Here is a 512,197-nt window from a genome sequence, read left to right as displayed (position 1 = left end):
GGTCCCACAGACCGACTGGGGGTGCACGCTGTCCCAGCTGCTGTCAGTGTCAGGGCTGGGTGTGGGCATCCCCGGCCCTGGGAACCCCTCCTCTGGGACACAAGCAGCCAGGACTTCTCAGACTCCCTCTCAGGATGGGAGCCCACCCCTGGGTCTGGGGCTTCTCCATAAAGCCAACAGAAGGAAGGCCAGGGTGGACACACCTCCGCCTCCTCGGGCCAGCGGAGCTCCTCCCCAGCTCCAGCCCTCCCCCTGCCCCGCCCCCTGCCCCCAGCTCCTCTCCAGCCCCTGCAACTCTTGAGCCCTTGGTCGCCTGCCCCACCCAGCCCTCCCCATCCCAGCTCCCTGGCCCCTCCCCAGCTTCCCAGCCCCTCTCCAGCACCCCCATCCCACCCATCCCCCACCCCGCCCTCTCAGTAGGTGCCCCCTCTGCTCTCACTGCTGCTCTGTGCCTCTGCCTTGGGCACCCTAAATTCGGGGGGCATCCTTGCTTGGTTGTGCCCTGTTGATGAGGAGGGAGGTCAGCATCTGTGTGTTGTGGCCTTTGGATGTGTCATGGAGGGCTCAGAACTCACTAAGGCGTCCCCTTGTCACTATTGCCTCTCTTCTGGGGGCGGGCAGGGTCACCTCCCACCATGCAATCTGTGTCTGGCTACTCCTGCCCTAGAAAAACAGCTTGACTCTGAGCCGGGGCCTCGAGGTCCCCAAAACCCACCCCCAGGGCCTACTCCTGCATAAATCCCCTGTTCTGGTGGCTTTGGGCCAGCCCCTCCCTCGCAGAGCAATCAGATCCCCTTGGATCGCTCCTTTGAGATTCCTGTGGACATGGCTTGTCTGAGAGCCTGTTGGCACCACCTGTTTCCTTTCCAAATTCTCCCACAGCTCTAGGGAGCCCAGCTGCCCGGCTGACAGGAAGGCTCAGGGAGGGGGGGGGAACTTCACAGAGCCCAGGGAGAGAGACCTCACGCACCACTTGGCAACACTTGGGGGTCCACCCTTTTGGGGGCCACTCCAAGCCCAGGGCCCAGAGCCAAACATTGTGTGTCCAGCCTCGAGGGAGAAAGTTCACAGCTGCCTGGTGGGTTCCTGGGACTGTTCCTAAGATCCCTGAGATCCAGTCCGAGAAGGTGTGTGACATACTAGGAAGAGGAAGGCCCGTATTGAACTCTGACCTTGTATCAGGCAATTCACATGCATTGTAAGTCACTTTATTTGTCATAAGCTACTTACTATGTGCCACTGTCCTAAGCGCTTTGCAAATATCACCTCACCCCATACCTACGAGGTCAGCACCCCGTCCATCTTCCCACTGTTACTGGTGGGGAAACTGAGGTTCCCTGACTCCCTGGGGCCACCCAGGTGCTGAGTGGGACAGACCCAGGCACACGGGCCCCCGGGCCACGTCCACCCAGAGCCACTCTGCAGATAGGGGCACTGGCTTTGCAGATGGGGACTGCTGTCCTGAGTGCTGGCGTGGGTCAGCTGGCTCTCAATGGGCAGGGCCTCAATCAGAGTCCACCTCCATTCCTGTGTCCCCAGCGGCCTCCCGTGGATGTCCACGCCTGTGCAGGCTTTGTCCTCCGATCTGGGCAGGCCTTGGGAGTGGCTTTAACCAGGAGGTGGGGGCAATTCTGGCCACCAGAGGGGAGAAAGAGACAGGCTGGGGAGGGCCGGGTAAGCCACCCCACCAGCAAGACCAGCAGGTTTTGAATAGCATCTTTTTTCTTTTTCTTACAAACCCTTGTGTCAAGGGCTGACTTTCAATAGATCGCAGCGAGGGACAGGTAGCATCTTAAATAAATAAAGTAGTTGATGTTTGAAGCCACTACATTTAGTGGTGATTTTTTTACGCCACTCAGTTGAAACAAAGATTGAGCTTTCTGACCCAACGCTGTGTGAATCTCTCCATGTGTTGGAGTCTAACCAATGAGCTGTCACAAGATGTTACAATCTTCACCACGACAACCTTGCACATCTTTATTGGGTTAATCTGTAGGACCGTCATATGTTGATGCTATTGTAAATGGTATGTCTTTTTACATTTTTTATTTAGAGAGAATTATAAAGTAGCTGTATATCCAAAACCAAGACTGAAGAATGAACATTTTGCCACACATGCTTCAATTTTTTCCGGAAATATTTTCAGATTAGATATAGATACCATGTCATTTCATCCTTAACCGTCTCAACAGACACACCTCCAAAAATTAAACACATTTCCTTACATAACCAAATGCCATGAACAAAGCTAACAGAACGAATAATAATTCCTTTATGTCATCTAATACCTGGTCCATATTCTGTTTTCCCCAAATATCCTTCTACAGTTGGTTTGTCTGAACACTTATCCACACAAAATCCACCTATTATATTTTCTCTGTATCTGTCCAAACAAGGATCACCGTGTTTTAAGTCTCTTTGTCCTGTTAGATCCTCAGAATAAACTTGTGTGGTCAGCAGTACAGAAATCAAGTTTAAAGACAAGGGAACTCGGCCAGAGAACTCTTCATCAAGCCTCAGCCCCGTGGCCTCTTGGCCCCACCCCAGATCCTGGAGTTGCCCTCCTTTGCCCTTGGATGCTACCCAGACAACTCAGTCCAAACCTAGACTCATAATCTTTCTCTACAAACACGGAAGAGACTCCACTGTTCTTGTCTTCGGGCCTGCATCTGCCCTCTGCTCACACCAGTAGACGCTCTGCCTCCCTTCCCCTCCACCCATTATTTGGTCCCCTCACCAAGGCAAGTTGGCTCTGCCCCTAAGTAACTTGGGGATCAGCCACCTCTCACCCTGGACTTATGCCTTCTCTCAGGTTCTAACCTGCTGTGGTCTGATTCCCTGTGGATGCCAGTTGTCTGTGGAGAACTCCACCCAGCTTACAGCCCTCCTTCTCACTGCACGTGGGAGGATGTCAGCATCCCAATCAGATGGCCCTATAGGCCTCCCAGAATTGTCCCCACACACAAGCTCAGAGCCCTTTCAGGTGGCAGGACACCTGCCCCTACCTTCCTCAGGACCTTTGCACATGCTTCTACCTCTGGGAGGAGTGTTCCTGTTGCCCCTCTTCACCTGCTTGAGCAGCCCACCTCAGGGCCTTTCCTATATGCTCTTTATTCCTTGGAAAGCCCTCCCACGCCAGCTCTCCACGGTCCCCTCCTGCAGAGAACCTCGTCACGCAGACCCGGCAATTCAAACAACAGAGTTCCGGAGGCTGGGAGTCCGAGATCAAGGTGCTGGCTTTTCCAGTCTCCTGTGAAGGCTCTCCTCTTGGCTTGCAGACGGAACCTTCTTTCTTGCTTTGTCCTCACACGGCCCATCTTTGTATTTGTGCAGAGGGTGCGAGTTCTGGCATCTCTTCCTATAAGGATGCTAGTCCTTATAAGATCAGGACCCACTCTTACAGTCTTATTTACTTATATTCTATTAACCTTATTTACTTCTGTAAAGGTCCATCTCCAAATATAGCCCCACTGGAGGTTATGACTTCAACATGTAGGTTTGGGGGGCACACAAACGATCAGTCGTAGCAGTTAATGTCAATTCCAATAAAAACACCAAGATCCTGTGTGAACATAGACAAGTTAATACTAAAGTTCATTAAAATTCCCAGAATACAATAGTGTTCATCAAGTCTCCACCAATGGAAGCATGGCTGAGTGCCAGTTCCTTGAAAATTAAGATTAAGCTGCAATAAACCTTTTTTAAATTAAGCTTTTTATTTTGACATAAAAGGAGATTTCCAAGGAGCTGTAAAAATTCATACAGCAGGGTCTCCTGTATACCTTACCAAGGGTACCATCTTACAGAACTGTATATCACAACCGGAATCGGGCATTGATAGAATCCGCTGATCATATTCAGATTTCCCCAGATTCATCTGTACTCCTGCAAATGTGCATGTCCATACAATTTTATTGTCTGCGTGAATCCATGCATCCACTACCACAGGCAACATACTGAAAAAGTTACGTCACCACAAGGATCCCTCTTGTTGCCCCTTTATAGCCACACCTATCTCCCTCCCACCCTCGTATCCCACCCGTGCCGTCCCCTAGAAACCACTAATCTGTACCCTTACCCTAGAGGGGCTGCAACTGCCTGGAAACGACAACATGAGGGATCCTTGTGGTGATGGGAATATTCTGTGACTTGATTCTATCAATGAAATATCCTGGCTGTGATGTGCTATAGTTTTGCAAAATGTTGCCATTGGAAGAAATAGGACATGGAACTCTCTGTATTATTTCTTTCACTTTTTAAGAATTAATTTAATTAATTTTTTTTTTTGTGGGGGAGAGGTAATTAGGTTTTTTTACTTGTTTATTTAATGAAGGGACTGGGGATTGAGCCTAGGACCTTGTGCATGCTAAGCACACGCTCTACCACTGAGCTAAACCTTGCCCTCCTCTGCATGGTTTCTCATAACTACATATGAATCTACAGTGATTTGAAAATAAAAAACTGAATTGAAAATTTTAGAGGAAGTAACATCAACAACCTGATAGAAAAAAAAAAATGAGCAAAAGCCATGAACAGACAATTCACAAATACATAAATAGCCATTAAATGTGTGAAAGGATGTTCAACTTAACACAAAATGAAAGAAATGAAAATTAAAATTTCCCTTACTTATCACATTATTTAAAAAATGGAAAGTATGTCTTGTAATAACCTTTAATGAAAAAGAATATGAAAATGAATATATGTATGTATCTGCATGGCTGGGACATTGTGCTGTACACCAGAAACGGACACATTGTAACTGATGGTACTTGAATTAAAAAATTGAAAGTATATGACAATGCATTCTATCGGTAAAGCTGTTGGGAGGTAAGTACTCTAATAGATTGGTGTTAAGAACACAAAACTTAAATGAATGGACTTTGTGTTTAAGTACATAAGTATTGAGCAGAGAGTGCAGAGTTCTGATCCCCCTCCCTCCCACCACACGGTTTCTCCTGTCGTTAACGTCTTGCATTAGTGTGGTGAATTTGTTACAGCTGATGAGCTAATATTGATAAATTATTATTAAGTAAAGTTCATAGTTTACACTAAGATTCACTCTTTGTTTTTCATGATTCTGTGGGTTTTGTCAAATGCATATAAAGCATGGATGCTCACAGATACGGTCCAAAGCTATGGCGACTTGATGCTGAAATGCCGAGCGCAGTCCCAGGGGAGGAGCTTGGCGACGCCACTCACTGTCTGGGCTGTGACCCGCCTCTGTAACACCTCCCTGCAAAACCAATGCTGAACGCTATTGTCGCTTTTTGCCTTGTTTTGTAAGAGTGAAAATCCTCTTCTGATTTCTTTTGGTTAGCGAAAACAGATACTGAAGTAGGTCTTCCCGAAAAGCGAAGTAATGTAAAGCAAACTTTCAAAAAGTGGGGGATATCTGCATACAGAATAGATTAACCTGCCTAAAAGCCTATGTGCTCCACCTGTTCATCCCTCCCAACCTGAACCCATGGCGATCGCTGACCTTCCTTCCTCCAGAGTTTTGCCTCTTCTAGAATGTTCTATAGTTGGAATCATACAGTATAGAGCCTTCAGATTGGCTCCTTTTACTTAGTAATTGTGCTTTTAAGTTTCCTCCATGTCTTTTCGTGGCTTGATAGTAATATGATCCTGTGATTTTTTTTCTTCCCCAACCTGTTGATGTGATGCATTCCATTAAATGATTTTTTTCAGTTTTTTTGGAGGGGGAGGTAATTAGATTTATTTATTTTTTCAGTGGAGGTACTGGGGTTTGAACCTAGGACCTCATGAATGCTAAGCACACACTCTACCACTTGAGCTATGCCCTCCCCCTGGATTCCAGTAAATGATTTTTGAATGTTGACCTAGCCTTGCATGCCTGGAACAAATCCCAGCGGGTTTCGGTACATCATTCTTTTTATGCATTGTTGGATCTGACTCGCAAATCTTTTATTGAGGATTTTTTTTTTCATTAATGCTCCTGAGAGATATTAGTCCGCAGTTTTCCTTTTTTGTAAGGTCTCTGTCTTGTTTTGCTAAGGCTGGCCTCCTAGTCAGGAAGCATTCCTTTTCCAAGAAGGACAATGTGTCTGTGGAGGGTGAAGTGTTCTCTCATCCCATCTATCATTTTTTTTTTTCTATAAGGGGGAGGTAATTAGGTTTTATTTATTTACTTACTTTAATGGAGGCACTAAGAATTGAACCCAGGACCTTGCACATGCTGAGCAGACACTCTACTGCTGAGCTATACCTCCATCCACCACCCTCTGCCATCTATCTTTCTCATACAGATGTCTGACCCCATCATGCTGTCTCTCAGCCACACAGCCCAGCGGTGGTGTGGCCACAGGGACGGTGGATTCTGGTTACTGCCTGGTGGTCCCCTTTCTGTCATGGGTGCTTTTAGAGGATGGGAGTTGCCTGCATTTCATTCTGGGGGGGCTTTCTGAATGGCTGTGCATAGTTTGGGGACTGACCTGTCTTGGGCGGGGACTCCTTCACCACAGGGAAGCAGCCGCGGCCCACTGGCTCCTCTGAGTCCTAGGTGCCTCCAGCTCTTCCTCCGGGTTGGGGGTCCTTCTCATTCTGGGGCAACAGCCTCTGTCTCATTTGCTGCACCTTATATTTCATTGTTTTAAGCCATAGGGTACCACGGCCGCTTCTGTGCCCTGCAAGAGATGCCAGACTCCAATGCAAGGGGCCCCCCTCCTCTCTACAGAGCTCTCTTCCCTGCCTCCTTGCACTTTGCTGCAACTCTTCCCCTCCCCTGCCTTCAGAAGTCTCCAGAAAATAAGTGACTCGAGTCTCAGACTCTCAACTTCATGGGACACGTGTGCAGACACCACTCCTGCCCCAGAGAGGGATGGGGAGAATGGTGTCATCCTCAAGCTTCTGGAAGGCTCTTCTGCCAACTCTACCCTCTCAGGGCCCCTCCTAATGAATGTCTTAGCTCAACCTCAGTTTCTAGAACAAGGGGAGAGCCAGGATTATCAACATGGCAAACACGAAGCAGGCCAGACTGAGCTCTTAGGGAGATTGCCAGGTATTGGTCTTCAGAATTCCAACCATTTTGTCACATATAATTGTGAAGCAAGATCATAAAGTGTTCTTGGTTATTCAAAGACTCGATCGGTAATCTGTTTTTTTACAGTAACTTATTTTTAATTGCAAGGGCAGTTGTCTGCCAAGAGATAATGCTCATAAAACTTTTAAACTATGACAGATTTCAAATATGAAGAACAAACCAACAAAACAAATTAGGAAGCCCCAGAGCAGGATCCTATTATAAGGATATGAAATAGGATAAATGCAGTGACAAAGAATTACTGCTTTCTCAATAAATGTTCTGAGGATAGATTGCCAGGTATCTGGGAAAAGGTTGCTCCTATTTCACACCACATCCTAAAATGAATATAGTTTGATTAAAGTTTTAAATGTAAACGGAAGCCATTAAATAATATATATCTGAATATTTTTATTGTCTTGGCAGTGGAAAAAAAATTTTAAATTCTTAACATTTTTTATTGATTTATAATCATTTTACAATGTTGTGAGAAAATTTTTTTAAACATAAGAGCAAGGCACAAAATATAACAGAAAAGTGTACCTATATACACAAAACATAAATGCCTCATCTCATTTATACATTGTGTGTATGTATATAACACATACACAAAATGTATACATTTATATTATATATATATGTCTATAACTACATAAAAAGCAAAAATTTCCCATCCCCTCCCACAAAACCCCACAAATGAAATTATATGGGAAATGATGAAATAAAAAATCCTGACATATGTAGGAAGTTTTTATATTCACATATAGTGTTCTTACAAGTCAGTTGTAATATTGCCAAACTTCGGGAAAACTGAAGAAAAGTACACATATAGCAGTTGTGCAAAGAAGAAATACAAATGGTCAATAAATTCATGAAAAAGTAGTATATGTTGAATGTAATAAGACATGAGAATAAAACATGACATCACTTTCACATGGCTTATGATAAGCAGAGATGGATCTTAAAAAGTGATGTTAGGAAAGACTCACTATTCACTCCAAAACTGACCTAGCGGAAATATCAAGACAATACTGTATTTAAAGATAAGATCTGGAGGGAAGAGGGTATAGCTCAAATGGTAGACTGTATGCTTAGCATGCATGAGGTCCTAGGTTCAATCCCCAGTACCTCCATCAAAAAAATAAATAAATAAACCTAATTACCTCCTGCCAGAACAAAACAATAAATAAATAAATGTATACATAATACATTTAAGACTTTGGAGAAATTTTATAACCATGGTTGAGACTGAGCATGGAAAGGGATGTAATGCTACCATTAAGAGTTTGCTGACATGATATTCAAGGACATGGAAAGATGTTAACCCAAGCAAAATGAAATAAGTAATTTTAAAATAATTACAGTTTTGAAAAATAGACCGATGCGTGTTAGAGGGGCAGGGTAGGAAAGAGACATCTTACTGCTAACAGTGGCTGTCCTTCGTATGATGTCACTGCGTGTCTTTATTTCCTTTTATGCAACTCTCTCTTCTGACATTTATGCTCTGAATGTAATTTATGTTGCAGTAAAAAAAAAAAAAAAATTGAGCCCAAACCATAGCCTTGACCAGGAACTCCGCCCGTGAGCCTGTGGATGTGGGTCTGGGCAGGTGGCCTTCCCTTGCGCGTTTCTCTTCGTCTCTGAGCAGAGCAGGGCAGGAGGCAGGGATCAGGGGACAGTGATGGGATCCCAGAGTCCAGATCTAGGTCTGGAGCCTGCCCTTTCTTCTGGAGAATGATTGCAGCCGCCCGGGTCTCCACTTTGCACGGTGGAGGTCGCACCTGCCCCTCACGGCTCTGAGGACTAGGTGACATCCACAGACCAAGGGTCAGCATCCTCCGAGTCCCCTGCCTCCTCACCTTTCCCCGGCCCGCAGCGCCTCGCAGGGCAGCTGCAGGTACCGGGCTGCGGGCCGTGTGGACACCGAGAAGGGAGAGGGGAAGACGGCGTGTGCGTTCACAAGAGGGACTCCTCAGAAAGCTCGCCCTGCACTCTGGGCCTGACGAGAAAATCCATCGAAGGGATGCGGGCCCTCTATCCTGACCATGCCTTCCTGCCTTTCTGGTATCAGAACACCCGTCTTCACAGAAAAAGGCAGTGGTACTACTTTTTAAAAACACCGTCACTTAGCAAAGTAGAAAGCTAGTAGTCACACCTGGGGGACTTCCGCTTGTCCTTGAAATCCCAAAGCCTGGGAACCAATGGTCAAGAACAGTACTATCCAACAGAAAGAGACAGGATTCAACCCACAGACGGAAATTCTAAGTTTTCTAGCAGCCACATTATATTTTAATCATATTGTATTTAACATCATTTTTTGAAAATATTATCATTTCAGCATGGAACCATTATAACTTCCTTAAATATCATATTGTACTTTTGGGGGTACTGTCTTGGACCCTCCCCACCCCCCACAGTGTGTGTTCTGCACTCGCTGTACATCTCAGTTTGCACTCGCTCGTTGCCAGTGCTCAGAGCCACGTGGCTGCCAGCGCGCAGCACAGCTCGGGAGGCCCGCAGGCGCTCCGCAAGCCGAGCCGTTCGGGACCAACCAGTGAGTCGAGTGGAGGAAGGCGTCAAGAGCGATGCTCAGTCGCCACAAATCCTGTCCGGGAGGAGGAGCGCCGGGCGACGTGCAGCCGGCGGCCACCAGGGGGCAGGAGCGCTCTGCTGACCTCCAGGTTTCTGGGGTTTTTTTTGTTCTGTTTTTTTTTTTTCCTGCTCATCCCGCACTGGATTCAGCTGTACAGCGCAGCTCTGGCGAGAGGATGGGGGGCTCTTATGCAAATGCCCTGGTAGAATCTGCAACCGAAACAACAACAACAACAACAACAACAACAACAACAACAACAACAACAACAACAACAGACATCTGCAGGTGTTCTGCTCCCTTGGAACTTCCATTCTAAAAGTCAAGAACCGTTCCAGACGGCCACACTCATCAGGCGGTGGGTAAACATTTCTGACCTAACAGAAGACCCTGCTCAGTGGGAGGTCAAAGGCGTTGGTGGGATGAATAAATGATTCTCACAAAAGTTCTGGCGGGATGAATGAATGATTCTCACAAAGGCGTTGGTGGGATGAATGAATGCTTCTCATCAAAGGCGCTGATGGAATGATTCTCCTGGCGGCTCCTCCTTCCCTATGTGCCCGGTTAAACCCAATCTCAGTATTTGACCCCAAGTGCAGAACTGGCCCCAAGGCAGATTCAGACATTATTCCAGACATTTCCAAAGCACTTTGACACACACCTCATCTGATCTTCACAACCTCAGGGTGAATACCCTCATTTCTCAACTGAGGGAAATGGGATCTTTCCACCTGGGGACCCTGGGGAGACAAGAAGAGGGATGAGCCACTCCCCTGAGACCACACACCTGCCCCAATCCGCTTGACCCACAGCCAGGTGCTCTCAGTGGATCTGAACCCAGAGTGTAATATACTAAAAATGCATGTTTGGTGTTTGCTTTCTGTTCCAGCACAGAGCTCTTAAGACCCTTGGAATGGCCTGAGTGGTGGGAGTGTCTGTTTTTATTCACTTCGCCTCAGGATGGGGGGGCTAGTCGCCAGAAAGATCTGGAACTATCAGCTCCCACACCGACCTCCGGGGTCAGGGGGCTGGAGCTGGACTTCACTTTGTGGCAGTGATTTGGTGTGGGCTTCCAGGTTGCTGAACACTCCAGGGGCTGGGAGGGTGGTCACGTGGGGCAGAGGCTGCAGACCTCGCCTTATGTTTCCCTTCATTTGTTTCCTTTACAACTGCAAGTACAGTGCTTTCCTAAAAGTGAGCCCTTCTGGCCATGAAAGGACAGGTGGTGGGAGCCCCCGAATTTGCAATCAGCCAAGCAGAAGCGAGGGCAGCCTGCAGCCCCTATTCTCAAGGGAGGGGCAGTCTTGTGGGACTGAGCCTTCCACCTGCGAGCTCTGTGCTCACTCTGGGAGGTTAGTATACTGAATTGAATCCTTTGACACTCACCTGGTGTGGGAGAATTGATGTCAGAAAAGAACAAGCACAGGGCGTGGTGAAAACAACTCTTCAGCCTCTGGGAGGCGCCAAAGCCCCGAGATCGCTAAGGGAAACCTAGCACTGCTTGTGGCAAGGTGGGGAGCAGGGGGTCTACTCCCCAGCAGGGTGAGCCTTGCAAAGGGTCACCAAGTCTTGTTTAGAACACATCAAGGGGGTCACTGTGGGGGGAGGGTATAGCTCAATTGGTAGAGCGCATGCTTAGCATGCATGAGGTGCTGGGTTCAATCCCCAGTACCTCCTCTAAAAATAAACGTAATTACTTCCCCTCACCAAAAAAAAAAAAAAAAAAAAAAAAAAAAAGAGGGTCATTGTGCCACAAAGCAACTGTCTCATGATTCAGAGCTTGAAATGATGGGAAGTTTTGCTTCCTACTGGGCTGAAATCAGACTTTCTTGGGCTACAAGCATCTCCCCAACACAGAAGCCCCTTTCTGTCTGTCCTTCCACGTCTGGGACTACCTTGGCCTGTCATCCTCTCCACCCTCCCACCCCCATGCAGTCCCATTTTCGGATGAAAACTCCCAACCTAGTTACTTCAAAGTGCTAGACCCTCCTTCAGCCTCACCAAGATTCTTCAAGAGTTTACCCATCACTAAAGTCATTTAAAATGTGGCCTTGGAGCTCGCCCCAACCAACATGGATACATGATCTGAGCAGCACAGCCCATGGGCTCCTCTCTCTTTCCTTTTGCCCTTTTTGTAAAATATTTTTTAACTGTGGTCAAATACACAGAATATAAAATTTGCCATTTTAACCTTTTTTTTTATTTTTCAGTTTTATGAGGTAGAACTGTTACAATTTGACTGCACATACACAGTGTATTGCATGTAAATACATATACACAATATACTGCACATTTTAAAAAATTTACATAGATGTACTGTTCATTGTTTCTAAGAACGTTTAGAGCTTTAGCTTTTTAAACTTACATAGTTATCAAAGGAATAAAGCCAACCACAAAATAAGAATTTAATCAAAACGATACAAACACCTCGCTATTAACAGCAACGTTATTTGTAATTGCCAAGATATGGAAGCATCCTAAGTGTACATCAACAGATGAATGGATAAAGAAGATGCACCATATATATGTAATGGAACACAACTCACCCATAAGGCCCAGTTTACTTCTTTTATTTTTTTTTAATATTTTTTATTAGGTTTACTTATTTAATAGAGGTACTGGGAATTGAACCCAGGACCTTATGTGTGCTGGGCAGGCACTCTACCGCTGAGCTATACCCTCCCCTCTGTGAGCCTACTTCTTTGGCAGAACATTGCTGGTCCAGGCACATCCACTCCTGGCTTCTCCAGGCTTGCCCTTTGTAAAATAGCCTTCTTTTGTTAGTATTTGCAGAGTGGATATGTAGGCAAACAGTTACGGAAATTTTAAAGAAAAGGAAAAATCACCCCCAATTCTACAATGCCTGAATTTGGTGAAATCAAACTATTCCTACCCCTGTGCTGCCTTCAAGTCTCGTCAGCGTTCAGAGCCCAGCTCTGACAACCACTGTGAGGGCGCAGACGAACCACTGAGGGCTTCTGCCCATACCCAGAAGTCTTTTCGAATCCTGGTTTATTTTCTCTTGTTAGTGGTTCCTGCTGGTTTTAGTTCACCTGCACGTTTTTTAAAACAACTTTATTGTGATATGATTTCTATACAGTGAACACATATTTCAGGTGTACAATTTGATGAATTTTGATAGATGTACACAGCAGTGAAACCACCACCATAATCAAGATAGCTACTAGTTCCATCACTTCCCCAGAAGTGCAAATTTCAAACTCCCAGTTTATCCCTTCCAACCCCCTTTACTCACTGCCATCCATGAGCCTGTTCTCCATGTCTGTGAGTCTGTCTCTGCCCTGTAAATAAGTTCATTTGTGTCTTTTTTTTTTCTTTTTTAGATTCTACACATGGTATTCTCCCTTCCCTTTCTGGCTCACTTCACCTAGAATGATCATCTGCAGTTCCATTCATGTTGCTACAAATGGCATTATTTTATTCCTTTTTATGGCTGAGTAGTATTCCATTGTGTATATATACCACATCATTTTTATCCAGTCATTTGTCAATGGACATTTAGGTTGTTCCTATGTCTTGGCTATTGTAAATAGTGCTGCTGTGAACACTGGGGTGCAGGTGTCTTTTTAAGTTATATTTTTCTCCAGATATATGCCCAGAAGTGGGATGGCCGGATCATATGGTAAGTTTATTTTTAGTTTTTTAAGGGACTTCCATACTGTCTTCTATACTGGCTGCACCAATTTACATCGCACCAGCAGTGTAGGAGGATTCCCTTTTCTCCACACCCTCTCCAGCATTTATGGTTTGTGGACTTTTTAATGATGGCCATTCTGACTGGTGTGAGGTGATACTTCATTGTAGTTTGGGTTTGCGTTTCTCTAACAATTAGCGGTGATGAGCATCTTTTCATGTGCTTGTTGGCCATCTGGATGTCTCACCTGCACATTTTATAATAGTGTTTCATTTAAATCTTGGATGCAGCAGGCAGCCTGCAGCTCAGATGGTGGGTCCCAGGCCAGTGAGTGTCATTTTCTTACCATGAAAAGCTGGCCCTGGCCAACTTGTCCTTTTCTTTTTCTCTATGACCCCTTCCTTTCTGAATAATTGCACACCCTGAAGGCTGCCTGGCTACTAACCTCTCCCATTCAATCATACCTTCAACAAACATTTGTTAAGAAGCTGCTCTGTGTCGAATGTTGTGCTTTGGGGAAGGAGTTTCAAGATGGAGAGCAAACCCCTGTGGTGGAAGGTCAGCAGTGCGGGGAAGTCAGAGGATGTAGGGATAAACCCAATCACAGTGAGTCCAGGGCAGAGGTGGGCTGGAGACCAAGGGTCAGGCCCTGCTGGGTGGGGACACAGTGAAGTAAGGCTCTTATGAGCAGCTCTCTGTGGTGGCTTAGTCCCAGAGGGGCTCTCGTTGGGGCATCTCTGGTCCAAGATTGCTCTCCCAACACAGCCAAGGCCAAGGTTGGTACAGAAGGGAAGGCTAACCCTTCATCCTCCTGGCGCATCCTGGAAGTCACTGTGCGAGCCCCAAACAGACACACTCCCGGCTGCCCCAGGGCCTGGCTCCAAGATGCCTGCAGGGGCAGCCCTGGCTTTTCCCAGGAATCTGGATGAAAACCTCTTTGGTGAGGCTCATGTCCCAACTCCAAAGGGAACCCCCTGGGAGAGTCGTACCTGTGGTGAGCCTTTTCAGATAGAGGAAGGAGCAGTGACCTTGTGTGGGAGCTTGGGGAGCTGCTGGCAGGTCAAAGCAGAGGCTAGTAAGGAGGGGTATAGACAGGGAAGCCCCCTACCCACCGCTCCACCCGTGAAACCCAGTGGGTACTGGGAGGCTGCTGTGTGGGTCCTGCAGACAGTGGAGTCCCTGCCTCAGGGGGTGGGGGCTAGGAACTGCACTGAGGTCCCAGAGTTACAGCTGGTGATGAGTTGAACTCTGACCCCTGAATTTCCATGTGGAAGCCCTAACCCTCAGGACCTCAGAACATAATGGTATTTGGAGATAGGGTCTTCAGAGAGGTGGTTAAGGTTAAAAGAGGTCATATGGGTGGGACTTCAATACAACAAGACCAGCGTCCTCCTAAGAAGAGATAAAGACACGGACATATGGAGGGAAGACCATGGGAGAACACAGCGAGAAGAGGGCCGTCTGCACACCAAGGAGAGAGGCTTCGGAAGAAAGCAGCCCTGCCAACACCTTGACCTTGGACTTCCAGCCTCCAGAATTCTGAGGGCATAAAGGTCTGTTGTTTAAACCCCCCTGCCAGTGGTATTTATTACAGCAGCAGGAGCTGACTAATACACAGGCACCCTCTGGTGTCTGCAGCCTCCGCCTTCCCCAGCACGTATGTGTGGACGAATCTCATTTTGGTCTCTTTCCAGATCGTGATGGAGGTGGCATATCAGCCCCCTGATGTGGTTCTGGGGCATCAGGGTTCTGAAGACATACTTCCAGCATCCCCGTCTCCATCCAAACTGCCTGACACCCTTCCTTCTGACTTTCTCCCAGTTTTCCAGGGGCCATTGATGTTCCTGGGAGCCCTGGCTGGTTCTAAGTCACCAGACTGGGGTAACCCCACCCAGCACGTGGATCCCTGAGCCAACGGCCCATATGAGAGGCATCAAGGTTTCCCGAAGCACACAGAGACACCCCCGTGGAGGGAGGAGGTAATTCGAGCTCCATCTAAGAGATTAAGAAGAGTGGGGCAGGGGCAGGGGAGGGGAGGGCGCTCCCCAGCACAAAGTGTGGGACACAAGGCGCTGGCAAGCCGACATCACAGGCTTTTTGTCCTGCATGCATTTCAATCTTGCCCTCACATTTTCTCATACGAAGTAATTTGTTTCCAGTCTCTTTAAATTCGTATTTAGAGGAAAACGATAAAACAAGTTGTGGGGAACCGGATCCAGACATCTACACCATGTGCACAGATGTGGGGGAGAGCAATTTGGAAGCACAGATGTCCAAGTGCCACCTCTGACCCAGTGGGCCAGCCCTGCAGATTTCCTGAGTAAAAATAACTGCTCGCCGGAGCTTTGCTTATAACAAACACAAAACTGGAAACAACCTAGATTTCCAACCGCAGGACCCATGAATCAGTTCCACCGGCTCATTTAAATTGGTAACCACAAAGATAACAAGACTATGACAACAAGTTCACGCCATGGAAGTGTAATGTAAGTGGCGGGGGAGGAGAAATATTTCATTTTCAATGTACTATATATAACTACACACTATAATTACAACGTGAAACTGGATCTGCATGTTGATGGAAACCAGAAGGGAACCAGAAAGACGAAAATGGAGGAAATCGGTGCACCAGTGTGGTAAGATTATGTATGAATTTTGTTTCATTTGAAACATCCTTTAATATTTTAGTAAGGTTTTTATTTTATTTTATTTTATTTTATTTTATTTTATTTTATTGAGTTATAGTCAGTTTACAATGTTGTGTCAATTTCTCGTGTAGAGCACAAATTTTCAGTTATACGTGAACATGCATATATTCATTGTCACATTCTTTTTTGCCGTGAGCTGCCACAAGATCTTATATATATTTCTCTGTGCTGTACAGTATAATCTTGTTTATCTGTTCTATACATGCCTGTCAGTATCGACAAATTTCGAACTCCCAGTCTGTCCCTTCCCACCGTCCTCGCCCCAAGGTTTTAATAAATGATGCTTTAAAAATATTTCAATGTTCTGATCTAAACCTCATGTTAAACAAAGAAGCAACTCAACCCAAGGACAAGAAGGGGGTCGTCTCGTTGCTTAGCCCACCAGGCAGGAAGACACTAACTGAGAGAGAGAGAGACAGGGAGATAGAGAGAATATATAATCCCCTCCCTGGACCTGGAGTTTTGTTGTTTGTACTCTAAAGACAGGAGGAGCCAGGCTTCTGATGCATTCAAGGCTCTGATGCATGGCTCTAACTCTCAGTGTTGGGTTCCGTTTTGGGGTAAATACAGCTACAGTCTGTGGCTTGGGAGCAGACGGTGTGCCGAGGCTCCAACAGGGGGGACAGCCGGGGTCGGGGCTGGAGGGAAGCAGTGCTGGTCTCAGCCACATGGAGTCTGAGATGGAGGCAGGATGGCCAGCTAGAGCAGCCCGCATGCAAAGTGAGCGAGGAAATCCAGTGGTGATCGAAGGACCAGGGCTGCCATGAGGAGATGGCCGGTTGGAAAGCAGTGAGAGCTCAAAGAGCCCCTCAGCACTCAAGGGCAAGGTGTGAGGGGCCTTTGGGACCCTGAAGGCATGGCAGAGGGAGGTGATCAGGGCAGGAGTACAAACAGTTGTGTTAACAATGTATACAGAACTCCTAGCCCAATAAAAACGGACAAAAGCCATGAATAGGCATTGCACCGATGAGGAGACACCCCCAGCCAACAGGCACACAAAGGGATGCCTGCCTCCTTGTTAATCAGGGAAACATAAACCAAGGCAGCAAAAAGGAAGTGTTTTTTATCCACTCCTTGACAAAAATCAAGAGTCTGACAATGCCAGGGGCTGGAGAGGCTGTGAACCACACAGCCCAGAGAGTGAAACCAGGATAACAACTTGGGAAACCGTCTGGCTTCGCCTTGTGAACTCGGACATTCACATGCCCAGCAGCTCAGGAAACCACTCCTGGGTTTATGACCTAAGACAAAGCCCCCACATCTACCCCAGGAAACAAGTTCCAGAGAGTCCACCTGCCTGTTTGTGACATTACATGCCCATTAGCAGGAGACGGAACAGGGTGGGGGCGTTTTCCCATGACGGAATAGCTCACAGTGGTGAACATGAATTAACTCTAGCTAAACAAAAATGTACCCGAATCTTCATAACGTAACGTGGGGTGAGAAAGATCAAGTCCAGTAGGCTTCTTACGGGATGGCTAATTGTATGTGTCAACTTGGCCAGGCCACAGTACCCAGATGTTTGGTCAAACACTAGTCTAGATGTCACAGTGAAGGTATGGTTTAAATGACATTAACATTTAAATCAGTCAACTCTGAATAAAGCAGATTACATCCATAATGTGGGTGGGCCTCATCTAATCAGTTGAAGGTCTTAAGAGGAAGGACTGGGTGCCTTGAGTTAAGGGGGAATTCTGCCTCCAGATGGCCTTGGACTCAAGATGCAGCATCAGGTCTTCCCTCGGTCTCCAGCCTGCTGCCTGCCCTGCGGATTTCAGACTTGCCAGCCCCACAGTAGTGTGAGCCAATTCCTTAAAACCCCTCCCTCCCTCTCTCTCTATAGATATAGATATACACACATACAGTTGGCCCTTGAAAAACCCAGGTCTAAACTGCACAGATCCACCTATACACAGATGTTTTTCAATAGTAAATATTACAGTACTACATGATCTGTGGTTGTTTGAATCCATGAATACAGAAGGAAGACTAAATCATACTTGGATTTTTGACTATGGGGAGAGCTGGTACCCACAGCCCGTTTCTTGTTCATACATTTTTCTTCAAGGATATATATATATCCTTTTGGTTGTGTTTATCTTGAGAACCCTGACTAATCAACTTACAGTATGATTCCCTTTTTATAAAGTTACAAAAATTAAAAAAATGCATTTTTAAAAATACTTTCGAACTTTAGTTATCTCTGAGAGGGGATGGGATAGACTGCAAGGAATACATATAGTAGATTCAAATTATTGTCAGTGTTTCGATTTTTGAGTTGGCTGGTAACTGAAACCATTTCATTAAAATAGTATTGAATGAGTGAATGATAAAAGGGAGCTGTGATGCATGGACTAATAATAAAAATACATGGTATGTATATATGCATGACTGGGATATTAAGCTGCACACCAGAAATTGACACATTGTAACTGACTACACTTCAATTAACAAAACAAAACAAAACATGGTAAGCTGAAGATTTTGATCAATCTAATTCTGTGCACAAACGAAAAACTTAATATTACAAATCAGCATAGAATGACCTTAGTTTTATAATATGAATATCTGCATCTACACCTATCTGTGTAAATTTGCACTTACAATTTTGCATAGGAAAAGCTCAAAGGGACAGACACTGATATCTCTGGGTGGTGGGTGGCTCTTCATCAGGGAAGAGCTGATGCTACAGCCTCTAAGTCATTTACATTCTCTATTGCTTTTCTGTATTTTCCCAATTGTCTGCAATAAAAATGTATTTTTTTAAAGGGTACATTTTTCTTTCGAGGCGCTAAGAGCCAAAAGCCTGGGACTCTGTCACGGTCCTCCCCACCTCTCTCTCTCTCTCTCTCTCTCTCTCAGCCTTTCCTTACAGCTCTTACCGCCTCTGCACTGATTCTGTAAACAGTCTTTGTCTCCTCTCCACCTTTGGTCTGGGGTGGGAAGCTGTCCTGGCTGAGACACTCACATCCCGGCAAAGTGGCTGCCAGAGAATGTTGCTGTTAACCTACCCGTTTCTTGTCCTTTTGGGAAGGTCAAGGCCAGGTCCACACTTGGCTTGAAAAGGCACATTTTCAGAGTTTTCTTTCTGTCACTTGGGTATCTTTGCCTCTCATATTTCGCTAGTAAACTCCTCAACCTAAAAAAATATAAGAAAGTAAAAAATAAGAGAACACATTTTTAAAGTACTTATTTATTTTATTTTAATTTTTTTGTTGGAGGGGGGAATTAGGTTTATTTATTTACTTATTTTTTAATGAGGTACTGAGGATTGAACCCAGGACCTTACTCATGCTAAGCATGTGCTCTACCACTGAGCTATATACCCTCCCCCTAAAAGAATACATTTTCTAGTAGGAGAAAAACCCAGTAACAACACCAGGATGCCCAGCTGTAACTCAGTCGTGATTGTTCACTGCGTGCTGTTTTCACGCTTTACCCAAAGGTCAAAGACACGGGAAGTCAAAGATTGCACACCTCTTTTCAACTTAATTCCGTTAGATATTTACTGAGTGCTCACTGTAAAGGAGACAGAAAGATAAGACCCGGTCCCTGCCCTTAAGGAGTTTGCAGGCCAGCAGGAAAATAAGCCTTGAAATAACTGACCACAGGGCAGAGCACGTAGGAGCTGCCAGGCTCCCCCAGGGCTCCCTGCTGCTCAGAGACACCCTGAAAACCTTCACAGATACTCTAGATGGACCAGCAACCAGTCCCAGGGGGTTGCATGATGAAGCAGGCAATGAAAATGAAAAGGGTACCATGGAACAAGAGGGATTAACAAGGTTTATTTTGGATGACTTTTTAAAAACATTTCAGCAACTTGAAGATTTATTTTTATTTTTTTCGGATGTAATTTCAGATTTACAGGAAAGTTGTAAGGCTAGCACAAAGAACTCCTGAATACCCTTCACCCAGCCTCCAGTCGTTAATGTCTTCCCACACTTGCTTCATTGCACTCTGTGTACGTGGCTGTCTTTTTCTCAGCTGTCTGAGTGTAAATTGCAGCCATGATGTTTTTTTTAACTCTAAATATTTCAGGGTATATTTCCTACAAACAAAGATTCCGTCTTACAATAACCACAAGTACAATAATCAAAATCAGAAAATTAACATTAATACAACATTATTATCTGATTTACAGACCTTATTCAGATGTCACCAATGACGTTCTTTATGGGGAAGAAGTGCCCTATTGGCAATGTTGTCACATCTCCTCATCTTCCTTTCATCTGAAGGCGTTCTGTAGTCTCTGTCTCTCATGACATGGCCTTTTTGAAGCTAGTTTGTAGCCTGTGATTTTGTGGATGTTCCTTCGGTGTAGGCTTGTCTGCTGTTTCCTCAAGACTAGATTCAGACTCTGCATTATTTGGTAGGAATACTACAGAGGTGGCATGTGTCCTTCACGGTGATCATATCAGGAGGCACCTGAGGTCGACTTGTCCCTTTCCTGGTGAGGTTACCCGTGATCACTTGGTGAGGGCAGTGGCTGCCAGCATTCTTCACTGCACAGTTACAAGTTTTCCTTTTGTGATTAACAAGCACTAGGCAGGAGGGTGTAGCTCGGTGGTAGAGAGCATGCTTAGCATGCACAAGGTCCTGGATTCAATCTCCAGTACCTCCATTAAAAAAGTAAATAAACCTAATTACTCCCCCCAAAAAAAACCCTTTAAATACAAGTACTTATGGGGTGATTCTTTGAAACTTGGCTAATATTCACTTTACTCAGATAACTTTCACCCACTGTTTTTAATATCCATTGATGATTCTTGCCTGAATCAATTATTACTATGATAATTGCTAAGTGATGTTTTTCTTTTTTTATTTATTGAGTTATATCAGTTTACAATGTTGTGTCAATTTTTCAGTCATACATGTATATCCATATATTCATTTTCACATTCTTTTTCACCATGAGCTACCACAATATCTTGTATATATTAAGTAATGTTTTTCAAATTCCATCATTTCTTCTATACTTGTCACTGCGTGCTAAAAGAAGAGCTTTTATTTCTCTTATTTATTTATTTATATCAGCATGTATACATGGATTCTTATTTTATTCAATGACTTATAATCTGTTACTATCAGTCTTCCTTTGATGCTTAAATTGTCTCAGATTTGGCCAACAGGAATGTCCTTTTGAGATGTCCCCTTTATTTTTTGAGCACTTCTTCATATATATATATATAATTGAAGTAGAGTCAGTTTACAATGTTGTGTCAATTTCTGGTGTACTTCCTCGCTTTCTAACACAAGATCTTCCAGGCCAGGTTGTGCTTTCTCTCCTGGAATCAGCCATTCTCTAAGGAGCTGTGGTTCCTTTCTGTAGAGGACGGTATTAAGAAACCAAGATCTGGGTGCTAGGTGTGCTCACTGCTACTGGGGTATCATTGCTTCTAGAAGATGTACGATATAAATACATACACCCATACCTACATGTCTGTGTGTGTGTGTATTTCTACATCTATGGTATGTGTCTGTGTGTTTCCATATCTATTATCTGTGTGTGTGTGTATCTGTGTGTATTTTTGTATTTATTTGTGTGTGTGTGTGTGTGTGCACGCGCACACAGGTACACACACGCATGTCTGTGTAACGAAACCACCAGCTCATGTTGACACCTCCGATTCCAACCCAGTCCCACGGGGTTTGTTCTCATCTTCCCCCGTCCATGTCTGTAACTTTCACCAGGTAAAGATTTCTTTAAAGGCTATGGATGTGGTTCAGGTCGCCACCATTGCCGCTGGCACTGGAAACCGTCTCCTGACCATATGGTCTTGCGCATGCTCAGCACGGACTTGGGCATCACCAGCCTTCGTCTAATTGGACACAGGGCAGACGGAGTCACCCAGCAGGGGCCCAGTTCAGAGCCAGATGGCCTTCTGGAAAGTGCAGGGGAGGCTGAAGAAGAACCCCCAGGAGGAGGAGGGTGCGGAATACTGGGATTTTTCTGGACGAAATGAAAAGCAGAACAGATGGCTGTTGTCCGGCTCCATGGAAAGACCGCAAGTGACCTGAGAGCACTTGGAAAGGGCAAACCTGTTCCCCACGGCAGCTGGGAGGGGAGGCCTAACTAGGGGCTTTGTGGGCACAGCTGGCTCTGGCTGAGCCGCCGGGGCAGCTGGAAGGAGGCCCCTCACACCCCGCTGTCCCTGTTGCTGAGGAGGGACCACGGGGATGGAGGCCACGGCTTGCTGTTTAGGATGTAAGCGAGTGGATTCAAACCCTGGTGACCTGACTTACAGCCTCCTCCTCAGACCTGCTTTATCCATTACCAGCTGGATACACTTTCCGACGGTTCTATTTCTAGAGATCATGTTCCTTTTCCGATTGCTGTGCTTGTGGGGTTTCAACTCTCTGGTCCAACAAACGTGCTTCCCAAAGACAGACAAAAGTCCTTCTGAGGCGGGGAGGGCACCGCTCAAGTGGTAGAGCGCGTGCTTAGCATGCATGAGGTCCTGGATTCAATCCCCAGTACCTCCTCTAAAAATAGATAAATTAATTAAATTACCCCCACCACCACCAAAATAAAAGTCCTTCTGGGCTTTACGTGCGGGTTCTTTCAACTCAGCACTGGATCTTTGCAGAGCATGGAGCCTGCAGGAGATGCCAGCAGGAAGCTCAGCCACACGTGTGAATTACAGCAACAGGGACAAGGCCCTCTGGGGCTCCCGTGTGCCAGCTGCACCCACCAAATGGTCCTCACGCAGCGCCTCCCTGATTGCCCAGGGAGAGTCTTTCACAGCTGGGATGCAAGAGGGAAGCAACTCACCCCAAAGCACTGGGCAGTGGAGGCCCAGAATGTTCTGAGGAACACAGACCCCCTTCCAGGGAATCAGGGGGCCGCGTGGGAGGAGGTGAATGTCTAGTAAACAGGGCTTGACAGGTGTCCTTAAAGTAGTGGCCCAGCCTCTGGGAGTGCCCCCCAGAGTTTTGTTTCTAAGGCCAAGAGGAGCTACATATCGTGGAAGGCTAGTTGAGTTAAATCCTGAGGCTGAGAAACTGTGTCCGCCCGCCAGGGAACCCAACTCCAATGCAAGGAATTGGTTTCCTACCTCCCGGAAGACAAAAATCCCTAGAATAAACAGCAGGTGCGGGCCTTCTGCCCAGCCTGGATGATGCAATCTCTTTAGATCGTACAAGAACACACTTGCTTCCAGCCACACAAACCCAACAAAATGTCACTGGAGACGTCAACACATGCCAGCTGGCTACTGGGCCCAGAGCATCAAGCTAAATTGCGTCTCCAGGGCTGGGTGCCTGGCTCGGGGATCTCAGTGCCAATGCCCTTGGGCAGGGCACCCCTCAACACCAGTTCCTCCTAAGCCACCCTCCTGCCTTCTTCCCTTCGGTTCAGTTTCCTTCTGGATGGGAAGGGATGGAACAGGCAAGGAAGTCGCTCACGCAGCTTCTGAGCAGCACGCAGCAAGAACACTCGCGGGCAGTTTCCACTCCGGATTTGGTCGCAAACAGCTTTTTGTGACTGGCCACTCCCACCCAGGCTCCCCTGCCACCACTGCCCTCCCTGCTGATTCCAGAACCTTCTACCACCTCATCCTTCCTCCCCGCTCTGGCACCAGGGCTCATCAGGGTGGCAGGCAGCATTTTGTTTGCTGTGGGGAGTTGAATCAGCCAGGCTGGGAAGGGTTTTCAGACTGAGATCAAGAAGTACCTCCAAACCCAAAGTGGGAGACAGTTCACAAAATGACACCCCTTCACCCTTCAGATATGTCCATGCCAGGAAAGACACAGACAGACTGAGGGAGGAGCAGTTCCAGGGTAAAGAGAGGAAGGGTGAGGGCTTGCTGAAGGTAATGGGGGTCTTCTGTTGCTACAAAGGACGTAATTGGGACACTTGGCAAAATCTGACTCAGGTCTGTCGATTAGATGAGAATATCAGATCTCTGTTAATTTCTTGATTTTGATCACTGTGCTCTGGTTAGGCAAGGGAATACCCTTGTTTTAGGAAAGAGATATTGAAGGGTAAAGGGGAGTCATGTCTGCAACTTGTTGTCATATGGTTCAGGAAGATAAGGAAGCAAATGTGGTGAAATCTTAACATTTGGGGGGTCCTGGTGAGAAGGACTATGGCTCAGCTGTGCTGTGAGTTTCAAGGTGTGTGTGTGTGTGTGTGTGTGTGTGTGTGTGTGTGTGTGTGTGTGTGTGTGTGAGTTTCAATTTTAACCTTAACAGGAAATGTAACAGGCAAACAAAGGCATGACCCACAATGGCAGACCCCTTCCCCCTTCTCCTGGCCTGAAATCAGGAGAAGGTGCTGGTCATCTGAGGACACTGGCCCCAGTCCCCCACTGCCTCATGGATCTCCTCAGCCCTGGCAAGGCCCACTCCCATCTGCTGCCTCCTGCCCAGACTCCAGGCTGCTCCAAAAGGCTGGAGAAAGCACCGCGCTTCTGCCCTGACCTAAGCAGGATCCCTGGATGCTCAAGGATTCTCGTCCAACCCTCACAGGTCTTCATGGCCTCCTCAGCACGTGGCCCCACTCTTGGGCCCTGCAGCAGACGCAGGAATGGCTCAGAACTTCTCTCCACCAGAAGCTCCTGTGTCTCTCCTTCACTCTCCCTGGTCTCACAAGCAAAAGGATGCCTTCTTGCCTCCCAGCCCCTCTACCTGTGTGCCCATCTCCTGGCCAACTCCAGGCTCTCACTCAACAACCATTCCCCCTCAGCACCCCCAACAGCCTCAGAGCCCACTCAGGTTTCTCTGGGCAAGGCAGCTTCGTGCTTCTTTTGGCCAGTTACCATCCCCTCTGTCACCCAGGCAGCTCCTCAAACCATATTTTTGTCCTCATTTGCACTGTGACAAATGGCTTCCATGTGCCCCCAAAGATAGCATCGCCCAAGACAGAATTTAGAATTGCAGGCTTGAGCTGCAGTCTCTGCTCCATCTCTTAAGAGCTATGTGCTTCTTGGGGGAGGGTATAGCTCAGTGGTAGAGTACGTGCCTAGCATGCATGAGGTCCTGGGTTCAATCCCCAGTACCTCCACTGAAAAACAAAAACAAACAAGTAAATCTAATTACCTGCCCCCTCAAAAAAAATAGAAAAAAAGTTTAAAAAAAAGAGCTATTAAAAAAAAAAGCGCTATGTGATTCTTGCCACGTTTCCAGGGTGGGTATGAAGTGTACGTGCAGGTTCTGTATGAACTGTGACATCCAACCTTTGGCCTTTCTCTCTCCCCATCTTGTTCTCCTGTCCCTGTTTTCTCTATGCAGCCTCCTAGGAGCTGAGGTCAAATCCACACTGTCTGTTAGTGGATCCCAATCCTGCCTTTCTGCTGCTGCCCCCCCTTCTTGACTCCACTTGTGCGGGTCCCACAGCTGTTTGGACATCTCCCCTCCGGAATCCAGTTGGCTCCTCAAACTGAAGACTCACATTCTTTCTTGCTGCGTTTGCCAAAAGGCAGTCACAGCAAGTGCTTAAGGCCACCACGAAGTGACAAACTTCCGGGGAAAGAATTTGATATTCCAAAACCGCATCAAAGCATCTCTTCCTGTTGTGCATCATTTATTGTAAATTACGTGCGGGAGAAGCACCTGACATTTGCAGCACCTGGATGTCTGAGGTTTCAGTTCAGTGCTGCGATCATTTCCAACAACAGCTTTGGCTATAGTCACTCAGAGTAACCACTCTAAAACCGTCCTTCACTCCTCTCTTATGTCCCCATGTCTGGTTTTTAAATCCTGACCATTCTCCTGCTCCAGAGGCCCCATTGGCACCTTCCTGCTCCGCTAGCCACTTCCAGTCCCCACTGGCTTGGGTCTGCAGCATGGTTGTTGCCTCCTAATTGAGTCCACCCCTGCTGTCCTCTGCCATGGGTCACCTCCTTGAAGCGCAGAGGGGAGGCATCACACTCCTGTTCACATGGCTCCAGGGGCTCCTGCTTGACTTAAGTCCAGTCTCCTGCTTACAAATGAAGGTCTTCCCGGTGGGGCCAGGTTCAGCTGCCTTCAACTCTTTTTTTCACCACCCCCTCCTCACAGACCCTGGGCTCCAGCCAAACCAGACTTCTCGCCATCTGGGAACACATGTTCCCTCTACCCAAAATAACTTACATTCATCTCCACCTGTCGAGATCTGTCCTTGAAGGGTTATTCAATAAATAGTACTGGGACAATTGGTCAACTGAAGGAAATTTTTTAGATTCTTCACTTTATACTATACACCAAAATATAATCTAGATAAACTAGAGTTAAACATAAAAATATAAGTATATGATATAATCACATATATTAAAAACTCAAACTATAGAAAGTCTGAAAAATGTGTGATTGTCAAATATATGAAAAGGGAGAAGATCCTAAGCTTAAAAGCCAAGAATGAAATCTCAAAGGAAGCAAAGCAACAGATCTAACTCATTAAATAGAACTTGACTCCTTAAAACCAAACTGATAAGGAATGAACAGGGCATACAGAGTCCTTCACATGAACTGAGTATTGAGGTCCTCCAATGCAGGAAAGTAGTTTGATTAGCAAGAAATAAGAGAAGTAGGCATCTTTCATGATATCTTTCAGGAAGGCCAAGTGATGCCTGGCATCACATTCCTTCCCTAGGCATTTGAAATGTCCAGATCCTCTCCAAGATTGAAATGTTCAAGGCCCCAGATTTGATGTTCTCCCTTGGACTCTCCTGTGTTTGGTTGATAGCTATTATTCTGATTTTGTTTGGTTGGATCTTTTTATGGAACAAGAGCAAGGGTGATTAAATATCTGGGGGGTGTTTTCTTCTGTTCCAGGTTATGTGCTTTATGTGCATTATCTCATTAAATTCTTACAGCAACCCCACAAATAGGCACTATTATTCCCTTTTAGCAAGTGAGGCAATTGGGACTTAGAGATTAAGTGAAATGCCCAAGACCGCACAGCTAGTATGGTCTTCAGACCCAGGCAGAGTGACTCTCAGCGCACACCTCCTCTCATGGAAAGCCGTATTTTTTCCTTTTTAAATCCATTCCTATTTCTCCAATGTAACATATGAAACGTATTCTTCTGAGTTAACGTGTAAACGGCTGTCAGTCCTTGTACACAGGTGTTGGGTAAGTCAAGTCCTTTCCTAGGCTCTTCATCTCCACTACCACTGCTTAGTTCAGGACTCATTTTTTATGTTCTTGTGATGGCGATGATGGCATCATGTATGTTCCAAGAACTATGACAGGAATTCCACGAACTAACGGTGAGTCCACATTTATTGAGCGCTCACTGTAATTCAGGTATTAAGCTAAATATCATTCATGTATTACTGTCCAGCAATCCTGTAAAGTTAGTTTTCTTTTGAATGCATATGACCCCCAAATCCTCCCTCCTTTAATTCCTCTTTGTCTACAAATAGTAACTGCATTTAGGTATAATTTCTCTAGAATAAACCGCATTTATTCAAAGCATACGTTTCAATGAGTTTTGGCACAGCTGTAAAACCACCACCACAAACAAGGAGCGGACTGTTTCCGTCGCCTCCAAGCGCCACTGCGCTCCTTCCCAGCGTACCCCGCGGGGACCCCGGGTGCCCCCGACAGGCCCGTGACGTCACTGCCCGACGACCCGCAGCCTCACCGCCCGGCGCTTCCGGCAGCGAGGACGTGGTGGGCGGGGCGGGGTGGCGTCACGGAGGCGCGCGCCGGAAACGGGCCCGGCGGAAGTGGCGGGGCGGGACGCGGGGGCGATGGGGGTTGGCGGCGGCGGCCGGCGATGAGCAGCGGGAGCGCGTGAGCGGGCCGGCGGGCGAGGCTGGGGGGCCCCGGAGAGCGAGCCGCAGGGCGGAGGGCGGGGGCACGAGCGCGGCGGGCGGCGGGCGGCGGCCTGGGCGCGGCGGCGGCGGCGGCGGCCGAGAAGATGGCGGACGGCGACAGCGGCAGCGAGCGCGGTGGCGGTGGCGGGCCCGGCGGCTTCCAGCCCGCGTCCCGCGGCGGCGGCGAGCAGGAGACCCAGGAGCTGGCCTCGAAGCGGCTGGACATCCAGAACAAACGCTTCTACCTGGACGTGAAGCAAAACGCCAAGGGCCGCTTCCTCAAGATCGCCGAGGTGGGCGCGGGCGGCTCCAAGAGCCGCCTCACGCTGTCCATGGCGGTGGCCGCCGAGTTCCGCGACTACCTGGGCGACTTCATCGAGCACTACGCGCAGCTGGGCCCCAGCAGCCCCGAGCAGGTGGCAGCGGCGGCGGGCGCCGAGGAGGGCGGTGGGCCGCGGCGCGCTCTCAAGAGCGAGTTCCTAGTACGCGAGAACCGCAAGTACTACCTGGACCTCAAGGAGAACCAGCGCGGCCGCTTCCTGCGCATCCGCCAGACGGTCAACCGCGGCGGCGGCGGCCCCGGGCCTGGCGGCTTGCAGAGCGGCCAGACCATTGCGCTGCCCGCGCAGGGCCTCATCGAGTTCCGCGACGCGCTGGCCAAGCTCATCGACGACTACGGCGGCGAGGACGACGAGCTGGCTGGGGGCCCGGGCGGCGGCGCCGGGGGCCCCGGGGGCGGCCTGTACGGGGAGCTTCCGGAAGGCACCTCCATCACGGTGGACTCTAAGCGTTTCTTCTTCGACGTGGGCTGCAACAAGTACGGAGTGTTCCTGCGCGTGAGCGAGGTGAAGCCATCCTACCGCAACGCCATCACTGTTCCCTTCAAGGCTTGGGGCAAGTTCGGGGGCGCCTTTTGTCGGTATGCGGATGAGATGAAAGAGATCCAGGAGCGGCAGAGGGATAAGCTTTATGAGCGACGCGGCGGGGACGAGTCAGAGGGAGAGGAGGTGGATGAGGATTGAAACGCGCAGCTTCCCTACGGGCCTCCCCACCCCACCACCGTCCTCTTGGCCAGAGAGCTCCCGTTCCTGTTCATCCCCAGTGAGCTAGTGCAGGGGAAGACGGGGAGGCCCCAGAGGAGAAAACAAAAATTTAAATAATATAGTTAATTAAGAGAAGTAACCGTAAGTGAACAGTCACAGACAATTAGAGAAAAGCAGTAAAGTTCCAAGGAATTGACAGCAACCTGCAAAGAGGACGGTAGCATCTCCTCACCTGAGAAAAAGCCTCAGCTTCTATTTTTTTCCCAACAAAGGTTCCTAAGCCCGTCAGTATAACCCTGAATGGGATAGATCCTTGCACATAGGCCAAGGAACACCTCTGAGTTACCCAGATCTAGCTGAATTTACGTTGTACCTGGGTAACCTGGTCTAAAGGTCTTTCCAGACCTCACTGTTGCAATGTCTATCCCTTCACCCCCATTGAAATCAGCATTTTGGATCTAGATTTTCGTGGAAACCTTGAGAAGAAAGAGGCCTTTACAGTTACCCAGTTTTGAGGGTACAGGTTTCAAGAAAAGGAATGCAACTTTAAATAATCATGGGCGGGGTGAAATAAGAATTCAAGAAGCCACCAGGGAATACAGAAACAAATTGGATCTATTTTGTTTAAAATGGTTTTGCATGGAACCTGGACCAAGGCCCATGTCTTGTCTGCAGAATTGTTTACCGGGATGCAAATGGATTCAGATGTCAATCCTTGAACTAGAATCCATTACTATAATGTTTTTAAAGTTGGCAAATTTTTTTCAAAGATAAAAGAGCAGTTTTACATTGGGGGTTGCTGAGGTAGGCACATGAAGAAATCGGGCATAAAGCACAAGGAAAACTGTTTGAGTGGATTGGTTGCTGCTCACTAAAGTTCTTCCCCGATCTCCAAATATGGAGGTCATTACCAAGAAATGGCTTAAATATGAATGAGAGCCAGATCCCTGTGGCTCCACCGTGCGAGCCAGTGAATTGTGGCTAATTCGGCTGTTTCGGCCACTGGTTGGCTGGATTTTAAACCAGAAAACTTGAAGGTATCTACAAAAGGAACAGTGTGGCTACAAGCCTGAGCTTTAATGGAATATACGTCCTCACAGAAAAGTTGGATATAACCAAAACTGAAGTCTTCATCTACCTTCAGTTTAATCTGTGGATTTGTTCAAATACTAAAAAGATCCTCAGGTCCAGAATTCCAGCATCATTTATTCTTTTAAAATGAATTTTTAAGAACTTGATCCATTGTATCAGTACCTCACAATCAGAAGTTGGCAAATGACGGATGAGTCATTCAAGCAGCGTGCCCTTTGGAAGCTGAAATCCATCCGAATGGAGCTGAGGTGGACGTGAATATGCTGACCATATTCTGGAAGCATTTTTATACCATCTTGAAATTTCAACAAACTGGCTTTTGCCAGTTTATCCAGCTGTCTTTCAAGAATAAAAGTTGGGGTTTTCAAGGATCGCCTCTTCTATATTTTAAATGGATTTTAAGTATGATTTTTACTAATCAAGTTAATCCCGCCCCATCAAAAGGTATTCCTAGAAATGTCATAGACCTAGGTAACTTTGAATTGAATGGGAGCTAACGTTCTTTCCAAAGTCTTCAGGTATTTGTGCGACACTTTCTCAACCAGGAGGCAAGTAACCCCACCTCCACAATCTTAGTATTTTTTTGTTTTAACTGCATGCCTGCCCTTTATTTGAGCTGCCTTTTAATTTATTGCATACCCTTTTTATTATCTTATTTTGGTATTCAACCTATACAATCTTTTTGTATTTATTGGGAAATAGGTAATATACAAAAATCGTTTTCATGAATTGTGGCTGAGAGGGAGGGAAATAATTGTGTATATAAAATTAGGCTTTTTTAAAAAAAATTAGACTATGATTCAGAATATTGGATCTTAGATTTAAAAAAAAAACAGTGGAAGAGCCACAAACATTGGTGCCCTTTTCAGACTATTTCTCTACTCTCATTCATCCACAGTAGACTTTTTAAACAGATTTTTTTAAAGCTTTTCTTTTTTAAAAATTTTTCTCCGTTGCAAAGAATGTTTCCTAAATTGTATGGGAGCAATAGTATTTTTGATGTTTTAATGACATCTGTATACTTGTACTGTATTTTGTACTACAAGGCAGCTGTTTTCAATAATGTCCTGCTGTATTTACCTATGTGTTTTGAGTGTTTATTTCTTTGCTGCGGAGAACAAATCCCTAAATAGTTTTAGTAAAGGAGCTGAGAAGCTAGCATTATTAGGTTTGCAGAAACTGTTTAAGTTTCAAACTCTGAGGCAGCAATGAAAATTAAGGTTGCAGCTCATAGTTGATTGCTGTAACATTTTCATTTTCAAAACATGTACAATTCCTGTATAGACCAACTTGTTTTCTTGCTTCAGAGGTGGTTCTGTTGCTCAGCTGCAGTGAGCCAGTTCAATTTTGCAAAGGTGCAGTACCTCTCCTTTTTAAGGGGTTGGTTTATTCTTTTTTCTTTTCCTTTTGTTTGGCTGAATTGCAGTAACTAGCCTTGCCTTTCTATTCTGTAGAAATGACAAGGTCTTCACAATCCTTCACCAGTGGCTACTAAGCTATAATTAGCTGAATAGAAAGAATGTGGAAGTGGTCTGAGGCATATAGAGTATATGCCAAGAACACTACCATATATGGCATCAGCTTTGGTTACCAGAGAAATTTTCTTAGTCATTAGACCATATAACAGTAATATATCATATGTAAATCTTTAGATATCAATTTGAGAATCCTCCAAAAAAAGGAGCAAAGAATGCATAAGCTATGTGTTGGAAAAAGTAATTTATATTAAAATTTTGACCTGCCTATGTAAGATTAAGTGGTAAATGTCATAGTGGTGGGTTTTTAAGTCTTAACCAATCTCAAAGGTTTGTTTTTCCTGCAGGGGGGTGGTCCATGGCCTCTCTTCTCACTGCAGGAAGATTACAGGAGGATGTGGATTAATTGTAGCATTCACTCATCCTCATTCCGGTCACTAGGGACAATAGAAATCTGCAAAGCACAGAGACTACACTTTTGGTGTGTGGTTTGTTTAAAAAGTTTATATTAACAGGCTATCTTTCAGAACTCATTCATAATTATTGCTGATTACAGGAAATGATCTTTGTAGATTCCAGTCAGAAAACGGCATTGTACAGACTATGGGAAACCCTTTTTTTTTTGTTTGTTTTGTCTTTCAGCCACTACTGTGAACAATGATTTAGGGCTGTTTTTCAACTTTGGCAAACATCCCGGCTAATCATGTGTTCAAAGTAGTCATATTCCTGAGAAGTATGGAACTAAAATTCCTTGTCACATAATTGGTAAAATGTTTGTTTCTCAAACTATTGCCGTTACAGAACATGAGAAATCAAATTTTAGAAACAGTGAAAAGAGCAAAAATCTGTGGTGAGACACCACTCTTCCCTTCTGGTTTCTATTGTCCCTGACTGTCATTCAAGTAGAATGGCAGTTGTAGTCAGCAGAGAAAGTTTTCAGTGCATATGCTGCACAGTACAAAATGTAAATCTGTATGGCACCAAAAAATCAAAGTGAAACCAAATCAAAAACCCAGACACCCTATGTTACTGTGGGAGGCATGTAGGTGGTATAAATGACTGTAGCCGTGACACTCACATGGCTACTTGTCAAGTCACTTTCCATAATTATTTACTGCAAAATGATCGCAAGGCTTTGGTGCAGGCAGCCGGTAACCTGCTGCTTCCTTTGTTACCTCTCGATCACTTTGCAATAAATTGCAGGTCTTTTTTAAGAGATTCAAGCTTCATTTTTCTCAAAACAAAACAATTATCCTGGCTTATCTGAAAAACGCAGGGTTGTGGGCAAAAGAGGCTGGTTATAATAATGCCCTCATATTGAGTGGTCTGTAAATGGCTGCACACTGCAGGCACTGTAGTTGCTGAGGATGCTTTGTTAAACGTGACCTTGACTGGCTTTACAGGGCACAGGATGTGCCCTACACAAGGTGTTAAAAGGTAAACTGTGTCTGCCTTGCTTTTGAGGTGGATGAAATTGAGGAGAAGCTTGAGTGTGTAAGCCATGCACATAGGTATTCTTCACTGTAAATTTTGTTTTCATTTTTAACCCGATTATGGTACTTTGTCCGATGCACAACTGATCTCTCAGTAGATATTCATTTGAAAATAGTGTGGCCTTGATCAGTGAGAAGGGGAAGGAGAGAAGTGACTTTTTCTTATGTAAAAATGACTCGTTTGCCGAGAGTCATTTCTACAGCACTCTTAGTACCTAATGCGTTTGTGATCTGTCTCCTTGTTAATTGGGGAATGTTACTGTTTTTGACCCCGGAGTTATTGATTCAATTGAGTTGTCTTCTCTTTTTAGGAAGTATCAGAATTGCTCTGATAAGTAACAAAGTTGACTGCTTTGATGTCCAATCTCAGGTTTTAGAATATATATGGTGGTGTAAAATTCCACTGTTAACTTTTAAAACAATTTTAATTTTGTATACCCTAAGAGTCCCATGCATAGGGCCTGTTCAGAGAGCAGAGCCTCCCATCTTTTTGCTCTTTTCCACTTTGTACTTCACCTGAGAAAGTGTCAAGTGATTTTTTACATTGTATATTTCCATTTTAACTGACATATTTCTCAAAGATAAAGCACTTTTTGATCATGAAATAACATGGAATCTTTGTGTGATGTGGATCATGGTTTCTCAGGCTCCCCTAGATAATTTGCTTATGAATATTGTTCTAACTCTGTGTAAGATGAGTAGAGATCTTTGCTAATGTTAGGAAGTTTGTATTATTGATCAAGAATGCATTTTGCTAGCTTCCAATGGATGGGAGAGTAAACAATGCTGCATTCACAATTTAATAAGTTACTTTCCCTTGAGCCTTAAGGTAACTTTTTTTCTGTCAATAACAGCACTAAAGTTATAGTAAATGAATGAGATTACCAGTTTTCAGGGTTGGTTTTAGAGTACTGTAAATCAATTAGCTGTCTTCCTAAACTGAACTATTCCCATTGAATAAACTGGATTATGGGTTTGTGGGTGGGACCGGGGAGGAGGAGGGGAGATTGTTTGTAGAAAAGGAAAAAAGAAAAAAACAACCATGTTTACCTTAAAAATACAGACACAAAAGAAAGACGTGAATGTCAATGCCCCATTTGAAATTCCAGGTGTGAGGTGGAAGTGGCAGATTTAAACCTTATTTCCCCAGTTTTTAATCTAGAAAAGCAAAGTCATTAATTTTCAAATGTTAGCCCCAGAAGTTACAAGAGATAGCAGACTGTTGAAAGATAACTTCTCTTGATGTATCTAACTGCTATTTGGTTAAAGTTGCTGTTCCCAGCCCTCAGTCTTAAAACTTAGTTTCATTACTGATGGATTTAACACTCTTACTTCAATAAATGTGGTCCAGTTGTCAGTATGAAGATTAAATTTGGAAAGTAGTAATACTGTGTAATGAAGACTCCAGTAATTTCCAGTTGGTATCTGTACCCCTGATCCGAGTGAGACCTTTATGAATGTATTTTATATTTCCTAATGAAATAGGGAATATGCCATCAATGTAATCACCTTTATTTGCAATTTTTTTCTTTTCATTTGAAAATCGAACTCATGCCTCTTGAATCAAACGTTCCAATTGGGATAGGAAAGCCATGTTAAAGTAACTGCAAATGCCATATTGGTAGTTTCACTGCTCAGTATGACTTCTAATGACAGGAGGGCAGAGCTTTATTTGATGCAAAATGTTAATTTTTTTCCATAGGTGATTCTAACAAAGAGTTTGATGAAAATATGACTGTACTCTTGATTACCATGGGATTTTGAGCCTAGGAGTAAATTTCGTTTTCCTTATATTATATGTAAAATACCCATTGCATTGGATAAGAGAGGGCTGATCATACCTGTAGTATGATGAAATGTGGGCCCAGAGTATTGGAGAGAAAGCAATAGACCTTTTCAAGTTCATTGTCCACTAGCATATTGCAGAAGACATGAGTTTGTCTTTTTTTTTTCTTTTCTTTTCTACTTTGAAGACATCAATGGCTAAGCCTTTGAAGAAAATTGATTTAGATCACCTCATTTCTTAAAGGCAAACTCTCATCTCCAGTCCTGCCCTCTGTTGCAACATCAGGCTGGCTCAAAAAATCTTTATACATATTTGGAAATAGAATGGCAAGTAGTAGATTTCTTCCCTTTTTAACTTTTCCTGGGACATCTACCTGCAGGGAGAATCCCAAGAAAACTGAAGAACAAGTATATCTGTACTGTATGAATTTGAGTTTCATTTTAAACTGTTCTGATACGAAGCATCAACGCTTTTCTCCCAGCCCACAGCCCACGCAACACCTCTGTCAAAAGCTCTGGATTCCTAGAAATTAATAGATTGGGCAAAAGTCCAGAAGCTGATTTTAAATCAGAATAGGGCATAAATAAAAAAAAAGAGCCTATAGTTTTGCATGTTACAGTAGCAGGTGAGTAAATTGAGGGTTTTTTTCCCCAATGATTATCAGTATTTGATAAGATTATTGGTGTATATAGACTTTTTTTCTAAAGTTCTAGAATGATTAGTAGGGATTTATTCCTTTTGCACCTTTATCCAGATGTTTCTCCAAGACCATTTTTAGAAGTCTGTCCATCTTCTGGTACATATTTGCAGACAACACACTTTCTATAGGAACCTTCACTGCCAGTCGTAACCTACCAGGGGCTTCCTTAGACTAGATTTTTCTTCACTCCAAAGTTGGGACTGAGGTCCTGCCAGTAGAGAATCTACAGAAGTAATCTGAATTCAAACCAAATCTTGATAGCAGGAGACAGAGCGTCCTGATCTCGATGTATAACTGTAGAGTTTAGTTTGGAAGTTACTTTAAAGGGGTATTTTGGGGGGATGTCGTCAGTCTCTGTAAATACCCACATGCTTGTGCATTGTAAACCAAGTGTGTATTCCTGTGTATGAGTTTGTAGAACTGATTTCTGCTTCAAGAGAAGCCGCACCTTTATAATTTTATAAGGTCCCCTCCACCTGTTAACCCTATAAATATTTGTAAATAGAACACTAAAATTTGTAGCGATAGGATCAATTTGGGAATATCTGCTGAGAGACCAAAAAGTTCATTTTTTTAAGTACCTTGGTTAAAGAATAAAGATTCTTCCTCTTACTTTTTCAAAGAAGAATGCACTTTAACAAACACAGAGCTGCATGGGCAATTCAAACAAATCCGTGAAATGCAGTACCCATTCAGAAAGCATACTTCCTGGAAACCATTCAAAAGCAGAGTCTAGACGGGCTGTTGATCTCGCTGCCTGGAGGTTGAAGCTCAGATTCCAGTCAATTTTGAGACGAGCAGGGCTGCTTCAAACGAACAATGTGAATACAGCCAGAAGCTTCAGACAGGTCTGTAAAATGGCGGGTCCCGTGTTTACCACTAACTAGCAAAACTGACAGAAAAAACTCAGAGAGAAGAAAGAATCCTTACTGCTGGTGTGCACTCCTTAACAATAGCAGACTTTTGCAAATGGAGTTTTACAGTCTATATTTAAAAAATTGTATGTTTGTAACAAATAAAAGTATGCGGAAACGTGAATGACAGTCTTGTGCTGGTGTCTCTAATTTAAGGAATTACGTGCTGACCGGGAGGGAAATACCACGCACCATCTGCTGGGTTCATAAATGCGTCTGGAGTTGGGTGAGTTCCCACTTGAAATGACTTAAAAGCTGTTGCGCATTTCATTTGAAATACAGCCAGTTCTGGACCCTCTGGCTTCCCATAACCCTTTTCTAGTTAATAAACAATCTACGGAGAAAATCAAAGTTGCAAATTAGTTTCATGCTTTGATTCGTATTTTAAGTGGGTCACTTGTTGCTTCCCCTAATTTCTTCCTGTTCTGGCTTTTAGGACAAGTCATTTCCTGATGGCTGTAAAGAAACTGCTACCCCAGGTGTTCACTCATCACTTGTCATAACTGACTGCTTAGGGAGCAGGTTAGGCCAGTCTTCTATATACCAATGCTAAAGGAAAAATAAAAATTTATGTCCATAGATCCTGGCTGTGGTTCCAGACTTTTTGGTCTCAGGAACCCCTTTACTCCCTTAAAATTTACTGAGGACCCCCAAGGAGCATTTACCTTTCAGGGCTATATGGGTTGATACCTGTCATTAAAAACTGAACTGTTTTTAAGACAAAAAAGTACACATTCCACGTGCTACAGAGCAGTGATGTGTCATGTAGCCTCTGGAAGACATGGTAAACTTGTGAGCAAATGAAAGTGAGTAAGGCAAATAACAAATGTCGTTGGAAAAATAGTTTAGACTTCTGGACTTCTTGAAAGTCTTGTGGACTTCTGGGGGGGTCTCTGGGTCACTTTTTGAGAATCACTGAAGTACACTGTTACGTGAATTACGCTTTTCTGAAGATGAGGAATGGGGTTGGAAAAGACCCACAGTAGCTTAATCCTTGAGTTCTCCCCATGTTTTCTTTACATTACGGGCTCATACACTTAAAATAATTACTCCTGCCACCACCCCAGCCCACACATACATACTAGATTTTCCTGTGACTGTCCACTTTTTCAGTCTCTGGCAATGATGCTCAACACTGGCTGCAGAACCACTTGGAGAGCCTTGAATACTGTTGCCCAGACACCATCCAGACCAACTGGATCAGAATCTTTGGGACATAAACAGAGCTTTTTGAGCTCCCCCCAAGTGATTCTAACCAGTCAGCGATGAGAACCAGTGGCCTGTGGGGATCATATGATACAAAGAAGGGAAAGGGATGAAGAGCTGGGAATCTCTGCTAGAGAGAAAAAGAAAAGAAAAAAAAGAATTCCCTGAATGTAGACTGTCACCTTGTGACTCCTGTGCCTAAGTCACCCACATTACCACTTAACCCCCCAAATAACTAATCTTGAGAAAAGTTTGCAAATGCAACCATTGAGCGTTGTATTAGTAGTCCCCTCACTGGGGAAATCTGGGACTTAGATACAAACACAGAGAACCCTTTAGTGTGCACCAGAGTCACCTAGAGAGCTGATTATCGAGCCCACCTGCTCCCCTCCAAGTTTCTGACAGAGCAGGTCTGAAGGAGCCTAAGACGGTGCATTTCTCAGTTCTCTGGTGATGCATGTCCTGCCAGTCGAGGACCAGACTTCGAGGCTCGCTGCAGAAATCACCAAAGGTCTAGGGGAAATGAGCTCAGTTGCCACCAACCGACAGAAGTCAGGAAGCCTTTGCCCAGATGCTTCAGTTCTGCCATAGCCCTGCTGAATTTTTTAGCTTGATGTGAAACTGTCACCTCACAAATTGAAGGACTACATGTAGCCAGGCTCCAGCCTGAAGAGCGCTGTTGGAGCCAGCGTCTCAAGGAATAGGGGTATCACTTCGGAGTTTTGGTATTTTGAATGTTGTAAGCTAGGTTCTATCCCTGAATCTGTCATAAGCTAATAGTGTGACTCTGAGCAAGTGTCTTTTAACACGTAAAAATCCTCAAGGTCCTACAACAGTGTCTAGTTTCCCCTGAGAAGCCACTGGGTCTTAGGAAAATGAGAGCCACCTGGTGGTGAGTACTGAAATACTTTTCATAACATTGTGAGGTCATACCATTTGTAAATTCATTCAGCTCATTACTGGGTAGCTGCTAGACGCCACGTATTGTACTAGGTGTAGAAAATTTGGTCCATGGTCCAAATGGAACTTACAGTGTTGTCTAGAGAAAGAAGAAGTTTTTAGGAGGAGCTAAGTTACATTGGACTGAGGTATATTTAGGATTCAAACATGGTTTATGTGACTCCAGGTCTCCAGGGGGCTAGGATGCACTGCACTTCAAATTTAGTAGATGAATCTCCCTCCTCAGTAAAATTGCTCTGTGCAGTCTCAAATCCTGAGAAGCCACTTCCCCAGACCCGCATGATGGAAGTGGGCTCAGAGGTGGACAGAGGAAGGAAGGAGTGGGAGAATTCACTCAGAACCCTGGTCTGCATTCTCATCATAGTTAGGATTTGGGAGGGGCAAGGTCCCATTGCAGGGGCGTGTACTCCAAGCTCATGCAGCCAGTGAGCCCTAGCACTGGGCTCCGACCAGGTCCCATACGTGCTCCTTCTCCTCTTCCACGCTTCCCTCAAAAGAGGTGATGAAGAGGTTCCTAATGAGATCTGAGTAAGCCAGTCTCCCTAGCTAATAACCAGACCTCAATCCAAGCAATAGAGAATTTGATCTGCAGCATAATTCCTGGCCCTGGCATTTACTCCTCATAAGAGACAGCACCATTGAAACTGTAAAAGAACATACTCTCCACGCAAGAGGTAACTTCTCTTTGACTTCCACGGTGCTTTGTGTAGACCTCTTAGAGGGCCAAATGAAGGTCTCCAAACTGGTTGGTGGCAAGACTGAACACACATCTAAATCAGTTCTCTGATCTGCTACACCACACCGCCACAGAAAGAACACTCCTATGCTAAGAGCCTAAGATGACACGTGATAAATCCACAGGTGGATTTTTGCAGATGGCTTCTGCAAAAAGGCAGTTAGATATAGAAATTGTCACACTCATTAATGTTTTCAGGATATAGATCCTGAGAACAAAATTTGAATTAGTTCCCCAAGTTAAAAAAAAAAAAAAAGAAAAGCATGCTGATTTGATTCATTTGTATCAAGAAAGAAAATGCTAGTCTTCTATCAGGGTGAACAGCTTAGGATACTCAACTCAATCATAAGTACCACGCCCTCTATATGTTAAAATCATGTCCTTGCCAGAACATAAATGGTTAAAGTCACATCGCGGGAGTGGACTGGAAAGGTGCTCAATATGAAATCAGTGACATAGAGCAATGTGGACCTGAAAATAGCTCCTTTTATGTCATTTTGTATTCTCCCTAACCTAGGTGTCAAACCAAGAAAGAGCCAAGTTAGTAAGAATGAGCTTAGTGGTCCATTTATTCAACTATAGATCAGGATTCCCAAGGGCAGTTTATAGAACAGAAGTTGGAGGCGGGGGATGCACTGAGGCTTTCGAGCCTGTGGGTACAGGACTGGCCAAGACACAACCATCACACGGGCTGCCCCATCTTCTCACCTTCAGGACTCTGCCGGGATGCTCTCCCTAAATGTTCCACCCTCAAAACTGTCGTCCTTGGCTTCATTTATTTGGTACCCCTCATAAGTGGTAGGCATCTTTTTAGCGTGTTATGATCTCCAAACTTTCTTTCATTATAAAAATTAATGAATACTCATTTTAACAAATGTGAACAGAAGAGAATCACCATAAAGAAACAAAAATTGAATGTGCTATTTCTCCAAATCCATGCCTTAAAGGTAAGTTGTTAAATACTTTAGCATACATCCTTTTGAAATCTTTTCATAACATTTAAAATCTCAACAGTATTAAATGGCCATCACATTTGTGCATATATTGATTTATACTGAAAAAAATGTTGTATTAGCTCAATAGGTTTAAGAAGGAATCCATGTTAGTACACTGATGGCTATCAATATTCCATGGTATCTTCTAACATACATATCTTATTATTAAGCTGTGCCACAGAGCGAACCACTCTTATGCAGAAATTGAAAAGTAATTTAATTTTCATTATTTTAGGTTCCATTCAATCAGGCACAGGCAAATACATCTTCTCTGGTAGTAAAACAAAACACTGCCAGCCTCCAGATTTTAGAGACAAATGTCTTTATTTCATGAGCTCTAATAAACAGACCATTTCCTGGTTATGTTTCATAGATAATTTCATAGATCCAATAGTGTGCATTTCCCTTTCAGGCAAACAACTTGCAAATAAAATTAATAATCCAGTTGCCCCCAGCTTTTGTGTTAAGAGACTATTGCTCAGTTTAGGAATAAGAAAATTTGTTGGCTTTTTTCAGTTTGTTATATAACCTACAGTGAATTCTGTCTGTCTGTACATTAAAAAATTTATACCTACATCTAGCTGCTTCTGATCGTGAAGCTTTTCTGTGAAGCTCTGAGTTCACAGAATACACAGTGTCCCTTATAATGCACAGTTCAGAACAGAAAGGTAAGTTCCTCACTCCCTAGTATAAATAACATGAAAAGGGAGGGCATGTTTGCTTTCTGCTATTCTTCCTCAGAACCTGTCTTCTGGAGGAAGGAGAGCTGTTGTCAGCAAAGTGGAATGTTCTAGCCCAGCAGCTGCTGATTTCCTGGCAGTGAAAACCCAGCTGGTGACATCACTCAGGCAAGTGACTCATCGGGGAAGTGGGGTCTCAGTTGTCTGCTCATCTGACACCACACCTTATCTGGTGGGGCTGCCGGCTCTCTTTTGAATACAAGTGCTCAACTTTCCCCAAACTTTATCAACTCAAGGTTTTCTTTTTGTGGACAAGAAACAGTTTATGGAGAATTCTGAATTTTGGGGGGTTTTGTTAAGGTGTTTATACACTGTACCTACCACTTGGCCTTCAAAGGCCACACTTTGATGGGGCTGGCTCTTCTATTTTCCCTAGAAGCTGCTCTGATCCACCCTCTAAGGGCCAGGCCTGTCATGGATGCTAACATGAGTTCTAGAGCAGGGCCGGAGGCATCCTTTGGTCCTTAAGCCCAACAGTGTGCCTTTCCGCATGCCCATTATGCCCACAGATCTGCTCTTCCCAGGATTCAGTCACCAGGAAGTGTCATGTTTTCACTGTACTAACTTTGAATCAAGGAGCACATTTAACCTATTCTCAGCCAAGACGGTGCTCCAGCATTGTTAGATTTCAGTAACTATTAACAGATGGCTGACAAAGGGGATGTTCCCAGTCCAACTCTCCAGACTGATCCAGGCTCCCAAAAGAAGAGCTGAACTCTCCATAATTGGCAAGTGTCACCGCCCTCTGCTAGAACCATTTTGTGGCATTACAAACTTACTTGTGGCCAAAGAGTGGCAGCAGTTAAGACAGTATGACTATTCTGCCATGGCAGTTTCTGGATCCTTTATTTGGGTCCTGGGGATTCTGAATATTATCAAGGTAAAAGCAAATCACACATGTATAAGAAATAGAAGAAAGTAATACAAATGGTCCATAGTTATATGAAAACATGTTCAATCTCATCTATAACAAGAGAAGTGCGAATTTAAACTATACCAAGATACCATTTCTCATCTACCAAATGAGGAGAAAAAAAAAAAGCCAACAGTCTGACAACAAACGCCAGTTTTGTGGGTAAACAGACACATTCGTATACTGCTGTGGGAATACATAATCACCTGTGAAACCATTTGGCAAAACCTAGCAAAATTACCTAAGAAGCTACCCTTTGATCTGGCAATCCCACTTCTAGGAATCTACCCAAAAGATATGCCGGCAACAATGTGACAAACGTACAGCAGCGGCGACCCTGGGCCATCCTGCGCCCTGTACCAAAGGTCTGCAAGGTGACTCCTTTTGGCTACTGCATTTATGTTTGTTATTCATCTTGACCAAACGTCTGTATTGAACTATTATACACTGTAATCCTAACTTTTCCCTTTATAGCAAGCTGAGGAACTTTTTATTTGGAATAACAAAAGAATTTCATTGTATTTTTGGCTTTTCACTGACTACAAGTCATATTTGAGAAGCCTCAAAATATTGTTTAAAAAGAAATTATAGGCAGGTGATTTTTAAAGTAAACAGATGTTGGCATTCTATACACTATTTTACATCTTGCTTTTTTCTTTAACTTTTAACAGATAATGTTTACATATTTCAAAATCGAAACTATAAAAAGGAAATTAAGAAGTCTTGTTCTTCAGTTCTTCCCCATCCACCCTCATCCTTCCCATGGGCAGCGTCTGCCCTGGACAGTCCCATTTGATCTGTTGTATCAGTGTCCCTCTTGTCCAAGATTTAGAATTTGCCAAGACTTTCATTTATTAAAGGTAGTATTTCTACTTTTATTCAAATAAGCAGAGATGAGTTTAGAGGACCCGTCGCCTGTCACGGTTTGTAAACAAAAACATTACATGCATTCTTGTAAACTATTCAGACAAGAACACAGAGCAGAATGAGAACATATTTTTTATTCTCATCCTTACTCTTTTTGGAGGTAGTTACTGTCAGCAGCCTGATGTCAAGCCTTTAAGTCCCCTTCCTGTGCATTCACAGAGGGACAGTCATATCTACCACCTCGAGTTTATCTAGCTAACTATAAACTGAATTATACTATATGCATTATTCTGCAATTTGATTTTTTTTCACTGAACAGTTTATATTGGAGATCTTAGTGTATTTAAGTCAAGCTCGTTCATTTTAACAGGCTGCATAATGTTCCATAATATGGATATACTAAAAAGCATTTAATCATTCCCAGATCTCAATTTCACTGGGAATAAATTTGAAGGGTCTGAAAATGGCATAACAAGATGAATATGCTTAGAAACATTACAGTACAAAAGATTTACCAAGTTTGGAAGCTCACGTGTGCAAAAGTATGTCTGTATCTGTGTAGCTTTCAAGGTAGGAGATAGAACCAGACAGAACGGAAGTCCAATCCCATTCTGTCATCTGCCAGCCATGTGACTTGAAATCATTCACATAACCTTTCCGAATCTGTTTTCTCGTCTATAAAATGAGGATAAGAGTCTACTTGGCACTTTGTTATAAGGATTAAAAAGCACGTATAGGAAGTACTTAACACAATGCCTAACACATTGTAGGCTCTCAAAGTTTAAGGATGAATGAGCTTAAACCGTTGAAAAATGTAGTCAGCTGTTCCATTATCACATTATTTCTATATTTTATTTCTCCCGCTTGAAAAACTGCAGTTTTTTTAAACACCTTTTTACATAACGGTATTTATAAAGCTGACACATAGCCAAAGACAATTTAGAAAATACCCCAAAAAATTTAAAACCCAAAACTCATCACCCTAAATATTTCATTGTTAAATGTTGACCAACTTCCTGGCAATCCATTTTCTATGTGAATGAATGAAGAAAAGCAAATCTGCTTTAGATTCCAGCACCACTTGTTGAAGACTATGCTCTGCCCATTACATTGTCTTTACATCCTTGTCAAATACCAGCTGACCGTAGACAGACTCCCATCTATTCCACTGATCAATGTTTATCCTTACGCCAGTACCACACCATCTTGATTACTGTAGCTTTGGAGGAAGTTTTGAAATCGTGAAGTGAATACTTCAACTTTAATCTCTTTCAAGACTATTTTGGCTATTCTTGCTCTCTTATATTTCCATATGAATTTTAGGATGGTTCTGTCAATGTCTACAAAGAAGCCAGCTGAGATTCTGGTTAGATCTTCCTTTCATCAATGTTTGGAACTTTTCAGAGTATGTCTTGTGCTGCTTTTGTGAAATTTATTCCCAAGTACTTTATTCTTTTAGTTGCCATTATAAATAGAAGTGCTTTTCAGTTGATTCATTGCTAGTGTATGGAATACTTATATTGTACATTCATCTCGTAGCCTGCAAGACTGCCACACTTCTTTGTTTGCTTCAATCATTTTGTGGATTCCTTAAGATTTTCCATATACAAAATCATGTCATCTGCAAAGAAATAGTTCCACTCTTTTCCTTTCCTAACTGGATGCTTTTTATTTCCTTTTGTTGCCTAATGGCCCTTACTAGAAGCTCCAGTATAGTGCTGAATAAAGGTGGCAAGAGTAGACATCTTTACCCTCCCTCAACAGAGGACTGGCTGCTGGCTGGGCGTCCATAAAGTGCTCGGTGGTTCTTACAAAAAAAAAAAAAAAAAGAGAGAGAGAGAGACATCTTTGTCTTGTTCCTGATCTTGAGAGTGAGTATTCAGTCTTTTACCATTAAATATATTAGCTGTGGGTTTTTCAGATGACCTGTATCAGGTTAAAGAAGTTCCCTTCTAATCCTAGCTGTTGACTGTTTTGATGAGTGTTGTTTTGTCAAATGCTTTTTCTGCCTCCATTGAGATGATCAAGTGGTTTTTGTCCTTATTCTAGTAAGATGGCACCTTGCATTGAATTATAAAGAATATTGGCCTGTGGGTGTTGTTGTTAATCTTTGTCTCATTTTGACATCAGAGTAATACTGGCATTATATAATGGGGAAGTGTTCCCTATTTTTTTCAAGAGTTTGTGATGGATTGGTATTAATTCTTTTTTAAACATTTGCTAGAAGTCAACAGTGAAGGCTGGGATCTTCTTTGTAGGAAGACTTTTAATCACTAATTCAATTTCTTTACTTGTCATAGGTCTATCCAGACTTTCTACTTTTTTTAGTCAGTTTCAGTAATTTATATCTTTCTAGCAATTTGCCCATTTCATCTAAGTTATTTAATTTGCTGGCAGTTGGTCAAAAGTATTCCCTGAGTGGGAAGGGTATAGCTTGGTGGTAGAGTGCATGCCTAGCATGCCCAAGGTCCTGGGTTCAATCCTCAGTACTTCCATTAAATCAATCAATCAATCAATCAAACCTAATTACCTCCCCCGCCTCCCACCAAAAAAGCAAAACGAAAGTATTCCCTGAAAGTCCTTTTTATTTCTATAATGTCAGTAGTGACTTCCCCTCTTTAACTTCTTAGTAATTTTATTTTTTTTCTTGTTCAGTCTAGCTAAAGATTTGTCCATTTTGTTGACCTTTAGTTGACCAACTTTTGGTTTCATTTTTTTTTATTGTTTCATTTATTTTTCTCTCTAATCTTTATTATTTTCTTCCTTCTGCTTTTTGTTTGCTCTTTTTTGTCTTACTGTTTAGGTAAGAAATGCATGTACATTATACAAATTCAAGATGACCCACAGTTTTTGTAAGGAAGCTATTTTCCTGTAAAAACATTTGTTGCCCCTTTGCTTTACTTTGGATTTGCTTCAGCGTAATCCAGTTAGGGGAGGGGCAGATGTAAATGTGAATATAAAATAAAAATGGCCATGAGTTGATGATCATTACAGTTGTGTGAAGGGTACATCTGATTCATTGTACTATTTTCTTTATTTTGTGTATGTTTAAGAATTTCCATAATACAAAGTTAGAAACATATTTTCATGGGCTTATCAGTCAAGGTCATCCAGGTTACAGAAAACACACCAGCTATTTGAACAGAGAGAACTAACAAAGTATTATTAACTGGAAATAAAGTTGTTAACTGCTGAAGGGTAAAAAGAGATCTCTAAGATGTACAGAGGTCAACAAATACCTGGAAGAAACAAAAGGAAAACCTTAGCAACCTAGAAGGACCCTGTGGAGCTAGAAAGAACTCAGAACTCTGAGGAAGAAGCTGGCTGGTGCTGGTGAAGGGGGAGGGAGCACGGGGGCTGGTTTTGCACGTTTTAGAAAAGCTAATTGAGCTGTTCCTACCAAAGGAACTGCTGCTGCTGCCAGAGTAAAGGAGTACTGCCTGGGTGGTGATGCTCAGAGGAACAGAAGGCAGACAGAAAGGAGTAAGTCCCTTACCCCTCCTCCAGTCTTGCAATTCCCACTAGTGCTCCCTTACTGGCAAAGCCTATCAGGGAAGCAGAAGGCCAAGCAAACATGTTTGCAGACTCCCAGGCTCAGCAGCACAAAGCTGAATGCAGGTGCCTGACTGACCTCGTTAGAACCAGGCAGGTTCTGGCTCATGGAAATAGCTGCCTGGCCACATGGATTTGGCCTAAACCTCCAGGGATGTTTGGAAAAGAAAAGGGAAAAAAAAAAAAAAAAAAAAGGAGGAGGAGGAGGAGAAGAATTTGACTGTCCTTTACTAGAGTGACCAAAAGAAAATTTCTATCTCTTAAAGACTTTATAATATTTTGGAGAGTACTGCAGTGTTAAAAGGGAATTTAACACTGAACACAGGGATTAAAAACTCCTTGAATCTATGTAATCATTAAGGCTGTCCTCTCTAAAGGCTAAAATATAAAATACTTTTACTATCCAGACAACACTGATTGCTTATGCAGAGGTAAAATGAGTAACTGTGGCAGGGGTGGGAAGACCTTTTCACTGAAATTTTATACATGTGTATATATTGCTCAATCAAAAATTGGCTAAGTTTTACAGAGAAAAGCCATTGGCAGGGGGAGGGTAGAGTGGGTACTTAGAATGCATGAGGTCCTGGGTTCAATCCCCAGTACCTCTACAAAAAAAATATAAATAAGTAAACCCCTGGCAAAAAAAAAAGTTTACTACGATTCCACAGTAACACTCTTGGCAACATTACTATGAGAAAATGAAGGCTGCCTGCTGAAAAGGGGTTTAATTTTGGGTTATGCAGCTCCTTTTGGCCAAGTATAATTCCTGGGAAAAGATTACTGAGCAATGATCAGTCAACACTCTCGGAAGCCAAGGGAGTAAGTGCCTCAGTTTCGAAATGGGCTTTGGAATTACGCACAACTTATACTCTACCAGTGGTTCTCAAATTTTAGTGTGCACCAGAACCCCTGAAGGGCTTCATGCACCCCATCTCTAGTTTCTGAATCAGTAGGTGTGGGTTGGGGGTCAGATTCTGCATTTCTAACCAGTTCCAGGTGGTGCTGGTGCTGCTGTCTAAGGACCACACTTTGAGAACCATTACACTGTTATCTTACTGGGTTAAATCCAGCAAGGCTTAATAATTTGCTAATTCTGGTAGTTTATCATTTATAGATGTTAATACCTAAAAGACCTGGGTTAGACATGCTCCTTATGCTCATACTGCCTTCTTGGCAACCCTAATTCACTGGAAACTAGACTTTATTCACTAACACACTTGCTTTATAAAATTAATAGGCAGTTTTTCTGTTTACAGATGCCAGAAAATTTCCATCCATTTTTCCTTCAGTCTGTGGCCCTCAATATGTTTCTTTCATCTCTAAAGAGGATACACAAATCAGTAAAGGGATTACTGTCATTTGTGATGAGAACTAGTTTCTTTCAACCTGACTCCATTTGCATCAGAATCTGAATCAATGACATGAAGGCTGATGGGTAGAGAGTAGTGAGAAAATAAACTTCCTGTTAAGGAAAGAAGTTAACACTTATTGGATACTGATTACATGCTAGGTACAGTGCTAAGTACTTTCTCATACATCACTGAATTAATGATGTATGAGAATGAATTGAATTAATGAGGTATGAATTAATGATGTGTGAGAACTAATGAATTAATGATGTATGAGAAAGTACTCAAAACCTGTAAAACAGGCATTGCTATTTTCAGTTTTACAAATGACAAAACAGATTATTTTTTTTAAATGGAGATACTGGGGACTGAACCCAGGACCTCCTATATGCTAAGCACGCACTCTGCCACTGAGCTATACCCTCCCCCACAACAGATAATATTAAATCCCTCACTATTACCTCCCCCTGCATTAAAAAAAAAATCCCTCACTGAGATCATACAACTAGTAAGTGAAGGAGTCTAGATTCAAACTCAAGTCTTTCTACAGACCACACTGCCTATCTAAGTGGCTTAAAAATTAGTATTCTTTCTTTTCATTCGCCAAGTGACATTTACAGGATACTAGGTACTGCATCAAGAAAAGAGTGACACCCTAAAAAGAAAGTTCTGTGCACCAAAGGAGACCAACACAATTCAGCATGATAAAGACTGATGACAGCAGAATACACTGGGTGCTAAAGAGCACTTAATCCAAATCAGGGATGTCAAGGAAGACACGCTGAAGAAAGTGATATCTGTGTTGATCCTAAAAGGATGATTAAAAGTTAGCCAGAGAGAAGCGGAGATGAAGGACTGTTTCAAGCAAAGGCAAAAGCAGGCAACGTGGAGTTTCAGTGTGGTAGGGAGAAGCAACAAAACACGAAATAAGCAGGGGCCAGGAAAATGTAGGGCTTTCTACACCATGATAAGGATTTGGATTTTGTTCTAGTCAATGAGGTTAAAGGAAAATATAATAAGATTTGTATTTTAGAAGGAGCAGAGGGTGGACTGAAGAAAGAGGATAGGAAATTAGTTAACAGATTTTTGCATTAATCCAGGAGAAAAATGACAGAGGCTAAAGTGAATCAGTGGCAATGCACATGGAAAAAAAAAAAAAAAAGCCAGATTTGCTATTCAGGAAACAGAAGGATCTAGTCAGAACTGCAGCAGCCACACTAGCCTGCTCTAAGTCCCTTCTTACAAATCCTTCTCACTTCAAGAGCCTTTATATTTGCTTTCTTCGTGCAATTGCACTCTGCTAAATTACACCCTATCTAAATTACATTCCCTCTGCTTCTCTCTCAAAGCACCCTTTTCTTTTCCTTCTATGTACATTTACTTCTTTACTATCTGATCCCTGCTGTAAAGGGCAGTGACGACAGGGACAGGTCTACTTTGCCAACCTCTGAAACCCCAGTACCTAGCACGGTGCTTCCAAACAGTAGGTACTAGGTGATTTGTGGAAGGTGAACTCACAGGTGGCTGCTCTGGCAGACTTGTAATGCCATTCACTAAGGGCAGAAACACAAAAGGAGGGGCAGCGATAAGCAATAGACATTGTTAATGACTATCGCTTACTGAATTAACTCCTAACTCTTCTACCTAGCTTTCAGCTTTTCCGTTTATCTGGGCACACTGCTCCAAGCCTGCAATTTCACTGGCCCCTCCTTCCTCACGCTCGTCTACACTTTCACTTGTATTTTTCCAAACTTAAATAGAAGTTCATCCGCTTCCTTTCCTCCAATTACTCAAGTTACATTTCCTCAAAGACTCGGAGTCCCCCATGTTGCTTCCTCCGTGTCAGAAGTAAGAGAATTCACACTTTGGGACAGGATCTGCCCACCTGGTGATACTTCTGAAATGCCAGCCTGGGAAAATCCCGCCAGAACGAAATCTCCGCGGGGACGGTTGGCTCCCCGCACCCGAAATGCTGCCCGGAGCGGCCAAAGCATGAAACTGTGAAAAGAAGCAAAGGTTTCATTAAACCTGCAACGAGTGAGAACTAGCCCCGAGCTCGGGCCCGGGCCCCGGCGACAACCGGGCCTGCACGCCCCCTGCGGCCGGCCGGTGGAGCGGCCGTGGGCAGAACCCCCCTCCTCCTCCCCTTCGCGCCCGTCCCTCAACTTGGCAGCGGGCGCCGGGACGCTGACCCCATTTCCGAGATTCTCTCCCTTTTCGCTGGGCGTCCCCACGGCTAACCTAACGCCAGCGGAAGACGCCGAAGGGAAGGGCCGCCAGGCCTGGGAACAGTGCCCGCCGCAGAGCGAGTCCCGGCTAGCACGGAGAAATCCTCGGAATCTGTGAAAAGCCACCAGCAGAAGCGACAGCGATAGCTGTTTCCTTCCCAAACCACCTGAGAGCGGTCGCGGAGAAAGGGCGGGAAACCCAGCACAGCCTCCAATCTTTCCATCCATTGGCTAAACTCGCTATCGTTCCTCGCGGCCCGCCTCCTTTGCTCGCGGGCGATGTTCTTATTGGCCGACTTCCGCCAGCTGTCCGCTATCCTTGGTCAGTCCCTCGGTTCATCAGGCTCGAGCCTTGGCGATAGGCGAAGAGCGGCGCTTGGCCCCGCCCCGGGTCGCGCACAGGCGCGCCTGTGTTGGGGCCGGAGGCCCCGCCTCCGAGTGCCGTGTGCAAAAACAAACAGCCGTTAGAGAGGAGGTGCCGGGGGGGCGGGGTCGGGCTAGAAGGAGGCGCACGATTGGGCGGCTGCAGGGGTTCAAATGAGCAAAGCGAGCGGGCATTGGCCGAGGCGGCGTGAGGCGGGCCTCGGTTATTGTCCCGACTCCGGAGGCAGCGGCGGCAGTGGTGGCAGCGGTCGGTGCTGCGAGAGCGGCAGCGGCGGCGGCGGCGGCTCGGCGGGACCGAGGGCGGGAGCGGCCGAGACCATGGTGAGAGCTGCGGGGCGGCCGGGCGGCGGTGGCCGGGCGGGGCCGCTACCTGTTGAGGCGGCCGGGGTCAGGCGGCGATGGACGTCAGGCGGGCGGGCGTCAGGCGGCGACGACGACGACGACGGCGGGGCGGGCGTCAGGCGGCGGGGCTGCCGGCGGTCCCGGCTTCGCCAGCTGGGGCGCTGGCGCGAATCGAGATGAGAGGGCCGAGGAGGGGGCGGCCCTGAGCCGCGCAACCCTCGCGGCAGCGCAGCACCTCCGCAGCTCCTGCGACCGACTCTGAGTCCTGAACTGTGCGTGGTTCTGTGCTGAGATGCAGAGCTCCGTAGGAAAAGTGCGGCTTTGGGGGAACGGGAGTGCAGAGAACTTGGCCCATTGTGAAGTTGAGAGAAGGCGCTGAAGGCTGGCCGTGCCCCGCGCGGGAGTGAGGTAGCGACGAGCGGTGTCCGCCCGAGCGCCCTCCGGAGACAGCCGTGCCGGGTGCCGAACCACAAACAGAAATTGTGGTTATTGTGACGTTCGCAAGTCTTAGAACTGAGATCGACCTTCTGGGAGGTTGCACCCGGTCTCTGTAACTTGCAGTGTGAAGTTAACTTGGGGTGGCTTAACCGAAGCACTAACACAAGCGGACTCAGGCACAGATTACATCTACCCTGTAACTGTTTTGCTCGAGATGTCACTCATTTAATCTCTAGCGACACGCCATATACTGGCTGTCCCTGTACCAGTAGCTAAAAATACAGACAATTTGGCATAAGCTAAAAATACTGGAGGCATTGAGTTGTCATTCTTGTTTTGAAAAATTTGAACTTAAGGGGAATTGAGTTTGTGTCTGTTAAATTGGTATGAAAGTATCTTGGTATCCAGTTTTCAATTTTTTCTCAATGAAATGTACTCTGGCTGGCTCCACAGGCATGTTTTCTACCAAGATGCTTAATGCTAATTCAGTTCTTAGAATAAAGGTTTATAGAGCTTGTATTTTGTTTCTCAGTTATCAAACGTATTAAAATGGACAAAGTTGGAAGGGTGTATACAGAGTTTGAGGCGCTTATGAAAAGAAAGTAATTATTCACTTACTGTACAGTTTTATATTTATACAACTTTGATACTGTAACAGTTTGTTTCTGTTAAGTATAATAAATTTATCTGAAGTCTCCAAGCCTTGCAAATAGTCATTAAACTTACTGGGTTTTTAAAAACTGATTTCATGTCTACTTTCTTAAAAAGCAAATAGGTTAAAGCCGCAAATATGATGGATTTGAAACAGCAAGGATAAAATTGACAGTAAATTGGGAAGCCTGAGGAGTTTTGCAGTTGGTAGCCTTTAATTGGTAACTACTACTTATTTTGTAATTCAATCAAATAGCGATTATAATTTTATACTCATGCACCAGTTGAGAGGTTTTTAAATGTTTTACATTAGGGCAAATAGAGCTGAAAAGATTTATTTGAAGAATAAATGAGAATATATTGTGACTTGAACTGACCTCAAATCAAGAACTTAGGGGATATCTTTTTCTTGTATAGCAGTATGGTCAGAAATTATTAAAATATATGAGGAGGCATTCTGGTAGAAATCTAGAGATTCTCAATTCTCTCTGTTAAACTAAAATTAATCTCTCGTTAAATTATTAAATGTAAGAAAGAGGTATTAATTAGTTATAGCTTTTTTTTTCCTTCTAATACCTGCCAAGGCCTTTTTTTCCCCCATGTGGTTTTGGGAAATAAACATTAAATCAGCTGAGACATACAGTTGGTGGGGGAGGTTGCTATACATCGTTGATTTTTTTTAGCTTAAAAAGTATCTTAAGGAAAGCAGAACAAGGAGGCTATGGCATTTCAAAGCTTACCCTCTATTTCAAAAATACAGACCCTCAAACAGCTAGCCAATCCTGTAAACTGATTTCTTAAATATTCTTTAACAGAGAAGAAATAATAGACTTAAATAGTAAAATCAAACAGTCCAAAAGAGAATATTGGTTTCCCTTTAAAGTCAGATATTTAGTATTCCCTCCCTAGAGGCAAATAACTTTTCTAACCTATCGTGTGACCTTCTAGAAATGTATGTGTACACATACTCTACAATACCTCATTTTTACATAAGCAAAATCTCACAGCTATGTACTGTGAGTTGCTCTCTATCAACACATATCTGTAAGTCATTTGTTGAAATGGCTGCGTAATATTCCATTGCATTTCTGTACTATGTTCCAACTGTGACCATTCAGGTTATTTTAGAAATATTTCATTTAAATCAGTAGAGTAGTATTTGTTTAACCCCTTTAGAATAAGTTTGACCTTTTTTTGGCGGGGGATAAAATACACAACAATTTACCATTTTTACCATTTTGTCATTTTTAAGAGTACAATTCGGTGGCGTTAAGTACATTAACATTGTTATGAAACCATCACTGCCAGTCATTTCCAGAACTTTTTCATCTTCCCAGACTGAAACTCTGTACCCATTAAACGGTAATTCTGCATTCCACCCTCTTCCCCAGCCTCTGGTAACCACCATTCTGCTTTCTGTTCTTATGATTTTGACGAGGTACCTCATGTAAGTGGGATCATACATTATTTGTCCTTTTGTGACAGACTTACTTCACTTAGCATAATGTCTTCAAGGTTTATCCATGTTGTAGTCTGTATTGGAATTTCTTTTTTTAGCTGAATACTATTCCAGTATATATATATACCACAATTTTGTTTATTTATTCATCTGTCATGTCGGTGGATATTTAGATTGTTTCTTCCTTTTAGCTATTATTTATAATGCTGCTATGAATATGAATGTACAGAATTTCTTTTTGAGTCCCTGTTCTTGTTCCTTGGGTATGTATCTAGAAGTGGAATTGCCAGATCATGTGGTAATTCTGTGTTTAATTTTTTGAGGTTTTTTTAAAATTTTTTTAAAGAAGGGTTTTTTTTCTCCCAGAAGAGCTAAGTTTTGAATATTTCTACAGAATGATAGAGGTTGACATTTTAAAAAATCATTTTATTATAAAGTATTTCTGACGTAAAAGTTACAGTGACTTGAAGATTCTTCAGTCTGAAATTTGAAAAATTGGCTAAGTATTCAAGGTTTGATGTCGTTTTTATATAAAGTAATAAATGGTGCTCTAACACATGTGTACTTAAAATTGAGGAAGGTGATCACCTAGATTTTTTAACTACCTAAAGTAAAACTAGAATGAATTTTGTTTCCTAAATATTTTTGAAATAGCATTTTCAATTCTTCATCTGGAACTTTTTTTCATCTAGGCTGGAGGCAAAGCTGGAAAGGACAGTGGGAAGGCCAAGGCTAAGGCAGTGTCTCGCTCACAGAGAGCTGGGCTACAGGTAAAACATATCCGTGCTGTGGTAATTCATTATTATTTTCTTTACTGTTGTAATTCATGACTCACAGATGTTTCTTTAAGTACAAAAATATAGTAGTACTACTGGCCTTTAATAATGAGATTAATTGGTCAAAATATAAATCAATATAGCAACTACCTTTTAGTTTGTATTCTCTTCTAAGTGAGGACAAGTTATGAAAATATCTTAAATGAATTTGGTAATTTTGCTCTTAAAATCTGCTATTTCTAGATTATACTTATGTTCATGGTTCTTTTATCAATTATATTGAAGTGAGTATGCTGTGATTTTTAGTTTGAAAAAGGTGTTTGTAGTGTTACATTAACTTTCAGGATGAGATAGAATCTTGGGTAGAACAGTGAAGTGTCCACTAGTCCTCTGAATATTTTCACGGTACCTTCAGTTATAGACTGAGTGATACACTCAAAACACTAAATAGTTTCAAACTTAATATATTGGAATTGTTGAATTGTTGCGACTTCAAGAATTATTCTCTACATATGAGAGATACTTTTTAAACAGGAAAGTTTTAAGGCCAGACTATAAGGTTTGAATTTTTATCCTCTTGGCAGTGATGAGCCGTTGAAAATTTTTGAGCAAGAAGATGACATGATCCAAGTGGTACTCAAGGTGGGGGTGGTGAGAACATACACTTGATGGGTACATTCTGTATTTTAGAGCACCGTGCAGATCTCAATTAGAATTTATTTGAAGTGGGAGATAGAAGACAGATACAGGCTCTTGCAGTGCTTTAGGGATAAGGTAATACATATTTGAACCAGAGTGGGATGGAAAGGAATAGAAGTCACCCAAAAAATGAGAAGAGTGGTATAGGGCTGAGAGGAAGGTCAAAGGGAAATTTCTCTAAGGCTTAGAACCTAAGGGGCTGAGGAGTTTGTAGTAGGGGCAGGTTATGAAATAATGAATTTAAATGGCGTCATTTTGAAGTTCCACCAAAACACCCATGTGAAAATGTCCAAAAGGTACAGATTGAAGTTCCGCTTCTCAAGGATTGTGATTGAAAGAATTACAAATTTAAGATCATTTAACTTAAAACTGGTAGTTTGTACTGTGGCTGAGTTTCCGAAGTAGAGCATGAGAAAGGAACAAAAGGACTTTGGTGGACCCCTCACCGTATTTGACATGGTATTTCAGTCAAAGAAGGAAAAGAGGTCAGAGTTAGCATTAGAACTCCGTGTGATCGCTGCAACCCATGAAGAAATGGTTTTTGAGGTCCTCTGTGTCAGACAACATGCCAGTCACTGAGGATGGAAAAAGGAGTGAGGCATGGATCCTGGTCCTAGAGAGCATACAGTTAGGGAAGGAATGTAAACAAAACAGGTGTGCTTTTTCTCCTTAAGCATGCAACCTAGAATTGGCTATTTGATTTGGTAATTGAAATATTACTGCTGGCCTTTGAGAATTGTGTTTAACAGAAGGCAAGTTTGGATTGGGAGAAAATGGATGACAAGAAAATAGGGATTTCAGAGTTTGCTTTTAAATTTTGCCTTTGGAAAGGAGGTGTCTAGACTAAGTGGACGCAGTTGCTGTATATGTGCAGAGACATTTTCAGTGAGGTGTGCAGAAGGAAGTGGGCCAGTGAAAAGGAAGTAATTGGATCTATTGAAATGTTGAAGCAGTAACAGGGCTCCGTGAGAACGTTGTGGGTGGGAGTTTTCAAAGACACAGACAAGTGGGATTAGGATACTTTGGAAATGAGTAAGGACGTATTCTCAGAAAGTGGAAAGAAAGTCACAGTGACATTTTAGTCTTGGTTTTCTTAGCTATCAGGTCACCTCTTGAAACTGAGGAAAGAAGAGTGAAATTGGGGTCTAAAGAAGGTGGTAGAGGTTTAAAGTCACATGAGCCTACTATGTGAAGAAATTAACTGCATAGGAATATGGTTATTTTAACTTTTATTCTCTCCTCATGATGCGTAAAAGCAGGCACGAAGATTTGGGGCTGATTACTAGGATATAAAACACAGCCCTAAGAACTGTTAATTGCCAAATAGGTTTGACTTCTAATATGTGTGACCAAATTTTTTATTTCATAGTTTACTTATGTTATCCAGCCTTTGATTACATTCAGTAGTGTGATGTTAAGACTTCAATGCCTCCCATTTGGATGGTCTCTTCCAGTTTCCTGTGGGCCGCATCCACAGACATTTGAAGACTCGCACCACGAGCCACGGAAGGGTGGGTGCCACTGCTGCAGTGTACAGTGCTGCAATCCTGGAGTACCTCACGGCTGAGGTTAGTGGAGGAAGTGTTACATACGGGAGTCCTGGAGGTGTCCTAGACAGAAACAGCTGAAACCCATGGAATATAGGTTTGAAGCAAAAAAGACACGTGCATGTTGGTTTCTTTTAATAGCAGTTTTAGATGCATCATATCAGGCTGTTTACCTGGTACCAGTGTCAAATAGAACTTTCGTGTACTCGTTTTAAAAGTTAAGTAGGGGTCAACATCCATATTTTTAAGTGACTTGACAAAAATGAGTGTAAAATAATTTAAATACTGTACTACTAATTCAGCAAACTCTGAGGTATGTATATAACCAATAGGTGATACTTGTGAAGTTACAGCATAACTCTTAGTTAATGAAGATTTGAATTGAGGTAAAGTTTTGCCAGTGTGATGATACTTTTTTTTTTTAATCACAAATATATTATGATGATATGAAATTTGGTAAAAGACCTAGTCCATCCTTCTGGTTCTCTGCATGGTTGTATGCATAAAGTGCTGTATCTTTCTTAGTTTGACATTTCAGGAAGAGAAGTTAATTGGGCAAGAGTTCTTAATTCTTAAGTTATGGACCACCACTTCTCTATCACAGTCCCTCCTAAGGAAAACAAATGAGAAGGTGCAAAACTCCTTCAGCTACATTCAAAGCCAGGGAGTAATTTGAGTAGCAAGCAAGTCAAGTGATGGAGATAGCCAACCTAGGAGAAACAAGGAGAAGGTTGTTACTAAGGAAAGATAAGGTTGGAAGCTAGGTTGAAAGATTTGGGTTTAACCTGTATGTTAATTATCACTACTGTCATTTCATTAACCTTACCAAGTCATTTCTTATCCAGTTGGAGATTTAACATTGATAGTTGAAACTTCACTGTATTACAACCCAGGGATTTTACACTGGTATTATTTTTTGTGTTGCTACCAGTTGAGAAGCACTTTTCCCTTCTCCTTTATCACCAGTTTTTATTTGTTTAGCTGCAGACTTTTCAGAAATGTATGCATTTTGTTCACTCATGTGGAGGCATAGGCTTCTGACTCAGAATGTTCCAAGTCCCATCTAAACTCCCATTTTCTTTATTCTTAGGAACTTTGATTACAATTTTTTAGGTAAAGATTAAACAACAAACATGTATATAAGCAGTCAGTATGTGTTTTCCGGATATTTAACTTTGGGATTTTAGTCATTAATAGAGGTAAAGGAAATACTGAAATCTAAGGTCGGGGTAATGACTTTTCAGCATTGGCCTCATGCTAGCATCATTTGGGTTGCTTTCAAAAGATGCTACTAGTGCCAGGTCTCACCCCAGGCCAGTCAGAGTCCTAGGGGAGAATGGAGTAGGGTACTGGTGGTTTTTAAAGCATGCTGATTGCTTCGGATGTGCACCAAGGCTTCCTATCACTCTGTTTTAGTGAGGAGGCTCTGTGGAGTTATTTTTGTATTACTTCCATCAAAGGTTTTATAATGCCAGTACAGTCTATGGAAGCACCAGATTTAAAAAATTAAAACCCACAGTTTTATAGCCATGTAGAACTTTGAAATTCCTCAAGTTGAAAGTTTCCAATATAGAATACAGGACTTCTAGCTTATTGCCTATAGATTATACGGCCCATAATGTTTAAAACTCTGAATAGGAAATTACTTTAATTGTATTTTACAACTTTTCTACTAGTGCTGAGAAATAAATTCCAGATGTTAAGGGCTATGAAAAAAATAGACTACATGGGTATATTAAAATATGTTATTTTTCTAGATTTTCACATGTAGAATCTTGACTAAGGGACAGTATTATCGCTTGTCCCTATTTCTTTCTGTAGAAGTGGATTTTTGCTCAAGTTTCTTGTTCTCTTACAGAGAATGAATATAAAAGGGCCAAATGACGTAATGAGTTCTATAAAAGCATTATAGAAAATTGAAAAAAAATTCTTGTTTATATACATATCTCGTGTGTTTTATGTGTAGATACTATAGTAATTACAAGTCTAAACTGAATCCTTAAACCCTTCACGCTTTGTTTGACGTGTTACCTCATGGATGCTTTGTAGGTGCTGGAGCTGGCAGGTAATGCTTCCAAGGATCTCAAAGTTAAGCGGATCACTCCTCGCCACTTGCAGCTTGCCATCCGTGGTGATGAAGAGTTGGATTCTCTTATCAAGGCTACCATAGCTGGGGGTGGTGTGTATTATTTCCTCTTCAGCTTATATTGTTACTGGCCTTTATAACCAATACATACTTCAGATCAGTGATCCAGTGCATTTGTATAGCCAACTAGAAAACATAGAAACTTAAATTCCAAAAGTGTTGTCTGTTACAGTTCTAGACTTCTTTTCATTATGATCTGAATAACAATTTCTTCTCCTTGTAGCTGTATACAATACTACTTTTATTTTAGTAAGTTCTTTGTCTAAATTTCACGTATGAGACTTAAAACCTGGTGTTTAATATATTTCCCATATACTTTAAAATGTATTTGAAAAATTATTAAGAAACTAGTCGCTTAATACGATGCTGTAAGTCAGGGGTGAGGTAATTGAATGAGTCACGATCACTGAGGGTGAGATATATATTGGTGGTTCCTAATTCCTTTTTGATCACATTTGGAGAACCTCTTGAAAGCTGTGGTTGGTTACTCTCCTCAAAAAAAGCACATAAAGTCACACCATTTTACATACAGTTTTAGAGTTGGGTTCTCAGACCCCAAGACAGGACCCCTTTGTATAGATATTTTAACAGGAAGATTTCATTCTTTGTATAATTGCTGTTTTTGGTTGAGGCCCTGAAGTGGTAAAATATAGCCAGCCTAAATTTTTTTTTGTTTTACTTAATACTGTTTCTTTTCATTTGATTCTAGGTGTGATCCCTCACATCCACAAGTCTCTGATTGGAAAGAAGGGACAGCAGAAAACTGCTTAGAGAGTTGATTTAACCAACCCTCTTCCTCCCTGTCATTGTACTGTAACTGGGACAGAAGAAATAATGGGGATATGTGGAATTTTTAAAACAGTTAAATGGGAAAGCATAGACAATTACTGTAGACATGATAAGAGAAACATTTGTACGTTCTTAGACTCAAAGTTTGATAAAAGTACCTTTTCATGTGGCAACAGTTGTGTGTTGATTGGCTAGGTTTCTCCATGTGTTTTATACAAAAATGGAATTGATAAACCATTTTTTAAAAAAAATAATAATTTGTCTCAAAACTGTTCTATTTGTGTTGCACTGGAAATATTTTGCTCCTACTTGGAAATTTTTAAAATTTCTTATTGGCTATACAGAAAAATCTTAAGACGGAAATTGGGAATCTATACTTTTATCATGATTGATACCATATTATATTGAAACAAAAAAAAAGAAACTGAGATGCTATCTGTAGTATGCACCATTATTTTACATACCACTAGAGAAAGAAAAACTGCCCATTAAGTGATAATGCCATCAATTATGAGATGCATCCCAATTTCAGAGATGTTAGAATATGAAAACGTGCATTTAGAATAGGATAGTGGAATTAATCGAATTACTTACTGAGCACTTACTCTCTGGCAGGCCCTGTGCTAAGTGCTTTACTGATGAAGAAATTTTATTATCTCCACTTCAAAGATGTGGAACCTGAGGCTCACAGAAGTTAAATGACTTGCCAGAAAACATTTATCTAGTAGATAGGAAAGGGATACAGAACTAGGATACAAACCTAGATTTGGCTGACTTCAGAGCCCACAGTCTTTCCTAGAATTAAAGTTCAGTTTCAGAGTTTTCTGCTTTTGGTTTAAAACTCCAACTTTCAGTGATCTTTTATTGCTACAGTAACATTCAGTGATTTGTACAATATTTTTAAAATGATTTTTCTTTGTCAGTTTCTAAGTAACTGTTATAAGATTTAAGTTAATGTACCAATTAATGGCCCAACAGAAAATTATATTTTTCTGCCTGGAAGTCTTCATTAAAAATGGAAATTCTTTAATGTTTTATAATACAACAGTATCAAAACAAAACTCTCATTTTTAAAATCTTATTTTATTATGGAAATTTTCAAAAATACAGAAAAATAAAGAGATAGTCTAATGAATCCCTGTGTACTCATCCTCCAACTTCAGCAGTCATCCTGTGATCAGTTCTCTTCTACCTGTATCCCCACCTGAGCCCTCCTCCCGGTGAATTGGTTTGAATCCCATTCCAGGCATGATTTATCTTCATGTCTGCATACTTAAGTTTGTGTCTCTAAAGATGGGGTTCTTTTTAGACCATAACCACAATACCATTGCCTTAGACAGCCAGCTCATTTTAAACCAGATATCCAGTTAGCATTCAGACTTCCCTGGTTGTTTCATAATTTTACAGTTGGTTTGTTTGAATCAGGATCCAGACACTCTACATCTTACAGCTCTTAAGTTTCTTTTTAATCTATGAGTTTCTCTTCCTTTTTTTGTTTTTCTTGTAATTTAGCTTTTGAAGAAACTGGGTTGTGTGTCGTATAGGATTGTCTCTAAGTGTTTATTTTACTAAGTGCATCCTAATGGTGTTTAAAATATTTCCTTTGTCCCCTATATTTCTATAAGCTGACAGGTTTAGAGGGTTTTGTTGTTGTTGTTCCATTTTGCTTTTTCACAAAAATAATTCATAGGTGATACTGTGTACTTCTGTTGTTTCCCATCAGGGAGCACCTGATACCTGCCTCTGTCTCGCATCTTGTAATGTTAAGACTGGTGGTAGGTTTGGATGCTGCCAACCCACTCCGTCCATTATAAACTTTTCTGTCAGCTTTTACATTAAGAGTTTAAGCCACCATTGGGGAGAGGATATATATAGTTCAAGTGATAAAGTGCATGCTTAGCATGCACAGGGTCCTGGGTTCAATCCGCAGGATCTCTAAAAAAATTAATAAACCTAATTACCTCCCCCCTCAAAAAATAAATAAATTATATGTTAAAAAAAAAAAAACATTTTAGCCACCATTAATGGTCATTGCTCAAATCCGGGATTCCATTTGGTTGCCATCAGGTGATAGCCCATCATTCCTCTGCATCTGGAATTCTGTAAAGAACGTTTGCTCTTTGATTTACAAGGCAGGATACGAAAAAAGTTTCAAATTCTGATTTAATTACACTGGCACATCATTTTGAAGAAGTTTCTATATTGAGTGGTCCCACAGTTATCCACGTGTAAAGTTTCAGTAGTTTTCAGAAGCCAAAATAGCAATAGAAAAGAAAGCAAAATCATCTAACAGAGAATAGGGTCTGTTACCAATTCTAGAATTAGGTTAGAGTTTTCTAGATAATTGCTTCAAATATCTATTTCCTTTTGGTAGTGTATCTAGTTGTCTACCTACTGTATTCCCAGTCATGTATTTTTGTACTGTTGTCCCAGGCGTGAGCTCTGGGCTTCACCCCCACAGATGGTCCATCTTTGCTTCATCTGTACACCCCTTCCTCCCACTGGCTTGTTTTAAAGTGTGTCCCAGCCATCATGTTTCACCTATAATAATAGGTAACTTTAAAAGAAAGCCTTAAAAAGAGGGGTTTTTTATATTTAAAATAAAGACCCACTGGAACTACTTTAACACTTTCATTCCAAACCTGTGTTTTAAATAGCACAGCACAGATGTGTGCAGTAGCACTTGAGTGGAGAGGGTTTTTTAAGAACTTGAACTGGGTCTGGAAGAATGGGTTGCATTTGGGAGAAATCCAGTATAGAGAAGCAATATGAGTAATGTCTTGAGAATGAAGAGTGACATTTATATGGGGAGTTATGACAAATGGCCTGAGTATCTAACTTGAAGGGGGAATGAAAAATGTTATCTTATTGGCTTTGGTGCCTGTGGTTGAATTTATTGTGATTCTTTTTTATTATGGTATAATTGACATACGACATTAGTTTCAGTCGTACAACATAAGGATTGAGAACTTGTTTATATTGCAAAACAATCACAGTAAGTCTAACTAACATCCATCACCGTACATAGTTAACAGAATTTCTTTTCTTATATTGAGAACTTTTAAGATCTACCCTCTTAGCAATTTTCAAATATGCAGTACAGAATTAGTAGCTATTGTCACCATGCTGTACATTATATCCCATGACTTATTTTATAACTGGAAGTTCGTGCCTTTTGACTCCCTTCACCCACTTCCCACACCCCACCCCTAGCCTCTCATAACCATTGATCTATTCTCAGATATCTATGAGCTTGGTTTTTGGTTTTGTTTTAGGTTCCACATACGAGATACGGCATTTGTTTTTCTCTGTCTGATTTATGTCACTAAGCATAATGCCCTCAGGTTCCATCCATGTTGTTGGGAATGGCAAGATGTCTTTTTTTGTTTTCAGTTGCAGTATATTCTATTTACAGTGCTGTGTTGGTTTCTGGTGTACAGCATAGCGATTCATAAATATATATATGTATACATAAATATATTCTTTTTCATTATAGGTTACTACAAGCTATTGAATATAGTTCCTTATGCTATGCAGTAGGACTTTGTTGTTTATCTATTTTGTATATAGTAATTTGTATCTGCTAATCCCAAACTCCTAATTTAGCTTGTATCTGCCTTTTCCCCTTTGGTAGTCCATAAGTTTGTTTTCTATGTGAGTCTGTTTCTGCTTTGTAAATAAGTTCATTTGTGTCATTTTTTTTTAGGTTCCACATATAAGTGCTATCATAAGATATTTGTCTTTCTCTGTCTTACTTAGTATGACAGTCTCTACGTCCATCCATGTTGCTGCAAATGGCATTATTTCATCCTTTTTATGGCTGAGTAGTATTCCATTGTATAAATACACCACATCTTCTTTATCTGTTCATCTGTTGATGGACAGGTCGCTTCCATGTCTTGGCTACTGTAAATAGTGCTGCTATGAACATTGGGGTGCATATACATACAAGATTTTATTCTTTATGGCTAATGTTTCATTGTATATGTACACCACATTTTTTTTCCTTTCTTTAAATTGAAGTGTAGTTGATTTATAATGTGTTAGTTCCTGGTGTACAGCATAGTGATTCAGTTATATAGAGAGATTCTTTTTTATATTCTTTTTCATTCTAGATTGTGACAAGATATTGAATGTAGTTCCCTGTGCTGTACAGTAAGATCTTGTTTATATACCACATTTTCTTTATCCATTCATCCCTTGATAGAAACTTAGGTTATTTCCATATCTTGGCTATTGTAAATTATGCTGCAGTGAACATGAGGTTGCATATATCTTTTAGCAGTTTCATTTTCTTTGGAAAAACACCCAGAAGTGGAGTTGCTGGATTATATTCTATTTTCAATTTTTCCTGGAACCTCCATTTTGTTGTCTATAGTGGCTGCACCAATTTATGTTCCTACCAACAGTGTACAAGGGTTCCCTTTTACCACATCTTTGCCAGCATTTATTATTATTGCTTGTCTTTTTGTACTTTTATTTCTTTTTGAAGTACCATCAGTTACAATGTGTCCATTTCTGGTGCACAGCACAGTGTCCCAGTCATGCATATACATACATATATTCAATGGCTTGCCTTTTTAATGATAGCCATTCTAATAGGTGTGAGATGGTATCTCACTGTGGTTTTGATTTGCATTTCCCTGATGACTAGTGATGTTGAGCATCTTTCCATGTGCCTGTTGGCCATCTGTATATCTTTGGGAAATTGTCTATTCAGATCCTCTGCCCATTTTTAATTGGATTTTTTTTTTTTTTGCTATTGAGTTGTATGAGTCATTTTTATACATTTTGTATATTAACCCTTTATGAGATACATGATTTTCAAATATTTTCTCCCATTCAGTAGGTTGCCTTTTCATTTTGTTGATAATACACTGGTTCTTGTTTGACAATATTTTATTATAAAAATTTTTCAACATGCAGAAAAGTTAAAGTAACTATACAATGAATAATTCTTATACCTACCACCTAGATTCTTCAATTAATATTTTCCTATGTTTTACCACGTAATTCATCTATTTGCCTGCTGTTTTTATTCTCTGTTTGTCCTGTTATTTCTTGATAGAGAAGTTGTTCTTAGACCAGATTTTGTTAAATTAGATGACTGAGAGGTTTTGATGATTTAGTGAAACAAGATTCCACTGGGATATGTGCCAAGTTGAATCAAGGGCTGAGGGTGCTGATTAAAGGACATTTGCTTCTCATATATATGAATCAGATTTTAAGCAAGATTCTTGATCTGCTTAGGAGGGGCTTTGATTTAGAGTCATTTCAGAGGGCTTTGTTGGTGCACGTTCTGTTTGTTTGGCTTTTGAGTAAGCCACGCTGCTGCAGGGTCATTCACACCATCATCCGCAAATGAAGACTCAGTGGTTCCAGGCACTGGAGAGGGTGAGAAAATGTGGGTGGAAGGGGTATAATATGAGCAGCCACTTCAGGGTTTTTGTTTCACAAGGGAGTCCCAAATGAGAGCTTCGATGTGAAACGTGTCAAAGTTGAAGACCACCCATCCCCAGTAAAATAGGCTATTCCACAATCTACCAGTTAGTTAACTAGCGTTTATTTCTTAATGTACAAACCCATAGAGTTAATTCATGTTTGGGTGAGGCCGGGTCTAACTGCTGCAACTGGTTCCACACCTGGCAGAGTATACATAGCAATTTGAAAGAGAAGGGTGTTTTGCTTCAAGGGGTCTGTAGGATTTTAACCCCCATAAATTCAGTACATAAGGAATGATGCTGCTGACTTTTTCTGACCCTCATGACATCAGTCAGCTAAAGCTTGGACTCCGTCAGCCTTTGCCCCAATTCTGTGCTGAATTCTCCTCATCTCAAGCCCCTTGGTGAACATGCATGTATCTTCAGCTTCAAACTTCCCCAGTTTGGCTGTTCGGGGAGACGCTGCTTTGGGAAAAACTCCTGGTGTTCCCCTTACTTCCTACAAGTAATGAATCCTCCCTTCTTCCCATCTTCGGCTTGGTTGTGTCTCTTGACACCCACCAAGAGAGATGAACCCAGTTTTCAAATAGCGGTAATACTGCCTCCTTCACATCCTCCCCGCCTAACCCGAGTGGGAGAGTATACACCAGGTGCTCAGCGAGGTGCCTGCAGCCCAGAGGGCTCCAAGCGCCCCCAGAGCACCATGTCCCCTCGTGTTTCAGTCAGAGCCTTTCTCTCTGGAGGCTCAGCAAAAACATGGACAGAGCAGACTCAAAATTCAGAACATGAAAACGAGGACTCCCGGGCCAGTCACAGTGAGCACTGCTGGTCGACATGAAGGATCAGGACTGGTAATCCAGTGAGCAAACTGGTATTCTGAGTTCTCTGAGCCACTCTAATGAATTAATCAAACCCAAGGAGGAGGCCATGGGAACATTTGGGTTATAGCCATTTGGTCAGAGCACAGGTGACAACCTGGACTTGTGACTGGTATCTGAAGTGAAGGGCAAAAAAAAAAAAAAAAAAAAAGGAAAAAGAGAAAAACAAAAGTGAAGGTCAGTCTTGTGGGACTGAGTCCTTAACCCATGGGATCCGACCTTGTCATTAGGTAGATAGTGTCAGAATTGAGCTGAATTACAGGACATCCAGTAGGTGTTGGAGAACCGCTCGGTGGTGCGGGGCAATCCCACACATTGGAATTGAGGGCATAACTGGAACTAGTTTGGCCCAGATCGTTTGGGGAAGCCCAGTTTGGCCAAAAATCTCCTTGCTCAACCCCTCTTTCATTAAAAAGGCAAATTTCCGCCCCCTCGCTTTCACCTGCTCCTCATTGTGAGTCCTGTATTCCTGGATGTTTCCTGTTCTTTGGAACCTTCAGGCGCTTCCTCGGTAAATGTGGATTGTTTGGAGAGTTAGGGATTCCAGAGATTCACCTAGTCTGGATGTACTTTTGAAAACAAGACTGTTTCTTTTTAAACTTTTTTGTAGTTAAGACATTTTGCTATTTGAATTGTATTCTTTTGTTAACCTAAAACAATAAAACAGCCAAATATTTTTTTTTTACCAGCAAAACAGGTTTATTCAGGAGAGCAAAGAATTGCATCTTGGGACATGCAAGTCCAATAAAGCAGAGGAGAGGAAACTTTTAAAACAGACAAAGAGAAATTGGGAGGGGCTCTTATAAACAAAAAGTGCATCGGAGGAAGCTGGGAATTTGCAGTGTAGCAGCTTTTCACTGGCTGAGTTGTGATGGTCTCTCATAGGCTGAGCTGTTGCCAGGCAAGGAGAAAATCTTCCTTCCTCCTGTGGATGGTAATAAAATAGTGTCACTTCCTGCCAAAGATGCAAAGTATGCCTCTTCCCATTGGGGTCTGTGTTGACCACCAGGTATGTGCGTGAGAACTCGGTGTGTGGCCTCCTGACTCCATTTGAATGAGGTTTCCCATTGCAGGCACACCTCAGAAATAACGTGGGCTTGCTTCCAGACCACCGGAATGAAATATAACAGTAAAGCAAGTCACACAAACTTTTTGGTTTCCCAGTGCATATAAAAGTCATGGTTACACTGTACTATAGTCTATTAAGTGTGCAACAGCATCACGTCTAAAAAAAACAATGTACACACCTTAATTACAAACCCCTTTATTGCTAATAAATGCTAACTATCATCTGAGCCTTCAGCAACTCATGGAAGTATCATCAAAGATCACTGAGGGGGAGGGTGCAGCTCAAGCGGTAGAGCGCATGCTTAGCACGCACCAGGTCCTGGGTTCAATCCCCAGTACCTCCATTAAAAACAAATGAATAAATAAATAAACCTAATTACCTTCCCCCTAAAAAAGTTTTTAAAAAATTCTTGATGATCAGATGGGATTAGGGTTGGCCACTAATGGTGGTTCCCAAACTATTTATTCTAAAATGGTTCATTACCTGGATGGGAAGGCCACAAAACATTTTCTTTAAAAATCTATCACTTGCTAGGTGGGGAGGTGAGGAGGGTATAGCTCAGGGGTAGAGTGCGTGCTCAGCATGCACAAGGTCCCGTGTTCAATCCCCAGCACCTCCATTAAAATAAATAAATAAGCCTAATCACCTCCCCTCAAAAAACCAACCAACCAACCCCTGTCACTTGCCTTAGGTGGCATTATCTCATTTAATCTCCTGAATAAGTCTGGGAAATAAATACCAGCCTTAGAGACAGGCAAAGAAATTCAGATTCAGATATCAGTAGCTGACTCCAGCTGGTGGCACAGATGGAATCTGAACCCAGATCAGTCTGACTGCCAGTTAATTCCGGGCTCTGTCAGTGCAAAGGGCACCAGGGTGTGCGAGAGAGTCTGCCGTCAGCCTGTGGTGTGCTGCGGCATTTTTACGCATCATTCTGGTTTGCTTGAAGCTTCATATAGAAAATGTGATTAACACAGGTCTGGAAGTAACTATAAAGCTCTCACTCTGTCTCATATGTAGAGCCAGGTGCCCTCATGCCCTTAGATGACTTTGTGCCTGTTTCTCTTGTAGGATGCGGAGTTCATGTAACGTGTACACATGAGACATACACATCCTTCTGGGTGGACGGCGCAGGGCTCCCTGGAGACAGTGAAGCTGAAAACCAGGGTGCTGGGTGTTCAGCTGACTGTGCTGCACGGGAAGCGCCCGGTCCAGACCCCAGCCAGCCTGCAAGTACCTCCCGTCCCCCAGGATGGTAGCGGGGCCCCCGCTCCCTGGAAATCACTCACAGATTCTGAAGGCGCCACAGCGGGTGGATGTGCATTTAGCAGCGTGACCCCACATGACAGTCTTTATCCTCGAGAAAGGCTGCTTCCCTGCTTCCCGCACGTGCCCCAAATGAGCTGCTTTTTTCTCCCCATTTTCTATCAGCAGCATCACTGCCTCAATTCTCGGCCCGCTTTTTCTCCCTCTGCTCGTTTTCCCACCAGACTGACTACAGCCACCGAATTTCTCGAATTTTTCCTGAATCCAGTTTCAAATACTCTCCCTAGAGTGTATTCATTACCATGTCACACTGTCCAGTGCACACATCCTGCTTTTCAGTGCTGACAATTCTTCCTCAGAATTATTCAGATCCTTCCCTGTGCCATCATGGTCACCTCCTAAGCAGGCTTTCCGTTTTAACCCATTCTACACACCACTGTCAGAGCAAAGTCCCTAAAATACGTCCCCTGTAGTGTGTCAAACCCGGCCCCCGTGTTTCCCAGAGCCCCCAGTGACAGTCTCATCCAGGAAGAGGCGGCTTTGTGTCCCCTGCCCCGACTCAGGCTGGGTCAGCGAACACCGCTGAAGCTTCTTCCTTTACTGGATCCTCTGCCAACAAATGCAGCTTTTCTCCATCAGCAGGTGTGATTTCCTTTCCCTCTCTGGTTCTTTGATGTATTGAAAGCCTGCTCGATGCCACAGCAGCGGGCTTATCAGTGATGCAGAGGCGGCTGCTGTCTGTCTGTCCCTCTGGGGAAGCTCAGAGCCTAAGCGCAGGGATGGGAGGTGGGCGCCCAGGAGGTTCCCAGCGGAGGCTGAGAGCTGCGCAAGAGGGGGCGCCCGGGAGGGGCGCTGTTCCGCCCCACCGTCCAGATTTTCTAAGGTAACATCTATTAAGAATTTTTTTAAGTTGTTCAAAAGATTTTTAAAAGGGGGCAGTTTGAAGTGTTCAAAAGCGTGCAAATACAAACACCTTAGAGTTCAAGGGAGAGCTTCCCCGAGAGGCTGGATTGTGCCCGGAAATTCTCCCCATTGGGGGGGGGGCGGGGAGTGGATGGGGGGGAAGATAGGGGAGCCCCCCACCGAACTGTTAGGAGATGAGGAAAATTGCCTCTCCGGGAGTGGTAGGTAGTAAAGACTGACTGAAAGGGAGAGTCAAGCCAAAGGGGAAGGAACTCGTAAACTTGCCTCCTCAACCTCCGGCCCCACGGTGTTCCCACAGTGACCCTGACTGGGGAAGATGGTCGGAGAGGATGGAGAGGAGCCTGGTGGTCACACGGAGAACGAGGTGAAAGGGGAGAGAGCTTAGGTCCGACAGTTCAAAAACAAAGGTAGCCAGATCTGGAATGTGATGCGGGTACGTCCTGATAGACACATCATATTCTACGCCGGCTCAGCCAAGGAGAAAGGGCCCCTAGGAAGGGCCTCTTGAAGGCAGCATGTTGGAACCATTTTCCCAAACCAAGAGCGTGGCCACCAGAGTGGTCATGGCTTTGGGAAGATCTTCGGCTCTGAAACCGTGGCTCAGGGGGAGGTCCCCAGAGTCAAGGCATAGTCTAGAAGGCTGCTCCCAGAATGAAAGGGAGTCATTTAAAATTCACAAGTTGTGGTGGAAGGTATAACTCAAGTGGCAGAGCACGTGCTTAGCATGTACAATGTCCTGGGTTCAATCCCCAGAACCTCCTCTAAAAAGAAATAAACCTAATTACCTCCCCCCTCCCCAAAATAGAAGAAAAAAAAAGAAAATTCACAAGTTGTTGGAACAAAGCCCAGTTAGTTCCTATTTTTCCTATACCTCATCCTTTCTTTGGGCTGAAGAGAAGAAAATAAAATTTCCTGTTTCTCCCGCCCAGCCTGAAATAGACATTCACATTTATCCACCTTTCTACAAGGTCATTGATCTGTCCTCCACAGGGTCATCAAGATGTCCTTTATAAGGCCATTGATCTGTCCTTCTATAAGGTCACTGATCCTCCCTTCTACAAGATCACTGAGATGTGCTTTTACCAGATCATCGATCCCTCCCTCTCCAAGGTCACTGATCCATTCCTGGTGCTCAGGCTCCCTCCCTGAGCCAGAGACTGTGGAAAAACCGCTCCCTGCTCCAGGCACAAAGATGTGATGGATAAAACCATCATGGAACTAATCTAACAACAACAACAACAAAAAGACACAAATGAACTCATTTACAAAACAGAAACAGACTCAGACATAAAGAACAAGCTTATGGTTACCGGAGGGGAGAGAGGAGGTTGAAGGAAATATTGGGAGTTTGGGATTAGCGGATACAAACTACTATATAGAAAATAGATAAATGACAAGGTCACACTGTTTAGCCCAGGGAACTAGATTGAGTGCCTTGTAATAGCTTATAACGAAAATGAATATGCACTTGACCTTACTGCATTGATCTTAGTGAAGCGATTGAAAATGAATATGAAAAGGAATATACATAAATACGTAACTGAACCGCTGTGCTGTACACCAGAAACTAACACAACATTGTAAACTGACTATACTTTAATAAAAACAAATGAACAAAAAAGACGGAACAATCGATCGCCGGGGTAAGAAAAGGGAAAGCCTCAGAGTAAGTGGTACAAAGGAACCACAGCCAGAGGGGTCGGTGGGAACAGAGCGGGAGGCTTACTGGGCAGCTGAGCGGGGAACTGACGGAGACTGAAGGCTGGCGGTGGACACACAAGCCCACTGAAGAAGGGGCAGCTTCAGCCCTTGTTGTCTTATCCGAGTAATGACCGAATGACCTCACTTAGGGTGAGTGGTTCTACTTCCAAGGGGGCTCTTACATACGAACAAATAAAAACACATATTAAAATATGCTGTCAAAATAAGGGGGACTGCCTTAATTTCATGATCCAGATTGCAAATGTTGGATAAGAGAGGTTAACCTATGTTCCCACTCATTTTTTTAAAAGACTAAATTAAAAAAAAAATGTATCCAGGTGAGCAAGTTTTGAAAGAAAGGTAAAAGTCAGGTCCTTTCCCACAATCCCTCTGTGGCCAGTAATTAGGTTCTTGTTTGTTGCAGAAAGAATTCAGACGAGAATTTAAGAAAGTAAAATGGGGGATTTATTAAGGGATGGATAGGACACTCCCAAGGGGAGAGCGGGCAGGCTCCGGTGAGCAGCTGCCTGAGGTATTTTTTGGCAAGTTGGTTACATAGGCTGTAAAAATGAGTGGGCAGAATATTCACCGGTGAGTGAAGGGTTGGGGGCCATATTCCCTGATTTTCATTCCAACTCCACCTTCCTGAAGGGAGGATTTTTGTCCTTATTTGGTCTGGATCAGAGGGTCATGCCTTCAGTGCATGATGGGTACTTCTAATCCGCAAGGCCAATTTTACTGAAATGAGGGCATAACGAGCAAAAGGGTACATTCGGACCCTGGAGATGCCTGCTTTTCCCCACCTTTTTGTGTCACCCACAGGCCACTTGTCACCCTAAAATGTGTGACCCCTTATCAGCCCAGAGGTTCCTGCTTTTCTTTCTCTGCGCAGGAACCCCTGTTGTTTACATGATGTGTGGTTTCCTGCTTTTGGCCCATGCCCCTCCTTTCTGCCCAGTTCCTGCCATTTGGCCCGGGTGCCCCTTTCTTTGCTCATATCTAGCTATCTGCCTGCTCTAACACTCTGAGCACAGTCTGATCAGCATCCCTCCCAGCCTTGCCTGGAATGGCCCTTTCTGGAGGCTGACCTGGGCCCAGCACTCCTGGCTGTGTTTTCATGGGAAGCTGGTTCCTGAGCCTTGGGCTGGTGTAGCATCAAGACCCTGTGTGGAGGGAGGGTATAGCTCAGATGGTAAAGTGCATGCTTAGCATACACAAGGTTCTGAGTTCAATCCCCAGTACCTCCTCTGAAAATAAGTAAACCTAATTACCTCCCCCAAAAAATTAAGGAGAAAAAAAGACCCTTAGCAGCTTTCACAGCTCTAGTTGTGGGTTTTCCTGCAGTCAGGATTTTCTGCTATTTATTAACCTCAACAAGTGGCCGGCGGTAAGCTAAGGTTCAGGAATGGGTCTCCCTCACAGCCTGTGTCTTTGCACCACCAGGGATACCGCCTCCGCAGCAAGTGTGCAATGTCGAGGGCCCAACTCACATCTGAAATGTTCCAGCAGTGGGAAGGGTAGAGCTCAGTGGTAGAGTGCCTGCTTAGCATGCATGAGGTCACGGGTTCAACCCCCAGGACCGCCATTAAAATAAATTAATAAATAAACCTAATTACCTCCCCCCTCCAAATCTTCAAAAAAAATTAAATAAAAATAAAATGTTTCATCAGAGGGAAAGCATTATATGCTGGAGCCCTTTGCAGGGGGAGCACATATTTGGATGGTGTCCAACAAGCAGCAGCCCAGGGGTGGGAGAAAGAATAAAGTCCTCCTCGATTTCTCCTCCCCTCTTCCACGTCACAGCGCATCTGCCTTTTCTCAGAGTTTTGTTCCTTTCTTGCCATATACACATTCCTCACCAATTCCCTCCCCTCTCCCTTCCTTTTGTGCAAAAAGTGTGGGGGCCCAGGTGCCAGGCACTCTAGTAGGTAGGTAGTCGGCATATAAAGACAAAAGTTAAATTCCTGGCAGCCACTGGCTGCCCATGAACGAGTAACTATGAAATAATGTGCAGATGCTTTAAGAGCACAGACTGTAACAAATGCTGTGGGAACACAGAGGATGGAGCAGTGAATTTTGCCTCCATCAAGAAAGTCAAGGAAGCTGGGGAGGGTATAGCTCAGAGGTAGAGCACATGCTTTGCATGCATGAGGTCCTGGGTTCAATCCCCAGTCCCTCCACTTAAATAAATAAACAACATAATTACATCCTCCCTCCTCAAAATAAGAAAAATAAATAAATAACCTAATTACCTCCCCCAACAAAACATTTAAAAAAAAAAAGAAAAAGTCAAGAAAGGCACTACCTATATGTGAAGACTTCTTTGCTGCGTCAGGTGGCTTAACAACTCCAGATAAAAACCTTGAGGGAGGAGAGAAAAATATTTGCCCTGTTTGGAAAGGGAGACAATAGATTGTTAAATATGCAAGTGAGGAAAAAGGAAAAAAAAAAAGTAAATATCCACGTGTACTTTAAACATGGAAACAGTGACTGAAAACAGGCAGCGCCAGAGGAAGCAGATACTATAATTATACCCCTTTCACAGATAAGGAAACAGAGGGTCACTGTAAATCACGGGCCCAAGTTTCCCCAGGTGGCAGTGGTAGACGTGACTCAAATCCGGTGTGACCAGAGCTCATTCCAGAGTGGAGAATGGGCTGGAGGCAGGGAGACAACCCCAAGGGTCCTGAACCAGGCCGGGGAAATGACCGTGTCCCAAAAACCAGGCCCCTTAGTGTCCGATTGAGCCAAGGGGCTCTCAAACATTTCCATCTTGTATCTGCAGACCCAGCCCATGCTGGGGCTTGACTGGTCGTAGCTAAGGTCAGAGGGCCAACTTTAGGATGAACAGTAAGATGGATCAACCTGAAATTTTTATATCATTGTTGGAACATCCGCATCACCTCCAGGGTCTACAACTTTTGGAAGTTTTGCCTAAAGTACTGTTTGCCGAAAGGACTTCTTTAAAAATACCAAAACCCAGGAAACTGAGTGTGCTGCTGAACGAACAATGGTCATGTTCTCCACAGCAAATTAGAGGCTGTAAGATTTCAAGCAGGCTGCAAAAATACAGTCCCAGCTTCCCATTCACAGGATGGCCCTTGGCCACTGGGCTCCCTGGGCTGGTGGATCTTGCTCTAGGACAGAGGGTCCTAGCTGCAGGTTGTGTAAAATCACCTACTAGGGCGCCGCTGGCATAAAAAGAAAAAAAAAAAGAAAGAAAAAAAAAAAAACAGAACAGAAAGTATTGCAGTACAGTGCGTTTAAGAAGAGTATTGTTTCATCATATCTGTTTCAGTTATATGTACAGGTGAACCAGGCCACAGTGGAAAATGTGTTTCTTTCTGGGGCTTATTACAGTTTAAAAACCTATTGCCTGGTTCATAAACACCTTTCTGTTCCCTCCTGCATTTACCAAGAATCAATCCTATTTCTTCCCAGATCCGCTTATGGAAGTCATAACTATTTTAAGCATGTAATTCAGCTGGTAATTATGTAAAATCTACTATGAATTAAGTGTGAAAAGGGTTGTTTCTATGAAAAGTAGGTTTAGGAAGAGTAGACTAACACAAATTCTCTTATAAGAAATGAGTTGCCGCCAATTATTTGAGAAATGGGAAGCAAAACTACAATGAGGTGTCACCTCACGCTGGTCAGAATGGCCATCATTAAAAAGTCTGCAAATGATAAATGTTGGAGAGGCTGTGGTAAAAAAGGAACACTCCTACACTGTTGGTAGGAATGTGAATTGGTGCAGCCACTATAGAGAACAGTATGGAGGTTCCTTAAAAATCTAATATAGAGTTACCATATGATCCAGCAATCTCACTCCTAGGCATATATCCTGAGAAAATTCTAATTCAAAAAGATACATGCACCCCAATGTTCATAGCAGCACTGTTTACAATAGCCAAGACATGGAAGCAACCTAACTGTCCACTGATAGATGATTGGATAAAGAAATTATACACACACATATATATACAATGGAATACTACTCAGTCATAAAAAGGAATGAAATAATGTCATTGGCAGCAATATGGATGGATCTAGAGATGATCATACTAAGTGAAGTTAAGTCAGACAAAGACAAATATCCTCTTATATGTGGAATCTAAAAAAAGTGACACAAAGGATCTTATTTACAAAACAGAAAGAGACTCAGATATAGAAAACAAATTCATGGTTACCAGGAGGGGAAGTCGGGAGGGAGGGATAAATTGGGAGTTTGGGATTGGCAGATACCAACTAATACGTACAGAATAGATAAACAACAAGGTCCTACTGTATAGCACAAGGAACTATAGTCAATGACTTGTAGTAACCTGCAATGAAAAAGAATACGAAAAAAGTGTGTGTGTATATATTCATATATATACATATATACATGTATATATATATATATATAATAAAACTGAATCACTATGCTGTACACCAGAAACTGACACAATACTGTAAATCAACCACACTTCAATAAAAAATAAATGAGTTAAAAGATCTGGTAGAAGGTAGTTAGATTGATTCCACATTATGAAAGACAACCCAGACACCAAGGAGATATGGCCTTAAAACAAAACAGTAGCCCAATCTAAGTCTTTTTTAAGGAAAAATAATATGTTTAAGATATATATGTGTCAGAATTATTTTTAACCAATACTTTTCAGTTCATTGCCTTCAAGCCTGACTGCCAGGAGAGACTTCTGCTGTATAAATGGGCCCAAAATCGCCCCTCTGCAAACAGACATCTGATTGAAAGGTTGACCAACATGCACAAGAAGTAAATGAATAAAAAGTATGTCTTTACCTACATATTCAGGAATGATTCCCAGCTTTTGTTTTGGAAAACTGCCTGATAATTAATGTAATGATGAGTTCAAAAGCCTAATTTTTTTTCAGCAGTATCTTTCTTTGCTTTTTTTTTTTTTTTAATTTTGGGGGGAGGTAATTAGATTTATTTACTTATTTACTTCATTTATTCTTTTTTTAATGGAGGTACTGGGGATTGAACCCAGGACCTCGTGCGTGCTAAGCACGTGCTCTACCACTGAGCTATACCCTCCCCCCAGCAGTATCTTTCTTACACTGAGCATTTTGAAGTGAGCCAAATGCAGCCGACCCTCAGTATCCATGGGGGATTGGTACCAGGACACCCTCGGATACCCAAATCTGCAGGATGCTTAAGTCCTTCATATAAAATGGTGTAGCATCTGCATATAACATTTGAACATCCTCCCATATACTTTAACTCATCTCTAGACTACTTATAGTTACCTAATATAATGTATATGCTATGTAAATAGTTGCCAGTGTACGGCAAATTCAAGTTTTGCTTTTTGAAACTTTCTGGAATTTTTGTCTGCCAATATTTTTTTTTTCTGGGGGTGTTAATTAGGTCTATTTATTTATTTTTAGAGGAGGTACTGGGGATTGAACCCAGTAAGCATGCACTCTACCACTTGAGCTATACACATCTTCCACCAATATTTTTGCTCCACAGTTGGTTGAGTCTGTGAATGCAGAACCCAGGGATGCAGAGGACCAACTGTACTATCGATGCATGTTAGAATGTATGTTCTTGGAATTTTAAATACTTACTACAGGCAAAAGGAATGTGTGATGACGGTGAATCCTCTCTGTCCGTGGCCCTTCACCTCTCCACCTTGAAGCGCCCACTGGGAAGCATTTCCCTCCATCCTCCCAAGAGTATTCTGGGAAAATACAAGCACAAAGATACACTTAATTCTGCTTTTTACAAAAACTGCAGCATATGCTATATTGCGTTCTACTGCTCTTTGCTTTTTTTCATCTAGAAGTCTAGCTGAGGCTATTTTGGAAACGCACCACTTTGTTCTTTTAACAGCTGTATCTTGTCTCATTATGTCAGTGATTTTTAGCCAGAAGGCACTTCAGAAATGTGTCAGCCTCTGACAGTGGACAGGGGTGATGCTGGACATCTTGTAATGCATGAGAATGCCCCATTGACTTCCAAACGTCTGTCCAGATGTTCATGTACGTGAAGAACTCACTTATAATTATCTAAATCTAAACTCTATTTTACATATTAACGCAGAGGGTTCGGTTTTGGTTGTTGACATTTGTAATTATCCCTGGCACTTCCCAGGCCTCCAGCTGCTGTGTAATAGAAGGGAAGCATCAACTTCTTTGCTGAGAACTTTGTCGATGGTTGTTCATTTCTGAAATTCACATCACGTTGCCCATGATATTGAAGACACCGAAAATGTACCTGTGTGCAGTTAATGGGGTGCACTCTGACCCCCTCACTGTGTCCTGTGAGTGATCGTGTGGACCTAAGCATTTAGACTGAAACACGTTACTTCATTAACAATGATTTCCTTTCTTTTCTCCTTTATTGTTAGACATTACTGATTTTTTAATATATTTGTAAGAAAGTTACATCTGTGAGTCAGGAATAGTAAAAGAATATTGTTACAACATTGTAAAATGACTATAACTCAATAAAAAATGTAAAAAAAAAGAATATTGTTATCTAAGGGGACACTGGATCTGAAAGGCTACTATAAATTAATGTTACTGCAATTTATTTAAATAGTCCTCTATGATGGATAGACAGAATTTCTAGTTTTTCAATGGTATTTATTGGCTTTAGTTCCATAAAATTGCATTCGTTCAGAGCCATTGATTCATACAAAGGAAGGAAAACTTAAACACGGACTAGAACTAGGCATTTCAGAATTCAAGGTCATAAAGATGACAATCGTATTTCCTCATGCATTTAAAAAGTAATCCTGCCATTAACACAGCTGTACTAATTTTCAATACTACTATGCTGACCCAAGCCCCAATCCCTCACATTGGACGATGCAGCCACCTCCAGCCAGAGTCCAACCTGCCCCACAGTCTACCCTCAATGTTGTAGACTGATCATTTAAAATGTAAGGCAAATACTGTTCCTTCTCTGCTCAAAGATCTGTAATAAACAAGATTATACTGTATAGCACAGGGAAATACATACAAGCTCTTACGGTAGCTCACAGTGAAAAAGAATGTGACAATGAATACATGTCCACGTATAACTGAAAAATCGTGCTCTACACTGGAAATTGACACATTGTAAACTGACTATAACTCAGTAAAAAAAAAAGTTTTTAATCTGCAGATATATAGACCTTATTTGGATCCAAATTAAAATAAACCATTGGGGGAAAAAACCCACTTACCAGACAGGTGAAAAAATTTTAAAGTGGAGAGTTAATATTATTACGGCATCATTTTCGATAGTGGTATTTTGGTTATGTTGAAAATGCAAATTCGTATCTTTGAGACTAACTATAAAATAAAATATTTGTGGATATGTCTGGAATTTGCTTCAAAACAGTTCAGTTGAAGAACAGGAAACTGACTGGGGAGGGGGAAAGAAACATGATTGGGTGCAAGACAGTAAAAATATAAAAGCAATTTTTTTTCAAGTACCTGTTTTGCAAGAGCCAAGTAGAACCGTTAATGAAAAAGTGAGTACCAACTGGAAAATTACCAATGAAAAACTGAGTTTGTAAAAGAAAGCATATGTGTATCTGGGTTAAAACAGTGAGTTGTATGCTTTTATCTATTTTTTTTTTCTCTCCCAAAACTCAGTTAAAATAATGCAATAATGTGACAAGGAAAGGCTCAAAGGCTGCTTGGAATCATGTCAGAGACAGGTCAGCTTAGAGGGGCTTGTACTAGGCAAATTTGGGATGATTTGAGCACCCAAAACGAGCACACTTGCTTGCTAACACGAACAAAAACCCGTGAGTCCCTTAAGTGGTCAAGATCCTCTCACACCATCAGGTCAGGTGTCTGCTGGGACGACCAACTAGAAGCCCGACAGGGCCAGCTAGATGGAGTACACTGCAGTTCAGGGGTATTTTAGCTCACCGCCTCCATCAACCATCCCGACAGGTTTCCCTCAGCCTATACAGCTAAAACCTGTCACCACATAGATTTTAAAGGAAACCAAGTTTATGGAGGTACAGGCCATACTGGGACCAGAGGTTATGGCTCAGGCTGATCAGGTGTGCATTACGCAGAGACTGCAAATACTCAAATGACCACGAGGCCCTCTGGTTAAGGCAGAGCCATACGCCCTCTGCAGGGACACTGCACAGTACCAGGTCTGCCTTTCTTTACCACTCAATCTTGTACTCTGCACCTACATTCTCAAACTGATGACATATCCCAAGAACATGGTCCAAAGACCCTCCTGTAGAGACTAAAGCTTGATGTATTTCCTTCAAGGACTGCCACCACAGAATAGGTTCAAATTAAACTCTTAAAATTAGCCATGATTTCCAATTTGCTACAGGAATTTTGATAGGATACCCCTGAACATAACACCAAAGTGAGAATTTTCCAGTCACTCTTCAAGAGGTACTAGCCCAAACCAGTCAACCTTGTAGTTCTAGCTTTTTCCCCTGCAGCTGTTTACATCTTCAATATTCATTCCGCTCTGTTTGCTTTGGGAAAAACTCAATCAGCAGCATTTAATTTCTAGGTCAAAGAAAAATAAAAACAACTCAAAACTTAGCCAATACTGCTTTCCTACGTAACCTGCTGTTGCTTAAAGTGAAACCTACATCAATACCCTAACCCAAACAAGGACAGACAATTTTTGTTTAGTTTTTATTTCATAATCATAAACTTAACTTTGCAATCCAGCTAAACTTGGAGGGGGGTAAGGAAAATATGGAACCCCGAAAACTGCAGTGAGAGCACAAAGATTATATAGGATATTTCGAGCAGGTGGGGGTGAAGGGATGCTCTCCTGAGCTACAGAAGGAATGGTCTGGTGGTTAAGATAAAACACAAGTCAAATTTATTATATTTGTCCACAGTCAGCAATGGTGATCTTCTTGCTGGTCTTGCCATTCCTGGACCCAAAGCGCTCCATGGCTTCCACAACATTCATGCCTTCCTTCACCTTGCCGAAGACCACATGCTTGCCATCCAACCTGGCAACAGAGTAATCGTTACTACCTGTGACCAGAGATAAATAAGCAATGCGCACCACGCGTTAACATAACAAGTGCTCCACAAATCAATATAGCACACGCCCAAGAGAACACCAGAAGGCTGGTTTATCCAGCCTTTAGCACTAGCTAATGGTGACTAGTTAATCTACGACAGTACCACAGACTAAAGCCAGCCCCAAAGAGGTGGTGTAAGGTTTTTTCAATCACCATTAAGAACCCTAACTTTAGAATGGACCCCTAGAAGAGAGCCAACAAATCACATGCTAACTAGACAAAAGTAACATTCTTAAAACCACTCAGCTAGGTGTTATTTTGCTATTACAGTATCTTGCTTTTGATACTAAATTGGTAGTTATTCTTGCCCTTCCTCTAAGAACTGGAAATACCAGGGAAAGGCCGCCCTTTCTACGTTCCCCTCTTACCACTCAGTCTTGGCAGTGCAGATGAAAAACTGGGAACCGTTTGTATTGGGGCCAGCATTTGCCATGGACAAGATGCCAGGACCTGTATGCTTCAGGATGAAATTCTCATCATCGAATTTCTCCCCATAGATGGACTTGCCACCAGTGCCGTTGTGGCGTGTGAAGTCACCACCCTGTGAACATTATAGAGAAACCTGTCACTTGGCAACCCAACTGGAAAAACACACCAAGTCTGCAGGGTTTCAACTTTAAAACTCAAATTTAAACTAACAAGAAGGGTTAAGTGGAACCAAAATGACAGGTCTTATATGCACACCCTACAATATTCTGGCTCAATCCCAAACCAAGAGAACCGAAGTCAGTAAGTTTCATACCTGGCACATAAATCCTGGAATTATTCTGTGAAAGCAGGAACCTTTATAACCAAATCCTTTCTCCCCAGTGCTCAGAGCACGAAAGTTTTCTGTTAAAATAAAGTATATATGAATATGGACACAATAGGTAAAATCAGAACACCTTTGTTAAACAAACAAACAAAAAACTAACCTGCTGTCTTTGGAACCTTGTCTGCGAACAGCTGTAAGAGAAAATGACAGTTAATTAGCAACATCTGCTTACATATTTTGTTGCTTAGTACTCTTCCCTTTAGGGGCTTCTGAATCATAAGTTCATTTTCTCACTAGAAGAGAATGCTGCTTCAGTAATTACTTTGAATCCCAAATAAGAACTGCTCCTGACAGCCTTAAGCTCCTGTGGGGTTCAGTTAGGCAACATGAGACCCAAAGACATGCCAAAAATCCAGAACCAGCAATGACTCAAATAGTGTGAGGCTTCTAAAAACTGACTTAAGAGTTTTATGAGTATCACACCTACTTCTAAACAGATATATGGCTTCTCAAATGTACATCACCTCCCCCAACTTTCAGCCTGAACCTAAGGACAAGATTATCGGGAACAGCAAGTACTCCTGCCTGACCAGGGGGCAAATAGCTGTAATTTTAGTCACTGGTAATGAAAATGCTACTACCTCCAATCTGTTAACATAGCTTTATGGATTGGATGAGCAGTCACTTCTTGGTTTCCAGGTCCCTTACCTAGTAGTGGGGTAAAAAAATAAAGATTGGTTTCTAGTACAACTGCTTTGAACCTTTCCTGCATACATAAAACATTTTGACTAAAAAGCTTAAATACCATAGAAAAAAACACAAGCCCTTTCACAAAGACAGCTTTCTTTTTAAGTATTTTATCAACTATTCCAGACATCTGTGACCAAATCGTCTGTTCAAATCCCTGGATGTTTCTTAGGAAGATCTTGTTATTTAGCTGCTTTTCGGGAGGTAACACATACGGTCTCTCACGGTTTAATGTTTCTCAAACCTTTGCACTCCTTTCAAGTCGCTACATTTCCTCTTTAGATCTTCACTAAAGTGAAAAGCTCTTACTGGCAGTTCCACCTCCATTCTCACCAAGGGACATGCCAGAGCTCCTATCTCATTTCCATTAAGCCCTCTGGCTAACCTGAGACAAGGTACAAAGCACTAGGCTCGGCCAAGTTTCCACGTGGGCCCTTATCAATTATTAGCTCTGACTACAAGCTAAGAGTGGGGCATGGGTTGAATTGGCTGTAGTATTTCCCCCAACAAGGGTTTAGATGTCTACTATGTGCCTCCAACGTGGACAGAGTAACAAGACAGGAAACCCCGCTGCCCTCATGATCTGCATGGGAGGGGGGAGAGTATCTATTCTTGGAATAAGATCCTAAAGCCTAATCACTGGTAGCTTTTTGCGAAGTAGTTGAAGAGGATAAAACCACTTAGGGCTACACCCCAACCCACCATGCTGTTAAGCAATCGCATTGACTGTTTTAGGAGCACACCAAGTTTTTCAGCTATCCCGCTATCATCACAAACTGATCAGTAAGTACTCATGCCCAGAACGGTTAAAAAGCCACCTCGATCGGGCAAGGCCTGCCGCGTTGCCAGTCCTGACTAGCCCATTCTGCGCGGGGACGCCGGGAGGGGCCGGGGCGCCTCCCACCCGCCGTCACCGCAGCGGAAGGCGGGCCTCGGCGCTAGAGGAGGGCAGGCCGCCTGCACATTTCCGCTCGGGTGGGGGCGGGGAGGGGTGCCTACGGCCTATTTCTACACAAATCTCACGATTTTCAAACGCCTAGGGAAACTCTCCCGCCCGTCGTCCCTGTACCCTTCTAACACAACCCTAACCTAGCGGGCGGTTCTCCCGAGTCAGGAAAGCGCTGGCTACCACCACCCGCCCTGGCGCGCCTCGGGGCGGGAAAGGCAGCGGTCAGGTGCGGCTGCAGCGTCGGCGCGAAGAGGGAGACTGCCGAGCCCTCGAGGGCGGCCCCGGGAGGGTGGCGGCAGCCTGGGACCGGCGCCCGCCTTCCGTTTGGGGCGTTGCCGATCCTCGGGGTCCCGCGGTCCGTGAGGCGGCCAACGGCTCGCGGCCCGAGCACGTGCGCGCCCGGAAGGGCGTGGCCGCCCCTCCCCCGCCCACCCCGCCTTTGTCTGCCGGCCGCCCCCGGCCTCCCAAAATGGCCCCTCGTCAGGAAATGGCGCCGCGCCGCCCGCGTTCCTCAAGCGGGACGCCCGCACCCAGCCCCTCGGCCGCCTCCCCAGCTCGGACCCACCCGGCGCGCCACCGCCCGCCCCAACCTCAAAGGAGACGCGGCCCAAGGGCTCGCCGTCTACAGCGATGTCGAAGAACACGGTGGGGTTGACCATGGCTGGGCACTGCGGGATGATCCGGGGCGGAGGCGGCGGCGTCTGCAAGGCAGCACTAGCCCCACCGCCCGCCTCTTTTATAGCCTGTCAAGGCCACGCCTACGGCCGGTCGCGCGCCTCAGCTCTGGCCAATCGTGGCTACTGATTAGTCGGAGTGATGGTGTGACTGGCCTATGGGTGGAGATGGTGCCGGAGAGGCGGGACAGAAGACGCGCGTGCGTGCTGGCGGATGCAGGAAGGTTCCCGCCCGCGGGCTCCGACTCCGCTCTGCGGCGTGGGCTTGGGCGCTGGCGAGGGAATGGGGACCGGGACCCGGCATGAAGCCTGCCTGTGGGCCAAATGGGCCTGTGGGAGCTCGAGGGAGTCCAAGGGGGACGCACCCGCCTGGCCCTGCGCCCAGAACGTCTCCCCATTGCTCAGAGGGGGCAACTGAGGCTATCGCAGGCCTCAAGGTCGCGCGGCCCGCCAAGGTCGCTCGGGGTCCAGAGCCCGCGCCGCTCTGGGAGGCCAGGTGGCCTTGGGCATCACCGTTGTCTCACTGCAGATGAGGATGAGGCTCAGCCGTCGCCCTCCCCCCGCCCCAAGTCTGAGAGGTTATGAAATGCTTCCAAAATGCCCTACTTTCCGAAAATATCTTGCACACTCTGCTTGAATTTTCTCCAGGAGTAAGACATGAGAACAAGAGCCTACCAGACTCTTACCTATAAAGACACATTGCGCACTAATGCGTTCTTTTTAAGTCTTTTAAAATCTCTGCCCACCACCCCCACTCCCTCTTTCAAAGGCAAAATTGAGCTCTGATCTGGGCAAAAGACAAAGCAACAATTTAAAAGTGAACTCCCTTAGGCAAAGATATTAGTAATACTTTTATTACTAGTACTAAAAGCACTTCCTTGATTCTGGTCTTCTGTTCAGAAAACCTCAAAAAGAGAGTTTATATATCCTCTGACATTGAGTTGCAATATTCAGAATGTTATTTAATATCTCTAAAATTCAATTTCTTCATCTGCAAAACCAAGATGGGTTTGTGAGAAGGAAATGAGAATTATGACAGATGAAACCCAGTGTCTGGCATCTTGCCATGGTTATTAATAATGGCTTCATGAACCTACACGTGCTGGAAATTTAGAGTGTAGTTTTGTTCTCACAGCCACTCCATAATCCCCACTTACAGATGTGGAAAGTAAGCATCGTGGGTGGTAAATAGCTTGCTCAGCGTAACCAGCTTTTGAGTGTTAGCAAAGCCAGAACTGGAAACTACATTTTTTCGCTCATTCCACAAGACCTGGTGCTCTGTGACCTTGAGGAGGCTGCATGTCCTCATCTGACACTGGAAAAAGGACCCGAGGCCCTCAGACATAAACTCCCTCAACTTGTCTCTCCTCCACTCTGCAGTTAGGAACCCCTCCTAAGAAGGAAATGAATGCATAATAAAAGCATCACTTATATATGTGGAATCTTAAAAAAAAAAAAAAAAAAAAGGACAAACGAACTTATTTATAAAACAGAAACAGACTAACAGACATAGAAAAGAGACTATGGTTACCTAGTGGGGGAAGGTGGGAAGGGATAAATTGGGAGTTTGAGATTTGCAGATACTAACTACTATATATAAAACAGATAAACAACAAGTTTTTACTGTAGAGCACAAGGAACTATTTTCAATATCTTGTAGTAGCCTATAATGAAAAAGAATATAAAAAATATATATCTTTATATATGTCTGACTGAAATACTATGTTGTGCACCAGAAATTGACACAATATTGTAAACTGACTACACTTCAATTAAAAATAATTTTTTAAAAAATCATTTAAGACTTCCCTCACATTATTGTTTCAAGTCCTGCTTTCTCTTCACCAGCAACATTGTCACAACTAGGTCTTCTCAATTCACAGGTTCATAAGATACAGGGGTATCTTATGCACACTCAAGAAAATAAACGTGCATGTGTTTTGTTTGTTAAAGGGGGAGCCAGTGTTGTGGGGAGCCTTTATTAGCATTATCTGTTGAACTGGACTTCCTCACTGAGTATAACTGCAGCAGGCGCAGAACCTCAGGAATGTGGGGCTGTCCATGCCTTATTTGGATAATTCAGACCAAAAGCAAATTCACCAGTGCCCTGATCTGGCTAGCTGAAGGTGTTCTATACCAGCAAGCACAACTCTGTAACTTTGTTCATGTAGCATATTATAAACACATCCTTATCTCCAGAATGTCTGTATGCAAGAGAGAATATGACAGGAAAAAAAAAATCAGGTTATTCAAAATGATAAAAACAGATCACTTCGGAAGAGGGTAACTTGTCTCATGTGTGCCTTTTGCCCACCTAGATTTTTCTGAGACTTCTCCGCCCAGGAACCCAGCTTTCCCCAAGCCACATGTCCCCTGACCCTGCGTCAGCCACCACCTCCTGCTCCTGCGGCTTCCTTGATGGACTGGACTTTTCTCTCCCATTTCTCCAGCTCTGACATTTCCCCTTGAACTCTTTCACAGACTTCTCCTTTCAGAGTTACATGGGGTTTGGCTCTTGTTTTGGTCAACCTCATCCATTCTAGGTGGCTCAGATTCTCAGGTGACTTCTATGCGTGGTTTTTTTTTTTTTTTAATTTAATGACTTTTTTTGAGGGGGTGAGTAATTAGATTTACTTATTTATTTATTTTTAATGGAGGTGCTGGGGACTGAACCCAGGACCTCGAGCATGCTAAGCAAGTGCTCTACCACTGAGCTATAACCCCCTCTACCCAGTCAGGTAACTTCTAAACCAAACTCTAGCCCCAAGCTCACTCCAGAGCTCCAGACTGGTCCTGCCTGCCTGCTGGGTCTCTCCTCACGAATGAACGCCTCAGCCAGAGCTCTGCCACCCCCCCGCCCCAATCCCCCGGCCGCCTCTCCCTCCCCGCTTCCCCACTATAACAACTCCTGCTTGGCCTTTCCAAGCACCCTCCTAACTGGTTACCCGGTCCCCAGTTTTTCTTGGTACTTCCAGAATGGTCATTCTCAACATCGCCTGATTTTGCATCTCTCCCATGCTGTGACCTCCTGGTTATCCACAGTACCGCACCCAACAGCAGCCCCTTCGCAGTCTGGTCCCAGCTCGCCTCCAGTCTCCTGGCTGGCATATCTTCTGCCAAATTGAATTTCTCATTACCACCCCCACCCTGCACTTCCAGGACTCATCTTTGGCCTTGGCCTGTGCAGTGGCCTCCCCCTTCTCCACCAGCAAAGCTCAATCCTGTGGTCCCCATGGGAAGTCTTCCTTGGCTGTCCTAGAGACACTGGGTCCAGTTTGCAGAGGACACCCTGCCATATCAAAACTCAGGAAAAGTGTGTTGAATGGATGCATAAATGAGGTTAATGTGCATGTGCATGATGAAAGGGCCAACAAAATCCTGGCCTTGGAGTGTGTCTCCCCAGTGGGGGTTGTTAATTAATTCACACATGCTGCCCAGACCAGGTGACTCTGCACCCATTTGGCCCCTCACATGACTGTCCAGGTGATCTGGACGCTCACTTCAGCCCTGCCACACCATCTAGACGTCTCAGAGGATACCTGCAGGCACCCTCACTTCCTTCCCCAACCCATCCTCTCTCCTGTCCACCGACTATCCAGGCCCATCCTGCAAGTGGCCTGGCCCACCCCCCGAACCCCCACCCATTTCAGCGTCTCCTCCTCCTGCAGCTCTTCGGACAGCCTGGATCCTCCCCAACCACCAGTCCCAAAAGCACACATCCTTGTCCCCCTTCTCTTCACTTACTTACGAGAGTAGTCTACATTGCTGTGTCCTGCCGGGTCACTCCCTCCTCCACACATTCAGTTAGACTCCTGTCCCCACCCTCACCCCTAAGCTGCCCTAACCAAGGCCCCAGGAGAACCTCTCATTTACAAACTTCACAGACTCATTGGCTTCATGGCTGCGGGCATTTGACCCCATGGATGACACAATGTTCTCAGCTCTCAGCTGCCATAACCCACCCTACCGTTCAGAATGTGGTCGGCAGCACGCAGGGGAAAGCTCCATCAGCTGTGGCTCAGACGGGAATTTATTTATGCAACAGACAGCCAGGGCAGAGTGCCTCTCAGAGGTGCTCGGAGAATGAGCAGTGGTCAGAAGTCAGGAAAGCCCTGTGGAATGACCAAAATTCCAGTAGGATCACTTTCCCACCCCTTAGAGTTATGTGGGCCTGGGAAGTATATAAAGGAGTTCAGAATGCTGGTCAGATGCAGAGATGATCAGCTACGGACAGAAAAGACATTTATGTATCTGAGGATCCTATCAAATTTAAAGATGTTTGGAAGAGGGGTGGGAAGGGATAAATTGGGAGTTTGAGATTTGCAGATACTAACTACTATATATAAAATAGATAAATAGCAAATATTTCTTCTGTATAGCACAGGGAACTATATTCAATATCTTATAGTAACTTATAATGAAAAAGAATATGAAAACGAATATACATATGTGTATGAGTGAACTATTACGCTATATACTAGAAATTGACACATTGTAGAGTGAATGTTCTTCAATTAAAAAAAGAAAAAGATGTTTGGAAGAAGAAGCAAAAGCTATGTCCTATCAAGACGCCAGAGGTGCACCTTCCACCTGTAAGGGCTGGAGGCAGTGAGAGGAATGCAGACCATGTCCTGAGCAGGCCCAGGAGAAGGGAGGTCTCTGAGGCCGGCACACAGGGGTGGCCAAAAGGATCCTGTCTGTAGCCAGGCCAGTCTGGCCATGACTTACCCGAGTTAGGTGTTAAAACATGCAGTAGTTGTTTTTTCTTTTTTCTCTCTCTCTCTCTTTGACTTATGTATCCATTTTCTTTTTTTTTTTAACCACCTTTTAACAAGTGAATTTTGTGATATATAAGCTTTATTGAGATATAGTTTACATACCATGACATTCATTTGCTTTAAGCATACAATTCAGTGCTTTTTAGTAACTTCAGAACAGTGCAAATATCACCACAATCGAATTTTAGAACATTTCCTTCACCCAAAAAGGATCCTGGGCCCATTTTTAGTAACTACCTGTTCCTGCCCAATAACTGCTTTTAAAATTGTTCAGTTAAAAATTGATTTACACTTGTGGCTTCAAACTGAGATATTACAAAGTTTATGTAAGGCGTTTTAACATTTGAGAGAACTTTAGGCTCAGTTAAAAAGTTTATCAGAATTATTTAATGCTCAGGGAGGTTTTCTTTGTTAATTTGGACAATTAAGTATTTTACAAGGAAACCAAACGTATTACATCTATAAATGCAGTTTAAAGATTTGAAAATATTAAAAACAAAACAAAATAAAAAATTTTTTTAATGTTTGAAGATGTGTTAAAATAGTTCAGATCTGCTGTATTTATAAAGAGACTAGTATGATGTGTAAGCTGAAGAACTAGGTTTTAAAATAGCAGCTTAATAAAATTAAATATGAGTCATTAAAATATAACAAAATAACCCCAGAGCAGTCTTTCTACAGAAAAAAGCTGCAGGGCTCCAATCCTCAAGGCAGGGCCCCCAGGGGACTTTGCTCTTCCCGTCTGTCCTTAGGCTGGTCACTTCCCGGCTCTGAGTGGTGCCACCACCTCCCCTCCCCTTCCCTCCCCTCCCGCATCCCCCAAGTTCAAGTTCAAGATGGTCTGATTGCCGCAAAAACTAAAGAAGGGGGAGAAGAGGAAGAAGGCAGAAGGCGCGGGAGTGACGCCACCCCAGTCCTGTTTGCAAAGCTTTCTCGGGAGCCCCGCCCAGTGGCTTCCACCCTTGGCTGCAGGAATCCAGGAAGATGAGTATTTTGATCTGGGCACGTTGCCACCCAAGCCACCCGGCTCCTGTTAGTAAGGAGGAAGGCAAGATGGATGCTCTCGGAAGACAGCAGGCAGCATCCACCGCGCCAGCTATTGCTGACCCAGCAGAAAAGGGGTGGACTGGGAGGGACTGGGAGCTCTCAGCCCTTAGAAAAGCTGCACATCAGAGCACAGGTAGAGCCTCACCTCATCCTAGCCCAGGGAGGGCCACTACACCTCAGAAATGCTGGATCTGATGGCAGGGGTGGGTACATCTGCTCAATGGAGCCCAGGTCATCCCAGATCTCCCCAGATCACCCCAGATCACAGGAGTCTGGGAAAGGTAGTGTGTGGTGATTTCACATATTCCCCACTCATAAGCTTGGCAATTTCCCTAACACAGAAAGAGGCACAGTAACCCAAAAGGGGGAAATGAGGTCTAAGCTAGTTAATTCAGGATTCTAGAGAGTATTGGGTGCCATGATTAAGATCATTATTTAATTCTCACAGCAGTCCTTTGAAGTAGATACAATTATTATTTCTATTTTTCAAAAGAAGAGACAGAAGCTCAGCGAGGTCAAGTAACTTCCCCAGGGTCACAAGCTGCTGAGAAGCAGAACCAGGGTTGATTCCCCTTCTACCTGGCTCTGGGTGCTGCGCTCATCACCACTATGCTGCATCCTGAAATTTAAAAAAAAATTATGGTAAAATAGATCTAACATAAATTTTACCATTTTAACCATTAAGTGTACAGTTCATAGGCATTCAGTACATTACTATTATTGGCCAGCCATCACCACCATCCAATTCCAGAACTTTCTCATCTTCCCAAACCCAAACTCTGTCCCCCTTAAACACTAACTCCTCATCCCCTACCCTCAGCCCCTGACGCTCACCATTCCGATTTCTGTCTCTCTAAATTTGCTTATTCTAGCAGCATCCTATAAGTGGGGTCGTACAGTGGTGGTTTGTCCCTTTGTGACTGGTTCATTGCACTCAGCATAATGTCCTCAAGATCCATTTATGTTAGTACGTGCCAGCATTTCCTTCCTTTCTGTAGCTGAATGATATTCCATTGTTTAGCCACTCTTCTGTCAATGAACACTTGGGTTGCTTCCATCTTTTGGCTATTGTAAATAATGCTGCTATTTGAATCTTTTTTTTTTTTCAGTCTTTTTGGGTATATACCGAAAAGCGGGATTGCTGAATCAGATGGTAATACTGTTTAATTTTTTGAGGAACTGCCACCCTGTTTTCCCAGCAGCTGCACCATTTTACATTCCTATCACCCATGCACAAGGGCTCCAATTTCTCCACATCCTCACCCACACATGTTATTTTCTGTTTGTTTGTTTGTATAATGGCCATCCTAATGGATGCAGTGGCATATCATTGCGGTTTTGGCTTACATTTCCCTAATGATTAGTGATGCTGAGCATCTTTTCTTGTGCTTTTGGCTCTTTGTATGTCTTCTTTGGAGAAACATCTCTTCAAGTCTTACCCATTTTTAGTTGGCTTTTTGTTGTTGACTTTTATTCTGGATATTAATCCTTTATTAGATAAATGATTTGCAAATATGTTCTCCCATTCTGTGGGTTGCCTTTTTATTCTGTTGATGGTGTCCTGATTTTTTTTTTTTTAAAGAGTGCACAGGTTGCATCCATTGGCTGGATCTCATGTTTGGCTGCATATTAACTCCCTCTCGTTTCAATGTGTGTATGCGTCCTACCACCAAGGGAAGGTCAGCATCACCCACAAAGCCCAGTTCTCCAAGTTCCTGGGGTGATTTTGGCAAAGTCCTCATGGTGATCTTCCTGGCCTCTTCCTCTGATGCCAAAGGCAGAACTACGGCAGGTGAAGACAGAACCAGGAGGGTAAACTGAGACGAGACAATTCAGTCCTCTGCCCAGAAGCAGCTACATCTATTTGCAGAGCCCAGAGCAAAATGAAATGTGGGGACCTTTGTTCAAAAATTGTCAAGGATTCCAGGGCAGAAACAGCAGAACATTAAACCAAGTGCAGGGCCCTTCTGAGCTTGGGGTCCTGTGTGGCTTCGTGGGTCATGTGCCCCTAATGCTGGCCCTGCCACTGCCTTTGGTGACCAACTGTCAATCCCTGGGAACCCTGGACACAGGGGACTTTACACACATTCCCTGACTCTGTTCCAAGAGCCATCACCAAGTGCTCATGAGGAAAATTGGAGGCTGGTGCAGGAGGTGGAAAAATCTACCTGAGGCTCTGAAGAAGGACCTGAAGTCCTAACAGACCTTCCAAGGACAGGAGGGTCCTTGCAGTAAGCCCAGTAGTGACTCTCTGCCCCTGCGGAGACCATAAGTAAGTCCCAGCCCTGAGGCCCAGGCTCCTGGGGGCTCCCGGAGCCTGAGGGCTGACATGCCAGGCCTCACACCATGAACCACTGGGGATGTGGTGGGAGATCGAGTCCTCCCAAAGGACAGGCACATGGGGCCTCTGTGTCCTGAGAGCAGGGGGCATTGAGAGAAACACTACTGGTTCCCAGGCCACGCCGATTGCCAGGCCGCAGCCATCTCCCACGAGGAGGTCGAAGAGCAGAGTGAGGTCGCCCACTGAGGTGGAGGGGCACAGGGCCTGCTGCAACAGACCCTCACATGCTCAGAAGCCAAACCCGCTAAAGGAACTTCTGATCCTGCCGCCTGTAGTGAAGTGAATCTAATGCAGCAACAAAGTCCAGACTCAGCTCACCCACGGGCCAGACGGGCTGCGCCCAGCACCGACAGCCGGCACAGGAAGAAGCGTGCATTTCCTGGGCGTCCGACTGTTTCCTTCAGCCTCAGCTATTCTTTGCACACAGTGCCTGGCATTCAGTAACAACTCTCTCCTGCCTGACTGCCTTGGAACTGGGGCATCGCCTTTTCCTTGACTTCAGACTGGAACTCACACCATTAGTTTCCTTAGGTCTCCATTCTGCTGACTCACCCCCACAGATCTTGGGGCTCGTCAGCCTCCATAACCATGTGAGCTAATTCCTCATCACAAACAGACAGATAAATATATCCCTATTGGTGCTGTTTCTCTAGAGAATGCTAATACAGACGCCCTTAAAAACAAGGTAGTGTGGCCCATCGTCCACAGAGGCAACAGTCAATAGAACCAGACCCAGAGATGGCCTGCATCATGAGGCAGACACCGTAACCACAGTAAATACATAACAGGATGTAGTGCAATGGGTGAATGCATTCACAGGCACATGAACAGGTGGGATTTTCAACCGAGAGAGAGAGAGAGAAATAAAAAAGAAGAGCCAGATGGAAATGCGTCAAAGGAAAATAAGAGGAAAATATGATATCAGAGATGAAGTCTTCTTTTCTGGGTTTATAGCAGATTGGACCCAGCGGAGGAAAGAATCGGTGAATTTGAAGACAGGTGTTACGGACTGAACGCTTGTGCCCCACGTCAGCCCCAAATTCATATGTTGAAGCCTTATCCCCCCAGGGTAAGCCTATTGGTGTGACTCTATTCGGAGGGGTCTCTAAAGAAGTAATTAAGGTTACATGGGGTCATGAAGGTGGGGCCCTGCTCTAACAGGACTAGTGTACTTGTAAGAAGAGGTACCAAAGAGCTCACTCTCTCTCCATCACTCCACGCACACACACCAAGGACAGGCCGTCTGAGTGAGAAGGAAGCCATCTGCAAGCCAGGAAAAGAGTTCTCACCAGAAACCACATCAGTTGGCACCTTCATTGTAGATTTCCAGCCTCCAGAACTGTGAGAAATTAAATGTTTGTTGTTAAAACAGCCCAACTTGTGTATTTTGTTATGGAAGCCCAAGTAGACCAGGACAACAGGTGAAGAGAAATGATCCAATCTGAAATACGAAGTTAAGAAAGAATGAGAAAAATAAAACAACAGACGGAGCATTCAAGATCTGAGACCACCAAACCACCTGGCATATGTAATTGGAGTCCCAGAAGGACAAGAGTGAGAGCATGGGGAAGAAGTAAAATTTAAATAGATAATGGTCAAGAAAACTTTCTAAAACCGAGGAAAGATATCAACTGATCCAAGAAGCTTAGAAATCCCCAAACAATTTAAAATGAACAAACAGAAAAACAAAATTAAAAAAAATCTATACTTAAGCACATCATGGTCCAACTGCTGGATACTAAAGACTCTTGAAAGTAATGAGAGACTAAAAGACAAAATGGGAAGAAACCTTAAGAAATTGCTGACTTATCAGACACAGTGAACCCCAGAGACAGTGGAATGACATTTTTAAAGTGCTGAAGAAAAAAAGCAGAAAAACCAGGGGGAAAAGAATGGGCCGCTCAACTAATGGTACTGGGGGCAGCTGACTTTTCTTTTTAAAAATAAGATTAAGGTGGAGAGGATATAGCTCAGAGGTAGAGCGCATGCTTAGCATGCACAAGGTCCCGGATTCAATCCCTAGTTCCTTCATTAAATAACATAAACCTAGTTACCCCCCCCCTTAAATAAAAAATAAAAAAAAAGAAAGAAAGAAAGAAAAGAGAAACAACTGACCAAATTGCAATTTTCAGAAAAAAAAAAGTTAAATCTCATAGGTCATAATTACCAATCATGCTGTTTAAGTCTATTTTGCTGGGTTTTTTTCTTTTTCCATCAGTTACTGAAAGAAGTATGTTCAAGTATCTTATTATGACTATCAGTTTATTTATTTCTCTTTTCAGATCTGTCAACTTTTGTTCTATACATTTTGAGGCCGTGTTCTTAGGAACATAAAACTTTTAAATGAAGGTAGAATATTCTGCTGTGAAATTTGTCCATTGATCTGAATTTCAGCTACATATTTTTTTCAATTCTTGAAGTTCTATTAGTTTCCTTTTTTTGAGGGGGTGTAATTAGGTTTGTTTGTTTGTTTGTTTGTTTATGTAATGGAGATTCTGAGGATTGAACCCGGGACCTCGTGCGTGCTAAGCAAGCACTCTACCCTCATTAGTGTCCTTTTCAAACGTTCATTGTCATTTTTCACAATGAACTGCTTCCTACAGGTATTTTTCCAGCTTGATTCTCATTCTTGAAACATAATAAACATAATTGTGTCATCCTACGCGTCTGATGATTTGAAGTCTGTTTTCTGCTATTTCTGTCCGTTCTTGTATTCCTAGTTATTTTTGAATGAATGCTGAAGTTGTATCTGTAGAAACCGAGTCCTCAGATGAAGGTAACTTCCTCCAAAGACTTTTGTTGGCGTCGCCCAGGCGTCAGGAGCAATGTGAAGCGGGGCTGCTTTATTCACGAGAAGCCCAGATGGGAGAGCCCCCAGGCTGTGCCCCTGCAGCCCTGGTGCTCTGCTGGTTTCCCCTCCTCTGGAAGAGCAGCCCTTTAGGGTCCTAGCTTAATGTTCTTGGGGACGAGGCTGGCACGCTCCCTACCTTGGGGTGGGCTTTGGGCCTTCGATTGTCTCCGCATCCCCCAAAGGCCAACAAACACTCACCCAGGGAGAAAGCAACCCTGGAATGACTTGTCTGGGTTCTTGCTTTCTTCTCAAATTTGGTATCTCCCTACCATCTTGTTAGCTCTCAGATGCTTTAAGAATCTTTTATTCAGGTTTTTCTTTGCCTTTAGCCAAAAGGTTGTTCCAAAGTCCATAGTCCCTCACTGCTGGAAGTGGGCACACTTCCCAAAGCTAAAGGTCTACCTCACTCCCCAAGAAAGAGTTCTAATTATAAATTAAATTTAAAAAGGAACTAGAAGTCTGAGGTCCTATTTTTTACAATGTGGGGGAAGAGAAGGCCTTTGTAGGCTGACCTGAAGGCCAGAAGCCATGAAGGACTAGAATGACATATTAACGTTAACAAAGTTTAAGAGCGCTTAACCAAGACTAAAATCAAAGGGAAGATAAATGATGTACCCCCGCCCCCGCACAACAGGTAGAAGGTTACTGTCCTTAATATTTGAAGCATTCTTTTAATTAGAAAAAAGAGAAACACTACAGGAATAAACCAAAAAGATGAACAATGCACATTATATATGACAAAGAGGATTTATCCTACTAATAACCAAAAAAATGCAAATCATAACAACAAGAAGATCATCTATAAAGCCCATTATGGACAAAGACTAAAATAAGAAATAATGACCATGCTTATATCCAGGCTCATCATTTAATGGGTACGTTAAACACTACAAGTTTTTGTATGTCAATCATACCTCAGTAAAGTGGTCTAAAAAAAAAAGGAAGAAAGAAAGAAAAGAAATAATGGCCAGATCTCGTAGGGAAGTGAGAATTAGGTCTTCTCTAACAGAATGGCAATCTGGAAAACAGATCACCGTTTTGGACCTACATGGCCTCTCATCAAACAATGCCTTCTAGAAATTATCCTGATGAAATAATGGAGCAGCTATAATTATAAATATCTATTTGCAATAAATATGAGCATATACATATGTTCAATATACTGTTGTTTATAAAAACAAAAAGTTGGAAGTAACCTAATATTTTTTTATTGAGGTGTATAGTTGGGGTACCATATTATATAAATTTCAGGTGTACAATATAGTGATTCAGAATTTTCAAAGGTTATATTCCATTTCTAGTTTTACATATTTACTTATAAAATATTGGCTTTATTCCCTGTGCTGTACAATATATCCTTGTAGCTTATTTATTTTACACATAGTAGTTTGTACCTGTTAGCCCCCTACCCCTCTATTGCCCCTCCCCCCTTCCCTCTTCTTGGCAATCAACATCCCTCACCAGAGTGATGCATTTGTTACAATCAATGAAACTACATTGACACATTATAGTCACCCAAACCCATAACTTACATTAGAGTTCATTCTTGGTGTTGTACATTCTGTGGTTTTTGACAAATACATAATGTCATGTATCCACCATCATAGTATCACACGGAGCATTTTCTCTGCCCTCAAAATCCTCTGCTCTCCACCTGTTCACCAGCCCCCAACTCCTGACAACCACTGGTCTTTTTACTGTCTTCATAGTTTTGTGTTTTCCAGAATATCATTTAGTTAGAATCATACAGTATATATATTTTTTTCAGATTGGCTTCTTCCATTTGGTAATATGCATTTTATTATTATTTTTTTTTTGGTTGGGAAGGTAATCAGGTTTACTTCTTTATTTATTCTTAGAGGAAGTACTGAGGAATGAACCCAGGATCTCATCATGTATGCTAAGCATGCGTTCTACCACTTGAGCTGTACCTTCCCCCCAAATTAATTAAATTTTTTGGGGGGTAACTTATTTTATTTATTTATTTTTAGTGGAGGTACCAGGAATTGAACCCAGGACCTCATGCATGCTAAGCATACACTCTACCACTTGAGCTATACCCTCCACCCTAGTAATATACATTTAAGCTTCTTATGTGTCTTTTCATAGCTTGATGGCTCATTGCTTCTTCAAAAAATTTTTTTATTGATGCATAGATCTTGCTCTGCTGCCAACCATTGAAGCAGATGGCTAAACACTTCTTCAATCAAAGTAGCAAATAATCCTTCCTGGATACCTGCTGACCATCCTAGAAGGGCCCTGCAGGGCACAGTCCTTAGCAGGGGACAGTCTCAGGCTGAGTGGAGAGGGTGCAAACAGGAGCCCCAGGGTGCCTGTGAGGCGCTTAGTGGGGGGCCGACAGGCTACGTGAACTTCTTGAAAGATGCTTTGCATCCACCCCATTCGTTCCTGCCTTAATCTCTTTGACAGAAGTCGCCGGCACTGGAATAAATCAGGAAACAAGAGACAGCTAGTCCCTGCCTTCATGGAGCTCACAGTCTCATGGGGAAAACAGATTTAAGAAAAGACAATTTCCTCTGACTGGGAATGTTTAATCAAGCTCTAGGCTCCCCTTGTAGGTGACAGGACACACGGAGGGTAAAGGTGAATGTGGGGCAGTCTATAAGGTGACTTGCCTGGACTGTTAAAAAAAAAAATCAATATAAGGGAAAAAAGGCCAAGGTTTGAGACTGAAGAGATACAACAATCAGTTGCAAAAGTGACCCTTGACTGAGTCCCAGATTGAAAGAAAGTGATAAAAAGGCATTTTAGGACAAATGGGACATCTGAATGTAATAGATGGTGCCATGGAATTTCTGTTCGTTTTCTTAGGTGTGATAATGGTGCTTATGTAAGAGAACATTCTTGTTTTTCCAAGATGCCTGCTAAAGTATTCAGAGACGTGTTTGCAATTTACTTTCTGAAGCTGACAACAAAAAAAGAGACTGTATGCTTTGAAAAATACAGATACATGGAAAGAGTGGGAGGGAAAAGTAAGGCAACTTGGCAAGACGCTGACAACTGGCAAATCCTATGGTGTGTGATATTCACTGTCCTACTTTTTAACTTTGCAAAGGATAAACTATTTAATTATCTGTAACTGATCAGCCACAAGGAGGTCCACAAAGGTGACCCACAGGGTACACCGCAGCCAGGGCAAGAGGCCCCAACTCCCAGGAAGCAGAGAGTTCCCTGAGGATGGGGCAGTTCAGCCAAAGCCTGAACTAGGGGAAGATGCTGAGAAACCTGGAAATCTCCAGACGGGGCCAGCCTATGTGGCAGGAACGGATGGCAGGGAGGCAGTTGGAAGAGGTGGGGCTGGGCTGGGCTGGCTTTGGGCTGAGGAAGGAGTGTGGACTTCATCCTGGGGGATCTGGCGGGGGCCACCTGCACCCCCTTCTGATAACCTCTCTCAGGAAGTGCTCCTGATCCCACCCTACAGGATGGTGAGGGGGTGCCCATAGCTAAGCCAACCAGAGCCAGACCGGAAAGCGAGCAGACGGTCAGTGCGTCAACTTGAGCAAGGCTCTTGGAAGCTCAGGTTTGGAGACCAAAGCTCTCAGGGAGAGGAGAAATGCTATCCTGGGGTGTGCCTGTCTGTGTCTGTGTCCAGCTGTCCCCAAGGCCTTCGGTGGCCCTTTCAGGATGGTTGTTTTTGAGCCCTTCTGAGTGGGTCACTGTCACTTGCAATCTGAGTTGTGGCTAACCCATCAGGGAAAGGGTTTCAGCAGAGGAGCACCCTGGCTAGAAAGGAGTTGGGTGTTGGAGGCTGGGGACCAGTGTCGATCACCACCAGTCATAACTAAGAATGAATAAACACAACTTATAGTTAAATGAAAATAAAAGCATGAGCTTTAAGTAATGGTCCATTAACCAAGAGGTGTAGACCTACAATTCCACTTATACCAGGTTCAAGACCAGGCCAAATTACTGTCTGATGACAGGGGCCAGAGCAGCAATGGCTGAAGAGGGTGGGGAGAGGGATGGAAACATCCATCTTCAGCATTTCTGGGGTGTATGACCTTACAGAGCTCATTGTTATGTGTCAGCTTAAAAAAAAGGGGGGGGGATCAGGCAAGTGGCTGGTGACTCCCAACACAGAAAGTAAAAAGTTAAAAAAGAAAAAAAAAAGGCTTCAACAGTCCCTGAACCAACTGAACACTTCCTTGATCCTGTCTAGAGACTTCTCCCTCCAAAGATTGCCCTGACGTCCATGGCTTTTCTCCTTGAACCCATGGCAGGCAAGCTTGGAAAGGTGGTGAGGATGGGGCTGGAGTGACGATGGGAGCCCATGCTGCAGGGAGAGGGCCACAGGCCGAGCCCAGAGCAAGAAAAGGACGCAATGTGGCAGTGGGGACAGAGAGCTGCCTCAGAGAAACACTCAGGAAGTATTCCCTCCCCTTCAATATTCACAAGTGTGGAAAAGGTGGGTGTAATCCTTTAAATGTTTGTTAGGAATCACCCATGAAGTCATCAGTTCCCGGGCTTTTCTGTGTTGGAAGTCGGGGTGGGACTGATAACTGAGTCAATCTTCTTACTCATTGTAGGTCTGTTCATATTCTCTATTTCTTCTTGGGTCAGTTTCGGCAACTTACCTATTTGTAGGAATTAGTCCATTTCATGTAAGTTACCTACTTTGTTGGTGCACAACTGCATATAGCATTCTCCTATCCTTTTTATTTCTGTAAGGTTAGTGGTAATTTCCCAAGTTTCACTTCTGATTTTAGTCATTTGTGTCTTATTTTCCCCTTAGTCAATCTAGCTAGTCTTGTTCATCCTGTTGCTTTTCAAGGAAACAACTTTTACTTATGTTGATTCTCTATTGTTTTTCCATTCTCTCTGCTTTAATTATTTCCTTTCTCCTGCTAGCTTTAGATTTAGCTTGTCTCATTCCCACTGGTGCCTTCAGTTGTAAAGTTAGGTTAATTTGAATTCTTTTTAAATGTAGATGTTTACACCGCATCTTAAATTTTGGTGTTTTTGTACCTTGTAATTTAATTTGTGGTTTCTTCAGCTGTTAAAGAGGGTTGTTCACTTTTCACTGATTTGTGAGTTTTCCTGTTTCCCTTCTGTTATTATCTAGCTTTGTTCCACTGTGGTTAGGAAAGGTACTTTGTATGATCTCAATCTTTTTTTATTGTTTTTTTTGGGGGGGGTGAGGTAATTAGGTTTGTTTATTGTAATTATTTTTTAATAGAGGTACTGGGGATTGAAACTGGGACCTCGTGTATGCTATGCACACATTCTACCACTGAGCTATACCCTCCCCGCCGCAATCCTTTTAATTCATTGAGACTCATTTTGTGGCCTAACATGTGGTCTCTGCTGGATGTCCCCGAGCACTTGAAAAGAACACGTGTCCTGCTGTTGTTGGGTGGCCTGTTCTGTGTCAGGTCTAGTTGCCTTTCTGCTTTTTAAGTTGCGGATTTTTGGCACATACATAAGAACACACTACATACGAAGCATCAGGTGAAAACTCAGGAAGCCGCCATGCCCTCGAGGATCAAGAATATCAGAGACATCATCACTTTCCCCAGATGCACCCGTATCGTCCCCACAGGGAGCATCGTGGCCACTGTGTTGACTACCTCATTTTCCTTCGTAATTGTTAACGTGTATGAATCTCATGAAATACATACTTTATGCTACACTTTATAAAAATGGCACCACATTGCATGACCTCCCACACCTTGCTTTTTCCTGTACTCTGAGTCCTCGGTGGCGTTGGGGCTGGGGTCCCTGACGTTGCAGCAGTCGCCCCTCAGACCCTAACCCACCCTTCTGTGGGTGGGGTTTTGAGTAGCTCAGACTTTGGCTCATTCCCATCTCCTGATTTCTCCCCACTCCGCCCAGCAGCTAGAATGTAACAGGCCAAGGGCACAGAGAGCCCAGTCAGACCAGTGTGGGACAGCACTCCCAGCTATGCCTAACACCCCCCTGAAAGGAGGGCCCACCTGGTGGGCTGTGCTGGCCGTCCCTTAATCCCACCAGGCCACTCATACCTGGGCTGTCCCTCTGCCCCCTGCAGCACTGGGGCGCACTGTTGCTCCCTCAGCTTCCCCCCCGACTTGCTCCCTGGGCCAGAAAAGCTGGAAAGACACTTCCCACACCACTCGCGGCACCCTGTGGGGCAGGTCTCTGGGGGTGTCCCCTCTCCTCCCCCATGGGGTTCATAAGCCTCTTCTGCCAGACAGGAAGGCCCTCAGGGCCACGAAGTGGGCCCACCTGGAAAGCCGGCGCACAAATGAACCAGTGTTGAGCCAGTCAGGCATTCAGTCCCCGCCCCTCCTGAGGCCCTTGGCCCCACAGCTGGCTCCCTGCCGCAGGCAAACCCACGCAGTGACGTGGTGGCAGATGTGTCTACCAGCCCTAGTGACACTTCACGAAAGAGCTCTCTAGCCAAAGCCAACTTGGAAAATTCCAGGGACGAGGAAATTTACCACGGGGCGGGAAACAGCTGGGCCTTGGCTTGGAACAGGGCGCCCCGCCCGGGGTGGGGGGTGACGCAGGTGAACAGGAAGGAGGGACTGGCCAAGCCCACCACGAGGGAGTCCTTTAATAGAGACAGGCAGACAGGGGACACGACTAGGCCCTGCACCGAGGAGAGCGGCAGCTCCTCCTCCCCCACCTGGCATGGCCCCAGGGTGGACACAGGGAGATGGTTTAAAAAACACAGCGGGACCAATTCTTCACTTTCACAGAAAAGGGGAAGTTGGGGGAGCAGCCGCTGGAGAGTCTGCACGTGGAGCGGTGTCTGAGCCCCGTCCCCAGGCAGTGGGGCTTGCTGCCCCCTGCACTCCGGCGCTGGCAGGAGCCCCAGCCCAGAGACCCTGGCTGCACGGACGGACCAGCCACCTACATCTGTTAGTGTTCCTACACTATGTACACTGTTGTGCTTTAAAGCCCCCACCCCAGCCTCAGCCCGAAGCCTCAGGTGGGCAGATGGACCCCACTTGCCACAGCACACAGCGGGTGGGGTGAGATCAGGCTGCAGGACAGAGCGGCCCTGCTCCCCGCCGGCCAGGGCCCAGGGGCCACTGAAATAGAAACGTCAACGCTGGACAAGATGCAGGCCGGTGGGAACAGGCAGGGGCGGGGGAATCCGGGGCGAGGCTGAGAGGTCAGGGGCGCCAGCTGTGTCAGGGACCAGGGGGGGCTGGCCGGGCACGGGCCGGGTGTGGGCGGGGGCAGGGTCAGGCAGCTCAGCACAAACAGTTCTGCCGGCTACCCGGGCCAGTGCGTGCCCCTGCCGGGGGCCCCCTCCCTCCCCGCGCAGGGCTTCCTCCAGCTCCGGGGGGCCCAGGCTCCAGGAGTGCGCGTGGGGAGGGCCGCTGGTGTCAGGTGGGCTGGGCTGAGGGGCAGGTGTGTGACATCTGTGGGCATGTCCCCGCCAGCCGGGGGTGACCAGGATCAGTTGTTCTCGAAGAGAGAGAGCAGGTCGTCGTTGTTGTTTGTGGGGAGGTCGGGTGGGCCCAAGTAGGTCAGCAGCTCGTCGGGGTTGGTCAGTTCCGGGAGCAGCTGAGGACAGAACAAACCTATCAGCAGCTCTGGCCTCACGCCCGCCACACCCCGGGGGGCTGTCCTGCCACGGCCTCCCAGCGGGGTCCCCAGTCTCAGCAGGGATCTGCAGCACCCCCACCCCAACCCTGACATAGGCTGGCACTGGAGTCCCTCAGTGTGCTCTGCACAGGGGCTCTCCCTGCAGAAGGCTGCTCTGTGCCCAGGAATCACTCATGACAAGTCATCCAAGGACAACACAGGGCACAAGCAGGGACCACGAGGGGAGCCCAATGTGAACAGGGCAGATGGAGGAGGTGGCATCACCGTCCCTGGGATTTTCTGCTCTAAGCTGTTCTTTTTCCCTTTTTTCACACTGAGCTTTGTATTTTGTTTCTCATGGTTGAGGAACAGTCACCTGCTTTTATGCGCTGATTCTGGCTCACACACCACCTGGGAGTCAGAAAGGTCGAATCAGACCCCAGTGCTGGTGTCGTCAGCTGCAAGCCATCTTTTTAGGGACTCTATGCGTGCCACTGTGGCACTCAGGTCGCCAGACACAGTCACCCCACCCTACTCTGGACACCTGACACTTGTCAACAGGAGAGCTGACGTTACCTGACCAGCTGTCCCTGCATCTGGAAGTCACTGAGGTGTCAGTGTCCTCCCTTCTACGAAGCACGTGGACCCTGGGGACGACGGATAAACCACCCCCAGCCCCGGCTCCCAAGCCCTCCCCAGCATGGGGCCCAGTACTCACATCCAGGGCTGGTTCTGGGGCCTCCCCTGCCCCAGACATGGGGGGGCCCATTATGCCTGTGGTAGCACTGAAGGCCAGCTCGCCGATGGGACCCGAGTTCACTGGGCCCAGGGGCTGCCGGGACGCGGGGGGAGGGTTCGGATGGTGCAGCTGGGGCCCTGGGGGGCCGCCAAGGTTGGGAGCGTGCAGCCCTGGTGGCCCGGGGTTATGGGCCGGGTCCAGGTGACCTGCTGGTGCCATCTGAGAAAGGAGAGAAGAATCTAGTACAATGGCCCAAGGGCTCCCTGGGGGGACAGATTCCCAACCCTTGGCTTGGCACTGACCTGGCCTGGGAGGCAGGCGGCAGACTTCTCTGGCGTCAGGATGCTGCTGGGAATGTCGGATTGATAGGAGGCTGGAGGTGGCCCTGGGGTGAACTCAGTAAGGGTCGGGGTGCTGGGCGTGGTGGGCGGGAAGGAGTCGGGGAAGGTCCCTGGCCCCAGGAAGCTGGAACCTGAGAGAGGAGAGCGAGGTCCTGGGTGAGGACAGGGGCTCACGCTGGTAGAGCACCAGGAGGGCGGGCCAGCCACAGCGTGGGCAGGACTCACAGCGCTCACCCAGGTAATGAGCTGGGTTTTATGGAAGTCACTATTCAGAATAGGGCACTTTTTCTCATTGCTGCTGGGGAACTGGCCTCATGACACTGCCAGGAGGCTATGAGGGGACAGGAATGGGACCCACCACACCCAGACGCTCCTGCTGGGTCAGATGGAGCAGGTCCATGGAAGTGTGCCAGCAATAGACCTTTGCTCCAAACTGCTGGGGAGGGTGGGTGCACCCACAGCTGGGGGCCCTGCCGCCCACCCCCAGGAGCTAGACCGAGGATGCCCCTATGCTGCCAGGTCCCTAACCAGGCCCCAGGCTCGTGGTCCTTGAAGTGACGCATTCACAGGTGACAGGCAGGTTGGAGAGGACGACCCACCTGTTTCCAGGCTGAGTCCCCACTGTACTCACCCTGGCTGGGGTAATCGCCGGGGGCAGGAGCTGAGGGGGGCTGCAGGGGGGCGAAGGGAGTGGCACTGGGGCCCAGGGCAGCGATCATCTCCATCACGCTGGGCATGAGCACGTGGGCGGGGCTGACGGTGCGGCAGCGCTTCAGCACCGGCCCGTCTGGCTCCTCCTTGACGTGCACGTCAGGCTTCACAGGCACTGGCTTCCAGCTGCACGTGGGGTCAATGGTGATCTCCTCATAGTCGGAGCTGGGCGGGGACATGTGAGCGCCGGTCACTGCCTGGCCTGCTGCCTCTCCTGGCCTGGGGCCCGGGGCCACGTTTAGGCAGACCTTCCACTCCAGTGCTCGTGGCCACCCGGCACCTTCCACGTGCCTTGTGGGGTGCCACACCCAGGTCGCACATGGACTCTGTCCATGGCCTGGAGTTGAGCCTGCTCCCTGGGTGAGCCACGAGGGGGGTCTCCCCACCTGTCCCAGGGCTGCCCTCTGCTGGCCAAAGACGCTGGGGGCGCAGGAAAGGAGACTTACTTCTGAATGTAAATGAGGATGCCCAGCATGTACTGGTCCACCTCCAGGCCCTCCAGCAACGCTGTCTTGCTGTAAACAAAGGCGACACATCTCAGAGGCCTGGCCCAACCTGGCCACAGGCCCTGCCACTTCTCGGCTCCCAGTGTGAGGTCACCCTGCACGAGGTGACCCTGTGTGAGATAATCCTGGCAGGCGACTGTATAGAGGAGGTGACCCTGTGTGAGGTCTCTGCCCTGAGCCACACCATCCCCAGTCTGTGCTGTGATGCCCCACACCTGGCCTGGATGTTTCTCAGTGCTACTGGAAAGAAACGCCTGTGACTGGCCCTGAGGAAGTGCCTGCCGCCCGCCCCCTTCCGAGCTGTGGGGACCGTCTCTGACACACTCACTTGCACACGGGGCACCTCCAGGTCCCTCGCTCACAGTTGAGCTGTAGATACGACTCTAGGTCGAAGCACTGTGGAGAGGGGGAGAAGGGAAGAGGCCGCTGCACACACTGGGGCTGGGCCAACCCGGCCCCACCCTGCGAGCCAGCCCTGCGGTTAAATGTGGGACTTATTTACTGCCTGTCTGAGAAGCCACGTGTACCACGCTTTCCCTGCAGTGTCGTCCTAACAAACTGAGACTGGGGACGGCCTTCGCAGCCCTCACTGGGACTGGAACGCCATGTGGCCGAAGCAGGAAGAACTGGGCAGCTGTGCTGACAGAGAATGACCTCCAGGAAGTGGTGTAGAAGGAAAAAAGTATGGTGCAGAGCAATGCGTACCATTTCCGTAACCAAAAGGTGGGGGTGAGGTGTGTGCACGTACTAACCCACCTGCAGAGCGTTTGTGCAGAGACAGAAATGAAGGCGTTACTGGGAGCAGGAAGAAGGCTGTGCCCTGCCTCCTGGACACTCTATAAAATCGGAGCCCCGTGAATGCAGTAAAGTGGTCGTTATACTTCGAATAATATTCAAGAAACAAAAGCCCAGTCTGGGGGGAGACCATGGGGAAGCCAGGCCACCTGCCCACTGGCTGGCCTGTCCCATCACCCACCGGCCGAGGCTCAGAGCTCACATCTGCTAAAAACAGTTAAATGACCGAAGTCCGGGCAAAGCTCTGCAGTGAACACCCACCTGTATGTGGCGACAGTCGTGACCTCGGGCAGGGAGCTGGATTCTGCGGAAGGTGATGGGGCACTTGAGTGACACCTTAATGGCCGTCTGCTCCACCCCGTCCTCTCCGTTGGGCCCAGGGGTGCCAGGGATGGTGCCGCTGCTGAAGTTCCGCTTTACTAAGATCAAAAGGGGAAAGGAGGACTTGAGTACAGGGCTGCTGAGCAGGACCCTGTTGCTGCTGGCTCAACAGCTCTGAGGGACCATTTGGAGTTGACTGTCGCCCCCCGTGCAGAGCTGCTACCCCGCAGGAGATGGTCTTATCTGACCTGGGGACATGCCAGGTGCAGCAGTGGCCCCGGCAGAGGCAGAAGCTGGCTGCCCGGGGGCCGAGGAAGGCAAGGGCCACTCACTCTTGGTGATGCAGTGCTCAGCAGGCAGGAGGCGCTTCTTGAGGAGACCCTGCAGCACCGAGCGGACGGAGGGCCGGTGCACCAGCTGCAGCACGAAGAGGTGGGACTGCAACGGGAGGCTCTGGTCAGGGGGATGCAGGCCACAGAGGTGCAGCACGCGCGGGCCTGGCGCCTCGGCAGCCGGGAACTGTTCTCTCATTGCTAATGCACAGGGAGGCCGCCTGCTGCCCCTCCCCGGGGAGCCCAGGGGACCGTGCCCAAGCCTATCTGTAAAGCCACTATCTGTAAAGCCCACTGTGTCTGCACCCGTGTTCAATCACGGCCTCCCTGGCAAAACGCAGAGAGGCCCCTGAATGCACCCTGCCTACAGCATCCACCGTGACTGACTTACGCTGGTCCAAGTGAAGACATTCCAAGCCGCAGAAATGCATCAGAGCTGCCCCGCCTCAGCTCCCTCCCACCCAGGCTGAGCAGTGCTGCCCATCTAAGTGCATTCTGCCTCCTCCAGTCCCAGATCCTGGGGCCTGCTGGAATCCAGGTGACTCCTAACAGGGACCCAGGGGCAGCCGGGGACTCCATGAGCATCCTCCAGGAAAGACGCAGGCTCGGTCAGTTTCTCTGACATAATTAACACGAGCATCAAATTGAGTTAACAGAACCTAACCGGAAAGCAGTGAGGGCGTTTTTAACCGGGACCTTTTTCTTAAATGGCCAGGAGAACGGATTGGACAGGGAACTACGGGAGGGAAGGAGGAAAGCCGACGCTCTTCTGTTCAGCGAGGACACCCCGATCACGGCCCGCGGAGGGTACTCACGCAGCAGCAGGCCGTGACGGTGATCTGGATGGTGTTGCGGCCCGGCTGGCACACGTGCTTCAGGTATAAGGGCTTGTGGGAGGTCTTGTTGTCACCACGCTCAATGGTGAGCGGGGTGGCGTTGACGCTGACCTGCACCGAGGCCGGCCAGTTGGTGTTCATCTGCCGGTCCTCATGGTGGTAGCACTTGAACTGCAGCTCCAGGTCAGGCCTCAGCATCAGGGTCTTGTAGACAGAGTCGCGGAGCTGGAAGGCGTGGTTGCTCACGGCCAGGTTGTGCTGCAGGCGGAAGGGCTCGAGGACCACCCCGTCCCGCACGGGGAAGGTCAGCCGCAGCTCATCACAGGGGCCGCTGCCTGGAAGCAGGCCACACAGGTGTGACCAGGCCACCTGCCAGGCCGGGTGGTGTGCCCCCACCCCATCGCAGGGACCGCGGCCCCCTCCTCCTCCTTCACAGGACTGGGGTTTGGGCAGCATCTCTCCTGGGACCCTAGGCTCAGCCTTCACCTCCCAGAGGAACAGGATCCTGGTGTCCTGTCATCTGTCTTGTCTCAGTCACCTGGCCCAGTGATCCCAAAATTATGACTAGAGAATATGCCTCCAACCCAAAAAGAAGGTGCTGCTGGTGCTGTCAGAGGGGCTAAGAGCCATGAACAGGCCACCTGCCATCACCCCAGTGCTCAGGGTAGGGTTTTAGGGCTCGAACTGCTCTTGCAGTGGTCCCCTGCGAAGGAGTTCTTAACCAGAAGTGGGCTTCAGAGGGCCCGTAAGTCCCCAGAACATTTGGCGCACGCTAGTATTTTTCTAGAGAGAAGAGCCATACCTCAAACAGGTTTGCAAAGAGGTCCATGACGAGAACATAAAGGTGAGGGTCCCCCACCCCCAACTTCCCCACAGGACTCTCTGGAGCCCTCCCACCTGTCCCGGGAGCAGATGACACTCACCAGGGGGTGACGGGTGCAAGCTGCTCACGCTGGGCTTGAGGTCGGGCAGGAAGGGAGATTTGACCTCCTGGCTGGTGGACATGTAGGGGACGCTGCTGCCAGGGGTCATGGGCGGCGTGGGGCTCCCTGGCAGTGGGGAGCTGGGGTAGCCGGGGATGGAACGAGCAGGCTGTGGGGTCGAGCAAACAGTCAAGGTGGAATGGTGTTGAGGTGGGGTTTGTTCTTGGAGCACCCACTGGGAGTCCTCAGACCAGAAATAGGCAGGGGGCAAGCTCAGGGGGGCCTGGTTGGGCGCCCACAGGTAGCGGGCGCCCACAATTCCTCCTGCCTGGGGACCCTCTCTCCACACACCCACCCTGTGAGCCTCCCACCTGCTTGCCCATCTGCCCAGCCGCCCATATGCCCAACTCAGGCTGGGCTGACTGCAGCTGACGCTGCCCCCGTTGAAGCTGGCCCCCTGCCCATTGAACTGGTCTGCAGGCTGCGGGAGAGAAAACTGCATGTGCCTGAGGCTGCCACCGACCCTGAGCCAGGCCCCTGAACGTGACCGTAGGGGAGGGCTGGAGACAGAGGGCCCACCACACACGCGGGTCCTGGCCTTTATTTTCTTCGTTATATACTTTGTGTGTTTTCCTAATAACCTACAGGGTGTACATACTGATTTCATAATTGTAAAAAGTACCACTACAGAAAAAGGGCTGACCCCAAATATCAGAGGGGCTTACAGGGAAGCCACAGAGAGGCTGAAAGGACTAACGTACACACACGTCCCCTCCCGTCCAGTGGCACCTGTTGTTCAGACCCCTCCCTCTACACACTCCTGACAGGCCCGTCCCCTCGCTGTGCTCCTCTGCAGCAAGCAGAGGGAACGGGGACACTTTTCCATAAAAGACGCTCAGGTGGTGCCTGCCTGCTGCTCCCTTTGCCAAATTTCCACTTAGATACACAAATCTCACAGAGGGTTCTTTCAGACCTGGATACCCCTCTTGAGAGCCACCTATACTGGTCAGGACCCCTGTGAAGCTCCTGGTTGCCTGGTCACCTGAGCACACGCGGGCCCCCTCCCCAGCCAGCCCAGCCCGCCTCAAGGTCCATCTGTACCCCACAGCTCTTGGTGTGGGTCCGGCAGAGGAGAAGCTGGCCCTACCTTGTAGTGCAGTCCTGCGGGGCCCGATGTGGGCAGGGACTGGCCCCCGCCCTGCTGCAGGGGAAGCCTGTGCCCAGGGTAGGAGGAGGGGGCAGGGGGCTGGCCAGGGCCAGGTGCATACTGGGTGGCGCTGGGCCCATACTGGCCTCCTTGCAGGTACTGCTGCCCGGGATACACCTGAAAGAGAAAAGAGACAAAATGCCCAGGAGAATGGGTGTCGGGGAAGCCGGTTCCCAGGGAGGGACAGTGGTGCCCACCCCACCCCGTCAGGCCCAGCCTGTTTCTCTCACACACAGTGGCTCTGATGGTGCTCAGGGTGACGAGGCCTGGCCACTCACCTCACTGGAGTAGGCTCTCTTGACGCCCTGTCGGGGGAGTGCCTGGGCCTGGGGAGGCCCAGGGTACCCATGCTGGGGCAGGCGCTGCCCTGCATACAGGGGCGCCATGCCCACTGCCCGGGTGGGGTTCATGCCCATGGGGCTCATGCCGGAGGGGCCCATCAGCCCTCCCACGCTGGCAGGGTTCATGCTGCTGGGGACGCTGGGCCCCCGGGGACCTCCGTGCTGCAGGAACTGGCTGTTAAAAGACTGTCCAGCCCCGATCTGGGAAGAGAGAGGAATCATCCAGGCTGTACCCACTACTGTGGGCGCCAACCCTGTGCCTGCCCCTTGCAAACAGGCTGTCCCCATCCCAGGGCTCCCCTCAGCTCCTCACTCCTGCCCCACCCATGTCCCTCTCACCCGCCTCATCGTCACCAGCCCCGGCACACTGCCTGCATGTCTGGGGTCCTCCACCCTGGCTGCCTGACTAGCCCCTGCCTTCTGGGCCAGCGCATAGGGGCCCACACAGGAGGAGCTGCCGGGCCTCACCGCTCCGTACTGGCTCAGCTCCTGGCTCTGCTTCTCCTGGAGGGCGGCCACAGTGGCCGTGGCCGTGGCGGTGGCCGTGGCGGCGGCGGCAGCCACAGCTGCCGCCGCCGCCGCTTGCGTGAAGTCAGTGGAGGGCCGAGCGGCATGTGAGGGGAGGCCCAGGCCCGCCGGCCCTCCCGGGCCGCCTGCATACCTGTAAGAGACACGGACGGCTCGGCACAGAACACTTCCCGCCGTCAGCTGGGGGGCACCCAGCACCCATGGGGAGCCCACTCTTTCCCGGACACTCTCTCATTAGGCGTGGGAGCCAGCAGGAGCAGGGATGCCAAGTTCAACAAATCGGTATCACACAGTTCCGGGGACCCACCAAGTTAGAAGCACTGTCCTCAGAAATCTCCGAGCACACCTGCCAGGCGAGGAGGGTCCTGCTTACCCGGTGGTGAAGCTGGGGCCCCCGGGGTAGCCCCCACGGCTGTACACCCCTTGCTGCACGTAGCCCTTGTTGGCACCACCCTCACCGAACGCCTGCTGCCCGAGGCACTGCGGGGAGTTCAGGGCCGAGCTGCCACCTGCCACGCCGGGCATCATGGAGCTGCCGGGGGGGCTCCCCGCTGGGCCCATGGGGTTCCCCAAAACCTATAAGGAAGCAAGAATCACTAAAGGAAACCATCCAACTTGCTTCATGCAGTACTTCTAATGCGCTGGAAAGGAGAGGCCTGGCAGGTGAGGAGGTGGAGGTGGGGGCAGAGGGGAGGGGGAGGGAGGAGAGCGGAGGGGAGGGGTGGTACGACAGGTGGGAGCAGCTGCTCACAGGTGGCTGTGTGGAAGCCAGGTGCAGACAGGCGATCCCACGCCATACGTGGAAGAACCAGTCCCTGAGGAGGTGGGAGACTCAGGAAGGCCTGGCTCCACTTCTCCGAGATCTGAGGTGGGCTCTGGCGGCTCTCAGGGTGTGGGCTCACCTGGCTCTGTGCCGCGTTGCCGACTCCCCACACGGTTGTGACCACAGACAGCGATCCTGCTGGCTGACTGGCACTTTGTTGCCAAGGCACCGCCTCATAAGCGAATGGACCATCACTGCAAGGAGAGAGGCGGGTAGGGAGCCTGGGTCAGGAGGCCAAGGGGCCAAGAACCCCACCTGGGAAGAACTGAAAGCTGGGAGCAGAGGAGTCCCACTCCACCACCCACCCGTGTGCTGGGACCTGAGAGGGGAGGGCAGCAGGAGCCTCCACTCACCCGTGTGGCGCGGGGGGCAGGGCAGGTTTCATGGGGTTCATGGGGTTCATTGGCTTGGGAGCAGCCTAAAGGCCAGGTCTGTGGGTGGAAGGAAGCAGCCCTCACCGGTGCTTACGTGGGACTCAGTTTCTCTGGCTGCTGGGACAAGAGGGAAGGAAGTCAGTGGAGATGCAGCTGGGAGACCCCTGTCAGCAGGGCAGAGTAGGGCGAAGTGGGTCCGAGCACCAAGCCCAGCCCTTCCTCTGCTCCAACTGATGGAGGGTAGAGCAGGGTGAGACTGGGATCTGGGAGCCCACTCAGGGGGGTCAGGGCAGCCTTGCATTGGCTCCGCTCTGCACTGCCCACCCTGGCAAACCTCTGCCCTCCCTACCCCGGAAACCCAGCCCAGAAGCCAGCATTAACCCTCCCTGGCCAGGCTCCCTAACTCCCCTCCAGGGCCCCAGCCCCTGGAATGGCTCTGGAAGCAGGCTTTCTGATTCCAAATTCTTTCCACATTCCCCCTCCCCCACACGAAGGCCTTGCTATCCATAAAAGCCAGGGAACATCCAGGACCCGATTGCCAGAACCGCTCCCGGAAGGCCCTGTGGGTGGAGAGAGAGGCCAGAGGCAGCAGAGGAAGATGGAGGGCCAGCCAGGAGGCATCACCTGCTGGGGGTTGGGGATTGCCCACCACGGGGAGGGACCTGTGGATGCCAGGGGCCCTCATGGTCAGCCATCCTCCAGCCTGGCCTGAGGGAGAGGTTTGTGGGACACCTGCTGGAACCAGGTGTGGGACCAGCAGCCCATCCCTGGCCGCCCTTCTCCCCGGCCGCCGCCCAGGGCAGCAGAAGGGCAGCGTGTGCTCACTCCCTTGAGGCCAAGGGGGGCTGCCTGGGAATGACATGGGCACAGGGCCAAGGCAGGCAGACCTGACCCCCCTAGATCGCAGTGACACCCATGCTGAGTTCCCAACAAGGCAGGGACGCACACACAGCGCAGTGAATGGGCAGAGGGTTGACAGGCACCCATGGACAAGGCAAGGGGCCAACGGGGACACAGGAGCAGTGGCCAGCAGACACTCATGGAACCTGTGTGCCAATGCTGGGGTAGGGGGCAGGTCCTCCTACTATGTAGGGCTGGCTCTCTCCCACTCAGCATCTCAGAAAAACGAGCAAGGAAGAGGCTAGCTGCTCCTGCAGGATGCCAATGCCCTCAGACACCCCCAAAAGCAAGCCCTTCGCCAACCAGGCCTGGGCCCTTGCTGGCACCCCAACCCCAATCCCCAGCAAGGCCACCTCCCACGCCCACCTCCACCCAGCCTAAGCACAGAGGCATGCTGGCTGTGGTTCTCAGGAGGTCTCCCAGAAGGCCCCACTTTGCATCTCTGTGTCAAGGTTCCACTCTAGAGCACACTGCCTTTTAGGGGCTGCAAGGCCTCACACACAGACACACCGCCTGAGGCAAGCTAACCTCTGGTGGAACCCTGCTCCAACGTACGGAGTGCCTCCCTCTGGCCCAGGAGCACAAGCGGCCCAAGGCTCACATTCCTGAGTACTGACCGGGGAGCTCAGGGTCAGGGCAGCCCAAGGGAGACAGGGTTATCATCACGTTCTCTGCAAACACAGTCCTGAAGGCACACGGGGCACATGTCCTTCCCCAGAGCCCCAGAGCAGCTAAGAGGTACAATGGGGACTGTGACTTGGGCCCAAGGCCTCCCACAGAGCACTGGGGTAAGCGCTTCCCAGAGGAGTCCCAGAATTGCAGCAGAGCCAGGGCTGGGAGGCAGGGTGACCACTCACACAAGAGGAAGAGGGAGGCAGCTGGCATGCCTGTCCACCTCACACCTGGCCCTGTTCCCCTTCCCAACCCCCTCCCGGAGGAGTCAGGCCCTGGAACTCCTCTCCTTCCCCAGACCAGGTGCCAACCAGGAAGCAGAGGCCAGTAAAAGCAGAAAGCTGGTGGCTCCAGAAGGCTCAGGGGCACCTGGGCTCTGCGCCCCTGGATTCAGGCCTGGGAGCCAGAATCACCCAGCCAGGCAAAGGAAGGCTGGTTGTCCCCAGTCCCCACTGACCGACTCCAGGATGGTGACACTGGGGTGGGGGGTGGAGTGCCAACAGCCAGAAACTTCCCCCAGACCTGCTGGGTGGGGCCTGGAGCAACACGCAGTGTTTTCAGGACTTGGAATACAGGTGGGCTAATCCAGACTGTGGTGTCAGCAGAGGGACAGACACACAGGTCAATGGAACAGACCAGAGAACCCAGGACAGACCCATACAAATAATTGGCCCAACTGCATTTTGACAAAGGAGCAAAAACTATGCTCTAGAAGAACAGCATTTTCAACAAGTGTTGCTGGAGCAACTGGACACCCAAAGGCAAAAACAAACAAACAAAAACCTGAACTTCACATCTGATACAGAAATTAACTCAAAGTGGGCCACAGAGGCAAATGGACAGCACAAAACCTTAAGGCCTTTCTTAGATTTGACTCCAAAAGCATGACCCATAAAAGGGAAAATGGAAAGCTTTTGCTCTGTCAAAGGGCTGTGAAGAGGAGGAAAAGCCAAAAGCTACAGACTGGGAGGAACATTTGCAAGCCTCGTATCTGACAAAGGACTAGTACCAAGGATATATAAAAAATTCTCAAAACACTAAAGTTAAAAAAAAAAATCAGAAAACAGGCAAAAGACACTTCACGAAAGAGGATGTACAGATGGCAAATAAGCACATGAAAAGATGTTCAACATAACTGGCCCCCAGAGAAATGCAAATTCAAGCCACACCAAGGTATCGCTCACACACCTCTCAGAATGGCTAAAATAAAAAATAGTGACACCAGCAAATGCTGGCGAGGAGAAACTGGATCTCTCATGGTTGGTGGGCGAATAAAATGGTGCGGCCACTCTGGAGAAAGGTTTAGCTGTTTCTTATAAAACTGAGCATGCATGGTAGCAACCGCTACCTGAACACTCATCTCAGAGAGGTGGAAACTGATGCTCTCGTAAAAATCTGTACGTGAATGTTCACAGCAGCTTTACTCCCAATAGCCAAAGAAAGGAAACCCAGATGTCCTTCCACGGTGAAGAGTTTAACCAACCGTGAGCCTAGAGGCATGAAGAGGAAGATCTAATGATACAGGCACCAACCTGCAGGAATCTCCGGGGACTCATGCTGTGTGGAAAAAGCCGATCCCCAGAGATTACACACTGTAAGATTCCCTTTATGTAACATTCCTGAAATGACGAAATTATAGAAATGGAGAGCACCCTGGCAGCTGCCAGGGGTTAAATGTGGGGAGGAGGGAAGCTGGTGTGAATATAAGGCGGCAGGGATGGAAATAACTGTATCTCAACTGTACTGATGTAGCATCCTCCTGTGATGTTGTGCTACAGTTTTGCAAGATGTTACCAGTCGGGAAACTGGGTAAAGGAGACAGAGTTCTCTGTGTTATGTCTTATAATAACTGCATATGAATCTACAATTCTCTCAAAATGAGAATTTATTTAAAATGCAACTACCACCAGTTCTCTGTGTGGGCACCCCACACTGATGCCCAGGGCAATTCTTTCCCACCCCAAAGTTGGTCGGGTTGGCCAGGCCCACTGTGCTGTCCCAGAAGGAAGGGACAGGGAAGACAAGCCCCCCGGCCCGGGTCGGAGCTCCAGGGCAGGCGGCATTCCATTCACACCTGCAGCTTCTCCAACTCCAGCACACCAGAGTCACCAGGAGGGCTGGGGACAAGATGGCTCAGACCCACACTGAGTTAGGAAGATGGGGTGGAGCCTCAGACTTGCATTTCTAACAAGCTTGCAGGTAACGCTGCTGCTGCTGCTGCTACTGGGACCAGCCTGAGAGGCTCAGAGAGCGGGGGAGGGGAACAGGGCAGGTGCAGGGCAGGTGCAGGGCAGGAGCCTCTACAGAGGCTGCTGGTCTGGGGCCCAGGACAGCCTCCTACATCACATGGGCTTGGGGAATTCCACCCCCATGAGTTCTCTGCTGTGGACAAGACCACAGACATTTCCAGTTCCCCCTGAGCTCACTGAGCGGGGGCAGTGACTTCCTGACTTCCTGCCAAACTCCTGAGCTAAGTCAGTCTGGTCTCTCTCTTGAGAAGCCCCAAACTCTCCAGGTCAGGGACCCCATGACCCTCTGCTACTGACAAAGGGAGAGGTATGTTGTGAGTGTAGGACCCTCCTTCCACCTCCTGGCCTTAGAGGCAGAGCTAAGAAGGAGGCTGGGCGTGTGTGCATGGCCAGTACCAGCCTCTGGAGGCTTTCTGTCAGCTTGGGGCTCTCCTGTACACCAACTCTCGCTGAAAGCCAGGACCTCGGCAGAAACGCTCTGGCACAAGGTCAGTCTAGAAGGTCACATGGCTTTCTGGGGGTCAGATCATGCTTTCTTCTGGAAAGAGAGCTACAGACAACTCACTACCCAGATGCCCCCCTTCCCCAGGCATTCAGAACATCTGCACCCCAGTTTCCAAAGGCAGATGTAAACATGGGTCAATCCTCTTCTACCTTCACCCCATGCCCCCTGCCTAGTCACCCAGGAGCAGCAGGCCCCACGACAAGCCACCTGACCCCAGGAAGGCAGCCCTATTCCACAGTCACAGAGCAGGGACTCCCCAGGCCTCCCCCAGGAGCAGGGAACCCACTGTTACCACAGTTCCAGTGACAGAGGAACTCCAACCAGAGGGACATGAGTCAAACAGGCTCAGAGAAGGGAGAATGACAGCTGAAGCAGAGGAAGAGGACACAAAGGTGGGGGCTCACGTGCTCAAGTGGCTGAAGTCCTGCCCCTTTACCTGGAGACCACACACTGACTGGCTTAAGTGTTCAGAGTGCATCCAAAATGACCAGGAGTGAGCATTTCTGAATGGCCCAGGTGTGGCACATTTCAGAGAATGGCCGAAAGGTTTTTCTATTCTGGGCCTCCATTCACAACAGGTACCAGGTACGATGGGTATGTGATGGCCACTCTAGGACTGAGTTGAGGGGAGGACATGTGACCACCTTTAAGTCATCAGCCCTGGCTCCCAGCCTAAACCCAAGTGCTAGTGGACACTCCATAGGGAGGCCTGGCTGCCGTTAGAGACAGATCCAACGATCAGGAGTCCTCCCCAGGCATATCCTACCGGTCCTGTTCAATTGCTCTGAACCTGTCATTCCTCATTGCACCTTCCTCTTCGAAGCCTGGAACCACCCCCTGGGCATGACAAGTCCCCAAGGCCAGTACCCACTGGGTGAGGTTGAGATTCCTTCACTTAGCCTGTTACCTCTCTCAAGCTTCATCAAATGAGGCCCTCTGGCTCTAGTATGATAGGATTTGGCAGGTGAGTCTTATAGATTGAGTCACATGCTCTGTGTATGTCCCTGTGAAATCTTCTGAGATAATACAAACGACTTAGACATCACCATGGATATTCTGCAACTATCAGGGGGCAGGATGTGGGAGAGCAGGTCGAGGGAAGCAGGTTGTGGGAGAGCAGGTCGAGGGAAGCAGGTCAGGGGGGAAAAGGCAAGCAGGACATGGGGAGAGGAGCTGGCCAGGGGGAGGGAGGGTCCGGAGCAGGACTGGGGGAGCAGGGTAGCGGGGTGGGGGTGGGGGACAAGGCAGCGGGGAGCACGGGGTGAGCAAGGGCAAGGCACTCCAGGGGGGCAGGACACGCTCCCGCCTGAGCTTCAGTATGCCCCCATTTGAAAAAGGGTAGCTCCATCAAAACCACGGCTGAGGACTGAAAGGTCAGGGTCGCCAGCCCCGGAACATACCTCCGCGGGTCCCACATCCCCGTGTCGGTGGCGCGAATGGCCCGGAGCGGCCCGAAAGGTGAGCCCTCTGGCCACAGCGCGAATTTGGAGGCAGCAGGACCAGCTTGGGTGAGGGCCCGGGTCAGCCTCCTGCTCAGACCCCTCGAGCGCTCCGCCGGATTCCGGCCAGCCCCAACAAAGGCTCAGGTGAGGGGTGGCCTCGGCGCGCACCGGGCCAGCCGGCCCAGGACCACGACGCACGCGCGGCAGGTGCGGCAGGTGGGCGGCAGGGCCGGCTCCAACCCCGCCAGGGCCCCGCCGAGGCGCCGCAGCTTGGGGGCCGGGGACGCCGCACCTGCCGCCGCCCGCACCTGCCGCACCTGCCGCCCCCGCTGTCCGCACCTGCCCGCCCGGCCTGCTCACCTCCGCAAAGCCTGGCCCGGCCCCTCGCCGCCGCGGCCCCGGGTCCGCGTCGCTCCATGCGCTCAGCCCGCCCTCAGCGCCGCCCGCCGCCCGGGGGCCGCCGCCGCCCGCGCCATCGCGCCGCCGCCCGCTCCGAGGGCACAATGGAGCCGCCGCGCCGCTCATGCATATGCATGACGCCGCGCGCCGGCCCCGCCCCCAGGCCAGAGCAGTGGAGCCCCGAGCCAGCGCTCAGGCGGGGGTGGCCGCGGGCCTGCGCAGGCCAGGGCGGCAGGCCCGGCAGGGGCGGGGGCGAGGGCGGGGCGAGACGGGGCGGGGAGGGAGGGCGAGCCGGGGGCGACCTGCGCTCCCCGCCCCCTCCACACCTTTCTAAATACGGCGTCCGCGGAGTCCCAGGTTCTTCCTCCTCTCTGGGCCGGGGCGGGACGGAGGGGGCGGGGCTGCAAGTGGGCGGGGCCAGGAGGATGAGTGGAGCCAGGAAGGACGGAAGGTGGGGCCTGGGGAGGGCGTGGTCGGGGCTCGGGGCGGGGCCTGGGCGGAGGCGGGGCACGCGGAGGTGACCCGGTGTCCGTGGGCTGCTTCTGGGAGGGGTCTTGTAGGGAAAACACGGGGAACCGAACAAGTCACTTTCATCCCTGCTCTTTCCTCTTCCGAGAGGACCACCCTGTTGAAACAGTCTCAAAGTCGCTCTTGAGCTCTAGCCAGATGAGGCAGCCTCCTCTGATCAGCTAGCATCTTCAAATGCTATTATCAGCCTTTAAGTCATTCTCGACTTTTTTTCTACCCTTCTTTTGGAAATACCACATTCCCCCGATTACCCACAATTTTTTTTACTGTGGTAAAATACACATAACAAAGTTTACCATCTTAACCAATTTTAAGTGTACAGCCCTGTGGCATCAAGCACATTTCGCATCTCCATAGCTTTTTCATCTCCTAAAACTGACACTCTGTGCTCATTAAACAGTAATTCCCATACTCCTCCCACCCACATTCTACTTTCTTGCTCTGAATTTGACTCTTCTGCAGACCTGATGGAAGTGGAATCAAATAGTACCTGTCCTTTTGGGACTGGCTTATGTCCTGAAGGTTCATCCACAGTTGCAGCCTGTGTCAGAATTTCCTTCCTTTTTAAGGCTGAATAATATTCCATTGTATGCATATAGCACATTTTGTTTATCCATTCATCTGTCAATGGATGCCTCACAATTAACTTTAAATATTGCTGAAATATCTTCCTTCAAGGCTATTTGAGCCCTGTGCTGTTTCTTCTGAGAACCATTAAAATTACTTCACTGAACAAACATGATGGGCCTGCTGTTTGCCAGGCGTTGGTCTGGTCTCTGAACACTGGTCTGTCCCCAGTGACCGCAGTAGTAAGTCCTCTCTGCCCCCAGTAGAAGGGACAAAAAGAAGGAAATGACTCACCAGGTAACAATGTAATCATCAGGGCTGGCGTTAGGAAGAAAAACAAAGCAAGACCAGAGGCTGAGGAACGCTTGGAAATGGGAGGGAGGATTCTCTGGCGAGCTGGCCCCAAGAAGATACCCTCATGAAGGGAGAGGCAGGCATCATGGGATCTGACCCTCTTCTGCCCCCAGGAGGCCGTGAGTTTGGAGGCATCTCAGGCAGATTCCTGGAAGAGACCAGACATGGCCACAGCAGAGTCCTGAATTGAAGCTTTGCGGCAGCTTGGTTACCTCCCCAGCGCAACCCCTACCCCAGTGCTCCTGGGAGGTGCCATTTGGTGCCCACTCCCTTCTAGACAGTGTTTTCATTTTTGACTGTATGGATTGTTGGAAGAGTCTTCCTTATTTACTGGAAAAATCTGCCTCCCTAAACCTTCCTTCTACAACTGAATGAAAAGAGAATCCTCACTCTGGAGTGTCTTTCTAGGAGGCATTCAGGAGGAGGTGATGATGGGGCAAATCCTGGTCCGGCTCAGGCTTGGAGGTGGCCAGCCAAGTACAGAGCTGACTGCATCCCAAATGGCTTAGGATGAGAGGGGTCTCCTCCCCCAGGATGGCCTTCCTCCACCACCAGCAGATGAAAGATGAATCCGTGGGGGTGCTGGTGCTTGTAGTTGGGGTGCCAGTAGAATCAATGGTGGTGGGGGTTCCTAGCGCCCCCAGCAGCACCTGAGCAACCTGCATGGGTGGGCGTCGCCTTCAGTCTCTTCCGAAGAGCCTGCCCAGGTGACCAGATTTCTTCATATTCTCACAACACATTTCTTGTTTCTGGGGAAGTCCAAGTGTCATTTCTCCAACTGGACAGAGCGGGTGTGACTCCGGACAGATACTTCAATAATGGAGAGGAGTATGTGCCCTTCCACAGCGACATGGGGGAATTCGGGGTGGTGACCTAGCTGGGGCAGCCGATCACTTAAGTATTGGAACTGATGCAGGGAAATGGATGTGGGGGTGTGAGGAGGGCCATGTCTCAGGTCTCGGTTGAGCCCCTGGAACGTGCCCCACCAAATGTGGGTCCTTGGCTTCTTGCAGGAAAGAACTCAAGAGCGTGCCACAGTTGAGTAAAGGTAGATTTATTTAGAGAGATACACACTGCATAGAGTGTAAGGCAAAAGAGAAAGGCAAGGAAAGAGATGTGGGAATTGGGTGCTCAGGTTAAAGTAAAAGTAGGTACACACTCCAAAGACAGAATGCGAGCCATCTCCGAAGGCGAGGGAGTGAAAAAGGGCTGCCGGGGTGGTGTTGCCAGTTTTTATGGGCTCGGTAGATTCACACATCTACAGGTCGGACCGTTCCAACTACCCTGGGAAAGGGGCTGGGATTCCCAGGAATTGGGCCACTGCCCTTTTTTTGGCCTTTTGCAGTTAGCCCTGGAATTGTCATGGCGCCTGCAGGCATGTTATTTATCACGCTGTTACAATGAGCATATAATGAAGCTCAAGGTCTACTAGAAGTCAAACCTCCCACCAACTTAATCCTCAAGGCCAACTGGGAGTTGAATCTTCCACCATTTTTGTGTTAATTGCTGTCGTTCCTTGAATGGCTGCGCCCTGCCCCCTTCCCTCCTGTCTCAGAACAGCCAGAAGGACATCCTGGAGTTGAGGCGAGTGCAGGTGGACACGGTGTGCTGACACATCTAAGGATTGGTGAGAGTTTCATGGTACAGCGGCAAGTTGACCCTACAGTGACTGTGTATCCTGCAAAAACCCTGCCCCTGCAGCACCACAACCTCCTGATCTGCTCTGCAAATGGTTTCTATCCAGGCCACATTGAAGTCAAGTGATTCCGGGATGGCCAGGAAGAGGAGGCTGGGGTGGTCTCCACAGGCCTGGTCCCTAACGGAGACTGGACCTTCCAGACCATGGTGATGCTTGAAACCGTTCCTCAGAGTGGGGAGGTCTACACCTGCCAAGTGGAGCACCCCAGCTGCTGAGCCCTGTCCCAGTGGAATGGAGTGAGAAGCTTTCTGACCTCGTAAATTCCTCACCCACCGAGGAGGGACATGCCCACCCCTGAGGGGGCACAGTCTGAATCTGCTCAGAGCAAGATGCTGAGTGGGACTGGGGGCTTGGTTCTGGGTCTGCCCTTCCTTGGGGTGGGGCTATGGACCTACTTCAGGAATCAGAAAGGACACTCTGGACTTCAGCCAACAGAACACCTAAACTGAAATGAAGATGATGACGCTGATAAGAGAGAGAACCTTCTGGCTTAGCTCTTTTGCAGCATGAAAGTATTTCCTGTTTGGCTTTTAATCCACCAAGACAGTACTTTCTCAAGATCTGGCTGGCTTCTGGTTTATGACCCTGCCGAAAACGTCCCCCCTGATGGCTTCTTCAGCCCCTGTCCTTGACCTGGAAATCCCCAATACTGGTTGCAGTATTTTATCTTCATTCTGAGACAGGAGGGAAGGGGGCAGGGCGCAGCCATTCAAGGAATGACAGCAATTAACACTAAAATGGTGGAAGATTCAACTCCCAGTTGGCCTTGAGGATTAAGTTGGTGGGAGGTTTGACTTCTAGTAGACCTTGAGCTTCATCATATGCTCACTGTAACAGCATGATAAATAACATGCCTGCAGGCACTGGGACAGTCCCAAGGCTAACGCAGAAGGCCAAAGAATGTGTGGTGGCCCAATTCCTGGGAATCCCAGCCCCTTCCCCAGGGTAGTTGTAATGGTCCCACCTGTAGGCGTGTGAAGCTACCGAGCCCATAAAAACTGGCAACACCACCCTGGCCACCCTTTTCCTGCTCCCTCCCCTTCAGAGATGGCTCGCATTCTGTCTTTGGAGTGTGTACCTACTTTTACTTTACCCTGAGCACCCAACTCCCACACCTCTTTCCTTGCCTTTCTCTTGCCTTGCACTCTATGCAGTGTGTAGCTCTGAATAAATCTACCTTTACTCAACTGTGGCTCACTCTTGAGTTCTTTCCTGCATGAAGCCAAGAAATCACACCTGGTGGGGCTTGTCCCAGGGGACTCATGGAGACCGGGGACACAGCCCTCCTTGCGCCCCACAGCCATTTTTCCTGCATCTTTCCTGGTCACTTTTTGTTTTTAGTTTTTCTGGGGGAAGGCAATTAGGTTTAGTTACTTATTTTTAAAAGAGGTACTGGGGATTGAACCCAGGACCTTGGCTGTGCTAAGCATGCGCTCTAACTACTTGAGCTACACCTTTCCCCTCCTCCAGTCATTTTTATATTCAACCCTTATGACCTCCCTTGCACCTGAATACATCTCTTACCCACATTTCTCTGTCAAGTATTTTTTCAAATTAAAAAAAATTTCCTCGGTATAACACAGGGAAATATATACAAGATCTTATGGTAGCTCGCAGCAAAAAAACCCGTGACAATAAATATATATATATGTTCACGTATAACTGAAAAATTGTGCTCTACACTGGAATTTGACACAACATTTTAAAAGGACTATAACTCAATTTAAAAAAAGTTAAAAAAATAAAATAAAAGAATGACATCTCAAAAGAAATTCCTTGGCATACTTTTTGTGAAAAGAAAATTAACATCTTTTAAGTATTTAAATGCAGGTATCAATTGATATTTATAAGATTGTTTTGTGGGCCTGTTTGTTTCTAACTCTTCAGTTGCCCCCCTTTTTATTTTCTCAATAGAAATTGAGATTCTGACAGGAGTGTAATCCTCACAGGCATGGGTAGATGCTTTAATAAATTAATAAATCTTACTTTGGTTGTGTGCCATGAAAAAAAAAAAATTCCTCACTTTGATATTCGACAGTTCTTCAGATATTAGAAGAACTGTCTCATTCTCCTTGAAACTGCTGTCGCTTGACAAACACGCCCAGTTCTTTCAGTGTGAAGAGCCACAGGACTTCCAGACGCCATACTGACTGGCCACGCTCCTTCAGATGCATGACAGTTAGACAGCATCCTTTTCAAAATGTGACACCGGGAAGGGAACACAGCATTCTAAACGTGGCCTGCCTGGCTCAGTATCGGGAGCTTTCTGAGTCTGCTCTGTCCTGTAATTTGATTTTTAACCAGGACCCTCAGTTATCATGAGTGGCTGCTAAGCACACGTAGTTCATTTTACCCAGTTCTCAGCTTGCACAACTAGCTTTTAAAAGAAGACACTGCTGTTTTCTTGGCATACGAGTAACGTATTCCAATTGCAGAAAATACAGAAAAATGTTCAAAACAAACCGAAACCTTCCACCATCCCAATGTTGAGAGAGAATCCCTCTCAATTTTTTTGGTCTCTTTTCTCTCTGACGGTTCTCTCTGCACATCTTTATGGTTTGGATATTATAGCCTATATGTAATTTTTGTTTGGGTTTGGTTTGGGGGGGGCTTGGGGGGAGGGGAGAGTGTAATTCGTTTGCCTATTTAGTTAGTTTCTTTAATGGAGGTACTGGGGATTGAACCCAGGAGGTCCCCACAGGGTCCTACTCCATTTCAAGGAGTCCAGAGAGATCAGTAAGTAAATACAGTGCCATGATCCCTGATCGGACTCTGGATGAAGGAAAAAGACATTATTGGGGCACTTGGGGAAATTTGAATATGGGCCAGAGATGAGATAATAGCATTGAATGAATGTGAAACTTCCCGAGTGTGACAGCTGCATCGTGAGCTTGGGAGAATGCCCTTGTTCTTAGGAGACTGTCAAGGAGACGTGTTTAAGCTCGAGGCTCATGAGGTCAGCAACTCAGGCTCATGTGATTAAACCTAACCAGCTAAGTGTGTATGGCTAGAAATAGAGAATTGTGGCAAAACACTATTATGGGAATCTGAAAAGGTATTTTTAAAGACATGGGGCAGGCTATAGCTCAGTGGTAGAGCGCATGCTTAGCATGCACAAGGTCCTGGGTTCAATCCCCAGTACCTCCTCTATAAATAAATAAGCCTAATTACCTCCCTCACCCCTCAACAATAAATAGAATTTTCAAAATAAATGAAGGCATTAAAAAATGACAGGAAAGAATGCACCAAATCGTGAATAAGGATGCATTATTTGTAGATTTGGTAAAAACTGTTTAAAATTCTGTAAAAGCTTCTTGAAAACTGCCTACTTAATTTTATCAGTATGTCTTGATTTTCCCTGTAGGTCATAGGAAACCAAAACAAATCAAGCAAGGTGGAATGAAAATATTGTGTTCTGAGTGTGTTAAGAGTTCTGACCCATAGGGTGAGGGGGGAACCACAGCCAGGAGCTACTGTGAGACTCCTGGAGTGAGCCGATAGGGGAGGTCGGTCCCCGGAGGAAGAGAACCAAGCATGGCTTTCTTGACAGAAGAGAAGCCATTTTGGGAGCTAAGCCTGGTCACAGTGCTTGCCCTTGAACAGGTCTCAGTAGTTAATGATCTTAAGGAGAGTCAGGTGATGCAGGAACAAAGGAAAAGCAGTGAAGAAACAACGGTTCAGCAATAAAACAGAGTGAGAGCTCCTCCTCAAGGGACGTGCGTAACAGTCTGATACAGGTCTTCGAGTTCTGCAGGAACTGGGGTCCCCACCCAGATGGAGGCTGGAATCACGATGCTGACCTTTTCTGACCCTTGTGACTTCAATCAACTAAAGCTTGGACTCAGTCAACCTTTGCCCTCATTCTGTGCTGAATTCTCTGCTTCAGCCCCTTCTTGAATAAGCACGTACCCTTAGTTTAAAACTTCCCCAATTTTGCTGCTCGGTGAGACACTGCTTTTGGAAACATCCCTGGTGTTCTTACTTCCTGCAAGTGATAAATCCTTCCTTCTCCTGCTCTTTGGCTTGGTTGTGTCCTTTGGCTTGATACCCACCAAGAGGTGAACCCAGTTTTGGGTAACAGCGGGGTGGCAGGGAGCAGCCCAGGGGGGCCGTGGGAGGGTGATGTCTCCTGGAACATTGAGGTGCGGTAACTGCACAGGTGTGGCGGGGATAGAGGCCTGCAGGGGCCAGAGTCTACTTGGCCATTGGCGAGGTGGAGGCAAGGAGGCAGGGAGGCATGGAGGTCGGGAATGGATCTCCTGGGTATAGTTCTGTCTTAATTGCTGCAACGGTCCCCACCCCAGGCCTCAGGCTCCACTCCAGGCTTAGCAAATTGCAATCGTTTTATAAATAATTTATATTATTTTTTTCTTTGACACAAAAAGAATATATATTCATTGTAAAAAATGAAAATAAGCCAATAGGATAAAATTAAATTTACTGCAATCTTGCCTACCAGGAAGAACTATTTTGGGGGTATGTCCTTTCAGTATTATGTGAATAACTCTCACCCCAACAGCAACAGACATTACTGTATGTGTTTATATACACGAAACTGAGTCACACTGTCCCAGCTCCTGCCTCCTCCCAGTCACCCAGGGTCACCTGGGGTCACCAAGTCACCTACCCTCACATCCACCAACCACCCCAGCTTTCTTAGGGGCTCTGCAGGGGACCCTCCACACTCTCCTAGAATCCTGTAACCAGCAGGACCCTCACCAATGCTCAGACATCCAGATGCCTCCAAAGCCCCTGATCCTTGGGGTCAGGCAAGGAGCCAGCATCTGAAAGGTGAGGACAACAGTCAACTGTGTCCTGGACCCTGCTGTCCCGTCACAGGATTGCCTGCGGCTGGTCACTGGGACTCCCAAGCCCACAGGGCAACACTTCAGCGTGGTGCTTCTAGAAACTGGGCTCAGCAGGTGCTGGTTGGGCTGCGGGTAAGAGAAGGGTCAGTGTCCACACTCACTCAGTCACCAAAACACCTGTAGCACAGGGATGTAGGCCCACCAAGGTAGAGCCACCAGAGGAAACCTGTTACCTGTGTCCACGTGACACTTGTATCTTCCTAAGTGTCTGCTCCCAGGTCGCTTTGTTGTCAGAGAATAGATTCTTATCACGGAAGGAAGTCAGAGACTAGACACAGAGGTCAAGAAAGTAAAGTGAGGATTTATTAAAGGATGGATAAGACACTCAAGGGGAGAGCAGGCAGGCTCAGGTGAGCGGCTTCCCTGAGTTTCTTTGGCAAGTGGGTTTGGCAAGTGGGTTGCCTAGAGTGTAAAAGCGAATGAGTGGAATATTCACTGGGGAGGGAGGGGTTTGGGGTTGTAGCCCCTGATTTCCATCCCAGCTTCACTTTCCCGAGGGGAAGAGGGATTTTTGTCCTTATTTGGTCTGGATCAGAACTGTCATGGCGTCGGTGCACGATGGGTATTTCTAATCTGCAAGGTTAATTTTATTGAAATGAGGGCATAATGAGCAAAAGGTTACATTTGGACACCAGAGATTCCCACCTTTTCTCACCTGTCTTTGTTGGCCTCCAGGACACTTGTCACCTCGAAATGTGTGATTTCTTCTCAGTCTGGAGATTCCTGCTTTTCTCTTCCTGCCCAAGGACCCTGTTGTTCCCAAGATGTATGGTTTCCTGCCATTTGGACCGCGCCCCCCTTTCTCTGCTCATATCGAGCTACCTGCCTGCTTTAACCCTTTAATGCCCTCCACACACAGACACCAGCATCCTGGTACTCACCCCTGCCGCCCGGTCTCAGTTTACCTTCCTGACCACTGGCCTCAGGTGCCTGGGCACTGTCCACAGTGCCACCCCTTCTCTGTCAGTTTGCCCTGCTCCTCGAGGCATTGACCACTGTCCCCTCCTCTTGCTCACTCTAGGGAGGACTCACAATGACCTTGCTCCTGATTGCACCGAGAAAATGGGAGTAAGGGACAGAACTTTCACAGGCCTCCAGGACCCACGTCCCCACGAAGCTGCACCCACGAGCCCAGGCACTCAGTCCGCCCCACGGCCACCCGGTGCCCGGTACCGTTACCCGAAAACTGAGTTTGTCTCTTGGTGGGTGTCGCACCAAAAGACACAGCCAAGCCAAAGAGCAGGAGAAGGAAGGATTTCTTACTTTTAGGAAGTAAGCAGAACACTGGGGACCTTTCTCAAAGCAGTGTCTCCCTGAACAGCAAAATCGGGGAGGTTTTAAGATAAAGATACATGCATCTTTACGAAGGGGCTTGGTTGATCAGGAAGGCTCAGGCTTTAGTTAATTGAAGTCACAAGGGTCAGAACAGATCAACATAGTCCCTTCGGTTGCAGTGGATCTGGTGGGTGAGCGCCTGAGTGGGGTTTAAATTCTGCAAAACAGCTCAAGCAAGTGCTTCAGGCTAGTCTACGAAAGAAACAGGTCTGGGGGGCTTTACAACAGACCTGTTATCTTTACTATTGTTGCGTCTCTTGCATGAAAACAGTTTGTTCTTTTGTTCCCTTAAGATCATTAATTACTGAGACCTGAGTTCAAGGGCAAGCACTGTGGCCAGATTTTGATCACAAAATGGTTTAGGTCAAAAATGGCTTCTCTTCCTTCAAGAAGCCTGGTTCTCTTTCTCCAGGGACCCCTACCTTGTCTGCTTACAGGACCCCCTTCTTGTCCTTAGACATTGCTCTACGCAGTGGGCTGAATGGTGGTCCGCAAAGACATGGCCACGTCCTAGTCCCGAGACCCTGTGTTTATTGTGGGGCCAACTGGCGTCCTTCAAGTCCAACGACCCCCATTCCTGGGCTCTCGGATGGCTGCCTGAGATCCCGCAAAGAATCAAGTATATTCTTTACGAAGCCTGTTTGCCCTAACAAGCCCTAGGTAACGCCCGATCTCACAGTGGCTCAGGCTGGTTTGTTTCAGCCCAAGTCTCCACCTTATCAGAGTCATAAATCCCACCAACCCTAAACCTCTTACCTCACCTACAACCAATCAGAGGCTTGTGCACAAGCCAATCATACACCTTGTGACCTTTCCTATTAAAAGACCTCGGCAACAGACCCTCAGGGCTCACACAGGCACCCCTGGTCTGCATGGCTTGCTGTTGTCTATGGCAGCGTAGCTATTAAACTCCTTTTCTATTTTCATTCTTTGTATTTGGTAAATTCTTTTACCGCCTGTGCTCCGGCCCACTGGACCCCACAACAATGATCACCTCACATGGCTACAGGTGTGACCAGGTTGTGAGAGGCAGAGTTTCTTCTGGATTATCCAGGTGCCCGGAAAGCATCTGAGAGAGGTAGGGGGAGTTTATAGAGACAGAGACACAGACAGCGATGTGACCTCAGAGCCGAGGCTGGAGTGATGTGGATCCTGCCTTAAAGCCTCCGGAGGGAGCATGGCCCTGCCGACACCTTGCTTTCAGACTTTGGCCTCCAGATTGTGAGACAATGAGTTTCTGATGTTTGAAGCGCCCCCGGTTTGTGGTAATTTGCTCCGGCAGCCACAGGAAACTCGCGTGCTCTTCCCTGTGCTCCCGCTGGTTCTCAAGGACTCAAAGGTCGTCTTCCTTGCCTCTGGCCCATCAGTGCCTCCCACCTAAAGCAGGTGAGCGGACCATCTTTCCGGGACCGCCTGTCTCCCTGGAGCCATCTCCCCTTTCTCTAGACTAGCTGGTCCTCTCTCTTCCCCTGACTTAACCCCATGCTTGCCAAGGGCAGTCGTGACAGACTGTTGTCACAGTGGCACCTTCCCCACCTGGAGACCTCCAGCCCCAGGCTCAGTCCTGGCCGCTGTCTTCTTCTCCACACTCACCCTGCCAGAGGGAGGAACAAATCTGACTCCATATTGGATCTGTTTCTTCTGCTTTAATCCTTGTGTTCTATTGCTTTGCTAAAAGTTAATTACTCAAGGGATGCTGCCTATGAGCTTAAATTGTACACAGTCGCCTGTCTCTGGGAACCCTGCCTCCCAAATAATGAACATTAAGCTAAAATACTTTTGTTTAACTCACAGGAAACGTCCTGCGCAGGCCCTCCTGTGAATGACTGCAGGAAGGAAGAAATTAACACATTCCCCTCTGGAGGCTGACCGGAACCAGGAAATGTTTGCCTTTACTCCCTTCCCTTTTAAAAGTGTAAAAGAAGCCTGAATTCTAACTGGGGCAAGATGGTTCTTTGGGACACTGGTCCCCTATCTTCTTGGTCTGCTGGCTTTCCAAATAAAGCCAGTCCTTGCCCCGACAACTCATCCCGTGATTTACTGGCCCATTGTGTGGCGAGCAGTATGAACTTGGACTCGGTAACAACTCATGCGACTCTGTAGCTTTGTCTACGTGAAAAGGACTAATGCTTAGTCAACAGCCATCTGCACCTCCTCTGAGCCCGGTTTACCTGGCATGTCTACCCATTTCGTCACCAATTTCAACATGTCCAGATGGAACTCTGGACTCTCCCTCAAGGCCTGCTGCACCGGCCCCTCCCACAGACCTCCCCTGAGGCCATCGGCAAACCCGGCTGGGCAGCTCCAGAACACGTTCTGCTCTTACGCCCACCACAATCCAAATCCAAACTCTTCTCATCACTTGATCGCAACCACGTTGACCCCAGTCCTGCCTGCTCTCTCTCTTTCTCTTTTTGTTCTTAATAGCATCTTATTTGAGATACAATTCACATTCCATCCAGTTCACCCATATGAAGTTTGTAATTCAATGGTCTTATGTTTATTCAGAGATGTGCCACCATCACCACAATCAATCTGAAAACATTTTCATCACCCCCGAGAGAGCTCATACCCATTAGCAGTCACTCCCCATCACCTCTCCCAGCCCCTGGCAACCTTTTATTTACTTTCTGTTCCTATGGGTTTGCCTATTCTGGACATTTCTCATCTATGGAATCATACAATATGTAGTGTTTTGTATCTAGCTGCCTTCACTTAATGTTTTTAAGATTCATCCACATTGTAGCATGTGTCAGTACTTCATTCCCTTCTTATGGCTGCATAATATTCCATTATACGTATATACCACTTTTTGTTTTAATCCGCTCATCAGTTGATGGCCATTTGGGATGTTTCCACTTTTTGACTATTATGAAGAATGCTGCTATGAACATTCATATGAATAGAATCCATAGAATCCAAGTTTCTGTGTGGACACATGTTTTCATTTCTCTGTGTTTACACCTAAAAGTGGAATTTGCTGGGCCATTTGATAATTCCATGTTTAACCTCTGATGAATTGATGGACGGTTTTTCACAGCAGCTGTGCTATTTCCAATTCCCACCAACAGTGTGTAAGTGTTCCAGTTTTTACACATCCTGTGTCTTTTTGATTATAGTCATGCTAGTGTATGTGAAGTGCTATCTAATTGTGATTTTGACTTGCATTTCCCTGATGACTAATGATATTGAGCATCTCTTCGTGTGCCTATTAGCCATTTGTATATTTTAATTGGGTTAGTGCTCTTAAACATTATTGAAGGTGACTTCTTCTTCCAGGAAGATGAAGTAAATGAAATTGTCCCTATTCCTCCTGATGAGTACAACTAAAATTCTGGACATTATGCATAAATAAAATATAAGAAGACTCTGAAAAGTGGAAAGAAGAAGGCAGACTGTTAACCGAACCCAAGGAACAACCCAGCAGTAAATTCCCCAAGTTTTCTTTTTCCTCTTATTTCCCAGACTGAGTGCTAGAGGAGCCAGCAACCCAGAAATGCCAGCAGACCAAGAGAGCCCCAAGAAAAGCTGGCGCTCTCTGGCCAGAGGATCAAAAAAGTGGCAGACTAGAACGATAGAAAACCTTTAGGCAAAAACAGCCCAGCCAACACCACAGAAGACACTGTAGTTCCACTCCTACCCACCCAAGCAAAGGCTGAGTGGGGAGCCTAGAACCCCCACCCTCAACTGGCCTCACTGTGGCAGCTCTCCCCCACTCCTGCCCTAGAGGGGTGGTGTCAGAGGAGGAATTTTATCACCCGCAGTGGTAATGAAAATATCTGTAGAGGCCATGTGGGTACAATGGCTAGTTTCTCATATCCTTCCCAGCCAGTGAGGTAAAAGAGGATGCCATGTGGGGAACACCTACCTTGCAGTATCCAGGAGATGCTCTCCCATCTCCTGCTGAAGTGATATAAGAGGAAGAAATTTAAAACAAAAGTTTAAATAAGATCCAAAGTCTCATACTATAATCTCAAAACATCCAGTTTTCAATCAAAAATCACTTGTCATACCAAGACGCTGGAAGATGGCAAACTACATTTAACAAGATAGCCAACAGATGCTGATGCCAAGATGACAGAGATGTTAGACTTATCCGGCAAAGACTTTAAAGCATCCATTGTAAATATGCTTCAACAAGCAATTATGAACACTCTTGAGACAAATTTGAAAACTAGAAAGACCCAATAAATAAATAAGGATATGAAGAGGACCCAAAATGGAAAATGACTGAAATTTAGAAACTCAATGGATAGGCTCAGTGCTGCATGGAGAGGACAGAGGATCAGGGAGCTGAAATGAAGAATAATAGAAATCACTGAATTTGAATGACAGAGAGGAAACTGACTGGGGAGAAAAAAACCAACAGAGCCTCAGGGACCATAACAAAAGATCTAACATTCATGTTCATCAGAGTCCTGGAAGAAGAGGAGAAAGAGGGCAGCTGAAAAAAAAGTAGCCAAAGAAATAATGACTGAAAGCATCCCAACTATGACAAAAGGCTTAAACTTACAGATTCAAGAAAGTGAGCAAATCCCAATGTGAATAAACCCAAAAAAATCAATGCCAAGACACATCATAAGTAAGCTTCTAAAATCAAAGACAAATAAAAATTGTTCAAAACAGCAAGACAATTAATAATGAGAGCAGATTTCTCACCAGAAACCATGGAGGCCAGGAGGTGGCACAACGTTTTCCAAGTACTGAAAGAAAAGAACTGTCAACTCAGAATCATATATCCAGCAGAAATGTCCTTTAGGAATTAAGAGGCAGTCAATAAATTCTCAGATGTAGGAAAACTAAGAGAATTTGCCACCATTAGACCTACTCTAAGAGAACAGCTAAAAGAAGTTCTCCAAACAGAAAGGAAATAATAAAGACATCTTAAAACACCAGGAAGAAAAAAATAACACAGAAAGCCAAAAATGACGTTAAATGAAATAGAATTTCTTCCTCCTCTTGAGTCTTGTAAATTATGGTTGGTGGTTGAAGCAAAACTTTGAACACTGTCTGATGTAGTTCTAAATGTATGTAGAGGGAATATTTAAGACAATGACATTTAAAATGGAGAGGGTAAAGGGATGTAATGGGAGGTACATTTTCTATACTTCATTTGAACTGATAAAATAACACCAGTAGATTGATGATTTATGTGTATATGATGTTATACTAGGAGCAACCACTAAAAAAGCTTACCATAGGTAAATAGCAATGGTCAAAAACACTATGGGGATTTAAAAATTTAATTAAATTAAATAAATTTTAAAAATAAAAATTTAAAAATGTGTAACCCACAGGAAAGCAGAGGATAGAATAGAATAGAAAGGATAGAAATGAAAAACAGAACAAACAGAAAGCAAAAATAGAATGGCATACTTAAGCTCTAACTCAGTAACAATTACATTAAATATAAATGGTCCTAATATACCAATTAAAAGATAGAGATTGGAAGAGTGGATAAAATATACATGACCAGGGAGGCAGGGTATAGAAAAAAAACCCTAATTACCTCTCCCCTCAAAAAAGAAAAAAAAAAAGAACATGACTCAACCATATGCTATCTACAAGAAATGCACTTAAAAAAATAACTTGTAGGCAGATTGAAAGTAAAAGAATGGAAGATATATACAAACATATGCATATAATATACATATATATGCAAATATTAGTCAAAGAAGAGCACAAGTGGCTATATTATTATCAGATAAAGTAGACTTTAGAGCAAAGAAAATGACCAGAGTTTGAGAGGCACATTATGTAATGAAAAAAGGGCCAATCCACCAAGAAGAAATAGTAATCCTAGATGTGTATGCACCAAACAACAGAGCTGCAAAATATGTGAACATGAGAAGTCTTAAAAACTGATAAGACTGAAAGAATAGACAAATCCACAATTATAGTTGGAGGCTTAATCATCTCTCTTAATAGTTGATTAAAAAAATTGATGGAAAATCAGCAAGGATATAGGACTCAACAAAATCATCAACCAACAGGATCAAATGAGCATTTATAGAACATTTCACCCAACAACAGAATGCACATTATTTTCAAGGACCCGTGGAACACATACCAAGATAAACCATATTGTAAGCCATAAAACAAATCTCAACAAATTTAGCACAGCTGAAATCATAGAGGGAATTTCTCTAACCACAGTGGAATCAAACTGATCAATAAGAGAAAGATAACACGAAACAACACATTTCTAAACAATCCATGGTTTAAAGAGAGAGTCTCAAGAGGAATTTAAAAAATACACAAAAAATACAGAGCTAAAGCAGTACTGAGAAGGGAATTTATAGAACTAAATGCATACATTAGAGAAGAAAAAAGCCTCAAGTCAACAATTTACACTCAAGACGCTAGAAAAAAAAAGAGTGAAATAAACCCAAAGTAAGTAGAAGGAATTAAAATAAAAAAGAAGACTAGAAATCAATGAAAATGCAAATAGAAACCATAGAGGAAATCAAACAAAAGTCTGGTTCCTTGAAAAGATCAATAACATTGCCAAACCTCTAGCAAACTGACAAAGAAAAAGAGAGCAGAAATGAATTACCAGTATCAGGACTGGAACAGGGGAGATCACTGTAGACCCTGCAGACGTCAGAAGCACAAGAAGAAAATACAATGAACAACTCTACCCACATAAATCTGACAACTTAGAAGAAATAAACAAATTCCTCGAAAAGCACAATCTACCATAACTCACTCAATATGAAATAGTTATTTTAATAGCCCTATAATTATCAAGGAAATTGATTTCATAACTTAAAAACTCCAGAAAAATAGGTCCTCAGGCCAAGATGATTTAACTGGATATGTCTACTAAATATTTGAAGAAAAATTGACAATCGTTCTGGACAATTACTTCCAGAAAACAGAAGCAGAAACACATCCCAATTCATTTTATACATACGGTATTACCCTGATACCAAAGGAGACAAAATATAGTTCAAAAAAAGAATATTACAGATCAATATCCCTTATAAACATAGTTGTAAAATATTAACAAAATATTATCAGAATTCAGCAATATATAAAAAGAAATATATGCCATGACAAAGTGGGGTTTATTCCAGGAATCCAAGGCTGATTCATTGTTAAAAAATCAATCAGTGTAACAGACTAATGAAAAAAAATCACATGATTGTGTCAATTGATGAAGCATTTGACAAAATTCAGCACTAAGAGTAAAAACTCTTAGAGAAATAGTAATATAGTGGGGATTTCCTTAACTTGAGAGAGTATCTACAAAAAACCCCTGCAGCTAACATTACACTTAATGATAAAAGACCAAATGCTTTCTCTGTAGGACTGGGAACAGAGCAAGGGTGTCTTCTCTCATTGCTCTTTTTCAGCATACTGCTGTAAGTTCTAGTCAGTGCAACAGGCAAGAGGTGGGAATAACAGGCATATAGGTTGGAAAGGAACAAATAAAACTGTCCCTATTAGGAGATGCTAAACCTCGTTCTTTTTTTTTTTTTTTTGATCGAAGTATAGTCGATTTACAATGTTGTGTTAGTTTCCCATATAAAGCATAGTGATTCAATTATATATTATATATAATACATGCATTATATACACATTATATATAATGCATGTATTATATAATACATGCATTATCAGCCCCTCCCTTATATAATACATGTATTATATCAGTCCCTCCCTGACCCATATATTATAATAATGCATATATTATATAGTACATGCATTATTATAATACATGTATTAACACATGTATTATAATGCATAATATATATTATATATAAAATGCATATATTATATAATACATGTATTATATATATATATTCCTTCTCATGTACTTTTTTTCCCTCCCCAGTGAACATTTATTGAGTGCTTTTTTTTCAGGATTTAAAACGAATTATAGGTTATTACAAAATATTGAATGTAGTTCCCTGAGCTATACATTAGGATCTTGTTGTTTATCTATTTTATATATAGTAGTTAGTATCTGCAAATCCTGAACCCCCAATTTATTCCTCCTGACCCCCTTTTCCCCTGGTAACCGTAAGTGTGTTTTCTATGTCTGTGAGTCTGTTTCTGTTTTGTAAATAAGTTCATTTGTGTCTTTTTATTAGATTCCACATGTAAGTGATATCGTATGGTATTTGTCTTTCTGACTTACTTCACTTTGTATGATAATCTTTGGTCCATCCATGTTGCTGCCAGTGGCATTCTTTTATTCTTTTTTATGGCTGAGTAGTATTCCATTGTTTATAGTTTCCTTTACTGTGCAAAAGCTTCTAAGTTTAATTAGGTCCCATGTGTTTACTTTTGCTTTTATTTCTATTGCCTGGGTAGACTGCCCTAGGAGGACATCGCTATGATTTATCTCAGAGAATGTTTTGCCTGTGTTCTCTTCTAGATTTATGGTGTCTTGTCTTATGTTTAAGTCTTTAAGCCATTTTGAGTTTATTTCTGTGTATGGTGTGAGGGAGTGTTCAACTTCGTTGATTTACAGGCAGCTGTCCAGCTTTCCCAGCACCACTTGCCAAAGAAGAGACTGTCTTTTCTCTATTGTATATTCTTGCCTCCTTGCAAAGATTGATTGTAGGTGTGTGGAACCTTTTCTTATGGCTAACCTTTAGGACTGTGGTGGGTGGAGGAGGCAGCAGGGAAGTCACAACCTTGTCATGAGATGGAGAAGGGCCCAGCACAGAGGAAAGAGCCAGACCCTGGAGCCTCCCTTAGGTGGCCACACTAGACTGGGGTGACAGGTGGGCCACCAAGTCTTCTGGGTCTGGGGTGTTCAGCAGACTTTTTTGACCTGGTGTTCCCTAGAAGGTCAGGATGGAGGGGGTGCAGGAAAGGGACACTGGGGTGCTGTGTATCCAGGCCAAGGGCTGCCAATGGCAGGGAGACACCAGGCTGGGGTCCAGCTCTGGGTTAGGGAGATGGCCTTTGCTCACCCACCTGAGGCGGGGTGGGAGAGAGCACAAGGTGGGAGGTGGCCATCCCAGCCCCTCCCTGACCCAAGCACACAGAGGTTAACTGAAGCTGGGGGTGGGTGAGGGAGGAGCAAAGGGTGGGTCAGTGAGACCCTGGGGACAAGGAGAGGCCTTAGGGGAGGGTGAGACGCTGGTTGAAGGTGATCAAAAGGTCCAAACTTCCTGTTGTAAAATTAATTCATGAAGATATAACATGCAGCATGGTGCCTACAGTTAATAATACTGTATTACATCTATCTTATATGTTCTCATAAGAAAAAAAATTGAAACTATGTATGGTGACACATGTTACCTAGACTTACTGTCTTGATCATTTCACAACATACACAAATGTTGAATCACTATGTTGTACACCCAAAACTGACATAATGTTACATCTCAACTAAAAAAAGGGCCCAGAGGGAGCTGAGGTCTGGGGTAGGGCGATGAGGCTGTGGGGAGGGGGTCTGCCCTGGTGGGAGTGAGGCTTGGGGCTTGGTGGGGGATGGGGGGGTGAGGATATGGGGTAGGGGTCGGCCATAGGGGAGGGTGAGGTCTGGGGTGAGGGGTGGAGCAGCCCTGCTGGAAGGGACCTGGCCCCCAACTCATTACAGGATGCCATGAGCCAGGTGGGGCAGCTGGGTCTGGAAGGGGACAGCAGAACTGGGTGAAATCTGAGAGGTGCGGCCACTTCCAGAGAGTTTTCTACCATCTCTGTTGAGTCCAGTCCCAACTGAACACTACCCTGCTGGGAGCTCGCTGCCCCACCTCATTTAGGGCAGCAGTGGTTTCGATAGTGATTCCATTTCCGCTGAAGATGATGAAATCTCCGTTGCGGGGGGGGGGGGGTACTCGACATAACACAGCCTCCAGTGGGTGAGGCCTCAGCCCCACCTACGAGTCACATTAAGCCCCTCCTCACCCAGCGCCTGCCAGCCTCAGCTCCTCCCTCACCCAGGCTCCTCTCCTGGGGGTGGCACAGCTTTCACTCCTGGGGACCGCTTTCCGGTCCAGCCCCCGCCGTGGGGCAAGCTGACCCTCTCCTGATCACTTTCACAGCTGGTGCTCATGTCAAATGGGCCTTTAAATCCAGAAAGGCCCAGGAATCTGCTTCAACTGGCCCAAGGACACTTATGTGCACACATACACTTATGCATAGACACACAGGCACGCCTGCGCACACTCGCATGCTGACCGCTGGCGCACACGCTCGCACACACTGGTCTGGTCCCCTGGAAGTCCCATCTAAGAACACAGGCTGCTGTCCTAGCCTGTGGAGCTTCTTTCAGAAGAAGCTTCTTTTCCAGTTTTTGGGGACGGACAACTGAGAACGGCAGCAGAACAGTTAACCAAAGAAACGTTAAGGAGCGCGTGCAGCGCAGGGTGGTCGGTTTCCCTCACCTCTCCCTGGATGCAGGCATGGCTGCAGACTCATGCAGAGCTGTGGAGTCGGGGAGGCCCGCTGAGACCCCCACTCCGATCCTGTGGTCCCAGCCCCTGCACAGGGGCCCGTGGTGGTAACTCCCGGGAGCCCTGGACTCCCTCAGTGTCCCTCCAGAAAGTGCCCAGACCCCCTTGGACTCCTGACTCCCTTGTATCCCCCGACCAGATTGGAAACAGCAAGAGGTGAGGCCCCAGCTTCTACCTCCTGTCTCATCCCAAACGTGATCCGGATTGGGGTGAGGGTGGAACCCTGACTCCCCACTCAGGGTGCAGGACGTGGCCAGCTGCCAGGGAAGGAAAGGGGGTCCTGACTCATTTTTTTTTTTGCCGCTTTTAGGTCCAATCCGCCCGGCTGACCGTATCAGACATGGGGACGGGTGCTGGTTTTGGAGCACACACAGAAGCATCGGGGCAGGTGGCAGCTGTTCCCCTGCCCCCACCTGTCCGGGGCATGCCGGGACTGGGGGACCCTTGGGCAAGCCACAGGACAAAATGAAGACATTATGAAAAGGCTTCAAGGACAAGGACAAAATGGGGTGAGCACCGGGGGGCCCCACTGCTGGAAGGTACCCCCATGTCTCCGTCAGTGCCAGGACCTGCCCACCCCCCAAGGAAGCCAAGGCTAGTGTGTTGTGGGCTCAAGGCAGTGGGCCCTTGTCAAGAGGGGACACAGCCTCAGGGCTCTGCTGGCACATGGCTGGCTCCCCTCCAGAAGTCCAATGAGCTGCCTGGGCTTCTGGAGGGTGCTAACAACGTCCTAGGGCAAACCCACCAGCACAGACTGCAGGGTACTATTTTAGATGGGAGTGTGTTGGGGGACCCGGGAGCAGGGGACACGCAGGAACCAGGGCACACCAGAAGTAATGTGCAACCATGACAGAGAGGCCAGGCCAGAAGGAGGCAGACGTCTCGGCCACCTCTGCCCTGCCCCGCGCAGGCAGGCTGTGCGGTGAGGAGGGGCTACTTCCCAGGCAGGGTGGAGATGCCGGGGGCGGATTCTTTTCCTCAGGGAAGAAGGCAGAGCGAGAAGGATGACCACACAGCCAGGCCCAAGGATAACTTAGTTTATGGGTCAAGCCAAATGCAATGCAAAGTTGTTCTGTTCTTTTTCTTTTTTTTTTTAACCAAAATAAATAAATCAGATTTGTCCTTGTGAGGGGTCAGGGGAGCTGGCCCCTCGGCCTAGTGCTGCCCCTCACTCCTGCCCCTCCTCTCCCCCTCTGACCAGCTTTGGCACAGCAGAGAGAAGGATGCTTCAGGGTCTCCATTGTGTCACAGGGAAAGAGGAAAGGAGGCTGGAGCCGGAGGGGAGGGGAGAGCAGGGTCCAGACAAGCAGCCCTGGAGCAGAACTTCCCGGCCACATACCCGCCCCAAGCCCCACGTGCCGCGCAGCCCCGGGCGGGTGGAGCCCGCAGGGCCCCCACGGATGCCTGGGACCCTCTCGAGGGGTGGACGCGGACGCTGCAGAGCGTGGACCGGCCCTCTCTGTGAAAGGTCAGGCCACCTCCCACCAGCCGCCCCTCAGCTATGCGCTCGGTTCACTGCACGGTGAGGGGTCTGGGGCTCAGCCTGGGGAGAGGAAGCCACCCTAGTCTGGGTACAGGAGCCCCTTGCCGGGTGATGGGGATGCCACATGAGGCTGGTCCTGCGTGGCGAGCTGGGGGGTGGGGGCAGGTCTGACCCTCCCAGGACACCTGCCGGGCGGGGGGGCTCCTCCTCCCGCTCCCCACTGCCTCCACAAAGCCTGCCCGGCTGGACAGAAGTGGCGGAGCCTGGGGAGCATCTGGCCTTGGGGGCAGCCGAACACATGAGGGGACAGCAGCCTAGCTCCTACGTGCACGAGGGGGGAGTGTGCGGTGCGGCGGAGGGCAGAGGTGCGGGCAGCGCGGAGGCACTATTCTTTAGTTGGGAAGCAAGGGGCAGGTGTGACGTGGAGGGCAGCCCGAGGGGCCCAGGCAGCGTCTACGAGAAGTTTTTGAAGGCGTCCAGGTCGAAGGCCGTGTCCAGGAGGCGCTGCAGCTCCGTGAGGTGGGTCTTCTTGTTGCCGGTGGCGGGAGCTGCCGCTGGGTCCCGGCCAGCGTACCTGCGGGCAGTGACAGTAAGTGGGGCTGGCGAGGGCCACCGCGGGGCCCGCGGCCTGGACCTCCTTGCCCGCCCCAGGCCCCGGCGGACCGCCCGCTGCCTTACCACACGGGCTTGGCGCGGTTTATGGTGGTCCGCAGCCTGGGCTTCACGTAGTCGTAGTATCCTTGGTTCTTGTGCTCCTCCTGGCACCAGGCCAGCTCGGCGTTGGGGTACTTCTGCACCTCCTGCAGCAGGAGGTCGAAGGGGAAGGGCGACAGCTGGGGACAGAGAGAGAGAGAGCTCCTGTCAGGACAAGATGCTCAGAGTGGTGGGGTGAGGTACCAGAGGGGCTGGTGTCCCAGGCAGGGGGCTCAGTGACCCCTAAAGGATGTTCCAGAAATTCTGGGAAGGCTGTGGACTCCCGACACCTGGAGGAGGCAGGCCAGTCCTGCCCTGGGCCCCGCCTGCCTTCACCTGCTCGATCCTCGTGATGGCCACCTGCTCCACCATGTCCCGGGCTTTGCGTTCGCGGGTGAGGTCATAGTACACTTTGCCAGTACAGAAGAGAAGTCGCTTGACGTTTTCTGGGTTCTGGGCTGCAGGGCCGTCTTCGGGGATCACCCGCTGGAAGTGGGTTCCTACGGGAGAATCCCCATGGCGGGGGTTAGCTCAGGACGTGGCTGACGATGCCCAGGGCCCTCCCGCCACTGTTGTGCACGAGGCAGGGCCCACAGGCGGGGCTGTGCCTTGGCCTGACACCAGAATACACAGTTCCTGAGGGTTAGGGCTCTCCCGCTCCCACCAGCGTGTGGTGCCCCTGAATTAACCCACAGTGTAAGAGACCAACAGGCACAGCAGGCGACGCCAGCCTCGGGGAGCAAGTGACACCAGCTCATTCTCCGGAACAGCCCGTCTCAGACTTCAGGGGTAACTAAGTCTGGCAGAGCATCCCATGACCACTCTGCTCGGACTCTCCACGAGTTTACAAGTATGAAAGAAAGCTGTCCACACATTTGCTGGAGCAAATATTCAGATGCTCATGGCTGGGACCATTCCCACGAACAAGGCTGACTTCAAAGAGGGGTTCACTCAGTGATACGTAGACAACACACAACATGCTCACATTCATGCTACAGAGGGAAATGCTTGGACTGGAAGGAAACTACCTTCACGTGATATAGGCCAGATATGAAACACCCACCATGGACATCATACTCAATGGTGAAAGACTGAAAGCATTTCCTCTAATGTCACAAACAAGGCAAGGATGCCTGTTCTCACCACTTCTATTCAACATAGCACTGGAATTTCTAGCCAACGCAATTAGGCAAGAAAAAGAAACAAAAGATATCTAAATGGGAAAGGAAGAAGCAAAATTAACTGTTTGTCGATGTCATGATCTTATATGGAGAAAACTCTAAAGATTCCACACACACACACACACACACAAATCTGTTAGAACAAGTAAATGAATTCAGCAAAATTAAAGGACAGAACATCAGCACTCAGAATTCAGCTGTATTTCTATACACTAACAATCAACAATCTGGAAATTAAATTAAGAAAAAAAAATCCCAGTTAGAATAGCATCAAAAAGAATATAATACTTAGGAATAAACTTAACTGAGAAAATGAAAACTTTGTCCGTTGAAAACTATAAAACGTTAGTAAAAGAAATTAAAGAAAATACTAACAAATGGAAAGTCGTTTGTGCTCACAGATTGAAAGACTTAGCATTGTTATGATGTTAATGCCAAAGCAATCTATAGATTCGGTGTGATCCTTATCAAAATTCCAATGACTTTTTTTTTTTTTTTGCAGAAACAGAAAAACCCAATCAAAAATCCCTGGAATATCAAAGGACCCTGAATAGCCAAAACTATCTTGAAAAAGAATAAAGCTGGAGGACTCACGTTTTCCGATTTCAAAGCTTACTACAAAGCTACAATATTAAAGTGTGGTACTAGCATAAAGACAGACACACAGACCCACGGGAGAGAACAGGGAGCCTGGAAATGAACCTTCACATATTTGGTCAAATGACTTTGACAAGGGAGCCAGGACTACTCAATGGGGAAGGGAAAGTCTCTTCAACAAATGGTGCTGGATGTCCACACGCAAATGAAGCTGGACCCTTACACAACGCACAAACATTAACTCAAAATGGATTATACACTTCAACAGAGCTGAAATTATAAAACTCTTAGAAGAAAACATAGGGCAAAAGTTTCATGACACTGAATTTGGCAGTGATTGCTTGTTTGTGACACCAAGGGTATAGGGAACAAAAGAAAAAAGAGACAAAGTAGACTTTATGAAAATTTAAAACTTTTCTGCATCAAAAGACAACACACAGAATGGAAGAAGACAGTTGCAAATCATTTATCTGGTGAGGGACTAATATCCAGCACAGAAAGAGAACTCTTACAGCTCAACAACAGCAAAACAAACAACCCAATGAAAAAATGGGCAAGAACTTAAATAGACATTTCTGCAAAGGCGACACCCAGATGGCCAATAAGCACACAAAAAGATGCTCGGCATCGCTCACTAATCATTGGGGGGAAATGCAAATCAAAACTACAAAGAGATACTACTGCATGGCCGCTAGGATGGCTATTACCAACAAAACCAAAACCAAGACCAACAAACAAAAAACAGCAGCAAAATCTAAACCAGAAAACAGTAAGTGTTGGCAAGAATGTGGAGAAACTGGTGCACTGTTGGTAATGTAAAATGGTGCCACCACTATGGAAAACAGTATGGTGTCTCTCAAAAAATTAAAAATAGAGTTACCACATGACCCACCAGTTCTGCTTCTTCGTATATAACCAGAAGAATTGAAAGCTGGGTCTTGAGGAGATATTTGTACATCCATGTTCATAGCCATTATTCACAACAGCTAAACCGTGGAAGCAACTCAAATGTCCACTGACAGACTCAACAGATAAACAGAAAGTGGTATATATGTACAATGGGATATTGCTCAGCCTTAAAACAGAAGGAGATTCTGATATGTGCTACAACATGGGTGAACCTTGAGGATATTCTGCTGAGCGAAAACAGCCAGTCATATAAAGATAAACACTGTAGGATTCCACTTAAATGCGATTCCTAGAGGAGTCAAGCCCAGAGAGAAAGCAGAGTGGCAGTCGCCAGGTGCTACAGGAGAAGGGGTGATGGGGGAGTTAGTGAGTGTTTAATGGGTGCAGAGCTTCAGTTTGGGAAGATGAAAAAGTTCTGGAGACGGATGAGATTGATGGTTGCACAATGTGATGTGATGCGATGTGAATGTGTGTTAATGACACTGAGCTGTACACTTGAAAATGGTAAATTTTATGTCATGTATACTTCACCATAATAATAAAAAATTGGGGAAAAAAAAAAGAGGGGTTTACCTTCACAGAAGACTAACGGGCACTCCGCAGCTGGGGGCAGGTGGGCCCCCCGGCCCTGTAAGCCCGGGGATGTGCAGGGCTGCCGTGTGCTGTGTCAGCCACCTGCGGTCTGCTGTCTGGGTGGGAATCTCAGAGCTGTGGGCCTCACGTCACACCTCTGTGCTGGTGTGTTACTCGGCAGGCCCTGCCCACCTGCTGCCTTTTCTATGTCCCTGGTGGTGAGCGGCCACCAGCCTCCCGGAGCAGTGCCCAGGCAGAAGGGGCGAACTCTGACCTCAGGCTCATTTCTCTGCCTCTAAAGGAGTCCCAGGGGTGCACCCAGGCAATGGCCACAGACCCGGACTGGATGTGAGACGTGCTGTCGGACCAATTCGCACACAAGCTCTGACTTCCAGGCTGTCACGTTCAGTGGTCTTTACCAATGACCAAAAATGTGGCCATGGTGAGACCACCAAGTTTAAGCCCCCCAGCCCCACAGAGTAGCAGTCAAGGCCCTGTCCAAATGCCCACCCCCGCCACACCTACCTGGAAGCATCTCGTCAAAGCTGCTTCTGGCCTCAGGGTGCCGCAGCAGGGACTTGGGAGTGAAGATGATTAACTGAAACACAGAAGCACAGGCTCGTGATGGACCAGGTTATAAGGGTCCCAGAAGGAGGGTCAGTGGCAAAGGGCTGCCCAGGTCTCATCTTCAGATCAGGTACCTGGCGCTGCCCTCCCGGCTCTCAGGTCGGGAGGAGCCACAGGTCGGAAGTGAAAAGAGGAGGAAACAGGATGCTATGTCCCTTGTCCACCTCTCCTCTGCCCTGAGAGGCTGGGCACCACTCAGCTGGGCGTCCACTCCTCCAGGGCCCGCCCCAGCCTGCTCTGAGCCCTGGACGCCCCCTACCCTCTGCCTGGGAAAGACTCCTGAGCCTTTCCTTGGCGTCCCTGCCCGTGGCCAGGGCTGTCCTATCCCACGGGCCTGCTTGGCCCTGCACCTTGACTGGCAGCAGCAGTGGGTGTTCTCCCCTGAACCCTTCACACACGCTCCTGCTCACCCTTCAACACCCCGCCCAGGAGCCTTCCTTCCTGGGGACCCTCTGCTCCCTTGGCCTGTGCAGGGCTCACCTCTCCTCCAAGTTCAAAGCACCACCTATGACCACCCACTCACATATCCATCCTCTCACTGGGCTGGGACCCTGGAGTCCTCAGGCCAGGCCTCTCTGAGCTGGGACACCCCCAACTGACCGGCTTCCGGAAGGGCAGGAGAATCTGGCGACGCAGCACATGGAAGAAGTTGCCGGGAGTGGAGCAGTTGACAACAACCCAGTTGCAATCGTACAGCTGATTTATGTCAAAGTTGGCTTCCTTCAGGTCCTGCAGCAAAGAGGGAAATGGCCAGAGGCCAGGCGGCACTAAGCACCCTGATGAGGGAGGCATCAAGGCAGAGGGCCTCAGAAGGCACCCAGAGAACCAGCACAGGTTGCCACAGCTCCCTGGGAGACGCACACCCGGGGGGGCACTGACAAGAGCTAATCCAGCCAGCCCCACACTCTGAATGGGGGTGTCAGTCCCGTGATCCCTTCCTGTTTCTCTGAAAACCACCTAGGACAGATAGGTTCTACCTAAAACCAATTCTGCTTTTCCTCAGAAACTGACTCCCAATAATTTCCTTCCAGCTTTTAAAGTTTCACTAAAATCACCCCAGAGTCCTTTCCTCTAAAATGCCTGCCTGAACCAAAATACAGACAGCATTACTCCTGAACGTTTCCGCCACGGGTTTCTGTTTCCCTTTTTCTACAGCAGCAGGGGGGCGACAGGAGGCAGCCCGATGCCGTCTCTCTTCTGTGTTCTGAGGAAGCCCCTCACTTCGGGGAGACTAGCAGGTGCGGGGCCCATCTGTGCCTCCTGAGAGGGATGGAGTACCCCCAGACACCCCAGTGGCCGCTCCACTCACCGGCAGGACGTCTGGGTCATCATTGCACATCTGCAGAAACCGCTCTGGTCTGGCAGAGGAATGTTCTGGGCCCTGGAACCAGACACACAAGTCACAGATCAGGAGCTTCTCACCTCTTGCTCATTTCTGGCTTGAAAAATGCCAGATGGATCTCCTTCCAGCTGGCAGTTCAATTCCTTCTCTTCCCACCCGCAGAGTGTGGAGGGGGCGTTTCCACATCAGGACAGGTTCCAGCACTCCTGGCTCCTCGTGGTTTCCAAAGCTGAGTCTTAAGACAGCCCTCCACAGGGCCCAGTGGGGAGGAGTGATGGAGGTGAGGAGGGAACACCTGAGCCTGGGTGGTCCCCATTAGCATCCCCACTTCTCATCAGTGGGGAAGCAGGACCAGCCTCTTCCTTCCAAGGCGGGGGGCTGGGGTGGGGAGAGGAGATAGTGCCAGCTGAGCCCACACGGGCCGGTCTCTGGGGTCAGGGTCCTAGGCAAGCCCTCCCATGTCCCGGGTCTGGCAGGGCAGGGGCGGGGGCTCACCATGCCTTCCATGCCGTGGGGCAGCAGCAGCACGATGCCATTCTGCCGCACCCACTTGGCCTGGCCCGGACAGATGAACTGGTCGATGATGCACTGGGCCGTGTTGTGGAAGTCACCAAACTGGGCCTCCCAGAGGACTAGGGCATTAGGACTGGCCATGGCGAAACCCAGCTCAAAGCCTAGAGGGAAGGTGGGAGGGAGTCAGCTGGTGGGCGGGAGGGGGGATCTGGGGAGAGGAGGGGGCTGAAGGGGGAAGGGGCAGCCCGGGGAGGGCAGGGAGGAGGGCCTCGCGGGCTGCGGCGCTCACCCAGGACCCCGTACTCAGACAGCGAGCTGTTGCACACAGTGTAGGGGGCCTGGTTGGGCCAGAGGTGGTTCATGGGGATGCAGGTTCTCTTGTCCACGTTCTGGTCGTGCAGCACATGGTGGCGATGGCTGGGGCAGAACGGCACAGATTAGTAGGCAGGAGCCGGCCCTGCGCTCTGCTCAGACAAGCAGACCACCCCCCATGCAGGGCAGCGGTGGGGAGCGCAAAGCGCAGCTCTTAACAGAAGCGTCTAATCAGGGCAGGAAAAGGGTGCTTCTGGGCCTGAGACAATGGGATCTAATGACTGTTTCCTGGCAGTGATTTTCTTCAGGAAGAGAAACACCAGAGCCCTTCCTGTCCGTCTCCCACGCTCTGAAGGGCCCATAAGAACACGGAGACCATAACCTAAAAGTGCCCCGCTCCACGTCTTGTCCGCTCAGCCGGATATGGATGCCTTCCTTCAGGAGGGAGCCAAAAGCCATGTACTCCGCCAGAGCCCAGTCCACGGTCCTGTTCTTCACCAGCTCCCCGCGGGTCTTCAAGATCCGGCTCAGCCCTGCAGAGACAGGGTGCTCACCAGCCGCCCCACAAGCCCACTTGTGATGAGAACGGAGCCTCCGTTGGTCCCAGCTCCTGGGAGTCGCACTGGTTGGGATAGTGGGGAAGGGAGCTGAGCGGAGACCAGGCCAGAGAGGCTGTGACATCCCATCCTTTCTGCCACTGCTCTGCTGGCTGAGGGCCACGCAGGGACAGGGGTGAGGAGGGCTTCCCTCATCCAACCACGCCCGGTCTTGAACAAAGCAGGGACCTGAGGTGGGCAGGGACTCATCTCATGCTGGAGGGAAGTTGTCACTGGACTTGGCCCAACAATTCCAAAGGTCAGTGTGGTGACGCTACCTCCATGAATGGTGAAATTCTCCACGGGCACGGAACTGGCCACGTTCCCAATGTGCGTCAGAATATCCTCCGTCAGGCCGGTGGAGGGGCAGGACATGCTTCTGGGCTGCCCGTCCAGGGTGAAGAAGCCTAGGAGGGAAGGGACAAACTGACACACAGCTGCCACTTTTCCAGGAACTGAACCGTGGACACACGAGACGCTGCTGAGAGGCAGCCTGGAGAGTGGCAGTCGGGGGTCTGATTCCAGAGCCCACAGGGGTGTTGTGGGGGCACGGGGAAGGGATTCATGGTGGTGTTCCCCACTCACCAGGCCAGGGGGAATCCAGCCAGTGCTTGATGTGCAAGATCTTCTCGTCCTTGGACCTGGCAAAGGCCTCCTCACATATCTTGTCGTACTTGGAGATCTCCTCCTGGAGGGTCGGGCACAGCACAGTCATCAGGGCCGCTCTGCACGGGGCACACCGGCCGCACGGCCAGCACGCGCCTGGACTTCCCGCGTGCAGAGTCCCTCAGACTCCCAACGGCATCACCCCTCTGATGAGATCCGTGGGCAGCCTGCATTTCACTGTTTTCATTCCCAGAAGTTTCTTCTCCACGTCTGCTGGCTGAGGATCCTGCTCAAAGTTGAAGCCTCTGTCTCCACCCACTCTCCCCCCCGTATTCGTCCTTATGAACCGGCCCAGTTCTCGTGGCTCCGAGCACAGCTCCAGGAGGACTGAAGCCCAGAGCGCCATCTCCAGCACTGGCCCCTGACCTTGGCAGCACCCCCATTCCCATACTTCCAACTCAGCTCGCTCATCAGCAGTCATTCTGGTCTCTCTCCCAACACCCGGCACGGGCCCTCCCACTCATAACCAGCCGGAACTGACCGCATTACCGAGCTGGATCCTTCATCATCCGCCTCTCACTCCTGTGCCCTGGACTCTGTAAGCCGAGGGGGCCACCTCCGCATGCCAAAGTGCTCTCAGCCGCCTCCCCCGACCCCCAGCATAGAACTCAGGAGCCTGGACCCTCCAGAAGGTTATGCACCGAAGTTCTGCAGTTGTTAACTATTTCACATGTTCTCACTTGGATCCTAATTAGTCTGCAAAAGCGAGCACTGGCCCTGTGCGGCAAGGCTCACTGGGATCGGAGCCGGGGGATGCACCTCATACTCAGGCTGGTTGACCACGCCCTGCGACACCAGCAGCTCGGCGTACTTCTGCAGCACGGGCTTCTGCTTGCGGATCTGCTTGTACATGAGCGGCTGCGTGAACATGGGCTCATCCATCTCGTTGTGGCCGTTACGCCGGTAACACACCTGGGCACAGGTGGGAGACGCCAGTATTAGGGACCATGTTGGCCGAACTCAGGAGGACCTGGCCCATTTCTCCTATGTGATGCCTCAGTTTACCTCTAGAATTACGGTCCTATCTATCTCTCCTTCACACGCTAGAATTGCTTTGACTGTCACCTGAGATGACAAGAGACTGACCTGGGAATATCTCAGGACCCCAACTACCTTTTTCCCCAAGTTGGCTCACTCAGGGCAAAGATGCAGGAGCTCTTGGGAGGGGCAGTGAGGTGACCCCTGCCCTGAAGGGGCCCTGACCCCTCTCTCCAGGACACAGGCTAAGGTCACTCACCAGGTCCACCACCACGTCCTTGTGGAAGGTGCTCCTCCACTCAGCTGCCACCTTGCACACGTACATGACTGCCTCGGGGTCGTCCGAGTTCACATGGAAAATGGGGGCATTCACGACTCGGGCCACGTCGGTAGGGTAGGGCGACGAGCGGGCCATGCGCGGGTCCGTGGTGAAGCCGATCTGCAAGCGACATGCAGCTTGGCCAGCGTGCCCCAGCAAGCGGCTGGGCACTGGCAGAGCAGAGCCAAGGGTGGGCGTGGCCCGAAGAAGGGTGGAGCCAGGGTGGGGTGGAGCCAAGGGCGGGGCAAGACGAGAACAGATGCCGCGGAGGGTGAGGGCGGGGCTCAGTGCAGGCAAGGAGGAGCCAAAGGCCACTTGTGGGCAGTCACTTGGCACACTTGGCCTACTCTGAGTTAAGTCCCCAAATGGCCATTTTTAAAAAAGAATTTTTTTTCCCTATCTGAAAGCAGAATTCATACATGTTCAACATAGAGAGTTTAGAAGACAGTATGAAAAATTAAAGTCACCTATATTCCATCAGCTACAGTGTAAATATTTTGATGTTTTCCTTTCCAGATGGTTCTCTCTGCATGCGTATACACACAATCTGTACTTAGAATTTCGGTTTCTATTATTTCTATAATTTTGTACTTTGTTCATTCAATACGAGCATTTGTTCTTTAATCTGTACTTAGAATTTTGGTTTCTATTATTTCTATAATTTTGTACTTTGTTCATTCAATATGAGCATTTGTTCTTTAAAAAGAAAATTTAAAGGCTTCGTAATACTCCTTGCACTTAGCCTTATTAAAACAATTAACTACGTATTCATAATTTTATTCATTTCTAATTCAAAATTTATTTTTATGAACTACTTCAAACATATAAAAAGTACAATACTATAATGATCAGCCATGAGCTCATAACCCAACATGAACAAATCTTAACAGTTTCATTAAGACTTTTTACATTCCTTAGAATAAAAGAGCACATTTCTGCTACAGCTGATGCTCACACAGGGAACACGGCCCGGAACGTGGAGGACAAAATTTCCACATGTTGGTATATGTATTTCATAGGTCCATAAACAATATAGAGTATCTTCTTAGGCTTATTGGTCACTTTAAAACTTTGGTTAAAAAAAAAGGTAAAAAACCCCAAACCCAAAAACCAAAATAAATAAATAAATAAATAAATAAATAAAATTTTGGTTTAATTTCAGACTTGTGAAAAAGTTGAAAGAATACAGAGAACTCGCACAGAGTCTTTACTCAGATTCACCGATTGTTTCCATTTCTCCCCTTTTATTATTCATGCACACACACATTTTCCCAGAACCATTTACAGGTAAGCTGTAGACTGTCCCTATTTCCTAAAACACAGACATTCCCTTACCAGCCAGAGAGCAGTTCTCAGCCCAAGCAATTGAACATTAGAGAGTACTGTTATCTGACCCTCAGTATACACATTCCATCCATTGTCCTATGACAGCCAGCCTTTCTTCCCCCAGTCCAGTATCCAATCCAGCACATCACCCTGCATTCGTTGTCACCTCTCTCTAGTCTCCCTTAATCTGGAAGGCTCCTTACTTTTCTTGGCTTTTCATAGAATTAACATTTTTGAGAGAGTATGTCCATGTCTTTGAAACCAGAGCGATACCCACCCTATATACCTTACATAAGCTATGCAAATCCTTTGCAACTCGGTTTCTGTTCAACATCTGTATGTATGGTTCACCCAGGTTGAAACACCTACCTCTCCTTCCTTAGGAGTGAAATCTAAGTCCTGAATACTATATACCACAGTTTATTTATCCATTCTCTTGTTGGTGGACATTTAGTTGTTTCCAACTCGTGGTTAATACACTGTTACTGTATATATACTTACCCAGGTTTTCTCCAGCAAACACTGAGTTTTATCTGGCCTGGATTCCAAGGAAGGGCAAATTCAGCCACAGGGTACGAGCACTGTACCTCAATACTATCAAACTGCTCTCAAATGGTTGTGCCACTCAGCCTCCCACCAGCAGCGAGTGAGCACTCCGCATCTCCTCTCACCACACTGTGACTGTTGCCCCAGGATACTGAATGTCATGATTATGTAAAGGATTGTATAATACTGCTTCCTATGGCTTTGTCAGAATTCCTACAAAGACTCTTCTATTGGACATACAGCTTACTTCCTGATTTTATAGTAGTACAAATGTAATTTTGATAAATGTTCTGATGCAAAAATCTTTAGCATCTGACGGTTTCCTTAGGAGAGAATTTTCGAAAAGGGAAACCCTAGGTACGTTCTTAAAGAAATAGGAAACTCAGCAGAGCAGGCCTTTCCTTTCCTGCTACAGGTTTTACTAACCCCACACATGTCATGATCGATGGTATAAAAAACAATAAAAAAATGAAAGAAATCATTAGCAAAACTGTAGTTCTTACAACAGTCTGAGAATTCTTTCTTTCTTTCTTTCTGATAAATTGCTTTTAGATAATCTCCTTTATCACACCGACTAAAGAAAAGATTAGAAAATTGTCAGAAACCGATGAGAACATTAAAAAATGATGTACCAGGGAGAATTCTGATGAACACTTACAGAGACCCAGAACAACCCCTGGCCTGTCTGGGTCTCCCCACACAGGGAAGTGAGGGTAGGGAACAGGTAAGACAGTGGTCATCCTACACACGGTACAGCTCGAACCTCACAGAAAATGAACTGCTTCGAAGTTTTGAGACCTCAGTCCTCCAGCTGCCCCCAATATCCACTGCTGTTACTGACTTCTGTATCTTTAAGCACATGTGGTGGGCGCATGTGCACCACCACCCACTCACACACACGTGGAGATGGAGCTGTAATCCACATACTGCTGTCCCTTTTTCCCCCAATTAGTGCATCTCGTAGATCATTTCAACAGTATAGATCCCACTCTTTCAAATGGTTTTATGACACTGTATAAATGACCACAGGTAATGTACATTTGTGCTCATTTCTGGGCCAGACACTGTTCTGAGCACTTTCTGTATGCTAATTACACGCATTAATTCACTGAAGCCCTGTCACACGTGTATGGGTAGATGGCAGACCGCTTAACCGGCTCCCTGCTGATGCAGTGGCAGAGATTTTGATGTCTGCTTTTGCTGCAGCAGCGGTATCTTCCTATCCAACCCCTATGTGATTATTTATTTCAGTTTTGACATTTTATTAATTTTTTTCTTCTGGTTTTACTGAGATATAATTTGTGCAGCAGTGGTATCTTTAAAGGCATTTTTCAGTAGCCATTTGAGAATGAGTGTGTTAGCAGGGAAACCGCATGCAGTGGAGCTGCTGGGTTTGAGAGCCAGAAGGAACCCTACAGCCAAATGGTTTATCCTGGTTGGAGCCCTGTTGGCTTCAGCCCCGCAGCTGGTCCCCAGATGGAAGAGGTCTGGTTGTTGGAAGTTCTTTCTACTCAGCCGAAATCTGCTTCTTGATAATTGTTACCCATTGTTGCAGACTATGTGTGAATCATCCATTTATTGGAAAACAGCTCTCACGCTTCTAAGAGTCTTTTATATTCTGGGCTACAATAAGCCCAGCTTCCTGGGTCATTCCTTGCAGGGTAGTTTTCCAGACACTACACCATCCTAAGACACTCTCCTCTGGACACGGTCTCACGCACGTTCAATCAAAATGCTTAACCATCTGTCATAAGAAGTTTGACATGCCAAAGGCTTACCTGTATTGTATTTGTGTAATGTGATTCTTAAATTGAAATATTATTAAATTTTATATTGCCAAGAAGGAATGTTTCAAATCAATAATCAAAGAAACTAGAAAGAGAAGACCAAATTAAACCCAAAGCAACTAGAAAGAAAGGAATAACAAAAAGCAGAAATGAATGAAATACAAAATAGGAAAACAGTAGAGAAAGCCAATGAAGCCACAGTTGTTCCTTTGAAAACGACAACGAACTTATCTAACAAAGAACAAAAGAGAAAAGACACAAATTACCAACATCCGGACTGAGAGAAGGGCTACCACAGCAGACTGTAGTAAGAGAACACTGCAAACTTCACGCCCATAAATTTCACAACTTAAATGAAATGAACAAATTCCATGCGAGACAGAAATTACCAGAGCTCACTCCAGAAGAATCAGATAACCTGATTAGTTTTATATTTATTAAAGAAATGGAATTTATACTTAAGAGAAAGTTCTCAGAGAGACTTCCACTTCCGGAAGATGGACTAAATGTACTTTTCCCTATTTCTTCTGCTCAGGACAACTAAAAACCCAGGGCATTATATATACAAAATAAACATAAACTCTGAAGGCAGACTGAAGGAGGCAGATCAGCCAGGGACCTCAGGTCCTGAGGAATGACTTGTGATAGTTCCTATGGCTCTCTTTTCCCTCATATATCCCAGATTTAGTGCTAGAGAAGTGGGCAACTCAGAAACGCCACAGGCACAGAGAAAGAGAAGTTCCAGGAAAGCAGCTCTCTCTGGCCAGAGGACCAGGAAAAGGCTGCTGGGCAGTCCAGATTTTTAGACAGTAGCCATTCTGCTGCAGCCAATCCCACAAGACACACTGCGGTCCACCCCTACCCACCCCAGCAAAGGCCCAGTGGGGAGCCTAGGCTGATGGTAATTAGGTACCCACTCCATCCCTATAATGAAAAAGAATATGAAGACTAATATATGCATGTACGTGTGTGACAAAAACATGCTGTACACCAGAAACTGACACAATGTTGTTAACTGACTGTATTTCAAGAAAAAAAAAAGTATGGTATTGGCATAAAAACAGATATGGTGATTAATGGGACAGGATAGAAAGCCTAGAAATAAACTTATGTATATATGATCCATTAATTCACGAAAAAGCAGCCAAGAACATACACTGGGGAAAGCACAGTCTCTTCAATAAACGGTGTTGGGAAAACTGGACAGCCCTATTCAGAAGAAACTGTTACCACTATTATGCACCATACACAAAAATCAACCCAAAATGGATTAAAGACCTGAATGTAAGACTCATAAAACTCCTAGAAGGAAACATAGAGGATAAGCTCCTAGATATTGGTTTTGGCAATGATTTTTTTGGATTTTACACCAAAAATAAAAGTAAATAATATTACATCAGAATAAAAAACTTCTGCACAGCAAAAGAAACCATCAACAAAATGAAAAGGCAACCTACTGAATGGGAGAAAATACCTGCAAATCATGTATCTGAAAAGGGGTTAATATCTAAAACATGTAAATACCTCATACACCTCAACAGAAAAGAACACAAGCTGATTAAAAAATAAGCAGACGGTGGAGGGGGGGAGGGATAGACTGGGAGTTCGAAATTTGTAGATACTGACAGGTATATTTGGAATAGATAAACAAGATTATACTGTATAGCACAGGGAAATATATACAAGATCTTGTGGTAGCTCACAGTGAAAAAGAATGCGACAATGAATGTATGTATGTTCATGTATAACTGAAAAATTGTGCTCTACACTAGAAATTGACACAACTTTGTAAACTGACAATAACTCAATAAAATAAAATAAAATAAGCAGAGAATCTCAATGTACATTTTTCTAAAGAAGACATATACATGGCCAACAGGTACCTGAAAAGGTCCTCAACATCACTAATCATCTAGGAAATGCAAATCAAAACCACAGTGAGACATGACCTCACACCTGTTAGGATCAAAAAGACAAGAGAGAACATGTGCTGGTGAGGACATGGAGAAAAGGGAATTACAGTGTTGGTGGGAATGTAAATCCAGGCAGTCACCAGGGAACACAGCATGGAGATTCCTCAAAAAATTAAAAACAGGACTACCATATGATCCAGCAATCCCACTTCTGGGTGTTTAGTGGAAGGAAAACACAATTACTAGCTCAAAAAGATTTCTGCACTCCCACGTTCACTGCAGCATCATTCACGGTAATCAAGACATGGAAACAACCTAAGTGTCCACAATGGATGAATGGATAAAAAAATGTGGTGTAGACATACAATGGAGTATTATCCATTCATAAAAAAGAAGGAAATTCTGTCATTCGCAACAACATGGTTGGACCTTGAGAGCACTATGCTAAGTGAAATAAGTTAGACAGGGAAAGACAAATACTGTATGATCTCATTTACATGTGGAATTGAACACAAAACAAAATCCAAACTTATATATACAGAGGACAGATTGATGGCTGCCAGAAGTGGAGGGTGGGGAGGAAGGCCAAAGGAGTGAAGGTGGTTAAAAACCACCAAAAAAGAAAAGAAAGAAAAAAGAAAAGAAAAGAAAAAGAAAGAAAGAAAAGGAACAAAAGAAAGAAAAGATGCCTAAGAATTCCCCCAATTTGTCAAAAGATACAAATCTACAGATTCAAGAAGCTAAATGATGTCAAGTCAATTCAATGGGAAAAAGATCCTTCTTCTCTACAAAAGATGTAGGGACAACTGGTATCCATGTGCAAAAGAATGATGTTGGGCCCTGTCCTTGCATCACACACGAAAGTTAACTCAAAATGGATCACAGATGTAAGAACGACAACCATAAAACTCTTAGAGGAAAACATAGAAGTAAAAACAAAATAAACCTAGAGAACAAACCAACTCCTACCCCCCAACTTTTGTGCTTCAAAAGACAGTATCAAGAAAGCAAAAAACCCACAGCCCACAGTTTCCTTTAGGGAAACAGGTCACATGACATACACTACACACTTATTATATAAGCCAGTAATTCCACTTCTAGGTATTTACAGGGTAAGAAAAACTAATGGACACACCCAAATCAGTATGTGAGTGTTTACAGTAGCTTTAATCGTAACTGGCAAAAGCTGGAAACAATTCAGACTTCCTGCAGTGGATGAAAGGGTAAACAACCATGCACTGAACACTACATAGCAATCAGAAACAGACACACGAGCACATGATGAATGACAAGTGGGCTGTGCAGAAGGAAGGCAGCCAGACTCAAAAGGTCAGTTTCTAATAAAGACATTCTGGAAAGTGCAAACTCACAGTGCTTGCCAGGGGCTGGAGCGATTAAACTCTTTTATCTTGATGGAGGTTACATGACTGCATGCATTTGTCAAAACTGAGAGAGCCAGACACCAAAACGGGGGAATTATACCTTATGTAAATTATAACACTAAAAAAGCTACTAAAATTTTAAATGTTTGATTCAATATTTGTCTCTGGACTTAATCCTTGTTGACGGTGCCTCAACCTTCTAACTTCTGAATCCTGATTCTGACATGCAACAGCTCTTCTCCTAAGCTCTGGGCCAGCTACATATATCACTTTATCTGTGCCCAAATCTGTCACTGATAAAGTGCTGAACCTGTCAGGTCCGCAAGGAGAACCATGTATTGCTGCCGCCAGCCCACTAAGCAGACCTTTCTGAGTGGGCATGCTGAAATTAGGTAAGAAGCCACATGGCTATACCAGTGTCCGTGTCATGTTTCTGGGCTGTGTGCACAAAGATGTGATAAAGGACTTGACTGAGGGCCTGGGTGGCATTCTGTAACAGGGACACGTCCCTCCTCTAAGCTGGGAATCTATTCGGGTCTTTCTATTCCGGTCTTTTCCCAGGGACTAGAATCTATTCTTTTTACTCCTTTAAATAAAAAATTTAAAGTCTTTATCACCTCTCCTACTTGCCAAGATTCATAAGAGATTACCAAGCAGGTTCTCCATGGAAAAAATTCTTTTTCTTTAAAAAAACAAACAAGACAAACAAAGAAACAAAAACCTGAATGATTTCTGCTGCACTTTTCCAGACTGAAGACCATTCTTGTTAGCATTCCAGCCCCTACCCAAAAGCAGTAAGCATGTTTTGTGCTTCGTAATCTGTTTATTTTTTATTTTTATTTTTTTTTATTTTTGGTTTGAATCAGTTTAGTTTCATCCAGTCACTTTTTTTTTAAATTGAAGTATAGTCAATTTACAATGTTGTGTCAATTTCTGGTGTACAGCACAATGCTTCAGTCATATAGGAACAAACGTATATTCGTTTTCATATTCCTTTTTCACCCTAAGTTACTACAAGATACTGACTATAGTTCCCTTGGTAATCTGTTTAAAACACAGTTCAATGATGGGTTATTTTGTTTGTTTGAATTTTTTTTTTTTAAATGGAGGTACTGGGGATTGAATCCAGGACCTCGTGCATGCCAAGCATGCGCCCTACCACTGAGCTATACCCTCCACTCTTGTTTGTTTTTTAGATCTTCCCTTTTTCCTTGAGATTTTTTCAGAATTCTTCCTCGTACTGTTCTTTGAAAGAAAGCAGATCAAATACTGACTTTCAAGCAAGTTAACTCACTCTCTCTGCTCCATTCTCTCTTGTGTAAACTGGGCATGACAAGGCCGACTGCATGGGTAACAGCCGCGTGCATTCAGTTAATGTATGTGTGGTGCCTAATTCAGTGTCTGGAACAGAGCAGGTCCTCCATAAAAGGCAGCTGTTATCATATTGTGAGTTTTATGCATACACGACGTTCTTCGCCTCTTTTCGTGTCTGACCTTGTACATTTTGAGCTCTTTGGCATTTACTATGTACTGACCACTACACATCTACTTTCACATTTAAATCTTCCCTTCTTCCTCTCTACTCTTTGCTGGGACAGCTGCATCTGTTTCTCTGTCTTCCTCTAGCTCATTCTGCAGGTGGCAATAAACCATCAGCACAAACAAACTCTCTCTTGTCACCTCCTTGCTTCGTTCCTCCAATGGCCTTCCAATGCCCTGGATGTGATGGTCTTGCCCCCTCCCTTGGACAGAGGACCCTTTCCCTGACTTGCTTCTCTGCCCCCCAGCATTTGCCGCCTTGACCTTGGACTTCCACTTAAAGGTTAACTCCCCAGAGAAACACCTGCTGACTAACCCAATACCTGGTAGGCCCCTGGCCCCTTGCACTGAACTCTAAGCTCAGTGATGGCAGCGAACACGCCCTTTCTCAGCCTGGTATCTGGCACAGTGCTTGTACTTAAAGGCACTCAAGTATCTGTTATATGAAAGTTCACAAGAGTTGCGGAGACGCACCTTTGGATATGCTGTTCAGGGAATAACAATTGTAACAGTAGTACGTTTGAGTTGAGCAGAAATATTCACTTACAAGAATGGTCATCAAACGTTAATGAAAACCATGAAAAATGAGGATCTTAAAAGTCTAACAATACAGCAATATCTAGTTTATGTAACAACCTATGATGGATATTTCCATTAAAATTAGTATTTGAAGAATATATGATGAAATGAGAAAATACTGTGGTAAATAAGAAACGGATATAAAATTGTACATATATATATATATATAACCCAAGTTTCTTGAAAAAGAAAAGCCATCTACATGCTTGTGGGTTTAGAAGAAAATTTCTAAAATAACATCATGATCTTAAATAGTGTAATTAAAATCTCTCCACTTGAAAGAAAAGTTTCCTGTGTTGTCCAAGTTATTAATGGGAAAACTACACATGCTCTAAATAACAATGTGTCATTCTAAGAGCAGAGAAACTTCAGGAGAAAGTCTACTGGATTCTGTGTCCTCCGCAGCCTTGCCTGCTGCAAGACCCCAGAGCCCGCCGGGAGCCCAAGTTACCTGGTTGTTGACGACCACGTGGACAGTGCCGTGAGTCGTGTAGGATGGCAGGTCGCTCAGGTGGAAGGTCTCGTACACGATGCCCTGGCCGGCGAACGCCGCGTCCCCATGCAGAAGGATGGACATAACCTGCAAGATACGTAAAGGAGACCCCAAATCCAACACGGTCCTGACCACCAGGTCCACGAGGCACGCTGGAGATTAAGTCACGGTCTGCTTTTCCAAAAATGACGTATTTTGAGATAATTTCGAACTGAGGAAGAGAATGACAGGGAAACATAGACCTCCTGGCCCCTCGCAGCCCCCAACTTGCTAGCAGTCTGCACACCCACCTCCTCACTAGCGTCTGCTGAGCAGCCAATGCCCACTGCCCTGCATCCACCCTGAGGACCCTCTCATTAGGGAAGCAACGCTGGCCTGGATACCATCCAGCCCAGACCCCACATGCGGTGTGTGACTAGGGCCATGCCTCTCCAGCCCCTCTGACCTGGAGCAGCTCCTTGACTCTCCCATCTCCACATCTGGACAGACCTTGGGTGGTCCTTTGTGACCAGACTCAGGAACAGTGCATTCCATACCAGGAGACGCCTGAGCTGGCCTGCTCCATGTGGGTGACGTTAACCTGGATCGCCTGGACAGGCAGCTGTCTCTATTTCTCCCTTTAAACTCACCATTTCTCCTTGGTAATGAGAATGAGGAGAACCTTTACACCCTGTTCCTCACCACGCCCCCGCCCCGCAGCCTCAGTGCCCCCTCTCGGTGCTGTCGGGTGTCACTCCTACCTTCATTCCCTGGTGTTCTGTAAGAGCCTTCTCTCCTGGCCTTTTGTTTATTTGTATTAGTATGTGCTCACGTTTTACTCAACAGGTTGTAACTGACTAGAAGCATCGTTGCTTTGATGTTCACGTGGTCCCACATTTGGCACGGGAGCCCCCTGCCGTCTGGACAAGCCCCATGGCTCATGGGGGGCCCTCCCTGCTTTCTGGCACAGCAGAGATTTCACGCTGGACTGCTCCTGCCCAGCTGCCCTGGAATCGCACATTTCTCTAAGGAGCCCCGTTCCTTCAGTAGAGGATGGCATTTGGAACTAATATCTGCGCGGGGAGAGTAGAGCTCAGTGGTAGAGCGTGCGCTTAACACGCATGAGGTCCTGGGTTCAAGCCCTGGTACCTCCGTTAAAATAAATAAATAAATAAACCTAATTACCTCCCTGCCCCCTCCCCCCCAAAAAAAGAAAAGAAAAGAAAAAAAAAGACGAATATTCGTGTGCTCACTGCTACCACAACATCACCACTCCGAGGCCCTTTCAGCACAGAGCCAGATCATGCAGGTCATGTACACAGATGTTTTTAAATCTCTGGGTATAGAATGTATTATTACCACACCTCCGATTCCAATCCTTTTTCTGTGCCTTCCTCCTTCCACATTTATAAGCACCTACACCGTGAGACACTCTGTTCCCATGGCCCTCAGTACATCACCCACTGGCTTGGTGTCCCCACGTCCCTGCCACTCCTACTCCCAGATGCCCTCTTGCTGTGTGTCCTCAGGGCCAGGAAGGGAAGGTGCTTTTCAGGGACAAAATCTAGATTTTTCTTCTAGTAGAACCCCACCATGTCCTGCCTTGCTGGGCGCAGGGACGCTCTCCAGGACAGGTGGATGGTGGGCACAAGTGTGGGGTTTGCACAGGGACCTCCTCAGGGGAGTGCAGCTCTGCCAGGCCGTGTTTTCCTGGTCGCCAGGATGTCCGTGTCTTCTCTGCGGAGCCTCCTCTGCACAATCCCGGCCTTTTGCGTTCAGGCACATCGGGGCTAGTCTCTCCTCTCATCACGCTGTTTCTTGATCTTCTGGAGAAGTTGTACCGTGCCCCTCGCCAGGCCACACGCTGCCCCTCGTGTCCCCTCAGCGTGGTGCTGGCTGCTGAAGTCACACACCCTGTGTCTGACGGTGCCCCGGGGGCCTGATCTGGACCCTGGCAGGCGTGGCCCCGGGAGGCTGCTTCCCACACAACTGCCGCCCGGGCCACGTCAGCCCTGAGCCAAACTGGGTCAGGCTCAGTCTCGCACCAGGTTATGGAGCAACCTTAGCCACATTTAAAGAAATTACATAGTTTTTCTGAACCGCTGGATGTTACGTAACAAGCACTCCCGCTCCCTGAATTGGGGACTTAACAGAACTCAGGTAACTGCCTACAGGTGTTTGGGGAAAGCAGCTAGGAGAGCAGGTGTGAAGGACTGGCTTGGCGGGGTCTGGAGCCACTGCTGAGCACTGGCCAGGGCTGCAACCGCTCAGGTAGAGGGGTGGGGCTGGGGGCCTTGAAGGATGGGCTCTCCGCCCTGTGCAAGGCACACCCATGGCCAGGACCGTTCCCTGGCGACCACACAGGGCTAACCAGCCTCTCCTGGCCTCACAGGACAGACCGGTGTGATCGTCTGAAGCATGTCAGATACCCTCCACTGCCCTGCTCTAGTTAGTTCTTTCCTTTCCAGGATGCTTCCACCATTCTGAGCAAGTGATGCTCGAGTGGCTTTTATCTGTAGTTTATGAATATGGATGTCACACGAGGTTTTCTGAAATCTTGTTCCCCTACTCAGCCCTAAATGCCTAGGCAAGTGTCCTAGCCAAGGACAGCGGAAATGCTGGAGGCACCGGTCATGGATGCTGGACTCCTCCGCATCCCTCCCCGACCACTGTGTCATCGGTGGTCCTGGGGGCTGCACAGGAGGCCCCTTTCTGCCTCCATGGAGTTTCTGTGGCACTGTCCAGGTCCCCAAGCCCATGGAAGTAACTCTTGCATCCTGACATCCTCCCCAAGGGTCATACTCTTTCTCTGTAGTGGAGGGAACACTTCCTGTTCCCAATGCCACCTCTGCCCGGACCCCATCACCTTGCAACTCGCCAAGCATAGAACTAATAGACTTGCAGTGTTTTCAATGACAGAATCTGGTGAACTAACACTTGGTTCCACCTCTAAAAAGTCTCACCCCTCTCTGGGGCATCCCGGGGCCAGGCTGCACCCTCACCTGCCACCCCCCTGCTCTGCCCCCAGCACCTCCCCAACCCACCTCCATCTTTGCCCCATCTTTCATCTCCAGAGGACATTCTTCCCTTTCCATTTTCCTAAATCCTGCTGTTTCTTCCATTACATATGACAGCTCCCTGCCCTATCGATGAGAGATTATTCCACTTCCTAATCCATACCTATACCTCCCTCTTCTGAAGTTCTTTCCCAGTTAGCTCGCAGCTTTACATCACACTGTGTACACTGTATCAGCTCCTCACATATGACACTGTTTCTGGGAAGGAGAGATGCTTGAGAGCAGGGTGGTGACGCCGACTTTGCACACTCCCCAGAATGCACACGCAGACGCTACAAAAACTTGATTTTTTCTATTGCTTGGCTTTGAGATTATCGTTAATAAGAACTATACAACTTGTGACAGACTACTATCCTGAGATTAAACAATGACAAACAGTTACGCCCCACTGAGGGCTTCTATACACAAGTAGGCTGGCTAACCGGCAGTAAGCGTTCACCATCACACACCTGGAAAATGCCGGTCCCAGGGCCACCCAGACCTCCAGCTGTTCTCCATCTCTAAACGGTGCCGTCCTGATACTGACTCGACCGTCTCTCCTCACGTCTGTCAGTTTCACAATTCGTCCCTCAGGCTCACCCACAACTTTTCCTTAAGACTCTTCCTGTTCGGCGACACCGCCTCTTTGCCCATCATGATATTCTGCAAGGCAGGCTTCCCCACCAGTGTGGTGACCATAAAAGCAAACCCTTCTCTGCCTAGCTCTGGCGCTCACAGCTTGTGCGAAAGCACACCTGTAAGCGGGACCGTCTCACTACTGCTGCTCCTTCAAAGTCCATCCAGAATATTTTGTTAAATTCCAGAAACGTGAGGTCTGCGATGTGCCTGGGGCTGTGGGTCCGTCCTGGACTGTCTGGCCTCAGGGCTGCCCCTGGCCCATCCCTGCGGCCTTACCTTCTTCCCCTCGGTGTCCCCGCAGTAAAACTGCTCAGCTTTGGTCTTGCCCATCACCACGGGATCTGCGGCCTCGAGGTGGGACGGGTTCGCCACCAGCGACAGGGTGATGTTCCTGTCGGTCACGCGGTTGATCCGCCGGTGATACATGCCCAGGTGGTACTTCACGTCTCCAGAACCCTGACGGCACAAACAGCGAGTCTTCATCCCGGGCTGGGAGATGTTTACTCCTCCTGTGCTATTTCTACTCCCAGAACCCCCATTCCTGGAAAGATGGGAAGGCTTTTCCCAGAACGGCTCCCACCTGTGCCCCTCAGTCAGAGGGGCACAGGCCCACCCCCAGCAGGGAGGACTGTGGGGGCCAGACCTCTGATCTCACTCTTCTCCGAGAGGTTGGCCACTGGCCACCTTCTTCATGAATGGTATGGAAAATCCAGGCCTTGGTAAGTCTTTCTCGAGAAGTGGAGCCAGGGTCTGGTGTGGGTTGGGGCTATGCTCTCAGTTTCTAAAAGAAATCAGTGTCTCACCTCGTCAGCTGCCTCCAGCTTTGAGTCGAACTGACAGAAAATCTGTTCCAGCTCCTTTCTGATGACATTTGCAAGCACGTTCAGCCGCCCCCTGGGACACACCGGGGTAGGCAGGGCTGAGAGCTGTGCCTTGCCCGGGCAGCAGGCAACGCTGTCTCCCCCCTACCTCCTCCCCTGAGGGACAGGCAGCGCCTCAGTCTGCAGTCCAAGAGGTGCTGGGACCAGAGCTGACACTCAGCCTCTGCCCGCCCAGCACCCAAGGCCACGAAAGGGTGGGAGGAAGAGACAGAAAACAGGAGAAATGCTGCCAGCCTTTGGTGAATGCTCCACCCTCTGCCTCCACTGCCCACTCCAAGCCGAGGTCTCTGTTCTGTGTCACTGAGCGGCCTTCCCTCTAGGTTAACCTCTGCCAGTTGTGTTCCAGACAAGGGCAAAAGGCCAAAATGCCTGTCTGAAAGCACTTACGGCCATTTTGCATGACAGTGACTGCTGAGTGAGGGAGATGCTCCGGGGATGCTCACCCTGGGCACCAGGTGAGCCAGACTCCCTGCTTTCCCACTGCCCCACCCCCGGGCTCTGGATGCACGAAGGGCGGCCGGGTACCTGTGCGGCATCCCCATGATCACGTAGTCCACTCCGTTCTCACTTGACTTGTCGATGATGGTCTTGAGGGCAGGAATCAGCACCTCGCAGCCTTCCAGACCAAAGCGCTTCTCAGATGACCACTTCCGCTGCAGGAACTCCTCAAACCTGGGCAGGAACCAAGCCACCCTGAAGACCCATGTCATCAGAGCCTACCTTGCTCTCCTGGGGCTGTGGCCACACCCCAAGCCCATCCACCCCCGTCAACGGGACCAGCGCTGCCCCGTACCTGGTGGACCGCACCAGCCTGGCCAGCAGGGTCCGCTTCTCCTCGTTGGTGAACTGCATGATCCCGGGCGTCTCAAATTTCTGCCGGATCCACTGGCACTGCTCCAGGTCATTGATGAACATGAACTCTACCCCAATGTGCTGGCAGTACGCCATCTGTTTCACACACACACACACACACACAACACAGAGACAATCAAGGGGATGCTCACCCGGCATGGTATGTGACTGCCCACTCAGCCAGAAGGCTGGGAGGAACAGGCGACCTCCCTTTCAAGTGCAACAGAGCCAGCTGTGACCAGGGGCAGAGACTGAGCGTGGCACCAGGCCTCTCACTCTGAACCCGGCCACGAAATGCTTCCTCCATGTTGCACAGAGCCCACCAGGCAGGGAGGGGGATGGTGAGGACCTCTGGGCCACGGCAAGCTCCCTTCGTGGCCAGAGGCCAGATGCACCAGCCAGAGGACTGGGAAGCTCCTGGGGAAGGCAGCTTCTCTGACCTCCAGGCCAGGCTGTGCCCAGAACTGTGAGAAAGAAAGGCCCTGTGCGGCTGGTGGATACCACAGCTCAATGGCCACTTAAGATTCGCAGGGTTTGAGATTTGAAACTCTTCTTTTAATAACTGACTCCTCTGGGGGAAAGTCAGGTCCTCTGGAAGCATGATTGCACATATTATAAAAGAAAGGGTCCCGGACAGAGTAGGCACTTCCCATGACCCCACTCTCCCATCACAGCTGGGAAGGTGGCCACGCATCCCGTAGAAAGCCTAGGGTGACCTGGGCAACGTGCGGGCCAGGTCTGCGCCGGAAGAAGCCTGGGTTTAGGCAGGGCTCAGTGGGAAAGGAATCCAGAGTGAGAGAGGGAACAGGAAGGTCGAGGAGAGCGGAGCGTCAGGAAGGCAGCTCTCTAGAAACCCCTCCTGGGGACTGTGCCGGGCAGCCTTCTGCAGGGGCTCACAGCCTTGCTGAACCAAGTGACCAACACTCCTCTCCCTCCTCCACCTGCCAGCCGTCCTGGGGTCAGAATAAGGGGCCAACAGCAAAGCCTGAATCAGCACTGGAGTTAAAGAAGGAAATGCCCTGGCGTGGCAATCCATTTCAGAGCCCCCCAAGACACCTTCAAACGTCTTTGCAGCAGCCATGCTGACCCAGCACTCAGAGTGCCAGGTTCTGCGTGGCAGTTGTCTGTGATCCCCTTTGGTTTTCACAACAGATACAGAAACGGGCTGGCACAATGCAGGGCGAGGATGTGCCCGGGGTCCTGGCGGCGAGCCCAGACCTGACACCAGGTCTCTGTTCTCTTACTCCCACCTTCCAGAGCAGGTGTGGGTATCTCGGCATGTCTGCTCCGTGATAATGAAACATCTGCCTCAACTCAAAATAATGGCAAACCACAACATTCTGGATATCATCTTAGGCAAGAGGAGGAAAATCTTGCTTAGGGCCAAAAAGAGAAAACGGAGCTGGGAAAGACCTTGTTGTTTAAGGTATTTTCATTAGCCCCTAACCACCCTTCCCTGACGACACCACACGTGATAAACTGGATGCACAAGAAGCCCAGGGATGGAGTGTGTTGGCCCGTCTCCCCTGACTTCAGAGCCAGCACTGGTCACCACTTCTGCCTGAGCTTGACGGAGCCCTGATCTACTGATCTGCAGAAGGCGGCGCACTTCTGGACAAACACATTTCAGAAAACGTGGCCCGGCCACAGTGGCTGTTAGCATAACCTTCCATTGGCTTAAGAAAGGACATGTCCTCCTTTATGATTGGATTACCACATTCTGTTGATTCTTATTTTGTGGTTGGCTTTGTTCCTTTAATAGCTGTGTAAGTTTAAAAAGCTAAAGCTCTAATCTGTTCTTAGAAACAATGATCAGTATGTATATAAACTAAAAAAAAATGTGTAGCATATTGTATATATGTATTTACATGCAATACAATGTGTATGTGCAGTCGAACTGCAATAACTCTACCTAATAAAACTGAAAAAGGAAAAAAAAAAAAGGGACATTTCTTCCCTGGGAACAAAGTCTGAGCTGTAAGCCTAGCAGAGAGGAGAGGGAGAGGATGGGGGAGTGGGGAGGGGAAGGGAGAGAGGGAGGGGAGGGGAAGGGGGAGGGGAGGGAGAAGGGGGGAGGGGGAAGCAGAGGGAGCGGGGAGGGGGCTGCCGCCTCATCTTCCCACAGGGAGGTAGGAGAATGCAGCCCATGCTCCTTATGCCTGACAGGGGCAGTATTTCCATTACTGAACAACTAAAAGCTCAAACGAAACTATTAGGTCAAAACCTCTAGAAATCAGTTATGTCTCCATCATTATCAGTGTGAATTTAGCTATTAACTTGGACACACAGTTACTGGGTCCCTGGATCGTGTTCTGTTTTTCCTGTTCTTGGCTCAGTCCCCAGGAGAAAAGGGCAGGAAGGTTTAGGTGCAGATCCCTGGCTGCGCTCTCTAGCAAGCCAAGTGTTAGAAAACCAAGAAGTTGCACTTGCTCCAACTTTTCAAAGAGCTGCAACTTGAGCCTTATGTCACGGGACCAAGAACATACCTTAAGTTACGCCAGATCATACCAGCCATCGTATCATGTGTAAATACACCTAATGTACCATCTTTAGGTAAATTTAAACAAATATCTGTAAACTGTGAGAACAGGGTAGTCTACCACTGGTACAAGCCAAAATGGGAGGCTCTCGTGGAAGAGCTCTGGACACCGGGCTCTCTGGGGACAGGGGGCGCTGTGGCCAGGACCCTTGGAGTCCAGGCCAACTGTCCCACAAGAGTCCGATTTCTGGGCTCCGGCATCGGCCTGGCTGAAATGAGAGTCATGCAGGGCTCTCTGCCCCCTTCAAACGCTGGGATCAGGACAACATGGGACTCAAGCAGTCGCCTGCAAACACAGCTGTGAATCCAAATCTCTGAGCGATTTGTAAAAACGCACATTTCCAGCTTCCAACACCAGAACTGACTCAGCCAGTCATGGGTGGGCCAGGAACCTCCCCAGGGGTCCCTATTCAAGCTGGCTTGGGAACCACTTCATTTATTTATTGCTTTATTTATTTAATGCTTTAGGACACATTTTTTTTTAAGCCTTAAAAGCAAATTCTGCTTTTTTTTTAAATGGTTGACTGTAAAACTAAAAAACATGGATTTTCATCAACAAAGTAGCAAAAAAGTTCCCTTTCCCTTACATTAAAAGATATGGGGGGAAGGGTATAGCTCAATTGGTAGAGCGCATGCTCAGCATGCAAGAGGTCCCAGGTTCAATCCCCAGTACCTCCTCCAAGCGGAAATCAATGAAGAAACCTAATTACCTGCCCCTTGGAATACACACACAATACAAGACACATGTGTGCTTTCATTTGAAAAAAAAAAAAATATATATAGGAGCAAGAAAAAACGACCTAGTCTGGAGGCCTTGTGCCAGCACAAGTCGTTAGCAAGCCCACTAGAGTTTTCTAAAAACGGCTGGTGTTTTCTTACCTCCAGGCGCCGGATGATCTCCCGCAGAGGAAGGGCCGACTCCTGCCCCCCGATGAACGTGGTGGTGGGCAGGTGGAAGACCTTGTCCAGGTCAGACTCGTCCAGGCCGTAGAACCCTGCAGGGGGGAGGAGAGACGGGCACAGCCACACAGGGGCCACAGTTTATGGAAAGGGGAAGGGACTCCCCAGGGGAGAGAAAAGAGAAGAGAAAAATCATAAAAACCTCTGATATATATATATGAAAATTAATACCATTTGACAGCCAGAAAACACAAACTTTAGCAACAAACAGAAGCTGAGTATATTACTGGCATCATAGGTAAATGAGAGTAAAATTCAGATTATGCATATATTAGTCCAGTGCACCAATTATTCATAACTTGGAGAAAAATGTATTTCAAGGTCCCAAAGACACAGATCAGTTTAGGTTTGAAAAAAGCACTGGGTAAGTCAATCAGAAAGCGAATGAAAAACTGTTAAGGAGAGAATTCAAGTAGAAAATGAGAAGTTGGATTAGAACAGGTCATATATGTCTTAATGGCGACAGCCTGTCTGTATGGTGAGTGACGAAGCCAGGAGACTGAGAAGTGAGGGACAGTCACCAAGAAGTTGAGTGGCCTGTGGGAGAGCTGCCGGGCAGCAGAGCAGAGGATCCCCCAGCCGCCCTCGGACCAAGGATGGCACCCTTCTCCTGGAAGAACTCCACACCGCACAGAAAGCCGCATCCTCCAGACAGCGGTCGGCAGTCACAGACCCGATTCTCACTGTCCCCAGTCCAACACTGATGGAGTTACTGCCTAATCGCTGAGTAACCGACTGCCTCTGACCGACTGTCACCAACTAATCACTGCTACTGAGCACTGCCTCTTTGCAAGGTGCCTCATCTGAAAGCCTATTTCAAATCGATGGACACGTGACGGAAGGGCTCTTTTTCGGGCATTACATGCTGGTTTCGTGTTGCAATAATTATCAAAAGGGGGAGAGATTTGGAGGGAAACTGTCAGGTGACACTGCAGGTTAGGCTCCCCTCTGCTCTGAAACAAAATATTGGCTGGAGTGAGGCAAGGTGCCGCTTGGGATCCCATCACGCCAACATCCCAGACGCCAGGATGAAAAGTGAAACTCAAAACGTGCATCCACAGTCTCCAACACCTGACTGGGCAAGATGAGACGTTCTCCCATTTCTTGGACTAATTAAGTGTAAATAAGATGCAACGGTCCAGTATGGGACCCAAGCAATTACTCGCAAACACAGCTGTGTATCTGGATCTCTGGGAGATTTGTGAAAACACACATTTCCAGGCTCCAGGCTCCAACACCAGAACTGACTCAACCAGTCACGGGTGGGCCAGGACCCTCCCCAGGGGTCCCTATTCATTCTGGCTTGGGAACCCTGGCCTTAATTTATCTAATGCTTTTGGACATATTTTTTAAAGTCTATGTTTCCCAACCTTTTTTGTTTTATTAAAACTGATTTTTTTTTTCACCTGGGCGGTGGTGATGGTTAAGTTATGCACCTGTTTCCTGGGGCTGTTCTAACAAGAATGAGGATGGGCCATCACGTGGGCCTGGTAAAGGCATGGCTCTGGCCATTCACAGCCCAGCTTTTGGTGTTTATGGAGGAAAACCAAAGGTACTTGGCGGGGCATTTTTCCTAGTGGAAACACTGAGCAGGGGGTGCTAAGCACCAGGGAACTCCAGTCCTGGGAACTGGAGCATCCCAAGAGCGCATGGTCTGTTGGGAACATTTTGATCGTGGAGCTAACGGATGAGGTGTGTGCCCCAGAGGAGAACACGGGCCTGCCGTGATCTTTTACCATGAAGAGCCCTTGGTCTCACCACATGTGCGATTCTTCACTTCCACCACCCTGAACGGACCATTGGTGGGCTGAACTACTGAATTTCAAAACTGCCAACCTTGCTTCTGAGTTGTCTGGTCACTTGAGACATTAAATCTACAGACGTCTGCTTCTGAGAAGGCAGTGTAGATGTATTCCCACTGATACCTCAACAAAATGAAACTAAAAACCCCCAGAAATCGTATATAAAACAAACACAGGACGATGTGAAAAGGTGGAGAAAAAGGCCAACCAGCCAGGGAGGTCCCTGGGTTTCCTTTTGGGCTCCCATAACCCAGACTTGGAGCAAAGAATCCAGAAATTTCTACAACTGTACACCAAAATAGCCCAAACAAAAGCTGCTCTGTTTAAAGGGTCAGGAGAAGGGCAGCCTAGGAGGACAGGAGACTTTTAGACCAACTGCTCTATTCCACCCAAACACATAGAAGACACTGCAGCCCCACAAACACCTTTGTTAGGCTGTAACTCTGACCTCTGACCCCACCCAAGGTTTCAGAGAAGGCCCAAGAGGGATCCCAAACTTTCATCCCTGCCGGGAGGGAATGTACTAGCTCACTCCCCAACCCCAATATCAACAGACAACTTGGGGGCCCAGGACATCGTCCATCCCCACCTGGGAGTAACTAGGTGGGCCCCTCCCTACTAGAGCAGTGTTCAGAGAAGCTCCGCCATAAAGATTTAAATAAGATCCCAAATCTCACAATACCCAAAATGTCCTGGTTGATATATATAAAGGATCACTCATAACAAGAACCAGGAATATGTCAGATTGAATGAGGAAAGATAATCATTAGACACTAACACCAAAATGACACAGATGTCAGAATTATCTGACTATGATTCTCAAGAAGCCATTATCAAATGGTTTCAGTGAGCACTTAGAACATGGCAGAGACAAATGAAAAAAAAAATTAAGTCTCAGCAAAGAAACAGAGTCTCTGCCAAAAATGAAGATACAAAGAACCAAACAGGAAATTTTGAAACTGCAAAATGTAATAACCCCAATTAAAACTCAGTAGATGGGCTCAATGGCATCATCAGGGGACAGAGGATCAGTGAACTTGAAGACAGAACAACAGAAATGAACCATTCTGAAGAATACAGAGAAAACAGACTGGGAAAAAAATGGAAGAAAGTCTTGAGGACATGTGATGCTACAATAAAAGATTTCACATTTGTGTTGATCAATCCCAGACGGACAAGAGAAAGAAGGAGGCTGAAAACTTCCCAAATATGGCAGAGTGACTTAACTCACAGATTCAGGCTCAGGGAACTCAAAGAATCCAAAGAAATCCACATCAAAACATGTCACAATTAAACCTCTGAATTTAAAGACATAAAAAAAAAATCTTGAAAGCAGTTAGAGCAAAGTGACACCCTGCCTAGGGGGCAAAACAACTGGAACAACAGTGGATTTCTCATCAGAAGCCACGGAGGCCAGAAGGAAGTGGCGCCACACTTACCAGAGCTGAAAGAAAAGAACTGCCTCCCCAGAATCCTATGTACAGTGATAATATCCTGAAGGAATGAAGGAGAAATCAAGGCATTTTCAGATGAAGGGAACTAAGAGAGCCTGTCACCCTAAATGAATGGCTAAAGGAAGTTCTCTGAACAGAAAGGAAATGAGATCAGAAGGAATCTTGACAGAAGGAAGAAAGACCATGGAAATAAAAAATAAAAGTAAATAAAACAGACTTTCCTTTTCCTCTTGAGTCTTCTAAATTATGTCTGATGACTGAAGCAAAATTATCACACTGTCTGATGTGTTTCTAAACATATGTAGAGAAAATATTTAAGACTATTGTATATTTTAAATGGAGAAGGTGAAAGGAGATAAAGGGAGGTATGTACTCTTCACTTGAACTGGTAAAATGATGACACCAGTAGACTGCAATGTTATGTACATAATGTCATATCTAAAAAAATCACTAACAAGGCTAAAAACCACTAAAAACAAAGAGGTATGATCAAAAAGACTACATATAAATAAAAAATGGAATTTTTAAGTACAGGCTTAAAAACCCAAACAAGTCAGGAAAAAGAAAGCAGAAAAATGAAAAAGAGGACAAACAGAAAATGAAAAATAAAATGGTAGACTTAAGCTCTAAAATATCAAAAATTACATTAAATATAAATGATCTAAATATACCACATAGAAGACAGAGATTGATGGAGTGGATTGAAAAAACAGGACCCAACCATATGCTTGTCTATAAGATTTAGGCAAACAAAGTAAAAGGACGGGAGATGTATCGTATAAACACAATCAAACAAAAGCAGGAGTAGCTATACTATCATCAAATAAAGTAGACAACACAGCAAAGAAAATTACTAGAGACAGAAACATTGCACGGTGATAAAAAGGTCAATCCACCCAGAAGACGTAGCAATCCTCAATGTGTATGCCCCAAACAACAGAGATGCACAACATATGAACCAAAAACTGAGGACTGAAAAGAGGAATAGACAAACCTGCAGTTTGTCTGGAGACTTCAAAACCCTTCACTCAATAATTGATTAAATAAGTGGATAGAAAATTAGCAAGGATGTAGAACGACTCAACAACCAACAGGATGGAATGGACATTTATAGAACACGTCACCCAACAACAGTGGAATACACATTCTTTCCATATGCCAAGACAGATAATACACCAGGCCACAAAGACCTCAACAAATTCAGCAGAAATGAAATTATATGGAATGCATTCTCCAACCACAATGGAATCAAACTAGAAATCAATAGAAGAAAGATAAAAGAAAAATCTTCAGATTCTTGGAAACAAAACACAACCTTCTTAATAATCCATGGGTCAAAGAGGAAATACTAAGGGATACCAAAAAATACACTGAGCTGAATGGAAATGAAAACACAACATATCAAAGTATGTGGGAGAGATAAAGCTGTTCTGAGAAGGAATTTTACAGCAGTAAATGCAAACATTAGAAAAGAGGAAAAGGCTCTAATCAGTAATCTAAGATCACATCATAAGAAAAAGAAGAAGAAGAAGAAGAAGAAAACCCAATCCCACAAAGAAAATAGAAGTAAAGAAATAATAAAGAGTAGAAATCAATGAAATTGAAAATGGCAAAACAACAGAGAAAAATCAATGAAACAGGCAGCTGTTTCTTTGGAAAGATCAGTAACATTGACAAACTTCTAACAGGACTAACAAAGAAAAAGAGAAGATACCGAAAACCAGTATCAGGAATGGGGCATCAATACAGACTTGGCAGATATCAAAAAGATACTAAAGGAGATGAGGAGGGTATACATCAAGTGGTAGAGTGCATGCTTAGCATGCACAAGGTCCTGGGTTCAATCCCTTGTACTTCCTCTAAAAATAAATAAACCTAATTACCTCCTTCCCCAAAGGAAAAAAAAAAAAGATACTAAAGGAAACTATGAACAACTTTTTACAAATAAACTTCACAACACAGATGAAATGAACCATTTCTAGAACAATACAAACTGCTGTTACCCATCCAATATGAAACAGATAATCTGAACAGCTCTATGACTATTAAGGAAATTGAATTCATAAATAAAAAGCTTCTGAAAAAGAAATTTCTAAACCTGATGGTTTTGCTGGGGAATTCTACTGAATGTTTAAAGAAGAATTAATACCAATTCTTCACAATCTCTTTCAGAAAACAGAATAGGAAGACAACTTCTCAACTTATTTTATGAAGCTAGACACCCTGATACCAAGAGCAGATAAGGACAGAAAAAAAAAATTACAGACCAATATCCTTCATGAATATAGATGTAAAAAAAAAAAAAAGATGTAACAACATGCAAAAAGAATTCTATACCACAACCAACTGAGGTTTATTCCAGTAATATAAGTTTGGTTCAATATTTGAAAATTAATCAATGTAATCCACTAGATTATCAGGTTAAAGAAGAAAAATCATACAATCGTATCAATAGATTAGAAAAAGTATCTGACAAAATCCAACACCTTTTCATAACAAAAACTATCAAAAAATAAATAGATGGGAACTTCTTCAACTTGATAAAGAGCATCTATAAACATCCACAGCTATATTGTACTTGGTGGTAAAAGACTGCATGTTCTCTCCCTAAGATCAGGAACAACACAAAGATGTGCATTCTCATGACTTTTATTCCACTTAGTGCTGGAAGATCCAGCCAAAGTAATTGGGCAAGAAAAGGAAATAAAAGGCACACAGACTGGAAAGGAAGAAACAATTGTTCCTATTTTCAGATGAGATGACTGTCTACCCAAAAAATCCTAAAGAATCTACCAAAAAAAAGTTCTAGAAAAAGTGGGCTCAGCAAGGTCACAATACAAACACAAAAATCAACTGCATTCCTAGATATTAGTAATGAATATATGGACACTAAAATTTATTTTAAAAAGGAAATACATGTAAATCTAACAAAACATGTATAAAACTTGTATGCTGAAGACTACAAAAAGCTGATGAAAGAAATCAAAGAAGAGTTAAATACATGAGAGACATACTATGTTCATGGATTGGAAGGCAACAGAGTAAAGATGTCAATTCTCCCCAGAATGATCTGTAGGTTTAACACAATTTCTACCAATATGTCAGCAAGAGCTTTTATAAACATAGACATGCTTATTTTAAAATTTGTATGGAAAAAGACAGGTCCCAGAATAGGCAAGGCAATTCTGAAAAAGGAAAATAAAGTTCAGGAGCTACAGTAATCAAGACAGTGAGGTACTGGTGGAAAGACACATACTTTAAAGGAAAGAACAGAAAACCCAGATACAGATCCACTGAATAAGTCCAACTGACTTTTGATAAAAGTGCAAAAGCAAGTCAGTGAAAGAAAGACAAACTTTTCAGTTAATGATGCTGGAGTGATTTGACATCCATAGTCCACAAAGAAACAAACCTTGATCTAAACTTCATATCTTATGCAGAAATGAACTCAATAGGGATCACAGATGTAAATGTAAAATGCAAAACTAGAAAACCTTTAGAAAACTACAGAGGAGAAAATCTTCAGGATGTAGAGCTAAGAACAGAGTTCTCAGATTTGATATCAAAAACATGATCCATAAAAGGGAAAACTGATACACTGGACTTTATCAGAGTTTAAAACTTTCGCTCTGTAAAAGACCTGTTAGTCAAAGAATGGAATACACAGGTCTGTCAATGAGTGTGTGGTGGGATACCTATGGCAAGGAATGCCACTCAGCAATAAAAAGGAAAAAAAAACCTAGTGTTAGAAAATCATGCTGATTGAAAAATGCCAATCCCAAAACACTGCATTCTGTGATCTGCATCACATTCTTGAAATGACAAAATTATAGAAACAGAGAGCAGAACAGTAGTTGCCAGGGGTCAAACATAGGGGTGGGATGGAGAGGGAGTGAGCGTGGCTACAGAGGGGCAGCAGGAATGACCCCTGGAGTGATGGAGATGTCTGTGGCTTGACTGCTGTCAGTGTCAGCATCCTGGTGTGATGCACTATGCTTTATAAGATGTCCCAGCTAGGGGCACTGGCTGAAAGGCATATGAGGATTTCTCTGTTATTTGTCACAATTGCATATGAATCTATGATTATCTCAAAATAAAAAGTGTCATCAAAACTAGAGTCTTACAGATATTATGAGTAAGTTGATGGAAAGAGAACTTCTGAGTGATGCCTGGAATGGAAGGAAGACTGGCTCCTGGGGTGAGTGACAGCAGGCAGATGACCCCCACCCCAGCACCCCACTCTGGATTCTTCAAAGGTGCTCTGCCCAGAACCAAGGGTCATTAAGGATTCCTTACTTCATTAAATAACTTTTTATCAATACTTCAGTTGTCCTTCAAACATGGGAAGCTCAAATGGGAAATCTTGTCAAAAATGCCCAGGAAGCAGAATCTGAAAGAATCCAGAGTCCGGTCAAAGGCACAGTGCAGAATGTGGAGGAAAGGAAGAGCCAACATGCAGAATGTGGTGTGGCCTTGGGTCCCTGCTGGGTACAGCAGGAGCTAGAGACAGCCCATACCAAAGACGGAAGCCCAGCGAAGCGGCGGTGAGACACGTGTGAAGGTGAAAATGCTCTTTAGGACACCGAATGGACAGAAACAAAAATGACACTGCAAGTAGCTCTACCTGTTGGATTAACAGCTAAATGACAGGGAAAAAAACATACTTCAAAACAATGAACAAACTTCAGAACATTGGACAGAGTTGTGTCAACTTTCCCCAAGTTGCATGCTAGGGAAAGTTGCACATCCAGTTCAAATGAAGTCCTTAGCTCCAGAAAAAGTGAAAGGCTCATTATTTTCATACCTCCTACTGTTAGCATTCGAAGTCGTTCCTTGAAAACTGCAAGATCTGAGAGGCAGAGTGGGGTAGCATGGGTGAGCGCAGAGGGAAAAAGACAGGTGAGAGTTAGTTAAAAAAAAAAAAAAAAAAAAAAAGAAACCAGAACACCCAAAACCCTACCCCATTACCGCAGTAACGGGCGGCACAGACACTGTCACACAGACACAGACATTGAAGGAGAACGGGGTGGGTTACGTGATCTGCATGGAGCTACTTTGGTAAACATGGAAACTGTCCATGAACAGCTGGAGTAAGGTGATCAGAAGGAGGGAAAGGCCTCTCTCTGAAGCTGAGAAGCCATCGGGGGGCGGTGGCTGAAACGTCCTTACTTCCCCATCTTGAAGAAGTGGCCAACACAGAGCTCTCCTGGGAAGTCAAATCCACCCAGTCTAGACTACCCTGAGATGAAAACACTGGCGAAAAGAATATGAAAAAGCCTAATTTTTAGAGTCCCAGTCCTCAGAATTGGAGCATCAGGCAATAGACTAGACCCTAAACCTCAAGATCCTGCCAGATTTTAAATAGAGAGTGGAAGGTGGGTCTTCAGTCTCCCCTCTCGAGAAGGCAGGACCAGAACGGGGGAGCTCAGGTGCTCAGAACACAGAGTCACACGCATGCACTGCTGCACGCACTCCTGCCCCACACCTGGAAGCCTGCCTGGCGCTGGTGAAAATCAAGATGTTGATCTGGACACACCAAACAACCCCTGACCCTGGTTCCCGGGAGCGTGGGCCCAATGGCCAAGGGGACAGAGCATGGTCACCGTCACTGAGGCTCCTGTCTGTCCTAGGAGTGCAACAGGAGGCCAACTGATGTGCCCTTGGACGCTGCTGGCAAGAACCCTGACTCAGAGAAGATGCAGGGTCTCCTGCTCTGCGTGGGCAAAGCTCTCCTCCTCATCACCCACCAAAGACCTGCGAGCCAGCGGCTCTTAAGACAATGGAATATCCAGGTTCTGCACAAAAGCATGGATGCTTTGCTTACGGTAAGGATGAAGAATCCTCATTTTTACCCCCTCAATCCTCAGAATCAAGACAGAGGACCATGCCAGGCAGCCATCAGCAGTACCTGTGGAACACGCCCCCACCCCCCGCCCCCCATCCTCAAAGGGAACTGCAAATGCACAGCTGTTAAACAAATCTCAAGGTAACATACGATGCTTAAATTTGTTCACTCTGGGCACTGGGTATGTGGATGCTTTATTCTTATCTACACCTTTTGGGGATTTTTAAAATAAAATGCAAACAAAAGACACAAACCAAAGGAGAGTGAAAAGAGAACAGAAGATATTCTGGTTGTCATTTACAGAAAGCACATGGGATTCCCAGCACCTGAACACTTTAAAACATTTAAAAAAATTACTCCTTGATGAGAACAAGAAGCTCTGCCAGAGAGACAAAAAGCGGCTGGGCTTTGACTGTGGTGCTTCCAAGTCAAGCACAGTGGGTAAGGAGCAGGGATGTGACGCTGGGCCTGGGTGTGCCTCGGTCTGCCAGTTCCTGGGTGTCCAGGGGGGAGGCCACCCCTGCAGGGGGACATACCCACCATGACCTTGGCTTGGCCTGCCCTCCTGAGTCACCTGGGGATCCTGACCTAGACTCTTCACTTACTGGTGGTGGGTCCACATACTGTACAGAGCAGCCAGGAAATGTTAAGTCAACTGCTCTCTGTTGCTCTAAAATTATGAAAGTTGATTAAAATTCAATTCTATTTTTAGCTCATTCTTTCCAGCCATCAAGGGAGCAAAACTGGACCAGAAAGAGCTTCCTGGAAGGTCAGAAGGGTGGTGAGACTCCGTGTCCTGAACTAATTCACTTAAAGTAGCTAAAATGTTGCCATAATTTGGATTTTTAACTATTTAACTCAAGTTCATTTCGTAAGACTGACAGTTTGCAAACACTAATGATAAACAGGAGGAGGAGTTTTCAGGCTTTCTTTGCTTTTAGTTATAGATTTTACATTTTGAGTTCTCCTTTAATTACGTTTAAATCTCACATTTAAATAAATTTCGATCATTTTTGTCACTGTGAGCAGTTACATTTACAGAATTTATACAGAAACCACAGATGATGGCATTTTTAAGCTGGAATCTAATTCCAAAGCTACATTTGAAAGAGGAGAGGAAACTGAGGGCAAGAGCTAATGAGAACTTTGTCCACATCCCCAGCCAGCCTAGGGCAGTTCGGCTTCAGCCAGAAACAAGACTGTCCGATGCCCCTTCCCCACCCCGGTGAAGCCAGCACAGGGCTCGAGTCAGAAGGCGAAAGAGTGTACAAGTTGTCTGCACTTGATTTGTTTCTACTTAAAATAGAAACAACCCTGATCCCAAGGGACTGGCTGTCAAAAGCCGCAGCCTGACCCTTCTTTACAGCCAACCAGGAGAGGCCTCGCTAGGAAACCCGATCCTGCCTGGAGCCTTGCAGCGGCCTCTCTAGGGAGGAACGCGGAATGCGTGCCCAGGCATCTCAGGCGGGAGCTCCCAACCCTCCTCCACCCGACCTGGCATAAATTAAGATATGCTTCTGGGGCCACCTGGAACCTGGCCCCCAACATAACACATCCTGGGAAAAGGCCACCCCGTTCCTAGCAATCACTGCACAATCATGGAACATAACCCACATCTAACTGAGAAACTGTTCTAACGTTGATTTTTTAAAATTTCACTTAAAATAATCACAAACTCCACCATCTCAACAATATTTCTTCTGCATTCACAGTATGTTCTGTGTGCACACATCTGATGGTAATCCTGAAGTTCCTGGAGCTGGGCACGTCTGCCAAGTCTCCTGTGCCAGGTAAGAGTTCACCTGTTAATTCTCCTTCTACCCATGACTTCAGGGGCTGGGAATATTTCCAAGATGTTAGGATAAGGACCCTAGGCTAGCATTTCCCAATCCTCTCCGAATTGGTCAGGAAAGGGCAAGAACCCGGTGGAAACTTTTCACATGATCCACCTTATTTAAAAAATTCTGAAAGGAAAAAAAAAAAAAATTCTGAAGGACCCTAAGCCCTGCTTACACCGCAGACCTGCGCTGGCTAGCGCTGCCCTTGGGGATGGCTTCCTGCCTTCACCCAGGCAAGGCTCGTCCCTGCTCCTCCAGCCCCTGTGCTCCAACAGCAGGACGTGCTCTCAGACGTGTGGGGTGGGATCACCGCCCGTGCCTCACTTTCCCCACAAGAGGATGGAGAAACTGTGCTTGCGTCCACAGGGAGAAAGGAAGGCGGCTCAGAGGCTTGGTGAGAGGGACGCAAGGCTGGGGAAGGCTGCTGTGTGACACGAGACACCGCCGCGCTCACTCACTCACCCCAGGCTTACATGTGGGCCACGCCGACCACCCCGCTTTGACAGGTTTCTGCACCGGAGCTGCCCTGCCTCCTCGCGACTCAAGCTGCAGCCCGGCCCTTACTTCTACCAGACTCTGGCTTATCTGCTCCATCTCTGTTTCTAAATATGTCTCTTTACCAGAGAGACCAGCAGCTGCTCATCTCAACAGACTGTTAATAATCAGAGTAGCTCACACTCTGATGGGGCCGAGTAAGCTCCAGGCGCTCCTGCAGGGAGTTTATTTAATTTTGAAACAACCTTACAGATGAGAAGACAGGGGCACACAGGGAGTCCTGGCAGGGGCAGTTGGCTCCAGAGGCCAGGCCTTGAGGTTTGGATGAGATGATGGGCAGTGAATCGCCCTAGGGACTGTCCAGTGCCCCCGAACAGAGTGGTCCTGTTGGACCAGCTGTTTTCTTAAACACCCACACACGTCAAGGGTGAGATAATCCAAGACTAATGCCGATTCAAATACATAATGGGTTTATCCTGTTTCCATTTATCATGACTTTTACGTCACACAATTTCAAATTCTCAAATGAAATGCACTTTTCTCCTGCAGAGGGGCTGCTCCCCAACTTTATCCTGGTGGTTCTGAAGGGCTCCCAGCCAGAGAGGGCTGTGTTTCTCCCTCACAAGAGCGCAGGAAGCGCTAATGTCACCTTGGTGCATCCCTGGTTTGTAACGTCCTCTTGCCCGTTCACCTTGCTATGTTGATGCCGAACCTCACAGAAGCACAGACACGCGGGGACACTAGTCCAGAGTGGAATGTGCAAGGCCGGGATGGCCTAGAAAGAACTAGAAAGAGCGACAGAAGCCCTGCCTCTGCCCCTGGTGAGAGTTGTGAACTGACAGACTGGCGGTATCAACAGGCCTGGGGGTTCTCAGCCTTCATAGACTTCTGGGTTGGAGGCGCCTGGGTAGCTTTCAAGAAACTTCTGCCTGTGCTGGTCGGCCGTGGCACCGTCTGGACATGACCAGTCTCAAGCGGGACAGAGAAGACCTCTTGTCGCCCCCAGGCAGTTCTAGTGGCTTGGGAACCACTGAAAAAGGTCCATTTTGATACCAAGAAACTGACAACCATGGATGCCACTGGGGAAAGGAACAGGGGAGATGCAGTTCTGGACGGGACAAGGAGACCCCACCTCCCACATGCCTTTCTTGTTTAAATGCTTTACTGTGCATGGGACGCTAGCCTCTGTGGCCTGCCCTGGGCCTGGCTCAGCAGTCAGGGCCCCTCTCTGGAGAGATGGCTCCAGGTGGGAGGGGTGGAGAGGTGGTGGGGTGGGGTCTGCCCTGCTCCAAGCACCTGGGGAGGACTCACGGTGCCGAGGGAGCTTCAGCACAGGTGAGCCTAGGGTGGGTCGGGCCTGGGTGCTGCAGAGAGGCTCAGTGACGATGAGGACGAAAGAGACCCCAAGCGTCCTCCAGGAAGAAGCCCAGAGAAGCCCACTTCTTGGGAGCATGAAGTTGTTGTCACTCAATAAAAGTATCAGGATTCAACCCATGTCCTGCTGACCATCTGAACTGGCCCTGTTCTGTCATATTCAGGAAGATTTCTCTAATCTTTCTTCCTCAAACTGCTAAAAGTGCAAGTACAAAGTGGAGGAAACCCTGTGTTACTCAGGCATGTTTCTAAAATGAAGACAGAGCAGTGACAAACCTCTAACAGCGATCCCAGAGCCCAATGCTGTCTGAAACCTAGCCTCACCTGACCAGTGCCTGACCAGTGCCTGACCTCCCACGTCATAACCTGGAAATGCCTAGAAGGGCATCGGGGTATCGCAGAGCGTTAGGCTGTTACTGGGAGGAGGTGAGGGTCACCTCCTCTCAAAGAGCAGCAGTAGGCAGGTGGGCAATCATCAGTTTCATTAGCATGCACAGTGTTTCTTGTGAACACCCTTGGCCATTTCCAAATTAGTCACATCATCTCTGTAGCACAGGTTAGCTGCACAGTGACTTAGAGCAGGTTAACTCGAGAAAGCAACCGCAGGTGTGAGCCCAGCCACGCCCCTGCACTTCTGATGGAGGAGGGGTGCGGGGAACAGTGACAACCACGGCCGGTGTGCCGCACACCTGCACCTCCCTGCACTCCGGGGATGCCTTCCAAAGTTTCCTCAGTGTGATCACCGGCATGTGAGGATCTGGACACCCAAACTGCACCACTTGCTCTAGAGTTCGCCTTGTCCAAGGCAGGCCACCCTGTGCTTCAGAGCGGACAGCGTGTGACAAGGCAGAGGCCACACTGCCCTGAGATTTGGAAACCGGAGCCAGACGAGCTAGCCTCTGGCATAGCTTCTGACCCGCCTGCCTGGGTGGGTCATCTTTTTCTCTGGGCCACAAACCTTTTCTGCCCCAAATTTTACTTCCCAATTTTGAGACTTAAGACAGTTAAGCTTATCCAATCTGGCTGGAAAACTGGGATTAAAAATGACTCGCCCCAACACGCTAAGGCTGCATGACCGATAAATGTCAAGTGATCAGAACGAAGGAAACTTAAGAGTCTTTCCCTTCCGCCTGTGGACGTCCTGGCTGTCACAAGCTGTGACACAGAGACAGGAGCCAAGCAGTGCAGTGCTGACTGCTCTCAGACCCTCACCAAGTTTGTCTGTGGATGAGATAATATCAGCGGGCACGGAGGAGTCCAGATCAGCATCCAAAATTCCCAGGGGGTCCAGCTGTGCTACATGGTGCCCTCGAATCTACGAATGGGCCAGCGATGGAGAGGGAAGGACACACACAAAAGGACAGGAGAAAAAAAAGAGGGAAGGGGTAAAAAAAAGTAAAATCACATTAAAATTAGTGTTTACAGATTAATTCTCACCCACGTTTGAAGAAACAGTTACTGGAGCATCATCAAAATTTACACAACTAATTCCGAGAGGATCAAGTTTTGCAATGTGGTGACCCCTGACCTGGAAGCAATAACACAAGCAGTCATTAAGCAGGTCCTGTGGGCTTGGGGGGTGGGGGTGGGTGATACACTGGTCAGACCTTTCCCTGAGAGCCCCAATGAACCCCAACAAAAAAACTGGTGTTTAAAAAGCCTTTGGATAGATATTTTAAAGCAGTGTTGTGCATAAAGGCACTTCTATAAAAAAGGGATATACTTCTCCGGTTATGAAGAACCTGGCAGTGTAAAAGGACCCATTTCTTCAGATCCATATACGGTTTTCCGGGATAAACCGAAAATGGGAGATGCTGGGGACTTTCACCCCAGTATGAAGCCTACTCCACTGAGAACGTGCAAAAGTCCCTACGCAATAAGGGGAGGTGGAAGCGTGGGGTGGGCTGGAGAGATGCCACCTCGTGCAGAGGTCTGCCCTGGGGACTCCCGCCCTGGCCCTGCTGACGGGACAGACCCAGCAGGGACAACAGAAGACAGCTCCAGCAGGGACTTCAGCATCTGAGCTGCACTATTTAAAAACATGAGGAGAGAGAAGATCCCTTCTGATTTTGTTCCTTTAAGTGTTGGATATCTTATCTGCAATTTCTCGCTAGCAATCGGAAAAGAGGAGCAGCTGCTGGGAAGTCGCTGAAAGACCAGTGGAAGCCACTGAGGCTGAAGGAGCGCAGGCAGCAGCCAGAACACACCAATTACACCGCTTTTGCTCAGAAATGCCCGCTGTGAATGGCACTAGAGAGCACGAGGCTGTCTGTTTACACAGCTCTGTGCGTCTCTCTTCATCTGCCCTCGGGGAGAGCCTGACTCACCAGGCTTCGCTGTCCCCTGTGCTACCTTGTCCCGACACCTGTGGCAAGTGGCCCTGTGGGCAGAGGAGAATGGTCCAGGAAACAGCGCCGGAGAGAGGCGAACTCCATGGTGACTCCCCTGCCATGCTGCAGTGAGGCCAGAGATGCCACGGGGAGCCTGGGTTCCGGGGGCTCCTGGAAGGGACACTCCGGTCTGACTGCTGCTCCTTCCCTCCTCAGAGCTACTCACAGACCAGGTGTTAAGGTCTGAATTCTGGGCTCTTCTCCATGCCAGGCGGGTATCCTGGAAGAGGCTCCTGGGCTCTGAGAAAGGCCAGAGAGCCTCGTGTGCACGGCCCTCACCGATGGGGCTGACTGCTAACTGGGATGCTCTTGGAGACAGGGCCCCTCCCCTGCCTCTCCCGCTTCCCTGGGCTCTGCTTCTGTCCCCAAACCCTACAGGTTCCTTTTCTCTTATTGTGTTCGGGTCCTAGCAACTGAGAAGGGACAGCACCTCTCAGAGCAGCACACGCCTCCGGGTCACTGCTCACTCCCAGCAATCGGGACCTCCTCTGATGCCCGGGAACTGACTGCATTTTCTTGCCCACAAACCATTCTTGCCAACTTATGGAAAGAAATAAGGGCAGGTGCTAAAGGAGGCAGGGGATTTGCTCAAACAGGGTAAGACTGTCTTGGCCCCTTCTCTCTTGTTATATTTCATTTCTGCCTCCCTGGACTCCAGAGCAGGAGCAGGGAGAGAGCGCCTGGTGTTTGGTGGGGGTGAAAGTCAAATGACAACACTGACGGTCAGTGTGGCGCTCTCTCATGGATGGCCGGTTGGCCGGCGACACCTTACCTGGTAGGCCCTGATGAGAGACTGCACTGCCAAGTGGTCCTCCACCAGCTTGTCCACGCTGGGCTGGGCTCCCACCAGGGGCTGCGCTCTGGCCACAGCTGACAGGGAGCCTGGGCTCAGGGGGAGCGGGCTCTGGTAGGCGGTGCCTGGGGGTGCTCCGGCATTGGTGTTCCGGAAAAAAATGTCCCATGACTGAAGACAAAGAAGGATACACGTGTTACTCCACTTGCTCACCTAAGGTCTAGGACTCATTTTAGACCAAAAGAGAACTGTTCTTGGCAAGTAAGTCAAGTCTTGATTGTGTTTCTCTACCAGCAGGCTGGCTGCGCCAACGTCTTCCTATTCTGGACAACTTGCTTCTATCCCCAAAGGATGGCTCTCTCAGCGGTTGGACCCCTGCTTCCATTATTCCCTCAGGATGGACCTCCGTACCCCCACCTCTATGACACAAATGTCCTCCCATCAAAACCCCAAAGGCTCAAGGCCAAGCAGCGCTGGACCACTTGCATGTGCCAACCACGTCCATGGCAGGCAGCCCAGGACGCAGGCGAACAGAGGCCCTCCTGCCGCATCTGTCCCCTGGCCTGGTTATCTGGAAGACCAGTGCTCTTGGCCCTCCTGTCTAGAGGTCTGCAGCTTCCCCAGATCCTCCACCCCACTGGGCCTCCTGAGAGGGGCTGAGGGTATTCAGAGCCTCTGTCCAGGCCCCAGAGCTTACTCTCCGAACACAAAACAGAACCGGGGCCTTTCTGTAAGAATATAAAAGGCAGCCAAAGGCTTGGATCTGTCAAGCCTGAAGTGTCCCCTCACTGACCCCTAGAGAAATAGTCTTGTCTGCACTTCAGGAGGGCCACTCAGGAGCTAAGGGCTAGGGTGCGTGGTCAGAGGTTGAACTTCAAATCTGAGCTCTGAGATCCTGGCAGATTACCTAAATTTCTGTGCTCAGCCTTTTCATCTGTTAAGATGAGGACAAGAATCTATATTCTTCATAGGTCTTTTTTTGGTGGGGGGGTAGGAGGGAGGTAATTAGGTTTATTTATTTATTTTTAGAGGAGGTACTGGGGATTGAACCCAGGACCTTGTACATGCTAAGCATGCGCTCTACTGCTTGAGCTATACCCTCCTGCCCCATAGGTCTTTTGTAAAGACTAAAGGCACTGAGCGCACAATCTGGTAGGCAACTGATATGACTGGCAGTAACTGGTATTACTTATTGATTTCAATTCTCTTTGTGCTAATGTGAACTAACTTCTCTTCCTACTATTTCACGTTTGAATGATTCAATTTATAATTTGTATAGATACTATGAACCATAATAGCTTATCTCATATGAAGATGTGACTTCTAAAAAATATTTTAGAGGTCAGAGAAACTAAGACAATAAAATTCCACTGCAAAAAATATACACATATATAAAAACTCAGAAAGTTTAGAAACGTGAAGATATTTTCTTTCTTCTCTGCCATTCATTTTCCAGTTTCTAAGATTCTTCTGATCAGACTTCTTGAAAAATCTGCAGAGGAGAAACTGCATTTGATTTTGCATTCCCAGTAGGTGCTACCAAGATGTTGTCCAGGGGCGCTCAGCTGGAGCTCGGGCAGGTATTGAATGGGTCTGTCCGCGTCTGGACAGAAACCTTTGAGGCTGGTCCAGCAGGTCTTCTGGCTTTTCCAGGCAGGCTCTTTGGCGACGCATGGACACAATGACTTAGATGGTCCAAGAGACCGCTGCACGCTGTTGCCAATCACAAACCCCCCGTGACAAGCACAGGCCTGAGCATCACACAGGGCAGCCTGGCCTCTCACTATAAATGTTTCTGAGGGGAGCTCTGTGGAATCTTACATTATTCTACAACAAGAACATATTCCTTTTGTATTCAGAAAAATTAATTTAAAAAGCAAACTCTTGGGGAGACGATTGTACAACCTGGTGAATATACTAAAAACCAGACTTGTACACTTTTTATGTGAATTAAGTGTTTTAACGAATCTCATTCTTCATGGTTTTACTGTTTTTACCTTTCTGGTTAGTTTTCAGTGTGTCAGCTGATGGAAGAAGAGAGGTTTGGGGCTGTCTTCTGGCACCGGCCATGACACCGAGGGTAGAGCACCTCGCATCACGTAACCTGACAACCCGGGGCTTGGAACCTCAAGACCTTCTTTCACTCTTCCTGTCAAACCTGTTCCCACCGACACTCACCCTGAGCCCTCTGACGTGGATGAAAGCAGTATGCGCACCAGAGAAAGCACCGAGAGGAAGGGGAGGAGGATGCCTGAGTACCAACAGCCAAGGGCAAAGCGAGGCTACCCCGTGCTTGGTACCCACTTGATTTGCTACAAGGGCATAAGGACTGGACGTGCTGGACACCCCCAAACATTTCCAATTTTGTGGAGCTTTTACAACAAGCCATGTGAGCTCCCCGTGTTCTGGGAGCAGCTCTGGCCAAGGGTTCTCCCTGGCCCCCATCCACGCCCCCAGTAACTGAGGGCCTGGACGAAAAGAAGCCCCTCTGATATGGCAGTGAATGGGGCAAGAGTCAGCCCAGCCCTGCAAGGCAAGAACCAACAGCATGCTGCTCCCTCCAGGTACACCTACTCAAGTTTCTCCTTTGCCCCAGACCGGCTCCAGCACTGGCGTACCCAGCCTCATCTGTGTCCACACTAAGTCCTGTTGTGGACACACACCCGGGGGCTGGGAGGGTGCCGAAAAGCAGGGCATGACCCTGAAACCAAGCAACCCCTGGAGAGCAGCGCACAGGATCCCAACTTCCTTCCAGGCTTAAAGATGGTCTTCTGTCTCATAGAGCACATGGAGATGTGTCCAGAAACGCAGTGGCAGTCACCCAACAATAAGACCTTGGATTGAGAGAGTCGCTTGGCTGCACCCTGACCCACTCACCCTGATGGACACCAACTCCTTACAGATCCAGAGCCAAAAGGCCTAGCAAAAACCACCAGTTCACCTGTCTTCAGGAAAATCAGTTTTGAATAACAAAAACAGTGGTGTTAGCAAGAGAGTGGGAGTAGTTACCCCGGGGATGCTCTGAGCACCTGGCATGCCAACCACAGCCTCCCGGGGAGAGGTTCAGGCAGGCAGGGTTGACACACAGAGCGGGCACCAAGCAGAGTTATGATCGGGTTAAGTGAGTAAGAGCAGGGCAGTCCGGAGTAGGACATAAACAGCATCTCTCAGGCTGGCTTATCCTGGCCAAAGTCAGCGAACAATAATATCAGAGGATTTGATTTCCAGGGCTGACACCCTGAGGGCACACAGGGCTCTCCCAGCCAGGCCCTGGGGGTGGGGGTGGGGGTGGGGGGGATCGTCAACATCGGCCCTCCTCTCTCTGACCTTCTTTTGTGCTGGGGATAAAACTCCAGGTGATTTTTAATTGGCTGAGGACAACTGCACTGGAAAAGTCTGCTCGAGCTGGAGGCAATCAGAAAAAACTGGTTCATACCGGTACTGCAGAGAGCCGGGAGCCACAGGGAAAGGACATGCCAGGAATGCAGAGCTTCCTCCGTTCCTGGAACTCACTCCCACCGCACACACCACCACTTTGCTCCAAAAGCCAGGCCCTCCCACGCACATTCTAGGCAGGGGGTGTGGACACCCACCATCAGGTAGGTGCCGCCCAGCCTGGCCTAGCCCGGAGGCAAGGAGCTCCCCACCCCCAACAACAGCAAGCCCTCTTCTGAACAGTGTGCACACTTGGCTGACAGAGAATTCTTGACTGCATACAATTTGCAAAGCCCTTGTACTGCAACTTAAAACTGTTAAGTTTTACTAGAAGTCTGACCTCAAAAAAAGTTGGTTAAAAAAAAAATGGCTGCGAAAAGGAGGGTCAATTTTGGCTTGCAGGTTTCACCCCCGCCCACAGACGCCGAGCTGTGCCTTCTCTTCCTTCTGCGCCCATTCTCCGAGACATCTTTCACCCACCTCCCTGCTACACCGGAGTTGGCTGCTGCGCTCGCTTGGCAGTAGCCCGCAAAGCCATCCCCGCCCACCCGCTCCTGCTGCCTAGGGGGCTCTTATCACTATCTGGAGAGGGGTTCCCTCCTGATCACTGCAGCCCTCATCGGTACGCATCTCAACCTGAGGTTCTATTCACCCCACTGCAGGGACAGATGACCACGAGGCTGAACTGACAGGTCAGCGCGGGGCCCGAATTCCCAGACGAAGAGGACGCTTCCTGAAGATGACGCCTGCTCCTGGCCCATGTGCTCCCTGCACCTGGAGGCCTGTGTGCCATGGAGGTGAGCAGCCCCTGGTTTCTGAAGTGAGAAAAACACACCCTGTCTGCGTTAGCCACCTGAGTGGAGTTTTCCGTTTCTCCGATCAAACTCTCCTACCATCCCTGGCTCTTATCTGGATGTCCCACAACCTACGGCCCGATGTGGGCAGGGGTGGTGACTTCTACCTCCAGAAATATTTCAAGTGATGAGGCACAAATCAAAAAGAAGCAGCACGGTAACTGGCTGGTGGGGGAATTTGATTTGACAGCACGGTTTCTAACAGTACATTATGTCAGAAAGACTGACAGCAAAGGTTCCTGACTAGGAATGGTTTTCCACCCATGAGAAAAAAGGCAGTCAGACTTGGGCTTCCATACGGGGGAGCGGTGCTTGGGCCCAGAGCGTGGCCTTCTGCGTCAGACTAAGCTAGGCAGGAGTTCCAGCCCCACCACGGGGCAACGTGCTAGGTTTCCTCCTCCGAGTGTAACACAAGGCAGATTTAACTACGATCTGCCAGGCAGGCACCACACACTCACTCTGCAAATCAAGGCACCTAATTGCTAATATCACAGCCTCCAACCTCCTCATCTGTGTCTGTCATACAGCTAAGTCAACTCGCGGTCCCCCTGCCTGGCCTTCAACGTACCAACGGCCAGACACAGGCATTCAGTTCTCGGTCCCCTAGAGGTGAGAGGGAGCGGGGGCCTGAAGGAGTCAGGACCTTGGCCCAAGGAGGGTGAGGCAAGGCGCCTGCCCCCAGAAGGCCAGCTCCTCTGCCCAGAGGGTTCCAGTGATGTCCTCACGACACGTGAACAGTCTTCCCAATGTGCAGGATGCACACAGGATGTACTTCGTGAAAAGATGAGCACTTGTACTCAGAAGTTCAATCCTGTAAATATCCACCGCGGCCGCCTGTACACAGCATGCTAGGAGGTTCGGGGACAGGAAGAGGACCACGACAAGCCCCGCACTCTCAGGAACAGCAGGACAGATGAACGAACACCTAACTGCACAGCAGGCACAGGTGCTGAAAAATGAAGGGAAGGACAGCGTCCAGAGGGCGGAGCCCCGGAGGACAGCCGGGTGCGAGGAGTCTGAGGGGAGGCCAGGTCACGTGGCCGCAGGAAGGGTGCACGGCAGGCCTGGAAGCAGGTCACAGGTGGCCTGGCAGTGAGAAGTGACACGGCCAGCCTGGGTTTCGGTGCTTCTCCTAAGGAAGCCGTTACCTGGGAGCAGGCCTGCGCCAAGCTAGGGGCTGCGGGGGAGGAGGGGGGGTGGCTCACAGGCAGGAGGGTTACGGCCCATCAGTGGAGGGGGGGCTGGCCACCCACCTCCCACGAGTGGGTTTAAGGTCATCAACTTGTTGCTGAAATGACTTAAACCAGAACACGACAGACGTCAAGTGTAAGTAAATATAATGTTCTGATTGAAATGAAATCAGAATTTCTTGCTTTTAATTTTAGAGAACTAAAAGCATTTAACTACAGTATATGAAGCTCTGTTTTCAAAACCTGTCACTCCTCCTTGCTCCCCCATAAACTTCCCAGACTTCTCCTAACCCTGACAGGCTTTCCTTGCAGTCACCAGTCCTCTTCCTCCCAACTAGAGGGAGCTCTTCAAAGGCTGCACACGTGTCCCCTTTCCCCAGTGATGTCCTAAGGAAGCTGGTCCAGTGCTCTGTACATAGGAGATGCTCAACACACTTGAGTTAAACTCAAGACGGGTTCAGACTCCTCCACAAGGCGAACCAGCCTGACAGGTGTGGCACCAGGTGTGGCTCTAGCTGTGGTGTCAGCTGTAAGAACGTGGAACGTCCAGTGCTGGGTCCCCATCTCAGATAAGGTGCTGACCTCAGTAGGTGTGGGACTGCTAACCAGAGGATGAGGGCGTGCATGGTTCAGTGAGGCAGGTGGACTTTACCCTGTGTATTGTCAGCAGATCACAAGCATCTCAGGGCCAAGTTTCTGACTGTCAAGCTCACAATAGAGACAGTTCAGTTTCAGAGGGGTTGCAAACATGCTACCCCATTCCCCATCTCAGAGGCCCCCAACGTGTGTTGGAAACATGGGCCAGCGCACGTGTGTGATCTAACCAGGCCATGCACACAGCCGAGCCCTTCGGAGTGGCCCACCTGCTGCCGGCTCCTGGGGTTTGGGAGCCCCAGTCCTGCCCCCCCGCAGGCCGGGCGAAGGCCAGGGAAGTCGCTTCAGCTCTCTGTGTGATTCCTCACCTTTAAGTACAGGCTTTTAGGACACCCCTGTATCTGTGTAGTTTTTCACACCTTCAAAAGCACCTGCAGGTAAACTCATATTTCTTCAAGAAGGTGATGATTGAAGCTTAACCCTAAAGCTTATTCTAGCTGCTAAATTCTATGACTCTGGATTCTGGGCTGACTGGACCTAGACGTTCTCCTGTCCAAAGTCCCCTTCAGATGCCACTACGGCAGCTGCCCTGCCATCTCCACGTTGGCTATGGAACAAGCCCCACCCACCTGCAATATGTACCCTGGTCTGGCACATGGTGTCACCTAACAGCCACCACCACCCTCTGCCGGGCACCCTGCCAAGGACCTGACGTAAAACCACCCTGGGGAGTGGGTGGGGCAGCCTCTGGCCATCTCCTGAATGGACCGAACCCCGAGCTCAAAGGCCATCACACAGCTGATAAACTAATGACTGCCAGGGCTGGACGTCAGACCCCAGCACTGTCACAAACTTAAACCTTGTTATTTTGTTCTTATACTAATGCTTTTTAAGTGCCACAAACATGAAATTCAGGGCAACAAGGACCAAGGGAAATGGATGAATGGCCATCTGAAACAAGGCTTTGGTGGTTTAGGCTAATTCAAATATGCGTGGCGGCTCCCTGCACCAAGGATGGTCACCAGTGACTTGCTGGCCGACAGGTGTGGCTCCCCGAAGAGCCGTGTACGCTGGAGGGAGCTGGCGCCGCTGAGGCAGCATGACTTCCCGGCCACCCTGCATGGGGGCTCTTCCAGCTTAGAAAGTGTGCCGGCAAATTCTGCATGATTACCTAAGCACCCAGCTTTCTGCGCACACCCGCCCAGCTATGGTGTGGAGCCAAGTGATTCGTGTCTCTGCTGTGTAGGAAAAGACTGCACCAGGCAGTTCCTACAAGCCTCCTGATGCACCCCATCTGTGTCAACTGCTGGGCTCCAAGCCCTTCCTGAAAACACTGTGTGTGAGTGCCCTCGTGTCCCGCCGAGACGATGCCCAGGGTGAGGAAGAGAGAAGGCCCTTGGTGGACCGCCACAGAACCTTCACAAAAGCTTCCTGCTTTAGGGCCAAGCAGCCTTCAGAGATGTGTCGTGCTAGGCTTCAGACCCCTCCATCCATGGGCGGGGCCTGCTCAAACCGTCCCCAGCTGAGGTCAGGCAGGACCACAGCCAGCCCCCGCCCCCCACCCACCAGCCCCCCGCCCACCACGTCTAGGAGGCACGAGGACCTGGGCCTGCCTGACTTGTCACCACAGAGCTGTTTATACTGGAAGCAGTTACAATTGGGGGATCTGCTTGGGTACGCCTCTCATACAGAAGCCAAATGAATCTGTGCTCGATTGGAGCGATACCATTGTTTTTAAAGCACAGCACAGAACACAGGAGAGAATGTCTCCAACCTGTACTGCCTTCTCCCTTGTACGGGTATGCAGGTGGTATGTCAACAAACACCCAAGGTTCGCAAAGAAAAGCTGCCTCAGCTCTGCCCTACGGAATCTGCTGATACGGATACTCCTGGGTCTCTGCCCTAGACTAAAGGTGGCGGCCCCGTCAGATCATTATCGAAAGGGCTGTGGTGGCTGCCCAGTGGCCGCACGTCCTCCCAGGCCCACACAAAAGCCCCCTGAGGTGGCCGTGAGGCTCCTCCATTGGAGGTGCGCTCTTGGGGCTGGCCTGAGGCCGGCTTTGACCAACGCCATGGGCAGGAGTGGTGGTGTGAGAGTTCTGGGTGGGGCGCCCACGGCCTCTCCTCTCCTCCTCTTGGAGCTACTCTGAGGCTCTGTGAGGGGCCACTCTGGCCCCCTGGAGGACGGCAGGGCCCGGCGAGTGGTCAGCACAGTCAGCACCAAGTGCCAGATGTGAGGGGGTCCTTTGTGGAGCTGCAGCCTGGCCGAACCTCACCTGCACGGGAGCCAGGAATCACAAGAAAGACTTCACGGAGAGTGTTTCAAGTAGCCAAATACTGGGGTGGTTTGTTACACAAATGCTCATGGACACCAGACTTCTACTGCAGGAAAATATTATGTCCAGGACGCCTGTGACCCCTCTTGTAAGCAGTCTTTTTGGCATTCTTCAGGAACTGAGACGACTTGCCCTCTGCCTGGCAGTCTGCACCCAACAGTGCATTCTGTCAACTCTGAATGGCCACGCTTGAAGGAGGCTGTGCGGAACCACAGTGGCCATCTGGTCTCCAAGGCCCAGCTAAGCAAAGCCTTGGGCTCGGAGAGAATTCTGAGTCCACAAGTCATGACCACTTAGAGAGAAGACCCTAAACCCACAACCCACCCATGGATGGACAAGTCCAGAGCTCAGCAGGCCTGCAGGCCCCTCCGGGGGCCTCACACAGGTGGAGTGGGGAAGTGGGTGGCCTAGAGGCTCTGGATGTGATCAACCATCAGAGCTCCTTGCTGGCAAAGGCCCTGCAGAACACCTCCCCACCACCAATGGGCTCCTTCATTTCCCCAAAGAGGAGGCGCCGTGAAGGCGGCAAGGGCGGAGCTCTCTGCACCTTTCTCAAAAACTGCCCGGGTAACTAAGGACTACTCGCTCCTTTTTCGTTCTTGGTATCTACCTCCCCTTTAAAGTTGTTCTGGACCTTTCTCTCCAGTCCTTTCATCATCGCCATTTAAAAAATCCATTGTTTTTGCTTAAAATACAGTACAAAAGGATACTCGTTAAAAACAATCACGTTCCTTTATGCCAAGCCCGCCCCTCCTCCCATGCAGGTTTAGTTAGCTGAGGCCCTCAGACTCTCTTCAAACCACCGAGGTGGGGTCCATGTCCCCAGAGCATTTCACAATATAAACACCCCTTTGCTTGATCTTGGAGCCGCTCGCAGCTCCAACTTTTGGTCTTCACTTGCTGCCTTTGGCCCCTGGTGTCAAGCCCACCAAGACCCACCCCCGGAAATTGATCACTGAGTGCCCCAAGATCCTTCTTGGACCCTTGCGTCTCTCTGCTTTTACAGGTGCTTCTCCTGAGCACAGATGCCCTGTCTCTTTTCGGGCCCCTCCCTTAGCCTTCAAAGCTCAGTACAACTGGTGCTGCCCCTCAGAAGCCGGCTGGGTTCTCCCTGTATTCTGTGTTCAGCTTACCTAATCTACCAGCCTGCAAGCATCACACCTCCAGGCAGCCGCTCGATTCAGTCCTTCAGCAAAACTGCCAGGAGCTGCAAACTGCCGCACACATAAAGTGAAGGCACTGCTTCATGCTCCTCATACTTCTTAAAGGTGTTAATTTTATCTCCCTGACTACAGAAACAAAAACCCTTTAAGAGTAAAATACTGCACTAAAGTTAGGGAAGATATTCTTAGCTGATTTAACACAAAAAGCCGCCAAAGTTGAGATTCCTCCTGATGTAGGAAGCTGAGTATTGAGGGGCAACTTTAAAATGTTGTTTAACAGGCTTGATCGCTGAAATCCCATTAACTATCTATCAAGTGTGTTTTTTTCCCCCAGGGCCAGCACAGAACTGGGGGGGGGGGGGGGAGGGCAGCTGTGGCTGAGTTTTTAAAGTACAGCCAAGGCAATTTCAAAGCTGCAGAGTGAAAAGGAACGGTGTCACCCCATACTGGGGACCATGTTTGTCTGTTTCTCCTCTGCCGGTCTGGTTCAATTACAGAAAATAACAGGATTGTGTTTCATGAGCACGGAAAGCAGCAGCAGACCTGCCTGGGTCCAGAAAGTTGGCATGGCCAGCCTCCAGGAGGTGGGACTGAGGGTCTGGAACCTGCACCTCGGATGCCACACAGAGCTCCTACGGGGACATGCTAGACCAGAGAGCTGTTACTACAGTTAGGAGCTGGCCCGCAAGAGTCAGAAGAGGAAATGGACGCAGTCAGCGAGAAGAGGAAGACAGGCTTTAGGAAGTGGGAAGAGGTCACAGGCAGGGGAAGTGAGCTCCGAGGCAGCAAGGACAGCTGTGGAGGCCCGATGAGCATGGGGAGGAGGGCACCTCGGGGTGGGGAGGGCACGGGGGGGGCCCTTCCCCCAGCTCCGCATGGCAACCAGTCCTGGGTTGTCCCTGGCAGGGCTGCCACCACGCCACACCTAGGGGTGGGCACCTGTCTTGGCTGCACAAATGGGGTCTCGTGAGGGCTCAGCAGTTCTCAATTGCCTGTTTGTCTGAAATACTAACACGGGCAATCCGGCTTTGACTCTAAGTGTTTTTAAGATGTAGATAAAAATAAGATGCCACCATCTGATGTGTCCCCAGCATGGCCAAGACCCTAATGAGGGAGGGCTTCGTGTGCTGACAGAGCAGGCCCAGCAGAAGGCTCCTAGTGGGGTCCAGGCGGTGAGCTGCACTTGACAAAGTGTTTAAGACTGGAGTGCAGAGGCCATTCTGGAGAAAACGATGGGGAGGAGACAGTTCAACAGGAGAGGCCACACCAAGGGACAAAGAGGGGACTGGAGGCGAGAGAGTGCAAAGGCAGACCGTGGGCCGGCCTGTAAACTGGGAGCAGGGGCGCCGGGCGCACGCGCGGGCTCGCGCCTCTGAACTGCTTGGTTACTTCACCGCAAACATAACGTTCATAATTAAACATTTAAAAGTAAAACTTTTTGGGGGGAGGGTATAGTTCAAGTGGTGGAGCATGTGCTTAGCATGCACAAGGTCCTGGGTTCAATCCCCAGTACCTCCTCTAAAAATAAATAAACCTAATTACCACAGATGCTCCTCCTCCCCACAAAAAAGGTAATTAACACAATAATAAATAAATGGAATTAAAAAAAAAAGGTAAAACTTTTCTCTAAAAATCAGGATACAACAACCAACTATAAATTATAAAGCCAAATGTAAAAAGGCAGCTTTAAGATCACCACAAACAGCTGAATACAGTCTGAGCAAGAGAGATTTAACTTGTTAATTCTGTTGGGTGTGGTTAAGAAACCATTCCTTTGTCAGAGCCACTCAAGATGCATTTATGGCAGAAATGACAATGGTTTGGGCTGTGCCTTGAAATACTCCAGTGGGCCCCCACCCAAAACAAACCAACAAACAGAAAAGTAGGTGGGGAAGGAATAGATTTTTAAAGCCCGGCAGACTGTAGAGAGCTGTTGAAGTTGGGTGATGGGTTTCCTCATGGAGGTTTGTTTTATACTCTTCTCTCTATTGTATGTTTGAAACATCATAAAAAGTTTAAAAAATAACCGAAAAGCAGAATGTAAAAGGGCAGGGAGGGGGTGATGCTAAAATTGTTCTGTTTCTGCCGATATGAAAAAGTTCAGGCAGAGCAGTTCCCCATCGGCTCCCTGCGATGGAGGGGAGAGAATGAGAGCCACCAGCCCCTGGGACGAGGAGCTGACAGCCCTCATCTGATGCAGAAATGGGAGGTCAGAAAGATGATCAGTCTAAATCTTACAGCCTACTTTTCCTCTCTCCCAAAACTATTTTTTCTAAGAGTGCGAACCAAACATTCTTAATAAAGCCAGTTATTTCTACAGCCTTCCGGGGGTCACGAATGTCTTTGAAAAACTCATGAAAGCTCTGGATCACATCCCTTGAAAAATGAGCATACATCAGGCATTAGGCCTCATTCAACTTGGAGAGATGATTGATTCCACTTTGCTGGGATATGGGGGAGGAGGGGCACTGCCACCGTAAATGTCCATTGACTGACACCTTCCTGTCCCTCTCCCTCTAGGAGATGCTGTGTCCCCTGAAGAATCCTGGCAACAGAAACCAGCACATAAAACCTGGCCCAAAGATGCCATCCCACATGTATTCTCTTATTACACTGGAAATCCTTTAGAGATCCTTTACCCACTTCCCCTGCAGAATCTCTCACAGAGGCGCTTGCTCTGACCCGCAGAACCCAAGGACCCAGTCCTCACTCCGGACTCTCCCCCAGCAGGCTCCATCTGTGCCTGTCAGTAGGCCTCTCACTATGCTGTCCTCACCCTCGGGACAGATGGACACCGGGGTCGCCCCACCCAGCCTGAGGACCCCCAAGTGCCTCCCAGTCATCACGTGCTGCCTTCCTTGATACCGTGTGATAAAAATATTTTTTCAAGAATAGGTGGTACACGGAGCATTTTTAGAGCAGTTGAAATACTGCGTATGATACTACATTGGTGATACACGTAGTCCAAACCCACAGGGTGCACAACACCAAGAGTGAACCTTAGTGAAGACCATGGACTTTGGGTGATGATGACATGTCAGTGCAGGGTCATGAGTTACAACAAGTGTTATAACTCTGATAAGGGATATGTTGATGGTGGGGGAGATCGCATGTGTGAGGGCAAGGGGTAAATGGGAAATCTCTACCTTCCTAACAATTTTGCTGTGAACCTAAAACTGCTCTAAAGAGTAAGTCTTAAAAGATTTTTTTAGAGCAATAATAATGATAATGATATTAATATAAAACTAATAATGGCAGTAGTAATAAACCTAAGAATGGAAAAAAAATCTTCTCAAGGAAAATCAGCACCACTGATGCATCACTGGTCTAGGATCATGCCCCCACAAAAAAACCTCTTCAAAAAACTTCTAGCAGGAGCCACTGTGATGGTTTCAGCCCCATTTTTCAGAGCTCGGCCCCCCAGAGCCACAGTGTGCTTCTTCCCTGCAACCCATTCCTGTGATGCCAGGCATTCACTCGTGGACCTCCCCAAGCCTAGATCCCTTTACAACAGCTCATTCAGCTGCTAGTCTCTCTAAAACCAAACATAACTTAAGAAGACTTGGTTGGTTCCACAAAGAGGTTATGTTTGAGAAAAGGCAGGCAAGGGACAGCCTGGACACAACATGACAGTGTGAGTCCAAAATCTCTGGGCTAAGTTTATTCTAGAGATAATCTTGCAGCAACAATCTTCAGAAACCTCTAACATCTGATTGCAGGCCGGGCCATTTTTATAGGGTTCTTTCTGGGCAGTCTATCTGTCGACAGACTAGGGAAACATAATCCAGATCTCCTCTCATAGGAAACCAGGTCTCACCTTGCTCATGGAGCAAGGTAGCCTCCGGGTTGCCATGGAAATGGGGAAGGGAAAGCCCTGGCTAGATGCTCTCCTTTGCCAGGCAATGAGGTCTTGGACCAAGAGGTGGCATTCCTGATGAACAGGGCTGGTGGCTCCAGCAGTCACACAAAAGTACCCAATCTTTTTTTTGGGGGGGAGGATTTAGGTTTATTTATTTATTTATTTTTGGAGGTGGTCCTGGGGATTGAACCCAGGACCTTGTGCATGCTAAGCATGTGCTCTATCACTTGAACTACACCTTCTCCCACAAATGTGCCCAATCTCAAATGTCACTACCACTTCAGGGTAAAAGGGTAAAGCTTACGTCCAGGGGCTCAACGGAAGGAGGCTGCCTTTTGATGACGAGTCCCCAAGATTAAGGAGAGATGAAAAGACAAAATCAACAGTGACAACAGCTAGCCTCCGTTGGGCACTTCCTCTGTGCAGGCCTTGAGCACCTCACACTGCCTCCTTCAAATCTCCCCACACCCTGCAAACATGGCACAAGGAGCCCGAGCAACTTGGGGCCCCACCCCTTGAGCTTCTGCACTGGGCCAGCCGCCTGACCTGCAAACCAGGAAATGGCTACCATAAGGCATAAATACCACTGGCTAAAATGCTATGAAGAAATTCTGCCACTAGGCATGCCTATTATCAAGTAAACGTGTGAAAAGAGAGGCTCTGGGAAGGAAGGGCCTTATAGGTAACACAGAGAAATTAGAAGGAAGCCTTTACAGAATTTACTTTCAAGTTCAGAAGAAAAACATGAACATACTGCTCTAAAATGTCAGTTACACAGAAATTACATGAGATGATCTGAAGGTGTTCTTAGGACAACGGGACGGAGGAGTTCCTCTTCTTTGGCAGCACCGTCCTGCAGCAGCCTTGGCGGGATCCTGGAAGCGGTGCAAGTGCTCCTCCACATCCTCGCGGGTTGAACACGTTGTCTGGTCCAGGGAGCAAGAACTGGAGAACGCCGCACATCCAGCGAGGGGAAAACGCCCCTTTCCAGAGAGGGTGGCTCCTGTCGGGCCCGCTGCTGGCCAGGCTGGGCTGATGGAGAGAACTCTGGTCGGTGAGGCTTCCAGCCGCCTGCCTGCCTGCCTTCTTGAGGGTCCTCGGAACATACGCACTTACCTGGACCGCCAGCCCACGTCGGCCAAGACTCCAAAAACGCAAAGACGCTTGCTCCCGTGAGCCTTACCTTGTGGACACTTTTGGGGTTTTCCAACCAAGCATAGTACATTTCCTCCACATAGTTCGAACTAGTCCCGCTGAGGAAGGGCTCCGCAGCCACAGGGGCGGCATAGCACCGCACCTGCCCAAACGTCCTAGCTGCTGCCGGTCTGCTGTGTGAAAGGGTTTTCACAGTCTGGGAGGCCGTCAACGGCCTCAACTTAGCAGCACAAGTCCTTAAGTGAAACATCCTTGTCCTGAAGTCTCTCCCGACTGCCTGCACAAAAAAAAAAAAAAAAAAAAAAAAAGAAAGAAAAGTTAGAGAAAGCATTTTTAGCAGATCAGTTTTAGCCCTCCTGGGGGCCAAAAAAAAAAAAAAAAAAAACCCCTCAGACTCTGGCTGGAGGAAAAAGAGTCTGCAAATGCATTTGTGGCAGGGTGCCCTGCTTCAGTGCCTGGGTCTGTGTTCAGAGAGCATGACAGAGTGGGAGGCGATCAACCCAAAGCAACCTTCTGCATACGGGGCCTGCGCTCAACATGGGGTTGGGGGGAGGCTATGGTCTCAACTTTAAGTTTAAATCTAGTTTGAGGGATACAATACAACCTTTACATAATGATAAATACATGATATCCTTTAAGTTTATACATTGCATAAAACAGTTATAGGAAAGGCAACAGAGATTAATTAAGGATTCAATTAGTATTAATTAAGGATTCGATTACTATTAATTGCAAAATGAGAAGGAAATTATTTTCTTATCTATCCAGGGTCTACTGAGCACCTGCTGGACTCACGGTATTCTGGAGAACACAGAGAAACTGGAAAATCTTTTTGTTCACCTGCAAATACTGTATCTTTGAGCAGAAGGAAAAAAACATAGTATATTTAAAAATTACAGAAAAAACAGCAAGTGCTTGAGAGGCACAGAAAATGCTGTCAAAACTCCATGGAGACCCCGCCCCTTCCAGGTGTTCCTTCCAGCAGCCAGGAGAGCCTTGGGAGGGGCTTGGAGGACAGGGAGGATTGAGCTCTGAGGAGGAGGGAAAAAACAGGCATTCTAAGTGTAAGAATTGGTAGGAGGAAAGACAGAGAGGTGGACCAGCCAGAGAGCCAAGGGCCCTGATGCCACATTTCAAGACTGGGAAGCCGGAGGTGTGGCCCAGAATGAATGGGCCCTACAAAAGGAAAGTCTGTACATCAGTTATGACAGAAATGTCCACCTACCCTGTGCCCTTCTACTGCCAGCAACCTGATGTGTCAGGACTCTTCATAAACCCCACAGACTCCCTGGAAGGCAGGTACTAGCTCTTCTGTTTAACAGGTCACCTTTCTGAGTTGTTTTCTTTAAGCTTCTTTCCCAAGGTTGAATGGACCTTGAGCTTGATGGCTGTAGTTTTACTGAATCTTAATATGTAACTCTCCATCAACACGAGCCATTTTATAAAAGCGGGTGGTGCACCCGCCGGACCACAAAAGAGTTTAGACGGTTCCCAGAGGGTCTTGAACACTTACAGTCACGTCTAAGACTCCAGCATGCCTCCGGGCGGGGACCCGGTCAGGCGGGGACAAGGAAACTGCTCCTCTTCCCTCAAGAATCTCAGCTGCCCAGTGGCACTTTCCAGTCCTAGCAAAAGGGACCGTGGGAGGGGAGAGGAGCCCCAGGGCAGGGGCACAAGGCTCATCACAGGCCTCTGTCCCGGGTTACGGTGCCTGCTGGCCTAATGCATGCTTGCCCTTGAATCTGCCTCAAAGCAAGCGCCCCGGCTGTAAAGCTGGAATTCTGCCCCACCTCCAAGCCTGCTTGAAGGAAATCCAAGCTCTGAGACAGGCTGAGAACTACCCAGAAATAAATGTTACATAAACGATCCTCTAAACTGTTTATAAGAATCCTTCCTCTTACCCCAAATATGATGAGAATACACATAAAGGATCCTCCTGGAGACAGTATCTGGCCGGCTCTGCTGCTTGGAAAAGACAAGTCAGCAAAGGGAAAACCAGAACAAGTACTTTAAAAACAAACTACACAACAAACAAAAACTTGCTCCTTAAAAATTAAAGATGAACAAACATATATTTTACTACAGAATGCAAGCTTAACCCCTATGTTTTTTTTTTCAACCTCAGAAGTCAAGTTTTAAGTAACTTCAGTAGTTCTTCCTACCTCCAACTACACTCCAATTCCTTCTGCTAATAAATTTAAGGCAGACAAAGAGCCATCAAAGACACTGATGGCAAAAATACTACCACCGCTGCTTTCAACGTTAATTTTAGCTTCAAAGGAAAACACTCATTTTTTTCCCCTCCAATGTCATTATTATCTAGGCAGCTTGAAACACTCAATTGCCTCTGAGTTGGTGTTTTCTTCCAGAAATTAACAGGCACCACACCGACAGCCACAAAACTGCTCATTTCATCTCTTCTTCCCCAAGCGGTCCTTCCAATACGATACTGTAAATAAACCATGCCATCCAGCTATCTGCAGCTACAATCTGACAAACAGCTCAGTGCTGCCCTGCATAGTTACTAGCAATTTTCAAACTTCCCTTCAGATGACTCATCGGAAAACTTGCTCTTCAGCAGATGGCTCAACATGCCCCTGCCTCCGCCCAGGATGACCAGGAACAGCTGCTCTCTGTCCACAGCCTGACAGACCCACAGAGCAGGCACGAGGTTTACATTTCAGATTTCAGATTCTATCCTTCCAAATCCAGAGTCAGCTTTAGGAATGGTACATTATTTGTGGTAGAGACACTAAACTGTTAAAACACTTTCATTAAAGTTTTGGGTTGTCCAAAGAGTCCAAGTGCTCCAATTTGTGGTTTAGGACAATATTTTTTTTTTATTTGAGAAGGGTGCCAACAATATTAAGTAGGGAAAGAATAGTTTTTTTTTTTCAAAAGATGCTGTTGGGGCAACTGGAGTTCCACATGTGAAAACGAAGTTGGACCCCTATCTCATCTGATACAAAATTAACTCAAAATATATCAAAGACCTAAATGTAAGAGCTAAAACTGTAAGACTCTTAGAAGTTTGATAACTTCCAAGTTAAAATGGAGTAAATCTTCACAGTCTTGAGTCAAACAATGGATTCTTAGTTAGGACACCAAAAGTACAAACAACAACAACAAAAATAGATAAATTGGACTTCATCAAAATAAAAACCTTCGTGCTTCAAAGGACACCACCAAGAAAGAGAAGACAAAGAATAGAAGGAATATTTGCAAATTATATACCTGACAAGGTACCTGTGTACAGAATATACAAGGAACTCATAACAACAATGAAAAGAAAAATAACCCAATCAAAAAATTACCAAAGGATATGAACAGACATTTTCCCAGAGAAGATACCCAAGTGACCAATAAACACATTAAAAGATGCTTGACACCATTAGGCATTATGGAAATGCAGATCAAAACCACAACAAGATACCACTTCACACCCACTGGGCTGAATACAATCAACAGAAGCAGGTGATGGAGAGAACACAAGGACAGGAGCCCACATACAGTTCTGAGTGGGAAATGTAAGCTGGTGCAGCCACTGCGGGAAAACAGTTTGGCAGTTCCTCAAAAAGTTAAACACAGAGTTATCGTATGACTCAGCAATTCCACGCCTAGGTATATAACCAAGAGAAATGAAAACAGATGTCCACACGAGACCTTGGACACGAATGTTCCCTGTAGCATCAGGCATACGAGCCAAAAGATGGAAACAACTCACATGTCCATCAACTGATGAACAGGTACACAGAACGTGGTATATAATAAAATAGTAGGAGGCAACAGAAAGGAACGAAATGCTGATACATCCTGTAAGACAGATGAATCTTGAAAATATCAAGTGGAAACAGTCACTCATTAAAAAACCTCATACTGTATGATTTCATTTATATGAAATGTTCAGAATAGGCAAATCTATACAGACAGAAAGCTCTTTGGTGGCTGCCTAGGGCTGGGAGTGGCAAGGATTAAGACATGGCTACTAATGGGTCTGGGTGTTTTGGGGATGCAGATGAAAATGTTCTAAAACTAGACTATGCTGATGGTTTCACAACCTTCTAACACACTGTAAAGCATTAAATTGTACAATTTAGTTGCACAATTTAAATGGGTGAATTATATGGTATATGATGAGTTAGACCTCAATATAGTTGTTTTTTTAAAAAGTCTAAGAAATGTGGGTCTATTAACATCAATAAAGTACACAAAATGACACTATTTGTGACCCATTAATTTCAAGATACAAATATAGATCTATACATTTGAGAAATGTAACATTAGAAAGGAGCATAAGCCAAAGTGAAGTTTGTTTTTAAGGGTTCACTGCCCTGCCTTAGGAAAATAAAACAGAACTTATCTGTGCCTGGACACTCCCCAGTCGGGCAGCACACACCTTACGCAAGGCCACCCCCCCCTTCGCAGAGTGTAGAGATAAACTGATTCCTGACATCTACCAATGTCATGCCGGCTCGGCAGAGGGATCATTAAAGAGGCAAAAGCAGCCTAGGCAAGTTTCTCAGGACCTGAGTCTTGTTTTTTTTTTTTAAGTTGTTGATTTACAATATTGTGTTAAGTTTCAGGTGTACAGCTAAGTGATTCGGTCATATATATGCATACATATTCTTTCCCATTATGGTTTATTACAGGATATTGAGTATAGCTCCCTGTGCTCTACAGCAGGACCTTGATTTATATACAGTAGTTTCTATCCGCTAATCTCAAATTCTCCTCCTAATTTATCGCTCCCCTATACCCTTTCCCCTTTGGTAACCGTAAGTTTGTTTCCTATGTCTGTGAATCTGTTTCTGCTTCATAAATAAGTTCATTTGTGTCATATTTTATTTACCAAAAAAAAAAAAAATTGGGGGGGAGGTAATTAGGTTTATTTATTTATTTTTTAATGGAGGTACTGGGGATTGAAACCAGGACCTCTTCCACTGAGCTATACCCTCCCCTATGTGTCATATTTTAGGTTTCACATGTAAGTGATAGCATATGGTATTTGCCTTTCCCTTTCTGACTTCACTTAGTGTGATAATCTCTAGATCCACCCATGCATTATTACTATTTCATTCTTTTTTACGGCTGACTAGTATTCCACTGTGTACATATACCACATCCTCTTTATCTGTTCATCTGTCAATGGACATTTTTCTCCAGATATATGCCCAAGAGTAGGATTGCTGAATGCCACTCTGTTTTTAGTTTTTTTTTTAATTTTTTTCTTTTTTTTAGAAAGATCTTTTTAAACATTCATGGGTTTTTTTTTGGGGGGGGGAAGTAGGTTTATTTATTTTATTATTATTTTTACTGGGGATTGAACCCAGGACCTTGGGCATGCTAAGCACACACTCTACCACTGAGCTTTACCTTCCCCGCTATTTTTAGTATTTTAAGGAAACTCCATACTGTTTTCCATACTGGCTGCACCAATTTGCATTCCCACCAACAGTGTAGGAGGGTTCCCCTTTCTTCACACCCTCTCCAGCATTTGTTATTTAATGACTGGCATTCTGACTGGTGTGAGGTAACACCTCATTGTAGTTTTGATTTGCATTTCTCTAAAAATTAGAAATATTGAGGATCTTTTCATGTGTCTACTGGCCATCTGTATGTCTTCTTTGGAGAAATGTCTATTTAGGCCTTCTGTCCTTTTTTTGATTGGGTTGCTGGTATTTTTTGCTATTGAGTTATATGAGCTGTTTACATATTCTGGAGATTAAGCCCTTGTCAGTTGCATTGTTTGCAAATATTTTCCTCCAGTCCATAGGTTGCCTTTTCATTTTGCTTATGGTTTCCTTTGCTGTGCAAAAGCTTGTAAGTTTGATTAGGTCCCACTTGTTTATTTTTACTTTTATTTCTATTGTCTTGGGAGACTGACCTAAGAAATCATGGGTAAGATTTATGTCAGAGAATGTTTTGCCTATGCTCTCTTCTAAGAGTTTTACGGCATCATGTCTATATTTAAGTCTTTAAGCCATTTTCAGTTTACTTTTGTGTGTGGTGTGAGAGCGTGTTCTAACTTCACTGATTTACATGTGGCTGTCCAGTCTTCCCAGCACCACTTGCTGAAGAGACTGTCTTTTCTCCATTGTATATTCTTGCCTCCTTTGTTGAAGATTAATCGACCATAGGTGTGCGGGGGTTTATTTCTGGGCTGTCTATTCTGTTCCATTGATCCACATCTCAGGACATAAGTCTTTGAGGGAAAAGCACACACATCATTAAATGATTAGCTGTGTGTGCTGTTTTTTTTTTTAAAAGAACAACTCATCTTGAAAGTCGCCCCCACCCCAGATTCATTAAGATTCTTATACAGAATCAAGAAGACAATGCTTGCTACATACCTATGGTTTTTATTCCATTATTCTAGTTCTAGCAGTGGTACAAAGATGGCACAAATTTCAATTTTCTCTTCCTGGCTGAGAACCTCACAGAATTCAGCATCTTCCACTTGTGACGCCTCATCAAACATACGCTGAGGGATAGGGAGGTAGTGAGGATTACTTTTAAACTGCGAAGGAATTTTGCCATTATCAGAAAAGAAATGATTGGTTAAGCCTGTAGGGCAAGTCAGGCAGACTGATTACTTGCTGTATGAGCCTTAAAATGTCACTTGATCTGTCCAGTTTCCTTCGCCATAAAGTGAAGGGTGTGATCACTTTGGCTCCCTCATAATGTTTCTTGTAGTTATAATACATCATGAAAGAACTCTGTACCCTTTAAAAGCATTTCTATAACTAAAAATTACAAGTTACCAGTTAAAAAAAAAAACCCACTAACAATATCTCTTAAAAAGCTGAAGTTCCCACGGTAAAGCTAAACAGAAGTAAATTTGGAGTGGGGAGCTGATCAGATCACTGGGAGGGCCTTCTACTTCTGAAGTGAGAACCCCACACAAGTTTCAGTGCATGAGTCTGAAGACTGACCTGTCTTTGCCCCAGAATGGCACTGTTGTCACCAGAGGTGCTCTGACTGTGGTGGTTTCTGGTGTATGTATGCAGGCACTCTTTAAAGGTACTGCTTTAGAAATTATTAAATTTTTAGGGACAGCAAGGCCACCTGTCAAAATCTGTTAATACTTTAAAAGCACATATATACAGGACATCTGTTTCCCACTAAATGCAGCAAAAACATGAGATGATACATTTACAAGAGACCAAAACATGTGACTTTGAAAGGTAGAGAGCTGGAGACAGACTGGGAAGGGACACTGGGGCCTAAAAAGACACAGCACTGAGTTCTTAGTTTTCTTTTTGTGTCATATAACCCACAATAGGTGCTGAAGAAGCTGGCAACCCAGAAACACCAACTAATGTAGACCAAAAAAGCAGCCACAAAAGGCTGCTCTCTCTGGCCAGAGGACAAGGAATGGGGCAGCCCAGCAGGACAGAATATTTATACACAATAACCGCTCTACTGCAACCAACCCCACAGAAAACACTGTGGCCCACCCTGACCCCACCTGGTAGTGTAAGATAAGATCAGGGCTTCCATCCCCACCAGGTGACAATGAGCCCCCTCCCCAACAATGTTAGTGGAGGTCAGCAGGGAGCCTGGATTCCACTTCCACCCAGCAGTAACAAGGCAGCACCCTCCATTCCCAGCCAGGGTGGAGTCACAAAGGTCTAATGGGGAAGTTACACCCACACAGCAGTAACAGGGAATCCCTTCCCACAGATACCAAGAAGGTCAGGTGGGGGGCCTCCACCCCATACCTCCACCCCAACCAGGGGGAACCTCCTACCCACCCCAGCAGTGTCAGAGGAAGCCTATTCTGTTGTGCTCACCAACACCAAGATAACACAAATGTTAGAATTATCGGGCAAAGATTTTTAAATAGCCATCATCAAAATGCTTCCACAAGCAACTATGAACATGCTTGAAACAAATGAAAAATAGAAAACCTCAGCAAAGAAATAAGATATAAATAAGAATCAAATAGAAATTTCAGAACTGAAAACTACAATAACCAAAATTTAAAAACTTGATCAATGGGTTAAACTCGGGGACAAAAGAAACAGTGAACATGAAGACATGAGTATGGCACAAATGGAATTACCCAGTCTGAACAAGAGAAAATAGACTGGGGGCAAAAAAAAAAGAACAGGGCCTCAGGAACATGTGGAATTACAACAAAAGATCTAATGCTGAAATATAAATGTCATCAGAATCTCAGGAGGAACAGAAAGACGAAGGGGTTGAAAAAGTGCGCAAAGAAATAATGGCTGAAAACTTCCTAAATTTGACAAAAGACATAAACCTACAGATTCAAGAAGCTGAGAGAACCCCAAACAATAAACCCAAAGAAATCCACTCCAAGACACATCACAAGCTTTTGACAAACAACTGAACAGCATATTTCTCACCAGAAACCACGGAGGTCAGGAGAAAGCAGCACATTTTTCAGGTGCTGAAGGAAAATAACAGTCAATCCGGAACCCTGTATCTTGCAAAACTATTCCTCAGGAAGAAAAAGGGAATGAAGGAAAGTAAATGAAAAAGAAGGAATCTTTCAGTATTGTGAAGAAAGAAAGAACAATGGAAAGACAGTATATAGGTGAATATAATTTTATTTTCCTCTTGAATCTTCTAAATGATGTGTGATGGATGAAGCAAATATTATAACATCTCATGTGGTTCTAATAATGTGCATGTGGAGGAAATATTTAAGACAATTTTAAGTGGGGTAGGGTAAAGTGATGTAAATGGAGATATGGTTTCTACACTTCACTCAAACAGATAAAATAATAACAGCAGACTATGATAAATTATGTAAATATAATGTAATACCTAAACAACCACTAAAAAAAGCTATACAAACAGATATACTCAAAAACACTGCATATAAATAAAATGAGAATTTTAAAATGTGTTCCAGTAACCCACAAGAAGTCAATAAAAAAGCAGACAAACAAAAAACAAGAGAAAATAATAAAGTGGAAGACATAAGTCTTAATGTATTAATAAATACATTAAATGTAAATGATCTAAATACTTCAATTAGAAGACAGAAATTGGCAGAATGGATAAAACAACAGGATCCAATTATATTCTTGTCTACAAGAAACTCACTTCAAATGTAACAATATAGAAAGGTTGAAAGTGAAAGAATGAAAAATTATATACGATGCAAACATTAATCAGAGGAAAGGAGAAGGACTACATTATCAGATAAAGTAGACATCAGAGCAAAGAAAATTATCAGATACAGGGAGGGATATTAATGACAACAGGTCAATCCACCAAGAATATATAGCAATCCTAAATGTGTATGTACCAAACAACATAACTGCAAAATATGTGAATCAAGTTAATAAAAGTGAAAGGAGAAAAAGACAAACCTAAAATTATAGCTGAAAACTTCAACCCTCTTCTTTCAGCAAGAGATAGAACAGCTAGACGTGAGATCAGCAAACATATAGAGAAACTCAGCAAAAGTACAAAACTACAACTCACCCAATTTGAAGTAACTATTTAAAAAGTTTTATGTGTAACTTTAAAGCTCCTGAAAAGTAACTTTCAGGCCCTGATGATTTCACTGGGGAATCCTACCAAATGTTTAAAGATTAATTAACTCCAATTCTACATAATCTCTCCCAGAAAAAAATATAAGGAGGGGACATTTACCAATTCATTTTATGAAGCTACTATTTTCCTGAAACGAAACTCAGACAAAGATTTAAAAAAAAAAAAAGCTTTAAACTCATATTCTTCATGAATTCAGATATGGAAAAGAAAAAAAAAAAAACCTTAACAAAATACAGCACATAGAATTAAGGAACATGTAAACACAATTATATACCATGTGATTGGGTTTCTTCCAGGGATGTAAGGCTAGTTCAGTATTTTAAAAAATGTAAATCTATCATACTGACAGGCTAGAGAGAAAAAAAAATCACATGATCATATCAATAGGTGCAGATAAAGTACTTGAGAAAATTCAACATCCACCCATGATACAAACTCTCAGAAAACTAGGAAGAGAGGGGAACTTCAACTTGATATAGAGCATCCACAAAAGCTTACAGCTAAAAAAAAAAAAAAAAAAAAAAAAAAAAAAGCCTACAGCTAACACACACTTAATAGTGAAGACTGAATGCTTCTTTTTAAAACTGAGAGCAATGCAAGAATGTCCACTCTCATCCCTACTATTCAACATAGTACCAACAGTTGTAGCCAGTGCAATAAGGCAGGAAAAGCAACTAGAAGGCATATAGATCAGAGAGTAAGAAATAATACTACCATTTGCAGATGTCATGATTGTCTATGCACCAAATCTCAAGGAATCTACAAAAACACTCATAGAACTAATGAGTGAATTCAACAGGGTCACAAGATACAAGATAAATACACAAAAGCAACATATTATCAATGGACGTGTGAAAACCAAAATTAAAAAAAAAAAAAGAAATACTTAGTGTAAGTGTAACAAAACATGCCCAGGACTTGTGTGCCAAAGAGTAAAAAATCCTGACGAAAGAAATGAAAAACCAAATGGAGAGACGTACCTTGTTCATGGTAGTAAAGATGTCATCTCCAAATTGATAAGACAACTTCAACACAATTCCTATCAAAATCCCAGTAAGACTTTGTAGATGTAGGTTAAGATTATTCTAAAATTTATATGGGAAGACAAAGGAACTAAATCAGCTGAAATAATTTTGAAAAAGAAAAATAAAGTAGGAAGAGTCAGTCTACCTAATTTCAAGATTTATTATATACCTGCAGGAATCAAGAGTGTTTGGTATTGATGGTGAGATGGACAAAAAAACCAATGGAACAGAACAGAGAACTCTAAAACAGTTCCACACAAGCACAAGCAACTGATTTTGGACCAAAATGCAAAACTATTCAATGGTGGAAGAACGGTCTTTTCAACAAATGCTGCTGGCTGGATATGCATGGGCAAAAGAAAGAAAGGGAGGGAGGGAGGGAGGAAGGGAAAGAAAGGAACCGCTTAAGCTAGACTTCGCACCTTATACAGAAATCAACTCTAAATGGACTGTAGATTGAAATGTACAACACCAAACTATAAAACTTTTAGAACAGAACACAAGAGAAAACCTTCAGGAACTAGAGCTAGGCAAAGAGTTCTTGACACTAAAAGCACAACCCATAAAAAACCAAAATTCATAAACTGGACTTCATCAGACTTAAAAACTTTTGCTCTGCAAAAGATCCTTTTAAGAAGATGAAAAGACAAGCTACAGACAGGAGAAAACATCTGCAAACCATATATCCAACAAAGGACTAGAATGCATAAGAAATTCTCAAAACAAAACATTAAAAAAAAAAAAAAGCAAACTATCTAATTACATAATGGCCAAAAGATATGAATAGGCATTTCATTGAGGAGGATAAACAGATGGCAAATGAACACATGAAAAGACATTCAATTATCACTAGCCATCAGGGAAATGCAAATTAAAACCACGAGACATCACTACACATCTACTAGAATGGCTAAAATTAAAAAAAAAGAAAAAGTAACCACCAAATGCTGGCAAGGATATGGAGAAACTGGGTCACAAATACATTATTGGTGGTACTGCAAAATGGTACAGTCACTCTGTAAAACAGTTTGGCTATTTCTGAAAAAAACTAAACATGTATCCACCGTATGACCCAGTGATTATACTCTGGGGCATTTACCCTAGAGAAATGAAAACTTATGTTCACATCAGAACCTGTATATAAATGTTTATAACATCTTAATAGCCAAAGAACGGAAATAACCCAGATGTCCTTCCATGGGTAAAGGGTTAAATCAACTGTAGTACATCCATAGCCTGGAAGCATAAAAAAGAAACAAACTACTGATACAGGCAACAACCTGCATGTATTTTCAGAGAATTACCCTTAGTGAAAAAAGCCAACCCCAAAAGGTTATATACTGTATGATTCTCCTTATGCATCATTCTTGATATCTGAAAATCATAGAAATGGAAAACAGATTAGCGGTTGCCAGGAGTGAGGAGTTGGATGGAAGTGAGTGTGGCCACAAAAGGCAACAGGAGGGACCCTTGAGGTGATGGAAATGTTCTGTATCTTGACTGTTATCAATGTCGATATCTGCTTGTGATGTAGTACTACAGTTTTTGCAAAATGTTATCATTTGAGGAAACTGGGTAAAGGAACACTGGGATCTCTTTGTACCATTTGTTACAACTGCACATAATAGATGTGAATGTACAATTTCTCAAAACTATACAATTCTCAAAATAAATTTCTCAATAACTGTACAATTATCCTAAAATAAAACTATCTAAAAATTTGAAAGGAGATGGCACAGTACTTGATCTAGTGGGCAGTAAGGAGATCGATTAAAAGCAGATCTGATATACATATACATATATGTAAGATATACATATAATAAACAGTAAATATTTGGTATTTAATAAACTGCATTCAAACTTAAATAAAATCAACAAAATTTATATATTTCTGAAATTAAAATAAGTTTTAAAAACTAACTGAATTTTGGTGATGGTTGCATACTGTGAATATGCTACAAACCACTGAACTGTATACTTTAAAAGAGTGAATTGTATGATACATTAATTGTATCTCAATAAAGCTGGTAAGGGGAAAAAGTACTCGAAATGTAAGTGCTCTCAAAAAAATAATCAGGGTACTCTGATCTTTCTCCGATTTTCCAAGATCTAGTCCTTAGCTAACATGCAAAGCTAGAATAGTATTATATATTATCACACAGTGCAGATCTTAAACACACACACACACACACACACACAACCTGTGGTTTGACTGTTGCATCTCTTGCCACAGTGCAAACAAGGCTTCATCCGAGGCCACTCTTCCTAAAGCTGCTCAGAGCAGTGTATATGGAAGTGGGCCTCGAGTCCCTGCTTCCAAGCACAGGACTACAGAACAAGACAGAGAAACCCGAAGACAGAGCTCACACCTCAGGTGTGAGTCATCTGGGAGAAGGGCAGACAGCAGGTTCTTCTTTACTCAGTCTCGCCTTCAGTTTTTCTATACAACTTACACTTACGTCAGGTAGCTTTGTTAAAGGCAAAAAGTGTTCCTCGAGGAAATGCAATTCATTCTCAACCTGGGCTATCAAACTCCTGGAAGGAGTATGGTGGAATACTGAGTACAATAGGTTACTGACATGTAATCTACTCATCAAGGGTGTCACCTCAAAAAGTGCAGAGGATGGGTAAGGTAGGTACTGAGTACAGAGGGATACTGAGTCTTTGGGTACTGAGTACGGTAGGGTGCTGCAGCGTAATCCACCCACCAAGGGCGTCACCCCAAGGAGCAGAGAAAATGGGTATGGTGGGGTGCTGAGTACAGTGGAGGTACTGAGTACAGTGGGTACTGCGGTGTAATCTGCCCAGCAAGGGCTCACCCCAAGAGTGCAGGGAGGAGGATAAGGTGGGGTTCTGAGTACTGAGTACGGTGTGGTACTGCGGGGTAATCTGCCCCTCAAGGACGTCAACCTAAGGAACACAGGGGAGGTTAATACGACGGGGTACTGAAGACAGCGGGTAATCCTTTCCTCAAGGGTTCACCCCAGGAGCATAGGGACAGCCCGGACAGAAGCCGACCCGCGTTGTCCGTGCTCTGGGAAGGGAGGGCTGCCCACAACCCGCAGCCACTTTGCCAGGGGCACGCCACCCTTCTATCCGTCCGGGCAAGCAGAGGACACCACCGGGCGACTCCCACGTGATGCCTCCTCGACCTTGGGGGTCACCCCAGTGGCGGCGCCCGTTCCCTCACATCCGCCGCGCGGCCCGCCCCGCGCCCGCTACAGCCAATGGTGCGCCGCTCCGCGCCCCGCGCGACCTCCGCGCGCGTCCGCAGCCGCCAATCTCCGCCCGCCAGGCGGCGCTGGCCGCACCATTGGCTGCCACGCCCGTCTGTCAGACCCCGTCCCACCCACCTCCCCCCGTCAGCCGTGCTCCATCCAGCTTCACTCCCTGTCACCACGGCGCTGGCGACAACGAGGGCGCGGCGGCCTTGCCCCCTGCCGCGACCCCCGCCTCCTGCCCGACCGGCTTAGAGCCGCCTAAACCCGGCAAGGCCCGGCGGCAGCTAGCGCCTACCTGTCTCCGGCTCAGCTCCACCCGAATGAGGCGCCGACACCCCACTCCGGGGCACCAAACTCTCGGCCCCGCCCCGGCGTGTGGCGTCAGCACGCCGCCCCGCCCTGGGAGGAGAGGGACCGCCCCAGCCTCGTGAGCGGAGAGCATGACGTCACAGAGTCGCGCCAGCGTCGCCCTTGGCGCGTCCTTCGGTCAGAGGTGTCGGCCTCTAGGCTGCGGCGGAGCGATTTACCTTGGCGAGTCCGGACCTGCTTTCCAGCAGGGTTTGAAAAGGGTGCCGCGCGTTGCCTACTAGTGTCTCCTGCAGTACGCTGTCAGGACCCCTCTGGTGGATTGCTGAGTTGACCTGGTCTGTGCCCACAGACAAAGGAACCTTGGTCAGCAGTGCGTGCTCGGAACGCCGCCGGCATTGGGCGGGCAGAGTGAGAACCTGGAGGTCCTGGCTGACAACAAGGGTTTCCCAAAGTGGACAAGATCGCTGTGGGACACAGGGTCCTTCACTTGGTGCATGGACAGTGTATCGTGCCATTTCTTCAGATACAGGTGGTCATCTGCTTTAAGACGTCATTTTACTTACTGCTAAGAAAGAGCGCTGTTACTAGTCTCGATCGTAAGATGCAGCCGTATTTCAAAATGTGAAAAAAAAAAAAAACACAAACCCACCTCAGAACTGATGAAATACGGTAAACTGTAGTCAATCATATCCTGAGAAAAGCATTGCAGTTCTTTAATCTTCACTACAGCAAGGAGAAAGCTTCATTTCATGCTGATGTGTCCTTAACTCCTCTTTTTCTTCTTTCCCTTTTTGATAGAGATCAAACCTTAGGCTCAAAACCTGGTGAGCAATAATATAGATAAAACGTAAACTGCTTTGTCTTTCCGATTTTTGACAGTTCATCTTTGATATTTATGGCAAGTGATACTGGTTTTCCGACTTACAGTAATGAAAAAATATTCTTTTGTAATAACATTGTCCATTTAAACACTACATTAACCAGGTATTAGTATGGAAAGGTAGCATCCAGAAGACTGACATCAGGGAAACGCTGTTCCACAGTGTCTTCTGTGTGTTTTTTGCCAAGAACTTGGAGACAAGGGCTGTGTCAGGTGGCATAGCAGAGGATACTGGGGTGACAAAGGGCAGCAATCTGATCACAGAGATATGATCATTAAAGTTCCAAAGAGGACACAAGTGTCTGAATCTGGGCCTGAAATTCAGACTGAGGATTTTGCCACCTGTTCACAGCTGTGATTCAGACTTAGAGCAATTTCTAAATTTCTAAAAGGGAAAGGCAAAATAGGAGGCTTTTTTTTTCTTTGTTGTTTTGTAAGTAGGAAATATAAGTGTCTTCAAGAACAAAGTTGGGCTGATAATGTGGGATAAGGATCTGGAGACTGCTAAGAAGTGAAGGAACCAAGGCACAAACAGTATTTTTTTCTTTCTTTTTTTTATTGTGGTAGAAAATATATAAGAAAAAAGTGGTCATTTTCACCATTTTAAAGGACAATTTTGTGGCATTAATCACATTCACAATGTTGTGTAACCATAACCACTATCTTACCAGTCCAAACAAAAACTCTGTAGCCGTCCCATTTCCCTCTCTTCCTTCTCCCTTAGTAACCTCTATTATACTTTGCCTCTGTAAGTTTGATTATTCTAGCTACCTCATATAAGTGAAACCATACAGTATTTATCTGTCCTTTTATGTCTCATTTCACTTAGCATAATGTTTTCAAAGTTCATACATGTTGTAGCATGTGTCAGAATTTCCTTCCTTTTCGTGGCTGAATGTTTGGTATGGATGTACTGCATCTTGCCTATTCATTTAGGATGTTAAGTTGTTTCCTGCTTTTAGCTTTTGTAACTAGTGCTACTGTTACCAAACCAAACTTGGGTCCACTCGCCCAACACACAGCAAAATCAATCCACTGACACCGGATTGTGGTGAAAGAAAGTACAGCATTTATTGCAAGGTCAAGCAAGGAGAATGGGCAGCTCATACTCAAAAGACCGGAACTCCCCATGGCTTTCAGGGAAGGGTTTTTAAAGGCAACATTAGGGGTGAGGGTTGCAGGGTGCCTGATCACCTTGTGGACATTCTTCTGATTGGTTGGTGGTGAGGCAACTGGGTGGTATTTCGGGAATCAACATCAGCCTTCTTCCAACTACTCTAGGGTCTATGTGCTTGTGGTCAGCATGCAGTTAACTTCTTCCACCTAGTGGAGGTTTTAGTGTCTATAAAACAACTCAAGGATGTTGTTCAGAATATTATCTATAGCCCTTGAGGAGGAACTAAAGGTCCTTAACTTTGTTTTACGACTAAACTATTATTATTTTGTCTTGCTTGATTGTTTTCCTGTTTCAGCATTTTCTCTCTTGTTTGATTACATTTGCTCTTTGGAAGAGCTCCTAGGAAGGCCTAGGAGGCTAAAGTGTTTTTTTACAGATAAGAGGCAGGGGACACTGGGATTTGTCCCTAGGAAGGTCCCGCAGGGTCCTGCTTGGTTTCACTACAGTGACCATTGGCTTACAAGTATCTGTTGAGTAGTAGTTTACAATTTGTGTATTTCCTAGGAGTGGAAGTGGTGGGTCATACGGTAATTCTATGTCTAGCTTTCTGAGGAAGTGCTAAACTGTTTTCTACTGTGACCACACCATTTTACATTCCTGCCAGCAATGCCCAAGTGTTTCAATTTCTCCACATCCTCTTCAGTACTTCTTTTCTTTTTAAAATTTTTTTATCATCATCTTAGTGTGTGTGACGTGATCTTGTTGTCTTGATTTGCATTTCCCTAATGACTAATGATGTCAAGCATATTTTCATGTGCTTATTGGCCATTTGCATATCTGGAGAAAAGTCTATTCAAGCCTTTTGCCCTTTTTTGAATTAGGTTTTTTTAATTTTTGTCTCACTGTTGAGTTGGAGGAGTTCTTTCTATATTAATCCTTTATCAGATACATGATTTGCAGATATTTTCTCCCATTCCATAGGATGTTTTTTTCACTTTCTTTATAATGTTCTTTAATGAACAAAAGTTTAAAATTTTGAAGTCCATTTTATCCGTGTTTGTTGTTATTGTTGCTTAGTGTGTTGCTATCTGTCATAGCCAAGAATCCATTGCTAAATCCAAGCTCATGAAGATTTACCTTTATGTTTCTTCCAAGAGTTTTATGGTTTTAGCTTTTATATGTAGGTTGTTTATCGATTTTGAGTCAATTTTTGTATATGATGTGCAGTAGGAGTCCAACTTCATTTTTTTTGCATGTGGAACACCAGTTGTCCCTGTACTATCTGTTGAAGAAGTGATTCTTTCCCCACTGAATGGATTTAACACTCTTTTTGAAAATCAGTGGGCCAGATACATTGGGGTTATTTCTGTATTCTCAATTCTATTCCATTGGTCTATATGCTATCTTTATGCCAGTACCACCCTGTTTTGATTACTCTAACTTTGTGGTAAGTTTTAAAATCTAGAAGTGTGATTTCTCCAACTTTGTTCTTTTTCAAGATTGTTTTGGCTATTCAAGACCCCTTGCAGCTCCATATAAATTTAAGGATTGACTTTTCCACTCCTGCAAAAATGGCTGTTGAAATTTTGATAGGGATTGTATTTAATCTCTTTGGGTAATATTGACATTGAAGCTAAGGGTAACTATCAGTTAGATCCATTAAACTTGTAACCTGCCTTCACTGATCAAGCTTGCTTTAATTGTTACTACAAAAAAAAAAAAAAGCAAAAACTGCATGTCCTCCAAGCATCATGTAATCTAAATAACAAGATGTTTGTCCAGATTGTTTTTCAGGAACTTGGAGTCAGCTATGTTCAGTTTGAGCTCGAGCCAGTTAAGACTGGCCAAGGCCACCAAGTGAGTATATACTTAGTGACTTTTTGACATCAGAGGGCCAAAAATTCCACCCTCAGAACATGCTAACAGAACCGTTTTTTGAACATGTGTCCATGAAGAAGCTTAGTTGTACTTCTGCAGAAAAATGATTTATCCCACTTTCTTCTCATTTCCAACTACCTTTCTCTGTGCTCCCTATGCCTCAACTTTATCCCATAAATATCTCGAGCCCCTCACCTTCAGAGAGATGGATTTGAGATTTAATCCCCCATCTCCTCACTTGGCTGTCTTGTGAATAAACCCTTATTCTGCTGCAAACCTCCAGGTCTCAGCATTTGGCTTGCTGTGTATTGAGCAAACAAACCTAGTTCAGTTCGGTAACAACATCTTAGCAATAGTAAGTCTTCCAGTCCATGAACATGGGATGTCTTTCTATTTATTTGTGTCGTCTTTAATTTCTTTCAGCAATGTTTTCAGTTTTCAGTGTACAAGTCTTTTATGTTGATTAAATTATTCTTAATTTTTTGGATGAATTTGTAAGTAGAATTGCTCTCTTCATTTCTTTTACTGATTATTCATTACTGGTGTATTGATTTTTGTGTATTGATATTGTGCCCTGCAACTTCACTGAATTCATTTATTAGCTCTAGTAGCTTTCTTTTGGATTCTTTGGGATTTTTTCCGTATCTAGGACCATGTCATCTGTAAATAGAGATAGTGTTTCTTCCTTTCCAGTTTGGATGCTTTCTGTTCCTTTTTCTAGAATATCCAGTACAATCTTGAATAGCCATGGTGAAAGTAGACATCCTTATCTTATTCCTGATCTTAGGGGAAGAGCTCTCAGTCTTTCATCATTACGTATGATGTGAGATTTTCACAGATGTCCTTTATCATGTTGAGGAAGTTCCTTTCTATTTCTAGTTTTGTTTTGTTTTTTTGGTGGAGGGACTCTTAATCTTCTATTTTATTTTCTTTAAATGCAAGTCACTCTCCACTGAAATGATTTCATGACCCACAAATGGGATGAAACTGTCTGAAAAACACTGTGCTAAGTAAGGGCTGCTTCTTTCATACAAAAAGCCTGCTTACTGGTTGGAAACGGTGACCCAGAGCATCTTCCAATTGCTGGATCTACCCATGTTTCCCACGTATCTGCAGGGGCTCCAGAGAGCCTTGTGATGCTTTCTGATTAGGCAATGGGCTTCAAGACTCCCTTCCCACCATTCCAGCCCTTAGGACCATCCTCCTCATCCTGACCTTTCCCACAGCACTTCTCAAGATGAAGTCAAGGAGCACACACTTCTTTCGGCAAGTTTGCAGAGGCCGCTATTCCCTTGTGTCTAGGGGCAGGAGTCAGTCTTGGTTTCTTCGGTTTCTTGGCTTGAGGCAGAAATGCAGGCTGGTGTTTGAGGGCCATGCTGTGAGAAAAGCCAAGGATCCACCCAAGAAGAGATGCACGTCAAAGGAGCTGGGAGAACTCTGTTCCTAGTTTTGAGTGGTTTTTTTTTGTGATGAAACAGTGTTGGATTTTGCTCAGTGCCTTTTCTGCATTAACTGAGGTAATCATGTGTTTTCCCCTTCATTCTATCAATATGATATATTACATTGATTGATTTTCTTATGTTGACCCACGCTTGCATTGATGGGATAAATCCCATTTGATCATGATGTATAATCGTCTTAATATGCTTTTGGATTTGGTTTGCTAGTATTTAGTTCAGGATTTTTGCATCCGTTTTAATAAGGGACGTTGGACTGATTTTCTTTTCATGTGATATCTTTGACTGGCTTTAGTATCAGTATAATGCTGGCCTCATTGAATGAGTTAGAAGGTGTTCCCTTCTCTTCAATGTGTTGGAAGAGTTTAAGTAGGATTGCTGTTAATTCTTCTTTAAACATTTGGTAGAATTCACCAGGAAAGATAGAAGGAGTTTGAAAGTGTTCCCTTCCCTTCAATGTGTTGGAAGAGTTTAAGCAGGAATACTGTTAATTCTTCTTTAAATGTTTGGTAGAATTCACCAGGTAAGTCCATTCTTGGACTCTTCCTTATTGTGTCACTTTAGGTAATTTGTGTGTTTCTAGAAATTTGTCCACTTCATTTAATTTTTCTCATTTGTTGGTGTGCAACTGCTCAGAGTATTCTCTTTATTTCTGTTAGGCTAGTAGTAATGTCTCTAATATCTGATTTTTAGTGATTTATGTCTCTTTTTTTTGTCAGTCTAGCTAAAGTTTTCTTTATTTTGTCGATCTTTTCAAATAATCAACTTTTACTTTCCATTGACTCTATTGTTTTTCTGTTCTCTGTTTTATTTCTCTCTACTTTAATCTGTATTTCCTTCCTTCTGCTACCTTTGGGTTTAGTTTGCTCTCTCTCTTTTCTCCTTTTTTTAGTTCCTCAAAGAGTCAATTTAGGTTATTGATTTGATTTTTCTTTCTTTTTAATGCAGACTTTTACAACTATAAATTTCCCTCTGAGGACTGCCTTCACTGCACCCAATGGCTTTTGCTTGTATGCTTTTTCATCGACATATACATTCCTCATTCATTTAACAAATATTTATGCCAGTTTGGTTCTGGGTGCTGGGGATACAGAAATGAACACAATAGACAGGCAGGATCTGTACTGTCATGGTGCTGACATTTTAGGGTTTAGGCTAAAACAAAAAGATAGCAATTGATGATTTGAAATCCATAAAACAAGGTGCTATGATAAAGAATGGTGGTGGGGTTGAGGAGGGTATAGCTTAGTGCATGAGGTCCTGGGTTCACTCGCAGTACCTCCGTTAAAATAAACAAATAAGTAAACCCAATTACCTCCCTCCCACAAATTTTTTTTAAAAACCAGGTCAAGAATGGTGGTAGCACTGCTTTTGTTTTCAAAATGTTTTTTATTAAATAGATAACATATTCTCATGGTTCAGAAATCAAAGATATTGATAGATCTAGTTTGCCAAGTCTCTCTTGCACCCCTGTTAACATCTGCCTCATTATCTGCTAGTCTGCTGACCCCTTCCCTGCAAGGGGTAACTCTTTATTTGTTGAATCATGGAGCAATCACGTATTCCAGGGCGAGAACAGAGGTGGAGGGAATTCAGGGGCTTGGAGAGGGACCATTTACCAACTAGGACAGAAGTATTTTTGTATTTTAACCAGCACAACCAAACTGGTGTATATTGGCTGAATATTCATGCTACCTATAAGTAACCACTTATAGTCTTATATATTCTTCCAGCATTTTTCATGCAAATACAAATACCAAAGATAGCTTACTATATACTGTCTTCTGCATCTTGCTTTTTTTTTTTAACATAGCAGTATATCCCAGAAATCTTTCTATATCAGCTCATGAAGCGTGCCATCATTTTTTTTTTCCAGTTACATAATTGCATAGAATGGTTTTGGTGGGGATAGCTCATCTTTGTTCCATGTTGGTATTGGCTAGGGCAGTTCCTCTGGGACTGAAGGATCCAAAATGGCTTCATCCTGTTAACTCATGGCTCAGTCTGCTGGGCTGGACCTCGTATCAGCTGGGTTCCAAGAGAGTGAAAATGGAAGCCATCAGGCCTCTTAAGCCCCAGGCACCAGAGCCATACAGTTTTCTTCCACTGCGTTGAATTGGTCAGCGCAAGTCACAGGTCCAGAATGAGATGCCAGTGGAGGGGAAATGGATTCCACCCTGAGTGGGAAGAGCGGCATGTGGATACGGTGATGGGAGGGATTGCTGGCACTGGGTCCAGTCAGGGTTCACATGTCTTATTTGGTATTACGCATCTTTAGTTTCTTAAAATCTCCCATTTCACCCACTTTTTTTTTTCCTTTTCTTGACTTTAGTTTTTGAAAGCCAATTGTTCCACATTCTGGATTTGCCTTATTATTTCCTCACGATGGCTTCAAACTTCTGAATTTTCTGTAAACTGCAAGATGTACGAAAGACCTGATTTAAATTAAACCTTACAAAAATATTTTTTACCCATTGATTACCCTTATGTTTTACAATGATTATCTTTTGCCTGAACAGAATCCTTTAAAAATCTAAGTCAGATTAAGTCATTTCTCACTCAAAAATCCCCTAAGGGGTTCTCATTTATTTGCGGAAGTCCTTAAAATGGTCTAAAAGCCCTACCGAATCCTCCCACTCCCATCTATGACCTCATTTCCTCCTACTGTCCCCCTCCGTCTCTCCTCCTGCCACGCTGGCCTCTTCGCCCTTCCTCAACTCACCACACAGCAGCCTTGGGGCTCTCACTGTTTCCTCGGGTATGCCATGTGACCTGCCCTTTAAGGGCCTCTCTCACTTGATACCTTCTTGGTGAGCCTTCCTTGGCCACTCTATTGTACCCCATCCCACATCTGACCAAGGCACGCCCTATATTAGTTTCCTGCGGCTGCCAGAACCAATTACCACAAACGTGGTGGATGAAAGCAAGAGAAACGTATTATATCACAATTAGAGAGTGCAGAATTCTGAAATCAAGGTGTCGGCTGGGCTGTGTTCCCTCCAGAGGCTCCAAGAGAGATTTCATTGCTTGTCTCTTCCAGTTTCTGGTGGCTCCAGGCATTCCTTGGCTTGTGGCTACATTGCTCCAGTGCCTGCCTCTGTGATCATGGCCATCTCCTTTTCTCTGTGTGGCTATCCCTCTCTCTTTTTTTAAGTGTACAGTTGAGTGGCATAAAGTACATTACAGATCTCCAGAACTTTTCCATGGTACAGATCTGAAACTCTTTACCCATTGGGCAACTCCCCCTTTTTCCCCATCCCCAGCCCCTTGTAACCACCATTCTACTTTCTCTTTCTCTGAGTTTCACTACTCTAGATACTTGATATAAATGGAGTCATATAGTATGTGTCCTTTGTGACAGGCTTATTTCATTTAGCATAATGTCCTCATGGTTCAACTATGTTGTAGGATATTGCAGAATTTCCTTTTGAAGGCTGAGTAATATTCCATAGTACATGTCTATCACATTTTGTTTATCCTTTGTCTATTTATCCACTGATGGACATTTAGGTTGCTTCTACCTCTTGGCTATGGTGAATAATGCTATGAGTAAGAATGTGCAAATATCTTTTTAAGAGCCTACTTTCAGTTCTTTTAGAGATCTACCCAGAAGTGGGATTGCTAGAACGTACAGCAATTCTATTTTTAATTTTTTGAGGAAACTCCATGCTATTTTCCACAGTGATTGCACCATTTTACATTTCCACCAACAGTTCATAAAGATTCCACTTGTTATTTTCTTATCTTTTTTTTTTTTAATAGTAGCCATCCTAATGGGTATGAGGTATCCTTTGTGTCTCTTATCAATGACACCTGTCATTGGATTTAGGGCCCACATAGATAATTCAGGATTATCTCATCAAGATCCTTAAGTACATTTGCAAAGACCCTTTCTCCAGGTAAGGTCACATTCAAAGCTTCCAGAGACTCAAACATTGAGATGTCTTTTGGGGGGACCACCATTCAACCCACTATACTTTCTTTTTCTCCTTGATACTTATCTCCATCTGACTTGCTATAACTTTACTTATAATTTATCTTCTTTACTGACAGACAATGATCAAAATAAATCCACAAGGACAAGTATTTTTGTCTGTTTTTTTCACCATTGTGCTCCCAGGGTTTAGAACAGTGTCTGGCACAAATGGCTGCTCAGCAGATATTGGTTGAATGAATGAATGAAAGGGCAGCTGGCCTAGGTAAATGTTGGCAGAAATCCCCCCCACACGCTCCAGCTGCCTTAACCTTTGAGGGGAAAAGGTTTTGGACCTGGGGATTAGATTACCTGAGGCAAGCTCCTTCCTGTGGGGAATGCAATCTCTTTAAGATTACCCATTGATTAGGCCAACTTTCAGGGTTCTCCTTAAGAAAAACATAAATTAGAAAAAAAATTAGAAATACAAATACCATTTCTTGCTAAAGTGAATTAGGATTCCTCGGATAAATGACTGATTTTGTGTCTAGGCCAGGAAATGTACGAAAGGGAAAGCAAGGAAGCCCCTAAGGGCTACTGGGATTGTGTGAAAAAGGCATAGAGAGACAATGTTTTCTGAGACAACTTGAGCAAAAAAGGGTAATGATTTTAATGGATTAAAACACATTTTGTTTTCACTGTAAATCCTTCCTGGCTCTGGATTTAACTCTGAAGGGTATTCATTCCAAGGACAGAGAAACATGTTAAATGACACATGAAATAACAATCAACCAAATCCAAAATGTGGAAAAATCTTTTGGTCAAATGCTCCAGTTGCTTCAATAAGTAAATGGCACCATCATCATCATCGTCATTAACAACAAAAGGGGAAGGGGACAGGCTCACAGACACAGTAAACAGTCTTATGGTTACCAGGGGAAAGGGGGTGGGAAGGGATAAATTTGGCAGCTTGAGATTTGCAACTGTCAGCCACTATATATAAAAATAGATTAAAAAAAACAATTTCTTCTGTATAGCACAGGGAACTATATTCAATATCTTGTAATAACCTTTAATGAAAAAGAATATGAAAATGAATATATGTATATGCATGACTGGGACATTGTGCTGTACACCAGAAGTCGACACATTGTAACTGACTGTACTTCAGTTTAAAACAAAAAAATGGGAAAAGGGAAGGGGAATTGTTAATACAGTAGTCCCCCTTATCAATGGATTAATTTTCCCACAGTCAACTGCAGTCTGAAAAGATTAAATGGAAAATTCCAGATATAAACAATTCATAAGTTTTAAATTGCTCACCATCCTGAGTAGCGTGACAAAATCTTGCTCTGTTCTGCCTGGGATCTGAATCACCTTTGTCCGACGGATCCCACCCGTTAACTCATTTATTAGCCCTCTTGGTTATCAGATTGGCTGTCCCCGTATCACAGTGCTTTGTGTTCAAGTAACCTTTATTTTACTTAATAATGGCCCCCAAAGTGCAAGAGTAGAGATGCTGGCAATTCAGATACGCCAAGGAGAAGCCATGAAGTGCTTCCACTAAGTGAAAAGGTGAAAGGTCTTAATGAGATTAGACAAAAATCATACGCTGGAGTTACTAAGATCTACTTTAAGGACGAATCTTCTATCTGTGAAATTGCAAAGAAGTAAAAAGAAATTCATGCTGGTTTTGCTGTTGAACCTCGAAACTGCAAAAGTTATGGCCACACTGTGCTTAGTTAAAATGGAAAAGGCATTAAATTTGTACAAGATATTTTGAGGGACCATATTCACATAACTCTTATTACAGTGTATTGTTATAATTGTTCTATTTTATTATTGTTAATTTCTCACTGTGCTTAATTTAAAAGTTAAACTTTATTATATGTATGTATAGAAAAAACATAGTATATATATAGTTTGATACTATCTGAGGTTTCAGGCATTCATTGAGGGTCTTGGAATGTATCCTTTTGGAAAAGGGGGGGCTACTATATATCAAAAGAGGTTTAGGAGATATATCAGTGAATGCAGTAAGTAGACCTTGTTTTGACCTGATTAAACAGTTTAAAGTTTTTTTGAGATGGGGTAGAGGGGAATTGGACATATACTAAGTATTAATATTATTAAATAATTATTTTTCAGTGTGTTGGGTGTGATAATGGTATTTTTAACAGTCCTTATCTGTTAGAGACACATTGAATTATTTGTAGGTGAAATGATACGATGTCCAGGGTGTCTTTAACATACTTCAGGAAAAAAAAATGCAGAGTGATAAATGAAATTAAGGAAGGCAAAATACGGATTGTTGTTGAAGCTCGCTAATAAGTATATGAACATTCATTTTAACTATTCTACTTTTATGTGTGTTTGGAAATTCTCTTAATAAAAAATTAAAAACAAAGTTTCAACTTTTCTTTGTTCTAGTTCCATGCCCAGTAAGAAACTTTCTGGTTTGGTTTTCACCTTCTGTTCCAAAACAAGGGGTGCTGTAACTAGGAGATGTAAACATGTCTCATGGCCTTCCTCATACTTCTCCTCAATTTTCTTAGCCCAGATCTTCAGTCTCATGTTGCACCAGTTTGTTGAAAAAAAAGGAGGGAGGAGAAGGATGCAGAGAACCCTGGAGAAGGGAGGAACTGGCAACCGCAAAACAGTCACTTGAACATCAGACTGTCCCCCACTGGATTTGGATGAGATCACAAGCTATCCACATGACTGACTGTTGAACATGGCCAGATTGTGCCTTGTTGTTCATTCCATTCGAGAAAAGTTGAGCCAAACGCTAATATTTAAATATCAGATTTCACACCACAACCCAAGTTTCCAGCTTTTTAAAGAGAGATCTTAAAAGAGGCTTTTGGTCCTCACCACAGAATTGCTGCTGCTCAGGGAGGCTCGCCTTGCAAAACTTCTCTTTTTAATGCCACAAGGATGCCTTGGTTCAACCCCACTTCTTACAGGATAAATAGCAGCATACACAGCACTAAGCGTGCTAAGATAATACAGGATTTCTTTGTGTTTAGCAGAGCAAGAACTGGGCCCCCGCTTGCACTTGTCACGGGCCCGCTGGAGCCACGAGGGCAAGTTTCGTTCCGTTCCACATCTCTCTGCACTCTTGAGACCCAAATCACTGCAAGTTGAGAAGACCTGTAGCCCAAGCGACTGCACGTCCCAAATCTTCACCCAGGGGACAGTGAGCAGTCTGACAAGTTGAGAGAGAACAATGAGGGCTGGAGTATACACACCGAGGCGCCGCCAAGTCTCGCCCTTTTGGAGCGTAGTCTAGTGACAACTGGAGGGTGTCTCGCATGGTCCCTCCTCCCACACCTCTCACTTTGAAACCAGCTCTTTTGCCCCTTTCCTGTTTGCCCATTTCTGTTCCCCTCTAACCTCGAAAGAACCTAATTATAGGAATGCTATCACTAAGCAATTTAACATAACTCCTGACTTAACGCTCTCCTGAATGCACACCATGTCTAGCCTAACCTGTTCTTTTCCTTGATTAAAAAAAGAATGAAAAGTTAAGTAGTTACAGAATGACTAGCTTTCTACCCTCAGCAGCCTCTTAGCAATCCTGTAGGCAGATCATGTGGTCGAGATAACATCTGAAAAGAGTCAGCCAGTCTGCACGCAATGGAGAGTGATGCAGAATCCAGTCTCCTGCCTTGATGACTCACTGAGATTGTTGCCCACTACCCCCTTCTCTTTAAAACCTGCGGCTGAGGAGAATCTTGGGAGTTGGTCTCTGGACCTGAGCCCACCTTCTCTGCAGACTACTGGCTTTTCTGATTAAAGCGCTTTTCTGTTCTATTGACACTTGCCTCTCAATCACTGGGTTTTGAGCAACGCAGTGGAACCTGAGTTCAGTAACAACCTGGAGCCCAACCTCCAATACCTCTCCCCTATTAGCACACCCTGGGTGACTTCATCTGTGGATACTTTAGTGAGTACCCCTAGCAGGGGAGTGTCAGAAAACAACCAGTCCAACACCGTCATCAAATGCAACAAACCTGACAAACTCAAAATCAGAAACACCTAAGCCTGTTGGAACCCTCAATGGCTCATAATGTTTCCCAAAGACCGGCCTACCCCCTCATCCAGGAAAAGCCTCCTCCCTGGGGTCACAGCCCCCGCAGCCAGGGTGGGCAGCTCCTCCAGGCGGCGCCAGAGCGTCTGACGCTCCTGCATCCCAAAAGGGCTCTCACACCAGCACCTGCCCGGCCAGGGTCTCGGGAAGGGTCTGTCGGTGCCTGGACTTCGCCTTTCCCACCTTGCGTGGACCAATTCTTCCAGATCCGGAAGTCCAGGCACCACAGGCCCGCGAAACCCGCCGCTGCGGGACGCACGCCCTGTTGCGAGCTAGCACAACTTTCCGGGAAGGGCAAGAAGCAGGGACCGAACGTATCTGCGCATGCGTACCCTCCGCCCGGCGGTGCTGCGTTTACTGGGAGCAGGGCGCAGGCAAGCGCATGCGCGCTTGGAAGAAAGCGCTCGCGGGCTAGAGCTGGAGCCGACTGCACAGTCCAAGAGCTAGAAGGCACGCCAGGGCATCCCGCGCGTGCGCACTCTCAGCTCAGTCGTGCAGCCTCTCCTGGAAGGGCCCGGGGCGGGACGGGGCGGAGCAGCCGCTAGGAGGTGTCACCGCGCACGCGCATTCTGCTCCAAGCCCTGCTGCGTCGCCTGGGAGCGGGGCGCAGGTGCGCGCATGCGCATTGGGGCGGAGGGCGAGCGTTGGCAGGTGTTTGGGGTGGGCGTTGGCGGGTGATGGGGCTGCCAGCGCTGTTGCTGCTCGCGCTGTGCGCGGCGGGAGCCCGGGGGCTCTACTTTCACATCGGCGAGACCGAAAAGCGTTGCTTCATCGAGGAAATCCCGGACGAGACAATGGTCATCGGTCAGGCCGGGCGAGGGTGGACAGGGCCCAGCGTGTCCCCCAGACGCGGCCGGGCTCCCCGCTCTTGGCGGCTCCTTGAGGACGCCGGGCCCTGGCGGGGCGAGCAGTGACCCCTGCCCGACGCCTCAGGAGTCGCGGCGCCCCGCTGAGGGTGGGAGCCGGGCGGACTAGGCGGGTTATGACAGCTCTTGTCTGCTCTGCAGGGAACTACCGCACCCAGATGTGGGATAAGCAGAAGGAGGCCTTCCTGCCCTCGACCCCCGGCCTGGGCATGCACGTGGAGGTGAAGGACCCTGAAGGCAAGGTAGGACCACCGCTGGCTGCGCACAGGCCGTGGTATGGACTCGTTGCAGACTGCATTAGGCCACCCTTAACTAGAGCTCTCTGGAGTGTACAGAGTACTTGGAGAGGTCAGAGTAGAGGAGGGGTCTTTCACTGACTGGCGTGTTACAGGTGGTGCTGTCCCGGCAGTACGGCTCAGAGGGCCGCTTCACCTTCACTTCTCACACTCCTGGTGACCATCAGATCTGCCTGCACTCCAACTCTACCAAGATGGCTCTCTTTGCTGGCGGCAGACTGGTAAGAGAATTTTCTCTGGCTGTAGCTCAGAATGTCTCACTTGGTCCCAAAGTTTTGGTTTATTACCATCATCATTTGTAACACTTTGTGGCACAATCACAATTAAGGATTAGATTTTGCCCTTCTGTCCCACAGCCAGGGACAAAAGCCTGGAACAGACCATCGGAGGTCCCACCACTCAGACACCATAACCTCAGAGTGTTTCTAACCCTACCACTTTGGGGTCCAACCCTGTTTCCTTCTAGCGTGTGCACCTAAACATCCAGGTTGGGGGGCATGCCAACAACTACCCTGAGATTGCTGCCAAGGATAAACTGACAGAGCTGCAGCTCCGAGCCCGCCAGTTGCTTGATCAGGTGGAACAGATCCAGAAGGAGCAGGATTACCAGAGGGTAAGGGCACGGTGCTGTACTTGAACGTGGCAGTTGACTTTTGTACCCACTACACCTACTGGGAATTTCTACTTGGGGCCTTCCCTACCTGGAAGATCAGCTGTTCAAAGAATGGAGTGGAGGGTATCAGTCTAGACAGCCGTTTTTCAACTCCTTAGAATGAAGTGTGGAGAGGACAGTTCACTCTAGCGATAACCACTACCTACCTCTTACCTTGGGATCTTGTTTGAAATGGTAAGAGCATGATTTCTGTCCTAGCAGAGATGCTTGTGGAGGGGCAGCCTGTCACTTGGGGCACTTCCAGTGGAATCAGAGGCAGAATTTCAATAGGCGTTTGGTCCCACAGTTGAGTAGCTGCATGGAAGGAGGGGCCCCACAACGGCTGGGACTGTCTCTTTTGCACATTTAATCCTGGGTCCATTGTCTCATGCAGTATCGTGAAGAACGTTTCCGTCTGACCAGTGAGAGCACCAACCAGAGAGTCCTGTGGTGGTCCATCGCTCAGACCATCATCCTCATCCTCACTGGCATCTGGCAGATGCGTCACCTCAAGAGCTTCTTTGAGGCCAAGAAGTTGGTGTAGTGTCCTCTCCATTTGACCCTTCCCTGTCACCTCAGTTATTTGGTACTTTTCCCCACCCAATACCTTATCTACCTGGATTTTGAGGGGAAAAATAACAAAAGAATATAAGACACACTGGTTCCATGGTAACAAAGTATTCAGATCACCCACTTGTTAATACTGGTTCCCAAGGACACAGGACATTGGTCCAAGCTTTCAGAGATGTCTTGGGGTTTCTGTGGAGTCGAAACTGACCCAGGACTAAGTCTTGCTTCTTTCGCCTCCAGTGATTCCCCTCCATCCTCTTGGAAAATGAGCAAATGAAAAATATCTCCTACTCCTTGAACCTCTTCATCTGCTTATGAAGTAGGCAACGAAAATGCCCCAGCGAGAAGGTCCCGCCTCACTGCTCCCATCAGTCCTGGGTTCACTCAGTGGCTTTGTGAATGTAAATAAGGGCCAGAGGCCCCAGAGGATTGAAATGTTTTTCTATATATTAGAACTATTTTTTGATAAAATTATCTATTTTCCTTCCTAGTCCAAGTGTTCCTGCCTTTGTGTGACTAGCTGAAAACACCAGTGCAGTCCCTTCTGCATTCTGTTCATCCGTGCAGTTCTGGTAACTGTCATGGCAGCTCTCAGGGCCAGAAAGCAGATGTGACAGCTGCTCTCAAGGCCTAATCAGAGTGCCAGGCAGAGCGTTCTCTGGGACACCCGTGATTTCCATCACACAGGGCCTCAAGAGGAAGAGGTGGTGACGGAGCTAGTACAAGGCAGGGCACTCTTACCCTCCCCCTTCCCTTAACTTTTATTTAAGCTGTGGTAAATGTTTTCTTCACGGGAACCAGATTTGGTTCTTTATACAGGGTTTTTCCAGTGAAATAAAATGTGTTGTAGTAGCTGTGTGTGAAATGAAATAAGAGGCTGTGGGCAGAGCGGAGGCATAAAGGGAAATGGAGGAAAGGCTTTTGGCCTGGACTGCCTCCTCGGCTGAACCAGAGTGGCTTCAGCATGTGGGCTTGTGGTGCTAAGGCCTGGCCTGACAGGAGTCCCAGGGGGTGTGGGAATGGACGGGGTGGCTGCTCAGCTATTCACAGAGGTCAACCAAGTAGACCTGTCAGTAAGGAATCCTGTGGGGAGATTAAGCTCTCTGGAATCATAAATTTAACCACATCTTAGTACATTCCCCTCATACCCTTTTGCTGTAGAAAACTTAATACCATTAGTTGGCCATTCCTGACATTTCATGGCTTTATTTATCCAAAAATACATTCTTTATCTGATGTAGAAAATGAAATTCTTCCCTTCTCATTTTCTCTTTATGTTCTGTATTATTTCACATTATGTACCTATTTTAACTTACAAAAATACATGCAATTTAGTTTTATAGGCTGTCATTTAATATTTTTGTAAATTTAAAAAATTCTACATAACCCTCATTTCTCATTCTGGAAGGCCATGTTAACAGTCTAGGGAAGCGAAATGCTATAATTGACTCATTCAAAATTCTTTGGACATTTAAAGTTGTTCCTCAATTTTCTTCATGTTAGGATTAACACAGGGAAAAACAGATGGCCTTGGAACTAGTTAGCTCTGTGGCCCTCTCACCTGAGGCTCTTGTGGAGTATAAGACATGTCAGGAAGGAAACACATTTCTGTCCTGTGGCTGTTACTAGAAATCTGGCCAGCAAATCAGACCCTGGAGCCTGGGCTGTGGGAAGACAGGAAACTACAGATAAGTGCTGGTGTGGGCTTTAACAGTCTGTCCAGCCTGAATGCATCTCAATTATGCTGACAGGTCAGTGGGTATGTCCTGGATGTCTCCTCTTGGGAGTTTCTGATATGCAGGGGGAATGGAGTGAGGACAAATGTGAGAGTATATCATACCTTTACACTGATGGGGCAGTTAGAATCTTGACGACTTGAGGACAGACTGACAGGTGGTGGCTGTGGGGAGAAGGATTTCCATACTGGTGTGTGGTATTAACAGATACATTATGGCCTAGGAAAGTTTTTAAAAAACAGTTTGGCTACATCCAAGGAATTCTGGTGATTTCCCCACCCCCACCCTCATCATAATACCTGGATTCCACTCTGAAATTCTTGCTTTCTTAGGTTATATAATTTCCTTAACAACCTTCTACCTCCTTATACAAAAAAAGATGGGGAATAGGAGCCATTCTACTCATCCCATCCTCCCTGGCCCAATCCCCAGTTCTCAGTAGGACTGTCAGTCCCCAGCTCTGTCTTTTCATCCCAGCCCCACTTTACCTGTGGTGCTTGAACTGCTGTCTCTTCTCACCCCAACAACAGCGAGAGCCTACCCTCTGGCACTCACACCTGGGGCCAGGTCAGAGTGGATGCACAGGGTCATCTGGAAAACTCATCAACACAGATTCCTGGATAACACTCAGGTCTAGTCTGCTAAGTAGATTTATGTGTAGGGTGGTGTAGTAGGCTGAATAATAGCCTCCTAAAGATGTCCAATTAGATGTACTATTCCTGAAACCTGTGAGTATGTTACCCAACATAGCAAAGAGGAATTAAGGTTGTTATCTGACTTTAGGGAGATTATCCTGGGTGGGCCCAATGCCATAAAAGGATTCTTTAAGAACAGAAGAGGGAGGCAAAAGAAGTTGCAATGCTGTGATGTGAGGACTCAACCCTCCGTTAATGGCTTTGAAGATGGAGGGAGGAAAGGGGCCACAAGCCAAGCAGGGAAAGGCAAAAAACAAATTATTCCTCTAGAGCCGCCAGAAGGGAATGCAGCCCTGCCAATACTGCAATTTCAGCCTACTGAGGCCTCATCAGACGTCTGCCCTACAGAATGGTAGGATAATAAATTTATGTTAAGCCACTACATTTATGGTAATGTTATAGCAGCGCTGGAAACATACAGGTGGGGACCAAGAATCCTTATTTTTAACCAAGCTGTTCAGGCAACATGGGCAGCCAGGTTTGGCAACCCCAGACCAACCTACCATCTTCTTTCTCTTGCCACTCAGCCTTCCAAACTGCATCCTTATATAGTTCAATTGCTATAGCCTGTACTTTGTACTGCCTATGGTCCTGAACCTTAGCCCAGCCTCTCGGTCGCCTGTACCATATGCTGGTACACCTAGCGTCACTTGCTTTCTACTCTCAAAGCTGTACCCCCGTTCAGACTCTCAGGTTCCCACCACAGCCACAGGAAACAGCCCTGGGACTCATATGCTGCTACACTTTTCCTGAGCATCCTAGGTGGTAGAGAATTTAGTGCTTACATAGAAACCTGACAGAGATCCCCTAGATGCGTAAGGGTAGGAAAGGGCGCAGGACTCACCAGTGTATCCCATACGTGGTAAGTTACCACGCGCGGCATAAATGTTGGTAGTATACAGAAGAGCATTCTAAACATTGATTTATTTGCCAATGCAAGTATAACTAGTGCAGGCATCATTACTAGGGCGAGGCTGTTAAAATGAAGCGCTAGGCGAAGATAAAGCCACAAGCATGTGGCTGGGTGGACAAACTTGCAGGTTGTCTGGCCCGTGTGGCTGGGCAGAGGCGGGCACGAAGGGGACCTCACCCACCTCCAGGCAGCCCCGCCCCTGCCGCAGATAACCCTAACCCACCACGACGTTTGGAAGTAGAAGGCGGTCGAGGACACGAGGGCTCCCAGCCAATCCCGGTCCCTGGCCCGTCGCCTCTCGTCCGAGAGCCCGAGCCGCGAAGACAGCCGCTGCCGCCGAGCCCAGCAGGAACACCGGAACCCTAGCCTCCGACTCTTCCGGGAGGTGAGGCCTCGTTTGAAGCTGATTGGTTGCCGATTTGACCCGCCCACGCGACGTCGTGCGTTCTTCCTGTTGCGCGTGCGCGCTATCACTACAGAGCCGCAGCATGGAGGATCCAGAAACGCTAGGCTTCGAACACATGGGTCTAGACCCCCGACTCCTGCAGGTATCCGGGAGGACTGAGAAGCCGGGCGGACGTGGAGGCGGGTAGCGACAGGGCAGCGTGTCGCCTGAGCCATCCCTTGTCTCTCCTAGGCCGTCACCGACCTGGGCTGGTCGCGACCCACGCTGATCCAGGAAAAGGCCATCCCGCTGGCCCTGGAGGGGAAGGACCTTCTGGCTCGAGCCCGCACAGGTTCGGGGAAGACCGCCGCTTATGCCATTCCGATGCTGCAGCTGCTGCTCCACAGGAAGGCGGTGAGTCCGGGGAGAGGCCTCAAGGGCAGAGAAGGGATATGAAGGCGTCTGAGTTCCGTTGTGCCCTCTTGGAAAGCTGTGCCCTCCACTCCCATCCACCCAAGTCTTTCCCAAGAACCAAATTTTCTTTTGACCTCTTACCCGTGAAGGTTGATCTGAGAGAACCTGGTGCTGTTGTGGTAACCGCTGTGGGCTGGGATTCAGGTTACCTGGGTACTAGTCCAGGCCCTGCTCCCACCATTCTTTGTGTAATCTTGAGTAAATCGCTTTCCCTTCTTCCTACTATAAAAAGTTGGTCCATCCTTCCCTCCTACTCATAGAGTTATTGTGAAATCCAGTGTTCTAACTAGTACATTTTAAGCAACTTTATAACCATAAAATAAGTTATCCTTTTTGAAGTCAATGCCAGGGGAAAGAGTCCTCTGATCTACTTTCTGAGGTGGGTAGAAGTGAGGGGTTGATCAGAACACAACTAGACTGTTGTGTTGAAGTCACAACAGTTGGGTCAAATTGCCTGGAAGAGGTAGAGAAAAGCGTCACAAGGACACCACCTGACTGACTGAAGTCTTTAACTTGTGTTCTTGCAGACAGGCCCCGCGGTAGAGCAGGCTGTAAGGGGCCTCGTCCTTGTGCCCACCAAGGAGCTGGCACGGCAGGCCCAGTCCATGATTCAGCAGCTGGCTGCCTACTGTGCTCGAGACATCCGGGTGGCCAATGTCTCAGCCGCTGAAGACTCGGCCTCTCAGAGGTGCGTGAAAGCAACAGATTGTAGGGCAATGAATCTGCACTGAGATGAGGGATTGGATTTTTGTGCAGCAAGAGAGAGGGCTAATCTGGGCTGTGGTCCCAGCTGCTACCCTCTCCCCAGTACTGAGGTGTTGCCCACCTACAGGGCTGTGCTGATGGAGAAGCCCGATGTAGTGGTGGGGACCCCATCTCGCATATTAAACCACTTGCAGCAAGACAACTTGAAACTGCGAGACTCCTTGGAGCTGCTGGTGGTGGATGAGGCTGATCTTCTTTTCTCCTTTGGCTTTGAGGAGGAACTCAAGAGTCTTCTCTGGTAAGGAAAGGTGTGTGGGGCTTGTGAATAGACACTGGGGCCTGGAGCGAGGTGGCCAGTTCAGCCGCCACAGTTAGAGGCTTTTGGAACCGAAGTTTGATGGGGCTCTGTTTCATTTTAGTCACTTGCCCCGGATTTACCAGGCTTTTCTGATGTCGGCTACTTTTAACGAGGATGTACAAGCACTCAAGGAGCTGGTACTGCACAACCCGGTAAGAACCCCGTGGAAACATCTGGAGACATTGATGTCACACTTAAAGCACTTGATCCTCCATTTATTTATTTATTTATTTATTTATTTATTTATTTATTTATTTATTTATTTATTTATATTGAGTTATAGTCAGTTTACAATGTGTCAATTTCTGGTGTATAGCACAGTTTTTCAGTCATACGTGAATATATGTATATTCGTTTTCATATTCTTTTTCAGCGTGAGCTATTACAAGATCTTGAATATATTTCCCTGTGCTATACAGTATAAACCTGTTTACCTATGATCCTCCATTTTTTAGAGGAACCCTTTGTTATTTTGGGTGGGAAATTGTTATTGATATAGCATCCCTGGTTCTGTAGGCTCTGTAAGCTGGTGATTGTTAACCAACCCCCAACACCCGTACCCACCCCTGACCTAAAATCACTGTGAAGTTTCAGATGTCCCCTGGCAGGGGCAGGGGGATTCAAACCATCCATTGCCTAAGGGCCTGAGCCCAGACCCCCAAGGGGCAGCAAGGCTGCTTTGAGCAGTAGGGCCAAAGTTCTCACCTTATGTGAACTTTGCTCTGCAGAAAGCTGGTGGTTGTGGGGGTTCTCTCCTCACTACAGTCTTGTATACTGTGTTTCTCTTTGTCCTGTGCCCCAAATGCTTTGTGTGTAGATTTATGTCCTCTATATACTACAACAGTTTGCATGCTTTGAATCCTTAAATTACACAGTTGGAGGGGACGCAGGGTGCCCTACACTCACACGTTTGCGCTGTGGTTGGCGAGCCGGCGGCTTGCAGCAGCATTTCTGTCTTCTTTTCTTTCCTGACCGCAGGCCTGTCCTCCCTTAGGTTACCCTCAAGTTACAGGAGTCCCAGCTGCCGGGGCCAGACCAGTTGCAGCAGTTTCAGGTGGTCTGTGAGACGGAGGAAGATAAATTTCTGCTGCTGTATGCCCTGCTCAAGCTGTCGCTGATTCGGGGAAAGTCTCTGCTCTTTGTCAACACTCTAGAGCGGAGTTACCGGCTGCGCCTGTTCCTGGAGCAATTCAGCATCCCGTCCTGTGTGCTTAACGGGGAACTTCCGCTGCGCTCCAGGTGTGCCGTCTCCGAAGTCTTGGTTGGAGATGGGGAGTGAAAAGGGGAGACACAGTTGCTGTTCCTGTTTCTTAAGCACTTAGTGGGGGCCAGGCTCGGGGCGTGACCGATGCTCACTGACTTTGTGTCTCACAAGTCTGTGGGACCTCCTGTTATTCCATCTTCATCCGAGGAGGCTGAGGCACAGAGATTAAGCGGGGGAAGAGTCAGAAAGAATGATGGTTATGACTAAGCAGGGGATGAGAGTGCGGCCTCCAGCTTGCTCTCGGGGCTCACCTTCCCTCCACTCTTGGCGCACAGGTGCCACATCATCTCACAGTTCAACCAAGGCTTCTACGACTGTGTCATAGCAACAGATGCTGAAGTCCTGGGGCCAACGGCCAAGGGCAAGCATCGAGGCAAAGGACCCAAGGGGGACAGGTGAGTCCATGTTTCTCTCCTCCCAGCCTTCCTCAAGGACACCTGTTTTTCAGCCTTTCAGAAGACTGTGAAACTAGAGTGTGGGGGCAGGGGGCCAGGTGCTCCAGGCCTGGCTGCTGGCCTAGCCCACGGAGCTGTTGGCTGCCTGGGTCCGGAGAAGGGGGGTGAAGGGCACACATGCACGTGCTCCACGGGCAGCCTGAAGGGCAAGACTGCTTGGTTTGTTGGGGCAATGGCCCAGCCTGCGCTGGCTGTGTAACTGTGACTTGCAAGGAGGATATTTCTTAGGGGGAAAGGGGAGGCCCCAGTCTCTGTCTGCCTGATGGCTTGGCTGTCCAGGAGTGGTTCTTGGATTACCCTGTGGGCAGTGACTTCTGCTGTAGCCCTAGAGGTGAGGCCAAGGCAAAGTTTGGCCACCTCCACTGCACAAGCTCCTGGAACAGTTCTGACGTTAAAGAGTCTTACACATGTGAGGGTCCTGTGGTTCCGTACAAGGCTTTGTTTAGAGATCTTGCTGATTGCATCGGCTTGGGGGAGAGGAGGGGTCTGTCTGACGTTGGGGTGCTTTCCCGCAGGGCCTCTGATCCGGAGGCAGGTGTGGCCCGGGGCATAGACTTTCACCACGTGTGTGCTGTGCTCAACTTTGATCTCCCCCCGACCCCCGAAGCCTACATACATCGAGCAGGAAGGTAGGAGAGCTGGGGCGTGGCGGGCTGGGCACCAGGACCGCGGCCACGTGGCAGGACACACTGCCAGAGACACAGGCTGGGCCTTCTCCCCTTGCAGGACGGCGCGTGCCAACAACCCAGGCATAGTCTTGACCTTCGTGCTGCCCACAGAACAGTCCCACCTGGGCAAGATCGAGGAGCTTCTCAGTGGAGGTAAGAGCCCAGCTCTCCTTGGCCTGTGCCAGGGCCAGGCTTCTCCCATGACAGTGTAGCCCTGGTGGTGGTGGTAGCACCTGGGATGCTGACACTGGTGATGATGACGGCAGCGGCCACCCGCACACTCGGCCCCACTGTGTGCCACATCCCTGTACCTACCCTTGTCCTGCCCTGGTGGCAGGCGCTGTTCCCCTTCACAGACGAGCCAGCTGAGGTCGAGACCCATCAGGTAGTTGGTGCACAGCATCCTGGGGGGCAATGCCAAAGGTCAAAGTGGTGGGGGCGCCCAAATCCACCCGTGCCTGGGTGCCTGGTAAAGTCATGTTTACCGATTGTCTCATGTGGCAGAAGGGCCGGGGGAGGGGAAGGGGGCTTGGGAGGTCAGGGAGGGACTGGTGGTGTCTCAGAGACAACCATGGGAGAGGGAGCTGCTGGCGAGGGTGGGAGTGGTGGCTCTGCACTGGCGCCTGCAGGAGGTTATGCGGTAGTGAGGCAGCTAGGCTGTGAGAAGAAGATGGTGGAGGGGGTGGGAAGGGCTGTGCCACTGTCCAGGAGGTTATGGGCGGAGGGCCCAGACAGGGCTTCTTGAGTGGGGGGCTCGCTCCTGCATGCCATATGGGCCAGGAAAGGTCATGGGCCCTGAACAGCCGCCAACCCCTGGACTCGTGTAGAAGGTCGCCTGGGCTCACTTCTCTGTGAAACAGGTGATGCCCACCCCTCTGCAGGCTCCCCTGCCACCTCCAGTTTTCATTTGATTTGAACATCAGATGACCCAGTACGCTGCCATGACTGCTGTGTGACTGCAAGGGGCTGGTGCTCCTTACTGCCTGGCGGCTGTCAATGGGTACCTCGTGGCCAGAGTGGCCTTGGAGGAGGAGAGTGGGCAGATGGGCAGGTCCTGGGGCTGAGGGATGTGACAGGTACCCAGGAAGTGGGGACACTAGGCCATCCTGACCACAGCAGAGTGGATCGCCTGTCATGAGCTATCCATGAGACCCAGGGAAGGGAAGGGGGCTGAGTCCCCAAATGCCTCACCCCAGGGGTGTAGGAGGCTCTGAACAGAAGGCCTCCTGTAGACCCCGTCCTGAGGCTTCAGCCTGGAGGACCCTTACTGTTGTTTTCTCCACAGAGAATGGGGCCCCCACCCTGCTTCCCTACCAGTTCCGCATGGAGGAGATCGAGGGCTTCCGCTACCGCTGCAGGGTGAGTGGGACCCCCTGGGGACAGGAGTGCTCGGGGCTCCTCTAGGACCCAGGATCGCACCCTTGCTGCTGAGCACCCAGGCACGGGCGGATTCAGGTGGCCCCACTTTGACCTTTGGCCTCTGCCCCCAGGATGCCATGCGCTCTGTGACTAAACAAGCCATCCGAGAGGCGAGACTGAAGGAGATCAAGGAGGAGCTTCTGCACTCGGAGAAGCTTAAGGTGAGGGGACTGCGGGGAGAAAGGGGTGAAGCTTTCGATCATCACCCCTCCTGGAGGCTGGCTGAACTCTGAGTGTGAGAGGCAGTGAACTGAGTGGCCAGCTGCGCCTTCAGCAGGTCAGTGGGGAGGAAGCAGGCCAAGAACAAGAAAAGGAAGCCAGCTGTTCCTCTGGGAGGTGAATCAGACTGGCCTCCGGGGTGGGCAGTGGCCGTGTCCATCGGAGTGACAATTTCTGGAGTTTATTCTCCTGGCACAGTTGTGAACGTGCATGATCCCACGTGTGTCCACGTTTGTCACAGCGTTGTCCATGATTCCAGAGGTGGAAAACCCCTGAGAGTCCCCCACAGGGACGAGCTAAACCATGCCGGGTGCATCTGTGCGGTGCACATCACACGGGAAAGGAGGAGGTGGCTGTTGGTGTGGCAGTGCGGAGCGGCCTGTGGGATGTCGCCCAGTGAGAAGGGCAAGGCGTGCTGCTGTGTGAGCGGAACTGGGCCGCGCGCCTTCGTAGTGCACAGAGTACTCGAGGGGAAATGAGACCGTAGCTGCCTCTGGGAGCGGGGCCCAGTGACCACAGACAAAGGCGGTGGGAAACCTCAGCCCTCGAAATTCTAAAGCGCAAAAACTCCCCCGCGAAACTACAGAAGAAAGACTGAGCCCGCAGTGCCCGCTTCTCTCCCGTCAGACATACTTTGAAGACAACCCCAGAGACCTCCAGCTGCTGCGGCACGATCTGCCCTTGCACCCCGCCGTGGTGAAGCCTCACCTGGGCCACGTCCCCGACTACCTGGGTGAGCAGGGCCGCGGGGGCCTCGGGGGGCGGGGGAGGGGGACAATTCCGGGCTGCCAAGCGCCGGGCTGGCACGGGACCACGGAGACCGGGCAGCGAGCCCATACACAGACGCAAAGGCAGCCACGCTCACTTGCTTAGCCTTGTCTGCTCAGTCCCCCTGGGTAGACAGGTGCAGCTGGGTGGGGGCATTAGAGTCTAGAACGGTTGGCAGGGGATAGAGAACACACCTGCCTGAGCCCCCTGGGACCAGGGGCCATCTGTGTTGCAGTTGTGAGGTCAGGATTGGTCCCCAAGAGTGGTTTCTACGGTGCAGGCGAGGCCAAAGCCCAACTGATATATTCAGGAGACTGGCTCCCTTTACACCTGGGTAACCACGTCTTTGGTAACGGGCACACGTGGCCTTAGTGCTGCCAGTGCTTACAGTGGATTAAGGGAGAAGAGTGGTGAGTGCGGGCCCCCTTCCCCAGCACCTGCCCTGGACTGCCAGGAACCTGGCAAGTGTGGCAGGAGAGGCCAGGCTCCCCCAGGACAGTGAGCTGGAGAGGATGCCAGCCGGGGTCCTGGTCTGAGAAGCGAGGAGGGAGATGGGGAGGAGAGGGGCAGGAAACTCCATCTTTGTCACATAGGAGCAAAGTCATTGTCAAGAGTGTGTGGCCAGGCACCTTTCCCTTTGGAAAGGTAATCCTTTGACGCAAAAAAAAAAAAAGAGTGTGTGTCTGGGAGGCTTAAAGGGGTCAGGGTGACGTGGGAGGGCGCGGTGGTGTGGTGCTCCAAGGCGTGTTGGGACCTGTGTGGCCTGGCCAGCTTGGATCTGGCACTGTGCTGTGGGCAGGTGGGAGTGAGAGCAGAGGCTGGGGATCGTGGAGGAGGTTACAGACAGTGACAGGGGGGCCCGACAGGTGAAGGAAGGATATGGGGGAGGGGCCACATAGGAAGAAATTACTTCTACAGTTTTTTCAGCATTCTATTTCTTGCATCTTATTTTTCCTACTCTTGTTACATACTTACTGCAAGAAATGCAAATGCTGTAGAGGAGCGTTTGAGACAGTGCAAGTCCCCACTGTCCCACCCCTGGGGACAGCTGTTCTCCGGGCCCTGTGCACCGATGATGTCCTTAGGCATTTTAAAGATGGGACTGGAGTGCCAGGCACTGGGTCAGGATGGGAGAGAGCAGGCTGGGAGCCAGCTAGAGGTGCAGCTGGTGGGCTCTGGGTGACACGCAGGCTGAGGAGACCGGGTGGGACCAGCTGCACGGGGTGGCAGTGGCTGCTGAGCCGAACATTTCTTTCAGTTCCTCCTGCTCTTCGTGGCCTCGTCCACCCTCACAAGAAGCGGAAGAAACCCTCCTCTGCTAAGAAGGCCAAGGTATGTCCCCTGGGGCCTTGGCGACAGTTGCAGGGCTCCCCTCCCACCTTGTTCCATTGTCATCTTGCCCTCGGGAGGGAGGAGACAGGTCCCCAGGAACCGGCCCCAAACTCCTGGCTGCCGATCAAAGTTGTTGGGGGCTGGGACTCTCCCTTGGCCACCCACAGGTGGCTTCAGGAGCCAAGGAGGACCTGTGGTTCTGTCCCTACCACCCTGCTCGTCTCCAAGCTGCAGGAGGAGGAAGGTGGGCCTCTGTGGTGCCCGAAACAGCTCCTGTCCTTGGCTCACGGCCTCTAGGGCTTGCCCAGTGGCAAAACCATCCACTTCCCTGAGTCTGTCTCAGTTTGTACAGATGGACATCCATCCCCTAGCTAACCTACGACTTTGCCCCCGCAGAAGGCGAAGACCCAGAATCCACTGCGCAGCTTCAGGCACAGAGAGAAGCGCCAGCCCACAGCAGCACCCTCCTGAGGTTGTCCAGGCAGCCTCAGCAGTCTTCCCGGGCCTCTCCCCGGGCTGAGCACGGAGTATGGAGCAGGCTTCCCAGCCTGGAGGGCTGGATTCCGGCCTGGACGGACTGGATTCCAGGGCGGGCAGGTCTGTGGTGCTTTGCCCTTAACAATGGAATAAAGGTTCTTGCTACCTTGGTTTGTACCTTCTGCCTGTAGGAAGGGACCGTCCCTGCAAACCTTGGGGATCAGAAGCCGCTTTCAGGAGGCAGTACCTGGCTCTCTGCCTGCCGTGTGTGCTGCCTCCTTGGCCAGAAGAGGTCAGCCGTGCGGTGCTGCAACCTTACAGCCTTTGGGCCTGGGAGACACCTGCCCCCGTCAGGTCTCTGGCCTGGCTGCTCCCGTGGCCTTCCTGTCTGGGATCAGGCTGACAGCCTCCCTTCCCTGGAGCTTGAAGATGACTTTTCTCCTGCAGGGAAGTTGGGCCTTCCTGACTGCACGTCATTCTCCAAATAGCATGTTGTGGATTCAGCTTCCTCTCCCTCGGGCATCCGGGGACAGCTGTCTCAGGCTTCTTTCAGCACATCTGTGTGTGTTTGATTAAAAAAAAATTTTTTTAAAGAATAAACTTTTTTGGGGGGGGGTAGTTAGGTTTGTTTATTTATTACTATTTGTAATGAAGGTACTGGGGATTGATCCCAGCACCTCGTACGTACCAGGCATATACTCTACCACTGAGCTATACCTTCCCCCCCCCAAAAATTGTTTACACTTGTATGTATTTTTAAATGCATGTACCATGACGCACATATGCCCTGTTCTTTGCTCTCTGCTCAGCTGCAAGGCTCTGACAGGAGAGGGTCCCAGCCCGTAGGCTGGGCCTCTCAGTTTGTGCTGTCTGGAGGAAGGGTGGCTCCGATGACTCAGTGTCCTTGATTGCGCCCACTTAACACAGTATCACCATCACCCACTTATCAGGCCAACAAAGGCCAGGCTGGTGAGAGTACCTTGGATGGGGGTGTGGGGAAGTCTAGGAGAAAGTCAGGAAGTCGGAAGTACTTTTTTTTTTCTTTTTCTTTGAGCGTTTCTTTCAGAAAGGAAGCCAGGCTGTGATATCAGCACAAGCTGGTCTGCGCAGTGGGAGGAGCCTGGCCCTCTGCACACTGTTAGGTGTGGTAGGACTTGGAGCTGGTGGGACCTCAGGTTTGGGGTCTCCACATTTTCCTGCTCCTGTTCCGAGGATTTCCAGGGAGCCAGGGTGTGTGTGATGGGGGTTGCCGTTTGGGTGGAATTACCAGTAACTGTAAACCAGCAGCCAGGGCAGTGCGACCAGGATCCCTGTGGTCTGTCCCGGCCTGGGTGCATTAAGGACAGGCACTTAATGGAGCTGAACGAAGATGGCAGCTCAGCATCCACTGGGTGCCAGAACCGCACCAAGAGCATCGTGGGTGTCACTGTGTTGTGGAAGGGGCCGGGCTTGGGAAGGTCCTGGCATCTCGGCTGGGCTGCTAGGCATCAGTCCCTGCTGGACCTTCCCACTTGTTTTGTGAGGCAGGCAAGGAGCTGAGGCCTGGGTCTCGAGGAGGCTGTCTGCTCTCCTTGCAAGGTTGTTCCAGCCTTGCGCCGTGACTTCTAGTCCCTCTGACCTGCCACCCCGCTAGGTATCCTGGCCAGTGAGCTTACATCCAGGATCAACCCAGGAGAGTGGGCGCCTCGGGTTTCCCCAGTGATGTTCCTTCTCAAAGGGGACTCTGCTCTGGGCTGTATCCCCACCTGGGGAGAGCAGGGGGCTGGGCATAGGCCTGGTGGCCACATGCTAAGTACAGGCTGTGTGCTGATACCTATGCTGAGTGTTCTATGGGCATAAGGCAATTCCCAATTCCTAGGTGGGGGGCCCAAGGCTCAGAGAACTTACTGGCATTGAGGTCACAGGGCCGAGGAAGGCTGGGCAGGACTTGGAAAAGTCAGCACAGGCCTCCTTGGGTGTCTCAGGCTGGCCTGGCTGTTCACCCCTGCGGAGGAGTAGCTGGCACCTCTCTCCAGTGTGGGAGCAGGTGCCGTCGTAGGCGCTTGGGAACTGGGGTGTGCCTACATAACCCTGGCTAAGCTGGGATGGCCCTGGCACTTGGTGGGTTCTGAATTGGACAGGTTAGGAGAGAGAGTGATGTGTCCTCACGCCCTGGATCTGCAGGGGGAAGGTGTACAGGGGAGGGGCCCAGATGTCTCATTCAATCTCCAAAACATCCCTGGGTGGAGGCACTGCTGTCCATTTACATATGGGGTGACAGGCCCTCAGAGGGTGGACTCGTCTATCTGAAACCCAAACCTCTGCCCTTGACAAGCATGTCCAAAATAGAACTGGCCCTGGGACACAGGTGTGCCCGTAATAGGTGATCTGGGCCTGGAAGATAAGAGGTGGGGTTAGCCTGCTGTAAACTCAGCTTCACTGAGCAACAGATAGATAAGCTTGGCCCGTTTCCAGTGGTTTCCAGGGTGCTGACACACAGGACATAATGGCAAAGGGGTCAGCCGAGTGCAGTGACCATCTCCAGCCCTGGCTGCCACAATCACTCCCACACAGAGGCCTGAATGGGTGCCGTCGTGTTCCCACCTGTATGCTAGGGTCTGGGGGAGATGGACAGAGCATAGCACTTGGATGCAAGGAGCTTTAGAAGGTTGAAGAGTCAAGCTTTCAGTGCACCCGGCCTCCCCCAAGCTGCAAACTCCACGAAGCATCCGTCTACTTCCTAACACTTGTTGGGACCTGCCAGGTGTAGGCGCTGGGCTGGGGGCTGGAGGGAGTGGGGCAGTGCCCTCCAACTAGCACAGAGATGGCTAGTTAGTCATCCCTCGGGCTCATCCAGGGTGCCAGGAGGGTTACCTGGGGCCTCACCCAGCTGGAGGAGTCAGGGGAATCTGGCCGCCCTGAGCAAGTGAGACTGGAAGGGTGGGCGGGAACAGCAGTCCTGAGAGGGAACAGCATGGGCAAACACTCTGGCTAAGAGGGAACGTGGCACATCTGAGCATGAGGAGAAAACCGAAGTGGCCGTCACCAAAATAGGCAAAGGCTGAAAAATCAAGTTGATTTATTTTGAAAAAAATAATAGAGTCAAATGTTAAAAATTGGAAAGATACAAAAAGGTGCCAGTGGTTTTTAAGCAGGGGAGCACCCTGATTAGATAGCTCTGTAGCCATGGCGATAACGCACGGGAGAACAGCCTCTCCCGGGAAACCTCTGGACCCAGAGCATGAACCAGTTCAAGTGCATTTCCCATTGCAGCTAATTCTGTCCCCCATCTGCTGAGGATCAGTGACTCAGGGTTTGGGGAATTAGTTGTTCTCAGGACTTTGGTCTCCAGAGGCAGTGACTCCAGGAGGCAATGTCGATCAAGTCGAATCCACGGGGGGGTGGTGCCCCCGCCAAATGCCACCCTCTTTTCCCCAGAAAGAAGCATTAAGGTGTCCTGCCCCGCAGCAGGGCTGCGAGCTGCTTCTCTTGACGGCTGTTTTTACGTGGGAAGGGAAGAGGTGGACCTTCTGGGCCGGGGAAAGTGCCTCTGCCCAGCCCCTCATCGAGTGCCAGGTGCCTTGCTGGGCAGACCTGCCTCTGTCCACTCTCTCCTCTCAGTTTCAGAGCTCCAGCATCTGTCTGCCCACGAGTCCATCTGCAAGGCTTCTGAGCAGCAGCGAGATCGATGTGGCACAGCTGTGCTGCAGAACACGGGTACATCAGGGGGCTTCAAACCAGCTGCCTCTGTGACGCCTGAGATGTGCTCGCCCAGCCTCAAGGGAGGCACTTCGCTTTTCTTGGCCTCCTCTGGGTCTCATCTGTAAGTGAGGGTAAAGTACCCTCTCCCAGTGTCCCTGTGGGAGGCACACGCCGGGGAGGCCAGGCAGCCTGGGAGCCTCACCAGATCCAGCTCTATGCCAACTCCTCGCCTCCATCTTGCAGGGCGGCTCTGCACACAGTGCCCCTCAAACGTTAACGCACACCCAGATCTCAGAGACTTCTTAGAACTCAGGTCTCATCCAGCAGGCTGGGCCAGGGCCTGAGAGTCTGCATTTCCAACAACCTCTCTCTTGAGGGAGTCCGATGCCGCTGGACCCCAGACCGGCCCTTGAGAGGCGAGCTTTCATGTCCACATGCCCATCCCATTTTACAGACTGGAAAACTGACGCTGAGAGACAGTAACAAACCAGCCTAGTGCTACCCAGGCTAAATGGCTGAGTAGGAGTGTGCTCATATCAGTGATCAGTTCCTGCTCTGGAACCCAAGGTCCAGCCCTGTCCCACCCCTTCCATGAGTCTGATCTACCTCTGTGAGGGGCAGTGATGAAGTGTGTAACTTTCTAGCCTAAGTATGTCCCCTGCAATATTTGTGATATACCCAAAAATTATTAGTTGTCTATCTGAAATTCAAATCTAGCGGGCGTCTTCCTCCTTATTTGCTGAATTTGGCAACCCTAGAGTGTGGAACCTTTCTTGCCTGGTCATGGCCTCCTCCAGGAAGACTTCCGGACTCCCAGCCTGGGGCTGGGCATCTATTTCTTTTCTTGTCTCTAATACTGCCTTGACCTAGTTAGGCTTGTGTCTGGGGCCCGTTCTCCACCCTGGTCTGGGAGCTCTCAGAGGCAGACACCGTGTTGGTTCTTTCCTGGGCTCAACAGGGACTCACTGGTGCTCATTAAAAGCTTTTCCCTGAGAGCATTGCTGGTACCTTGGGGGCAACTCATTTTCACAACCCGCTCTCCTGTCTGAGGCTTTTGAGCACTAGTCCCAGTTAAAAGTGGAAGGAAAGGTTGTGCCTAGCAGGCTGGACTCTACCCCCTACACATCAGGCTGGACACTCCCTCCATGTCCCCTCTGCGCCTGGGGGTGGAGACCGGGGGTAGGTCTGGCCCACCCTCCCCGTGGGCCTGCAGGCCCTTCCCCTCGTCAGCAGTGGGCTGGAGGAGCAGGCTTCCGAGGTGCTGGTGGCTGTGCCACTCGGGGTGGGAACAAAGGACCAGGCAGCCCTGAGCTTTCTGGCTTCCGCATCAGTGCATCCTGACTGTGGCTGAGCTCCAGGACAAGACAATCTCAAACATTCACTGAAATGTATAGATTGGACCCTTATCTGTGCAAGGACCCCTGCCCCAGGAACCAGACTCTCGACCCCCAGGAGTCAACCACATACACAAGGCAACGGAAAGGCCAAATGCTGTGACAGCTGGGGCATGGAGAGCCTACGTGGGCCTGGGATGGTGGGCGAAGTCCCCACAACCAATGGGGAGTTCACCACCTGAGGACAGGCAGGATTTGGGAAGACCTGGAGGGGGCCTTTGCGTGGTCACAACAGAGTTGGGAGGAAGGAATCCCCAGGGCATGTGAGAGCAGTGAGCAGGTTAGCTGGCTTAGCAAAGGCTTTGTGGGGCGATGGTTCTCAACTGGAGCAATTTGCCCCAGTGGGGCATCTGGCAAGGATGGAGACAGTTTAGATTGTCATATCTGGGGGATGGATACTGGCATCTAGTGGGCAGAAGCAAGAGATGCTGCTAAATCCTACAATGCCCAGGGCAGCTCCCACAACGAGGAGCTATCCGGCTGCAAATGGCCCTGCAATGCAACAGGAAGGGAGGGGATGCTGAGAGCCCTGTGGGAGAGGGCAGGGAATTCCTTAGGAGTGTGTACATCTGTGGTAAGAGAAAGCAGATGAAGGAGAGTCAGAACAATGGGAGCTAGATGGCTGCAGATGTGGACGGGCATCACCCTAGTGCTATTAGGGATCCAAGTTCTTCCGTCTTCCTGCCCTGCCCTCTTTTTTTGTAAGTTGTGAAATATGCATAACGTAAAATTTACCATCTTAATTATTTCAAGTGTACAAGTCACATTCTTGTGCAACCATCACCACCAACCATCTTCAGAACCTTTTCACCTTCCCAAACAGAAACTCTGTACCCATTATATTTTGCCTATGTTTTCTTCTAGGATGTTTGTAAGTGTCTTGTCTTATGTTTAAGTCTTCAAGCCATTTTGAGTTTATTTTTGTGTGTGGTGTGTTCTAATTTCATTGATTTACATGACCCCACTCCACGAGCCCCTGGCAACCACCATTCTGCTTTCTGTCTCTATGGATTTAATCATTCTAGGGTCTTCATATAAGTGGAATCGTATAGTATTGGTCCTTTTGTGTCTGGTTTATTTCACTTAGCATAATGGCTTTGAGGTCCATCCAGGTAGTGGCATGTATCAGAAATTCATTCATTTTCTGACTGATGTGAGGTGATAACCTCATTGTAGTTTTAATTTGCATTTCTCTGATAGTGACATTGAGCGTTTTTTCACGTGGCTATTGGCCATTTGTATGTCTTCATTGGAGAAATACATGTTCAGGTCTTCTGCTCATTTTCGGATTGGGTTGTTTGTTTTTTGGTTATTAAGTTGTATGAGCTGTTTGTGTATTCTGGAAATTAAGTCCTTATCAGTCTCATCATTTACAAATACTTTCTCCCATTCTGTAGGTTGTCTTTTTGTTGTGTTTATAATTTCCTTTGCTGTGCAAAAGTATATAAGTTTAATTAGGTCCCATTTGTTTATTTTTGCTTTTATTTCTATTGCCTGGGTAGACTGCCCTAAGAGACCATTGCTAAAATTTATGTCAGAAAATGTTTTGCCTATGTTTTCTTCTAGGAGGTTTATAAGTGTCTTGTCTTTAAGCCATTCTGAGTTTAGTTTTGTGTATGGTGTGTTCTAATTTCATTGAATTACATGCACCTGTCCAGCTTTCCCAGCACCACTTGCTGAAGTCTTTTCTCCACCCTTGTATGTCTGTCTTTATTCTAGTACCACACTGTTTTGATAACTGTAACTTTGTCGTAAGTTTGAAACAGAAAGTATGAGTTTTCCAACTTTGTCCTTTTTTTGTTGAGATTGTTTTGGCTATTCATAGCCACTTGAGTTTTCATATGAATTTCTGCAAAAACTGTCTTTGGGATTTTGATAGGAATTGCACTGAATCTATAGATCTCTTTGGGTAGTACTGACATCTTACCAACACTGAGTCTTCCAGTCCTTGAACGTGGGATGTCTTCCCATTTATTTGTGTCTTCTTTAATTTCTTTTTATTTGGTTTGATTTAGTTTTTTTTGAAGTATAATTGACTTACAATGTTGCATCAGTTTTAGGTGCATGACATAGTAATTTGATATTTTATATAATACAAGATGATCACCACTTCTTTAATTTCTTTTCTTTTAATGTTTTATAGTTTTCTGTGTACAGGTTATTCACCTCCTTGGTTGAATTTATTACTGAGTATTTTATTCTTTTGGAGCTATTGCAAATGGAATTCTTAATTTTCTTTTCAGTTTGTTTATTGTTAGTATATACAAATGCAAATGATTTTTTTGCAACTGATTTTGTACTCTGCAACTCTGCTGAATTTGTTTATTAGCTCTAGTAGCTTTCTTGTAGATTCTTTGGGATTTTCTGTATATAGGATCACACCATCTGTGAGTAGAGATAGTTTTACTTCTTCTTCTCCACTTTGGATATCATCTGTTTCTTTTTCTTGTCTAATTGCTCTGGCTAGAACAAATAGCAGTGGTGAAAGTCATCCTTGTCTACTTCCTGATCACAGCGGAAAACTTTCAGTCTTACACCATTGAGTATAATGTTTGCTGTGGGATTTTTGTAAATGCCCTTTATCATGTTGAGGAAGTGCACTTCTATTTTTCAGTTTTCTGAGTGTTTTTGATGATGAAGAGTGTTGGATTTTGTCAAATACCTTATACGCATCAGTTGAGATAATTTTGTGGCTTTTCCCCTTCATTCTATTAATAAGACGTATTTTGTTGATTGATTTTGTAACATGTTGAACCACCCCTGCATTCATGGATAAATGTCACTTGGTCATGATGTGTAATATTCTTAATATGCTGTTGGATTTGACTTACTTGTATTTTATTCAGGACTTTTGCATCTATATTTTTAAGGGATATTGGTCTTTTTTTCTTAGTCAAGCTAAAGTTGTATCAATTTTTTGTTTGTTTGTTTCTTTTTGAAAAACTAGCTCTTGGTTTCATTGATTTTTCTCTATTGTTTTCTGTTCTCTGTTTTGTTTGTGCCTGCTCTAATTCCTCTTATTTCCTTTCTTCTGCTAGCTTTGGGTTTAGTTTGTTTTGCTTTTTCTAGTTCCTTAATGTGTACAGCTAAGCTGTTGATTTGAGCTCTTTCTTCTTTTTTAATGTATGCATTTGTTGCTATAAATATTCTACTTGGTACTGGTTTCCCTGCATCTCTTAAGTTTCAGTAAATTGTGTTTTTATTTTTGTTTATTTCAAAGTATTTTCTGATTTTCCTTGTGATTTCTTCTTTGACCCATTAGTTATTTAAGAGTGTGTGTTTAACTTCCACAAATTTGTGAATTTTTCAGTTTCCTTGTGCTCTTGGTTTCTAGTTTCATTCCATTGTGATTGGGAAAGATACTTTGATGATTTCAATCATTTTAAATGATTAAGACTTGTTTCGTGGCCTAACATATGGTCTATCCTGGGGAATATTCCATGTGAACTTGAGAAAAATGTGTATTCTGCTATTGTTGCTTAGAGTTGTATATTCATGTCTGTTAGTTCTAATTGGTTAATTGTGTTGAGTCCTCTATTTCCTTACTGATCTTCTGTTTGCGCATTCTACCCATTATTGAAAGTGGGGTATTGAAGTCTCTAACTATTATTATAGAACTGTCTGTTTCTCCCTTCAGTTATGTACAGTTTTGTCTCATATAATTTGGGACTCTGTTGTTTTCTGTATATATGTTTATAATTATATCTTCTTGATGAATTGACCCTTTAATTAATACATGATGTCTTTCTTTGTCTCTTATAACAGTTTTTGACTTAAAGTCTATTTTGTCTTATATTAGGATAGCTATCTGTGCTGTCTTTTTGTTACTATTTGCATGGAATATCTTTTTACATCCTTTTACTTTCTTTTCTTACTTTCTATCTAAAGTTATTCTCTTATAGATAGCATATAGTTGGAACATTTGAAAAATCCATTCTCCAATCTCTGACTTTTGAATGGAGAGTTTAATACATATGCATTTAAAATTTTTTAAAATTATTTTTTGGTGGGGAGGTAATTGGGTTTTTATTTATTCATTTATCTTTAATGGAGATACGGGGGATTGAACCCAGGACCTTGTGCATGCTGGGCATGTACTCTGCCACTGACCTATACCCTCCCCTCTCCATATGCACTTAAAGTAATTACTGATAAGGAAGGACTTCTGCCATTTTGCCATTTGTTTTCTGCGTCTTATAGCTTTTTTCATCTCATTTCCTTCATTATTGCCCTCTTTGTGTTTATTTTTTATAATGATATGTTTTGATTCCCTTCTTGTTTCCTTTTGTATACCTTTTTTTTTTTTTTGTAGATACTGTCCGGACTACATTTAACATCCTAAGATATAACTATCTAATCTAAATTGATAATAACTTCAAAGAATACAAAACTCTATTCCTATATGACTTCATCTCCCCTTTATCTTGCTGATGTCACAAATTACATCTTTTACAGTGTTTCCCCAGTAACAACAAATTATAATTTTTATGTATTTGTTTCTTATATCATGTAGAAAAATTAAAAAGAGAGTTACAAACCAAAGCTGCAATAAAACTGGCTTTTATATTTGCCCATGTATTTTCTTTATCAGGGATCTTAATTTTTTAAAACATTCTTGAGTTCTGTCTTGTGCCCTTTCACTTCAGCCTGAATAACTTCCTTTAGTATTTCTTGTAGGTCAGGTCTAGTGGTAATGAACTCCCTCAGCTTTCTTAATTTATTCCTTATTTTTGAAGGATAATGTTGACCAATATAGTATTATTGGTGTTACTTTCCTTCAGCACTTGAAACAAATAATGCCTGCTGCCTTATTGACTCCAGGGTTTCTGATGAGAAATCAGCCGATAATCTTAGTGAAGCAAATTTATACATGATGAGTCACTTCTCTCTTGTTGTTTTCAAGATTGTCTCTTTATCTTTGGCCTTTGACAGTTGATTATAGTGTATCTTGGTGTGGGTCTCTCTGTGTTTATTCTACTTGACACTCATGATTCATGCCTTTCATCAGATTTGGGAAGTTTTTGACCATTATTTTTTTCGAAGAATCTTTCTGTCTTTTTCTCTCTCTCTTCTCTTTCTTGGAATCCCATAATGCATATGTTGCTTTGCTTGATGGTGTCCTAAATTCTCTTAGTCTCTTTTCATTTTTTTCCATACTTTAGAATTTCTGCTCCTCAGATGACTATTTCAATTGCTCTATGTTCAAGTTCACTGATTATTTCTTCTGCTTACTCATATCTGCTGTTGAATCCTTCTAGTGGATTTTTCATTTTAGTTATTGTACTTTTCAGCTACAGAATTTCTTTTTAGATTTTCCATTTGTTGATAATAGAATTTTGTTCATACTTTTAAAATGATTTCCTTTAGTTCTTTGTACCTTTTCCCCTTTGACTTCTTGAGCATATTTAGACTGTTGTTTTAAGAGTTTGTCTATGGGCTTCCTCAGGGTTGGTTTTTGTCAATTTATTTTTATTCTTTTGAATGGGCATATTTTCTTGTTTCTTAGCATGCATTATCATTGTTTCTTGTTAAAAACGGCATTTGATTATTATAATGTGATAACTCTGGAAATCAGGTTCTCCCTCTTCCCCAGCATTTGCTTTTTCAGTTTATGTTTTTACTATTGAGGTCTATAGTAGTCTATTTCGACACTTTTACAAACTATTTTTGCCAAGTCTATTACTTGTGTGTGCTTACTGAAGTCTCTGCTTCCTTTAGCTCCTGATTAGCCAATGTTTTGGCAGAGATTTCCTGGAATGCCAGGAGCTAAACAAACAAAACATACAAACACATGTGCACACACACAACAGAAAAACCAACAAAACACTCCACCTCTCCCATTTTTTTCAGATTGGCTCTGTGCTGGGATTCTCCTTTAATATTTATGTAGGCTTGCTCTGAGGCTAGGCATCAGCCCAGGGTGAAAGCTTCAGGTCTTTGCCAGTCTTCCCTGGGTATGTGTCTTGTGCTATGTGTGCATATGGCTTTCTAAATATCCCTTTATACACAGCTGCTTTTGAATGTAATAATTTTTCCTAGCTTCTGCTCTGGGCTTAGATTATCAAGTCTGATAAAAAGAAAGAAAAAATATTCAATAAAATCAAATGGAGCTTGAAGGACTTGTAGGACACTATCAAATATACAAACATATGCATTATGGGAGTCCCAGAAGGAGAATAAAGAAAGATGTAGAGAAAATAATGGTGGAAAATTTCCAAAGTTGATGAAAGACATGAATATAAACATTCAAGAAACTTAATGAACTCCATGTAAGGTGAACTCATACCCATATCAAGACACATTGTAGTCAGATTAACAAAGGCCAAAGAGATAATCTTGGAGGCAACAAGAGAGAAGCAAATTGTCACATACAAGGGATCCTCAAAAAGATTATCAGCAAGTTTCTCATCAGAAACCTTAGAGCCCAGAAGATAGTGGGCTGATATACTCGAAGTGCTAAAAGGAAAAAAGCTATAAACAAGAACACTGTCTCTGGCAAAACTAACCTTCAAAAGTGAAGGAGAAATTAAGACATTCCCAGATAAACAAAACTAGACGGAGTTTGTAACTATTAGATTTGCCCTGCAAGAAATGCTCAAGGGAGTCCTGCAAGGTGAAATGAAGACACTAGACAGTAACTCAAAGCTGTATGGAGAAATAAAGATGTCAGAAAAGGTAAATACATGGGCAACTGTAAAAACTATATCATTGGGGATTTCTTGTAAGTCCTGTTCTCATAAGTTGCTTGAACTTACTCTCATTCAGCCTCGGGCAGGAGCAGTTCAGGACATGGAGATCAAGCCATGGTAGGCCTTCCCTGAAAGCTTTACATTTCCTTTAGAATTTTATATAGAAAAGGAGCAGGAGGAGTGTATCTTTGGCCACCTTGACGCAGACCATGACCGCATCAAGACGCACAGCCAAACTCTCATTCAGCTGGAGAGGAACTCACAGCCACTGGCCTGATGCATTTCTTCATTGTTGGACCTTTTGAGGGGAGACAGTGGCTGTTCTGCATGGTCTGGACCATCGGGAGCTAAGACTTCCACGGTCAGACTGGAAGCTGAGAGATGCTGTGGCCGGTCTGGAGCCAGCCCCTGACCACGCATGACATGGCCATCCCCCCACTTCCTGCAGCTCAACCCACCAGCCCTGTCTCTGCCCACAAGGAGAGTGAGGACTGTCTCTCTTAGACTTTCTCAGGCTTGTCCTCACTGAGTGGTCAGTTGTTTTAGACTCCACTAGATTTCACTCTGTTGGTAATAAAGGATTGCTCTCTCCTGGGCAGTTGACGTGAAGGGAAGTTTTGGCTTAGGCGTTGGTGAGAAAGGTGAGTGGAGGGCATTGACACAAGGTTGAATTGTGGCCCAGTCTTGTCCCTTGAAGGCCTTCTAGGCATATGTCTCAGAGACATAGGTCTCTGGGATATAAGAAAGCTGTTTTTGAGCAAAGATTCAATAAAATAAGTGATTCCCCCCCAAAAGGCTATATCACTCTAACAATGATTTATAACTACACTTTTTGTTTTCTACATGATTTAAGAAAAAATAAATTTAACAACAACCAAAAAAAAAAAAAAAAAAAAACAAAACCCCAACGTGAAAGCTAGTATTACTGTAACTTGGTTTGTAACCCCAAATCTCACTTTCTATGTAATTTAAAAGACTAATGCATTCAAAATGATTATTAGTTTATGTATTTGGATGCACAATATATAAAGGTGTAAGTTTGTGACATCAGCAACTGGAAGAGTTGGGAACAGAACTGTAAAGGAGCAGTTTTTTTATGTTACTGAAGTTAAGCTGGTGTATATTAAAATTAGAGTGTTATAACTTTAGGATGTTAAATGTAATCCCCATGTAGCCACAAAGAAAATAGCTATAGGGTATACACAAAAGGAAATGAGAAAGGAATTTTAACACTTCACTATCAGCTAAACACAAAAAAAGACAGTAATGCAGGAAATGAGAGACAAAAAGCTACAAGGCATAGAGAAAACAGCGAGCATAATGACAGAAGAGCTTCATTATTAGTAATTAATGTAAATGTAAATAGATTAAACTCTCCAATGAAAAGACACAGATTGATAGAATGGATTAAAAAAACGTGACCCAACAAAAAAGAAAAAGAAAAAACAAAACAAAAAATAATGAACCAATTGTATGTTGTCTACAAGAGACACACTTGAGCTCCAAAGATACCCACAGGTTGAAAGTGAAAGGATGGGAAAAGATAATCTATGCAAATATAACCGAAGAGAAGTGGCTATACCAATATCAAACAAAATAGACTTTATTTTTTATTTTTTTTTGAAGGGGTGATTAGGTTGATTTATTTACTTATTTACTTTTAATGGAGGTACTGGGGATTGAACCCAGGACCTCATGCATGCTAAGCACACACTCCACAATTAAGCTCTACCCTCCCCCACCCAGTCAAAATAGACTTTAAATCAAAACGTTTACAGGAGTCAAAGAAGGACATTGTATATTAATAAAAGGTTCAATAGGAGAAAACTAAGTGTGTATAAACATTGCACCTAATGAGAGACCATCAAAATCTATGAAACAAAACTTGACAGAATTGAAGGGAGAGATAGAAAGTTCTACAATAATCGTAGGAGAGTTCAATACCTCACTCTCAATAATAGCTAGGACACCCGGACAGAAGGTAAGTAAGGAAACAGAGGACTTGAACAGCACAATAAACCAACTAGATTTAACAGACATATACAGAGCACTCTGTCCAACAACAACAAAAGATACATTCTTTTCAAATATAAATGAAATTAGGCCATAGACTGCATCTCAACATTTGAAAAGATAGATATCATAGGATGTATGTTCTCTGACCACAGCTGGATGAAGTTAGAAATCAATAACAGAAAGAAAACTGGAAAATTTGTGGAAACTATACATTCATTCTTAAACTATTAAGCAACCAATCATTCACAAAACACATCACAAGAGAAATTAGGAAATAATTCGATATGAGTGAAATGAAAACACTACATACCAAAACTTATGTGATGCAGTGAAATTGGTTCTAAGGCTATATTTATAGCCATAAACAGTTAACGTCAAAAAACAAGAAAGATCTCAAATGAACAGCCTAACTTTACAACAGAAGGAATTTGAAAAAGAGGAACCAACTAACTGAAAACTAAACCCAAAGCTAACAGGAGGAAGGAAATAATAAAGATTAGAGCAGAGATAAATGAAATGAAGAATAGAACATTAATGAAACCAGAAGTTGGTTTTTTAAATATATCAAAAATATTGACAAACTTTTAATCATATGGAATAAGAAAAAGGAGAGAGAGGGCTCCAATTACTAAAATAAAAAACTGAAGTGGGGACATTACTACTAATTCTACATAAATAAAGGATTATAAGAGAGTACTATGAACCATTGTATACCAACACATTGGGTAGCCATGATGAAATGGATAAATTCCTAGAAACACAAAATTTACTAAGACTAAATCATGAAGAAACTGATAATCTGAATAGACTGAAAACTAGTAAGGAGATTGAAGCAGAATAAAAAAACTCCCCCAAAATAAAAGTCCTGGACCTGACAGCTTCACTGGTGAATTCTACCAAACATTGCATTGCCTTGACACCAAAGCCAGACAAAGAAGCAAGATAGCACTACAAAACGATACCTCTAATGAACACTGATGCAAAAATCCTCAACAAAATGCTAGCACACAGAATCCAGCAGCCTATTAAAAGGATTGTACAGCATGACCAGGTGAGATTTATTTGTCAAATGAAAGGATGGTTCAACATACTAAAATCAGTCAATTTAATATGCTGCATCCACAAAGTGAAGGGAAAAAAACCCCACCTTACATCTCAATTGATACAGAAAAGGCATTTCACAAAAATCCAACATGCTTTTGTGATAAAAACACTCAATAAATGAGGAATAGAAGGCAAACTTCATCACAATAAAGGTCCTATGTGAAAAACTCACAGCCAACATTGTACTCAATGGTGAAAGACTGAAAGCTTTTCCTCTAAGATCAGGAACATGGCAAGGATGCTCACTTCCTCCACTCCTATTCGACATAGTACTGGAAGTTCTAGTCAGAGAAATCAGGCAAGAAAAAGAAAGAAAAGTCATCCAAATTGGAAAAGGAGAAGTAAAATGATCACCATTTGCCTATAATATGATCTGATATGTAGAAAACCCTAAAGATTCCACAAGAATACCTTTAGAACTTAATACATAAATTCAGCAAGATTGCAGGTTACAAAGTCAACATACAAGCTTCATACATGACCCAGTTCTATACACACTTTCTATTTCTTTAAATTGAAGTGTAGTTGATTTACAACATTGTGTTAGTTTCTGGTGTATAACATACTGATCCAGTTATATGTACATACGTATATACTCTTTTCATATTTTTTATCATTATAGGTCTTACAAGATATTGAATACAGTTCCCTGTGCTACACAGTAGGACCTTGTTGTTTATCCATTTTATATGTAGTTGTTAGTGTCTACAAATCTCAAACTCCCAGTTTATCCCTCTCCCCTCGATAATTATAAACTTGCTTTCTGTATCTGTGAGTCTGTCTCTGCTTTGCAAATAAGTTCATTTGTGCCATTTTTTTTCATTCAACATATAAGTGATATCATATGAAATTTGTCTTTGCCATATGGTCCCATAATTCCACATCTGGGTATATACTCGAAGCAGGGTCTGGAAAAGATACTGTACACCTTTGTTCATAACAGCATTATTCACAGTAGCCAAAAAAGTGAAAGCAACCCAAGGGTCTATCCACTGATGGATGGATGGCTAAACAAAATATGGTATATGCATACAATGGAATAGTATTCAGCCTTAAGGAAGAAGAAAATCATGCAATATACTACAAGATGGATGAATCTTTTTTGGGGGGGTGGGGGGAAGGGATATTTATTTATTTATTTTAATTTCTTTTTTTTTTTTTTAAATGGAAGTACTGGAGATTGAACCCAGGACCTTGTGCATGCTGAGCCCATGCTCTACCCCGGAGCTATATCCACCCTCTCTGAGATGGGTGAATCTTGAACTCAGTATGTTAAGTGAAATAAGCCAGTAACAACAAGAAAATACTGTATGATTCCATTTATATAAGGTACTTAGAGTAGTCAAATTCACAGAGACAGAAAGTAGAATGGTGGCTTCCAGAGACTGTGGGAGGGGAGAATGGGAAATCCATGTTTAATGGTACAGAATTTCAGTTTTACAAGATGGTAAGAGTTAAGAGTACAGATGGTGGTGATGATTGCACAAAAATGTGAATGTATTTAATACCACTGAACCGTACACTTAAAAATGGATGAGACGGTAAATTTTATGTTACACGTATTTTATGAACACAAAATACGTATGCACAAAGAGCCATGGTTTTTAGCAGTACGAGTTTGGCGAGAGGGAAGGATGAATCGGTGGAGCACAGGGTATTTTTAGGCAGGGAAATTATTCTGCATAATATTATGATGGTGGAGACATGTCATTACCTATTTGTCAAATCCCGTAGAAGGTACAACACCCAGAGTGAACTCCAATGTGAACTATGGACTTTTGGGAATAATTACATGTCAATATTGGCTCATCGATTACAATAAATGAGCCAGACTGAAACAAGATGCTGATAATAGATGATACTGTTGGGAGAATAAAGGGTTCTGTGGGAACTCTATAGCTTCTTAGTTTTTCTGTAAACATAAGACTGCTCAAAATTTTGTGTTTCTTTTTTTTTTGAAGAAGAAGACTTCACATTGGCCAGAACAGGATCACAGGGCCACTGCTAGCTGCAAAGGAGGCTGGGAGAGCAGGGAGCAATGTCTCTCGCCTGGACTGTGGATACATCCCTTTACCAAATAGAATTAGGTTCTGATGGCAAGGAAAATGAAAGGTACCTCTAGGTGACCAAACTCTATGTCTCAATCTGGAGGCTGGTTACCCCAGTGAACCGGAATTACCATAGACTGTTCACATCCCTGCTGGTCAGAGCATTGCACACACATGCCTAGCCAAGTGCCACAGCCTGGGCCAGTGACGGCTGGAGCATCACTGCCTTACCCTGACCTCAGCCCAGACTGCAAACTCTGTAGGCTCCCGGGGAGCAGAGCAGCAAGCCAGTGAGGGGTCCTCAGTCCGCCACGCACCTACCCGATCTGACCCCAGGAGGCTTCTAAGCTGGCAGCTGGCCTCTGCTCACCGCCTCCTGAGCTCAGTGACAGCATTCAGCTCCAGTTCCTTCTCGGGGACTGCTCAGGCATATTCAGTCTCAGTAGTAACAAAGGAAAATCGAAAACAAAGCATCCTTTTCCAGTTATTAAATTTGTAAAGTCTGACAACAGATGTAACACACAGTGATGGCCAGGCTGGTGACTTGGCACTTTTGGTTATTGCTGGTGTTGTGAAAAGAATCACAAGCCTTGGGGAATCCATGCATGTCCACTATCTGAACACTTTGCCAGACACAGATCAGCAAGAATCTGATAATTACTCAGTACATCCTAGATTAGATTAGCCCAAAGGAAGAGCTGATGAACTGTGCACTTAGGGTCATAAACGTGATACTCTTTACCACTCCGATCGCATCTCTAGAATCCTGGATTAAGGAAGATAAACACAGAATAGAGGAAATGTAGTTAGGCACAAAGACATTAACCAGAAACTTACAATAATGAAATATTGGAACCAGCCCCACCTTTGTCACTAGGACAGTAATGATCAATCTCTCTGTGGGACACAGCCCAGTGACAGGCGTGCTAGTCAGAGAGTGAAGGAAGTATTGAGTCTGTGTTAAAAGTCAGGAGATAAAGTGGGATACCTGAGTGGACACAGCAGCCCCTCCTGGGGAGCTCCCCAGTGTTTTATAGCTGCTGATCATCGTTTGGAAGGCATTTCTATAAAAGCTGGTGATTTTTTTTTAAAGTTACTAAACATGAAAACAGCAGTTCTTATAAGTGTTTTCCATTGTCATGCCTGAATATTAATTGTAAGTTAAGTTCGATTGATCATCCTCGATCTCGTGATCGGAGAACAACACTAAATGAGCCGTAACATAAACGCTTCCTTGGAGGGGCACTTGTGTCTTCCTGCTCCTGCTCAGTGCCTTCACGGGGTGGCTCCATGGTGGGTGGTCTAAGCACGGACCCCCCGCGTTCCTCCCACAGGGACCAAGGTCAGCGTGGGCATTCCACGGTTGGAAGCTGTCTAAGGGCATCTCTCCATGGGTCTTCAGTTTTGGAAAACTGCTTTTGGCTGAAGGGTTTTGATACACGTTTCAAGTGGCACCTTGTACGTGCGATGAGGTGTAGAATTCAGGAACTCGGAGCGTGGGCAGAGCCCTCCCAGGTCAGCACCAGGTCTCCCAGGGTGTCTTTCCAACCCCTTCCTTCCTGTGGGAGGGGAGGCAGAATGTGCATTAGACGCCTTTTTTGGCTGTTTTCCTGTAGAAGTTATTTTTAAAAATAAACTTCCTTTTCCCCTCCTCTTCAAATCGACAGCTTCCTTATTTGACAAGTTCTAAAATTAAAAAAAAAAAGGGTGTATGTATACTTACAACTGAAGTGCTTACAACTGAAGTCTGTGCCTGGGGCGTGGCCTTGGGGACCCCAAAAGCAAGGGGAGCCAGATAATGAGACTGTGGCTGAGAGTTTTCCTCTTTTACCCCGAGTTGGATGTTGCTGCTCTCATCCTGTGCGTGTTTCAGAGAAGACCCCAGAAACCCCACATCTGGGCTCCATCTCTGTGCGCCTCCCCTGGGAACAGACTAGGTCAGAGTGGTGTCCCTGGGGGCCCTGCAGCAGGGACCCGGCTCCACACGTCCCAGGGGGCTTGGGGATGAAGCTGCAGGCAGTGTCCTCAACCAGCAACCGAAAGAGATGATGGGTAAGCACGCTGCACCCCAGTTCCCTGTAAGGGACCCTGTGGGACACGTTCCCCTATGTCCTGGAGGTTCCCTGTGAGCCTGCAGGTGCCCCAGCCGGAGCCCACTCTTCAGTGTGCTCTGGTTGCTTCCATCCCCTGGCTCATCCCTGCTGCCTTCCAGTGCCATCTGGGGTCACCTTCCAAATGAACGATTTGCACTGGCATTCCTGCTCAGGGTCTGCTTCTGGGGGAAGACATCCGGAGATGGGGCAGAGATCCTAAGTGTGGGCTGGAGTCTTAGCATGTGCCGGCCAGGGCATACGGGGGCGGGGCTGGAAGGTGCCCAGTGGGGGTCACTGCACACAGGCAGGCCCTGGGCTGCTGACTCTCCTCTCGAACACGGCTGACTCAGGGCCCAGGGGTCTGCCTGAGCCTGCCCTGGCATCCCCCACTGGCGTCTGGCTCCCATCCTCTCGGCTTCTCTCTTCCCCCGCATGTGTTAGGTGACTCCTTCTGAGTCAGGCCAGGGTCCATGAAACAAACACCACACCAGGGAGATAGCAGTTGCCTTCCTGTAGCTAGCTGCCTTTGGCAGGTGGCCACATGAGAGATATTCCCTGTGGGCTGCCCTTATCAGCTCAGCCTTGGCATAGGGGCCAAGGTCTGGCCCATTCTGGTGGTAGGGAGAGCCCAAGGGAGGCCTCGGAGATTCCTATCTGGACGGAGCAGAAGGTGAGTGCAGTGCACCTGGGCTGTGGGGAGGCGGGGCTGCTCGCCTGGGACTCCCAGACACGCAGCACTTCCCTGGTTGGTGGGGACTGACCCTGGCAGGGACATAAGGGATTGGTGAAGAGTGAGGCTAAGGTTCTCACATCCGGAGTCTCTGCACCGTCAGACCCCAGTGAGCTGGTTCCCCCCTCCACCCAGAGGAGGAGACTGCTGTCCCTGCTGCGTCACTCCACCTCTAACTGTCCCCTCTGTTATCGGGTTGTTAATATTAATTAACAACTGTTGCTAAGGATGACAGAGCAAAGGTGTGTCCCAGCCAGAGCTGGCCTGGACCCAAGAGGGGAGTGGGGAGAGCAGAGATCTGAGGCTGGGGGTCATGGGGAGGGGGCAAGTTGAGGTCCAGAGGGCCAGCGCCCAGGCCCACCCATGTCTCCCTGTCTCCCAAGTCTCCCCGGGCTGGTACTTCCTGCCGCAGAGGCCATGTGGGGAGCTCACTGTCGATCTCTGGCTCACTCAGCTCTCTGGGGTTAGTCACATTGGGAAGTGGATAAAGGGGAGACCCCTGGAGGCTCATCTGAGAAGGTGGGGCCAAAGGTGGGAGGGACAGGGAAGTGGATCATTAACGAGCTTGGAGCCCCGGGAGGTGCAGGGCTCAGCCCCATTGGTCCTCAACACAATCAGGCGATGCTGTGCCTGGTAGGGAGGCTGCCTGGCACTGTGTCCCCAGTTTTAGTATATGTACTGCCTAAGTGAGCTCTGTATTGCCAGGAGCCAGCCCTTGGTTGTCTCTGGTTGTCCCCAAGACCTGGCCTCACTTACCCTCTGACCCCTTCCCAGTGCCAGGATGGTAGTGGCCGGCCTGAAGGACTGGCTGCTCTGGGCCCTGCTCCTGCACTCGGTGAGTCCCAGGGCCTCTGTCAACTCCTCTGCTGTCCCTCATCGAGGGTACTGGGCAGCGAGCTGTTTGGCGACAGTGAGGGAGGGCCTGGGGTCTGGGGGATGGTCTTCGGACAGATGAGGGACCCCAGGCTCCCTAGAGGAGGGGTGGGGGTCGAGGGTCCTGGGCTGCCCAAGTCTCCAGGTCACGGGGTTAGAGGGTCACAGGGTTGGGGAGGGGCAGCTGGACCGGGTGTGACCAGGGCCTCCCGTCCCTGGTCTTCTGGGGACGTCCTGGCCTGAGATGGCTGGCTGGTGGGAGGTTGAAGGGGGATCCAGTCCTGAGTGCGGTGGGGTGGATTCCAGGGGAGAATCACCTAATGAGGATTTAGCATCTAGGGTTGGGAGGAGGTTGGGGCTCTTGCCTCTCACGTTTCTTGCTCATTTGCACATCTGGGGAGGTGGATAAAGGCTTTGGCCCCCAGCAGGTGAGGGCAGGGGAAGCTCTGCCCGGGGAGGAGGGGCCCTGGGTCCCTAGGTGTGACCTGCAGCTTGGGCATGGTGGCAGCCGACTGCCATGGTGTGCAGCAGAGCCTGGCATCCACACGGCCTCATGGAGTCGGCCCTCGACCCATCCGGGGGCCGTTGTTTCTCAGCAGGACCACACAGTGGCCTCTGGGGTCTCCTAGGCGGCCCTGTTCTCACCAATTGTCTCCTTACTCTCCGGTGTGACCCTGCTAAATACGGATCTGTCGGGTCCCCTCTCGTCAGTGACCCTGTCACCCAGGGTGAAGGCTTGGCTGCAACCATCCGTCCATCACTCGCAGACTCCTCCAGGAGCCCCATGTGCCGCTCCGGCACCCCATCTCCCCCAATGTTCTCCCCGGGCCCCCCGGCATCATGGAGATGCCCGGCCTGCCCACCTCCCCCGCCCCTCCGCCACGTCCTTCCTGACCCTGCACCTTCCCTGGCTGCCCGCTGCCTCGTCAGTTACTGGGAGGTGCTGTGTGCGCTGGGGCGCGTGGTGACGCTGTCCTGCTCCGCAGGCCCAGAGCGAGCTGTACACGCCCATACACCAGGCCCACTACTGCGCCTTCTATGACGAGTGCGGGAAGAACCCGGAGCTGTCCGGGAGCCTGGCTTCACTGTCCAATGTGTCCTGCCTGTCCAACACGCCTGCTCGCCATGTCACGGGGGACCACCTGGTCCTCCTACAGAGCATCTGTCCCCGCCTCTACACCGGCCCCAACACCACCTATGCCTGCTGCTCCCCCAAGCAGCTGATGTCCCTGGACTCGAGCCTGAGCATCACCAAGGCCCTCCTCACCCGCTGCCCCTCCTGCTCTGACAACTTCGTGAGCCTGCATTGCCACAACACCTGCAGCCCCAACCAGAGCCTCTTCATCAACGTGACCCGCGTGGTGGAGCAGGGGGACAGCCAGCTCCGGGCGGTGGTGGCCTATGAGGCCTTCTACCAGCGCAGCTTCGCCGAGCAGACCTACGACTCCTGCAGCCGGGTGCGCATCCCCGCAGCTGCCGCGCTGGCCGTGGGCTCCATGTGCGGTGTCTACGGCTCCGCCCTCTGCAATGCCCAGCGCTGGCTCAATTTCCAGGGGGACACGGGGAACGGCCTGGCACCCCTGGACATCGCCTTCCACCTGTGGGAGCCTAGCCAGGCCGTAGGGAGCGTGATACAGCCTCTGAATGGGGAGGTTGTGCCCTGCAACCAGTCCCAGGGGGATGGCACATCGGCCTGTTCCTGTCAGGACTGCGCTGCCTCCTGTCCCGTCATCGCCCAGCCCAAGGCCCTGGACTCCACCTTCTACCTGGGCCGGATGGCAGGTAGCCTGGTCCTCATCATCATCCTCTGCTCCGCCCTCGCCTTGCTCACTGTCTTCCTCGTGCGGCCTCACCTGGCCTCCTGCAGGGGCAAGGGCCAGGGCAATGACAAGGGCAAGGGCAAGGGCAAGACGCCAGACCACAAGGCAGACATCAGCTTCGCCAACAGGCTCAGCCTCTCCACCCACACCTTCCTTAGCCAGTGCTTCCAGTGCTGGGGCACATGGGTGGCCTCATGGCCACTGACCATCCTGGTGGTGTCCATCGTCGTGGTAGTGTGTCTGGCAGGGGGACTGGCTTTTATAGAACTGACCACGGACCCTGTGGAGCTGTGGTCGGCCCCCAACAGCCAAGCCCGGAAGGAGAAGGCATTCCACGACAAGTATTTCGGGCCCTTCTTTCGAACCAACCAGGTGTTCCTGACGGCACCTAACCGGCCCAGCTACAGGTACAACTCCCTGCTGCTGGGGCCCAAGAACTTCAGTGGGATCCTGTCCACCGACCTGCTGCTGGAGCTGCTGGATCTCCAGGAGAAGCTGCGGCACCTCCAGGTGTGGGCGCCGGAGGAGCAACGCAACATCTCCCTGCAGGACATCTGCTACGCCCCCCTCAACCCGCACAACACCAGTCTCTCCGACTGCTGCATCAACAGTCTCGTGCAGTATTTCCAGAGCAACCACACGCGCCTGCTGCTCACGGCCAACCAGACGCTGTCAGGGCAGACCGCGCAGGTGGACTGGAGGGACCACTTTCTCTACTGCGTCAAGTGAGTGCTCGAGGGTGCAGGGCTGGGGGGCGGCGTGGGCCTCCTGGAGCCCAGGCCAGGTACACAGCCCAGCCTGAGGGCCCCTGTGTGGCACCGCGTCTTGATCACAGGGGCTGTGATGTGTCATTTCTCCCCACGTTCCTTCTCGGGCCCCCACTCCCTCAATGGGGTGCATGCTCGCTCACTGTAGCCGATTTGCACAGGACCGTCACAGCCTCCATATGCTCTTCTAGCAGCGCTCCTGACATAGCTGGGCTCATCCTTGTGTGTTCTTGGTTTAAGTGTTACGGAGCAATCTGATGGCCCTGCTCACGGGTCTGCTTCGTTGTTTTACTTTTTGCTTCTGTTCTGGCCTGGGTGCAGGTCAGCAGGGCCATAGGTAGCCCATGGGGTGCCCTGGGCCAAGGCAGGGGCTGAGGCGTGTCTCAGGTCCTGCTCGCCTGGGCCAGGTGCCCTGGGCAGGCCTCAGCCACACACCCTCATGTTCTTTAGGGTTCGGTCCCTGGCTGCATCCACTTTGCTGTGGTGCAAACAGGATGCCAATGAAGCTTCTGTGCTGTGGGGCCAAGAGGGAAGGTCCAAGAGCTTCTGAGTTTGGAGTAGGGCAGGTTCACAGGCGTCAAGGCTCTCTGAGGTCCTCCAACGCCTGGTTTCACGGCCTCTTCCCACTCTGAGAAAAGACCAAGGAACCCAGAGAGCTCTTGTTTAGATAGAGGTTGTATCTACCGACATTGACGTGAGGCAGAAAATCTGAGAAATTCCAAAATATTTATTAATTCTTAAAAAAAAAAGCCCATTATATGTTGACACAAATAGCATATTTTTGGGGGAAATAACTGTATTTCCAAACAAAAAATAAGTGATAAGAGTAGCATTGTTTTGCATCTTTGCAAATCTCTTTAGCATCTTGCTTAGAAGAGATGCTGGATTCTGGCATCTGGTTCTGCATTTGGCCTGTTGGTTGAACCGCAGTGAAAATGCTTGGCTGCACGCACGTAGCCAGAAAAGGGAGGAGCTTTGTAATAGCCTTTCCAAATAATTGTGGGTTTTCTTTGATACTTCACCAAAACACAGCAAGATTAAGATCTTTTCTTAAATGTTAGCTGCAATATGAAATTTGAAGCCATGGCAGTGAACTTTCTGTACTCCTTAGCCTGGAAGGAGGGTAAAAACGGCAAACAGCATCTTAGTGTTATTATGGAAATAGCTTTGACCTTGCAGGCCCTTGAGAGGATCTCCAGGGTTCCCGAGGCCCCCAGGCCACAGTGAGAACCCCTGGATTAGATGAGAGAGCCAGGGCTCCCACCCTTCAGATTAACCAAGTCTGGGCTGCCTCCTTGTCTGTGCCTTGGCTCCAGAGCTGGCCTTCAGAACTGGCAGGTCAGGGCGGAAGCTCTGACCCCAGGTTTCCAGGCCTCGAGTTGGCTTTATTTTGATCTTGGGTGCTCACAACAACTCTTGGGTGGCCCGATTATCCCCATTTCAGAGACAGGAAAACTGAGGCTCAGAAGGGTATGGTGAGCTGCTCAAGGTCACACGCCAATCAGCACTCCCAGACAGCTGGTGACTGATGGATGCGCTCACTCACGATGATGTGTTTGCAGAAAGGGCTCAGTTGAGGGCCTGGAGACTTGTCCAAGGTTTCAGGGCTGGTAAGCTGTCCACAGCAAAGAAAGACTTCTAAGTTCAAGGCCTGGAGGGTTCTGGGCTGGAGGGAGGAGGAGGAGGCGGAGGGCAGCATGAGGCCTGTGAGGCTCTGTTGGCGGTTGGTGGTTAGGACTTGGGGGCTTGTGCCAGACTCTGGCCCCCACCCCGGGGAAGCACGTACGATGCTCACCCACCTGCCCTCTCTGGGAGGAGATGATGGTGGAGCTGGGAGGGTCAGTCTGGAGTGAGTGGAAAGACAGAGCTCCTTGGCCCTGGTCAGGGAGCTCCAGTTCACGCTGGATTGGGCCAAGTGAGATTTGGTCAGGAGAAATGATCTGACTACGTGGTCAGGCAATGGGGCTGGGGCCCTGGGGTGGGTGCTGGGGCCGTGGTGATGGGAGTGGCCTCAGGAAAGTTCCTTTCCTCTCCCTCCAGCGCCCCACTCACCTTCAAAGATGGCACAGCCCTGGCCCTGAGCTGCATGGCTGACTACGGTGCACCCATCTTCCCTTTCCTTGCCGTGGGGGGCTACAAAGGTAAGCCAGGTGCCCCCTGGGAAGCCAACGAGGGGAAATACGAGGCAGGAGTAATGGGCAGGAGGGCGGGAGTGGTGGTGGGCTTTCCCACTGCCTGGGGTTGGCTACGCTGCTGGGGGACTCCTGGGGGTCCACGGACCTGCCCATCCTAGTTCCTTTCTCTGCCACCTTCTCCATCTTCTCCCAGCCCTGCTCAAATTCTCTGATTTTGTGCCTGGGCCCACCGGCTTTGCCTTTGGCTGAGAGAGGGAAGTGGGATGTAGCATGAGACAAGGACTTGGAGGAGGAGAGTTGGGGAGGACAGGCAGGGGTCTGGCTGGAGGCAGGAGGGGAAACAGGGGTGAGGCTGGAGTCTGTGGAGGGAAGCAGAGGTGCTGTTGGAGGGTAGCTGAGCCGTTCTCCTTCCAGGGAAGGACTATTCTGAGGCAGAGGCCCTGATCATGACCTTCTCCATCAACAATTACCCTTCTGGGGACCCTCGACTGGCCCAGGCTAAGCTCTGGGAGAAGGGCTTCTTGGAGGAGATGCGAGCCTTCCAGCGTCGGACGGCTGGTGTGTTCCAGGTCACGTTCATGGCCGAGGTAGGGGCTGCAGGATCTCGGGCTCTGGGGAGACAGTTCAGGTGGCTTTGGGTGGGATCCTGTGTCCCCATCCTGCCCTCGCGCCTTCTGAGTGACCCTGGGCCAGCGGCCGCCTGCCCAGGAGAAGGGGGTGAGGTGACAGCCGTTCTTGCAGCCTTGCCGGGGTCCACAGTGAGTCGTTCTTGGGTCAGTGGGGCTGGTTGGTGTGTGTCCACAGCGCTCCTTGGAGGATGAGATCAACAGCACCACAGCTGAGGACCTGCCCATCTTCGCGGTCAGCTACCTTGTCATCTTTCTGTACATCTCTCTGGCCCTGGGCAGCTACTCCAGCTGGCGCCGAGTACCGGTGAGATGCGGGAGGGGCACAGCGAGGGTGCGCTGACCCATCACGGCCTCTAGAACCTTCCCAACCTGCCTTCCATGGACCCCGCTCAGAGTGGCTTCCCCAAAGGGTGATGCTGCCTGAAGTGTTCTCTTTGAAAAGATTACGCGAGTTTTCCTTACGCTCCCTGACCACGCCCCTACTTATGCAAATGCAAGGCTAATATTTAAATTGTCTTACAATGTGCTCTCGAGGAAGAAGGGGCAGGCTCATGGGGGCCTCTTGGGAGGACTACTCTGCAGAGCTACCAAAATGCAGAGGCAGGGAGCAAGCCTGCCCACCCCCTCCTCTAACTCGGGCTGGGGGCGCGTCGGGCAGCCCTGCAGCCGGGGGGCTGAGCCTGGTCCCATCGCAGGTGGACTCCAAGGCCACGCTGGGCCTGGGCGGCGTGGCCGTGGTGCTGGGAGCAGTCGTGGCCTCCATGGGCTTCTTCTCCTACCTGGGAATCCCCTCCTCACTGGTGATCCTGCAAGTGGTGCCTTTCCTGGTGCTGGCCGTGGGGGCCGACAACATCTTCATCTTTGTTCTCGAGTACCAGGTGAGATGGCAGGAGCTCTGCAGGCCCCCAACCCCCACTCCACGCCCGGGCGCAGCCCTGCGTGGGTCTGCTGGGCTTCCCGCAGCCTCTTCCTCCGCACTAACGTCCGTGTGTACAATTCCTGTAGCTTTGGCTTTATTTATCTGCACACATACTGCATTTATCACCTGAACTTGCTCCCAATCTGCCCCACATGCTATCTCGTAAGACGGTCACACACAGAGAACACAGAGCCACCTCTGTCTTTGTTCTTCTAAGTAACATTCCACGGAAGCACAAGTCAGAATCTATTTAGCCTCTCCTGTTCCAGTGATGTGTCAGAGTAAGGATGGTATGAACATTCCAAAACATGCTGAGCATTTCTCTGGGCCATATCTTCAGAAGTGGAAGATGTGGCAGAACAGACTGTTAGCAGGATCTGCTCCCAAGTGGGGAAGGTGGGGCCAGTTCTTCAGGCCCTGCTGGGTGTCCAGGTGATGGCTGTGCCTAGGGGAGCAAGAGGAGCTCCCTGCTGGCCTGCGAGGGACAGAGCCCTTGGCCAGATCTTGACCTTGGCCCTGGCGTCCCCACACAGAGGCTGCCTCGGAGGCCTGGGGAGGAGCGGGAGGCCCACATCGGCAGAGCCCTGGGCAGAGTGGCCCCCAGCATGTTGCTCTGCAGCCTCTCCGAGGCCGTCTGCTTCTTCCTAGGTGAGCCTGGGCAGCCCGTCCCCACCCGGCACTGGGAGTCCTTGGGGGCAGTGAGTGCAGGCAGCCCCCTTTCCTCTGCACCCATCTGAGCAGGCCCTGAGGTTCACCCCTGCCACCCCCCACGCCTCCAGGAGCCCTGACCCCCATGCCAGCTGTGCGGACCTTCGCCTTGACCTCCGGCTTTGCGGTGCTTCTGGACTTCCTGCTGCAGATGTCGGCCTTCGTGGCCCTGCTCTCCCTCGACAGCAGGAGACAGGAGGTAGGGGCAGTGGAGCATCTGTGGATCTGCCCTCAGCTCCCTCTTGGCCAGGGATAGTGTGACCTTGATGCGGGAAAAACAGATGTGGGGCGTGAAGGAGGGCCGTGTCTCAGGTGTTGGTTGAGCCCCCAGGACGTGTCCCGCCAAGTGTGGGTCCTTGGCTTCGCGCAGGAAAGAATTCAAGAGCGAGCCACAGCTGAGTAAAGGTAGATTTATTTAGAGGGATACATCAAAAGGCAAAAGAAAGGCCATGAGGTGTGGGGGTTGGGTGCACAGATTAGAGTAAAAGTAGGTACACACTCCACAGACAGAGTGCGGGCTGTCTCTGAAGAGGGAGACAGAAAGGGTGGTGAGGGGCAGTGTTGCCAGTTTTTATGGGCTTCGTAGCTTCATATGCTAATAACCGGAAGGACCAGTCTAACTACCCTGGGGAAGGCGCTGGGATTCCCAGGAAGTTGACCATTTCCCACTCTTTGACCTTTTGTGGCTAGCCTTGGGACTGCCATGGCGCCTGTGGGCATGTTATTCACCACGTTAATATCTTACAATGGGCATGTAATGAAGCTCAAGGAAGTCAAATCTCCCACCATCTTGAGCCTCAAGGCCTCCTGGGGGTTGAATTCTCAGCCATCCTGATGTTAATTGCTGTGTTGTTCCTTGAATGGCTGTGCCCTGCCCCTTCCCTGTCTCGACCTCACTTTGCGGAGAAGGCTCAGAGTGTGGGGATGAGCGCAGGAACCATGTGCTGGAATGTCCCCGATGTCCCGTAGAACAGTAATCTCATTTTGGTAACTGGGGAGAATATGATCAAACCTCCTAAAGTACACGAAGTCACGAAATAAAATACAGATGAAAGACTGACAGGGAGGGAGCTATTGTTTCTACGATGGTGCAAAATTCAAAGGTATTTTAATCAAGGTAGCAACAAAGACAAAGAAAACAGCACACTGGCCTGTCTCCATTGCGCGGTGGTGGCACAGGACACCTGCAGAAGGTGGCACTCCCACAGGAGGGAGGTGGTCCCCGGGATCGGTTTTGGGTCTACCTCGTATTGTTTGTCTTTTGAAGGGCAGGTAATTAGGTTTCTTCATTGATTTCTGCTTGGAGGAGGTACCGGTGATTGAACCTGGGGCCTCTTGCGCGTTGAGCATGCGCTCTACCGCTTGAGCTATACCCTTTCCCCTGTTTTGGGGCCACTTTGAGTGCCTGTCTCCTTCCAGGCCTCCCGAATGGACATCTGCTGCTGCAAACGTGCCCGGGAGCTGCCCCCGCCCAGCCAGAACGAGGGGCTCCTGCTCCGATTCTTCCGCAAGGTCTACGCCCCGCTCCTGCTGCACCGGGTCACCCGCGTGGTCGTGGTGAGTGGGGCGAGACGGGCAGCTGGGGGACCTCGCACCACTTGGGGTCAGGGGGCAGGAGGATCTGCTCAGCCTTGACCCTCGCCTTGCCCGTCGTCGGAGGGGTCTCGAGCTTGCCCAGGTCCAGCTGCCGAAGCACAGCGGGCGGCTGAGATTGCAGTCTGTCCAACTCCAGAATGTGTCCCATGGACCGCGGCCAGATCCAGACCGGGAGATGGTGGGGCGAGGTTGTGCATGGAGACTCACACGGTGGTGCCCTCCCCAGGTGCTGCTCTTCCTGGCCCTGTTTGGAGCAAGTCTCTATTTAATGTGCAACATCAGCGTGGGATTGGACCAGGAGCTGGCCCTGCCCAAGGTGAGCTGGGGGGGTCCAGTGTGTGCCCTCCTTTCCCTGCCCTCTGTCCCCTGGGGTGTGGGGAAGGCCAGCAGCATACAGCAGGTGGGGTGGCATGGACCAGGGGCTTGGTGGGGGACCGCTCACTGCGTGGAGCTGGGAGGAAAAGCCGCATCACGGAAGGGTCAGGAGCTCCGTGCAGCACCCCCTCCCCACCACCCCAGGCTGCATGAGGGAGACCACCAGGCATCCAAGGGGCTGGCCGCGGGAGATGATCATCCGGGCAGGATCGCCGAGGGCCTGCCTTCTGCTGGGCACTCCACATCCTCAGTCCCAGGCTCCACAGCTGCCCACGTCACTGCACTGTCCTCTGAAAGACAGTGAGGGTCGGGGGCTCTGGGGAAGGAGAGACCTCTGTGGCTCAAGGGGTCTGAGAGAGTCCTGGGAAGAGGGGAGGTTCAGGGGCATCTGAGCACGAGTAGGATTTGTGGAGGAAAGCAGCGAGGGTGACAGCTCTGTCCCGTGGGAGGCTGGGGCGCGCCAACGTGCATTTCCTGGGTGTGGGAATGACTGCAGGTGTTAGGAGGAGTGGGGGTTGAACCCAAGAGCTGGAAGCCAGGAGTGGGGGGTGGGGACTGCCAGATCGGGGCCAGCAAGCTTGTGGGGTTGACAGGTCGTGTTCCCTGGCCTCACAACCACGCGAGGCCAGGAACCCATGGCTCTGGATGGGCCTCCTGGGAAAAGAGAGCATCATGGGAGTTTGGACATCTAGGACCACTCTGGGGGTAGTGACAGGAGTCTGGAGGTTGGCAGGAGCCCTGGAACGAGTAGTCTGCGTAGCGATCTGCAGGTGGGGCTGACCTTGGAAGCAAGATGAGGAGGGAGGAGAGCAGACAGCCAGGACAGCACCTTTGAGCCACCAAAGGGAGCAAGATGAGGTGGCAAAGTCAGCAAGGGCCACCCATAGCGGCCCTGGGGGCTGCTCACAGAGCTCTGGAGAAGGGGGTCCCTAGTGCCCCCAGAATGGGTATCAGGGGTCTGGTGGGCCAAGCCAGTGAGCAAGAAAGAAGGTGGTAACGGGCTACAAGACCAGGCTGAGACCCAGTTTAGGCCCTCTGTTTATTTTTTTCTTGAAATTTATTTGTTTCTTCCAACTTTATAAAATTTGTTTTTTTTTTAGGTAAAATACACATAATATAAAATTTGCCATTTTAACCATTTTTAAGTGGCATTAAATATATTTACCTTGTGGTGCAACCGTCACCATCTCCATAGCTCTATCCTCTTGCAAAACTGAGGCTCTGTCCCTGTGAAACGCTAACTCCTCATTCCTCCTCCCCCAGCCCCTGCACCCACCATTCTACTTTGTCTCTGAATTTGACTCTTCTAGGCACCTCGTGTAAGTGGAATTGGCTGTTATTTGTCCTTTTGTGATGAGCTTATTTCACTTAGCATTATGTCCGCGAGTTTCAGCCAGATTGTAATGCTAAATCATATGGCAATTTTATTTTTAATTTCTTTTGCTTTTGCTTTTATTTTATTTTTTATTGAAGTATAGTTGATTTACATACTTTAAATTTTTTGAGTAACCTCCATACTGTTTTCCATAGTAGCTGTACCATTTTACATTTCTATCAACAATAAATAAGGGTTCCAGTTTCTCCACATCTTCCCCAACACTTGTTGTTTTCTGTTTGTTTGTTTCTTTCTTTCTTGGTAATAGCCATCCTAATGAGGTGGTATCTCATTGTGGTTTTGATTTGCATTTCCCTAATGATTAGTGATGCTAAGAATCCTTTCATGTATTTATTGGCCACTTGTATATCTCCTTTGGAGAAATGTCTTGATTCAAGTCTTTTGCCCATTTCTGAATCAGGTTGAATTTTGTGGTTGTTGAGTTTTAAGAGTTCTCTAGCTATTCTGGATATTAATTCCTTATCAGATATGTGACGTGAATATTTTCTTCATTTGTTGGTTGCTTTTTCACTCTATTGGCAGTGTCCTTTGGTGCACAAAAGTTTTTAATTTTCATGAAGTCTAATCTGTCTGTTTTTCTTTATGTTGACTGTGCCTTGGTGTCATATTCAAGAATAAATTATTGTCAAATCCAATGTCTTGAAGGTTTTTTCCCCATGTTTTCTTTCAAGAATTTTATAGTTTTAACTCTTAAGTTTAGGTTTGGGATCCATTTTGGGGTTAATTTTTATATATAATTATGTATATTTTTGAGGACCCAACTCCATCCTTTTTCATGTAGACATTCAGTTTTCCTAGCACCATTTGTTGGTGGGCATGGTCTCGCCTTCCTTGTCAAAAATTATTTGACCATATGTGTGAGGGTCTATTTCTGGGCTGTCTATTCTATTCCATTGGTCTATGTGTCTGTCTTTATGCCAGTACCACACTGCTTTGATTACTGTATCTTCATGGTAAATTTTGAAATTAGGAAGTGTGAGCCCTTCACCTTTGCTCTTCTTTGCCAAGATTATTGAGTTCTTTAGGGTCCCTTTGAGACTTCAATATGAATTTTGGGATGGATTTTTTTTTAATTTTAATTTTAATTTTAATTTTTAGCTTTTCTGAACCATTTTATTTATTTATTTATTGTCAATATTATTATTTTTCCAGGGGGAAGTAATTTAAGTTTACTTATTTATTTGTTTATTTTTGATGGAGGTACTGGGGATTGAACCCAGGACCTCATGTATGCGAGGAATGCACTCTACCACTTGAGCTACACCCTCCCCCACAGATTTTTCTATTTATGCAAAAAACATCACTGGGATTTCGCAAGGGATTTTACTGAATCTACAGATTGCTTTGGGCATCATTGACATCTTGACAATATTGTCTTCCGACTCATGAACACTGGATCTTTCCATTTATTTATGTTTTCTTTCATTTGTTTCAGCAATGTTCTATAGTTTTCAGTGTATAAGTCTTTCATCTCCTTGGTGAAGTTAAGTATTATATGATGCTATAGTAAATGAAATTGTTTTCTTAATTTCCTTTTTGGATTACTCATTGCTCATGTATTGAAATACAACTGATTTTTGTGTGTTGATTTTGTAACCTGCAACTTTGTTGAATTTTTAAAATTAATTCTAACAGGTTTTTTTGCGGAATTTTAAAGCCATATATATATACACACATACATGTATATATACACACACACATACACATACATAGTCATGTATTTTATGAACCAATATCATTTGACTTCCTCCTTTCCAGTTTAGATGCCTTTAATGTCTTTTTGCTGTCTAACTGCTGTGGCAACAACTTCCAGCCTATGCTGAATAGAAGTGTTGAAAGCAGGCATCCTCATATTGCTCTCAATCTTAGAGGAAATGCTTTCAGTCTTGCATCATTGAATATGATATTATTTGTAGAATTTTCACATATGGCTTTTATCATGTCGAGGAACTTTCCTGTATTCCTGCTTTTCTGAGTTTTTTTTTTTTTAATTATAAAAGGATGTGAGATTTTGTCAAATGTTTTTTCTACATCAGTTGAGAAGATCATGTGATTTTCTCCCCATTCTATTAATGTGGTGTATTACATTGACTGATTTTCATGTGTTGAAACATTCTCGCATTCTGGAAATAAATCCCACTTGGTCATAGTGTATAATCCTTTTAATATATTGTTGAATTCAATTTGCTAGTATTTTGTTGAGGATTTGTTGCATCAGTATTTATAAGGGATATTTGTCTGTGGTTTTTCTTTTCCTGTAGTGTCTTTGTCTGGCTGTGGTATGAGGGCAATGCTGGCCTTATAGAATGAGCTAAAAGTGTTTCCTCTTCTTCAGTTACTTGGAAGAGTTTGAAGAATATTGTTGTTCGTTCTTCTCAAAGTGTTTGGTGGAATTCACAGTGAAGCCATCAGGTTCAAGGCTTTTCTCTGCCGAGTTGGTTTTTGAAACCAGGTTCAATCTCCTGACTTGTTTTGTGTCTGTTCAGATTTTCTATTTCTTCTTGATTTGGTCTTGGTGGGCTTTGTGTTTCTTGGAATTTGTCCATTTCATCCAGGTTATCCAATTTGTTGGCATATGATTGTTCATAGTCCCTTCGTATAATTCCTTTTATTTTTGTAGAATCAGTAGTTACATTACTACTTTCAATTTGTATTTAGTAATTTGAGTCTTTTCTTTTTTTCTTAGTCAACATAAGTCAAGGTTTATCAATTTTGTTGATCTTTTTGAAGAACCCACCCTTGGTTTTATTGATTTTTCTATATTGTTTTCCTATCCTCTATTTTATTTATTTCTGCTCCAATCTTTATTGTTTCTTTCCTCCTGCTAGCTTTGTGTTTAGTTTGTTGTTTTTTTTCCCCCTGGTTCCTTAAGTTGTATAGTTAGGATGATGATTTAAGATCTTTCTTCTTTTTAATGTAAACATTTATAGCTAAAATGTTCTCCAGCACTGCTTTCATGGCATTTCACGGCTTTGGTATGTTGTTTTCCATTTTTAGTCATCTCTAAGTATTTTATAGTTTCCTCTGTGATTTGTTCTTTGATCCACTGGTTGTGTAAGATATATAATTTCTACAAGTTTGTGAATTGTTCAGTTTTCCTCCTTGATTTACTATTATTTATTGATTTCTAATTTCACCCAGCTGTGGTCAGAGAATATACAGCATACGATGTTTATCTTTTCAAATTTTGAGACTTAAGATATGACCAAACACTTGCTTTATCCTGGAGAATATTCCATGCGTATTTGAGAAGAATGTGTATTTCGCTGTTGTTGGGCGGTGTTCTGTATATGTCTGTTAAATCTAGTTGGTTTGTTATGTTGTTCAAGTCGTCTATTTCCTTACTTACCTTCTGTCTGGGTGTCCTAACTCATTACTGAGAATGGAGATTAAACTCTCCTACTATTATTGTATAACTGTCTTCAATTCTGTCAAGTTTCACTTCATGGATTTTGATGATGGTCCTCTATTAGGTTAGTAACTTTATATACACTTTTGCTATATTGAATCTTTTATTAATACATAATGTCCTTCTTTGTCTTTTGTAATCTCTACTTATTTAAAGTCCATTTTACCTGATAGTAGCATAGCCACCTCTCTTTTGGTTACTATTTGCATGGAATATCTTTTTTCATACTTTCACTTTCAACCTGTGGGTGTCTCTGGATCTCTAGTGAGTCTCTTACAGACATCGTATAATCAGATCACGTTTTTAAAATCTATTCTGTCAATTTATGACTTCTTACTGAAGAGAGTAATCTATTTACACTTAAAGTGATGACTGATAAGGAGAGACTCACTTTTGTCATTGTGCTGTTTGTTTTCTATACGCCTTATAGCTGTTCTGTCTCTCATTTCCTCTATTTGACTTCTGTTATCTTTAGTTGACTTTTATTAGGGAAACATGGAAATTCCCTTATCATTTCCTTTTGTGTATAGTCTATTTAATTTGTGGTTACCAGGGAGAGTACATTAAATATCCTAAAATTATAACACTCTAATTTGAATTTATACTAGCTTAACAGGAATCGCATCTAGAAACTCTTCTCCTGTACAGCTCTGTTCCGTCTCCATTCAGTTACTGCTGTCACAAAATTACGTCTTTGTGCGCTGCATATCCAAAAACATAGACTGAAAACTTTTTTATGTAGTAATATCTTAAGTTATGTAGAAATAGAAAATGGAGTTACAAACCAAAGTTATAACAGAACTAGCTTTTATAATTTTCTGCATATTTACCTTTACCAGTGATCATTATTTCTCTATATGGCCTTGAGTTATATCCTATTATCGTATCATTTCAACTTGAAGGACTTCCTTTAGCATTTCTTGCAGGACCGGTCTTGTGGCCACAAACTCCTTCTGCACTTGTTTATCAGGGAGTGCCTTAATTTCTTCCTCATTTTGGAAGGACATTTTTGTCAGAAATAGGATTCTTGGCTGACAGCTTTTTCCTCTTCAGCACTTTGAATAGACAAACCCATTGCCTTCTGGCCTCCAAGATTTCTCTTAAGAACTATGCTTATAATCTTACTGGGGATCCTTTGTATGTGATGTCGCTTCTCTCTTATTGCTCTCAAAATTCTCGCTTTGTCTTTGACTTTCAACAGTTGAATTGTAATGTGCCTTGGTGTGGGTCTCTTTTGAGTTTATCCTACTCGAAGTTTGTTAAGCTTCCTGGATGTTTATATTCACACCTGTCAAATTTATAAAATTTTGGCCATTATTTCTTCAAATAATCTCTCTTCCTCTTTCTTTCTCTCTCTTCCCTTTCTGGGATTCCCGTGATGTGTATGTTTTTTTGTTTGATGATGTCCCACAGGTCCCTTATGCATTCTTCTTTATTCTTTTTTCTTTCTGTTCTTCACTTAATAATTTCAACTGTCCTGTCTTCATGTTTGGAAGTTCTTCTTCTGACCATGCTAATATCCTTTTGAATCCCTATAGTGAATTATTTATTTAGTTATTGTACTTTTCAGCCCTAGAATTTTGTATATAATCATCTTTATCATAATTCATGAATACATTAGAGACTGACATAGATTTTCTTTAATAAGACAACTGGGTTCTCTTGGGCATCTGTTTTCCACTCATTGTTAGAAAATCCAGTTTACTTCAGAATGGTAAAAAAAAAAAAAAAAGGCCAAGTAATATCTTAGTGTTATTATGACAAGTTTCCAATTTATAGGAAACCTGGAGGGTTTCTGGACCTCCCAGGTCAAGAAACCATATAGACCTGCCCTCATTCAAGTGTCTTCTGGAATTCCTTAAAAATTTCAGCTCTCCCCTGGGCAGCAGGCTATTCTATTACTCTGCTGGTTTTTAAGGTGCAGTTCTACGGTTAAACTCTGTGCCCATTTTCAAACTGTCCAGGCTTATCTTCCAAGACTAGTGTATTACTCACTTTACAAAATCTCCCTGCCAAATACTTAATGCTTTGGAGGTCCTTTCTTTGGTTAACTGAATATGTGTTAACTGAAAAGTTAGGATAGGCTTCTCTTCTCTCCCCAAATCAAGTTATTTGGAATCTTGAATGAGCACTCATTCTAAATAGTATGAGTCCCAGGGAAAAGGCTGGTTGGTGGACACGGAGTACCAGATTTAGAGCTGACGAAGCAGGTGGTTAGGAACACTCACCAAGCACTGCAAACTTAGGGCAGTGGTCTTTCCCGGAAAGCCAGAATTTCTTTTTGGTTCTGTTTTATGTTTTCACTTTACTGATCATTCCATCATGTTCATACATTGTGTTCTTGACTTTGTCCCCATCTTATTTTAGTTATTTGAGCATCTCTAAGTCAGTTGTTTTAAAGCTTTTGTCTAATACATCCATTGTCTGGTCTTCCTCAGGGACAGTGTCTGTTGATTAATTTTTGTTGCCAGGTATGGGCTGTATCCTTCTGATTCATTGTATATTTTGTGATTTTCATTGTTGTTGTTGTTGAAAAATGGACATTTGAGTCCACAGTAACTCCAGAGATAAGATTCTCTCCCTTCCCCAGGGTTTCCCTATTTATTTATTTTTTGTTAGAGAATTTGATTGTTGATGGTGTCTCTGTTCTGGGGTTCAGCCTGAGGTGTAAAGTTAAAGCCTCACAGATCTTTTCTGAGCCTGCATCTTTCTCTGGGCGTGTGTGGTAACTGACTAAATTCCCCTGTATTTGTGGTTGCATTTGAATGTCCCATTTCTTAAATGTCTGGCTCTCAAAAGGAGAAACAGGGAAATACGAAGGAGAAAAACCATAAATCAGAGAAAAACCATAAATCATATCTAAATTGCCCTTTAGATATGTTGGAAATCGCTTAAGCTTGAGGTGGTGAAGTTTACAAGGACATCTGACGCTGTGTCTGCACTACAGATATGAGACGCAGCAATGACTAATCAGAACACAAATACCTGAATTTAAGGGATGGGGTCCTACCCTGGGCCCTGCAAGCTGTGTATAAGCTGTTCCTGGGAGTCATACGTGGCTGCCTGCCACAGGGCTGGGAGAATAAGATATGGATAGCCCTTGCCAGGCTAAGAGCTGAAATTGATCTGAATTAACCACAGTTTCCCATCCAAGTCTTTCTCCGGAAGCTTCAACCCTCAATAGAACCCAAAGTTCCAAAGTAGTTACATCAGACAGATTCTGCCAATGCGGTTGTTTTCTAGGTGGGGAGATGGAATCCTGGTGCTTCCTACCCCACCATCTTCCCTGATGTCACTTGGAGGTTTTCTGTTAGAGGAGAAGGGCTCAGGCCATGAAGATGCCCTGCACGTGGCTTCGAGGGTGTGCATTTAGAGATTCACATGTGCACGTCCATTTGGGCCCCGGTCACAGTCCCGCTTGTTAGACTGTGGCTGTGCCAAACTGGGGATGATAGGGAGGGGTAAAATTATGTGTGTGTACATGTCTCTGTGTTTGTGTGTGTGTGTGTGCGAGTGTATTCAGATAGGTGGCATGTGATGCTCTGTGCTTGTCCCTCCATGAGTGTGTTCTGCACATGTACCTGTGATTACACCTTGATGCGTGTACCTTGGAGAGTGTACCTCTGGAGGGTACGCCTCCAGCCATAGGTGTGTGTAATGGAACTGTACGTGTAACTCTGTGAGCCTGTCCCTCTGTACCTCCGTGTGTGTATCTCTTGAGCACAAGCTGGAGCGAGGCCCTTGGGGTGTGTCTGGCTCTGGCCTCACTGACTGTCCTCCATTCCAGGACTCGTACCTGCTGGACTATTTCCTGTTTCTGAACCGTTACTTTGAGGTGGGGGCCCCGGTCTACTTTATCACCACTGGGGGCTACAACTTCTCCAGTGTGGAAGGTATGGACGCCATCTGCTCCAGCGCAGGCTGCAACAACTTCTCCTTAACCCAGAAGATCCAGTACGCCACTGAGTTCCCTGACGAGTGAGTGCCCCGGCCCACCCATCTGCTCCCCACTCCCCTCCAGTCCCCGCTTCCTGCCTCCCTGCCCCTGCCCTGCTGCCCACCTGCTGCCTTGTGCCTGGGGAGACCCAGAGTGGGGGCTGGACCATAAGAAGGCTCTGCTACTGCCTGCCTGTCTGGTCCTGTTCCCTGACATCCTCTCCCCGGCCCCCCAGGTCTTACCTGGCCATCCCTGCCTCCTCCTGGCTGGATGACTTCATTGACTGGCTGTCTTCGACCACCTGCTGTCGCCTTTATCTCTTTGGTCCCAATAAGGATGAGTTCTGCCCCTCGACCGTCAGTGAGTGTGTGGCCTCTGCGGGCTCAGGGGAAACTGAGGCGAGAGAAAGGAGAGGACTGGCAGAGGATCTCTTAGCCCCTCTCGCCCTCCTGCAGGGTCAGTCGGGGTGGGGACCAGTCTTGGAGCACACGTGTAGGGGACTGCACATATGTGTGGACGCCCAGCTGGCCTGCTGGGCAATCACACACTCACGCCCCTCCTGACTTGTGCCCATGCTCACGGGGCATGCTGGTGCTCACATGCTGCGGGAGCCTGAGTGACAGCTGGGGTTGGCACACGGCCCTGCCCTTGAGCAGCTGTGTTTGTAGGTGGAGAGGGGAGGCCTCGCAGGGGGCTGTTTCTCTGCCCCAAACTTCCCTTTCTTGCATGCCTGTAGGTCCAGAGGTTTCCATAACTGCGAGGGGAACTCCTCCCATAGTTAGACACAAATGCAAATCCCTCTAGAGCACACATACCTGTTACAGCAGTGAGCGTGCCAGGGCATCGGGATGGGAAAGGAGCAGAAGAGGGCGGAGCAGCAGCTGCCTGGCCCTGGGGGTGCCGCTGGCTGGAGCCCCCGCTCTGTTTGCAGGCTCCCTGGCCTGCTTGAAGTCCTGCGTGAGCCTCACATCAGGGCCTGTCCGGCCATCAGTGGAGCAGTTCCACAAATATCTTCCCTGGTTCCTGGACGACCCGCCCAACATCAAATGTCCCAAAGGGTAGGCCAGGATGGGGGGTCCACTGGGGAGGATGGCCGTGTAGAGGGGCAGGAGGCAGTGTGGGGGCCCCTGGAGGTGGCCACGGGCCAGGCAGACGGAGGGGTCCCGATCCTTGGCTAAGCCTGCTCTGGGTTCCTCCCTGCAGAGGCCTGGCAGCATACAGCACCTCCGTGAATCTGAGTTCAGATGGCGAGGTTTTAGGTAAGCATGGCCTTGACTGGAGGGGAAGACCAGAGTCAGCTGCCCTGGAGGCCCCATGAGTCCCAGGGAACAGCTTCTCAATCTCAAATCTTCTCTCCTTCCTCCTTCATGGGGTGGGGGTGGGGGGGTTCCTAACTGCCTAGGCCCTGTCCTCAGGGGTCACGCTACCCAGCACCACATCCTCAGACTTCACACCGTGTCTGCCCTGCCTCCTTCTCCCCACCCCCAAATCCATGGTCAGCACCACATTCATGGAATCTGGGAGCCATCCATGTCCTTTCCTCTCCAGCACAAGTGACACCCAGATGTGAGCAGTGGACAGTTGGTTAAATGAATGACTATTAAACTTAGTTATGCAGTGGTTGCCCCAAAGCACAGCTCTGTTAAGGCAACTGTTTCTGTTTTTCTGTCTCCCTTTCTGGTCCTGTCCTCCAGGAATATGTACATTGGGAAAGTAAATTACTTTTAAGAAATCAATGCATATTTTGAGACCATACAGAGCAGCATTTGGGTTCATCGGGAGGGCAGGGCCGGGACACAGCGTTGGGTCCAGCTGCAGAGTTTGCAGGGCTGGGGCAAAACCAAAATGCATGGCTGCTGGCTCAAAATGTATTAAAATTCCCCAATGGTGGCGGCAGAGCCCTAAACCTGGCCAGGCGCCTCTGTCGGGGGTTCTGAGAGTGCCTGGCACGGGCTCTGACCTTGGCAGCCTCGCGGTTCATGGCCTACCAGAAGCCGCTGAAGAACTCGCAGGACTTCACGGAGGCGCTGCGGGCAGCTCGGGCGCTGGCGGCCAACATCACTGCTGATTTGCGGAAGGTGCCAGGCACGGATCCGGACTTTGAGGTCTTCCCCTACACGTGAGGCTCTGGGCAGCAGGGAGGTGGGCCCGGATGAGGGCGCTGGGCTGGTGGTAGGCTGGGGATGGACTCCAGCAGGCAGGCACCTGCTGCCCCTGGGCCAGGGCGCCCCCATGCCCTCCCCGAGCTGAGGTCTCACCCCGAAGTGGGCGTGGGGGGTCGCAGAGCAGTGACTGTGCTCTGCTCCTCTGGCAGGATCACCAACGTGTTCTACGAGCAGTACCTGACTGTGATCCCCGAGGGGCTCTTCATGCTCAGCCTCTGCCTGGTGCCCACCTTCGTCGTCTGCTGCCTCCTGCTGGGCATGGACGTCCGCTCCGGCCTCATCAACCTGTTCTCCATCATCATGATCCTGGTGGACACCGTGGGCTTCATGGCCCTGTGGGACATCAGCTACAATGCTGTGTCCCTCATCAACCTGGTCACGGTAACCCGCTGGTCGCAGGGTGGGGACTCCGGGGCAGGAGGGGTGCCGGCCTCAGGACCCCTCTCAGTTCTCTCTAGAGTCTAGGTGCTGCCTTCTGCCCTGGGCGGAGACCCCTGCCCCAGCCCTTTTGTGGCTGAAGTGCCCTCTCTCCCCACAGGCGGTGGGCATCTCTGTGGAGTTTGTGTCCCACATCACCCGCACCTTTGCCATCAGCACCAAGCCCACCCGGCTGGAGAGGGCCAAGGAGGCCACCATCTCCATGGGCAGTGCGGTGAGTGGATGGGCTGCCTCATGTAGCCCTCGGCAGGCTGCCCTGTGCCTGGCCTGACGCCCTCCTGTGACCCCTAGGTGTTCGCAGGAGTGGCCATGACCAACCTGCCCGGCATCCTCATCCTGGGCTTGGCCAAGGCGCAGCTCATCCAGATCTTCTTCTTCCGTCTCAACCTCCTCATCACTTTGCTGGGCATGCTGCACGGACTGGTCTTCCTGCCGGTCATCCTCAGCTTCCTGGGTGAGTGCCCAGGCCCCTCTGACACCGCCAGGCCCCTCCTGCGGGACTCCAAGCTGCAGGCAGAATGCAAGAAACCCTCACAGCCCCGCTCACCTGGGACAGCCACTGCCCACATTGTGAGCACACGGTTCTTCCTAGTTTGGAAGCTGCAGTTTTTTCGCTTAGCATGTGAAACATCTTTCTTTGTCGGATGTGTGTTTCAGACACTTTCAGTGGCCATATGGCTCTCCATTGCATGCTCTTGAACTTTTAATCATGACCTTCAGCCAGAAATACATTCCACACTGAGAGGTGACGTGTACAGGCACAGACATGGACATGCAGAGCAGAAGAAGCCTTTCACAAAACAACACTGCCTGAGAAGCCTCTGATGCTTTCAGTTCTATCGTTGATTTTTTTTTAAATGCCAGTGTTATCTACGAAACTGATTTCTTGACTCATTAATGGGTAACAAGTTGTAGTTGGAAAATATATCGTCTCCTATGGGTCAGCCATGATCCCTTTAAACAGCTCCCAGCTTCTGGACATTAGATTATTTCTGACTTTCCACTGTTACTGCCAGTGCCAGTGTGACGACCTTCCTTGTGGCTGAGTCTTTGACCTCATCCCCCAATATTTCCCAGAGCAAGTCCAGTCCATGAATGTTGATTGTTTATGCCAAGTGTTTTCCCCCTCCGGAAAGTTTTACTATTTAAACCTTTACCAGCAACATGTACATTTCTGCTTCCTCATTATTGAGCACAGTCATTTACACACCTCCTACCCTCACAGAAATTTAGACTGGGCACCCAGGGTGAAGTGTCCTCTGGCCCTCAGGGTGGGCAAGCTGAGAGCAGTTTTTGCATTTCTCCCCGACACCCAGAACAAGCATAATGGTAGTCTTAGAGAAAACATTTACAGAAGGGTGTGCTTGTGCTCAATATATGTGCAGTAATCCTCCTATCAGCCCTGGAGGTAGGTGATGTTTTCATTCTCATTTTACAGATGAGGAAACTGAGACTCCTGCCAGGGGTTAGATGTGGATGGTGGCTGAAATGGCTACTGGCTTTTGGGGGTAGGATGGATCCAGGGCTGGGGTGAGGAGGTGAGGGGCTTAAGATTTGGCTCCCTCTCCTGAACTGCCTTTTTCAGTTGCAACAAACACCTGTGCCCCGCACCCAGCATGCCGCCTCCCTGACTGTGGTCCTCTGTATCTGTCCCTCTCCAGGGCCTGATGTCAACCCAGCTCTGGTGCTGGAGCAGAAGCGGGAGGAGGAGGTGATCACGGTCAAGGAGGCCCCCTGCTCAAAGCACCCTGACACGATAAGCACTGGCGGCGGCGTCTATGTCAACTATGGCTTTGAACATCCTGACAGGAGTGCAGAAGGCCTCGAGAGCTCTTGGCCACACAACAGGCAGAAGCTCTGATGGAGCCTGAGCTCCTGTCCAAGCTCACTGGTCCTGACCTGAGAAGCCATGAGGGTTCTCCCGTGGGGGCTCCCTTGCCACATCCGCCCCCTCAGGGCCTGAGAGAGGCTGTCCTCACAGGAGTGCCCATGATAGGATACCCTCTGGCCACCAGTTCTCACCCATAAGACACATGGCTGTGATGGAGGTGGCACATGATGGCATGGGTGTGATCTGTTCCTGGTCTGTCTCTTGAATTTGACATATGTCCTCCTTAAGCAAGTTTTGAAACTTTAGTTCTGTATATGTAAACAATATATAATATTTCACATTGAAAAATTTTTCTTAATTGATATCATACTTGACCAATCCTTTTGCAATGAGGGTTTTTTTTTCATGCAACATACATTTTTTAGATTTATTCATGTTGATACATGGAGATCTAGTCCAATCATTTGAACTGCCACACAGCATTCCATTGTGTCAATGAACATGGGGTTTTTATCCCTTCCCCTGCTAGTGGGCAATCAGATTGTCCCCAACTATTTTTCTGCTATAGGTCCACAGTCACTTGTGTGGAATTCAGAATCCCCAAAGCTCTAAAAACCCAGTGTGTTTGTCTTTTTTTTTTCCCTTTGTAAGTTTGGGACAAACACATTTGGTGGCAAAAACCGATCAGACAAGATGTGCCTATTTATACTCTTTATAAATAGAATATTTATACTCGGTGTGTGAATGGTCATATATTTTAGTGCATTAAATGAGTCTGATGCTGTGTTACTGCTCCAGATCCTGAGGAGGGGTCTAATATCTAATAGTGTAAGCATTAAATTGCCTTTCTTCAAAATGTTCTAAATTCTGAAAGTCAGCCCACCTATGGGATTTCAGGTATGGAACCATGAGCGTGTGTTTGCCCGCCTCCTGTCTATGTGTGGGAGAGTTACCGTTGCTGGAGCTCTGAACCGACACAGACACACGCCTCCCAGAGCGGCTGCCCTGTTCACGCTCTCACCAGCAGCGGATGAGGGCTGCCTCTCTCCCTTTGCCAGTCCCAACTCCATGCTTCCGCTTCCTTTTGGTGGGAGCGGGTACGATGATGAATGATTATCCCTTTTTAAAAATATATTTAAAAAAAAAAGAAAACGTTTTGATTTTAGACTAGTTTTACAGAAAAATTACAAAGACAGTACAGAGAGTTTCTATATGCCCCACAGCCAGTTCACCCTACTAACATATTACATTCGTATGATATGTTCGTCAAGGTATAATTAATGAACCAGTAGTGATAATTAGGACTAATTTGAGTCCATACTTAGTTTAGATCTCCTTAGTTTTTATCTAGTGTCCATCCTTTATCTGTGTCGGGATCCCATCCAGGACACAGCATTCAATCATTATGTCTACTTAGGCTGCTCTGGGCTGTGACAGTTTGTCAGACTTTTCTTTGCCTTGTTTTTGATGACCTGGCTAGTTTTGAGGACTGGTCAGGCATTTTGCAGACTGTCCTTCCAATGGGGTTTGTCTGGCGTTTTTCTTCTGGTTAGACTAGGGCGATAGGTTTTGGGGAAGGCGACCAGAGGTGGAGTACCGTTCTCAGCACATCGTGTCAGGGGTGTGTGCTATCGCCGTGACTCATCGCTGTGAGGTTGACCCTGATCACCTGGCTGAGGTTGTGTCTGTCCGGCGTCTCCTCTGTACAGTTACCTTGACCTGTTTCCATGCTGTGCTCTTTGGAGGGAGGTTGCTAGGCACGGCTCACACTTAGGCAGTGCGGAGTTATGCTCTACTTCCTGGAGGGTGGAGTGTATACTTATGTTATTTGGAATTCTGAACAGGAAAATTGTCTATTCCCCTCCATTTATTTATTTATTTGTTATTATGTGTATGTATATATTTATCAGTATCAACTCATGAATATTCATTTTGTAATTTGGGTTCTAATATAACACTACTTTATTTTGTGGATTAAATTGTTCCATTTTGGCCACTGGGAGCTCTTTCAATTGGCTCCTATGTCTTTTTGTCGTACTCCCATCATTGTGGGGTTTTTCTGTTTTTGAGCACTTCCTTCTTGCTGGCACCCCAAGATGGCCCAGGCTCAACTTGTATATTTCTGCCCCGGTCCTAGAGTCAGCCATTTCTCCAAGGACTTCTAGCCCTTTTATTCTAGGTAGGATGAGAAAGCAGGATCTGGGTGCTCAATGTGTGTGTTGCTGCTGGAGCATTGTTGCTTCTAGGCCCTCTCAGCTGAGAGAGTAAGGAAATATATGCATGTATATAGGTGTGTATACCGATCCATGTATATACACATTTGTATAAATATTTCTATATGTAGCCATCTGTATCTATATTAAACTAAACAAGAGTTTATGCTGATACCTCCAGCTCTAACCCATAACCATACAAGTCATTCTAGACTCCTCTCTTGCTTATTGGTAACCTCCCAGGCCAACAATGAGAAGCCTGGCTCTACCACCCTCACTGTTTACTTAATTATTCCTTTCCACTATACATATGTAGTATTCTCAGAAATAATAACCCATACCACTGTGAAAAACAACTTTAGAATTTAATGTCTATGTGCAGTTCCTTTTGCCTTTAGTCTTTCCAATGCCATTCATTTCCAAATTACTTAGGTCAGCATTTTTTTCTACCATCCCTTTCAGAGTCTGTTTTGTACATTTGTAATACAGTTAGATTCTTGTGCCACATTCTTCATTCTATTCTGGTGTTACAATATCACGCATGTTAAAGATTTTTGGGGGAGGCAAGAGAGCATGACCCTGGGTCATGAGCTGGACTCAGGCAATGGGAGACTTGTCACCACTTCCTCTGTCCATGGAATGTAAGCTCTGCCTAAATTCCTACAGTGGGAGCTGTTTTTAGGGATACAGCCTTGAGAGAATAAGGTGTTGTTGAGATCATCTGCTGGTGCACATGACTGAACCCAGTTTGAGGTTCTATATAAACTTCTAAGATTCTGGCAGGTGAGCAAGGAGATCTACTGGTCTGTGGCTGCCCGGGACAACCTCTTATGTAACTTCCCTTGCTTACTTACGTAGCAGCAACCCTGCTACCTACCAATATAAAGTGGTCTGTCTCTTTCTTCAGACTTTCCTTGCCCTGTGTGCATGGGGGCTAGTTTGTGAACCAACAAAGATCTATTCAAAGTATAGTACAGACCAATGGCTATTAATATGACAAAGTAGGAAATGTTCATTAGTATGGTTCCAGATTACATATTGCAACTAACCTTTGAGAAACTACAACCTGCCGAATTTTGGTATAGCTTCAAGTAATATTCACATTTATTTGAAAAGACAATTAAACTACTATTTGTGTGAGACTGAGTTTCTTCATATACTTCAATCAAAAGAATATATTGTTGGGGAGGGTATAGCTCAAGTGGTAGAGTGCAAGCTTAGCATGCACAGGCCCTGGGTTCAATCCCTAGTACCTTCTCTAAAAATAAATAAACCTAATTACTTCCCCCACCCTACCAAAATAAAATAATGAATAAGTAAAATATTTTTAAAAGAACATATTGCAATGCAGTGAATGCAGCAGATGTGAGAATCTTGCTGTCTTCAATTAAACTACACAGTAGAGATTTGCAAAAATTTAAAAGGATGCTATACTTCTCATGAACTTTTATTGCTTTGAAGAACACTATTCATAAAAATATGTTAACATGTAATGTGTTTTCATGGTTATTAAAATGCATAAGTAAATATTTTAAAAATTCTGTTTTAATTTCTAATATGGTAACTATTGATAAATAAAATCCACATAAAGTATTGAAGACTCTGGAGTCTTCAACAAATTTTAAGGATGTAAACAGGTCTTAAGTTCAAAAAGTTTCAGAACCACTGCTCTAGGGAAATTAGATTATCTGAGTTTGACTTTATTTACAATTCACTACAGCCCACATACTATGAAGTTATATGTTAACTTGTAGCTATTAGGCCAGTAGAGATGCACATATTTCTAACCACTAGAAAAGATAATCTACATCATTTTGTAGGACACCAGCCAGCTTTATATACAGCCTAGCAATCTTACTCTGTTCTCTCAGAATGTTTATAAATACCCACTTCCTCCAAAAGCTTCTCCGAAGTAGCTTCATCACTGGTTACTTTGTTAATTAAATTGTATAAATCTTTGACTTGTGTTCATTATATATTTGTATGAGTGTTATATTTTCAGCTTCTGTAAGATTATACTTTAACAGACACTTGGGACACTTATACATGCTGTGTGTATGTGTGTGTGTATATATATGTATATATATGTGTGTGTGTGTATGTATGTGTATATATATATATATTAAATGCATACATATGTATATACTACACACACACGTATATTTCACAGGCTAGGATACCAAGTTCTCTATTCTGCACCTAGCTCTTTCCATTTAATATTCCCGCATGCACTCACTTGACATTGTTTTCTTCTTTTATTTATGCACGTGTCTTTGCATTTCACCCACGGCTCCGTTACTAACAGGACACAAACGACCCGCATGCTCGCATTTTCCTCTGCTGACGCACTAGCAAAAGGCTCTCGCTGTCCCGCCAGTAACCTGAGGCTCGGGACACCCATTCGGGAACACCGCATATCGATCACGTGACAGCACCGAGGATCACGTGATGCTGCCCGCGCTGCACCTCTTCCGCCCGTCTCCAACAGGGCCACTAGGCGCCCTCAGCCCTGTAGCCCCGGGTCCTCTTGCACCTAGTAGCCCACTTTGGGGCCCACGTTGGCTACTTAGTGAGACTGCTCCGGGAAGCCAGAGGGGCGGTGGGGACCGGGCCGGGGCCGGGGCAAGTCCGCTCAAGCGCAGTCGGACCCAGCCCCACCGCGCACCGCGGGCCGGAAGTTCACGGGCGCGCTAGAGGCCGGAGCCGTTACTACAGCGCACCGGAAGTGGCCATAGGCCGGCGTCCGGGCCGCGCCCGCAGTGATTGAGCTTTCCTCCGGCCGGCGACGCCATGGAGCCCGGGGCAGCGGAGCTGTACGACCAGGCCCTGCTGGGCATCCTGCAGCACGTGGGCAACGTCCAGGACTTTCTGCGCGTGCTGTTTGGCTTCCTCTACCGCAAGACGGACTTCTACCGCCTGCTGCGCCACCCGTCGGACCGCATGGGCTTCCCGCCGGGGGCTGCGCAGGCGCTGGTGCTGCAGGTAACGCGCGGCGGGCGGGGGGTCTCAGAGTGGGGTGTGGGGAGGCTGTGGGAGCCCAGGCCCCCGTAAGCCTGCCCCGCGAGCCCCTCACTCCCTCCGCTCCCGGCCACAGTTCATCCTCTGCAGCTTCCCCGGACCCGCCTCCTGGGGCCACGGCTTCAGCCAAGACGCTGGTCGCATATCAGGTTACCCTCCTGTGGGAGAGGGACCAATTCTCAAGCAGCCGGGTTGGCAAAGGGTGCATTTGGGTATCAGAAGTAGTACATCGACACTCAGGGCCCCGGTCAGCTCTCGGTAGTGCAGGTGTCAGGACCTGCCGGTCAGGGAATGACAGCAGTGCAGGCTGGACAGGGGAAGGCGGCGGCAGCATGAAGGCCTGCACACCCCAGAACTAGGAAGACTGGACGGTGATTGATGGGTGTGGCCCCCTTGTTTGAAATGTGACTTCTCAGGTCAAAGACAGTCATAGTAGTACTTACTAAGTTTACATTTGAGCATATATCTGCACATCCTAGCTTAAGTTTATCGTACGTTTGAGATGCTGTTAACACTTACTCACTGAAGTTGGTTGGGTGCTTGGAATGTTATAAGCAAAAATTTTTGTACTGAATATATTTACACTCTCAACTGCCACAGGCGTTGGAGATGCACTGGTAATGTGAATGGTTAAATAATGGTCTCACTCCTTGGGACGCTTATGTTCTAGTTAAAGGGATAAAACAGAGTAACAGAGAACTGTGCAAGGTCAATTATGTGACAGCCCATTGGAAGGAGAGGAGTACAAATGATGGTTTGGAAATCAAGAAAAGTTTTGTAGGCAAGGTGGGACTTTGATGGAGTGAAAGTAGGTACTCAGTCAAGCTCTGGGGAATCTGAGAAGTTAAAAATGCCTGTGATACCTCCCACGGTTCTGTAGCACTTTACAGTTTATAAAGTGATTTCAGATGTTAATCTTAGGAAGTCTTGCTACAAGCTTCAGGTTGGTCAGATATTTTCCTCAGTGCCTGCGTGAAAAAAACAAAAGCTTAGGATGTTTGAGTAACTCCCGAAGATAATATGGTAAAATGAGGGGTGGACTTGGTATTTAATTTAAAAACTTAAGGCTCTTTCTCATCCTTTTAGTGGTGAACTGCCATTTGAGTGATCAGAGAACTGCATGTCAGAGATGGGTTTTAGCTGGCCTTTATGACAGTGTAATGTTTTCATGGAAGACTCCGTGAAATAGATAAGGTTGAATTTTTATGTGGCAGATGAAGGTGACAGTTCAGCAAGGTTAGGTGATTTGATGAAACTCAGTCATAGAGCTTGAACTCAAAACTTCACTTTTCTGAGATTCCAGGTTTTTCTGTTCTGTTATTTAACCAATCCAGTGTAGGGTGGGAACTCTTTTGTCCAGGGTGATCTTTTGCAGAAAAGATGAGGAGAAAGGAACATTTACTAGTTGTGTTAGGTATTTTACATTCTAGGCTGTTATACTCCTAACACAACCTGAAAGTTAGATCTCTTCTCTTGTTCTACAGATGAGCTGACAGAGGTAATTCATTTATCTGATAATAGTGTATAAGACACCTACTATGTTCCAGACTCTTAAAAGTTAAGACTTGGTGGAGGGTTTAGTAAAGTGGAAATGGGAGAGCAGGGCAGAGGGAGGGTTGGGACAAGCCACAGGTGATCCAACCTGGGGTGACTAGAAAAATGATACTGCATTCACTAAACTGTCACCTGGGTTTAGGGGAGGAAACTTAATTTTAGACAAATTGAATTTGAGATTGCAGGTAGAAGTCCCTGCCCACGGGCTGTTGAATTGTGGGACTGGATCTTGTGGGAGGTAGAGGAATCTGAGTAGTTTGAAGGGGAGAGAGGAGCTGAAGGTGGAGGATAGCCCTTTGGGGAAGGATCCCAGTGAAAGGATGGGAGAAACAAGTGACTGTGAGTGGAGTGGATGGAGGGCAGTGGGTAGGGCAGTATGTTTCACAGAAGCCAAGGGGGACAGTTTCTAGCAGATGGTTAAGAGGGGTGTAGTTTTTCTGGAAGTGGTTTGCAATCGCCAGCATTGCCTGAGGAACTTTAGAAGAGCATGTATTTTGGTTGGTTTGGTCAGGGTAAATCCTGGGGAGCTGTTCGTTTATTTACAGAGGCATTTGGCAGGAGGCTTGTAAAGGTGAGTTCAGAATTGGGCAGGAGGTTTGTTGGTGAGACGTTAAGATAGTGAGTCAGATTGAGTGACTTGGGGCAGCACAGTGTTACTTCTCAGTGGTGTTGTGCGGTCTCCTGACACCCACCCCTGCTTGTCTGCCTTTTAGGGGTTTTCTTCTCCACCCTGACTTGCTGACATAAGACCTCAAGTCGAGTGCTTGGGGTCTCTTCAGAACTCAGGCAAAGAGGGTTTGGATGGGAGTGTTGGGGTGCTCCATAATGAAACTTCTCCCCTGATACTTTGGGGTGTGGACTGTTGGTGAGGTTTAAGCCTCACACTTTTTCCTCCTTATTCTAAGGGCTTGCATGGCCTGCATGTACAGCTTTCGGGGTCCTCAGCAGGAAAGATGCATGTGAAGACTGCATTCCACTCCGTGATATATTAGTATGTCTCAAGAAAACAGTAAGTCTAGAGTGACGTTTTGTTTATTTCAGTTACTCCTCTGTGTTTATCCTGGAGTCCAGTTTAAGAAGCCGGCTTAGTAGAAGTCCTGCCACGAGAATCAGGAAAGCTGGCTCTGTTCCTCACTGAGCTGGCTGTGAAACCTTGGGAGAATGACTCTCCTCTCTTGTCAGTTGAGAAGGTTGATTGGAGGTCGTGGGCATCTCTTCCAGCTCCACAATCCGGGATTCTAGATTGAGTGCTGAGGTCAGTAGCGATATGAGAGGTGAAACAGGTGACAGGTTAATTGCGACGGGAGCACTGAGTAAGCCAAGGCCGAGGGTGCCACACTGCGGTGAGGAATATGAGACCCAGGGGCCAAGGGAGGTCCAGGTGTTTGGAGACGGCCCTTGCTGTTGCTTTTTTTCTGGAGTTAAGATGAAGATCTGGGACATCAGGAGGATGAACGGTTTTGAGGGAGGGAGGGCCTGGTGTCCAGGCTCCTAGACACGGAGTCAGGGGCTCAGGTTCCCTGAAGAAGTAGACGTGGGGATGGTTCCAGTTTTCAGCCTTAGAATTTTGCTTACCTTCCTCTGCCTCCCTCTCCTTTCAGTGTTCAGTGCTTCCTGTATACGTTTTTATTTTCTTCTTTCCCTGGCAGGACCTTGGGCAGGCTGTCCTCTCTGAGCTTAGTTTTCCCTTAGCTCTGAAACTGGGTGCTTTCTTCCTCACAGCATTTTCATGGGGGGCTTGAGAGAGCGTAGAAACATTTGGCATAATAGCTCAGTAAGTTAGCGTTCTCCTTTTGTTCTGTCTTCCGGCTCAGTGCACACTGTATTTTATTTAGCCCTTTGGAAACTGACTCCTACACACTTCAAAACATTTTTATTTTTAATTTTATTAAGAGTATTTTTTAGAGCAGTTTTAGGTTCAGGGCAAAGTTGACGGGAAGATACAGAGATTTCCCATATACCCCCTGCCCTCCCACCCCCACCGCCTCCCCATTATCAACATCCCCCACCGGAGTGGCGCATTTGTTACAGTTGGTGAAGTTACACTGACACATCATAGTCAGCTAAACCCATAGTTTACTTTAGGGTTTGTGTATTTGTTTTTAGTGGAGGTAGTGGGGATTGAACCCAGGACCTCCTGCATGCTAAACACACACTACCATTGAGCTCTACCCTCCCTGCTAGGGTTCACTTAGACTTGTTCATTTCATGGGGTTTGGACAAATATATAATGACATGTATCCATCATTATGGTATCACAAGGATATTTTCACTGCCCTTAGAAGTGCTGCATGCTCCACCTGTTCATTCTTCCCATCCCACAACCCTCAAGCAAGTCTTTTTATTGTCTAAAATTTTGCCTTTTCCAGAATGTCATGTAGTATCGTTAGAATCATACACTATGTAGCCTTTTCACGTTGGCTTATTTTACTTAGTAATCTGCGTTTGAAGTTCTTCCATGTCTTTTCATGGCTTGATAGCTCATTTCTTTTTATTGCTGAATAATATTCTGTTGTCTGGATGTACCACAGTTTGTTTATCCATTCACTTACTGAAAGATGTCTCAGTTGCCTCCAGGGTTTGGCAGTTATGAACAAAGTTGCTGTAAACATCTATGTATAGGTTTTTTTGTGTGGACATATGTTTTTCAACTCCTTTGGGTAAATACCAAGGAGTGTGGTTGCTGGATTCAGTGTAAGGGTCTGCCTACTCCCAGCTTCCCTGTCTTCAGCGACTTTTGGAGGTGTTCTTGGTGACCCCGCCTCTTGGAGCCATGACATTTCGTCCTGTAGTTCCCTCTGGAAGATGTGCCTTTCATTCAAGGTCTGATTTAGAGCCCCTGCTTCTAAGAAACTTCCTTTGCTTTCTTGCACCAAAAATGCTGATTTGCACCATCATGCTGACAGCATCACACGTATTTATCATAGCCTCTCCTGTCAGTTGTCACGTGGGGGTCTGCCCTGGCAGCTTCAGGGTTATGTGTACCCTTGAATGATGCGTATGAAATGCCATTTTCTCGTGCACTCTTCGGATAGAGCGTCTCAGCGATTTAATGGGTACAACTGTGTCCCAGGAAAGATGAATGGCCGATCCACGCACCAGAATTTTGAGTTCTTCAAGGGTGGGGGCTGTCACTTGGGTTTTTTGTGTTCTGTGCACATTGTAGGCACATCGTGGATGTTTGTTCAATTCCCAAGCTTTCTAAGACCCACACCTTCCCTCAGCTCACGCAGTGTGGGAAGGTAGCAGTAGTCCAGTGAGCTGGCTTGTATTTTGTGGATTGAAATTCAGCTAATTCACATCTTCCCTCTTGCATCTGAGTTGCTGGTGTCTTCGCAGCTCTCAGTACCAGGACAGTGTGTTCTTTGTGTTTCGGACAAGACTGTCTGAGGCTGTAAAAGTAATGACAGGTGAGACCATTTAGTGATGCATCCTTTAGACTTGACTGTTGGGCTCATAGGGGTGTAAATACCGTGAGCCTTGGCTTGTAAAGGTTTCACTTTTGTAGATTTTGGAACTCCCCTGTTAAAGATTGTTTTCGTAGCAGCTCTTGGTGAAGTTGAAGTACATTTCCGTTTTGCTAATGGGAACCTTTTTCTTAAACTACTGCCTTTTCATTCTCTACTTATCAGATTGTGCTGTGTTCAACAGAACATATGGTCCTGTACTGGGCAGACGAACTCATTGCTGGGTTGCTGTTTGATTTTAGGTATTCAGAACCTTTGACCACATGGCCCGTCAGGATGATGAGAAGAGGAGAAAAGAGCTGGAGGAGAAAATCAGGAGAAAAGAAGAAGAGGAGGCCGTGGCGGTGGCAGCTGCCACAGCTGAGCAGGAGCCGGTCCCGGCCCCGGTTCAGGAGGTGGAGATCAACTCTGCTGCAGACACGGGCGGGCCGCAGGAGCCTCCAGGCCCATGGGGCTCTGCGCAGGAGGAAGCCCGCGGTGCAGAGGAGGCCGAGCCGCCAGGAGCAGATGCTGGTGCTGCTGAAGCCCCGAGGGAAGCGCCAGCTCTTCCCAAGTAAGAATTTCTACTTTGCAGCTTCTTTCTTGCCTGACATCTGGTGGTTGGGTTTGTCCATGAGTGGTCCTCACTTGGGAGCGCACTGACTCTATCCCAGCACTCCTGTAGCGCTTCCTGTTTGCAGACGCCCTTGCAGTACTTTGGGAGGTCGGTTGGCTTCAGCCTTCCTTTTTCTCTCTGCGAGGTCAGGTAATACTCTGTCCACGGTCATTCAGCCAGTAAAGCGCTGAAGCCAGAGTTAGGGCCCTGGGCTCATGGGGCTCTGCTTTCTCCTGAGACCACCTGTCTGTGTGCAGGCTTCACCTCGGGGTCCTGACTCTGTTCTTTCCCTGCTGGGGCAGCGGCGCTCGGTCCCTTGGTCTATTGTGCACCTGAAGAGGTTGTCTGGATAGGGGACTGTGGACCCAGAGTCTCCTGAGAGCCTGCCACTTAGTCAGTGTGTTACCTTGGGCAAGCAGTGTCACCCTTCCTGGGCTCAGTTTTCTTGTAATGCGAAGGTGGTAACAGCAGCGGCGTCCTTGGAGGCTACTGATTGATTATCGAATGAGCCAGGGGTCACGCAGCTCATGAGTGGCAGGGCTTGAGTTGAGCCCTGTGTCATCCTTGTCCTCATTCCTCAGGAGTTACGCTTCCTGGTGCTGCTCTGCCTGCTCCCAGGCGAGGAGAGCTGCTGCCTTCCTGTGTGTGAGCCGTGGCGCCATCTGAGGGGCAGGGCTGTGTGCCTGGCCTGCGCTGGCTTCAGGCAGATCTGCTGTCTCCTCTCTCTGATGGGCCCGTTCCCTGCCCTCTTCTGCGTCACCTCTCCCCCCTTGTCCCCTTGTCTGCCTGAGCCTCCTTTCTGTTCTTCCCTTGCCTCATGCTCTCCCTCTGACCTGTTTTGGAAGCTCTTTGAATGTAATTCCTAGTTAAATTGAAGGAAAGTGAACTCAGAGTGACATAAAATGCAGAGTAGGGGAAAGTAAATTTTCTGAAGATGGGTTGGGGCAAGACTGCGGAGTCTTGAAGTCCAAGCTCGACTGTGTGGAGGGCGGGTGCCCCGACCCCGCCACGTTGTTCAAGGAAGGGGGTTAACCGCATATGCAGAGGAAGAGCCTGGAAGGAACCGCATTATTAACAGTGGTTATCCCAGAGTGGCGGAATTGTGCTTTTCATTGTCATCATTGCCCCTTAGTATATTTCCTAATTTTTCTACAAGGAGCATATATTTTGTTTTACTAACTTTTTTGCATTTTTTTTCTTTTTTTAATTGAAGTATAGTTGATTTACAGTGTTCTGTTAGTTTCTGGTTAGTATAGCATGGTGATTTGGTTATACATATATATGTTCTTTTTCATATTCTTTTTCATTATAGATTATGACAAGCGATTGAATATAGTTTAATTTTTTGTGTGTTCATTCTGTAATTTCTAAAAACTTTATTAAAACAGGGGATTTGTTTTTGATCCCTGAGTCATAGATTAGAATAGCTGCCTTGTTGTCTGTGTAAGAGACCCCGTTTTCTATTCTTGGACCAGTGAGTTGTGTTCTGGGTTAGCATCAACATTAGTTTTGCTAACCTGGTGTAAGTATAGACTGAAGACTTGGATGGGTTCCAGGAAACCTTAGGCTGGTGCTGCAGGATCAACACTTCCAAGAACTGAACCTTCTCGGCCTTCAGATACTTAACTGGTTTTCCATGAACAAAACAGGAAGTTGTGACCCAGATCTGTTTAGTTCCATCTGAAATGCAGTGCCTTCATGGTACCCCAGGTCCCTCCAGTCAGTGCTCAAAATCGTTCATCCTGTAAACTGTAGCTCTGTGGTTCTGTTAATTAAATAACTTGAGATAATTATTCTTTAGGTGACCACACAGAAGCATTTTTTGCACGAGCAAAAATCAGTTTCCTAGAATCCAGTCTGAGATGGTTAATTTCTGATACTCCTGCTTGCTACCCGTTTGCTGGTGGTTCTGCCCAGTATTAGGTAGTGGTGATGGCTACCTTCTCTCATCCTACAGGCAAGTTACATGCCTGTTTAATTTAAACACATTCAACATAGGCACTGGGAAAAAAACGAAACAAGATAATACACACTTATGCATATATTTTACACATGTATTCTTGTTGTAAGTTATTCCTTGTATACAGTTCAGTATTTTTTTTTTATCTGAAGTGTAGTTTGTGTAACAATATAATTCACTCTTTTAGGAATAGTCTATGACTTTGACAAGTGCAGTCTTGTAAGCGCTATCAGAGTCAAGACAGCAAGCTCCTTCAGCCCAGTTTCCACATGCTGCTTTTTTTTTTAATATTATTTTTTATTGAAGTATAGTTAGTTTACAATATGTCAGTTTCTGGTGTACAGTACAAAGTTTCAGTCATCCGTATACATACATATATTCCTTTTCATATTCTTTTTCATTATAGATTACTATAAGATACTGAATATAGTTCTCTGTACTATATAGTAGAAACTTGATGTTTATCTATTCTATATATAGTGGATAGAATCTGCAAATCTCAAAATTCCAAATTTATCCCTTCCCACCCCCTTTCCCCTGCGGTAACCATACGTTTGTTTTCCATGTCTGTGAGTCTGTTTCTGTTTTGTAAATAAGTTAATTTGGTGTCTTTTTTTTTAGATTCCAGATATAAGTGATATCATATGGTATTTTTCTTTCTCTTTCTGGCTTACTTCACTTAGGATATCAAAACATATGTTTTTTTTTTTTTATGAGGGGTGTTAATTAGATTTATTCATTTATTTCTATTTGGAGAAGGTACTGGGGATTGAACCTGGGACCTCGTGCAGGTCAAGCATGTGCTCCACCACTTGAGCTATACCCTCCCCTCCACAACTTCTTTATCCAGTCATCTGTCCATGGACATTTAGGTTGTTTCCATGTCTTGACTATTGTAAACCCCACTTGCCTTTTTGGAGTCAACACCCTGTCTCCAACCTAGGCCCTGCCAACCACAAGTTGAAGTTTTTGCAGTGTACATTTTCATCTATACATAAAATGACAAATTTTTTACACAGAAAGCCACATGCCCCCACCCCAGTGCTTAAAGTGCCAAGGTTTAGTCCTTAGAGGAGAGAGAATTTGGGCACACAAAAATTTCCCTGTTCATACAAGATAGCTTTGAGAATATGCCTACCTTCTGTGAAGACACCTGACAGTTTATGAGTTGTCCATAGTAAAGATACTGTAAAACGTGCTGCCTGGAGTCCCAGTGTTTATATTGTACTTGACCTGTCGACCTGTGCCCAGAGGACTTCTGGGGTGCTGGGCATCTTTCGGAAATGCTGACATTACTAGTGCCTTGGAAGGAGAAGGGAATGCAAAACCAACAGCAGCAAGGATCTGGTCCCTAAGTCAGTCACCTCAGAGCTGCCGGTGGGGGGGCTTTGCCTCTTGGCTTCCATCTCTGGATCTGGTCCCGTTTGTGGCCAGAAGTCCTGCAGTTCCCCTCTGAATCGGCAGGTGTCGCTGTAGGCAACATAGTGATACTGCATTTGCTGGTACTAGGATGCTGGCAAAAATGTACGAATGGCTGTGCCACCTCTGGCTTTTGCATTTATTAATCACAAACAGAATTCTTTAAAAAGGAAGAAAAAAGAAAGAAAATAGCACTGAAAGTAAATTACAGTTGATCCTTGAACAACACAGCCTCGGCCTTCGCAGATCCATGTATACATGGGTTTTTTCAGTAGTAAATGCTGCAGTACTGCACTGTCTGGTTGGCTGCATCTGTGGCTGTGGAACCGTGGATGTGGAGGAAGCACATACAGGGAAGGTGACTGTAAGCTGTAGGTGGGTTGTGGGCTATGTGGAGAGTCAGGGCCCCTGGCCCCCGAGGTTCAAGGGTCAGCTGTTTTCCCTGGACACTGTGTCTCCACCTGGGAGCTCTGCCTGGATGAGGGACAGGGCACTCCTGTGCTGTCAGTGTTGCATGGTGTCACACGCCCTGAGTCTACCCCCGAGCCATCCCTCCCTCCTGCACAGGGAAGCAGCCAGCAGAGCTGTGTGAGAAGGGGTGTCCTGGAACTACTTGATGTGTAGACCTGTCTGGGGAAAGCCTGGTAGGACAAGGTGTGTTAGAACGCTGCTCGGTGCTTTGTCTCGTTTCGGGTGGCATGGCCTTTGTGTCCAGCTGTTACAAGGATCCAGCGGCTTCTTGGGAAGGGATGGCATAGTTTGGAAGAGAAGTTTCAGTCTTCCTAATAGTATCCTCAGTAGGTGCTTTGTCTTCATCACACTTGTTCCTGATTCGTCCACCCCAAGTGCAGCACTGTTCATGTTCTCCGTGCTCTTGTCCATGCAGCAGGCCTTCCAGCTCTGTTGTCCCTCTGCTGTCCCCTACAGGTAACTGTGTCCTCTGAGCATGTGTTTGATCTCACCATCTGTTTATGGCTGGTGGTTCCCACATCTTTCACTGTTGGGGCGGAGACTTCCTCAGCCCCTCTCAGCTCCTAGCTCTGTGTAAGGTGAGCATCCGATGCATGTTGAGTTTGTTCTTTAGCGCCTCTCCTTGGGTTCTGCCTACCCACCTCTCGTGACATCGGTGCCCTGGATGTCCCTTAGATGGGCTGTCCTGAGAGCAGGAAGGTGCTGCTCTGCCAGGGCGTCCGCTCCGCGTGCAGTCACATTGCCTGAGAGCTGGCGTCCTGGGTTTGTCTCTGAACGGGTCCCTCCTTTGTTGGTCCCGGCTTTTTCAGGTGCCCATTGCAGGAGGCCTTTTGGTAGAGTCACGTGGACATGCCAGAATGCACCCCACATACCCACCCTGTCGGCTTATGGTGAAGATTGGCTGAGGTCAGTGTGTAAGACCTGCGAGCGGGATTCCTGGCACATAGTGAGCCCCCAAGTAGGTACAAGCTGCTGTTATCAGTATTGCGTTTCTTTACTTAAACTGTTTTTCTTCCTAATTATGCTCAATGTAGAATATTTGGAAAATAAATATAAGGGTGTATAAAGAGCGGGAAACATCCTACCACTCCCTATTAATTTTCTAGGATATTTCTGCAGTTTTTTCCATGCATATAAATGTGTGTGCATCCGTGTGTTTGAACACACACACAAACACACAGACACACACACAGTATGTTTATAAAGTTGCCTTGCACCATGGCTTCTGTTTTCCTGAGCATTTCCTGCACCCCTTTGGCTGATTTTGATTTCATGTTGTACGCTGTTCAGTGTTGGGTGCCTGAAGAGGTTCTCGTGCTCACGTGAGGGTGTTGGCTGTAATCACGCGCTCAGAGAAGAGTAAACAGAGGGCCAGAGGGCCAGGGGTGTCTGCCGTCTTTCCCCTTAGATGCAGTGCTCTCAGACTCCACCTGAGGCTGTACCTGGGCCTCAGGGGCATCTGGTGGAGTAGCTGCACTCACCCAAGGTTTACCCTGAAACTGCCCTTTCTCCAAGGAGCCTCAGTCAGGCACAAGAGGCCTCCAAAGGATTTGACTTACATCACAAGTGGAAAACCGGATATAGGTTGTTAGAAGTATTGTTTTTTCCCCTCTAGAAACACTGCATTTCTGTTTTCATTTTGCAGTTCACTTATAGCCTGTAGGCTTCGTTTGTAGACATGGTCGTCTTGAATAGCTTACAGCAGTGACTTACATTGAGTTTGTTGGATACTGAAGCCGAATCAGAGGAATGGCCTGGCTGATGTCCTAGCCAGTGAGAGCGGGCATGTGTGTGAGGGGAGAAGAGGCGAGTGAGACTCCCTCAGGGAGCTCTTCCCCCGGGAAATGTGTCCTTCAAGATGCAGGAGCCCGATCTGCTTCCTTTTTACAGATGGAGGAGTGGAGATTACAGTGGTGGAGTGCTTTGCTTAAAATCGTACGGTTAGAAGGAGGGGCCAGAGTTACAGGGATGGAAGCAGTACTCAGTGTGCCTAGAGGCCCGGACTTGAATATGTTCGCTTTACTGTGTTAAGAAAAAAACCAAAAAACCAAACTGTTCCCAGAACTAACAGATTCTTTTCAAAACTAAAACAACCAGCTTCTGTTTGAATATTTTTCTGTGACACTAAAGAAGTATAACTTTTTATGCTAGCTTGTTTTTTTTTCCTGTTGAAAGGAAGGTATATGCACCTCCTGAAAAATGTATGAGGTCAAATTTAAATATAAAGGAGAGCAGACAGAAGAATGCATTGCATCCGCATGTATGTATTCACTTTCTGCTCCAGCACCACCCGACCTTTTCTCTTCCCCCTGTTATTTAGAAGCAAATTTTACTGCATCATTTCATCTGTGAATACTTTCAGCCAGTGTTTAAACTTCCAGTTTTCTCAAAATGTCCTAATTTTAAAAACTCATGTTTGTTTAAATGTGTAAGTAAGGCTCCAGCCGCACATCGCTTGTAGCTAAATCCCTGTTTCTTTCGCTTTTATTTTCTTGCAATTTGCTGAAAAAGATCAGACTGTTGGTATGTTGAGTTTCCTGCTCTCTGATTGTTATGTGGTGGAGTAAAAATTGGCAGTTACATTTAGGGTAAACATTTTTGAAAGTTATAGGAGCGTGTCATGAAAAGGAGTTCTCCTAAAGGCAACTGTTGTCCGTACTTTTGTAAAATTTTTGTTTTATAAAATTTTTATTTTTCATGTTCATTTATATATATTTCCCTGTTATATACCATACGCTGTGTTTGTGAACTTTTTGCTACATCCCTGAGCAGCTGACAAGGCCCCAGTCTTCTGGTGCCAGGTGTTCTTTTCCCAGTGTGCATAGATTGTCCCTGGCCCCACAGCCCTGTGGGTCCGGTCTGTGTGTGTGTTTTCTGTGTTGCAGTTAAGGAACTGGCCCAGGCCTGTTTTGGAGATGAGTAGCAGAACCTGGATTTGCCTTTGGGAGATCCACGTGGTGCCCCCAACCCCCCACCCCTCCATCCCCACCCTTGTGGCTGTTCTTGCAATCGTGGAGCTTTAAAATGCTGATTCCTGGGCTCAGCTGGGTGCGACCACGTGTCAGGATTTTCAGAAGCATTCCAGGTGACTCTGTTCCCAAGAGTCAGCCTCGGCCGTAGTCTTTCTCTTGACTACCTCAAAATATTCCACCCTGTCGATGTAGTGTCATTATTTAGTGAGTCTCCACAGGGAGTGTAATTAGGTTGTTTCCAATCTACTGCCGTCACAAATGATGCTGGAGTGAATGTGCTGTGCGTGTTTCTTGGAACACGTTTATGAGTATCTCTTGGATGAATTCCCAGAACAGGAATTACTGGGTCAAAGGGTATGAAGTGTGTAATTTTGATGGATGTTGCTAAAGCAGCCCCAGAGAGATTGTTTGTTTTCTCACTGCCAGGCTGTCTGACGGTGGGTACCTGACCCGCCCCAGGTGCCAGCCTGCAGCCTGACCACATTTCTTGGCTACTCTTTGCTTCATTGGTTTTATTTGAAATGCCACTCACTGTGGCATATATTGGGTTCTGATTGGCTTTGCATATATTTCTGTGTTTTCTCCTTTTCTGTTCCATTTATTCATAGATACTAAACCATTTGTTCAATTTGTTTGCTGGTAGCAAGCTATTTTATTTACCATAGTTTCATTATGATACCGTTCAATTTTTGATGGGACTAGGATATCATCCCCTGCCCCCAAATATTTCTGAAAAATTTTTCCATATGAAAATTCTGTTGAAATTTTCATTGGGAGTACATTAAATTCATGTTTTGGATTAGAAAAGACATCATTACCTTATTGAGTCTTTCTGTGAGAGAACAGGGTACATTTGAAGTCTTTCATGTTTTTCTGTTGAATTTTAATATTTTTATTCAATAGGTTCTGTACACCAATACTAGTTTGTAATAGTTGATTTCCTTGGATTTTCAAGGTATATGGACTATTTAGTATTTACTGTAGAATATTAGTAACAAATACAGTTAATAATAAATTCTATACCTTTTTTAATATTTAGGATTTTAAATGTAGCTTCATTTTATTCCCCAACAAAATTTGTTGCCCTGAGCAATTGGAAGGATGGAGCAGACATTAGCTGCAGAGGGAAGGTCGCTGGGTGGTGGCTGGTTCTGAGGGTGACAGGTTTGGCTTTGGCTTCAGTGGTCTGAGAAGCCGTGAGCTGTGTATGTGGAGTTCCGAGAAGGCAGCTGATGTGAGGGTCAGGAACTCAGGCAGTGGGACAGGAGGTGGGAATTTGAAAAGCATTGGCATTAAATTCATTTAAAGCCACAGACTGGATGAGATCCCTGAGACGGTGAGTGTAGATGGAAAAGAGGTCCAAGGATTGAGGACTGGGGTGTTGTTCATGAAATGAGGGGGCATCTGCCTAGGGGGCCAGGAGAGGGAAGTGTGTGAGTGAGGGGTGCAGGCCAGAGTGAGGCAGCCAGGACCGTCCTGTCATCAGGGAGGGTGGGAGGCCAGTTGTGACACGCACTGCACCATCACATGTCACGTGTGCTGCTGCTACACCCTGCAGCTTGCTCCCTGCAGCTGTCCAGCCCTGAAATCCTCAGCATGCTCTCGACGGTCTTTGTCACCCCTTTCCTTCAAGATGCACACCTGACCTCTCCCCTGCTCTCTGTTTCTGTGGTTGGCCCACCTTGTGGCAGGCGCTTCTCTGGCCTCTGGCTCAGACACTTGTCTCTGGCCCCTGGGTTGCGGCTTGTACGTGTGTCCCTGTGTAAATGGTCTCTTTTGTGTCTCTAGCCCTCCCTGCTAGTTCTCTTACCACAGAAATCAGGAGGAGGACAGTTGACAGAAAGCCGTGGAGGGACAGAGCCCAGCTTTTCTGTGACTGTGTGCACCTTGGCTCTGTTTATCTTGTCCACTGTGTGTCCAGGGCCTGGAATGTCCCTGGCACATAGTTGGCACTTAGTAACCAGCTGAATAAATGAATGATTCAAATTAAGAGTCATGTTCAAAAATGATAGACCTTTGAATTTGAACGTATCTAATGAATTCCATTATCCAGTAACATTCAGTTTTTCTTGAATTTTCATGGACTGAGGGCTTTCCCGTTGTGTGTGTTCTGTCCATCCCTGTCTTCTTTTATGGCAACTTAGCGTTCTGTAAACTCCCTAGTCAAGTCCTGCGTGGTCATAGAGCCTCTGCCATTTCCCTGTCTCTGTGCTGAGAGACCAGTCACTCAGCTTCCCTGGTGGCAAAGGACCCCCGCGAGGAACAGAGCCCAGGACTGTGAGTCAGGAGCCTCGGTCTGAGCAGCCTCTGGGCTCTGTGGGTTATACTGCATGGGAGCTGGAGCAGTCCTGAGTTTTTCAGTTCTTTTTCTTAAACCAGGGAACGTACCTTTCTGCGGGTCAGCGGAATCCTTCTGGGAAGGCCGCTGTGTACGACAGGTGGAGGCCAAGCAATGGGGTGATGTGGGGCTGGGGTGCACTGGTGGCTTTATCTCCAAGTTTGCTTTGAGAACCCCTGGAATAGGTCACCTTGGACTGCTCAGCTCTGAATCCTGTATGTCTGGTTGGTTGTAAGCTGAGGAATCAGTTACGGAGAGAAGCCTGGGTTCTGAGTATCTGTCGAGGGTCAGGTCTGTGGCTTCGATGAGGTGATGGAACAGGGCTGATCCTTTCTTAGCTGAGCAAGAGCCAGCATGTACTCTCTTATGGAACTATCAGTGTCTGTTTATTTTGTGGTCTTTAAAGAAAACTTTCATTTTTAGGTAATTAAGATCTGCCCAAAAAAAAGGTTGCAAAAATCATACGAAGGATCTCGTACATCCTCCTCCTAGCATGCCCAGATCGATGTGCCCTCTGTAACCAGGGGCTGCTGTGAGCTCATCTGAAGACCTTGTTCCAGTTTCACCCATTGTTCCAGCAGTGTCCTTTCTCCCCGACCACGGTTCCATCCATTGTCAACACTGCATTAGGGGCACGTCTCCTCAGTCTCCTCTGCCTGGCACAGTTTCTTAATCTTGTCTCTCATGACCTTGACACTTTTAAAAAGAATACTCCTGACTCCTTTTCTTTTCTTGGTAGGCCGTCTCTCCACGTGATTTTGTCTGATGTTTCCTTGTGACCAGTTAGGGCAATGGCTGTCTTGCTTCTCTGCAGTTACTGGTTTCCCCTTTGTAATTAATAAATGTCTTGCCGGGAGATACTTTGAGACTCTGTAAATACCTTGTTTCTCCTCATACTTGGCCCACTAATCTTAGCAACCATTGATTATTCTCTCCTGAAACAATTACTACTGTGGTGTCTGCCAGATTGCGATTTTCTGTTTGTATCCTTCTTTCTACATTTATTATTTGGGATTATAACTGTCAGGGATGGCTTTTCTATCTCCTCCATCACTCATTCATTCGAGCTCTTGTTTGTGTGTGTCAGTGTGTCCTTATGGATGTTTACTCCTCTGTTGTGACCTCGCTGTCCTTGTTCTGTTGCTCAAGGTGCCCTATGCATGGGCTTGTCTATTTGACACGTTTGCATCATCTTCTGAGCATTTCTCCACGTTCTTTGCACCGCAAGACATTTCAGGTCATCTCGCCATAAAGTCGACTTTTTCTCCAAGCGGCCGTGGCTTTTGACTGGAAAATGATCTGAAATCAAGGATCTGCGTGCTGGGTGTGCTGTTGCTACTGGTGTCCTGGCTTCTAGGCCTGTTTTATGCCTGTTTCCTGGTTTCTTTACTCTCTGAAACCATTGTGCCCAAATTTTCACTTCTAGTTTTTTCTCCCCTTTTGAAAAATTAATGGTAGGGATTAAGAGTATGAATCTTGGAGTCAAAAACCCTGCATTCAAATGCCAGCTCTGATATTGCTAAGCTGTCTGTCCTTCAGGCCTTAGTTTTCTCATCTGTAAAGTAGGGGTGAAGATTCTTAGCTTAAAGGGTAGTTGTGAGGGTTACATGAGACAATAAAATGAGAGTGTCCGGTGCAGGCTGAGTGCCTAGTTTGTTCTTTCATTCAGCAAGTATTTATGGAATGCATACATGTGTAGGTTTGTTTCAGGGTCTGGGACAGGTGGGGTTCAAGAGTGTCAGCCCAGCGGGGTCTCTGGCCGGCTGGTGCAGGGGCAGCGCCTCTGATCCTCCTGGTTTGCGAGCTGCTCTGCAGCTGGAGGGAGGTGGGGAGAAAGGAGTGGGCGCTCTGCTGTCCCCAATTAAATGAGCAGTCCTGGTTCTGTCAGTACATTATGCTTCCGACAGCGAGCCCCACGCTGATCTGTGGGTGGCATTGTCATGTGTGGAGTTGGAAGGAACTTCTCCTCCTTCTGGCGTAACCTTTCTGCCTTTATTGGCCGATTCTTCCGTGGGGTGGGGTGTGGCTCACTGTAAGAGCAGCCTGGGGGCTGGTGGTAGGAGGGGGCCAGTCAGAAGGAAACCAGCCAGCACCCCTCAGGTTTCCACAGTGGTGGCCACGAGCCCTCGGATGCTTAGACAGAATCTTCTCTGCAGGGGAATTGGCAGGAGGGGAAGAAAAACAGTCTGGGCTGGTCCCCCCACGAAGCCCTGTGCCTCGGGCAGCCATCCTGCCCCCGCCAGTGTCCCCGAGCAGGCAGGCAGGCAGGCTCCCCAAGAGCTTTCTGTTCTGCTGCTGCTGGAGCGTCGCAGTAAGTGGGTAGGTAGGACTAGCTGTGACCTAAAAACACTCGAGCATTTTCTGGGCGTCCCTGGGGAAAGCTGAATAAAGTAGGAGGAATGTCATTTCAGATGCTCATGTTCTCCCAGGAGAACAAACTTCCAGGTCTTTTCTTTCCGCTTGTTTCTAAAGGCTGTGCTGCTGACTCCATGACCCTGGTGCCCGCAGGTTGACCCTCTGACCTTGGTACCTACAGGATAGTCCCATGAGCCCAGTACCTATGGGCCGACCGCATGGTGCTGACGCGCCTGGCAGGAATGGGTGCTGTGCCAATGGGTGTAGTGATGACTGGTTTCCTAACTTGATTTGTGTGACCGCCCACCCCTGCCCACTCTGTTGGGTCCTAAATGAGAGAACAGAAAGAAGTGTGTTCTCCATCCCAAGAGAAACAAGTCCCAAACTCTAAAAACAACAAAAGCAGCAGAACCCACGTAAGTACCTCCCAGAGCTCAGAGTCAGGAAGGAGGGGGATGGTTGCCCACATAGCGAGGGTCACGGATGTGGGGTGTGGTCCCTGTCCTCCGTCAGGTTGGCAGTGCCCTCTTTGTGACACGGAGCAGATCTCACTGTGAACAGCAGTTCTCAGGTTTGGGCTGAAATCTGTTTGATGAGAAGGATGCTGGGGAGAGCTCTGCCAAGGATGGCCCTGGGGACTGGAGTCTCAGTTGGTCTGGTTGGCAGTTGAGTTGGCTGAGGGCAGTGTCTGTGCTGCTGGGTCCAATGGTCATTTCTTTGTAGACTCTGCTTCTTTGTGCCAGAGTTTCTTCCTAAGTTTGTGTCTTTGTGGCTGAGCGCCTTTGATTTTGCTGCTGCAGCCTTTAGTTAGATCTGTTTCCCTTGTACCCCTCCAGCCCTAGAACTTCCTTTTTCCTTAAAACTATTTTTTTTACCAGTGTTTTGAAAAATGCTGCATTCAGGTATTTAAAGAGATCGCAATAGCAGAAGAGGGAGGTCCTGAAACTTTGGTCTTCCTCTCCCCATGACCCCGGCCTCCTGGAGCGAGCCAGTCACCACAGGGACACCACAGAGAAAGTCTGTGAGATTACGAGGATGCTTATTTATGCCTCTCCCCTACTTTAAAAAAAATAGACTCTATTTTTTGGAGCAATTTTAGGTTCACAGCAAAAGTGAGCAGAGTACAGAGTTCCCACGCACCCCTGCTCCCACACGCACAGCCTCCCACATCATCAGCCTGCATTTCAGATGTAATTGTTACAGGGCTGGTGCTGTGCTGTGTACGTTGCTCGTCCCTTGCTTTCTTCACACCATGAATCTTACAGATTCGTTTCCATCAGTGCTGCGTGTTCGTTAGAACAGCTGCCCAGTACGTTCTGTGAGAACTGTGCTCAGTCTGCTCTGCCGGCCTCATTTCTCATGGAGTTAGAGAACTAACAGAGGTGACTGTGAGATTTCTAAAAGTCCTAAAAATGTCTTCACAAGTAATGTGTATTCCTTGAGGAAAATGAGAAGACACATTAAAAAAAAAAGGTTAAAAATGTCCCTCAATGATCTTAATGGGGCCCTGCTGAGGTGTCAGTGGGGCGTAGCTCTCCCGGGCCTCCGGTGCCCACTGCCTGGCCAGGCCTACCTGCTCCAGGCCTGTGGCGGCTCTGTTTCTGTGAGTCTTTGCCATTCTGCAGATACTGGGTTGAAATTGAATTTTCGAAATAAATGACATGAGTTAGTGAGCAAGAGCTGCTGCAGCACCGGGTGTCACACCATAGAAAGGGTTCACACCCTGCGGCTAGAAAGCAGACAGAGGGAGACCAGCCGCCTGATGTCAGTGCGGGGTGGCCGGGGGTTGCCCTCTTTCCAAAAGGCTGCTGGTCCACAGAGTGAAAAAGAGTGAAAGCCGATACACAGATTGGGGGTCTCCAGTCAAGGTGCATGTTTCTGTGGCCAGTGTTCTCGGAGCGCCAGCGAGTCCTTGGTCTGCTGCATCGCTTTACCTGGCGATCCTGGAAGAGAGAAGCGTGTGATTTAACCCAGCATGTACCAAATTAACTAGACCCCAGGGTCTTTTCCTGTCTGGTTGGCCTGCTGTCACCTCAAGGGACTGTTTTTTTGGAAGAGCCTGAAAAGTTGTAGGAGTACTAAATTCTCCTGATTTATTTCATCCAGAAAACATATTTCTTTGAAATTTTTCATTAATTTTTATTTACCGTAATAGAAGAGTACACTCACTTAGAAACAGAGGTAAACCTCAAGCCCCCTTTGACCTCCCCATCCACACTGTGATCCCAGGGGCAATACTCATCTGGAGTTCATCTTTTATGCTTCGTGTTTTTACCTTCATTGATCACAGTTGTTAGTTTTTCAGATGGCTGGTTGATGGGGAGAGGTGAGTGCAGTGTCCCTCTCATCTCGCGGCAGAGGCGATCGGGTCTGTGTGGGTCCCAGTGCTCTGTTCCCTCTGTGTCTTGCAGCAGCATTTCTTTCCCTATAGAATTTGGTGCCCTCCCTCCTGGAGGCTGGCTTTTCTCAGGGTTTGGTGATTCCTGACTGCATGTTCATTTTTGTGCTTGAGATTCCTGTTAGCCTGTCTGTGAGTGCCGTCACCTTTCCACAGCTGGTCTCTAGATTTTTAGAGGGTGCCTGGGGTATATCGTGCGGGCTGCTGACCTGCAGGGATGGAGCCCGGCTTCCCAGGTGTCACCAGTCATTTCCCCACACTGTCTGTGGTGAGTGCTACTTGGTTCAGATGAACGGGATTTCTTATGTGTTAGGAAGGGGGCAGGAGGTGGACTCACGGCCCTTCTCTTGTCCTGCCCTAACCATGCTGGCCCTTGATATTGGGGAGAGACTGGAGCTGGGTCTGTCTCTGAACCCCTGACTCCTCCACTCAGGTGTGCCTCTTTCCACTCCCTGTAGTCTCACGTACACATGCGCACGTGGTAGGATACTTCCCTGGAGACCCTTCCCTCACTCCCCAGCCTCCCAGTCTCTCAGCCCCGCCTCTGTGCTTTCTCTCTGGTCCCTCTCCTGTGAGCCTCACACTCTTCACCCATTTATTTCTCCCTAGGGCGGTGCCTCCTGCTGCTCCCCCTCCATCCTCCGTTCCTGGCTCCTTCCCTGATCTCTCGGTGGACCTTTCTTCTCCTGTGCGGGCAGACGCTCCTTCCCGTGCCCCTGGCTCCTTTTTTGTTGGCCTCCCGCCCTGGCCTGTGCACGTTCGCTCCTGTGCTGTCTGGGCCGGGCCTTCCTGTGGTCTCTCAGATGTCTTTTCCCAGCAGGCGTGACTTTCTGCATCTCGGACTTCATCTGTGTGCATAAATACGACTTAGGCTTGGGGTGTGTGCCCTGCAGCTCGTTATCGAGAAAGGTGTTGCAAACTAGAAGCTGAAAATGGCATCCTGCCTCAACTGCCACCTCCTCGTACAGCCCTGCCTGTTCTCCTGCTTCTGAGGAGGAAAGAGCTCTCGGACGTCAGTGCGGCCTCTGTCCACCTGCTCAGCGAGGTGCCGTCTCAGCACAGGGCTTGCCCCATCTCTGCCCTGCCCGCTTCTGAGGGCACTCTGACCCCACCATCTTCCAACTGTCCCTAGTCACCAGCTCACCTGGGTCCAGACCTGGAGGGCCCCTGGAATACTTGGTAGATTTAGCCGCATACTGCTTATTAGGGGTTCCTGCAGGCCTGACAGTGGCCTGTTCAGCCACCAGCTGGGGGGCTAGTTAGCTGTAAGTCATGGTGTTGAGCTGGAACCCACCAGGCACCCCGGGCCTGTCTCGTAGTTGAGGCTGCTGCCCCCTCGAGCCTTTCACTCCCATCTGTGAGCAGCTCTGGCTGACTTTAATTCCCAGCCTCCTGGGGAAGGGGGTTCTGGACGGCAGGCCCCCTTAGCCAGGGTGACATACCACACACATCTGTTATGGGTGTAGTTTTCAAGTACTGTCTGATGTATTTTTGTAAGTGAGTATTGCCATGAATCACCACCCAGAACAAGACATTCCCAAACAGGAAATAGCTGGCAGCATCCCCACGTGCTCTCTCGTTGTGCCACCCCCTCTCCCTTACAGTTGCCACATATGTGTGTCCATAGTTTTGCTAGATACGCCAGCCACAGTCCCTGGTGGAAGGCTGTGCCGTTTGCATTCCTGCTGCAGGTGTTTGAGAGCTTGTCCCCACAGCTGGGCCGATGGAGTGTGTGCTGAGCTTTTGAATTTTTACTCTTCCAGAAAGATGAGATACACTCGCATTTTAATATTTATTCCTTTTGTCCTTGTAAAGCTGTGCATAGTGTCATGCATTTAAGGGCCAATTGTACGTCTTTTTGCTGAGAATACTCTGTTTATGTCTTGTTCATTTTTTTTCCCTTAGGGTTTGGTATTTTTTACTTTGATTTTTAAGAGTTCGCTCTCTGTTGAAGAAATCAGACCTTTATTTGTTACCTATTATAAATATTTTCTCCCACTTTGTCTTTTGACTTTGTTGATCGTAGTTTTTTCTCCAAGCAAAAGTGTTTAAAATGTTTATGTTATAAAATTTTACCAGTGTATATATATTTTTGCATCTGGATTTTGAGTTAGAAGGGTTAGAAGGCTTTCCCTGTGCTGAGTTTAGGAAGGATTTCAGCCATTTTCCTGCGGTACTTGTATACTTTGCCCCCCTATAATTCTGTGTCAGAACCCTTTGTGTGATGTCATTTTTTTATATTTATGCCTCTGATTCATTTGCTTTCTTTGTATGTGTGAGGTGTGGATGCTGTGACACCATTTCTGAAACGGCTCTCCTGGTATCCTAGTCACATCTGTTATAAAATGCAGAACTGCATTTTGCAGGACGACTTTGACAGTTCTAAGCCCCGGGGGTGCGAGTCTTTGGCTCAGATGGCCCTACTCGAGGCCAGGCCGGGCTCAGGTGTGCGCCTCCATGTGTGACACTTGGAGGGGGCGGTGGAGGGACAGCACATTGTCTAGAAGGAGCGCCCCCTGGCTGCAGAGTGCCTGTTGAGCGGTGCTCCTGCTGGGGGAAGAGCTCCCTCCCTTCCCTCTCGTAGGGTGCCTCTGAGGTACCGCTTCGGCACCTACTCCCCAAAAGGACCTGAGTGGGCTTGACCGCTGAGCCTGTGTGCCGTGTGCTTGTGGACAAGTCACAGTTCTCTCCTACGTAAATGAGAAGATTGTGCTGGGTGATCTCTGATGTCCTTTCAGCCCTTCGTTCTGTGACGCTGTGAAAACGGTATTTGCACTGTTTGTCCCGCATCGAGCTGCGGGGTTCTCTGAGCGGGGCCAGAGCCCCATGGGTGCTGCTGCTCAGGGGCCGGCAAGTGGCTTTGTCTGCGGGAAAAAGCCATGTGGCTCGGAGCCGCACAGCCGGTTCCTTTTGTCTTGTTTTGCTTTTCAGACCCATAAATTTATATCAAGAGGTGATTGTCTGAAGAGTTGCTAAGTGTTCATTTATTTAAAGAGTGAAAACAGAGTTTCCTCAAAACTTCGTAAGAAGACCTGCACTCCATTTTTCTAAGAAATACTTTTGTGACACTGCACTTTACTGTCCTAGGAGAAGTCTACCATGCGGTCACTTAAGTAGTGCTGTGCTGGTTATGAGTTTCCACTTTCACTAGAGCCCAGAACCAAACAGATTTACACAAGGTTGTATGCCTGGAAAATTCTCAGTGTAATGAGACTGGACAAAAGAAAAAGAAAAAAAAAGTCTTGGGATGATGGGATAGAGAATGTTTCTAAATACCTCTACGTTTTGCCTCTCCTGGGACAGGCCTACTTGGTTGTCATGGATGACAAGTGAGCTTTAAATTTCAGTTAAACATGTGTGACGGTACCTTATACCTTAATTTGCATTTCTTTAGAAATGACTTGCCATTGGTGTTTCTTTCTGTTAACTAGTCCATTAACGAGAATCTGGGTATTTCCTTTCTGTAGAGTTTTACAGATAAAACTTATCATGTCTTCTTATTTATTGCTTTTCTTTTTCCAGTTGATTCATTGAATTTTGTGTGGGGATTTTGCCACATCTGTCTTGTCTTTACGTTGTTAGATTTTACAAATTTTTCTCTCCTTTCAAACTGTAGATTGGATGTACCATCCTGTTATGCACAAAAGGGCTCAAGGCTGTTCTTTAATACTATTTGATTTCCTTAAAATGAATTTTTCTATGTCTTGATCAAGTTCTATGTTATACCCTTTGGGGTCTTTAATTTGTATTACGGTAAAACTGCATATTAACTTGAAGTATGTCATCAGTTATACTCCCATTAATTATCCTGTTAAAAGCAGGTGTATCATTGCATTGTTATGGCTTTCTTTTCTTCTCCCACTGAATTCAGTTACAGAAAGTTGCCCTGGAGAATTATATGCAGATTTCACGTATCCTGAGTTCAGTTAGTATATTTAATATTTGTGTTGCATTTAGGAATGGTATTTTCTTTGCCATTATGCATTATAGCTTGTGGCAGTTAGGAAAGCAGTTATGTAATTATAAAAGTGATAAAAGCAGGTTTTAGAAAATTTGAAAAATAGAGAAATGTAGTCACGTTCCATCACTATTAGTATCTTGTTGAATTTTCTTCCAATTAAAAAGAATTATATTTGCTATATCTGTATTACATCCTTTTAACATTAGAAAGCACTTGGCCACTATAATAGGTGAATTTCAAATATATGTAAAAGTAAACTCTTCCCCCTGTTTCTGTAGGTGATGGTAATATATACCATGAAGTATGTATTCTTGCATACCTCTCTCCACGCTCAGACAACACACACACACACACACACAGAGTTTTTAAAAATTGAGATACAATACACATGTTATAAAATACCTATTACCATGTACCCTTCAGTGTTTTTAGTATATTTGCAAGGTTGTGCATCCATCACTACTATCTAATTCTAGAACATTTTTACTACCCCCAAAAGAACTTTATACCCATTAGCAGTCACTCCTCATTTCCTCCCAAACATCCCAGCCCGAGGCAACCAGCAACCTACTCCATACCTTTGTAGATTTTCTAGTTCGGACATTTCATTTAAATGGAATCGTACAATAGATGGCCTTTTGTGTCTGGTTTCTTTTGCTTAGCATAATCTTTTCAGGATTCATTGGTGGTATAGCATGTCAGAGCTTCATTCCTTTTATTGGCTCAATAATACTTCATTGTATGGATGGACCACATTTTGTTTAAGTCATCAGTTGATTGGTATTTGGGTTGTCTGTTGTGAATAATGCTGCTCTGAACATTCATGTACAAGTTTCTGTCTGGAAACATGTTTTCATTTCTCTTGTGCATATACCTAGGAGTAGCATTGCTGGGTCACATGGTAGCTCTATGTTTAACCTTTTAAAGAACTTCCAGACTGTTCTCCACAGCAGCTGCACCACTGTACACTAGCACTTTATGGAGGCTCCAGTCTCTCCACATCCTTGCCAGCACTTGTTATTATCTGTCTTTTTGATTATAGCCACCCTAATGATTTTGCTTTCCATTTCCCAGTGATGGTAAGTGTTGAGTATTTTTTCATATGATTAATGGCCATTTGTACATCATCTTTGGAGAAACGTCTATTCAGATTCCTTTATCCATTTTTGAATTGGGTTGTTTGTTTTTATTGCTAGATAGAGGAATTCTTTATATGTTTGGTGTGCTAGATCCTTGTCAGACACATGATCTGCAAGTATTTTCTCCCATTTTGTGGGTTACCTTTCCTCTTTCTTGATAGTCCTTTGAAGCTCTGAAGTTTTAATTTTGATGAGGTCTGTTTAGTTTTCTTTGGTTGCATATACTTGTGGTGTCATACTTAAGAAATCATTGCCTAACCCAAGATCACAAAGATTTACATTTTCTTCTAAGAGGTTTGTCGTTTTAGCTCTTGTGTTTAGGTCTCTGATCCCTGTTGAGTTAATTTTTGTGTATGATGTGTGGTGTTGGTTTAACTGTATTCTTTTGCATATGAAATTTCCTTAAATTCCTTCTGGGTATCTCCTCCCCTTTATTTTCTTTATTCTTCATCGAGTTCTTCTGTTATTCAGAAATTGGATTGCTGGTTCTAGTGTTCCAGTTTTTTTCTTGTACAGACATGCACACCTTGGAGATATTGCAGGTTTGGTTCGAGACCACTGCAGTGAAGCAAATGTCAAAACAAAGCAAGTCATACAAATTTTTTTGTTTCCTAGTGCATATAAAAGTTATGTTTACACTCTAAGCCTGTTAAGTATGCAATAGCATTATATCTAAAAAAAAATACATACCTTAATTAAAAATATTGCTAAAAAATGCTAACCATCATCTGACAACACAAGCTTGTCATAAACCTACAATGTGTAAAAAAAAATGCAGTATCTACAAAGTACACTGAAATGAGGTATGCTTATGTCTTCTGTCTCTGACTTTTTCTTTTTTTGTGTGGGAGGGGAGGTGATTAGGTTTATTTATTTATTTTAATGGAGGTACTGGGAGTTGAACCCAGGGCCTTGTACATGCTGAGCACGCGCTCTACCACTGAGCTATATGCACCCCCACCCCAGACTTTTTCTTTTTTTCTGGGAAACTCATGCGTGATTTCCTTACCTGTGTCGTCTGATCCTTGTATTGAGTTGGCTTTTACTTTGACATCATTATTCATTTCCACGAGCTCGCTCTTTGTTTTCTGACAGGGATTGTTGTCATTGTTCTTTACATAGTATTCTGTTTTTGTTTGAAGGCTGTAGTATCATCTCACTGTTATGAGACGATGGACACATACAAGGGAGTAGGGTGTGTGTGTGTGTGTGTGTGTGTGTGTGTGTGTGTGTGTGTGTGTGTGTGTATCCAATTCCCTGTGGAGTAAACCTCTAGGTTTTTGGGTGGTAGGGAGGGTTAGTTGCCTGCTTCGTGGAGTAGAGGGGGTGGCTGACCTCTTCCTAGACAGATTCCTTGTCCTGTTCTCAGTATTTACCCCCACTTCCCTACTTCCTTAGGTAACTTGTGTCCCTAATTCAAGAGCCTTTGGGGGTTCTGTGGTATAAGAAATCTGTGTTTGGTTTCAGGTATGAGGTGAATGTGGCGCATGTAAGTGGAAGTGATCAGCTGACAGGCGGACATGTAAGTCTGAAGTCTGGGGAGAGAAACAAAAGTTGCTGCCAGGTTTGGGAATTGTCATCTTAGAAGTGGTGGTTGTAACCAAGGGAATGAAGTTTTGTCCCTGAAGGGAGTGAGAAGGGCAGTGGTCACTGAAAGACTGGGGGAAGGCATTCTGAAGCTATGGGGAGCAGTTGAAGAGGAGGAATCAGTGAAGAGGGATGGAGGGGGAGTCTGCGAGCAAGAGGGTGTGGGAAGGACTAGTTGACCTGAGCTGGGACAGCCAGCAGAGCCATCTGGGGGCTGAGGTGGGCCTCAGTGGACAGAAAAGCGAGTTTAAGGAGTTGAATTCATCCATTCAATAATGGAGCCACTTTGGGGATGGCAGGACCTGGCAGATCTGCAGATCATTCTTTTCATGTGCTCTTTGCATACTGTTTTGATACAGAAGAAGATTGATTGATTTATATTAAAGTGTCGTTGATTTACAATATTATATTAGTTTCAGGTGTACAACATAGTGATTCAATATTTTTATAGATTATACTCCATTTAAAGTTATTATAAAATACTGGCCATATTCCCTGCTACCGTACATACAATATATCCTTGTATTTTATTTATTTTATACATAGTACTTTGTGCTTTTTTTTTTTTTTTTTCAAATGGAGGTACTGGGGATTGAACCCAGAACCTCATGCATGCTAAGCAAGCACTCTACCACTGATCTATACCCTCCCGTCAGTAGTTTGTACCTCTTAATCCCCTACCCCTACCTTTACCTTTCCCCCTTCCTTCTCCCTGCTGGAAACCATTAGGTTGTTCTCTGTTCTATATCTGTTTCTGTTTTGTTATGTTCATTTGTTTTGTTTTATTTTTTAGAGTCTACATATAAGTGAGAACATACAATATTTGTCTTTCTCTGTCTGACTTACTTCACTTAGCATAATACCCTCCAGGTCCATCCATGTTGTTGCAAAATGGTAAAGTTTTATTCTTTTTTATGGCTTAGAAATAGACTGTTACACACACACACACACCCCTTTATCCAGTCATCTGTTGATGGCTGATGGATACTGAGGGTGCTTCTGTATCTTGGCTATTGTAAATAATGCTGCTGTGAACATTGGGGTGCAGGTATCTTTTTGAATCAGTGTTTTCATTTTCTGATATACCCAGGAGTGGATTGCTGGATCATATGGTTGTCCTATTTTTAGTTTTTTGAGGAACCCTTCCATAATGGCTACACCAGTTTACATTCCTACCAACAGTGTACTTAGGCCTCTCTTTTCTCCGTATCCTTGCCAACGTTTGTTATTTGTGGTCTTTTTGATGCTAACCATCTGGCAGGTGTAAGGCAGTATCTCATTGTGGTTTTGATTTGTATTTCTTGGCACAAAAGAATTTTTATTCTTTACACTTAAAGACAAATTTTGGGGCCCAGCATCTTGATGTGGGATGTTAACCCTAATGTCACAGCATTACCATCATTCCTTTGGCAGCCTGGGTCATTTGGTGTTGGTAGGGAGGCCCTTTGGCCTGTTCCAGAATGCTCTGGCAGAGGCCCGAGTCCTTGTGACAGCCTCTGGCATTCTGCCGGGTTATGTGAGGCCCCACGTGCTTGCTTCCACGTCCCTGACAGTTGGATGAAAACAAGTAGAGGATTGAGACATAGAGGCCGGATGTGGGTCTGTTTGCAGGTTGGTGCCAAGGACTTGCTGAGTGGATGTGCTGCTCCAAGCCGCAAAGCCCTGCCAAGTCTGAAACGTCACTCCAGCCCTCCTGGTCAAACGCACATGTTACAGGAGCAGTAAATTAGGGTCTAGAAAGGAATTCTTCATGAAAACTCAGTGCTTTCTCCTTTGACTTGGAATCCTGTTTCCAGCAGCAGTGAGCTTTTATCTTTCGAAGGAACCACTGTGGAATTCTGCAGACCTTGTTTGTTTTTAAAGGTCTTTCTTCCCGGCGTGGCTGCTGTGATTTGTAATTGGGTTCTGGGGCAGGGAACAGAATGTCTTGAAACCCAACAGTTGACTTCTCCTGAGTTGCTTAGAGCAGGAAGGATGGGTGAAGTCTGCACATGGATTTTTAAAGCATAATTCAGAAGAATTATGGTGAAGTCAGTTAGTATTCATGGCCCAAGTGACACCAGCCATTTAGATGTGGGAGTTCTCCCTTCATCAAATCACAGGGTCTCCAGAGTGGCTGGTCCTTGTCACCCGGCTTGCTGCATCAGGCCACCCACGCTCTGGATCCAGTGTCCTTCTGACTCCGTAGACTTGTTTGTATTAAACCAGTCTGTAGCAAACTGATGATCTTAGGATCTTTCTTACCTGCCCCAGAATCATTTCTGGGGCTTGTAGGAGGAGATGCTGTGCTTGGCCATGTTCAGTCGGCTTCCAACTTGGGACAGTCCTGTCCTAGCAGCCGGCCATCCTGTGTCCTGCCCGCATGCCCTGGCCTCCAGCCTGTCTGGCCCTGCCCGCCGCCCTCTCGCTTCTCTGGGCCCCTTTGGGCTAGTGGGCTCTCTCCCACCTGGGCTGCCTCAACTCTGTTCTTATTTATTCTGGAACCCTGGCTGTTGCTGTCCAGGGTGAGGACATTTCACCCTCACTGGTGACACTTTCTCTCTTCTGAGCCTTTTTCCTCCACTATGACTTGACTTTGACTTTGTTAATGAGATCATGCCAGACCCACACTGAACACTTGCCGTTCTCTTTGCTGTGTCCACTCTGGCCTTCCACCTTCTTTTCAGCTGAGCCTGCTTTATTTTCTTAAAAACAGCATTATTGGAGTTATGATTGACACATATACTAAACTGCCCATATTTAAAGTCTACAGTTTAATGAGTGTTGACCCATGTATAAACCCATGAGATGATCATCACAGGGTAGCGAATATCTCTGTCACCCCCAAACCTTCCCCTACTCCCTCCATCCTTCCTTGGGCAACCACTGATCTGCTTCCATCACAAGAGATCAGTTTATGTTTTCTAGAATTACATAAGTGGAATTTTACAGCACGTACTTAAAAAATAGTTCTAAAAAATTGCAGTAAGATACACGTACCTTCTTAAGCATTTTTAAGCACAGAGCTCAGTGGCATCATGTTATAGTCACATTGCGGTGCAACCATCACCACCATCCATCCTCGGAACTTTTTTATCTTCCCAAACTGAAACCCTGTCCTCATTAAACAGTAACTCCCCTTCCCACATCCCCGAACCCCTGGCATCCACTATGCTACTTTCTGTCCCTATGGATTTGATGACTCTTGGGACCTTGTATAAGTGTAATCATCCTTTTGTGTCTGGCTTACTTCACTGAGCATAATGTCCTCAAGGTTCATCTTTGTTTTATCATGTGTCAGGATTTCCGTCCTTTTTAAGGCTGAATAATACCCCCTTGTGTGGATGGACTACATTTTGTGAATCCGCTAGTTTGATGGATGCTTGGATTGCTTCCACCTTTTGGCTGCTGTGAATAATGTAGCTATGACCGTGGATGGATGTACAGTGTCTCTTCAAAGTATGTACTTTTTTTGGATCTGGTTTCTTTCAGCATAGTTATTTTGAGATTAAACCACGTTCTATGTATTAGCAGTTCATTCTTTTTAATTGTTTTTTATTGTTTATCTGTTCATTTATGGATGGACATTTGGGTTGTTTCCATCTCGTCGCTATTGTGAATGAAGTTGCTGTGGACATTTATGTACCGGCCTTAATGTGGGCAGACTTTCATCTCTGTGGGTGGAGAAGCGGCACATGGCAGGTGCCAGATAGCTTTCCAAAGCGCTGCCCATGTTATAGCCTCACTTATGTGTATCAGAGTTCTGTTTGCTCATCATCCTAAGCACATTTGATGTTTTTAGTCTTTAATTTTAGACATTCTTATGAGTACATAATGGTATTTCATTGTAGTTGTAGTTTGAATTTCCCTGATAAGCCATGATGTTGCTGTCCTTTATACTGTCTTTGGTGAAGTGCTTGTGTGAAACTTTTTTCCATTTAAAAAAAAATTGGGTTGTTTGTTTTCTTATTACTGAGTTTCTAGAGTTCTTTATACATTTGGAATATAAGTATTGTATCAGATATGTAATTTGCAAATACGTTCTTCTGGTTTTTGGATTCTCTTTTCATTCTCTTACTGTCTTTTGAAGAACAGAAGTTCTTCATTTTGAAGTCTAGTAGATCAGTTTTTTCTTTAATGGATCATGGTTTTTGAAGTCGTACCTAAGAAATCTTTATCTTACCCATAATCACGAAGGTTTTCTTCTATGTTTTCTACTGAAAGCTTTACAATTTTATTTATGTATGTATGTATGTATGTATGTATGTATTATTTAATTATTTTATTTTGGTAGGGGGGCAGGTAATTAAGTTTATTTATTTTTAGAGCAGGTACTGGGGATTGAACCCAGGACCTTGTGCATACTAAGCATGCGCTCTACCACTTGACCTATACCCTCCCTTCCAGGTTTTCTATTTAAGCCCATGATCCATTTTGAGTTATGTTTAGTATCTGGTACAAGGTATGGTTTGAAGGTCATCTTTTTTTTTTTTGAGAATAGATATACAGTTGTTGCAGCATCATTTGTTGAAAAGACTGTCCTTTTACGCTTTCTTTCCTTTCCTCCTGCTTCTGCACAGGAAGGCTCCCAACCCAGCCCCTCTCCTGGCCCTGGTGCCCCTCCAGCACATGGTTCCCTCTGACTGGTGCTGGCCTCTCTGTCCTCATTTCTGCCCAGAGCTTGTCTTCTGCTCTCGGGGCAGCTGTCAGCAGTTGGGCTCTGCCTTTTCAAGTCAGCACATCAGCCCTCCTGCAAGCTCTGCAATGAGGGCGCTGGAGGGACTCTGTTCGCCTACTCTGACCTGCTGCTGCCCGCTGCCTTCGTCTCTGTCTCTTTCTTGGCCTTGCCCTCTCTGCACTGCTACATGTGCGCCTCTGGAATCAGCCCCTTTTCCCCTGCTGTCAGCTCTTCTCCCTGCGAGCTCCTCCACTCCTGGGCCCGAGGCCACCCATCTGTTTCCCTGCGCTCCTGCCTCGCTGCTCCCTGTGTCCGACTCATTCCCGTTGTCCTCGTTCCTGCAGATCAACAGTGACCACATGGGCTTCCTCCCCTGAGCTGCCCTCATTCTCCCTGTGCCCAGGCTCAGACCACCCCTGTCCTCTCCTCTCTGTCAGCGTCTGCTGGGTTCTCCCATCACAGCCTTACAGAGCGAGCACGTCCCTAGTGGGGAAGGCCTTCTGGTTACTGTTTCCCTCTCTGCCTTCTTCTGGGGTGGCATGCAGCGTGTTAGGAGCTGGGCTGTGGGTCGGTGTGGCTGTGCCAGTGCAGATGTGTCACCAGCCTGGACGAGGTCGTACTGTGGAGCTCTCTTTTGCACTGATGTCTGTGTGTTTTGGGTTCACCTGTGGTTCTGGGAGAGGATCAAGGAAGCTGAAGTGGCCTCGGTGTTAACAGCACTTTCAAATCCAGGGCTACTGTGAATTAAGCATAAGGCAGACGTACCTCACGCTCAGTGGTGAGAGTCTACTATTTCTCCCGCATCTCGGGCAGGTTAGGTGAGGTACTTACTCACTGCCTACTTCTCTGGAGATAGGAGCAAGCCCCAGGACGCAGGGCCCCGTTGTCCTCAGGAGCTGCAGTCCACAAACTAATGGAGGCATCGTTCCTGCTGGCAGCACACATCCTGCACAGAGAGCAGTCAGCTCCAGCTCCCGCCTGCTAGATCTGGATTGAGACAGGCAGGTACGGGGGGAAATGAGAGAGGCCAACACAAGCTGTGTGGAGGCTGCGATCCCCCTGGGGACAGCGTGTGGGAGCAGCTGCCTGGCGGACAACTTGTCCGAGAGCCAGAGGCCGCCCCTCTGGGTACTACCAAAGCCTTTGTTTCTCGGGCTGTGGAGGGAGTGGATAACCCCTGGGATGTGGTCCTGTGGTCCTGTGGTCCTGTGTGCAAGGGTGGTAGGCGGTGTCCGGCACACGGTGAGAACGAGCCCACCCTCTTCCCTCTTGGGCCCTTGGTGATGGCCTGTTCCAGTGGTCCTCCTGTGAGCACGGCCTTGAGAATGACACATGCCCGGCACCTACTGGGAGCCTTGCTTCTTTGTTCGTGGCACTGAGGACAGGTTGCCTGGCGTCCGTGCCTTTAGGAGGTGAGGGAGTGGCTTCAGAGTTCGTGTGGGATCCTTGTCAGGGCCTTGACCTCTGCACCCTCAGACCCCCACCCCAGGGCCTGTCCTTCAGGAGTGCAGAGTGCCTCCTCCATAAAGGCCCTTTTTTAAGGCAGAACTCGTTGCTTTTCATCAGCAGCCTGAGTAAACGTGCTGCTGTTTGAAAGTCTGTCTGTCAGAGATGCCTTTCTGATACTGGTTTCTTTTGTGACTGTTCTTGCTGTAAGAAAGACCTTTCTCTGTAAGTCACTACAGAGAACTCTCAAGTCTGCATTGCCAGGAACCGGGCTGCATCCCTCAGGCATTGTTAGTGCAATCAGGTTTGAAAGAGTATCCAGTTATGCTAGCTTAGAGGGCGTAAGTGTGGGGGTTGCAAAGTTATGCATTTGTCCAACAGGCTCCTCTGAAGCACTTTTTTAGGGAGGCAGTTAAGACTAACTGCTCATGCTGTGTGGGGACGGGCAGCAGGAGCAACACAGCAGAGCAGCTCGGTGAGTCTGGGTGGCATCGTGCTGCGGGAGGACCCGGCCAGCCCGTGCCCTGGGTCCTGTCCAGCCGTCCGTTCAGCTCCCCCTCAGAAAAGCACTTGCTGGAGGGTCTCAGTTCATTTGTATGCAGAAGGGGCTGTTCGGGAGGATCGAGTCTCTGACACAGAACCTTATAAATAGTAGGAGTGTTTCTCCAGCCTGTCTTCATTCTGTTCACAGCTAAAACTCCCTGGCAGCCTGTAGCTAATGAGAACGGAAAGTGCTATTTGTAGAGACTGAAATCCAGCAGGCGTCAGTGCTCCCGTGGCACATTGTCGCTTTGGCTGTTGTCTCGGGCTGCCATCTCTTCCAAGCTGAGCTATTGTCAGGCTATGAAAACAGCCACACTCTGACCACGACCTCAAATGTGTATGGAGAGGCGCGTTTTGTCAGTGAGGGTCAGGGCTGTGTGGGCAAGCAAGTGGCTGGCTCCCAGAGGTCACAGCTGGGCCTGGGTGTCTGTCTGGACCTGAATGGTACAGCCTCATGTGTGTAAATTGGGGAATAAGATGGGATCACCGTGACCACTCGGTGGGTTCTGGGGGTGTCAGCCACTGCCAGTCTGTTAGCTCACAAGCCCATGCTGTTCTACAGTGAGGGGTTATGTCCCCTGTTGAACTGATGAGCACACCAAGGCTTGGAGAGCTGGGCCAGCTTGTCCCGGGTTCCCTCGTTAGTCCATGACCCAACAGGGGCTTTGACTCCAGAGTTTTTGTCCTTGAGCACTAAATTATTCTGCCTTATTTTTTTAATCTGCAGTCCTCCGAAGATGTTCCTTGCTTTAAGCACATCTGACGTGTGAAGCCCTTTGCCTGCTCTTTCAGCTTCTCCCTAGGGTTGGGCACTCACCGCACCTCAGGGTCACATCAGCTCAGAGCTGCCGATTCCGTCCCGACACCACGTGTGTGCCCTCTGTGCTGTGTTAAACTGCCGGTAAACTCTGGAACGTACCTTCTACTACACACGTACATGTACACACATGCACACAGCAACAACCCTGCTCCCTTCCAAAAACAAAATAGACAGGAACACCAGGAGGAGTCAGTGGGGAGAATCTGCCAGACTTTGGCGGAGGTGGCATGGGAGTCAGCAGGTTGAGAAGGCCCGCAGCCCTGCCAGGAGGAGTTCCTGTGTGGTCAGGGCTGGCATTCTTGTCCAGCTTTAGGTCGAGGGAGGAGGGGCTTGTCTGTGTAACCCGGGGGGGCTGGGACCACACTGTGAAGTACCCTGATTATCATACTGAAGTGGGTCTATCTTGTAGAAAACAGGATAGCCAGTGGTTTCTAAGTCAGGAGTTTGGTACTCTGGCTTGTTTGAAAGTTAATGGGGAGCAGACACAGTGGACGAGGTCGGGGATGCAGATAGGATACCTCACTGTTGCAGTGCTTCCAGGGGTGTGGTGAGGGACTGCAGAGTTAGTGCTCTGTCCCTTGGAGCTTATGGGGGGAACAGGGAAGGGGAGAAATCAGCCAGAGGAGACCAGGTGGTGGTGGGTGTGTGATGGTGGAGGACAGAGAAGGAGACCAGGTGTCCGGGGCAGTAGATTGATGTGAAATGTTGTAGGCGGAATGCAGGTCTGGAACTGTAAACGGCAGGCTTGGCTTTGACCCTTGGAAGTCACAGTTTCACAGTGGAGTGAGCTGGAAGGTGAGGTTGAGAGAAGGTGACTTCCTGGCTGTGGGCAGGGTTGTGAGTCCTTGTTTGTCTTTAAGGACAAGTGAGGCATAAGGACAGAAGCAGTGGGTAAGGAAAGCTGTAGGCTGTGAGAGACAGGGGATGTGATGGGAGGGGTCAAGCGGCAGCCAGCCAGGGGCCTGTTGACCTTGGCGACAAGCCGGAGCACACCCCAGGCCTGTAGGACTCAGCAAAGTGTCGAAATTCTATGTTACGTAGTGTTCAGTTAAGGAGTAGGGCTTTGCTGTGTCAAAGTAATGCTTCTCTTTACCAAAAGCATTTACCTTAAGGTTCTGTTAAATAGCGAACTCCTTAGTTCATTGGAGATTTTCTCTTTACAAATTATATACGTGCCACACCTGCGTGAAGGTCTTCAGGGGCTTGTGCCTCTCCTTGGGGCCCCGGCCCTGGCCAGGGTGGAGAAGGTGTGGCGGGAGGGACGGTGGAATCACCTAGGTGCTTTCGTGGGAAGAAGAGGGCTGCTTTCCCTTCTTGACTTTTCTCTGCTTGGGTTCACAGTCCAGGGCACGGATGAGAGCCAGGCGGCGGGGACCTGCGGTGAGACTGGAGGACACAGGCCAGTTCCATCTCAGGAGCTTGAGAGCAGAGAGGATAGAAATGCCTGGTTGGGGCCTTAGCTGCCCCCGCGCTGGCCACCCAGCCTTATGCTGGGGAGCGAGGGGGAGGTCTCGTCTCAGTACAGCGGGCCTTCAGTTTGTGATAGATTATCACTTTTTTCAGAATTTAGCGGATTATGTGCTTGAATTCCAGGTGTGCATTTTTGCTTGCAGAAAAGGCATTCTAGGCTTTCCTGAGAGGACGCTGGCGTACCCAAGGCTGACCCGAGGGCTGACCCTCAACAGGACAGCGTGAGGCTGGGCCTCAGGCGTCAGTAGAAACCTCTGCTCTTGAGAACGCCGGGCCTTCACAGCTGGGGAGATGGACTGCTCGATGTCTGTGCTTAGAGTTCGAGGGATGTTCTTGTGAGATTGAGAACAAAACGCAGACACTGGTAGCTTGAAACTTTTTGATTTAAAGGAAACAAGGAGAAGGTCTTTTGTAAGGTTATCATATATGTATTTTGTAAGTTCTGTTGTGTACAAATTTGTTCAGAGCTTCTCCCAACTGTATGAGCTGTTAGATGCCATGTTAGGTAAGGCTTCTCTTTTGGAAGGTTGTAATCTCATAGGGGACCCCTGTGACAGCCACATAGGTGGCCGCATAAGTGTGCGTGGGATGAGCAGATAACACCACACCTGCTCTGTGTGTGGTTGTCGTGTCATCTGTGTCCTGGTGTTGCGGGTGAAGGGGCAGATTTACTCACTCCTCTTATCATCAGGGAGGAAGCTTAGTCCTGGGAAAGGCTTGGTGGTGAGAGGCAAGGAATGGACGAACGGGCTGAGGAGAGAGAGTAGGTGAGGGGAGGCACGCCCCCATTCGGGGACTCTGTCGGGCCCTCCAGGCGCATGCCCTCCTGCCTCTCTCCCCACACCCTTTGGGCTCCTGTGCAGCCTGCAGGCTGGTGCCCCCGCACCCTCGCATCCCCTCCTCTCCCCCTCCCTGCCACAGCTCACCGCCCTGCTCTCAACGCGGCAGCTGTCCAGCCTCCTTTCCTGTCTTGTGAGCTTTCTGTCATCTGATCACCCTCACATGGTGCCCTTGCAGGGACCTTTTCAAACAATTAAATAATGTTCCAACCCTGTTCCAGCCCTGCAGTCACTGCCCATCACTTTTTGATTAAACTCTGAACCCTGGTTTAAAAAGCCCTGTAACGACGTTGCTGGCGTGACTGCTTCTTCTCTTTGACCAGTGACTGTTTATAGGATTGATGATCCACAAGCGTAATGCTACTGATGGCGACACTTACCCTGGGCCAGGCTCTGTTCTGAGCACTTGATGTCTGTTGACGCAGTTAATCCTAACAGCATCTCTGAGGTAGGTACTTATGCAGCCCTATTTTGCAGGTGAGAAGCTTGAGGCACCAGCTCAGGATCACATGGCAAGTCACTGGTAGAGCTGGGTTAGGTTGGGCACCTCCCCTGCTTCCTGGGGTCATAGGCACCTCCTCGTGCCTGCCAAGTCTGCGAGTGGCTCTCTTGACTGGAAGTGCGGCTCTGACCTTTCAGACCAGGCTGTCCTGTCATTTAGCAGATCTCAGTGTGGAGGCTCTGCAGGGGCTACCAAGTCACATTTGATGAACTCTTGGTACCCCACGAGCCCTCATGATGTGAGCCCCAGGCGAGTGGGCCTCGCCCTTTGTGCCCTGTTTCATGCCCCAGTGCCCAGACCCCGGCAGGTGTTGATGCCACAGTCCGAGGGTTTTGGCATTGGCGTTACTGGTTGCCAGACCTGGCTGGAGCTGAGTGTGGGGGCCCAACGAGAGGGTAGCACAGAGAGGCCTGCACTGGACAGATACCAGGCAGTGGGGCCTGGGGTCGTGCGGGGTGTGGTGAGTCCTTGGGTGATTTGATGTAGGTGATGCATTTGTTTGGGACAAGGGCAGGTTGGTGCTGAGGATGTGGAGTCTGTTTCCCCATGGGTTGGATAGCTCTTATGCTACAAGTCCTTCCAGGAGCTGGTGTCTGCAGGAAGACAGAAGACCATCTTTCTGATTCCAGATTGGAGTAACTTCGGGCTAAGATCCCTTAGGTCTGTTGTCGTGAAGCTGTGGTTAGAGTTAGGAAGCCAGCACAACGGTGCCCTCCACGTACGGACTGTTGTGCAAACACTCTACGCTATTTGTGGAAAGCCCTCTCAATAGATCGCTAACATTTTCGCCCCCCAAAACAGCAGGAGCAGTAAATAACCACCCTCTAGATAAAGCAAATGGGAAAACATTGCCAGAATTTGCTGTATCAAGTGCTGTGAACAATGGCAGCCAGCAGGGAAATTATGCAGAGGAAAAAAGCCCTTTTATTTGCTTTTCAAAATCGGTTGGGGCTGGGGAAGTATGGGAGATGGGGAGGAAAAGGAGGGAAAAAAAGAGTAAATACAGTAATCTTGAATTGAAGATGATGTCAGGCCTTTTGCCTGGGCTTTGTTTAATTCAGCGTCAAGGGCAGGAAACTTCAGCAACTCTCTGTTATTAACAACCCTGCACTGGTGAGAGCTGCTGCACAGGAAGTACTGAGTAGGGTCTTGTAAATATTGTTTGATGTAAGTCTTTCAGCAGCCCTGTGAGTGAGGAGAAGAGGGAACTGAGGCTTTAAAGAGTTTGAGAAACATGCTCGGATAACATAGCTACCACCAGTGGTAGTTGGGATTCAAACTCTGGGCTGGCTTGAACCTCAGGGCCTGAGTTCATGGCTGCAGAAGTAAGCCTACGTGTGGGGTAGGCTCCTGCCCCTAAAGTGAGCAGGTGCCCTTGTCTTTGGAGATATCCCTCCCCTCCCCTCCCCTCCCTTCCCCCTTTATTAGCTGGTGTCCCTCTTCTGTTCCAGAATCCACTCCAGGACGCCTCCTTGCATGTAGTTGTCATGTCTCTTTAGTTACGTTCAGCCTGGGACAGTTTCTCAGTCTTTTTTGTTTTTGTGACTGTCACACTTTTGAAGACATCAGGCATGTTGTAGAATGTCCCTCAGTTTTGGTTGGCCTGGTGTTTTCTCATGATCAGCCTGGGATATGGATTTTGGGACAAAGAGCACAGAGATGACGTTCCCCTCCCATCACATGATACTGAGAGTCCGTGATATGAATACGAGGTAATACTGTGCTCTTAGCTTGGTCACTTGGTTGAGGGTGAGTCTCCAGGTGTCCCCACCAAATGTTACTGCTGTTCCCTTTCTGTTCACTGGTCACTTGAGTCCATCTCCACCTCCTCGGAGGATGGAGGAGTTTCTAAGAATTTGTGAAATTCTCTACATAGATTAAAATCATGACAATAATTGATAAATACTTGGGGGAGATACTGCGAGGTTATACAGACATCCTGTTTCCCCGTGAAGCCTCACCCATGTTTCTCACGTCATCAGTGAACCTTGCTTAGGCAGTCATTGCTGTGATGTTGCTGGTTTTATATTTCCCTCATTCCTGCTGTTTATTAATTAGAATTATTCTGTAAGGAGGATTTGTCTATTTTTATTTATTCAATCATTCATTTGTATCAGAGGGACTCACGGGTGTTATTTTATTCTCTGCGTTGTCATCCAGTACTGTATTATATATTTAGCCGCTCACATCGGTTCCAGCTCTGCTCATGGGAGCCCTTGACATTCTGTATCGTGTGCTTTTTGAGCACTTCCATACTTCCTGGCATTACCAGGTGCTCTGGGCTCATCTTGCGTTTTCTGTTCCACACATTCTCCAAGAAGCCTGGTCGCTCTGTTGGAGGATGGGATATAGACACCATATTTGGCAGTGGGTGAGCTCATTGCTGCTGGGCACCCCTTCCTGTGGGCCCTGTCATCGTGCGTGCTTGTTTCTTTCCTGGTGTATCTCTCTGGCTGTGGCTTTCAGGCCATCTTGGCTGCATCCTGCAGTGCCCCTCAGACGCACAGTACAGATGTAGGGGTGGCCACATGAAGCTGTGCTGGCTCTTCCTCTGTAGTTCAGCTACCCGTTTTCCGTCCCATTTTGTGTTCTGTTCCACATGTAGATTTTATGACCCACCCTCTGAGGAGTGCTGTTCTCGGGTGTGCACCCTCCAGTGGTGTATGGAAAGTTAGGGTCCTCTTTGCTCTCTGGTTATCTCTGTGGCTTGCTCTCCTGTTTGTCAGTTGCTGGATGAGTCTGTCATTTTGGTCATGATTACAGTTACTCGGGAGACCGTGCAGCCTTGTGTTCAGTGTGATTTGGGTTCCTCTCTCTGAATGTCCTCTTTATAGCTCTCACCAACTTATTTTTGTTACTGATTTGTAGGAACTGTTTATATATTCAAAGAACAGTCTTAGTCCTTTGTTGGTAATGTGTCACAGCTCTTTCTCCTGTGGCCTGCCTTTAACTTTATGTACTTACAGGGCCTTCTCATACAGAAGTTTGACATTTAATTTAGATTTTAATGATCGCTCTTTTCCTCTATGTTATGTCTTGTTGTTATTACTTTTCTACCTGAATATAATAAAGATACTTAACGATAAAATTTTTGGAAGTACAAGTGTGCTTTTCGCGTTGAGGTGTGGTTTTGTGCATTGGTGCCATTAGTCAGGCAGCCATTCTTCCCCACCGTGTGCCCCGCCTCGGCCCACATGGGAGGGTTCGAGACTGGGCACTCTCTCTGTTGGCCATTTGTTGCCTGAGTGCCAGCACCACGCTTGACACCTGCAGGGGTGGTTCTCCTCCTTATTTTCCTCCTTCAGAATTATCTTGATGATTCTTGGCATCTCGTTCGGCCTCTGTTTTAATTCCCCCATCTCTGTCTTTCCTGGGCCTCATCGTCGTCTCTCTGTGGTCCGGGCTGGAGAGATGCAGGCCCGAAGCCTGAGCGCTTGCATCTTCGCTCAGTGGGTGAGATCATCCAGTCGGGGACAGTCGGGAAAGTGCTGAGAACAGAGGACAGCAGGCGGCTGCCAGGATGAAAGGGCATTTGCATTCTTCAGCTGGAGGGGAGGATTTATGAGAGGGGAACACTGGATAAAATCACACAGAGCGTGTATGTTGCCAGAAAGCGCACGCACTTCCACGTGATGCTCACCTGAGAATCCCAGGAGGTGATAGGAAATGAAGAACCTCCAGCTCAAGAGAGGATGTGAGTGGTCATCGCTAGTCAGCTTTTCAGGTCCTGAGTCCCTTGGGCGCTTGCTGTTCCAGGCTGCCCCTTCCCGGGTTGGAGCCACCTGGAATGGAGTGAGACCTGCCCTGTGCTTCCTCCCTAGCCACGTGTACTAGTGATAAGATCTGCTTTCATTTGGATGTGTTATTGATTAAAATTGGTGTCTTTTAAAAGTTTTTTTTTTGTTAACTTAACATAGCTTTTCTAAAATACCCAAAACAAACCAAACAAAAACCACCCCCAAATTTCAAAGCTACATAAGCTAATTTGAAAGGCCAGTTGGTAAATATTTCAGACTTTGCGGACCAGTCTCAAGCCAAAAGCAGCTGGAGATGCTTAGTAAATGGATTACGATGGTGTGTTCCAATAAAACTTTATTTACCAAACAGGTGCTGGGCTGTAATTCGCCAACCCCTGACCTATAGTATTTCAGACAATGTCTCACTAAAACTCTTTGAGAATAGAACAGAATAAAACTTGTATTAGCAGTCTCACCTTTGGGAAAAAAACAACCTAGTATTCAGCACCAAGGTCATTTCTTTGTGGCTCAAGACCTGTCAGTAGGATTGCCTTTTCCCATCTCAGGCCCTGACCTGCCCAGGTTTTCCGGGCTCTCCTGATTCCCATATCCCCTTGCCACGCCTTCTCTTGCTCCCTGCCTCCATGTGTGTGTCCACGTGCCTCCTGCCCAAGTACCTCCCCTCCCAAAGTCCCTCAGCGCTTGCCAGTACCCGGCAGCCTGGCTGCTGGCAGCTAACACTTTGCACCTTTCATCTTCGGCTGGGTACATGCATTTCCCCCATTGGGCTGTAAACTCTTTGATACTGAGTGGCAGTGTCATTAACTGATTCATTTTGTTACCAGGACAGCAGATTTTATGGCCTGAGGCTTGCCCCACACCCTGACACTTTCACTGCTCCCCTGCTTGGGCTCAGGGAAGGCCTACCAGCCCTCCCAAGTTTCCTTCTTCCCTGTATTTTCCATTTTTACTGTTAAAGTAGTGCCAGTCTCTCTCCTCTGATGTGGTACTTTTCATTCATCAAGCCTTGGACCACTTGAAGCAGGCCTTGATGAAATTCACTAATTATGGGATGTTGACATCAGAAAGAGCAGACCCCATGGGTTCAGAGACACCCTGCTGTGTCCCGATCTGCATGTCGCTTGCTTGCATTCGGCAGCCCAGAGACCACCACATCATCTGTTGATAAGACAGCTGAGAATTGTTCACCTCTTAAGAGACAGCATCCCCTCCAAAGGTCTGGCAGCCTCTCAGAGGGGGCTGGTAAGGCCAGAACTAGAGTATTGGAAGTTTGATATAAGGTGGGCCTTTCAAAGTGAGACTTTGGGACATGGGTCTTTTTTTTTTTTTTTACTTTTTTTTTATTGAGTAATAGTCATTTTACAATGTTGTGTCAAATTCCAGTGTAGAGCACAATTTTTCAGTTATACATGAACATATGTATATTCGTTGTCACATTTTTTTTGCTGTGAGCTACAAGATTTTGTATATATTTCCCTGTGCTATACAGTATAATCTTGTTTATCTATTCTACATTTTGAAATCCCAGTCTATCCCTTCCCACCCACTACCCCCTTGGCAACCACAAGTTTATATTCTATGTCTATGAGTCTGTTTCTGTTTTGTATTTGTTTTTTTATTTTAGATTCCATATATGAGTGATCTCATATGGTATTTTTCTTTCTCTTTCTGGTTTACTTCACTTAGAATGACATTCTCCAGGAACATCCATGTTGCTGCAAATGGCATTATTTTTATGGCTGAATAGTATTCCATTGTATAAATATACCAACTCTTCTTTATCCAGTCATCTGTTGATGGACATTTAGGCTGTTTCCATGTCTTGACTATTGTAAATAGGGCTGCTATGAACATTGGGGTGCAGGTGTCATTTTAAAGTAGGGTTCCTTCTGGATAGGGATGTGGGTCTTGATTATAGACTGGGCGAGGTGAGTCAGAATTGGTGGAAACTGCAAGACTACATTTTGAGGGTGGATTCAGAGGCTAGGTGTAAATGGAGGGGTGAGTGTACAACCGTGGAAAAGTTGGGGATTCTTTGGCAAAGTTGCAGTCATGAAAAGTTGGTGCTAACGCAGGCAGGGGGCGAGAGCTGAGGCCTGTGGATGGCACAGCGAGGTGTGGCTTCCAGTCTGCATCTGTGGTGAGTGTGTGGCAGCGCTCGGTTCTCACACACGCATCTGTTTTGGTTTCTGTTTGATCCCCTAACTGCCAACTGGACCTCTTCTCATGTTACCCTGCCTCCACAGGTTCTCTGCCTCTGACAGATGGCTGTGTTGCTGAGTGTATCCCCTTTGATGTGTAGCTCCTAGAAGTTTGAGTGTTGTTTTCTTGGGTCTAATTACAAGCAATACGTTATATTATTGTGCCTTCCTTTATTGTGTTTGACAGGTACTGAGTTTGTTTGTTTGTTTTTTTTTAAAAAATTGAAGGTCTGTGACAACCCTGCATCAAGCAGGTGGCAATTCTCCAGCAGCGTTTGTTCACTTCATGTCTCTCTGTCACATTTTGGTAATTCTCTCAGTATTTCAAACTTTTTCATTATTATTGTATTTGTTAGAGTTGTAAGGCTTTTAATGGATGAGGAGTTGCTTCTTACGGATGAGTAAAGAAAGTGATTTCTTGAGATGGAAGCAGATGCTGTGAAGATGGTTGAAATGACAACAAAGTACATAAGCTTAATTGATGAAGCGGCAGCAGGGGTTGAGAGGATTGACTCCAATTTGGAAGGAAGTTCTGCTGTAGGTAAAATGCAATCAAATAGCATCACTTGCTAGAGGAATTGTTCATGAAAAGAAGAGTAGTCAATGGATGCAGCAGACTTCATTATTTTATTTGAAGAAATTGCCACAGCCACCCCTTCCTTCAGCATCCGCCACCCTGATCAGTCAGGAGCCATCAGTGTCGAGGTAAGACCCTCCACCAGCAAAAAGATATGACTCTGAAGGCTCACATGATGGTTAGCATTTTTTAGCAATAAAGTATTTTTTAAAAATTTTTTGGGGGGAAGGTAATTAGGTTCTTATTTATTTGTCTGTCTGTCTGTCTGTTTGTTTGTTTATTTATTTATTTTAATGGAGGTATTGGGGATTAAACCCAGGACCTCATGCATGCTAAGCAAGAACTCTACCACTGAGCTATACCCTCCCCGCCAGCAATAAAGTATTTTTAAATTAGGTATGTACATGTGTTTTTAGACATAGTGCTGTCGCACACTTGATAGAGTACAGTGTAGTGTAGACTACATACAACTTTTATATGCACTGGGAAACCAAAAACATTCATGCGCCTCGCTTTGTTGTGGTGGTCTGGGACCGGGCCTGCACTATCTCTGAGGCATGCTTGTATTTCCCTATTGAGAAGACTCTTGGGAATTGAAGTAGTAGAGCTGGTCATAACTTCTGAAAAACAGAACTAGGAGAACTAGGAATAGAAAATTGAGTTAAAGACTACGAATTCAGCATATTTGTGGAGTAGATTATCTTAAGTTTTGTTTTAAAATGTATATTTCACATTTATATGCTTGCAGAAAATTGGAATGCCTCTTTCCCTTGTTAAAATAATTAACAAGATTTAAGAAAAAGTCTTGCTATAACCAACTTATGTGATTAGTTAATTAGGAGAATTTATAGTACATACTGATCGTGTTTGTTGATTGACCATCTGATACAGGTTGTCAAAGATGTTCCCTAAATTTGCGTAAACACCTGTCAAATGATTCGTGGCCGTATTATGAGACTCCAAGCACCTTGCCTCATTTATTTTAGGTAAATATAGAATTTATCTTGTATTTTCAGCTGTGCTACAGAGTTAATTTTAAAACGTTAAAAGCACATGTTCAAAGTACACTTCTTGTAAGACTTTTTAAAATTAAACTGAGCCTTCCTTAAACTTTATGTAATTAGCATAACTTGTACATTTATGATTCCCTCTACTCATCTAATGCCCAGTCTGTGTGTACTTGTTCCTGATTGTCTCAAAATGTCTTCTTACAGTTGGTTTTTTCAAATTAGCATTCCGGTGGGTCCAAACATTACATTTAGTTGCTAGACATCTTCTAAGTCTCTTAATTTAGATTAATTCCCCTTCTCTTTTTTTATCTTATGCCATTTATTTGTAAAGAAACGTGGAACTTTGTCTATTATAATTTTCCAAATTCTGGACTTGCCTGGGTTTATGTTCATATGTCAATGAACATACTCTCTCCTCTCGTACTCCCTGTAATCTGGGGGTTAGACCTGTGGAATGGAATGGATTTAAGGCTCAGCGCTGGGACAGAACTTCACAAAGGTGAGGCGCTCTCAGGAGGTGCCTGGTATCTGGCCGTTGTGGATGTTGGTGGTGTTCCAGCTCCTCCCCTGGGTAGGCTCCCATCAGCCTTTCACCTGGCACTCAGCATGCGTGAAGGAATGCTGCCGAGACGCGTGTTTCCACTGTAGGTTACAAAATGGTGATGTTCTCATCCTGTTACACCTTCCTGTATTATGTGGAAGCCTTATAGAGGGACTTGGCTTTTCTGAAATTCCACTTCCTGTAGAAGCATTTTATTTATTACTTTTCAGACTGTGCTGTACTCTGGTCACCAAAGGTGACCACTGGGGTTTTGTTTTATGAGCTGATAGACCTTTAAACATGTCATGTGGTTCAGGCCATTGTGGACATTATTCTTTTTGATGCTCAGTTTGTCCCATCTTTGGCCAGCCGGAGTCCTTTGGGGACTCGTGTCCCTTCCATGGGACCCTCCTCGCTTTGAGTGGATCTTCGCACTGAAGGGGCAGTAAAGCTCAGGCCAGCTGGGGCCTGGCTACCTCTCTGGAGCCTCTGGTCCTGTTGGTGAGGCAGGCCCGCTGCTGAATGGGGAGACCAGTCGGTGGCAGAAGCTACACTGGTGATACCAGTATAGATAAAATTATTGATGCTAGATTTAAAAAAAAAAAAAAAGACTTCTTTTAGAGGAGTTTCAGGTTCACAGCAGAATTGAGCAGAAAATACAGAGAGTTTGCACGTAGCCCTCCCCACCCACACGTATGTTCACCCTTACCCTCAACATCCCTCATCAGTGTGGCGTATATGGTACAATCAATGAACCATCATGGACACATTATTATCAACCAAAGTCCATACTTTACATTAGGGTTCACTTTTGATGTTGTACATTCTGTGGGTTTTGACAAATGCATAATGACATGGAGCCACCACTATAGTGTCATACAGAGTAATTTCACTGCCCCAAATCCCTTGTGCTCCATCTTTTCATTCCTCCCTACCTCCCTCTCCCCAAACCCCTGGCAGCCACAATCTTTTTATTGTTTCTGTAGCTTTGCCTTTTCCAGAATGTCATTTGGTTGGAATCGTACAGTTTGTAGCCTTTTAAGACTGTCTTCTTTCGTTTAGTAATATGTCTTTTAAGTTTCGTCCATGTCTTTCATGGCTTGATAGATTTTTTTTTTTTACTGCACATATTTTTTAAATTTACATATATGTACTGTTCATTGTTTCTAAGAACTTTTAGAGCTTTAGCTTTTTAAACTTACATAGTTATCAAAGGAATAAAGCCAACCACAAAATAAGAATTAATTCGAAAAGATACATACACCCTGCTATTAACAGCGACATTGTTTATAATTGCCAAGATACGGAGGCATCCTAAGTGCACATCATACATATATATGCAGTGGAATACAACACAAAGTGGAATATTCTGCCATTTGCGGCCCTTCATTCACTTTTTTTTTTTCACTTCAAAAACCAGAATTTTATAACTGGCAGAGATATTTCCATTACATATTGATGCTAGATTTTTAAAAAAGAACTCAAGGGTGAAAGTGTAGATTTATTAGGCAAAATGCATAACCTGTCTCCCTAAGTGTCCCAGTGGTTCAAGAATCACCTGTTACTCATAAAAGCTGCCTAATGAGACTTGCTCACTGGGTGGGAAACCATTGAAGAGGGCGTTGACCGCGCATGAGGAGGGTGCTGACTCTGAGAAGGTCCCCATTTTCGTCATTTTACGTGTTTGTCTTGCTTACTCCTCTTGGCCATCCTTTGGGACAGGGATGTCAGTGTTCCCGTTTTTGTGGTTGAGGACCAGGGGCTGGAATGCCATGCCTGCTCCAGGTCTCACGGTCATGCCCAGTGACATGGGATTGACCTTGGTCCTTGAATGCTATGAATACAGTGATGTTTTCAGTGACCACTGGGGCCCTGTGTGGAGGGCTTTGAGCCCCATGTGTGGGGCCTGGTGGCGTTGGCTCCTATTGCTGGAGGAGCTGGGAAGAGATGGGTACTGGAAAGGCACCTCTGCAGGTGGGGAGCCCCAGAGGAGACTCGGCAGGATGAGGAGGAGCTGCTGGGAAGGGAGGTCCCCTCTCCTGGTAGCAGGAAGCTGGTGAGGATGGTGGGCTCACCTGGTGCAGAGCCCCATCTGGGCGGGCCACGTGGCTACATGCTGCCGTCTGACCCTTTCCTTTCTAAGCTGCAGAGGTGAGGTGTGACTTGGTATGATGTGACCTTCCCAGATAGCCACAGCAGCTGGGGATCCAGGCACCGCCAGTCACATCGCAGTGCTGAGAACACTGCCCACGGCCCTGCTTCCGGGAGGGTGCGATTGGTGCCAGGCTTCTGAAGCCGGGATTTGGGTCTCCAAGGTGGGCAAGTGTTATGATAACAATGCTCACCTTTATGTAGCTTGGGAAATGCAGAAATCCAGAAGAAGTATCACTGTATTTCCAAACAGCTGTGGCTCCCATCCAGGTGTGGGATATGGTGGAATCAGAGAAGGGAAGGAAGTCCGTAAGAAAAACGGAGCTGGTCTGTGAAGGGAGAGAATGAGCCACTGCCTATTAACTGCCTTATACACACCATACACAGGCTCACATCACACATGCACATATACAGACGTGCACGTGGAAGTGCGCCCACATCATGCAGATGCATGCTACACATAGACACCACGCACGCTTGCAGCACACACACACAGCACACACGTTCACACGGCATACTCATGCACACCACGTGCTTGCTTGTGCATGCACAAGCCCTGGTCCCTCCCACTGGGTGCAGCGGCAGTGGGGTCTATAGGTGGGCGGGGAGGTGTGGCCAGAGCTGGGCACGGCCGAGGACCGCAGAGAGGTGGCCTTTGCCTTAGATCTTGAGAGGCAGGTGTGAGTGTTTGGAGGCAGGATGTTCTCAGGGTGGAAGCAGGTCTTTCCTGGCTCCAGGAACCTGGTGAGCGCTGGCTAGCACCTGTCTACACTTTGAGGAGAAAACACCTCTTACTCTAGAAACCTGGGAAGGGAATTATAACCCATTCCCTGTGTGGGCTCTAGCCTGCTGCACAAAAGCCTTTATTTGGGGGCTGTGACCCTTTTATCCACTACTTCTCATACTTACTTGCCACTGGCTGTTCTGAACCCGGCCCTCTGGTTCCCACGCCGCCGCAGTGCGGGGACCTGAGCTCGTCTCCCACCTGTGCAGGTGATACTGACTGTGGGCGCCTGCTCAGCAGAGCCTGTCCCTGGGAGACACAGGGCCTGGCTTTTCTTCTAACACGGTTACAACCTGTTATCTGGGCTGATCCTGCTCCTCAGACGTGGGCGCTGCAGTGAGGCCTGCTCCCCAGTCTGCACCCTGGCTGCTGACTCACGCTCCTCCTCTCTCCCTTCCCGCTCCCCCGCCCTCCTGCCCCCCTTTTCACCCTGGGCGCTGGCCAGCAGCCGCTGGGATGTGGCTGCAGGCTGGTCAGGAATGACACAGTGAGGGCGGGGGCCAAGAGCACCTGTACATGACAGGGGGCTTATTTTTTCACACTGTTGGCTGGAAATAATCAACTTTATTTAAAGAGGATGTGGATTTTGAGTGTTAAAACACCCAAGAGCTTGCTGGTCTGTGCTGGGAGTGACTCTCCTGGCTCGGCTGGGAAGAGGCTGCAGGTCTCTGCAGGGTGAGTGGGGGTGAGTACCTACAGAGCTGCCCACCTGCAGTGCTGAGTGACCAGGGCCCCTCAGAGAATGCCAGCTCTGGGGGAGTTCCTTCAGCACAGCCACCCGTGGAGTGGAGGGTGTCCCCTTGAGGACGTGTGACCTTGTGGCATCTCCCATCATCTGCTAGTCTGCTGTCTGTCCTGGTGCGAGGGGCCATGTGGAAACCAGCTGATAAGGGCTTAGCCAAGTAGCTGTCCCCCCACTTTGAGGGGTCTTTAGGTTTATTTCTTAATCTTTGCCAAGTGCCAGGCCGTGGTGGCTTTAATTTTGTGTGTAGGTATTTTACTTACATTTTTATAAGTTTGATTTCAAACAGGTGACATACACACACAGTTCAGAAGGCCATACGGAGAAGGCTGTGAGGGGAGGGTCAGGGCTCCTCCCGGCTCCTTCCTGTTACTTAGTGCTCGTTGGAGGGATTCTCAGCACATTCTAGTATCCGTCAGATGTGAGCTTTTCCGCTGCAGGAGGTGCTGAAGTGGGGAGGAAGCCTGTGGGTCAGGGACATGGAGGTCTTGGCCACCCCATCCTCTAGCACCTGTTTCAGGGGCTCAGGACGCAAGCAGGCTGGCCTGGCCACTGGAGAGCCCCCAGGGGTGAGGGCCACAGGGCGGATCACCATCTCCTCTCCATGTGTTCTCAAAGAGCTTTTTTTCTCTTGATGATAAAATGTCTACATGTTGTAGGGAATTTGGATAATACCTAAAGATACAAAAAACCAAGTCAAACTGCTTGTTATCCTGCTACCCAGAGACAGAGAGACTTAATGGGTGTCCTTTTACACACACACACACACACACACGCGTGCACACACACAGGGTTTTCTTAGAAAAGTGAACCTATACCATACACAAAAACTGCATACTCTGTCAGTTTTGTAGTATGTTGAAACCTTTCCTCTTTTTGCTGAAAAGTCTTTGTAAACACTTGCATTGGTGGCATCCACATCAAGCTTACCCTGACTACCCTGTGTCCAGGCTCTGACCGTTCCTGTCCCCTTTGCCCCACCCTGTTCTCTCTGTGGCTCTCGGTCTCACAGGGGCCTGCCATCCCTCCCTGGCCGGCCCGAGTGGGTAGTTGGAGCTGGCATCTGTTCTGATTGGTTAGTGCCTAGCCCTACTCCTGGCCTAAACTGCTACAAATTGGGTGGCTTAGATCAACAGAAATTCAACTTCCTGTGGCGGTGGAGGCATAATTCCAAGGTCAGGGTGTCCCAGGGCTGCACTCCCTTAGAGACGCTGAATCTTTCCTTGCCTCTTCCAGCTTCGGGGATGGCTGACAGTCCTTGGCGTTCCTTGGCTTCCAGCTGCATTGCCGTCACCAGGGGACCATCTTTCCCCCGTGTCTCTTCACATTTTCCCTCTGTGATGTCTGCCTTTGTGTCTAGATCTTGCTCCCTTTAAGGAAACAGTCACGTTGGATCAGGGTTCACCCTGATGACCTCATTCTAACTGGATTACATCTCTGTAGACCCTGTCTCCAAATAAGGCATGTTCTGAGGTGCTCAGGGTTATGATTTCCAACATATTAATTTTCAAGGACACAGTTCAGCCCATAACAGTCGCCATTTTACCAGCCCAGAGAGCCTGGTCTCTGATGGAGGCCCAGCCTCACGGTATATACAATATAAAGTGTGTATGTCGTACCCACGGGAAGTAAACATGTTCTTGGCTTAAAACTTTAGCTGGAAAATATGTGTCCTCATTAACCACTACTCCTGACCCCTCCTGACCAGAGATGAGGGGCTGATAGGGTGCATGTGTTCTCGACCCTTCCCCAGGTGTTTTCACCTGCACAGATGCAGACACACAGTGAGTGGAGTCTTGTCCGTCAGCCTCTCCCTCCAGGTGCATCTGCTGGGCTCCCCGAGGGCAGAAGGTGGCCGAGCTGCACCTGCTGTGAGATGTCCTTGCTCATAGGTGTTGTTGTCTCCTCTGCGACTAGGTTTCTGTCTTTAATTTAGATCTCAAACGCACTGTAATGGACTCGTTTAGAGTCCATTATTTTTGTATGGTGTTTATACTGTTATTAACACTGTTAAGTTTTATGGTGGTGTTTTATTGTTTTTTCTCTCTCTTTTTTTTAACATCAGCTTCTTGGCTATGGCTCTCTGCATCTGAGCTGAGTTGGTAACGCATGTAGAGGAGGATTTGGCTGACTGGGTTTTCTAGGCTGTCTCATAAGCACACTGCTCACATCTTAAGAAAGCCTGCAGTCAAGTGCATTGCCTTGGCTTTGATTTATTTACCAGGAGAAAATGGAGGCTGGGGGGTTGGATTAGGATTGAAGCTGAGCAGCTGCAGGCTGAAGTTGCTTTGCTTTTTTTAAAAGATAAGCCCTGCCAAGTAGTTTATGGCACCCCCAAGCCCCAGGATTTTATTAGTGAGGCTCTTTGGTGAGTGGACTGGCCTGGTCTGAGCTTCCTGAAACCCGGAGGCTGCACTGTGGACTGTGCTGGGCAGGTGCTTCTCCTCACCTTGAGGGTGCTGCGCTCAGGATCCTCTCTGTGGCTCCTCCCTTTGATTTTCCGGGAGGCCCCAGTAGGAGGGTCAGAAAGGAAATCTCCCAGAGAGCGAGTCTGAAAGGCAAAAACAAGTGCGTTTCAGTAAAACTTCTTCAGGCCCTAAGACAGTATGTTACTGGGTATCCTGTGGCCTTCCTGTCCTGCGTGTGGTCCTGGGCTGTCATCTGTCTCTTCTTCTTTCTCAGGAGACAGGAGCAGTTCCAGAGAAACCCCGACAGCTACAACGGTGCTGTGCGTGAGAACTACACCTGGTCTCAGGACTACACCGACCTGGAGCTCAAGGTGCCCGTGCCCAAGCACGTGGTGAAGGGCAAGCAGGTAACCCCAGGGGTTCAGCTTCTCTGCTCAGCTTCTTTCCTCGGGGCATAGGCTTCAGGCTGTGGGCTGCACTGGAGCTGACTCGGCCCATCCTTTCTACCCCTCGTCTCCTCGCTGAGCCACCAACAGAAAACTGCTTCTTTTCTTCAGTCACAAACGTGCGCCCCTCCCTATCCCCCAGCCTACCCTTTTAACTGCATCAAATAAGAGACCCAACTCGGCCCCCTAGATGGATAGCATGTGAGCTTTGTTTAGTTTTTTAAGTTGCAAGATTCTCATATCATTTATTGCATTTAGTCTCTGCAGAAACACTGCAAAGGAGGCAAGGCACTTGTTAGACCCATTTCACAGATGGAGAAAGTGGAGTCCCAAGAGGTAGAGCAAAGACCCACAGGTTCTGTAGTGACAGGTGGACTTCCAGTCCTGTGCTGTGCAGAGCTGTACCATTCACAGCTTGAGCTGATTTTTCCATCTTAATGAGCTTGAGTGAGTAGAAATTTAATCTTTTAGTGGGAGAGAGATATTTACATGAGAATAACATTATTGTAGCTCATTGTAAATAGGTAGGCCTTACTTTAAAGAAAAAAAAAACCTCTCATGATATGTGAATGGGACATCGTTATTATAATCCCCAATATAAAAAATTCTAGTATGTGCCAGAAACCATTTCCTTATTTCAATCGTCACGAGAAACTACAACCTGCAAAGTAATATCTTTCATGTTTTATAGATGAGAAATTGAGGCTGAGAGAAGTTACTTAATTATCCAAATTGACATGGAAAATTCACCATTGCGTCTCCCTCATTCTTGTTATGCCTGGAACAGTGAGCACTGTTCAGCTGCTTTTGAAGGAATGATTGGCTGAATGAGTGCACTGGTAAAGCCATGCTTTGATTCAGGTGTGTCTGCTTCTAAAGCTCATACTGTTTCCCCTGTGTCCCACTCCTCACTTTATAAAGAGGAATAACTCCTGGCTTCTTTAAAAGAGAAGGTCCCAGAGCGTGTATAATGGAAGTTGGGTTTCATGTGCATTTTTGAGAAATGACCGCCACCGTGTAAAGTGGTGCCAGCTCCTGCTGGTCTGGATTCATGTGCAAATCCCGGCTCTGGGCAGTGAGTGAGCACCTCCAGGCCACCCCCATCCCACCACCCTTTCCTGAGGGCCCTGCTGGTCCCTGCCTGGCTCCCCAGGCTCTGCCCCAAACAAGCCTGCCCTGCGCAGGAATCTGGGTGGGGCCTGGGAAGCCTCTGAAGACTGGGACTTCCTGCAGGTGTCAGGTGAATGCCGCTCGTTGTGCAGCATGGAAGACGGGAGCAGAGACACGAGCCCCTGAGCCTTCATGTCTCCGTGTGATGTGGGTCAGGGAGCCATGGGGACAGCGTCAGATGGAGCAGCACTGTCTGCTCATTACTCCCTTTCTCCCTCTTCCCACCCTGTCCCAGGAAGTCCACCAGGGCTCCGTGACCCCTGGCCAGATGGACTTTAGGCTCCGAGTCAGACCAGGTAACTGGGGGGCATCCCCACGGAATCCTGCCTCTGATGACTACGTCCCCTCTGACTCTGGCAGGTCATAGTGGGTACAGGCTGACCTTCCTTGTCAGAGTAGTTTGCCCAGCACCTTCTAGGGTTTTAGTGGGTTCAGCGTTGATTTTCATTTTGCTTTTTGGTAGAATTACATTGCATGTAGATGAATAAATTATGGGAAGTGTTGGTTACCACACTTCATTACTTGGCTAAAAAGGTGACAGCTTCCTGATCTAGCGTCTGGCTTCTAACTTGTCCATGAACTTTTGGAGCTTTCTCTGAAAGGAATTGTGTTAGGCCCAACCTAAAGCTAGTTCTTTTTCTTTGGCTTAGAGACTCGGGCTGCCTGACATCCCCTGCTGTACTTTCCACAGCCACCCGGAAGATCCTCCCATTGAAAACGGCATCTCATATGTGCCCGTTGCTGACTGGGGCGGCTGTCTCACGATCCTGCTCTGCCGCAGACAGTGTGCTTGAGGTCCTGGTCTTCCTTTCATCACGCTAAGGGACACATCCATGGCGCTCTCACGTGCACTTGCCATGACCTCTAGGATCATATGGCCTTGCTTTCTCCAAGAATAGCTCTGGGTTTTGTTCATTTCTGCATCAGACATTTACTGAGCATGTGGCAGTCCCCAAGACTGAGACAAGATTGCTGCCTTTGAGCCGACGTGTGTGGGGCTCAGATAGTGACAGGCAACAGGTGCACCGACAGGCAGTTCCAAGGAGTAGCAAGGGCCGTGTGGAGCATGAACAGGCAGTCTGTTAGCTCAGCCAGCACTGTGCAGCGCCTTCTCAGGGCCACGCACTGCTCATGCCCTTCTTCCCAACGGCCCTTCGGGGCACTGGCCGGACGCAGAGGAGGAGACGGTGGAGAGTGATTGGTTCAGAGTCTCTCCGGGCTGGCTTGCTCTGGAGTCAGCACTTCCACCACTCAAAGTTGTGTTGGATGAGCCTGAATGTTTGTGACACCAGGATTGAAAGAACACATTCCACTTAAGCCATTTATTTATCTGGTGTTGGCATTTCTGTGACATCTGCTGACTTAAATTTTTACTAGTTTTCCACCTGGTTGAATTTTTTTATTCTCCAGTAGGATTTTTCCCCATGCCATTCTTTGTTTTTTTAATTGATGTATAATTGACGTACAGCGTTATATTAGTTTCAGGTGTACAATATAATGATTCGATATTTGTGTATACTGTGAAATGATCACCACCGTAAGTCTGGTTAACGTCCTCACCATATTATGGAGTTTGTTTGTGTGATGAGAACTTTTAAGATTTAACCTCAATAACTTTCAGATTCCATGTCATTTTAAAAAAAAATTTGTGTTCTTTTTCATTGAAGTATAGTCAGTTTACAATGCTGTGTCAATCTCTGGTGCACAGTATAATGTTTCAGTCATACATATACATACCTATATTCATTTTCATATTCTTTTTCATTTGAGGTTACTACAAGATATTGAATATAGTTCCTTGTGCTATACAGTAGAAACTTGTTGTTTATCTGTTTTATATATAGTAGTTAGTATCTACAACTCTTGACTCCCAATTTATCCCTTCCCACTCCGTTTACCTCCTGGTAACCATAAGTTTGTTCTCTATGTCTGTGAGTCTGTTTCTGTTTTGTACATAAGTTCATTTGTGTCTTTTTTTTAGATTCCACATATAAACGGTATCATATGGTATTTTTCTTTCTCTTTCTGGCTTACTTCACTTAGAATGATGATCTCCAGGTCCATCCATGTAGCTGCAAATGGAGTTATTTAATTATTTTTTTATGGCCGAGTAGTATTCCATTGTATATATGTACCATATTTTCTTTATCCAGGCATCTGTCAATGGACATTTAAATTGTTTCCGTGTCTTGGCTATTGTAAATAGTGCTGCCGTGAATATTGAGGTGCATGTGTCTTTTCAATTATAGTTTTCTCTGAACATAAGCCTAGGAGTGGAATTAGTGGATCATAAGGTATGTCTGTTTTTAGTTTTTGAGGAATCTCCATATGTTTTCCATAATGGCTGCATCAAACTACATTCTCACCAACAGTATAGGAGGATTCCTTTTTTTCCACACCCTCTCCAGCATTTATTATTTGTAGACTTTTTAATGATGACCATTCTGACTGGTGTGAGGTGATGCCTCATATTGTTTGATTTGCATTTCTCTGATAATTAGTGATGTTGAACATCTTTTCATGTGCCTATTGGCCGTCTGGATGTCTTCCTTGGAGAGATGTCTGTTTAGGTCTTCTGCCCATTTTTTGATTGGGTTGATTTTTTTTTTTAATTTAGGTGTATGAGCTGTTTGTATATTTTGGAAATTAGTCCCTTGTCATTTGCATCATTTGCAAATATTTTCTCCCATTCTGTAGGTTGTCTCTTTGTTTTGTTGATGGTACTAAGTTATGCAAAAGCTTTTAAGTTTTATTAGGTTCCATTTATTTATTTCTGCTTTTATTACTCCAGGAGCTGGTTCAAAAAAAATATTGCTGTGATTTATGTGAGAGTTCTGCCTATGTTTTTCTCTAGGAGTTTTATAGTATCTGGTCTTAACATTTAGGTCTTTAATACATTTTGAGTTTATTTTTGTATACGGTGTTAGAGAATGTTCTAATTTCATTCTTTTACGGGTAGCTTTTCCCAGCACCATTTGTTGAAGAGACTGTCTTTTCTCCCTTGTGCATTCTTGCCTTCTTTGCCATAGATTAATTGACCGTATGTGTGTGGGTTTATTTCTGGACTTTCTCTCTTGTTCCATTGATTTATGTGTCTGTTTTGGTGCCAATACCATACTGTTTTGATTACTGTAGCTCTGTAGTATAGTCTGAAGTCAGGGAGTTTGATTCCTTCAGCTCTGTTCTTCTTTCTCAAGATCGTTTTGGCTGTTCAGGGTCTTTTGTGTTTCCATACAAATTTTAACATTTTTTTGTTTCAGTTCTGTGAAAAATGTTATTGGTAATTTGATAGGGATTGCATTGAGTCTGTATGTTGCCTTGGGTAGTATGACCGTTTTAATAATACTGATTCTTCCAATTCAAGAACATAGTATATCTTTCCGTCTGTTTGTGTCTTCAGTTTCTTTCATCAATGTCTTATAATTATTGTAGTACAGGTCCTTTGCTTCCTTAGGTAGGTTTATTCCTAAGTATTTTATTATTTTTGATGCGATAGTAAGTGGGATTATTTCCTTAGTTTCTTTTCTGATATTTCACTGTTAGTGTATAGAAATGCAACTGATTTCTGTATATTAATTTTGTATCCTGCAACTTTGCCGAATTCATTGATGAGCTCTAGTAGTTTTCTGGTATCATCTTTAGGATTCTATGCATAGAATCCTGACATCTGCAAACAGTGACAGTTTTACTTCTTTTCCAATTTGGATACTTTTTATTTCTTTTTCTTCTCTGATTGCTATGGCTAGGACATCCAAAACTATGTTGAATGAAAGTGGTGAGAATGGGCATCCTTGTCTTGTTTGTGATCTTTGAGGAAATGCTTCTAGCTTTTCACCATTAAGTATGATGTAAGCTGTGGGTTTGTCATATATGGCCTTTGTTATATTGAGGTATATTCCCTCTATACCCACTTTCTGGAGTTTGTTTTTTTATCATAAATGGACATTGAATTTTATCAAAAGCTTTTTCTGCATCTATTGAGATGATCATATGGTTTTTATTTTTCAGTTTGTTAATGTGCTGTATGTATCACATTGACTGATTTGCGGATATTGAAAAATCCTTGCATCCCTGGAGTAAATCCCGCTTGATTATAGTGTATGATCATTTTAATGCGTTGTTGGAGTTGATTTGCTAGTATTCCATTGAGGATTTTTGCATCTATATTCATAAGTGATATTGGCCTGTAATTTTCTTTTTTTGTGATATCTTTGTATTTTAGTATTGGTGATGGTGGCCTCATGGAATGAGTTTGGCAGTATTCCTTCCTCTGCAATTTTTTGGAATAGTTTTGGAAGGATAAGTGTTAACTCTTCTCTAAATGTTTGGTAGAGTCTGCCTGTGAAGCCATCTGGTCTTAGACTTTTGTTGGGAGTTTTAAAATTACTGATTCAATTTCAATACTGGTAATTGGTCTATTCATATTGTCTATTTCTTCCTGGTTCAGTCTTGCCAAATTGTACCTTTCTAAGAAATTGTCCATTTCTTCTACATTGTCCTTTTTGTTGGCATTTAGTTGCTCATAGTATCCTCTAATGATTCCTTGTATTTCTGTGGTGTCGGTTGTAAGTTCTTTTTCATTTCTGATTTTATTAATTTGGGCCCTCTCTCTTTTTTTCTTAATGAATCTGACTAAAGCTTTGTTAATTTTATGTATCTTTTCAAAGAACCAGCTTTTAGTTTCATTGATCTTTTTTTGTTTTTTTAGTCTCTATTTCATTTATTTCTGCTCTATATGGTATCTTTCCTTCTACTGACTTTGAGTTTTGTTTGTTCTTCTTTCTCTACTTGCTTTAGGTTTAAATTTAGGTTGTTTATTTGAGATTGTTCTTGTTTCCTGAGGTAAGTTTGTATAACTATAAACTTCTCTCTTAGAACTACTTTTGCTGTGTCCCAGAGGTTTTGGATCATTGTGTTTTCATTTTCACTTGTCTCTAAGTATTTCTTGATTTCTTCTTTGATTTCTTCAGTGATCCATTGGTTGCTTAGTAGCATATGGTTTGGCCTCCATGCGTTTGCGGTTTTTGCAGTTATTTTCTTGGAGTTGATTTCTAATCTCAAAGCGTTGTGATCAGAAAAGATGCTTGATATGATTTCAGATTTCTTAAATTTACTGAGGTTTGCTTTGTGGGCCAGCATGTGATCTATCCTCAAGAATGTTCCATGTGCATTTGAGAAGAATGTGTATTTTGTTGCTTTTGGATGGAATGCTCTATAAATATCAATTAAGTCCATCCGGTCTTAATGCGTCATTTAAGGCCTGTATTTCCTTTTTGATTTTCTGCCTGGATGATCTGTCCGTTGAGGTAAGGGGGGTGTCAGTGTCCCCCACTATTACTGTGCTACTGTTGATTTCTCTTTGTCTATTAACTGTTGCCTTATATTGAGGAACTCCTAAGTTGGGTACATCTGTATTTACAATTGTTACATCTTGTTGGATTGATCCTTTGAGCATTATGTAGTGTCCTCTTTTGTCTCTTGTAACAGTCTTCATTTTAAAGTCTTTTTTATGATGTAAGTATTGCTACTCCAGCTTTCTTTTGTTTTCCATTTGCATGGAATATCTTTTTCCATCCCTTCACTGTCAGCCTGTGTCTCTAGCTCTGAAGTGGGTCTCTTGTAGACAGCATATATATATATATACCTCCTGTTTTTGTATCCATTCAACCAGTCTGTGTCTTGGTTGGAGTGTTTAATCCATTTACATTTAAGGTAATTTCTGATACGTATGTTTTTTACTGCCATTTTGTTAATTGTTTTGGAGGTCTTTTTTTCTTTCTTCTTTTTGTTCTTTTCTCTAGTGGTTTGATGACTACAGCATTACATTTGGATTCCTCTTTCTTTTCCGTGTATATCTCTTACAGATTTTTAGTTTGTGATTACCATGAGATTTTGGCATAGAAGTCTGTAACATATACATGATTGTTTTAAGTTGCTGATGTCTTAAAATTTCAAATGCATTTTAGCTATTCTGCATTTGTACTTTCTTTCCCTCACAATTACTGGTTTTGATACCATATTTTACATCTAATTGTTTTGTGTATCCTTTAACCGCTTATTGTGGATACAGATGATCTTACTACTTTTGTCTTTCAACTTCTCTATTCTGTGTGTGAATGATTTCCTACTTTTTCTGTATGTTTGCCTTTACTGGTGAGCTTTCCCATTTTGTGGTTTTCTTGTTTCTAGTTGTGGCCTCTTCTTTTCTACCTCTAGAAGTTCCTTTAATATTTGTTGTAAGCTGGTTTGGTGGTGCTGAATTCTTTTAGCTTTTGCTTATTTGTGAAGCTTTTGATTTCTCCCATCAAATCTGAACAAGAGCCTTGCTGGGTAGGTGCCACTCCCTTCTGGCCTGTAGAGTTTCTGCTGAAAAGTCTGCTGATAACCTTATGGGAGTTCCCTTGTGTGCTATTTGTTGCTTTTCTCTTGCTGGTTATAATATTTTTCTTTTTATCTTTAATTTTTGTCGATTTGATTACTGTGTGCCTCGGTGTGTTCCTCTTTGGGTTAATCCTGTATGGGACTCTGTGCTTCCTGGACTTGGGTGACTGTTTCCTTTCCCATGTTAGGGAAGTTTTCAGCTGTTATCTCTTCAGATATTTTCTCAGGTCCTTTCTCTGTCTCTTCTCTTTCTGGAACCCCTGTAATGTGAATATTAGTGTGCTGCATGTTGTCCCAGAGTTCTCTTAAACTATCCTCATTTCTTTTCATTATTTTTTTCTTTGTTCTGCGGTAGTGGTTTCCACTACTCTGTCTTACAGCTCACTGTTCCATTCTTCTGCCTCATTTAGTCTAGTCTTGGTTCCTTCTAGTGTGTTATTCATTTCAGTAATTGTATTCTTCAGCTCTGTTTGGGTGTTCTTTATATTTTTTAACTCTTTGCTGAAAACTTCACTCTGTGCACCCATTCTCCTCCCAAGTTCTCTGATCATCTTCACAGTCATTACTCTGAACTCTTTCTTGGGTAGATTGCCTGTCTCCTCATCACTTATTTCTTCTTCTGGGATTTTATCTTGTGCCTTTGCCTGGAGCATATTCCTCTGCCACCTCATTTTGTCTAAATTTCTATTTGTGTTTCTATGTAGGTTACTTACATTTCTCGACCTTGGGGAAGCGGCCCTCTGTATGAGACGTCCTGTGTGTCCCAGCATTGCACTCCCCTCTTGTCACCTAAGGGCCAGGGTCCAGCTGGTCCCAGTGTAGAGTCTGGCCTGCTTTTGGAGACACCTTCCATAGGCTGTGGGATTGTTGTTCTCTTCTGGTATCTGCCCCCTGATGGGTCTCCTGGCAGGAGGCGTCAGTGCCTGACAACTGCTGGGTGGAGCTAGGTCCTGGCCCTCTGGAGGGCAGGGCTGTATCTAGGGGCATGTCTAGAGGTGGTTTTGGGCTCAGGAAGTCTGCTGATGGGCAGGGCTGCATCCCCACCCAGTATGTTGTTTGGCCTGAGACATCCCAGCACTTAAGCCTACAGGCTGTTGGGTGGGGCCAGGTCTTGGTGCCAATGGCCCAAGCAAGATGTCAGCCTCCAGGAAAGCTCATGTAGATGAACACTCTCCAGTTGTCTGCCACCAACTTTTGTCCCCAGGGTGAGCCACAGCTGCCCTCCTACCTCCGCCCCCAACCTCCCTAGGAGACCTTCCCAAACTAGCAGGCAGGTCTGGCCCAACTTCCTATGAAATCGCTGCCTCTGCCCTTGGTCCTGGCACATGAGAGATTCTGTGTGCGCTTCCCAAGAGAGTGAAGTCTATTTCCTCCAGTCCCATGGAACTCCTGCAGTTAAACCTTGCTAGCCTTCAAAATCAGGTGCTTTGGGGGGGCTTCTATTCCCGAGGCTGGAACCCCGGGCTGGGGAGCCTGATGTGGGGCTCAGAACTCATTCCTGTAGGAGGGTCTCTGCAGTATAATTTTTCTCCAGCTTTTGAGGCCCCCACATGGGGCAGTTATATTGTGAGCGTGCGCCTCCTACCACCCTGCTTTATGTTTCCAGTTGAAGAAGATCTTGTTTTGCTAGGTTCCAGTCTTTTTTTATTGATGTTTGTTTAGCAGTCAGTTGTGATATTGTTGTGACCGTGAGAGGAGGCGAGCTTGTGGTTCCACTCCTCCGCCATCTTGATCGGATCAGATTCCTTGCCACTCTTCTACTGCAGCCTTCTATAAACCTTTGTGGTCTCTCAGTTTCTTTAGTCATGCCTCACTTAAAACTTGGGAATAAGTTTATTTTGTATCTCTTGGCTTTTGCTGGCCTAAGGGTTTATTTGTCAGAGTTGCCACTTTTCTTTGTGGACTGGCTCCTTTCCAGCTGTTCCCTAAGGTACCTGTCACCGCTACCTGTCAGTGGTGTTTATTTTTGGCTTTTGTCTGTGGCACTCATCAGCTGTCATCATGATGGTAGCTGTGATTGTAGCAGCTCAGCTGTTCTGGGTTTGTAGGGAGCTCTGTGTGTGAGGGGGTGGGCGTGTGGGGGGAATGGTTAGATGTGGGAGGCATTGCGTGTTCACAGAGCGGGGTTCTGGGCCCCCTTCAGCTTGGGGCTTGAGGCCTCAGAACGTTGCCTCTCTTTTACTCCTTGCTGATTTTTTGCTGTAGAAGTGGATTTGCCCCTCAGATGTAGCGGGGGACAGATACATACATGCGGACAGTGCTGTGTGTTCAAGCGTTCTTATTTTACATTCAGCCGTTTTTTGTTTTTATAATTTTCCTGGTGAATCTAAAGAAAAACTTCTCAAAATGAAGCTTTGAAGGAGGAGGGTATAGCTCAGTGGTAGAGTACATGCTTAGTATGGCTGGGGTCCTGGGTTCAATCCCCAGTGCTTCCATTAAAATAAACAAATAAATAAACCTAATTCCACCCCTCCCCCAATATGAAGCTTTGGTCTCATGCATTCGTGAAATGTAGTTAGGTCTTTGCTTCAACATGCTCTTTGCTTTGTCTACACCGCTTAGGAGAAGCAGCCAAGTTCCCCATTCTTTCCTCGGTGTAGCCATAGAGTGGGGAGAAGACCAGGACATAGATGTTTGTGTGATTGCTAATGTCAGCTGGGGCTGGTTGTAAACCTGGCATTTCATTGAATCCAGTTAACACTGGAAATTTGAACTCCAGACATTTTTAGTCTAACCTCTCATTTTGCAGATGGGAAAACTCTCCCAGAGATGTAAACTGCTGAGGCCCGACTATCTGGTGAGGTGGTGGCGCAGAGAGCAGGACCTGGCACCCAACCCCACACTATTTGATCAGTCGTCTTTTGAGTGGAACATGTCATGATATTGTTGTGCACAGGGGCATGGCTGGGTGACATTGAATGACAAGTGAATTAATTTCCTTCTAAGTATTCTCTTTCCTCTTGGAGACTGTGGGTGGTCTGTACTGACTGATGAGGTCCTGCTGGCTTGTGGGCTCACGGCCCTCCTGCCATCCCTAGCCTCACCATGGGAACCTTCCAGAACAGCACCGAGGCCCCTGGGCACGTCTTGTACGGTGGTGCTTTGCCCTAGAGCTTGATTCAGCTTCTGGAATTTGTGCTAAAAGCTCTGTAACATGCTGTTCCCTTCTTAGAAGGTGTTTAGAAAAAATGTAGGAAGACTGTTTATTACAGGAAACTTCCATAGCAGGAAAGGCTAATAGAGTGCATTTATCTGTTTAAAAGTTTTTCTGTTTGAATGTATAGGACATTTACCTGTTCAAAAGTATAAAAATGTGCAATGAAAAGTCTTTCCTTCTGTCCTTCTGTCCCATTCCAGCCCCCACCCTGCCCTCAGTCATCATGTGACTCACTTCTGGGATATTCTGGCAGATATTTTCTATACATTTACAATCAAATATGAATAGATACTATCACGTCCCCACCTTTGGCACAGATGATATGTTCCCATTCCCACTGTTGGCCCCGCCAGGGTGACTTTGTCTCTTGTGTTTGCTGCCATGCTTTCAGTGCCTCAGGAGTGCCTGCCAACCAGCAGTGACTGCCCAGTGAAGTCTCGGTAGACCTAGGATTTCCCATTCCATTTGGCTCAGGCTCTCAGGACCCTGAGAGCCAAGTGCCCTGAACCGCTCCACCCCCGCCCCCCAAAAGGCTCCAGTCTCTGCTTGTATTCCCTTCAAGCAGCAGACTGATTACTCAACTGGTCCCCTGGTAACTGGTCCCCTGCTAATTGGCATTTTGGGTGTTTCCAATCTTTTTTGTTGTTGTTGTCATTATAAACAATAAAGCAATGACTGCCCTTTAATAAATTTCATTTTGTATATATGCATTCCATAGAGAACAGATTCCATGAAGTGCAGAGATAGACGGTATTAAAATGTGTTTCTAAAAAAATCCCCAAACCAAATAAAAATGTGTTTCTGATTTCAATAGGCATTGTTAAATTGCCCTCCATAGGGGTTGTACTAATTTAGTCCCGCCCAATGATGTACAAGATTCCTTGGTTTTCACAAATTTGCTGATAGTAGTATGTCATCAAACCCTTGGGTTTTATAATTTATAAGTTGTGTAAGTGAAAAATGGCATCTAGGTATAGTATGAATCTTTCTCTCTTATGAGTGAGGTTGAGCATCTTTTTACATATGCCTTTCCTTGGAACTGGTTATGTCTTTTGCTTGTGTTCTATTAGGTTGTTCTTTTTCTTCCTGATTTCTAGGAGCTCTTCATATATTAGAAAAATCAGCCCTTTATCTGTGATATGATCTATTGTTCCATTTTGTTATTGATCCTTTGAGTTGGTTTGTGGTATTTTTCCTTGCAGAACTTACTAATTTTTATGTAATGAAATTAATGTCTTTTTTTCTCATGGCTTCTGCCATACAATCAGGATTACAAGGGTGTGGGTTGCATTTTGATGGAGCTTCTTCGAGGGTCAGTTAATTTGAACCTTTGCTACCTTATAATCCACATTAATCTACTTATCACATTAGAGGAGTTTTGTCTGAATTCTACTAATGGTTTCCAGTTTAATTGTTACAGAAATGGAATGATTTGTTCCCTTCATGTAAGGCCCTTCTCTGTGGTGATTGGGGCCCTCTCTCATTTGTTAATAGCCAACAGCCATACACAGTATGAATTTTATCACTTGCAATTCATCCTCCCATTGTATTTGATTATATAAAGGCAATCCAAAATGCAGCTGTTCAAAAGATACAGGTAGAACTCGAAATTGAACAAAATTAGCTAACACTGAAGCTGAAAATGGACACTAGTGTTAAATTTTTTAAAATTGTAATTTTAAGAAAAATGGTTTAGATTGTACTCATCATCTGCTGTAAATCGTCCTGTGTGGATGAGGGCGGTTTTGGGTATTGGTGGGAACGGCTGTGGGTTTTAAGCCAGTTCCCGTATTGAATATAACTTTAATTATGCTTAGTAAAAATGGATGTGTTCTTTGGATATACCCACACACAGTGATTTGTGCATCTTTATCTTTTTTACCATCTAGTAAGAGAAACATTCCTTAGCTTGCTGGGTATTGTTCTTGGGCTCAGGGGGCTGCTGTAGTAGGGTCCTCATCAGCACCTCAGGGTGGTGGCCTCTGGCCTGTGACGGGACATTTCCCTGAATATGAGATCTTTTCTGAGGTGGTCTCAACCTCTCTTCCTACATTTCAACCACCTCACTGAGTCTTTGCTGGCATCTCAGAACTTGTCGCGGGGATGAGGCTGGAGAAGAGGGGGCATCTCTGCACTCCTCACTGCGCACCCCCTCGCACCCCAGTCTTTCACTGTACCCCTGTACGTGGGCGTCTGCTTTCAGTTCTCTTGGGTATGTACCTAGGGGTGGAGTTGCTGGGTCATATGGTAGCTGCATAATTAACTTTTTGAAAAACTGCCAAACTGTATTCCAAAGTGTTTGCACCATTTTACATATTACACATCAGCTAAAAATGTGGGCGGGTTCATATTCCTCCACATCCTCGACACTTGTTATTGTCCTGATTTTGTTTTGTACTTGTTGCCGTCCTGATGACTGAGGTGGCATCGCAGTGTGGTTTTGATTTGCATTTCCCTGATGGCTAATGATGTTGAGTGTCGTTTCATGTGCTTATTGGCCATTTTTATGTCTTCTATGCAAGTTCTTTGCCTGCTTTTAAATTGGATTTTTGTTACTGTTTAACTGTAAAGTTCTTTTTAATTCTAGATGCTATGCTCTTGTCAGATAACTTGCAAATATTTTGTCCTTTTCTGTGACTTGTCTTCTCACCTTCTTAAAAGGTAGTGACCTTTGAAGCAAAAAAGTCTTTAACTTTGATAGCCTTATTTATCTGTTTTTTGGTTGCTTGTGCTTTGGTCATATCTGAGAAACCATTGCCTGATTCAGGATCATGAATATCTGTACTTCTTTAAAAAGAATTTTATAGTTTTAGTTCTTCCATACAGGTTTTTTATCCATTTGAGTTAATTTTTGTATAAGATATGAAGGAGTGGTTGAACTTTATCCTTTTTGCATGTGGATATCCAGTTGTCAGTCTCATTTGTTGAGAAGATTGTTCTTTCCCTCATTGAATTGCCTTGGCACCTTTGTCTAAAATTAACTGACTGTAAATGTATGTGTTAATTACTGAATTTTTAATTTTATTCCATTGATCTATATGTCTGACATTATACCAGTACCATACTGTTTGTATTACTGTATCTTTATTTTTTGTTCTTCTTTATTGTTCCTTTGTTCTTCTGTTACTGCTTTCTTTTGTGTTAAATAGATTTTCCTTAGTTTAGTATTTTAATTCCATTGTCTTGTTTTAAAAAATAACTTTTTTTGGAATTATTTTCTTAGTGTTTCCCCTGGGGACTGTTGTCTATTTCAGATTAATACCATTTTAATGTCAGTGTGCACTAAAAATTGGCTTCTATATAATAGCTCCTTTTCTCTGCTCCACTATGATGTAGTTTATATAGTTGTCTTTTGAGTTAAATATGAGGGAAGAGGAGTTAACAAACAAGATACACTGATGCTGTCTTTTCTAGTTACCTTTACCAGCACTCTGTATTTTTATATATGGGTTTAAGTTAGCATCTAATATCCACTCACTTCATCCTGAAGAACTTCCTTTAGTGTTTCTTACAAGACTTGTACAAGAAAAGATAGGCTTGTTAGGGATGACTTCTCTCAGGTTTTGTTTATCTGAGAATGTCTTAATTTCTCCTTCATTTGTGAAGGATAACATTGCTGGATGTAGAATTCTTGGTTGGCTTTTTGCCCCCTTTTGTTTAGCCCTTTGAATACTTCATCCTGTTGCCTTCTAGCCTCCATGGTTTCTGATGACAAATTGGCTGTTACTCTCATTGAGGGCCCCTTGTATATGGTGGGTGCTTTTCTCTTCTTGCTTTCAAGATTCTCTCTGTCTTTGGCTTTTCTGACAGTTGGATTTTGATGCACCTAGGTCGTGAGCTCTTTGAGTTTATTTTACTTGATGTTCATTGAGCTGCTTGAATGTGTACATTAATTTTTTGGTCAAATTTGACAAGTTTTCAGCCGTTACTGTTGTAAACATTCTTTCTGCCCTTTTCTCTTTCTGTGTCTCCCACTATGCATGTCGTGATGTGCTTCGTGGTGTCCCTCAGGTCTCTGAGGCCCTGCTCATTTTTTCATTGTTTCCTACTGAGTAATCTCAGTCGACCTGTCTTCAAAGTTCCTGATTCCTTCTTCTAACTGGTGAAATTTTCTTTTGAGATGCTCTAGTAGATTTTTTACTTCATCCTCCTCCCCCTCCCCCCAGTTACTTTTGAATTCCAGAATTTGTATTTGGTTCTTTTTTAAAATATCATTTCTGTATTAATATTCTCTGCTTATGAGACATTCTCATACTTTAGTTCTTTACACATGGTTTACTTTAGCTCTTTGAGCATATTTACAGTAGGTGGTAGATACACTTTTTACTAAGTCTGTATCTGGGCTTCCTCAGGGACAGATTTTATTGATTGCTTTTTTTCCCTTGTGTATTAGATATCTTATTTCTTTGTGACTTTTGTGATTTTTTTTGTTGAAAGCAGCAATTTAAATAACAATGCAGCAACTCTGGAACTCAGATTTTTCCTTTTCTCTATTATTGTTGTTGATTGTTGATGTAGTTCTTTCTTAATGACTTTTCTGAACTAATTCTCTAAAGTCTATATTCTTTATTGTACGTGGCTAGTGAAGTCTACAGTGAGCTTAGCGTCAGCTGATTAGACAGAGATTTCCTTAAACACTTGGAACCAGTAAATCTCTTGTTGCCGAGGGGCTCCATGTACCTTTTAGGGCATGCCTTTAACACTTTGCCTAGCGGTTGAAAATTCTGCTTTAGCCTTCACTTCCTGCTTATGCAGTCTCAAAGCCAGCCAGCAGTGAGTGAGGTTTTTCCTGAGCATGCACACAGCCCTGCACATGCATGTATCCTTCTAGATTCCCAGGAGTATTTCCAAGTGTTTCAAAGCCTCTGTGGACATTATATTACCTAGTTTTTCTGTCCCTGCCATACCTTCAACTGTTTTTTTTTTTTAACCACCTTAGTCAACTGCAAAGTTAAAACACTTGCTTGTAATTGTTTTCAGTAAACCTCCCTAGAGAAAGGCTTTTCTGAGTCTGGTCAGGAAAAGACAACCTTGCAAGTGATGTTTCAGGGAACCATCACACAGATTTAATAATGACAGTTCTTCGGGAATGAAGCTCTGAGAGAGCTCTAGCTCCGTTCTACTCCCTCTGATGGCTGCCAGGCTACACTGGGAATGTGGGCTACCAAGGGGCTGGAGAATGAGAATAGGTCTAAGGCAAGTTAAAATGTCACAAAGCTCACTGTTCTTACTAAGATGAAGTTGTTTTTATTGCATAAATGCTCAAATGCTCGCTTGGTTCCTGTGAACCTTCGGTTAGTTTCCAAAGTTCAGAAAAAGATACTGACAATTTTTGCCAGTGTTCCTACTGCTTTTTTTGGAAGGGAGCTATTTTGGAGGTCCTTACTCCACCATTTTCACTATATCTTTTTGAATCAGGAGTTTCTTATGTACTTTTTTGTTTTTCTAGAGTTTCTTGCTATTTTTTTTTCTTGTCAAAAATAGTACACTTTTATCATAACCTCAGAATTTAACCCAGACTCTCACAAATACTGTGTATTGCCTGTCTTTCACTGTGCTTCTAGATTAAGTTTACTGTGATTTAGATGTTGTTGGGTCTTCTTTTTTGTCCTCTAGTTTTAGTGAGATTTATTTGACATGTAATATTGTAGTGGTTTCACATGTACAACATAATAATTTGGGATGTGTACATGTAGCGAAATGATTACTACAATAGACTTAGTTAACATGAATCACGTCACATAGTTACAGTTTTTTTTTTTTATGATGAGAAGAAACTTTGAAGTTCCACTCTCTTAGCAACTTTCTAATGCACAGTTCGGTATTGTTCACTATAGTCACTGTGCTGTACATTAGATCCCCAGAGCTTACTCATCTTGTAGGTGGAAGTTTGTGCCTTTTGAGCCCTCTCACCCAGGGTCTTCCTCTGTTTTAGTTTTCATCCTCATTTCGTTGTGGTGTAGCCTCAGGTAACTTTCTCAAAATGATATATTGTAAATACAGTGTTCTTGAATGTCTTAAAATGTAGTCATTTTAACCTTTATCTCATTTTGTGGTTTGGTTGACTTTAAAAACTCCTCTTCCCAAGAAGATTGAAGGCATTGTTCTCTTGTTTTCTTAACATCCACTGTTACTTATCCTGGGAATCTCTTCCATGGTTCTTTGTAAGTAAACTTTTTTCTCCTATTTGAAACTTCTAGGACCTTATTTTAATTGAGGGGTCGACTGGTTGGCTTTGCCTATAGCATGTGGGGTTGAGTGTCCACGTCACTCTCCTGCGACTGCTGGTCAGGTTTTCTGGAATAGGGCCCCCTGTTGCTCTGAGGCACACAGTGGGTTCCTCTCCATTCTGACGGGGCTCCCACTGGCACAGCTGTCCCATGGACTGACTCAGCTGCTCCGTGTCCACCTTCCACACCTGCTGACTCCCAGCCCGAAGCCCTCTGTGGCCATGCTTGTCCCTGCTCTGTGCCGTCTGTCCCCACACCTCGCTCCTTCATCTTCGCAGAGTTGTTGAAAGCATATCCAGGCCTCTCACTTCTTCCCTTGTGTTGACTGGGATTTTTCTCTCTGTGCTTTCTTCCTGTCATCTCTGTGGGTTGTGGAGGTCAGGAGATGACCGCCTGTTCCCAGGATGACCTCCTGGAAGCGTCTCCTGTCTGGTTTCCCCCTTGGTGCTTTGGCTCATCCCCTTTGTGCAAGAGACAAGCACTGTGAGAAGCTTGCCCAGATTTGGAAATTATCCTGTTATGTAAAGCTGGCTGGGAGGATTTTATTTGTTAAAGTGAGCTTGCTCCTGGGAGGCCAGGACTGATGGAGCCTCAGCTTGCTCTGTCAGGTGTTCACCACACACCCGGCTTCATGGTCAGGGAGACCCAGTTTGGCTAGCGATTATCTAGATCCATCTAGCAGCTTGCTGGGCTGTTGTTGGAAAGGAGTAAAGTGAGTTGTGTCCATGCCTTAGCAGAAACAGCTGAGTAAACAGTAAATTCTCCCAGAAGTTGGGTGGAAATGGAGTGCGGCACACAGGCCCCCCCCCCCCCGGAGCCTGCATGTGGACGTGGTGTGTGCAGGCATCTCTCCCCTTCCCCTCTCTTATTTATGGTTATTTAAAATACAGGTAGGTTATAGTATCAGATTCCATTGACAAATGTAAACTCCAGTTTGAAAATTCTGTGACTTCGAGGGCTTCTTTTTAAGTGCTATATCAGCATTAAGTAAGGACTTACCAGGTGACATGGGGGGACCATCTCCAAACTGTTTTGACCTCTTGGCTGACCCCACACACCTGTAACGTTCTCTCTAGCGGAGGTTCAGGTAATACATCTGTTGTGCAAATACTATTACAAGAAGACTTTTACATTATAAAGCACACAGTATTTAGAATTTAAAAAGAAGTGGAAAAAAAATAAACCGGAGTTCTGTTTTCTTTCCTCTGCCAATTACTGATCTGATGAACTTCTTGGAGTACATGTGCTTTGGGTCCCGCTGACTGGGGTACATACATGAAGTAAAACCCCCCAGTTCAGCAGCTCCCAGTGTAGTTGTGGAGACAGCGTGTGAGAGCAGGGAAGGGGCATTTCCAGTGTATGAGGAGATGGACTCCCAGGAGAAGTGTCACAGAGGACAGGACAGCACGCTGAGGCTTGTGGAGGCTGAGTTTCTCAGAGAACTAAGACAAAACCTAAAACCAGACCTGGCCTCCCCCTCCTGGGTGAAGGCTGAGCTGTGACCGCAGTCGGTGCAACGGCTCCTGGAGGGAAGCAGCATGGGCGTGTGGCTGTTAGGGCCTCCTGGGTGTGTCATCCAGCTTGGGACTGCAGCCGATGCCCAACGCCAAGATGGGAGTCTGGGGCGGAGCACACCCCCCACTGCTGCACTGGCCCTGCTTGCCTTCCGCCAGGGAGCTGGTCCCCTAAGCAGAGTAGAGATTTTGGTGGAAATCAAGCAGTTTCCACAAAGCACCCCACATTACTGTTCCGCATAGCGAAACATCTTCTGGTGCTTTTACTTGAAGGAGATGATAATGGGCAGGCTGCCTCAAGAATGAATCACTTGGCATGATTTTCTTCGTTCAGAAGGCCTGGTGACCCGCAGGACGGTTTTGCATTTAGTTCTCCTGCAGTGTGTGTGGTCAGGTACCTTGGAAACCACTGTCCCCATCCCTGTTTTGGAACGTGCATAGGTCACCACCTTCCCAGCATGAAATGATTCTCTTCTGCCCTGTTCCAGGTCTCGGTGGTCCTCGGCAGTAGCTCCATCCGGGTGGCCGTGCTGGAGGAAAATGGGGAGCGCGTCCTCGTGGAAGGAAAGTTTACCCACAAGATCAACACCGAGAGCTCCCTCTGGAGCCTTGAGCCTGGGAGATGCGTTTTGGTGAGTGGAGGTTGGGATGGAGCAAGAGTGTTGATTCCTGACATCGGATGAGTTTCCTTGGTGTTTTCTGCACAGCTCAGAGGGCGCCTTTGTGGGTCTCAGCGGGCTGTCACTGCGCCCCTACAGCCTTGGCCCCTCCAGGTCCCGCTATTGACTCCTTGAGGTGGGGCCAATGTCAGTAAGAAACTTAGGCGGGCACTCGAGTGCAGTGTTTCTTTCCTCTTCCTGTCCTCGTGCCCATGCGTAGACCATACACGGTGACCACAGAAGAGGTCCTTGTGAGTGTCACCCCAGAGTGTGCCTGTGCTCACAGCGGATGTGTCCCCTCAGTCCCAGAGGCTTCCAGTCTCCAGTGACTCAGTTACATCTAAGCAGAACCAAGTAAGTTAAAAATCAAAAGATAGTTCACTTTTATGAATGCCAGTCTGGAGGATGCGGAGTCGATATATTCAAACAGACAAGGTGAAAGACTTATACACAGAGAACTATAAAACACTGATTAAGGAAATCAGAGATGACTTAAAGAAGTGGAAAGATATCCCATACTCTTTGATTGAAAGAATTAATATTGTTAAAATGGCCGTGCTACCCATACTGGACAGCCGTGTATAAATCAGTGAAGCTAGAACACTCCCTCACACCACACACAAAAATAAACTCAAAATGGCTTAAAGACCCATAGAAGACAAGACACTATAAACCTCCTAGAAGAAAACATAGGCAAAACATTTTCTGACGTAAATCTTAGCAGTGTTCTCCTAGGGCAGTCTACCCAGGCAATAGAAATAAAAGCAAAAATAAACAAATGGGACCTAATTGAATTTATAAGCTTTTGCACAGTAAAGGAAACTATAAACAAAACAAAAAGCCTACAGAAGGGGAGAAAAAATTTGCAAATGATGCAACTAACAGAAGCTTAATTTCCAGAATATATAAACAGCGCATACAACTTAATAACAACAACAATAACAAAAACCCAATCCAAAAATGGGCAGAAGACCTAAACAAGCAATTCTCCAGTGAAGACGTTTAAATGGCCAATAGGCACGTGAAAAGATGTTCAGTATCGCTAATTATCAGAGAAATGCAAATTAGAACTACAAAGAGGTGTCACCTCACACCAGTCAGAATGGCCATCATTAAAAAGTCCACAAGTGATAAATGCTGGAAAGGATGTGGAGAAAAGGGACCTCTCCTACACTGCTGGTGGGAATGCAGTTTGGTGCAGCCTTTCTGGAAAACAGTATGGAGATTCCTAAAAAAACTAAAAATAGACTTACCATTAAGCTGGCAATTCCACTCCTGGGCATATATCCAGAGGGAACTTTAATTTGAAAAGATACATGCACCCCACCCCCCCCACCAATGTTCATAGCAGCACTATTTGCAATAGCCAAGACATGGAAGCAACCTAAATGTTGCTAAAAGCAACGTAAACAGATGACTGGATAAAGAAGCTGTGGTATACTTATACAACGGAATACTACTCAGCCATAAAAAAGAATAAAATAATGCCATTTGCAGCAACATGGATGGACCTGGAGATCATCATTCTAAGTGGAGTAAGCCAGAAAGAGAAAGAAAAATACCACATGATATCACTCATATGTAAAATCTAAAAAAAAGACACTAATGAATGAACTCATCTACAAAACAGAAACAGACTCACATAATAAAACAAACTTACAGTTACGAGGTGGGGGGAAGGGATAAATTGGGAGTTCGAGATTTGCAGATATTAACTACTAATTATAAAATAAGTAAACAAGAAGTTTCTTCTGTACAGCACAGGGTACTATATTCAATGTCTTGTAGTAACCCATAATGAAAAGGAATATGAAAACAAATATATGTATGTGTATGTATAGCTGAAACATGCTGTACACCATTGACATACTGTAAACTGACTGTACTGCAATTTAAAAAAAATAATAATTAAAAGGAAGGACAGGCTTATTTGACAGAGTGGGTCTCAACTGGCTGAGCTAGCCAGGAGTGCAGAATCCAAATGAATAGCTTCCAGTTGTCAGTCATCGTCGGTGGCGGTGCCGTACTCTCTCTGCCAGAGCCTTGCACCTCATCAGTGGCAGCACCCAGGGAGGGTTCATACCGCGAAGGGAGACTCAGTATATTTGGGTTCATTATTTTCCTCTTCCCTTCTGCTGGCGTGCTTAACCAAGGCGTGGTGAAAAGAGTAAAGAGGAAAAGAAAAATACTAAGTCTTTGGACAGCAAAACCTCAGAATTTTACATAGGCATGTCCTTCGTATGTGCAAAGTAAGTGTGCAAGAAAGAAAGGAGGGAGGGAGGGAGGAGGCAGGGAGGGACGGAATTTTGTTTCCAGTTTCATTTTCATCAGGATCTGCTTGTCTCTGGGAATAGGCGCTAATGGGCCGGCCTGCCTGGTGTGAGTGACAAGGCCTGTGGGGCTGTGTTCTGGCCTCCCTCAGCTTGCAGACACACAGCCTGATGGAGCGGAGAGGGTTCTGTCAGTGCTGGCATGGCTGGAGGTCTTGGCATGCCTGGACCCCCGGGCATACAAGGCCTCTCTTTGTGACAGAAACACCAGGTGGCAGAGCTTGGGCCAAATCTGCCTGCTTCTTGTTTAAACCTTGCCATGCCGCACCTCCCTTGCTCTTCCCAAGATTTCTCCTTCTCTATGCAAGTACGTGACAGTCATGATGACACCCCCCTATCATCCTGGGGTCCAGCCCGTCTCATCACCCTCCCCATGCCTCCCCACTCTGCTATGCTGTTTCCCAAACTATGGCCACGTACTTGTATCACCAGTTCCTCATGTTTCCAAAATGCCTGTCACAGTCATGGTCTCCCTTGAACTTCCCGTGGTTATGCGAGGTAGAAAGCCAGGGTCTCACTATCCCCCAGCCTCCCAGGGTTACACAGGCGGCCAGCGAGAGCCAGCGGCTGGCAGCCCACCCTCTCCAGGTGCAGCCGTGATGGCTCAGGCCGTCACGTGGAGCGTGGACCACGATCCCGGGTGCCTGTTGTCCATGGATGCTGGGCCTCACTCCCGCTGTGTGGGGTTGACTGACTCTCGGTGCGGTGCCCCATAGAGCTCATCCGGGCAGGCTGCTCGTCCTGCTGCCTCTCTGGGACCCTTGTGTTTTTGTCAGCCCTGTAAACCGGAGTTCCTGCTGGGGGCGGAAGGGCTGGCCTCGCCACTGGACTCCGAGGGCTCGCAGCCACTGTGCTCAGGTCTGTCGGGGTTGTAATCAGGGTGCTGAGGATTCCTTTTACTTTACATTCTTCTGTAGAAATGCGGTTATTGCCAGCTAACTCACTTCTTAGTGATTCTTGTTGTTGGAGGTGACGCTGCCTTCTTCATGGATGTTCCAGAGCCATTACGTTTTTGTGTGCGTTTTGTACGTTTCTGTCTGACTGCGGACATGGCTCACAGCCAGACCATTAACTCCTTGTGATTACGGCCTCCATCTTATTGAGTACTCTTTGGGCCTGGCTCTGTGAGGTGCCTGGTAGGGCTGTTTCATCTCTGCAAGCTTGTTTCACAATCAGGATGCTGACACTCAGGGGTGGGGCCAGACCCCAAATCCAGAGGCTTCTGGGTCCCTCCCTCTAAATTTCAGCTGCAAGGCCCCCTGGAGAGAGGGCAGGGAGGAGGAGAGCTGGCAGCGAACGCGGTGTAGTTTGTGAGGGGCAGCCCTGGGCGAGCATCGCCTTCTCTGCCCACCTTGCTCGGGTGGCCTGGGTGGGTGGCCTGAGCCTGAGAGGCTGGCTGGCTGGCTGGCCGGCCATGTGACAGGCAGGCCCCGTGGTCACTGCAGGTCCTTCTCTGGTCCAGGCCTGTCTTGTGCCCTGCCCTGGCTGCCTTTTAGTTTTCTAGTTTGCTCTTGACAAACACCTGGCTGCTCGAGGAGTTAGAAAGAAGCAAAAGCAGCTGCAGGCCGAGGTGCACCTGTCGCTGCCTGTGAGTGTGGCTTCTGAATGTTCTGCCTCCACTAACACTGCAGGGTCCGCAGGGAAACCTCTCTCAGAATTGCAGGTGCTACGAAGGTTCTTTCCTGCGGTTCCTTAGAGTAGCTTTCATCATCCATGGATGGCATCACGTTTCTAATGCAACTTCATGACTTGTAGGAAAAAAAGAGGATTTACTTGGAGTATTATATCCTCTTCCGGGCTTTCCCAACAGCCCAGCCCCCTGCACACCTGGCAAGCAGCTTCTGATAAGACGTGGGGCGTCTCCCTGTCTCCACCTTCCTCCTGACCCTGGGCCTCTGGTACAGGGAATGCCACGTGTTATGTGGAGACATTGCTGCTGATGGAGTTGGTGCGTTCTCAGTGTGATTATTTATTTGTTGGTGAGTTTGAGGGCCATGTGTCTGAGATGATGCTGTGGCTCATGAGCATGTTGCTTTGATGTGTGAAGACCCTGATGCAGGTGCTGCCAAGAGCAGGTGCTGCCCCCTTGAGCCTCTGCAGGTGGGGAGCGTGGTTGCTAAGTGCTGGGCCTGCTTTGTGCCTCAGCCCCTGCTCACTGGCTGTCTTAGCCTCTCTGCACCCCCATTCCTCGTTCTTAAAATGAGGCTGAGACTATTAGTTGATTGATCTCCAGACGTTTGTTGGTCGCTTTATCGCTGAGTGCCAGGCCCTCTGCTGGGCACTGGGGCAATTAAGGAAAGTAGTCAAGGGGCCACCTCTCAAGGGCTGTGTGGGCCGAAAAGGGCCCCCAGATGTCCTCGCCAGACCCCGAAACCTGCAGACAGGACCTTGTTTGGAGAAAGGATCTTCGTGGATTGGTTAAGGTAGGATCCTGCAATGAAGAAGTCATCTTGGATCACCCAGGTGGACCATAAATCCAGTGACAGGTGTGCTTGTAAGACAGAAAGAGACAGAAAAGACAGAGACACAGGGGGAGTTAAGTGAAGACGGGGCAAAGATCGGGGGGGAGACACAGCCACAGCTGGTCTCCTCCAAGCTCCTGAGGGAGCGCTGTCCTGCAGCACCTTGATGTCTGACCTCTGGCCTCCAGACTGAGAGAATAGCTGTCTTGATTGAAGCCTTGTTTGTGGCGCTGTGTTATGGCTTCCCCAGGACACTAGCACAGGCCTCAGGTGGCAGGATCTCTGTAGGGGCCACATGGGACAAGAGAGGTGACCCGAGGGGTTCCCGTCTTCTCGCCCGAGTCCTTGGTCCTGACGTCCTGAGCAGGCCGATGCAGACGTGTCACTTGATTCCCAGCCACCCTTCCCTCCTTGCCTGAGCTGTGGATCCACATCAGACACACCCGGGCAGGCTTTCAGAGCAGGCAGGGGTGGCAGCTAAAACCGGATGACAGTTCTTGCTTCCCTCCCTCCCACACTTGAGAATGTTAAACGGGGCTTCTTGATTCTCAGGCAAGCTCCTTTCTTGGTTACAGAGATGTGAAATCAGGGCCTCCCCCCATGTCTCTTTTGTCTCAGAACCCACATCAGCTCACTATCCTGGTCTCTCCCTCCACGTGGGCAGCTGCCCAAGACTCTCCGTGGTCTCAGTGCTCGCAGCCCTGCCTGAGGCGAAGCCAGTCCATGCGCTGACACGGTCCACAGTCAGGTCACTTAAAGTCGGTGCAGTGGCCGCCGAGTATTTGCACACCGTTATCTGTTTGCCTTAAAGCTCATGTTAGCTTGTGTGTCTGGTGCTTGAACTTCTGAGTGTTTGTACAAACTGTACCCCCAATGTTTAGGTTATTTATTTAGGTTATTTCCTTAAGTTACTGTCCTCAAAAGTGGGAGGACAGGCTGATGTGATCCTTGGCCATTCCCAGGGTCTCTCCCCAGAAGGACACTATTTCTGTGGTGTCACCAGATCCCCGAGTGCCCTAGCACTGGGCTTGTTTTAACTTACCCTTGCTGACTTACCTGCAGTCCTGCCGTTGTTCCTTTCCGTTTTCTAGTGAAGATGTGTTTTTCCCCCCGAAGTGGTTCACCATCTTTGTTTCCTTGCTGCTGGCCACTGGCCCCCTCCCTGGCCCTGGGGTGGGCCATGGTTCAGCTTTCTTACCATCCTTTACAAATACAGGTTACATTATGTTAGAATTTTGGCAAGAGCCCAAAACCTGGAAATTAGTCCATGGAATAAAATGCAAGCCCTTGGCCTTCAGTGCTCATGTCTCCCGGGACCCTTCCTTTGTGTTTCTCAAGGTGGTCAGATTTTTGGCATTATCGCCAATCTCTGGGTCACAGCCGGAAAGAGCTGAGGCTGGGTATTGAGAAGTAAGTGGTCTGAGGCAGCATGCTCGGCAGTGTTTTAGAGAAGTTGCCTGGTGAACAGAAAGGATGTGCCAAGCAGATCCTGAAGACCACGCTCCCAGTGGACAGAGTGTGCCTTCCCTCCGTTTTGTGGAGGAGCAGAGTGGAGATGCATCTTGGCACCAGGCGGACATCTCCTTCTCGGAGCGCGTGGGCTTTGTCCTGCCTCCCCTTGATACCCATACTATGGCTGGGTTCTCTCTGGCCCTAAGTGCTCTAATGTCTAAGCTTAAGAAAGTAGTTGACAACATCAAAAACCAGCAGATTGCCCATAACAGTGCTGCCTCTGGCAAGCCCTGAGCAGTCAAGGGTCTGTCTGGGGCCCAGAGCTGAGCAGGCCCCCTGCTGTCTTTCCCTGTCCTCTGTCCTTGTTGCAAGGTACCCGCTCAGAAGCACCGTCCCACAACTCTCACGTACATCTCCTTGGCCCAAGCTGGATCCCATGGGCAGCTGTGAGGAGCTGTGTTCCTCGCTGGGCACACTGCCTCCCTGAATAGAAACAAGGTTCTGTGGCGAGGAGGGGGGTGGGGATGAGTGCTGGTGAGTCATCAGCACAGATTGGGGTGCTGAGGTAAGCTGATTCACGTGGAGTTCGAAGTTTCTCTGAGGACATTTTGGGAAAACTGTTCAACCAGCAAGCACTCTGGGGGTTCCCCTGAGAAACGGATCTGGGACTGGGGTGATAAAAGGAACTTGGAGAAAGAATGAAGATGTGTTACCAGGTCATAGCAACCACTCCTGACCAGCCAAGCTGGGACACTCATAATTAGGGACAGGATGAGTGAGAGCCATTGAGATGCTAGACATCCAGGAGCCAGTGCTGACAACCGAGGGTAAATGGCTCCATCATGGAGGAGAAGGCCCCTGCCGGCCAGTGCTGCACCTGCTGGGGCTGGAAGGGTAGTTTCCCGCTACTGTTGGCGAGATGGCTTCAGGGAGGAACCCCTGGTGATGCGGCCACGTGACATGTGTGCCTGCGGGTGGGACGTCCCAGGAGGGGTGCAGCACCCCCTGTGCAGTGTTCTTGGGGGCACTTCCCTGAATTGAATCAGAGGAAACAACAGACAAACTCCAAATAAAGAATGGTCTTTAACAACAAAAGACAAAGGCTGTGGAATGTTCCAGATGAAAAGGGACAAGACCACTAAGATGCAGCCAGGACCCTCAACTGGATCCTGTGCCAGAGAGAAGGTGAGCTGAATTATTATATTAAAGAACTTTCATATGCTCAGGAAGGAGGCACTCATTGAAGTATTGGAGGTAAAGGGCCAAGATGATTCCGAAAAAGTATGCCGCTTGCCACACGTTACACGTAACCTTACGCACACAGAGTGAGAGTGTGTGTGTAAACAAACAACAGTAAAGAAACGGAGTAGCACGTTAACAGTGGGTGAGTCTGGGAAAAGGGGATGTGGGAATTCTTCGTACCTGAGTAATTCTAGCAACTTGTAAGTTTGAAATGAGATGGCAGATAAAGCCATGAAAAGATGCTCCCCGTCGTCAGTCATCAAGGAAGTACCAGTTAAAGCCATGGCGACACACACTTCACACTTACTAGACTGGCTGCTGGGAAGAGTCGACGGTAGCAGGTGCTGGCAACTCTGGGGCCCCCGGAACCTCCCTGCGGTGCAGCTGGTTTGGAAAATGGTTTGATGGTTTTTATAAAGTTAATCGTGCACTTACCCTGAGACTCAGTCATCCCACTGCTGAGTATCTACGAAGGGGAAGGGAGACCATGTGTTCACACCAAGCCTGGAAGGTAACTGCCAAACCCTGGGAACGCCCCCACAGCCACCCCCAGGCACCTGGACGGGTCGGCCCATTGTGCCAGGGGTGACCCCAGTACAGCGCAGTGTGGCTGACCATCAGACCCCCTGTGCTAAGAGAAGAGCCGACCAACAGACACATGGCTGCATTTGTCAAAACATAGACGGTACCCTCAAAAGAGTAAATTTTACTGTGTGCAAACTTACGCCTCCACAAACCTGATTTAAAAAAAAATAATAACAAAATGTAAAAAAATCAAAACCAAATGTTAAGCCATCAAATCACTGTATTAAAGATGTTATTTTTAGACCTCAGTCCTTGAGCTCCGTTCCAAGAACATTTCACCCATGTCCTCTGGGCACTGCGTTCCATGTTGTTCAGCCTGGAAAACGAAGTTCAGACCCGCTAGCAGAGGAATGGACTGTGAGGACACCGTGCTGAGTGACGGAAGCCAGGCCCAGGACACACAGAGTGTGACTCCTTTTTTGTGGAGTATCTCAAACAGGCAAATACCTGATTTATTGCCAGGGCCAGGGGAGGGCAAGCATTAGGACACAGTGGGGAGTGACTGCTCACGGCCCTGGTTCTCCTTTTGTGGTGATGACAATGTTCTGGAACTAGATAGGGGTGGTGGTGGCACAGCATTGTTAATGTGATGTATTGAATTGTTTACCTTAAAATGGTCAATTTTATATTCATATGAATTTCACCTCAAATTTTTTTAAGGAGGTGCTAAGCTCATCCTGATTTTTGTTGGGCTTGCAAAGTTCCCCTGTGGACTTGGACCGTGGACACAAGAGGCCTTCCAGGCTCCTTGTTTTCAGGGTCAGTCCCGTCGTGCCCCTGAGCTGTGTCGGGCCCAGTCCATATACATGGAACTCACCAGGACACCCTGTGTGTGGTGTGTGGTTCGTGGCTTGTGTGAAAAGGACCAGCAGCAGAGCCCCTGGGCGGTGTGTGGGGTAACCGCCTTCCAGTCCTGCCAATAGCACCGTCGGTGAGCTGTTGGCCCAAACATGGCTGTGCTCTGCCTGTGGGTGAGGCGCTGACTTCTGGGTAGAGGTAACAGTGTGTGTTTTACAGGGCTTGTAGGAACTAATAATACACATTAGAGATGTCTCAGCAGTGATAACAGCTAAGGGAGATACAAGTGAAATAAACTGAAAAGGTCTGTTCTTTCCAGAGACTTATAGTTCTGTAAGTACAGTCACCTCTCTGTGTCCTCAGGGGGTTGGTTCCAGGACCCCTGCGGATGCCAGCATCCTCAGATGCTCAGGGTCCTTATATAAGGTGATGTGGTATTTGCATATAATCTACACGCATCCTCCCCTATACTTCACATCATATCTCGATTAAATACACTGCCTAAATCAATGTAAATGCTTTGTAAATAGTTGCTGATGTGCGGCAAATTCAAGGCTTGCTTTTTTGAAACTTCCTGGAATTTTTTTTCCCCAAATATTTTTGGTCCGAAGTTGGTTGAGTCAGTGGATGCAAAACCTGTGGATACAGTGGGCCGAGTGTACCTCAGAAATCTCTCCTGGAATAGTAAAAACAATGTATTTTCCCCTTGGAAGATTTTCATTGCATCAGCACAAAGATCTGCAGCTTCGTAAAGACGGGGCTGAATTCATGGCATTGGGGTCTCCAAGGGCCAGGTCAGGTCCTCGCATGCAAACAGCCCAGCAAGAATCTAGCTGGACAGAGCATCTGGAAATGGAAAATTAACCCAGAATATAAACAGTGGCGTTGGCAGGGTAGAAGTCAGTCATCTGATCAGGTGGGCAGGGGGTGCCCAGAACCTGCCGTCTCTCCCCTGGCCTCTTCACGCTCACGGCCCCTGGGACAGTCAGAAGTGGGAGAGACCTACTTTTGCCATGTGCTGAGATGCTGACGTTCATGCCATGCGTACAGTTTTCTGGAGATTGTTTCCACTGTGTGACCTGCCCTTATCAGTGCCCACACCCTTGTTGGTCCTGGGACTGGGCTCTGCGGGGACTCTTGGGGGGCTCGGGCCGCAGGACGAGCTGGTAGCACTGCTCCCTGCAGCCTTTGAGAACTGGGGCTGACTTCTCATGACCCCTGAGCACACGGTGTCTTCACAGATGTCACCTGTGTGGGGGCCAGCTCCGGGTCCACTTTGTCCTGATTGCCCACCGGCCAGTAACCCTCTCCTCGTGGTGCTTGTCTGAGTAAGAGCTGCTCTTCCTGCTGGCTCGTCATCTCTGCGTTACCTCTCTGCCCCTCTGGGCATGACTTGGGGGTTTCAGCCCATCTGAGAGTGGACAGCATGAGGGAGGGTAGGCAACCTACCTGTCAACTCCTAGCCATTCGGTTAAGAATTTCCCAGTGAACCCAGCCATGGGGAGGGTGTGGCCTAGGTCCTCCTTGTGTGGCCCCTGGGACAGGTGTACTTGGCATCGACTTCAGGCAAAGCCCTGCTGTTCTACGGTCCCCGTCTGTGAGTCCCTGTGTCCCCCAAACTCCCCCCTCCCTGTCAGTGAGGCTGGGTGGTTGTCCTTCCCCTAATGGGGAGGTGAGTCACATGTGGTGGTGGCAGGGCTGGAGGAGCCCCTCTTGCCTCCAGCCTGGCCAGGGAAGAGCATGGGACAAGGCACCTGGGCGTCTGGTTTGAGGGGGAGTCATCAGTTGCTTGTGTGGGCACAAGCTTCTCATGGCAGCTCAGGGAGGCTGTGATGGGGGACCAGGATACAGGTGGCTGCGGTGGCTCTGAGCTCTTGGCCAGAGTGGGCTGAGGCTCTGGTGGCTGAGTGGGTGCGGAGTGCTGATGTATATGGGGGTCACTGTCCGCTGAGAGGACCTGGGGGGACATGGACCACGGGCACCACCCGATCAGAGTCCTGGAGAGTCAGATCCTCAGCAGCCGGTGTCCCGACACCCCCTCTGGGTCCCCGGTGCCACCTCCCCAACACTGACCTTGTCTCTGCCCCGCGTCTTAGGTGAGCCTGAACAAGGTGGGCGAGTACTGGTGGAGCGCCGTCCTGGAGGGCGAGGAGCACATCGACATCGACAAGATTAACAAGGAGCGCTCCATGGCCACGGTGGACGAGGAGGAGCACGCTGTGCTGGACCGGCTCACCTTCGACTACCGCCAGAAGCTGCAGGGCAAGCCGCAGAGCCACGAGCTGGTACGGCTGCCCTCCCGCCGCCCGAGCCGGGGCGGGGCTGGCGCTGGGCGTGGGCGGGGTGTGCTGCTGCTGCGGGTGTGGGGGGGCGGGTGGCCGCCCCCTGGTCCCGGCGCAGGCAGCTCTGCCCTCGTCACTAGTCACCATCTGGGACGGGGCGCTGGTTCCGCACCTTTAGAGAGCCTGGGTGGCAGGGCTGAGACGTACCTGTCCCCACGCACTTTTCTAGCTCCCATGCTGGGACCATCCAGACAGATCCCTCCCCGAAGTCCCCCAAGACCCGCAGCAGAGGAGGGCCAGCCAGGCCCAGCCCTCCTTCAGGGCTGGTGCAGGTTTGACCACAAAGGGCCAACGGGAAGAAAGTCCTTCCAAGTCACTTTTGAACATCAGGGGCCCGAGAAGTGTGCGTGGCCGGCGGCCGTCGGGGCGGGAGGAAGCAAGGGAGTGAGGGGGCGGCTTGTGCCGAGCAGTGCGGAGCCAGCAGCAGCAGAGAGAAGGGTTCATTAGATGTATGCAGTCTTCCTCCTGTTCTAGTAATCCCCAGTGTGGCTATTTGGAGAAGAGAGGGTTGCTTTTCTCAGGTTATTTTTAGCTCCGTGTCCCATAGGAACAGCACCTGGAGTTTGAACCACGGTGTGGTGGGAACAGTTTAAGCACGTGCTTGCGAGGCGGCGGTGAGGGTGCTGTGTGTGGATGGCTGGACACCACGGCCCATCTCCTAGGTTTTGCAGCTCGTGTGTCAAACACCAGACCCTCCTTTCCCCATTCTGAAGCCCATTCAGATTGTCAGGTGTCCTGTTTGTCTCCCGGGGGCCTCCCTTTGTGGTTCCTGTGAGTGTTCTGGGCCCGTGACAGCCGAGCGCCCCTGCCCACTGCCTGCATGCCTGTTGGGCCGTCCTTCCCGTCTTTGTTTCACTTAGCCCTCCACACAGACGGCCCGCCTTGCTCCTGGGAGGGTTGAGGAGCCACAGAGAGGAGCACTTAGTGAGCACTGATGGGACATAGGTCGGGTCGGGTTGGCTGGGTCATGGCCTACGTGCAATGCCCCTGAGAAGAGGGTTGGGGTTTAGAGGTCACAGCACGTGTTCAAGGTGGGGTGGGATTGGAGCCCTGAGTTGGTTCCAGGCTTCTCTGTCATCCCTGCCTGAGTCCCTGAATCTTCTCTCCATCTGGCTCCCTCACCCACCTGGTCTTGAGGCTGGGACTGCGGTTGGCCATTGAATCACAGGCATCTTACTGGTCTTGTCTGTGAAAAGTGGCCTCTGGCTGTAATCTCTGAGCTTGGAAGTTGCAGGACTCGGAGTACAGTTCACCTTCATGCACATTTAGGCAGCAGTTTTAATTCAGTTACGTGCATTTGCCTGTGGCCACTGGATGAAAGCAGTCTGAACACTGGCCCAATGGGAGGGGGCCTTGGGCAGCCTTTGAAGCTGTGGGTGTCCCTGCCTGGAAGTGGGCAGGCACTTAGCTGGGAGACCCGAATGGGAAGCAGGAAGCCCCTGTTGACCAACCCAGGGATGGGGCCAGCCAATCAATGAGGATCTGAAGAAGAACCTTGAAGATGCTGCAGTCTAATGGAAAGACTTCCAAGGTTTGAGTCAAAAGAGATTCCTGAATGACATGCTGTGTGCCAGGCAGTGTGCTGACCATAGGGTGTGTGATTGCCTGGCTGACTGCAGTGCCCTGCAGAGACCTTCAGTGGACACAAAGGAGCCCATGGCTGGCAGTGCAGATGGCAGGACTCAGGGCTGACCCCTCGCCTGGCTGAGCTGCATCTGAACAGCCAGGGCCTCAAGTTCTCCACCCCGCACTAGGGGTAGTAAAGGACTGACAGCTCAGGGCCGTGGTAATAGAGGTGCGAGCTTGTCCGAGGGCCTGGCCCAGCACCAGTACTGCTGTGTGGGGCTCATTTGAGCTTAGCAGAGATTCGGGAAGGAGCTTCTGCAGATGGGGCCTGAGCTCCTAGGGTTCCATGTGAACGTTGCCCAGCACACAGTGCTTTCAGGGAAGCACGGTGTGGGGAGCAGGCTGGGGAGAGAAGAGCCTGGAAGCGTAGGGGAGCTGGCGGAGCTGGGTGGCCTGGCAGCAAGGGAGCTGGACTTCACAGTGTTGAAGGCCTTACAGCTGCAGGCAGTTTAATCGATGGCCTCTGGTCCCTGGAGGAAAGCAGTCCCTGGGAGAAGAAAGAAATTGGGCTGGAGAGTCAGCAGGACCAGCTGCTGGCTTCAGATGAGGGCTGTGGGAAGGAGGAGCAGCTTAGGAAAGTAGGTGGTGGCGACGCGGGACCTGGGGCAGGAGCAGTGGGAGCAGCAGCCTGAGGGCTCTCTGAGGGTTGGAGTGTGAAGGCCTGTCAGACCGCACATGGCGAGGCCAGTGCACAGGGCCATCACACGGGTCAGGGCGCAGAGGATATGTCTCAGTGCCGAGCTCACCTGAGGGTGCTCAGATGAGGGGCGCAGAGTGAGTGAGAGACTGAGAAGGAGGGGCTTCAAGGGGGGCGGTGGGCGGGTGCTGGTCCAGCAGGACTGCCAAGCAGCTAGTGGCTGAGGTGACGAACTGGTCACCCTGTGACTGCTGGCTCTGTGAGCTGGGTAGGTGGGTGGGGCCTGGGCCTCTCTGCTCAGTTCTCCATGGGGGCGGCCTGTGGGCTGCAGGGCCTGCTTGTCCGAGTGCTCTGTCCAAGGTCCCTGGTGTGCACCGTCTAACTGAGTTAGGAGTAATATCAGTTAATTCATAACATGTACTGCGTGGCTTTGGCGTGTTTGTTGCTGCACCACTTAGGTTTAACAACAGGGAAAGGAGGGCCCCTGTCCGGAAGAGAGTCCTGCAGCCTCGTCAGATACCAGGAACTTCCCCTCAGCTCAGTCTGTCGGCCTAGGGACCAGAGATGGCCAGGGCTTTCTGGCCCTCCGGCAGTCAGTCTCTTTTTGATTCTCCTGGTCAGAAGGAAGAGGAGATGGTTCCCAGCCCAGTGCGTTCTCCGGGAGGGCATGGAGAGCAGGCGTGGGGACCCAGGGAGGAAGGAGGGCCTGCAGCACGGGGAGGTGCCTCCCACATGGGTGCAGCCCCCTACAGTCCCCTGGCCTAGGCCGCGGTGCTCAGCCTGCTGCTGGCCCTGAAGGCCGGACGGTCCAGGCTGGCCGCATGCTGGGATAACTGATCCAGCAGCTTCGACCCTTGTCTCCCAGGGGCTGTGGGGGCCAGTGACAGGTGGGTCCACTGCCGGACTTCCTGAGGGCTCTCCCTCTGCCTTACGGCCTGGGTCATCCCCAGATATGTGAGGTTGCAGACCTTGATGCCACCAGTCTTCTCCTTGGGGATGGGGAACAGAGACCCCTTTTCTCCTCTCTGCACTTAATTCTGCCCCATGGGGTGGTGACACCCCCCTGTGCCTCAGTCAACCGTCTGGGCTATAGCCCTCAGGCCATTTGGAGTTTGGACAGAGATTCTTGGTGAAAACGGACAGTGGCTGAACAGGAAGACGTCCAGTGCTTCGCCGGTGACACGATTTGGGTGGAATCGGCCTGTGGGGAGCACAGTCTTGCGGAGTGTCTGCCGTCACCCCCGGCAGGTCTTCCTCCGGAGGAAGCAGAGCAGAGCCCTGCTCTGGGGTGTGTGAGCCTGGTGACCACAGTTAACCTCTTTGTCTATTTTCTGTTTGTAGAAAGTCCATGAGATGCTGAAGAAGGGGTGGGATGCTGAAGGCTCTCCCTTCCGAGGCCAGCGATTCGACCCGGCCATGTTCAACATCTCCCCAGGGGCTGTGCAGTTTTAATGACCGAAGGAAAGGAAGCCCTCGCAGCGGGGGAGGCGGGGTCTCGGCCGTGCTGCCCCTCGGCTCCCTCCTGCCAGGGGCTCGCTGTCTGGTTCACCCTTGCCATCCTTTCTTTCAAGCGTGAACCCGGCCTCCACCCTGGCCCTGCGTCTCCAGACTGCTCCAGAGCAGGGCGAGGCTGTGCAGCCGGTGCCAGGCAGGAGTTGGAGAGCAGGGGGTGTCCCAGCAGACGCAGCCCCGGCCCCTGCGGGCGCCCCCGCGCCACGCTCCGCTTGCTGCTGTTTGTGCTCTCTGCTTGCTGTTCCCGCGCTCGGGGCCGGGTGTGGGCGCCGCGCGGCTGTCCCAGTGCGGGCGGGTGTGCGGACTGCGGGCCGTGCTCCCGGCCAGTTTGGGGGAAGCCTCAGCCTGGCCCTTCTGTTGGGTGCACTCACGTGTAGCCTTGTCCGTGTGCTTGTACATGTCCACTGCCTGCCTCGGCCTCGTCGGGGAGCCACAGAAACAGGGGTCCTGGTCGCCGGTTCTGGATGTTGGAAGAAAGTCTCCGGTGGCCTCAGGCGCAGACAGATCCGCCTGTCCCCTGGCTGGTCTGCTCTGCCCCAACCTGACTAGCACTTTCATCACAGGGATCCGGTTCTTGTGAAAATGAGCCAGGCCAGGCACCCTCAGCAGAGCATGGTGTGTCGGCTGTGCACTGCAGCCCCTGGTCCCTGCTTGACCGAGGCCAGACTGTGCTGCATGGAGCTCACAGCTCTGCTCCCACTGCTCTCCCAGGACCATGGGGCTGCCCTTTTGGACGGTCACCTTGCAGGTCTCTGTGCCCTGGAACCTGCCCTCGTGAGCTCTACCTGCTGGGCTAGGGGAGGAGGCGCCCTGTCTGCGGGGCAGTCCTTCTGGAGACTTCCACCTTCAACTGCGTAGGTGGGAGCCGGCTTATGCAGGCTGGAGGAGCAGGTTTCTGGCTCAGCCCTATGGACGTGTGCCTGGGCCCCTGGGAAGCATTTGCTTGCTCTGATGGCATCATGGGAGGTGTGGACACTAGGTGGCTGGTGGGGGTGCCACCGAGGGGGCGCAGAGCCCTAATGTTTGCAGTCGTCAGTCAGGCTGGTCATGGAGCTGCTGACCCTCTTCAGGGTCCTGTCCCACATAATGAAAAGTCTCACGGGCACGCGTCTGTGTGAGAACCATTCTCCGCACGTCTCCGTCTCCCCCCCCCCCCCCGCCACCCCTGCAGGGGTCTGCTGCCGTGACGAGGGCAGGTATGGTGCCTGCACCTCAGCTGTTTGGGGGACTTTGGGAACCATGGACTCTGTGGTCAGTTGACTTCCTTTTGCCTGATTTTATTTTCAGTGTTGCGTTTCTCCCCACCCCACCTGCCGTGACAGCAGCCCAGCGGCTCGCTGGCGTCGGGGCGGGGGCGCTGGCCATCCTGTGGGCGTCCCCTGCCCCTCGCTGCCGGCCTGGGCCCTGCGCCCTGCGCACTCTGCCTGTTTTCTCTCTTCAGACACGACAGCAGCAGATTGGCCACTGAACTCCATCCGCTGAGGTCCAAGGAAAGCGGGGTGCCCGTCTGTGAAATCGCCCTGTCTCCGGTGTTGGTTTGCAATAAATCTGTATTTAAGCACTTCTGGGTCTGTGCGATATTTCCCGTCTAGACAGTTCTGTGTGTGGTCATTACCCGAATTCTAGCCGTCAGGCCCCCGGCCCATGTGCACAGCAAACGCTGTAACGGTGAATCCCTGAGCGTCGCCCAGAGGTGTTTCTCCTCCAGCCTGCGTACTGGTGAGGCTTCACACAGCTTTCAGAAATCAAATAAGCTTCTGGTCAGGAAAGAAAGTTGTGCTGTAGAGCTTACATCCGCTTCCAGGCCGGATTCAGAAGGCTTCGTCCAGAGGGTCCTCGCTGCCCCATTTACCTGCACTGGCCCCAGAACGTGGGGCTCACGAGTCTGCCTGCGCCTCCTCCAGGCGCAGCAGGTGGCTGACGCGTCCCCTTCCTCGTCTACAGCCACCCCACCCCCTCCCCATTCCAGGGGCCATGCTCAGTGGGCATGACCTGGTGGGTGTTTCTTGAATGAATGAAGAATGTGCTGGAGGGTGGAATTACCAAGCAAACTCCCAGGGCAGAAGTCACCTGCCAGGAGGGAGAGGCACCAGCTTTCAGCAGTCTGCCTCCGAAGCGTGCAGAAGGCAGGACGGTCAGGAGTGTTCTGTGTGCAAGTCTGTCTAGGAGGTGGCAGCTGCTTTCCAAAGACCTGCCCACCTAGAACACAGCCCGGGGAACAGACCTGGACCCACCTCCAGTCTGCTCCCCAGGCACCAGCTGGCAGCAGGCTCAGCCCGGGGTGGGCTACTTGCTTCCCTGAATAGAGAGTGGCATTGTGAGCAGAGGGCAGGCGCCCGAGCACAGCTCCTGCCCCAGGCAATGGCACACACGTGGGACCAGCCCCCCAGGTCTGGGAGTCAGATTGGCTACTGGCCCCCTTGGACTTGGTTACTTCAGGTCCGTGCCGCTACTTCAGGGGTGAGGAAAAATTGTTATTCTGTCATTTCAGACTCAGCTCACCCCTCAGCCGGTCCACACAAGCATAGTTTTATCTGTTTTACTGTCTTATTCCCTTGGTTTTATTCTGTACAACTGAAGGTTGGGTGCACTGGGCTGCCTTCAGAGGGATGAAGGACTGTTGGGTGCTGGATGGGGCCTTAGGGCTGCGCTCCCCTCGCAGCCCAGAGCCCTGAGCTGGATGCCGCCCGCCTGCTCTCCTAGCCCTGCCCTGCAGGATTTGGTGTCTGCTGCTGCTTGCGTGGGGAGGATGGGGCTGGGGGCACACACTCCAGCCCACCCTGGGAGGGTCCAACTACCCCGTGACTTTCTGGTGCTGAGGGGGATCAGTATGGTGGAACAGAGTCTTGCCAGCCATGCACAGAGAGCCAGTGGGCCTGACTCGACCATGCTCCTGCAGAGTGCGCCCGAGACTGTTCCCTGGGGACGGTTAGGAGGCCCTTGCAGGAGAGATGCCTGGACCCAAGAATGAGCAGGGTTTCTCCAGGAAACTTGGGCCAGGCCTTCCACCACCGCTGTCCTGGTAACTCCTGGGAGGGATCCTAGACTTTTGGCCGGCGTTTGATGGGGCATTAGGAACGTTTGGATCCAAGCCCCCGTTGTACCACGGCCACAGAGGAAGTGTCACCCCAAAACGCGAGCTGGCCCACTCCTGCTCCCAGTCTCGGCAAGACCCCCCATCTCTGCTGTCCACATGTCATCTCAGCATAGGCCTGGCCTGGCAGATGCTCTGCAGGTGGATGATGGGAGGAGGGAGGGAGGTCCCCCCTAGCACCATTGGCCTACAAAACCCTAACAGCCCAGACATTAAAAGAGGAGGACCCTGAGGGGCGACTAACTCTGGACAGGGCCACCAGAGGTCACAGTGGGGTGATGGCATGGTGGGGGGTTGTGTGAGGCCCTCTTACAGGGGTGGGACGATTGCTCCTTGAGGGGCACAGTCATTGGAAAGCTGCCAGGTTATAACCTTGCCGGGCCTGGGATCAGGACCATCATGTGACCTGGCAGTGTCCCCTGGTGGGTCTGGACTTGGGAAGACCCTGAGCTGCAGCTTAGGAAGTCAGCAGCCCCCAAAGATAGTGTGCCTGGTCCACAGCACACCCCACAGGTTTGGGGTTAACAGACTGGGGAGGGGCTGCAGAATTAGGGGGCCCAGTGGGTGCAGAGGGGCGCAGGGGTAGGGGACCACAGGCCAAAGCGCAAGATGCTGGCAGTCAGCTGCAAAAGGAAGTGGGGGCAGGGGTGGGAAGAAAGGAGAGAGAACGTCTGTATTCTTGGACAGCCTGTTCTGTGTCTGGGAGGAAAAGGAGCGTTAACACAGGCCACCCGGAGTCTCCAGCGTGCAGGGTTTGTGCTGACTTCCACGGTGGTGCCAGCGCACGCACTGGTGGTTCTCAGCAGCATTGACACCCAGGAGAACCTACCCAGGATGTAACCTACGGGGCCAGAAACTCCGGTGGGAATCCTAATGCTCCCCAAAGTCTGAGAAGCACTGGTCTGAACGGTGCCATGAGGTAGGTTCCCCCCCCACCCCCTGGGGGAGCACTCTGGAGCCAACCATTTGGCTAGCAGTGGATTTGGGGCCCAAGTGACATGTTGGTCCCCACGTGCAGGGAGGGGCCTGGGCAGAGAGGGAAGATGCTTTTTTGTGTTCCAAATCCCTCTCACCTCATTTAAATAGACTCAGGGTCCAAAAGGGGAGTAAGGATGGAAAAAAGGAGAGGACGCCACCTGGCAGTGTCTCTAGACCACTCCTGCCAAGAGATTAGACACAGGGTTCCTTGGGGACATTCTGGGGAGGGTGGAAGGGCTGCCCCCACCACAGGAACCGTGATTCCACTGGCCTCATTCCACCCGCTGTGAAGCCTCCCCTGGGGCACCAGCTTCCAGCATCCGAGGGATGCCTGCCCAGTCCGGGACCACCCTGAGGGCCAGGCGCACCCCTGCTCTGTCTCTGGGTGTGTTGGGTTGGTTAAGGGGAGGCAGGCAGTGTGTCTGGAACATTGCAGTCTGTTGGACTGGACAGCATCGGCATCCTGGGTACCCCCTCAGTCTGGCTCAGCATCTCCCAATGCCAGTCACAAGACAGCGCACCCTCTGTTTATGACTGACATAAGCGACGTGGTCTCTGGAATCCCAAAACACCTGGGTTAGTGACACAGATAAAGCACAAAGATCTGGACTCAGCAGGCCAAATGGAGCCCACCAGCCCTGGCCTCCTAGATCCAGGCCTCCTGCCCACTCTGGACCCTACAGGTCTCCCCCCGCCCAGCCTTACCGTGCAGCCTTCAGAGACCCTGACAGATGTCACCACCCTACCCTCCTTCAGGGACCCCCCCCCCCCACTCCTGGGAAGATAGTCTCTGGCCAGGCCCCCCCGCTCCCCTCCCAGCTCTGATCCGTTTTTCTCCCCATCCCTCTCCGCTCTGCTCCCATCCCTCTCCCTGCTTCCTCCATCCCACTCCCCCACCTCGCCTCTGCTTTTCTCTCCCTCCTCTTCCCTCTGCTCCTCCCCCTCCTGCTTTCATCTCCCCTCTGTTCCATCCTCTTCCTCCCTGCTCCATTCTCCTCCCCACTTCCTCAGGCCTTCCTTCCTTCCCGCCACAACCTCAAGGCCAAAAGGTGACCTGGTGACCAGGGCAGTCAGGAGGCCCACACCCTTGAACATATGCATTGTGGTAAAATAACGCATAGCACAAAATTTACCATCTTAACCATTTTTAAGTGTACAGTTCTGTGGCATTAAGCGCCTTTGTATTGGGGTGCAATCACCACCACCATCTCTCTCTAGAACGTCTTTGTCGTCCCAAAGTGAAACTCCATACCTGTTAATATATTTTCAAATTTAGCACTGGTATTGGAAATGAGACTTCACAGAGAAGTCTCAGGTTCTGGGCTCTCCTAAAAACTTGGGAGCCCAGGTACGTGGGATCTGGGCAGCTGTGGCTGTAGCTGGTGGGCAGAGTCAGCTACCGCAGTCCCCACCACTCCACATAGCCCACCACGGGCTCCCCCTGCACCAGGCATTGGAAGGCGGTGGGGGAAGAAGAGTTCGTATCAGAGTGTTGCAGTGGTAGACTCAACTGGCCATTGCTACCTGTTGAAGATGGACAGGATGTGAGCCAAGGAATGCAGCTGTCCTTTACAAGCTGGGAAAGGAGAGGAAAAGAATTCTCCCCAAGAGCCTCAAAAAGAACACAGCCCTGCCAACACTGATTTCAGCCCCACAAGACCCATGTGGGGCTTCTGACCCCCAGGACTCTGAAAAAGTAACTGATTTTTTAAGTCACTAAATTTGTGGTAATTTGTTACACTAGCCATAGGAAATTAATACAGGCACTATCAATATTTTGTAATTTAACCAGTCTAATAGGTGTGTGCTGGTATCTCATTGTGACTTAATTTGCACTTTTTTCCTATGGCTAACTGTGCTAAACATCTTTTCATGTGCCTTTTGCCATCCATATATCTTTGGTGACATGTTTGTCAAGTCTTTTGCTCATTTTCGAATTGGATTGATTGTTTTAGTGTTAAGTTTTACATTTTTAAAATATATTCTAGGTAAAAGTCCTCTGTTGGATATGTGATTTGCATATATTATCTCCCAGTCTGTAATTAATCTTTTTATCCATTTAACATAGTCCTTCTCAGAGCAAAAGTTTTTAATGTCACTGGGGTCCAATTTATTAAGCTTTTCCTTTGTGAATCCTGCTTTCAGTATCAAGTCTGTAAGATCTTAACGTAGTCTTAGATCTCAAAGATTTTCTCCTATTTTTCCCTAGAAGTTTGGTAGTTTATGTTTTACATTGAAGTCCATGATCCGTTTTGAGTTAATTTTTGTATAGGGTGTGAGGTTGGGGTTCCGTTTTTTCCCCAAAGTGGCTCCAGCACCATTTATTGAAAGGACTATCTTTCCGCCATTGAATTGCTTTTGCTCCTCCATCAAAAATTAATTGGACGTATTCATGTGGATCTGTTCTGGGTTCTCAATTCTATTCCATTTACTTGTGTGTGTCTGCCCCTTCATCAGTACCACACTGTCTTGATTACTGTAGTTGTATGATCAGCCTTCTTTTTCATAATTGTTTTGGTCATTCTAGAATCTTCCCATTTTCGTATAAATTTTAGAATAAGCCTGTCTAGACTGCCAAAAAAAAAAAAAAAAAAAACCTCACTGAGATTTTGGTAAGAATTGCACTAAACCTATAAATCAATGTAGGAAGAATTGACATAGTAAATCTGTAATCATGTAAATATGTGATAGTAAATGTGTCGATTCTCCCAATCAATAAATGTAACATGTCTCTCCAAGGACTTAGATCCTTGGTCTCTTTCATCAGCATTTTGTAATTTTGTTCATATAGATTCTGCACATGTTTTGTTAGATTTATACCTAAATATTTTGTGTTCTTTGGGTCAATTGATCAAATGGCATTGCATCTTTTATTTTTGTTTCCTCTTGCTATTGTCAGTATATAAAAATGAAATTGACTTTTTATGATTCATATCCTGTGACCTCACTCAACTCAATTATCGGTGATAGGAGTTTTTTGGTAGATTTGTTGGGATTTTATGTTTTATGTAATCAGTCATGTCATCTGTAAATAGAGACAGTTTTATTTCTTTTTTTCCAATCTGGATGACTTTTATTTATTTTAATTTCCTTATTCCAGTGGCTAGAACACCCAGTACTATGCTGAACAGGAGTGGTGAGAGCAGACTTCCTTAACTTGTTCCAGGACTTAGAGGGAAAATGCCTAGTTTTTCACCATGAAGTGTGATGCTTGCTTTAGATTTTTGAAAGATGCTCTTTATGAGGTTGAGGAAATTCATCTCTATTCTTAGTGTGCTGAGAGTTTTCTCATGAATGGGTTTTGAATTTTGTCAAGTTTTTTTCTCAATAAATTTATATAATAGAATTTTTCCTCTTTAGCCTATGGATATGGTGTGTTACAATGATTGATTTTCAAATATTGAACTAGCCTTGCATACCTGGAATAAATCATGTTTGATCTACACACTGTTGGATCAATTTGCTAATATTTTATTGAGGATTTTTCTTGGTGGCAAAGTTCATGAGAAATTTGTCTGTGGGGTATGTGTGTGTGTGTGTGTCTGTGTGTGTGTGTGTGTGTGTGTGCGTGCGTGTGCACACACTGTTCTGGTTTGGTATTAGGGTAATCCTGGTCTTGCAAAAGTAGTTGAGAAGTATTATTTCCTCTCATATTTTATGGAAGAGATTGATTAAAACTCGTGCCAAGTCTTAAAGCATCTGGGCCTGGATGTTTCTTTTTCGGGAAATTTGAAATTACAACTCAATTTCTTTAATGGTTATGGGACTATTCAGGTTATCTGTTTCATCTTGCCTGAGTTTTAGTAGTTTGTAATTTTTGAAAAATTGGCCCGGTTCTTCTAAGTTGTCAAATTTATGAGTATTAAAGTGTTCATAGCATCCTCTCATTATCCTTTAAATGGTATATAGGATCTGTTATGATATCTCCTGTTTTATTCCTGATATTAGTGACTTGTGTCTTCTCTCTTTTTGATCTTTGTCAATCTTGGTAGAGGTTTATTAATTTTACTAATTTTTTTTGAAGAGTCGGCTTTTTATTTCATTTATTTTCTCTATAGTTTTTATAGTTTTCTAAAATTTTATTGATTTCTGCTTCTTATCCTTTTGTCTTTTATTCCTTTTCCTTCGGGTTTATGTTTCTCTTCTTTTTACCAGTTTCTTGAGGTAGGAACTTAAGTAATTAATTTCAATCTTTCCTCTTTCCTAATGAATGCATAATGCTATAAATTTCCCAGTCAGCACAGCTTTAGCTGCATCCAACAACTTTTGATTTTTTTCCATTCAGTTCTATATGTCTTAATTTTGGGGGGACTTCCTCTTGCAGATATTTTGTTAAATTTACAAGCTAGTGTTTGGAGATTTTTCTGTTGTCTTTTTCTTACTGATTTCCATTTAAATTCCATTATTGTCAGAGAGCATATTCTCTGTGTGATTTCAATTCCTTTATATTTGTTAAAGTTTGTTTTATGACCCAGGATATGGTTTATCTTGATGAGTGTCAGCGGGCACATGAAAAGAATGTGTATTCTGCAGTTGTCAGGTGGAGAAAGTGTTCTATAAATATTAATTCAATCCTGTTTGTTGATGTTTTTCATTTATGTCCTTGTCTATTCTTGGTTTAGTAGTTTTATCAGTTGCACAGAGCCCCCAACTTTAATTGTGGATTTGTCTGTTTCTCCTTTCAGCTCTACCAGTTTTGCTTCATGCATTATGAAGCTCTGTTGTTTGATACGTACACATTTAGGATTGCTATATCTATTTGGTAGATCTTTTATCATTAGGTAAAGTCCATCTCTGTCCATAGTAATTTTCTTTGCTCTGATATCTACTTTATCTCAACTTCATATAGCCATTCCTGCTATGTATAAATAATAAAAAATGATAAAAAGTATATGTTTTGATTGATGTTTATATATCTTTTCTAATCCATTTATTTTCATTCTATTTTGAACTGAGTTCCTTGTAGAAAGTATATAGTTGGATCATGTTTTTTATTCATTTTATCAATCTCTGTCTTTTAAGTGGTGTATTTAGGCCATATACATTTATTTTTATTTATTTTAATTAATTAATTAATTAATTAATTAATTATTGAAGTACAGTCAATAACAATGTGTCAGTTTCTGGTGTACAGTACAATGTCCCAGTCATGCATATACATACATATATTCATTTTCACATTTTTTTCATTAAAGAATATTACAAGATACTGAACACAGTCCCTGTGCTATACAGAAGAAACTTTTAAAAATCTATTTTTATAAATAGTGGCTAACATGGTAAATCTAAAACTCCCAAATTTATCCCTTCCCACCCCCTTTCCCCGGTAACCATAAGATTGTTTACTATGCTTGCGAATCAGTTTCTGTTTTGTAGGTGAGTTCATAGTGTCCTTTTTTCCCTTTTTTTTTACATTCCACATATGAGTGATATCATATAGTATATTACTTTCTCTTTTTGTAGGCCATGTACATTTGAAGTAATTATTGATACATTAGGCTTTGTTTTCTATTTTAATATTTGTTTTCTATCTTTTCCCTTTGTTTCTCATTCCTGTGTTTCCTTTTCCTTTCCTTTCTTTAGATTTCTTGAACCATGTTTGTTTACAATTCCATTGTGACTTGTTTGTAACATTTTTTAGTACATTGTCTTGTATAGTTTTTTCAGTGGTTGCACTAGGTACTTCCATATACACATATAACTGGTCACCGTGTTGGTGTTGACAGTTAATCTTTTTGAAAGAGTATAGACATCTTACTTTTGTTAATGTCCCTTTATCCTCCCAAATTTTAAAATACTGTTGTCTTCCGTATTTCCGCTACATTGAGGAACCACATTAGGATGTTTGCTTTAGCCATAAAATGTGATTAAAGAAATTCATGAAGACAGTTCATGAAGTTGTCTATTGTATGTACCTTTATGTTTATTCTTTCCATTGTTCTTTCCTTGATGAAATTTCCAGCCTTCTTCTGTTACTATTTTCTGTTTGGAGACTTTCTTTTAGCAAATCTTTAAAGGTAGATCTGACAGCAACAAATTCATTTAGTTTTTCTTCATCTGAGAATATCTTTATTTTCCCTGCATTCCTGAAGAATAATTTCACAGGATATGGATTTTGCAGTTGACTATTCTTCTCTTTCAGCACTTGAAAAATATTGTGCTGCTCACTTCTGACCACCATGGTTTCAGGTGAGACTTATCCAATCAAAAGGAATAGGATAAAAAAAAAGAGAGAGAGAGGGGCCCATCTATAGGCTGCCTGCAAGAGACTCACTTTGTTTTTTATTTATTTATTTTTATTGATGTATAGTCAGTTTACAATGTGTCGATTTCTGGTGTACAGTATTATGTTTCAGTTATACATACACACATATATGTTTTCATATTCTTTTTCATTATAGATTACTACAAGATATTGAATATTGTTCTTTCCTGTGCTATACAGAAGAAATTTGTTTTTTATCCATTTTATGTATAGTAGTTAGTATTTGCAGATCTTGAACTCCCAATTTATCCCTTCCCACCCCCTTTACCCGGTAACCATAAGTTTGTTTACTATGCCTGAGAGACTCAGTTTAAATTTAAGGACACACAGACTGAAAGTGAAGGGATGTAAAAAGATATTCCATGCAAACAGAAACCAAAAGAAATCTGGAGTATTTATAGCAGACAAAACAGACATTAAAACAAAGACTGTAATGAGAGACAAAGAAGGGTGTCACACAATGGCAAAGGGTCCAGTCCAACAAGAGGATATAACATTTGTATATGCACTGAACATGGGAGGACCTAAATATGTAAAGTAAATGTTAACAGACCTAGAGGGAGAATTAGACAGCAATACGATGATAGTAGGGGACTTTAATATCCCACTTACACCAATGGATAGATCATCCAGACAGAAAATTGATAAGGAGACATTGGCCTTAAGTAACATGTTAGAGCAGATGGACTTAGATATTTACAGAACAATCCATCCAAAAGCAACAGAATACACATTCTTAAGTGGACATTAAACATTTTCCAAGATAGCTTGTATGTTGGGCTACAAAACAAGATTTGATAATTGTAAGAGGATTAAGATAATATCAAGCATTTTTTCTGACCACAATAGTATGAACCTAGAAACTAACTACACTGAGAAAACTTGAAAATTCATAAAATTCATAAATTCATAAATATGTGGAGATTAAGTAAGCAACTGAATAACCAATGAGTTAAAGAAGAAATCAAAAGAGAAATCAAAAATACCTTGAGACAAATTAAAATGAAAATGTAACATGCCAAAATTTATGGGATGCAGCAAAGGCAATTCTAAGAGGGAAGTTTATAGCAATAAATTTCTATCTCAAGGAAAAAGAAAAATCTCAAACAACCTAACTTTACACCTCAAGGAACAGAAAAAGAACAAACAAAACCAAAGTTAGTAGAAGGAAGGAAATAACAAAGATTAAAGTAGAAATAAATGAAATAGAAACTAAAAAGACAATAGAAAAAAATCAATGAAACTTAAGACTTGGTCTTTGAAAAGACAAACAAAATTGACAATCCTTTAGCTCAACTTACCAAAAATACCTAGAGAGAATAAGTAAAATAAATAAATAAAATCAGGAATGAAAGAAGAGATATTACAACTGATACCACAGGAATACAAAGGATAAGAATCTGCTACGAACAATTATATGCCAACAAATAGGACAACCTAGAAGAAATGGACAAATTCCTAGCAACATACAACCTAACAAGACTTAATCATGATGAAATGTAAAATCTGAACAGACGTATTACTAGTAAGGGTATTGAACCCATAATCAAAAACCTCACAACAAACATAAGTCCAGAACTAGACAGCTTCACTGGTGAATTCTAACAAACATTCAAGAAAGAATTAATACCAATCCTCCTCAAAATCTTCCAAAAAATAGAAGAGGAGAGAACTCTCTCAAACTTATTTTATGAGGCCAGCAATATCCTGATACCAAAACCAGATAGGGATGCCACAAGAAAAGAAAATTATAGACCAATATCCTTAATGAACATAGATGTAAAAATTCTCAACAAAATATTAACAAACTGAATTCAGTAATCCATTGAAAGGATCATGCACCACAATCAAATGGGATTTATTCCAGGAATGCAAGGATGGTTCAACATCTGCAAATCAGTCAATACAATACATCACAAAATGAAGGATAAAAACCATATGATCATCTCAAAAGACTCAGAAAAAGCATTTGACAAAATACAACATCAATTTATGATAAAAGCAACAATTGTGAGTATAATTTTTACTTTGTAGAGAATATTTTATAGAAAAAAATTTTATACAAAAACTTATAAAACTTCTTTGCTGAGATTTTCAATTTCTTCATTTGTTTCAAGAAAATCTGTAATTGTTTCTTGAAGCATGACTGCCCCAATTCCTTGTCACATAATTGCAACTGCTGTTTTATCTTGGTGTTGGCATCAATTGATTGTCTTTTCTCATTCAAATTGTGGTTTTCCTGGTTCCTGCTCTGACAAAGGATTTTTAATTATATCCTGGATATTTGGGTTATTATGTTGTAAGTGTCTTAATCTTATTTAATGCCTCTATTTTAGCAGGGAATCACCCTTTTCAGGTTTCATACATAGGTTAGGGCCTACCTTTATGGGCTGTGGTTCCAAAGTTTAGTTTTCAGCTTTCTTGCATGGTGGTGTAGCCTGGAAGAGAGGGCATGCTTCCATTGGGCTTGGGTCTCTGCATGGCACTGGGTGGAGGTGGGGAGACAGAGGGTGCCATCATGCTGCCTCCCTGGTGGAGAAGCACGGAGCACCAGATCTGTTGGGCCTCCCCTCTCCAATCTTTTGGCCCGAGAGCAGCTTTTCCTGTTGTTTTCAGTCCATGCCTGGTGGCAATCCAGATTGCAGGCCTCTGTCCCAGCCCTGGGTATGCGGAGATAAGAAACCCAGGGACAACACAGCATGCTGTTCTCAAGTCTCATGGCCCCAGCCTATCTGCCTTCTCCTTTCTAGCTTTCAGGATCCTTTTATGGTGTCTGCTGGATTATGTCCAGGGAGGAGGAACTGGAAAAGAGAGTCTATGCCATGCTGTTCTGGAACTGGAAGTCCAGTTCCAGGAGATTTTACCATCACAATATTTTCTGTCTAAAACGAGGAGCCATGATGACTCCTAGATGACAGCTTGGCAGATGGCAGCCCACACAAACGGCACTGGGGCTTGAGGCTGCCGGGAGGTTCTGGTCATTGTGAAGGGTGGAGAGAAGGCAGACAGGGAGGAGCTGGGAGAAGGAAGCGAGGACATGGTCCAGAGCATCCTGCAGCTGCCCAGCCCGCTGCGACCCAGCCCCACAGATCCCCCGTCTGTTGGGTGACAAAGTGCAGCGCAGCGTGGATGAGGAAAAGGGAAAGAGAGGCAGTGAGTGGCCACCTTGGGCCTCTGAGCATCCATCCAGCGCTTCTTCATGGGTCTGGGGGCTAAGATTCTTCTCTGGAGGCTCTCACAACCCCTCTCCCCACCCCCAGGGCTCAGAGACCCCCCCTGCAAGGGAGAAGGGAAGGCAGAGCCGGGCATGGGGCCAGGAGGAGTGTCTGGGGAGGTGGGGTCCCCAGGTGGCACAGGAGGAGGCCACTTTTCTCAGCCGTTCCAGTCCCAGGGATAAAAATACCAGTTTGCAAAATCAGCTGCTAATCTTGTTGCTAGGTAGAGATCAACCTCAGAATTGCCATTTTGTGCTAAGTTTGGCTGAACGGCTCTTCCCGGGAATTAGACTCTCAGGCTCAGACTCAGGTCTTGGAGGAGGCACAGGGCGACAGGTGCTTTGCTCATAGCCTTAGGAGGGGACAGCCTGGTTGTTATCCCCCTGCCAGCCAGCCAGACAGGGTGTGTGTCACACCCCAACTCTGGAGGGGTGGTGGCCCCGTGGAGGAGGTCCCTGTTCCACCGGGAGTCTGTGTGAAGGCAGCATGCGGGAGGGGTCAGGTACTAGCTGGGTGGGCTGGGAGCTGGGGGAGACCACAGTGAGCCCCCTTGGGGGCCACATGTCCTGCACAGAGGTCCCAAGGCCTGAGGGACAAGGCAGACAGGTGGCCTGGGCACCCTTTAGGGAACCTTCCATGGGAAAGTGCTCCCGCCCCTACCCAGTCACCAAGGCCGCTGCTGTCCCCTCCCACCATGCCCACGGTGGAGGTGGGTAGGGAGAGAGTAGGAGTTGCTGCCTGGAACCCAGCCCGTCCAGCTGGGGAGGTGGGACCAGGGGGGAGCCCAAAGCCCGGGACTGTGAGCCCTGAAGGGACAGGGGAGGGTTAGGACTAGGCAGAGGGGATGAGGCTGAGGTGCTCTGCACAGAAAGACCTAGAACTGCTGGCATGGCCACAGCCAAAGGAGGCATCTTAATGACTGTAATTAAAATGCCAAGGCAGGTCTGTAGGGCCAGGTGGTTGCTGAATCCTGGCGAAGAGCGCCAAGTGCCTGAGACAAGGGGACCAGGGCCAGCCAGGCCCCTTGGGGACGGGGACTAGGAGAGGGAAGGGCCGCACCCTCCCCGGAGCTCACCCTCAGGTCCTTCCCCTTCCTGGGCTCGCAGACCTCACAGGGACAGTTATAGGACCTCCTTCCCGAGCTTGCTTTTGCACCAAGTCCTGCACTCCACTTCCTCTGGACCCCTGTCCTGCTGGAAAGCAGGAAGTCAGAGGGCCCAGGGCCCCGGGGCCTGCTTGGGGGAGCCCGAGCCTCCCAGGCAGAGGCCTACTGGGGTCCGCATGACACTGGCACCAATTAGGCTGGCCCCAGCCCTCTGCTCTCAACCTAGAGTCTCGGTCATACTGAGGGGGCCAGGGGTGTCCCCAGGGACCTGTACAAGGTCTGTCAGCCACAGTCCTCACCCAGAGCCTGCCGCCTTCTCCTTTCTGGCCCCTGTTGTCGACAGCCTCTGCCCAGGAAGGCTGCCAAGGCAGCCTCTCCAGGGCCACTGCTAACAGTGCCATGGGAGGATGCTGACACCCCTGCCCCAAGCCCCTGCCCTTCCAAATGCAGGAAGGCAGTGGGTTTCCTGCGGCCCTCCATGGCCAGGAGCCACGAGAGACCTTCCCATCCCCCCACCCCCAAAAGCACCCACAAAGAGGCCTCATGCATCTGGTCAGTGCAAATCTCCTGAGAAGCTGTCCACAATGGCCCAAATCCAAATGCTCAAATCCCAGTTGGAACCCAAGTTGGGCTGGTCAGCAAATGCTCCCACCCTCAGCCCCAGGCCGGCCTGGCAACAGGAAGACGCCCAGACACCGTGCCAGCACCATTCATGCCAGAGGACAGTCCGAGTCCCAGCCCCTCCTTCCACAGTGGGGACTTGGGGCAGAGCTGGGCCTTGGCCTCACCAGGGATCCACTGGGACCATTCGAGTCCCTGCCTTTCCTTCTGTGCTTCATCCACCCCCAGGGAGAGGGATGGGCATGGGAGCTGCCATCTGTGACCTGTTTCCATCTTTTGATTGATTTGCCAGGATTAGAAGCCCACAGCAGCAGCATTTGGGCTTGAGGCCAAAGGGGAGAAAAGTTGATGAAAGAAGAAGACCCTTTATTACCTAAAATGTGACAGTGCAGAGGAGAAGGAATCCTGGGCCTGGGCTATGTGTTGGATTTAGAACACAGCCCTGGCAGGGCAGGAGTCTGGCCGGCGGCCACCGGAGGCCACAGGAGGGCAGCATGTTTGCTATCCCAGAAGCAAGGAGGCGGGGCTGCCAGGCCTGTCCCCCCTCCTACGGGCCACCAGCTGTTCTTTTTGTTTGTTGGTTTTAATAACAGCTTTATCGAGGTATAATTCACATAGCATAAAATTCACCCTTTTAAAGTGTGCAATTCAGTGGTTGGTAATGTGTTCACAGTTATGCAACCATCACCACCATCTAAATTTAGAATATTTTCATCACTCCAGAAGGAAACCTCGTACCCAATCCCACCCCCGTGCCCAGGCCTAATGAGCCACTAATCTGTCTCTGTGAATTTGCCTGTTTTGTTAGAATGAAGTTGGGCCCTTACCTCACACCATACACAAAAAATTAACTCAAAATGGATCAACAACCTAAATATAAGAGCTAAAAGCGTAATACCCTTAGAAGAAAACATATATCTTCATAATTTTCAATTTTATATTGGCTTCTTAAATATTACATCAGAAGCACCAGAAAGAAAAGAAAAAGAAGGCAGGAGTGGGAGGAGGGTGCAGCTCAGTGGTAGAGTGCCTGCTTAGCATGCACGAGGTCCTGGGTTCAAACCCCATTACCTCCATTAAAACAAACCAACCAACCTAACTACCTCCCCTCCGAAAAAGAAGAAGAAAAAGAAAGTGGAATTTACTGAATTTAAAGATTTTTGTACATCAAAAGACATTATCAAGAAAGTAAAAACACAATATACAGAGTGGAAGAAAATACGGGTTTAATATCCAGAATGTAGAAAGAACCCCTACAACTCAACAGCAAAAAGACAAACCAACTAAAATATGGGCAAAGGACTTCAACAGACATTTCTTCAAAGGACAAATAACCAATAAGCAGATAAGGAGACCCTCCCATTAGTCACTAGGGAAATGCAAAAAGCACAATGAGATACACTTCACACATGCTAGGATGGTTATAATCTTTTTTTTTAAGGCAAATAAGGTGAGGATGTGGAGAAACTGGAACTCTTGCATATTGCTGGTGGGAATGCAAAATGGTGCAGCTGCTGTAGAAAACAGTTGGTGGTTCCTCAAATAGTTAAACACAGAATTACCATATGACCCAACAGTTCCACTCCTAGATATATACCCCAAACTGGAAACAGGGACTCAAACAGATACTTGTGCACCATTGTTCCCAGAAGCACGATTCACAAGAGCCGAAAGGTGGAATCAACGCAAATGCTCATCAACTGATGAGTGGGTAAGTGAAGTGTAGTATACCCCATACAATGAAATAGCATTCAGCCACAAAAAGGAACGTGTCTCTGATGCAGTAGTCCCTCGTTAGCCACTGTTTCACTTTCCAAGGTTTCAGTTACTCATGGGCAACTGTAGTCCCAAAATATTAAATGGGAAATTTCAGAAATAGACAATTCAAAAGACAATTCTGCCTTTCTGAGTAGTGTGATGAAATCTCTCGTCATTCTGCCCAAGATGCCTGACAGTCAGGGCATCATCTGCTCCGGACATTCAACCACTGACATCATCATGGCTCGATGATCCAGGATCACCCTAAGCAGATGACCCTCCTTCTGACATGTCATCAGAGGGTCAGTAGGAGCCTGACGCTGCATCACAGTGCCTACTGCATTCGCCTCACTTCATCTTGTCAGGTAGGCACTTCACCATCTCACATCATCACAAGACGAAGAGTGAGTACAATAAGATAGTTTGAGAGAGAGAGATCACAACCACAAAACTTTCACTATAGTATATTGTTATAATTATTTTATTTTATTATTGTTGTTCTTAATCTCTTACTGTGCCTAGCTTATAAATTAAACTTTATGATAGGTATGTGCGTATAGGAAAAAACATTATATATAACATATATATATTTTATATATATTATATATATATATATATATATATATACATACACACACACACATATATATAGTGTACAGTACAATCTGCAATTTCAGGCATCCACTGAGGGGCTCAGAATGCTTCCCCTGTGGATAAGGAGGGACTATTTTATATGCTACAATATGAGTGAACCTTGCAAATGTTACGCTAAAGGAGATAAGCCAGATGCAAAAAATGACAAATAGTATATGATTCCATTCATCTGAAATGTATAGAATAGGCAAATTCATAGAGACAGAAAGTAGATTAGAGAGGCTAAGACACTAATGGGAAATTAGTGAAAGGCTGATTATTGGAGTTTTCAACAATCTCATGTTTATGAAGAGACAAAAATCGGAATCTAGGATCTGAGTTGGGGCCTGTGGAGGGCTACACCCCAGGAAAGGGCATGAACCACAGGTAGGAGACGTAAGGACTGCAATCCTGCCTCACGTTACTTTGGGTTAAGGTGGTCTGCCCACAATCTAGCTGCCTCCAGAGGACAAGAGAAAAGCAAAAGAATCCACAGCCTCAATAAATTGTCATGGACTGTGTCCAACATTTGATTATAAATAACTAAACACACCAAGAAATCCTCAGATGACACAGATTTTGGAATTACCAGACAGGCTTTAAAAAAAACTGTTATTAATATTTTAAAGAAAATTGATGATAAGATGAAGAATTTCACTAGAGAAAATACGCATATATACAGAAATTCTAGAACTGAAAATACAGTAATTGATTTTAGAGTGCAATCAATGGGCTTATGATGGGATGCAAGAGAAGAGAAAATGAATGGAAGTTGATTGATAGGATTAGTAGGGATCTGTCTGTAGAAAAATCTCAAGGATGATGCACAAAGATAGAAAAAAGAAGGAAAATACAGAAAGGGGTATAAAAGATATATGGAACATGTTGAAAAGCTCTAAAATATATACAACTGGAGTCTCAGAAAGAGAAAAGAGAGATATTGGAGCAGAAGAAATATTAAAGAACATAATGGTTGGTAATTAAAAAAAAAAAAAATGAATGCCATCAGTCCACAGATTCAAAATACTCAGTGAAACCCCAAGCAGGAGAAATACAAAGATAATCTTAAAAGGAACCAAAGTGAAAAGAACTAACTACAAAGTAACTTCAAAGGAGTAACAGTCAGACATAGCAGAGTTTTCAACACAAATAAATAATCAGAAGGAAATAAATTTATAACATATTTTAAGTGCTGGAAAAAAATAACTACTAATCTAGAATACTATAGTGTTTGGCAGCAAAAATATCCTTCACAAATGTGAACGTGAAAGAAATACATTTTTGGAAAAATTAAAAACTTAAAAATGAGAGAATTCATTGGCAGAATACTGGCACTTAAAAAAAAAAAAAAAAAAGCACAGGGAATTATTTTGTGCAAAAAAAAAAAAAAAAAATCCCAGGTAGACAGATGGAAATTCAGGAAGCAATAAAGTGCAATGGATGGAAAGGGTGAATATAAATGAACATTGACACTGTAACAAAAATAATGCCGTCTGAGATTCAAAATGTACATAAACCTGTGGGAGTGCAAATTAACTTTTCTGATACTGCTATACATGTATACTGGGATTGAGAAAAGAAGCAAATAGATGATGGATAGTGGTTAAAAAATAATTTAAAAATAGAAATAAGTATACCTTGAGCCCTTCCTTTGTGCTGTGCCAAAGACAAAAAGGAAACGTGGTCCAGCTCTTTCCATATGGTCACAGTCTGCTATACTTTTTTGCTTTTGTACTTGATCTTCCCTCTATGCATGTAGTATTCCATACTTAATCTGAACTAATTAGTACTAAGAAAGAAAGAAAGAAAGAAAGAAAGAAAGAAAGAAAGAAAGAAAGAAAGAAAGAAAGAAAGAAAGAAAGAAAGAAAGAAAAAGAAAGAAAGAAAAAGAAAGGGAGAAAGAAAGAGAGAAAGAGAGAAAGAAAGAGAGAAAGAAAGAGAGAAAGAAAGAGAAAAGAAAAAGAAAGAAAAGAAAATGAAGAAGAAACCTACTCTCTCCCCCAAAGCTTGGTTCTTGCAGTGAAAATCCAGGCTTTCAATAATATTGCTTCAGATGAAAGTTTATAGCTTAGTTCAGATAATAATAATAATAATAATGTATTTCTTGGTTCTTAGCTATAATTGCCTTCCCCATGAAGCAATGAATATCACTGAATAAATGAATGAAGGGCCCAGGCAATACAATTTTTAGGGAAAGAAAAAAATTTATATATGTAAAAATAAAATGCATGGTAACAACAACAAAAGAAGTGGGAAAGTTAGAAGTAGAAATAGAGTGTGTTAAGGTCTTGGAAGAGATTTTTTAAAAAAAGAGCAGTAATTTATGGTAGACCCTAATACCCCAATAAGTAAAGGATGCATGCTGTCATCAAGGGTAACCACTAAAAGAATAATAAAAGAATGTAAATAGTAAATAGTAAAATAATAGTAAGGGCATGCTTACAGCACAGAGAACGTAGCCAATATTTTATAATAACTGTAAATGAAATATAACATTTAAAAACTGTGAATCACTGTGTTGTACGCCTGAAACTTATATAATATTGGACATCAACTATACTTCAATAAATTTTTTTAAATAGTAAAGAAATGCATAACTAATGGGCTAATAAATGGGGGAATGGAATAATAAAAATTACTTAATTCCAAAAAAAAAAAAAAAGAAAAGATTAAGAGACTATAAAACAGGTGGAAAAAATAGAAAACAAGAATTCACACAGTGGGTGGAAACACAAATCTATCAATCAGGAAGTACATTAAATGTAAAGGGACTAATTACTCAAGTTAAAGACTAAGATAGACCGAATCAAAATGAAACAAATTAAACTATGTTGTTGCTGCAAGAGGTACATCTTAAATACAAGGATGCAGAGAAGTTGACAACAAAGGCATGGGAAAATACAGACCATGTGTGTCACGGGCTCTTAAGACGACTCTCAGGCTTGGTGGTTCCTAGAAGAACTCACAGGACTCAGAAGAGCCATTATACTCAAAATTATGGTTTATTAGAGCAGAAGGAGAAAGTTTAAAATCAGCAAAGGGGAAAGGTGCATGAGTGAGGTCCAGGAGAAACCTGATATCAGCTCCCAGGTGTCCCCTCCCCGTGAAGCTGCATGGGACACACTTAATTCTCCTGATAACAGTGTGTGGTGACATACATGAGGCATTGCCCAAACCTTGGTGGCAAGAGTTTTTATTGGGAGTTGGCTGCACTGTCTTCATGATTGACCTCAGCCACTCAATTTGCAGTGCCCAGAGGTCAAGTCAATACAGCAAAGCTCAGGGCCTCAGGCACACAGAAACAGGCGTTCACCACAGCTCATGTTAGCGTGAGCTGTCAGGTTATGTTAGTCAGCTAGGGCCACCATAACAAAAGACCATGCACTGGGCAGCTTAAACAGCAGAAATTGGTTTCCTCACGGCTCTGGAGACTGGAAGATCAAGATGTCAGTCAGCGCTGGTTTCTCTGAGGCCTCTCGCCGTGGATTGCAGACGGCCGCCTTCTCACTATGTCCTCACATGGCCTTTCCTCTGTTCATGTGTTTCCCTGGTGTCTCTCTGTATGTCCTAATCTCCTTATAAGGACATTAGTAAAATTGGATTGGGGGCCACCTAAATGGCCCCATTTTAAGTTAATTATCTCTTTAAAGGCCCTCTCTCCAAATATAGGCACATTCTGAAGTACTGGGGGTTCAAGTTTCAACATATGGGTTTTGGGGGAACACATTTAAGTTTATATCCCTGGTCAAAGTGTTACAATATGGCCCAAGATCTCAGGGATACCAAAACACTCTTTTTAGGCAGGATGTTCCAAGATCTCAGAGGTTATTTCCCAGAAGCCAGTCAAAGATCAGTCCTTTCTTGGAATGTGCAGGGTTTGGGCAAACCAAGTCTGACATGTTAACCTTTTACTGCATACCATGCAGGTGCTAACCAAAACAAAACTAATTTAGCCATACTATCATTAGATAAAATAAACACTAAGAAAATAAAGGTAACCGGAGATAAAGAGGGACATATTGGTTAAAAGGTACACTCACCAGAAATACACAAAAATTAAAAAATTTGTATAAACCTAATAGAAGTTCAAAATATATAGACTAAAAATTGACAATACTAGGAGGAGAAATTTAAAAATTGTCAATTAGAGTGGAAGAGTTTAACTTACTTCCCTTAATATACGAGAGAACAAGGATACAAAAATCTCAGTAAGGACAAGATCTGAGTAACATGATTAACAAACTTGACATATTTGACACATAGAAGCCATACCCAGTAATGACAGGATGCACACTACTTCCCAGTGTATATGGAACATTACAAAAATTGATCATATGATTGAGCCATGAGTTTCAATGCACTTAAAAATTTTAAATGATTCAGATTATGTCCTAGGAGCAGAAGGGGACATTTGTATTCTGCTAAAGAGTTTCTGCAAAAAACTTTCTTAGTGATGAAAACTTCCCCTCTGAGACTAAGAAGGGCAGAGGATGTCTGAAATCACCACTACGGCTCAACATGCTATTGGAGAGCTTAGCCAGTGCAAAAGCCAAGTAGGAAAAGACCTATGTGCTGGAAAGAAAGGAATAAAACAGTTATTACTTATAGATGACGTTGTCATGTAAATAGAATGTCCAAAAAAATTTCAGGCAACTTACTAGAATTAATATGTGAAATTAACAAGGTCGCTGGCTGTAATGTCAACATTAAAAAATCATATTTATATGTACCAGCATCAATTTAAAATATTTAAAGAATTATTATTTACAATAAGATTTTAAAAAAACACCAAGGAGGGTGGGGTATAGCTCAGTGGCAGAGCGCATGCTTAACACGCACAAGGTCCTGGGTTCAATCCCCAGTCCCTCCACTAAAAAAAAAACTCAAAAAACTAAGTAAAAAAATTGGCATAACTTCATAAAGGAGATGAGAAAAACAAAGGCACACTCACAGATGTAGAGAACAAACTACTGGTTACAGGTGGAGAGGGGTAGTGCAGAGGTCGGGGAGTGGGCGGCACAAATGATTGGGTTTAAGACAGGCTCAAGGATGTATTGTACAATGCGGGGAATATAGCTAATATTTTGTAATAACTGTAAATGGAAAGTAACCTTTGAAATTGTGTTAAAATTTTATTTTACTTTATTCACTTATTTAAAAAAATTGTTCTTGGAGGAGGGAGGTAATTAAATTTACTTATTTTATTTTCAAATCTAAATCTACCTGAAATTGCAAAGGACCAAGGACAGGTAAGATGAATTGAAGGAGGAGGAGCAGAGGAACAACAGCAACCAAGCTGGAGGATTTGGGCCAGCAGCATCATTACTCACTGCAAAGCTTCAGTAATTATCCAGGGTGGCCTCAGTGAAGGATAGACAAATAGACCAAAGGCACTGAACTGAGTCCAGAAACAGGCCCACACATCTATGACAAAATTAACACTTGCTTATAAATTGGGAGAAAGAGTCTTTTCCAAAATTACTGCTGGCTGAATTGAATACACGTATGGAAAAAAATATCGATGCTTACTTTAAACTACACGCACACACACGCATTTGTGTACACACACACCACTACGTCATAAAGATTGTAGAGCTAATTCAAAGGGATAAACAATAAAGCTGTAGAAAAAAACCACAGGAGAATATCTTTATGACCTTGAAGGTGAGCAGTAATTTCTTAAAGAGTATGAAAAGCACAATGCTGTTGAGGAAAAAAATCAGTAAATTTAATCACATTGAAATTAAGGATTTTTTTTTCAAAAGACATTATTTTGACACAATTTTGTAAACTGTACTTCAATTAAAAAAAGTAAAAAGAAAAAATACATTTTTAATAATGTGCAGAGGGGTGTAAAGGCAAGCCACAGAGTGGCAAGAGATACTTGCTGTGCACATATCTGACAGAGGATTCTGATCTAGAATATATAAAGAATTTCTACAAATCAATAAGAAAAAGACAAGAAACCAATAGAAAAATGGGGAAGAAATATGAACTGCAGTCCACAAAAAGGGATATCCAAGTGGTCCAAAGACAGATAATAAGTTACTCACCCTCAAGTTATCAGAGAAATGAAAGTTGGCATCACAGTGTAACACACACCCACCTGAATAGCCAAAAATCTTGCCCCACCAGTTCTTACTAGCTAGACTGTGGAGCAGCCAAAACTCTTATGACCCAGAAATTCCACTCTTGGGTATTTGCCAACAGATATGTGCATATTCACCAAGGCATGAGCCAGGATGTTCATTCCAGCATAACGGATGCAGAAATAGTTGCATGGTTGGAGACAGCATGGCAATGAAAATGTTGCTAATCCTGGACACAGAAACACGTTTGGATGTCATATGCTATTGAGGGGGAAAAGCCAGACACAAACGAGAAAATGCTACAATTCCAGTTGCTGAAACCTCACAAATGGGCCATACGAGTCTGTGTTGGCCGAGGTCGCCATAGTGGCTGTCACTGTGGTGGTGGTGGGGTTCACGGCTGGGAGAGAACAGGAGGCAGGTAGGTAACCTGGGTGCTGGGTGAAGGTGGAAGTTTATCATATCTGTATACTTGTGATTTGTGCAACTTTCTGCATATATGTTACAGCTCAATAAAAGTAATTAAAAATAATTATCCTTCTTGGACTTTGATCCATTCTGTTGCCCTCTCTTCCTCCTTTAGCCCAATGAAGATGCTTCTTATTTAAATGTTTTTTAAAAAAAATCCCAAATTTACAGAAAAGTTGCAAAATAATACAAAGAGCAGCTATGCACTCTTCAACCAAATTCCCCAAAGGCTAACACTTTGCTACATTTCCTTTATAAGTCTTTATGTATTTTTTCCTGATTCATTTGATAATAAGCCTTAGGCATGATTCTTTACAGTTCCTTCAAAGCCTTGTGCAAAACAAGGGTCCTCTCCCACATAAACCCAGCACAGCTGTTGAAATCAGGAAATGAATCTGGCTCCAATATCACCATCTAACCCACAGACGCCATGGAAAGGTTGCCTGTGACCTTAATAATGTCCTTTATAAGCTCAGCATTCAGTCTAGGACCCCATGTTGCATTTAGCTGTTGGGTGTGTTCAGTTTCTCTCCACTTACAAGAGTTCTTTCTTCAGCCTTTCCTTCCTTTTGGGCCTTGAAATTTTTGAAGAGCTCAGGTCAGCTGCTTTGTAGAAAACCTCTTGTCTTACTTCCCCCGTGTTCCTCATCAGTGATGTAGAGGTAATGCTGCAATGTCCATTTGTCCCACTCTGGTGATGTCATGTCTATTGTGTGGGTGATATCGTGCCTGCCAGGTTTCTCCATCCATGCTCTTCATTCCTTCCTGTAGATCTGAGTTTCCATCTGGTGTCATTTCCCTTGGTGTAGTGTGGCCTTCTGTCAATGGACTCTCAGTTTTGTTTACATGAATTTATTTCAACTTCCTTCTTGAAAGGACATTTTTACTGGATAGGAATTTTGGGGGGTTGACAGCTTTTTTCTTTTCACCCTTTGATGATGTCATCTCATTCTTGTCTGGCTTCCACTGTTTCTGGTGAAAAGTCAGTTATAATTCTTATAATTGTTCCCATGTAAGTAATATGTCTTTTTGCTCTTGCTGCTTTCACAATTTTCTTTTCCGAACTTCATGTGTCTGAGTGTGGTTCTTTTTATGTGTATCCTGATGGGGATTGTTGAGATTATTCGATATGTTAATTGATGTTTTTCCTAAAATTTGGGAAGTTTTTGGTCACTGGGTCTTCAAATATTTATTCTGCTTCAATTTCACGCTCGTTCTTTTGAGACACCAATTATATGTGTGCAAGACCATTGTATGTTGTTCCACAAGTCTCTGAGGCTCTATTCATTTTCCTTCAGCCTTTTAAATCTCAAATCTTCAGATTAGATCACTTCCATTGATCTGTAAAGACAGGTGTATATTTTCCACTTGGGGACTGAGATTTCCAATCCGCTCATTGATTAAGACCATATCTTTCTTTAATTCTTTCAACATAGCTGTAATAGCTGCCTTAAAGTCTGCTAAGTTCAACATCTGGGTCATTTTGTGTTCAGTTTTTCAGTTTCTGTAGACTGCTTTTTGCTTGCTTGGGGAATCACATTATCCTGTTTCTTTGTATATTTAATGATTATTTTTTAATTGAATATGGGACATTATGGCTAACATGTTGTAAAATTCAAGATTCTGTTAACTTTCTCTGAAGAATGTTGACTCTTTTTTTTTTTTTTTTTGTAGGCAGTTCAAACACTGGCTGATAACTTTGGTTTTGTGCTTTGTCACTGCAGATCTTGGAAAATCCGAGGCATTTCCCAAGGCCCTCTAATTTGGCATGACCCAAACCCACACAGCTGGTATGCACAGCCTAGCTGTCAGCCAAGGACTTGCAGGTCCCCAGGTGGAGTTTTGGGACCTGCACACAGCTCCCTCTTCTCCAACATCCTGCCCCACACACTCCCACTGCTCCTGCTGTCCAATCTGGTCTCCACCTCAGCAGGTCTGTGTGATCTCTTGGCTCCAGTGCTCTGTGCCACAGCCAGGAACTGTCCGTGGGCAAGACCTGAGTGACTACAAGTTGTCCTTTTGTCAGGGATTCTAGTCTGGCCTGTCTGTTGTCCACTGCTGAAAGCAGTTGTCTCCAACATTTTGCCCAGTTTTATGGTTATTAATGGTGAAAGGTCTAGTCTGGTACCCGCTAATCCATAATGTCTAGACGTGGAAGTCACATGTAAGCTTCTTGTTGGGGAGGGCAACACTTGTCTCCACCCTCTGCCCCTGCCCTCCTTGAGACAGTGCACCCCAGCCACTGGTCCCACCGCCTGGTGACACTTCTCTTCCTGGACACTTCTCAACCCTGGCTTATAGGACACTCTCCCTTCTGGGTCCTCTCACCCTTGGCTTTCTCCTCCTGATCTCTTTGACCAGCCCTTCCTCATACCACCTGCTCAGTGCAGGCTTCCCCTGCAGACCCATATCTGGTCCCTTACTCTCCTCCTGGTGACATTCACTAGGCTGGGGCTCCCACCCTCCTCCTTCTGATGATTCCCTGGTCTGTACCTTCAGTTCTCACCTTGGCTCTGGCCTGTGGGCCCATATTCACCCAATGCTGCAGGGGATGTTGCCAGGAGGCCCTTTCTCAACACTCCTGAGTGGGACTTAATGCCTTTACCCCAAATCTGCTCTGGTCTCTTGTCTTCCCTCCACCTTGCCCTCCTCAGCAGGAGTAGTCATGCAGTCCTGGTCCCCCCATACTCAATTCTCCCTTGCAGTGGCCATAATTCCTGATTCCAAAAGAATACCTTCTAGCTCCTCTGCCAATAATGGTAGCTTTTATTTTTGTTATTGACACCATGAAGAAGGTGAGATGTTCAGGTTCCAGGTTGTGGTCCCCAGCATTTTCTCGCAGGAGTTGTGGGGAAGGGGAAGGTGAGGAGAGTCCAGGAGACCCTGGGTCCGAGGGGAGGACTAGGATCAACACGACCCTCTGCAGAACCCGGGCAGAAAGCCCTGGATACCAGTCACTGTGATGGAGACATGACTGGCTAGGAGTGAGGGAGCTGCCGTGAGTGAGGGGTGGCCTGCCTGGGGGGCTGACCTCAGTCAGGGCTGCTTCGGAGTCTGCATGAGACGCTACCCAGCACAGGCTGACAGCTGTGAGGGTCCAGGCCCTTCGGCCAGTCTGTGGAGACCCTGGCTGAGGTCCTGCCCTCCAGCTGCAAGGAGACAGTTTCTGTAGTCACCTCCCTGAGTGAGAGGGACCCCCCCCCTTCTGTGACTATTTTGTGTGAGAGCCCCTAAATCCTAGGGGCCTACCAGTCTGAGGATGTGGTGCAGGGGGATCAGGGACCGGGGAAAGGGGCAGGATGACTATGTCCATTGTGTGATGGTTCTTCTGACCTACTAGGAAGGCCAAATGCAGGCTGCAACTGGCAGAGGCCAGGACACCCTGGGCTGGGCCTGGGCAGGAGGGAGGCCACTCCACTCCGTGGGCCTCAGTGTCCATCTACCCCCTCTTCCACCACTGCCACCAGGACCCCTGAGCAGAGGAGAGCCCAGAAACCTGGGAGACCCCCATGTGATGATCGTCAGAGTGGGAGACTCTGCACATGGAGGGCACCTCACAGGAGGGCAGAGGGAAGGCCTGGCTCCGGATGAGGGGGCCTGGCACCCAAGGGAGAGTTGAAAGTGTTACCTCCCCTCACCCCACCTTCATTTCCAGGGAGTGGGGGAGGAGGCGGTAAGCTCCGAGGAAGGCCTTGCGTCTCTGAAAGTTCTGTTTCTGTCATCTGGACACTTTTCAGGGGGCACTGCCCACCCCGCCCGCTAGATCACCTGGCCCTGGCCTTGTGAGGGCTGGGGGACCTCAGCACAGGCTGGCCTCCCACTGCCCCTTACTGCAGTTGGCCCTAGCGCTCAGAGCCCAGTGTCCTCATTTGCAAAGTGATGCGGCGCCCACGTGCCCGTGTGCAGAGAGCTTACTAGTTTCACGCCTGGCCGTGGCCTGACACCTGTAAGTGAGCGCATGCCTGCAGTGTCCCATAATTACAGTTGCTGTGTGCAAACTGCATTATATTTGGCTCCCCCCACGCATGAGGCTCTTGTCTCCACGGAGCTCTCCTTCCCCACATGTCACGTGGCCCGGCATCTCCAGCCCCTCCTCCGCGGATCTGCCAGGCCAGTCCCAGCGGGGGGCGATTTGGGTTGTTTCCAGTCTTCTGGGTTATAAATAGCACCGCTGTGCATGTCTTTATTACAAATCCTTCTTTCCTCTGAAACCCTGAATAACTGAGCCCCAACGAGGCGCTGGTACCCAGCGAGCGCATCCTACCAAACCCTCCTGGCTTCTTAGCGCATCCACCTGTGCTGCGTGGACCCTCGCTGTGGACGATCACCTGGCAAGTGTTCAAAGGCCCTCGGGGTAGGAATGCAGCCTCTTCCACGTTCATAGGCATAAACAAACAGACAAAAATTAGAGGAAAAAGCCCCCAGTATTTCCTGACATTTTATTCATTTAAATTTAGAGCAAGTGCATCCGTGCACCTGGGCAGAGGAGTTCAGGTGCCCTGGGCCCGGTGCCAGGAGGCCCAGCCCTACTCCCTGGTCAGAGGTGTCGGCTTTGTTTACTTACCCATTTTTTTTTCTATATTCTCATTGACTTTTTTTTTTTATAGTACAGATACAATAACTGAAAACATTCTTATTGTGCAAAGTTCACTGTAGTTTTCACATTTATTCTATGGTATTTTTTTTTTTGAGTCAACATGAGTAATTTATATTTTCCTAGAAAATGTTCCACTTCAGTTATGTTTTTCCATTTATTGGTAAAATGTGCAGGATATTCTTTTGTAATCTTTGTCTCTTTATTTCATGTTTGTCACCCTTTTGGTACCTACTTTTTGGGGTTATTTTTGTTATTGAGCAGACTTGTCAAAAACGTGTCTGTTTTACTGTTACTGTTTTTCTCAGAGGTCTGGCTTTTGGTATTACTGGTTAGCTATGCTGTTGGTTGCTTTTTCTTTCACTAATTTCTGTTTGGCCTTATCAAACTCATTCTTCTACCTTCTTTGGGGGGTTATTTTGTTATCCTTTTCCTGCTTCTTCAGCGGTAAACCTTGGTTTATTTTCAGTGTTGCCTGTTTTCTAAGAAGTCAAGCCGGCTCCTGTCCTCTGAGCCCCGCATGGCTCCATCCCACGCCGTGTGAGGCAGGGCGGTTTCCCTTGTATCCGTTTAGAAGTTCCATGTTTGTAGTTTCCACAGTTTGTAATTTAAATTTCCTGCTGAGCGGATTTATTTATTTATTTATATTCCTGTAGTCATTTCTTTTTAAATTTATTGCACTGTTGATTCCTGCTTATGTAGAATTTTTTGAGGTTCCCTTGGTCTCCTGGTGCTTGGCTGACAGCTGAGACTGGTCCATGTGACTGAGAAGAACGTGTAGTCTCCGCCTGTGATACCAATGTTTGGCCTAACTTTAAAGTTAGGTGTAATTTACGTACATAATGACAGGTCACTGACATGTAAGTTACACACATAAAAATGCACTGATTTGAAGTGTACAGTTTGCTGTACAAATGTATACACTTGTGTAACCACAAAAAATATATAGACCATCTCTACCATCCCAGAAACTTCCCTCCCATCTCTGGGAGACAATCCCAGCACTGCCCGAGCCTCTGCAGGGCAACCACTTTTCTGATTTCCATAATCATGAATCGTGCAGTACGTGTTCTTTGTGTCTGGCTTCTTTTGTTCAACTTTGGTTGGGAGAAACTCGCCCATGTTGTCAAGTGTCTCAGTAGTTGTTCTCATTTACATACACTGATTTGTTCACCTGCACTCCTATATGTGCACATTCACCTCGGTGCTATGAATAAACTTCCTATAAACATTCTTGTGCAAAGTTCTTTTTTTTTTGACATTCATTTTTTAAATTGAAGTACAGTCAGTTACAATGTGTCGATTTCTGGCGTACGGCACAATGTCCCAGTCATGCATATACATACATATATTCGTTTCCATATTCTTTTCCATTAAAGGTTTTTTTTCTTTGACACACATTTTTATTTCTTTTGGGTAAATACCTAAGAGAGGAATTAGGGGGTGATAGGGGAGATATTGGTCTAGCTGTATAAGCAACTGCTAAACGAAACTGTTCTCCAAAGTGGCTGTCCCCAATTTATGCACATTTTCTTTTATAGTGTTTTGCGTCTGTTAAGAATAGTAAATCCTAAGAGCTATTAGGTATCAGTTCCTGTCACAAAGCAGAGAGTCCGAACTGGGATTAGAATTAGGACCCTGAGCTGGCACATACTCAGGTCCCTGTTCCTTCTGTAACAGCAGGCTGCGGACGTTGGCTCCTTAGGACTGATGGCCAGAGAATTGGTGAGCCACGCCCACAGGCTTACTTGTCCCCAAGCTGCATTGTCCCCTCTTCTTCAGTGACAGACCGCCACATTTTCACTGGGTCAAGACCTTTTCCCCAGCATCCTTTGTAGCTAAGTGAAGCCACGTGATAGATTCTGGCTAATGGGTCATCAGGAGGAGGGACATGTGGCCAAAAGCTGATGAGGGCCCTTTGTCCCTTGTCCCTTTCACTACCTGGCTACTAGGAGCATGGATGGGTGTCCATGTGGGAACAGCAGGAAGAGGGCCAGCCCCCAAAGGCAGAGGCCCCGAGGCCTACAGGGAGCCAAGCAGCCACGACCATGACGACTGGGGGTGCCTCCTCTGGGTGTCAGGGGGAAAGGAACACATGTCTGTTTCACGTAAGCCCCTGGCTGATGCACGCAGGTCCTCTGTATCTGATCTGCTCTGGGAACCCCAGGCCTGCAGCCTTTCAGCAGACCCTTCAAATTTTCCCGTGAAGGGTGAGCAGGTGAACACGGGAAGGACCTGAGTCCAGGTTCTCCTGTCTCACACCGGGAGGCAGTTTCCACATGACAAGTCCCTGGTGTCCACAGTGAGGGAAGGACAAACTGGGCGTGGCTCCCTGGCCCCTCCTGGCCATTGGGGACAGTGGTGCCATGCTGCCTGCTCCCGTGGTCTGGTCAGCCCTGGTTGATGGAGACCCCTGTATGAGCCCCATATGCAGTTGCAGGGAGCTGGGTTGAGATAATGCCTCCTTGCCTTCTGGGGCATCTCCAGGAGGATGGCAGTGACACCAACCAGGAGGGACATCGTGGAGCTGGATGGGAAGGGGACACTTGCTGGTGACCGAGGAAAGAGCGCCAGGGAGCCAGAGGCCTGGGAGTGGGTACAGCAGGGGTCCCTGTCCCCTGAGAGTGTGAATTTCCCAGACAGTGCTGCCCACCTTGTGCTTGGATGCCTGGTGAGAAAGGAGATCTGAAGGGTTTGTGCCCTCATGTCCTTGGGCTGAGCCCTTGTACAGGCCTGGTTAGCTTTATTACTTAGCTCGTTACTCATTTAGGTGACTCAAACTCCCTTAGAGGACTCAGGTGCCAAGCAGAATATGCGGATGAACAAACGACAGATATGGTGATGCTTTTGTGGGCACTCTGTCCTCCGCCTGTTTCATTCCTTCAACACACCAGCTGTTTTCAGCCACAGGGCCTTTGCACAGCTGCTTCTTTTGCCTACAATGCCCTTTTCTCTTATCCTAGTGTCTCTCTGTCATTCAGATCTCAGCTTCAATGTCACCTCCTCAGAGAGAGCTTCCCTGGGCACCCCACGCTGAAGTTACCACCGTGTCACCCTCTTTGTTTTAAATCTGTGTGGAGCAAATATCACAACTCGGTGTTTTCTTATTTGTTTGTTGTTGGTCTTGGGTGTAAGCCCTGTGAAGGCGGCAACTTGTCCACCTTGTTCCCTGGTGTAACGCAGTCTCTGGGCAGGGGTGGCCAGAGACGGCGCACAGTAACTGCATGAACAAGGCCAATAGTCACCCTTGAGCAGAGTGTAGACGTTAAAGGAGTCAACTATAAAGTCAGGTGGATTTGGAAGCCAGTACTGGTTTTTCCATAAACTAGCTGTGTGATCTGAACCCAGTTACAGATCTGAGCCTTGATTTCCTCATTCACAAAAGGAGGCTAACGAGAGTGCAGTGCTCTGAGGTTTATATGAAGTGGTGAGTGTTGGACCTTTAGAAGAGTTTCCAGTGTGTAGCGGGAGCATTGTAAATTGTAGCTATGGCGTTCATCACTGTCACCACCACCATCATCACCATCATCATCACCATCATCACCATCACCACCACCACCATCACCACCATCAGCACCATCACTCCTACCGTCATCTCCCCACATACCTGCCCCAGTGTCCCTCACAGGCTGCCATGTCAGGGTCAGGTGACTGGAGATTGACAGAGTAGTGTCTTCCTGCTCTGGGGTACCACAGCCTGCTCTTCCAGGAAGATGGCTCAGCCCGGGAGAGGTGTTAGCAGTGATGTCCCTCCCATGAGAGCAACCCCTGGAGGCAAGGAGGATAAGGGAGGCTGTGGATTTCCTGGTAGAGTGAGCCCCATGTGCAACACTTTTGGCTCTGCAGATGTGATGCTTGTTGCCATGGTGATCGTCCTAACAATAACCTCCCAGAACTGATATTCCCCACACCCGCCCCAGCTGCCACCTGGGAGGGAGAGTCCTCCTCACTGACGAAAGCCAGCTAGAAAGGATAAGGTGGGAGGTGGAGATGACGTGGGGGGGGGGTGCGGGTGGAAGAGGGCCCTTCCTGAAGGAGGGCTGGGAGGCCAAAGCCAGATGAGAGGGCTTCTGAGGTCTGGGACTCCAGAAAGTCATGCCTGGCAACTCTTTTCCCTTCCAGCTTTTCCACTCCGCGGAGGATGAACCCTCTGGGTCTGGGGTGGATGGTCCTATGAGGAGGGGTGATGGGTTGGGCTGGGTAGGCAGGGACTGTCTAGTTCCCTCAGTCATTCTCCACTGTGGAGCCCTGATCTTCCTGGACTCCCTGCCCTTCTCAGGGTCACTTGGTGTCATGCCTTTAATGCTCTAGCCCAGAGGAGGAGCTGCCCTGTGGCCCCCAGGTGCTAACAGGAATAGAACAGGGGCCTCAAATCACACCCTTTTAGAGACTCTGATTTCTTGTCAGAGACTCTGGGCAACTTCTCCACCCAGGGAAAGGGACCTCAAAAAAGACACCCAGAGTGCTGTCGTGTCCTTGCTCGGGGCTGCAAAAGTGTGTGTGTGTGTGAAAATAAAGTCAAAAAGAGGAGTGATGGGGCGATAAGTTTTGCGTCCCAGCCACTTCTTGGCTGTGTGACACGGGGCAAGTTACTTCACCTCTCTGTCTCTCTTCTGTCCCATCGAGTAAAATGGGGATCATAATGCATGTGCCTCCTGGGAATTGTTTGAGAATTAAATGAGATACCACATGTAGAATGCATAAAAGCAAATCAGTGTCCACTGTCATCATGATTTTAATGCCACTGTATCACCGTGTGGACTCCCGCTGGAAGGAACATGTGTGACCTTGGCAGCGCACAGGGTCCGCTTGTAGCCTGGAGAGAGCCCGATTTATCAAAGGGTGCAATTTTGTTTTGATTGTTTGCTAATTGTATTCTATTGTGTGGGACTGCCTCCTTCTTCCTGAGCTTGGAATGATGCAGATGGCCCAGCAAGTGCGGGGAGAGGCTCCTGTGGGGCTGAACACAACCCCAAGAGCAAGCCTCTGCTGGTCTACGAGGGACCTCTGGTCCTCCCACGGCTGCCACAGGAGAGGTGGGTGTCTGCCCGTTAGGAAGCACCTGGGGTGCTCCGGTGCCAGCACTGAGCCCGTGGAGGTGGTCTCCCCTCCTGCCTTGCCCAGCACAGACCAAGGCCACAGGGTCCTCTCTGCCCCTCGTTGGGGACTTGCCTTTACCCCAAGTGTTCCTCAGCCTCCAGCCATCTCCTGGGTGCAAGTCGGGTCTGCAAAACCACTCAAGACAGAGACTGGTCACCACCTGGTCTGCTCACCTGCCTGATAACCATGTGCCAAAGGCATCCTGGTGGGAGAGGCCCAGGCTCCACAACCCAGGCCCCCATAATTCCTTTTATCCAGGCAACATTTATTGTGGCTTCTGGGGCCAGCCCTGGGCTGACCACCAAGGTGAGAGCTACATGAGCAGTACAGACCCAGACCTTACGTCTGGGGAACCCGAGGGGCACAAAGTCACTCCTGTCAGGGCAGCCCAAAGACCCCTATCCAGAGCTGGCTGCTGGAAACTCCAATGCCTCAGGGCCTGTCCAGGAACGCGGGGCTGCTGGAACCCGGTGGGTTGTCTTCACTGGGTTTGAAGACCTGGTTCTAGATGGTAGCCTAAGTGTGGCCCTGGGGGAGGCTCTTCTGTGGGAAACCGGGTCAGCCCAGCCTCTCCTGCCCCTCCCTCCCTGCTTTCGCCTCTCTAAAGCCGCTTTCAAGATGGACCCTCTTCTTCCAGGCCAGAGCTGGGAGCAGGCAGGTGGACTAGGCCTGGGAGAGGGAGACTGTGTGCCCCTACCTGGGCAGTGGGGCTGTGAGCTCCCAGGACCCCGGGTTGCTGATGGAACAGCCACTGTTCCCTTGATTCAGTGACCCTCTGCCTGAATTCCAAATGCCTGTTCCTGGGACTTCCATTCCAGACACCCAGTGAACAGTGCTAGGAGGAGGGAGGGAGGGAAGGGCTAGGACCACGGTGAGAAGGGGCAGTTTCCACCGTTTAATCTCCCACTCCCAGTCTCCCCAGGGTACACTGGTCTGGGAGGCTCCGGGGCAGCTCTGCCAGGGGTGACTGGACTGTGCGATGTGTGGGGTGGTGGAGATCAGAGCACGAGGGGTGCTGTAGTGTCCTGTGGAGGGAGCCCCCCTCTGCCCCTGCATGTGTACCTGAGTCCCCCTTGAGGTCCAGGCTGAGGTAGGCCTTCAGGGGAAAAAGCCGGGTGGGTTCACTGGGAGCAGTCCCGGGTGTGTGTGTGTGTGTGTGTGTGTGCGCGTGCAGGGGAGTAGCCAGCAGGCAGCCGGCTCAGGGTTCCCCGTGTGCGTGGCCCCAAGCGCATGGACGCGGGTGCGGGTGCCAGAGCAGCATGTGCAGGGCGAGGGCGCGTGTGTAGGGCGCCAGTGCGAATGCAGGGAGCGGGTGCGGGTTTAGGTGCGGGTGCGGGTGCGGGACGCGGATGCTGGTGCGGGTGCGGGAGCGGGTGCAGGGCGCGTGCAAGGGGCGGCGGGCGGGGCGGGAGCGGCGGCGGCGGCGGCGCTGACAGCGGCGCCCGCGCTCCCCGCGCGTAGGTGTGCGGCGCGCTCCTGGCGGGGACGGAGCGCGCAGATCTCGCGTGCGCTCGCCGCCCGGCGCAGCCCAGCCCGGCCCCCGCTCGGCGCCGCGAGCCGAGGTGTCGCCCGCGCCCGCGCCCGTGTCGCCGCCGTGCCCGCGAGCGGGAGCCGGAGTCGCCGCCGCCCGAGCGCAGCAGAGCGCACGCCGAGCCCGTCCGTCGCCGCCATGGCCACCACGGTGACTTGCACCCGCTTCACCGACGAGTACCAGCTCTACGAGGATATTGGCAAGTAAGAGCCGCGGCGCGTGCGGGCCGGGCCGGGGACCCCGGAGGGCGCCGCGCTCCGAGGGTCGGGACCCGGGAGACCCAGACCCTCCGTGCCGCGGGGCTCCGAGCGCACTGCGGCCCCGCGCGCCCCCGGGTCCGCCAGGCTCCGGGCCCGGAGCGCACGGCCCCGCGCGGCCGCGACCCACCGGGCTCGGGGACCCAGCCGCCGGACCTCCGCGCGTGCGGCCCTGCCGGGCCCTGCCCAACGCGGCCACCCGGCCGGAGGCCCGGGCTCGGGGCGCGGGGCTCGGCGAAGCGGGGGCGGCAGCAGGTGTCCCCGGAGCGCCGGGCAGACGTGACGCATTTGGCGGCGGGAGGTCAGAGAGGAGCGGCGCGCGGGGGCGGCCGCGGGGCCTGGAGCGCGGGGGAGGGGGCGGCCCTGGCCAGGAGGGTCTTCCCCGGCGGGGGCCGCGCCGTCCCCACCCCCACCGAGCGGCCAGGCGCGGGGGCGGCGGGACAGGCTCTGCGCCTGCTTCTCCGCGTGGCTCCATCCGCGCGGGGGGTGTCCGCTGCGTTCCGCTCCGCGTGGGAACAGCTTCTGCTGTGGGTCCCCAGGGGAATCTGGGTTCTGGAGGATTTTCTCCCAGATCTTTCTGGAAAGAGGAGTCTGAAGAGCTGGGGGCCGAGGTTAGGGAGCTTGGATCAGGTCACTGGGGTGGAGATGAGGAGCTGAGGTGGGAGCCTGATGGGCTTCTGTTTAGAGGGTGGTCGAGGTAGGTGGGGGCTGGATTTTGGAGACGTTTTGGGGGACGTAATGGGGAAGGACTTTGAAGGTTTGTTTCAGGTAGGGCCTCACTGGGGGAACAGGTGGCTCCGGGCTCTGCTCACCAACCGGAATGGTGTGGGGCCCCAGACCTGGCTCTGCCGTAGGGATCTAGGCTAAAGCCGGTCAGGAGCGCTTCTCTGTTCTGGGGTCTCCGGTCTGTGCATGAGGGTGCCTGCACCTGGCATCCCTCGGTCTGGCTCCAGAACTCCTGAATCCTCAAGGCTCTAGTGTGGCGTGGCCAGAGCCCCATCCTTCTCCATCCTTCTCCATGCCTCCCGCGTGGGGCGCTGGCAAGGTTTCCCCTTACACATCCAGCGGCAAATCCTTTTTTCTCCCTTTATTAAAAGACGTCTGTGGTGATACCATGTGTTGGCGAAGGATGCTGATCATTGATAACTGTGGGTGCGAGCTGGGAGGAGTGTGGGGGTGTGTGAATTCCCCAATTCTCCCTGCACGTGGGGGAGGACGCCAGTCAGGCCTGGGGAGCTGAGGAATGGGGGTGGGTGGGGTCACGGCTGGGCCCTGGGGACCCAGAAACTCCCTTCCCTCAGGTGAGGGCTAGTTGGGTGCCTGGCCCCAAGGCGGGGGGACCTGGAGAGCAGAGCAGAGAAGTGGTTTCTGTGAGCCTCCCTGGGCCAGCGGCCCTGTAGGGTGGTCATCCCCACCCCAGGCCTCTGGTTCCAGCAGCAGCCACTGGTTTTCCTGGCTGCTGCCATCCACACCAGCTCTGGGGAGTGGAGGTCTCTGGGGTGCCCTCGGGAAGGCTGAATGGGGTGGCTAACCCCGCAGTGGAGGCCAGGCTCCTTTCCTGTCAGCAAGAATGTGAGCAGCCATGGGAAGGGAGCTGGGGGCCTCAAGCGTGAGTGGATGAGGAAGCCTAGCTGTCAAGGGGGCCCAGAGGCCCAGATGAGGAGGCGATGTACCCCAGCATGTGCGCTGGCCCTCCAGAGGACTTCGGCTTGGCCCAGCTCCTCTTGATGGAGCCCCTCAACGCCAGGCCCAGTGAGGGATGCTCAGGGGTCTGTCACAGCCCTGCTGGGGTATCCGGGGTGTAGAGGAGGCCAGGCCAGTGCAGGGTGAACAGCAGTGGGGCCTGGGTCAGGAGCGAGGGCCAGGCACTCTGGCCACTGCCTCCCCCAGGGCTGGGGTCTGCAGTGGCCATGTTGGTGGTTGTTGACAGCGCCTGGCCTGCCTGAGGCACAGTTGGTGTTGCTTCCCGGCCCAGGTGGTTGTGTCCAAGTTTATTTAAAGCTGCAGCCCCTGGCACCAGTCAGGTGACACTGAGCTCCCTGCCCGGGAAGGGCCGGGCCACCGGCCCACAGCTGCTCGCGTGACATGGCCACTGGCCTCTCCCCTCCCTGCCCCGTCCCTTTCTCTCTCTCGTCCCACCCTCCTCATTGCTGCCTCTGCTTGGGATCATCCCTTGGGGGCCCAGGCATTGGGCCCCAGGGCGCAGAGAATGTTTTCTGGGGCTCTGCCCTTCCTTGCCCAGCCAGGACAGGGCTCCTGGACACCAGCCTTGAGTCCCGGACAGATACAGAGCAGGACAGCAAAGCCCTCGGCCCAACATGGACCAGTCAGCAAAGTGGTTTCAGATTTTTTCTATCTTGGATAGATTTTTTTTTTTTTTAATGGAGAAAACTTCTAGGAGTACTAAAATAAACACTTGTATCTCGTCTTCCTGGAATTGGAAATTGTTACTCTTTTTTATCATTTGGGCTTTAAGTTCCTTTTTAAAAAATTATAAGAAATAAAGCATCACAAATAAATGTTAAGGGACCATTCTCCTCCAGGGACTGTCGTGCATTTGGAATTTTATCCTCGCAGATCTCTGTGGTTCATTTACACACAGATAGAAGTATGCACAACTAACATAAAGGATCCTTTGGTATGTTTGCTTTTAACTTTCCATGAAAATCTGGAGACTTGTTTTTGCACTCAGCTCAGCCTTCTCGGCATCTGTGCCTGGCGATGAGTGCTGACCTCTCGCTGCCGCTTGTGCGTGGTGACCGTAGATATAGTACATCCCGGGCCCTCCTCGTGGTACTCTTGGAGGTACCCAGGGTTTCGCCTTTCCAATCACACTTCCTGGCCTGCAAGTGTGAGGGTTTCCTTAGGGTTTGTCCCTGGCGGTGGCGGTGCTAGCTGGCGGTCCTGGGGTCCTCCACGTCTCCCCGGTGCCCGCTCCCACCGGCCTCCTCCCCAGGCTCGCTGGCCCTCAGCGCTGGCGGGCCTTGCATGTCCGGCTGTTTGGTGGGTAGGAAGGTCTTGTATTTTGCAAGATCTTTTCCTTGGAGGGGTTGTTCCCTTTAAAATATGGGTGATCCAGGGAGAAAGCTTCCACATGGCTCTGGATATAATCCAGGGTTTCATGGACCCCTCCCCTTGGGGGATGGTAACCCCCACCCCCCGCATTGAAACAACCTCTGAAGTGCACATGACTTTGGACATTTGATTTTATTTGACTCAAGTTGCCCAGAAGTCCCCCCTCGCCCTCCATTTTATAGACACAGAACCACAACTCAAGGAGTGGGGGTGGGGGGCAACTTGCCCTGGCAGACAGGAAGGCCCGGATGTCCAGTCCAGGGCACCCCTGTCCCTCCCAGTTTCCCTGAACCTCAGCTAGGCCCAGAGCTGACCTTGGGGTGTCCTTGCCTCCATCCAGCATGCCCCAGTCGGTGGAGAGCAGGTCCTGTCCTGGGGACGGGCCCCTCGCTGGGAGGATGGCCATCAGCCTTCCATGCTTTCTCCGCAGAGTCACAGTTAGCAAGAGCTTGCTAGGTAGTTACTAGGTAAACTCAGGAAATTCAGAGCAAATCGATGGTGAGCCTCCCGAGCTCCGAAGCCTGGTTGCCAGGGAAGAGAGGACTCGGTGGAGGAGAGGGAGTCACCGTATTTGCTTTCTCCCGCCCTCGCCTCGGCACATCGGGCACTTCCTGCCTCAGGGCCTTTGTCAGTGCTGTTCCGTCCTCCTCCCATGGCCACACAGCTCCTTCCCCTGGCTGCTCAGCGAGGAACCCCCTGCCTCCTCCCTGCCTCATCCCCGTCCCAACTTCTCCCTACTTGTGCCTTCCCCTGCCAAGCAGCGCCACCTGACATGCTGGGCAGCCCCCACACAAAGACGGGGTGTCGGGCCCTCCTCCAGCGCCAGGCGCGGTGCGCACATCTGCACGCGTGAGGAAGGGGCCAGGGAACCGGGCGGCTTCTGCCTGCTGGGCTGGCTCCCAGAGCTGGAGTCTGGATCCCTAATGTAGGGTATTTAGAAGAAGTCGCACACATTGAGGCTCCTTCAAGATGCACACGAAGGTGAGGCTAGTTTAGTTACTATTGAACGGTATTTTTATACCATAACCTACTTTGCTGCGAGCTAAGAATATATCTCGCGCTTGCTACCTGCACTCTTTCTCTCCTGGTTACAGTCGCTAGCAGTTAAGTGGTGCTTATTACATTAAGGTGCTGGATCTGTGAAATAGATACCGTGATCACTCCCCATTTAGCGAAGAGGTGCCTGAGGCACAGAGAAGCTCCACCCAGGGCCAAGGCCACACAGGGCCAGAGTCTGAATCCAGGCAGTTGACTCTGGCATCCACCTTCTGCTTCTTTCCGAAGCTCATGACCCTACTGTAGCCTGTACTTTTAAAATGCTGTTATTCCATTGACTGACTCATGGCACGCTTGTGGTCCACTCTGACCCTCGGCTCCTCAGGGCCTCGCCTGTCCTTGGTGGGCTGCTCACCAAGCCATCTTTGTGCATTTCCAGCACAAGGCACTGCCCTACGGTTCCTTTTTGTAGAAACCTCATTTCCTTTCATCGTCCCTCTGTGACAGCCAACGCTCTGCTCCCCTGTTTTGGGACGAGCAAGGCTTGAAATTTTATTTTATTACTGAAACAATAAAGATAATGTCTTATAAAGAAGAATCAATACGTAAGTATGTGCAGTATGTGTGACTCCTTTTCAGTCAAGTCTCCTCATTCCCCAGGGGAACCTGGGCTGTCTACTTTAACATCTGTATAAGGATGTATATGTGTGCATATATACACGTGTATGTATACACACGTATACATGCACACATATATAAGATTTTAAAAATAGAGATGTAATTCTGCAATTTATTTGCCTCCAACCCTTTTATGACTATCCCTCCGTGTCAGAGAATCTTTTCTTACAGCTAAGTGCCTGCCAGTCCTCTTAGAAGCAGAGAGATGTGTATGTCTGTTGTGGTCATAGTTTTAAAACCCAAAATGGGGACCCGTTCTCCGACAGGCATGACAGAGGGAGAATGGATCTTGTGTTTGAAATCAGGGGCCCGAGAGTTATCAGGAGGGCGCGATTTTAGTGGATGAAGGAGGGCCTTTTGTTCTTGGCGGGGCCCCCCGGGGTGGGACACAGGATTCTTGTTCAAAAAGAACCCAAGAAGGTATTCCTCTCATTTTTTTTTTTTTTTTCCAAATTTGAGGAGTCCTTCAAGAATCTAGGGGAGAGAGATGCAATGTCAGATTTTCTTTCTTCTGCCTAAAACGAAATCCTAGCAGAGATGGTTTCCTTAGAGAGTCCATATTGAGCCGCCTGGAATTTAACAAGCGCTTTAATAGGAAAGACCAAGTGGAGGTGACGTGAATAGCGTCTGCTCCTTGGAAACGTGTCGTCCCTCCCACTACTCGCTGAGGCCACCTGGTCCGAGGCAAGAGATGGTGGCCTTTCTGGAGATTTCAAATGTATTTTCAAAATTTTTAATTCCCTCTCTTCCCCACCCACAATGGAATCTGGTTTGATTATTTTTAAAAGCGTCGTTCGCAGCTGCAAGTCACTTTGTTAGTGTAAAAACGTAAAAAATGCATTATGTATCAACTTGGCTTTCCAAAAATTACCATATTGTCGTGTTACATAGAAATGTATATTTTATTCATATAAAGATCTGAATCTATTTAAAATGAAAATACCCTTATTGGCAGTGATCCTTTTTGGCAGTTACTTGGGTGCCTAACTTTCGGGTGGCCTTTGTCTTTGGGGTAAGAGGGTCGCTAGCTTGCTCGGTGGCTGCAGCTCCTGGTGGGCATGGTTCTTTTTTGCATTGACAGAATGATCCTAAAATAACTAAACTTATGCATCTTTGTTAAGGCAGATACAAGCTTTTGTTGAATTTTAGAACAGATTGGCACTAGTTGGGCAAAGATTTAAGAACATCTTTTGGAGGAAGCATAAGCCACACTGTTCTGCAGGCCTAATTTGAGAACGACCACCTTTCCCCCCTTTCTGAGCAGCCAGGGAGGCCTGGGGAAGGGAGATGCTGTGGCTGTTACCATGAAAGAGGAGGGGTGTCTTGTCTTCTGATGTCACGCCCTCCGTGGCGCCGAGCGCATCCCAGTTGGTGCCCATTTCCAGGGAGGAGCTGAGGGGCAGCCCCCGCCTCTCTGTCACAGTCCACGCTGAATTCCAGGGCTTAGAACCAGGCCTGGTGCACAGTAGGTGCTTAACAGAGTGACTTCCTGTCACCCTGTAATAGAGGGGAGCCTTGCAGGTGGGTGGAGGCATCGGGTGCTGGTGATCTGGGGGGATGTCCTCAGATGCCCAGCCTGAGTGGCCGCCTGTCCCGTGACCTGGTGAGGTGCAGCCGCAGGGCTGGCGTGACTTATGCGCTTGCGCGGAGACTGATGCCAAGGGGTTGGCAGCATTCTGCCCATCTCTTAATAAAGTTCTTCACGTGGCTTCTGTTCTGGTACCCAAGTTGCGGTGCAGCCTGACTTTCAAAGTCATTGGTTTGACCCAAGCTGTCAGTTAGGGGCTTTCTGGGTAGAGTGCTGGTCTACTTAGGAGCTGCTCCTGCTGACGCAGGTGACCCGGGCTGTGGCTCCTGGCCTCTGGCTGCCCGTGGGGGACCCCACCCCAGATCAGCCAAATCAGACAACAGTTGGGTGATGGCACCTCAGCGGTGTCCCGTGGGCAGCACGGTAACTGACCCTCCGGGGGCCTCTGCGTCCAAGGCCAGGCCCACGCACCCGCGCCCTCCCTTGGCTCTGTAAACCTCACCTTAGCTTGAGCTTGGAATTTGCCTGCCTTTTTCAATACATTCAACAATGTTAACCCCTGACCCTATCCGAGTCGCCGGGAGCAGGGCTGTCCTGAAGAAACAAAACTCGAGCCACAAATGTGAGCCACGTGTGTAATTACAATTTTTCTCACCCTGAAATGAAGTAAAAAGAAACAGATGAAAAGAACTTTCGTATGTATTTAACTCAGTATCTCCAAAATCAATCTCAACATGTAATCAATATAAAAATTATTGTTAAGCGATTTTATAGTTTAAAAAATGTTACGTTTCTGAAATCTGCGGTATATTTTACACTGCTGTCACATCTCCCTGTGGACCAGCCACATGTTAGGCTGTTAGGGCTCCACGCAGGCAGCGGTCGCTGTGTTGGACAGTGCATGTCTGGAGCTTCGAGGTCATGCCTACTATCATATTTCTGTGCAACTTTCCTGGTTTCTTTTGCTCTTCTGAGGGTGCCTTCACTCATTCAGCATGTCTGCCTGCACACTTACCATTTGCCAGGCATTTTCTAGGAAATAGTGAACAAAGTCAAGGGTGCCTGCCCTCTCGGGGCTTCTACCAGTGGGGGAGGCAGGTGATCAACAGAAAGATGAAACACATTAGAAGGTGATTGAATATTTCTTCTCTGGGAATAATTAAGGAAACTCAGGAGTGCCAGTTAGGAGGCAGACTGCAATTATAAAAAGGGTGGTCAGGCCAAGGGGAAAGAGTGTAGCTTAGCAGTAGAGCATATGCTTAGCGTGCACAAAGTCCTGGGTTCAATCCCCAGCACCTCCGTTAAAAATAAATAAATAAACTGAATTACCTCCCCACCTAAAAGAAAAAAAAAGGGTGGTGAGGCCAAGGAAAAGAAGAGAAGCCTCAAGTGGCTAAAATCAGGAATGAAAGAGGGGAAATTATAGCTGATCTTACAGAAATAAAAGACTGATTAGGGAATTCTACAAACAACTGTGTGCCAAGATAAAGGTAACCTAGATGAAATAGACAAATTCTTAGAAAGACACAAATGACTGAAATTGACCTAAGAAGAAATAGAGAACTTGAATAGACCTGTAACAGCTGAATAGATTAATAAATTTAAAACCTGTAAATGTCCCACAAGCAAAAGCCCAAGCCCAGGTAACTTCACTGTTTAATTCCATCAAACATGTGAAGAATTAACACCAGTCCTTCACAGACTTCTCCAAAAAATAGAAGAGGAGGGAGCTCTTCCCAGCTCACTCTATAAAGCCGGTAACTACTCTGATACCAAAACCAGGCAAAGAGGTCACAAGAAAGAAGGCTACAGACCAAGATCCCTTATGAATATAGATGCAATGTCCTCAACAAAATTCTAGCAAAACAAATGTAGCAACATATAAAAAGGATTATATATCACCAGCAAGTAAGATTTATCCCAGGAATAAAAAGTTGGTTCAAATACAAAATTCAATCGATGTGAGATGCCATATTAATAGATAAACAAAGAAACTATATGATCATCTCAGTAGATGCAAAGCATTTGACAAAATCTAATACTGTTTCCTGCTAGAAACACTCAGCGAACTAGGAATAGAAGGGAACTTCCTCAGCTTGATAAAGGGCTTCTATGGAAACCCCACCGCTAATATATTTCATGGAGGAGGACTGACTGCTTCCTCCCTCAGACCAGGAACAAGGCAAGGATGTCAGCTCTCTCGACTTCTCTTCAACATGGTGCTGGAGGTTCCAGCTAGGACACTTAAGCAAGAAAGAGAAATAAAAGGCACCGAGTTAGGAGAGGAATCGATAAAACCACCTCTCTTTACAGATAACATGATCTTGTGTATACAGTAGCATAAGAAATCCCCTGAAAAGCTATCAGAACTTAAAAATGCATTTAGCAAAGTGGTGAAATACAAGATCAAGGGACAAAAGTCTGTTATATTTCATTATACTAGCAATGTTCAGCCCCAAAATAAAATTAGGAAAAAAATTTCATTCACAGTAGTGTCTAAAAGAATACAAGAGATTTGCAGATGCTAATATATATATATATAAAAAATAGATAAACAACAAGTTCATACTGTAGAGCACAGGGAACTACGTTCAATATCTTGTAGTAACTTATGGTGAGAGATAATATGAAAACGAATATATGTATGTTCCTATGTGACTGAAGCATTGTGCTGTACACCAGAAATTGACACAACATTGTAAACTGACTAGACTTCAATAAAAATATATTAAAAGAATACGATATGTAGTAATAAATTAATAAAAAGTAGCAGAAGGCTTGAATGTTGAAAACTACGAACTACTGTTGAAAGAAATGAAAGAAGATCTAAACAAATGGAAAGACGTTTCATGTTCATGGCCTGGAAGATTTGATTTTGACAATACACTCCAAACTGATCTCCCAAGAGGCAATGCAATACCTGTCAGAATTCCAGCTGTCTTAAAAAAAAAAAAAAGAGTAATTAAGAATGAAATTCACATGGAAACGTAAGGGACCCGGAAGAGCCAGCACAATCTTGAAAAAGCACAAAGTTGGAGGACTCACACTTCCTGATTGCAAAATTAACTGTCCACCTACAGCAGCCTAGACAGAGTGGGTACTGTGTGGCATTAAGTGTGGGTGTAATGAGGCCAAAGGATAAACACATAAATCCGTGGAAGGGAAATGAGAGTCTAGAATAAACCCGGGCATCTCTGGTCAGTTGATTTTTTGACAAAACTGACAAGACAATGGAGAAAGAGTAATGGTCCATTCAACCAATGGACAGTTGAAGATCCATGTGCAAAAGAATGAAGTTAGAATTCTACCTAACACTAAATACAAAAATTATCTAGAGATGGGTCATAGACCTAATTGTGGGAGCTAAAACTATAAAATTCTTAGAAGAAAATGTAGGAATCAATCTTTGTGGCCGTGGCTTTAGCAATGGTTTCTTAGGTATGACACCACAAATCACAAGTAACAAAAGACAAATGCATAAATTGGACTTAATCCACATTAAAGAACTTTTGGGCTTTGAAGGACACAAACAGGAATATGAAAAGACAACCCATAGAATGGGAGAAAATATTTGCAAATCATTTAGCTGATAAGGATCTAATATAATTGAATATTTTAAGAACTTATTACCTAACGATAGGAAGACAAATGACCCAATTAAAAAATGGGCAAAGGACCTGAATAGATATTTCTCCAAAGAAGATGCACCAGTGGACAACAAGCACACAAAAAGATGCTCAATATCATTTGGGAAATGAAATCAAAACCACAATGAGATACCACCTCACTCCTGCGAGAATGGCTAGAATCAAAAAGACAGACCATGCCAAGTGTTGGTGAGGATGTGGAGTTGGAACCCTCGTCTATTGCTGGCAGGGTTGTAAAATGATGCAGCTATCCTGGAAAGCCGTTTGACAGTTCCTCAAAATGTCCCATTCCTAGATTTGGACCCAAGAGATATGAAAACATATGACTGCACAAAAACTTGTTCATAGCAGTGTTATCACAATAGCCAAAAAGTAGGAACAACCCAAATGCCCGTCAGCTGATGAATGGATAAAGAAAATTCGTTATATCCACACAATGGAATATTATTCAGGCATGAAAAGAAATGGAGTGCATTATGAATTGACTCATGTGCCTCAGGGCAGGGTCCAAAGCACCATGGCCAAGCCACAGTGAATGGTCTCCCATGTCCCTTCGCTCCAACTTTCACTCCATCCCACACTGAGGCGCCTGTCATGGAGTCCAGAAGCAGCTGAGAGCCTCCTGGAAGCTGGTGGGTGGAGGCTGGCTTGGGACAGACAGCAAGGGATGAGAGGCCTGGAGGGCAGACCTGCAGACTTTTCTCCCCATGGCTCCAGCCCGCATCTTACTCCCCCAGATCTTGGTGCTTTGTTTATCGGGGCCAGGACTGGCTTTGAGTCCAGAGCGGTCTCAGAGTGGGCACAGTATAATGATGGGGAGCAAAAGGCTGCACCCCCGGCCCAGATCGTGTGCCTGCGCACAGCTCCGGAAGGTACCATCCTTGGACCCATCTCCTGGCTCTGATTGAGGGAGGTGAGATTGTGCCAGGATGGGTGCTGGGAGGAGGGTGAGGCTCCTCGGGAGCAGGGAGGGTGGGTCCCAGTGGGTGTGGTGACGGGTGTGGGCAGAGGAGGAGGAGGACACCTGTCAGCATGATTGGCAGTGACGGGAGGGGCTGGAGTGGGGCTGGTGGGAGAGTTCCAACCCCAAACCCCAGGCTCTGTTATTCTGGGACATCTGGCCGCCTCCTTCCTGGGCCTGCTCTGCATACCTCCTCACTGTGGCGGCTGGGTCATCACCCTTCTTTATGTCCTCCTTCCCACTGCCACCTTGGACCTCACCGGCAGAGGAAGATCTTGGAGCCCACGGGTCCCTAGGAGCAGGGCCTGGTTTGGAGTCCAGCAGCCCAGGTGCCACATAGGGTGAGGGCCCTGCAGCCCCTGGTGAAGACTGGTGTTGGGGAGGACACCACCATAACACCTTAAGTTCAGGGTTCCACTTCTAGGGACTTCCAAGCTGTGCCCCTGGTGTTGCCCTACATCCCAGACCTCCACTTGCTTCTGCCCTGAGTGGCCCTTGGGACTGTCCCATCCAAGACTCCTGGGCCGAGGCCTGGGCGCCGAAGCTAGGGCTCCGGTGTCTCCATCATTCCAGCATGGAGTGGGCCCTGTGGTCCCCTCATCTTTCCTTCCTCGAGGGTCTGCAACTCCTCAAGTCTGGGTGGGGCCTCGGAACAGCAGTGAGACTTCTTGGGTGCAGACCGTGATGCCTGAAAGGTGATGCTTTCCACAGTTCTTCTGCCGGCCTGGGACTGGGCGCGTTCCTGTCCGTACATTTTTATTTTTTGATCTGTGAACCAGTGCTCATCTTGATTGAGTGCCTGAGTGACAGACTGCCTAGGTTGGCCTGTCTTGGGGGAGTGTTCAACTCTCTTTTCCATTTCAAGTTTAGACTTTTCTTTTCCTTCCTCCTTCATTGGCACCTAGCCTCTTCCTGGTGTGGTGACTGACAGGTTCTGTCGCTTTGCTGGCTGGACCCTGTGGAGCAGGGGCTGGAGGGCTGGCTTTGTCCCCTGTTTCTCTTCTCCCCTCCTTTATTCCCTCACTTAAAGGGTACTTAGGCGTCTCTCCTGATGCCGTCTTGGGGACCTGCCTTCTCCTGTCTCCCCATCCTCAGTGGCCCCCTTGGAAGGAAGGCCCGGTCCACAGGCCGGCAGCTTCTTAAAGTCTGGTCTGGCGCCTCTGCTGAAATGCAGTCAGACAGTTCGTCCCCCTGGATCAAGCTGTGGCTCTGAGTTCCAGTCCCCTTTGCTTTCCCGCCTCCTACATCTCCCAGCCCCGAGGGATGGTCAGTGTGGGTACTGGGTGGTTGGCTGGGGCTTGACCTCAATGGAGACTTCTGTGCCGTTACCTCTAGGGGTTTGTAGGGTCTTGCGCCTCGGTCCCCACTGGGGTGCAGTCCACATTGAAGCCACTGCAGGGGCTCCAGGCTCTACTGTGCCCAAGTCAGCCTGGGGCTCCTGGGCTCTGTGCGATGGGGGTGGTGAGATGGGTCCTTCCCTGCAGGAAGGGACGATCGCGGCTGTGCCCTGATGGGGAGGGTGGACCAGCACCGTTGGACAGAGGAAGGGTCACCTCTTAGAGTCCCAGTCTCCTCCTCTGTGAAAGAGGAGCATTGCTGTGAGGGTCAGTCATGCGGTGCAGGGAGCCCGCCACGGGGCTGCCCTTCCCAGTGCAGGGCGAGCATCCGATCTGGGTCCCACGGCCAAGGTGCGTCAGCTTCCCAAGCAGTGTCTGTCTCTGGGGCCGTAGGGCTGGGACCTGAGGGGCCTGGGGCTGGGAGGAGGGGCCAGGGGTGACCATTAAGGAGATCACAGCTCAGACCGAAAGAGGGGCCCCTCCAGGACACCTGTGGCAGTGCGGTTGGCACTTTTTTGTGCCCAAGCTGAGGAGGGGGGCTGCGGGCTGGGTGGGGCGGGTGTCCCCTGCGAGTGGCTCTCCAGGTCTGCCCCGTAGAGCAGCCACCCTGCCTGGGCCTGGCTGCACCGAGCCTGTCACAGCAGCTCATTCCTTTCAGTTCATGGTTTTCTGTCCGGGATTGTTAAGCATTTTTTTTTTCTCTAAATCTTTCTTCTTTGTCAGCAGAAGTTAAAGTTTGAAATGTCACATGGTTCTAAAAGAGCTCTTCTTAAAAACCCGATTTAAAGGCAGCATGACTAATACAACTTTCTTTCATTTTTTTCTTGATGATTTCTCAGAGATACGGTTGCAGAGCTTTTCTTCTTATAATTGTGATATATATATTTATATTTATATATATATAATGAAATATACCATCTTAACCATTTTTAAGTGTGAAATTCAGTGGCATTAAGTGCATTCACTTTGTTGTGCAACCATCACCACCAGTGATCTCCAGAATATTTTCATCTTGCAGAACTGAAACTCTGTCCCCATTAAATACTAACTGTCCATCCCCTCCCCCCAGCCCCCGGCTGCCTCCATCCTACCTTCTGTCTCTGAATTTGGTTACTCAGAATACCTCATGTAAGTGGAAAACACACACATTTGTCCCTTTGCGTCTGGCTTATTTTACTTAGCATAATGTCCTTGAGTTTTATCCACGTTGGATCATGTGTCAGAATTCCCCCCCCCCATTTTTTTTTAAGGCTGAATAATAATTCACAGTGTGGATAGACCACATTTGTTTATACGTTCCCCTGTCGGTGGGCACTTTGGCTGTTGTGAATAGTGCCAATAGTGAGCATGGGTGTGCAAAGGACATTTTTAAAGGTAACAATACATGGTCTCTCTGCACTGGGCACGACTTCTTAACGCTGGGCTGGGAGGCCTTGGGCCACCAGGGAACCTGTCTGTTTTCAGTTTCCCTCTCTTTAAACCAGGAGGGTTGGGTCAGATGACTTTCTGGGGTCCCTTGGGTCTCCGTGAATTGACTCTGTGGAAACCCTGCTTCTTTCCTCCGAGACTTGCCACGAAACTCACCTGTCAGAGGCTCAGGTGTCCACGGACTGATCACATGGGTATTTGCATCCCCGAGAATAGAACTTAAGAGGAATGAGGTCTGATTGACCTGAAACACAAAACAAAAACAAACCCCTGGCGCTTTCATTGATATACACCTTGCAGGGAAGAGGAATTGAATGGCCATGAAGCCCATCCTAAGTTCTGGATCCCGCTGGTCTGGGCCATTGTGCGGTGGTGAGTTGTGGTCTGTGTTTGGAGCACTTGTGTCTGGCGGGCGGTGTTGCTCCCACGCTGGCTCAGACACCCTGCCTCCCGCCAGGGCTGCCAGAACCTTCCCGTCTCTGTCCCTCCTCCTTCCCTCCTCCGATGTCTTACTCCTGCTTGTCTTCCATGAGCTGCAGTCTCGGCAGGCGTTTCAGGCCCGCCGGAGGGGGAGCTGACTCAGTTCTGTCCCTGTCGGCGACTGCCTGGCACTGTGACGAGTAGGGCGGACGTGGCTTTGAAGAGCTGCCTTTGAAGGTGGCACTGCAGGGTGATGGCTCACAGACCCGGGCTGGGAAGGAAGACCCGGCCGGCTCTTTGCGGGGCCCGTGGCTGCGGCTGTGTGTGGATCCACCTGTCCTGTGGCTTCCGAATCAGCCCTCAGTCCGTCCGGCAGCCGCATAGACTGCTTTGCAGCCGCGCTGGGCTCATCCCAGATGCGGAGATGCGGAGCCGGCCTTTGCAGCCATCCAGGGAAGGCCCTGAGCTGAAGGTGGCAGGTGGGGGCACAGCTGGGGTGGGCCTGGAGCCTGGGAGCCCTGGGCTCAGGTTCTAGGGGGTCATCTTGAAAGCACCGTGGCCTGGAAGTGCTGTCAGTGTCCCCAGGTCAGGACAGGCAGCCTCAGCCCGAGGTGGGCGGGTGGGCTGACCCGGACCCCAGCACCCGGCCGCAGCTGAGCAGCTGTGAGCTGCTCCTTGTCGGAACCTCCTGCACCTGCTCCCTCAGGGCCTCTGCTGTACCTTCCTGAGCCCACCTGGCCTGGCTGTCGGTGGAGGCAGCTGACCATGGACAGATTCCCCGGCGCGGGCTGGGGGAGGCATGCATCCTTGGCCTCTGACCTTGGGGATTCCCTCTGACACACCCCACTGCTGTTTTCTTTTGGGACCAGAATTCTGAAGGGGTGAGCCTTTCCCCTGGGGGTTCGCATGCACAACTTCTCCACCCGCTGTCCCAGAACTCCTGTGGAGAGGCATCAGATCTCTGCATCTCTGGGGTGAGGTGGCGGGCAGCTCCCGGAGCCCCCCAGGTGAGCACCGCCAAGACCCTGGCGAGGTGGCACCCCCACCGGCACACAGTTGTGTCATCTTCATAACCGAGGTGAATTTTACTTCCTTCCCATGATGTAGTCATGTTTGTGATCACATAAAAATATTTACAACTATTTGTCAGTGAAATAGTTTGCCGTTCTCACCAAGTGTCAGTCAAAGGGAGGCCCATGATGTGACACCCGGGCTCGGTCCAGAGCACCCCTGATGGCTGGAGCGAAGGCGGGTGTCAGGGTCCTCTCTCTGAGCTGGCTCTGCCTGGTGGAAAACAGATGAAAAAATCAGTAGTGTTTCTGGGAACCTCTGTGGTCATTGGTCTCTGATAACTCCGGGGGTGGGGGGGTTGACTTCTGCTTGGTGGGCACCCCAGGTGGGGCAAGGGGCCGGGAGTAAGGAGAGGAGGGGTGGGAGCTCCGGGAAGAGGATACCAGGTGGGGTGCCGCCTGCACACAGGGCAGTGGGGGCCCGCTCCTCCAGGCCTGGCCAGGCCTCCCTGTCCATCCCCACATCCCTGTTGCTGCCCCTGGCTCCCAGCTCACTGCCAGTTTCCTTTAACAAGCCAGAGTCCTGTGCCATCGAGATTCTGGGGCAAACAGGAGCAGACATGGGCGCTGCCCTGGAAGCACCCACGTTTGTTTTGGGGGACGACAAAAACATGCCTTACTGTCTCTCTCTGGAGCCTGTGACAAGCCTCCTGCTCCTGGCAGGCCGGCCACGGGGCTGCACACGGCGAAGGGGGTTTGCCTTCACATATAAAGAGCTTCTACAGGTCAGTAAGAAAAGAGCCAAAGTTCTAGCTGAAGTATAGATGAAGGATGTCAGCAGGCAGTTCAGAGAAAAGGAAATGAAACTTAAAAAAAAGTTCTTTTTCTTTAGTGCGGTAGGTAATTAAGTTGATTTATTTTATTTCTGTGTTTATTTTTCAAGGGAGATACTGGGGATTGAACCCAGGACTTTGTGCATGCCAAGCAGGCAGTCTACCACTGAGCTGTACCCTCCACCCTGGAAGTTCTTTCAATCTGTGAAAACACGAAGAATAGAAATTAAACCAGAGCTAGTGCTCCCTTGTCCCTGAGTTCACCTCGGGCTTCAAACGGGAGGACGGGTCTCCCAGGAGGCCCGCGGGCTGATGAGGCCGCCTCGGCCAGTCGGGGCTCAGCTCTCCTGAGGCTGGTGAACAGAGGCCCTGGTTGTGGGTGGGCCTGGATGGCCCGAGGCCTCTCCGTGTAGGCAGGGGAGGAATTTCAGGGATGCAGAGCCACCTCCTCCAGTCCGGGCTGGGCTGTCCGGCTGCAGGAGGCCCTGCTCACCCCTCCTCCTGCTCCTTTCCCCGTTATCCCCCCAGCAGATCCCCCCGTAGGCCAGGTGGGGCCACAGTGCTCCCGTTAGGCCCCTGTCCAGCTTCTGCAGAGGCCACCGTCGGTCGCAAGGCTGGGTCTGACCTGCAGGCCGCGCCCTGGCCTGGTGGGAGGAGGGGGCCTGGAGCACCAAGGGGTCCAGGCTGGTGCTGGGGCTTTCCTGCCCTCCTACCCCTCCTCTGTCCTTATTTTGGTCTTTGCTTAATGCGAACCCACCTCTCATCTTCATTGCTTCTGGGGAGGGTGGGGCAGGGAGGGCCCAGTGTGGTTGCTGCTGACGATTCCTGGAAATGAGAGGACTGGAGAGAAAGGGGGAGAACCAGAGAGACAGGCACCAGGACAGAATGGGGGAGGAGGGATTGGGCAAGCAGCCCACAGTCACGAGCCCGGCCCCACTAGAAGCCCAGGCATGGCGTGCCCCATGGAGGCTGCACACGACAGGCTGGGTTTGAGGGGAGCCCTCGACAGAGGCCAGCTCTCACCCAGGGGCCCTTTCTCTTGTCCCCAGGGACAGCCTGGACTGTCTGCCCCAATGAGGACTCTGGCCAGGTCAGGATCTCATCTCCCCACCACTCCCCCCACCCTCTGCCCCATCCACAGAGCGAGAGGGGACTGGTGGCCATTTGGGGTGTACAGAGGGGGCCACACCATTCTCTGTTGTAGTCCCCTCTCTAGTAATGCCTGGTAAACGCCAGCAGTTTGGGCCGGGGGGACCCTGATCGATTGTGCTTGCCCGTCCCTGGGGTGTAGGTACACTCATCACTGCCAATGTCAAGCTGCCAGCATGACATCAGCCAGCTTGTAAATTTCCCTCTTAATTTGGTTCTCAATATCCGGTGTGAACTGGCCTGTGAGCCAGACCCTGAGGGAGCCAGGCACCTAGGCACCTCCCTGCCCCGCTCTGCCTGGGCTGGGCTCCGGCTCCCGGACTCGGCCTGTCTTGCTCCCCTCCAACCACCAGAATATTCCGTCCTCCCCCATCCTCCATCCTTTTTGAGCCTAAAAAGGGCACCTGGTAGGTAAGTGTGCAGAAAGGGTGGGCACCTGTGTTTGAGTCCTGCCTCTCTGCCACCCACAGTGCCGTGAGCTCAGCAAGGCAGCTGGTGCCCCCACCCAGCCCCATCTTCCACGGGGGTCCTGAGAGCCCAGGGGGGAGACTCTTTGGAAACTGTAGAGCGCCAGTCACTTGTTGGTAAGCCCAGGTGCTGTCGGATCTGGGAGAGTCTGTGACACCCCCCAGGAGACCTCCTCACGTTGTGGGGACCCTCACATTGCGGGGGTCCTGCTGGAGTTTCAAAATCTCAGTGTACATCTGATAGAGCCGCATCTTCCTTATGGCGTATGCTTTTTTTGTGTGTGGTTAAAAAAATCTCCCACCCCCAACCCAGTGTCACAAAGATACCTTTTCTCTTTATTTATTTATTTTTATTTTTAAGAGTTGTGTTTTGGTGGGGGGAGGTAATTAGGTTTATTTACTTATTTATTTATAGTGGAGGTACTGGGGATTGAACCCCGGACCCCCTGCATGCTAAGGATGCACTCCACCACTTGAGCTATACCCTCTGCACTCCCCTTTTTCCTTTTATACTTAAAACAGAAAAACTGAATGGATTTTATTTTTTAGGGAAGTTGTGTGTTTACAGAAATGTCGCATAGACAGTAGAGAAAGCGAGATGGAAAGTTTCACCTTACGACTCCCTTTACTATTAACAGTGTGTATTCGCGTGTGATACACTTGTTACAATTGATGGCCAATAGTGATTGCTTCCAAATATTAGCTGAAGTTCAGAGTTTCCATAGGGTTCACTCTGTGCTGTGCAGCCCTGTAGGACTGACAAAGGTATGATGTCGCATGTCCATCATTACAGTATTTCAGATCCTCTGTGCTCCTCTGCATCCCCTAGAGCCCCGAACAATCCCTTGTCACTGTGTCTATAATTTTGCCTTTCCCAGAATGCCATAGAGTTGGAATCATACAGCATGTAGCCTTTTCAGATTGTCTTTTCACTCAGTAGTAATACGCATTTAAGATTCCTTCATGTCTTTTCGTGGCTTCATGGCTCGTTTCTTTGCAGTGTGGGATAATATTCCATTGTCTGGATGGACCACAGTTTATTTATCTATTCATTATACTGAAGGACACCTTGGCGGCTTCCAAGTTTTGGCAGTTACGAATAAAGCTGCTGTCAACATCTGTGTGCAAGCTTCTATATGGACATAAGTTTTCACCTCCTTTGGGTAAATACCAAGGAGCATGATTGCTGGATCATATCCTAAGAGTGTGTTTAGTTTTGTCAGAAGCTGCCAAACTGTCTTCCAAAGTGGCTGCACCATTTTTCATTCCCACCATCAATGAGCGAGAGAGTTCCTGTTGCTTCACAACCTCACCAGCATTTGATGATGTCAGTGTTCCAGGTTTTGGCCATTCTAATAGATGTGTAGCGGTGCCTCGTTGTTGTTGAGTTTGCATTTTCCTGATGACATATGATGTTGAGCACCTTTTCATGTGCTTATTTTCCACCTGTACATCTTCTTTGGTGAAATATCAGTTAAGGCCTTTGACCTGTTTTTAATCAGGTTGTTTGTTTTCTTATTGTTGCATCTGAAGAGTCTCTCATGTATTTTGGATACAACTCCTTCATCAGATAGGCGTCTTGCAAATATTTTCTCCCATTTGTGGCTTGTCTTGTCATTTGCTGAACTCGTCTTTCACAGAGCAGACGTTTCTATTCCAGTGAGGCCCAGCTCATCAGTTATTTCGTTCATGGGTCGTGCTTTTGGTGTTGTATTTGAGAAAGTCATTGCCAAACCCAAGGTCACCTAAACTTTCTCCTGTCATACTTTCTATGGTTTTACAGTTTTGCATTTTACATTTAGGTCTATGATCCATTCTGAGTTAATTTTTGTGAAAGATGTAAGCTCTGTGTCTAGATTCTTTTTTTTTTTTTTCTTTTTGCATCTGAATGTCCAGTACTTCAATCCAGGCTGCTACAATCAAAATTCCATAAACTAGGTGGCTTATAGACAACAAATGTTTATTTCTCACAGCTCTAGAGGCTGGAAGTGCAAGGTCATGGCTCTGGTGGATTCAGTGTCTGGTGAGTGCTCGCGTCCTAACCTGCCATCGTCTCCCTGTGTCCTCACACGGTGCGGGGGGTGGGGGAGGGGAGGCTTCTCAGGGATCTCCCAACCTAATCGTCTCCCAAAGGCCTCACCTCTTAATACCATCACTTTGGGGGTCAGGATTTCAGCATATGAACTTTGGGAGGGACACAAACATTCAGTCCATAGCAGGCGCCATTTGTTGAAAAGACCATCTTCTCCATTGAATTGCCTTTACTTCTTTTGTCAAAAATCAGTTGACTGTATTCACATGGGCCTATTCCTGGGCTGTCTGTTCTGTTCCACTGATCTATTGCCTATTCTTTCTCCAAACCACCCTGTCTTGATTACCATAGCTTAATAGTATTGAAGTTGGATAATCGTCCAACTTTGTTCATCTCATCCAACATTGTATTGGCTATTCTGGGTCTTCTGCCTCTCCCTGTAAACTTTAGAATCAGTTTGTTGATAGCCCACACAAAATAACTTGCTGGGATTTTGACTAGGATTACATTGAATCTATAGATAAAGTTGGGAAGAATAGATATCTTGACAGTAGTGAGTCTTTCTATCCTTGAACATGGGATCTCTCTCCATCTGTTTAGTTCTTCTTTGATTTCATTAATCAGTTTTGTAGTTTTTCTCGTGTAGATCTTGTACACATTTTGTTAGAATTATACCTAAGTATTTCATGTTTTGGTACTAATGTAAATGATGCTGTGTTTTTAATTTCAAATTCCATGTGCTCATTGCTGATATATAGGGAAGCAATTGACTCTTGTGTATTAATCTTGCATCCTGCAAACTTACTAGTTCCAGTGGTTTGTTGTTGTTGTTGTTGTTGTTGATTCTTTGGGACTTTCTACGTACATAATCATATCATCTGTAAAGTAAGACAGTTTTATATGTTCCTTCCCAATCTGAATACCTTTTTATTTCTTTTTTCTTGTCGTATTGCATTACCTAAAACTTCAGTATAGTGTTGGAAAAGACTGGTGTGAGGCGACATTTTTGCCTTGTTTCTGATCTTAGAAGAAAAGCATCCACTTTCTCACCAAAAGTATGATGTTAGTTACAGGTTTTTTGTAAGTGCTTGCTGTGGAGTAAATTGTTCATAAGTTGGAACTCTAACCCCTAATGTAACTGTATTTGGAGATAGACCCTTTAGGAGGTAATTAAGGTTAAAGATGTCATAAGGGTGGGTCCCTGATCTGATAGGATTAGTGTCCTTATAGGAAGAGACACCAGAGACATGACTTGCTCTCTCTGCACGGGCACCCATTGAGGCAAGGCCATGTTAACACACAGCAAGATGGTGGCCACATACAAGTCAAGAGAAGAGAGCTCACATAAGAAACCAAACCCTGCTGGACCTTCATCTTAGACTTTCAACCTGCAAACTGTGGAAAATAAATAAATGTCTGTTGTTTAAGCCACCCACTCTGTGATATTTCGTTATGACAGCCGGAGCTAAGACAATGCTCTTTATCAATTTGAGAAAGTTCCCCTCTGTTCCTTGTTTGCTGAGAGTTTTATTATGAATGGGTGTTGGATTTTGTCAAATGCTTTTTCTACGTCTATTGATACGATCATGTGATTTTCTTTTTAAGTCAGTCGGTGCGATGGATTACATTAATTGATTTTCAAATGTGGAACCGTGCGTACCTGAGGTAAATCCTACTTGGTCATGGTGTATAACTCTATTTATACATTGTTGCATTTAATTAGCTAGCATTTTGTTAAGGATTTTTGCATCTGTGTTCATGAGAAATATTGATCTGTAGTTTTCTTTTCTTGTAATGTTATTATTGATTCAACTTCTTTAATAGACATGTCTATTCAGATTGTTTATTTCTTATTTTTTTTTACTTTTTAAAATTGAGGTATAGTTGATTTACAATATTATATTAGTTTCAGGTGTAGAGTATAGTGATTAAAATTTTTATAAATTATAGTCCATTTAAAATTATTATAAAATATTGGCTGTATTCCCTGTGCTGTACAATATATTCTTGTACCTTATCTATTTTATATGTATAGTTTGTACCTCTTAGTGCCCTGCCCATACATAGCCCCTTCCCCCTCCCTATCCCCACTGGTAACCACTGGTTTGTTCTCTGTAGCTGTGAGTGGGCTTCTGTTTTGTTACATTCATTCATTGGTTTTATTTTTCACATTCCACATGTAAGTGATAACATACAGCATGTCTTTCTTGTCTATTTCTTCTTGTATGAGTTTTGGCAGAGTGTATCTTTCAAGGAATTGGTCCATTTCATCTAGATTGTCAAATTTGTGGATGTAGAGTTGTTCACAGTATTTCTTTATTATCCGTTTAATTTCCAGGAGATCAGTAGTGATGGACTCTCTCTCTCTCTCTCTCTTTTTTTTTTCTGATGGAAGTACTGGGAGTTGAACCCAGGACCTTGTACATGCTAAGCATGTGCTCTCCCACTAAAGCTATACCCTTCCCATTCTCTCCTTTCATCTCTGGTATTTGTGTCCTCTCTTTTTTTTCTTAGCCTGGCTAAAGGTTTATCAACTTTATTGATCTGTTCAAAGAACCAACTTTTGGTTTCATTGTCTCTGTTGATTTCCTGTTTTCAATTTCATTTATTTCTGCTCGAACTTTTGTTACGTCTTTTCTTCTGCTTACTTTGAATTTCATTTGCTCTTCTTTTTAAGTTGCCTAAGATGGAAGCTTAAGTTACTGATTTTAAATCTTCTTTTCTGATATGTGCATTCTGTGGAATACATTTTTTTCTAAGCACTGTTTTTATTGCATTCCACAAATTTTGATAAGATTTATTTTCATTTTCATTTAGTTAAAATATTTAAACATTTCTCTTGAGATTTCTTCTTTGACTCATGTGTTAATTGGAAGTATGTTGTTTAATCTCTGTGTATTTTGGGGTTTTCCAGCTATCTCTTCATTTTTCACCTCCAGTTGAATTCCGTTGTGATCTGAGAGCACACTTTGTATGATGTCTCTTCTTATAAATTTGTCAAGATGTGTTTTATGGCCCAGAAGTGCCCTATCTTGGTGAACGTTCACGTGAGCTTGAGGAAAATGTGTATTCTGCTGTCTCTGGGTGAAGTCGTCTATAGATGTCAGTTACATCGAGTTGATTGATGGTGCTTTTCAGTTCAACTGTGTCCTTCCTGGATTTCTGCCTGCTGGGTCTGTCCATTTCTGACAGGTGGATATTGAAGTTTCCACCTGTAATAGTGGATTCGTCTGCTTTTCCTTGCAACTCTATCAGTTTTGCCTCGTGTAGTCTGACACTCCTCTGTTGGGGGTATGCACATTGAGGACTATTACATCTTAGAGAAGTGACCCCCTTATCATGATGTAATGCCCCTGTTTAGTCCTGATAATTTTCCTTGCTCAAGTCAGCTCTGTCTGAAATTAACGCAGCTATTCTTTCTTTTGATTAGTGTTAGCATGGAATACATTCTCCATCCCTTTACTTTTTCTTTTCTTCATTGTGGTAAAATACACAGAACGTAAAATTTACCATTGTTAAGTGTATAGTTTAGTGGCATTAAGTATATTCACAATTTTGTGTAACCCATCACCATCATCCGTTTCCAGAACTTTTTTTTTTATCACAGCCTTCAGTAATCCCAGTGTGTCCCACTTCCTTCAGAGCCCACCGTGTCCCCTGGGCTGGTGCCCACCCTCTTGTTCTTGTCAGCTTTGCTGCCTTGAGCTCTTCAGGAAACTTCTCCAGGATGTCTGGAGCCTGGTAGACCTGGGACCCAGAGGACCTCAGCTATGGCGGGGAGGGTGGTGGGTCTGGGTGATATTGAGGGGGACATTGTGAGGCAGGAGGCCCTGGAGGTTTAAATGGAACACAGGGGCATGGACACGTGTCAAAGTCGGGCTGTTCTCATCTGTGTAGGACGGCACAAACTTGATGTGACCGTATGAAGTAACGGTGATGGCAGTAATTTATGTGAACCATGAAAGGGTGCCCGTGTGTGGTCCTTTACGCCTGAATCTCTTTAGACTCTATGGCGCGTTTTGCCATAAGCCTATTTGATCAGAACACAGCCCCTGCTCTGCTCAAGGAGCATTCCACCTGCTCTCAGCGTTGTCAGAAATGTAAAGGAAATGTCGTCTCTGAACTGACGTTCTTGGGGCTTTTCCAGATGAGGCCTGGCTCCGTGGGACACCAGGGAGGAGGACAATGGTGGGACTTGCCACCCGCATGGTTGAATGGGGGGCTTCTGGTGGGTGGGGAGCCGCCAGGGCCTGGGTGCCCTGTTCCAAGGGGCAGAGGAGGGAGCCAGGCTGGGGTTTTCTCCATCTGAGATGCGCCCACAGACTCCACAGTGGTGTTCACATCTTGTGTTTGGGTTGATGTCCCCAGGTGGGTGTCCAGCAGGCTGACTGGTGGTGTTTCGGCCCTACCCTTGCCATTTATTTCTTTGTCAACAGATTCATTCAGTGTCGAGGCCTTAGATGAGAAACCCTCTCTGCCCCTCACTCTTGGCCCTCATGACACTTCTTTCCGTAAAGATTTTTCTGGTCAAATAAGTTAGGGAACGGCTGTACCTCATATTCCCTGGTTAGGGAGTCACAGTACAGATGACCAAGTTAAAGGCCCTGAGAAGTCCTGCAGTAAAAAAGGAAGAAAGGAAAAAGGAAAGCAGTGTTCAACTTACTGGTTCCCCAACTTATTTGCCCACAGATGTAACATCTGTTAACATCTCGTGGAGCTAATATTTGAAGATGGTAATTTGGGAAGCGTTTGCCTGGTACACACAAAGGCAGACTCCACCAGGCAGAACTGGGGGGTCAGCGTGTGCTATGGGCTGAGTCGTGTCTCCTCAAAATTCATATGCTGAAGTCCTAACCCCGGCTCAGAAGGCGACCTTAATTGGGAATAAGCTTGTTGTAGGTCTAATTAGTTAAGATGAGGTATAAAGTGGTCCTTCATCCGATACGACCGTGTCCTTATTAAAAGGGAAAATTTGGACAGAGACGCACAGGGAGAAGCCATGTGGACATGAAGGCAGAGATGGGGGTGATGCTTTGACAAGCCACAGAGCCCCAGGGATGGCCAGCAAACCCCAGAAGCTACAGAGAGGGCCTGGAAGAGATTCTCCCTCATAGCCTTGGAAGGAACCAACCCTGCCAACACCATGATCTTGACCTCTGGCCTCCAGACCTGTGAAACAATCTGCTTCTGCTGTTTAAGTTGCCCAGTCTGTGGTTCTTTGCTGTGGCGGCCCCAGGACATTAGCACACATGGCTGAGTTATGACTTGAGTTTCTGTCCCAGGGGCTGGGGAGCTGGCGGGCTTCCAAGGAGGGACTTCTGAAAGGCCAGAGTTGGATGTGGGGACAGTGGCACGAGCGTGCGTTTCCCTTGCTGGTGTGGTTGTAAAATCAGCCAGCGATTGCGCCTTTGGAAATAAACCCTTAACAGAAATAACCGAGTTGTTTACGGCAGGCATTTATGAGAAGGGAAATTGGACACATCCCAAATGCCTGCCAATCGAGGAAGCCCTCGGCTCTCCATAGAAGGAACGTTCTCTACTATGAAGATGACAAGTATGTGATCTAGGTCAGAGAGTGGGAATTGTGTGTGAAGTGATGTTAAATATAAAACGCGAAACACAAAGCAGGAACTCACGCGCTGATGGAAGGCACGCCGGGATGCTGGCAAGAGACCACAGGCACTCGGGTGTTCACAAATAGACTTAAACGTTGTCAAGCTCCTGTCTCTGGTCTGGCTACTTCAGACCCTGTTTCTGGAGCCCAGGATGTTCTGAGCCCTGGGCAGGAGTGGGACACGGTCCCCTGAGCTCCGTGCGCCATCCTGTTGGTGGGCGATGGGTACCATCGATGGCCTGCACCCTGGACATCACTCACTCCTGCCCAGCATGGCACACACTTGCCCAAATCCCACAGAGCCAGGGCTCTCCTTACCGGCTAGACCTCACAGGAGACACATGGATCAGGGTGTCGTGGGACGCCACCAGCAAATCACACACACAAAGGTGAAGGTGGCTTCAACTCGCCCTATTGAAACTACACTGCTTACTCCATTTTCTGCCATGAGCATGGATTCTGTTCTTAAAAGCGTTATGATACGCAGGAAAAAAAAAAAAAACCCGCACAACAATCTCGTGTAGAAATGACCATTTTCTACCAAATGGCTTAGGTCCAGATTAAAAAATATAAAAGGACCTCCCCTGTCATTTTAATCAAAGGTAGGGAAAAAAATTTAAGCTCACACACAAAGAAGCAGCCGCTTGATTTAGTGTCAACCAACAGATCCAAGCAAGGGAAGGCGCTGGCGTGGCGGGTGAGTGCGGGGCTGCAGGGCTGTCCCTGCCCTGTGCGCCGGCCCACGTCCTCCAGACCCAAGACTACTTGGGGGGCCGATCGAACTGGGCAGAGAGGACTTACACGGCCTCGGGCTGGTCTCAGAACACCCAAATGTTAATTTACGTGGGAAGTAAAACTGTTGCCGCAGCCAAGTGCGCCTGCTGCCTGCTCAGCCTGTTCCAGAAAGATCTTCATGGGCGGATCTGCCTCGGGGGTGCGGGGATCCAGGAGGGTTGTTTTCATCAAGAGGGGACCTCTGTGCCCGAGCCTTTACCAGAGAGCTAAACAAGGGTTTGGTCCTTTCTTACTAAGGGCCCCCGGCTGGTTTTGGCTGTAAAATGTAGGAAGGCTGTGGACAGGTCCCCGACGTGGGCCCTGGGCTCTGGCAGGCTGTCCGGAATTCAAGCATCTGAGGGAGCAGAGTGCCTGTGTGAGTGTGGACTGCGTCTCCCGGGTTATTCAGCCCCCGGTGTGTCTGTGCCTGGGCTGTGCAAACAGCTCGAAGCCCTGAGAAGCAGAAGCAGGAGCTCCTGGCTTGCACGATTCTGATGCCCGCTCCGTGCCAGGGGCTCCCCACCGGCTGCAGGTGACGATTGTCAGGAAGCCCCGCAGCCCCAGACCCAAGACAAGGGGACAGGGTGAGACTGGACTCTCCCGCCCCTCGTGGCCTCTCCCACCAAAACTAGCTCAGCTCAGTGGGCAGGGGGCAGGCCGGGCAGCTGGCACAGCTTAGGGGAGGCAGGTCCCCAAAGCAGGTGCGATGGGGGATCTGTGGGGGCTGCAGGTAATCCATGTTAGGGGCCAGTTTCAGGTGGCAGCGGGTGGATGGGCAGGCATAGGGGCAGCTCAGAGCCCCGGGGCCAGACCCTGCCCCTGAGGGCCAGCGGGCTGTCTGCGTCCGAGTGGGAGGCGGCGGTCAGAGGCATGGCCACAGGTTGGATAGGGAGGAAAAAGTAAACGGGGGCAGAGAGCCGCTGCCAGCCCACTGCGTCTGCCCGGTGTGATGAGTGGGCTTGGTCAGCCGATGGCCGCAGGCCTGTGGAGGCGCCATCATCCTCTTTGCTGGTGAGGGACTGACCCTTGAATGTCACTGTGGGCCCATGTGCAGCAGGCCAGACCCCAGGCAGCTCCAGAATTAATCTCCCCCTCTCCCTGGCCGTCCTCTCGGGGGTCGTGGTCCCACAGTAGATGAGGTATCTTTCTGAGCTGCCAGCCAGTAAGGACTGAAAAAGTGGTGTTTTGTTTTTTAAATTAGCTTTACTTGAGTTTTAAAATCCCATAACATGCTCAGTGCCTGGGGGCCTCATGATCTGAACATATGATTCTCATCACTTTAAACCTGAGTTCAGCTGCAGGTGTCCCACTGGGCATTGCGTGGCGACCTCAAGGTTTAGAGTGGTCCCTCACCAGGCCTGCCCTCTTCCCGACCCGCCTCCCTGACCTTCACCCCCAGCTTCCTTGCTTCTCCCCCACAACTGCGCTGGACGGCCTTGCTCCAGGTGGCCTTCCTGATCCAGCTGCCAGCTGCCACCTGCCACGCCGTTCACGGATGATCGGAGCATCGGGCAGCGCTGGCTGGCCCCCCTCGGAGGCAGCCCGGGGACCTGCTGCCTCACTGCCGGCCCTGCCTCTCTCTGCTTCTGCATCAGCAGATGGGCATCCCAGCCTATCCAAGTTCAGGGTCAGGGGGTCTGCCAGGCCCTGGTCACAACAGTGCCCTCCTGCTCTGATCAGGGGCCCCACGACTTCAGCCCCACAGGAGACGTTCCACCCACACACACCCCCAACCCCACAGATGACCCCCACCCTTCCACAGACACCCCCCTGACCCCCATCCAGAGAAGCCTTGGGAGGTCACCCTCTCCTGTTGCCCTGCTCTCCAGAGTCTGGCCCCATCCCAGTCTCTCCCCGTCTTCCCAGAAAGCTACCCCTTTCTTGTCCCACTGCCCTGACCGCTGCTGAGGCCCAGCTCCTCTGCTCTCCACGGTCGACCTGTGGTGCCTGTAGGTCAGTCCTTATTCTCACGCTGCAGTCTGGACACTGTGCCTGACACCAGCATCCCAATTGCCTGTGGAGAGTCACTGTGGAGGGCCAGAGACAGACAGATAAATAATTATAATAAAATGGACAAAGTGCCAGGACACACGCAGGGCACAGTGACCAGAGGAGACTGAGCGGACTTCCTGTGGGAGCTGGGAAAGGTTTCTAAGAGGAGATATTTGAACTGGGTCTTGAAGGATGCATAGGAGTTTGCCTGGTGGCGGTGGGGATGAGTTTACGGTACAGACCGGGGCCCTGTGTCTGTATTGTTGACTAAATGATTGTAAGTTTCTGGTGGGCAGATGCTGAATTCTGAGGGAGGACAGTGCTGGTGTTGGCCTCACTGTTGGTTTGTGATGTCCAGGGTGTTGGAGGCCCCCAGCCCACGGCCCGCACGGCACGTGCTTATCAGTGTGCTGGCGCTTCTGTGGGGGCCTCCTTGTGATCAGTGTTAACTGGCAGAGCCACCTGGAAAGGGGCGGCTGCCTGGGGTGGGGGCAGAGAGAGACTAGGGGATAGCAATGACCAAGAGAGAGGCTGCCTTCAGGGATGCAAGAGGTGGGCCAAGGGGCTGGGGTCCAGGAGAGGCGGTCATTGGGGCCGAGCCGCTTCCCTGGGCTCCCACAGCCCGCTGCCTCCCGCTCCGGCCAGCCTTTCCCTCTGGGTGGTCAAGTCAGGGAGAATCCTCTGACCTGTGAGCTGCCCCGGGTGCCGGGCCAAGCTTTCTTGGCAACTTCCACGCATCTTCAGCTGGAAGACTGGACTCGGGTTCCCGGGGATCCATCTGCTCCTCCTTCCAGTCCTGGAGCTGAACCTACTCCAGGCGGCCCATGTTTCCCCTTATGTTTGATGGGCACTGGGGTACAAGTGCCCAGGCGCAGGCCAGTGTGGGGGGGGTGGCCCAGGGGGAGGGCTGCTTTTTCTAGAACTTTCCTTCAGGCTGGGCAGCTGGGCAGGAGGAGCCCTACCCCTGAGGGGCTTCGGAGGTGCCCTCCCCTCCACCAGGCAGGCAGGACTCCGGGAGAGGCCGGCCCGTGTCCCAGAGCAGGCTCTTCTCCAGCCCGAGCACTACTTCTGAGCCCCATTATTGAGCACCTGCTGGATGCCGGGTGCTGCGCCTGCTGCCTTCCTCGTTTCCTCCAGAGTCTGGCTCCTGCCCACCTGGCCCTGCGCTCATCACCCAGCGCCTTCTGCGGAGGAGAAAGCAGAATCTGACGTGGGAGGACATGGGGCAGGGGGGGCAGCCTGTCCGGGATCGTCCATCTGGCTGTTGGCTCTCATTCACTTCATTTCTGCCCATCCTGCCGTGTGCCAGGGAGGATCCGCTCATTCCTGTACTCTGTCTGGACAGCAGCTGGCGGAAGGGCCGTGTGAGTCCCTCTCCACTCCAGGGACAAGTGCACCTTAGGGCCTCTTGATGCCTCACCCGGTGCTGCCCATGCTGGAAGCTTTCCACAAATGTGCCCCCTGGACGCTTGCGACTTCCAGCTGGGGGTCAGGCCTGCACTGTGGGATCGGATTCCGGCACAGGAAGCCTGGACGACCACACAGAGGCGTGTGGAGCTGGTACTTGGCTATCTGTGCCCTCTGGGGGCTAGAGCGCGAAGGAGGGCAGCTCAGGCCTGTAAATGTGACGCGTGGCCCTCCTGAGCAGGAAGCGGACACACGGACCAGGGGTGGGCTGGGCTGGTGAGGACGAGGCCAAAGCAGCCCCAGGCAGGCAGCCACGTGGGGCCTGATTCAGCCCTCACGGCCACCCCGTGAGCCTCTCTTGCTCCTCAGACGGATGGGGAAACTGAGGCTCAGGATGCGACAGAGCAGGATTTGAACCCAGACCTGCATGAAGCCTGTGGCCTTTCCCTGCTCAGTACACAAAATCTCAAGCTAATGTCACGGATCCAAAAAAAAAAAAAAAAAAGTCATCTTTTCTTTACATTTTTCCTTAAAATAACTAAAAGTAGTTTTGAGAACGTAAGCCACGCAGACAGTGAAAAAATCACACGGGACGGAGGATGTACTGTGAACACTGTGTGCCCCCCAGTCTCCCCGCCCCCAAGTCTGGCTGAAGCAGAGCTGTAGCTCCAAGCACAACTATTGATCGTAAAGACCTGGTCATCAAGAAAATGTTCAGTTGGATTTAGTGTATTTTTTTTTTTTCCCTAAGAAAGTGAATAATACATCTTAATGAAGTTTTGGCTCCAAAAGGATGATCGTGAAAAAGCGTTCCCTGTTTAAGATACTGCTCTCCCATCACCCAGAACCCGGACTGACAGGCTCTTGGGCTGTGTGGGCAGCGGGGGGGGTCTGTGTTCTGATGGGGCTGTGCCTCCAGGGCCTCTGCGGAGGGAGGACAGAGGAGGAGCCCGCGGTCAGGGAGCCCCCAGCCCCACTGGCCCCGTGCGCTCAGCCAGAGGTGGCCTTTGTGCCCAGCCGCCCCGGGCGCCTCTTGTCTGGACTGAGACCCTCCCCGAGACATTTCCTATTCTGGCCGTGTCTCACATGTGCTGGGTCTAATGTTTCTAGAAAATGATCTGAAATCAAATTAAACCAAGGGCGGTGACAAGTTGAATGCCGTGGAGGACCTTCTGATGGGCCCCAGGCTCCCTCCGGCCCGTGCCGCACGCCTGCCCCGGACCAGGCGGGCCTGCGGTCTGTGCTCTGGCCTGCTCTGCCCCCCATGCAAGCCTTCCTCCTCTCAAGGCTCAGCATTTGTGGGTTGCCCGCAGGCCCTTTGGATGGACTCGGCAGCGGTAACCCATTCTCCTGGGTTTCTTCCTCTTTGCCTCCCTGGCTGGTCCCTGCCGGTGATGCTGTGGGCGGGTAAATGTGTCCTCTACTGTGGGACCGGCAGCCTCTGCTGTAACGCGGGACACTGTTGGTGTAGGATCCGGGGGAGGGGACCGTCTCCTTCAGCTTTGAACTTAATTATGTGCTGCTTCTCCCTCCCTCCAAAACCTTCAATGAGTCCCCACAGGCTGCACCAGTGTGCTCCACTGTCTGGAGCCGAGCCAGTGCTCATTGCTCTGGGGGGACTCGCTGGGTCTCCTGGACTTGGCTTAAGGCATGGGAGGATGCACGCTCAGAGACCCCCGGACGGCCCCTCGGCCCAGCTGGCCCGTAAGGATGCCGAGGCTGGGGGTCTCGCAGGTGCTGGGATCTGCCAGCTGCTGGGAGAAGGGGCCCCTGTCAGGCTGGTGCCAGGTGGGACGGGCTGGGAGTCATTTGGAGAGGGACGCCCCTTCCTGGCACAGATCTCTGCCTGAGGCCCCATGACTGGGTGGTCGGTGTTCACTGGGGGATTAATCAGCCCTCTGTCTCTGTTTCCCATTTCTTCCCCAGGGGGGCTTTCTCTGTGGTCCGACGCTGTGTCAAGCTCTGCACCGGCCATGAGTACGCAGCCAAGATCATCAACACCAAGAAGCTATCGGCCAGAGGTAGGGGATGGCTGTGCTGGCCGGCGTGGCCGGGCGCAGGGGCCGGAGCCCGTGCTGCGGGATGGGGCTCGGCCTGTGGCTCAGACGTGGGCACAGGGGGATCGGGGTTCGTGGCCACAGTGGGATGCGCACGATGCCTCCAGCCGAATGGGGCGGGGAGGGAGGGGCACCCATGCATCTTCAGATCTGGATTGTACTTTTGCTCTGGTGTAGGGGCTCATGGAGCCTCTACCTCATCTCACCAGGGCTGGAAGGGGAGAGGCATGTGGTTGCCAGGTCAGATAATGTCATTTGCCCAAGAACTGTGGGCCACAGGAGGACTGAGTGACCTGCAGACTTCAGGTGATGGGGTGATGCTTGAGGGGTGGTGTGAATGGCGTTTCCTAACTCAGCCCCTGCAGGTCTTCTGGATGCAGGGATGCTGGGGTGAGCTTGGTGGGCCTGCAGGGCTGGGCGTGGTGCTGGCCCAGAGCTGGCCCTGGGCATGTGACCTCACCCCATCCAGCACCTCCAAAGCCGTTGCCAAGGGACGGCCCATTCTGGGCAGACAGACAGACCCCCGTCCTCCTGGGATCCGATGGTATTCCATTTGGTGGGGGATAGAGTGGGACCTGGGGGCAAGGGACGTGGGGTGAACAACTGTGACAAGGCCGTGGTGGAGGTGCCACCCTGAGCAGGTGACGGCAGAGCTTGAAGTGCAGGCGTGAAGGGTCGGGAACCAATGTGGGTGTGGAGGTGTGGGCTGTCTCAGCGAGGTGGCAGCACGACTACCACCCCCCAGTGCTGTGGGGGGGTCCCAAGGGTCTCTGACCCCTGGGGTCAGACAGGGGGCTGGGTGACCCGCAGGCAGAGAGAGCTGAGCTAAGCGCCTGGCCTGCGGCTCTCCCGCCTCCCGGTACACCTGCGATCCCCATTAGCATCCAGACCCAATCTGAGCTAACTGAGAGGCTCTTCCTCCTGCGAAGAGGCCCTGACAGTAGGCAGCCCTGGCCCGAATCCCTCCCTGCTGTCGGTGCTGAGAACGCCTCCGTGTGTGGGGTCTGCGGATGCCAGCCCAGCAGCCTGTGGGGGCAGCTCAGCCCGCTGTGCGGTTCACTAAGCTGTGTGTAGGTGGTGTTTGGGAGCCTGCTGTGGACCAGGGGCTGAGTGTCTCCAGGGGCGGGCACTCCTCTCCCAGACCGTGCCTGGTAGGGCCAGTCCCAAGCCCTCGTGCCGGCTGCTGGTGCTGGGAGAGGGCACCATGGAGAGGAGTGGTGCGTGAGCCAGGGCAGCCCGGGGGCATGTGTGTCGGGGAAGCTCAGATCTCTCAACTGAACTGTAATAATGATAATAACGCTAAAGCTAGCATTTACTGAGCGCTTGCTGTGTGCACTGAGCCGCCAGAACTCAGGGGAGCTTCCGTGTTCCCTGACATTGGGTGGGCGGCACGGGTGGGACAGCGGTGGTAAGTGTTTTCAGAAGGATGTGCCCACGCATACGAAGTTCCTAAAGCAGGAGGAATGTTCCTTCTCATTCTGTAGTCTCATGCCAGGCCACAGGAAGAGAGAGAGCCCACCTTCAGAGGTCCCCCGGACTAAGTCCCGTAGACTTCAGATGGCCTCTCCCTAGGGGAGACCCTCACTCATCCACCAGGTGTACCCAGCCCCTCCCATGTGCCCAGCACAGAGGACACGGTGGTGAGTGAACACATCCAGATAAGCCACTACAGCCCTGTGTGTGGGTGGGAGCACAGGGGAGGGCACAAGGAAGTTGGATGGGTCTTGAAGGATGAATAGGAGTTTGTGAGACCCAGAAAACCACCTGAGTATGTTTTTGTGGGATCATCCAGCCCCTCTCGAGTAACCTCACACTCCCGTTTATACCCTCAAAGTGTTCTACAAATCAAGAGGATCGAGAGGAGTGGGAGTCTGAAATTCCCGGCGTTCCACAATGACCAGGGTGGGTCGTGGGAGGCGGGGCAGCCAGCCAGGGCTGATCTGGAATTGAAGCAGCTGGCCCTTGCCTGTCTCCCGCAGGACCACTTTCCTGGCCAGGGAATCCAGACACCCTCTGCTTTGCCTCCGCAATTGGGCCTCAGCATTGCCCAGGCCTGTGGAGGTCTCTGCATTCCCCCCATTTAACTCGTTATTATGGACAATTGCAAACGTCTCCAAGTATAGAGAAAATGATAGAATGAGCCCCCAGCTTCAACAGTTACCCACTCTCAGCCAATTTTATTTCATCTGTAACTCTCCCCCGGCTCCTGTCCCCATATCTTGCAGCAGATCCCAGACCCAGACCACCCATCATTTCACCTCTAGTGTTCAGCATGTTTCTCTAACGGAAAAGGATTCTAGAAACAACCAGCCACCTCCCTGTACAGGGGCCTAGGGATGATCTGACCCTCGCCAGCCCCTTGGGCGCTTTCCTAGCTGAGTGGGCAGAGGAGGGGTGAGGGGAGAGGGTTTCAGGTCTTCACACCCCAGGGCCTTTGCACCTGCCTTCTCTCCGGAAATGCTTTTCCTGAACTTTGTACCTGCTTAACTCATGTTGATGGCACTTCCTCAGAGGGGTCTCCCCTGAGCATCCAGTGGGAATCAGAGACCCAAACACCATATGTTTATTTTGTAGCTGTCTCTTCCACCAGACTGGCAGGCTATGCGGGCAGGACTTTCATTCACCACTGTATCGGGCACACCCAGCCCACGCCCTGACAGGTGGTGAACTCTCCATACATGTTTGAATGAATGAATGGATTTGATCGAGTGGGTGTGCAGTCTGTGCCAGAGTCAGGGTAGTCTCCCAGGTGTGAAGCTGGGGTGGGGACTGGGTGGAAGAGGATTTGCTCCAGGGTCAGGTTTGCAGGGGAGGCCCCTGGTCGCTGAGCACCTGAGCATTTGGGAAGTCCAAGTTCAGGAGAATTTCTGTGGTGAAGCCTGGGGTGGCGGGAAAGCGGGGAGAGGAGGCCAGGAGCCTGCTGCTCCTCCCTGAGTCTTGGTGGCCTCCGTGCAGCCTGCATCTGTGTCCTGCAGGATCAGACGTGCTCCAAGTAGGAGCAAGTGTCCTGAAGCCAGACCAGCTCCACCCCCATCACCACGAAGCCCATTACAGGGATGCTTGCCTCAGCTGTCCTGGAAAGTGGGGGTGGAGAGGGGGCTCATGGGTGGGCAGGAAGATGCAGGGGAAGTGCCCTAGAAAGAGAGACAGTCAGGAAGTGGAGGCTGGACCTAGAGGCCGAAGGGGAAGCCCTTCCCTCCACCCCTCCTGCTTCGCTTTCGGTGCAGTGTGGAGAGGCCTCACTTAGCCCTGCAGGGAGTGGTGGTGGTGTCCCCAGGACTGAGGAGACAGGCTTTCAATGATAAAGAAAGCCCCAGGAGGGCGACGCTGGCACTGGACACAGAAAAACTGCCCCACCCGGTAACTGACAGTTCTTGGGGCCATGAGGACACTGCGGACGGCACCCAGCTTATGCTGAGGCTGTAAGAGGTAGATTTTAAAAATTTAATACTTAATTAAATACAGGATTGTGAGACATTCAGAATCTGTGAATGTACTGAATAATTAGAGATTATTAAACTACTGTTAACAAAAGCAGTTAGAGGAAAATGAATTGACGGGGGGAGGGGGAGGGAGATCATCAGGCACATGGGTCTAAAAAGCATTTCTTGTTGTTCCGACCCCCAAGCTCACTGTCAGCACTAAGTGGCTGTTCTCTGGGGCTGATTTGGTGTCTTTGGAGGGCACCCTGTGGCCTGAGCTCCATTAGTGCTCACTGGCTCCACGTGTCCAGGGAGCAGGTGCTGGAGAAGTGACCCCAGGCAGTGGCTGAAGTTGGGGGGAGGAAGGACCTGGCACAGGAACGGGGGCTTAGATGGGTGTTGTGCCCTGACCCTCAGCAGCAATCTTCAAGGGGCTTCTCAGTGGCCCCCACACATGCTCCGAGGTTGGAGGTGGGGGCCCCGTTCCAGACGAGGAAACTGAGTCCCACAGGAACAGAGACTTGTTCGGGAACCCACGGCCCTAATGAGCAGAGCCCAGGTGTGGGGATCACCTCTGAGCTTCCTCCTGCCCCCAGGCTGGTGCCCAGTTCACCCTCAGGGGCCTGTGTGGCCCTTTCTGCCTGGTGGGTGGGGGGGAGGACCCTCCTGTCCAAGGTGTGATGGGGAGGAGCTGTCCTGTCTCTGGGGGTGCTCTGGGGCTGAGCCTGCACCACACGCCCCACACCCAGCCTCCTCCCTTGGGCCAAACCTCCCTTTGCGCATTGGATCCGGGAACCGGGAACCGGGGGCTCTCCTGCTGCAGCGCGACTGCGACTTTCCGGTCCCGCCCCCCCACAACCGGCAAGCGGGAAGACAGCCCGGAGCCAGAGGATAACGGGCCCCGGGAACTGGGTTACCAGAGGACGCGGCGCGGCGCCGCATTGCAGGGGCGGCTGAGCATGCGCGGGCGGGCGCCCCTCCCTCCCCTCCCTCCCCTCCGGTCCCCGTCCCTTCCCTCCCCGGCTCAGGCCCCCTCCCCTCCCTTCTCCGCTCCCCGTCGGGCAGCCCTCCCCCTCCCCCGCCCCCTCCCTAGCAGCTCCTAGCGCCCCAGGGGCGGAGCCAGGCCCTCACTGTATGATGTCCCAATTTCAGATAAATAGTAATTTTTTAGAATAAGTATCTCCAACCCCCCAGCCAGCTTTTCGTGGACCCTGCTCTCAAGTCAGGGCCTCAGGGGATTCTGGGCAGTGGGAGGGGTCTCCCTAGGGACCTGGAGGGTAGGTGGGAGTGGGGATCCCTCCCTTTGCCTCAGGATCAACCTTTATCTGGGCAGACCCATCCCTCCTAGGTTCTGTTTCCAGGACTTGGGTTTATGGGGAGCTGGGGGCACCCTCCTGCAGGTGGGGAGGGAATAAGAGGGAGAGTTGGAGGCCCTTGTGGGCGGGGAGGACCCCCCCATTCCCATCCCAGGGGGAGGATGGGGGAGCAATGAAGGAACCAGGCTGGGGTTGCCAGATTTAGCAGTTAAATTTGAATTTCAGATAGACGAGGAAAAATCTTTAAATGCAAATATGTCCCAAACTGCATAGGACATACTTACACTAGAAACGTGTTTGTTGTTTGTCTGCATTTGGGACACACTTATACTAAAGAATTCTTGTTGCTTATCTGAAATTCAGATTTAACTGGTCATTTTGTGTTTTATCAGACAACGTGAAACAGAGCTGTTGAGAGAAAAGATTTTTGTAATTAATTTTTCAACCATATAGGCTAAGTTGAAGCGTCCCCAAATTGGGGTGAAGGCAGGGAGGAGAAGAAACAGGGTGGAAGCCAGGTTGTGTGGGCAGGGGTCCTGGGGGACATCGCCATCCCCCTCCATGTGCTTGGTGGCCTCACCTGCGAGGTGGAGAGTGTGGGTGGGCAGCTCTGTGACACTCCTGCCCCATGCTTTCAACTTAAGAACTGAACCAAATGAGGGCCTGGTCTGGGTCACCAGTGACTACAGATGGCAGGAGGAGGCTGGTGGGAGGGAGGGGAGCACGCACGTCCCAGAGACCTTGCTGAGTCTGAGAAGGACCCTGATGGGGTGAGCCCTGCACCCACTGGGAGCCGCCCCCTAGCCTGGAAAGCGCGCAGTCTCTGCTCACCCCAAGAGCATATCCAGGCTGTGTGGCTGCGGAAGTGTTGTGGGCTCTGTCTTCGGGGTGGGCTGTGATGAGACCCTACCCCAGGTGTGGGACCTGTTGCTCGGCTCCTGGGGAAGGAAGCAGGAAAGGAGGCGGCCCCTGGTGGGCTCCTGCTGTCACCACACCCTACTGCACTGGAGGGTGATACTGTCCCATTATACAGTTGACATAACTGAGGACTTGAGACAATAGTCATTTTTGTTCACATCACCTCCTTCCCGCTCATTGGTGAGGATGGGAGCCCACCCTAGGGTCATGGGCATGATTGAACATGGGACACCGACCCCGGAAGCTGGGATGGATAGCAGTCTGTACATACAGGCCCAGAGCCTGGGGAGGACCCCATGTGTCACGCAGGCCACGCATGCAGGGTGAACTCGGGGGAGAGTGATCAGTGGAGTGTGAGAGGCAGGCTTTGTAGTGACAGGAGAGTGCGGTGCCCCTGATCCCGGCAGGGTATGTGGTTGGCTCGTTTGAGTAATTCCTCACTGGCAGGAAACTGAGGCCACTGCTTGGGGATAGGCCAGCTCTGCGCCTGGTCTGTCTGGGGAGGAGGGCTGCTTGGTGGGGAGGTGGCGAGTGGAGAGCGATGTGGGGAGGGGAGTTGTGAGGACCTCAGGGCAGCACATCACACAGGGGGCATCAGTTTTAGACCTTACATCATGAAATGTCATGTCTGTTTCAAAGCTGAGCTGTGCCGGGTGTCGGGTGATGATGGCTCTGAGCCTGTAGAGGGCGCCTGTGCGCCCACGGAGGACTAGCTGAAAAGCCATGGAGTCAGGGCTCTGGGGACCACGTGGCCAGCAAACGGCTCAGAGGCTCAGCCGCGGTGTCCAGAGCGGCCGGATGCCCGCTGGCCGAGCTCCCCTGTGCGCGCGGCCCTCTTCAGCGCCCCCAGAGAGCCATTCCTTTGTTCCTGCGAGGTCGTGGCAGCTGCAGGACGCACACAGCCCCCCCCCCTTCCCCGGGCTGGTGTGGCTGCTGGGTGATGCTGGTGGGATAATTGCTGGGTGCCGTGCCGCCTTTTTAAAACAAAACATACACAAGGAGCCACAGTGGGAACTGCCCTTTTCATCGTCAAGGGCTCTCTGCCGGCGCCCACCAGGGCTGCAGCACGATGACAGTGCTGGATCCGGAGCAGGATGGGCGCCCCCAGCCCAAGAGTCAAGCATGGGAGAGTGGGCTGGAGTCAAGCATGTCAGCCCATTGCAGGCTTGAGAAGCCCCCTGGGAAAGACTGTGGGACGTCTGGGCCTCCGTGCCAGCCCCCGGGGTGGTGGCCCAGCTCCACCCCCACCCCAGGCTTTCCTGTGCCCCATCTGAAAGTTGGGGCAATGTTAATAACAGCCCTACCCTGCAGGGAGCCCTTGGCAACTTTCAGGGCCTAAGAAGAGCCAGAGAGCCAGGTCTGCAAACAGTAGACACTGACCTGAGGTGGACCCGCAGGCCGTCTTGTTCTCTGGAGCAGAGGAACCAGCAGGATCTTAGGGCAACGCCCCCTGCGACCTTCTTCCAGCCCCTGAACCAGCTGCTGCTCAGTGACAGTGACTGCATGGTCAGGCCCCGCCGCAGGACCCTGCGCTGCCCCCGGGGTTGGGCTGGTTTGGCACTCGTGTCCCAGTCCCGTGAGCCCTGTCAGGAGGTGAGAGCCCCGAAGCCCTGATTTGGGGATGTTCTTCCAGAAAGTCGTGTCCTCCCCTGTAGCCCGTCTGTCCTGCGCCCAGAAAGAGGATGAAGCTGAGGTCGGAGCCTGCAGGGCCAGCAGGTGCCGGCGCTTACGCTTGAAGGAGCCTCTGTCTGCTCTGGTCTTCCCACCCCCGGTGCCTGCTCATCCCCTTCCTGGGACCCTGAGGCAGGACTGTGGGCTGTGGCAGGAGGGTGCCGTGGAGGGCACCGTGGGCTCTGCCGGCTGCCGTGAACGTCCGGGACTTTCTAACAGATTCTGACCAGCAGTTCGGAGCCACAAGGGCTGCCAGCCTGGGTTCCCGTGCTCTGACCTTTGGGACTTTGAGAAGTTTGGGATGTGTGAGTTAGGGAGTTGATGCTGGAGAGTGATCAGCATGAGCTGGAATGAGGTGGGATGTGGATCTCCATGAGCCTCCGAAAATTCTAGAAAGCTCTCTGGTGCCATCCTATGGCGTAGGTGATGGAGACAGGTGGGAAAGAGAAGAAGGAACCCTGAGTGGTGCGTCCCAGGGCCCACAGGTGCAGATCACCTGGGGACAATGGGTCCTAGTCATCGTGCTCAACCCCCTACCCCCACCTCCTTTGGAAGAATCAAAGCCCCCAGAGAGGAGAGTGGGGACAGCTGCTGGCGTCCTGAATGTTCTGTTGGACAGAGGATGGAGGAAGGAAGCAGGAAAAAAAGCAGGGCAGGCTGGGGTTTCCTCTCTTCCGTGGCCTTTCTCTCTGGGAACCTCCCCCCGCCCCTTTTCACACATGGGAAACTGAGACTTCGAGAACAAGGCTTGGCCGCCTTCAGGGCCTTGTGTCCAGTGTCCCTGCAGCCACCCAAGCCTGGCCCGTAGGCAACCTCACCGTCTCCCAGCTTGACAGTGTTGGTTTGGGTTCACTGCTGGTTTAGCCTGGAAGGAACGGGGGCCCGGGCAGCCCCCTACCCTGCAGAGACAACAGAATAGGATGTGGGAGCTGGCTGCCCCGGAAGGGTATGGCGCTCCTCAAACCTCCTGAGGTGGTCGGCATCACCATCTGGCCTCCTCCCCGACCCCGGGGCTAGGGGAGCAGCTTTGTCTCTGGCTGGTGCGTGGCGCCAAGCCTTTGGTCACAACAACCATGGTGAGGACATGCGAGGTAGCCGAGGGCAGGGGCTGCTGCCTGGGCACCCCGCGGCTGCTGCCTCCAGTCCACGGCTCTGTGTTCAGGCAGGTGGTCCTACAGACGCGTCAACCTCTGGGGCCTGGTCCTCCCACACCTCACAGCCTGAAGGCCAGCCAACCTTGCCCACCCCTTCCCTGTGGGCATCCTTTTCTCCTGGGGCCCCGGGTTGGGTGTCCACTCTCTAGGGCAGAAGTGGACGGTGACCCCGGGTTGGGCCAGACCCCAATATGATGCTCAGATCCCTTCTGGCTCAGTGCCCAGGAGTTAAAGGGTTTGACAGGGTGTCCTGGGCGGCAGCCACAGTGGCCCAAGACCTCCAGCTGGTGCCATGGCATGTCCCACCCTCCCCGTCCCAGGCCAAGGCCCCAGCAGAGCGCCTTCCTGTCCTTCATCCCCAGCTCTCCCTGGCCAGGTCATCTTCCAGCGAGGGAGGGAACTGCGGAAGCCAGTCCTTGTGCTGGTGTGGGCTCCCCAGTGAGTGCAGCCCACCCGGCCCCAGGGGCCCATGGGGATCCAGAGGCTGTCCCAGGAGGAGAGAGTGTTCCTGAGCCCTTCTGCGTGCCGGGCGGTGTGGACTTGCCCTGTGGGATTTCCTCGTTTGGTCCAGCAGGACCTGTCCTCATTCCCGGCTTCCTGAGATGTGGCCTCACTTGTCCCAGGCCCAGCCTGGGGGAGAGGCTGGCAGCGTGTCCTGCTGGGTGTGCCTCCTGTCTTCCCCCTCCTGTCCCTCCTCCGCCCCCGCCTGGTGCCTCGCGGGTGTCCTTCAGCTGGTGACAGCACTGCTGCTGCTCCTGGCAGCTGGCGAGGGACCAGGCACCCACCCACGTCCCTCCTGTCCCCTTTCTCCTGGCTCCTCTCACCCTCTCCACCCCCCCCGCCCCAATCTGTTGTGAGTCACCCACAGCCAGGGAGTAAATGGGGGCTGGGAGGGGTGGTGGAGGGGACTGGGGGACTGGGGAGGAGGCTGTCACCGGGGTGGCTGTGAGGGAGGCCACCAGCCTCGAGTCCAGGCCTGGCCCTGGGGACTCTGAGCGCCTCTGGGTGCCTGTTCCCTGGACTGTGACCGTGCCCCACTCTGCGGGGTACAGCAGGACCCACGAACGTCCTCTCCCGCCTCTGAGGGTTGCATTTCTCCTACCGCCCTCAGCAGCCTCCTTTTCATTCTTGTTAAACTCGAGGTGCCCTCACCTGGGGGACCCTGCCTGGGAGGACCATGCCTGGGGAGACCGCCCCGTTGATGAGTTTTGGGGCGGTGAAGGGCTGCTTTGAGCCTCCCGCTGCCATTCCTCAAGGGGTTATTGGAGTGAAACAGTTAATACCTGCAACGTGCAGACAGCGCCCACGTGTGGTCGCGAGTGGCAGTGCTTGTCTCTTCCTGCCACTTGTGGTCCCCTGCCCATCCCCTTCTCGGTAATGGGTGCCAGCTAGGGCACAGTGACAGCCACAAGCAGGCCCCCTCTCCGGCTCCTGGGGGCTCTTGGGATCTGGCAGCTGCTGTCTTATGTGGGGGTGTGCACCCAGCATGGAGCATGCAGGGCTCCCCGGGTCCCCTGACCCCTGAGCCTGGGGGCACCCCACACCTTGGGGACGCCCAGAGTGCAGGGTGGGCCTGACACAGGTGGAAGCAGAATCACCCAGAAAGGACCCTCACGAGCTGTGGCTGGAGTTCAGGCGGGTGGCAGGCGGGCAATCACAGGTCCAGTATAGCTTGTGTCTTTCAGTCAAGTTGCTTTTGTTTTGTTCTGTTTGATAAGCACTTTTATGGGGGTATAAGTGACTGCTGTGTTTTATCCGTGGGGTGCTTCTCTGGCAGGAGAAAGGAGTAGCTTGTTTTATGCCTCTGCTGGCCCTGTCTCGGGTACAGGTGGAAGTACCACGTGTGTGTGTGTGTCAGGTTGCCTCAGACTGAACCAGCCAGTCATCTTTGACCACGGACCCCCATGTGCTTAGGCTGGTCTCCACGTGGGGTGCGGATCCTAAGATGCCCAAGCATTTAAGGGATGGCTGAACTCGGGAGCTCCTTTTCAGAGATTCACATCAGAGGGGATGTAAGAACTGAGTCTGACCCCCATGGATGGCAGATGTCTTCAAAACCGCACTCAGCTGGTCTCCCTCTGAGTCCCCTACAGGCAGCACCAGGGCCTCTGACTCTGCTGTCCTCAGGGCTCATGGCACCGCTGCACGTGCTCCTGGGGACACGTGGGTCCTGGGGACATGGTCAGTGCTGGCCTGGGGTCTGTGGCTGGGAGGAGGGCAGAGAGGCCTCCCCTTGGTGGGGCGGGGTTCTGGAGGCTCAGGGCCACTTGGCCGGTGCCCTCACTCCCTGGCGCCCCATCCTTCCACACACCGTTTCTGAGGTCATCCTCAGACCCGCCATGGAAAAGCCGGCATTGAAGGTGCATTCCCCGGAGCAGTGCATGTGAGGGGTGATGCAAGGACTGACCGGGGAGAGGGGTCCCAACCCTGTCTGGGGGCTCACTTGTCTTTGGTTTCAAGCCTGCACAGGTGTGGCCCATGTTCCTAGACACATACTGAATGTTCCATGACAAAACGCCAGCCAACGTGGCAGCGGGGCTACAAGCAGAAGGTGCTTGGGCCTCAGGGCAACTCTGGGCACCGGAACCCTTAGGGCACCTGGTCACAGCCCTAGGAAGGCCCTTTTGATGTTCTTGGCTGGGCTCAAGGCCTCCGTGGCCTCCACAGCCCTGGTAGGTGCCTGGTTGGCCCCTCCTGGGGTCGCCTGCATCCCGCCCAGCCAGCACATCACTGCAGTGGGCATGACAGGGTCTGGCTGCTCAGGAAGACTCTTGGGACCTGCCTCAGGAGTGGGTACTGGGCTGGGTCCCCTGGGGTGCCGATGGGCCCTTGGCAGGGTGGGCAACGTTCCGGCCGGATTCTTTCCACGTGTCTGGTCCGCTCAGTGGTTACTGCCATGGTCTTCTGAGTCCAGGCAGGTCCCTGGGGCCAGAGCCCCGGGAAGGAGGCAGGCTGGCAGGGATGAGCAGGTGCAATGAGAGGTCGCAGGGCCACTGGCCTGTCCCATGTCCTGCTGCCCGCCAGGGCACGAGGTAGAGTGGAGGTGGCTTCCCAGATTCCCGCTGGTGGTTTAAGGCCAGGACACACTTCTTGCTAATTGGACTAAATTTGACTCACGTAACTGTGTCTACGATGGGTTTTACAACGTTAGTCGAGAGTTCAGAAATAACTCCTCTATGTTGTAGAGAAAAAATCATGGGATGTGGGCAGAGTTAGGATGCTGATCCCTTCCCTGGCCACATGCCTGGCCCGGGATGAGCCTTCTGGACCGAGAGGGACAGCCTCCTCCCCCAGCCCCTCTCCTGTGGCTTCTGGTTTCCATCCACGGTCACGGAATATCAAGCTTCAATTTTTAATTCCAGGGCAAATGTTATCATAGCAGGTTTTACGACACAGCCTCATCGTATTTAACCAGGGAGTTTGTATTCACTGGAGACAGGATCAAACTTTTTTTTTTAAAATAAACAAGAATATTTTGCCCTATCATAAAAGTAACACAAGATTGTTGTCAAAGTAGGGGGGAAATAGAAATGATAAAAATTACCCGTAATTTTGCCGCCCAGAGCGAAGCAGTTACCGTCTTGCTGGGATGTAAGCACGTAGACTTTTACCAACTCGGAGCAGGTGTCACGATGCGCAGTTTCAGAGTTCCTCTCTGGCCGAGCGCTGTAGCATCGGGCACAGAACGGGCGCAGCTGGGAGGGTCAGTGACCTGTGTGGCCGGGGTGGATACTGGCGCCTGGTCCGGTCAGCCTGGTGCCCCTTCTTGGCCTCTTGCAAATAAATCATTTATCCCCCCAAACACAGTCAAGAGTAGGTCAAGTTTTTTTTTTGTTTTTGTTTTTTTTTGGCTAAGGCTCTGCCCTTGGTGATGTTTCAGTAATAAAATGTAGTTATCTGCTTCCCAAAGATGGGTTCCCACACCGAGTTTTTCTCCTGATTTTTATTTATGACTGCAATCAGGCAATTCTTTCCAGAGAAAACTGCCCCAGCTCCCACCACCTGACCTTCTTGGACTCTCCCTGACCTAGCCTTGCTCCGGCCCCATCCACGTGCAGACGGGCTTCTGGTTGCCATCCGCGTCGGAAGGACTCAGCTAGGACATTACGGGGACTGTCGGTTAGATTGAGTACCACGTCTGCATTCGATTTAGCGAGTGGGGTGACTGCACCGAGATTACTAAGAGAATGTCCTTGTTCTTACAAAATACACGCTGAGGTGTTACCTGTAAAAGGACGTGAAGTCTGGGGCTTCCTCACAAACGCTTCAGGAGTACGTCTACGTCTAGGAAGGCCAGAGATGTTCCAAAAATGCCATCTATTAGTACATTGCACTATCCTTGCAACTTAAAGTTTGAAAAATGTTCAGAATAATAAGTATAAAAAACCACCATGAAAGGACAGAACAACCCCATGAACCCACCACCCTGCGTCTCCATGTCCCCCGCCCCCAACACACAGAAGGGAGCTGCGGTCCTGGATGTGGCGAGGACCACTTCCCTGCTTTCCTGTAGAGTGAGCCTCACGTCTTCGGACACCTGCCCCCCACCTGCCCTGCGTTACATTCAGTGTTGCTTGTTTTTGAGCTTCGTACAGACGTACTGTCGTGTGTCTTCTTTTGTGGCTGTTCTCCATGCATCCCTCCTAATGGTGACTCTTGGGCTGCTTCCAGCATCTTGTCTGCTGCCACCTTAGCCCCCGCTCCCCGCACAGCAGGGTGGGGGTGGACACCACACATGCTTGCTGCACTGGGTGTGGAGGTGAGGGAGCCAGGGAGGGCGTGAGGGTCTGTCCCAAAGGCCCGGCCCCTGCCCTGTGGTTCTGCCAGAGCCCTCCCAGTGCCAAGGGGCCTGGCATGACCGATGGGAGCCAGGCGGGCAGCTCAGGGAGGTGTTCGCATTTCTGGGAGGCCTGAGTACCAATCCCGGGAGGAGGGAGAGCCAGTTGGATGCCCCAGGTGTTCCCAGAGAGATTCCTGTCTGCAGGCATGACTTTCCTGCTCAGGACAAAGGTGCATGCGTGTTTGCAAGTCTGTCCACGTTCAGATCTGTTCTGATCCTCCCAGCCCGCCACCATCAGCCGGCCCAGGGCGAGCTGACCACAGATGAGTCGGTGGCCTCCTTTCCTGCAGAAGGACGTTTTGTTGGCTGGGTCTTTTCGCCCCAGGCAGAGGCAGGGATGGGCTGGCAGGTCTGAGGTGGCCTGCAGACTGGCTTTACTGCTTCTGAGGGCATTTTGTAATTAGCACATGAACAGTGTCTTGCTAGCGGAGGCTGTCGGGGGCTCCCGGTGAATCAGGTCTTGTTTGGTGTGTTACTGTCCTCCCCAGGTCCTCACGGAGAGGGGCTCCGTGCACACAGGGGCTGGATGAGGGGCTCCAGGCCCCAGACACACTCTCCCCAGTCACATCCTGCCCCCCGGCAGCCGCCATCCTCAACTTGAAAACCCCCGCCTTTCCCCCCTGTCCTGCCACACGTGTGTGCCCAGGGCCATGCGTGTGGACCTCAGTGTGAATGGAGCCCACTTTGGGTCTTTTCTCTGTGAGCAGCTTTTCCTACTCAGCCTTATGTTGGGGTGTTGGGGCGACGCACCCTTGTGGAGGGGTGTATTCTGTTGTGTAATTATATATATTTATAACAAATTTTGTATATTTATTTCTGCCTTCTCCGGTCGGTGGAAATGTGGGTTTTTTCAGTTTTTTTGCTATTACGATCTCCGTCTGCTATTAAAATCCTCCTGGCACCGCTGTTTGCTTGCAAGATAAAATTCTGGCTGGTAAGTTGCTTGGCCCTTGAGGGGCCAGGCTCTGGAATCGGGGTCTGTGCCTTTCAGGGGTGGGATGCGGGCCCGTTGGGATCGGCACCAGTCTTGCCCAGGGCAGCTTGCCTCTGACGCTTTGACTTTTTTTTTTTGCAGACGTTGCATAAACACCAGGGCCGTCCAAATCCAGGGCTGTGTTTATGAGTTTGTGCGTGGGGGTGGGGGTCCGGTCGCGCACCCCTTTCCCCAGACGTCCAGCCAGAGTCCGGCTGAGGCCCCTGCGGACCCCGCACGCTGGTTGGACGGCTCCCACCCGGCCGACAGTGCTGCTCTGCCAGCCCCACGGGCCGCCCCCGAGAACAAATTAGACTCCGGCAGAAAGCTCCGCGGAGTCTGGAATTAGGACACATTTAAGTGAAGGATTAAATTGGTGCTGCCAGTTCTGTTGCTGATGTGTGGCATTTTCTCTTCCTGAATCACCTAGGGAACCTTTGGGCCCCGAGGGGGCATCCGTCCCGCCTCCCTGGGCCTCTCGCTCCAGGCACTTGGCAGCTCAGCTCCAGCATTGCCAGCTGGGGGTCTGGGTCGGGGGAAGTGGGCCACAACCTGACATGTCCCCTGGGAAGGGGGCGGTCAGCCAGGTGGAGGCTGTCAGAGGTGGTGGCCACACGTCCCCTGGGCTGAGAGTCTTGGGGTTGGTGGCCTGTCCAGTGTGCAGTCAAGGGGCGCAAGGGTGTCACTGGCTGCAGGGACATGAAGTGATGCCGTGTCCCTTTCTGTCCCCAGATCACCAGAAGCTGGAGAGAGAGGCTCGAATCTGCCGTCTTCTGAAGCATTCCAACATCGGTGAGTGGCCTTCCGAGGGGGGCGGAGACAGGGGTCCCAGCTCTCTCTTACAGACCATGGGGAGACCCCGAAGGCTTCCCTTTCCTTCTCCATTGAAGTATCCCACCCAGACTCCTAGCAGCGTCTCCTCCTCCTGACCTAGAAGTTCCTGGGGGGACTTTGGGGCAGCCCCAAAGGTCAAGGTCGGGCTTCGCCTGGACAGGTCCCTGCCCACCACTTTGTAACTCCAAGCCGTGATTCTGGCGGAAACACACAGGGGTCTAATGTTCTGTGGCTCCACAAGACAGCTTGATTACAAAGAAAAAGTTGGGAAACCCAAAACCAGTCACAGACCACACAGGGCACAGCCCCAGCCTGAGGTCTGAGGTCTGATTCTGGAGACCCTCTGCCATCCTCCCCACCCCAGGCCTCCCCACCCCAGCCCAGGGCCCCTGGAACTGCAGTCCGGTGAGGGGGATCGGCTGTTCCTTGGGGGCCCACGAAGCCCCAGGAGCCCAGGTCTTGGCCTCAGGGAGTGTGGCTCTCCTGCCCACGCCGGTAGGTCCTTTCTTTCTGAAACCCCAGATGGAGTCTGTGTGAGTGCCGCTGGGACCCCCGAACCCGGAAGTTGGCGCAGATCCCTGGGGCCTCTCAGCCTCCACCGGCCCCCTCAGTGTATGTGGCCCCTTGTCTACCTCTCGCCCCTTCAGGGACTTCTGAGGACCCCAGGACCCCAACCGTGCCCACACTGGGAAGCAGCTGGGAGGTGCAGAGGAGGTGGTGGGCCCGCTGCCTCCAAGGCACCCAGGGAGCTTGTCAGGGTGGATTCCTGGGCCCCTCCTGCCAAAGTTCTGTTTCATTTGCACCAGGATGACACCTAGGCCTCTGTTTAAAGCAAACAGGCCTCTGAGCAGCCACGTCCACACCACTCCCAGCCCGGGGTCTCAGCCACATGGGGGGCCCAGTGGGGCCATGGGGGCTGTGGGAGGGCTCGGCGGCCCTTGGAGCTGGTAGTGGGAGCTGTGGCTGTGGCCCCTCCTGGCTGCGGGGCCTTCTCCAGCTGTCCCAGCGCACATGGGAGGTGCCGGGGAAGGCAGATCTCCCGTTTCTGGGCAGGCTCTCTTTAAATCAGAGATTGTCAAGGCTGAGTCTGATGGAATCATGGCAGACAAATTCCTCACCTGCCCCAGAAAGCCTGACTCGGAGGCCTGGAGCAGGCCCAGGAATCTGAATCTTAGCCAGCACGCCAGGTGATTCTGAGGTGCATGTCCAGGGGGACCCCAGCCCAGTCTTCACCGGCTGGGGCCCATTCAGCAAAGGGCGGGCTCCAGTGTGACCTCACCCCTGCGATGCCGCCCCTCTGCCCGTTCAGGCCCAGCCACCAGGCACCCGATGACCCTCTCTCCTGCTGATCCCGGCAGCCGCCACCTCACCGCCAGCTCTAACCACACCCCTTCCCTTGCCAGCCCCCTGCCCTGTGCACCAGCAATCAAGGGTCCCCCATTCTGAGCGCTGCTCAGGAATCTCCTTGCTTAGGAGAGAAGACTCCAGTGTTCTTGGGTTGGCGTTTTTGGACAGTTCCCTGCACCATGTTCAGCTAGATTGGGGCAGGGGCTCTGGAAGCCCTCCCTTTCCTGGAACTCCCGGCTCATTCAGAAAGCAGCTATGCTCAGGGCGTGGGGAGGGGAGGAGCCTCAGTTTGCCCATCTGTAAAGTGGTGATGCTCCTGCCTCCCTCACAGGGACCCCATGGGAAGAACGGAGAGCTTTCCCCTGGGGAACAGGGTGTAAGCTATGAAGACCCCCCTTTCCCAGGTGGCTTGCTGAGGTTTGGAGCGCAGAGACCCGGATTCGGGCCCAGCCTTTCCCCTCACAAGCCGCAGCAGCCTCTGAACCGCTCTGAGGCACCGTCTCCTTGCTCGTGGAAGGGGCGTGTTTCACAAGCGCGCTAGTCATCTAGGCTTCGGAACAAATTACCCCGACACTCAACCAACAAGCACCGATTTTCTCTGTTTCTGTGGATTCAGAGCAGTTCAGCTGGGTGATCGGGCTGCGACATAATTTGCAGGACCGGGGCAAAATGAAAATGTGGGGCCTTTGTTCAAAAATTATTATGAATTTCAAGACAGCAACAACAGAGCAGGGCCCTCGGGAGCCTGGGACCTGAGGCAGCTGTGCCGGAGGCCTGGCCAGGAGCCAGCCCTGCTCAGGGCTCCCGTGCACTGTGGACACTGGCCAGGGCTGCATCTTCTGGAGGGTTGCCTGGAGCTGCAGGCTTTGCTTCCAAGGTGGCTCACTCACATGGCTGTCGGTGGGAGGCCTCAGTCCTTCCCTGCACGGGCATCTCCTTAAGGCCATTTGAGCATCTTCCCAGCAGGGCAGTGAACTCCCCAGAGTGAGTGATGACAGACAGAGAGACTGAGACTGAGGCAGACAGAGACAGAAACACACACAGAAAGAAAGAGACACAGAGAGAGAGAGAAACTGCGACAGACAGAAACAGAGAGACAGAGAGAGATGGAGAGGGAGGGAGATAAGAGTAACAGTGCTTTTTTTTTTTTTACCCCAAATTGTGGTAAAATATATGTAATCATATTTATAATTTTAACCATTTTCAAGTGCGTAGTTCAGTGGCATTAAGTACATTCACAGTGTTATGTAACCATCACCATTATTTGTACCCAAAACTTTTTCATCACCCCCAGGGCAACCTCTGTACCCACTGAACACCCCCCCCACCCCCAGGCCCTGGCAACCACCATTCTGCTTTGTCTCGGTGGATTTGACACTCTAGATGTGGGACCATATGCCACCAGGAACATGGGTGTACAAGTGTCTGTCCCATCCCTGCCTCCGGTCCTTTGGGTGTGCGCCTCGCAGTGGAATGGCTGGACCACACGGAAGTTCTGTGTTTACCTTTTGGAGGACACACCATGCCTTTTTATGATTCAGTCTGGGTAGGATCACGCTGTCACCCTGCCTTATTCTGTTTATTTGAAGGCACACACAGGATGTGAAGGAGCCAAACTCCCCTCTTAAAGGAGGTGCGTCCACAGACAGGAATACTCACACCCAGTGCGATGACATAGGGGGTCGCATTAGGAGCAGGTCCCCAGAGTCGGGCTCCCGGGCAGCCGCTCACAAGCAGAGCCCCCACCCTGCACGCTTTAATTCCTGTTCAGAGGTGAGGGGGCGCCTGGGCAGAGGAGACAAGTGTGGCCCGGCCTTGACTGAATGGGTCCCTCCCAGGAAGCAGGCCCCGGCATCCAGGAAGGGCCTGACCCTCAAGGGTCCCTCTGTGGCCTTCCCCTCCACACACACATCCGTGTTGTACCCAACCATCCTGAGATACCTCAGGTTGGCACCCCCCACCCGTGGTCTCAGGAATTCCCTCCTCAGTGCATGTTTATGGACACCTGCCAGGAGGGGCCCAGAGCGGAGACGTGGCTGTGGGCACGGCGGCCTCTGCTCTCACCTCACTGATGGGGTGTAGCCGCCTGGACAGGTGGTCGCTCATCAGGTGAGCCTGTTCCAAGCTTCCCTCTCTGCCCCCAGCGGCTGTGGGTGATAGAGATTAAGCAGAGCTCACGGCAGGTGGAATCTTCCACAGCCTTGTTAATGTGGGCCCCATCAGGGAGTGAGCAGAGCGCATCAGCCTTGACTCAGAGGCGGGCCCTCAGCCTCCCTCCAACCTCCCCTCAGCCTCCTTCCAGCCTCCTTCCAGCCTCCCCTCTGCACACTGACCCTCTCTCTCCTGGGTCTGGCTCATTTCAAAATATATTTTATTTTATTCATTTTACTCTTTGTTTTTGTTTTGTTGGGGGGAGCTAATTAGGTTTATTTATTTGCTTCTTTATTTTAATGGCGGTACCGGGGATGGAACCCAGGACCTCTTGCGTGCTAAGCATGTGCTTCCCCACTGAGCTACACCCTCCCGCCTTGGGCCTGACTCACTGATGGCAAATTCCCACCTCCTGGTTTCTGGGGCTGGGACTGCCCTCCCTTGCAGGATGGTCCACCTGTGAGCTGTGTAGGTGGGCACCTCGGGGGACCATGGCCCTGGGAGGACTTCCAGCCGAGGTGAGGGGGGGCCGGTGCAGGAGGAGAAGGTGAAAGACTTCCAGTCTCCAGACGCCCAGGGCCCATGCTGCCGCCCTGCAGCTCTTCCTTCCTTCCCGAGGCTGATCATGTTATATCGCAGCACAGGGGTCCGGGGAGGGAGAGGGAGGGGCTCGAGAGGCTGCTTGCGAGGGGGAGAGGGACCCGCCACCCACAGCCCCCTGGCCTGGGACTGGCGTGCTGTCCCCGGGGGAGCGGAGGCCCCCTTAGCGGGAGGCGCATCCCTGGACGCCCCCCGCCCCCTCGTGGCGGTCCTTGTCCCCCTGACCCAGTGCTCCCAGGCCGGACTCTTTCACGGACTTTGTTTCCCGCCTCTGTATGCCACCCACAGTGTTCATTACTGCTGTTTTCACTTAGATAAATTCTGTGCCAGTCGATTCACTTTTTCACTTAGCCCTGTCTGTGAAACCACATCAGACGATTTGCTAGTTAGGTTTCCTTCTAAACCATCAAAATAATACCTAACTATTTTTTAAATGTTAAAAATGTTTAAGAAAGAAATGAGCACGTGCACATGGCCTTGACTCCCACATAGACCCCCAGTGTCTTCGCTCCAGGGCGAGGGACCTGCCAGCAGGGCCTGGGAGCCTCGCCCCCTCTCCCCTGTTCTAGGGGGCAGGGGTGGCCTCCCCCAGGAGGAAGGCCCAGCGGCACCCCAGATTCATGGATCCGTGGGGCTTCCCTGGGGAAGGGGGATTCCCCTGCATGGGAGGAGAGAAAGGCCCCCGGGGAGTGTCCCTCTGTGGGCGCTGCCTGCAGGGCTGGCAGGGTGGTGGAGGGTGGACCCCGTCCCTCCATGCCCCACCTCAACCCTGGGCCTTCCTTCTCTTGGAGTTCCAGGAGAGGCAGCTGGGGCCTGGGGAGGTTGCTCAAGTGGGACGGACCTGCTGGGCCCCCAACAGAAAGGAGTCAACAGAGGAAGAGCTTTTGTTCACTCCAGTGATTTCGCAGGAGGTTGCAGCGAGCGGCGATCTGCTGAGTGTCAGAGAGATGCAGACCCCCGAGGGCATCCAGGCGGGAGTGGGAGGGGGCCAGGCATTGGCCCCAGGCCTGGGTGGGATGAAAGCGGAAGGCTGGACTCAGGGCCCTTGAGCAGAGAAACAAAGCAAGGAATGGTGAGAGGAGCAGGGGTGTGAAACGAGGCACCCCAGGAGCCAGCACATGTCCCTTCTCCTCAGTGACCAGGTGCCCCGGCTGCTTGGGACAGGGGTCTGCCCCCAGGTGCCAGGCTTTGGCCCAAGGTCAGGGGCCTCCCACTGCAGCCAGATTGGGGTTCCTGGTGTGAGGACACTGCGGGCCAGACTCTTGGGAAGACCAGAGCTGGAGGCTGGAGGACACTGGGGCAGCCTTGAGAGCGTGGGGAAGGGGCCTGGGGGCCTGGGGGCCTGGGAGAAGCCCTGCTCGTCACCCTTTCTGGACTAGCGGCCCTGTCCCGTGGGGTTGGGGAGAGGCCTAAGGAGCAGAGGGGCCGAGCGGGCCAGGCTGGTGAGACGGCAGCTCCGTGGGGGTCCTGAGCCCCAGTTCACACTGCTGCTTGGCCATGTGTGAGCTGTGTGACCCTCAGCTGGTCACTTACCCTCTCTGTGCACCAGCTTCCATATCTATAACTTCTTGGGATGGTTGGGACGGTTACCGATGAGCACACCGTGGGCCTCAGTCACAGAAGGCAGGATCTATCACGTGGAGGGCAGTGTCCAAAACGAGCCATTCCTAGAAATACTTGCTGTTTGTGCTGGGCGCATCTCCAGCTCAAGGAAAAGGAGGCTTGTGTTCTTTGTGCTGCAATCCACTTTGCTGTTCACTCATTCATTCCCTCATTCATTCACGCGTCAAATCCTAGCCAGCGCGACTCTGGCCGGGCTTTGTCCCAGGCTCAGGGACATGAAGAAACAGACTAAGGCCGAGAGGGCGTGCGTGGCCGTGGCGCCATCCTGCTGACCCTTGGTTCTGGAATGGGAACGCAGGCTCCGAACCTTCAGCAGTGATGCCTCTGCGCACTGGGCGGGTGGCCCTCCTCCCGGGGGTCCCTGTCCCCTCAGCCTGTCCTGAGAGGTTAGCGATGGAGCCCTCGGCCTTCCTCTCCCGTGAAGGCCCCCAGCGGCTCCTTTCCAGCCTGTGGTCCCCTTTCTGTTGCTGTCCGCTGCGTTTGGGAGCAGGGGACATACATGGCCGGGGCCTGGGAGGGGTCTGGGTCTCCCTCTGGCAGAGGGAAGGAGAGGAAAGACCAGACGCCCAAGGCCCTGACGATGCTCGCCTGGGCCCGCCAGCCTGCAGGGCGCATGGCCCTCCCCTCAGGCTCTGCCTGCATCCATCACCTGGGTGCCCCAGCCCTCCTGCGGGATACCCCAGGCCCTTGGCGGGGTGGGCGGGCTCCCCCCTGGAGGGCCCAAGCTGCGGGCCGCTGGCCAGCCGGGTGCGGGGTCGGGCTGGGCGGCGGGGGCGGCCCCGGCTGCTGCCCGCGCTCACGGCGCCTCCTGTCCCTGCAGTGCGCCTCCACGACAGCATCTCCGAGGAGGGCTTCCACTACCTGGTCTTCGATCTGTGAGTGCCCTGTCTGCTCCCCGCCTCGGCCTGGGGTGGGACCCTCGGCCTCCCAGCCCCAGGGGATGGAGTCCCGTGGGGTCCGAGCTGGGCCCCCTCCCCTAAATGGGCAGGACCTGCTGGAGGCCCCGGGGTGGAGGGGAGGGGACGAGGGCAGGACCCCAGAGGAACGGACCCTCCGTCTTCCTTCACCTTCCTTCCGTTGGTCTTCTCATCACAGCTGCCCTGGGGCCCACTGGCTGGCACGCGCATGTGTGTGTAAGAGTGCACGTGTGTTGATGATTGTGTGTGTGCATTTGTGTACGTTGATGAGTGAGCACGTGTGAGCCAGTGACGGTGTGAGTGTGAATGGGGTTGCATAAGAGTGTGTGGGTATGATTTATGTGGGCGTGTATGTGTGTACACCTGTGCAGGTGATTTGTGGGCTGTGTGTGCACAACAGTGCGTGTCTTATGAGGGCATGTGTGTGAGTGTGATTGCGTGAACACATGGCCATGTGTGATTTGTGCATGCGTGTGTGTACATGTGTGGTGTGTGTGAACGTGTGTGAGCTGGGGGTGCGGCCATGTACGTGTGTGCATGCGTGCCTGTGGGCTCAGCACGTGTGTGTGCGATTGCCTAAAGTGTGGGGGAGATTGTGCAAGTGTAATTTGTGGGGGTAGGCACCTGTGTGGGTGCATGTGGGCACACATACGTGGTTTGTGGGTGTGCACATGTGTATGGTTTGTGGGGGTGTGTGTGTGTACGTGTGTGATTTGTGGGAGTGTGCCGTGTGTGTGATTTGCTTGCTGTGTGCACACGTGTATGTGTGAGCATGTGTGTACACGTGCGTGTGCGGTGGCGAGAGAGCGTCTGGGGCCTTTGTCGCCTCTCGCTCCCTGCTGGATTTAGAAGCAGTGATGTCACCCCCTCCCTGACAGCTCCAGCTTGGCAGTGCTATTTTTAGCTTTCCATGAGTCAGTGCAGCTCCGGACCCGGGGTGGGCAGGGGCGGTAGGTTTGGGCCTTTGGGAAGCCCAGCCCAGGGGCGTGGCCATGGTGACAGGACGGGCTGGCGTCAGGGAGCTCCTCCCTCAAATGACAGACGCCTCGGCCTTGGGGTTTGGAGGCCTGGGAAGTCCCCGGCTCCCTTGGTGGCCCTCTGGTCAGGAGAGGCCGGGACTCTGGGTCCCTGGAAGGCTTGATTACCTTTTGGTACCCTTGTGTCCCACAGGACACCATTCAGGTGGTCAGGACTGACCTGTGACACCACTGCCACTGCCTGGCAGAGGCTGTGCCTGAAAATTCCTGTCCCACAGCCCCTGTGGAGGTGGCAGCCTTGTTGTCACTCAGCCCCACCAGCCTCTTTTCCAGGAAACATGGAGGCCACTGGGCTGGAGGGTGGTCATGTCCAGGGGCACTGGTGGCCGATGGGTGGGTGTGTGTGATTCAGGAGCAGCCAGTGGGGGAGAAAATGGTGTGTGCATGTGTGCACGTGTGTACGCACTTGTACATGTTAAGTGCATGCACACATGTGCACGTGTGTGTGCACACATGTGAGAGGTTCTTGATTCTCCTGGCCCACACAGTAGGCAGGTGTGGGGAGAGGCTCTGAGAGGGGCTGGTGGGAGGAAATTGACCGGTATTTTTGGAGAGGCTGGGGAGGGGGGGTCCTGGGTCTTGCACATCATACCCCCCAAAACCTCCCCCTAAGCCTTTTGAAGCTCGCATTCTAGGACATCCAGGACACCCCTAGGCTTCAGGCAGCTGTTTTGGGGGGCAGGGAGGGCCTGCGCAGGGGGAGGGGAGCAGTGGAGACATAGGGATGCTGGCAGGCCCTGCCACACTTCCCTCTCCCCGCCCAGCCCCCCTGTGCCACGCTGCAGACCCTCTGCCACGAGGACAACCCAAGCCTCACCTTCGAGAACCAAAATGCATATGGACAGACCATATGGCCCCAGGACTGGGGAACCGTCTCAGGCTTGGGGTGACATCACTTCAGGAAGCCCCAGGCCCTTTGGCAGTTTGGGGACTCTGTGAATTCGGGGATTGATAGGTTTCCCCAGTCCCCACGCCTCAGAATGTCACGGGGCCTTGGGGATCAGGCCTGGGAACAGGTGAAGGGGCTCCCCCGTGGCCATGGCTGCAGCCCAGAATTGGCCACGCTGTCTGTCCAGGGCCTGAGGAAAGGGAGAACCAGGCCCTTCCCAGCCAGCTCGAGACGCCAGCGCCAGCATCCAACTCCCTGCCCTGCAGCTCTGGACCACAAGGTCCCAGATGCCGGCAGCACAGGTTGGAGCCTCCTATGGATGTAAGGACCCAGAGGTCCGGCGTAGGGGTGGCTCCATGCACCCCTGCTGCAGCCCTGGCCAATACCTGTGGCCTTTTCCCCCTCTGCCCTGTGCTTGGACTTGGGCTCTGCAGAGCCTGAGCTGTGAGCTGTGTGCGCAGAGAGATAAACATTGAACTCCCCTCTCCTGGGCTGGACCTAGGACCCTATTCTGCACCCATGTGTGTGCAAAAGCACATGAGACTCTGCTCCCTTGAGCAGTCACCTGCTCTGAGCCTGAGCCTCCTCCAGTGGCGAAGCGGGACCCTAAAAGCTCCTCGCTCCCAGGGGTTTGTGGGCGGTGTCCAGCAGGATCTGAGGACATGCATCCAGCCTCAAGCTGGGGCGTGTCAACACCCAAGGCATCCTTGTTTTTGTGTTTCTCTACCACTAAGGGAGAGCCTGCCCACGCCAGGGCCACTTTCAGCGGTGCCCATGGTCTCCATGGGCCAGCCCAGCCCTGAGTGCTGGTCAAAAATGAGGCCAACTCAAGCCTCACCTATGAGAACCGAAATGCATATAGGAGACCATAGCGCATGGGGCCAGCGCAGCTTCCCATGGGGCGCTGGAAGGAAGATGCTGCAGGGGGAGTGCCCCTCGGTGTCCCCATGGGATGCAGGAGGGAGCCGCTGGACCACGCGGGGGTAGAAGAGCTCTCGATGGAGGCTGTGAGGACTCAGAGCTTGCAGAGCTGGGCGAGGGGCTTGGGCAGACCCAGGGATGGCTCCTCCCTGCTCCCCTGTGCACCCACTCCTCTCCGTGCCCACATTTCCCAGCCCAGGGGACCCTGGGCAGCCCTTTCTGGGTTCCTAGAGGCCCTCCAGGTGGTGGTTCCTACCTGGGGGGGTCCATCCCGACCGTAGGGCCCAAAGGCTACTCGTTGGGCAAGGAGTGCATGGCCAGAGGGTGTGCGGACAGAGCTCCCACTGTCCTTCTGGAGCTGGGACTTGGGGCATCTCGCAAGCTCCCCAACCAGGGAGGCCAGATCCAGGCACCGTCTCTTCTGGCCCCTCTGCTTTGTGCCGGGGCCGCATCTCTGGCCCTTGGTGGGGGTTTGAGGAGGGAAGACCCGATTTTCTCAGGCCTAGAATTAGTCACAAGGCCCGGGTGACACTGCAGAGGCTTGGATCCAACTCCTGGGCTACCCACCCTGGGAAAGTCACTGAGATCACCGAGACTCAGTTTTCTGAACTTAAGAGTAGCAGTGTCATGGAGGGGGTGTGAAGACTGAAATGCTAAATGCCGCCCTGTGTGAGCGAGCGCTTGGTGAGCTGTCAGTCCCAGGTGACAGTGGGGATGATAAGGAGGAGGTGGTGTCGGTGGCAGAGAAGGAGGTGGCGGTGGAGATGGTGATGATGGTGGTGTTGGTGCTTATGGAGGCGAAGATGGCCTAGCTGGTGGTGACGGTGGTGACGTGCAGGAGGTGGAGACGATGGTGGTGGTGACAGGGTTGGGGAGGGGGTCTCCAGAATCTGTGACCTCTGTGTGCTTTCCCCACAGGGTCACCGGTGGGGAGCTCTTTGAGGACATTGTGGCGAGAGAATATTACAGTGAAGCAGACGCCAGGTGGGTGTAGAGCCCGCGTGCCGGCCTGCCCTGTCGTCCCCTCGCTGAGCCCCGCTCCTGCCCCTCCGGCCCACACTTACCCTTGTGCACGTTGTCCCTGACGTGGCTGCGGGCAGATAGTCAGCTGGGCTGAAGTGTCAGGCTGCCTGCCAGGCTGATGCCCCACCCAGCCCTGCTAGGGGCTCTTGGGGCCCGTCCAAGGGGCAGGGGGCAGCTCGTGTGTCCTCGACCACAGAGCTGTGGCCTGAGTCTGGGAGGGCTCAGGCCTGCCGTCTCCCCTGGGGTGAGAGCTGGCTCACAGAGGGGCTCTCCTTGGGGTGGCTGGTGGGGACAGAGCAGTGGTGGGCATCCTCCCGCCCTTAGACGTCTGTCCATGGCCCGCAGTGGGCACCCTGGCCTTCCTTACAGACATTCAGTTTCCAAAAGCTTTTTCCAAAGATGGACCAGGAATCCCTTTCTGTAACACCCTCCCCGGGCCATCTTGGAAGCAGAGCAGAAAGCAGTGGGGGCCTGTGCTGGTGGGAAGGGTGCCCGCTGACCCTCCTTCCTGGGGTCCCCGCCACAGGCTCCCTGGGGGGCAGTGGGCAGGAAGCCAGGGCCCGTGCTGTGGGAGGAAGGAGTGACTTCGCCAGCCCTCACCAGAGGCTGAAGGGAACTGATGTTCTCAGAGATGCCAGTAGTGCGGCTGCTGGGAGATGGCAGGGTCCCTCTCTCTGGAAGGATAGGCCCCCTGGGTCCTGCTCTGGCCCCTGCTGTTGGCCAGATGTCACCCTGACCCGTGACAGGAATGACTCCCATTGGAGACGGCTGAGGGCCACCGCTCCCTGCCCGCCTGGCATGAAGGGGACACTCATTGTAAAAAGCAAAAAGGCTGACAGTGACCCTCTCTAGGCAGTGGAGTAACAGATGGTTTTTAAGTTTTTAATCTTGTCTATTTTTAAGGTTTTCTTGAATGAACATGCATTACTTTTCTAATCAGGAAAATGAGCGTTATTTGCAAAAGTAGCCTTTTGTGACTGGCTTCTGCACCCACAGGCAGCCTTGCTTGTTGGGCAAGTGGAGTCCCTGTGAGAAGGCGTGAGCGGGGTCCTTGTGCCACCCGGGCCCCCACAGAGCTGGGCAGCAGGAGGCCCAGGCCTGGCGGGCTTTGGGGCGGGAGGTTGGGCCCGGGTGAGGTGGGGTGTCGGGCCAGGTATTCAGCTCCCTCTCCGGCCAGTCGCCTGAGGGCTCACGGGCACTGGCCGCTTTTCTGAGACGCCTTGAGGGAGGGCATTCATTCAGCACAACAGCCTGGCGGCGGCCTGTTCCCTTCCAGAGCAGGAAGACTCCAGATTTCTTTCCTACTTGCAAGAAAAGTAGAAAGTAGAACAGAGCCACCTCCTCCTGCTCTGAGATGCTCGGGGGGAATGTACCAAGTGCAGGTGTCTGCCTGCTGGGTGTGGATAGAGCCCCCAGACTGGGATGGTCCTGACACCTGCCAGGGCAGGGCAGGTGCCCGGCCAGGCCAGGAGGGAAGGGGCCCGGCTGGCTGCCCCCAGGACAGACCCCAGGACCCACGGCCAGGGCAGCGCCGTGGAGGGCTGCCCTCTCTGTCCTCCTCTGCCCCGCCTGGAGCATCCTGCCCGGGCTCCTTGGTCGTCAGCGCCCGCCGCTGGGCACGGCGTGGGGCCTGGCGCCCTTCCTCCGCTCTGCAGTGAGTGGTCTTGCCTGAGGGGGGACATGGTCCACAGCGAAGCCCTGTTCTTGGCCGGGAGCCCCTGGAGCCCTCTGGCGCCTTCCTCCTATGCTGTGTGCCTGCCCCCACCCCCTGCCCCACCCCTAGCCCACCCGCGTCCCCCACCCATGCCTCCCATCCCCCCAACACCTGTGGCCCCAGAGCTCCCCCTTGCCCACTGTCACCTCCTACCTGCCTCTGACCTCATCTTTGCCCCTGCCCCCTTCCGCCTCCATCCCACACCTTCAATTCTGTGGCTCCCTCCTGCCCACCTGGATGGCAGGCATCCTGACCTCCCTCCCTGGGACTCCATGGTGGGCGCTCCCTTGGTATTTGGGGCCCCACCCACAAATGCCCAGTTCCCTCTCACAGACTCTGCCTTGCTCATAGCCAGACTCTGAGTAGGGGGCGAGAGGGAACGAGGGACATTCTTGGGGATCCCTTCCAGCTGGAAATTCACGACTCAGGCTGCCCTCTTTCCCAGGCGTCCTGGACCCTGGCACTGTGTGTTTGACAGCTGTGTTGGTGCTCAGCTTCTGGGTCGCCCATGGGCATCGGCAGGAACTGTGGCAGATGGGCTGAAGGCTTTCCCCGTCCTTGGGAGGGTGGTGGTGCCAACTGGGTTTCCCCTGGGTTGTGCTGAGGCTGGAGTCTGAGACTCCTGGCTGGGATGGGGAGCGCCTCCCTGGCCAGCGTGCAGGTCTGGCCCGGCCACATGTATCAGCCACCCTTCTGGGGGGCCTGCCCAGGGCCACGCTGCTCAAAGCTGAGCCTTTGATGAGTCTGTGACGTGTCACACCTCTAGAAGGAGAGGGAGCAAGGCGAGAGGTGCTCTTCTGAGCCCTTTTCTAGCCAAGAAGGCTGGAGCTTCCTCTTAGGAAGAAATGGGATCTTTATTTTGGAGTCTGTGGAGAAATGAGGGGTCTTTTTTCAACCTAGGAAAGCGAAGTTCAAAATCTTTAGAATCTGTTAAAAAAAAAAAAAGCCTGAAAAATTGAGGGAGAGGATATAGCTCAGTGGTAGTAGAGCACGTGCTTAACATGCACAGGGTCCTTGGTTTAGTCCCCAGTACCTCCATTAAAAATAAATAAATGAATAAACCTAATTTTCTCCCTCCCAAAATAAAATAAAATAAAATAAAAAATGCTGAATTAATTTTTTTTTAAAACCCTAAAAAGCAATATGGCTCATGAGAGGTGGTTAAAGGGGACCCTGTGCGGATGGACGCTGGCTGTCCCAGGAGGGAGCATCGCTGAGGTGACAGCAGAGCCCAGAACCTGAGAATGATGTCCAGGACCCGGCCAGCGTCTAGAATGCCGCTTGGGAACAACTTGAACCATAAAAGTGACTTTCTAAATTGTTTAGAATATGCAAAAGGGCCCCACAAGGAAGCCGATATGATGTAAATGGAAGGCAGAAGGGAGGCAGGACCTTGTGACTGGTGGCCTCCTGTCCTCCAAGGCCGTGGTCTCAGATGGGAGCACAGGGCAAGAGGTGGGTGAGGAGGCCCTGGGAGTGGTCCCCAGAGGTCCCTGGAGGGAGGGCTGCCCAGAACGGGCTGCTGTCCAGGTAGGTGGGTGTCCCGTTCCCTGCAGGCTGCAGACTCCACTCCCACGTCGGTCCCAGAGATGCTGTGAAGAATAGACTGGGGAGACAGGCCAGCACTGCCCAGTTGGCGGGGGGCAGGGGCCGAGCCCAGCCCAGTTTTCTCTCGGGAGCCCAGTTTGCTTGGCCATTTCATTTGTGAGCACGGGGAAGGGGGCACTGGGCCAAGCCAGCACAAGCCTCTCTGTGAAGTGGTGGCTGTGAAGTGCCCTGAGCAGGGCCTGTGGGATGGGGGGACGCGGGCTGCAGCAGAGTTGTGTGGCTTGATTTCAGCAGCACGGGCTGTCCCGTGATGCTTGAGGTGAGATGCAGACCGGGTGCTGGCTCAGCAGGTGCAGTGGCCCCATCTCTGGCACTGGTTTGGGGCCCTGCATCCCCAGGACGGGATTCAGAGGAGGGCAGAGGGCTCAGCCCATCCTCGTCTCAGTGGATGCATCAATCAGTGCCGTGGCAGGTGGATTCATGGGTCCAAGAAACGTTTGGGGAACACCTTCCTGTGTCCAGGGCTGAGGACACAATGGAGAGAAAAGAACCAACCCATCCCTGTGGGTCTCGGAAGCCATAGTCCAACGCAGAGACAGACGCTGCCCAGATGCCCACACAGAGCACAGGGCCACCATGTCACTGCAGTGCGGACCACGTGGGCGCAGGGAGAGTCCAGAGGGCGTGCTGGGGATGAGAGCCGAGGCAAGGTTGCCAGGGTGAATACAGAAGATGGGGTTGACCCAAAGCTAAAGTCAAGACTCCCAGGGGTCTCAGCGGGCCTGAGGTTGGAGCCACGTCCCTCCAGGGCTTTCAAGGGGTGGCCAGGGCACAGGAGATGGCAACCTGCGGGCTGTGAAGGTGTGCTGCAGGAAGGGGATGATAGGGCACATGGCTGGGCACAAGGACCGGTGTCCCTGAGGGCAGGAGCAGGGTCTGGCCGCAGCAGTGCTGGCAGGAGCTGGTCTGCCGGAGGGTCACCGAGCCCCAGCGTGATGTGCTGCAGTGTGCAGTGGTCCGGTGACTCACGGCTGAGCTCCATGAGGGAGCGGTGATGGCCCCAGCACGCCTCTCCAGGCTCTGGGTCTGCGAGTGAGCTGCAGGTACCCGGGGCTGGGAAAGCCAGCCTCCCCTGACCTGCGCCCTGGCTCAGTGGCTCTGAGCAGCAAGTGCTGGGGGCTTCATGTGGCCTCTGCCTCCACCCAGCAACCCGTCCTGACTTCAGAAGAGCTTCCTAGACCTCACAGCTGAGCTCTGCCTGCAAGGAGGGGGGCCCCTGGGTGAGCCGGCTGTGGTGGGTCAGCCTGTGGGGGTGGCGCCCATGTCTGCAGTAATGGGAGGGCTGGTAATGTCTGGATGGGGAGTTGGGGATGCAAGGAGACAGGACCACAAAGCATTCTTCCTGGCAGATGAGGGCATTGTGGGAGGGGCAGGAGCAGGGAGGGAGGCACTGGGGGCAGGTCGGCACTGGGGGGAAGAGCTCAGGGCATGGGGTGGGGGAGGGGGGTTTCCAGCCTTTAGTGGCATCCTTAGATGGGGCGGGGCTGCTGGGGGACTGTCTCCCGCAGGTTTGGGCCTGGCTCCTTCTGAGCCCCCAAACCTGAGGAATCCATCACCATTCGGAATCTGAGGTCTAGGTTTCTGTAGAGGGAAACTGGGGTTTTCTCTGCAGTGAGTGGTCTCCAGATGTAGACAGGGCTGTTTGAGGAGAAGGAGATGTCTCCTGTCCCCTCTCCAAGACTGTTGTTAGGAAAACACAGCCCACACCTGCTGTCGGCCTTTAGTCACCCTGCAGGGTCCAGTCCCTGGTGGAGGGGTCCTGTGCCTCCCTCGCCCCCACTCACAGGGGCTGTGACCAGGATCCCAGAGGGTCGGCTCCAGGCAGCCTGTGTGGCCCTCTTGTCTCCCGTGGCTGGTAATGCTGCAGGGGTGGGGTGGGACCCCCAAGGGGTCTGGGCCTGGCTCTGGGGGCAGGTGGAAACTTTGCAGATGCCCGGGGCCACTGGTGGAGGCAGGCTCAGGCCACGGGGTCTCGTGTGTGCAGGGGCTGGAGGCATCTGGTCTGATGTTCAGGAGGTGTTGCTGAAGCGCGGATATTCGAGTTGCCTGCGGAGAGCCTGGACCTCTCCCTCCAGCCTGGGGGGCTCAGGACTTCTCCCCAGTCTGGAAGGAAGCCCTTGGCTCTGGGCCCTGTGCAGTGCCAGGCTGCCACCTTGCCAGGGGAGCTTCCAGGACCCCAGGGCTGCCACAGAGCGAGCTGCCTAGCACAGCAGCCAGCAGCCTGCGTGGAAGCTCAAGTTTCTTAAAGTGAAATGACACGTGGTTTATTTAGCACATGAGCGGTTGCAGCATTAGCCCTGCCCCAGAACAGAGTGGGGCCCTGGTGCTCAGGGCGTCACCCCTATACCGTGGCACTGGCCTGCCCTCTTCTTGCTGTTTTGCCTCCGCCGTTTCCCTGCCTAGGTTCCCCCACCCACCCCCACCCCATTTGCAGGGTGTGGGCTCAGCCCTGGCCTCCCTCCCAGAGGGCACCCGGCTCAGGGCCAGGCTCGGCCAGCATGAGCCTGGGGAGGGGTGCACCGGGGACAGGCATGTTTCCTCTGAGCATCACTTGCGTGGGCCTGGCCAGAAGGGAGGGCAGGGCTGGGGTGTGCAGGGAGCCTGGCCATGCCTTGTGCTGAACTTTGGGGGTGAGGAAGGAGCCCCAGAGGCCCCCTCCTGGCCAGCGTCTCCTCTCCCACATGGCAGGCGGCACCTTGATTCCCTGCTTCCCCACCCCACCTAGTGCCACACAGCACCCTGCTCCTGCACCCCCGCCCACTCCTCGGGGGCCACCTGCACTAATGCGCCTGCTGTTTGCCGCAGTCACTGCATCCAGCAGATCCTGGAGGCGGTTCTCCATTGCCACCAAATGGGGGTTGTCCACAGGGACCTCAAGGTGAGTCCCCCACCCCGCTCTGTGCCAGGTGTCTGTCGTTTGTAACTGCATGTCGTTTAGCAGGAGGCTCTGGGGTGGGGCAGTGCAAGTGTCAGGAGATGCTGTGTGCGTGAGTGACGTTTGCACATGTGTGTGCACGTGGATCCGTGCGTGTGCAACAGCATGTATGTGTGCACGTGTGTGAAGGTGTGCGCATGTGAGAATGTGTGAGTGCACATGGGTATGTGTGTGCGCGCCTGTGTGGGCACGTGTATGTGTGCTCAGATGCTCATGTGTGCATTGTGTGTGCACATGTATGTACATGAGCACGCGTGTGTGGGTGTGTGCACACAGGCATGTGTGTGCATGTGTGAGAATGTGTCCGTGTATGTGTGCATGTATGCACATATGTGTGTGTGCATGCATGTATGTGTCTGCACACGTCCCTCCCAACGCTTCTAGGTTCCAGGGCTGAGAGGGGACAGTTGTCAGAAATCAGCATATTAGCACGTGTTCACTCGGGGTCTTGCTTTCTGGGCTCCGGTTGAGATTCGGAGCTGGCAGGTGGGACACAGGTGATGTGTGTGCAGGTGGGGTTGATGCCTCAGGAGCAGGGGTAAGGGGCCAGCCTCAAAGTTCTCTGCAAACTTCCCATCCTTTCTCCTAGTCTCTGTGGCCCTTGGCTCAGTTCTGGGCAAAGTGACCACAGCCCGTTTAAAGTCAGGTTTGTCACCTCCAGGGCTCAGCCTGATGGTAGGGCCCTCAGGAGGAACTGCAGCACCCTCCTCCCCCCTCCCCCTCCCTCCTTTCCCCTCCCTCCTCCCCTCCCCTCTCATCTGCTCACTTCTCCCCCTCCCTCTCTCCATCGCTTCCTCCCTCCTTCCTTCCTCAGTCTCTCTTCCTTTCTTGACTTCTGCTTTCTCCCAGTCTGGGCTTGGGTCAGTCTCTTCTCTTGTTAAGGGTGGACCCCTGGGCCGGTCATCCCTGCTGAGAGACCTGCTGGTGGCATTTGAGACCAAGCTTCCCATGGGTGCTTGGGCTGAATGGGGCCACGCCCTTCCTTGGACCCCCAAGGAGGGTGTGTGTGTGTGAGCTGATCTTTGTGGGGCTGCTCTTGGGATGATGTCCCGCCAGGAGCAGGCCCAGGACCCTCTCCTGTGCCCTCTGTGTGTCCCCGCTTCCTCTCTGCATGTGCTGTGTGGTCCCGTGTCCTTTCATGTGCCTGCCCAGACCCGCCTTGTCTGCCTGTCCTGTGGGTTCCCCTCTGTCACTGTGTCTCTTCTGAAGTGGCCTCACTCGGGGGCCACAGGGGAGTGGGCACACGTCCTCTTGGTTCCTGGACCCCACAATGCATAGCTAATTTTGAGGCCAAAATACAAAAATGGAGAGGGCTGCCCCCCCCCAGGCCGAGGTGTGACCCGGGGGCATGCAGAATCCTTGCTGAAAAACAGAAAAAGGGGGCAAGTTGAGCTGGCTTCCCGCCTGCTGCCAGCTGTGGGGTGAGCAGACTGTCCCTCTTCCCCTTGAGAGCCCCCCATCAGCCTTGACTGAGACAGCCCCCTAGAAGTGGTGTTGTGGGTTTCCTCTCAGCCAAGGTGTGGAGGGTGGAGAGAGCGGGGGAGGGTCGGTGCCATCTTGGGGGGCCGCGAGGGAGTCAGGGTGGAGCCTGGGGGCTGGGGCATCACCCTGCGGCCACCTGGGTCCCCTCCCTCTCCTCATGGGGGCCCCAACCTTCTTGCCCAGCTCTTCCCAAGGCCCAAGTTCACTTAGCTCCGTCTTTCCAGAGAGGAGTGCTGGTTTGTTTCCTAGTGGGGGTGGGGATGGGGTGTTTCTGATCCTTAGAAGTCAGGTCAAGCTCCCAGCTGCAGTCCTGACCCCTGCTATTTCAGGCTTCTTGATGTGGGGTGAGCAGGGAAGTTGGGGGTCCCCTGGCCCCACTCAGGTTGGCAAAATCAAGATGTTCAGAGGCCTCCAGGCCATGCTGGGCAGACAGGGCTGAGCGTCCCCAGCATGGGTCACCTAGGGGACCGAGCCTTGTCCGGCCAGCTGTGGGGCCCGGGGGGAGCTCTGGCTTCTGCCGGCCACGTGGGGCTAGTGAATTTCGTCCATTGCATTCCTTGTGTTCTGATGCCTCAGTGTACAAGCAGCATTAACTCAGTTTAGATGGCGACATTTGTCTTTCTTGGTGGCACTAAAGTGACAATGTGGTCTCAATGGGCTGTCCTGTTGTGAGGTTGGCCTGGTCGGGGGTAGGGAGTGGCCCAAGGGCCTGGAGAGCCCCCTGGGAGTCCAGGACGAGGAAGTCCAGAACTCTGGGCACTGACCACTGGGAGGTGGTGGGGTGGGTGGGACAGGCCGGGCTGGGAGGGGCCCAGGGTACAGGACACAGTGTACAGCGAGGGGCCATCAGGCCTTTGGGGCCAAGAGCCCCCAGTCAGGGGTGGCATCCTCCTCGGCACTCCAGAGGGACAGGGATGAATGTCCTTCCAGCTTGAGCAAGGCCGCTGCTCCCCAAAGTGGGAGCTGTACACCAGACCCTTCCTACCCATGGGCACTGGGTGGGCAGTGGTCAAGGCTGGTCCCTTCTGCCCTGGAGTTGGTGGGGTTTGGTGGGTGGATGTCCTACAGTGCCCAGGCTGCGGGGGCCCTCGGTTGTTCCTCCTTGATGTTGAGGGTCACCGTCCCACAGCAAGTGCCTGAGCCCCGCACCAGGCAGCCCCCGACCGCGTCTCTGAGCAGCCAGCCATGGAGAGAGGAGAGAAGCCCCTTTGCCGGCGGGGGTCCTGGCCCCCTTGCACAGCCTGCCTGGGCCTGTGGGGGGTGCTCAGTTTTGGTCCCAGTGCCCCAGGCTCACTGTTCCTGGGTGTGAGGCATCTGAGCTGGCGCTTTGGGAACAGCTTCCCTCTGCTCTAGGGCTCCTGTCCCTGCCCCCAGGGAGGGGGGCAGGGACAGGCTGTGAGGTGCAGGGCCTGGGGCTCTGGGGTGCACCCAAGCCAAGGATGTCAGCCGTCCCAGGGGGACACCCACGTGGTGGAAGGTCAGGCCTGTGTGCCCCTGCCTGCAAACGGCTGTTTTGTCCCCCTCCCTCCTGTGACACCCCGCCGGGTGTAAACCACACGCCCTCGGGCTGGTCAACTTTCCTGCAGCCCGAGAACCTGCTTCTGGCCAGCAAGTGCAAAGGGGCCGCAGTGAAGCTGGCGGACTTCGGCCTGGCCATCGAGGTGCAGGGGGACCAGCAGGCATGGTTCGGTGAGTACCGAGCTGGCCGGCCAGGGGGCAGGGTGGGGGTGTCAGCTGTCGCCGTGGCCCCTCACACCACCCCTCCCCCTCTTGTTAGGGTTTGCTGGCACGCCAGGCTACCTGTCCCCAGAGGTCCTTCGCAAGGAGGCGTATGGCAAGCCGGTGGACATCTGGGCGTGCGGTGAGGCTGGTGTGCGGGGTGGGGCGGGGCCGCCGTGAGGGAGCCGTACCCACACCACTTGCACTGTGCCAGGCCCGCCCTGGGCTGGCTCTCAGGGCGGCCCCAGCCAGGGAGCGCCTTTCCCGCCCAGGCTAGAGTTGCTAGTGTGAGCCCGGCTGTTGCTGGGGAGCCCGCCCTGCGCTGGGCAGGGAGGTCTGGGCCGGAAGCAGTGGCAGGTGCATGGGGGGCAGATGGGTGCTGGAGGGGAGGGGGGTGGTGCGGACCGCCCTGGCTCGCTGCCTCCTTGGTGGGGATCTCCTGCAGAGCCTGTCCGGCCGTGGAGGCCCCTCCCCTGTGAAGTAGAGTGATAGTGGGGCAGAGGTGAGGGCGCTCTTTAGGCCATTCTGCCAACACGAGGGTCTCCAAACAGTGACACTCACTAATGCTGGCTGCAGTGGGCATTGAGGGGGCTTGAGGACCCCAGTGCCTTCCTGGGGTTTGCTGGCTTTGGGCCGGGGGCCCCCACCCTAGCTGAGGCCGAGAAACTGGCTGAGGGTCCCATAGCGGTGAAGAGCCAGAGCTGGGCATCTGGCCCCCCAGGGGTCACATGCCTGACAGCACATGGCTGTGGCCGCCTGGCGTGTGGCTGGGCGGGGCTGGGCTGCTGGGTGCAGGCAGGCAGTGGAGCGGCAGGTGAGGCTCTGTGCTCTGGGCTCTCCCCAGGGGTGATCCTGTACATCCTGCTCGTGGGCTACCCGCCCTTCTGGGACGAGGACCAGCACAAGCTGTACCAGCAGATCAAGGCTGGAGCCTACGACGTGAGTGCTGGGACCCGTCCTGAACCCTCCCCATCGGGGGAGGCAGGCTGGGGGAGGCAGGGAGTGGGGCGATGCTGCCTGTTTGCTGACGAGGCCCTGGGAGAACTGTCTCCTGCGTGGGGAGGGGGCTTCAGTCTCCCTTGTGCACTGTTTTCTTTTCTAGTTCCCATCCCCCGAGTGGGACACGGTCACTCCTGAAGCCAAAAACCTCATCAACCAGATGCTGACCATCAACCCTGCCAAGCGCATCACAGCGCATGAGGCGCTGAAACACCCGTGGGTCTGCGTAAGTCGCCTCAATCTTGGACCAACCCCTGGCGAGTTGACCCTGGGGCCTTCTCCTTGCATCCAATGGGTCCCCTGGTCTCCTGGGGGCTATGTGGCCTGTGACCTGGGACATGCTGAGGGATTTAAAGGCCTCTGTCCCTGGGAGGACAGGAGCTCCACGGAAAGAGGAGGACCAGTCCAGTGTGTGAGGGGTTGGAGCGGCAAGCTGGGGAGAGGGTGGGCAGGGGGCACGGCCTGAGGGGGAGCACAGATGGGCAGGAGGGTCAGATAGGGGTGAGGACATGTCGGGGGTGGATGGGCCATAAGGGGTGACGGACTAGGGGATAGGCAGGCAGCGGGGACAGGTGGCCTCTGGCTGCAGTGGGAGCTGGTAGCTCTTGGCACGAGGGCCCAGGGATGTTGCTGTCCTGGGCTTCTCCCTGACCCCCATTTCTCAAGCTCCCCTTGGGAACAGAACCCCTTGGGGCACCTTGTAGTGCGTGACACCCCTGTCCCCTGCTCCTCTCCCCACAGCAACGCTCCACCGTGGCGTCCATGATGCATAGGCAGGAGACCGTGGAGTGTCTGAAGAAGTTCAACGCCCGGAGGAAGCTCAAGGTGAGAGGCTGACCCCTGTGGGCAGCACCGGGTGCCGTCTGCGCACACATGCTCACCCACCCAGAGAAACCCGTCCCCCCGAGGGCCCTGCACTGGGGAGGGGGGCCACCCAGGACAGGCTGCTTGTCAGCACCGTCCCAGCCCAGATGCATCGGGTGGACTCAGTCCCTCTGTAGAAATGATACCAAAGGCGCCCAGACATGGGCCTGGCTCCAGGTGCAGAGCCGCCCCCCCCCACCGCCAGCCACCCATGCCCCCGCCAGGTGTCCCTGGGGCTCCACACGGGGACTCCCTGTGGGTGGCTGGTCGTGCTCCCTTGAGCATGAGCAAGTTGAGAAGCTTCTCACTCAGGGCAGGTTGGGTCGGGGGGCAGCCAAACTGCTGCTTAGGAGGGAGGGGGCCCTGGACAGGGAGGCCGTCTGGAGCCAGGCTGCTCCTTGCCGAGGGCGCGTGTCTGCCCGGGCCCAGTCCTGGTGTGGGGTGCCTGTCAGGAAGCGGACGGGCTGCGGGAAGAGGCAGACTCCCAGAGGGGCTGCAGTGCGCTGGGGGCCTCTGGGGGTCTTCACGCATTTTAAAAGTTGGGCTTGGTGGGCAGTTCAGGGCCCGGGGAGCATCACCGTTTTAATTCTGGATGTGGGGGCTTGTCTGGGGGCAGCTGGTGAGTGTGCCGAACTCTTGCCTCTCTGCGAGGCCGTGACCCGAGGTCTGGGAGGGGGGTCCTGGCGGGGGTCCCGGCCTGGCCTCAGCTGTGTGTCTCTCCGCAGGGCGCGATCCTCACCACCATGCTGGCCACGCGGAATTTCTCAGGTGAGAACAGTCTTCTGCAGGAGGAACGGGCCTGCGGCGGGGAGGCCTGGGATGGGCCAGCCGCCTGCCCCGTTGTCACCCCCATGGCCCTTTCCCCCCGGCTGCTGGCCCAGCCCGGCCTTCTGTCCTCTGAGCCCCGCGGGCCGCAGAGGAGCCTGGGCTCCAGCCTTGCGTGTTGGGTCTGTGTCTGAGCCGCCGCCGCCCGGGCTGCAGCTCCTTGTGTCTGTCCCGGCGTTGGTCGGCACCTCTGTGGCCTCGTTGTCCTGACTCCTCTGAGCACCCGTTCTGTGTGTGTGTTGGGAAGGGAGGTGACAAGAGGCCCCGGACACTCTGGCTGGCAGCCCCTTGCTGGGGCACCGAGGGCGGGCATGGCTGCGGGCGTGCTGCCACTCCGGGGGTCTGTCGGCGACCCCAGGGGCACAGGCCCCGGCAGGCCCAGCGGGGACAGCGTCGCCCGAGTAGGGCCGCCGCCCCTCGCTCTCCTGTGGCTTGTCTGTCGCCGGCGAGGCCGAGCGCGGGAGCGTCTGTGGTGCGTCCTCCTTGTCCGCTTGCATCAGCACCCGCCCATCCTGTTACTTCTGCTGTGATGTTGTGCTGCGGGGAGCAGGGGCATGCTGTCACACCAGTACTAATGGGACGTGTCCTGTCCGCACGCCCGGCCGGGCACCCAGAAGGCCCCGCTGGGGTTTTCTAAGGAGAAAGGAGGCAAATGCTTTTCCAGTGTCAATCGGTCTCCATCTTGTTTTCACGCTCCTGTGAAAGGGGTTCTGAAACCATCCGTCACCTAAACTTTGACTCTAATCTTCTTCTGCTTCCTTTGTCTCTTCTCTTCCCTCACCTCGCCCACCCCTCGTCTGTGTCCGCCCCTCCCCTCGTCTCTAACCCGGTGCTAACAGTGGGCAGACAGACCACCGCTCCGGCCACAATGTCCACCGCGGCCTCCGGCACCACCATGGGGCTGGTGGAACAAGGTAGATGTTCTTGACCAGTGTCCCGCCTGTCGGCATGCAGCTCCCCTCGCTGCCCGCAGCCGCCAGCTGGGCCTTGAGGGCCACCCCAGAGGCCCCGGGAGCCCCTGCTCCCGCCGTGGACACGCCCCACAGAGCCCATCCCGTGGGCAGGGAGGCAGCCCCCACTGTCCCGGCGGCCTCCTCCACCTACTGAAGGAGAGGCCAGGCCAGGTGACTCCTGAGCCATGTGTCACCCTATGTGCATTTGGCTGCATTCCCCAGTCTGGGGGTCAGGAGACCCCTCTGGTCAAGCCCTTTGCTCTCTGAGGCTCACTCCCCACTTGGCCATCATGACCTCCTGTTCAGAATGACCTTGACACCACCCACAGGAAGCCTCGGGGCTGCTGCTGGGGGTTTGGATCTCGAATGGGGGCCCCGGGGAGAAGGGCATGGGCAGAGACCTGCCCTGGGAGAGCCCACTTGCCACTCTGTCCACCCCCAACCCAGCCCGCCCATGCCCCAGGGACCTGCACTGAGCTCCTGGCCGCTCGCACGGAGCCGGTGGTCTGTGCTGAGTCCCAAACGCGCATGTCTGCCCCATGAGCCCCAGGACAGGGGCCCTCGGTCGCCCAGAGAATGACTTCGAAGGCTTCCTCTTGGTTCTTTCTACGAGGCTCCCGTCACCTCGTCCTCAGCCTGGGAGGGCAGAGGCTAATTCTGCCAACCTGCTGCCTCAGTCTGTGAGGGGCAGACCTCCCAGGAGGCCCAGGCCAGCTCCCGGCTAATTAGCTTTGACCTTGGCCAGACCCCATGAGACTAGTGGACTTGAGACCTCCCAGTGGGCCCAGGGCCCAGCCCGAGCCAAAGATGGTGCAAGTTTAGGCCAGGCAGAGCCAGTTGGAGCTGAGGGCTGACCCAGGTGCTCCCTAAACGGAGCTGTGGAGCCTCAAAGAAGACCCCTCAAGTGTCGGCTTGAGATGGCAGATGCCCCAGCCCCTCCCAGGCCCAAGGCCTTTCCCCCTACACGTCCAGCCCAGCTCTTGCCCCATGACCCCACAGGGCGCGCAGTCCCACCTGCCCGACCGGAGGACCCCAGCATCCCCGGCCGCTGCCTCCTGGGGTGCTCAGGGCAGGGCCGTCCTGGGGCAGGAGCGTCTGTGGTCCTTTTGTGACCCCAGTGGACAGGTTCAGCAGGCAGGCCCCCAGGGGTCATCCTGAGTCAGCTTCATTTTCTGGGCCTTTCTGGAGCACCCCAGGGGAGGGCGAGGCAGAGGGTCAGGGAACGTGAGACTCGGGGGTCCTGCGTGATGGGGGCAGGCGCCTCTGAGCCGCTCTCTGCCCGGGCTCCTGCCTGCAATGCCCACTGCCTGTGAGTGGATGTGGAGCGTCGGTGCATGAGGCCGTGTGCATGTGGGGCTCCGCCCTGGGCGCCGAGGGCCGCTCTGTCTGGGGGGAGGCCCGTGCATGTGGACGGAGCCCAGCATGGCTGTCCTCGAGTGACGAGCTAGGGGACGAGGTAACGGCTGGGCCCTGTGGGCTGAGGCCACCCCCTCACCACTAGGTCAACCCACCTCCTGCCAGTGCGTTGGAACCAGCAGACTCGGCGGGGCGAGGCGGGGCGGTCTCAGTTCCAAGGCCATCACGTCTCTGAGGGTGACGGCCTCTGGGGTGATGCGTTGCCCTCTGCCAGCAGACCTGGTGTCTTTGTAGATCTCTTACAGTTCATCAGAGCGTCCTGGACGGTCCCACGTGGGCTTCACTGCTGGGGTGGCAGTGATGGCCTGACCCTGAGGACCCCGGGCAGGTGGGGCAGAAGGTCTCTGCTTGTCTCCCAGGGGTCCAGGGCGCCTGCTTGGCCCACCTTGTCTCCTGCTGTGTAATCATGCATTAGACTTGAGGAACCGCAGAGGAAACCATCTATGCCTCTGATCGCTCGTGTAAATGACAGTCAACAGGGTTCTGGAGTTAGTCCCAGACAGAGACGGGAAGGCCAGGAGCTATGCTCAGGAGGGGCCCAGCTGTGTGGCCACACTGCACCCAGACATGCAAGTGTCGGTTAAAGGGGATTCCTAAGGAGGAGTGTTTGGAAATCGATGGAAAAGATAGGTGCCTGCTGCAGGGATTTGCAGAGCCTGGGCCATGGTGGTGGCCATCTGAGTCCCCAGAACGGTGGCTTGTTAGGGAGCAAAACTGATGCTGTCTCAAATGGCAGGGTCTGGAATGGGGTGTTGATGAAATCAGGGACCAAAGGGGCCTTGACACCCAGAGCTGTCCCAGGGTTCCATCCATCTCCACCCAGGGTCTGACCTAGGGGCCTCCTTTCCTGCCCAAGGGGAAGGCCAGGCAGAGCCGACTGTCTCCACCAGGGCGCTGGGCTGGCCCCGGCCAAACTTCTTAGACCAGCACTGGTCTGTGCTGGTTCTAACTCAGAGCCAGCCGAGAATGCCACTGGCCAAGGCTGTGTGGCACTGGGGGATGACTTTCCCCAAACTGCCCGCCTTAAATTGGGGGCTGGGGCTTAGCTTGCTTGCTTGCCTGCTCAGCCCTCATGAGTGCCTTCAAGAAGAGCTGGACGCCGCTTTCCTCCAGGCCCCTAGGAGAAGCCCTTTTCCCAGTGGCGTCCAGCTGGCTGGTTGGCCAGCACAAACAGTGTCCCTGGGCTCTGTGACCTCAGCACAACTCCCACTGCAGAGGTGGAGGTGCTCCCCTGTGCACCAGAGGTGGGGAGAGAGCAGAGAGGCAAAGTCAGTGGGGAGGGGGAGGCCAGGGGCATGATGGTCCGGAGTGAGGCTGCTGGCCCTGGAGGCCCATGAGTTCTTGTGTCTGCAGGGCTGGCCTGTCCCTCCATGATGAGTTATAGGGAAGCAGATATAGCTGCCACCAGGGGAGGTTTTCACAGTCCCCTCAGTGGGAAGTGGGACGTGGCCTCGAGAAGGCAGCATTTCTGGTCCCGGGATGCCCGTGGGGCAGGGCTGCCAGGGCGTCAGGGCGTGAGGGAGTGGTCCTGAGTCCAGCCTCACCAGGCCCTTGGGAGGATGAAATGTGGAGCAAGCCAGCTTGGGGGGCAAAGAAAGGGGTGGCCTGTGGTCCCCTCACTGGCTGGCACCCTGCGATGCTTCTCACGGGGTGAGGCTCACTGGGCAAGAAGGTTGGGTCAGGAGTCAGGCTTCTCGTTAAACTTTGCCCGATGGATCTTGGGAGGGAAACTTTTGAGAGAATTGATGGGTCCGTTGGGGAGAAAGGCTGGGAACTGAAACCACCCAGTGTGGCAGCTCTCCAATGGCCCTGCAGGGCCGTCTGGCGGGGGGCAGCCACCGGTGTCCCCATGCAGAGCCCCTAGGGTGGCGCGATGGCCACCTGGACAGGGAAAGGCCTGGTCACTGCACTGGTGACCTCGACCAGTGGTTCTCAAGCTGAAGCAGCGTCAGGATCCCCCAAAACAGATGGACAGTTGAATAGAAGCTCAGCCCACCCCCGTTTCAGCCTCAGTAAGTCGGGGTGGCCCGGGCGCTGCTGACGTTGCTGGCGGGGGACCCCACTTTGAGAACCGTTGCATCTCTCTGGGTGTGTGTGCCAGCTCGAGTCAGTGGCCTCCAGGGATGTTCCTGGTAGAAAGTGTCCCTGCGCGGGCCTGCTGTGGGCCACCTCGTCCCTCTGAGCAGGCAGCCCCCACTTCAGGGCTGGCCAGCCAGAGCTCTGGGAGCCGGCCGTGGGGCCAGGCCACCTTCCTTCCGGGGCGAGGGGCCCTGCCGTCCGGCGTCCGACCCCGGCTGCTTCCCTAACCGCATTGCCCATCCCGGGGCATCGCTTGGCGTGAGTGTGGGCAGGGCGGGCGAGGCAGGAGCCGCTGTGAGTCCCAGGCTGCAGACTTGGACTCAGCCTGAACCTCCACAAATCTTGTTTTCTCTCTCTCTTCCTTCCTTCCTCACTCCCTCTCCTCCCCCCTCCTCACCTTTCCTTTTCTGTAAGGTAAGCTGATTTCCTTTTTTTTTTTTCCAGTTCTGTAATTAAAACTAACCACTGCTGAAGGCGCAGATGCTAAGGGCCTGTGGGGGTGTGGCAGGTCAGGGCCTCTGATCGGGAAGGCGGGCAGAGCCCTGACCTCCCTGGTGGGTATGGCTGGGGTGAGATGGGCCATCTGCTGGGCCTGGGAGTCTGAGGGGTGGTGGGAACCTGGGAGGCGGGGGACCCTTTGGACCCACCCCCAGGTGTGTCATCCTGTTGCCCCCACTTTTGAGATCAAGATCCTTGGTGGGTGGGCACAGAGGCCCCTGTTGGCCCCAGTCAGCGCTGTCAGAGCAAGGCCAGGGCTGCTGGGGCGGCCCATGAGGGCGAGTCCGGCTGCCCCTTGGGTGCTCTGAGCTGACAGGCACGCCTGGGGCCTGGCCATGGGGGCAGAGCTCTGAGTCCTGTCTGCTGAGGGAGGGGGGCCAGGAAGCTGAGAGCAGGCAGGCACTTGGGGTTGGGACAAGCCCAACCCTGTGTGGGTGGCCAGCTGCAGCCCACCCACCTCTGCCTGAGAACATGGAGAATTACTGAGGGGTGCCTACCACCGCAACCTGGTGCCCTGTTGTGTGCTTCCATCTCGGGTGGGGGGCAGTGCCCTGCCACCCCTTTAGCAGAGCCTGCATGCTGCCCAGAGGCTGCCGGTCCCAGGTGGGAGGAGAAATCTTGGCGTCCTCCAAGGTCATGGAGGATGGCTGGGGGAAGACCCTGTCCTGGGGCTAGGGTCCTCAGGCAGCCCTGGCCAGGCCTCCCCCGGGACGGCTTTGCTCAGCACTGGGCGCAGACCCACTCTGTCCCCAGCTGGGTACAGAAGCCACCCCTGCCTCGGGACCCTGGGCTTTCCACTCACTTGGCCTTGGGGAGGCCAGGCTCCTGGCAGGCTCCCGAGGCTGCTTCGCGCCAGTGGGGTGGGCTGCACTGGGGCCTGAGCCCCTCACTCATCATGCCTGTTTCCTCCTGTGCAGCAGCCAAGAGTTTACTCAACAAGAAAGCAGACGGAGTCAAGGTGAGGCTCTGGCTTGGCCCTGGGGGTCTGGGCGCCCTGTCCCCCCCACCCCGGGCCTGCAGCTTTGTCCCATCCCCAAATCTCCTCCTGGGCCCCCGCCCCTCCCAAGGAAGGGGTGTGGCCCCTTACTGTATCCTTAATGGCTTCTCTTCCTCTCTCTGCAGCCCCAGACAAATAGCACCAAAAACAGTGCAGCTGCCACCAGCCCCAAGGGGACGCTTCCTCCAGCCGCCCTGGTACTGAACCCCTCGGCACCCCACTTCCTTGGCCTCCTGTACCCCACCTGTCAGGAGGCCTGGGATAAAGGTCTCTGACAGATGACACTTGGCCCCTGGAGCCCACTGCCCCCGGGTTGTGGGGGTGAGGGGCACCCCAGTTCCTGCAGGCCCATGGCTGGGCTGGGGGCCCCTCTCGGGTGCTGTGGGCAGGCCCGGGCTGACTTGTGCTCAGCAGTGAGAGGCCTTCAGTTAGCCAGAGAGGCTGAGACACGGGACCCAGGGCACCAGCCTTACTCAGCTCCTCTGCTCGCAAAGGCTGACCCAGAGCTCCGGCCGGGCTGGCTCTGCACAGGGAGTGGCCCGGGGGAGGGCAGGCTGGGCAGTGGGGGCTCCCGCTCCCGACCCCTCCCTGGGGCGCTGCGGGGTTCTGCCATCTGGGAGGTGGGGGCTTTGGTTTCTCCCCAGGAAGAATGAGTGGGCCTGGTCTTAGCTTCAGCGCCCACCCAGTGATCTGGAGGGAGACAGAGATCCCTTGGCGGTTTCCCTGGCGATGGCCCAGCAGCCGTGGTGTTTCCCATCCGAGTTCGTGTCCTACATGCCCTGAGGCGGGTGGGGGAGATACATTTCTGTGACTGTGCTGGCCTTGTGCTGGCCCAGAGGGCTCAGGGGTCTGCTGGGGAGGGGTGGGCAGGCACGAGTTCAGAGGGACCTGCCAGCTCTGGCCCTCACGTGGAGGTGTCCAGGGGAACCCGCAGCTGGGGACACAGGGTTTGGCCAGTGGGTGCCAGCCCTCCTGCCCTGGGTGCTGTGTGCCTATGGTGTCTCTTGAAGAGCAGGCCAGCCCAAGAGGTTGGGGTTTGCTGGTCCCCAGGTTCTGAGTTTGCTGAAGGCACACTTGGTGTCCCCATGGCCACAGGCCCTGCTTCTGGGAGCCGGCCCCAGGCCATCCGCACGGAGGCTGGGTTTGGCAAATGGCCACCTGGCGAGTAAGGGGCGGCCTTGGCCCAGGAGGGGAGGGTCGCACACGGCGGCCTCACAGCCAGCCCCGTCTCGAACCCCGTCCATCCCATGTGCCACCCCCACCCCCATGACATCAAACCTGTGTCTCCCCACCCCCTGCAACGCCGGGGCCAAGGGTTCGGCAGCAAAGGGAGGAGGGAGCGCGCTGGAGGCAGGGCACCCAGCGGGCCACTTCTCAGCCCCGCCCTCGGCCCCACTCTCTCCATCACCCTCCCGTCGCAGGTGCCTCCGAGGCTCGGGCGGATCTGCGTGTTCCATCCACACTGGTCCTGTTCCGGGTCCCTCTCCCACTGCTCCGCTCCCTGCTGGCCATCTACCTCCATCCTGCTCTGCTCGCCACCCTCTCCTCTCCTCTCCCAGGCTCCTGCGGGGGGGCCTCCACTCTCCTCCTCTTCTCACTTCCCTCTTTCCTTCCTCTGTGCTTCCTTCTTCTGTAGGAGCCTCAAACCACCGTCATTCATAACCCAGTGGACGGGATCAAGGTACTGCGTGTTCCTCGTCGCCCTCTCGGGAACTTCTGCTCAGGCAGGAGGCAGACCCCCCGGCCCTGGGGAAGGTCTGGGATGTTGACCCCGGGGAAGCATCTGTGCCAAAACAGCGGTGCAGTGACCCCGTCCCAAGGCAGGACAGAGCCCCCCTCAAGTCCACGGGCTGCTCCTTTGGGGAATGGCCCCAGGTGTTGCCCTTGGAGGCACGGTTGTACCGCGTCCACTGCGGATACAGGAGACTGGGCTTCCTGATACCCCGAGCTGGGTCCACGTCTCAGGGCCCTTTCCATCCCCCCCGGCGGTGACCAGGCCTGCATAGCCAGGAGCAGCTGAATACAGGGCCCACTCCAGAGGCTTAAGTGCTATGAAGAGCCTGGGTGTGCTATGTGACTCTCAGCCAGGGGTGAGAGTTCCAGGGGAGAAGGGCCAGCGTGGGCTGCCCAGAGCGCCCCCTGAGTGCAGGGCTGGGAGGAGGAGTGCAGCTCAGACCCTCCTGACCCCACCCACTGCTCACCTCTGCCCGCTGTGCCCAGTGCTTCCCGCTGAACTGACCTCTCTCCTGCTCCTCCCCCTGCTCTGGCATCAGCTCCCATTGCATTGGCATCTTCACCCCGGGGGCCAGGGAAGGGGCTGGCTCTCTTGAGTGGTGGGAGGAATGGGTGGGTGGCCAAGCTGTGTTTCTAGGGCCAGCACCACCCTACGCGCGCCCCGGCCTGCAGCCAGATTCCCACGTGGGCCTGAGCTCCTCCCAGGGTCCCCACTCGCCCTAGCCATGGGCCAGGACCGGGGGCCGTGGACCACTGCCTCGAGGCCAATCCAGACTCGAGGTGCTAGGAAGGGCCTCTGAGACTCCGGCCAGGGATGGGTATTCCTAGGACCGTGTGTCTGGGTGAGGGTCCCGCTCTCCTTGTGAGGGGCCTTGAGACAGCATTTTGGGGCTGTGTTGTGAGTCTTAATCCTACAGCCTGAAGACACCGCTATTTCTGGCCCAGAGCCCAGAGCAGTGTGTCCGGTGAGGGGGCCAGAGGGGCCCCTTGGGGACCCTCTTAAGATGTTCCTCTGAGGAGCAGGCAGGCCTTCTGGGAACTCGGTGACAGGTGGATGGTGCTTGGTTCTTTAACTGAAGGGCGGCAGGCCAGGAGCGCGAGGTAGGAGGTCCTGGGGCCACCTCTCTGCCCTTAAGGCCACCTGAGAGGTAAGGCCAGGCCTGGCTGGACGGTCCCGGCCTGGGAAGGAGGTGTGGGTGCTGGGCTAGGGGCAGATTCCTGAGGACCTACTGGAAGCTTCCTGCTCTGCCAAAATGTACGAGCTGTGGATGCCTTTTTGTTTCTCCAGGGGTCTTGGAACTGCAAAAAGCTCGTTTTTCTCTCTTGTTAAACACGGAATCTTTCCATTGGACGTGTCTTGTTGGGAGAAGCACATTTGGGGCCCTCGGCCATTGCGGATGTGGGCGGCCCAGCCCCGGGGATAGGTGACCCCTGGGGGCCAACATGAGCTCCAGTGCTGCTTGTGGGTTTCTGGGGACGGGGCCCCGAGCCACAGCAGAGGAAGGGGGGCACATGCAGGCCCCATGGGGGCAGAGGCCACGTCCTGAGCTGCCTTCTCCCCGTGTCTCCCCAGGAGTCGTCCGACAGCACCCACACCACCATAGAAGATGAAGACACAAAAGGTACCTGAGCGCCCAGGCTGCGGTGGCCGGCGGGTGGGCCATGGCGGGTGTGGAGCTGGGACAGATGGGACAGGAAGAGGCCAGGGCCTGCCACGTGGGTGCGTCGACTGGGGCCGACCCTGCACAGGGCTGCAGTCCTGGCTGAGCCTGGGCACAGACCGGCGCCTGACAGTCTCGGGCTTAGCGTCCAAGCCAAGCCTAACTGTCGCGGGCACCCCGACCAGTGAGGACGCCACTGCCCTGGGTGAGGCCGGTTCTCTGCCCAGGTCCCCCAGTCGCTCCGGGGGCTGCACACCCAGTTCCCACTGGGGAACGAGTTCATGATTGATTTTGCTCTTCCTTCTCTCAAAGGTCCTTAAACCTGTGCCTGCCTGACTGGCAGCTGGTACTTGAACGGGCAGCAAGGGGTGTTTCCTGGGTTCGTTGTGGGAGGGTGGGTGGCAGAGACTTGCACTCTGTCCCACACTCGGGGCTCCCAGGCCCAGCTGGGCCCCACAAGGGCTCACCTGGCCCCCACTTCCACTCTTGGCTTTCTCAATCGCCCCGCAGAGGGGATCTGGTACCCACTCCACCCAGGCCAGGCCTCTTACCCCGATGTGGGGCCACCTCTCAGCCACACACTTGTATACATGAGTGTTGAGCACCCTTGGGGCTGCCCCCGGCCCGGCCCCATGGTGGCCACTCTTGTCAGTTTGGGAGATGCACTGATCCTGTCCTGAGCATCCGCCTTGTCCCGGAGTGGAAGTGAACACAAAGTTTGGGACTCTGGACACAGGGAGAGTGGACGTTCCTGTGGTTTCCCCAGACTGCAGGCCCCAAGCCATCAGCATGGAGGTCATCCAGACCTCCTGTGCATTCTTGTGGCTCCGTGCAGGCCTGAGGCAGCCCGAGCCTGCAGAAGCCTGGGGGAGAGGGCCGGCCCAGCCAGCCTCGTCCCAGCCCCATGTCTGTGCCCAGGGCGCCTGGGGGCATCTCTCACCTCAGCTGTGTCGTCCATCAGATGCAGAGGAGCCCTGGTGGGCCCCGGCCTGGCCTCCACTGGCCCTGGCTGGGCAGTCACCCAGCTCTCCCACCTGGCAGCCGGCCCTCGAAGGCCCGTGTCCAGCCCTGCACATGGTCCCGAGTCTGCCTCACACACCTGTGATCTCACAGCCCTGGGCACGCTGGGATGGTGTGCCCCAGGAGCCGTGGACCCCACCGCATGGTCTTGGGGCAGCTGTGAGCTGTGTCTGGGGTCTGGGGTTCTCTAGCTTAACCTCGGTCATCCTTCTGCACGCCCTCCGTGTCCTGTGTGTCCTCACCTGCCTTTCTGTTCACATCTCATCTGTCCACCCAGCCCCCAGGGTCCCTGACATCCTGAGCTCCGTGAGGAGGGGCTCGGGGACCCCAGAAGCTGAGGGCCCCCCGCCCTGCCTGTCTCCGGCTCCCATTAGCCCCCTGCCCACCCCATGTAAGTAGCTGGCGGGCCCTTGCTGCTGTGGGGGTCTCCTCGAAGGGCCTGCAGCCAGGGCCAGCCTGCCCCCCACATGCCTCCACCGAGGCTCCCCAGTGCTGCCCCTCCAGTGCCTCCTTGTGGGCCACCCCCCTGGCCCCCCAGCCTGCCCCTGTGTCAGGGCTGGGGCTCCCTGGTGCTGATGGGCCTGGGCAGGAGAGAGCGGGAGGCCCTGCTCCCTCTCCTCCTGTGCCCCTCCCGCCGCCGCCTCACTTGTCTGCCTCCTGTCCACCCCAGCCCCCAGGATCTCTGACATCCTGAGCTCCGTGAGGAGGGGCTCGGGGACCCCAGAAGCCGAGGGCCCCTTGCCCACCCCATGTAAGTAGTGCCCCAGATCTGCTGGCTGTGCTGCTGAGCGGCTCCCTGCGTCCTGCCGTGCACGGCCTCAGCTGCCCCCGGGCCAGGCTGCGTGGCCCAGCTCACTGTCCGGCCCGGCTGGCTGTCGGGGCAGCACCCGCGCTGACTCCGCAAGGCGGCTCCCCCCACGGCTCCCCCGCCTCCCCCCTGCACCGCTGTCCGGCCCCAGGCCCCTCCCCCGGAGGGTCTCCCTCCCTCTCTGAGGCCTCCCACCCATGTTCCCTGCCCCTCAGGATGTGTGCTGTGACCGGCCAGTCACGCTGGCTTCATGTGGGCCCCACACTGGGCCCCCAGCCAGGGCCCCAGGGCGCCCCTGCACGAGGAGCTATGACAGAAATCCCTCCCGACCACAGGCCTGTGGCCTCAAAGGGACAAGAAAGGGCCCAGCCTTCCCGCAGAACTGGGTTCTCCGCGGAGGGGGCCGGACATTCTGCACACTGCCTCACTCACTGCTTCATTCACCCGTCCAGCGCTGACCGAGGGCCTGTCCTATGCCAGGCTACCTCCTCCCCCCTCTTCTGGGCCAGGCTGCCCTTCTTTGGAGGGCACCCTCTGCCCACCGCAACTTTCCACACGACACCTGGTCAGACAGGTGTATCTGCCTGAACATTCCTGGAGCTTCCCCCTTGTCCCCCATGTCCCCTCTGTCATCCCCCACCCTCCACGTTGTCCCCATTCCCCCATGTCCCTTCTCCATCCCTCTGTCCCTCACATCCCGCTCCGTTCCCCCACTCTCTCTGGCTTAGCTCATCAGCCCCTAGGTTTACTCTCCTGCGTGTCCCCATCTGCCTCGTGTTCATGTCTCGTCTGTTCCGCCCCAGCCCCCAGGATCTCTGACATCCTGAACACGGTGAGGAGGGGTTCGGGGACCCCAGAAGCCCAGGGCCCCCCACCCTGCCTGTCTCCGGCTCTCCCAGGCCCCCCACCCACCCCGTGTAAGTAGCACCTTGAGTGGCCCCGCTGGCGGCTCCCGGGGGCTCGCAGGGTTATTGAGACCCCCGGCTGCGGTGCACCGCCCCCTGGCTCTGGGAAGGGGCCAGCTGGCAGGTGAGGGGACGCGGGGCACAGGGAATTCCACACAAAGGTGCCGTTTGGCTCAAGATGTGCACATGTGGAAAAAGAATCAGGAAGCAGGTTCTTGGGAACTAGAGTCTCACACTCGTGATCTGCAAGCTGGGTTTCTTCTTCAGCGACGCTGGTGCGTGTGCAGGCTGGGGTCCTGTCTGGAGTTACGCCCTGGCTCGGGGTGAGGGTGGAAGGGCAGTTCTCTTGGGTGGTGATGCTGGGCACTGAGGGGCAAGGAAGAGAAAGGCCGTCTCCAGCTGAGGGCCCCGGCAGGGCGGGCGCTGGGCTGGGCCACCTCCCCAGGCAGGGAGGAGCCGCCGCCGCTGCTGCAGCCCATCTGCCGACTGCCGGCCAGTATCGCTTACAGGGATGGATGACACCCCAGGGCGGCAGCCACCCCCACCTCCAGGGAGATACCGGGCTCTCAGAGGAGAGGCTGCGGGGCCGGGGGCCGGGCATGGCGGGGGAGAGGCTGGGTGAGTGCTGGACCCGGAAGGGCTCCGACCCCTGCCCACCCGCTGCAGGCCAGGTCTGGGGGTGGGAGGGAGGCCCCGGGAGCAGTACGGGAGGAGTAGGGGGATCTGTGGCCCGAATCTGGACTTGGTTGAGGGGCATGGAGGAGAGTCTCAGAGAGGAGAGACCAGACTAGCCGGTGGGCGCACAGCAGGGCCTCTGGGAGTGGTCAGAGCCCCTTCCCCATTCGTGCAGCATCTTACCCTAGTTTAGAGGCCTCCATGTCCCCATCTCCCAGACCCTCACGGCCCCTGCTTTCACAAATGAGGAAGCTGAGGGTAGGAGACATGGAGAGGGTGCCCAAGGAGGCTGCCTGCAATGGGACCCCAGTCCAGGGGTGCCAAGGTGGGGAGCTCTGAGGACAGAGCCTGCTGGGGATGCCAAGGGCTCCAGGCTGATCTGGGAGCCTGCAGCACGAGCTTGTCCCTTTAGGGGTCTGTCTCAAGCTTGACTCGGGGAGGTGGGGGGCCGCAGAGGGGGCTGTGACGGGGATTGAATGGAGGGGGCCGAGGGACCTGGACTTGGCAGGTGCAGCCAGGCCCGTGGGGTACAGAGGGCAGGGCGGGGTGCAGACTTGGAGTGTTGGGGGACCCCGAGGGCAGGGATCAGTCTCCTTCAAGGAGTGGATTCCTTGTGTCTGGATGTGCGTCCCCTTACCCCGAGTTTCCAGCATCCTGGCCCCTTGAGTGTGTGTGGGAGTGTCCTCGGGTGAAGGAAGGCAGGTGGGCGCCAGCCTAGAGAAAGGGCATCTCACCTCATTTTGGGGTGAGACCTGGCTCTCAGTGGTCCGTGTGGGTGAGTGCCAGAGCCAGGGTGCCCCCCTCTCCAGCTCTGGGACCGGGACCCGCCTTTCCCGTCAGCGAGGCCCAGGCTGCAGAGGGCCATCCCTGGGATGGGTCCTGGATGCCCTCCTTTCTCAGGGACCTAGTCACCAGCTGTCTCAGGGCATAAATGGGGTCGCTGCCCGCTGGCCCCGGGCCGGGATCTCCATAATCGGGGATTACGCACAATCCAGGCTGACCTGGTGCAGCTGCCTCCCTGGGGTGGCTGGGGGTGTCCCGGTGCCCCTGCAGCTGCCAAGGGACAAGGCTTGGGGTCAGCCTGGGGTCACTGCAGTCCCTTTGCCAGTGGCTGGGCCTCCCTGGCCTGTTAGCACCCCCTAAGAGAGCTGGAGGAGGCATGGGGCTTCAGGTCAACTCGGGGGCTCTTCTCAAGCCAGACCTTGCCCATGCACCTTGGCTCTGTCCCCAGAGTTACCTGGTGGGGACATCTTGTCCTTGCTAACAGGCCTCACCCTCTGGAGCATCCCTTTGCTTAGTGGGCCACTTGGTGAGGCAGGATTGCTCCTCAGGGCAGGGTTAGGCCTGGACAGCAGCCCCTCCTGGGCTGTGACGGGGCCTGCGTGCCCTCAGCTTTCCTATCTGCACGATGGACCTGGTGGCTGTTCCCCAAACTTCAGGGGTTGCAGTGTGTGCCGTGACCTTGGATTTCTCCTACTTTCTCTTTACGCTGACTCCATTTTTCATTACACTTTGTTTAAAAACACTCAGTATTACTTCTTTAAGTGGAAGATTAGGTTCATTTACCCCAGTGTAGTAGGGTGGCCGTAAAATCAAAGTGCACTGAAAACAAAACAAGAAAGTCACAATTCCAGCTGTAGGGTTGTTGGCTGAGGCCCATGTGGGGTGGAGGCGGCTGACGATGTCTGTGAAGAAGAGGGATCAGCAAGTGTTGGGGTGTCGAGAGGTGTAGACGTCCCCTTGGCCAGATCAGCAGGTTGGCCCAGAGGCGGGTCCAGGTCCCAGAGCTGGAGAGTAAATCCCAGGTGGCAGGTGGGGGCTTCTGAGCGGGGACTGGGCCTGGTGCTGCAGAAGGGAGGTGGCGAGGTCCTGGGTGATGGGCAGGGATGGGAGTGGCAGGGGCTGGTTGCTGCCCTCCGACAGGCCCAGGGGGCCTGGCTCGGGGGAGGCCTCTGGTGGGGGAGTGGGGCTGCAGTGGGAGGAAACTGAAGTCCGAAGCTTGAGGCTGCCTCCACCAAGGTGATGGGTGAACTGGGGATGGGGGTGGATGAGGTCCCAGAGGAGAGGGGGCCACTCAGAACTGGGAAATGCTGAAGGGGCGAGGTGGGCAGGCGGCGGAGTAAGTATCGAGGGGAGGAGCACTGTGATGGGGCAAGTGTGGGAGGAGGTGGGCGTGTGGGAGGAAGGGTGAAATATCCAGCAGGTGAAAACAGAGCCCAGAGACCTGTCTGCATGTGTCGGGACAGAGCTCTGTTGCAGCTCAGAACTCTGCAGTGGGAAGGCTGGTGTAAGGGAAGCTGGGCCCACGGACCACCCTCCTGGAGACAGGTGGGGCCTGGGTTCTGCAGGGACAGACAGCCTTAAGCCCAAACCCTGTTATGGTCCAGACATGCAGTTCAATGAGAGATGGAAACACGGCACTAGCAGAAGTGCTGCCAGGTCCACAGAGAGGGCCTCGTGGGGATGGGTCGGCGTGCACACACACACGTGCCCTACAAACACGTATGCACACGTGCTCACACTCCCACATGCACGCACACACTCAGCCCCTCTGGTGTCATGGAGCCCGTCCTACAGTCACTGTCCAGGGCCGGTGCAGCACGACCCAGGCTCCCAGCACACACGCAGGCACGCCTGGGCTCACACTCGGCATGCGGCGTCTTCTGCCCTGGACTCTGTCCGCTTCTCAGGCGGGCGCCTGGGAGAGTGAGCACCCAGACAGCTGAAGGTGCTGATAGCAGGACAAACCAGCAGCCCCACGGGGTCGTGGGCACGTGCTTCAAAATGCTAAATACACCCTGTCACAGCTGGCAATCTGTGCTCGGGGAACTTACCCCGCAGATCAACTCACGTAGCTGCTGATCCCCGCTGCGCTGGCGGCTAAATCCGGGAGACCGACAGATACCCAGCACTAGGCCTGGTGGAGTGAGGACTCCCATCCCACGAGGGTGTCTGTGCAGAGAGCCTGTGGTCCTGATGTGCTGCTGGGAGTGGGGTGGGGACACGCTCCAGTGGTGTCACTGTGACCAGGGAGGGAGCTCCTGGGATCGTGCTTCCAGTGCCCTCCCTGGGTCTGAGTTTTACCACGTTACAGCTTTTACCGCTTTCAGAAAGCACCATATGTGGGTGTGTCTGTGCCTGTGCCTGTGTGCGCATGCGTGTGTGTGTGTGTGTTTTGTGTATGCATTTGGGTGTTTCTGTATCTGCACAGAAGTGCTTAAGCCCCTGATTCAGTTCGGTATTTATCTGAGGAGAGTGAGCGGAGCAAGACTGAGGGGAACACAGTCATCTGTATCTTAGTATTAGAAGTCTAAAGCAAACAGGGAAATTGTTCAGGTTTGGATCAGCAGGGTGTGGGTTCCATTATTCTTTTTGCTTCTTTCATGTGTTTAAAATATTTTGCATGAAAAGAAGCTGTAGTTAGACAAAAGGGGGCCCCCAGTTGAGCACCCCTGGGACGGGCACTGTCTAGGGCCAGAGGTCAAGGGGGCAGGAGCCCAGAGGAGGCTGCACGCCCAGGGCTGCAGATTGAGGATGCGGGATGGACAGGTGATGCTGGAAGGCTGGCACAGGGGCCCAGGACTGCAAACAGGAGGAGGCAGAGGCCAGCTGGCAGTCCGTGGGCGGCCAGGAAGAGGAGGAGGTGAGGTCCACCCTGTGCTTTCCACTGGGCCTGCTCCCTGGCCTTTGCACAGAAGCCTGGCCCTGCAGTCCCTGATTGGCTCCCTGCTTTGTGAGCTGGCCCTCAGTAGACGTTCCCCCTTCCCCGAGAGCTGTTGGATGCGTGAAGGAATCCTTGAGCAGTGCCCAGCTGGGCAGGAGCCAGGAGAGCTGGTCGGTGTTGCAGCTGCCCAGGGCCCAGGGGATGTGGCCTGAGGGACTGGGGTTGGTACAGGGTGGTTGTGACCGGCTTTGCTTCCGCTTTCTGCATTTTCCAGACATTTTGTACCACGGATGGACTTTCTTAGTCATGCAGGAACATTGCATTTCAGACAGATGAAATAGAATCTTGTTGGACCCTGAAATGTGGAAGCCATTTGCGGCCTCACAGGGAGCAGTCTGAGCTGGGCATTTTGGGTGCCAGGATCCGGGGCCTCAGGGTCCCTCCTGCAGAGGAGAGGAGAGGCGGGTGGGGGCTGGGGGTGGGGTGCTCTGCCTGGGGCCCCTCCTGGGCTGCGGGGATGCGTGGTGCACGGGTCACCGGGCGGATGTCTGGCCCCCTGCAGCGCGGAAGCAGGAGATTATCAAGATCACAGAGCAGCTCATCGAGGCTGTCAACAATGGTGACTTCGAGGCCTACGCGTGAGTCGGGGTGCCCGGGCCTGTTCTGGGGCCGCCGGGGTCGGAGAGGGGAACCTACCCTACAGGAGGGGGTGGATGGAAGGGGCAGCTTCTGAGGGGCCTTTCCTCACTTGGATCTGTCCCCCAGGAAAATCTGCGACCCAGGCCTGACTTCATTTGAGCCTGAAGCTCTGGGCAACTTGGTTGAAGGGATGGATTTCCACAGATTCTACTTTGAGAACTGTGAGTGAGGGGCTGGGGCAGGGAGGAGGGCGGCACCCATCCCTGGAGGTGGCCGGCTGGTCAGGGGCCTGGGAAGTCTGTGCCCAGGGTTGGCCAGCCCGTGCCCCACCTCCTGTGGCAGAGCTCCCCCCAAACCACTTGAGAGGTGGGAGGGGGTGCGGACACACTGCGACAGGGAGGGGGCAGCCAGGATGGCACTCTCAGGAGCGCTGGGCCAGTGGAGGGGCCTGGTGGGGGGCACAGTGCCAAGCCCCTGCCCGCCCACAGTGCTCGCCAAGAACAGCAAGCCGATCCACACGACCATCCTGAACCCGCACGTGCACGTCATCGGTGAGGACGCCGCATGCATCGCCTACATCCGCCTCACGCAGTACATCGACGGGCAGGGCCGGCCCCGCACCAGCCAGTCCGAGGAGACGCGCGTGTGGCACCGCCGAGACGGCAAGTGGCAGAACGTGCACTTCCACTGCTCGGGCGCGCCCGTGGCCCCGCTGCAGTGAAGGTGAGCGCCCGCGCGGGGAGGCGGCAGGGAGCGGTGGGGACTGCGGCAGGGCTGGCTCCCGGGCACAGAGCGGAGCCTCGTGTTCGAGGCGTGGTGGCGCGGGGCCCACCGAGCAGCCCTGCAGGGGTCCACCTTGCAGACGACAAAGCCTAGGAGAGTGGCTGCCCCCGAAGCTGACCCCAGCCCACCCTCGCGCCCACCCCGTTTCAGAGCTGCAGCTGGTTTCGCGGGACAGACTCGGTGTTTGGAGCCCAGCTGCCCTCGGGCGCACGGCCTGCCTGTCGCATGTTTGTGTCTGCCTCGTTCCTCCCCTGGTGCCTGTGTCTGCAGAAAACCAAGACCAGATGTGATTTCTTTTTAAAAAACAAGATGACAACGACAACCACACACACACAAAATGATGTCGGATGAAATGGAAAAAAAAAAAACAGTAATCAAAGGAAAAAGCTGTAAAAATCACTGGCATTTGTGGGGCTTTGAACCTTCCGGCCGCTCCCCACCCAAGCTCCACGTGTCCGTCTGCTCCTGGCCTCCGCTGGGGACCGGCCGGGGCAGTGAACTTGTCCGCAGGGACCTGCCACCCGAGGAACATGGTGTTTGCTAGGTGGCACCCACCCCGAAGGTGTCTGCATCCTCTGTGCTGCACAGGGCTCAGTCAGGAGTGTCAGGTGTCATCTGGGGAGGGGCTGGGGGGCCCGAGGGGGCCTGATCACGGTGGTCCTGCCTCCTGCTTCCCTTCCCTCCCCTCCTCCCCGAGAAGGCGTGGGTGCGGGCCCGGATGAGCAGAGCAGAGGCTGGGCCACCCCTATGGGAGGACGCTGAGCCATCCAAGAAGCCCCTGTGGGCCCAGGGCTCCAGCTCTGGCTCTGTCGGGGCCAGGGAGGTGTACTGGGGCGTGGGGGCACCAGGGGAAGGGAGCACACCTGTTCGGGTACCTCTTCCTCTCTGCCTGCCTTTCCCCTGCCTGTGTGGCCACCAAGGGGATATGGGCCTCAGGCTCCCAGGGCTCTGGGCAAGGTCGTGAGGCAGGAAGGAGAGAGGGATCAGAGGTGAGCAGGTGGCTGGGGCCCCTGGGCTGAGGCAGGGTCCAGGCAGGTGTTTGCTGCAGAGGCCACGCTGTGGGGGCTTGGGCCCAGAGCAGCAGGGAGTGGAGGCCTGCCCTGGGCTGCGAGAGGCAGGGCCAGGCTCGCACCTGCCAGGCCCCTTGGAGACTGCAGTGTGTGACGGGGACCCACAGTGTGGGGAGAAGGGCTAAGCTCACCTCGGGGTTCCTCCATGTGCTGGCGGGCACGCACCAAGCCTCTGGGACTGGCTATGTGGTCAGATGGCAGCAGAGAGAGCTGAGGGTGGTTAGGTGGGCATGGGGGGTGGGTCTGACCTGGCCCACTGGGTTAGGGTTGGAGGGCAGTCAGGGGCCGTGATCACGGAGGTGTGGCACCCACACCCCCTGCCCAGTATCTGCCCTCTTCAATTCACATTGTTTTCGACAAGGATTTTCTTTATCTTCCCCCACCATCAAGCCAAGGGAGGGGCGCGGAGTGGGGAACAGGACACCGGATGCTGATCTCCAAGGGGACTGTCCACGGACAGACACTCAGAGTGGACCCTCACCTGCCTGTCCACGGCTGTGCTCAGGACAGCTGTCTCCACCCATGGACACAGGGTAAACATCCGCCAGGCTCTCCCGGCCTCGGGCAGCGGCGGGGCTCGCCGTGGACAGTGTGTGGCCCGGCCATCCTCACCTCCTGGGGCCGCCTCCCCTCCTCTCCCACTCACCTGTTATCTCCACAGAGCTGCCTGTCTGGGATAATTTGGGGATTTTTTTTCTTTCTGGGGGATAGTTCTTTTGCATGACCCGTCATGAGCAAGCCACACCTGCTCTTCTAGCTAGATGTCCGCGGTGTGGTGGCGTTGGCCGGCCCGCCCTGCAGAGGGTTGGCTGCCCGCGGTGCTGGCCGGCCTTTCCTCTTCTCTCTTTTTGCTGAGTTTCGTTGTCTTTTCTTTCTGAGCCTTGTAAGTGTACAAAATTATTATTTTGTTCTGTCTCGGGAAACTGCAAATAAAAGAAAAACAGGACACACTCCCTCAGGTGCATCTGGGTGCTCTGTGCCAGGACCCTGCTGACCCTCCACTGTGTGGGCCCTGGGTTGGCCCAGGCTGCAGGAGCCCCGGGTCAGACTTTCCGCAGCCCATCTAGGGTGGACAGCAGGCCCAGGTGGGGCCCCTCTGTGCTGCTGCAGATCATAGCCCCGCCAGGTGTCTCCACCCCCACCTCTGATCCCCCCCGAGTCCTCTGTTGGCCTTGGGCACCAGAACCAAAATGACCCCCAACCTCTCCAGTCACCCTAGTGGCTTCTGAGGACTGGTCTATGTGGGAAGAGCCCCAGGACCCAGCCCCGCTGCCCTGTCGAGTCTATCCCTCCACCCAGCCGCTCTCCGTGCGTGCTGCACTGGCCGCAGATGCTTGGGACACATGGTGCCCACAGCCACCCCTCCACTGCTCCTTTGGGCCTGCACGCTGGGTTGGGTAGACGGTACACAGGCCAGCATGGATTTCAGACGCCGACAGGAGCAGAAGAGTGGTGGCTACTGGGATGCAAAGATGACACTGAAGGTGACAACGGAGGCCCCCACAACAGAAGCCCAGAGCAGAGATCTAGGGGACAGTGGGGTGCCAGGTACAGAGGCTCCCAGACAGCCCCAGATTGGAAGGAGGGAGGGAGCGAGGGCCCAGGGTGGGCACAGCCAGGCGCTCCCCGCCAGGTCTTCCCTCTGCAGCCTGGCCCCAGCACAGAGGGACACGTCACCCAGCTGCCCACTGCACCCCTACAGCTCGGGGACACAAAGCCTGCTGGGCCTCCCTCGGGGACGCTGACCCTCGGCCTGTGCCGGCTGAGTTGGTGCTGGCCTCATGGCTGCCTGACCACATAGCAGCCTGGCCGCCTGGCCCCATGGCTGTTTGACCACCTGACCATATGGCTGCATGACCACAGAGCGGCCTGAGCACAAGATGCATGGCTGCCTGGCTCTTCGGACACCTGCCCTCATGCCACGCGCACCGAGGCCCAGCCAGGTGAGAGCTGCCGTGGCCTGCCTGTGCTCTGCTGGCCCTTCCACAGGCCTCTGGGCCTTCTCCCTCCCGGGCAGGCCCTGGGCAGCCCTGCCTGTACCCCAGAGGCACCCGCATGTGGAGATGGGCGGCCTCCCCTCCGCACCTGGTCCCCAGGTCCTCCTGCTGCCTGTCTGTACCTTACACCTTGGGCTTGCTTAGGACAGAAATATGGGCTTCAAAATAATCCTATACACCAAACACACCCACTCCGTGGGTCCAAGTGACTTCTGGTGAGATGGGTGTGGCCTGGGGCCTGCTCGGTCCTGTCCGCTAGGGTGGGACAGCCTTGGCCTCCAGCCTCAGAATCTGGTTGCAGACACTTTCAGATGGGCCAGGAGGCCCTCGACACCAGCTTCTTGCGGGGTCACCTGGCAGGGGCTCTCAGGTGTGCGGGCAGGAGGGAGGGCTGTGTTGGGGAACACTGCGGCGGATCTGAGAGCCAGGCCAGCGCAGAGAATCTAGGACAGAGCCCGCAAGTGGAGAGACTGTCGCCGCCGCGGTATCTAGAGCTTCACTCACCTATCAGCTGTAATCGGAGGAGCCTTTCCAGGCCAAGCCTCCCTCTGGGCACCCGCCACCGCCCTGCCCTGCCCCTACTGTGGATCCTGAACCCCGAAGTGGGCCAGCACTCGCAAAAGCCCCAGCAAGGCCAGGCACGGCAGGCAGAGGTCAGGGAGGGGGACTTCCCATTGTCTCTTTTAAACAGCACCTGCTTTGGGCAAAGCTCCCTGGGCCCTCAGTGGACCCCTTGCCCTGGGCGGTCCTCTGAGCAGGAAAAGCCAGAAATCCCACACTGCTTCGGATGCCAAGGGCCATGGTTAAGGCTGAAAACAAGGTCCCAGGCGGCAATGAAACAGGCTGAGCGGTGTTTGCAGACCCTCCAGTGACCAGCCGCCAGGCTCGTTTCCTGAACTAGGACCAGACTCAGCCTCCCTGGCCTGCAAGGATCCGAGGAGCACAGGACGCTGCCCCAGCTTCCACCTGTGTGGCCCCGGCTCTGCGGCTGTGAGGTAGCTTTCTGGGTGGGCTTCCTGGCTGTAGTGACGACTGGGTCACAGGATTCAGACGGCAGGGTTTCTTTCTACTCTGGGGCTCTGTCACCGGGCTCCTGCTAGGAAGACCTGAGAGGAGGTCACAGCTCTGGCCTGGCGCACATGGGAGTGGGGGGGACGGGAGGGCCAAGGTACACGCTGCCTCCCTCGGACAGGAACTGCCCGGATCTTGGTGGTCCCCACACCCTGCAGGTGCACAGCTCGGAGGCGCAGGGCCCCCGAGGAAGGGGTCCCTGTGGCTCAAACAAAGCACAGGACGATTTCGGAATTTCAAAAGACAATTTTATCCAGACAGGAACTTCACAGACTGAACACAGAGAAGTTAGGTGACGGTTATTAAAATACACTCTTTGCCAGATGATTTAACATTAGAACAACAGGAGCTGGGGAAATGCTGGACAAATGCTGGACACGGGGTCTGGGCCACTCCCACCCACCCTTGCCGCCCTCCTCCCCCAAATCCACACCCTCCACCCCCAGTCCCTCCCCAGTGCGAGGGAAGTCAGACAATATCCAACCGTTCCTAAGGGGAAGTCACGGCCACATCAGACACCAGCGAGCAGGCCAGGGCTGCAGTTTCCAGGGACGTCCATGGCATAATGAAGTCATGTGGGCAGGCTACCTTAGGGGTAGGCCGAGGTCCTCTGGCTGGGACAGTGCCCACAGAAGGGCAGTCGGCAGGCTAACCTCTTAGGGATGAGGTCCTTGGAAGCCATGTGGTTCCCACCTGACCCAAGCAAGGGAATTCAGGGCCACTGGCACTCCCTGTCAAGGCAGCGGGACCTCCCCGGTAAGGCAAGGACAGGGCGCTCAGAGAAGGACAGCCAAGGACGAGCCCACACTGGTTGGCACCACCCCAGCAGGGCCTTCCCTGGGGACTGGGCTCCAAGGGCACATCTTGAGCTTGTGTCCTCAGGAAGCACTGCAGGCCACGATGCAGTTCGAACATGGCAGCGGGGCCTGAGGGACCAGGTTGGCCCAGAACCTCCCAGGCCATCGTCTGGGTGGCTCTAACGTGCCTGCCTTCACGGCTGGGCCCCAGGGCTGCCGGCCTTGCACTGCTCGGGGGCCCAGCAATGCTTCTGCTGGGGGGTCGAGGCTGGCTCAGTCCACAGGTGGGTTGTGGCGAACCCCTGGGCTGGCTGGCACCTTCTCCTGGCCCCCAGGGATGGTGGCCACAGGAAAGGCCACTTGCTAAGACATGAAGGTCCCTGGCGGTTGTCCAGACAGTCCTGTCACCAGAGAGGCCAGTGAAAACCGTTCGTGAGAGACTACAGCACGTGCTGCTGTGATCCAAGAGCTCAAAGCCAAACCGCGAGTCAGGGCGGGCGCCCCCTCCCCTACTTCAAGGCTTCTTAGTGGCACTTGGCGGATGGGCACTGCAGAAGTCAACCTCAGCCGAAATGCAAACCAGGTCTCAGCGTCTGTGAAGCCGGGTGACTGTCTCCTTCCACTGTGCGTGCGCACACCACCCCCCGCCCCCCGCAGCGGCTTTTCCCCAAGAGAACCAAGTCCCAGCTTCCCCGCCCCAGCTCTGTGATCAGCACCCACCCTCCCCTGCCACTGCAGTGTTAATACAGTTAATGGACAAGTAAAACCCAAAGGCGTACTGAAGATAAAGGGCCGGCTCTGACCCCCCGGGGGCACCACGTCAGGGGCCTGCGTCCTTCTCAGGGGGTTAGAAACGAGCCCTGCACCAGCTACTGGAGTCACTGAGCTTTATGGCGGCCTTTTGTACACCTTTGGGGGCCTCAGATCATCTTTTCAAAAATTACTAGACATGTGAATTTGAACGTTCCCCACCCCCAGGTCCCTTCCACCACCCTTCGGCTCCTCCCTGGAGCTCCAAGGTGAAAATTGAGCGTCTGTCCCCATCCGGGTCGTCCCCCGGCAGCTCCGCTTCCTGGGGGCTGCACTGCTGACGTGAATGACGGTGACGCTCCAGCGCAGGGGCTTCCGCCGGCTGCCATCACATGATTGCACAGCACGAGTTTTGCTTCCGGGCCTTGAAAAAGAGACAAAGGGGAGCTGAAGAGGAGGACCTCGGCACGCACGGCACCGCGACCCCCTCAGGGATCAGGCGGCTTAAGCGGGGGCCCTGGGAACCAGACCACTGAGTCGGACAGAGGCCCTGGAACCACCAAGGACAGAGAGAAGTAACTGGCCCGTCCTCAACGCCTGGAGGGAAGCTGTCCAGAAGCAGCCCACAGCCCCAAGGTCATTTTGTCTGCCCCTAATGCTATCAGTGGGGAAGCCAGCCTCCCACCGTTAAGCCAAGTACAGAGAAACCAATAATGAAAGTCAAGTCAGCTGACTCTCCTCCTCTGCCGCAGCCCTGTCTCCCCGCGACGCCATCTGGCCCCGCGGAGAGTGTTTTTTGCTGAGCATGTCTTCAGAAAGGTCCCCACTTGGTTTGGGTGGCTCGTTACCTTCCCTCTCGCTTCCTGTTCACAGACACCCCAACCCCATTGGCCAGCTCCCGCCAAGGCACACCTGAAAGCAAACGCGTGTGGATGGACCTGGTACACGCGGCGCGCCCACTGTTCAGTGAAATACTCCATCTGGGAGTGTGAGAACCTCTCTGGGAAGGCTGTGTACCTGCTCTGCAGACAGCAGGGACGAGGACGAGGGTGAGCCCCTGGGACAGAACCCGACTCCACCGCCTGCCCTCCCTGGGGAGCGGCCTGCACGCAGCGGGGAGCAAGGCCTCTGTAACCCCCCTCGGCCGTCACCGCTCGTCACTGAGCATCCCGAGGAAGGCTCACTTAGTGGGAGTGCTCGGCCACTGCTCGCGGAAGGGGTGCCCGGGAGCGGCCGGGCCGTACTCACCGTCTTATAAAAGGCTTTAGACTGAATTCCCAGCACTTCAGATTTGGACACCAGATCATCCAGCTTCTCGCCTCGTTCTAATAAAGACTCCATGGTGTTGTGCTGGACAGAAGGAAAAACAGAAAAGAACGCTCTGCTCAGTTCACAAAGTGAGTTGACACCAGCCCCCCCCCCCCCGCCCATAAAGTTCAGTCATAGGAAAGCACCTCCTTTGGGCTCCCCCCCACCCCACGAGCATCCAGACACAGTGTTCCCAGACCCATGGAGGAAACAGGACCTAGTGACCTCCCTGGAGAATCTAGGTCCTGACTGGGACATAGAGCACTTCCCCAAAAACCCTCTGCAGCACAGGCTTAGATAACCACACGCTACGAGGGGATGAGTGGTACTTATGACACCTGTGTTTATGCACACACACGCCTACCGGGCAGACTGCTTCCTGCCTCCCTCCGAGGCAACTGTGTTTAAGAGCCATTACTAACAACTCTGTGAGAGCATCTCAGCACTTAGGAATGTAGACAGACCCCTTCCCGAACGGGTGAAGGGATGGAGGCCCCCAGCAGAGCTCCCAGCCCCGCTGCCAGGGCCATCAGGAAGTGGCCAGCTCGTTTCCACCCCAGACGGCCACTGCCACAGCGCCGCAAGCCCTCAGAGGCCCCTTCAGAGCAAGTGGCACGAAGCTAGGTATGCACAGGTGAGATGACACAGAATGAGGAAGGAGCAAAAGTGTCCTTTATCACTACACACAGCTGCGCAGCTCAGGTTCCCACCATAAAACGTTAACTGGATTAAGGTGCAAATGGGCTAAAAGGAAGCACGACCAGTAATCCAGATTTTACCACTGCAGCCAGACTGGGACTGGGTGACCAGGACCGATCTGCTCTCTGCAGTGGGGAGAGAAGGAAAGACAGAGAGTGGGGGTCCCTGGCTCTGGGCTGCCCAAAGCTTATTAGAAAATGTGGAGAAACACAGTAGGAACGACAGAGAGATGCCTGAAAACTTTCGCATCTAACTTTTGTTCCAAAGCCCCCAAACACTACTGGAAGCATGGTTCAGAAGGCAGGCTTGGAGCCCTGGAAGTGCTCTTCATAGGACGCAGCTGCCTGGGTCCCGGCCCAGACCCGAGTCCAACCCCAGGAGATGCTGACGTGCAAGGAAGTGGAGCCACGGTTGGTAGGAGTTTTATATTCAGGGCAGGGTTTTTCTGGGCTTAATGTCCACCCACTTCAGTGTCCACTAATTGCTGGGCATTGGTTTTTAAGCCCTAACCCCAAGCCAGGCGTTGTTCTGTGAGCAGGGCTGTAAACAGAAGGACAAGCTTCCAGTCCTGGGAGCTCCCCATGCGTCAGGGATTCACGTAAACATGTAGTGACAAAGCAGTGACATTCAGAAAGGGCCCGGCACATCCTCCAAGTGCTCGGGAGGCCTGAGCGTGGGGCGCCTGTGTGGGAGCCAGGCAGGAAAGGGTGCGAAGGGGCATGGGGTCATGAGGCCTTGTCAGGGAGTCTGCACTTTATCCTGGAGCTGATGTGAGAGTGGCTCCAAGGAGAAGACTGACAGATCAACAGCTGCTGTCTGGTGGGCAGACTGGAGGTAGGGGGAAGCCAGGAGGCCGGGCAGAGGCAGAGGCCACAGGGACCAAGCCCTAGACTGCCTGACTGCCAAAAGTAGCTCACAGTTTAAAAAAAAAATTCGAGATTTGCAAATATTAACTACTATATACAAAACAGATACACAACTTCTTCTGTACGGCACAGGGAACTATATTCAGGATTTTGTAGTAACCTATAGTGAAAATATATGAAAACAAACATATGTATGTATATGCATGACTGAAACATCGCGCTGTGCACCAGAAATGGACACACTGTAACTGACTATACTTCAATTAAAAAAAAAAAACCGAAGCAGCAATTACAAACCAGGGATTTCAGGTAAAAACGTAGGGATCCCGCTCCTCTAAAACAGGCCTATCTGACAACTCTGGGCCTGTATTTAGTCAGAGTGGGTGAGACCAAGACCCTGGAAGAGAGGCACCTGCCGGGCTGTGAGTCAAGCAGGCACCGGGCGGGGAGGCAGAACATCAGAACTCAGACCCCTGGAACCTGGCAACTGCCCAGACAGGGAGCCAGAACAGGGAATGAGGGCCGCACTGGTTCCCACCTCAGACAGTGGCTGCCATTAACCGGGACGGGGGCCGGAGGGACAGACTGGGGCTGCCTGAGTGAGCCTGGCTTTGAGGCCTCTGACGCATGGGGAGAGGGGGGCAGTCACCACTTTCCAAAAAGCGCTTCAATTACAATTCAGTTCAGGCTGTGTGTGCCTGAGTGCTGGCAAATCTGTCTGCCCCTCTGTTTTCAGACTTGCTCTCCCACTTTCTTACTTACCAGGATGATTTTGGTCTCATCTAGCTCAGCCTGCACCTTGGTCATGGGGTCAGCTTCTCGGGGGTTCTAGGAAAGAATCAAAAATAAAAACAATGCCAGGATGGGAGCGGCTTCCTGGAAACAGGGCTCAAAACCAAGTGAGCCAGACACACCTTCAGAATTTAAACACCACAGGCTGTTTAAACACATGACAGAGAAGCAAAAGCCTGCCTGGGCGCTCAGATTCCAGGTCTCAATGTGGATCCCTGCGATTTTCAAAGGGACGTTCAACCTCAAGGCTGTTGCCCAGAGCCACAACCATCAGGACCGCTGGCTCTCCCGCTGCACACGGCCTGGGCCAGTCTTCGCACCCTACCTGGTATCTACTGAGGTGAGTGTCCAGGCCTGTGTACTCGATGGTAGCAGGGGATCCAACTGGCCAGTCTATCCTGTCGACCTGCTTGGAGAAGTCGTCTAGTACCTGCAAGAGAGGGGAGCTCAACAACGTTCCCCCTTGGGCTCATCCAGAAGAGGCTCTCAGGCCTCCAGATCCCAGGGAGGACGGGGGAGGAGGCTGGCTAATGGCAAGGGGAAAATCTAGGTCCATGTTCCTCCTTTGTAAGTACTATGGGAATTAAAAAGCAAGCGTGCCCAGCCTGATATGAACCTCATCTGGTGAATGATAAGAGTATTAGAATTTTAAATTACAGACTTCCACTTTTATCAGGTGATGAACTTCCAGGAAAAAGGATACCTAGCCTTCTAAATTTTCCAAAACAATTCTTCAAAAAGGTAATTAGGTCCTTTGGATTTAAGCACCCACCAGATTTCACGTGCTTATAAGCACATGAGTGCTATGGGGGATGCGAGGCCAATGTCTTTGAGGAGTTTATCATTAGCACCACACAAAGACGCTGAAGAAGGCAGAGGCCCGCGCCCTCCTCACACTGGGGAGAGGAGCGACTGTAACTGTAGGACGGGCCAGCAGGGGGACTCCGTGAGCACAAGCACAGGGGTGCGGAGGAGTCTGGTGTGTGCAGGGATGGCCAGTGGAGGGGGGCGGTGGAACACGGGGCAGAGTGTGGAGCCCAGTGTGGCTCAGAAGGAACTGAAAGTCATGACTGTCAAGGGCAGAGGCAGGAAAAGAACCGGCCAGAGGCGTGACACAGGGTGGGGGTGGGGACGAAAGTACAGCCAGAGCTGACCCGAGGGCCCCAGTCCAGGAGAGAGTCTGTGACTTGGGGCAGACAAGGAGAGTCGGGGTGGCACCAGGGACACTAGGGGGATGAAAGCCAGAGATGAGCGCCAGGGAGGGAAACTGGGAAGGCTCCCAGACTGCCTCTTGGTTTAGGGCGAGGAAAAAAGGTGAAAACAGATTGACTTCGGACACACTGTTTCATCCCTTTTAATTCCTGGGGCACTACAGTCACTCCCAGCCCCTGTCCACACTCGCCCAGCCAAACTGCAAACTCACCTTTTCCAGCAAGGAGAAAGCCACGCGGGATGGATACTCATTGTCAGCAACGACCACTCCTGCGAGACTGTCGTTTCTCACGTAGACATGGCACAGATATTCTAAGGAGACACATGAGGGGTGACACGAGGACTTTAGACTTCTCACTTCCCAAATCAGTGCAAGTGTTAACCAGTGCTGGGCCTTCAGAGGGGGCAGGGAAGTGGCCCTGCACGCAGGACAGTGCCTGCAGGAGCTCTGCCATCGGCGGGGCCCAACACCTGCTTCAGGACGAGGAGCGGCTCTGAGGCCCAGCGTGCATGGCCAGGTGCACCAAAGGTGCAGAAACATCCCAGGCAACACGACCCCGGGGCCACGTCCAAGTTCCATCCTTGAGCTCCAGATCAGGCTCGGCTGTGCCTTGGGAAGCTGTGGCCTCTGAGGTTCCGCTGTTCCCAAACTGACGGAACCCTGGACGAGCCAAGTGGCCTCCACTTCCTTTAAAAACCCTGTTAAGATGGGGCCCAACTCAGGAAGTCACCTTGCGGGGCCTCAGGTTTCCTTATCACGGCAACCTAGCCTGCTCCATTCTGTGGTGGGCCCTGTGGGGACAGGGCAGGGAAGGCAGGAAGCGACAAGGCCCATCCAGAAAAAAAAAAGCTCGCCGCTCCTGGCTGGGGTCTCAAGTATGACTGTGCTGAAGTCATCTGATTATGAAAAGGTACTTTTGCAAAACAGTCACAATCTATGGGGTTAATTTTCATCACTTTGAAAGGATTCAGAGGTGACACAGCTAACCAAGTGCCTCTAAAATAAGCACGTAAAAATTCTTCCAGGAAACCTGAATTATGAAGAAGGAAAAATTAAGGTCAAGAGGAAAAAAATAATGAGTTTTTAGATTCCTGGGCAAAAATCCAAGGAGCACAGAATACAGCACTATATCAACAGGGCTGGCCGGAAATCCCTTTCTGAGATATCCGCGACTCCAGGAGGAGATCACGACAGGCTGCTTACTGCTCCAAGACAGTTGGACCCTAATCTGAAGCGCGTCCAAGCTTCCGGGGGTGATTTTAACCAAGCAACTTAGACGTCAACAGTGCACACAGAATTTTGCGTAACAGGAAAAGGAGGAGGGAAGAGAGAAGTGAGGAGTTGGGTACTGGTAGCCCTCTCCATCAGGAGGTGACAGCTCCTGCTCAGAGCTCCCAGCTGCCTGAGGTGTGGCCGCGGGACCAGCAGGCACTCACGAGGGGGAGGGTCCTCTTACCTTGTTCTTTGACAGAAGCTCTGCTGCCTTTCGCCGAGCGTTCCACGATCAGTTGACTTGTGAAGGTCATGAATTCCTGAACACTAAGAAACACAACACATATTACCTGTTCCTGTCACCGTGTCGCCAGCACAATGGAAAGTGACCTCTGAGCTAATACACTAAGGAGACGTTGCTTCTTGGTTTCATTCCTTTCCCTCCCCACCTTACCAACAATAAAGCCTCTGTACATAATGCAAATACGGGTAATTATTCATCATCACAACCATTCAAATCACATGTTTGCAACCGAGCTCACCCAAACAACCCACTTGCAGATTTCCAGGGAATTTTCTACAGGCTATAGTCAATTTAACATTTTGGTCTGAGTATGATTCGGGACACGGGAGAAGCAGAAGCCAGCTCCTGTCCCCAAGACTCCACTAACTTCCAAGCAGGACAAAACTGTGATGGCAAAACACAAGTGGCAGAAATTGTTCAGCAGAGGCCCACTCAGTCATGGCAGTGCCACACGCCGAACACTGCAATGTGACACACGTCCGCAGTGAGCGCTGGCTCTGGTGGAGAACATGGCCTCAGCTCAGCTGGGGCAAACCCATGGTACCAGCCCAGGGCACTCTGCAAGGAATGGAGGGCAAGAGCTCAGCCAAGACAATGAGATGGGAAAAGGCTTGCACAAGAGGTTGAAAGGGAAGAGGAGGTTCATGGGCCCAACAAAGAGATGTGGCTGGAATGGAACAGTCACAGGTGACAGCAGTCCAGCCGGAGGAACCAGAGTTAATAAGAAGCCTCCGACTGAAAATGCCACATAAAGGGCCATCAGAGCAAGGTCTTGACTCATGGAGTCCATGGTTGGCTCCAGCAGATCTGCACACTTCTGAAACTGCACTGAGAGCCATACAGAAGTGTGAAGGCCCCCGACTCGGGAGTGGACTTGCCTGGCTGGGGTCCGCCACTTACGAGACGTGCGACCTCAGACAAGGTACTTACTGTACCTTGCTTCATCTGTCAAACTCAAGATTTGCTCTGATGATTCAATGAGCACTTGGCACAATGTCTGGCACACAGTATTATTTGCTACTATTATCTTGAAAGAGTGACACAATCCAAATAATCCCTTAGAGAAAATAAGGAAATCTTTGCAGTAAGACTAGATGGAAGCGAGAAGGATTTATGAGAAAAAAAATGCGCTCAGCTGGAATATGTGTTAAGAGACGCTGGTAGAGATGTCCCTATAGTATTGCTGTTGTGTTAGTCATCTGAAACTCATATGGGGATCGCAAAGCAGTGAGGTGGAAGTCCTACAGTGAAATCTCTGAGGATCTTCGGTATACACAGGCAGGGGAAAAAGAAGAAAGAAAAAGAATCAGAGTTAGCCAAGTACCAAAAGTTCCATCACAGAAAAGCAGCGACACAGAACAGAGGTCATGGTAAAGAAAGCTAAGTACCAAGAAGGACCCAAAAGCAGCAGAAAGTTTCAACAAAATAACAAGAGAAATGTTTTGAGATGCTACCAGCAAGCCACTCTCATCAAGAACAAAACAACCACACTGAAGCAGTAACAACAGGATCCAGATGGCAGATTCCACAACTTGGAGGCTGGGTGACCACAGACACTGACTCTGTAGGGTCCTTCTCCTTTTGTGCCCGAGTCACTCCCACCCCTCTCACGAACAGGTTGGAAGGGTCTGTGGTACTTCTAATACACACCTATTGCATGAAAGTACCTCATAAATGTTTAGAGCCGGTAAGCCCTATAAATCCCATGCTTCCTTCCCAGTCTTCAGTGTGGAACCTTTTTGCACCACTAGAACCCAGCCATAAAGAGCATACAATTTGGGTTTGAGTCCTGGTTGATTTGCTATCTCTTGGGGCCTCAGTGACTCCATCCACAAAATGGGAGAGTATACCAGTATCTCTTACACTGATTTGTTGAAAAGTCCCACCAGATACTATAAACGTGGCTCTTAAGCTTCCTGGGTCAGAACCACCGAGTGGGAGTTCCTGGTTTAAAACATAGATTTCTGGGCTTCAACCCACTAGTTTAGAATGTCTGGGTGTGAACCTGGGGAGTCCGCACTTTTTCAAAGTCTCCTTATAATTTTATACGACAGAAATCTGGAAAAAGTGATTACTGAAGTATGTTCTAGAATGGTACAAGGCTCTCTGCGATCGAAAGGGGGATGATTTCTCAGAGGCACAGTCCGCAGGCCGAGGAAGAGGCCACCACCGGGCCCCACTGCGGGAGGCCGAGCCCCGGACCTCCCTGGATTCCAGGGCCGTCTCCAACCCGGACCCCGCCCGCCGGAGCCAGCTCACCTGGACCTCTGGAAGAAGCTGAAGGAGGACACGTCGTACGCGGCTTTGAGCAGCACCACCTTGGGATCGCCTTTGTAGAGGACGCTGAGGCTGTACAGCTTCATGGCGCCGCGCCGTGGGGCCGGCCACCCGCCCGCCGCGGGACCGGCTCGCAGGCAGCACGGCGGCACCGCCCCTCGCGACCGCCGCCGGCTGCTGACGGGTTGGCAGCCGGCTTCCTCCTCCTGGCTCGGGGTCCACTTCCGGTTCCGGTCTGGGGACGCCGCCCGAGGCCCAACGGAGACGGTTTTCGTGCCCCGGATGCAGAATGGAGAGGCCGGAAACACGAGAGAGGGGTGGGGCAGGGTGCTGCGCGTGCGCGTTTTTAGACCATCCTGGTCCCACCCACCGCAGTCCTTAACCTCCCCGCGCCGTCGCTCTCCCTTTCTTCCTGGCGGTCCTGCGTCCTCTCGGGCGGCCTTGAGTCCCCCGGCGGCGTCCTCCCTCCAAGCAGTGAGTCCCAGAGCAGCACCCACACGCCAGTGCTACTACACGAGGGACTTTGATTTATGGGCTAACTGCCTTTCCGGAAAGTGTTTTGTAAATCAGATCCTTTTTTTTTTTCCCCCCTCCAGATCTCCTTTTGAATGAAGGGCAGGGACCTTTTCTTTTAGAGGCTCCTGCCTGGAGGTGAAGACATGCTTCTTATTTTCAGATGATCAGTTTGTTTCACGCCCTTCCCACGCCTTCCTCCTACCCATGTTGGAGCAAATCCCTGGTCACACAGGACTCGTCAGCACAAGCTTGCGGGGGTGACGGTCCTGGGCCTGCCCACCACCTGTGAAACTAACCACTGATTTTGTTTTGTTTGGTCAGTGGTCTGACTAACCACTGATTGTGGAGCAAACTGCTGACCTCAGAGTGGCGGAGCCACTTCACCTCAAAAGGGGCAGAAGGTCAGCTCCACACTGAGGGAGCAGCTTGGTGTACAGTGAGTCGGTAAACCTCATTTTACTTGAGATACCGAAATAATACTTTTTCAATGGATGGGGATGAAGGAGGCTCAATTCCCTAAGGGTACCACCTCCTGGGCCCTTCTCGTTTAATTAATGGTATGTAATCAGAAAGCACACACAGCATGCGTGTGCAGGACTCACATGCATAAAAGGACCTTGGTCTTTGGAAGTTGGCAGTAAGCTTAGACAACCGTCATGCTAGAAGCAGCCAGATCTGAGATAATGGGGAAAAGATGGCATATTTGAAAAATCAACAGCATCACTATAAACATTACTCTAAATCAGGATGACTCAACCAGGGCACTATTGATATTTGGGATTGAATAATTCTTTGTTGTGTACTGTAGGTAGCATCTCAGGCTTTGTACCCACTACATGTTAGGAGCACCCCACCCACCATTTGGCAACCCCAGAATGTCTCTGGACATTGCCAGATGCACCCCGGGGAGCAGTGGATTATAGAACTGTTGGTCTAAATATTCCTGTGGCAAAAGGAATTTCCCACCACGTGCCCTTTAACTCAGCACCTTCCTCACCAACCCTGGGTATTTCCAAGTGCAGAGGGTGGAAAGGGCTGTTCCACATCCCCTCCGTTTTGGTGCTAAACCTCAAGGACAGAGTTTGGCCAACGCCAGGCCAGCTTCCTACAGATGTGGGCACACTTGCCTGCCAGGCTGGGTCACAGGAAGACTGCATGGTGGGGGAGCTGTCAGTGCAGCTCCATCTTGACTGCACTGACACAGTTGCCCTATAGGGGGAAGGTGAGAGCCATTTCTGAAGAAAATGCTCAGAGCCCCTTTCCCTTTGCCACTAAAGGAGGAACCAGGACAGTGCTTGGTTGGAATAGATTTAAATGTATTCACATGCCACATAGGAGTAGCCGTCCTGAAGTTTCCCTTACATTAAGCCCTTTTCATATGCTACTTTATTTAATCCTCACAAAAACAGACGAAGATATTACTAACACCATACAGACTAGAAACTGAGATGCAGGTCAAGGAAATTGCTAGTCGAAGGCACATGTCAACACCAAAACGTGGGACAAACACTCTCTCACAGCCCAGCTGCACTCTTAGCAGCTCCCTCCTTCCTCTCTGGCCTTGCTCAGCCTCCATCACCCCAGGAAGCCTTGCTCAGCCTCTGTGGTTACAAACTCTCCACGCTCATCCATCTTCCTGAAAAGCAAGACCCACCTTCCACTTCCTCACCCCAGCTATCCCCCAACTTGGCTTCAGTCCCAGCAGTGCCACAAACCACAAAACCGCAAATGTGAACAAACCATTAACCTCTCTGAGTCTCTCTTTCTCTTCCATCTGTAAAACTGGAAGAATGCCCTTTCCCATACGCATGTTGCTGGGAATGATAAGACATTATATTCCAAGCTCTAGTCATAGTACATGTTACTAAATAAGAACAATGATGATAATGTGTGTTGTTATCATTCACGACCAAAAGGAAGAGAGATTGTGGTAAGTTAGAGGCATCCTGCAGGCTGTGGGAAGCGGAGATTTGACAGTAGGCTGAAATCTGAAATCTGAGGGCGGTCTGTAGATTGCAGAATAGTATTGTGTCTGTGTTAATTTCTTAATTTTGAGCATGGTGTTGTGGTTACATAAGAGAAGTCTTTGTTTTTAGGTAAATACATGCAAGGACTCAGGGGTAGAGGGACATCCTGTCTGCAAGATGCTCCCAAAGGGTTCAGATCTATCTATAATATATATGGAGAGTAAAGCAAATATAGTATTCTCTTAAATTTTTAAAAAAATTTTGGGAGGGGGAGTAATTAGTTTTATTTATGAATTATTTTTTTAATGAAGGCACTGGGGATTGAACCCAGGACCTGGTGCATGCTAAGCATGCGCTCTACCATTGAGTTATACCCTCCTGCACCCTCTGCAAATATGGTAGATTTAGAGTCAGGATCAAGGGTAGCCAGGAGTTCACTGTGCTGTTCTTGCAGCTGTTCTGGGAGTCTGAAATTATGGGGATAGAACAGATTGCATGGAAGGGGCACTGAGGCTCTGTCTGCAGCATCCGCAGACACAGGGGAGGCACAGCTCTCTGGGGTCCAGGCTCCCCGTCGTGTGCTGGACACTGGAGGGCAAGCCCCTCTGCGGACAGAACCGGAGCAAGGCTGCCTGTGACAAACGGCCCCGGTCCCCTCAGTTCACCTCGCTGTGCAAGGCAGTCAGCCTCCCTCCTTCGAGGCTTTGTTCAGCCCACAAAAGGCACTCAATTTGGTTGCAACAGCGGAACCCTCTGTGCAGCCGCATAAAAGCCAGCCAAGGGATACACCCCAGGAGGCCCAGTCCAGGGGGAACCCAGCCATGCAGCGCCTCAGTCCCCATACCCCCTTGTCGTTCAGCCAAGGCCCGGGCAGCAGGGTTGTTTTCACAGTAAGTCTAACTCTAGCCTCCACGACCCACCCAGGAAAGGGGACTTGTAAGGGGCCATTGATGCAGTCAGGCCTCTGCAGGAGTTCAGAACGTCACCCCCTAAATCCGCTGCTTCGACATATCGATCATTTTGAGTTAAAGGCACTTGAGAAACAGCAGCTGCAAGAAGGACACTCTGAACTTCCTTGTTATTCCCGAAAGCAGGAGGTGACACTCCCAGGTCAAAGGTGCTCTCTCTGTACCAGGAAGAGGAAGACATTCTTATCACCAGAGATGAACGGAGGCCAAGATAAATCTGTGCAAACAAACCAGAAACAAGAAACAATAAAGACTGTCTTGTCAATTTTTCACCAAGGTATTATTTTGTAAAGATATAAAAGCTTTCTCTCTGGTCACTTCTTTCGATCTTCATTCCCTTGTGAAGGCTCCTAAGCACATGTAAAAAAATGTAAGTAAAACTTTTATGCTTTTCTCCTGTCAATGTCAGTTTTATTCCTGGGCCCAACTGAAGACCCAAAGAGGGCAGAGGAGAATTTTTCCTCCCTTACACATTCTCAGTATCTCCCTGAGTCTAACACGCACAGTTGGATTCCTGCCATCACTCAGGAAACCCAGCTCCCAGGAACGCTGCTTAACTACCACCACCCTTCACCCAGGTGTCCCGTGCTCCCACCGGGTCCTCCAGGTCACAGGGAAGCCTGGTACAGGCAGTGCTCTGCCACCAGCCGAGAGGAAACAGGAGATGTCAGAGCAGGAGAGGGTGGGGTTTTCTGTGAAAAGGTTTACCTGGAGGCAGTGGACAGGAAGAGATCATAGCCAAGGAAGGGGGAGCCAGCTGGCAGCTTCCTGAAACAGTGGGACAGGCGCCCTCAGAACTTCCTCTCCTGCAGGGCCTTCCAGCAGCTGTATTTGTGCCACCAGGCAGCCCTCTGCTGCTCAGGGTCTACAGATGGATGTACAGCCCATGCTGGACGCATGGTCATTTAGGCCGGTGACCTGACCTGAGGAGGGCACCCTGACTGCTGTGGCCCTGCTCTGCATGGAAACTGGGCAAAAATCTGCAGAGTAGGAAGAGACGGCCACCATGAAAGAGGAGCTTGGTTCTCCAGACCTCCGAGAGCAGAAAAGAAAAAAAAAAAAAAAAAAACCACCCAAGATGGGAGGCATCACAAAAGAAAAATCGTGACAAAGAATTTTAAAGCTCTCATGATTGGTCCCTTAGCCCCCTCCCCACCCCACCCCTGCTGACATCCCCCCTTCCAGCCCCTTGCCTTCTTTCCCCTCTGAACCTGCCCACCCCC

General features: G+C 48.9%; 11 protein-coding genes, 4 long non-coding RNA genes, 3 other non-coding genes and 1 pseudogene across 42 annotated transcripts; 10 read left to right on the top strand and 9 right to left on the bottom strand.

Moving 5' to 3' along the window:
- Positions 1-27,801: 27,801 nt before the first annotated feature.
- On the top strand, positions 27,802-36,363 carry PURB (purine rich element binding protein B). Its single transcript, XM_031454581.2, has one exon. It carries the CDS (start codon positions 27,841-27,843, stop codon positions 28,756-28,758), a length of 918 nt encoding a protein of 305 aa, XP_031310441.2. The 5' UTR covers positions 27,802-27,840; the 3' UTR covers positions 28,759-36,363.
- Positions 36,364-48,705: 12,342 nt separating this feature from the next.
- On the bottom strand, positions 48,706-50,132 carry LOC116153936 (uncharacterized). The gene is made up of 2 exons (XR_004137707.2): positions 49,799-50,132; positions 48,706-49,555 (listed from the first exon to the last, which is right to left on the bottom strand). It is a non-coding gene; the product is annotated as an uncharacterized LOC116153936 (long non-coding RNA).
- Positions 50,133-50,307: 175 nt separating this feature from the next.
- On the top strand, positions 50,308-59,290 carry LOC105095708 (histone H2A.V). Its single transcript, XM_031454582.2, has 5 exons — positions 50,308-50,490; positions 53,752-53,829; positions 55,989-56,102; positions 58,131-58,260; positions 58,937-59,290. The coding sequence occupies exons 1-5, from the start codon at positions 50,323-50,325 to the stop codon at positions 58,996-58,998; spliced, it is 552 nt and encodes a 183-aa protein (XP_031310442.2). The 5' UTR covers positions 50,308-50,322; the 3' UTR covers positions 58,999-59,290.
- Positions 59,291-72,402: 13,112 nt separating this feature from the next.
- Positions 72,403-72,475, top strand: TRNAA-UGC (transfer RNA alanine (anticodon UGC)). The gene has a single exon. It is a non-coding gene; the product is annotated as a tRNA-Ala (tRNA).
- A 2,807-nt stretch (positions 72,476-75,282) lies between these two features.
- On the bottom strand, positions 75,283-75,355 carry TRNAA-AGC (transfer RNA alanine (anticodon AGC)). The gene has a single exon. It is a non-coding gene; the product is annotated as a tRNA-Ala (tRNA).
- A 3,566-nt stretch (positions 75,356-78,921) lies between these two features.
- Positions 78,922-82,515, bottom strand: PPIA (peptidylprolyl isomerase A). 2 transcript variants are annotated; one of them, XM_031454583.2, is made up of 6 exons: positions 82,380-82,511; positions 80,735-80,801; positions 80,254-80,284; positions 80,082-80,170; positions 79,708-79,880; positions 78,922-79,264 (listed from the first exon to the last, which is right to left on the bottom strand). In XM_031454583.2, the coding sequence occupies exons 4-6, from the start codon at positions 80,088-80,090 to the stop codon at positions 79,132-79,134; spliced, it is 315 nt and encodes a 104-aa protein (XP_031310443.1). In that variant the 5' UTR covers positions 80,091-80,170; positions 80,254-80,284; positions 80,735-80,801; positions 82,380-82,511; the 3' UTR covers positions 78,922-79,131. The 2 variants fall into 2 exon arrangements, with proteins under 2 accessions (XP_031310443.1, XP_010986188.1); XM_010987886.3 differs by lacking the exon at positions 80,735-80,801 and having other exon boundaries at positions 82,380-82,515.
- A 17,505-nt stretch (positions 82,516-100,020) lies between these two features.
- Positions 100,021-116,351, bottom strand: ZMIZ2 (zinc finger MIZ-type containing 2). 7 transcript variants are annotated; one of them, XM_064487750.1, is made up of 18 exons: positions 115,925-116,057; positions 109,776-109,910; positions 109,502-109,616; positions 108,973-109,175; positions 108,540-108,732; positions 108,009-108,272; positions 107,671-107,847; positions 106,927-107,004; positions 106,524-106,692; positions 105,580-105,935; positions 104,765-104,870; positions 104,373-104,530; positions 103,645-103,712; positions 103,257-103,325; positions 102,731-102,975; positions 102,061-102,230; positions 101,738-101,977; positions 100,021-100,998 (listed from the first exon to the last, which is right to left on the bottom strand). In XM_064487750.1, exons 2-18 carry the CDS (start codon positions 109,823-109,825, stop codon positions 100,891-100,893), a joined length of 2,769 nt encoding a protein of 922 aa, XP_064343820.1. In that variant the 5' UTR covers positions 109,826-109,910; positions 115,925-116,057; the 3' UTR covers positions 100,021-100,890. The 7 variants fall into 7 exon arrangements, with proteins under 7 accessions (XP_064343820.1, XP_064343816.1, XP_064343814.1 ...); XM_064487746.1 differs by lacking the exons at positions 106,927-107,004; positions 115,925-116,057 and adding an exon at positions 116,290-116,351; XM_064487744.1 differs by lacking the exon at positions 106,927-107,004.
- Positions 116,352-117,946: 1,595 nt separating this feature from the next.
- On the top strand, positions 117,947-119,560 carry LOC105095716 (HLA class II histocompatibility antigen, DR beta 4 chain-like; annotated as a pseudogene).
- A 17,193-nt stretch (positions 119,561-136,753) lies between these two features.
- On the bottom strand, positions 136,754-486,054 carry OGDH (oxoglutarate dehydrogenase). Of its 5 annotated transcripts, none has more exons than XM_064487732.1 (24): positions 486,048-486,054; positions 195,598-195,846; positions 180,963-181,154; positions 179,013-179,115; positions 173,053-173,097; positions 164,912-165,027; positions 161,435-161,589; positions 161,167-161,313; positions 160,564-160,654; positions 160,037-160,216; positions 156,045-156,173; positions 146,462-146,641; positions 145,984-146,136; positions 145,144-145,246; positions 144,837-144,965; positions 144,345-144,495; positions 143,940-144,067; positions 143,633-143,811; positions 143,105-143,176; positions 142,396-142,524; positions 141,694-141,766; positions 138,245-138,408; positions 137,894-138,048; positions 136,754-137,789 (listed from the first exon to the last, which is right to left on the bottom strand). In XM_064487732.1, exons 2-24 carry the CDS (start codon positions 195,817-195,819, stop codon positions 137,669-137,671), a joined length of 3,117 nt encoding a protein of 1,038 aa, XP_064343802.1. In that variant the 5' UTR covers positions 195,820-195,846; positions 486,048-486,054; the 3' UTR covers positions 136,754-137,668. The 5 variants fall into 5 exon arrangements, with proteins under 5 accessions (XP_064343802.1, XP_031310446.1, XP_031310444.1 ...); XM_031454586.2 differs by lacking the exons at positions 179,013-179,115; positions 486,048-486,054 and adding exons at positions 179,238-179,328; positions 209,645-209,712; XM_031454584.2 differs by lacking the exon at positions 486,048-486,054 and adding an exon at positions 209,645-209,712.
- Positions 184,384-193,418, top strand: LOC135321721 (uncharacterized). The gene is made up of 3 exons (XR_010381758.1): positions 184,384-184,582; positions 185,081-185,215; positions 193,076-193,418. It is a non-coding gene; the product is annotated as an uncharacterized LOC135321721 (long non-coding RNA).
- Positions 216,354-223,421, bottom strand: LOC116153938 (uncharacterized). 2 transcript variants are annotated; one of them, XR_004137709.2, is made up of 3 exons: positions 223,329-223,421; positions 219,276-219,352; positions 216,354-217,405 (listed from the first exon to the last, which is right to left on the bottom strand). It is a non-coding gene; the product is annotated as an uncharacterized LOC116153938 (long non-coding RNA). The 2 variants fall into 2 exon arrangements; XR_010381757.1 differs by lacking the exon at positions 223,329-223,421 and adding an exon at positions 221,778-222,223.
- On the top strand, positions 223,588-226,232 carry TMED4 (transmembrane p24 trafficking protein 4). Its single transcript, XM_064487731.1, has 5 exons — positions 223,588-223,800; positions 224,004-224,104; positions 224,254-224,379; positions 224,625-224,771; positions 225,205-226,232. Exons 1-5 carry the CDS (start codon positions 223,674-223,676, stop codon positions 225,352-225,354), a joined length of 651 nt encoding a protein of 216 aa, XP_064343801.1. The 5' UTR covers positions 223,588-223,673; the 3' UTR covers positions 225,355-226,232.
- On the top strand, positions 229,146-237,419 carry DDX56 (DEAD-box helicase 56). The gene is made up of 14 exons (XM_031454590.2): positions 229,146-229,272; positions 229,362-229,523; positions 230,111-230,271; positions 230,416-230,586; positions 230,708-230,798; positions 231,641-231,885; positions 232,186-232,305; positions 232,881-232,994; positions 233,092-233,186; positions 234,319-234,392; positions 234,524-234,613; positions 235,299-235,404; positions 236,698-236,771; positions 237,168-237,419. Exons 1-14 carry the CDS (start codon positions 229,213-229,215, stop codon positions 237,240-237,242), a joined length of 1,638 nt encoding a protein of 545 aa, XP_031310450.1. The 5' UTR covers positions 229,146-229,212; the 3' UTR covers positions 237,243-237,419.
- TRNAT-GGU (transfer RNA threonine (anticodon GGU)) lies at positions 237,898-237,969 on the bottom strand. The gene has a single exon. It is a non-coding gene; the product is annotated as a tRNA-Thr (tRNA).
- On the top strand, positions 256,008-280,685 carry NPC1L1 (NPC1 like intracellular cholesterol transporter 1). Of its 2 annotated transcripts, none has more exons than XM_064487730.1 (19): positions 256,008-256,232; positions 258,863-260,421; positions 262,504-262,604; positions 263,013-263,185; positions 263,403-263,531; positions 263,923-264,105; positions 264,680-264,794; positions 264,926-265,053; positions 266,274-266,411; positions 266,677-266,766; positions 275,418-275,608; positions 275,803-275,927; positions 276,499-276,625; positions 276,771-276,826; positions 277,536-277,686; positions 277,882-278,113; positions 278,271-278,384; positions 278,462-278,624; positions 279,832-280,685. In XM_064487730.1, exons 2-19 carry the CDS (start codon positions 259,100-259,102, stop codon positions 280,029-280,031), a joined length of 3,738 nt encoding a protein of 1,245 aa, XP_064343800.1. In that variant the 5' UTR covers positions 256,008-256,232; positions 258,863-259,099; the 3' UTR covers positions 280,032-280,685. The 2 variants fall into 2 exon arrangements, with proteins under 2 accessions (XP_064343800.1, XP_010982316.2); XM_010984014.3 differs by lacking the exon at positions 256,008-256,232 and adding an exon at positions 257,461-257,838.
- Positions 284,717-372,001, top strand: NUDCD3 (NudC domain containing 3). The gene is made up of 6 exons (XM_031454593.2): positions 284,717-285,196; positions 290,496-290,806; positions 336,172-336,304; positions 355,284-355,427; positions 366,420-366,608; positions 370,270-372,001. The coding sequence occupies exons 1-6, from the start codon at positions 285,005-285,007 to the stop codon at positions 370,378-370,380; spliced, it is 1,080 nt and encodes a 359-aa protein (XP_031310453.2). The 5' UTR covers positions 284,717-285,004; the 3' UTR covers positions 370,381-372,001.
- Positions 329,002-333,090, bottom strand: LOC105092332 (uncharacterized). Its single transcript, XR_837449.3, has 3 exons — positions 332,873-333,090; positions 332,158-332,292; positions 329,002-330,398 (listed from the first exon to the last, which is right to left on the bottom strand). It is a non-coding gene; the product is annotated as an uncharacterized LOC105092332 (long non-coding RNA).
- Positions 405,859-495,190, top strand: CAMK2B (calcium/calmodulin dependent protein kinase II beta). Of its 11 annotated transcripts, XM_064487733.1 has the most exons (24): positions 405,859-406,094; positions 437,423-437,517; positions 452,580-452,639; positions 459,223-459,277; positions 463,085-463,150; positions 469,317-469,389; positions 472,515-472,617; positions 472,706-472,789; positions 473,492-473,586; positions 473,750-473,872; positions 474,388-474,471; positions 475,236-475,278; positions 476,175-476,249; positions 481,202-481,239; positions 481,404-481,475; positions 482,915-482,959; positions 484,586-484,634; positions 485,971-486,084; positions 486,364-486,444; positions 487,305-487,418; positions 492,308-492,383; positions 492,511-492,605; positions 492,873-493,107; positions 493,318-495,190. In XM_064487733.1, exons 1-23 carry the CDS (start codon positions 406,030-406,032, stop codon positions 493,103-493,105), a joined length of 1,938 nt encoding a protein of 645 aa, XP_064343803.1. In that variant the 5' UTR covers positions 405,859-406,029; the 3' UTR covers positions 493,106-493,107; positions 493,318-495,190. The 11 variants fall into 11 exon arrangements, with proteins under 11 accessions (XP_064343803.1, XP_064343804.1, XP_064343806.1 ...); XM_064487734.1 differs by lacking the exon at positions 482,915-482,959 and having other exon boundaries at positions 405,862-406,094; XM_064487736.1 differs by lacking the exon at positions 476,175-476,249 and having other exon boundaries at positions 405,863-406,094.
- Positions 495,191-497,531: 2,341 nt separating this feature from the next.
- Positions 497,532-507,861, bottom strand: YKT6 (YKT6 v-SNARE homolog). Of its 2 annotated transcripts, XM_031454600.2 has the most exons (8): positions 507,506-507,713; positions 505,187-505,269; positions 503,941-504,041; positions 502,843-502,947; positions 502,488-502,553; positions 500,101-500,202; positions 499,765-499,874; positions 497,532-499,276 (listed from the first exon to the last, which is right to left on the bottom strand). In XM_031454600.2, exons 1-8 carry the CDS (start codon positions 507,607-507,609, stop codon positions 499,036-499,038), a joined length of 912 nt encoding a protein of 303 aa, XP_031310460.1. In that variant the 5' UTR covers positions 507,610-507,713; the 3' UTR covers positions 497,532-499,035. The 2 variants fall into 2 exon arrangements, with proteins under 2 accessions (XP_031310460.1, XP_010982302.1); XM_010984000.3 differs by lacking the exon at positions 499,765-499,874 and having other exon boundaries at positions 507,506-507,861.
- Positions 507,862-512,197: the final 4,336 nt, after the last annotated feature.

This window comes from Camelus dromedarius, chromosome 7 (genome assembly GCF_036321535.1).
Source record: "Camelus dromedarius isolate mCamDro1 chromosome 7, mCamDro1.pat, whole genome shotgun sequence".
Classification (NCBI taxonomy): Eukaryota; Metazoa; Chordata; class Mammalia; order Artiodactyla; family Camelidae; genus Camelus; species Camelus dromedarius.
The sequence above is the reverse complement of the archived record's forward strand: the minus strand, read 5'-3'. Positions and strand labels throughout refer to the sequence as shown.

Excerpts from the sequence above, each read along its gene's own strand:
- PURB (XM_031454581.2), top strand. The coding sequence starts at position 27,841 with ATGGCGGACGGCGACAGCGGCAGCGAGCGCGGTGGCGGTGGCGGGCCC.
- LOC105095708 (XM_031454582.2), top strand. The coding sequence starts at position 50,323 with ATGAGCAAAGCGAGCGGGCATTGGCCGAGGCGGCGTGAGGCGGGCCTC. Across the intron at positions 56,103-58,130 it reads TGGAGTACCTCACGGCTGAG|GTGCTGGAGCTGGCAGGTAA; the intron begins GTTAGTGGAGGA and ends GATGCTTTGTAG. Across the intron at positions 58,261-58,936 it reads GGCTACCATAGCTGGGGGTG|GTGTGATCCCTCACATCCAC; the intron begins GTGTGTATTATT and ends ATTTGATTCTAG.
- PPIA (XM_010987886.3), bottom strand. The coding sequence starts at position 82,448 with ATGGTCAACCCCACCGTGTTCTTCGACATCGCTGTAGACGGCGAGCCC. Across the intron at positions 80,285-82,379 it reads TGGGCCGCGTCTCCTTTGAG|CTGTTCGCAGACAAGGTTCC; the intron begins GTTGGGGCGGGC and ends TTTCTCTTACAG. Across the intron at positions 79,881-80,081 it reads TTCCAGGATTTATGTGCCAG|GGTGGTGACTTCACACGCCA; the intron begins GTATGAAACTTA and ends TAATGTTCACAG.
- ZMIZ2 (XM_064487750.1), bottom strand. The coding sequence starts at position 109,825 with ATGAACCCCATGAACCCCATGAAACCTGCCCTGCCCCCCGCGCCACAC. Across the intron at positions 107,005-107,670 it reads CCGCAGGACTGCACTACAAG|CCTGCAGACCAGTTCAATGG; the intron begins GTAGGGCCAGCT and ends TCTCTCCCGCAG. Across the intron at positions 102,231-102,730 it reads CGGCGATTACCCCAGCCAGG|GTTCCAGCTTCCTGGGGCCA; the intron begins GTGAGTACAGTG and ends CTCCTCTCTCAG.
- OGDH (XM_064487732.1), bottom strand. The coding sequence starts at position 195,819 with ATGTTTCACTTAAGGACTTGTGCTGCTAAGTTGAGGCCGTTGACGGCC. Across the intron at positions 173,098-179,012 it reads CTCATCCACAGACAAACTTG|ATCTTGCAGTTTTCAAGGAA; the intron begins GTGAGGGTCTGA and ends TCTGCCTCTCAG. Across the intron at positions 137,790-137,893 it reads AACCGCGCCAAGCCCGTGTG|GTACGCTGGCCGGGACCCAG; the intron begins GTAAGGCAGCGG and ends CACTGCCCGCAG.
- TMED4 (XM_064487731.1), top strand. The coding sequence starts at position 223,674 with ATGGGGCTGCCAGCGCTGTTGCTGCTCGCGCTGTGCGCGGCGGGAGCC. Across the intron at positions 223,801-224,003 it reads GGACGAGACAATGGTCATCG|GGAACTACCGCACCCAGATG; the intron begins GTCAGGCCGGGC and ends TCTGCTCTGCAG. Across the intron at positions 224,380-224,624 it reads TCTTTGCTGGCGGCAGACTG|CGTGTGCACCTAAACATCCA; the intron begins GTAAGAGAATTT and ends GTTTCCTTCTAG.
- DDX56 (XM_031454590.2), top strand. The coding sequence starts at position 229,213 with ATGGAGGATCCAGAAACGCTAGGCTTCGAACACATGGGTCTAGACCCC. Across the intron at positions 232,995-233,091 it reads TACATACATCGAGCAGGAAG|GACGGCGCGTGCCAACAACC; the intron begins GTAGGAGAGCTG and ends CTCCCCTTGCAG. Across the intron at positions 234,614-235,298 it reads TGCACTCGGAGAAGCTTAAG|ACATACTTTGAAGACAACCC; the intron begins GTGAGGGGACTG and ends CTCTCCCGTCAG.
- NPC1L1 (XM_010984014.3), top strand. The coding sequence starts at position 257,785 with ATGGTAGTGGCCGGCCTGAAGGACTGGCTGCTCTGGGCCCTGCTCCTG. Across the intron at positions 264,795-264,925 it reads GGCCGTCTGCTTCTTCCTAG|GAGCCCTGACCCCCATGCCA; the intron begins GTGAGCCTGGGC and ends CCACGCCTCCAG. Across the intron at positions 276,827-277,535 it reads TTCAGATGGCGAGGTTTTAG|CCTCGCGGTTCATGGCCTAC; the intron begins GTAAGCATGGCC and ends TGACCTTGGCAG.
- NUDCD3 (XM_031454593.2), top strand. The coding sequence starts at position 285,005 with ATGGAGCCCGGGGCAGCGGAGCTGTACGACCAGGCCCTGCTGGGCATC. Across the intron at positions 355,428-366,419 it reads AGCCTGGGAGATGCGTTTTG|GTGAGCCTGAACAAGGTGGG; the intron begins GTGAGTGGAGGT and ends CCCGCGTCTTAG. Across the intron at positions 366,609-370,269 it reads AGCCGCAGAGCCACGAGCTG|AAAGTCCATGAGATGCTGAA; the intron begins GTACGGCTGCCC and ends TTCTGTTTGTAG.
- CAMK2B (XM_064487733.1), top strand. The coding sequence starts at position 406,030 with ATGGCCACCACGGTGACTTGCACCCGCTTCACCGACGAGTACCAGCTC. Across the intron at positions 472,618-472,705 it reads GGACCAGCAGGCATGGTTCG|GGTTTGCTGGCACGCCAGGC; the intron begins GTGAGTACCGAG and ends CCCTCTTGTTAG. Across the intron at positions 473,587-473,749 it reads TCAAGGCTGGAGCCTACGAC|TTCCCATCCCCCGAGTGGGA; the intron begins GTGAGTGCTGGG and ends TTTCTTTTCTAG.
- YKT6 (XM_031454600.2), bottom strand. The coding sequence starts at position 507,609 with ATGAAGCTGTACAGCCTCAGCGTCCTCTACAAAGGCGATCCCAAGGTG. Across the intron at positions 502,554-502,842 it reads CTCACCTCAGTAGATACCAG|AACCCCCGAGAAGCTGACCC; the intron begins GTAGGGTGCGAA and ends ATTCTTTCCTAG. Across the intron at positions 500,203-502,487 it reads ATGAGACCAAAATCATCCTG|CACAACACCATGGAGTCTTT; the intron begins GTAAGTAAGAAA and ends CCTTCTGTCCAG.